Genomic DNA, 576,716 nt, shown 5'->3' with positions numbered 1-576,716 from the left:
GCCTGTGCTGAGCTGCTGTCCTATTGATCTGTACGGCTGCATACATCACCTCGGTCTCCGGGGCGTGATTCAGGGTGCAAACATATTTACTGTTATTGCCCTTGGCACGGGTTTTGGCCGCCACCTACTGTTGGCTATAAAATAATTGCAACATGTGAAAACAGGTCTTTTCCTGCTTGACCTTAATGTCTTTAATACGTATGTGCGGTAGATCTTACATGTATAGCTAAGTATCGGACTGTTCCCACTATGGCGATAAAAGGCAGAGACAATAAATTCAGATGGTATAATAAACTTCACTGCGCTACTTATATATAGGAAGGATACAGCAGTCAATACACCAGTTGTTACAGGAGAATTAAAATTCAATTGCATTGTACATTGATAAACTCCCCTTTCCTCCATCTTTAGTCAGAGCCTAGATATTACACGGCAATATGTATAGGTCACATATGTAGGACCAATTCTGGTCACTACCCTGTTTTCCCGAAAGTAAGACATCCTTCCTCTGAAAATAAGGCATGGTGGAGGGTTTACAGGATAGTTTGAAATAAGGCATCCCCCTGAAAATAAGCCCCTCCCCCCCCCCCCCGAAAATAGGACCCCCTCTGCCACCACTGATACCCGCTGCCACCCGACACTGCGGTGGAGAATGCTAGGATTTAAGGAGAGAGCAGACAGCAAAGAACAGGTAACTCCCAGCGTACACCGAGCCTGACAGGAGTTATCCTCCTCAGTCACCCCCCGGGGGAGGGGCCTATCTGAGGAGCTGACACTAGGGGGTAGTAAGCCGAGACTTCAGGACCCCAGTATCCAGGTACAGACCCATCATCATAGCCCAGGCCCCCCTATAACTAGGAGCAATGACCCCCCCTATAACTGGGAGCCGCTACCCTCTACCACCCTCCACTGCTGCAAGCATACCCCTTCCAGGCCACAGGTCCGCCGCATGCCCCGTCCAGGCCACAGGTCTGCCGCATGCCCCGTCCAGGCCACAGGTCCCGCTGCTAATGCTCTTGGTCCCAGGGTGATTATTCTGGGGAGGTCCAGGGAGGAAGTCTTGGGAAAGAAATAAGACATCCCCGAAAATAAGACATAGTGCCTGATTTTGAGGTAAAAAAATATAAGGCACTGTCTTATTTTCTGGGAAACATGGCATACCAAATACATTCTGTGAACAGGAGATCCCTCTTACACAAAAGATTTTGTTGGAACAGTCCTGCTAACTGATATCAACCCACCCAAAAGTGGTCTTTTGGGGGACATTTCCAGCCATGATACTTGAATATCCCAATTTCTGTACCCCTTCCCAACATTTTATGTGTATGTAGAGTAACCTAATGGTAAAGGTTAAAAAAGAAGTCTGGCGCTGTAAAGAACATAATAACCATCGTTATTCACCTCTCCCCATGTGCCTCTCAACGCTGGATCGCAGCTCCAAGACCCCCATCAGGCTCTAGGAACTTCTTCCCAGCCAACACCACTACCTGTCTGATTGACAGCCCATTCAGCCAGTCAGTGGCTGAGCGGGCTGTCCATAAGCTAAGACGGGCATTTATCCCCAAGTTGTGGTGGCGGTGGGTTGGGAACAGGTGGGGCAGTGCTTCACCGGCATGGGGAGAGGTAAGTAGAGCTTAGTTATTATGTTCCTCCCTTGCCCCTGCTGGCTGTCATTAGTTATTTTAAATCATGAAATAATTTTTTTTTTTAAAAAAGGTCCAAAATATGGAGCTCTTGTCCTGCAGGGAAACAGAAAGCAGAGGGGTTGCCGGGGAGCGAACATCTTACAAGTAGTTTTTATAGTGACAGGAACACTTTAAATTTAAAATCCTGGGTGAAAGAGGCGGGGCTAATTGAACCCCAACCCCCCCCCCCCCCACACACACACACACTCTAGCATTTTCTAGATATTAATAAAGCTGTGTGTTAAAAGGGTTTTCCAGGCAGATTGCTGGCCTATCCTCAAGACAGGCCATCAATGGCTAATCAATAGGGTGTCTCACTGATCAGCTGTTTAGAGGAGTTATCATTTTAGCCTGAAAAACCCTCTTTAACTGGGGTACTCGGTGTAAAGTATGAGGGTTAACTATCTACTACCCTCCAGAAACTGGTACAATTAGAACGGTATGATAATATCATTTTGAACCAGGCAGTATCCATGCATATGGTGTCTGTTTACATTATAAAGATGCTAGAACTGATAATTTGTGTGACACATAACCAACCAACACCAAAATATATGCAGTGGGGTACTGCGCCACTGAGTGGCAATTTACCTACCCGGACTATCGGTACCACCACCCACAGAAAGAAGAGAAATAACCCAAGGTGTGCAGCAAGTGTGTATAGGTGCTGGTGCGGAGGAAAGGATGACTGAGTCCCAGTGATAGAAAAATATTATAACAGCTTTACTGTACTGTCTCTTTATAGTACATTACACTTTGGCAGCAAATAGATAAATCTTTACATGGACTGTAGTGCTAGAACTTGTTGTGCTTGAGGAAGCAGAAGAGAAGAGGCAGTTGTAGCGGTGCTTGTGAAGTTGAAAATAGAGTAGCGTAGAAGAGCGGAGTTTGTGGAGGGAGTCCAAACTGAATGCAGCAATGTACTCTGCTGGAATGTGTAGATAATATTTACAGTGAGAAGTTTACTTGTACCCGTGTATAGACTTCAGTCTGACCACCTTTTGCCCTACAGTGTCGAGTGACTCATCCTCCTAGGGTGATACAAGCCCCAGTCGTGGTTACCTGGGTGAAGCTAAGTTCCCGGGGTCGCCCCAGTTACCTGCACTGTGAGATATGATACGTAGACCTACTGGTAGCTTTGTCCTATCCAGGCTAGTTCCTCTTTTGTCTCAGGATACTGCCCTGCACTTTGTAGAGTGGTTCATGGCGTTGGCTAGGATATTACCAAACTCTCCTCCCTTTGTAGTGTTTAGCGCTGCATAGTAGATATGAAAGGAATACTGGAAAAACTAGTTGTCTCTAGCTGCATCTGCATACACGTGTCTTAACCAACCAACTGAACACACTGCACTGACTTTCTCCCACATGGGGCTAACTAACTACTCCCACTGGGGCTGTGTGTGTGTGTGTGTGTGTGTGGAGAACAGGGATAGGTAGAAGAAGAAAGAGCATCTCCTATAGGCCAACACAGAACACATGGTACAACAATAACAGTAACCCATTTCTAACTTTAGCTGTGCAATGGAACAACAAGACTTAGAAATAACACTGACACCTAGTGGTGAAACTAGAAGGGTGATGAAGGGAAGATCTCATCCTCCTTTAATTCAGGAAATTTGTCTTTGGTAGAAGTTTCCTATGAGCCGTTCCCTGCATCGTCCTCATGTTCTATACATCCACTAGCAATGTTGTATTATCTGGACATTCTGTGCCAAACCTCATAAGAGTGCAGTCATCCACCGCACGGACCGCTCTCTCTCCTACTCCTCACAGCCAGACTCCACGCCAGAACGAAACACTTTGGGGGCTCGTCTAACACCACATCATACGATTTACAGCCAGGCAAGTGAGCAAGGTGGGTGGTAGACTTCATCTGGAATTCAGTAGCCTCTTTCCTAAATCAATAAGTCTCACAGCCGTGTAAAGCGATAGGCCGTCCGCTCTTTTGTTTACGTTTTGCTTATATATATATAAAAAAAAAATGGATTCCCTACAGACTGCAAATGGATACCTCCGATCTGTGATCTTAAAGTGAATTATTTCCATAAACTTATACGGCCTAAGTAAGAAGAAAAAAAAATCTTAAGGAGTTTAGTCTGGAATACATTGAGCGTAATTATCTGAAAGACGTCTACCAGCCGTGACTCCGAGGACTTTTTTTTTTTTTTTTATGAGCCAAGGCTAAATTGAAAAATAATAATTTTAATCCGGGTGGACTATTAACACTTCAAGGGTGGGGTGTGTGTGTGTGTGTGTGGGGGGGGGGGGATGGAGCCGAACAATTTCCTACTTTACACAATACGTCCATTGTTCCTGTCTAAAAATAGAGAACATGGTTCAGATAAATCGCACTCGAAATTATCCGGGTTTAATTCATCATCATCATCATCATCATTGTATCGGCTCATGACAGAATATAGAGGAGGTAAATGGGTTATCCAGACCTGGAGCGGCTCTGTACAGTGTAATACTATCTGGGAAATGATGATAGCAGACGTACAGGTCGTCTCCGAATATTTTTGGTCACATTCAAAAATAGCGCTTTGTTATTGTGTAATGTGCACATTTTATTCATAGAACATAAAAGTTAAAGAAAAAAAGAAAAAAAAAAAACAGTAATCTGCAAAATGGATAAAATTTTGGTAAAAGTTATTGCTACTAGACGTAAAATCAATAGAAGCGGTATTAGGCATATCACCAGACTGACAATGACTCCTTCCGACCCCGTCCTCCCCTCTTGTATTTTATAACTGTGCTGGAAGGGTTCACCTGTTCCCTCTCTGGTTCCCTGCTGTGCACACACCTGCAAAATTACCAGCCTTGCTATAGCCAATAACATTTTACTGGTACTAGTCTTACAATACTAAAATACAATACACTCTGCCTGTGACCATGTGACCATGCCCCTCCCCCCAGTGTCCACCATTGGTATATTCAGTCTCAGTGGTGGACACAGGGGGCGGGGCATGGTCACATGCTCCTCCATGTCAGCCATCTATTGGACAGAAACAAAACAGGGAGGAGGGGAGTCAGTGAGTACACATACTAATACTGTACACTGAACTATTTTACTATAAAGTGGCCAGCCCCTTTAAACACAGAGCAGAATCTCTAAAGCAAATCTGTGACCACCTGACTGGTTACCAAGCTGACAGCATCGGTGGATAGATATCAATAAAAACATCTACAACATAATTTTTTTGCCTGTATTTTTTTTTAACTTTATTTTTGATATGAAAAGTGTCAAGAGGCGGGGCCTAACTTTCCCTTGGCTCTAGGACCTTCTCACTTTACTGTGTACAACACTAATTATGCAAGTGACAGGCATACAGTAGTGAGGTGTAGCAATGCTTGTGTCCAGGAAACAATAGGCTCCAGCTCTTTGACAGTATTCACTGCTCTAATAAGTTTCTATCCAGTGTTGTCTTCATCTCAGTAAGCAGTCGGAGGGTGACCGATTTACTTTAAATACTGACCAGAAAACTTTAAATGGGCACTGCCGTTTGGATAGACACAACTTCCCTCGATGTGATAGCCAGTGTCATTTGTACATCACTCCCTAAAAAAAACAACAGTTTAGGCCACTAGGTGTCACCTTTTCCTGCAATCTTCTTGCAAGTCTACTTGGTGGGGGAAAATCTGTCTCTAGCAACATCAAGATCAGGACAGAACAAAAGGAGGGATGGGGTTTACCTAGCAAGCTGAGTTAGCCTGTGTGCTGAAGATTAGAGATGAGTGAAGCACTCATCTCTAAGGGAAGCAAGGCACTTCATTTGATCAGCACTCCGCTCAAGTCGGCTGCATGTCAGTGCTGCTTCGCTCCATGCCGCTCCACCCTTCGTACTGGGTAAAAACTGGATCCAATCCTGGGAAACTGGGAAAAGTTTCCTAGGATTGGATCCACCTTTTCCCGGTATCCTGGGAGGAGTGGCAGGGAGCGGAGCAGTGCTGAAAGGCAGTCGGCTTGATGAGCGGAGCGCTGATGAAAGAAGCGCTTTGCTTCATTTAGATGAGCGATTCACTCATCTCTACTGAAGACAATCCACACTGTTCCTCAAAGGTAAATCAAGGCTTATAACTCACTTCACATAAAGCTCTGGCTTTTGTAGATAGAGGTGTACCTACTGCTGTATGTCCCAGTGCTATTGTGTTTTTTTTTAATTGTTCCTTACTTCTGTATGCAAAATAAAATTATTTTCTAAATGGTCTTTATTAAAAATTTCCTACCATTTTGATTCTGTAGTGTGTATATAAGTCCTTTACCCAGTTGTCTTCCTAAAACTGAGGAAACTGCAGACGAATGTAGATAGTTGGGAGAGCATACATGGAGGGCAGCTCACACCAATGATAGAGAGGGAGGAAAGCACACAAAGCTTTGCACAGGAGAAGTAAAAACTGCTGGGAATTGTAGTCCAGCGTATTTTAAAGAAGTGCTTATGTCTGCTGTTATGAATCCCTTTTTGGCATGAGACGCAGCATCCACACATGCTTATATCTCATGCGCATACATATATACACAGTCATACATATATCCCATGCGCATACATTTATACACATACATATATCTCATGCACATACATGTATACACATACATATATTTCATGCACATACATATACACATACATATATTTCATGCACATACATATACTGTATACACATACATATATTTCATGCACATACATATACTGTATACACATACATATATTTCATGCACATACATATATACACATACATATATTTCATGCACATACATATATACACATACATATATTTCATGCACATACATATATACACATACATATATTTCATGCACATACATATACTGTATACACATACATATATTTCATGCACATACATATATACACATACATATATCCCATGCATACAGACACTATATATAATGATTCTGAAGCACAGATAAGTTCTAGTTCTTAGCTTGAGGTAGGATTTAAGTCATGGTTAAAATGGAAGGTTGTATGTAGTTTGGCAGTCGCATCCTTGATTTCTGTGGAGTAATGGACGCAAATGGAGAGGGTTCACAGAGGAGGACAGAGGAAATGACGATGACTTCCAGCTATTCCTCCATCGGCTATGATAATAACAGTGATATCAGCTATGATAAGAGTCCCCATCAGTGTTATGTTAGAGAGCTGTGATATTTTAAGTGTACATCTTGGAAGAAGAAACAAAAAAAAGCAGACAGATTACAAAGCGTCTGTGTCTTCAAGACATTGGTCCACCAGCCAAGGAGCAACATCTGGATTTTACTGGTTTCGTTACATAGGAAGATTCCCTCGATAAAGGGGGCATTACTACATAAAGAGATTAAACCTACAAACAATTACACAGCTGAAAATCCAAATTAATATTTATAAAATCACTTTTTATTAATTTTAATTTAAAATACAAAATAATGATAAGAGAACGAATCAGCACTGAATTGGCAGAGCACATGGGCGACTATATAGTAAATAAAGGTAAAAGAGTCAACTATAAGTTAGAGAAGACTACACACTGGAGGCATCATAATTAGAGATGAGCGAACCTTGAGCATGCTCGAGTCGATCCGAACCCGAACGATCGGCATTTGATTAGCGGTGGCTGCTGAAGTTGGATAAAGCTCTAAGGTTGTCTGGAAAACATGGATACAGCCAATGACTATATCCATGTTTTCCACATAGCCTTAGGGCTTTATTCAACTTCAGCAGCCACCGCTAATCAAATGCCGAAAGTCCGGGTTCGGATGGACTCGAGCATGCTCCAGGTTCGCGCATCTCTAATCATAATACAACCTCACATAGCGTCTCGGGCAGCGTCAGACACCCGGAAGCGGCCGGGAACCGGGCACCGCAGCGCCGTGATGCGGGACCTGCCGCTGGAACCGGGGAGGTAAGTGGACGTCTTTTATTTCAGCCACCTCCTCCCCGGTCCCCCCCAAAAAGTGCCCCCACGCTGGAGCACCCCTTTAATCATCCGGGCAGCCGATAACAGATAGCAGTGTTTTGCTGCTGCTGTTCCTATTCCACGGAGCGACGGCAGCAGATCGTTGCTGTAACAATGTTGAAAGACAAAAAGCTGCAATGATCAGCCGACATCGTTCATGTCGGCTGATTGTTGCCTTCTATTACACAGAACGATTATGGACCGTGACGGCCGATATCGGCCAATAGTCGTTCCGTGTAATAAGGCCTTTAAAATGCTGCCAGTGCAATCTACCATCTAAGCAGTTTATAAAGTCTCACCCCCTTCTATCTGGGTAACTGTGCTCAGAATGGTAGCCATGACTGAGACTGCATAGCTACAGTTGAAACACGTTGTTTTTTCTGTATTGGTTTAAGTGTGAAGAAGGGTATTTAAAAGAAAAAGAAAAATTGCCAAATAAAGTAAATAATTTACATGATGCTCGATGGTTGATCTGTCTTGTTATAGAATACAAGCAGTAGTGGATTTCAGGTGACAATTTCCCTTTAAAGGTCTTTGGTGACTGTTCTCGGTTCGCACCTCTAAAACCAAGGGTAACCAGGTTGTATTAGCTAGGGCCGGTGGTGTACCTCTTCAGATCTTGTCACAGAGCCTGAGTGGTATGTGCCCTCACTCGGGTACCAGTGTAGGAAACAGCGTAGGTACAGGTGTTGTGCGAGGAACTACAGAGTCCAGCTTAGACTTAAACAAGTACGACATTTAATTGTAAATTAACAGTATGGTACAATAAATTACGGTCTTTCTCAATAAGGTGCAGAAGATACAGTTTGAGGTTACTGACTGAGATGGGTGTTGGGAATAGAATACTTGAAATCACTGCAGATATACTGTGTAGAAGACTTGAGATAACTCACTACTTAGCCCAGGTATACTGTAGGGAAAACTCTTAGGAAATTTTGAGCAAAGTCTCTGGTTACTTTTAAGTACGCTCGACTTGACAGACAGTGGGCTAATTGTAGGAAGGGGGGCTCTAACCACCTTGTGTGAGTGGCGACGAAACAGTACCTGTGTCCAAGGCTATGATGATTTGCCTTTTGCTGTCCATGGACACTGAGTGACACAAATCCAGGAACACAGGCCCCACCTTTGGGTAAAGTTAGCCATTAGGGTGACCCCATAGAAATCTTAGCATGTTGCAGCAGAGTTCTCGACTTTAACCGCTCTTACATAACTGCTGTCTTGACTTTTGTCAAGTAAGAACGACAGCCCCTCAGCGTGAATACACTTTTCTCCCCCACTTCTTGTAGCCTCACTGAGGTGTTACTAGTCTAACATGGCCAGTTCTGGCACTCTTTTGAAGAAAATACTACCTACCTCTCTCACTGGAACCTCTCTGTACTACTCTCCAACTACTCACTACACACTGAACTCCTCAATTCTGGTCACATGGTCTGCTTCCCCACGATATGTAGCCTGAAGGAGCTGAGAGATAATTGGAGGAAAAGGCCAAAACATACTGCCTGCCTAACCTCTTATAGGTTAGTGATGTAGAGGAGGTAGAATTTTGAGCTCAGGGATTGGTTCCCAGTCATCTTCACAAAGCAGTGGCATACACAGAAAAGTACATGAGATAAGTCACATATCCAGTTAACTTTTGTTACCCTTTCCTTCAGCTGTGCAACGTAGTGTATGCTATACAGGGACATCTAGTGGTGGGATTGCAGACTGTGGCCTTCAGCCCAAAGCATACATACTTTATAATACACGCTTGCTATATAACATTGGCACACCCGCTCGGGGACTCTACACCTCTGCACATATACTCTGATGTCTCTGTCTGCCGCTGGATATATTTCCTTGCTCGTCAGTGTTTCTATTCTAGAAGGACTCTTTACCAACATTTCCAAGATTCCATGTCGATACTAAAGACGTGAATTTTGAACTAAACACGTTTCCGTGCTGCCAGGGTTCACACGGTAGATGAGCTTTATGTTTTATTATTTAGGTAACGTCTGCCGGCCAACACACCTCAAGCTGTGCAGCAATTCTCAGGACTTGGCCAGACGTCGACTTGTTTTGTCTTTAATGCACTAACAGATGGATCATCTTTTTTTTTCTCCGTCTTCCGCCCTGCCGGCCAAAACGCTTGTCTTATCCCTACTTGAAGGGGCTCTAAACCTAATATATGAACTGGCTTATATACAATGGCTGGTGATAAGGTTTTTCTGTGTGACTGCGAGAGACGCAGGAAATTCACAGCGAACAAGATATTTGAGATATATTCGTAAAACATATGGAGTGATGTGGACTGGGGAGGGGAGGAATCCCGTAGACAAGAACATCTAAAGGCACCGTGCTCTTAAAGCAGAACCGCTCTTTTTATGCATTACATTTGCTTAAAACACTGGAAATAATCGGCTTGTACTGATCTTAGGTTACATGATGTCATACTTAAAGTTTTGCTGGCGGACGTTTCAAGGGGCTATCCAACTAAATTGTTAGCTTATCCTCAGGACATCCCCAGGCCATTAATATTAGATGGGTGGGGATCCTACAATAGAGCACAGTGCAAGTTCAGCCTCTCCCTACTGACAAGACATTCAGCTTTGTATGGAGGACACTACAAGCAAGCTCCACCCAGAGCAGTGACCTGGGGCTCGTACTACCCCAGAGGACGGGTCACCCAACACTGTGGGGCAGAAGGCGGTTAGGGGAGACAACTAGACTCATCCATATAGGAGTATGAGGATTCTTTAAACACTTCTCAACAATTCACCACTTCCCAGCTGAGTACTTAGTACATTAGTCAAAAGGCCTCCTATCTCGCCCCTATCTCCTGTTGTTCTTTCTTCTATCAACTCACCTATCTACCTGTTGAAACATTGTTGTTGTTTTTGCATTAGGTACCTGAGCACTGTTTATACCTGTTTGCACTAAGATACCCTTTTTCAAGTAAAGTTTACAAGTTGTTTAAATTGGGACTCTGTCATCTCTATTTCCACACCTGCACTTACACTCCGCACCTCACACCTGTCCTAACCAAGGTCCGGTTGCCCTGTGTCGGGGGGTGGGTGTTACCACTCCGGGCCACCGTGACAAAAAGCCTCCAAAACACCAGAACCCACCAGCATACCCGACATCAGTACCAGCACCCCACGGCATTTACTTTAGGTCTAGATCTCTGCAACTCTACATGCCTCCTGTCCCATTTCAGTGACATCAACCAGGTAGTCATGTGGGTTGTTGTCCATTTACACTACTGTACAAGATTTGGGTGTTTAGGCAAAAGGAGGCAAAGCAACTGAGCATCCTTGACCACTAAAGAACAGCACATTGAGTGGACGTAACCCATAAAAACAATGGGCTATTGCTTGGCTACTTACTGTGCCATACTCCTGAAGTAACCTAATGGGAAAACTTAGAGGAACCTTTACTGTTTATTTAAACGCCTAAAACTTTAATGCACTCTTCAAAGCGAAAGACAAAATCACTGACATGGAATAAATACATTTATAGGCCAATCTAAAGGAAAGCATTATATATTTTGTTGGCAGAAAAACAAAGAGTTGGTTAAAATTGAGCTTTAGAAGCCCCGGGGGAGATTACATCTTCTATCACGTATCTGACGGGAACAGCAATTGTATTTCATAGTAAATTCAGGTCTGTTCGGATTCCCGCTAAGCTATGCATTATGAACGGACACTTCAGTAATAACTGGCCGTCTGTTAATTAAAGGGGATGTTCCATCTGAATAATACTTTGCTGATTAAGGACCTGCCAGTGATTCTATGACTGCTGCAGAAACCACCAGCTTTTTTTTAAAGGGGTTCTCTTCCCTAGACAATCTCTGTTTGTTAGAAGGGTCCCTTCGTATTAAAGGGGTTAACCAGGATTGGGATATCATGGCTGCACCACCCCTGTATTCAGGTTGTGTATGGTATTAAAACTCGTCTCTATTTACTTGCTGCAAAACCCACACTCAAACTGAAGACAGAGGTAGTGCTGTTTATGGAAGAAAGCAGCCATGTTTTTCTAAGCCTCGATAACCCATTAAAGCAGATCATAAACTGTCCCCTGATAGCTGTAAACCTTCGGCTTCCCACATAGGTGAACCTAAGCATTACATAGTGCCCATGTACATCAAGTGGTTGTTTGTTTATTGCAGAACAGAATGGGTCCTCCCAAGGAAGAGGCGCTCTTTGTAATCGCTTTTACACTCAGGATGGGGATCCTGAACAGGGAATCTGCTGCTATTAATAAACTTTTGACATATATGACAACAGGTAGTCTTTAACAATCCTTTTACTCTTAGTGATAAGTTGCAGTTGGACACACAGCAGGTACTACAGAAGAATTGTGGTATTACATGGTGCCTATTCACCAGTGTGGTCACCATCCTTTACAGCTGTTTTCTGCCCTGGTTTATGGAGGTGTCAAACATAAAAAAGCAATTGGGCTGTCTCAGTAGTTTCTGGGACAGCCTACTCTACCTAAAAGTATATAAGTGGAACAGGGACTCCTGACAAAATCTGATAGCAACTTCCAGTTACTAAACAGTCATCCAGGAATGCTTTATGCATCCCTGGCTTACTGTTAGTAGATACTTTGGACCAGGTGCTCTGTGCCCTATTGGTAAAATCTGATTCCCTATAAAGGCAGAATTGTGCGGTGTCCATGTCAGGGGCAAAGCAAGACCATCGCCTTAGGTGATGAATTCCATTGGCATACCTGCCAACTATCCCAGGAACAGGGCCACAAATGAGAATTACATAATAATATGGTGTTTTTTGCATTTCTGGACACTTCAGGGATTTCAAGGTGGTCTTAGGACAGGACTAGAGATGAGCGAACCGGGTTCGGGTTCGAGTCCATCCGAACCCGAACTTTTGGCATTTGATTAGCTGGGGCTGCTGAACTTGGATAAAGCTGTAAGTTTATTGAATAGTGTGCCCCAACATGCCACTCTGGTTTGGGCTGGGTTTTTAGAAACAGAGCAAGGGAAGTAATAATTATATTCAGTTACTAGCTCCAGTTACAACTGTGGCTGATGTGGATGCCATGTTTTCTTCTTTTAGACAGGATCTTCTAGAACTTGGACTTAAAATATATAGTCCAGAATCTGCACAGTTAAAGGGATTTTCTAGTTTTTTTTCTTTCCATTCTTAGGATAGGGTATCAATATGTGATTGATGGAGGGCCCTTAAGGGTCCAATTTTTAACGATTAGCGATTAATGAAAGACGATAGCAAACAAGATTTTTTACTGTTTACCCGAAATCGTTCACCATATTACACAGATCGTTACGATCATTGCAAGGATAGTTACTACGATGGTTTACTCCATCTGATCCCAGCAAAACAAGGAACGATTTGGAATTACACTGAACGATTAGTGCACAAATGCGGGATTACAGCGACCTATTAATGATGATTTTAGGGTCAAGATCTAAATCAACGATCAACGACACACCAGCGGTTTTTCGATCGTTTCCTGCAATTACACAGAACGATTATCGTTTAAGCTCGAACGACATAACGATTTTCCGCACAATAATTGTCTTGCGTAATAAGGCCCTTACACCTTGCTGGTCCACAGGAGCCTGTCTACTCACACTAAAACAAGGGGTAAAGGGATTTGGTAGCACCCAGACCAGACTTTTACTGCATTACAGACAGAGACCACCTTTGAAGAGAAATCTCACCCATCAATGCAATTCACTCTACCACGCGTTTCATAACTACATCATATGAATACATTGGTTACCAACAAAGCGAGCTAAAACATGTATGAGATATATAACAATCGAGCTAAGATGGAGCTCCATATAGTGTTAAATACCATTGAACCTTTTGTGTGATGAAGTCGATATAGTTACAGACAAAAAGAGTCATTAAGAATTATGTATATCTGGGGAAGTCCAAAAATAACAGATTCATCTTGGATCCCACCATTATGGTCCCCGGGAGAGGTAATCGCACCTTTTTCTCCTGTCAGCACCCCTCCGCCCCTCTCCGAGCTCACATCTGCTGAAGAAATCCCGAGTCCCAGCATCTGAAACCAATAACATGGAGCTTAATGACATCAACCGAGAGAGACGGAAAACTGGTAGAAAAGAGGACTGAGTGAATTAACATCTAGTCAGTTCAGATTATTACTCACGCCGCTAATCGAAAACATCAAAGGGGAAGGAGACCATTTCTAGGATATATGGACGGGGACGGTCTGATATTCACCATTCGAGAGATTGTGAGATGCCCATAATAGACTATAGAGGGACGTCAGAGTAATGCATTTTGATGGCATGCAACCTTTAATGTATTCATCACGCCAATGAACTGTCTGTTAATGTCATCTTAGAATTATCATGTATTTTCCAGACCGCTACATTTCAGCATACAGCTACAAGCTTTGAACTCAATTCAAGTTTGCTAGTTCTATCTGATGTACTCACCCCCCTCGTATGAGATTTAGCCATGTGGTGGTCCAATATCGCCATCCTGGGCAGTAAGGCCTGGTGTTTATGTCCTTGGTCCGACTCTTTACCCCCTTAATTGATAACAATATAGTTTTTCGCACTAAATAGAGACGAGCGCAACTCCAGCATGCTCGAGTCCTATCGTTTAGCATTTGGTTACCGGTGGCTGAAGAAGTTGGATACCCTAGGGAGTCCAGGAAAACATGGATACAGGCATAGGCCATAGGCTGTATCCATGTTTTCCCAGACTTCCTGGGGTATCCAACTTCTTCAGCCACCGGTATTCAAATGCTGAATGACCGGGCTGGAGCATGCTGGAGTTGTGCTCATCTCTAGTGCTGAAATCTATATCACATTCGACGACAATCCACATTTAGGCCATGTTCAGACTTTGTAAGAGACCGGCCGTTCTGTGACCTCGCCGGGTCAGGGAATGGCCGGTCTCAGAAAAGATCATCCCAGCCAGTACTGCAGTATCGGCCGGATGATCTTCAGCACCGCTTAGTTTTGATGCGGGCGCATCCATGCGTGCCTGCATCAGAACTCTCCATTGCACACTATGGAGGATGTGGCCGGAGCCGCTCGCTCTATAGTGTGCACTGACAGGGTTTTCTGTGGCCGCTATTCAATAAATAGCGGCTGCAGAAAACTAACACGCCAGTTTTTTCGCTGCGCCGCTAGGGATCTCGGCCGGAGTGTATATACACTCCGGCCGGGATTCCATAGGCGGCAACACCATGTATATTTTCGTATTAATCATGGCCATTGTTGGAAATGGCAACAACGGACGTAGTTTTATACGTAGCGTGAACATAGCCTTAGGCTGGGTTCACACACAGTTTATTTCAGGCAGTATTTGGTCCTCATGGCAACCAAAACCAGGAGTGGATTGAAAACACAGAAAGGCTATGTCCACACAATGGTGAAATTGAATGGATGGCCGCCATATAACGGTAAATAACTGCCATTATTTCAATACAACGGCTGTCCACTACTGGTTTTGGTTGCCATGAGGACCTGACATGAGGACCAAATACTGCTTGAAATATACTGTGTGTGAACCCAGCCTTAGGCTATGTTCACACTACGTATATGTCCGTAGTTCGTACGCGGCCAGACATGTGTGGCTGAAACTACGGCCGTGTGAAAAATAGACATGCGGGCAAATTGCGAACATATGGGCGAACCGCCAACATACGCCCGTAGTATAGTTATGCTTCCTAGCTTGTTTCAAAGCGATCTGAGGCAGGTCATTTACTTGGAAATCTCCGCCCAGCCCCGTAAACCACACAGAAACTTTTAATATAAAAATCAAGTTCAATTTGGCTGAAATAAGTACTTCGTACAGGACCGCATGGAAATCCACGGCCGTGAGTTGGAACATTTCCGGCCGCAAACAATGGTCTTGTTCATTTTTCACAGTGCCGTATACGATCCGGCCGTAAGCTCATACGTAATGTGCATTGTGCGACCGTATATCGTATACTTTCAAGCGTACGCATCAACCTCAAAACTACAGACGTATATTCGCAGCTTGCACTACGGCCGGACATATACGTAGTGTGAACATAGCCTAGGGCTATGTTCACACTGCGTATGAAACCGTCCGTAATGCGAACCGCGAATATACGCCCGTAGTTTTGAGGTTGATTCGCTTGAAAGTATACGATATGAGCTTACAGCCGGATCGTATACGGCTCCGTGAAAAATGAACAAGACCATTGTTTGAGGACGGAAATGTTGAAACTCACGGCCGTGGATTTCCATGCGGTCCCGTACGAAGTACTTATTTCAGCCAAATTGAACTTGATTTTTCAATCCAAAAGGTTCTGTGTGGTTTACGGGGCTGGGCGAAGATTTCCAAGTAAATGACCTGCCTCAGATCGCTTCGAAACAAGCTAGGGAAGCATAACTATACTACGGGCGTATGTTCGCAGGTTCGTACGCATCCAACCGCATGTCTATTTTTCCCACGCCCGTAGTTTCAGCCGCACATGTACGACGGCATATGATCTACAGACGGATTCATACGCAGTGTGAACATAGCCTAAATGTGTAAAAAGGAGGTTCTGCATTGTTTTATTTCGCCAGCAGCATGCTACCTGAGTGGTGGGTGTTTGGTGGTCACCATCTCTCGGGGAAGATCTTTAGGTGTTCAGATGCCTATACACTTTCAGTAACCGTTAGCTGAAAGAGCCTTCTCCCCATACACATGAACATGGCCAAATGTTCATGTAATCCTATGAGAAGGAGTAAGGGCCTTTTTACACGACCCAAGATAGGGCCGTGCACAGACGCAAAAGAGCGTTGATTAGCAAGTACGGCGCTAATTTCCAATGCCTTCACGAGACGCAATAAATTCTACGGTTGTGTTATGCAAACCATCGCTGTATCATTTCTGCAGCCATTGACAATAATTGTTAAGGGCCAAATGATGGATTTTGCAGCCGATATGATCGATTTTACCACCACACAAAAGATGCGATCAGCCGACGAGGAGGCGTTTTCCTGCTCCTTTGCTGATCACTGACACATTTAATTGGGCCAATTATCATCCAAACAAGCATTTCTAGGAAATTTTGTTGCTAATAGTCGGCCTGTGTAGAAGAGCCTTAAGCTACCACCAACTGCTCTGGCACCCGCTTATCTCTCCGAGAACTAAGAGGTTGGGCAATTAAAATCCATCACTCCCAAAAACTATTTCCATTGATATCATCTGTTGGTGGAGACTCGGAAGGCCCTCAAACACCTTATTATGAAAAAAAGTTTGGCAACTTTAGTAGAAAGTATATGGGGGACCTTTTGGCTTTGCTGGTGGAGGAGTTTTGGCTTTTTTTTAGTAGCTGGTGAGACTGGACAACACTGGATGTCACTTGGAGGCCAGTGTTTGGCTGCCATTGTGCCAAGTCCAAGATGGAAAGTCAGCATAATGAGAACTAGCGGAGAAGAACATTACCCTTGGAGTAGAAACAATGGAAATTGGGTTTTACATGGTGACAATATCATATTTTTTATAGTAAAATAACAGTAGTACAATAATCTGCTTGTCTAATCTTCAACCACATGATCCTACTATCTATACACAATGTTCTATCCGGAGGTCCTGTGATAATAGCACCATCTCGGAGAGCTGGCTTGTCACCCAGATGTTAGGAAACTTGTTACGGGATACTCTGCAAATCCTTGAAACTTGTGCTCCGTCCTCTGCCGGAGAAGGAAGACATCCAATGACAACAGCTTTCTTCCCAGAACTAAAGCAATTGAATTTCCAGGAGTTCTTGTTCTTAGTAAAGATGCACATGGTCCCGAACCAAACACTAAACTTCAGGATTTTCTATACAGAGGTTTACTACTTACTAGGCCTTGACGCTTATGAGGTTCACAGCTACTTCATTACTCTAGAAATCTGCGTGAATCCTTCCCCAAGAACTTGTCAACGTTGGTGGAAGCGAAATGGATGCTGCCTTAGGAAAGTCGATCTCTTCACTCTTTATTGTGCAATATAACAAGTGTGGAACAGAAGGAAAACTTCTTTAAAGACTGGAAACTGTGATGTTTCATAGTGCTCGTATTCTCTAGTCCCTAGCTGTATTGGCTGTAAGTGTATGCTTTCATGAATGGCTTTTCGCTCAGCCAACCAGCTCCCTACTGTGTACTGAAGAAGGGAAAGAACCTCCAGAGAGCTATCAGAGGAGATCCTGGACTGGCCAGTAATCTCTAGTCTCAAGGCTCTTATGGGACTTTAATTTATGGGACTTAGGCTATGTTTACACTACGTATATGTCCGGCCGTAGTTGTACGCGGCCGGACATGTGCGGCTCAAACTACGGCCGTGTGAAAAATAGACATGCGGGCGAATTGCGAACATAAGGGCAAACCGTGAACATACGCCCGTAGTACAGTTATGCTTCCCTAGCTTGTTTCGAAGCGATCTGAGGCAGGTCATTTACTTGGAAATCTTCGCCCAGCCCAATAAAACTCACAGAACCTTTTAATATAAAAATCAAGTTCGATTTGGCTGAAAAAATTATTTCGTACGGGGCCGCATTAAAATCCACGGCCGTGAGTTGGAACATTTCCGTCCTCAAACGTTTACACAGACAGATTTATCTGACAGATCTTTGAAGCCAAAACCAGGAGCAGACTATAAACTGGGATCAGCTCATAAAGGAAAGACTGGGATTTCTCCTCTTTTTAAATCCATTCCTGGCTTTGGCTTCCAAAATCTGTCAGATAAATCTTTCTGTGTAAGCGCACCTTTATGGGACTTAATTTAAAGGGGTAGTGCACCAAAAAAATTTCTTTCAAATCAACTGCTGCCATGAAGTGCCAGAGATTTGTAATTTACTTCTATTAAAAAATCTCAAGCCTTCCAGTACTTATCAGCTGCTGTGTGTCCAGCAGGAAGTGGTGTTTTCTTTCCTGTCTGACACAGTGCTCTTTGCTGCCTTCTCTGTCCATGTCAGGAACTGTCCAGAGAAGGAGCAAATCCCCATAGAAAACCTCTCCTGCTCTCCAGACTGGAAATAATACCACTTTAGACTTTAGTTGACCAAAGCCGCCGCGTGCATTCAGCCATCATTCTAAGGGCTATGGCACTACGTAGAACAACCACCAGCAGATAATGTTGGTGGTGATAGGGGGTCGAGCATGCTCTCTCCCTAGGGCTTACCACTCCCATAAAGAGCACAGGAACACTTAAGGGGTTATCCAGTGCCACAAAAACATGGCCACTTTCTTTTAGAGACAACACGACTCTTGTCTCCAGTTCAGGTGCGGTTTGCAATTAAGCTCCATTCACTTCAATGGAACTAAGCATCAAAACCCCGCCCAAGCTGGAGACAAGAGTGGGGTTGTCTCTGGAAGAAAGTGGCCATGTTTTTGTAGCGCTGGATCACCCCTTTAGGGCCTTATTACACGGGACGATTATCTTTTGATATCAATCGTTAGGTTTTTCGGATTTAAATGATAATTGTTTCGTGTAATAGCAGGCAACGATTAAACAACCAACGAGAAATCGTTAATCGTTTCATAGAATCTGGACCTATTTCCATCGTTGATCGTTCACAAATCATTCGAACATCGTTTGGTGTAATAACACATCGTTCGGTTGTTGCCTGGTCCATCAGCCAGGGAAGAACGAGCGCAAGAACGTCTGTAAAGAACGATTATCATCCTGTGTAACAGGGTGCACGATTTAAGATTGTTTATCATAGCAGCTGTTTGAGATCGTTTATCGTTAATTGCAGAAAAACCGTCCCATGTAATACCACCCTTACCCAAATGTTCCTGTGTATGGTGAGAACAGGCGGTGGGCAGGAGACATAACTAATGGCAAAAAAAATGTTCATCCATTAGTTATTGAAGATGTACAGCCAACGTAAATCCTTGTCCCCCTCCCTGTAGAATGAACCCCCATATTAATTACTGAGCATGCCCTGTGGATTGTTGTCTATGGTCCATGGCGCTTGCTGTAAAGCATATCTCTAAATGCTGTTAAAATAGCTCAGGTTATGTTGTATATACACAATGACGGAGACTTGTAGATACTATATACTTCCAAGTGTTTATCTGAAACCGAATCCAAAACCTGACACAATGATACTAGTGATGAGCGAATACTGTTCGATCAAATAGATATTCGATCGAATAGTGAGATATTCGAATATTCGATATTCGTACGAATATCCCGCGAATATTCGACAAATATTCGATAAGCGTTCAAATCCCGCAGCTTCCGGTTTCACCCTCCAAATGGTCAAATAGATGTTTTTCACTAATCGAATACTTGTTCCCATAGACTTTAATGGGATCGAATATTCGATCGAATATTCGCGGGATATTCGTACGAATATCGAATATTTGAATATCTCACTATTTGCTCATCATTAAATGATACCTTATGTTCCTTGTACCGGTCAATAGAGAACAACAATCCATGTAAAGTCATCTTATAGTCTTGTGTTCAGGAATACACTATGACTATTGTAGACAGGATCTGCTTATTCTCATCTCTATGAAGTGTGATTCTCCGACCTTCATTTGGTATCAGTTTCCCGATCATCCTAATATCATGCAGCGAGATCAGTATCACATTTCCCCCGGAACGTATCCAATACTGCATAGTGTGAGAGGATAGCCCATTCCTGCACTCCAAAGGGAGCGCAACAGATGTTCCCCACTCATCATTTGGCACATAGAAGCTGTTTCCTGATGTCCTGATGTCCAGGAGTGGATGCTTCTTGGCGAGCAGGAAACTCCTCTGAACTCCCTGCCCTGTGATGTGTTATTCTCTCATACATGCCTGTATGGGTTTTCAAGAACAAGTATTGTTATGGCTGAAGATTTCGATAACAATTACATTTACATGAGTTGAAGCTGATGCCGTTATCCTGAAGAGACAATCTGGACATGTCATCCAGACTAAGGAATCTTCAAAACAAAGGGAAATATAGACATGTTTTTCCACTCGTTGGGTGTATCCAATCTCTACGTGGGCACTATGCATTACATCACCCCCAAACAATAGTCAGGGGAGACTGAAACATTTCCTCCACTCCATAGAAGTGAGAAATCAATAATGTCAACACCTTGCCCAGTTTAACCATGGCTGGAAACAGGTCTAATATTGCTGCCATGTTGGATTGGGGTGGTTGGCAGCAGGAATGTACGTTATGTGGGTTGCCAGTCACAAGGGGAGGATGGTAATGGTACAGGCTCTGGCTAAGGGCCTGGAAGAGGGACACACATGGGGAAGCCAAAACAGTGCACCACCATGCTGAGGAGGATGGAAGGGCCTTTGGTAAGAGTTAAAAGACTGAATTCTTGGTGCAGAATGGCAGAGCATAGACATAGTCTGCAGTCGGTATTCGTTATTGGCCACTGGGTTTGGGCTTTGGATAGCAGAACATTGGTTGGAACTTGAGGGTTCCAGAGCACCAGTAGAGGGAAGGTTTGGAAACATGGCATAGGTCTGTGTGAAACTGATTAAGAGGGTCGTCTAGTCAGTTAGAGGGAAGGGTGAGTATTTGCAGGATAACTGTTTGTGGTTTGCCAAGTGAAGTGACTGCTACCACAATCCTAAAGCTAAGGAGATCTGGCCATGGAAGAAGGTTGCTCTCTGTAAGCCACCAGCTGTATAATGTGCATAGAGAAACTGTTGTACCTGTGGAAATACTGTAAGGTCAGCCCAATATTGGAAACCATTAGGGTGCAAGTTTGATTTGGGGTGCAGAGGGGACCGGAGGTCCTGGTTGGCTAGTAGATAAATACGGTGGAATCTGTTTCTCAGGTTGACCACGGTCTTGGTTTGACCATGAAGGTATATGGTTTAGTTGGGGTTTAAAAATGTGTTGAGGTTTTCCAGTAGTCGTAGTCCCAAGAGAGCAACTTAGATGTCCCGAGATTATGTTGGTAATTATGGCCTCTTTGTCATAAGCCCAAAGAACTCCTTTAAGCCAGACACTGAGCAAAAACCACTGATAGGTTTAATGAATGGCTGACTTCTTCCATATTCTTCAATTTTATCCCTTTTCTTGACGGAAAGTTTACAAACCATAGTGATCCTTAAGAAAAATGGCCATTTTATCCCTAACCTCAGATGTCGTCTTTGCAGATTGATTAGCGTTACTGTAAGCCGTATCTCCGGGACGGTGGTGTTGGCCAGATACTTGTTATTATCTCCTCTTTATGAATGTGTTTCATGCTTTAATAAATCACATTAATGCTGGTGCTAAATTAGCGGTGCAGAGGTTAACAATAAAGCCGACCGCACAGTAAACCGCAGGACGTCTCCTATCTGAGCATTAGGAATAATTAATTCTTCGGCTGCTGCGGTTTGGCTCCGGCTCAGAGCTGTAGTATTGATAGAGGAAAGTGTCTGAGGCTCTGAAGTCCTCGCCGTTCTAATGAAATTAAACAGATGTCCGGTGTTGTCATCATCGCAGCCCCTCGTACATCTGTAGGAAATGAACTTTTCTGTTTAGGTTTGGGATATAGGAAAAACAAGGTCTTGGATTTCTCTCCCCGTAAAGACCAAATGGAATTTTACTTCATTTCTTGAACCTGTTATTGTTCTAATATTTAATATTCCTATGAATAACTCCACACTGGCTTCTCATTATTTTTTTGGAAGTGGAAGCTTAACAGTGATGGGACCCTATGCATAGACTACAGGGGGCAAAGACCCCCTAAGTCTTAACAGCTCACCCCAACCACAAAAAATGCACATACAGCAGTTCTAAGATCTTATGATCTTTTTGTTTCTACACCAAAGCAGAAGGGGATTCTTTCCTGTAACAGCAGTGAGACTCAATAAAAGATCCTGGTGAACTCAATAAAAGAGAACAAAATGGGTCTGGATGCATTTATATATATATATATATATATATATATATATATATATTGTATTTTATATTTTTATTTTTTGCTTTATTCTGGATCAACACTACAGCGAACTAGGCTGTGGGGGTAACAGGTTGAACTGGATATGTAACTGTAACTGTAAGGATCCTATTCCATGGGCCGATGGGGGCTAGATCAGTGCTCACTTACTGGGCCTATTACACGGCCCGATAATCTTTTAGCGAGGGCTGCATGGACATCGTTACTGATGTCCTTGCAGCCCTTGTTTAAACACCATACTTTACCTATGCATGTTGCCGCTCCTTCTGCCTCCCAGTCCTGCGCGCAGCAGAAACTTCGGTGCAGCCTGCCTTAGCTGACAGACCGCTCAGCCCTTCACTGGCCGTGGCGGTCCTGGCCAGTGATTTGCTGAGCAGTCTGTCAGCTAAGACAGGCCGCACCAAAGCTGCTACTGCGCACGGGATCGAGAGGGAGAAGGAGCGCAGGAGAAGCCCTGCAACATGTTTAGGTAAAGCATGGTGCTTGTGAAATCGTCGGCGATGCGCGGTTGGTGCCCTATGATTTTAGGTTGTAACCTAAATAAACGATCAGGCTAGGTTCACACTGCGTTTTCAGCATCCGTTTAATGGATTCGTTTTTTGCAAAAAACGGATTGCAAAAAACGGATGCATTTGTGTGCATCCGTTTTTGATCCGTTTTTCCATTGACTTCCATTATTAAAAAAAACGGATCAAAACGGATGCGGTTTTTTTTACGCACAATAAAGTACTGTTGGCACTACTTTTTTGACCGTTAAAAAAAACTGATCTATTAAACGGATGCTGAAAACGCAGCATGAACCTAGCCTCAGCCGATGACACGATCATCGGCTGATCGTTGTCTCTATTCCACAGAGCAATAATCGGCAGAATCGCTCTGCAGAATAGGCCCCTAAGGGCCCGTTCACACTGAGCAAAAGTGGCGGAATTTCAAGCAGAGCCTGACCTACAGACACTGCTTGAAATTCCACCTGACCCATTGTTTCAATGGAATTTCTCATGCGCCTCCGCTCTCTACTGAAAGAATTGACATGAAATCCCATTGAATCAATGGGACAGGTGGAATTTCAAGCGGCATCCATGGTAGGGCTGTTTGAAATTCCACCACTTTTGCTCAGTGTGAAAGGGCCTGACTTAAAGGGGTTATCCAGCGCTACAAAAACATGGCCACTTTTCCCCCTACTGTTGTCTCCAGTTCAGGTGCGGTTTGCAATTAAGCTCCATTTACTTCAATAGAACTGAGTTTCAAAACCCCACCCAAACTGGAGACAACAGTAGGGGGAAAGTGGCCATGTTTTTTGTAGCGCTGGATCACCCCTTTAAAGATAGTGAAAAATTGTAAGGCTGAAGACATCCATCCAGATCAGCCTATTACCCTCATAGGGACAGTCAGAGATAGGTATAGAGTCAGTCATTTATAGGGACAGTCAGGGACTGGTGTACAGTCACTAGCACTCATAGGGACAGTCAGGGAACGGTCCATAGTCAATAACAGTTATAGGAACAGTCAGTCACTAAAGGCCCTATTACACAGGACGATTATTGCGTGAAAAATCGTTACATGGTTTGAATTTAAACAATAATAATTTAGTGTGAATGCAAAAACCGTTTGTGTGTCATTGATCACGTTTTTTGTGGTGAACCTAAAAACATTGGCAATTGTTTTCTAATTGTTCGCTGTAATTCCTCATTCCTTCACTATTCGTTCATATATTGTTCAGAGTAATTCCACATCATTCATTCATCAACTGGGATCAGATGGAGTAACCGATCGCAACTAACAACTATTGTTTTGTGTAATATGGTGGACGCTTATTACAGTCATTGGGACAGTAATTTTTTTTTTTTGCCTTATCCTGGATCAACACTACAGGTTCATAAACAGATCTGTATGGATGTCTTTAGCCTCACACGTTTTTACTATGTTAGGAACAGGCTTATAGTCACTATAACTGTGGCTATAAGCCTGACCCTAAGATAGTATAAAATTGTAAGGCTGCAGGCATCTGTCCATTTAAGCCTACACTGCAATGGCCCGGGGGATGCTAGATGGTAAGAGCAGTGAACTTGTTGGTGTTTTAGTTAGGCACTTGTCATGGTGGCCAGAAGTGGTGATACCCTGTTAGGAGTAGGAGAAGACTGCCTTATGCCAAACAAGTCCAGCGAGTGTTAGGTTTAGTAGTATGTATGAGTCCCAGGCGTTGTATTGTTCAGACTAGTATAAGAATCCCTGGTGTAGGCACGGTGGAACACTGGTGACAGTTATACCACCTCTGGGTTTAGCACTGCATAGTAGTCTCCTCAAGGATTCTAATCAAACTTCTGTAAGCAGTAGCTCCTGACAAGGGTCCTGGCCTTGGGCCTGGCCCGGATACAGGCTTCAGAACGAACTCTTTCTTGGTGTGTCTTTCTCTTCACCATCTACTAAAGAAAACTCTCCCACCAGAAAACTAACTTTCCTAAATAGGGGTGACCAGGACTTGGTGGAGAAAGTGCTACAAAGGGGGAGGTGTAAGAGCATTATAGGTAAAGACAGTGTGAGACACCCAAGCTGGTGATTGGGGAACATATAACAGTGAAAAGAATAGAGTTAACCCTTAGCATACCTTCAGCTTTGCCAACAGACAGGGGAGAGTGAGACACCATGTAGTAATGGTGCAGAAAGGCACATGTCATCCCAAAGTGTGACACCTGACAGACAGAGTTACCTTTGGATAGGTGAAATACAGGACTTAGTAGCACACCTGTACTGGAACACTAAAATAGGGACAGTCAGGGACAGGCATACAGTCACTAACACTCAAAGGGATAGTCAGGGAAAGGCCCATAGTCGTTAACACTCACAGGGTTGGTTGGTGCTGGGCCACCATATTACCAGGTGATACTTTAGAACGCGCCACATGGACCTTAGTTTGGAGCCAATCACATGAAAGGGAATCCACATAGAACCATCACCTCCGGTGGGCTCAGGGACCCTGGGATGACTCTAATGCTTTAAGATGCTGACTAGAAAGTCTGTAACATAAAAAGGATTTAATCCTGTAATTTACATATGTTCCACAGTATATACAGTTACATATACATCTCCTCGCATCCAGCAGATCATATAACTCGTTCTCAATGTCCGGACCTCTTAAATAGAGAAGAGAGGAGTGACATGTGATCACATTCACCAATTTTCAGCCACTTGATACAGTCATCTATGGCCTTTGGGTTCATTCCTTTACTTGTATAGTACAGTAATATGCTGACATTGTGCAAAGACGTTTATTGAGGATGGCAGATAACAAAATGCGTCTGGTTTCCCGCAAGCTTTTCCTAGAGAGCGAGTTATGGATGGAGAGTGAACACAATGTAAATACTGTATAAAGATGGTATGCAAGACGGGGAACTGCCCTACAGTAAAGAGTGTAATAGGAAGGCTGAATAGCAGTGTTATTAGTGATTTATGCCAGACGAAGAGGTTTTACTATAATCTATCTATCTATCTCCAATATATATCCAATCTATCATCTATCTGTGGTGACCCCCTGGGATGTTGTCTCAGAGGATCGGCCGTTCGGCTAGGTGGTGAGGTGTGACGCCACTCCGATGGTGGTTGGCTGAGATACAACTGGACCTTAAGGTGTTATGTCGTGACGCCAGTGTCGGGAAGGCACACAGGTGTGCTGGCATGCCTGCTTTTATTTTATAAGGCCAGTTGTACCCTTTTCCCCTGTGGTCAATGTCCTGCCGGGTTGCTATGGGGTCCCTTGGGATAGTATAATCACTGATGGCCAGAGGGGTGTAGTGACCCTCCCGGACTATTGGAACTGCCACCCACAGAAAGAGGAAATGTCCCAAGGATGTGGAGAATACTGTGTCGGTGTGCGGTGAAGAATCACAAAGTCTCTTTAACTTAAATAAGCTTGTTTTTACTTGAAAGGTACTTGTGTGCAGCAAGATATACAGCTTTGTTTTGACGAGATAAGTTACACTTGACAGTTCCCTTGATAAAGCACTAGATAAGACACCGGATAGTACAATAACCAGATCTGCAACAGGAATAGAGTGAGGAGGACAGTCGTGCTGACTGAGCAGCGTGTTAAGGGATACGAGGAAACAGAGTAGCAGAGAGGAGGATGTCGTGAAAGTCCCAACCTAAGTAGTACTGCGCTCTGTCCGGATGTTGAAGGATGAGATAGAAGAACACTTAGAAGAAGAAGAATACGTGTGCCCATGTATTGAACTTTGGGTCTTCACACCACCTTATGCCCACTAGATTTGGCTGAACCATCCTAGAGGGTGACACAAGGCCCCAGACCTTGTTACCTGGGATGAGCGGAATGGTGAGGGTTCCCTGCTGACAACCGCGCTGCGAGACAGAGTTCATAGGCCCCAGCAACTTTGCTTTATCCGGATAAGTTCCTAGCTTACTGCTGTCTGTGGATACTGTCCTGCTCTGTGACTCTCCTAATCCACAGCGTGGGTTGAGGTTGTCTCTGTTAAAGGGGTTTAACACTGCACAGTGTTGTGTAGCGTTAGTGAGAAGAAAACTGTTAGCTGTGTCCTGTCTTGGGTCCTACCCTGACTAAGACTGACTCGAGTAGGGCGAAGGGACCTGGCAGAGGGCCAGGGCCCAAAGAGGACCACTGTAGAGAGCTGTCTAGCTTGCGTCCTTCCTCTAGAATGTCCAACACGAAAGACCTATGCACGTCCTCTACCCATGTGACTTCCTTCCTCAGCGTATCTAAAGTACGCTGTGAGTGGGTGAAGAGTGCAACAGTAGAAGCAAGGTGAGAGATGTTAGGAGAGAATAAGAACAGATTCCCATAGGTTCACAGATCTGGGTGACACAAAAAAACAATAACCCTTTACACACTTCAGCTGTGCAGCATCTGAATACACACATCTATAACAGCGACATCTAATGGCAAAAGTTTATCACTACCTTCAGTACTCCAGTCTTATATTAGGCCCCGCCCCTTTTCCCCTGGCAGGATTCAGTAAGAGGCGCACGCCTCTTAGTGAATCCGGCCGGCCGGGCCCGCGGTGTACTAAATCTACACCTGCTTCCAGCAAGTGTAGATTTGGATCATGATTTACACCTGCGAGCAGGCGTAAATCATGATAAATGAGGTGCGGGAAGAGGCCACGCTTCCTCCCCACCTCGTCATGCCCCCCCAAGCTCCCCTAGCCCGCTCATCGGGAGAAAGGGTGAATCTGCACCTTGTCCCTGGCAAACGCCTCAGGCGGACCTTTCATAAATGTCCCCCAAAATGTACAGGCTTTTTTGAAGGGGTTAACCAACAGCTACACTCGTGGTGGGACAGCACATATCTATCTATCTATCTCCAATATATCTCCTATCTATCTATCTATTCCCAATATATTTATAATAAATACTGTAAGGGTAAATTCACACGGGCGGATCCGCCGGGAGTCTCACGCACGAAAACCGCAGCTAATCCGCAATACACGTATTATGCTTATTATTATTAATACGTGTATTGCGGATTAGCTGCGTGAGACTCGCGGCGGATATGCCCGTGTGAATTTACCCTTAATGTATATTAAGAATAAACCTAGGTAATAGTCTTAAACAGGTCTCCAGACTAAGAGGATTGATGTCAACACCTATCAACACATCCGGCAACAGTAAGAAAAATCTGATCAAAATTTTAATTGTAAATGTCCAAAGCTTTATTGAAAACATCGCAAAAAAAAGGGGAAAGGAAAACATTAAAACCAAGACCTGGGAGATGGGAGACCATACAAGAGGACATGTATATGTTAACAATAAGGTGCAAGTGCAAATATTAGGTATAAATAAGGTAACTCATTGCAGCCCGGTTGTTAAACAGAGAATAAAGTGCAAGTGCTGAAATATGTAAACCACAGGCTGTATAAGCTAAATGTTCACCACATGTAAGCAAATGAACGCCAACAAAATTACCCGGGGTTTGGATCCCTAAAGCCTCAGGCCTCACACTCCAACGTCGTTCGCTTATACCGCTTCCTCAGGGAGTAATGAGGGGGAGGCCCAGAGGATGTTATATAGTGAGCCCCTGAAGTCCATTGGATGGCCGTAGTACTCACACCTGCATCGTATTACATGGCAGCCATCAGCGCGGACGCCATCCCCGGTGTCGGATCACGAGCGGGACCGGAAGTGACGCAGGGTGCAAGGCGCCGTACGCCAGATCCCCTCACACCACGCGACCCAACCGCCGACGGGGCGTGCGCGCCGGGCCACACCCGATGTGGACGCCATCTTGAAAACGGGCAAAGGTAGGGGCTGCATACAGGAAATCGTAAGAGAAGGTGCCATGTAGTAACAGAAAGTAAAACACTTAATAAATAGCAGCAACATGGTATTGGCATTCAAGTTCTGCCCGGCTAAAGTGCCAAGTGCAAAATTAATAAAATAAAGAACACATTTAAAGCCCCAAAGTTAAAAAAAATGGAAAAAAAGTGAAAATTGATAAATAAGTGAAGTTAACACATGTGAAAAGTGCAAGTGCCAAAGTGCAAATGGTGAACAAAGGTGCAAAATAGTATTATAATATTAATCTGAAACTCAGTACTTTTTGGGTGACTTTTTCCTTTCTGACAATGTCTTGGGACTCAATCCCCAGAACAGCTAAGAACACTTTCTAGATCTTTCTAGATTTCTTCTTCCACTTTCAACAGTCCACTGCCTTGTTAGAAGGGCCTCCTGAAAACAGAACCTAGTAGTGTTCAGCTCCTGTGCTGCAGCGCCTCCAGTGGACAAATAGAGCATTACATAAAGTCCACAAATATCAACAAGTCAGTCACCATGTGTCTTCATTCCAACTAGTAGATGAAAGTGCTGAGTGATGGACCCCCCCCCCCCCCGCCATTAACCGAAAATGCCCTAATAGAGTACTTAATAACAGGTTTTCCATCATATCAGCTGTCACATTTTATATGTCAGTTTATTAATATGAACCGATCCTTTATAGCTTAAAATCAGCGAGACTTTCCTTGTGTTTTGACTTGGTAACAACATGGTAATAGCAAGTTATAAAAGAATATGGCACATTGGATGGACAAGAAAGGAAAAGACAGTCTAGTATATATTAATGTGAGTGACTTCTATTTCTCGCCCACTTCTTGACCGTCTGTAATAATAGTAGAAGCTGCCGCGTCACGTAAATTTTATTTTATTTTAACATGACAAAGTCGGCTTTGTTCCTGGGCAGGATAGCGAGCATCTCGGCCTGTTCCCTCCGAATAAAGCTTTAGCCTCCAGCATCGGTCTGAAGCTTCACATGTGGTTCCCATTTTGTATCCTGAAAAGTGATTGTTATAGTAACAGAGGGTGTTTTTTTTTTTTTATAGGAAGAAACATTTCAGAGTCGCAGAGATAATGTCTTTGCAAATGGCAATTATTGTTAAGGTGATTTGACCTTAACTCCTACGACACGGATCTCATGTCAAGCATCGGATTTAGAAGGGGAGACAAAACTGTATTTACAGATAGTTGACTGCAAGAAAAATAAATAGAAAAAAGATCTAAAGTTCTTCACAGTCAAGTGACGTTATTATGATCACCGATGTAATATCCAGCATGGACCGTTGGTAGGCGGTCACTAGAGATGAGGCTCATCCAAGCCCAAAATGCGTTCGGCATTTGATTACCGCTGTCTGTAGAAGTTGGATGCAGCCCTAGGGAGTCCAGGAAAACATGGATACAGCCATAGGCCACAGGTTGTATCCATGTTTTCCAGGCAGCTTTAGGGCTGCATCCAACTTTAGCCACCGGTAATCAAATGGCCAAATCCGAGCATGCTCAAGTATCACTCATCTCTAGTGGTCACAGGTCTGGAGCCATCTTGAGTGCAATGCATCCCACAGCAACCGGAGGGTGTGTGGGGAAAGGTCCACAGAACAAGGTGGTTCCATACATGCTCAATTGGGTTGAAGTCTGGGGAATTAGGAGGCAAGGGTAGAACTTGGAAGTCTTATTGGAAGATCCCATCTACCCCAGGGAAGTTAGGATGTATGCTACTGCATAATTTGCAAGGATGGGAACCTTGCCCAAACTGGGTGAAAGCGCCTCCACATGGATAAGTGGCCCAGAGAACAGGGCCGGTGTCAGCACAGGGCTTCCCAGGGCAGGTGACAGAGCCTCAGCGCCTCCAGGGGCCCAGAGAGGGGGAGGGGCCGGTGTTCTGATGCTCAGTTTTCTCACTGTAGTGCAGGGGAGCTCTGAACATCTGAAGACACAGGAGAAACAGTTGGACCTGTGAGTGTCCTGCAGAGAGAGAGAGATGAAGGACCTGATCACATGACCTCAAGGTCCTCAGTACTACAGTGTGGAGATTTGCCGAGAGGAAGAGGGAGAAGACTGAGCTGTAAGTGCTGTGTGTGTGTCAGTAAGTGTGTCTTTGTGTAGATTAGTGGTGTCTTAAGTGATTGTGCATAGTGGATGCGGGGCCTGCTGAGGCTCTCGCATCCAAGGGCCTGCAAAAAACTGGAGCCGACCCTGCCAGAGAACATTCCCCAGATCATAACACCATTACAATCACCAGCTTGTGCTCGTTCGGCAAAGGTTTCAGGGTGTTTGTTCACTGATATTTCTTAGCTGACACAAGAATGTCCATCATAAGATGAAGCATGAGACAAGACTCATCGGAGAAGACAACCCTTTGCTACTCAATGGACGTCCAATTTTGATTCTGCCGGGAAAATTGAAGCCTTATATGCAGATGAAAGTTCATTATCAGAGGGACAGTGACTGTCCATCTGCCTCAAGGTGTCCTCTGGCGTTCTCTGGCCTAAAAAAAAAAAAAAACCACAAGAAAAACGTCTAAAGTCTATCATAATGCTTTTTTTTCTGGTGTTTTTTTTTTTAACTTAAGTGTGATTGGCTCCCTTTTTTTTTTCTGCCTTTGGCGTTTTTGAGAAGTACCAAAGAAATTCTATTGAACTCTATGTTAGAGAAATGTCACAGCTTGGAATTAAAAAAACAAACAAACGCCAAACCCTCTACATGCTTTGTTTTGGAAAAACTACCACACAGCTAAAAAAAAAAAAAATAAATAAATAAAAGAAGAGAAAAATGACCCCCCCCCCCCCCACACACACACACACACACAAAAAAAAAACACACCAAGTAAGCATGGCATTTTTTAAAATTCCATGGACTTCCTCAGCACTGGAGTAATGGATTGAAATAAGAGTTATATGTCCTGATTCAGGGTAAGAAGCCCTATTGTACTTACATCAGCAAGAATCTGCTGACAGGTCCACTTTAAATGTCACCCTGTACACACCTGAGATCAAGAAGCTAATTGTGTTCTTCTATTTTCCTGTATTGCAGTAGAGCCACATTAGGATGAACTAAATGGGTTAGTGGGGTTTTTTTTGTCTTTAATGGTTTTTGACCACAAAATTAGTAAAAATGTGCCACCGGTAAAAGGAGTAAAATCCAAGAGCATAGGTAAGAAGGTGTACAAGGTCCTCTTTGCATTCTTGGGACCTGAACAGGCTTCAGGCCAGGATCAGGACATTGTGGCTATGACATCACATTTTTTTATATTAACTTGCATCCCGCAGCAAACACTGCAGGTAAAGTTATATGAGTACTTTGTTTCTGCTGGGGGGACAGGTTCGCTTTAAAGGGGTACTCCAGCATTAGAAAGTTGTATTTAAATAAGACCATCAGCCCAAGACATATAACTTTCTAATATGGCACTATCACTAATAGTACTGGTTTTAGCAGGTTTTCCATACTTCACCACTGACAGGAAATGAAAAATAGAAGGACTACAAAATTAGTATTGATCCCGGCTCCTCCCTCTCTCTCCCGTGACAACTCATCATCCTCTGATGTCACAGGAGGCGGGGCTGGATCTTATCTTACCAACACTGACCAGCCCCTCCAGCCTATATCTGAGCAGACAAGGACTGAAAGAAGCAACTTCTGCAATTTCACTGATCTCCAGTAAAATAAGGGCTATGTTCACACATGTTAGAGTTCCATTGCAGTACTACTGGCATACTGCAGCATCTTTGATGTAATTATGCAAGCAATGTAATGAAACTGCAATGTGTGAACACAGTCTTGATTTTCTTTAACAAATTAAGAGTATGTGCAAACTATGGAATCTGCAAGGATCACCCGTGGCGGATTCCGCAGCTCTCCTCCGCTTATGGCTGCGCACATCAGACTCCATTCTATGCACGGGCAGATTGCGCCGTCCGTGCAAAGAATGAACAGGTTTCTAGAATAAACTACGGATTCCGTAGTGTGCACATTCCCTTAGGCTGGGAACTGGCAGGAGTGCTGGGGGAGGGGAATAGCCAAAAAGGGGGGGGGGGGGCTGTGATGAAGAGCTAAGGGAAAAGCAATCCATTCTAGAACCTGTAGTATTGAGCAATTGATCAACCAGGAATCACAACCACAAAATACAGAACTACGACCTCCAAAAACGAACAGATTTTGGTGGTTTTAGAACTGGGGCAGACAGGTAACAATATTATATGCTTCTGAAGCATTACTTTATGTTGGAGTACCCCTTTAAGACCCCCTCCCATTGGGAAGCCAGGACACATATTTCCATCTGTTCTACTGAAACATCAGATGATGGTTGTAGAGTCCGGACAACAAATTAATTTGACCTCTATTTTTTCTTTTGTTGATTTTGTTGTTGTTGTTTTTTTTTAGACCCTACCATATGTTGATTGAAAAAAGTAACCACTGAAACGCCACGTAATTTCCAAAACTTTATTGAAAGGACAAATATGTCCAAAAGCCAAAACCTGTAAAACATTCTTATACATTATGAGTCTGTATGTATTAGTTTCAGGCACATCAAGGCAATTGATGCGGAAACCTTCATCTTAAGGTATCTCCTCTACTAAACATATTCATCAGGAAAGAAGCCCCGCGGGCAGATTCATTGCGAGTTCCTTACGATATAATCATAAATTATAGAAACACATGTTCTCCCTTTGTTTTCTGTGGATTTATTCCCTCTGATTTACTCACATATTGAAAATATTGTAAAAAATTAATCCTTGGAGAGACAGCAAACTCGGTGAATCAGACTCCATAAGAGAAGACATAAATAACGTTCGGAATCGTTTTGTGCAAGAGCGCGAGGAGGAGAAAACTTTGTAGGAAAGAAATGAAAGAAAGTATTTATTTTGCAATTCTGAAGGACGTTTAAATATTTTATTTTGATATTTTATGTATGTTTACATTTATTTTTAGTATGCAGTTACTGACCAGTAATATTTGCCAGATTTGAAATCGGGAAGGAATTTTTTTTCCTGGTATCGGAAAATTATGGACATCTGCCTCGTAAGGGATTTTTGCTTTACTCTGGATCAACACAGTATGTAGGTTGAACTTAATGTACTCGACTATGTATGTCATGTATGATCATGAATTATGTGAACTTTTGTTAAAGAGTACTTTAAAGTTATTGATCACAGTAGGTCTCATTGCTAAGACTCACACTGATGAAGAGATACGGCCAGGGAGAAGACGAGTCCAGCTTGATCCACTCCCCTCTGGCCACTACTTCTGACTGTGTAGTCTCATAGACTTACATGGACAGAATAAGCCGTTATGGAGATCTGAATCGTGACTGAATGGCATCTTCTGATCCCACTGGGTCTCAGCAGTGAGACCCACTGCGATCAATAACTTTTGACATGTCAAAAGTTATCTTCAGTGACAGGTACTCTTTAAAGGGGTAGTGCAGTGAAAAACATTTCCCCTCATTCCCTCCCCACATGAAAAGTTATATAACTTCATAATATACTTTGCTAGCCAATTCTAGCATCTTACCCCACTTTTCCTGGTCCCGCTGGCTACTGGAAGTCAAGACCATCTTTCAGCCCCGGACACCATTTTGTGTCGAGACGTACGCTGACACGTCATGATCTGGGGCGTTCCTTGGGCTCCCGGGCACTCCCTCCCTGCCTTGGCATGCCTCCCCAAGCTTTGCTATTGGGTCCTGCTTCACTCTGCCTCTCTGTCCAGCTATTTCAGTACTATTAGAACTGCAAGTCCCATAGCACCCGATGGGGATACACATGTCAGTCCAGTGTGTATGACCATCGGGTCTGCTGGGACTTGCAGTTCTAATAGTACTGACATATACACTGTATATACGATCGCCCACCTGGTGTATACAGTCATGTACGAGCACCCCCCACCCCCCGTGTATATAGTCATGTACGCCCCCGCCCCCCCATGTATACAATCCTGTTCCCCCTGCAGGTACCGCTAATGACATCTATCACCCCCCACCTGGCGGGCAAGTGACAGTGCCACAGAGTCGCCATCCACCTCCTGTGTCCTGTAACCCCGCCGGCAGGGGGTACATGTCAGGCCAGTGTATGACCTGCTTTACCCTGTCGCTCTCTGTACAGCCATGTCAGTACTATTAGAACTGCAAGTCCCAGCAGACCCAATGGTCATACACACTGGACTGACATGTGTATCATCATCGGGTGCGCTGGGACTTGCAGTTCTAAGAGGCAGAGTGAAGCAGGACCCAATAGCAAAGCTTGAAACACCCAAGATCATGACGTGTCGGACTACTTCTAGACACAAAATGGCGTCCGGGGCTGAAAGATGGTCTTGACTTCCAGTAGCCAGCGGGATCAGGAAAAGTGTGGTAAGATGCTAGAATTGGCTAGCAAAGTATATTATGAAGTTATATAACTTTTCATGTGGGGAGGGAATGAGGGGAAATGTTTTTCACTGCACTACCCCTTTAAACATTTTTCCTCATTTATAAAACAAATAACAAAAACAAAAAAGGTATGACTCTTAAATGCAAGGGGATAACAAAAATAATAAAAAAAAAAAAAAAAAAAATGTACCCAGCTCTGAAGGGATTAAAAAAAACGTGTCAGGTGCCTGGGGCCTCCCCCTTGCCAGGAGAACATGGTTCTGATGTTGTTTTCTGCCTTCTGTCACCATCTAGAGCAGAAAAATAACTTTAAAGATTACCTGTCATCAAAAATAACTTTCAACATGTCATCAGGCATCTCAATAGTTATTGATCACAGTGGGTCTCACTGCTGAGACCCATTTGGATCAGGATATATCAGGAGATATATTCTCATCACAATGACTATATGTAAAACAATAGGTCATTAATATTTAAGTGCAATTGGTTCTATTTACCCTTATTAGCTCTGGCTCCTTGCTAGGCACTCTGAACTTTCTATCATGTTTACAGATGTTGTCTAGGTTCCCAACCACCTCTCTGTGTTATGAACAATGGCTGGAATGATAACTTACTCTCTCAATGCTCTGAAGGGAGCATGGCTTCCCTGCCTGACCACCTTACCAACTGTAATCCATATTCACACTGACAGCTCCCAGGTCCATGGAGCTGTCAGAACAGGAGCTGGCGTAGCAGAGTTGAACAGAACAGCAGAATGCAGAGCAGACGAGCACAACACTGCTTGCCAAAACAGCCAATGACTGTGCAGGTGCCCGTCCTCCACCCAAACCAAGAAGTAAAAGCAGGCCAGGAGCATGAAGAGGGAAAAGTTTGGCAGCTGAGAATACCTCTTTAGGGTACAAACCCACTTGGCGGGTCTGCAGCGAGTCTCCATGCTGCGTTTTTGCAGCGAGACTCGCTGCAGATCCCGGCCCTATACTTTTAATGGCAGACAAACACGCAGCAGGGATGTACATCCCTGCTGCGAGTTTGTCTGCAGCCCGCCCCATTAACCCCCCGGCCGCCGGAGCTGATACTTCACCTGATCCCGGCTCCGGCGGTTCCCGATGTCTTCAGCAAGCCGGAGCGGGGACCAGGTGAGGTATATGCTCCAGCCAGCCGCCGCAGCCCCGGCCGCCCGATCGCCCCCCCCCCCCCGCAGCCCCGGCCGCCCGATCGCCCCCCCGCTGCCCCGGCCGCCCGATCGCACGCCCCCCGCAGCCCCGATCGCACACACGCCCCCCCGCAGCCCCGATCGCACACACGCCCCCCCGCAGCCCCGATCGCACACACGCCCCCCCCGCAGCCCCGGCCGCTCGATCGGGGGGGGCGTGCGATCGGTGCTGCGGGGGGGCGTGCGATCGGGTGGCCGGGGCTGCGGGGGCGATCGGGCGGCCGGTGCTGCGGGGGGGCGTGCGATCGGGCGGCCGGGGCTGCGGGGGGGCCATCGGGCCGCCGGGACTGCGGGGGGGCCATCGGGCGGCCGGGGCTGCGGGGGGGGCCATCGGGTGGCCGGGGCTGCGGGTGGCTGGCTGGAGCATATACTTCACCTGGTCCCCGCTCCGGCTTGCTGAAGACATCGGGAACCGCCAGAGCCGGGATCAGGTGAAGTATCAGCTCCGGCGGCCGGGGGGTTAATGGGGTGGGCTGCAGACAAACTCGCAGCAGGGATGTTTGTCTGCCATTAAAAGTATAGGGCCGGGATCTGCAGCGAGTCTCGCTGCAAAAACGCAGCATGGAGACTCGCTGCAGATCCGGCAAGTGGGTTTGTAACCTAAATGGCCCCTCCTTCATGCTTAACATCGATTTCAATGGGCTCTAGCAGAAGGACCCCACGTTCTCAGCTGAAATTTAGCTAACTATTCTAACAAAATTGAATTGTTAAAGGTAGACAACCACTTGGTGTGAGCTTTACTGCTACATATGGGCATATAGAAATAATCCCTTTATATTATAGTAAAGGAGGATTCATATACTGTATATTATTTCAGTTGAATCAATAACGTATACGAAGTCTCTGTTAATAATGGATTCTTTCAGACGCTACAATAGACAATAACAATGACTATACCAGGAATACATTACCATTGGCTTGGAGTTAAAGGAAATAAACATCAAGTTTAACTTTATGAAAATTAATCCCTGTTGAATGTTCTGTTTACCGAGCTATTGGCACAAGGTACTTTACAAGAATACACAAAAAGTGTTGGAATTTAATGTATGTTATTTTTTCCCCCAATATATTTCAAACATCCTGGTAAAAAGGTTCTAGCTCCAGGCAAGAAATATCTGAAGAATGTACGGCTGCCAAGAAAACAAGAAGTATTAACTTGACATGTTATAATTCTACTTATTTATTCAAAATCTTTAAAGGGGATGATAGCGTTCAGCCGCCAATCAGCGAGAAGGATTATTGTACCCATCCAAACCCTCTTCATTAATTCTTAAAGGGAACTTAAACCACCTGGAATGGTGCGTTCACACCTACAGGATCTGCAGCTGATTTTCTGCAGCAGATTTCAGTTAAATAACTGAACACAGCATCAGATTTGATGCTGTGTTCAGTTATTTAACTGAAATCTGCTGCAGAAAATCAGCTGCAGATCCTGTAGGTGTGAACGCACCCTAAAGGGGATGATAACATTCAGACGCCAATCAGCGAGAATGATTCTTGTATCCAAACCTTCTTCATTAATTCTTAAAGGGAACTTAAAGCAAATGTACCACTAGGTGTTTTTTTTTTACATGAACAGAACTGCACCGGTGTGGGGATGCCGGTGCCATGGTCCTTTTTTTTTTCTTTTTTTTTTTACCACCGCTCGGTTCCCATGCATGGTACTGGTCTATTCTCGAGCACTGGTCGGCATAAAGTACTGGGGGCGGGACTAAGCCCCCTCCCTCAGTGATGCAGCTCCATTAGAATCAATGGAGCTGTGTTACAGAGGGGAGATCGTCCCCAGTGCTTCATGGCAGGCTAGTGCTTGGTAATAGAACCGGGCGGCAGTTCTAAAGAAGGACCACGGCATCGGCATCCCCGGACTGGCGCCGGTCTGTTCATGTAAAAACACAAAGCGATGTACCTAGTGGTACACAGAAAAAAAGACAAATTTGGTAAGCACTCCTAGAACACCATTCACACTTGGCAGGAGCTCGTTGCTATGGCTGAAATTGTAAACACAAAAACACTGAAAAATGCAAGAGCTCACCGCAATCGCAAGATACAGACCCACTACAGACATGAAAATAGTTAAAAGCAGCCCTCCCGACTGCTAAAAATATTCCCACAAAAATAATGAGGCTTTTGGTTACCATTTGAAAACAGTGCAAACCACCCCACCACGATAAGGTAGCCTCATGCTCGGGGCAGACCCTACACTGTACTATGGCCTCTCCATGGCGTACAATACGCCTATGCTCTGGGCATGGAAGATCTGTCTTATACCTGCAAAAATAATTGCACCACCTGGGTGGGATGGGTGGAGTGCACGACCAAGTAGACTAAAAAAAACTGCTAAAAAAATTCCCACAGTGGTACGTTTGCTTTAAACCACCTTAAAGGGGTTGTTCCATATTGACTGGTAGTGGTCAAACCCCCACCAATTATAGGTTTCCCTATTTGAATGGAGTGGCAACACTGCTGCAACATATAAAATCTATAGAAGTGGTAAAGAAAGCTGAATGGTATACACAGATTTTTGACAAGGATTTCTAAAGAAATGGTCCACAGAAGGCCTATTCTTCATATCTGTTATAGAGGACAATAAAACCCGGACTGTGAACTTCTTGTTAACTGTGGTTACATATCAAGTGGCAGATGTAGCGGATGGGCAGCAGGGGTCTTTTAACAGTGTCCTCGCTGGTGGTAAGTGGCTGTCTGTAATGGTACACTGGCAGAGTAGACCAAGACACCTTGGCTCAAAAGTTGTTGCACCAAGGAACTTTTAACAACAAGTAACTTTTACAGAACATCTTAATTTTGAATAGCCGCACAAACAGTATCTTAGGCAGATGATAGTAGGTGGTAAATGGCACTGCAAAAGTTAACCCATTATAAGTATGGTGGTTATGTAGGTTAATCCTAAGATGTGGTCGTTCTTCAACTTGGCTTTAGGCAGGGTTCTGAGGCCCTGAAGAGGCAAAAACTTCTCTTTACTTAGCTTTCAGGCCAGAGTTAAACTGCACACAGGATAATGTAGTCTTCTGCACCACAACCTTTAGTAGAACATGTGATCTTGGTCAGCTTTATCAACTTTCTTCAACTCCACTCAGAGTGACAAACAGCAGAATTTCTCACTACCTCTTGATACAACTTTGAAAAAAGGAATGTTTTTACTTTTTATCATAAGGATTTTTTTTCTTACAAATGTACTTCCCCCTAAGAGAATTGCACACACAATTATTTGACTGTTTTTTTTTTTACCACTCCTGCTATCGCAGGGGCTAAGGGGATCACAAATATGGAAGCTACAAAGGACTTCTGAAGACCTTTGGATACAACTGATCAGTGGGTGATTGTTTATTGGACAGTAGCAGAACCCAAATCTAACCACCTAGAAGACAGTCATCTCGGAGGCTAAATGGCAAGAGTAATCTCTGATCCCAGATAGCTCCTGACCCCGGTCCATACACCTGGACCAGATGCTGGATACACATGTACTTAGAATGTCACGAATGGTTTAAACATTCAGCAATCTGCAATAAATTAATGATAATTCAGGTTGACGTGGATTTTATATTAAAGTGTTACAATGTTTTTCTTTTTCCTTAAAACCCTTTGCCTAAAGAGGATGTCATACAACACAGCACAGATAAACTAACCACAGCAACAGGTGGAAAATAAAGCACATTTCATCAGCGCGCTACCACTCCAGAGAAGGATCTGTCCACAAGTCTTTAAATAATCAAAAGCGGGTTTCCGTCAGGCTTGTAAAATAGCAGAAAATAATACAGAGCGGCCACAGAGCGCAGCCACCCTAGCGGGAGAACTTCTGCTGTGTCATCTTTCCCCTACAAACCTCATTTTTGTCCTCGGCCAGGCTGAAACGCGCTCTGGAAGAAATCCTGTCCATCCCCATGGGAACCTTAATGCACATGTGATACCCGAGCAGGAAATTGGAGGAGTATAATTACACTTTTGTTATATATAGGCAGTGACAAATTGAAAACATCTCAAAAAAGACTTTTTCCAGCCACAGACTATCACTTTCCTTTGGATTTTTCCAATGGATTGGACAAAGTAATATTGTCTTCTGTCCTTATGAAAACCTTCTGTACTTCTATGAATATTTATGATACGTGTACATCTTATGTGAGGCTCATAATAACTGTGACACATTGCATTAGTAGCAAAAGTTTCCCTTTAAAAAAAAAAAAAACATTCTAACCTGCTGACAGGTACCTGTGCCGGATGATCAGGTGATTCTGGCGCTGGTCTTCTTTCTTCCCTCTGTGGCGCCATTTGCCAGTACTTTAGTCTGAAGCAGATGTTTAAATTATTCTGTCCAGTGCACTGTGGGCATTCCTTGTCCCACCTGCCCCCTGCTGACTCCTTTGTCCCCCCCTACTTTCACTCTCTAAGTAGACTTGGCTACTTATGCATATGTGAATATGGGATGTAGGAGGCAGCGAGCGGACAGGATAGTGCACTGAAGGGCAGAGGAACGCCCCCAGTGCACCAAACAGAGTAATTTACATATCTGCTTCACATTAAACTTCTAGAAAACAATATCAGCGAGGGATGAAAGGAGACGGGCATTGCAATGGCCAGCTCAGCCGGTAAAGGTACCCGTCAGCAGGTTTATATGTATTAACCTGCTTATAGTTTCCCTTTAAATCTCCATATTTAGACTATGATGCAGACTGGCAAAGCTATAATCTCAGACAATTCTTAGAAGGTCTTCTATTAGGTCAAGAGATCACTTCTAACATTTGCTTTTGGGCAGTGTTGGATGGGCTTGTATCAGAAAATTGTATGAAAAAAGAACTATCACCCAAGATATATATAATTTACTCATATAGTTTTCTGGCTTAAACATGGTTCAGTTTGAAAAACCTTGACAGGAGGTTGTGTGGCCCTTTATTTCCAAAGTGGTGTCAGCCGCACCCCAGCTTCTCCCTCTTTCCCAAGAAAGCACATTATATTCTGCTTCCTCTTGTCTTTGCACTTAAGGCCCCAATGCCACAGGCAGAGGAGCAGAGAGGAAATAGATGCAGCAAGAGTGCTGCAGATTTACTGGCTGCAGAGCAATAGTCTACTGTAATATGAAATGTTCTGCAACAGCTAGAGAGTAGGCAGGGTAGCAGGCAGGACTGTGATGAAAAGCTAAGGGAAAGCAAAGCATTCTGGGAACTGCTCATGAGAAGACATGGTAGGGGAGAGGATTAGATACCCAAAAAACAAATGGATATATGCCTCTGCATTTTTTTTTCCTGACAAAGGGATTTTCATTAAAAACTGCACAGGATGAAGGTAAGAGACCTACCTTAATCCTCAGTGCCTCATGCACTATAGGGACTTATCAGTTCTTACTTTACATCTGTATGCTTCTAAGTCTCATGTAATAGTTGTACATACATGAAAATACATAAATACAGATAAAAATGTAACACATAGGTCTTCCTTTCCCTTGCTTCTCTGGCCAATCAATGCAGGGCACATACCTTTCACAGCTATGCCATGACAAAATGACATAGTGCTGGGGGGAATGCACTGGACTCAACAGGCTGGCACTTTGCTAAGCTGATGACTTACACAGTTTAGTATTAGATGGCAGCATGTGTGGGGAAAGGGGGTTACTGATGTGTTTGCATGGTGCTATGTGAAAAGAAACAGCAGCATCACAGCAAGGAATAGAATACAACAAATACTGAACTAGGACTACTGCTGAGAACAGTGTCGGACTGGCCCACCAGTGGACTGGAGGATCCTACATAAACACTATCTGACATGTTGTTTCTCACTGGTTCTTGATTGGTGGTCCCCCAGGATCATTTCCTCTGGTGGGCCCCAGGTACGAAAGTCCAATACTGTCTGAGAAGTTAAAGGAAGGAAAAGGGGGAAGAATACACTTCAGCATTGTGAGCATTTAGCATTAGGTACACTAATATTTACACAACTGCCCTGAGCTTTATGGGTGGTGAGAGATGAGAAGGAAGCTTTGATTTACCTTTGAGGAACATTGTGGGTCATCTTCAGCAGGCAGACTACCTCAGCTTTCAGATACATAGCAAAGGCTTTCTCAGGTTCTCTGTCTCTCTCTTTCCTGCACAGCAGGCAGTAAATGTTAAACCCTGCCCCCCACTTACTATAAGGTATCCTACTCTGTTACGAAAGACAGATTTAATCTGACAACATGTTGTGGACACTAGATTGCTGGGAAGGGAGACACCTAGTTACCATGATTCTAGGACTGCTTTTCTGGGCTAAGGAGTGCTTTTTGGTATATTAATAGAGACCAGCCAAGATGATAAATCGGCTACAGGCAGGGGGGTGCAAGAACATAAAGAAGCTGTACTTACCCTTCCCTGTGCCACCGCAGTGCTGCCTTACTGCTAACGGACCCCACTAGGATCCTGGATCTCCTGCAATGTCACAACACAGGGTTAGGAATGTCTGCTCAAATAGACAGAGACTGGGGCAGGACAACGCTGCAGTCACTGACCGGCTCAGCGGGCCATTCCCACTGGGTTGTAACGACAACGGAACAAGGGAGGAATTGGAGTCTATCGGTGGTCATGGAGGCTGTGAAGCAGTGCTGCAGGGGTAGGAAGAGGGGTAAGTACAGCTTCTTTATTATATTCCCGCACCCCCCTGTGTGCAGCCGATTTTCCATTTGGTTCCCCTTTAAGTGATTTACATGTGTGGCTATCACATGAAGGAAATGTGTAAGAAAGACAGCAACTTTAAAAAAGGATGTCAATAAAAGGAAGCATTGGGCCATTGAAGGCAACAGTCAAAATTCGTGATGAATGGTACCATTATTGACCCGATGCTTCTCGTGCATATAACCCTAAAAGTGAGAAGCCATTGGACCAGGAGCTTAGGCCTATTTGGGTCATGGTATGTTCTTGCCTGTAGAAAGATGGGATAAGAGGATTATGGCAGTCACAAACTATTCACACATATACTCCAGCCAAGAAAGAACGCATTGAAAGCCATGTTGTATTTTTAAGATAGAAAGAGCGTCTGGTACTGCTGTTAAGTGCAGCGCTCGGAGACACGGGGAATCAAGCCCTGGCTCCCATCTCATTATTTCTAAATATTTTGGAGATTGGATTCAGATATTTTTATATCGTTTTGTTATATTTTCACAGAGGAAATCCCAAGTCCTGTAAAAGCAATTTGTGCTAATGCTGAAGACAGCCAGGAATTTGAGAAAGTGAGCTTAATGTTTCACCAGTCAGCTTTACGAAGCCTTTGGAGAAATCTTTAAGCACATTTTCATGGATTGTCTACCAGTAAAAGTTGGCTACTACACAGGGAAGGTGCCAAGATCTGTCCCAGTCCATATGGAGGCAGCCCCAGTGCAATCGACTCCATGAAAACTAAAACTCCTTTTATGAGCTCTATATTTGAGCGAGTTTACACCTTGAACTCGGTGTTATTGTGTAGCATGGCTGCTTTTACAACCAACTCTTGGACACCCAAGTAAATTCATTGTAAAGTCAACATATTCTGCCAGTAAAATGAATAAGAGAGAGCGGGAGGACAAATTCCAGGTTGTCAACACTTCTGTCTATAGAACAGCTTGTTAGGACTTATAAAAACCACATTTATCTACAATGAGCAAAAAGTTTTATGAAAATTACTCCCCCCCCCCACCCCATCCACACATTGTATAGTAATAGATAGATAGGTTGGTTTGGTACAACTAATTTAACAACAACAACAGTGCCCTCTGCCCTCATGGTGTTTGACAGTTTCTACAGAGAGAAAACATTCTCGAGGGCATCTCCACCATAAGAAGAGCAATACCAGACCCAGTGCATGAAGACACAGTGTTGTTGTGTATGCTAAAACCCCTAGACATGCTGTCCCAATTTCCAGTTATATTACATTACTTTTCTTGTACAGAACCGGGGTTTCATTCTATATTATTCTCCAGAGCTGCATACATAATTCTGCTGTCATTTGAAACAATCTAAAATTTTGACGTCAAACACACCTACCTAACTGTGAATAGACAACACATTGTACGTTGCATACTGCAAAACTGGTTGCAATAGCTACCAGGCCCATAGGCCTGGCTCCCCCTCGCCACATACTAGATCTTCAATAGAGTTACAGTATTCCAAATGTACCGGCGTCTTTAAACCTCATCTGAGTAAAGTTTTTGACGTATCCTAGTCATCTGTCAAAAGTTTTTTTTTTTTTTAAAGATGGGAACACATGCAAGGTTGCTGCCTCTCATTAGTACAGGTCTGTGGGCTCTGTAGCTGCTAATAATTGTGGGATCAAATGAGAATTTCTGGCTCGGCTTGTTAAAATTTCTATTCCTGTTCTAAGGCTTCGTAATAGAGTCACATATTGACTTGAAGGGAAATCTACCTCCAAAAGGTGGCATCAAAAAGCTGCATTTGCATATCTTTTTTTCCCAAAATTCCTAGTGGAATATAAATGGCCTACGTATTCACACATATTGATGGCACTCTCCTCAAGCAAAGACTTCAGAAGAGGAGGATTATGCGGTAATGATTTCTGACAGCCTTAAAATGAGTCACCAGTGCAACCAGGTGGTAAAGAAAGCAAATAGTATGCTGGGCTGTATTATAATGGTATGCTGGGCTGTATAGCTAGAAGTATAACCAGTAGGAAGAGGGAGATTGTGATCCCGCTGTATAGAGCTCTAGTGACATCACATCTGGAATACTGTGTCCAGTTCTGGAGACCTCACCTAAAAAAGGACATTGATAAAATAGAACGGATCCAAGGACGGGCTACAAAAAATGGTGGAGGATGTCAGACATAAAACATATCAGGAAAGACTTAAGCGACTCTGTACCCACAATCCCCCACCCCCAAACCACTTGTACATTCAGATAGCTGTTTTAATCCAAGATCTGTCCTGGGGTCCGTTCAGCAGGTGATGCAGTTATTGTCCTAAAAAAAAAAAAAAAACTTTTAAACTTGCAGCCTTGTGCCAAATTGGCGTGGCCTAGAATGTCTATTCCCTAGGCTTGCACCGCCTCTCTGTCCCTCCTCCCTGCCCTCTTCATCATTAGGAATGCTCCTGGGCAGGATTTCTCTTATGCATCCCTTGTCTGAACACTGCACAGGTGCTTTAACGATCCAGCACATGTGCAGTTTTCAGACAAGTGATGAATAGGAAATCCGGCCTGGAAAGTGCGGGGATGAAGTGGCGGTGCAAGCCTAGGGCATACCAACTCTAGGCCACACCAATTTGACACAGCGCTGCAAGTTTGAAAAGGGGGCATGATGAAAACCTTTATTTATGTTAAAGGACTAAATAAGGTTCAAGAGGGAAGTGTTTTTAATTTAAAAAAACTGAACTCAAGAACAAGAGGACACAGTAAGAGGTTAGTTGGGGGAAAGATCAGAAACAGAAGAAAATATTTCTTTACTGAAAGAGTAGTAGATGCTTGGAACAAACTTCTAGCAGATGTAGTAGGTAAATCTACAACAACAGAATGTAAACCTGCCTGGGATAAACATATATCTATCCTAAGATAATAAGAAAGGAAATACTAAAAGGGCCGACTAGATAGACTATTGTTTCTTCTATGTTTCTAAAGAGGAACATTTTCAAATTGGACATGAGAAACATAGATCACAATGCATCTTATCAGCCTCTTAATGTTCTCTTATGTGACTCTGAATAGAACTTAGCTAAAATGTAGAGAGCAAAGTTTGTCTTCTCTAATTGCTGAGAGTTTTGTCCAAATGGTCTTGAGGGTCTAACTAACAAAGTAGATCCTTGATCCCCAATCGGTTTGAGCCGAGGTGAAGCATCTAATGGTTTTCCCCATTATCCACAATCAAGTCCCGCAAGATGGTATAGTGTGTAGCTCAGACTTGGGTGAGGATGACAAAGTGGTGGATATGTGTCCAATATGGGTCTGTGGTGCCATCCATCTCACAACTAGTTTCTCCATTCTGGTTTTGCTGATGTAGTGAAATCATTACCTTGAAAACCTATATAGTGGTTGTTCAAATATTAGTCTTCTGACTCGAAAAAGACATAAGTTTTATATATAACCCATAAAATAAGGTCATAAACTAAAACTGACTTCCTTTAAGACTAAATTCTGAGAGAGTCCCTCATATTTCTCCTCTGAGCGCTCTACCTCCCATTATCTATCCCAACTAAACATATCATAGCCCGATTTCCTTGACACATCGTGAAGGCCACCATATCTTTCATGCTCACCATAAGGATATATGTGTTTAATCAGGACCTTGACAGGTGAAGACTGCAGAGAGAGGACAGTTTGTTCTCCCGAGTTGTTCAGTCTCGGAGACTTGTATTTATTTTGGAGAGGAATGAATAACATTGTACTGAAAAAGGAAATTAAAAAAGCAGGGTTGTAATTTACAGTAGAGAGTGGAACAGATTGAGAGTTTTTTTTTTCTTCTTTTCCCCTCTTCTGTTTTTCTGGTTCCAAACTTCCATACGTGCCCCAGCTGCAACAGAACAGCACTTTTCTTACTTCTGGCAAAAAACAAGAGGGTTACGACTGCCAGGTCCATGTTGGCTGCCAAGTGCTGAACTGCTCGAAGGCGACATGGCTTATAAAGCGAATGCCAACAGAAATCAGAAATAGCTGTAGAGTTCAATTCGAGATGTATGTTTCAACATAGCTTCCCTGATGGACAGCGACATCTCCATGGGCATAACGTTCTGAGGAATCCACAACCGTTTTCTTCGTTGTGAGATGTCTTCCATTAGAGAGGTCGGAGAAGCCAAGTCACACGCTACCATGATTGCTCAATTGATCAAATTAGGTTTTCTAAGTCAGCATAAAAATTGCCTTTAATCGAGATGAGATGATAGAGGTTTACAGTCAACATCTGTTCTGCCAGGGTCATTTAAGGCCCCCACTATAACCTAAACCACCTAAACCCTTTCAGTAGCCCTATCCAACAAAGAAGGCCGTACATGTGGTCCTCTCAATTTGAGTCTATGGAGTCACAGAGATAACCAAGCTTAGAGAACAGTACACAATTGTCAATATATCTCCTTGATGGTATAGGATTCTGAATAAATAGAACAAACCAGTGTGGGCAGGGAAAGTGGATAGTTGGAGCCACAAGGACCCAACGGTAATGGAAGTGTCTGGGTTTGTGTCCTTTGTTCCATTACTGAAATCTGTCCCAATGCAAAATCCATATTTCTTGAAAAATTAAGTAGTACCATAGAAGAATGTTGTCAGAAAAAGACCACTTGGTCTATCTATTCTGCCCTTTTAGTATCTCTCTAGTAGGTCCCATTTCTTGTTATACAAATTAGGTGGTTTGGTGCACTAGGGGCAAGACTACCACCTTCAGTGCACCAATCCACCCTGCCAGGATTTCTAGATGGCTTCAGTGCTCATCACTCAGAGCGCTGGATGAAGATTCAAGGGAAGGAAAAAGATCCTTTGCCTAGGACAAGGTTCTGGCACAATAATGGACAGTAAAGGCTCAGTCAAAGACAATCCAATTGTCAAGTTACAGGAAGTTCACATGATGTCAGCTGATCTAGGACAGATCCCTTCCTCTGACCGATTAAGCACTGTGACTTTCTGTAGGTCAGGCTGGCGATGGCGGAATAAATTTCAGTAGTGAATAAGTCTAGATCAAAGCCATAGACAGTGAGCTAGCTGCTAACTAAATATTTTTTACCTATATGTACAAGACCAATTACGTAGAGTCCGACACAACTTGGCTTAGATTTTTTTTGTTTTTGAATACAGTTGCTCCACAATAAATGCAGGGACGTGCTAGGATGCGAATGGGTAACAGATACAACACCTGGTTATAGTTTATAAAAGTCTATTGTCATACACGTGAGGTTAGGATCAACAATCACAGAATGATGATTAAAGACTTATACTTTATTGATATCTTGCTAAAAACAAGGCACGAGTATAGGTTTTGATACCTTTAAGTCCTTTTAATGGGTAGTTATACCAACCAATGACCGGCCCGGCATATGGTTGGCCCTCCCATTAAGTAAAATCCTTTCTGGTTGTCTCAACCTGGTACGCCCCATGACTGTGACTACTTGGCCCACAGACAACAGCCAGATGACTAGTTGGCCCACATTTACATACAGCACAGGAAATTTTCAAAGTAAGTTTGCCAGTTACACCGGGCAGGGGCGCTGGTACATGTGTATGTTTGAGAAGTGTGCTGGGTATTGTATCAGCACGTTTGCTTATCTATATACGCATTTTTTTGCTTTTTTTGATTTGAAAGGGAATCTGTTACTAGGTTTATGCCCCCTTAAATGAGGGCAGTATAAACAGAAATTCTTAACAGATCGGTGTATTACTTCCCTGATTCTGTTCCACGGCTCTGCAAATATGCAGGAGAATAGGATTCTTGCCACACCCCTCCCCCCACCCTCCAGCTACTGATTGACAATTGACTGCCTATAGACAGCATGGATATATAACTGTCATTTAGCAGCTGGTGGCTGGATTTTTCTGCTTCTCATGAATATCCAGGACTACTGGGCTCATGTACATATCGAAGTGGACTACTTATTGTCCATGTTATTCAGGAGGAGATCTCCGAATCAGCTGCACAGAACAATGTAAGTGATACATCATTCTGTTCAGCTTCTCTGTCACTGGTTTACCCTACCCTAAACAGCCTAATCCTACTGACAAAGTCTCTTTTAAGGACAAGGAAAATGATTGTAAACTTTCCGTAGTTTTGGCAGCAGTTCTTGTTGACCTCCTAAGTGCTTACATGTATGCACAGACGCCTGACCAGCAGAACAGTGAACTTATACAGTCACCGACATATTCTATAGGATGTTATTACATTATTTCTGGTTCCAAGTGCTGCTTGTTCAGGTTCTATGTGAATAATAATAATGGCTATAATAAACCTCAAAGAGATTGCAGGACTAGATGACATTCTGGCTGGTGTGTGTAAAGAATATCGGGTCAAATTTAGAAGTAAATGTTTGTTTTTATGGATTCCTGCAATTTGATAGACCTGGCTTTTTGATTCCTCTTCTTTTTTTTACCACTCTACCCATACTAGGCTCTGCTATATCGCCATTACTACACCCTGGCTCAACCTTCCTGAACTGTCGTACAGCACACCCATCTTAATACTAACAAAACACTAGAAGAAACTTGGGATTATTGATGGGCAGTAAACTGAATTTTACCACCCAATGCCAGACAAATAAAATAATTTGATGGAACAAAGGAGGCATAGATGCTCATGAGAAGAAATTTTCCTCTAAATAAATCAGTGGTTAGACCATAGGTGGTATATTGTGTACAACAAAGGGCACCTGTATATAAGAAGGACATGGCTGAGCTGGACTGGGTGCCACCAAGGTATAAGGAGATAGGTGGGTTACAGTACCAGGACAGATTCAAGGTTTTTGGTAATTTAGTTTGGAAAAAGACATCTTAGACGTGATCTGATTACAATGTACAAATATATGAATGGACAGTACCAAGATCTTTCTAGTGATCCCCTCACTCCTAGGTCTGTAACCATGACAAGGGGGCATGCTCTCAGTCTAGAGGAAAGAAAGTTTCACCTTCAGCATAGACGCGGATTCTTTACTTTAAGAGAAGTGAGACTATGGAACTCTCTGTCACATGATATTGTCTTCTACTATGGGGTAAAGCACTTCTGTTCCATAAGGGTTTTTGTCTATTTCTGGATCAACACAGTAGGATTATGGGGTGGACATTATGGAGCAGTGTCTTTTTTTTTCAACCTTATCAACTACACAATGCATCGCTCTCTGTCCGTGGTGCTGAACAAAGAAAAATCCATAATATTTTTGTGTTGATTTTAGTAATGACTCAATGGTGAAGACAATGAGAAGATCCAAAGGCAGAATCCAGTACTCACCCCTCTCTATACTCAACTGTGGCTGATCTTGTAATCTTAAGGATGAGGATCTTTGGTAGCAGCACTAACTATTGTTCTCTTTGGCTGTCGGTACAATCCGGGATATTGCCAGTGCTCAGATGGGTGAATGAATTATGGTTTTGCTCTCAATATTTACTTTAGTGAACAATGTTCTGAGCTGTCCCGTGCCCAAAACTACTTAATAGGGTAGTTCAAGGGGCTACACCGTTTGCACAACTCTCATGAAAATCAATGGGAGTTAAAGAGGGACTATTGATAGGTTAGACTAATCTAAACTGCTGATAGCTCCCTAGTAGGCTGTTTAGTCTGAAGTCCTCTGTCCAGCAAGGCAGGTAAGAGCCCTGGGGGCAGGGCTACTGCCCCCACACTGATTTGCCTCCCAAAGGCTTACCCCATCTAATGATTATTAATGGAAGTGGCCGGCCAGGGTGGATCAAATCGGTGCTTGGAGGGTCCCAGTGCTCCTAATGGCCTTACCAGACCAGAGGATTCCACAACAAATAGCACAGGAACAATGCCTAGGATGAAGGTAATGGACATACCTTCATCCTCAGTGCCCCATAAACAATAGGGAGCTATTAACAGGTTGAATAAGTCTAACCTGCTGATAGTTCCCCTTTAAGTTAATAGAGTAACCCCTGTGATTTGACTGTTTTTGTGTTCTCAACCATCAAACATGCCAGAGCGAGCCAGGAAGCCATCTCTAGCACACGGAAATACCACTTTAAAGTATATAACTTGCTCCTATTGAGCCTACTAAGAACAAGTGATGGGGGATAGAAGAAGTGAGGGTCTTTTTTGTATGTTTGTATGTATTTTCTTTGGAAACAAGAGGTAGCAGAGAACTTCATAAACAAGCATTATCTGCATACATATTGCCATGACATGTTAATGCTCAAAACCTAGTACTGTCTACAGATAACAATATAGCCAATAATACGACATATGACAACATTCAGTATTACAACCACAGAGTGATTGAATATTACCCCCTATACTCCAAATCAATATTTCTCCATACAGTCACCACATAGTGGTATATACCAATCATACACAGGTTCTGTAGATCATATAAGTGATTACAGTGAAGTTACATTCAGTGACTACAGGTAATGTTGTCTCAGAGTCATTTACTTTTCTCTTTCCTGCCCTCTCTGCCACCAAGATTTTGTCTAGCCATGACTCTGCATCTCTAGTGTTTTAAAAGGCGATAATCTCCTTTTGTGCCCTACACAGTTATTACTTGTGCCCCTCACAGTAGTTAGGCACCTTTTGTTCTTGGGCTGTAAAGCCGATGGCTCCCTGCTCTACCTCTCAGTTGGATTTGTTAATGGTGTTCTGAGGATGCACAGACAATCAAAAGCAACACTTGCCTGGGGATGTGGGGCATATACCCTGTGTTTCAGGGCTAGTAATACCACTAGTGGGTCCAAGGATCCCATTCCCTGCCAGGCCCGTACATGGTTACATTGCTTGCAATGGCAATGATTCCACGATGGGGCTGTGGTGGGGGGATAGGCTGCTTGGGCAAGCTTTGGGCCCTGGGTGGCTGCTCTTTATAATGATCTACTATTGCTTACGCTTCTTGTATCACCAAAGCATTGAAGAAAATAAAGTTATTGCGGTACCACATCCTAGTAATATACCATCATTTGATATGAGACATAGCTTATCGTTCCCGAGAACAAAAGGATCGGGCAACTGAAATGTTACATACCCAATCCTTTGCTACATTTGCCCCCGGTGACAGTTTGGAGACCACCTTAGATAGCAGTGGGCATCCAATGATCGAAAGTTGTGAAGTAATGGGAAAAAAATCTTGACGTAAAGAGTTAATGCCGTCTGACTCTTTTTAAAGAAATCTATATATTTGCTAAACATTAGATTTGGCTGCTCAGGAAATAATAAAAAAACAATCCCCTAAATGGTCAACACTCTTAAATATTTGCAAAACCTAAAAATTTCATGGCTTGTTGTAAACTTTTAAAGCGCTCCCATCAGCCAATTCCTGCAATGTTCTCCTTTCCTTTCGAGCTGCAGGAGTTTCAGACCAGAAGAAGTTTATTTTGGGAACTGGTATGGAAATATCTGTCCTGACAAGAGCTGGTAGCATTGATTCAACGCAGAATTCTCTCTATATAATTACTTAAGGGAGCAGCTCCATGTTGAGATTGGAAGGCCGTGCCCGGAATACAGTAGTTTAATTCTAATTCGATGTTAATGAAAATAAACACATGGGCCACAGGAGGTAGAGCCCGTCATTCCGCTGGAGTAGCCACATCGGCATTAGTGTAGGGTGCCCTTTATTTGTATGCTGTCACTATGTGTAGTTTATAGGATTTCTGTGAAAATGATTACTCTTGCACCCCGTCCCTGTTTTTATCTCATTCTTATCCACTGTGGATGTATAAAATCCTCTACTCTGGGTCCACTCTGACTATGCTCAGCACACTCTTCCCCTTTCCTTTGTAGTTACAGGACACTTGATCTCCTCTCTGGGGGCTGGGTTAGCTGTCTATTGACTTGGTAACCCAACCCCCAGGAGACATCATCTGCATCATCTCCATGCACCTGTGCTGCTTCCTTAGACTGACATGTGAGCCTAGGTCTTTGTAATATAAAACATTATAAATCTATTTCTGCTTGCTGGCAGTAAATGCAGGTATATGCATGATGCAGCTCACCACGTGAGCTTAGATGCAAAACATGATTTATAACTTTGCAAACTTTACTAGTACAACCTTTTACAAAGTTTAAGATGATACTTATGGTCAAGAAATAAAGGTTGTAGAGCTTACACATACATGCAATATGTTTATACCTATGGTACATCAGGAGGTGCACAGCAGGAGATGCAGGAGAATAAGTGACGATGTCCTCATATTGTATAACATGTGATGCCATCTGTACATAGGTGTTGAACCAGGAAGATCTCATGCACGTGGACCTTCTAACAAGCTATCTAAAGGCATTTTAGGACACCGTTCCTATATCAGCCCTCCCCTATACAGTCAGAGAAGGCCTTCTATGTAGCCTTCTCTTTCCTGGTGTTTCCAACATTAACAATTCTGCATGAAGGTATTTCCTAGCAAAGCATTGATGCCATGTGGCAAGTACTAGCGGGAGATCCCTTACACCAGCCCATTCAGGGGGATGAGTAGTAGCTAAACCCTCGCTGGGGTCCGGTGGTTACAGCCTCTGTTCCTTGTGCTTAGACCGTGCATTCTCATCACTGAACACCTGACAAACCACAGCTATGTGAGGCCTCCGAGCTCCGGCCTGGAGCGGTGGAGGACTATAAGGACAGATGACACAACCTTGAGTCACATTTCTTGACTTTGCCCCATTTGAAAACTGAAAACGACGGCATTATTTTAAATTCAAATGACGGCCGATATTTTACAGTGTATGGACATAGCTGGAGTATGACTGCTGCAAACTGTGAGCCATATCAGTAAGATGCTCTGCCTGGTGCAGAATTAAAGGGGCAGAGTATGACAAAGAAGCTCGAAAAGCAAAGAGGCGGGGGATTTCGTATGTTATGCTCCACCCACACAGGCCCAAAACTAGACGTAACACAGTGTATTGGTTTTACCCAGAATTTATGCCACTAGCTGAAGTTCATCCAACAATACATTGGGGGAGATTTATCAAACATGGTGTAAAGTGAAACTGGCCCAGTTGCCCCTAGCAACCAATCAGATCCCACTTTTCACTCCTCACAGACTCTTTGGACAATAGTAGAGATGAGCGAACCTGGAGCATGCTCGAGTCCATTCGAACCCGAACTTTCGGCATTTGATTAGTGGTGGCTGCTAAACCTGGATAAAGCCCTAAGGCTATGTGGAAAACATGGATATAGTCATTGGCTGTATCCATGTTTTCCAGACAACCTTAGAGCTTTATCCAACTTCAGCAGCCACCGCTAATCAAATGCCGAACGATCGGGTTCGGATCGACTCGAACCCAAACCCGGTTCGCTCATTTCTAGACAACAGCCATTGTTCAATACACTGTGTGAACAATGGCTGCTGTTTTTATTGATTTCAGTGCAGCACACTTTTCTATGAAAAGAATGGCCGTTGTTTTAATCGGCACCAATGGTTGTTCCTGTCATAAAAAGATACGTAGTGTGAATGTAGTCATAATCTGTAATATTACATTTTTCAATAAAGACATCACTACATCATGTGGTAGAGAGTTCCATAATCTCACTGCTCTTACAACAAAGAATCCTGTCCTTCTTTTCCATAGTCATAAAGGTTACCAGCTTGTAAGAGTTACAGGACTAAATGTGAGAAGGTATGCAGTTTCCTGACATATATATATATAATTTTTTTAAATTTTTTTATTTTAAAGCTTAAGGGTAAATTCACACGGGCGGATCCGCCAGGAGTCTCACGCACGAAATCCGCAGCTAATCCGCAATACACGTTTTAATAATAAGAAGAATAATACGTGTATTGCGGATTAGCTGCGGATTTCGTGCGTGAGACTCCTGGCGGATCCGCCCGTGTGAATTTACCCTTAAAGGGTGCAGAGTTAGTAGTTTCACACCTGGGCCGTATAACTTGAGAGGACCTGTAGGCTTCTTTATCACATAAGCAGACAGGCCCAGTGTTGGGGGGCAACTTCAGCGATTGCCCTGGACCCCCATCCACAAGGGGGCCCCAAAAAACAGCTCTGACACCTGACATATTGCAATATTGTGAGATACCAGAGCTGTTTGGGCTGCACAATCTTTGTGTATCTGCAAATCAATTTCTTGATGATCTCATTAGGTGTTGCAGGCAGCGGACTGTATACACAGAACATAAGTGCGATGGGGCGACCCGCTGGGGGTAGTAGTAGTTAGTTAGTGGTAGGACCCGGGTAGCCACTTGCCAGATGTTAGGTCACGGTTATGGCACGAGGGGAGCTGACTAACCCACAGGAACCTGACCATGCGGGGCCCCAACAATTCTTCGTTGTCCTTAGTCGGGGCACCAATAACTAGACCAATGCCAGGGTTCAGAAACAACGGTAGTTGTGCGTTTATTAATACGGTGGTTGTCAATAGTAACAGTCTCTCTTGATGCAACCAGGATTGAGGCAAACTTAAGTACAACTGAGAGGAATGGATGATGCTGCAATAGGCCGTGGTGCGGTAGCATTACTATGAGTGAGAGGGAACTGGATGATGGGGGTAGTAGTCCCGGAGAATGATACTGGGTAGGACAGACTGAATAGGATACTTGCTGTTGGTAATGACGAGGTGACTATGACTGAAAACGACACCCAGAACTTGAATAAATATGACAGGTTGAGAGTCAGGATGGTCCGGACTGGACCGGAATACTTCTGAATAACAAATAGAGAGGATAACACGGAGTTGTGGCGTTTTCCTGAGGAACAACAGAACACACGTCCTCCTCCCTTGAAGGTAGAGAGGAGTCTGAGGTAAACTGGGCGTGTCGAACTGACCCCAGCCAAAGCTCGACGGCTGTTTGGGTTACTATGGCAGCCGGGGAAATCACGTGACACCAGGCCAACTGCATCATCACACTATTAAATAACAGGCAAATAAACATACGTAGTGTAATACCAGACTTGAACACTGGGGGGTTACATAATATAAGCAGTTTGCAGTGGCCATTATACTTTCCAGAAGAGGGACAGTAAGAGCACAAATAAAAACAGATGCAGACATACAATTAGGAGAAAATCTTCTGCTCTGGGCCACTGCATAAGGAGGTAATAAGGAAAGCATGGGGGGGGGGGGGGGTGTAGAAACCAGTATATGTGGGTAGTGGTCTTAGTGAGCAGTATTTAGGGAGTGCCACAGGGGGTACAAAGGGGGAAAGTAATGCACACAAAGGGGACATTATTACTTTATAAGGGGCACAAGAGGGGATTTATTATAGTGCAGAGCTATTAATGTGGGAGGCCTTAGGGCCCTATTCCACCGGACGATTATCGTTTGCATAATCGTTAACGATTAACGATCTCAAACGACCGCTATTGCGAAAGACCTGAAAATGTTCACTCATTTCCATTTCTTCGTTATTGCGTTCGTATCTATTGCGAACGACCAAACGATGTCTTATTCAATGCGAACAATTTGCGAACGTTTTGCGAACGAGCAACGATAAAAATAGGTCCAGGTCTTATAAAGCGATCAACGATTTCTCGTTCGGACGTTAATCGTTAACTGCATTTCAACCAAAGGACTATCGTTTAGATTCGAACGATTTAACGATAATCTAAACGATAATCGTCTGGTGGAATAGGGCCCTTACAGAGGCCTGACTGTTGGTGCTAATAATATCACTGTAAGGGCCAGTTCACACTGAGCAAGAGCGTCGGAATTCTGTGGCGGAGATTTCCACGCTGGAATCCCGCCATGCTTAGTGTGCTGCTGTAAGTGAATGAGAGGGCACTCGGGCGAGCTACTATTGTACAAGCCACAGAAGGTAGGACCATTTGTACCCAATTACACAGGACGATTATCACGCAAAAAAATCGTTATTGTGTTCAAATTTAAACAATAATCGTTCTGTGTAATTGCAGGCAACAATCAAAAAAAGTATGTCGTTGATCTAGATCTGAACCTAAAATTATCGTTAATCGTTTGCTGTAATTCCACATTCGTTCACTCAAGTTCCCCATTTGTTCAGTGTCATTGCACATTGTTCATTGCTTTGCTGGGATCAGATGGAGTAAGCGATCGTAGTAACGATCTAACTAACGACCATCGTTCTGTGTAATATGGAGAACGATTTCAGGTTAACGATAAACAATCTTGTTTGCGATTGTATAGCATTAGTCATTAATCGTTAAAAATCGCTCCGTGTTATAGGACCCCTAGGCTAGAACTACACGGTGACTGTGACACAGGTTGTATGGCCAAAGACCGCCATATTGCATTCCCTGAATTAGCAGCTAACCTAGGGGAATAGGGTCACAATGCAACCCACAAATTATCGCATCCATGTTTGTCAGGTTGTGGTTTGCAAAGCAACCGTTCACTCAGTGTAGCTGAGATCTAGCACAATTTAGGTAGCGGGTAACAGTCATCTTTAACTGCGAGCCCTATTGGCTCTACTTTTTATTGTGCCCAGGGCCACCATAGGTCTCTGGCTGCATCCATGTCTTACTGGACTCTCTATGGCTGCATCTAACTTCTTCAGCCACCAATATTCAAAAGCTGCATGATTGGACTCAAGCATGCTAGGGTTGTCTCTAGTTACAGCCAATGGACGCACCCTTTGCTAGCAATAGTATGAGGTTACTGGTTGCTGCATTTGGTCAATGCACGGTCAACCACTCCTGTGGCCTCACCCTTATAACCGCACATAGTAGGTAGCAACCCTCTTATAAAAAATCAGTTTTTTCACTCAACCTGAGCTAAAAATATCTCCTTGGACACTAATAGCTTCATAGGTGTTTTTCATTACGGAACAGAGATAGGTAATCCAGACGGAACTTTCCACAAGAAGCAAGGAAAACACCACTAATTCCCTGTGACGCTTTATTTGTCTTGAACGTAACAATTTAACACCGGAGCTAAAGAAAAAAAAATGTAAAATTGACCAAACAAAAACAATCCTTTCTGTGTACCATGGCTGTGAACTTTGGCTCCGTAATTAAAAAAAATTCCATGGAGGGGGAAAAAAATAGGAGCCACACATATTATATTCAGCTCATCCAAAAATTTCACTCATCATCTAATTTTAGTTTGTTTGTGGATACAATGTAATTATTTGTTCAAAAAGTTTTTAGTTTTTTTTTTTTTTAGAGTTGAATTTTTTTTTTCTGTGGAATGAATTATAGCAAGTTTGTGCCGAACTCAGCAGAAAATGAAATGGTTAAAAGTAGTCGGAACATTAATTAGCAAAAATATATATCAAAGATTTTTGTCTGCAGAGAAACCCCAGGGAAGAATCACGTCTCTGACTGACGCCCACCGCAGACGAATGTTTCTGGGGGTTGATTGATTAATGAGGGAGAGGAGGAGGTGTGAATTTGTTTTGGATTCCAGTGGATTTGAAGAAGGTTTGGCACAGTCCGAATGTTTTATCGGCTCAGATCTTAGGAGGCAGTTTTTAGATCCCCTGAATGGTGACCACCTACGGGCGCCCTTCACTGCCTCAGTCAGGTGGGTCCAGGGAAAAGAGGAAGCAGTTTTTGGACTGAGAGCTTGTTCCAGCCACGATGGCTAAATGTAGAATGGGATTAAGGAATATGCAGCTCCCCTGCAAATAAACAAATGTTTGCTTTATAAATTTAGCAAGAAAAAAAAATGCATATATTTATTTAATGAGGTGAGGAAAAAATGTGTCCATGTAAAATCCCTCAAATAGGGAAGTGGAGGAAGTATAGTATGTAAGTATAGCACAGAAGACTCATTATGGTGTCACCTTATAATATATCACCTTGTAATACCCTGTTTATCTGAAAATAAGACAGGGTTTTATATTGTTTTTTCCTCTAACAAAGGGCCAGGGCCTATTTTTGGGGCAAGGTCTTATTTTCCAAGAAACTCGGTATGCCCCAACACTGTAGTCCCACTCTATATGATGGCTGTCATACTATACAGTATGTCCCACTGTTGTTAGCCTCCCATACTGTAAGTTCCTCTATAGTTAGCCCTGCATACTGTATATATCCCCCTCTGCAGGTAGTCCCTATACTCTATACCCCCCCCCAGTAGTTGGCCCACGTACCTTCCTTCCCCATATGCAATATCTCCTACTGTGCATCTACTTACCCCTCCTGCCTCCCCTGTATCTTGTGTTGAGCAGCTGGAGGCAGAACATAACAAGTCTGGCACTGATTGGCTAATGCTCAGTCACCCATTGTCAGGGATCTCGTCAGCTGACTAGGGATTACTTTTTGAGTAGTGCTTATATTCTAGGACTGGGTGGGAGGGGGGTATGGTCTGCACAGCGTGGTCTACAGCCCTGTACTCTGACCCAGGAAGTCTCCCTCGCCTTCTAAATCATAGCAGATGCACTACAGGCTGGGGCTTGCATCAGGGGACAGGACTGTGGAGTTAATCTCTTCATAGCTGTAACCCCTCTCTCCCCAGACAGAGAGTGCTGCTATACTGTGCCCACATCTGCTCTGCTTATTCCGACATGCTCCCTGCAGTCTCTGTCGGTCCTGATTGGTCCAGGCTGAACCTCCTCCCCCCTCCCCATTGCTGTCATGTGACCACACAGACCTCTGGCAGCAGCCCTGCTCCTCTATTGTAGCCTGTTGTATTACACTACTGCATTATGGGGATCTGCAGTTCCATCCTGTATCTACAAACTGCTGCTGTGTTATCAGGTTTATGCCCTTACTATACATTATACCCCACATGCTGATTACTATACTGTACAGTAACTTATAAAATCACATATTCAGCTGTTTCTCATTGTTTGTTTTATTAGTTTTATGTTATTCAGAATAAAAAATGATTTGGGGGGTTATTTTAGAGCACTGGGGCAGAACTGCCATCCCCAGTACACTGATCTTGCCCTGGCCAGCCCACTCTGCTGATATTCATTAGTAGGGGTGGGCCGGCCAAGGGCAGAGTGGTGCATTGAGGGGGGGGGGGGGGTAGTCCAGCCCTCAGTGCTCCAAAACAATTTATTAGCATAGGTATTAAACTAATATTATCTATAAGGGGCACCAGGAAGAGGGGGAAATCTATAAGGGGGCTGGTTACACAGAGGATTGTCATCTATATCGGGCACTACAACGAGTGGGGCCATCTATATGAAGGACTACACAGAGGGAGGTCATCTATAAGGGGGCTACTCAGAGAGGGGCCTCTATAAGGGGAATACAAAGGGGGGCAATCTACAAGCGAGATTAAACAGAGAGGGTCAATCTATAAGGGAACCTGCTGTTTTACTGTCAATGACAGTCGCCCAAGGGCCCACAAAATTCTAGATCTGGCTCTACATGAAGTGCACCAGTAGGACTGACCAACTGGCCAGGGAATGAAGCATGTTACCAAGGCTATAACTTATTTCTGTGGCAGGTCTATTGGACTTGGACAACATGTCAAAAGTTTGTAGACACTTAAATTACGCCGAGCCATTACTAATAACTAGTATTGAGCAGACTTGCTGAACCCATTCACCATCCTAAAACATATCATAAGAGGAAACTATATAATTGTAATATATAACATTGAGTATTAACCACCAGAGCCCCAGGGGTCATAGATATTAACTCTAATAATTGCCCTGGCCTGCCATGGACCATGGATTTCACTATACTTTATTACAATACACTTTATCACCCTAGCTCATCACATACACCGGACTACCAGGAATACAATCAGTTATCATTAACCTCTAGGTCAAATAATATGAATTTTACCATCTTTGTCATTGGCACTAACATGTTTGGGACCCTTCAATGGGCTCCCATACATCATTGTGTGTGGTCAGCCTTAGACAGGGCCCCACCTCCAGGTTACATGACTCTACACAGTAAATATTGGTGCTGTCATTCATGTCGGTAAAATACATTCTGCGAGAGGAACATGTGACGAAGACATCAGCGTTCCGTAAGTATTCCAACAGAAATTCAACGCATTCCAAAATCTCGACTGCAACACGATCTTTAGGCACAATTACCAGGACAATGAACACAATTAAACAATGATTTCAGCAACATTCAGGGACCAAATGAGGGTTCGGGTTACCGGAGAATAAGCACAAAATCTTCTTTTTAAATGATCGGCATTATAATCAAGTTGACTCCGCTTCTGTTTTCTATCAGGCCGATGATTGAAATTTTCCTGCTCTAATGATACTTGTATGTGTTGGCCAAAAGAAAATTTGATAAGTAAAAAGCTTAAGTGCTTTGCTGTGCATCGCAATCTGGAGCTCGGAGCCAGAAAACAGAGCGGGGAGAAGAAGGGTAAAATCAAGTAGAGTGATTTAAGGTGGAACTTTGGCAGCCGGTGGCCTCATGTGCCATCGGGATATTCCCCTTAAAGGAAAGGCAATCTACTTGATGTCTATTGTTAAAGACGTGTTCAGGAATATACAGAACACTCCTCAAATTGCAACAAAAAGAAGGAAAAGTTGTGAAATTATGGAAATCGCAGGATTTTAAGACAAGTTATTGATATGCAAATTATAAAAAGAAATGGAAACAAATATTCAAAAAATTTTAATTAGAGATGAGTGAACTTGGCAGGTTCTCCGAACCTTAACGTAAAATTTGGGTTCATTGAACCTGAAACAAACTGCACTGAATCTGAGCTAAGCTAAGAGATTGCAAGCGTTTATCTGTTTTATTGCTGTTAAAAAAAATTAGCTCATCTATACTTAACTGTCGGCGTCCCAGTGTCCTTCTTCTTCAGTCTTTGGTGTCCCCCACAGCCACCATAATCCCATTCAGCCAATCACTGGCTGTGAGGCTCTCCTGTCTCCCTCAGTGATTGGCTGAATAGGTTGAAAACACCGGAGACCTAGAAGAGTACACCAGGGGAGCATAGACAGGTGAGAAAACCAATTTTTTTGTATTTTAGATGTGCATTTGCCTTTTTTCCGAAATTTGCAAAAAGTTCACTACCAAACCAAAGTTTTTGCAAAGTTCCAAACAAATCTTGGTTCAGGAAGTTCAGTTTGCTTATCTCTAATCTCAATGTATTATGTTTTTTCGAATATGAGCACGATGTGCAGAAATACATAGACTTACCCAATAGGCATGCTATCAATAGGGTTATTACGGTTGCCTGAGGAATGTTCTGCCACGCTGAATGCACTTGGGTGGCAAATTATCAAGATCTGCTGCTGGCAATTACTGACCAATGACCTCAATAGGAGACACATCTGGAGATGCTGCAGACCATGGTAACACATTTAGGCCATATAGGCTACTAACAGAAGCTCAAGAAATATACGGCCTGGGGTTGTCGTGTTGATAAACGGCTCCTGGAACACTTTGGAGAAACAACTAAATGAATTGTGAGCTATTATTGTACTTAGAATGAAGACTAGAGGGGTCAGGTTACTGCACATTATGCCACCGCACACCATAATCCTGGAAGTAAGACCAGTGGGAAGTTCCCTCGTGAAGGCCTCTTTATGGTGTTGCCCACGTTGTCTCCAGAACAATCTCCAGCTATCATTGCTTCCAAGAAAAAATCTGTAGAGAACAGATCTTCATTCCAGCTTCCAATGCAGCCTTGCTCTGCACCATGATAACCTTTGGAAGCGGTGGTGTGAGGTCAATAGATACATGTACCTGGACGGCTGGCTCGTAGCCCAGTGTCGTTCAAATGCCTTCTGATGGGTGATGGGGACACGATGGAAACCCTTATATACATTACAGTAGGAAGAGGGGAAAGAAAAGGGCATGATAGAAACGGTTATATATGTTACAGGAGGGAAGAAGGGAAAGAAGGGACATGATGGAAACCTTTATATATGTTACAGGAGGGAAGAAGGGAAAGGGGGCCATGATGGAAACCATTATATATGTTACAGGAGCAAGAAGGGAAAGAGGGACATGATGGAAACCTTTATATATGTTACAGGAGGGAAGAAGGGAATGTGGGAATATGATGGAAACCTTTATATATGTTACAGAAGGAAGAAGGGAAAGAGGGGACATGATGGAAATCCTTATATATGTTACAGGGGGAAGAAGGGAAAAGGAGGGCATGATGGAAACCTTTATATACATTACAGAAGGGATGAAGGGAAAGGGGGACATGATGAAAACCCTTATATATGTTACAGGAGGAAGAAGGGAAAAATGGGACATGATGGAAACCTTTATATATGTTACAGGAGGGAAGAAGGGAAAAATGGGACATGATGGAAACCTTTATATAGGTTACAGGAGGGAAGAAGGGAAAGGGGGACATGATGGAAACCTTTATATAGGTTACAGGAGGGAAGAAGGGAAAGGGGGAGACATGATAAAAACCCTTATACATGTTACAGGAGGGAAGGAAATGGACACAAGAATCAGGGGACAAATTCTGAGGTTAGTTGGGGAATGATCAGGAGCTACTGAAAAAGTAGTAGATGCCTGAAGAAAACTTCCAGCAGATGTGGTAGGTAAATCTACTGTAAGTAACAGTAATCCTGCCTGGGATAAACCTATATCTTTACTAAGGTAAAGGAAATAATATAAGGGGGGACTAGATGGAAGGAAGGGAGGGCAGACTTTTCTGATGACTTCTTTATTTCTATGTAACAAATATGGAATGCTGTGAATCCAAAATATTTGGAATGTCAGGGCATTTCCTATTCAATCGCAAATGAATCATATTGGTAAAGAATTTGGGGAGTTTGCCCATAGACTTCACCGATCAGCAAAATACAATATACAATACAATATACAAAATATACAAAATAAAATACACAATAAATACTATGCCTGCACAGCCAAAGCCAAAACCCCAAGAACAACCAGAATGTATTGAATGTCCTAGGCCGTCAGAGAATGACAACCATGTATTATTATTATTATTATTATTATTATTATTATTATTATTATTATTATTATTATTTTTATTATTATTATTATTATTATTTACAAGAAAAACCAACTAACAAGGGTAAAGGCCCAAAGCCTCGGATACAGTGTATAATATATCTATGGTCTATAAGGACAACCTTTAGTATTAAGCTTCAAGCTGAAACAAATAAAATACAAGTATAGTAAATATTCTAATGAGAATAGTTATAATGTAACAGTAACTTTATATTTTATCACAGCAACTGCATTATTGGCCACTAGGAGGCACTATAGATTTACAGCAGGTACAATTTATGTATTTGCTGCAGATTTAGAGCTGGGATGATCATTTCCAATAGAAAATCTTGTATCATGAGGAATAACTGATGTTTAGTTACATAAACCATCGTCCAATAGTAAAAGGATATAATAAATATATGCTAAAAAGAAAAACAACAAACTTAGCATATTAAAGGGGAAAGATATTCAGTCTATCTATCTATCTATCTATCTATCTATCTTCTATGTATCTATCTATCTATCTATCTATCTATCTATCTCCTATCTATCTCCTATCTATCTAACTATCTATCTATCTATCATCTATCATCTATCTATCTCCTATTTATCTATCTATCTCCTATCTATCTATTTATCTATCTATCTATTTATAAGCAGGATCAACTCTGCATTGAAGAGGAAATATATTTTACTATTTTAGGGATTTTTGAAACTAGCAGTTTCTGATCTATCTATCTATCTATTATCTATCTATCTATCTATCTATCTCCTATCTATCTATCTATCTATCTATTATCTATCTATCTATCTATCTATCTCCTATCTATCTATCTATCTATCTATCTATCTATCTATCTATCTATCTCCTATCTATCTATCTATCTATCTATCTATCTATCTATCTATCTATCTATCTCCTATCTATCTATCTATCTCCTATCTATCTATCTATCTATCTATCTATCTATCTATCTATTATCTATCTATCTATCTATCTATCTATCTATCTATCTATCTATCTATCTATCTCCTATCTATCTATCTATCTATCTATCTATCTATCTATCTATCTATCTCCTATTTATTTATCTATCTATCTATCTATCTATCTATCTATTATCTATCTATCTATCTCCTATCTATCTATCTATCTATCTAATCCACTTGTATTTCTAGCGGCACCACCATTCAGGTTCAGAGTCCGAGTGCCAGCTGGATTGTATCTGACCCACGATACCAATAGCTAAACAATAAACAATGTCCAGCAGCACTTCAAGTGAAAAAGTCTTCAGTGGTTTATTCCATAAAAATCATACAAAATTCAAGTGCAGCACAGCAAATAAACAGGGATATGATGCGACGTTTCGGTGGCCTCCGCCACCTTTTTCAAGCATGCTTGAAAAAGGTGGCGGAGGCCACCGAAACGTCGCATCATATCCCTGTTTATTTGCTGTGCTGCACTTGAATTTTGTATGATTTTTATGGAATAAACCACTGAAGACTTTTTCACTTGAAGTGCTGCTGGACATTGTTTATTGTTTATCTATCTATCTATCTATCTATCTCCTATCTATCTATCTATCTATCTATCTATCTATCTCCTATTTATCTATCTATCTATCTATCTCCTATCTATCTATCTATCTATCTATCTATCTATCTATCTATCTATCTCCTATATATCTATCTATCTTCTATGTATGTATGTATGTATGTATGTATCTATCTATCTATCTATCTTCTATCTATCTATCTATCTATCTATTTATCATCTATCTATCTATCTATCTTCTATCTATCTATCTATCTATCTATCTATCTCCTATCTATCTATCTATCTATCTATCTCCTATCTATCTATCTATCTATCTATCTATCTATCTATCTATCTATCTATCTCCTATCCATCTCCTATCTATCTATCTATCTATCTATCTATCTATCTATCTATCTATCTATCCATCTATCTCCTGTCTATCTCCTATCTATCTATCAATCTATCAATCTATCTATCTACTATCTATCTGTCTGTCTATCTATCTATCTATCTATCTATCTATCTATCGCACTTTTCAATTACGCACTTAAAAGGGTTATCCAATTAAAACATACTTGTCCCATATCTACCTGATACAGCACTCAGCTCTTTCTAGCGGCTCCATAGAAAATGAATAAAGATGCAGGTTTTAATTGAAAAATCTCTTTAATTTTTCCATAATAAATTTCATTATTTGTGCTGTAAAATTGAAATATTTATGTTTCTCAAGTACGATTACATAAAAAAAAGTTTGTAACACTTTTATTCTTGGGTCTGTGGGGCTATTTGCACCCTGATCTGTACTATTGATAGCTTCTTTGTGTACATGCAACTTTTTGATCACTTTTTATTACAATTTATGGTAAATGGTACAATGGTACAATGGTACAATGGTAAAAGCAAATCTGTTTATTTTTTTAATAATTTTTTTTATTTAAAAATGGGAAAGAGGGGTAATTTAAACTTGTAATATGGGCTGGGACTTTTTATTTTTTTACACAGTAAGTTATAGTGCCTCCAGGCGACTTCTATGGGCAATACACCGCTTGCTTACTGAGATCAATGTAGTACATATGTACTGCATTGAGCTATGCAATCAGCACTCAATTATTAAGGGCTGCTGAAGCCTTGTAAACGATTGCTGAGCTAGGATCAGCGTCATAGCAACACTGAGACGAGGCACGGGTTGTTAAGTATGACTGATCAGCCTCTCCCGATCACTTTACCCCACCGATGCCTTTTTAATAGCATTACAAGGGAAACTCTGGATATGGAAAATTATATACATGTGTCTATATAATGTATTACCATGTCTGCGCAGCTCTGCCACACAGGTAGTTGATTGACATTTAGGAAGTGAAGAAAACTGGCCTCTTTGAAATCCACTCTGTTTCCTGCTTCCTCTGCTGACCCCCCGTCCCCCCCCCACCCTCAAGACACAGAGATCCTGTGACCTTCCTCTCAGATTGAGTTTGTTTACTGAGCACAGACTGATGATGAAGCCATAACAGGGGTCAGGCAGGGCCGTATTTGCCACTAGGCAGGACAGAGAATACAGTGTGCTGTGTGGTGTTACAGGTAGAGAATACAGCGTGCTGTGTGGTGTTACAAGTAGAGAATACAGCATGCTGTGTGGTGTTACAGGTAAAGAATGCATTGTGCTCTGTAGTGTTACAGGTAGAGAATACAGCGTGCTGTGTCTTGTAACAGGTAGAGAATACAGTGTGCTGTGTGCTGTTACAGGTAGAGAATACAGTGCTGTGTGGTGTTACAGGCAGAGAATACAGTGTGCTGTGTGGTGTTACAGATAGAGAATACAGGGTGCTGTGTGGTGTTACAGGTAGAGAATACAGCATACTGTGTGGTGTTACAGGTAGAGAATACAGTGTGCTGTGTGGTGTTACAGGTAGAGAATACAGTGCTGTGTGGTGTTACAGGTAGAGAATACAGTGTGCTGTGTGGTGTTACAGGTAGAGAATACAGTGCTGTGTGGTGTTACAGGTAGAGAATACAGCATGCTGTGTGGTGTTACAGGTAGAGAATACAGTGTGCTGTGTGGTGTTACAGGTAGAGAATACAGTGTGCTGTGTGGTGTTACAGGTAGAGAATACAGTGTGCTGTGTGGTGTTACAGGTAGAGAATACAGGGTGCTGTGTGGTGTCACAGGTAGAGAATACAGTGCTGTGTGGTGTTACAGATAGAGAATACAGTGTGCTGTGTGGTGTTACAGGTAGAGAATACAGTGTGCTGTGTGGTGTTACAGGTAGAGAATACAGTGCTGTGTAGTGTTACAGGTAGAGAACACAGCATGCTGCATGGTGTTACAGGTAGAGATTACAGTGTGCTGTGTGGTGTTACAGGTAGAGAATACAGCATGCTGTGTGGTGTTACAGGTAGAGAATACAGTGTGCTGTGTGGTGTTACAGATAGAGAATACAGTGCTCTGTGGTGTTACAGGTAGAGAATACAGTGTGCTGTGTGGTGTTACAGGTAGAGAATACAGTGTGCTGTGTGGTGTTACAGGTAGAGAATACAGCGTGCTGTGTGGTGTTACAGGTAGAGAATACATCGTGTTGTGTGGTGTTACAGGTAGAGAATACATTGTGTTGTGTGGTGTTACAGATAGAGAATACAGTGCTCTGTGGTGTTACAGGTAGAGAATACAGTGTGCTGTGTGGTGTTACAGGTAGAGAATACAGTGCTCTGTGGTGTTACAGGTAGAGAATACAGTGTGCTGTGTGGTGTTACAGATAGAGAATACAGTGCTCTGTGGTGTTACAGGTAGAGAATACAGTGTGCTGTGTGGTGTTACAGGTAGAGAATACAGCATGCTCTCTGGTGTTACAGATAGAGAATACAGTGCGCTGTGTGGTGTTACAGTTAGAGAATACAGGGTGCTGTGTGGTGTTACAGGTAGAGAATACAGTGTGCTGTGTGGTGTTACAGGTAGAGAATACAGCGTGCTGTGTGGTGTTACAGGTAGAGAATACAGCGTGCTGTGTGGTATTGCAGGTAGAAAATACAGCGTGTTGTGTGGTGTTACAGGTAGAGAATACAGTGCTGTGTGGTGTTACAGGTAGAGAATACAGTGTGCTGTGTGGTGTTACAGGTAGAGAATGCAGTGTACTGTGTGGTGTTACAGGTAGAGAATACAGTGCTGTGTGGTGTTACAGGTAGAGAATACAGCGCTGTGTGGTGTTACAGGTAGAGAATACAGCGTGCTGCATGGTGTTACAGGTAGAGAATACAGTGTGCTGTGTGGTGTTACAGGTAGAGAATACAGCGTGCTGTGTGGTGTTACAGGTAGAGAATACAGTGTGCTGTGTGGTGTTACAGGTAGAGAATACAGTGTCCTGTGTGGTGTTACAGGTAGAGAATACAGTGTGCTGTGTGGTGTTACAGGTAGAGAATACAGTGTGCTGTGTGGTGTTACAGGTAGAGAATACAGCATGCTGTGTGGTGTTACAGGTAGAGAATACAGCGTGCTGTGTGGTATTACAGGTAGAAAATACAGTGTGCTGTGTGGTGTTACAGGTAGAAAATACAGTGTGCTGTGTGGTGTTACAGGTAGTGAATACAGCATACTGTGTGGTGTTACAGGTGGAGAATACAGTGTGCTGTGTGGTGTTACAGGTAGAGAATACAGTGTGCTGTGTGGTGTTACAGGTAGAGAATACAGGGTGCTGTGTGGTGTTACAGGAAGAGAATACAGCGTGCTGTGTGGTGTTACAGGTGGAGATTACAGTGTGCTGTGTGGTGTTACAGATAGAGAATACAGGGTGCTGTGTGGTGTTACAGGTAGAGAATACAGCGTGCTGTGTGGTTTTACAGGTAGAGAATACAGTGTGATGTGTGGTGTTACAGGTAGAGAATACAGCGTGCTGTGTGGTTTTACAGGTAGAGAATACAACGTGCTGTGTGGGTGGGACCACAATGAAATGATAAAGTACTGCAATTACATAATTCATTAACACAATGAAACTGCAATGTGCAAACACAGCCTAGATGTTCAGCAACAGCTTTGGGCAGGGAATAGGTAGGGTAGAGGACTGTGATGAACAGCTGAGGTAAAGCATTGCTTTCTGGAACCTGTAGTACTGAGCAACTGCTCAACCAGGAAGTATATCCACAAGGCACAGAACGAAGACCCCCAAAACAAATGAATTTTTCGTAATTGGATTTTCTTCTTCTGCAGAATGTTTATTTTTTGCCTCATGTTGGAGTACCCCTTTAAATGCCACTGTCAGTTTTGACAGCAACATTTAAGTGGTTAATTAGCAGACCCTGCATTTAGCTGCAGGCCCTGGCTGCTATTGAAGCGTGACCCCTCTATGTACCCCCTTAGCGGCGCCATGACATACATTTACTTAGCCATGGGCCATGGAAGGGTTAAAGAAAAAAATTAAATTAAATTAGGCTTTTAATCGCCATTTTCTGACCTCCCTAACATTTTTACTTTACTGTCTATAGAGCAGTTTGATTGCTCATTTTTTGCGCTGTGATCTGTAGTTTTTATCTGTACCAGTTTAGGGTAGATGTTTCCATTTTATTCAATTTTATCTGATGTATGATATGATCAAAAATCAGCCATTCTGGCGTTTGGTATTATTCTTGATTTACGACACTCACTATGCGATATCAGTCATGTCATATTTGAATTGTGGACAATTCCAAACAATAGCAAATGTGTTTATGTATATGTTTTACTCATGTATTCTGGGTTATATTAATGCATTCACCTCCCTGCTTGTATAACCTGCTTGAGCAGGAGAGGTTTTCTATGGGGATTTGCTACTGCTCTGAACAGTTCCTGACATGGCAGCAAAGAGCATTTTGTCAGATAGAGTGGATAATTCCGAACGCTACAATATGTAATATTTTTATTTTTTTTATGGTTTTTTTTCTATTTTTATTTGTATAATGGAAAAGGGGGTAATATAAATCCTTATTGGGGCATTTTTATAAGTTTTTTTTTTTTTTAATGCATTTTAAAACTTTTTTTATTTTTTACACATTTTGTATTGCATATATAAGTCCCTTAGGGGACTTATATATGCAATACTCTGATTGCATATACTGATGAATACTATGCCATAGCGTAGCATTAATCAGTATTAGCGGCAATTTGTACATAGAGTCTGTCTGAGAGCAGACTCTATCGACAAATCGCCGATCCAACAGGATGGAGGAAAGTGTCTTACCCCCACCTATCACTGACTGATCAAGACCGATCAGTCAGTGACAGGTCCTTGTACTGTCACTGACTACCTTAAACACCACGATCACGGCATTGCAGTGTTTAAGGGGGGTAATGACAGCAGCGGGACCGTGGCTGCCTGTCATTATATGCAACATGGAGAGAAAGGAGCCACTGTGTCGGTCAGCGACTGCCAACCCTGCAAGGCGTGCATGTGCAGGGAAGGGAGGACATGGAACGGCCCTGCAACCCCAATGTCACAGGATCAAACCCAAAATGCCCCACCAATACCCAGCCGACACCACCGGCGGAGAAGGCTTGACTTGAGATAAGAGCAACATCCTGCCCTGCCAGTCATTGGCTTCGGCACTGTCCCATCTCAGTCAGTGATTGGCTGAATGGGATATTGATGGCTGCAGGGGAGCACTGGGCACCAGAGAAGGAGGACACCAGGAGAGCACAGATAGATAAGTATACATGAGAATCTCATGATTGGTTGCACGGACTGGAGGCAATGGGAGACATCATAGACCCGGAGAAGGACACTGAGGGAGCACTGGCAGGTGAGAAAACCATTTTATTTATTTTTTGTCTTATAGATGTGCCATCTTTTCGAAATAGTTCCGATCTTTGCAAAAAATTATATTCAGTTCCAAACAAAACTTTTTGCAGAATGAATTTCTGTTCGGGCTCATCTCTAATGCACAGTCAATGCATAGTTGGATATAGAAATTCTGCATTATATTCTCATTCCATGAAAATAAATTAAGTTTGGTGAGAAAGTAATTTTTCAGGATAATAATGTATCTTGCCACTGAGAAAAGAATAGAAAATCTTCCCTTCTTCCTAGAGACATAATCTCAGTGACATGGCCCTCAGACCATCCCAATCTTAAAGAGGAACTCCGGATAAGAAAAACTTCTTCTATTTTCTATTAAAAGTACATTAAAAGTTATATAGATGTGTCTATACAATGTATTACCGTATCTGTACGGTTCTGACACACTGTTAGCTGATAGAAATCCAGGAAGTGAAAAAATATGGCCTCTGTGCCAATTCACATTGTCTCCTGCTCCCACTGCTCTCCCACCTTAGGAGACAAATATTCCATGCCTCTGTCTCACATTGTGTGTGTTTGCTGAGCACAGGCTGATAATGCAGACGGGGGCAGGGCGTGATCTCACAGGAGGCGGGGCTGGATCCTCCTATCCCCTGAGTGATTCACCATCTCTGACCGGCCAGAAGCAGCTGCTGCACTAATTTTACTGATTGTGATGGGTGGGGGACTGTGATGATCAGCTAAGGGAAAGCATTGCATTCTGGGAACTGCTCGACCAGGAAGGACAGAAACACAATACAAAACAAAAAACCCCAAAACAAAACTGGGATAGACAGGTAAGTAATGCTATATGCTTCTGCAGAAGTTGCATTTTTTTTAACCTCTACCTGAAGTTCCCCTTTAATGAAAACTTATAGTGGAAAAACTTGGTATCTAACAACATGACAGACTCAGCTTTTTATATTCCAATACATTGAAAAAAAATAACTAAAAGTGTAAAAGCAACCTTGGCTTTCTAAAAATAAGTCTGCTCTGTGTTCTTGGCTTAGTCTATTGGCTTTTTTTCTCTCTCTTTTGTGATACGCAAGCCAACAGAAGTGAACTTCTGGTGTAAGGTTGTACAAACATGACATGATTATAATGGTATCGCTAGAAAAGCAGAGCAGAAGCTGATCATTGCCTCTATGAGTGCGAGAGTCAGGACAGGAGGAGAATGTGCTACTTACTGGACATGTCTGGCCGACGGTTATGAATCATTGTATTGTACCATTTTCAGTTGAGTTTTCAAACTTAAAGAACTTAGAAACAAAGATTAAAAAAGCGTGATGGGATCTCAGTGGTAGATGGGTTACGCTACATGGAGATTCCTTACCTAATGTGCCACACCGCAAGAAGTATTCCCAATCTGATTGATCCTCTGTGGGATGTGCTGCAAAAGCCAGACCATCCTTGGAGACCATGCGTTACAGGTGGTAAAGGATCCGCTCACAGATGTAACAGGCAGTGAGTGTGGACCTGCTGTGCTACTCAACCAGTTTGGCCTTGGGTCACACCAGAAAGCGGAGTCTAAGTGCCCTCCATGCCTTCCCCCTTATCCTGCTCCAGGATATGGAAGGTGGACTTCTGCAGCTAGAGGACACCAGGTCACTCCACAAGTGTGGTCCTGGTGTGAGCAGCAGCTGGGCTCCAAGAACCAGACGGAGTTGGTGCAAGGTATTGGGGAACAGGGCACGTATACGTGGTCATTAAGCCAGGTTCTCAGCAGTACAGTCAGTGCAATACCAGGGATGAGATGGGTATTGTAGTCATACCATCTAAGGGTAGGGGTAGACCTCTTCAGAGGCAGGTCAGACAATCCGAGTTAGCAACAGAAAAGGCAGACAGTACAGATGAGAGTCAGGAAGCGTAATCTGAGGAACAGGCATGGGTCAGAATACACAGAAATACAGTAGAAGCAGCAGAAAGACAACTGTGCCTGGAATGCCACAATCCAACAATGCTCATGCAGGAAGGAGCAGGTGGAGGTGGTTTAAATAGGTGCAGATGGCTCTGGATTGGCATAAGGCAGTAGCAGATGGAGAACAGCTTCTTCTATAAATCCAGAGCAGTTGGCCACAGGTGCACCCTTATGGGCCGTGGTGTCATTGCAGTAGAAGATGGAAGACACGAGCACAGCAGAGAAGTGAACAAGATGGCACTACAATTAGTGAGTCTCCTCCAGCAGCATTACAACAGATACCAAAGGATTATTACATAGCTTTATTTATCTTGTCTGCCGTTCATGTTCCATAGTGTCTACACTATACAAAGTTTGAAAATTGTTTCAGATTCTTTTAGTCTTCTAATGTTTGTATCTTTCATTTCCCAGTTGGATAATGTTACCTGCCCTGCTAAGCTGAACACAAGTCATTGGTCTGCGATGGCTTCTTCGAGCATCAGGCAGCATGTGCTTTAAGCTAGGAAAGCTATTCTACTTTAGACCCTATTGGAAACAGATTTCCATTGTAAACGGACAACCAAGAGAACCAACCATTCAAGTCCACATTTGTTTGGGAAAAGGAGTACCGGTGATTTAAAAAAATAAAAACTTTTGACATGTCAAAAATTTTGATCAGTTGGGGTCTCACTGCTCAGACCCCCCACCAATGAGGAGAGCAAGCTGGGAGAAGCACATGGTAGCGTGGTTCACCATTGTCAGTCATCTCTGTTCAGAAGCCCTATAGACCTATAATGGAGCTGCCTGGACAGTGCTCCTTCTCACCCATTCTCTTGATTGGTGGAATTCTCATTAGTGATACCCCGACCCAAAAAACTATTTTAAATGTCCCTGTGACACTTTTTTTTTTTTTAAGGATAGTGCCAATAAAGTTTATACCCCCCCCCCCCCCCCTTCACCCGGTGAAGTCCATAGAAAATAGAGGGACCAGATTATGATGCCAGGTTTGGCAACCAAAGTTTTAAGGGCCTCATGTTTCTTTTCTGGTCTAAAGCCTTTTCCGTAAGCTTTGGGTTACTTCCCTTGTTTTCTTAGAATTTTAGGTGGCCGTATATTTTCTAAAACTCTCACAGCTGAACATTTATCATTCTATTAGTCAAAAGTGATCTGTCTCGACCTCCCTATACAGGCGGGCAGGAGAGATAACTGATTGCCCAATGATAGTTAATGAATGTGTATGGAAAAATTTAGACAGTTGGCTGAACCCACCAAAGGAGCCAGATTTGGCCAGATTTAGTCTCTGGTATATGAATACCTTTACTTTAAAGATGGGAATCCTTCACCAAATTTATCCATGGAAAGAAGACAAGACCAGCCATGTCCCCCACCACCACCACCACCACCATTTTCTCCAAGGACCCATAGCAGCTGATAGTGTTACCTCCATGTGTAACTTTTTGTGACTATTTTTTTCTTCAGGATGGGCCCGTCTGCTCCTCGAGCCCCGTCTGTCCTGTCAACACACATTTTGTTACGGTGCCAGTCAAGACGGGGCCGATACAATAATGCAGCCTGTGTTCTATGACATTGCAAGTGCTGTTCATAAGAACAAGAGCACAGACAGATTATCAGTGAAAAGATCTGTCTATTTTTCAATCCCAAATGCTTAGAACCCGCATAGAGTGCCAAAGCAAATCAGAAACACTGGCTGGGGGGGGGGGGGGGGGGGGGGGAGGAAGGTTTTGCTCTCTCTCTCTTTTTTTTTTTTTAATAAAGCTAATACTAATAAGTTAAGAAAAACTCACTTAAAAAAAAAATCATATATATATTTTATCTGCAACATTTTGTCCAAACAAAATCTTCTAAAGGACATGTAAATAGATGCAGGCGGGAAAATGCTGAAAAATATTTTAATGAAAGCATAACAACGTAATCAGCGGAATCAGAATAAAAAAAAAATGGAATCAAATAAAAAGACCTGTTCATAGGATTTTTCCAAGTAGAAAGTCTATGGAAAAAAGTGCTGGAAAGGCTGATGTCCCCCAAGAACGCATTCCTAAGGCGGAGCGAAGCAGTTAACGACTTGATTTCTGACAACCTAATAAAATACAGACAGGGCCAGCGTCAACAGGTCTTGGGCAAGGCATAACCTTGTCTGGAACACATGGGTCCTCAGGTCAGAATTTTTGCTGGAAAGATAGATCTTAAAGGAGGTTAACAGATGCCAGTCACACATCTTTCACTGCTTAAAGCCCCAGCGCGGCCCGTGGGTCACATGCTGGAGGCTCTTGATATGGCTTATTCTGAGGAGTTCATGTTCCTCTAACCTTCCTTCAATGTCTTTTCCAGGCGATATATCTGGAAAGGAGAAGCCTTCCTTCTCTTCTTGGTGGCTCGGCTTTCACTACAGCTACTTGATTTAATTTGTGTATGGGATATTATTAACCCATTTTTGTTGATTTAAAAAAAAAAAACATAAATAAAGTTAAAATTGTTATTAACACTAAAGTGCCATTAAAAGTTTTGATCTGTCGACATCTGGGGGCTGAGATCCACACTAGATTGAGCAGGAAGAAGCAATCCACTAAGGGGCCTATTCCACGGAGCGATAATCGGCCGAATCGGGTGGAATTATCACTTGGTGGAATAGAGAAAACAATCAGCCGATGATCGTGTCATCGGCTGATCGTTTATTTAGGCCCAAACCTAAAATCATTGGTCACCCACAGTGCCTCGCTGTGTGGAATAGCAATGCATGGCGGGCGACCGACGATTCAATCGGAGCGGCGGCGGGGGGGGGCGATCGGAGCGGCGGCGGGTGGGTGATCGGAGCAGGGGTGGCGATCGGGGCAGCGGGGGTGGCAATCTGGACGGCGGGGGTGGCGATCAGAGCGGCGAGGGGCGATCGGGGTGGCGCAGGGGGCTGCGGTTGACCATGGGGCCGGGCTGCGGATGAGCAGGGGGCCGGGCTGCGAGCGGGGGGGCGGGCCGCAGGCGGGGCTGCGAGTGGCGCGCAGCCGGACTATCGCGCGACAACTGTTTATACAGAACGATCGGCGATTTATGAACATGTTAAAAGATCAAAATGAACGATTTTTCGATCGTTCGCCGCATTTACACGTATGATTATCGTTCGAATTCGATCGTTATCGCGAAAATTCGCCCGATAATCATTTCGTGTAAACCTAGCATAAGTTGTGTGAACATGGCCTCAGGCAGAATGGGCTATTAGAGAGAATTTGCTACCTTTCTAAACGCCTTATTCAGTGACGCCTACCTATGCACATTCATTTATGTATAATCAGGCAGGTATTTGATGCACATGTGCAGCAAAAGCACAGACGAGCTGCTCTTCCTGCACATGTGCATTAAAGGCCTGCCTGATTATGCATAAATGAATGTGCATAGCTAGGTGTCACTGAATAAGGCGGTGAATCGGTCGAGGGGGTGCTCTGGGGGGCCCAAGAACACCTGCAGTGCTCCTGACTAGCTGATCTGCATATTTGCTTTTTGTCCAAAATGACAGGACCTAGGGAAAAGAGTCCAGCAGCAGCACAGACATGAGGTAGACAGCTGCAGGGGGACATCAGTGGGTTCCCATTACCTCCTATTGTTGTGACCTCTGTAGGGACTAATTCAGCTTCCACAAGAGTCATGTCACTAGTATGACAGGAATAGGGAGTGAAATGACCACCCAGGGTCACTAATCTTCTGTGTGGATATGGTGGGCAGCATTTCAGCCCCTATTCCTGTCACCTGGGCTTTTTTTTAATATGCTCACATGGAAAACTGCAGTGCAACCAACTCACCGCCTTCTGGGGAAGCCTGGGAGCACCTGAGGAAGCTGAGGAGAGGCCTGAGGGAGCTGAGGAGCACCTGAGGAAGCTAAGGAGACGCCTGAGGGAGCTGAGGAGCACCTGAGGGAGCTGGGGAGAGGCCTGAGGGAGCTGAGGAGCACCTGAGGGAGCTGAGGAGCACCTGAGGGAGCTGGGGAGAGACCTGAGGGAGCTGAGGAGAGGCCTGAGGGAGCTGAGGAGCACCTGAGGGAGCTGAGGAGCACCTGAGGGAGCTGAGGAGAGGCCTGAGGGAGCTGAGGAGAGGCCTGAGGGAGCTGAGGAGCGGCCTGAGGGAGCTGAGGAGAGGCCTGAGGGAGCTGAGGAGAGGCCTGAGGGAGCTGAGGAGCACCTGAGGAAGCTGAGGAGAGGCCTGAGGGAGCTGAGGAGCACCTGAGGAAGCTGAGGAGAGGCCTGAGGGAGCTGTGGAGCACCTGAGGAAGCTGAGGAGAGGCCTGAGGGAGCTGAGGAGCACCTGAGGGAGCTGGGGAGAGGCCTGAGGGAGCTGAGGAGAGGCCTGAGGGAGCTGAGGAGCACCTGAGGGAGCTGAGGAGCACCTGAGGGAGCTGAGGAGAGGCCTGAGGGAGCTGAGGAGAGGCCTGAGGGAGCTGAGGAGCACCTGAGGGAGCTGGGGAGAGGCCTGAGGGAGCTGAGGAGAGGCCTGAGGGAGCTGAGGAGCACCTGAGGGAGCTGAGGAGCACCTGAGGGAGCTGAGGAGAGGCCTGAGGGAGCTGACGAGAGACCTGAGGGAGCTAAGGAGCGGCCTGAGGGAGCTGAGGAGAGGCCTGAGGGAGCTGAGGAGAGGCCTGAGGGAGCTGAGGAGCACCTGAGGAAGCTGAGGAGAGGCCTGAGGGAGCTGACCTGCTGCTAGAAGAAGATGGGTGATGCGGCATTATCCTCCACTGCATCGCGGGCCCATGCGGGGGCGGGGCTAAAGGTCAGGGGCGGAGCCTGCCGGCACACATAGAATTCATCCCAGCTCAGGACCTTGTGTGAAAACCGGTTTCTGGTACATACATGGGCCAGAGAATCAGAGGAGACAGAGACCTTCCAACAAGCCCACAGGAAGCAGTCTGCAGGGAAGTTCACTGCTTCAGTCCTCGGTCCTACAGTGGCAGCCAGCACTCCTTTTCTGCTTGGTTTCAGACATGTAAGGAGACACAGAGGCCACAGACAGCTGTGCCTGTGCCCTACTATATATTCAAAAGCTTATCCTATCCTCCTCCTGGCCGTCAGCGACAGCACTGCTCTGCTCTGCAGTGTCCAGCAGCGTGTGTGCATCACTGCTGTGGATGATGATGACACACTCAGCAGCCGCGGCCCTCAGTGACTGGCTTTCAGAAGCAGCTCAGCCGCTGGCAGCTGCTTTACAGTAATACAGAATTTTAATATGCAGTTCAGGCGGCCCCCTGGATTGGCAATCAGGGCAGCCCATCTGGCATTTGCCCGGTCTGCCAAATTACCAATCCGGGCCTGTTAATAGGCAATATGTAGTGCTTCACTTTATCCTATGGGGGCAGTGCAGAGAAAAACAATACCTGATGAAGATCACTGCTGATTACTGGGGATCATAGCAGCGGGACACACTGCAAGTAATTTCTCTTCAGCGGACCCTCCTGTTGAAGATTAAATAGCCCAAAAAGAAAGAAAGACCCTTTTATTATTATATAAATATGGGGCAATATCACACTGCAGTCTGCCATGACTTGGTCTTACCCATCTCATATATATAGCAGCCTCTACATGAGCTCTGTTTTGAATATATTTTTTTGATATGAAATAAAGTTTAAAAATTTACTTTTGGAGTGCTGGGAACCCACCTTTGCTTCCTTCATTCCTTTCTCTTTTTGTCTGTACGGTGAGCGTCCATGCTTATATTAAATGCATGGCCCCTTACTACAGGAGCTAATAGCGTTCCACCCGACGAATATGTGTGCAGAAGCAGGGACTCCAGTCTGCCATCTGTGGCATTCACTTTTACATCGCAGGCTGCATTAGAAGTGATCTGGAGCAGCCAGTAATGTCTTCCTGGTCAGGCTGCTCCAGGAGGTTAGTAAGCAGCCTGAACCAGGAAGTATCCAGAAGGCCACAGCAGCGTGGAAGCGATTAGTGAGGTAAGTAGTGTCTTTGTTTTCTTTTACTCATCCAGGAGATGAGGGACAACAGAATGATACAGAAAGGGGGAAAAAGAGCGGGAAACATAGCAGGGGGGCTACAGGGGGACAAAGGAGGGGGATTGTCAGGACACAGGAGGGGGACTATAGGGGAACTACAGGGGGGACACAGCAGGGGAACAGGAGGGGGCTACAGGGGGACACAGGAGTGGGACTACAGAGGGACACAGGAAAGGGACTACAGAGGGACTTGACATCCCTCTCTGATGTGCATCACTGAATAAAAAAGCCTCAAGCCTGCAGATTCGGTAAGTGCCCTGGTGTCTTTGTTCCACATCATTATTATAGAAGTTATATTCTTGTACATAGTGGGCAGTATTATAGTATTTATATTCTTTCTGTATATAATTCTTTTCTGCTGATAATTACCAATGAGCATGTGTTGCACTATTAATATTATTAGTAACTGTAGTAGCTGGAACGGCCCATTAATGATTTGATGACTTTTGGCTCTGACCACTCCCTGACCCGTATCCAGCAATGATCAGAACAGCTGAGCCAGTGCCGTGATGTCTCCTTCTCTAAACACCTGTGTAAAATACAAGACCAGGGATTAAACAAGAACACCGTCTGTTTCTCGTCAGCAGAAGAGACAACCAGGTGTTTTCACATCGGTCACCAAGCAGAGGCGACTTCAGATCACATTGGCCAAATTATACTTTGAAAGAGTGTCATGTATCCAGAATCGATTCTGGGTGCCAAGCCAAGCAAAAAGGGGTCAAGAAAAATTGAAGTTGGGGAAGAAAACCCCAAGAAAGTGTAAAGAAAAAGTTAGTTGTTCCAACTTGGCAGCTTCTTTGTAAAATAATTAGCTAAGCAATGTATGAAAACAGGTAGGACTGTTCTGTATCGCTGAGGGAGTTGGCAGGGGCTAACGTTCCTGGCCGCGCACTGGAATGTTCATGTGTGATGGAGTCCTAGGAAACGCCAAGGGAATTGTATCGCGGTGACCTAATGCAACCCAGCGTGTAAGGTTAACCATACGTATTAAAATAACATGACCCTTTATTACCCCCACCCTGCTGTTTCTTAAAGGAGAAGTCTGGCAAAAAATTTTATTAAAGTATTGTATTGCCCCCAAAAAGTTATATAAATCCCCAATATACACTTATTATGAGAAATGGCTATAAAGTGTTTTTTTTCCATGCACTCACTACTGTATCAAAGCTTTACTTCCTGGATAACATGATGTCACTTCCTGGATAACATGGTGTTGTCACGACCCGACCCCCAGAGCTGTGCGGGCTGTGGCTGCTGAAGAGGATGATGTCCGGGGGATGCTCAGTGTCCCTCCAGTGCCCTTTGTCTCTCAGTGTCCCCCTGCCATCATCCTCTCCAGCAGCCACAGCCCTCACAGCTCTGGGGGTCAGGTCGTGACAACACCATGTTATCCAGGAAGTGACATCACCATGTTATCCAGGAAGTGAAGCCTTGATGCAGTAGCAAGTGCAGGGAAAAAAGCACTTTATGTGCATTTCCCGTAATAAGTGAATATTGGTGATTTGTATAACTTTTGGGGGCAATACAATACTTAAATGAAAGTTTTTGCTGGACTTCTCCTTTAAAAATTGTTTATTAGGATCGTTGCTAAGGTCTACAAAGATCAGGGGCATGCATTTTGGGATATACAGTATGGTATAGATACCCCACCTCACTGCCTATGGATATTAGAACTAAGGAGCCAGATGAACACACCAGCCCTTCATAAATTGTCCCATCATAACTAGTTATGAGTAAACTCCAACAGTAAAATTTGTGCCCTAATCCACATGTTCGTGCTCACAAACTTATCCACAAACAGTGACGAGTCTGCAATAAAGTTTGTTGAAAGGCTGCTGAGCTGATAGCAAACCTCTATGCATCACCATTGTCCTGGCAATCCCAGCCATGCCTCTATGGGGATTGGTCAGGAAGAACATGTGACCCTGCTGTATAATAATTCTGATCATTTGTCCAACTACCATTCTGCTGCTGGTTAGAGCTAAGTAGGGAGGAGCTAGGTAGAACGCAAAAGTTTATTAACCAATTAATTTTCAGGGCACAATAGTGGGGTTCACAACAGGATTCAATTTCAAATTAAATTACATTTCAAAATAAATTAGTTTTTTATTTAATTGAACCATATTTTCAAATGTCACCACCACCTCTCATCCACAATTAGGAGGAGGGTCACTTACTCGGTTGCCTAGCTCCACCAACACTTGAATTATTAGGCCACAAAAACTAAATAATACCACCATACTGTGGTATTTTGCTACTTTGCATAATCTTTTTCCAATGGAGCATTGCACAGCTTGTAATAATTCAATATTTCAGTAAGTAAAAACTAAGCAGCCATATTTCTTCACGTTCCTGAAAACCTGGCTATGGCTTGCTAAAGCAAAGAAGGGTTAACTGCCACACTCAAGTTTATCTCAAAGTCTTTACAGTCTGCCCATTTGAAGTGGCTGGAGAAGTGCTACAGGCCGACATGACCCTCTGTCTCTTGCTTAGTTTTCTCAGCTAATGTTGAGGGGGCAGCTCTGCCGAGCTGTGCAAACCTGAGGCCCATGCTACAGGGCTTGCTACTCCGTCTACTAGGCCAGCATTTACAGATAACTTCTGACCATGAATATAGGTATTCTTCTATATTTAAAGTGTCACAACACAAGCCACAGTTGACAGAATTCCCCCATCAGAGTGCCATACTATTTGACAGGTCCCCTAACCTCACGTACAAGTCTTCTATGTGTAACTTTCAGAGACTTTGTAATACCTCAAGTATTGTCTATTTTCAGTCTAACTGCTAATACAGGATACCCCAAAACCTCTTTAAGGGAACTCACTGTCTAATTAAAAGCTATTGTTTTAGAGGTACCCCAGAGTATGTGTATTTATACCATTGGACGACCCCACCAGAGAGGGGGATGCTAGGAACACTTTTAATGGGAGAACGAATACCACAGGAGTTCTGTGACAAGCACTGCAACATCTCGCTCTGCATATAACACATTGCTCCCTTTTATTACCGCACTAATCACAGCGACCCCATCAATCAGCTGACTGAAAGAACTGTGCCAGTCACCCAGCGCTGTATATTATTTATCAGGTACAGCTATATACTGTTCATAGTGGCCATGCCTGGTATTGCATCTCAGACCCACTCTCAACTGAGCTGCAGAGAGTTGGCTGTAAAATTTCTATAATGCTAAGTCATCTCAGGTCACATCTAACCGATACTCATGCAGCCTAACAGCTCAGCTCCCATGATGCTTTGTTAAAGGGAATCCAGTCGAGTTTTGCGTCCTGCTTTGGATGCGCATAAAGTATAACCATACAATGCTATAACTCAAGATCAGTACAAGATGTGTAACGCAAAGTATTTGCAAAATGACTCAACCTTGTCTAGAATTCAATGTGGAAATGTTGTAAAATGTCCTTCAAGAGTGAAGTTTCCCTTTAAGTATAAAAACACCTGTACAAAAGATACAGCGGAGACAAGATTTCCCAGAGTCTTGATATCTGCAAATGTCTTTTTACATTAAGTTCTGTACATTTCGTGCGCTGGTTTAATTCACTTTGTGTAACGTCTGAATGTGACCTATAAGCCATAAATTACCGGCTATAGGATCCCGAACTGGAAGAATAAAGCACTTAAGGGATTGTGGGGAGGTCTCAAAACATTAAAATGATTGGTGACCAAATGTTTAATGAAAAGACGTAACTCAATAGGAAGAGTCTAACTGCAGAGAACGCAGAAAAACTTCTCCAGATCTCCTCCTGCCAGGGCTTCATCCATGCTCATATCCATGGTGCCTATCCAGAGGCGAGAGGTGTGGAAGATCCAGCACCTAAACAGTTATCATCTGCTCCTAATTTCATGATATTACACTGATTATAATATTTAATTCCGTTCACGCATTTCAAGCCCTCAGGTTTCCATTGCCATTTCGCTGGCAGAATAGCATATTATTATAAGTGTCTGTTCACACTAGCATTATGGATTCTAATAATGGGTCCATAACAACTGTGCCAAAAGCTTTTGGAAATGTATACAAACAAATAGCAACAAACCCCATTGATTTATATTGGGTTCCATCAGGTTTCTACGGAGGAGGATTACATTGCTGACTTGACAAATTTGTGCTGACAAAAAGTCATTAAATCCTGATGGACTATAAAAATGCTGATGTGACCTTTATTCAGTGGGTTCCATCAGGGGTTTCCTTTACTTTTAATAACATTAAGTAGCATAACATATGCAACTAGACTTGCTGTTGAAATGATGGAACCCCAACAGACATCATTGTAAGTCAAAGAGGTCCAACCAAAGGCTGATTGGATCTGTTGCATGTATAGTCTTCCCATATGCTGGAAATTATGGTTTGACATATCATATCATACCCAATTATGTATTAAGGCCCTGTAAGAGTTAAACATGGATTTGAAGTTACGATGCATACAATAGGTGGCATTGTAAAGCACATTCTCTTCTAGAAATGAGCTACTTTGCATAATCCACACCTGTGGGGAGAACAAGAGGTTCCCAGACTGTTCTTAGGTATGGATAATGAATGCATTGTGACTAGTGTTAAGCGAACTTAAGCTAAACACTTGGTATTTAATTTCTGACTCCTGGAGAAGTTGGATGTCATCCTAGGGCTGCCAGGAAAACATGGATACAGCCATAAGCGGCTCAACTTCTCAAGACGAAGGGAATCAAATGCCGAGCATTCGGGTTCATAAAGTTGCAGAACCTAGATGGTGTCCTCAAGTGCGGTCAACACTAGTTACAATGCATTCATTATCCATACCTAAGAATATCTGGGGACCCCGCTTTCTCCACATGGGTGTGTTTAATACCCAGGTGGAATGTTTTTTCATCCATCATCCACCAAGTCTTTGTCCCCCAGGCCCACTCTTTCGTCAGCCCCTGAGGAAGGGTCTGGGTGACCTCATACCAGTCCAGAGACAACCCATCACCACCATTGGTCACCAAGACTGGTGCTGCTTGGTGTCATCTGGATTAGGATAAATAAGTGAGAAAACTGAGGATGAGAGGGAGATGCCAAGGAGGATGGAGCTGGCATTAAATTAGGCAGCAGATAAACATTGGAAGAAACATATGTCCTACCCCTAGTTATGTCTTTCCCAGGTATGGAAATTGCTCTAAAGACTTTGTAGCTTTGTGTAGTGTACATGTTGTGGTTGTGCCTGGACATACTGCCCTAACCTGGGCACTACTTGGAGGTCCTACTGTCACCTTTGCACTGCGTGGATGTCCTTCTGTCCCTGTCACATGTCATCCAGTATCTAATTTATCCCAAACCCTGGCTGATTGTAATGTTTGAATCCCATAGAAAGGTCAAATGTGCGCCCAAAGTCCTGCTCCTTAATAGGGACCACACCTAAATTTCATGTTAACTTCCATTCCCATGCAGTTTCGCCTTTTACCAATTTGCGTACATTGACTGCCACCAGTCAGCGATTCTTCCATTTGGGTTTGGTGTCTCTTATGTAAGCAGAATGAAGCCAGCACACCATTTCAGCTCCTATGGACCCACTGCAACAATGAGTAGGTGAACTTTGAAAGAATTGAATGGACAAACTTGAGCTAACACCAACACGTTTCTGGTAAGCAATGTACCCTCAGCCATGACTAAGGGTACGCCCTATACCGGAAATGTGCTGGAGCTAGCTTGAGTCCATTTCGATGTATCCTCCATTGTACTTATGGGTTGCTACATAAAGAAGAATCTGTGCACCATAATGATGGGCCCATTCGGTTCTTTTCAAGAGTTTCTTAACACTGTCAGCTATCTTTCCAGATCCAAAATTTTCCTATCAGCCTGTATTCCTGTATCCCATGCCTATCTGTGCCCATCTAAACCAGGACAACCAGCTTACTGGCATCTCGTACCCAGTCAAGACTTCCTAAAAAATGAGACTGAAAAGATTGTGCTCAACCAATCCCTACTGGTAAATACTCTTTACAAGATTTTTTTTATAAAGTGCCAAGCTACATATAAACAACAAAAACTAAAATTCAGTATATACAACATTATAAATTCCCATCCAAGCCGCCAATATAAAGTATGTCAAAGTACAACACACAAAGACCTGAACTATGTTTTGTTTCTTTACAGAGCAGGGAGATTTGGCAATGCTCGCCTCTGTCTCTGCACTACAGATATGCATGGCTTGTTCTCTGACTAAACAGGAAAGACTGAAGAAAACTGCACATACAGCTTTTTTTTTTATTTTAAAGGAAACATTTCCATTATCTTGCGCTATTTGCCATAATAAGACTAAAAAGCCATCGTCTACAAAATCGTTAATTATAGTTTTCAAGTTTCTTGTGTTTGATGCTTCTCAGTAAGTTGGATATGATGAATGAGCTTGGCGACCTCAAGTCCAAAACTCCCCAACATCAGTCATCACGTCCAAGGCAAACAGAAACCGAGACACCAAATGCAAGAAAAATAAGTCAATGTGCAGAATTTTTTGTATTTAAAGAGTCATTCTACTGAACTTTAAAAAAAAATGTAAAAAAATCATAAAGTCTTCCCTAAACCATGAGATTATACAGAGTGTACAGTGCAAGTAACAAATGCTACTGTTACGTAATTAAGAAATAGGTAATGCAGCACTCTCTTACTTTCTACGTCCTTTATTAGTCCAACATCATCATGATGGTCCAAACAATAAAAATGGCAACAACAGTTTTGCGCTGGATGCACTTACAGCCACTGCTAGAAAGCAGTACTGGCCAGGAGGAAGTGCAACCAGCGCGAAACGATTGTTGCCATTTTTATTGTTTGCACGATCATGACAATGTTGGACTAATAAAGGATGTGGAAACTAAGCGAGTGCCACATTACGGGATTCTTGAAGTCTAATTCTTTGGACTTGCAGAGCACCGCAAATCTCCACACTCCAAATGTTCACACTGGTGGAAATACCAGACCAGTGAATGGATAGTGCCAATCTCCTGCGTCCTACATGCATTATTGAAATGCTACTGTTACATTGCTATTAACTGGGTTTATTATCTTGGTGAAAAAAGCTGCTAGAAAGACAACCTCTATCCATATATCCCTTAGGACTTATAAACGTCAAAGAGGAGGGGGATAGAAAAGTTGGACTTGTCACAATCAGTCATCAAGAAGAAATAGCCAATAATCTAGACTTCATCAAGAGTTAACTGAGGTCTTTAAAGGGGTATTCCCATCTCAGCTTGTTATGCCTTGGGCGTCTTACTGCTGGGACCCCCGCCTGACCGTTCCCAAGAGCAGGGACAAAGTCATCCCCACAATGAATGGAGAACTCACCATGCCATTCATTCTCTATACTTTCTCAATGTAGAATCCAACTCCACCACTATATCCCCCATATCTGTCCATGATCCTACTTCCATGGTTCAAACAGAGGTGTACCATGTGGATGAGGCTGGGTTCCAGCTGCAGCTTTTGCCTCCTTTTAACATTCATGCTGGGAAAAGCATCCAACCTATATGTTAAATGAAGGCAGTGATGGACGCCTTACAGTGGTATCCATCACTTATAGTGTCATTTAGGATTTAGAATCTGTTAAACAGATGTCAGCCTATGGATGATGTATGTACACCACTGGTAGGCAACTGTTTAATACATAAGTCACCCAAGTGCTATGACGATAATTTTATAAAAATAAGCACTCCGATATATTTATATATATATATTTTTATTATTATTATTACGCCCCCATCAGTAAGTTTCCACACACAGGTATCTGGGCTGATCGCGTTCCCACAGCATGGCATTATTTCTGCATTTTAATCCCAGTCAGGTCCCATTAGGCTTATACGTGAACTCTCCTCTGACCAAACCGAATAAACAATGTTTATTAAGGAGTTAAAATAAAATGAACTTCTACCTTTTGTATAATTGTTCATATGTGTATTAGGAATGACACCGTTACTTATATAAAGGAGAAACTGGTACCAGATTAGTGTGTCATAGTAGTTTTTGGCTCTCCCAATTGTGAGACCAAAAAGATAAACTTTCTGTCCTATTAATCACATCGGTCAGCGTTAGGAATAAGGTAGTTTCTTATACCGTACAAAACGTAAAGAAAAATAGCAGTCGTTTCCAGAATTGCATTTTGTGAGTCATACCATGGTGGAAATGAAGTGAGATCATTGAGGGGAGCTGGCAGAAAATTTACGATGAGTTATTAGCTTATTCATCTGGGACAATTAAGAAATCCTCAAATGATTATGGAAAGCTTAAGAAAATGGATGTCTTGTGGAGGCTCGTCCGGGATGGGGATACTTTAAGGATAAATTCTGAGAACGTTACCTAAAGCCAAAAATTTGACTCTACCTTGGAGATGCCAAAATCCCATCTAACACAAGTGGTATCCACTTTTCTGCGGTGAAATAAAGGAGAACTTCTGTTGAAATTGGTCCTCTGGGGAACCTGTATTTTTAGGTTTCTTGTGGAGCGAACATGTTTGATATAATTACCTCTTCCTTGTATTGCTATTCATGCCCATGCATGGTTAGGAGAAGGGGGGAAAAATACTGCTTTAAATGACAAAATGGCTTTTGTGGTGTTTGGAATTACTAAAGTATGGTTAGATTATTTTAGGAGCCAAGTATTTACAGAGTGTATTTGGTTTACCCTGGCAATTACGGGCTACCTTCCTGGCCTAAGATTTCACTGACCGCACATATTAAGTTATCAATCAATACAATGACTGGCTTGGTCCAGGTGCTGGAAAACCTCAAAGCATTAAAACTAATACAGAAATGCGCGCGGAACCAGCAGTGGTCTTACTGAGAAATAAAAGTAAGGCAGGAAAAGCATATAAATATTTCAGTGAAAATGTCATCCCAACGTGAAGCCAATGATATTTCACTAATATACTTCATAGAAGCTGTCCTTTTTAAACAACCATTGTCATTAGAGAGAGTCCGGATGGTAAACTGGTGACAGGGTGACCTCACGTAGCTATAATCTATGGTAGATATAATCTATGGTAGAATCTAACAGCAAGTGTTCAGCTCCCCTGCAGCAACTTCAATAGGAAAATTAAGTCTTACATTATGAACAATAAAACGCAATGGTCTGTCTCTGTAGTCTACTAATGCCAGTAGATAAGGGCCAAAATTCAAGGACCCAATGTATTACCTTGAGTTTACTTGAGTTAAAACAGAAACTAGGACAAAAGGAAGCCATCTGTGCTGTGCCTGTTCTGGGTATCCATAGATGGTTGCCCATATGGAAATCCAAAAAAGCAGATTAACGTATCAATAGAGATAAGCAAACCTCGAGCACACTTGGCTTCATTCAAACCTGAGTGTGTGGCATTTAATTACCGGTGGCTAAAGAAGTTGGGTGCAGCCCTAAGGCTGTCTGGGATATATGGATACAGCCATAGGCCAAAGGCATGTTCTCCAAGATTCCCTAGGGCTGCATCTAACTTCATCGGCCACAGGTATTCAAATGCCCCATGCTTGGGTTTGGGCGAACCTGAGTGTGCTTGAGGTTTGCTCATCTCTACTCATCGATAGAGATGGTCGAACAACAAGAAAAGTTAGGTTCTATCGAACTCGAACCTTGCTGAACCTTCCGCATTTGATTATCAATGCCTTCTCGTTCCGTGGGGAAGGAGGAGACAGCCTGAGTACCACCTGGAATTCCAGGATACAGCCTAGGTAATAGGCATCGGGAATCAAAGGCGAAAGGTTCGACAAGGTTCGAGTTCGATAGAACCTAACTTTTCTTGTTGTTCGATCATCTCTACTCATTAACCGATACATGGAGCACCAGGCTTTTGATTTGGTGCTCCGGATACCCAGGCTTTAAAGGCCTTCTTATCTATCTACTTAATCTATATACTCAAAGATTAATCCCATAATATTTAAGCCCAGAATCACATGGCTCAGCTAGTGCTGTCTTGGTCTGCTGTAAATGAGATTTACTTGTCAGTAGGCTTTCCCAGCAGTGTAAGAGTTCACCCAGAGAGAGACAGCTAAATGATAGCTCTGTAAGTATGACTATAACCCCAGGGGCGTAGCTAATCTCTCCTGGGCCCTGGTGCGAGAGGTCAACTTGGGCCCCCACTCCTTTCACGACTAAGTGATGCCATTGGTATATATATATATATATATATATATATATATATATATATATATATATATACTCCAAGACAGATATTTCCAATACACCAGCCTATGGGAAGAGAAAATTTTATCACCATACATTTTTCCGCCATACTGTTATTGACCAAATCCTGTACACTGAGACCAATATTACCAGTATATAGGAAGGAAATATTACCGCTACACCACACCCACTACCATCACCACCATATTTTTACTGACCAAATCCATACTGAGACCAATAAAACACAGTACCATATAAAAGTAACAAATATTACCACCACATACTAACACAACCGCTGCTACTGACTTATACCACCACATACTGACTAACACCATCGCTGCTACCGACTAATACCACCACATACTGACTAACCCCACCGCTGCTACTGAATTATCCACTGTACACAGATCACTATCACCTCATCTAGTCATATAGAGGCTGACCCAGCCCTACACAGGCTCTGTACACCAGATACATTATAGTGCAGTTATATCAGGTGACTCACAGGGGACGACTTCTCTGATCAGAGTCATTTTCATTTTCTTCTCCATCTGTCCTGGGTCATTATTAGAACTTCTCCGAGCCAAGAATCCACAGAATCTGCCAGACAGACATATTAGGCTCCTTACTCTGTCATCATCCTCATCTCTCTACTAACTGCACATCTGTATTGGCCCCTTTATGCCCTCATTTAGTGGGTAGGCTGACACTATGTGATCCCCCTTATAGTATATGCCCCCCTCTATGTAGCCTCCTTATAGATCCTCTCCCCCCCTTACTTATACCCCCTTATAGATGCCCCCCTTACTTATACCCCCTTATAGATGGCCCCCTCTCCCGACCCTTATAGATGGCCCCCTCTCCCCCCTCCCTTATAGATGGCCACCCTTACTTATAGCCCTTTATAGATGGCCCCATCTCCCCCTCCCTTATAGATGGCTTCCCTCTCCCCCCCTCCCTAATAGATGGCTTCCCTCTCCCTCCTCCCTTATAGATGGCTTCCCTCTCCCCCCTCCCCCCCATTATAGATGGCTCCCCTCTCCCCCCTTCTTATAGATTGGCCCCCTCCTCCCCTCTCCCTCCCAGTGCATAGCAGATAACAAAAAAAAAACCTCACCTGTCATCCGCTTCCCCGTCGAACCTCTCGCCTCCTGGTCTGGTCCCCAGCTATGCGGGGCTGCCGGGGGTGTCCTGTCCTATCCCCGGCAGCGCACACATCAGAGAGCTCCCCATGCGCCGGGGCTGGGACTTCCGGCACAAGCCCCAGGCAGCACAGGGAGCTCACTGATGCGCGCGCTACCGGGGATAGGACGGGACACCCCCGGCAGCTGCGCATCAGCCGGGGACAGTAGCAGAACTCTTGTGACCGCAAGCAAAACTATGCTTGCGGTCACAGGAGAGTGCAGTGGCGAGGGGGGGCCTGGTGACCGCTGCGACCCTGGTAGCTACACCACTGTATAACCCCCTTTCTCCAAACCGAGAAACTCGCCATTTGACTCATGGCTGCAGAAGCTGGATGCCGCCCTAGGGAGTCCTGGAAAACATAAATACAGCCTATGGCCTGTGGCTATAGCTTTGTTTTCCAGGACTCCCTAGGGCTGCACCTAACCTCTGCAGCCTCGGGGAGTCAAATGCTGGACATTCTGATTTGGAGAACATTGTTGAACCAAGAAAGTTTAGCCTCTTCACTCAACACTACTCACTATAGCTTTATCCTGCGCCCATTGCAATGATTCTGCTGCTGCCGCTTTTTGGGCTGTGAACAGAGACAGTGCAGGATCTCCTCCTCTGTGTATGCAGACACTATAGACATCATAGTCCTACCACAAACTGAAAATTACAGAATTAGCTTGCAGAACAAAAATATTTCCAAATAATAAGATATATGATGGTCAGGTACAAACACATGGCAGCTTATTCTGAAAAGTCACCTGAAATGACAGCCCACCTTTAAGATCTTGACCAATTTTTTCTTTAAACTCTTCAAAGTCTAATGACTCTGTATTCAGTGGACCATATGTTTCTGTCTACTGTTATTTTGTCGCTACCTAAACAAGTACAGTTGGTAACCATTAACTAGTGAACAGGAGGCATTCTACGGATGGAAGAGTTGTTGTTTCCCTGAAGAACTTGACCCACCAGTTATAATAAATGGGCTACTAGTCAAGATGTTGAGATTATAGTGCATGTCCTTGACACAACAGTTGACCTGTCCAGTGGTTTTGTTAAACAGGGGTCTTAGTATGTAGCGTAGATATAACAGACACAATACAGCTGAGAACACTTTGATAGAAACCTTGGCACATTGATTTAAGCCTTAAAAGCATTTTAGGCAGTGATCCCAGAAATAATTGGACGTTTCACTGTGTATTTTTCTTATAATCATTTAGATCAATCTGAATTTTGAAGCATTCAGTTATTTGTGCTTTTGCCGCCTTTGCCATTGAAACACGCTTTGATTCCACACATCGTACATGTTTCCTCAATTATTAGGATTATTGGCGGTCTGGGGAATTCTCTATCTCGCTGCATACTTGACATACTGAGAATACTTGATGAAGGTAATTCTTCTTCTGCTTCCACTCAGGAACATTTAAAGGAGATTAAAAAGTTTTTTTTTTATTACAAGGCCAAGAGTTCCAAAGAAAGGCTTGGTCCTTCCACATGCCACATGGACTTCCAAGATTTCTATCTTATAAGTAATGGCCTTGAGCTACCTTGTGGGACTTTTAGAATCCACTGGAAAACCTATGTAACCTTTGATCATGGACTCCTACTACTATACTACAGTAGTAGTTGTCACTCAGCAGTAAGAGGTTAGACATAGTTTTGTCTATATTTCAAATTTAGATCGCTCTCCATGGTAACAGACTACTAACAAACCCAATGTAGTCTGATTCTGCAGTAAAATTTCATATTACCCCTAGGGGGAAAATGGAAGATTGATTGTCGTCAGGATCAGACTACACATTATTATTGTAGACTATAGCCATGGAGACACATATTAACACCTGAAAGTAGACGAGCATTCCCGGGAGAAGCTTTGGATTTGGCTTAGGGCTAAACTAAGGAGCAGAATCTAAGAGCCCACATAGTAGTCACCATTTAGCTACTGTGCAAGAATGAGGACTTTACTGTAGTGAGCCCCCCTGTCGCTATCCCCAGAGTTGTGTCTAATAGCAAAGTTGACAAGTGTAGTATCATAGGACTAGACCTCTTTGATCAAGAAATGTACCCTGTTACCTCCATCTATACTGGATTGACCATGCGACCTCTAAAAACTCCTGATCTAAAAACATCCTGCACTGTGCACACGTAACAATGGACAGACCATTACCAATCAGACATTGTTGGCATTTCCGATCCTATATGTTTATCCCTATATGTTTTTAGTAATAAAATAATAGTTATATATTATTTTATATATTATTATATATTATTATTATAATTTTATGGTAAATCTCAGCATCCGATACATGGACCCCCTATAAATATTCAGTTCAGCTGTGCAGCCACAAAGCAGTTTTCAGAACACGACGGCAGTGAGCGCTGCTCTTGGTCGAGGTGCGAGTGTTTGTGTGGCCTCTATTTAACTAGGCTTCAAAAATCCTGTTGTGCCTCCCGGCTGCCTATAAATTATTTTAAATATAACCCAGTGGAATATATAATAATTCCTGCAAATGGCCAGAAATAGAATGGAAAATATCAGACATAATATCCTGTGCATTGATAAAGGGGCCACCAATGGTTTCTTTGCTTTGTCTATAATTCTTAGTCTTTATTAGAGATTGTGTTGGGGGGTAAAGTAAAGACTGTGAATTTCAATCAACTAAAGATTTACTCATATGCTATATAGGGAGACATTCGATCTACTGTAATATTGTGGAGGATCCATTGGGGCTTATGAGATATAAAGGCTCAGATACTGTACGTTCTCAACAACAATGGTCTTCAACCTGCAGTTGAACTCCCAATCTCTTGCTTTCAGGACATGCTGGAGTTCACAGTTCATCAAAAGGATACTGAGACTGGAGACCAATGGGGCTTTCCAAATGGAATCTTCTGCTTGAAGATATTATGTGGAATAGTCAAAGATCACATCCATATGAAGTTATATCTCATAAATTCCATAAAATACAATAAAGCGAATACCCCCTTTCTCCGCAGCTTTGGTCAATGTACTCAACTGGATAGCATCTATCAGGTCGGGACAACAGGAGAATAGTTGAAGATATGATTAGTAGAACAAACAAAGCCAAATAATCCAGCCCAGATCCCTTGATATACAGAATGGGCAGATGTGGGTTGGCACCATGTAATCCAGGAAAGAAGAACTCAAGCACTTGTAGTATAGCTTAAAATTTGCTTCTTTACTTCAAGTAAGAACATAACACAAGACACAGTCTAGCCATCACCCACATATTTTGGCCACCTGCGGCCCTTGGTCAAGCATTGAAGTCCTTCTTTTCTCCCATGAATGACAAATAGGATGGGATGGGACAAAGAGATGGAAATGGAATCAAGATCATGCAGTCCGGAGGTCGGTAAAAGTGGATACAGGTAAGCGACACCTGGGGTGAAAATGTAAATGTAACGGGGAGAACCAAAGGTGTGGCAGTCGTGGTTGAAGGGAGGTGGATGTGCAGTTTTATCAGGGGTTGTTCAGGAGAGTAGTCACACAAGCTAATGATTTGACGATGGACTAGTATAATACCAAGAGATAGTTGTACAGACGAGTAGACAAGCAGACCACGTCAATATCAGAGGTTTGGAATACAAGAGATTAAAGGGGTTATCCAATTGGCAAAAACTATGTAAAGTGCTGCTGTGTGCTCTATACAAATAAACGTATTATTATCCAGCATTAGAGAAACATGGCCACTTTCTTCCTGAGACAGCCCCACTCTTCTCTGCAGTTTGGGTGTAGGTTTTGCAACTCCGTTCCATCAAAGTGAATGAAGCTTAATTGAAAACCACACCAGAGCTGGAGACAAAAGTCATGCTGTCTCTGGAAGAAAGAGGCCATGTTTTTCTAATGCTGGATAACCCCTTTAAGTACAGGATAGAAGCTAATAGGCCAGGAGGATCAAAAGTGTAACTGGTACCAAAGCCAATGTGCCACCAGTTTAAGTAATTGCTCTATGACTGGCTGAATGGCCTTGCTTCCCTATGGCTAGATCAATGTTTTCCAGGACTCCCTAGGGCTGCATCCACCTTCTCCAGCTACTGGGATTCAAATGTCAAGCGATCGGGTTCAGCCAAACCCGAACATTTGTCAAGTTTGCTTATCACTACCTGCCACACTTACCAGCTCCACTGCGAGCAGCAGCTAGAGGGACTAAAAGTCAACACGAGGGTACAGATCGGAAAGCACATCATAGCTAAAAGCTGATAAAATCCTAATATTGACTATTCTATTTTTTACTCGATGAAAAAAAACAGGGCACCAACATGTTCTATTTAAGAATGTGAAAATTATGTGAACACAGGAAAAATATACCAAGTTGCTTTGGTTGGATTTAAACCCTTGGACCCAGTTGTGCAAGGCAACGGTGCTAATCTCTGAACCAACACGCCTTCTGTACTTATTTTAGCTTCAGACATTGCTTGCCCTTCCTTGGCAAGTCCCTCACCCTATAGTAATTACACGCTTGCAAAATTGATCCAATTAGTAAGTAACGACAATGGGGAGGTTAACCACAGGATCCAGAAGGTAAAAATTCCCTTCATCGCAAAGACGTGAGACTACGAGGTAGAATCAGGTGAAGATCATGGCTCGCGGTGACTAATTCGACACGTCTTCCTTAACTCCTACAGAAGCTGTCCAATGATGCATTCCTTTAGCACGGCTCAGTGCTTCTGCTGTTTCTTTTTATAGCTCTTGTTACTCTACCCTAAAAACATCCATAAAAAAACAAAATTGCACAGTTGTCTGTCTAGCACCCTTCATAATCACTAAATTATCTCGTAAAGTAGCGGCTTATGTCTGTATCCAATTTCCCTCTGATGAGACCACCATCCCCTCCAGTGTTGGCCGTGAGAAGCACCATTTTATCATAGGACTCGGTCATGTCTTCGCTACGGAACCTCTTTCTTACCTCAAACATTTTCTTGGCTGGTAAGAAGGTTCGAAATAAGCCATAAGTCTTGACCAGAAACGTTGACTTGAAAATAATTCAATTGTTACATCATCCCAGTTCTGAAATACGGCTTACTTCATATTTTTGTGTTGTCTCTCTTTTTTTTTTTTTTTTTTTACTTTTAAGCTTTAAGGTTTGGCTCTAGAACTACTTGACTTATTCCTTTGCTCCATCCAAGAGCTCCTTGTACCTCACAAACATCCTCAGACTCTGATGTCAGCCAATCCCGATATTATGATTATTGTTAAAAAAAAAAAAAAAAAAAAAGGAGTCAGACTCGGCACTGTGGGCATTAGTACTGCCGGCCGCTCACAGGAAATTACATGAGTCTGGCACCTAAAATCTATATTTGCACTTTTAAAAATAGATCCCCCTCCCCCAAATCCAAAGTTCAGTAGATGCCATTAGAGTCTACCGCCTCTGTTAATGAAGAGTACAGATGTCCACAGCTTTATACGCCGGTTCTGCTGATGTCTCACCCGTGTATCAAGAAAAACATAACTTTTAGTATGTAATACAATATGTTTGTTCACAGGGCCACAAAAGTCATATTTTATATTTGCTTTTATAAAGTCTGTTGTTTTTCCATTACCGAAGCCACAGTGAACTCGAGAACCTTGGATTACACGTACTTTTACTGAGGAATGAGAGTGTTGAGTTTCTTTCGATCATTTATGTATTAGATAGATATTTTAAACAGTGTAATACTTGGAGGAGAAGAGGATCGGCTCGGAATGAAGTCACCCACTACATCTCACTTTTGCACATTAGGAGGAGGAATATTTTTGAAGGCTCAACTCCGACTCGCGAAATAAACTGAGAACATGGACCGAGAGTAAAGGAGCTTTTCCGGATTATCAGTAAACCTATATATAGATTGTGTGTGGCTTTACAGATCAGCCCCATTCACTATAAAGGAAATGAACTGCAGATACAATCCATGGGCAGGTGCAGTGTCCTGGTACTCATCTACATGCTACTGAAGGATATACGCTGTAGTGTGGCAGTAGAGGGTCTGCTGTTCTAGTGTATTTCAACTCAAGTAAGCTATGGGTCATTCATGATTATGCAGTGCCCCAGTACCTTTTTCCCAGCTGCTAAATGTTTAACACTGTCACGTTGACAGCATATATTGAAGGGTTTTGTCAGTGCAAGGGTTAAACAGTTTCTGCTGCATCATTACCACACCCAGTGACATGTATGGAAGTAAGGTGATTTGGTCACATGATGCTTTTCAAGCTATAAGAGCATTGCCTAGTCCTGTTGACCTATAAAGGGGTGGACCTAAACCAGTCTAAGGGCCGATCAACGATGTAAACAAGCGCCGATCTGCTAGATCGCCGATTGTTTACTGGGCCTATTCCATGGCCCGATGATCGTTGAGCGAGGGCTGCAGGGACATCGTTACCAATGTCCTTGCAGCCCTTGCAGCATACATTACCTGTCAGGTCGTCTCCTCCGCTCTGTCTTCCTTTCCGGGTCCCGCGCGCTCTAGCTTCAGAATGGCCCGTCAGCTGACAGGCCACTCAGCCAATCACAGGCCGCGGCGGTCCCAGCCTGTGATTGGTTGAGCGCTCCGTCAGCTGACAGGCCATTCTGAAGCTAGAGCGCGAGGGACCCGAAAAGGAAGACAGAGCGGAGGAGAAGCCCTGCAGGTAATGTATGCTGCGCTTCTCAAATTGTCGGTTTCCCGCCACGCACTGCTATTCCACCGTAGCGATGCGCAGTGGGGGAACGATGATTTTAGGTCTGGCCCTAAATGAATGATCATCGGCTGATCGTTTTTTCTATTCCACCGAGCGATAATTGGCCGAATCGGGCCAAATGGGGCCATTTCGGCCAATTATCGTTCCTGTGGAATAGGTCCCTAAGTGACTCTGAGCCTGTCATTAGGTCAGTACATATAACTGCTAGCTCAGCTCCTGCTAGTCTGACCTTTTAGTCAATAAGCAATATATTTTCTCAGTCACCTGTGTAACAGTATATACAGAAAGAAATAAGCAAAGTTCCAGTTCCTGCTGCATCTGAGCTCTGTTGCATCTGAGCTCTACCTGATTATCTGTAAAGTCTAGGTAGAAGATTTGTCCTCCTGCTACAAGAAAGCCACTACTGCGAGGATAAGCTCTATGTTGCTTTATGAACTTAATCTAGTCCAGGGTTCAAGAAATTGCTCAAGGGGCTAAAGGGCTCTTCTGCTCCTACTGGACTCCTAGTGGGCATCAGGTACTGACAAAGGTCATGGGGAATCATAGTGTGTAGTGACACGGACATGCTTCACCACCATTTTAGTGGTAGGAGCCGTCAAAGGTGTCAAAAGACTGAGGTTTGGTAACAATAAAAGGTGTGGGGACAGTGTTTGGGAGGTGTCTGCAGGAAGGAATAAGGGCTGAAGTCTGTAGAGATTAACTAATTTGCAACTAGGAAGGGTTAGTCATGGATATGGCTTACAGTGTTCTGAGCAGGCCACCACTGAGGCAGAAAAGGCAGGATTTACATCTAGCAATAGTCAGCTGGGAGGAGACTTCTGGGGCGGTAGAGGCAAAGGCAGCTCAGCATGGAGAAGACTGTAGGGAAGCTCTGTTGGGATAAAAGGGAAAACATCTAGTCCAGGTGAGCAATAGAAAGCCATAGTGGGTTGCTTTATAGGCTTGTAGAGTGAAAAATAGTCTAGATAGAAAAGCCTGAGCTGGAGCCTGTTGGGACAGTCCTGATGGTTGGGAATTGGACCAGAAAATAATGAAATAGGATTCAAAAGAATGGGATTGATAAGACCAAGGTGTATGGGGACCTATAGGACGTTCATGCTTAACTGGTAAAAGGGCCATGTGGGGTAGATGTCTCCCAGTTACTAAAGAAATAGACAAGGTAGTATCCTTTGAGGCCAATTATTCCTTCAATAACTTAAAATACATAAAAAGCGTTGGAACATGAGTTAATAGCCAAACCAGAATCTCTCTTAAAATATGGATACGACCATAGGATTCTCCTTTAAGCGAGAGCCAAAAGGCATGGGGAGACTTATAGGTTATCCATGCTCCACTGTTATAAGATCTATGTAAACTAGCTGTCTTCCAGAAGAGGTGCCACCTATAGAAGATAAAAGAAACAGATTGCTTTTCTCAGGGAGACCAGCCAAACGATAACGACTGCCAGCTGCTAGTGAAAGCGCTCAATGTGATCCTAGGTGCACTGCCCCCTTGGAAACATGTCCTTCCCAGAGGGATATCTAGCTAGTCCTGTGTTTTCAGACTCTTTAATGAGGCTCCACTGGCTTTTCTTTTGCATATTCATGTTTTCCAGGGGAAAATGCACCTAGAATCTCACTGCATTGGGCGCTTTCACTAGCAGCCGGCAGTGTTATTGTTTGGCTGGTCTCCCTGAGATCAGTGATTTGTTTCTCTTATGGCTCTACCAGGCATTGCTCCCACCTAGCCAGAATCCTGCTCCACACTGATGAGGGGCAACACACTGAAACAGCTGTATGTGGATGGATACCTGGCCTTGGTTATTCCCTTGTCATTACATTGACTTATAGGGCCACTTAATATGGTGGTTTTGGTGGTTTCCCTACAGGAGCCACCCCATGGCTGGGTCCTTCCCAGAGGGATATCTGGCTAGTCCTGTGTTTCAAGACTGTTTAATAAGGCTCCACAGGCTTTTCTTTTACCTATAGAAGATAGCATCCCTAACAAGGTGTCATGTTCACCCACCACAGCCAACACTTGCTGTATTCCTGTATATAGTTGGGACCTAGGCATAACCTTTTCTGTGTCGCTCCACACAAATCATACAACTGGTCCCAGTTTAAAAAAACAATATACAAAATCATAAGGCTTTATATATATACTCTATATTTAACACAAATCTGCTGAAAGAAAAAAATAATAATTCCACAAAAAAAAAAAAAAAGAATTTGGATTCAAAAAGTCAAAAATGAATCTTAGCAGACAGAAAAAATAAAATGGAGAAGGAAATAAATAGAGGGATTAAAGTTGATTTCTGTAACGATTTCATAAACCTTTTCTCAATGAAAACAATGAATCATAACTTAATTTCCTTCCAAAGGATCACAATTAAACCTAGTGAGCCAAGGGGTGGTTTCCAGCGTGTAGGAAATGAACTCTTACGTTCCAACGCATTCACTTCACACTAAATTTGTCTTGTTCCTCGCTCCCTAGTAAACAGTAGTCAGGAAGCAGGATATATAAAAAATAGTTTCACGGGGAGATGTAGGTGTTAGAGTTCGGAAGTTACATAATGCAAGCTTGGATATCCTCGAATAAATCTCTGCTGTGGACTCTATTAAAATATACCAATTAATCCATAATATTTCGTAGAGTCGACCTCCATACGTGTTATTCTAATACTGAATAATGCTGCGATTTATGAATATGGCAAGGCGGGGAGGGGGGGTTTCAATAAGGAGGCTTCTTAGACAAATTCATCTTGAAGGAGCCAACTCGGCGGAGGGTGGGCATTCATTTAGCTTTTAATATGAAGTGTAGAAAACACCGGCCAAGTAAGCGAATGGAGTTTGGAGAAAATGACCCCCGGCAATGTGGATTTTTGCAGTAAAAGGTCTAACTCGGCCCTTAAGATTAGCACGTAGGCGTCTTAAGCTCTTCTTGTTTGACTTGAAGAAGTTCCGATAATCCAGCATTAGGAGAATGGGAAGTGTTAAGACTTGAGTTGTAGTGGTACGAGATGGTGGTCCACACAGCCATGAGGTGACGTACCCTTTTCCTAAGCTTGAGGCTAGTTTAGTTAATCGAGGCCATGGGAACGTCATATGTCCTATTCCGACCTTACCAATGCCTAGAATTAGAGGTTAGATGTTGGATACAATAAAGTGTTTCCCGCCACCTACCACTGCTGATTTGTACTAATTAAATTAGAGAAGGAGACAGCATAAGGTATAGCACTACAGTGTGTCCTTGTCTTCCTCATATAGTAGGTCCTCTTTCAGCCACCAATTCTCACTTTACACTACAGCCACCATCGGGAGTAGGGGGAACAGTTTGCTCCAAATATGAATAGGTTAGAGCTCAGCCATAATACCTCAAACTACTACGTCCATAAAACATGACAAATGACCAAAGGCTCAAGGCCAGGAAGCCATAACACATGATAAAGCTACGGGTGTAATTGTAGATGTGACAGAAAGATCTTTGATGGCTATAAGTGAATGTACACATCTGAAGTAAACCTTGGTATACATATAACATCTATTCCCACGACAGTACCTCAGCTGTCCAACCAGGTGCCAGGTCTAATGGAGCCACAACACAGAGGGTAGGGGATTTCCTCCCACTGGGGGTCGACCTACCCGCCTTCGGTGCTTCACCCCCAACCAGTGCTCGCTAAAAGACCGATGCCATGCGTAGGAAATGGGCCACGGTTCTCAAAAAGGACTGCGGCACTGGCTTCCTGCACTGGCGCTAATCTATTCATGTGCAAAACTTAAAGCAAATGTACTGATGATACATTCGCTTTGAATAAAACAAATAACTTCTAATTTGACCCGTTCTCCTTCCATGAGGCTCTGAGCGTCACTTCTCCATCCTTAAGTCCTGCCACAGTACTCCAGTGTGGCACAGTGCTCTCTGTCCATGTGAGGAACTGTCCGGAGCAGTAGCAAATCCCCAGAGAAAACCTCTCCTGCTCTCATGACTAGAAGGAATACACCCCGTCCTGCAGGACATACAGAAGCTGATATGTACTTAAAGAGAAGGGGGGGGGGAGGGTTTAGAAGCAAATTACGAATGTCTGGCACCGGTTGATTTGAAAATTTTTTTATTTGGGGTGAACTACCCCTTTACGTCATCTTCTCCAGTGGGCCCCAGGCCCCCTAGTCTGGCATTGGGTAAGTCGGAAGATTGCCTAAGACGCAATGGAAATGTTTTACAGGTAAATATTATTCTCAAAGACAGTCCGGGCTGGAATAAGGCTGCACGTCCCTCTAAACGAAATAAACTATTGCAGACTTCAATATAAAAAAAAAAATTCTAATATCAAATCCATCTTTTCTGAATGTTAGATATACGATCGTAAAACTAGGAAGACGGCTTCTAATGTTCCACTGTTTGTGATTACAAAACCCGCAGTTATCATTGGATGTGACATCTGTCCTCTCCCTAATCTTCGACACATGATTTATGCCAGAACTGAACTACTTAAGGTTGATACGGAAAACGTGATTTATCTGAGACCGTATAAATCAACACATTCCAGCATCGCTGAAACCCCGTACATCAGCCAATGATGCAATACGGAGTCTGTATAATCGGCCTGCCGACATAGCAAGACTCAGCCATGGGCCTAAAACTGACTGCTAAATAAAGGATCAGCCCACAGTTCTTATTGCATTGAAATTATTTTATCTTTATTAGGTTTATACATCTTCCTGTCATATACACGTATATATTTCTTATTATATTTAGGGAAGAATGTGGTGTGTTTACATCATGCTGTATTGTGCTGAACAATGCCACAGGCAGAGGAGCAGGCAGGAAGACTACAGCAGCTGCTGAAAACAAGACTATGGACTATGGTTTTTAGAACTGGGGAAGGCAGGTAATGCTTCGTTAGGACCTTTATTCTTTACCCATCATTGCAGTACCCTTTTAATGTATACACATATAAACAATGGTAGTGAAGGTATTTTAACATTTAGATAAGGACAACAGATGCTAATGAGTTTGTATGTTCTCCCTGAGTTTGTGTGGATTTTCTCCCATACTCTAAAAATTTGCCATTTAGCTTGTTAGCCCTTACAGGGACAGGGACCATGTGAGTGTTGCCAAGCTGTGGAATAAGTTGGTGCTATATAAATATAGAAATTATTAGAGTATCTTGGTTCTGTTGCAGTGAAAAACACTGAGCTACGCCCAACTGCATTATTAGGTTGACTGGCGGTGTGAAGACCTGGACCTTCTCTGATATGGTACTCATGGAGCATCCTAAGGACTACCGGGGGAAAAAAAATCAGTCCTGATGGTCCCACCCCTACCCTGACAAACTCGGAAAAATACAGGACCCGATGTTCTGTTACTGGACAATGAAAATTCCAAAAATTATTCAAGATTCCTACAACTTTTGCTGTCAGAACTCCATTGCTTTGGATTCTCCAAAGAAGTCATTGTAATGTCATTCGCCAGTACATGTAGAAATATGTAGAAGACGGCACTTCCGTGGCGGTGGTGCTCGAGGTGAGAAAAATGTTCAGATATTAGGAAGAGCCCGGCACTCACCAAGTAGATTATGATTCTTTATTGTAGTGTAGCAAACATATGGTACAAGGACGCGTTTCAGCCAAGCATGGCCTTCATCAGCTTAGGGGTGTACACCCCTAAGCTGATGAAGGCCATGCTTGGCCGAAACGCGTCCTTGTACCATATGTTTGCTACACTACAATAAAGAAGCATAATCTACTTGGTGAGTGCCGGGCTCTTCCTAATATCATTCGCCAGTACATGACATTGTAGACCTCCGATAGTGGATATTGCTTTAAGAGATGGGCAGTTTACCACAGTCACAACCACAAGGTAGTCAAAGACTATTCATCCTATCAAAATAAGGGACACCTCAACAGAACTCAATGGGACTCATTTACTACCAAGGCATCAATTATAAGCAGTTATCCTCTCCTTTGTGTCTGTTTTTATGCGCCAAATTTATTAATGTGTTACATGCCCTATGTAAATCTGGAAGGTTTTCCACAGGACAAAATTAAAGCCCGACCATCCCGTCACACTAGGAGTGACTGCTTGCTTAGTAAATCTGTTGGTTGTGATTGGTTTTAAAGGACACATCAATGACACACCCATTTGGCTGTTTTTGGACAAAAATGACGGGTAAATGACAGACAAAATGGACAAAAACCTGAAAATTTTTTGACGGAAACGCGTTAGTAAATCATCTCCAATGTATCCTATGAGTCACTGGGGTTTATTGGGTGCCATTGATGTCCATTGTTTGATAAATCAAATAACCACACCCACAACTCTAGACTGATTAATCAGTCGACACCTCCATTTTTTGGTTCCATTAGTTCTCCTAAATACCCATATGTATCGCCCATAGGATCTGTACACGGAGACAAAGAAATGTTTGAGAGATACTGTAAGAAATCTCGATTAAACTTATTGGACGTCTTACAAGACAAGGGAGAGAATTAAGGACAAAATGGGAAGAATCTGAGAAGTTATGGAGCAAATAAGAAGGAAGACGCTTCTCTCTATGTACTCCATGAAGCGTTATATATCTGATAGTCAGCTCCATGACTGCTGCCCGTAAAGCTGTCATGTCATCGGTTACTGGAGTGAGAGCATCGGATATGGTCTATTAAATGTGATCCTGCAGCAGCCGAATGTACAGCCAAATGGAAAATTACATTAAAATAGATGATAGATGGCTGAGATGTGGATCAAAAACTAAAAATATCCATCATGTATCCCCATATATCCCCTGCTAAAAGACTGCTGACAATGGCTTACAATATTCTGAGTATACGGCTGACACTATGCATATATATATAAATATATATATATATATATATATATATATATATACAGCACTTGAGTGAGTTAGCAGGTGTCAGTGGCTCTTAGTTGAGTGACATTAAGTAAGCTTGAGCAGTGGGGACAGGCTGAACTACCTAGAGGGGCACAGTCCCCATGTGTACAGTACTGTGCTGGAAGGGGTCCCAACAACCTTGAAAACAGTTGAAATGACTTTAAAGATTTCAGAGAGAGAGAGACTTATGGTCAAGAATCTGTCAAGCTGTGATGATTATGCAGAGCAGCACATTCAGGAAAAACTATATGGTAGGAGCTGACCTTCAACCCTGGCAAATAGCGACTTGCAGCGGGCCACATAGACAAAAAGGGCATCTTCTCCAACCGCTGTCCTAAAACATAATCCCTTTGCCCCCCTTAGCATGGACAGACTGGTTCCCTCAGGCAGCAGTCGCACTTCTGGTGTACATAGCAGTCCATGCTAAGCAGGCTCAGGAACATAGGAACTGGAACAGACAGTACAGAAGCCTAGGCATGATCATTGGGGAGCGGCCAGACCCCTGGAGGATGACACTCTGGCTCTGGATACTGCTGGATACTACAGAGGTGTATATATATATATATATATATATATATATATATATATATATATATATATATTCAGCAGCAGAAACAAGCAAGGTTCTGAGACACTGCACATTGAGATATACTAATTTAATGGGTGTATTTTTATGGCTCTAAAATGAGGTGTCTGCCCCTGTTAACAACCCAAAATACAATAATATTTGTAAGCTGTATTTAGGCATGCACTGGGCAGCTGGCATGAAAAGGCTATAGGAGGCCATACACCTACAACTGTTGGCCAAACAATCATACCCCACCCTCCCCGTGACCATTCCACTCGGCCAAATGTTCATATGTTCTCAAGGGAGAGGAGAGAGGTAAGCCACTGCCAGAGAGCTCTGATGATGGCTTATCCTTCTCAGAACAAAAGGGTTGTGTGTTGGGAACCTATTATACAGAAGATAAGATTATAGGCTTTACCTGATGATACTCATGATGGCAGCTTGGTTGGTCCCTGCTTACACTATTCTCAATCCTGATGGACGCTTCTACTAGGGTTTTGGTGCTGACAGAATGGAATGGGGTGGGGAATGTTAATATTTTTTTTCGACCTAACTTTTTGGAAACCAAAATCATTCACAATACATGTAGAGGAAGCCATCAATTGTCTTCAGATAATACTTTGTAGCCCAAAATCGCTGTTCTTTGAGCTCCCCAGACACCATTTTGGTAATGCTTCTGGTCCGGTACACTTTCTCTTCTAGCACAGAGCTGCAATTTGCTCTGAACCTACAATTCCCAGTATCCCACTCTCCTACAGTCCATCCCCTAGTAACACCCACATCACCTTGGTATGATGGCCTCTTCTTTGATAATAGTGCTGGTCCTGCTTGTTGCCAGAACAATGCCTGGACGTGTAGCACAAAAAACAGAAGAAGGAACGCCCTGAACAGCGACGAGCATCAGCAACGTCACAACCCAAGATGGTGCCAAGGACCAGACCAGGTTATGAAGAAACAAGAATCCTATGGACTATGGCACTTCTGGTGGCCACATTGTTACAAAAAAAAGGTACGATAAGGCCATTGATTTAGCTATTACTTTATATTACCATATTATATAACTTTAGGTTTTGTACCAACCAAGGGGGGGGGGGGGGAAATTTCATCAGACTTCTCTTTTAACCTCTCCTCATCTTCTCATAACTTCACACATTTATCCAGTTCCCAGTGTCGAGCCCAGGGCTTTATAATAAAAGCTAATTGGAGTCAGATAATAGGAGCGGCCCACATACATAATGAGACAAAATCCTGAAATCACAAGCTACTTATCGTAATTTATGTGGTCGGAAAAATGATTATCTCATTTACAGCATAGAGTAAACAGAAGAACGTTACACGGCCGGAGAGGGAGGAAAGTGAAAAGCGCCTATTAGCAGTGGCAGAGAAAAGAAGCGGAAAATGTGAGTAAAGTCCTTGTGGGATTTTATTTTTGTCATCAGTTTGGAAGTGGCTGAGAGGAAAGTTCTGACATCCTCTTATATCCGCTACCGATCCTATCCAAGCAAAACATCATGCAACCAGTGTACAGCGTGTGACAATATGAAGACTCAACACCAAAGAAGAACACAACATTTCTATCATATGGTTTGTAGGGTTAAGTCATCTCTATAGCCAAAAGCTACAAAACCCTGGCTATACAAACAAGATCAGCTGACCAAAGGCTTGTTCACAGGGCAGCTTTCCCAATCGGGAGATACACGTGTATACTTGGCTTGGATGAACCTGTGTTTTGAATGGGGGCAGAGGGAGAAGTCGCTGTCACACAGCTCTGGTGGCAGTGTTTCACCCCAAGAACAAAAAGATCAGGCAGTCGAAATCAACATGCCCGATCCTCCTGTTATTCAAGATCTGCAGTAGGGAAGAGTCAGGAGGTTACAATACACAACAGATAGTCTAGTGAACTCACTAAAAGTACTGGGTTTGGATAATAAGAGAGGAGCGAACCTCAAGCATGTTTGAATTCTTCCGAACCAAAATGTTCTGCATTTAATTACCAGTGGCTGAAGAAGATGGATGCAGCCCTACTGTACATTACTCCACACCATAATCCTGAAAGTAGGACTGGTGGGACCCAAACGTGCTACAAGTTCCTGTACGGTGGACTAAACACATATATTTACACTAGTTAGAGAAAGGTAGAGGCAGGGTTAGAGAGGGTCATAGAAGATTGATTAGGTATCAGGGACAGATATAGAATAGTGTGAGGGTAATAGTGTAAGTTGTGTAGCTGTAAAATTGCCCCTGTCCTGTCACTTTGTGGTGTACAATGACACTTATTCTTCTACCAGAAGGTCATCCAACCTAATATGACAGGTGCTTTACAGGTTTAAGTTCACCCAGGAGAGCTGTGGACAGCTGTGGATCACTGACACACAATGATTAATTGTATGCGTGTACTTCTTCTAGGGTCCATCATGCTTCTACTGGGAATTTGGTGCACTAAATGCTGACAGAATGGAAAGGGGTAAGGAATGTTAACATTTTCTTTTGACCTAAGTTTTTGGAAATAATTTCCAATACATGTAGAGGAAGTCATTGGTTTGCCTTCAGATCATACTTACCTTATCTCTGCAGATATTGGTAGCCCAAAATCACTGCTCTCTGAGCTCCCCAGACGCAATTTTGGTAATGCTGCTGGCCCAGTGAACTTCCTATTCTAGCAGAGAGCTGCGTACTGCTCTGAATCTACAATTCCCAGAATCCCACTCGCCTACAGTCCATTCCCTAGTAATGCCCATGTCACCGTGGTAGGATAGTCTCTTTGATAATAGTGCTGGTCCTATCGCCAGAAAAGTGTGAGGGTACTAGTGTAAGCTGTGTAGCTGTGAAATTGCCCCGTCCTGTCACTTTGTGGCGTTCAATGACACTTATTCTGCTACCAGAAGGTCATCTAACCTAATATGACAGGTGCTCAACAGGGTTAACTTCACCCAGGAGAGCTGTGGACAGCTGTGGATCACTGATGCACAATGACTCATTGTACGCTAGTGATCCACCGCTGTCCACAGCTCTCCTGCTGAACCAAACTTTTGAAAAGTACGCTTATCTCTATCCATTACATTTTATTTAAAACTCCCTCACATGCCATCACAGTAAAATACTGGAAAAGCCATACAGTATTGGGGGAGGACATAGGTTGCATGTAATGCCATATACTAGTAACTGCCAATAACTTTAGGACATAACCCCATCATTACTCAAATGAGCACAAAGAGTTCTCCATTCATTTCTCGATCAGCTGTACTTATGAGTAATCACAATAAGCTTCAGCCGCCTAACTGGACATGACAGAGCAACAAAGGATAAACAACAAACAGATGGAAAATGCAGCCCTCAGATTACAACAACATGATATGGAAAATGCATTGGATACAGATCCACGTAATTAAGTAAACAGATCGTATCAAAGAGAACCCTGGAATGTGCATGTTATATCCTGGCAGCAGCAAAGTGCAGGAAAATAATCTCACCACCATGTAAGGTTCAGGTAAGACACCTAGGATATACTTGTAGAACATGCCCCATATCAATGCCCAATCACTTGGGATCCGACCATTGTCATCTCAGCTGAATCGCTTGACTTTCTTTCAGTGCCTGCCAATTATAGTCAACAGAGCACCATGTTGTCTCCAAAAAAGACAGTCAAAGGGGCATGAGACTTTCCTAGTGCTGCTTGCATTGCATTCTAGCAATGGGTAGGAGTCACAGTGGTGAGACCCCATAGGTCATTGGGCACTGATCCCCCTAACATTGATGGCTCTGAACCGCTGCGATCTCGGGTGCTATTAATAGCCCAGAACCGCAGCTATTAGCGGGCGAGGTCTGATTGCCGCGCCCGCTAATGAGCCGTTTAGATGCAGCTGTCATGGCTCTATTATATACACAGCATTGATCTCAAAGGGAGATCAATGCTGTGTATATAGAAGTTCCCCAGGGGACTGTATATTACCATGTGTGTAAAAAAAAAAAAAAAAAAAAGTTTTTCCATTAATAAACCTCTCCTAATAAAAATGTAAATCACCCCCTTTTCCCATTTTATAAATAAAAGCAAATAAATAAACATATCACATTCCTGATCTCGCACGGAAAACGGCGTAAACATAAAAATCTGCCAAGGTGCAAAATTGTGCAATTTTGGTCGCATCAAATGCAGAAAATTTTTAATAAAAAGCGATAAAAAAGTCGCATATACGCAATCAAGGTACCGATAGAAAGTACAGATCATGGCCCAAAAAATTACACCACAACCAGCCCCATAGACTTAAGGATAAAAGCGTTATAAGCATGGTAATAGAGCCATTTTAAGGAGCATTTAGAATTTTTAAAAGGTTTTAATTTTTTAAAAGCCATCAAATAAGAAAAAAGTTACACAAGTTACACATTATTGTAATTGTACTAACTTGAGGAAAATGTATAACAACATGTATAACAAGTCAGTTTTACCATCGGACAACCCCCCCACCACATTAAAAAATTAGCATTTTATGTTCAATTTCACTGAGCAAATATTTTTTTTCCCGGTTTCGCAGCATATCTTATGGAATTATTCAATCGTTGCAAAGTACAATTAGTGGCACAAAAAAGTAAGGGTTTGTGTGGGTCTGTAGGTGAAAAAAAGTAAGTGCCACGGCCCTTTAAATGCGAGGAGGAAAAAACTAAAGCGCAAAAAAGAAAATTTGCACGGTCCTGAAAGGGTTAAAGCGACTCTGTACCCCCAAAAACTGCTTGTACCTTTGGATAGCTGCTTTTAATCCAAGATCTGTCCTGGGATCTGTTCAGCAGGTGATGCAGTTATTGTCGTAAAAAACAACTTTTAAACTTGCAGCCCTGTGTCAAATTGGTGTGCAAAAGAACAATGCAGAAACACCATCACATGTCTTGACGTCAGTGAACTAGCCAGACATTTCTCCGGGAAGGAGAGGTTTTGCCCCTCATCAGTGTGGAGTAGGTTTCTGGCTAGTGGGAGCAATGACTAGTAAGTGCATGCAAAAGGACCCTGGTTGACCTCAGGGAGATCAACCAAAACACTGCAGAGACATCATCACGTCTCTCAACGTCAGTGTATTCTAGAACATTGCCCCTTGGGAAATCAAATATGCAAAAGAACACTGCAGAGACACCATCACGTCTTGACATCAGTGAACTAGCCAGACCTTCCTCCGGGAAGGAACAACCAAGCCAAGGAATGTTTCCAATTAAGGAAACCACCCAAGCAAGGTATCGAGCCACAGACAGCTGTTTCGGGGTTTTTGCTCCTCATCAGTGTGGAGTAGGTTTCTGGCTAGTGGGAGCAATGACTAGTAAGTGCATTCAAAAGGACGCTGGTTGGACTCAGGGAGATAAACCGAAACACCGCAGAGACACCATCACGTGTCTCAACGTCAGTGTATTCTAGAACATTGCCCCCTGGGAAATCAAATATGCAAAAGAACACTGCAGAGACACCATCACGTGTCTCGACGTCAGTGTGTCTGTGTAAAATTGGTGTGGTGAACTCATGTCCTAGGGTTGCGACGCCCCTCCATCCCTCCTCCCCACCCTCTTCATCATTAGTAATGCTCCTTGAACAATTTCTCTAATTCATTATCTGTGTGAACACTGCACTTGTGCTGGATTGTTAAGGCTTATGTGCACTATTCAGACAAGTGATGAATAAGAAAAATCCTGCCTAGGGGCATTCCTAATGATGAAGAGGGCAGGGAGGAGGGACGGAGGTGCAATCCTAGAGCATACACAGTCTAGGCCACGCCAATTTGGCACAGGGCTGCAAGTTTAAAAGTTGTTTTTTAGGACAATAACTGCATCACCTGCCGAACAGACCCCAGGACAGATCTTGGATAAAAAGCAGCTATCCGAAGGTACAAGTGGTTTGGGGGGTCAGATTGTGGGTACAGAGTCACTGTAAGGCTTAATTGGCAGATACATAGAGCAGAACCCTAGATAAACCTATAGTAATATATTAGGTAACTACATTTACGACACCTGAATTGCTCCCTTTACAAGCAGATTTTACATTAATAAGCTGAACCAATGCATTGAAAACCCGAAAATAGAATTCAATCATCTATGGAAATACAGGCACAGGCCTCTTTAATACAACCTGTTTATGATATGACACAGACCTTTAAAAACTACTAAATGCCACAATGAGACAATACATTTAAAAGAACTCTCCAACTTGGCCAAATATTTCGTTTTTATATGATGGTCACAGAGTTTCCTGCTATGGGGAATCAAACAGCAAGTGTTCAATTTCCCTCCTGCAGTGCCCCCACAGGGACAAGGAGGTATTACACACTTCTAATAGAAATGGGTCCTCCAGTCAGACAGACATTCTTTGTACTGGATAATAGATGAGACTCGTTTCATAAACCAGACAAGCCCGTAGTGCAGGCGGCACCTGTCTGTCCACTTCTATCCTGGCCCCAATAAATCTCAATTTTTGCATTAACTGGTTTCCTTCTGTATGGTCTCAGACAGTCGCGTTGGAGATGCTGCTCCGAGAGAGTCCAGGAAAAACACTGGCATGAGACAAAGCAATTACTAGACAATTCATTCTCGGCCTTTGTGTCCTCTCTTATATTGTGAGACTGGACTCGGATTACTGTACGCTGTAATGAGGATGAAACTCGATCGCTGGATATAGAGAGTACATTCATTCTCATGTTCGAGGATAAAATCCGGAACGCTAGAAAGATGGACTTGGAAAAACAAAGCTGTTTTCTTCATAAGTGGCTCCCCCGAGAACTGTCTGCCTCATGTCTATTACTGAATGTAGTCACAAAATAGCTTCATGAGAAGTACACCCCACAAATACAAGCTTCTTCCTGGCTAGCACAAATTTGGGGTACATTTGTACTGTCAGCATGTACTGTCACAGTAAAAGGACCTTAAAGGGGTACTACAGCGACAATCTTTCTCTTTCAAATCAACTGGTTTCAGAAAGTTATATAGATTTGTAATTTACTTTTATTTAAAAATCTCGTCTTCCAGTACTTATCAGCTGCTGTAGGTCCTGTAGAAAGAGGTGCATTCTTTCCTTTCTGACACAGTGCTCTCTGCTGCCACCTCTGTCCATGTTGAATAACCCTAACTCCAAGGGGGAATAACTCTAACCCCAAGGGGCTTTTAGTATAAGTGTAAAAGTAAAAAAAAGGGTCATTAATTAAAAAAAAAAAGCCCCCTCCCCTAATAAAAGTTTGAATCACCCCCCTTTACCCATGTTATAAATAAAAATAAATAAATAATCGTGTTTGGTATCGCCGCGTGCGTAATCGCCCGAACTATTTATTTGTCACATTCCTGATCCCGCACGGTAAGCGGCGCAAGCGCAAAAAAATCCCAAAGTGCAAAATTGCACGTTTTTGATCGCATCAAATCCAGAAAAATTGTAATAAAAAGTCAAAAATTAAAAAAATCAAAAAGTGCCATAGGCACAGTGCCAAGGTACTGATAGAAAGAACACATCATGGCGCAAAAAATGACACTTCACTTAGCCCCATAGACCAAAGGATAAAAGCGTTATAAGCATGGGAAGACTTGAGGAACATATATAACAAGTCAGTTTTACCCCAGGGCGAATGGCGTAAAAACAAATACCCCCCAAATAAAAGAAATGCTTTTTTTTTTTTCAATTTCACCACACATTGAATTTTTTTCTGGTTTTGCAGTGTACTTTATGAAAAAATTCTGCCTGTCATTGCAAAGTACAATTAGTGGCGCAAAAAATAGGGAGTCATGTGGGTCTCTAGGTGAAAAAATGCAACTGCTATGGCCTTTTAGGCACAAGGAAGAAAAAACGAAAACGCAAAAATTAAAATTTTTCCGGTCCTCTAAGGTTTAAGGTCCCCTGTTGCCCTATATAGTAGTTAGATCCTTCTGTGCCCCCATATAGGTTTAAGGCCCCCCGTGCCCCCACATAATAGTTAACTATGCTTTAAGCAGCTATAATGTAGTAAGTTCCCTTTATAGTATAAAGGAACTGTGTAGTTCCCATGTAGTATAGGCCCCTCTGTGCAGTCCCTGTATAGTATCTGTCCCCAATATATTATCAGACATCTCTTGGCATCCTCTGTGCAGTCCTCAAATACATTAGACTCCCCCCCCCCCCCGTGCAACTTCAATATAGTATAAGTCCTCTTTGTGCACCCTCTCTGCAGTCCCCATATAGTATAGGACCCCCCCAACCCCTGTGCAGCCCCAATGTAGTATCAGGCTCCTCCTCTACAGGCTTCATATAGTACCAGGCTCCTCCCTGTGCATCCCCATATAGTATCAGTTAGTCAGCCCAGTCCACATATGGCAATCAAGAATAAATTCCTGGATCAATGTCCCATCACCAGAAATCCAGTGCTCTTGACTTGTAATATTATATTTACCCTTTGAAATACCCCTTTTAAAAGAAATATTCAGAATTAGGCACAGCTACTATCAAAAACAGCGCCACCACTGTCCTCAGGTCGTGTATGGTATTACAGCTCTACCAACTGGAGACAAAAGGAACGGTGACAAAAGGAAAACTGTGTGTGAACAACTAATAAAAAACGTCCGCTGTTTGCAAAAGAAGTCCGAAAATAATGATCGTATTCATTATTTTGACGTCCGTGGCAAAAACGTCCGTTTTTCAATGCATTGTGCGCATTGGACGTCTGTCTTCCTATTGACTCCAATGCATTGCCATTGCAGTCAGTTAAATCGCGGCAAAAACTGACATTTTTTTTAAATAGCGAAATTGGACGTTTTTTCTCCATTTCTGACGTTGTGTGAACATAGCCATAAGTTTTAATTATTTAGTATCCAACTAAAAAACAATGTTTATTTTTTATATTACATTGTTATTTTTATTATTATTATTACTATACTAATAATAATAATAATAATAATAATAATAATAATAATAATAATAAACAAAACTGTAATAATAAAATAGTTTTTATTGGATAATAAATTATTATCATCATCCATAGTATCGGTATTAATAATGAGTAGTATTGAAAAACAATGACATAAGTAAAAAAATAAAAAAATCACTAGGAAAACATATTTTTATTTCTTTTCTATCACAGCCCTGATACCACTGTTCTTTCCCAGGAAAATATAGGCGGAAAAAAAGTCAAATTCATCATTTTACTGAACCGGAAAACAACACTGTTTATTTAGAATTTATTTAATGTTTTCCCTCCATCCATCTGCAAAAACGTATATATAGCCGTACGTTACCTTTCCCCCAGTTCACATTACATCTCATTCCAGTCTACACCGTTGCAGTAACACAGGGGTGATGTTTCCCTTTGCAAACACAATGCAAAGTTTCTGCCGTCGCGGTATATTGGCGCGGTCCCCGTAGCCACCGTGTCTGACAGGTTGTAAGATTTTAGGAGTTGCTAATGCTACTGTTGTGTAGGCTCCTTGTATTAGGGCGCAGCCTGGGAGCGTCTGCACATCCTGTGTGACCATGAATGGCACGGTTGTGTTAGGGAACGAGAGGCTCTCCAATTAAATGTAAGGCACTGCCAATTAGGCTCTGGAGCCATCATCCACACCAGATTAATTATGGGTGAAATATTTATCGACTTCAACGACGCGAGACGGCCAGGTTTATCCCGGGCACAGAAATTGTACTATAAAAAAAAAAAAAATTAATGAGGTGGAACAACTTAAGCCAAAAAACAATTAAAAAGGCACCGAGGAGCCAGATACGACTGCTCCTCCACTCAGTCTTTTCTTGTCTCAGGTGATAAACTAAAATATAGGGAAGGTTTCTCTCGGGGCCATTGGCAGAACCTGATCGCTTAACCACAGAGCAATGAAATCCACAAGTTTGCAGTTTTATTTTCCACTTGCTCATACTGTTGGTGACCCCATGAACCTAGGTTTTCGGCAGCTTCCTCCCGGCTTCCCGGGCCCATGGGCTTCTTCTTTTTTTTTTTTTTGTCTCAAACGTTCGCCTGAAGATTTTAGATGAGATCACAGATATTTTATTAAAATTTAAAAAAAAACTTAGTTTTTTAATTTTTTACAAAGATTTGCATTAACGTGTATTATAGGACTATCTGTGTCTAATCCAGGGAAGCGGAACCTGCGGCCCTCCAGCTGTTGCAAAACTACAATTCCCATCATGCCTGGGCAGCCAAACTGGCTTAGACACATTTATGGCACAGTGTTGCATCTTAGGCCACGCCCCTTTGTCAAGCTCACACCCCTTTTCAGGCTCCGTAGAAAAGTCTTGTATGTAAAGTGCATAATAAATGCGGAGAAAAGTCCCATGTGTCACTTTTTAAACCGAATTCTGGAACAGACACATTAGTACATCTAGGCCAATGGGTTATAGGAAAGTTACCTTTTGTTTAAATCAAGTTATTGGGTGTTTTTTTTTTCTAATTTTCCATTTTACTATGTTTATTATAAAATCTGAAATCTTGCTGTTCTTATTTTAACCACTAGGCTTAAAACTAAACTTCCTTTTGTACCTGTGATGATAAGGAGGAGTTAAACGCTGCCAGGTGAGACTCAACAGGACCATCTTGTCTTGTTACTATTAAATTCAATGGACTTTTCAATTAAGCCGCAACCTAAGGCCAATTAGTTACCCAAACTAGAATAGTGTACCAACAGCTGTCATTGCCAGATAGCTAAATGATGTCTGTAATTTTAAAGAGGATGTACCATCAGGTATATCCTCTTTAATCTGACCCAGGGAAAGAACAGCGCCGTCACAGGGAAGCCGGTGCCACGGTCCATTTTTTGAACTGCGGCCTGGTTCCCGTGTACGGCGCCGTTCTATCCACGGGTCCCAGGCTGGAGCTTAAGCACAGGAGGTGGGCCGGCCCACCCCCAGTGGGAGGAATCCCCCGCCCCTGTATGACACAGCTCCATTGATCCTAATAGAGGGGAGGGAATTCCCTCCCACTGGGGGTGGGCCAGCCCGCCTCCTCTGCTTCAGCTCCAGCCCGGGACCCGTGGATAGAACGGCGCCGTAAAGGGGAACCCGGGCCGCAGTTCAAAAAATGGACCGTGGCACCGGCTTCCCCGTGACGGCGCTGATCCATCCCTGGGTCAGATTAAAGAGGATGTACCTGATGGTACATCCTCCTTAAACTCAAAATGACAGACGTAATTTTAAACGGAGCTGAAAAAACGTTGTGTGAACATAGCCTCTGGCTGCAATAAGTGAAAACAAATCTCGGTGATACATTACTTTAAGTATAACCCATCCAGTTGCCACATGTGGCTGTAAATGAAAGCTACACGGAGACCCCGCCCAGTTGTCACTAAGCTTCACACTTTCTAAAGTTACCAACGGCAGCACCAAAAAAATGCATCTTTTTTACAACTGAAAGCCGGTATAATAGAATGATTAATTCCCCCCCCCCCTCCCGAATGTCCCATTCTGTCCCCTACTTTTCACTAACATTGATTTACCAGGTGTGTAAGATGTAAGTGGAAGGTGAATCAGACTACTTGCCTTGTCACGTTTCTGAGGTAGCAGTCATTTCACTAGTGAAGGTCTCAGGCCTGCTACCATAGTACTCCTAGTATACAGTGTCAAAGAAGTTCACATGTTTAAGGCCCCTAGAGAAAATTAAAAAAAAAAAAAAAAAAAAAGAAAAGGGAAAAAAACTGTTAAGGGGTACTCCAACAGTTTTTTCTTTCAAATCAACTGGTGTCAGAAAATTACATAGATTTTTAAATCACTTCTATTTAAAAATCCCCAATCTTCCAGTACTTATCAGCTGCTGTATGTCCTGCAGGAAGTAGTGTATTATTTCATGTCTGACACAGTGCTCTCTGCTGCCACCTCTGTCCATGTCAGGAACTGTCCAGAGCAGGAGCAAATCCCCATAAAAAACAGTGGACAGAGGTGGCAGCAGACAGCACTGTGTCAGACTGGAAAGAATATGCACCACTTCCTGCAGGACATACAGCAGCTGATAAGTACTGGAAGACTGGAGATTTTTTAATAGAAGTAAATTACAAATCTATATAATTTTCTGACACCAGTTGATTTGAAAGATGTTTTTGCTGGAGTATCCTTTTAACCCCTAGGCGACCCTGGACGTACTCGTACATCCAGGGCCTCCTCCATGTGTTCAGAGCGCGACCCCGCTCCGAACCGCCACGGTCCCTGGTGCCGCTCATAGCCCGGGACCACGGCTATTAGCAGGCATGGTCCGATCGCTGTGCCGCTATTACAGTAATCGGATGCAAAGTTGACAGCTGCATCCGATTACTTGATGCAGCCGTTCCCCTGGTGTCTAGTGGGGAGGATCGCTCTGATCCACACATCTTACCCCGTCCGGGGTCAGCGCCGTAATGGCGCTAATCCCGGCTCGGCACTCGATTGCTTCCGGCTGCAGCAGCCGGAAGCAGTCAATGTGCCTATCTCATTGATCTATGCTGCATATCTATGCAGCATAGATCTGTATGAGAGATCAGTGTAATCATACTAGAAGTCCCCCAGGGAGAATAACCCTAACCCCAGGTGGAATAGCCCCAACCCCAGGGGAATAACCCTACCCCAGGGGAATAACCCTACCCCAGGGGGGCTTCTAGTATAAGTGTAAAAGTACAAATAAAAGTCTTATTATTAATAAAAAAAACCCTCCCCTAATAAAAGTCAGAATCACCCCCTTTTCCCATGTTATAAATAAAAATAAATAAATAAACAAACATGTTTGGTATTACCGCGTGTGTAATCGCCCGAACTATTAATTAATCACATTCTTAACCTCGCACGGTAAACTGCGTCAGCGCAAAAAAGTCCCAAAGTGCAAAATTGCGCATTTTTGGTTGCATCAAATCCAGAAAAATTGTAATAAAAAGTGATCAAAAAGTCGTATATGTGCAATCAAGGTACCGATAGAAAGAACACATCATGTCGCAAAAAATGACACCTCACACAGCCCCATAGACCAAAGGATAAAAGCGCTATAAGCCTGGGAATAGAGCGATTTTAATGAACATATATTTGTTAACAATGGTTAGATTTTTTTACAGGCCATCAGATACAATGAAAGTTATACATGTTAAATATCGTTGTACTCGTAACGACTTGAGGAACATATATAACAAGTCAGTTTTACCCCAGGGCGAACGGCGTAAAAATGAAAAAAAAAAAAAAAAAAAAAGAAATGCAATGTTTTTTTTTCAATTTCACCACACTTTGAATTTTTTCCTGCTTTTGCAGTGTACTTTATGAAAAAATTCAGCCTGTCATTGCAAAGTACAATTTACATACAAAGTGTATATAAAAATCTGATCACGTCACTGTATCCTGCAGGGTCAAAGCTGGAAAAAATAAATAAATACCCAATGCCAGAATTGCTGTTATTTGTTCTCATTACCTTCCAAAAGAAATGTAATAAAAAAGTGATCAAAACTTCACCGTCACCTTCAAAGGGAACCATTAAAAGGTACAACTCACAAGCAACTCTTAGAGAAAAATAAAAAGTATATGGGTCGCAAAAGGTGGCAATGGAAGGCAAGTTTTAAAAAATAAGTTTAGATTTTTTTTAGGGTGGAATCACACTCACTGTTTTTGTGAGAAAATAATAATAATAATAATAATAATAGTAATAATAATGGAAAACTCTGACTCTATGGGGGAAAAAAAACACTCCTTATACTTACCCTCACTCATGAATCCGTCTTCATTTGAATTTCCCACCATTTGTGGACCTGGGGCTTCAGTCAGAGTCTTTGTTTTCTCTGTACTTCCTGTTTCTTCTGCTGGAGGGCTTCAGATGTCGGACAGCTTGCTCAGCCAATCGGAGCTCAGCAAGCTGCTAGTCATTGGTGATATAGTAGAGGGGGCTATCCTAAGTAAGGGAAGCTAGTTATGCCAGCCTCCCTCTACTAGTGACAACATCGACACAAGATGCTGCCAGCAGAAGATCCTGTGGTCAACAGGAATCAGGTAAGTATGACTTTATTACACTTCCAGTGGTTGGGGGGCTTTGATGGGTAGAAACATAGGAGGGGGGGGGGGGGTGATTGAAGCACACTTCATATAAACTTTGTAACATGTTTCAATCACTAAAAAAAGCTTTGCTGAGTTTTCCTTTTAAACAGGTCCATGTGTGAAGCTCCTCAACCAAGGACTCAAGTAAGATGTGAGCTGTTCGAGAGCAAACTTCAGTCAACAGGTCCTTCTTGTTGAAGACTGGCAGAATTTCCTTAGAAAACAACCAAGCATCCAAAGTTTTCTTTCAAACTTCTCCAAGTTTTCGACCAAGGAGCAGCCAAATGTCCAGGTCTGACCCTCATCCCCTCCTCGCAGTTCTAGTAGTGAGAGTGGGCTCTTATGAGGCTTCTGTAGTCCTAGCAGAGACTCTCACACCATTTTCCTCTTTGTGGGCCCATGTTTTGCAACAAGGTGTTCCCGATACCTATTTATTCAGTATTCTACCCCAATGGTATCATGTTTTTGAGGGTTGACTCAGCATGGAGTTTGCCTTGTCAAAATATACAAAATTAAGAGTTTCTTTGGCACCCATCACCAAGTCTAACCCTCCAACCCAATACCGTGCCAGCACTGCGAGCAAAACTCTAATTCCATCCACTGTGTTTATTTTCTTATATTTTTATATTATCCTTTATTACTGCGGAGAGTCACTTCGCCGGGATTAGAGGATATGTGAGCAACCTACAGGAAAGGCAGCGATGCTTATATTTCTGGAGGGTCTGTCTCAGCAATGACACGGGCCAGGAGGCAGCCATAGGAATGATATTTATTGACCTCTTTGGAGGATTCAGCCAAATGAAACAGAGGATGGAGCCGTTGAGTAGGGCCATGGCTGCGCCTCTTGGTTAGCAGGTACAGAATGCTTTGGCCATCTCGATTAAGTTAACATTTCCTGATGAGTCCCCAGATTGTTAAAACACATGTTGGCTCAATGCTGCGCAGGATGAATTATTAGCCAGGAAGATGAAAGCCGATATCCTTGGCCTATCGGAACAGTGGCATGAAGAATTCTTGAAGAAATTTCCCAGATAAATCTGTTTTAATGTTACATCTAATTTCGGTCGTGGACAGAAGGGCGGATCGTGTTACCCTGAAGGGGACGCTTGTCTTAATTAGAAATGTGGAAAGTAAGAGTCCCCCATATACATCTGGTTTTACCTTCGGCATACTGTATATGGAGGTATAAAAGTGTAATCTTCATTCAAGTTTTATAGTGGTGCCTTGGATTACGAGTATGATTCGTTATGGGACTGTGCTTGTAATCCAAATCCACTCTTAAACCAAAGAAATCATTGAAATGCAGACAATTGGTTTCACACCCCAAAAATATATATATATTTTAATTCTGAATGACATGTAAAACAAATGAAACAATTAAGAAACAGCTGAATATGTGATATTATAAGTTACTGTACAGTATAGCAATCAGCATGTGGAGTATAATGTATAGCAACTGCATGAACCTGAAAAATCAGCAGCAGTTTGTAGCTACAGGATGGAGCTGTAGATCCCCGTAATGCAGTAGTGTAGCACAGCAGGCTAGAATAGAGAAGCAGGGCTGCTGTCAGAGGTCTGTGTGGTCACATGACAGCAATTGGGAAGGGGGGTGTTGAGCATGGACCAATCAGGAAGTGAGAATCACAGCGCTGTGCAGGAGGACAGTGACAGAAACCTTTCTATACAGCAGTTTGAGTGGCTGAGTGTAAGTGCAGGCACATTATAGCAGCAGTGTGTATAGCTGAGTGTGAGTGCAGGCAGATCATAGCAGTAGTGTGTATAGCTGAGTGTGAGTGCAGGCAGATTATAGCAGCAGTGTGTATAGCTGAGTGTAAGTGCAGGCACATTATAGCAGCAGTGTGTATAGCTGAGTGTGAGTGCAGGCAGATCATAGCAGTAGTGTGTATAGCTGAGTGTGAGTGCAGGCAGATTATAGCAGCAGTGTGTATAGCTGAGTGTAAGTGCAGGCACATGATAGCAGCAGTGTGTATAGCTGAGTGTGAGTGCAGGCAGATCATAGCAGTAGTGTGTATAGCTGAGTGTGAGTGCAAGCAGAGGTTTTGGTGCTGTGTGACAGGAGAGTTGACCATACAATGCGAGCACCCCCAGGATTCTTTGCTACTGAATGTGGGCAGCACAGCAGCTGTATACATGCACAGTGAAGACTAGTCCCAGAGTATATTGCATAATTGCTTGTGATCATCAATCCCCCCCCCCACGCGCTTCTATAATCAGACATTGCCTTTTTTAAAGTCCTTCCTCATAGCTTTAAAGGGGTATTCCCATCTCAGCTTGTTATGGATAAGAGATATCAAGCTGATTGCTGGGGGTCCAACCACTGAGATTCTGACCAGTCCTGAGAATGGGAGACACCATTGCCCCCTATGGAGTGCTTAGAGCGGGTGTACGGCCACCTTGGTCTGCGCTAGGAATCTGCGGGTTGTATAAAAATAAATATTATTATTAATTTTATCTTGGGCCACCAGACACTTGGGAGCCCTGAACTATGGATAGAACTATAGAAAGCACAGCATCTAGCGTAAGCCATGGCAGCCGCAGGACACCTGAATTGAGGCCACATGTTGCAGCCTGGAGGAGCTCATACCCTGGCCCGTCTTCCAGCATCTTGTTTTTCTGGATTTCACATTATTAGGTATTACATTGCAACACATAATTACCCCGATGTAAAGAACTCAAAGGATCTGCTGTAAATCACTTTCTTTTTAATTTATCTTTTACAAGGCGAGGTTGGATAAGTTCAATTGAATTGGAACTGTCTGAATAACATATGTAGGAAAACCCTGTGTATACTTTCTGCTGGCGGGGTGGGGGTTGGGGGGTCTTGTAAATAGGTGAAATGTAACACAACATCAGCCGCTCATGTTCGCTGCTCCAGAACTTGAAAATGTAAGAGGAGCATTGCAGGTCTAAGCCTTAAAGTCTTAGGGGCACATTTATCAAGTTCTGAGTATGGTGCAAATCGGACACGTGAAGGCGTTTGCAGATGCTTCTTAGCTTGTATTAAATTCTTTGTTATAAATAGTCACAATTCATCCAAAGTCCAATTGATCAACACCCCTGAGGGAGGACACTTTAACTGGGCTCCGTCTTCACGCCCAGCCTGGACGCTGCTAAAGTCCAAGTATCCCTTAAGCGGCAGAGACCTCCATTACAGCTGGGAGACCAGATGGTAGCGTCATTACGCAACTTTTCAGAGGCCACTCCTCCTTTGTCAAGCGAAACCCACCACTAATATAAAGTGCTTCTGACGTCATTAGATTCTAGACTGGGATAAAACATACACATTACATTAAAACCAAGTTTCACATCCATAGACAATTTCCTGTATCCACTGATATATTGCAATTATCAAAATCCCTTTATTTCTACAAATACACTTGTTATTTTAATCTCCCGGACTCAGGGTGTCTAGTACCAGGGTGCAGAATCCACCCAAAGAATTGACATATCAATACTTTGGGCGGAAAGTAGATCCACAGCGGAAAATTCTGTGTGAAAAATCCAACGTGTGAACAACTGAGAAGAATACCCATTGAACACAATGGGACATTGATCTGTATATAATTATATGGGCAGAATTTGAAGTGGAATATGCGTAAAATTAAGCATGGATTCCACTTGACATTTCTCGCCTATTCCTCAGTGAGAACATACCCTAACTCCTCAATTAAGATTTCCATATCACCTGATACATGCTGCCGCAAATTGTAATGGTGGCATCTGTTCCTCCCATGCCCACCCAGTTCCTGAGATCTCCTCTGGTTTGTACTTAGGCAAATATCCTGTTTTGCGCACTGGAGGTGGGCTGAGAGCCCCCCAGTGCACCGATATTCTCCTCCCCTTAGTGACTTATCAGATCAAGGACAGACATGATTCTGCGCAGAGCCCCCCCCCCCTTCAGTGCACCAAATAGGACATTGGCATAGGTATAAACCAGAGGAGATCACAGGAACCTGGCAGCGATGGTAGATGGTAGGAACAGACGGCACTGCTACAATGTGTGATATGGAAATCTTACAGAGTAGTTAAAGGAGAAGTCGGGCAAAATTTTTATTAAAGTATTGTATTGCCCCCCCCAAAAGTTATACAAATCAGCAATATACACTTATTATGGGAGATGCTTATAAAGTGCTTATTTCCCTGCACTTACAGCTGCATCAAGGCTTCACTTCCTGGATAACATGGTGATGTCACTTCCTGGATAACATGGTGATGTCACGACCCGACTCCCAGAGCTGTGCGGGCTGTGGCTGCTGGAAAGGGCATTGCAGGAGGACACTGAGGGACACAGGGCACTGGAGGGACACTGAGCATCCGTCTGCCATCATCCTCTCCAGCAGCCACAGCCCACACAGCTCTGGGAGTCGGGTCGTGACATCACCATTTTATCCAGGAAGTGAAGCCATCAAGTAGTAAGTGCAGGGAAAAAAGCACTTTATAAGCATTTCCCGTAATAAGTGTATATTGGTGATTTGTATAACTTTTGGGGGACAATACAATACTTTAATAAAAAATTTTACCGGACTTCTCCTTTAAAGTGGCATGTTCACTCTAGGACATCACAATGGGGCAGTAGAGTTCCTCCCTGCTGTAATACATCCCATTAGTTCTTCCTCCAACCCTCTCATCCTCGCCATGACTACTATGTCGGTGCTCATGAATACGAAGGCTCTCCCCCTTTACAATGTTCTAAATCCTAAGCAATATTCATGTAGTCCTGCCACCCACTGCGAGGATCGGAGAATGAAGTTTGTTAGTCTTGCCTTCCTCTAACAGATCTGTCTGTGCTTTATTTCAGCCACATGAAATGAATAATATCACTGAGAACCCACGAAAAATGCAGCGTGTGTGCACTTCAGCCACATATTGGAAGAGAGAGGGGAAAAAACAAACCACAGGACAACTTCTCGGTAATAAAATTGCCTGCATATAAAATCTATCTCCATTTCAGTGATATAACCCCCATTCACAAGTCCGGGGCCTGAAACCCATTAAGGGAGAAGGAGTCATTGAGCTTTCACCTTCCATGAGGACGGGTCAGCCGGAGGCCCCCGGGGTCTACATTGTAGCCCGGTACCAGCTCACCCCATGGATCAGGATCTCAACTTCTTCCAGTTTTTAGATTCTCATTTTTTATTTCCTTGTTTGGAAATTCTCTATATTGGAGGCAATACTGAAAATAAATCCCCTGGATCATTATCAAGAGTGACAGTTCACTGGAAACTTCTCCTCTTCTCCACTTGGAAATATTTGTCAGGGTCAAATGATGGTTACATTATATTTCTTTTATTCCCTTTTTTTCTACACACATTGATTCACTAAGTTATATACAATGGTGCCTTGGATTACGAGAATAATTTGTTCTGGGACCGTGCTTGTAATCCAAATCCGCTCTTAAACCAAAGCAAATTTTCCCATAAGAAATCATAGAAATGCAGACGATTGGTTTCACCCCCCCAAAATAATGATTTATTATTCTGAATAACATGTAAAACAGATAAAACAAACATTTAGAAACAGCAGAATATGTGATATTATAAGTTACTGTACAGTAATGGAGAGGATGGTAAACACAAGGGCTGACAGAGACTGCAGGGAGCATGAAGGAATGAGCAGGGCAGATGTGGGCACATACATGCAGCCCTCTCTGTCCGGGGAGAGAGGGGTTACAGCTATGGAGAGATTACCCCCACAGTCCTGTCCCCTGATGTGAGCCCCAGCCTGATGTGGATCAGTTATAATTTGAAGGTGAGGGAGACTTCCTGGGTCAGAGTACAGGGCTGTAGACCACCCTGTGAAGACCATGCCCCTCCCCCACTCCCCCTCCCACCTAGTACAGGGAGCTCTTACACCAAAGCAATTCTCTTACACCAAGTGAAAATTTTGAAAAACTGTGAGCTCTTAAACCAAAACGCTCTTAAACCAAGTTACCACTGTATGTCCGATCATAGCGGCCTGACTTCTGGGACTCCAACCAACCCAGAGCATGGGGGTGCCCACCCCATGCCTTATGTTCCATGTAACACCTTTATTACAGCAAAATAAACTTAGACCCCAAATCTGAACCCATAAATAAGTAATAATCCACAAACTGAGCCCTAAATACATTCAAACCCTAGAGCCAGTCTCCTAAACAAATATAGACCCCAGACCTAACACCCGTAAATAAAAATAGACTCCAGACCTAACGCCCATAAAAATAGACCCCAAAAATAACCCCCCTAAATAAATATCAGTTCCAGACATGAGCCCTAAATAAATTCAGACACTAGACCCAACCTCCTACAGAAATAGACCCCAGATCTAATTTCCTTAAATAGGTTCACACCCTACATCTGACCCTCTAAAATAAATATTGACCCTTATACCTGACTCACTAAAAAAGTTCAGACCTCCCCTCACAAATAAATAATGACCCTCATACCTGACCCCTAAATAAACTCAGACCCTAGAGTCTAGGGTCTGAGTTTATTTAGGGGGGGGGGGGGGGCAGGGTCTAGGGCCTAGACCAACCCCATATAGAACCCAGCCCTGCCCCAACAAATAAATTCAGGCCCTAGACTTGACTCCCTAAGTTAATATTGAACCCAGACTTGACCCCCCACACCTAAATCCAGACCCTAGACATTTCCCCCAAAATAAATTCAAACACTTGAACAGACACCACAAAAGAACCAATAAATGCAGACCCCACACCAGATCCTGTACACTTATCTGGCAGGTTACCATCCCTGTGTAGCCCTACAGCTGCCTACAGCTGTAATAGGACCCTGACATCAGATACATTACTTATCTTGCACTGAAGTTACAGCCTGTAAAATACACCAAGAGCTGCAATCATAATTCTGCTTGGTTTCACTGTTCTAAAACAAATGTATAACATCTTAACTGAGCTTAATTCGAGGGATTTGTTTTTCCGAAAATACATTACTGTTCCAAGTCTTGTGTACAGAAGACACTTTCTAGTATAAATTATGCTGCGCAAGAAGTGGATGGCTGAAGGTTTCAGCATTAAAGCCTGCAGAATGGTGAGTACGGCTCTGAAGTATAATACCCACTGCAATGGATCAGTACAAGATAAGTTATGTAATGTATTGAGATGAGCGAATATTATTCGATCGAATAGCTATTTGATCGAATACTGCACTATTCGAAAGATTCGAGTTCGATCGAATATGTGATCGAATATTCGAATCTAAATTAACTTTACTAAAACAGCTAAACAATTGTTTAGCTGTTTTAATAAAGTTTATGCTCCCTGGGAAAGCAGGGAAGCAGTATTACAGGGAACGGTATTACCGGTAATAGTAATTGCCGGCAATAATACCACACCCTGTAATAGTTAATATTTAATAATATTTAAATTTAATAAAGCAAAATTTTGTTCTAAAAAAGTTATTTTTCTTGTACAATAGCTTAATTAAAACGAATCAATGCTTTTGCAATTAAATATACTGTTAATAAAAAAATAAATATATAAAGAAATGTATATATATATATATATTTATATATTTATTTACAGTATATTTAATGGAAAAAGCATGCATCCATTTTAATTATGCTATTGTACAATGCTTTATTAGAACCAAAATGTGCTTTATTAATTAAATATTAACTATTACAGGGAGCTGTATTAATGCCGGCAATTCCAATTGCCGGTAATACAGCTCAATGTAATAATTTATTCTTTATTTTAATTAAAACAGCAAATGTTTCTTCTAATTTTATCCCAATAGCAACATTAGAAGAAACATTTTGATTTATATGTCTGCCCAGCTGATTGGCTGAGCGGACATATAAAGAGCTGGAGCTGGCACACTGACCGGCGAAGAGACAAGACCTGGGAGGGTAAGTAGAAAGCTCTCCCCCTCCCATGAACTGCACCCATCCCAGCAAGAAAGGGGGTGTCACTTAACCCCTTCCTTGCTGGTATGGGTGCAGTCTGACACCAGTCGGGCCCCCAAGGGGTTAATTGGGACCCTTACTTAACCCCCTGGGGCCAGATTGATCAGTATGGCATCCAAAAGGTTAAGGGGGATGCAATGCATCCTACCTTGACCCCTCTGGTGCCACACTGTAATCAGCGATCTGTAAAGATGCTGCATACTGTAAGGTGCACAACACAGCTCACAATGATGGGTGTTGTGCTCCTGTTTGTGTGTTTTTTGTGTGTTTCTTTCTTTTTGTTTTTCTGATATCGGTATCTTGTGGATTACGGCAGATTCGGTGGACTACGTCGATGACCAGCGGTTGTTTGGATTGTGTGGGGGTGTTTTTATTTAAATAAAAAATATTTTTCACTTGTGTCTTGTCTTTATTTCCTTACTATATAGACTTAGTAGTGGAAGCCATCTAATAGACGGAATCCATTACTAAGTCGGGGCTTAGTGTTAGCCGGTATAAAATGACTAACACTAACCCCCCCCCTATTATTACCCCAGTACCCAATGCCACCAAGGGTACTGGGAAGAGCCGGGTGTCAGTGGTCCCGGAGCGTCAAAATTGGTGCTCCTAGACTGGGCGGCTGGTAATATTAAGGCTGGGGAGGGCCAAAACAAATGGCCCTTCCCACCCTGGTGTTACTAGGCTGCTGTTCCTTGGTTTTTAACCCGGCTGGTTATAAAAATAGGGGGGACCCTACACGTTTTTTTTTTTATTATTATTTATTTATTTAAAAAAAAAAAACACGTAGGATCCCCCCCCCCCCCTTTCTATAACCAGCCGGGTTAAAAAACAAACAACAGCAGCCTAGTAACACCAGGGTGGAAAGGGCCATTTGTTTTAGCGCTCCTCAGCCTAATATTACCAGCCTGCTGCCGCCCGGTCCAGGAGCGCCAATTTTGATGCTCCGGGACCACTGGTACCAAGCTCATCCCAGTACCCTTGGTGGCATTGGGTGAGTTAGTGTTAGCCATTTTATACCGGCTAAAACTTATCGTCTATTAGACGGCTTCCACTACTAAGTCTATATAGTAAAAATAGTAGTAAAAATATTTTTTATTTAAATAAAAACACCCCACACCCCTTATTGACCATTTTATTAAAAAAAAAAATCCCAACAACAGCTGGTCATCGCCGTGGTCCACTGAATCCGCCATCATCCACAGGATACCGATATCTGAAAAACAAAAAGGGAGAAACACACGAACAGGAGCACAACACCCATCATTGTGAGCTGTGTTGTGCACCTTACAGTATGCAGCATCTTTGCAGATCGCTGCTTACAATGTGGCACCCAAGGGGTTAAGGGAGGATGCATTGCATCCCCCTTAACCTTTTGGATGCCATACTGAACAATCTGGCCCCCAGGGGGTTAAGTAAGGGTCCCCACTTAACCTCTGGGGGGCCAGACTGATGTCAGACTGCACCCATACCAGAAAGGAAGGGGATAAGTGACCCCCCCTTCCTTGCTGGGTTGGGTGCAGTGCAGGGGAGGGAGAGAGCTTTCTACTTACCCTCCCAGGACTTCTCTCTTCTGTTTTCACCGGTCCCCGACACACAGTGTGTCGGCTCCGGCTCCTTATATGTCCGCTCAGCCAATCATCTGGGCGGACATATAAATCAAAATGTTGCTATTGTGATAAAAAAAAAACTGCATAATTAAAAGAAAAACATTTGCTGTTTTAATTAATGTAAAGTATTAATTAAGAATTACATTGAACTGCATTACCGGCAATAGTAATTGCCGGCATTAATACCGCACCCTGTAATTGTTAATATCTAATTAATAAAGCACATTTTTCTTCTAATAAAGCTATTTTTGTTTTAGAATAGCATAATTAAAATGAATACATGCTTTTTCAAATAAATATTTTTTAAGTAAATAAATATATATATACATTTATTTATATATTTTTGTTTATTAACAGTATATTTTATTGCAAAAGCATTAATTCGTTTTAATTATGCTATTGTACAATGAAAATAGCTTTATTAGAACGAAAATTTGCTTTATTAATTTAATATTAACTATTACAGGGTGCAGTATTTTTGCGGGCAATTACTATTGCCGGTAATACCGTTCCCTATAATATTGCTTCCCTGCTTTCCCAGATGCATTCCAGAGGTGTTTGCATCACTTTCTTGGACTTGGTGACCTCCGATTCATCGAATCTTGATTTCCAGATCCCAAGGATTTTTCTCCCATAGACTATAATGGGAGTCGATATTCGATCGAATAGTCGAATATCAGGAGCTATTCGAATCAAATAAAATGAAATATTTCACTCATCTCTAGTAATGTACAGTATCTATACAGTGAATGGTAAGTGCAGCTCTAGAGTATAATACAGGATGTAACTCAGGATCAGGACAGGATAAGTAATGTAATGTATGTACACAGTGACCCCACCAGCAGAATAGTGAGTGCAGCTCTGGAGTATATTACAGGATGTAACTTAGGATCAGTACAGGATAAGTAATGTAATGTATGAACACAGTGACCCCACCAGCAGAATAGTGAGTGCAGCTCTGGAGTATAATACAGGATGTAACTCAGGATTAGTACAGGATAAGTAATGTAATGTATGTACACAGTGACCCCACCAGCAGAATAGTGAGTGCAGCTCTGGAGTATAATACAAGACGTAACTCAGGATCAGTAATGTAATGTGCAGAGCTGAGCTGTAATACCACATACAACCTTAAGACAGGTGTGGCGCTCTTGGAAGAAAGCAGATACACTTCTCTAACCCTAATTAAACCCTTTAAGTTAACATAGTTGATGCTATAGTCTTGAAGAAAGTTCCGTTCTCCCTTTTGAGATTTATCGTTGTACATCTACACTATGTGCGTGCATTCAGGTCACTGCGTATTCTGTTAAGAGCCCAACCTCATGTCATATATCACGGGAAGCCATAGATATTCTTACATAACCTCAACTGATTGTGATTTCCTCGAAGTGAGGGGGGTAAAATGTTCTACTTACGGCTTCGAAATAGAATCTTGTGGTTTGGCAGAAGGAAATGAGAGTCTTTGTATCTTCAGGTCACCAGTAAAACCCTGGTAAGGTTGGTAGTAACTGATATTCATTACTGTACGGCAGCTGTTGGGGTGCTTATGTAGGAATAGTTTGTGGTCTTGTACTCCATGCACATTAGATTATCCACATCAATGGAACCTCTGTCGCAAATGGAGCACAGCCTGGCCGCGTCCTCCCAGCCCCGAGCCTCAGAAAACCTGAGTGCTTTACTAGAAGATAACTGTCTCGTAGGGTTATGAGATGAGAGTTACTTCTCTTCTGTTGGTTCTTTTAACCTTTAATGTACTTAATAATGTACTTGTAGCAATGTGTTATACACCCATAAAAAAAACACTTAAAGGGGTTGGCCACTTTATAGTAAAATAGTTCAGTATTAGTAAGTGTACTCACTGTATATACTGACAGCAGCTCCCTGTGTACCTCATAGAGCTAACATCAGACTCTCCTCCTCCAGGCTGGGCTGTCCTGCTCTGTGGTGATTCTGTCCATAAGATGGCCGACATGGAGCATGTGACCATGCCATGAATAGTGATGTGTAGGCGACTCGGTCAAAGCATTTTGTGAGGTGTTCTTAGTATATAGTTATACCAATCAAAAGTGCATGCGCAAATGTTCCCCCCTCCCCTTCCTGTCCCCTTGGTTTGATCAGCGCAGACTGCAAAATGTCACAAAATGGGGGTTTGTACCAAAGCTTTGTAATTTGTTGCAGTCTCTGTCTGGCACACTGAATGACAAATCCTCCCCTAAAGGTTGCCATACATTTTTAATAACTGTCAGCCAAATTATCATGTTCTCTTCCCTCCCCATACACATGTATGTTTGGAACAGCTGAACGTTCCTGTGTTCTCTATGGAGAGGGGTAAGCTGCAGCCAGACAGCTCTGGCTGTAGCCTCTCTCTCAGAGAACCAAGGAAAACAGATTGCTGATCTCAGGGAGACCAGCCAAACGATAACACTGCCGGCTGCTAGTGAAAGCGCTCAATGCAGTGAAATCCTAGGTGCATTGCCCCCTGGGAAAAATGAATATGCAAAAGAAGAGCCCGTGGAGACTCATTAAAGAGTCTCAAAACACAGGACTAGCCAGATATCCCTCCGGGAAGGACCCAGCCAAGGGATGGCTCCTGTAAGGAAACCACCAAAACCACCATATTAAGTGGCCCTATAAGTCAATGTAATAACAAGGGAAAAAACCAAGGCCAGGTATCCATCCACAAACAGCTGTTTCAGGGTTTTACCCTTCATCAGTGTGGAGCAGGATTCTTGCTAGGTGGGAGCAATGCCTAGTAGAGAACAAAGGGGTCGGATATAAAAATTCCATCACATCTCCACTAACATCTGTTGGTGGAGCCTCGGGAGAGCCACATACACCTTATTCCGATGGCCGAGCATAACACAAGTATAGTGGAGGAAATTTAGTAAGCGAACCAGTGAACACGTTTATCTTGAATAAAGCTAGAACCCAAATTACCTTGCCGGGTTTAGGTTTACCATGCCTCTTAGTAAAGCCAGTGGGACCTGCGTCGCACAGCTTGTGCAGGAATCTATATCTGCTTTGGAGCAGGTGTGACTATAGTTTACACATGGATAAATTAATCGCAGGAAGTGGCCACACCTCCTTGCCAGGTAAGGTATGTTGCCACTTTAGGAAAATATCGGGGGAAGGCCTTCTGCTTATATAATTACGAAGTGGAAAAAAAGCCTCATAAGGAAACACATTAAACCTATTTTCTCAATTCACTATATTAGCCGCCTCCCAACATCTGTCATACTCGCTAATCTGTAAAATTCTTAAAAAATAAAACATGAGAAAAATAATAATAATAAAAAAAAAACATTTTTATCACTCAATGCATAAACCCAAACTATTATAATATCATGAATCCACAATATATAGAATAAAGAAAGTTGCACTCACCCACGGAGTCTTCTTAAAATCGTTACTTTATTTAGAGCAAATGGACATAGTGCGGACACGGCAGTGAGCAGACGCCCTGTGCATGGAGTGGTGACAAGCCTGTTTCACGCTCTACAGGCTTGTCACCACTCCATGCACAGAGCATCTGCTCACTGCCGTGTCCGCACTATGTCCATTTGCTCTAAATAAAGTAACGATTTTAAGAAGACTCCGTGGGTGAGTGCAACTTTCTTTATTCTATATATTGTGGATTTACGATGGACTGTTTTCCAAGTTAGCACCCCCCTGTCTCGGCTATTACGGCCAGCCTCCGCTAGTGGTTGCACGTACGAATAAGTATACTCCTGTAGTGCCGCCGATATTTCTTTGTTGTGATTATAATATCATGACATTAAAAAAGCATAATGCCAGGCCTGTTGTTTTTGGTCACCTTGCCTAAAAAAAAACAATAAAAAGAGGCAAAAAGATCTTTCCCAGCAAAAAACAATCCCTCTCACAGGTCAATTCACAAGAAAATATATTTATTTTTATTACCTTCATTATACTGATAAACAGAATAAAGATAATACAGCATGATGAATTCTGTGAAAATAAAAACCCAAGAATATATGGTCAATTATTTTATTTTCTTTTATTTTGCAAGCATTAAAAAAAAAAAAAAAGAAACTGTAATAGGTTTTATTAGACGAAAAGCCTCTTTCTGTACCCAAAAAGCTGTCTGTTTTCCTGCTTATCTGTGCATTATCAGTCGAAATCGTCTTTATTACAGAGAAGCAAAGTGAAGACGGGTTTGCTGAGTCCATTATAACCTATGGGGCGTTAAGGGGGATGATTGATCAGAGAGAGCAGAAAAGCAGCTGTACAGTTTGTAGACTGGGAACATAAAACGCTGGATTCATAGATCAAAAAGGTCAGTGAGGTAGTGTTTTGCAGGGCTGCTCTTTCTCCTCTCTGTGCCCACTCACTCCCCTTCACCCTTCCCCCCCCCCCCTCCATAGAGTATAATGGACACAGAAATCCTGCTTTTTCTGGAAGGGGGGAGGTAGCAAAATAGCTTTCTGAGTACAGAAGGAAAATCTTTTGCCTAATAAAACCTATTAAAGAGTTTCCTAAAATCACTTCTACTATTGATATTTATTGATTTCAGAAGAAGGGCATTTAAATGACAGTTATGTTTTAAAGAATCACTTTGCTGAAAAATGAGAACCAATGTGATCAGGAGATATAGCTGGGGAGTAAGTACGATGCCAGCACCATCCATTCTCTGGCCATATCTATGTAATGGCTAATTCCGACCATGTAAATCTATGAGGCTACTTTGTTGTAATTGGTGGCTGCAGTGCCCTCTTCCCAAAAGGATGGAGAAAGAAAGGGTCCTTCTTCTCTTTATTGGTCCTTACAAATAACACGTTTCAAAGTCATCAGACTTCTTCTTCAGATTAATAGGACAGCATACACACCCAAAGAATTCCCAACATTAAAAAGAGCTGCCCCGGAAGTAGGTTGTGGCTTTTAAGCGCCCTTCCCTCCCAGCGCCATCAAAAAACAAAACAACAGATAACAATCTCCAGACCTCTCAGAACAATACAGCAATTGCATCCTAATCGGAATTAGCTTTTGCCGTCTCCCCGGCTATATCTCCTGACCACGTCAGGTCTCAGCAGTGAGACCCGCTGCAATCAATAATTTTTGGCATCTCTGATGACAAACGTTTTTTGATGACAGGCACTTTTTAAGGATTGGACATTGATTGTATTTGAAGATACCTCTATGAGGAGAAAAAGTGGATTGGGAGCTCTATGAGTTTAGAGACCATGGGGGAGATTTATCAAACATGGTGTAAAGTGAAACTGGCTCAGTTGCCCCCAGCAACCAATCAGATTCCACCTTCCATTTTCTAAAGAGTCTGTGAGGAATGAAAAGTGCAATCTGATTGGTTGCTAGGGGCAACTGAGTCAGTTTCACTTTACACCATGTTTGATAAATCTCCCCCCATGTGAATATATACATTTTACGACATATAGAAAGATTATCATTATCATTATCCTATAGACTCAGGATTTAGTATATACCTTACAAGTTCCATCTCCCCATTTCCTGCCTTGTTTCGAACCCCCCCTTCTTTTTGCGCTGGCGTGGAAATTTATTAGTTTTACTAATATTTTCTTTCTTAGTTCTCTAAAGCAAGCTCAAACTTTGCTAGCAGCGGCTATGTGAAGGCCTCAAACCACATGTTTATTTTCCTAAGCTATAAAAAGTTTATGGGAGCTGCTGGGATTCTTATAGGCCACTGAGCGGTAGTTTGGCCCCTGCATTCCACATCCATACAGAAGAGCACTGTCCTATACCAGAGGGAAATCCTTGTGACATAGAAGATCACAAGCCAACGAGAACACAAACGCCTCCAAAAATATATCACAAGATACAATATATCACTCCGTCTCCCACCAAAAAAGCTTCCACGTTTTTAACCCTTTATCCCGGAGCCGAATACTGCCCGGCCACGACTGGTAATGGCGGCGTTCTGATGAGTACAGCTCCTGCCGCTGCAGCTTAGTGAATAGGGTCCCCGGAGAGAGCTGTGGTGTTAACATATAGGAGCCAAAGAAGTTCCTCTTAAACATTGACTTGAAAGCCAGGAAAGCAAGCTCCCTGAGATCTATGTTCTGTATCAACCACATACTTCGGAGAACTTGGGACATTTCCTTATGACTTCTCTGTGGAAATGTAAAAGTTACTTGAGATATTTATTTTTGGAAATTAAAGTGGGGGTTCAGGCTTAACAAGTCTATGAGGACCGATTGTGAGCCTGGTACGGCATAGGGGTAAGATGGTGGGATGGCTATTGGAGATCACTGGGAATTTTGGAAATTGAAGATGCAGAAACTTCAGAATCCACATAAAGTATAGCAAAAATTTGCTTACTAGCCTTTTTTTCTCTTTTGTTGTAATAAAATATTCCCTGAAGAAGCATCGTAATGGTTGGAAACACGTTGGATATTTTTTTACATTTCTTTCGGACCAATGATGTGACTAACAGGTTTTAATAGATCTTCAATAAAGTCCAAAAATTGCTTTGAAGTGACGAATCATCCTCCTTTAGTTTGAAGAATACTAAAATACTCCGGGTCGGGTCACTTCGAGCACTTAGTATACGCGTGCCGCATCAAGGACTGGAGGGGTGCACATTGTTCTTTGTGCGCTTGTATCATAAAATACAGTTATTCCATAAAAAGCTAAAAAATTTGGGTCTCATTATTAGCTGGCTCTTGATACAGAGATATAGTACTATAACATGGGGTACTGTGTGTGTGTTGTGATCTTTTCAGGGTATTACTACTAGAAATGAGCAAACTTGACAAAAGTAATAACCATTTTTTCCAGGCAGCCTTAGAGTTGCATCCAATTTATTCAGCCACTTATTAAAGTTTGAGTTTGGACGGACCCGAATATACACACACAAAATATAAATATATATTATATATATATACACACACACACACACACTATGGGGGAGAGTTATCAAACTGGTGTAAACTAGAATTGTCTTAGTTGCCCCTAGCAACCAATCAGATTCCACCTTACTTTTTCGAAAGAATATGTGAGGAAAGAAAAGTGGAATCTTATTGGTTGCTAGGGGCAACTGAGCCAGTTTCACTTTACACCAGTTTGATAAATCTCCCCTGAGATTTCTAATTTACTTATGTTGGCACCATTTAAGCCAACTGATGAGCGAACTACGACCATGTTCGGGTTCATCTGGACCCGATAATGATGTATTTGATTAAAGGGAATGTACCATCAGGCTTGGGCTAAAGCACTGGAGGCGGGGTGACCCACCCCCAGTGGGAGGAAATCCCTGCCGCTCTATGACACAGCTCCATTAGACTTAATGGAGCCGTATCATAGAGGGGCGGTGGTTTCCTCCCACTGGAGGTGGGTCAGCCTGCTTCCAGTGCTTTAGCCCAAGCCTGATGGTACATTTCCTTTAACTGTGGCTGCTGAAGTTGGATGCAATCCTAGGGAATTCGGGAAAACATGGATCGAACCAAAGGCCATAGTCTGTCTCCTTGTTTTCCAGGACTCCCTAGGGCTGCATCAAACTTTAGCAGCAATACCTAATCAAATGCCGCACGATCGGGTTTGGATGAACCCAAGCATTCTCGAAGTTCGCTCCACTCTAATCTCTATATATATTTTGACAAATCTGGGCCATTATTTCTATTCTCTAATATTTATGGCTCGGTGAAGAATAAAGATCTAAAAACAGTCATCAGAATCCCAGATGGGTCCTAACTAGAGATGAGCGAACCTGGAGAATGCTCGAGTCGATGCGAACCCGAACTTTCGGCATTTGATTAGCGGTGGCTGCTGAACTTGGATAAAGCCCTAAGGCTATGTGGAAATCATGGATATAGTCATTGGCTGTATCCATGTTTTCCAGACAACCTTAGAGCTTTATCCAACTTCAGCAGCCCCCGCTAATCAAATACCGAACGTTCGGGTTCGGATCGACTCGAACCCGAACCCGGTTCGCTCATCTCTAGTCCTAACCAGTACACTTCATTCTTCTGGCCTTGGCAACCCACCATCCGAAACGTCCGCTTCTTCTGCGCTATTCCTAAAGCTCTGCCCTGGCTGGGGCGATGACATCAGTTTCCCCTGTTAGTTCTCATGTCAGTCACGGGGGCCTTACTGACAGCTCCAGATTCTGGTGTGTTGTGTTGTAGTCAGCGACAATCGCTTCAGGCCATACTCACATTAAACCATTGTGACAAGTTGCAAATGTGAAAATCATTAACAGGCCCCGTCGTGCTCGGAACGGGCTGACGCCGGTGACCTGAGGAAGGCGGAAAGTTATTGTAAAAAATTAAAAATGAAGGTTTAATATGAGAATAATGTTAACACTGAAGCATTGAGAATTGAGACCCTTCTACATAATTTGAGGTCATAGGGTGACATAAGGTGAATGCATGATGGCCAGATAACCAAGACTATGCCGGTACAATATCCAGCTGGATTAGTAGGATTTCTGGGAGGGGGAGTGGAATTTACACAAGCGTCTTCAGGTCAATTACAAATAATAGTTTTGTTACCAAACACTGTATTTTTAAGAATTTAGAGGATATATATATCTACACTGACTATGCTATGTATTGTTCGGCATAAAAGGTTATATATACTATAAGCTGTATAAGGTCTTGCTACAACATCTCAAGAGGACTCAAGTTAAGACCCGGATTCCAAAACTTTAAAGCGTAACTATAATTTCAGTAGCCAAAAAAAGAAATTTCTCAAATAAAAAGCCCACGTGTTACTCTTTAAAAAGAGCCCTAAACTGCGTTCCTATCTTGTGCGGTTGCTGAGATATCCCCAGTTGTTTGGCTCAGAATAATAAATGAATTTTTCTCCTGGCTGAGAGATAGTGGGCGTGGTCTACTCCTGTCTGAAAGTGGGCGTGGCCTCTCTATCTCTCTCATCTTGCTGGGTCCCTCCATCCTCTGGCTGCTGACCAGCGCCATAGCAGATGGTATCACACACACTGGACGGTGGGATTAGATACAGCACCATAGCAGATGGTATCACACACACTGGACGGTGGGATTAGATACACTATCATAGCAGATGGTATCACACACACTGGACGGTGGGATTAGATACACTATCATAGCAGATGGTATCACACACACTGGACGGTGGGATTAGATACAGCATCATAGCAGATGGTATCACACAAACTGGATGGTAGGATTAGATACAGCATCATAGCATATGGTATCGCACACACTGGACGGTGGGATTAGATACAGCATCATAGCATATGGTATCGCACACACTGGACGGTGGGATTAGATACAGCATCATAGCATATGGTATCGCACACACTGGACGGTGGGATTAGATACAGCATCATAGCATATGGTATCGCACACACTGGACGGTGGGATTAGATACAGCATCATAGCAGATGGTATCACACACACTGTACAATGGGATTAGATACAGCACCCCTGTAGGTGGTATCCCACACAGTGGGATTAGATACAGGGCTGCATTACAGTAAGGTGTGGGATACTATGCAGGGGAGTGGGGGCTGGGGGAGCACAGCACTCTTTCCTCTGTGCTCTGATGCCTGACAGGAGCACAAAGCAGGACAGGGTTGCTCTCCTGCTTACTACAGGAGAGCACCAGCACTGAAAGGGTGTCAGACCGACCAGAGGAGGAGGGAGGGGACCGGAGCAGAGCGCTCCTCTTAACAATCACAGATACAGGAGAATAGCCTGAGCTGCTGAGGATGGGGCTGCCGTCCAGTGCAGGGTGAGAGGAAGCAGGGGAGGGGCGGGAGGGGACTGGAGCTCTCCTACTTCTGTGTGCTCCGGTGTTTGACCTGTCACCAGACACTGGAGCACATGTCAGGAAGGAGAGCTGGGGTCTGCTGCTTACCACACAGCCTGGTAACAATCACCCAGCTTTAGCACAGACAGCAGCATGATCAGGAGACAGGAGAGGGATGATGCCACTGGGGGTTGGAGGGGGGAGGGGTCCGGTTCGGTCCAGTTCAATAACATCCTGTCAGGCATTTATCACAGAATGACTTCTTGCCATGTGCCCTGTGTCTAAATTATCCCCAGAGCACATAGCAGGCAGAGCGTGCCTCCCACCTCCTCACTTCCTGTCATGTGACTTGCTGACAGCCCGTACCTAACTGATGCTCAGGCAATGTACGGATTTTCAGCAGGACTGGACAGTTTTGCACAAGTAGCAGAGAGACAAACACACAGATGAGGGGACATTCTGCTTCATATATTTAAAAAACGGTTCAATTTAGGTAATTAATCTAAATTGCTAAAATTCTTATAATGGCCTAAACTAACTAAAACTAAATTGTAAAAATATTTTATAGTTGCGCTTTAAATGAATACTGGTTCTGGGGATTTGCTACTGCTCTGGACAGTTCCTGACATGGACAGAGGTGGAAGCAGAGAATGGAAAGATTCACCACTTTCTGCAGGACTCCTTTAACATTTAAGTAATGAACTGATATACGGACATTCTTGTTCAGGATTTTCTGACAGACCACATACATGAAAAGTCATTTAGGACCTGCAGAAGCAAAGCAGCCCCAGAACATCACCCTACCACCACGTCTGACTGATATGATCTTCCTATTGTGTGATGTGGAGTTGTCTTGGGGTCCATGACATTGTGCAGCTCTTGATTTTTACATAAAAAATAATAAAGTTTATACTTACCTATTTTCTGAAGAATTCTGCAGCCTTCTGCCCGTCTTCCCCGCTCGCCGCGGATGCTTCTGGCGCTGTTGCTTTAGCAACAGGCTTCTCAACCAACCACTGGCCAAGACGAGACGGCCTCCGGCCAGTGACTGGTTGAGTGGGTGAGCAGGGAGCTAGGGCAGAAGGCTGCAGGACACCGGGGAGAGAATAGGTAAGTATAAACTTTATTATTTTTACACTGTCATCAGTGGCACACCACTACACGTAGCAATGCACCCGATGATTTTTACACATCAGCCAATGATCAGCTTGTCAGCTGATCATTGCCTTTACACATAGATTGACAATTGGCTAAATCGGTTTGAGCAGGCAAATTATTGCTTCGTGTAATAGGGCCCTTATTCAGGGGTAATGAACATTATCTAAGAAAGTCAGACTTAGAAAGTCAGGCCTTAGGAGTTCATTCATTTTATTGCCCCACCCACCCTCATACACGCGCCAAGCACCAGGTTCTACTGCTATCATTGAACTTTCTATAGAAATACTCGTATCCCCAAAGAAGGGCAAAAGAGGTTAAAGGGGTAATCCAGCGGGGGGGCACCTCCCAGATTCCAGCGGCGGGTCCCACATCGCGTCTCAGGTCCACTCAGCCAGTTAGTCAGCGGACTTGAAGCGGCCGGGAACCGGGCACCGGAGCGTCGCGATGCAGGACCAGCCTCTGGAACCGGGGAGGTGAGTGGACGTCTTTTCCCTTAGCCACCTCATCCCCGGTCCCAGCAAAAGAGTGCCCCCCCCCCGCTAGAGTACCCCTTTAACTGCCCAGGGACCTTCACCACCAAGGAGGTCTCACTTTCTTTAGGTTAGCAAAGAATAGAAACATGGACGCCACTATCAGATCCAGGACCTCCGCCGGCTCTATGAGAAAGTGCAGCATACAAGCAATAGTTTCTTGTAACTTGCGGCACTCCCCAAAATACCACTCAGCATACATTTATTTCACATAAAGGTCATAGGACACAGACACAAGCGATGGCCTTTTCGATGCACTCAGCCCTTCCTCTTGGCCCAAAAGTAAGTGCCCTGTGCAGTGAAACGGCCGTCGTGTGTGTCCACATCCTATGAACTTTATGTGAAATAAACATTGGTATTTTGGTGAGTGCCGCAAGTTATTTCTACTTCTGTATTGGCTCATTCAATTATAGATGCTTGCAGGAAGAAATACACAAAGGAAAACTGCTGCAGACATTATATTGTATTGATATTTACTATTGTAGGTATGAAGAACTGCTACGTGTAAAGGGGCCTGTAGACAAACCAGTGGCCCCAATCAACCCTGACCCTCCCCATAGGTGTACAGTACTGTGAATACTGGCTATGAATAGACCTTAGTATAGCCATCACCAGGTTACATTCTACAACTACCTAATAACTTTTTCCAGTAGCTATAATTACCTTTTATAACCGCGGCACAATGCGTCCCCTTTATCCCAATCCGAACCGGTCAACGTGAATGTGAACCGTGTACGAAAGTGCTAACCCTGAAAAAAATATGTATAATCCGGCCATATGAGAACAATAATCAGGAGATATTTATTGTCTGGTTTTGAAATGTTTCAAATATTCAAAGCTATAAAACGTCAGGGGAAAGTCGACTTCCTGATGTAAAAGACACCATAAATTTCCCTTTTCTTTAGACAGAAGATGAAAAAAAAATGGATCAATGTGATATTTTGTGTGAAAGGGAGAAAAAAATGCAGAAAATAACAGAGCCGAGCTGGCTGAAAGACCCCAGAGGGCATCCTCGTCCTGCCTCGGGGAGTCTGAAGGAAATCAACAGCAGCCAAGTGAACAATTCCTGAAGAATAAATTGGAATATATTTCCAGGGCACATTCACCGAGCAGTGAAGCAATAGATGTCTGCTTCCCACTACCTGCTGTCCTCCCTCGTAGACCGGCCACTCCACACCAGTCACATGGCGACAGTGGAGAATCCATGGAACAGGTATGTATGGAGATTTCTTTTACTTATGGAAGATAACTTACTAAAATGTAAAGATTGGGCACACATTAGTGCAAAAAGTTTTTAAAAATTACACGTGGAGGAAGGTGGAGGAAAGGGTTCTCTACAGTTAGAGCAGAGAAACTATGGAGTGTCCTATCCCAACAGGTAGTTATGGGAGATACAATGAGAGCATTCACAAAAGGGTGGAGTATCTTCTAAGCCACTGTGTGTTTGGAGGAATCAGGGGAATATAGGGCAAGGGGTTTGCTTGTGTGGGGTGGGGGGTAAGGGGATGCCAGTACTGCAGTCCTTTTTTTTTTTAACCGCGGTCTGAAGCACTGGAGGTGGGGTGGCCTGCCCCAGTGGGAGGAAACCCCTTCCCCTCTATGACATGGCTCCATTAGAATCAATTTAGCTGCGTCAGAGAGGAGAGGGTGGTTCCCCCACTGGAGGCGGGCCGCCCCACCTCCAGTGCTTCAAGCCGGTCCGGTGCTCAGAAATAGAATGGTGCTGTGTGCCCAAACCGGGCCACACTTCGAAGAAAGGACCGCTGCAGCGATGTACCGCTGGTACATTTGCTTTAAATGTTTTGATCCTTTGAGGTCTTCAGACCTCCTCCAATAATTAGGAGCCAGAAGAAGCTTTTGGATAAGTGCAGCTCCTCGTCTCACTCAGTAACGGATTATAATAGGTCAGTTTCGGGCGGTAGCTCGGGGCCCTAAGCTCCTGGGGGGCCCATTGCCCCCCAAACAGACTTATACTTTCAGTGGTGTATTATCTCCAGACTACAGTTCAGCCATGATTTGCATAAAAATTGCTGCTTTTTACCACAATTTTGCACAAATCAGGGCAATACTGCAGCCAGGAGACAATGAAGTAACATTAGAGAATATATTGAAGGACCTTATTATGTGACAATGATGTCACCACAGGTCCTTTACAGGCTGCATTATGGAGGAAAAAGACTTAAATTAGTGTCACCATAGTTACAGTGTGTTGGGGGGGCCCAAGCTTGGTGAACAGCCCAGGGCTCATGGTAAAGTTAATCCGCCCCTGGTCTCACTGCTCTCACTAGTCTCTGTAGACTGGGGGTGCGTTCGCACTGAGGAATTAGTGCGGCTCACCCGCCGTGGACTCTGTCGCTCACCCCTGCTCACACCCGTGCGCATCTTCACCCATGCCATAGACTCCATTCTATGGTCGGGCGAATTCTGCCGTCCGCCTGAAGAATTGAGGAGGTCTGAAGAGTTCAAATAATCAAAACATTTAAAGCAAATTTACCAGCGGGACATTGTTTTTCTGTTTTGACTATGAGTAGACCTGGGCCGGTGCAGGGATGCCAATGCCACGGTCCTTTCTTTGAACCGTGACATGTCAATTCTTTGGGCGGACAGCAGAATTCAACCGACCATACCAGGGGCGTAGCTAGGATTCATGGGGCCCCCCCTCCCCTACACACACACATATGTATATATATATATATACATACACACACACACACATACTCGGTGATGTGGCCAAAAAAAAAATAGGCAGAATCCTATGGTTATATACATAGGTGCAGTAGCAGACTACCTTTTGCTTAACCCTTTATTTACTGCAGTGTGTAAGTGACCCGGTGTTCTCTTACATGCTGCAACACCAAAAAAAGGGTTAATACAGAAGACAATTATCTCTCTCCTTCTACTCCTGCACTGATAACCCCTGACCTCTGCAGGAACTCAGAGAACAGAGGTCAGAGGTTATCAGAGTAGTCAGCCAGAGAGCTAATTGTCTTCTGTATTACCCCTTTCTTTGTTTTGCAGCATGTTAGAGAACACTGGGGCACTTACACACTGCAGTAAATAAGGAGTTAAGCAAAAGGGCACAGGAGGCTCTTATCTTCCCTGGCCCCCTCCCTCCACGGGCCCCATAGCAACCGGCTTCCCTGCCTCTATGGTAGCTACGCCACTGGACCATACAATGGAGTCTATGGCATGGGCGGAAATGCGTGGGGGGGAAGGGGGGCGAGCGAAGGAATCCGCAGCAGGTGATCAGCCCGGATTCCTCAGTCTGAACCAACCCTTACTGTAGAATCTGTCTCCTGCAGTGAGACAAGGAGGGAGATGCTCAGCTGAGCTCTTCTCCCAGTTCGTTTTAGTAAATGGTGGGGAGTAGGAAGTAGGAAGCTTTTACCTTGTATAGAGAGTGCAGATTGTTTGGAGGCTCACAGTATGTAGGTACCCAGCCCAGACTCTGTCTCACTATTTGGTATCCCCTTTCGTTCACAGGGCACATGGTATGCCCCACCTTCACTTCCTATGATCTGTCTTGCTTGGGCTGTTACTAAAGACAGGGCTCCCCTAACAACAGTCCTCAGACAGTGGACAGCAGATTATAGAGAATGGAGATACACCTAGTGGCCAAGGGTAAGGAGTCATTATTGGTAAATGAAATGTGATTTACAATATGTTTTTTTTTATACTTTTTTTAATCCTTTTTTTTTTACAATGAAAGTCAATGGAAAAATAGATCAAAATGCATACAAATGCATCATTTTTTTCCTCTTTTTTTCATAAAATGGATGTGGAAAAAAAAACGGATTGCTAATATGCAGTGTGAACCCAGCCTTACTATTCAAACAAAATATACTATCTATGATGGATGGTTGTACAGTTACTACCCTGGGCAGGGTAGTCTGATGATTTGGCCACTTGATTACATCATTATACACCTTTGGCTCAGGGAGCAATCTGACTTTTTGCTCTTTGGTGTAATAGAGTCATGCTTCATCCCTTATTGGATCAACAGTAACTCTCCAGCCATGATACACAGAGGCTTCTTCTCCCATTACACTCAATGAGATGGAGCTGTTTACCCAATTATTGCCCCATGTTTGCCCTCCACCCAGCGGCGTGTACACAGGTAATTGAGGTTAACAAGGGTTTAGATAAGCAGGGAACACAAGCACCTAGGGCTCCTTACACTCCATCAATCCCCTGTATGCTAGTCATGTCCAGAAAGCCTGTGAAGCCTCTATGTCTGTGATGTCGGGCGATGCCAGGAGCGGGTAATTAGGGGGTTTGTTTCCAGGATCACACTGAGAAGGCCACACTATATAGGGATTCATGGCGGGCGCGCGCAGTTACCTGGCCTCACCGTACGCTCCTTATTACCTGAAGATTTATTGCGCTGTAGTGTTGTGCAAACTTGAATGGACAAGTAAAGACGTTTATACCATGTTGTGGCTTTTCTGGTCAGAAACAGATTTGTAAATAAGCGTCTGTCAGGCCGTTCAAGATAGACAAACACAGCGCAGACCAAGCAAAATAAAATCCGGCTTCTTAGTCGGAGGAATACGTGTTAGGTCTTTATATTCTTAGGCTGCGCTCACCTAAGAAGACATCTGCTTCCCCCGGAGCAGACGGACATTATAGGTGGCGGAGGGGGGGGGGGAGGCTATGAGGATGGGGTCGCCAATGCCAAGAGGTTTTGGCATCACTTTATATGCTGTATATAGTAAAAAAAAATCCTTCAATGTGGAATTAAAGTCCCGGATTATCAGATATTCCAGACAACTAGGAATACAGGTTGAAAAACCTTAAACTTGGTTTGATAATGGAATGTACTTGCTATTATATTATAATGTTGTATTGCATTTTTTTCTACTAGTTTTTTTTTTTTTTTTTTTTGGAGAGGGTGAAATTTGGGATTGTTTTGGGTTACAAATATAAGGAGGATTATGGGAATTTCCAAATTTTTAGATGTTGGATTTGAAGAATTTTAATGCGCATAGTGATGGGGGAGAGCATAGTTTATTATTTGACTGTCAATATTAGAGGGGTTGTCTAGGACTTTTTTTTTTTTTTTTTTTTTTTTTTTAAATATATGGCCTATCCTCAGTATCTGATCAGTGAAGGTCAAAGACCCAGCACCCACACAGATCCAGAGCTTAGACACTAACATATACTCATAAAGAGAGATGGAAACCGACAGCTGTATACATTGCATAGCAGCCATGCTGGGTTACTACAGCTCAGCTCCAATTCACTTCAATGGATACTGTACAGAGCTGTCTGTTTCTCTAAGTATGCTGGTATACTAACTTGGGCTTCTCCCCAGCCACTGCAGGCTTCTCGAGTGCCGATCTCTGTTTCCTCTATACTGGTTCTGGTGATCAGTTACAAATCACATGAACATTGTGTCCCACTGGTACTTAATACACAATGATCTATACTACATTGGGGCTACACAGAGAGGCCTAAACTATATAGGGACCTTACTACTTTACTGGGGCACAGAGCATACCTTATTATTATGTGGGGGCACAGGGACACCTTAAAGCTGTGGGGGCACAGAGGGGTGTAACTACTGTATAGGGGTACAGGGGACCTAACTACTGAATGTGTTGGAGCCTAAAATGTTTCTCTGGTAGATTCTGGGTAGAGGATCCATAGCCGGGGGGAAGACATTAAGGTGGCCCACGCTGGATGGAGAGAAAAACTGAAAGACTTTGATCAGAGAAGACACCACCTGTGAGTCAATGGATGTAACTGCACTCTGTTATAGGGTTGTAGTGATAGTGGTCATGGTGTGGCGGTATTATATATTGGTATCATTGGTGATATCTTCCTGTTTTGCTCAGAGCAGTTTTGAGGCAATATGTAATCACTGTATGGTGTTGAGTGTTATAATATAACTACTGTATATATTGGGGCTCTTAATACAGTATGGGGGCACTTTCAGGGCATTATACTGTGTGTGGAGCACCGATTCTGATAATCCCGGGTTGGGGGGGCTACTCTTGAGGGCTCTGCACAGGGTCCACCAGTGTATTAAAATGGCCCCTTAATTTACAGTTCCTATAGAGACCGATGTATTGCCATGGTGACAGACTACAAACTATTTCTTTGTAGTCTGATTCTACAGTCATATCAGATCCTGGGTCATTACTTGCAGTACAAGGCTTGGCCACCTGGTGCAAAGGTGTTTTGAAAAATGGACCGTGCCACCAGGATCATTACACTGGCACTGACAGGGTAATGAAATGGTTCATTAAGGTGCCATTTACAGACAAAATATGATTAATTAAGATTATGTATTTTAATATTATCATTACTTTTATATATTGTTTTCTGCAAAGAGATTCATTTGGTAGATGGTGAAACTTTTCAGCCCTGGTTGTAACAATCTATATATTGAGCAGACACTGACAGCTAAATGACAATGTTCCATCTGTTTGTGGAATGCTGACATTACTAGTCAGACAGATCACACACACAGATAGTAGTATCACCTCCAGGAATGCAGCTCGAGGCTACAAAGTATCACACTGTATAAATTATATGATGGTGAGCAGTATATAGAGAGCGTCAGGGCCTTAAATCACACCAGGTCCCGAGGAGGGCAGATAGGGATCGGGGGTCGTCAGGTCATCAGTGCCGAGAAATCCGGGAGCTTTGTGGTTACTGGTGTCCTCATTTCCCAAACATCAGATCCAGAGGCAGCAGCTTCAGGGTGACAGTAAAGATCAGCTGTATATCAGGAAGACCACACACTCCAGATGTCATGCAATGTTGGGAGTTCCAGCTTTCAAAACAGACTGAGAGCCACATGTTGGAGATCACTTGGTGTCATATAAGACATAGAATTATTTCCAGATTCATTACTGCTCCATAGTCGTCCGTTCTATCAACATTAACACCGTTACCAGTTGCCTGAACCATTTATTGGAGGTTCGGCTTGCTCTGGTAATGCCCATTATTGTTTATTACTTTACTGCTTTATTATCCTTAAAGTGTCACTGTCGTTTAAATGTTTTTGTTTGTTTTTTTGCAAAAATCAATAGTACAGGTGATTTTAAGAAACGTTGTGATTGGGTTTATTAGCCGAAAAATGCATTTTTATCATGAAAAAGCAGTTTGAAGCTCTCCCCCCTGTCTTCATGGTTTTCTTATGGAGAGGGGAGGGGTGGGGTCGAGGGAAATGAGGCACCAAAACCGGACAAGAAAAAGTTAATTTACAGCTTCATCACTGGGATATCTCCTCTGAAGTCAGCACTGACCTCTCTGACCTCTGAATACCGGCTTTCACACAGGTCCGCTGTGTAATCCTTAGCTTTCTGCTCTCTGATGGCGACTAATCTCCCTCCTCCTCTCTCCATAGAACAGACAGGGCTCGACTGATGTAAAAGAGTTGTGATTTCCTGATAATGAGCAGTGAATGAGAGAGAGGGGGGGGGGCGGACCTGGGGAAAGTCTTTTTGAATGCAGATAATGGCAAATATAATAATAAACCCAATTACAAAGTTTCTTAAAATCGCCTGGGCTATTAATTTCTGCAAAAAAAAAAAAAGAAAAAAAAAATGCAACAGTGACACTTTAAAGAGGTATGCCAAGGATAGGCGATAAGTTCCAGATCATGGGAGGAGCTTAACCACAGTGATGCCCTGCATTCTCAAGAATGGGGAATTGAGTCTTGACTTGGAACAGGGCATTCATTGTCTATGGGCCTGAGGATAGCCATGTGTTGTGCTCTACACTCTACTTCAGGCGGCTCCATTGACAATGGATGGTGTGGGCAGTGCACATGCGTTACTCATGGCTTCATTTCCAAACAAGTTGTCATGGTTGTCCAGATTGTGGAAGCATGCATTTAAAATGCAAAAAAAATAAATTATAAATCAATATTGATATATATGATATGAAACTTAAATTAGTGCCATTAAAAATGACTAACCCTAAAAAAAAAAAAAAAAAAAAAAGCTGTCATATAAAGACAGAAAAATAAATAATTAAAATAAATTACAAGTGAAGGGGTTAAAGGGGTACTCCACAGGAAAAATGTTTTCCAATCAACTGGTTTTAGAAAGTTATATAGATTTGTAATGTACAGCTGCCGTATGTCCTACAGGAAGTGGTGTATTCTCGCCACTCTGACACAGTGCTCTTTGCTGCCACCTCTGTCCCTGTAAGGAACTGTCCAGAGCAGGAGAGATTTTCTATGGGGATTTGCTACTGCTCTGGACAGTTCCTGACAGGGACAGAGGTGGCATCAGAGAGCACTGTGTCAGACTGGAAAGAATATATCACTTCCTGCAGGACATACAGCAGCTGATACTTCCAGCAGTACTGGAAGACTTGGGATTTTTAAATTATATAACTTTCTGACACCAGTTGATTTAAACACAGTTTTTCAACAGCCAAATTATCTGGATTGAGTTTAGTTCCAGTGCCGCCTCTATACCTGTGACTTACCCCTATAGTAAATATGATGATGAGTTAACTAATGCCATTGTTATTATTGTAGTTGTTTTCTATTAGATAGATTAGAACCACAATACAATTGGTTGAAAAGCTTGCATAACCATTCCATTCAGCACATTCCAGAAAACTATCATATTCATTATAAAAATGAAGGCGACAAGTATAGTGAACGTCTGGCTGCCGCTATGCAGAAACCTACTTGGACGGGGACACGGCCCTGACGCTAGAACAGTTCAGCTCTATTATTAAGGGTCCAGGACTCGCTCCGCCAGTAAACGCCGGTCGTGTCTATTTTCTGGTAAAACATATATTTACAATGTCACATCTCCAAGAGAGAAATAAAGGGAAGCTTCTCCCAGCAAGAAAACCCACATTATGGACTGTATGCGACAGAACAAAAATACATGCGGACCAATGTTTTATATAAATAATCCCACACACAAAATTATATACACACCGAGGGAAAATTGTAGGCCGGGTTATAAAAACAGTGAACGGGATCATTTTATTCTCCATTCTGTTTATAACTGAGGCAGAACATGTATAATTTAGTCGCACACTGGGCCCCTCAGTACGAAAATGGCACAGGACGACGTATCCATCATGTTTATATGCACGGAGGCCGCGAGGAGGAGAAATACCATCTATATGTTTGATACACGCCCAAGAATTAAAGGGCACTACACCCAAAAAATAAAAAACACATCACTAGGTCGTTGGGTCGGCCTCTATTGTAAAATTGGTAAAATAATTTATTCTGCTAGGAAAGGATCCTGCCCATAAGAGCATACACTGTATAGGAGATAGGACCCTGCCCATAAGAGCTTACACTCTACAGGAGAGAGGGGACCCTGCCCATAAGAGCTTACACTCCACAGGAGAGAGGACCCTGCCCATAAGAGCTTACACTCTACAGGAGAGAGGACCCTGCCCATAAGAGCTTACACTCTACAGGAGAGAGGGGACCCTGCCCATAAGAGCTTACACTCTACAGGAGAGAGGACCCTGCCCATAAGAGCCTGCATTCTACAGGAGAGAGGACCCTGCCCATAAGAGCTTACACTCTACAGGAGAGAGGACCCTGCCCATAAGAGCTTACACCCTACAGGAGAGAGGACCCTGCCAATAAGAGCTTACTCTCTACAGGAGAGAGGACCCTGCCCATAAGAGCTTACTCTCTACAGGAGAGAGGACCCTGCCCATAAGAGCTTACTCTCTACAGGAGAGAGGACCCTGCCCATAAGAGCTTACACTCTACAGGAGAGAGGGGACCCTGCCCATAAGAGCTTACACTCTACAGGAGAGAGGACCCTGCCCATAAGAGCCTGCATTCTACAGGAGAGAGGACCCTGCCCATAAGAGCTTACTCTCTACAGGAGAGAGGACCCTGCCCATAAGAGCTTACTCTCTACAGGAGAGAGGACCCTGCCCATAAGAGCTTACACTCTACAGGAGAGAGGGGACCCTGCCCATAAGAGCTTACACTCTACAGGAGAGAGGACCCTGCCCATAAGAGCCTGCATTCTACAGGAGAGAGGACCCTGCCCATAAGAGCTTACACTCTACAGGAGAGAGGACCCTGCCCATAAGAGCTTACACCCTACAGGAGAGAGGACCCTGCCAATAAGAGCTTACACCCTACAGGAGAGAGGACCCTGCCCATAAGAGCTTACACTCTACAGGAGAGAGGGGACCCTGCCCATAAGAGCTTACACTCCACAGGAGAGAGGTCCCTGCCCATAAGAGCTTACACTCCACAGGAGAGAGGTCCCTGCTCATAAGAGCTTACACTCCACAGGAGAGAGGTCCCTGCTCATAAGAGCTTACACTGTACAGGAGAGAGGGGACCCTGCCCATAAGAGCTTATACTCTACAGGAGAGAGGACCCTGCCCATAAGAGCTTAAACTCTACAGGAGAGAGGGGACCCTGCCCATAAGAGCTTACACTCTACAGGAGAGAGGTCCCTGCCCATAAGAGCTTACACTCTACAGGAGAGAGGGGACCCTGCCCATAACAGCTTACACTCTACAGGAGAGAGGGGACCCTGCCCATAAGAGCTTACACTCTACAGGAGAGAGGTCACAGCCCATAAGAGCTTACACTCTACAGGAGAGATGTCGCTGCTCATAAGAGCTTACACTCTACAGGAGAGAGGACCCTGCCCATAAGAGCTTACACTCTACAGGAGAGAGGACCCTGCCCATAAGAGCTTATACTCTACAGGAGAGAGGGGACCCTGCCCATAAGAGCTTACACTCTACAGGAGAGAGGTCACAGCCCATAAGAGCTTACACTCTACAGGAGAGATGTCGCTGCTCATAAGAGCTTACACTCTACAGGAGAGAGGGGACCCTGCCCATAACAGCTTATACTCTACAGGTGAGAGGTCCCTGCCCATAAGAGCTTACACTCTACAGGAGAGAGGTCCCTGCCCATAAGAGCTTATACTCTACAGGAGAGATGTCCCTGCCCATAAGAGCTTACACTCTACAGGAGAGAGGACCCTGCCCATAAGAGCTTACACTCTACAGGAGAGATGTCGCTGCTCATAAGAGCTTACACTCTACAGGAGAGAGGACCCTGCCCATAACAGCTTACACTCTACAGGAGAGAGGACCCTGCCCATAACAGCTTACACTCTACGACTGGGTTCACACTACGTATATTTCAGTCAGTATTGTGGTCCTCATATTGCAACCAAAACCAGGAGCGGATTAAATACACAGAAAGGATCTGTTCACACAATGCTGAAATTGAGTGGATGGCCGTCATTTAATGGCAAATATTTGCTGGTATTTTAAAACAACGGCTGTTATATTGAAATAATGGCCGTTATTTACTGTTATATGGCGGCCATCCACTCAATTTCAACATTGTGTGAACAGATCCTTTCTGTGTTTTTAATCCACTCCTGGTTTTGGTTGGAATATGAGGACCACAATACTGACTGAAATATACGTAGTGTGAACCCAGCCTTAACGAGAGAGGAACCTGCCCATAAGAGCTTACACTCTACAGTAGAGAGGACCGTGCCCATAAGAGCTTACACTCTACAGGAGAGAGGGGACCCTGCCCATAACAGCTTACACTCTACAGGAGAGAGGGGACCCTGCCCATAAGAGCTTACACTCTACAGGAGAGAGGACCCTGCCCATAACAGCTTACACTCTACAGGAGAGAGGACCCTGCCCATAAGAGCTTACACTCTACAGGAGAGAGGACCCTGCCCATAAGAGCTTACACTCTACAGGAGAGAGGTCCCTGCCCATAAGAGCTTACACTCTACAGGAGAGAGGACCCTGCCCATAAGAGCTTACACTCTACAGGAGAGAGGTCCCTGCCCATAAGAGCTTACACTCTACAGGAGAGAGGACCCTGCCCATAAGAGCTTATACTCTACAGGAGAGAGGACCCTGCCCATAAGAGCTTACACTCTACAGGAGAGAAGATCCTGCATATATAGTATATACCGTACGGTATGTATATACAGTACATAACCCCCACACATCTCCATTATGGGTTCTTACCATGTTTTTCCAGATTCCAGTCAGGGTAAATACATATAAGTATACAGTAACATGCCCATACTGCTTCCCATACCAATGCTTGAGTCAATGTACAGGTGAAGCACACAATCATGGAGAACAAAGAGGGAAGGGTAAATGCGCTAAACAATCACATCATATGGGGATATAACGGGACAATCAGAGCTCCTACATCACAGCTCTGAGCTCCTATAATAAAGTTTGAATTAAGATTTGCAGCATAAAGAGGCCAGTGTGAATGTCAGCAATGCAGAGGCTAAGCAGAACAGACGAGGTCTGGCAGGCGGCTGTAACACCGAGGCCTCAGTCACGTCACTGCTTTATAGAAATTGTCAGGAAAGTCGAGGCTTAATTCATTGTTAGACACAGTTAGGGTGGCTGCCACCAGAGGGCGCTGTGCTGTGTTCATGCCTCAGAACAGCTTCGGACCAGGCTAGGAGGGCCACTTGCTGGAGAAAAGGGAAGGGACCAGTCACGTGTACTTAATCCGCTCTAGATTTTACGTTGCAGATTTTTGGTATTTATATTAGTGAAGTCTTCTCTATCAAATCTGCAATGTATTACGTATGAACAGACTCCTAAAGAGAGAATCTGTGATACCCATACCAGTTACAGGGCTACAGACCCAGGAGACAGGTAAAGCCAAGATATAAGTGACTGGACCTTTTTAAATAAGTTTATTATCATCCTTTTGTTTACCAGATAAAGTGTCATAAAGGCGGAGCCAAGCCACAGCAGCACCTCCTTCCTTTGCCCCTTCCTACTCAGACTGACATACAGACAAACATATAAAAACATATTTGATCAAAGGGTATGCCAATAAAAGGGACCTTTTATTTCTATAGCAGTTTTGCAATTGTAAATATCTCTATTAACCATATGTCTTGGCATCTGGTACCAAGGGCGGTGACATACTGGGCGGTGCTACTGCTGTCGCTTCGGATAGTTATGAAAAGGATAATCTTAAATCTTTTACAAAAAGCAGCCACTATATAGCATAGGCTTTCTTATGTAGCAGCTCCCATGTAATATAGGCCTCCTCTGTGCAGCAGCCCCCATATAGTCTAGTCCCCCTCTGTGCAGCATCCCCAATATAGTATAGGCCCTCCTGTGTAGCAACCTCCATATAGCATAGACCCTTCTCTTTGCCGCAGTACCCATAGTATAGGCCTCGTATTTGCAACAGTCCCCATTGAGTATAGTCCCCCTGTGTGCATCAGCCCCCATATAGTATAGGCCCCCTCTGTGCAGATGTTCCAATATAGTATAGGCCTCCTCTGTGCAGCAGCCCACATGTAGTATAGGCCCCCTGTGTAGCAACCCCATATGGTATAGACCCCCCTTTGTAGCAGCCCCCATAAAGTAGTCCCACTGTGTAGCAGCCCCATATAGTATAGACCCCCTGTGTAGAATCCCCTTTATGGTATAATATAGTATAGACCCCCTGTGTAGCAGCCCCCTTTTAAAAAATAAAATTATACTCACCTCCTACATCGCTCCCCGGCAGTGTTTCTCTTCTACTGGTGATTGGGTCCCCAGTGGCTATTCAGAGAGCTTCCAGTGCAGGTGTGTATCAAGCTGTTAGCACTGGTTCCCTGCTCCAGCCTAGCATTGCCTGCCCCCTCTCTTCTCCTGCTTGGCATGTTCTAGGCGGTGTGCCTGTTACCTATATCATGCGTTTGAGATAGGCAGAGCGGCCCTAAAGCTATGTATTCATGTATGGAATTGTGCATGGTTTTGTGTCCTGACTGTATATTTGTATCTGTGTGCGTGTGTGTATGTATGTATGTATGTATGTATGTATGTATGTATCTATATATACAGTATATATATATATATATATATATATATATACACACACACACACACAGAGGATGGATTTCTAAGCTTTTGTGTACAGTGCATGTATGTATTGATATAACTATTTCTATATATGTATTTGTGTATGTCTTTCTTTACATATCTTTTGCAGCAATAAAATGTTACACTTGATGAACGAACAACTTTATTAACAAAAAAAACCAAACAACATGGCACTTATTACATTTTTAACATATTCAGGGAAAAAAAGAAATTATTTTATTCAGTAAATCTACAGCATATCTACAGCATCAAAATCTATTTTCATAACTATTAAATTTAAGGTTTTTTTTAGGACTTGTCCATGAATGGTCTATCCTCTGAGAGGCCCTCAATATTAGATCAGTGTGGGCTGCAGATTTGACCAATTTTCCACAGGTGCCATGCAGGCATACTGAGTGACAGCGCCATACATTGTGTAGTGGCGGTGCTGGGTTACTGCAGCTCAGCTACCATTCAGTTCACAGTGTAGGAGCTCGGTCTTTCAGGCTCTGTTCACTGTGTGTGTGGGGGTATATAAATAAACAATGCTGGACAGTATTCTACATATATCAAAAAGATACTTTATTGATTACAAACAACAAAAATTTCGTCTTATTTAAAAGCATATGTTAAAAAGGGAGCAGAAACCCATACAATACATACATCAGATGGTATACAGGGCAGAAAAAAAGATAATAAATACTATACTAGCTATATATTAAACCATTGATGGTATATCCATTGACCCACAGAGGTAGGAAAGAGCAAAAAAAGGGAAGAGTAAATAAATAATAAATGTGGATGATCCAACCAACTGGTGATGGCCAGCTGCATAGATGTGATGTGATTGGTATTTGGATATATAAAAAGACAAGTGACCTGACTCTCATTACCCTTGATAAAGCTTGCACAGCGAAACGCAGCGTTGGGTGAGTGGTGGTACTGGGCAGGTATATATACTATATACCCAGAGGTTGGATCATACACTTGTATGGTTTTGACATTACACATGGTATTGCACTTTGCACTTTAGATTGCACTTGCAGTTTCAGTTATACAGATTTTTCTTATTTTGTTTATTTTGGTTGGATCATCCACATTTATTATTTATTTACTCTTCCCTTTTTTTGCTCTTTCCTACCTCTGTGGGTCAATGGATATACCATCAATGGTTTAATATATAGCTAGTATAGTATTTATTATCTTTTTTTCTGCCCTGTATACCATCTGATGTATGTATTGTATGGGTTTCTGCTCCCTTTTTAACATATGCTTTTAAATAAGACGAAATTTTTGTTGTTTGTAATCAATAAAGGATCTTTTTGATATATGTAGAATACTGTCCAGCATTGTTTATTTATAGGTAGTATGCATTATTCTTGATGCTTATGGGCATAGAACTATTGGTAGTTCAAACTTGTCGGTTAATTTATTCTGTGTGTGTGGGGGGACAAGCCAGATCTGACTGACAGCTGATCAGTATATTTGGACAGCTTGTTGTATCCCCACTAATCACATATTGATGGCCTATCTTGAGGATAAGCCATTCATGAACAAGTGCAAGAAAAAACCTTTAAACAGATGCAAACATAACACAAGGTTCAGCTTTACAGACATTAAAGAGGTAGTCTGGGCAAACTTATAAATTCAAGGAGGCAGCTGCAGCGCCACTGCTCACAGTCACCTGTTGGTCCCCTTTGGTGTCACAGCCCTTCTCAGCCAATCAGTGACTAAGGCGGGACACTTCTACAGTCACTGATTGGTTAAGCAAGTAGTTCCTGTGCGACTGTGACGACACAGGAACTGGGAAACACAGGAGACCAGGGGTTGTGTAAACTTAATTACTATGTTCCCACCACCAAGTGTCCTTCCTGTTTTTCTTAAAGGGGTTGGCCACTTTATAGTAACATTGCTCAGTGTACAGTATTAGTAAGTGTATTCAAATTACTTACTGACAGCCGCTCCCTGTGTATCTTATAAAGCTAAAATCAGGCTCCCCTCCTCCAGGCTGTGGTGTTCTGCTCTGTGAAGAGTCTGTTCATAAGATGGCCGACATGGAGGAGCATGTGACTATGCTCCGCCCCCAGTGTCCTTCATAGGCATATAGGGGGAGATTTATCAAACATGGTGTAAAGTAAAACTGGCTCAGTTGCCCCTAGCAACCAATCAGATTCCACTTTTGATTCCTCACAGACTTTTTGGAAAATAAAAGGTGGAATCTGATTGGTTGTTAGGGGCAACTGAGACAATTCTTCTACCAGTTTGATAAATCTCTATCATACAGGCTCAGTGGTGGACACTGGGGGGGGGGGCATAGTCACATGCTCCTCCATGTCAGCCATCTTATGGACAGACTCACCACAGAGCAAAACACCACAGCCTGGAGGAGGGGAGTCTGATTTTAGCTCTATGAGGTACACAGGGAGCTGCTGTCAGTATATACAGTGAGTACAGTTACTAATACTAATACTATTCGTCCAGACCACCCCTTATGCGGCCTTATGATCATGGGGGGGCTCCTTGACCTACCGTCAGGCTAGGACTACATGGAGACTTTGGTCACAGGACAGATAACTGCATGTCACCAAAATATTGGTGCAATCAGTCTGAGCTTTGCAACTATATTACAGGTGCAATTTGACTACCAACAAAACTTCAGAAAAATACATTAGATTTGGATTTTGGCCGAGCGTCGTAGTTACATTATGTTGCAATGCGACCATTTCGTTGCCATATAACCGTAGAATAAAGAGGTTATCCAGGATTACAAAACATAGCCTCCTCAAGTTTGGGACCCCTGTCCTCAGTTTGGGTGTGGAACTGCAGCTCAGTTCCACTGAAGTGAATGGAGCCTGGTTGTAATACCACACCCAACCTGAGGACAGGGGTTGCGCTGTTTTTAGATGAAAGTAGCTTTGGGTTTCTAATCCTGAAAAAACAATTTAAAGGCTGATAAGGCTAAAAAAAAAAAAAAAAAAAAAACGGGAAACAGATGCCGTTAAACAGCAAAGGAGAATACCAGATGTTAAGGCCCCTTTAAATGTGGAACTAAGAATCAGAATGTATATTTGGTCCAAGAGTTGTTGGAGAGACACATGACACCTGAAACGACTAAAACGACTAAATCTATTTCCTGCACACAATGGAAACCAGAGTCATCCCATCTCCGGGTCTCTGTAAACAAGCCCGGCCCGGCAGAAAGGATGACAGCGCGTTTCGCACCCGTGGGCAGATGATGGCAGTGTGCGCGCTGTGAATTCTCCTCCACCTACACACAAAGCTCCCAAACATCCTGCCGGTAATTAGCTCAATGTTCCAACTAGTAAACAAGCGTGAAGATTGAGGGGGCTAAAAATGAGACATCCAGCCAGTGCACAGTCACAACAATCGTCCCACTCACTGCCAGGAGCAGCCGCTTCCTTCTGACATGGAGGCATCACCTTAATGGAACCTTCTTGTTTTCTCTTTTTCCTTCCTATTAACAGGCTAAAAATGGCATCCCGGTCCTGCGGTAGGCGCTCTGCAAAGAGAAGGGGGAAGAAAGAGGAGATGATCACATCCACCTGTACACAGCAGAGGGGTGGGGGCACAGCAGAGGGCGGCACACAGATGGGGGGGGGGCACACAGCAGAGGGAGGCACAGCAGAGGAGGGCACACAGCAGAGGGGATTTAGCATGTGGTTTTTATTGCAGGAGAAGACTCCTTATGAGGTCATAGAGTAAGCGCTGCTGGCATCATTGCACATCCCAGAAACATGTGACGGGATGGAATTTTAACCCTTTAAGGACATCTAGAATAATGCCACTATTTAAAGAGGTACTCCGGAGGGGGTAAAAAACATGTTTTTAAATCCACTAATGGAAGAAGGTTTACAGATTTGTAGATTACTTCTCTTTAAAAACCTCAAGTATTCGAGTACTTATCAGCTGCTGCATGTCCTGCAGGAAGTGGTATATTCTCTCCGGGTTAACACAGTGCTCTCTGCTGCCACCTCTGTCCATGTCAGGAATTGTCCAGAGCAGGAGAGGTTTTAAGTATAATAATAATAATTGTTTATTTGTATAGGGCACACAGATTCCACAGCACTTCACCTATCTGTATGTTTTTTTGGGGGTGTGGGAGGAAACCGGAGTACCCGAAGGAAACCTACGCAAAAACAGAGAGAACATACAAACTCTTTGCAGATGTTGCCCTTGGTGGGATTTGAAGTGCTAACCACTGAGTCACCGTGCTGCCCTTTCTATAGGGATTTGCTGTTGTTCTGGACAGTTCCTGACATGGACAGAGGTGGCAGCAGAGAGCACGGTGTCAGACTGGAGAGAATACACCACTTCCTGCAGGACATACAGCAGCTGATAAGTACTAAAAAAATGTAGGTTTTTAAAAAGGATTTTTTTTCTTTAAATCTAGCACCACATGACAAAAGTTTTATAACTTTGTTATGTGGTGCTATTACCGTTCTTGCCGGCATCCACAGTGTCCAGATCATCCCTCGCCAGAAGTCCCTTAGTCTAAATCTGTTATAATAGTGTCAACACATTGGCCCGGCAGCCATCTTCTGTCAACACATCACGCTGTGGCTATGTGGGGGCTGGCCGAGCGTCCGTCCCCTATAAACCCCAGCTCTGCCCCTGTCTGTGATGTGGGGGCATGATCTGCAGCTTGCTCGGCTACTATTGGAGTAAGCTGCAGATCATGTGACCACTGGCACCCACGTCACAGACAGAGGCAGAGCTAGGGGATGGCCTAAAACTCGGCTGGGGATGATGGACACTCGGCATGCCCCTAAATTGTCACAGCATGAAGTTTTGAGGAAAGATTTAGACTAATAGATTGGGGGGGGCTAATACGACCCTTTAAAGTCTGGGGAACACTGGGCCAACCAGAGGAACTGCTTAAAGGGACAGTGTCACCCCGGTGGAGACCTTTATACTTATCCCCCTCTTGAAGTCCCGGACCCCGCCCCGCTGCTGAGTCATTCTCTATCGGCGTCGGACTCATCTCTGGTATTGGGACGGGGTCTGGGTCCGGGACTTTGAGGAAGGGGTAAGTATAAGGGGCTCCGCCGGGGGGCTGGGGTTGGCCTTACCCTGATTTTCCATTTTCACATCTATTATATAAAATAATCCTAAAATCTTGCAGTTTTCATTCTCACCACTGGGGCTAAAACTAAAGCCCCATATTACACAGGGCGACATAAGAGTAGCAAACGATCGCTGTCAGCGCTCGTTTGCTCCTCATTCTCCGTTCGCTGGCGCCGCTATTACGTGCGGCGGGAGCGAGCGGGTAAGTGCAGGGGAGGTTCTACGGAGCGACGGCGGCAGATTGCGGCTATCACACGCTGCTAACATGTTGAAAGACAAACAACAGCAACGATCAGCCGACATTATTCATGTTGGTTGATCGTTGCCTGTTATTACACGGGAAGATTATCGGCTGCAACGGCCGATATCGGACGATAATCGCTCCATGTAATAGGGCCTTAAGCTGAGACTGTTGTGTCTGTAATGATTAAGAGGCTGCTGTAAAGTGACCGAAACATGTGACAGCATGAGATAACATCAATGCAAGACAATAGCAGCTCCAGGTGAAATGACCTCTTCAAAGGTCACAGAGCCCTCTCTATGATGCTTTACATTCATCTCAAGGGAGTCTGTCTGTTATCCAGTGGCGTAGCTACCATGAAGGCAGGGAAGGCGACTGCTATGGGGCCCTTGCAGGAAGGGGGCCCGAGGAAGCCTGCCCTGCCTTCATGCTAGGTACCGACCACTGTACCCCCAGGGGTCCAGAGAGGAAGAGGGACCCCCACTGCACTGTTCAGCCCCCTCACTGTAATGCCGGGTGAGCGGGCTGAACAGAGGAGCAGGACCTGCCAGGTCCTGCACGGCACAGGAGAGGAGTAAAGGACCTTTGGGTCAGAATAACCCGAAGGTCAGCGTACAGGGGCGTACAGGGGGGGCGTACAGGATTCATGGGGCCCCGTACAGTTTTATATCTATATATACACACAAACACACACACACACACACTGTACATAGAAGACTTGCACAATTATGTGGTGGCACGACCAGATACAGCCATGTTGCGCCCTGTTTGCAGCAGTGCATCACACCTTATGGACGTTTATGGAGTTTCGATCACCGGTCATCTCCACATAGCCCCAACCTAAATAATTGGGTCAAAGCCTGAGCCTAAGGATCCTCTGGTACTCTTGTGGGCCAGATGGAACTCTCCATTATACGGCATGATATTCACACTATGTCCTTATGTGCTGATACAAAGATACTATTGCTCTCAGACGCCAATCTAGATTTATATCAGTCCGATAGACTCCACAGACACAACAGAAGACGAGTGATGTAAGAATAACCCATGACTATTGAATATTTACATATGGATTTTCTATGGTCTTTGCCTCCATGTAATAAAGGAAAACATATGTCTGATGGGTTTACGTGAGGTCTCCGCATTGGACACTATTGAGTTACATGGTATCACCTGCGCTGTGATTTCTGCCAGGCAGCCCACATAGAGGCCCGTCCTGTAAGAATTTATATTATAACACATGAGATTTATGCCTCAATTTATTTTAACACCTTTCCTTAATCTGGAAATCAGTTGCTCCCAATGGCAACATTCAAGGCTGATATTCAGCAGTCGTCTCCAGTTTATACATGGTCGAGTAACCAGAGAAAGTTTGGATTCCGGATGGGTGGTCCTCCCGCCTTTGTTTTGGAAAGTTTTTTTGGCAAACGGATGGAAAAAAAAATTGGTGCAGTTCGCTTGTGGGATATCAAATAAAACAGTCATCCAACAGGAGCTGTAAATTGTACAATTACCAAGAGGAGGTAGGTGCACATGTGCAAAGCTCTCCGCTTCTAATGTGATTTATACTTTTACTGCTCATGAGATTTGGAACACCTATGTCTGCCAGGAAATTTTTCCTCTAAAATTATCACATTAAGAAAAGCTTACATATCCAATACTTCTTTATAGCGGAACACTACCTGTTGTAAACCTTTAGGACGTGATTCATGGTTGGCAAAATTATGCAACAATCGGTTGTTTTCGTTGATGGGGATGGGTAGTGTGTATTATGTTTTAGATCTGACTATTTAGAGCCAGTTCGGAGCAGTGAGATGCCAGATTAGATTTTTCAGACATCCAGAAACTAAGTTCCTATAGTCTTGTTAGGAATGTACAACCAGGGTGATTAGGCCGGGAAGATGCAACAGAAAGCCCTAGCGCTAGGCCCCCTAAGACTTTCCCTGCCTTGTTGCCAGCCTGACCCTAGGGGGTCAGCAACAGCTTGTCAACGATCCCTTCCAACATTAGAGTGCACACAGAAACAAAACAAACACTAAAGAATGGGAAAGGGAAGTCAGAGGTCAGAAGATCCAAAATAGTAATACAGGTAAACGCCAGCCAAATCCAAAATCGGTTTATAGAAAGCACTGAATTAGAGGGGTAGAGGTATTCTAATGTGATGTTAAAATCCTGGTCCAGGGCGTGATTGGACCAGTCCTCTGACATCCAGACTACACAGATCACAGACTGGTAAGGAAGGAATATAAGTGGTGAAGCAACCATCAATCAAAACTAGCTTAACCATCTGCTAGCCAAGAATCCTCAATAGACGGGTGTGGTGGAATCCAATTAACACGGCAAGGGTGAAATAAAGCAGTGTTCACACCAGTGCGAGACAAAGTACGATATATGTACAAAATCAGCACAAACAGCGCATTCTCTGTCGTACTATACAGACGGGGCGGGTGCTGAAGCTTGTGTGGGCACGGATGTTACAAGTCTAGAATATTAGGATTCTGATACACCACAAGTTGTGTTAAGAAGGTTCCAGAGAAAACTTGGATAAATAGGAAAAAAATCTAATACACAGTAGTTCCACATGCCAACACCAGGAACCCAAAAACACAAGGCAGTAATTCTAGACAAAATGTACTACATGAACTTTAGGAGGATATATCGAACTTTGAATGCCATAGATTAAATTGGTCAAAAGGGTCGATTCATAACAAAGGAGCCGGGCTGCTGATGAAGAGATCCCTGGGGGGCAAGGAGGTCGGACCCCCTGCAATCTCATACATGTCCTGTGAAAAAGGGGCACAAATTTTTAAATCAGAGAACTCCTTTAAGGCCAAAATAAATTTTGTTTCTCTTAGTTTTTTATTTTAGTTTTTGCTTTTTTCTTTGACATTTTCACAAAAGCTTTTTTTGTGTGTGTTTTTGAGACATTTTCCCCCTATTCCTCTTTTGAGTGGAGCTTCTTGGATTTCGGCCAATCACTTCCTTCTATTATTTATCCATTGACACTGTAGTTCATCCTCGTCCTGTTGTCCCAACATTCTTCACCTTACCCATTGTCGGTGACATTTCTCATGAACGGACTTAGGAGAATCTGATGACATCACAAGCCTATGATAAGAAGTCACTCAGTGTTATAAACCAGATGGTGGTTGGGCGTCAAATTGGGTAATAAAAAAAAAAATCCAGAATAAAGCCTTGTAGCATGAAAGCATCTTCGGAAGATGAAAAGGCGGCTTCAATGTGTGTGGGCTACTGATCTAATTAGAGAAAATAAGGACAAATGTCATTCATTGAAATCAAAGAGCGCCGATGGCTGGTCCTGATTAGCCGCCCCGAGCACAAACGGGTTACTGTGTGTCTGCAACGCACAACATTTCTCTCATCTCCCTTCCAGATTCCATTGGATGGAACTTACCCGAGACGATCGATAAAATCTGGTGCCCACGCAAACACCCTGGTAAATATTGCAGGACACGATGAGAGGCCTGCTCTAACACAGCACCGGGTATAACACGCTGGAGGTTAGACAATCCTGTAAAATAAACGTCTGGGAGGAAATCGGAATAACGTTTACAACAATATTAACTTCTTCCTCTTTGGAAGCCAAACTCTTACATTCTTTTCCTCTGCTTTAAATAGAGACCCTGGAAGTCTTGTGGAATTGTTCGCATGGATTAGACATTAACCACAATGGCCGCTATTTTCAATGTGATTTTCAGTTACGGGGGGTTCTATAATTTTACATCTTCTATATAACTGAGCGCCGAACAAGCGCCGGGTGAGAAATATATTACATGTAAGACGGAGTTTATATACATTAGCTCACGTAGCAGTGCATATGGCCGGGTTACATGGATGTATGGTATACAGGTGTTTTTATGTTCTTGTAATGGATGTAGCTCTAGTCAAGAGCATAACAATGCAGAACTCCGGCGCTATTTTTTTTTTTCTTTCAAATCAACTGGTGTCAGAAAGTTATATAGATTTGTAATTTACTTTATTTTTACTGTATTTTCCAGTACTTATCAGCTACTATATGTCCCACAGGAAGTGGTGTATTCTTTCCAGTCTTTCTGCTGCCACCTCTGTCCAAGTCAGGAACTGTCCACAGCAGTAGTAAATGCTCATAGAGAAACCTCTCCTGATCTGGACAGTTCTTGACACGGACAGAGGTGGCAGCAGAGAGCTCTGTTCAGACTGGAAATAATCCACTTCCAGCAGCTGATAAGTACTGGAAGACTGGGAATTTTTAAATAGTAGTAAATTACAAATCTATATAACTTTTTGAAACCAGTTGATTTGAAAGAAAGTATTTTCACTGGAGTTCCCCTTTAAAAGGGGGAAGTACAAAGATTACCAGTGCACAATATAATGGAATATAAGTGCCTATAGGTCTGTAAAACTGGCTGGTACGGGACACCATGTGACACAGTGGGAGCAGGTCACTAACGTTTAGATGCTCAGATTACAATGATGACTACTGATGATCATTGGTAGAGAAGTTAGCACGGAGGAGGCCATTAAACTTGGTAGCCAGTTAGGCGATAAAGCCTTTAAAGGGGTAGTGCACCCAAAAAATTTTTCTTTCAAATCAACTGCTGCCATGAAGTGCCAGAGATTTGTAATTTACTTCTATTAAAAAATCTCAAGCCTTCCAGTACTTATCAGCTGCTGTGTGTCCAGCAGGAAGTGGTGTTTTCTTTCCTGTCTGACACAGTGCTCTCTGTTGCCTCCTCTGCCCATGTCAGGAACTGTCCAGAGAAGGAGCAAATCCCCATAGAAAACCTCTCCTGCTCTCCAGACTGGAAATAATACCACTTCCTGCTGGGCATACAGCAGCTGATAAGTACTGGAAGGCTTGAGATTTTTTAATAGAAGTAAATTATAAATCTCTGGCACTTCATGGCAGCAGTTGATTTGAAAGAAAACATTTTTGGGTGCACTACCCCTTTAAAGGTCATGAATCCTTCCTAGCTATAACTATTTTGTTTGAGAAGAACCTGACACACAGTGTTGGACTGGGGTATCTGAGGCTCACCAGAGGAAATAATCCTGGAGGCCCACCAATGAAGAACCAGTGAGAATTAACATATCAGTCAGTGTTTGTGCAGGTTCTAAAGCTGGGGGTGGTCTTCTGGTGGGCTAGTCCGACACTGCTGACACAACAATGGCACCAAGACAATTGAATTCTCCAAAGTTTGTAACTCTCTGAGCAGGATCTAAGGGGTACAAAGTCTGCAAAACCAGCACATGTCCTGAGGGGCTCCTTCTTTAGGGCGCTCCTAAACCAGAGAAGAAAGGAAAAGGGCGAGATATATGTAATGTTGTGGGAATGTTATTTAGAAGGGTCTCTGGGGTGTGAGAAAGCCGCTCATCTACTAAAGAGACTCCAAACGATTATCCCATATATTCTCAAATACATTATAGTACTCAGTTACTTAACCAGAATTCTTGCAGTATGCACGGTAAAAAAAAGTGACAGCTCCTCTTTAAAGTCTTCTCCAAATAAAATACTATTCTGTTCCTAAACGTTACTTGAGGAATACACATTTTGGTTTATTTAGCACCTACCAAGTCATTTTGGACAGTCTCTGAGCTTGGAAGGCTTTAAAACCACTCTCCTCATGCCAGGTTACTCTCCGACATTAAAGAGCTAACTCATGACTGCACCGTATGAAATATGTCCAGCCAACGCGAAGACATGAGAAGACACCAAAGGCTGGAGATCTGGGGGAGATGTGTGATGCTAAATTCTAATAAGTCATTCGAGAAAACACAGTCATTTTTTCTCCTAGAACAAACACATTTTTTTTCAAAAAAACTTTTGACATTTCAAAATTTTCGATCAGTCCGGGTCCTAGTGTACTATACCAATCGTGAGAACGGCGCTGCCTTCTCCCGACTCGTTCTCACAATCAGTATGTGTCTGAACACTCAGGACCACCCCCCCTCAAAATTTTGCCATATCTCTTCGACATGTAAATTCTTTTTTTTTTTTAATAACAGTGGCACTTCACAAGGGTACTCTGGGGAAATTTTTTTCTTTCAAATCGACTTTTGTCAGAAAGTTATATAGATTTGTAATTTACTTCTATTCAAAAATCCATCAGCTGCCGTATGTCCTGCAGGAAGTGGTGTATTCTTTCCAGTGACACAGTGCTCTCTGCTGCCACCTCTGTCCATGTCAGGAAGTGTCCAGAGCAGGAGAGGTTTTCTATAGGGATTTACTACTGCTCTGGACACTTCGTGACATGGACAGGGGTGGCAGCAGAGAGCAAAGAAGTAGGGAGAGTGTAGGTAGATGCCCCACAGTAGGTAGATACAGTATGTGCGCTCAATAGGTAGATAAGTGAAGCCCCCATCCCAGTTGTTAGTCAGGTATCCCTCAGTAATTAGATATGTCCTCAGGTATAAATATGCACCCAAGTAGGTAGATTGGTGTCTCAATGCCTCCCTCCCCCTGTAGGTAGCGATGACCCCTATAGGTAGATTGGTGCCTCCAAGAAGGTAGCTGGTGCTCCCAGTAGGTATTTTACTCTCCAGAAGATAGGTGTTTCCACCATTAGGTAGTTGTTCCCCTGAAGGTAGGTACAGTAGGTAGATACATGCCCTTCGTAGCTATGTTCCCCCAGAGGATAAACAGGCATCTCTCCTATTAAATATTTGCTCCCATTTTGTTAACCAGGTGCTTTCCAATAGGTAGTCCTACCCCAGTAGATATATTCCCTGACAATAAGTAATTACCCTTCAGATATCCCGGTGCCCACAGTGTACACAGCATTTGCTTCTACAAAAAAATAAATATTTACCCCCTTCCCACTCACCTGGCAGCAGGGCCGAGCTTATGCCACCCTCACCCTTCCACTCCCCCGCACAGACACACACACTCCACTAGGTCCTGTGTTTTTCGAAGTCTCCTGTAGATCGCAGGATCAATGCAGCCTGAGGCCTACAGGGCGAGTGACAAATGGTTTTATGCTCCATTACCTTTCACATGTAAGTTCATACATATGAAAGCAGTGCTTGCCCCCACCAGGGATCCAGGGCAAGTGCCAAGGATTCCCAGAGCTAGTAATCAACAACAACTGTGCCCCCCCCCAGTGTTGGGTAGACTGTGTCCACCCCATGCAGGTGCCTACCCCTTGTACCAGTCCTGTGGTAAGCATTTCATGTCTGGGACCCTGGAAGGCAAATCACTTAGGGTCGTATTAGACTTAACGTTTTTTTTTATTTTTGCTGAAAAACCATAAATGGTTGTGAATGATCGCTTTTGGGAACGAATCGCAGAATCATAATTGTTAGTCACGATCGTAATTATGATTGTTACTAGGATTGTCTACTGGAATCTCAAGTAGACATAGTAGCCGGCACTCCCCATTAGGCGTAGTAACAATCTAGCAAAATGAAGGTGGATATAGTAGTGTTGCTGACGGGTGCTCACTCACATAGAGGAAGACTTATCCATTATCAAAGTCCGTACAAAGAAGAGAAAAATAGAGGGCACTCACCGTCCTGTGCAACTTTTCTATTCTGTGTAATGCAAACCTAAAATCACAGGCCTGCCGGAGCTGGCATGGGTGCCGAACACTTTATATACTGAATGTAGCACTTTTTTGTGCTAAGTTTGTGAAGTTTTCGGCATTCTGGCCGGCTGCGGCATGCCTGTATGATTTTAGATTTGCACAACGCTGAGTAAAGAAGCTGCACAGGACGGTGAGTGCCCTCGATTTTTCTCTTCTTTCACAGACTAGGATCGTTTACTTCTTCAGATCCTGGCAAACGAACAACGTGTACATAAACTGAAAAATTAGTCAACAATTACCAACGATTTTATGGTCAGCTCAAAAGATGTGATCAACGATATAAGAACGATTTTTCGTTAGTCGTTTGATTGTTGCCTGCATACACATGCAAAGATTATCGCTTAAATTTGATATAACGACTCTTCACATCACCGGTGTAATAGGGCCCTAAGGGTAAGCAGAGAACCCCTTTAATGTCTTTAGGTGTCATCAGACAAGCTGCGGTCGATGGTCTGAAGGGGAACAGGAGCTGACTGTGTCAGATATCAGACTACATTCTATCACTTGTCAGATACCGGGCAGACAAAGTGTTAAGTCTTCCCCAGTTTAAACTCTTTGCAAAGAAAACAAAACATCACACAATACCCAAAATGTCAAACTCCATTTGCAGTTCAAAGAAATAAGCCATGGAGAGTGGCAGGTTCTGCCCACGGCCGTATTGTTTAGGCGAGCTCGCTGCACAGTCTGGGATTGATCTGTTTGGGAGGATTGGAAAGGCTCGCACATTCTGAAGTGCCTCGCCGGTTTCTTCATTCCTCAAGCAGGAGCGATGTAGACACGGTGCAATACGTTTCCCATTAGCTTGACGTTTTTGTAATGCTGGTGATTCTAAACATGTGGCGGACTACCTACAGTAGCTTCACGTGTAAACAGAGGAGATGGACAGTCATAACAAACTGGAAACGTACAACACCTACTGAGAGGGTCTCAATAACTAGGGCAGCCAAGACAACAGAAAGAAAAAATAATAAAAATATCTCCGACAATATCTCCATTCCTACTGAGCGTATGACCAGTGTTCTCCACAAGGGCTTGCCTTCTATTTGGGTCTTCAAGCTTTTCAATAAAATTCTCTTGATTGATTTGGTTGTCTCCATCCACCTTGCCTTTGGTTGCTCTCATTTTTTTGTCCACTCTTTGAAGGGGTACTTCAAAAAAAAGTTTTTAAATCAACTGGAGTCAGTAAGTTATCAAAGGCAGGACACACAGCAGTTGATAAGTACCGGAAGGTATGAGATTTTTTTAATAGAAGTAATTTGCAAACCTGTATAATTTACTGAAACCAGTTGATTTAAAAAGAATTCTTTTTCAGCAGAGTACCCCTTTAAAGAAAAGCTATTTTCCGATCTTCCTGTTATATGTTCAAATCTGATCAGTTATTCAAATTTATTAGGCCAAAAATTGTTTGTAATTTTTTTAACCACAGAAAATACTATCAACCTAAAAAATTCCAGTTTCGGTATTTGTATAAAGGCTTTCAGAATATTTTTGTTTCATCATAACACAAGTCACGTTGATAGCCTCAAGGGGTACTCCAGCGGGGGGCACTTTTTTTGCTGGGACTGGGGAAGAGGTGGCTGAGGGAAAAGATGTCCACTCACCTCCCCGGTTCCAGCGGCGGGTCTCAGGTCCGCTCAGCCAGTCAGTGAAGGAGGCGGAATCTGAGCGGACTTGAAACGGATCCCGCCTCTTTCACTGAATGGCTGAGCGGACCTGAGACGTCATGTCTCGGGCCCGTGTCAGACACCAGGAAGCGGTCAGGAGCCGTGCACCGGAGCGCCGCGGGACCCGCCGCTGGAACCGGGGAGGTGAGTGGACGTCTTTTCCCTCAGCCCCCTCCTCCCCGATCCCAGCAAAAAAGTGCCCCCCCCCCCCGCTGGAGTACCCCTTAAGGCTACGGTTATGCCTCCATCTACGTTACTCCTTCCAATAGAAGAAATCACGCCATGCCACGTCCATCTCGTAAGAGACCCGGGCAGTGCCGATGCCTGACAGATGCTATTCCACTCAGGTTCTGTTAATATTTCAATCTATACCTATGCAGTGCAATGGTCAGTTTTAGAAGATATTTAGTCATCTCTATTCCACCAACCATTATCCGCTCTGTCCTTTGACTTTCAGATGCTGTTGTGTATTAGTATCTTCAGAGGAAACAAGCCATTAGGGCAAAAATTGTATCACTGGGGGCTAACACTAGCGTAAAAGCCATATGACTTGGCCTTGTCTTTACTAGACTTGCTACAGCTAGAGATGAAGGCAACTGAAGCGCGCTGGAGTCTGAACGTTTGGTGGCTGACAAAGTTGGACGTAGCCCTAGGGATACATAGGCTGGATCCATGTTTTCCAGACTTCCCAGTGCTGCATCCAACTTCTTCAGCCACCGCTAATCAAATGCTGAACGACTGGATTCGGTAGAGCCGTCTTTCCCATTGGGCAGGGTAGGCGGCTGCCTGGGGGCTCTAAACTCACAGGGGGTCCCAGTGGCAGCCACCTACCCTGCCCAATGGGAAAGATGGTTGGAGGGCCTGGTTGGGCCCCCTTGCCACCTCACTGTGTACACAAACTGGTAAGTACAGCTGCTTGCATCCATAGGTTACACGGGCCTACTGATACAGGCTGATGCAAACAGCAAGAGTGGGATTTCGGGGAAGGGGGGGGGGGGGTCCAGTTCACAGCTTTGCCCAGGGGCCCATAATGCTGTTAGGATGGCCCTGGGACTCGGGCATACTCCAGTTTTGCAGTCTGGTAGACAGTCTCCTATGTTTGTACAGAGAAATGCACAGGCACTTTAGTCATGTGTAACACTATGGTATTGAGTTATACCCTATACAGTGGTACCTTGGTTTAAGAGTACCTTGGATTAAGAGCGTTTTCAAGAAGAGCTCACAGTTTTTCAAAATTGTGACTTGGTTTAAGAGCATTGCTTTGGTTTAAGAGCTCCCTCTACTGAGTAGGAGGGGGGTGGGAGGAGGGGCATGGTCTGCATAGCGGGGTCTACAGCCCTGTACTCTGACCTAGGAAGTCTCCCTCACCTTCCAAATCATGGCAGATATGTCAGTCCTTGTGTTTCCCATCCTCTCCATTCCTACTATAATGTGCCTGCACTTACACTCAGCTATATACACTGCTGTATATCAAGTTTCTGTCCTCCTGCACAGCTTTGTGATTCTTACTTCCTGATTGGTCGATGATGAACACCCCCCCCTTCCCCATTGCTGTCATGTGACCACACAGCCCTCTGAGAGCAGCCCTGCTTCTCTATTCTAGCCTGCTGTGCTACGCTACTGCATTATGGGGATCTGCAGCTCCATCCTGTATCTACAAACTGCTGCTGATTTTTCAGGTTTATGCAGTTACAATACATTATACTCCACATGCTGATTGCTATACTGTACAGGAACTTATAATATCACATATTCTGCTGTTTCTCATTGTTTGTTTCATTTGTTTTACATGTTATTCAGAATAAAAAAAGCATTATTTAGGGGTGTGGAACCAACTGTCTGCATATCAGTGATTTCTTATGGGAAAATTTGCTTTGGTTTAAGAGTGGATTTGTATTACAAGCGCCGTCTCGGAACAAATTATGCTCGTAATCCAAGGCACCACTGTATATATATTCATTCAAGCCTGATGATATCCTATATCATTTTTATAACATACTCAGTTATGAAGAAAGTAAGTGAAGCATATATAGAGGCGGGTCGCCGGCCGGGCCGGGAGCGGTCCAGGGGCAGGGAAGTTTGTGGACGCTCTGTGCCATTGCACATGATTAAACACTCTGACAGCTTCCTTGCAAATTAATAAAACGCTCTAACAGTTTCTGTGCAGATTAACAGTCTTTCCTTTCTCCCTGTAAATGAAGGCTCAGTTTTCCTGTAAACCAACAGAACAGACTAACAAATCAGCTGGACAGTAAATTAACAGCCTTGCACCAATAAATCAGCAAAACCGTTCCAAAAAAGAGTCCCTGTATGCACCTTAAAGGCGGAGGGCGGCTGATTTACAGAGTACGTGTGACAGGAGGGAAGGCGGCTCACATGCTGGAGACACTGACAATGGGAGAATGTTATTGAGAGCGGTGAGCACCAGGAATTTGGAGGTCACCAATTTCAGAAAGTTATATAGATTTGTAATTTTCTTCTATTTAAAAATCTCCAGTCTTCCAGTACTTATGAGCCGCTGTATGTCCTGCAGGAAGTGGTGTATTCTTTCCAGTCTGGAGGCAAGGAGAGGTTTTCTATGGGGATTTGCTACTGCTCTGGACAGTTCCTGACATGAGTACCGCTTTAAATACAATACGGTTGTTGGTACAAAAAGTACCAGTGATTTTGTCTTTATGGAACATGGAAAGATTTCCATTCTCTTTGTGGAAACATTCTGCAAACAAATATCTGCTTTCAACAGGAGTTGTCCAGGACCATTTTTATCCATAGAGGCTGTCGGATACACAAGTGAACAGGACTAGTCTGAAATACCGGTCACAACCTGCAAAAAATGGATAGAAAAAAACAGATCAATGTGTGTGCACCCGTTTTTCCATTGACTTCCATTATTAAAAAAAAAAAACGGATCAAAAAGGATCCATTTTTTTTAGCAGACACAAAAACGTGGTCAACCTAATTTTTGTGTCCGCTAAAAAAAGGGATCCGTTTTTTTTAAAATAATGGAAGTCAATGAAAAAACGGATGCACACACATGCATCCATTTTTCTATCCGTTTTGCAAAAACAGATTGCAAAAAGTAGTGTGAACCCAGCCTTACACGGGTGCATGGACATCTTGGCCATGCATCACCTATCACGCAGAGTGGGGTAAAGCCAGCAGCCTTAGATTTATAAAGCAAATCTGTACCCCACGCACCCCAAACCACCAATACTGCTTTGTTGTCTTGCTCAATCAATTGCCTGGCCCCAGGGTCCGCCTTTCTCCTGGGCCGTACTCGGGCTCCCCGCCTTTATTCTGTTGTTATCCCCCTTGGTGAGGTCTTCATCTTCAGCCCCCTTCAGTCCCCTGACTCGGGCAATCAGTAACTGAGCGGCCAGTCCTTCAGCTGGGTTGTGACATGGACACTGCAGAGATTCCAGAGCCAGGCGGGGGTCCCGTGTCCGCTCTTGCCGCTTACCGCAGGCACGGGGAGAGGTAAAGGCCCTATTCCACAAAACGATTCTTGGACGTATTCGGCCGATAATCGTCCCGTGGAATAGAAGGCAACGATCAGCCGACATTGTTCATGTTGGCTGATCGTCGCGTTGTTTGTCTTTCAAACATGTTGAAAAACAAACGACCAGGATAGCAGCGATCTGCTGCCGTCGCTTCATTAAAATAGGAGCGGCGGCAGCAACCTCTATGGGCTGCCCGGACCATCTAGCGATCACCCGGGCAGCACCCCCCCTCCCCCACAGCTCCCCGAAGCCCCTCCCGCACTTACCCGCTCGCTGCAGACACGTGGAATAGCGGTGGCAGCGAGCGGTGAACGAGGAACAAACAAGCTGATAGCGCGCGTTTGCTCCTCACTGTCGGCCCATGGAATAGGGCCTTAAGTTGTTACTTGTAATCATTTTCCCCATGCAGGCTGCTGGTTTTTAGACTTGCCCTTTAAGAAGCAGCAGGATAACCAGCTATGTGAAGGAGTTACATCTGTACTACAGCACCAAAAGGGAAGGTAATTTCTTTTGAACACTTTCCCGATTAATGGGAGTGTCAATGAGAAATAGATGTTTCTAGAAAGCAATAATTATATATATATTTCATATATATATATATATATATATATATATATATATATATATATATATATATATATATATCAGTTCAAATGTGTGAAGTGTTTATAGCCTTTCATGTTGTATTTGAGCTTGGATGATATTGCATTCGAGACTACTAAGGAAAAAAGCCAACCCATTGTCCCACAAGATTTTTAGCCAGATATCATGTTGACCCAAAGACCAACACCTCGTACGTGGGAGTGAACATAGAGTAGACCAAGTCAGACAGAGGGAGGTTCTGTAAATAACACTAGAAGTCTGACTACTGCTTAGGATATGGGATTTTCTTCCAGACACACTGCTACCCTTGTATTTCCATCTGTCCATAGGATAATAAAAAAACACAGCCGGGCACTACAGGTTGCTTAGATTTCAATTCAGCTTTCTGTTTAAAGATAAGAGGAAGCCTTGAAAAACAAACACAACATGATATTCTTATGCTTGTTGTGGCTCTCAGAGCCTTTGAACTGCTGGGAAAACTCCACTTCCTTTTTCCAACTTTCGAACCTGAATACAGCTTTCCCTAATCAGATGGTTGACGTCCAGCTCCTCTCGGTCTTACCCTGTTTTGTGGAAGTTACTGTCAGAAATATACACAAGCCCTAATGTTCCAGACAGATGCAGCTTGTGTTCCCACACATCATACAAGAACATTAAGATCTCGGCTCTCTTAACTGGAATCAAGCTCCTAGATGTAGGATTCAGTGTGAGGTGCTGACCAACTGGAGCTACTGTTAAGGTCTTGTGGGTTAAGAAACACCATAGAAGGTGCCGTAGATCACGGCAACATGTGCCGTGTTGTTTACCGATGATACGGATCCCTTGAAGAGCTGTAAAGTGTCCATCATAATGATAATTGAACTATGAGGATATGAAGAATATTCTTGAACAAGGTGGATCACGCCGCCCTGTTGTCCCGTCTGGCTGACGCTTCCTGGTCTGAGCAGCGGCTTGAGACGCGACGCTGGAACCGGGGAGGTAAGTGACCGGTGCCTTCTATTTCCACCGCTTCCCCGGCCGGACAATAAAAATGACCCCAGCCCGCAGTACTCCTTTAAATATAAGGATAATCTGACTACGTCGCCTTCAATGGAAATTGTGCTAAGGTCTTCTCCATTACTGGAATGGCATCATTGTGATGTTTACTGGGTTTTCAAGTTTGGATACATAGGGGGGAAATTATCAATGGTGCGTCCCTGGCGTATGCCAGGGAGAAGGCTCTGATTTGCCCCATTTCCCTGGCGCATGTCTGCTGTATACCCCCTTCACCTAATGGACGGGCAGGGGTTGGGGGGTGCGGCAAAGCAGAGAGGGGGCGTGGCCTCCTCCCGCTCATTTATCATAATTTACGTCTGCTCACAGGGGTAATTCATGATACAATTCTACAGGTGCAGATTTGTTGCGTCGGGCACAGGGCTGGACGGGTTTCCTAAGGGTGTGTGTGGTATCCCACCACAGGTGTTTTTGTCTCTCCTGTGCACCTGTCAAAAAGCTCTTTCTTTCAAGTATTTTTTTTTTTTTTTATGTCTATGTGTTGTACAGCTGAATTCAGTTTTTGGTTAACGTTTATTATATACCATGTGCTTGTTATTAACCACTAGGAGGAGCTCTTTTCTTTTAACATATCTCTTTTCTCCTGCACACATTCATCCCCACAATGCAAAGTGAGGCGTACAGAAGGCCCCTGTAGGAGGAGTTACATGGTGGAGAAAGTGCAGTTCAGTCTTATCTAGATTCTCAGGGAGGAAAGATACAAGAAACAACTGTTCCTGCTGTAGTTAAGCCAGGGCTTGGCTTATGCCAGGACCCTTGTCAGGGCCAATGAAGGCAGTCTAGTCTGGACACAGTGGTGTATTGATGCAGCAGGAGACAACCAGTTCTTTTATTACTTCTACTACATTTAGTATGCAGTGCTAAGCACTTTATTTGAAAAGGTCACCAAGGAACACCCTAACCCACACCAAAAACATGCCTAAAAGCAGCAGGGCAGTATCCTGAATACAAGAGGAACTTGCCTTGATTGGGCAAAGTTACCGTAAAGAAGGTCTACGTATCCTATCACGCAGTGGAGGTAACTAGGACACCCCAAGACACTTAGCTACACCAAGATAACCATGACCCTTGTAGGACAAAATGTGGTCAGACACAAGTCTAAACACAACTACAAGTAAACTATTCCCTACAAAGTATATTTTCAAGTTCCGGCAAAGTACGCAACTACATTGGTTTAGGGCTCCTTTGACTCACTCCTCTACTCTACTCTTCAGGCACTGTTACAACTACCTCTCTTCTATTATACTCTCAAGCACATCCTTAATCACAACCAAGTCAAGCACTACAGTCTGTGTGAGGATTTATCTGTTCTGCAAAAGTATATTGTATTATTGAAGAACCTGACAGCAAAGCTGTTCTATTTTTACACCAATGGGACTATGTCAGATTTTGTACGCACTTCCACCTATACACACAAACTGCACACCTAGGGTTATTTTTCCCACTCTCTGTGAGTGGCGGTGTCGACAGTCCGCGTTGGTCAGTTGCCACTTAGGACAAGAGCCCAAGGGACCTGTAACAACCTGGCAGGTTAACAACCATTTGGGGACACAAATCGGCCATATACTGTACACTGGCTTACTCGGCTTAATGTCCCCCATGGTCTCCACTACAAGATAAAGGCTGCTGGTAATTGTGTTACGCTAAGAAAACATGGAATGGGGGTCTCTGCAAGATATGTGCTATGGATTTTATTTATTTTTTTGTGCATAGGCGCTTACACCGCAGTAGCATTAACCCTTTACCAATCTGGCTTTAAGAGTTCAACCTGTAATATACCCCCTAAGGATTAAAATTCCATAATCCTCATCCTTGGGAAGCCAGGGCTTCTGAGCCAACTTCCAGCCTTGTTTGTGGCACCAGAAATCAGATGAATGTCTGTAGAATTCTGATGGATCGCCACTGCTTATTCCTTCTTCATGCCAGATTGTGAGCTGCTTGTTTATTAAGGGCTCATTTTTTGGCACTCCCGGGTGAAGGCAGAGAAATACGATACGTATGATTAAAACAAAAAAAAAAAAAAAAAAATCAAGTTCAGTAGCTGATCCAATGGCGGAGACTGGCTGCATTAGAATGCCAAATCGAACATTAAGAATGGAGACAGGCTTAACCTTCTAGGCCCTGTGCCAGCGGAATCAAGAGTCTGTACAACTGATATACAATCTATCCGTAATTATATTTGCAAACATAAGATGGTAACAATGTATCCTCTCCCAGGAATGTCAGTGCGACATGCTCTAATCACACACCCCGCCGCACAGGCCAACGCTCCAGTTGTAATCAACATTGTTAGAAAAGTACATGTTTACCAAAAACAAAGCATAGTTTTATATATGGGAAAACCGCTGCACGGCTGACATACAAAACTGATCCGACATGAAAGTCAATGTTTCCCCAAACACATGGTGTTATGAAGAAGAGCACTCATAATGCTGTACTCACTGCTCCCTGCTCCGCACTGTCCTCCTGCATGCCCCGCTGTGGGTGCACCACGTTGCTAGGTAAAAACAGGGGCCAACCATATCACCAAGGAGCACATCTGACACCCAGTCACAATTGGGTTCCAAAAATGTTTAGGTGAAGAGGCACTCACCTATTTGCCCCTTGGGCTTTGTGCGTATCTCCCCTTGGCACAGGGGTCTTACACTACTTTATGTCGGATCCAAGAAGATCACTGGAGCAGAGGAGCACACTGTCAGACCACCAAGCTGACTGTACGACTAAAACGGGTTGCCCTGAACGGGGGTCCAAGTGTGTAGACTATGATAAGAAAAACAAAGCATAGTACTCTAGATCAGCACTATCCAAACGTCCAATAACAAAGGTCCAAAACGTCCAAAAACAAAGCATAGTTTTATATATGGAAAAACCACTGCACGGCTAAAATACAAAACTGATCCGACATGAAAGTGTATATTTTACATCAACCAATACATGGAGTTATGAAGAAGAGCGCTCATACTGCTGTACTCACTGCTCCCTGCTCCGACACTAGCATGCCCACAGGTAAAAACAGGGGCCAACCATATCGCCAAGAAGCTCATCTGCACCCAGACACAATTTGATCCAGTCAGCCTATTTATGTAGGCAAAGTCCTCCAGATCCTCAACTGAGTGTCTGCTCACTGTGCAGTTCCTGTTCTGGTTCCTGTGGTGTCTGTCCTAAGCCTCCTCGTTCCTGGGAGTTCCTCATGGCTCTGTCTGACCTCGCTCCGATTCTGTCATCACATGCCAGCCTGGTTACCATATTCCTGCCCCAAGACAATGTTCCTATCTTGAAATGGTGATGACTGCAGTACAGGAGACCACCCTTTAGTGTTCCATCAACCTGGCAATAGAGATGAGCGCAACTCGAGTCCGATCGTTTTGGCATTTGAATACCGATGACTGAAGAACCTACCTGCTCCAACCTGGTTTCCACCTTAAAATAAATGTATATACTGAAGAGCCATAGTAAAGTACTAAACCATAAACCTTAAGGAAGCAGCCAATTTTAATCTTTGCCGTTTTTATTGGTTTATTTTGGAGTAGATTGGACTTTTATAGCATTTTAATGAATGGATGAATGAATTAATGTTGTTTTCTTTGGTACTTGTTTTTTTAATCTTTTTGCTTGTGGTGTTCAGTGTGCGGGATAAATAACACTATTCTTTAACAGTATTGACATTTCCACATATGGTGGCACCAAATATGTTAAATTTTAGCTTTATTTGCTAAAAACTATATTTTTTATACTTTAGTCCCCCTATAATGTTTATCTAGTTTATTGCAGTGTACAATTTGTTTTTCACACTCTGCTAGTATAGCCTACATAGAAGACCTAACATGGCAGCCTTAGAGGCCTCCAGTTGGACCCTGGCTATCAAAACAAATGGTTGGCACCCTGCAATTGCTGTGGGGGAGCCAGTCCAAACCTGAACAGGAGCAGCAGCTGTCAAATTACCCTCTGTATGCTACAGCTGCTGTCTGCAGCATCCAGGGGGCTAAAAAAATAGCATAAACTGATCTCTGATGTAGAAAAGTTGATCTCCAATACTGATTGATCACCAATAACTGAAACTCCATACTTCCCCACCTGACCTATGCCATACATGTTACATACATAATAGGTTGGGAAGAGGATTTAAAAAAAATATTTTGCAATAAGTTGGGGAGTTGTATATGTTATATGTGACCAACCAGGGGTAGTGATATGAACCACAGCCTTTGAGGGTTTTGCTAGTATGTTGCACTATACTGAGAATTGGCAGAAAGGTAAGGGTTGACACATCTATAAGCCATCTTATAAGGGGGTTCCTTTATTTTTCCTCTATTAAAGTTAGGTGTGAACTCAGAATCCCAGAAACTTCATGTGACCTGTTCCTTGCCTCCTGTCTAAGACAAGGCTGCACTGAGTTATAGTTTTTATTTTCACTCAGAGAATATTTGAATTGGGATGGAGAGAGAAATGAGATATTACAGTCCCTGTGTCATGCGTGGACCTAGCACAGATGTGCTGCCAATCTGCCAGGTTAAAGCAACACTGCCCGGCAATAATAGGTGCACCGGTCCTAGAGAAACAACAGGGTATGTTCTCTTCAGACAGCAGGAACATTTTCTTCCCCTCCCAGTATGTAAACTCGGAGCTCTCCTGAGCTTTCTCTGCTCTGTGTGTACTGTTTGCCTGGGACTGAACGTCTTTGTAGATTATTACAGACTGGCTTCCCAGGCCAAGTTCAGGACTGATGCTACCTCGGGCAGAATTAGTCAACGCATCCGCTTGACAAGAGAATAATGAATCTGTTTATATAGCAGTTCACAGACATGCGCCCTTTAACGTTCTAACACATGGGCAGCATTTGTTTAAAGGACTTGTTGGAGATTAGAAATAAGAGTCTGCTTTCTTTCTGAAAAGAGTGCCACTTATGCCCATGGCTGGTACTACAGCTGAGTTCTCATACAGACATTAGGGACAATTTTATAGGTAAACTATGACAGAAAGTAGGAAGAAAATCAAGCCGTTACTCCAAAAGACAAACAAATTATAATATACCCAAATTGAACCCCTTAAAGGAAATCTGTCACTAGGTTTAAACTGCTCAATGAGGGCAGTATAAATTAGTGACAGAAATGCTGAACAGATCGGTGTATTACTTACATCATTCTGTTTAGCCGTTCTCCTAATATGCAGGAGAATAGGATTCTTGCCACACCCCTCCCCCGCCATCCAGCTGCTGATTGACAGTTGACTGCCTATACATAGCATGGATAGATAACTGCCAATTAGCAGCTGGTGGATGGAGTTTGCTGGTGGGCATGAATATCCAGGACTACTGAGCACACACACACATAATGGAGAGGACTACTTATTGAACATATTATTCAGGAGGATATCCCCAAATCAGCTGCATAGAACAATGTAAGTGATGCATCATTCTGTTCAGCTTCTCTGTCACTAGTTTTTTTTTTTGCCAACCTTAAACCTACTGACAGTTTTTTTAAGGAACAGCTTATTTGGAGGCTTTTAAAGGGTATTCCCATCTGAAAAAGTTATCCCCTATTCAGAGAGTAGGAGATAATAAACTAACCAGTGGAAAGAGAGAAGGGGCAAGTGTTGGGACCCACTGATCCCTCTAATAGGGACAACGAATGGTGTGCACCCCAAATGAGTGCACAGAGCTCCATTCACTCTCTTTGGGGGCCACTGAACATTGAACATATCCAATGACCCCATAGGGAATAAGGACACTCACATGCGATGCACACCATTCACTCAATGTTATCCCCCTTCTAGGGATTGGTGGGGGTCCCAGTATTCAGTTTCCCACCGATCGGCTTGTTATCTCATATCCAATGGGTAGAAAATAACATCTTTCGATACTTCTTAAAAAAAATACCATGACAGAACCTGAGGGATCTGACCTATGGGACCTCCACATATCCACAGTACTTATTTAACACCGAATTCACTGCAGAGCTGGGTGGCGGTGATCTTTGGCTGTCCTGGCAAATGTAGTTTTGCAACAGCCGGAGGGCCAAAGGTTCCCCATGCCTGACTTGGAAAGTGCTGGAGAAAGCAGAGTTGTGGAAGCCAATAGATGGTGGAAGCTACTGAGCAATTGTCCTTTCTGACCTTTGCTGCCCACAACTTTATGTATGATCAGTTACTCAGCACTATATGTAAATTATAGACAGATGTTACAGACACACTGCAGCCATTGAGCTATGGGCCACAGTTGACACTGTCTGCCTTCCAACCTTCAATGTGTTAATGTGTTTTCTTGCTTTTCCCGTATGACTCTTTTGCAACTTTGATCTCCTCGGACGGTCCATGTCCATTTCCCACAAATAAATAATATTTTGGGGATCGTATTAAGGTGTCGGGAACAGAACAATATCAGCCTGAGCCGTGCGGTATTATTCCTGGCTCTGACCTTCTCCTGTGACTGTATTTTTCTGATAAAGTCAACACAATGCTGCGTGAAGGCGCGCAAGCATCCAACACAACCTCTACTCGCTCGCAAGTCTCGAGACCACAAACTCTTAAACACATCATGCTGTCTGCCATGGCCACACCATGTGATTGTCTTTTAATAGCTCCAATAAAATTTGTGAAGGGAAATAATATTCTACGTCCTTGGGCTTTCCAACTGTGCAATGTGGACTGTCCCGAAGGAGAGAGGGTCTGGGCCGTGTGTGTGTGCTACTTAAGGAGTAAAACAGGAAGTTCTTGTACTCATTTTGTCTTCTTTTTTTTTTTTTCACGCAATGTTCCAAGTTCAAGTCAAAGCAGAGTTATTGATGTCAACAAGCCAAGTCCTTTCTTCTTGTTTTGCTGAACAAGGGCGGAAGAAAATAGTTTGTTCTCCGCTGTCTTCTTGGTTCCAAAAAGCCAGAGCTGAGCCAAAGAGCCAAAGGAGAAGATGAAGAAGAAGTGAAAAGAGATGATGTTTATCTAGAAGGAATATCGATGCCGGGACGTGCACGATAGCAGCCAAGTCTATCTCGTGCGTCTTAAAGACAGATAGACTCTTCTCCGGGAGACGACAGACTAATTACAGTGTTGCTGCCAGGAGGGACTCACACATGTAAACCATTACGCAGAATATAGATATTCCCTCTTAGGATACTTAGTCTCATTAGACATGGTTTTTATGAACGTTATAAAATCAGGACCAAATAGAAAAGTAAAAGGTTTTCAATAGACGCAGTGTAATTCCCCCACGTATCTGTGGAACCGGAGAAACTGTGGTTTGACATTTCATTATTCATGATTTTTTTCTTCTTTTCCTGCTATTTTTCCATCAGTTCCCATCTCTCCTTTTATCTGATTATATCAGGATATTTGATTTTTCGGTATGGGGCAGGCATCCAGTGAAATAGAGCAGGGGTAGCTGTGGGACACGAGCGTCTGGTAAGATTGATCGGCTACCGTTTTGCTGACGAGTGTTCCGAATGAAGTAGCGTTATTATCAATGAGGCTGTTGTATCATTTTATAGGTTTGCTGTCAAAGCATTTTCTGTTCCCTTGATTTCCAGAAACAAAGGTAGCAGGAGAGGAGGGTGAGGATGATGATGATGTTGGAGGAGGTGACTTGTCAACTCATATGATGGTTTTAGTCAGGACAAAGGGATCGGTAATGTATAGGAGAATGGAGACATGCCAAGACTGAGGTCTACATGGTGAGAGGAGCAAGATCAGCAGCAGAAAGGAGTATGTTTAGGGAGAAATGTCCTGATTTTAAAGGAGGCAGTGACCTGGAGACTCCTGAAATTATGTTTGAGATGACTGGATAGCATTCAGCAACAAGGACGGAGTGTGGATAGGACAATGTCTAGTCCATCAGATTATGGTAACTATGATAGCCGCAGAGAAGGGAGTATGCACAAACTGTCAAAATGACATTCATTTTTACTCTATGGCTGTCATTTAAAAGCAAATAACGGCCATTGTTATTCCTATAATAACCGCCATTATTTTATAACAATGGAAGTTATTATACAAATACCAGCCATTCTTATATGAAGGACAGCCATTCCTTTGAAACAACGGCCGTTATCTGCTATTAAATGAGCCAGAGCCGATGTTTGACAGTTCGTGAACATAGCCTAATACTGGAACCATATATATTTATATAGTAGTAAGGTGGCCTGAAAATAAAAAAAAACTCATACTGTATACAACAAACAATATGTTACTAAACCACAGAAGTACTATATGCTTTAAAAATAAATATGAATTTACTCTGTTAGGTCAGACTAAATATGTTATCAATTGGAGCCACTTAAAAAGTGTCCCTGTGTGTATGTATTGCAGTAACATGCTTGTTATGGCGCCCCCTGGTGATCTTTTGATTCCTTCCCAGAAAATCCACCTAATACATGCATTTCTGGTGGTTGCACATGCTCAGTAGCTCAATTCCATCGGACAGTTGTACATAAGTGATGGAGTTATTCCTGCTATTGTGCAGGCAAGCCAATAAAAATCTCTGCACTATGACATACATAGGATCCCATGTCAAAATCCCATACACATGACAAAATTATTTATCACATGGTATACATTGTTTTACTGTAAGGCCCCTATTACATGAGTCGATCTCCAGGAGCAAGTGAGCACCAACATGTCAGGCCAGCACAGTCTGCCACCACCGTCCCTATTACACGGACCGGCGGCAGCAGATCGTTGCCCCCCACGTCCTTTGTTTTTCAACATGTAGAAAGACAACGAAGGGCAACAATCGGCCGACATCGTTCACAGTTCATCGTAGTCGTAGTCAATCGTAGTTATCAACCAATGCTGTGGGATAGGTCTATGATAACCCCTTTAATGGTTGTAATAAGCATGAGCAAAAGTCACCATAGAGCATGACCTACAAACAACCACTAGTTAAAAATTCTGCAGCCTTTGACACAAATGGGCGATACACCATTTGTAGTGCAGACTGTAGGCAGCAACTCAAGGACTGATTTACTGACACCTGGGCTATGGACATCTATAATACATTGGGCAAGTAATGGCAATTTACTGCTCATTGTGTAGGTCTCACTGCAACCATTGAAAGTTCACAATCCCTCAGGTAAAAAGAGGTTAAAAAGTCAACTCCGAGACCTTCGCCCAAGTTTTAACTCACATGTGATGACATAAAACCGAGAAAAAAAATAGTTTGGAGTTGAAAATGATTTAAATTTGCCAGCTCCCAGCTTTTCTGGCCATCGGCCAAGACTAATTTGGATCGGGGCATTTCAAAGCTGTTTGTACAGCCTTACATTTGCCAGAAAAAAAAAAAGTCGTCTTACAGGAGAGGTTAAAAAAAGTGCAGGACAAGAAGAGGTCTGTTCTCCGGGATGTGGGGTTACCGAGATGCCCAGAATCGGTAATGAAGATAGGCGAAAGTGGAGAGTAGAACATGCTACCGAGAATATGGCATCATCTATACAAACGTATGTGGCTAGTATGATAAAATACAGAGCGTCTGGCGTTTTCCCCCCGCAGCTCAGCTCAAATCAACTGGTGTCAGAAAGTTATAAAGATTTGTAATTTACTTCTATTAAAAATTCTCAAGTCTTCCCATACTTATCAGTTGCTGTATGTCATACAGGAAATGTTTTATTTTCAGTCTGACACAGTGCTCTCTGCTGACATCTCTGGCCAAGACAGGAACTGTCCAGAGCAGGAGAGGTTTTCTATGGGGATTCAAAGAAAATCGAGACAGTGTTCCTGTCTCCGCCAGAGATGTCAGCAGAGAGCGCTGTGTTAGAGTGAAAATAAAACAACATTTCCTGCAGGACATACAGCAGCTGATAAGTATGGGAAGACTTGAGGTTTTTTAATAGAAGAAAATTACAAATCTATACAACTTTCTGATATCAGTTCATTTGAAAGAAAAAGATTTTCGCTGGACAACCCCTTTAAGGAACTTTGTTCTACATTTTTTTTTAAATGAGGTTCTTATCAAGCGATTTGATCTAATACAGTATACCATCACACCACGTTGTCCATGTCAGGAACTGTCCAAAGCAGTAGCAAATCTTTATAGAAAGCCTTTCCTGCTCTTCAGACTGGAAAGAATAGCACTTCCTGCAGGACATACAGCAGCTAATAAGTACTGGAAGACTTGAGATTTTTTTTTTCTTTAATAGAAGTAAATTACAAATCTCTGACAATTTTTGGCTCCAGCTGATTTGAAAAAACTTTTTTTGGTGAACAGCCTCTTTAAGGAGAACCTCAGAGATGGTTTCTAACTCTGGCCCCTCTCGGACTATAAGCCTACAAACCTAGGCATAAAGGATCCAACTTAAATCTGTCTAAAACACCCACAGGAGAGGGGTGGAGTGGAAGCCAGAAAGAGGCAGCCCCCCTGCACACATATAACAATTAAAAAAAAAATAAAAAATCTGCACAATTACTCTCCTAATTTTCACAGCAAAAAAAAAATCTGCTGAATTTGTTTTCTAATAGTCACTTAATTCTGTGTATTTGATGCCAATTTGTTAAAATGAAATGGTTTCAAAGTAATTTATTACTGAAAAAAAGACTGCACATAACTGATATCCACTGAGAGAATACATAAACAGTTCTAAAATTGCTGGTTTAGGTCACACACACGACAAATAGAACAGGATTAAATGTTATCAGAAATCATATAATTCCAGTGAAAAGCTTGTTTGTCCCTCTAAAACCTAGCACTCATGCAGCTTCTCTACTAAATAAAAATGGCTAATTTTAATTTTAGTAGGGGGCTAATCAGCCGTCAAAAAAACTACATGAAGTAAATTAATGCTACATAAGGAGGAGGAGACCCCGCCCCTGAGGATTTATCCCAATAAAAATTTTAATAAAACTTCTTTTCCCATCTTGCAATTTTAAAAAATGTAATCAAGAAAGATGAACTTTCCGGACTATTAAATTACATTCCTGATCCCCCATGGTCAATCGCTTTAATGAAGGAGCAAAAAAATGGCCAAATTGCAGATTTTTGATCACATCACAAACCCGAAAAAAATGGAATAAAAAACAAAAGTCACATATGCAAATGTGGTATTGATAAAAACTACAGATTATAGGGCAAAAAATGTGTCCTCAGACAGCTCCATTTCACTTTATGGTTAAATTTTTAAATTTTCAATTTTGCTTTTACATAAAGCACATAAAGCACATATAATAAAATAAACAAGACTGGTAAAAAGTACAACTTATCCCATGTAAAAATAAGCCCCATATCACTCTGTTGGCTAAAGCGAATGTACCGCCTCGGAAGTAAACAATTTCCATTACCCTGTCGGCGCTGGCACGGTGATCCTAATGGCGCAGTCCATTTCTCAGAACATTTCCAGGTTCCCGTGCTCAGCTCAGTTTTCTCCTTGTGCACCAGGCCGGTCTATGCACTTGAAATGGGCACCACCCAGTGTAATGATATCCACGCTTCTTGGTGATGCAGTCACGCCTGATTGTAATGGAGACAGGTCACCAAGGGGAGGGCATATCATTACCCTGTGGGGGCGCCAGGCCCTCCTCCACTGCAGAGAGCAGGCCAGTGCAAAATGAACCGCACCACTGGGATCACCGTGCAGACAGGGTAGTGGAAAAAAAATTTGACTTCCGAGGTGTTAAATTTCCTTAAAAAAAAAAAAAAACATTATTGGTCTTAGAGAGTAAGGCTCCGTTCACACAGAGCAAAACAGGCGTAATCCTCTCTGTCATAATGACAGTCTATGGGAGGCTGGCGCACCTCCTCTCTCCGCGCTGATAGATGGACATGTCCATTCTTCAGCGCAGAGAAACACTCAGAGAGGAGGGGCGCGAGCCTCCCACAGACTGTCATTATGACAGAGAGGCTGGCGGGATGACGCCTGTTTTGCTCCAAGTGAACGGAGCCTAAGATGGAACAAAGCATAACTGAAAAATTGAATTCTGGGGTCAGAAGGGGTTAATTATAAAGTAATTGGTACATGACACATTTTAAGTTTGTCTGCTCTAAGAAAAGCAGACGCACAATAATTTCATAAGAAAACTCAGTAAATTGACAGGAACCCCAGCGTACAGGCCAGGTTACCGACAACGAGAGAATGGCATTAAAACGTTCTGCTCTGTTTGAAGTACAGCGAGAGCTGCGGCCGGATCGAGGGGCGAGGTACGAGACTGCAGTCAGGCATTAAAATATCATTAGCCGTGGTTTCAATGCGGTTTATTTTGCAAAAGTAATTATCCTGAACAAGCCCATGCGATGCCTCCTATCCTGGACGCAGTTTAATCGCCAAATTCCAATAGTTTCCTCCGACTCATGTAGCATTTGGCTTTTTGTTTTGTAGAGTTCATAAACCTGGTATTGCCATAGGAAACATTCATCACTTCTATGACTTTATTATTATTACTAAAGACTGTAGGACGTTATTCCCCAATAATATTCTGGAGGTGGACGGGTGGTAGTTTCTTTATTACTGACTGCAACGGAATATGAACGTTGACTGGTGCAAAGTAATGCAATATATGTAAAAAGAACCAAAATTCTGCACTGACTAACTCTAATATAGCTTAATAAGGGTGGGATCTCCATCTTTCATTTCGAGAGGTCCTTGCCTGCAGCTGCCACTAGGGGGAGTTTATAAAACCTAAGAATTGAAGTTTTATACATCCGTCTTCAGTGAGCTCCCCCTAGTGGTAGATAGAAGCAGGCAGAATTTTGTCATTAAACTTCATAAAGAGTAGGAAAGTAGGAAATCTGAAACTCTGCCTATATGGACTTATAGATATGCAATTTAAGCCCACAATTCAATACATTGTACAGTATTAGGGGGGGGGAGCTGTTTTCTATAATCCTATAAGCATGGCTGCACTTGCTGGAACTAAGCTTAGCCGGGGAAATAACTTATACTTTTTTTTTTTATACATCTTGTATACACACACATATGTGCTATACATGTTTGCATACTTTTGCCAAACAAAAAGGCTATATATAGAGCTCGTGGGCAACCATAACACGAACTAATCCTTAAAGGGTCTCTCCCATCTGAAAGCCACCAGTGACCGACAGCTATTGGCCACTGCCAGGGAAGTGTAGTATTACATGGCCACCGTATAGTACTACCAAGCCATCTATTGATGGGCTAGATATACCAGAGTGTGGTACATTTTCTTAAAACCTTAAAGGAGACCCCCTCCTTTAAATGTTCTTATAGGTCTTACTGAATCTACTGCTTAAAATCTGTCAGTCGGCAGGGGGAGAATATGATAACCAAGCACTACTTACCTCTCCCCGTGCCCGTGAAGCACTGCTGCTCACTGGCTCCCGCACCCCCGGGAAAATGCATGATTCGTCTGATGGACAACCTGCTCAGCCCATCAGTGACTGAAGTAGTGCCCCGCCCCAGTCGACTGGCCGTGTGGGCTGTCAATCCGTCGTGATGTTGGCTGAGAAGAAGATCCCAAAGGCTGGCAGGGGGTCCTGTAGGGGCGATCTGGCACTGGACAGGCACCGGGACAGGTTAGTAGTGGTGGTTATTATCCCCCCTCCCGAAAACAAAGGACAACTGAAATAGAAGGCACTGCGCTCTCTAGTCTACAAAGTTGGGAAACTTGTTGAAGATCAATATTGCTAGGCTTGAACATTGCCACTGATCTATATGTACCAGCAGGTAAAGGCTAAGACCACACAACATATTTTTTGCTGGCCATCTTCCTGGACAGCCATCATTTTGAGCCGTTATGGGCTTGAAATGACGGGTGTTAAAAAAAAAGGAAAAAAAGCTGTCAATTGGGTCAAAATAGACATTGAGGTGTAAAGTAAAACTGGCTTAGTTGCCCCTAGCAACCAATCCGATGCCACTTTACATTCCATACAGATTCTTTGGAAAATGAAGGGTGGAATCCGATTGGTTGTCGGGGGCAACTGTGACAGTTCTACTTTACACCACGTTGGATAAATCTCCCCAGTTGTGAGGTCATGGCCAGCAGATGTCCTGGCAGGGAGATGAAGTAGTTCATAAGTTAGCTATGGCGTACGTAGACCAGTCACATAAGGCATATGCTTCCTTCCTATAGAAGGTTACACGATGCCACCAACTCTTGAGTAATGCACATACCATGATGTGTAGGTGACAAATGTGTGCTGTAGATCAGCTTCTCCATTAACACAAATATGTTTAAAGTAATGGCCAAATACCGCGCATATCATTTCCTGCCTCAAAATTGAGTTTTTGTACCTTCTTGAAATGAATAACCATAAAATGTAAGGCTATTTATCATATAACCTTTTCCCTTGGCTGCTCTCTATTTTCGCAACGCTTAAACTATTGCTGTGTCAACAGAAACTTTCCTCTTCAAGCTCAACCCACTTTTACATACAGCAAAGTCAATGTTTTCTCTTGCAGGGTGAAGGAAATGGGGTCTGATGTCACACCAGGGTTAGAAAGACCCAAATCAGCAAAAAAATACTCTAGAAGTGACCAAAAGTAGTGCTAGAGGGATAATTATTAGAGATGAGCGAACTGGGTTCGGGTTCAAGTCGATCCGAACCCGAATGTTCGGTATTTGATCAGCTGGGGCTGCTGAACTTGGATAAAGCTCTAAGGTTGTCTGGAAAACATGGATGCAGCCAATGACTATATCCATGTTTTCCACATAGCCTTAGGGCTTTATCCAAGTTCAGCAGCCACCGCTAATCAAATGCCGAAAGTTCGGGTTCGGGTCGACTCGAGCATGCTCGAGGTTCGCTCGGCAAAAAATAATAATCACCCAAGCAGGTGGTCATGTCGCCCCCAAGGCAACAGCTATCCCCCCTATGGAGGTAAAAGTGTCATGTTGACAATCCCTGTAGGTGATGACATGATGATGATCAGCTGATCATTATGGGTCTAGAAGCTGAAATCCTGCATTATCACCAGGAAAAGGTGAAAAAAACATGGACGCACAAAGTTCTTCCTTACCTTACATAAACTTTATTAAGGACTAGAGATGCTCAAACGTCAAGTTGAAATCTGGGTTAGGCAACCTCTCCGAACCCAAACACTCGGCATTTAACTCTCTCCATCTGGAAAAGTTAGTTGCCGCCGTCAGGAGTCCTGGAAAACATGGATACAGCCATAGGCCATAGGCTATATCCATAGGGCGAAAATCAACTCGGGAAGTCTGAATAGTGCACCCCACCACTCGAAATACTTCCAACAAGGACAGTGACCGACACAGTATAACAGTGTTAAGAGTTCTACAATCTGGTGTGTCAATGATGAGAAAAGCTGAAGATCGTCATGGTTGAACCTGAACCACATCTTTCATCTTCAGAACAGCTCCGAAAAGTATCCAACATTTAGGAAAATGTATTAGTGTAACACAAATCTTGAACTCACATTTATCAGTGTAGCTGCGCCAACTTTATGCCAAAAAATAAAAAATAATCCCCATATTAGACTTAATCTGCTCCTATGGCCCCCGGTGATCAGCCACAATTTGTGGAGCACCATCATGGAGAAAATGAAACATAATTACATTATTCTTAAAGGGGTACTCTGACGAAAAAAGAAAAAGATTTTTGTCAGAGTACCCCGTTAATTAAATCAATAGGTTGTATGTTCAATCCATAAAGCTGTTCCACTTTGTAGACACTCTGCACTTTGCTAGTTGTAATAGTAGTTGCCTTTGAAATGCTAGAGTCTGATTGTTTGGCATTTGATTACCGGTGACTCAAGTAGTTGGACACGGCAATAGAGAGTGCTGGAAAACATGGACACAGCCATAGGCCATATCCCTGTTTTTCAAGACTCCTTAGGCCTGCATCCAACTTCTTCAGCCACCGGTAATCAAATGCCGAACAACTGGACTCTAGCATGCTTGAGTTCCGCCCGTCTCTATTGTGGATCTTAAATGGAGGACCCTAGAATTAACTCAGAATTCCTTAATAGTAATGAGAAATGGGTTTCCTGGACCAGACCGCCCCTTTAATGCTATTTTATCCACAATACATAATGAAGCACAAAGCCCTGAACCGAAAACTGATGTCTACCCTTCTACAATTTCCTGAAGGCTCGTGATTAATTATTTGCCGATGACGGAATGGTTTTCACCTTTCCTGTTTTTCCATTTTCACATCTTCAATTATTACTTCTCCATTAGCCGGTGATTACAAGTATCATCTTTAACCTACAGAGTACGGACATGCGAGCCAACGTTCATAGGATGCCAAAATGCCTCGTATGACCTCCGGTCCAGAGATAGAACGTGAACATGAAGACAGAAGCCTCGCGAAAACCTGGAGGAACCAACACACTGATCTGGAATATGAAAATGTGCAATTTTTATGCTTCATCTAATATTTATTTCTTCTTGGCTACCGAGGCCGACCTGAGAGCTGATTTCATGTAAATCTGGTTTATAGCAACGTCCTGTCAATCAGGCTACAGGATATAATGTACCTAGAACACCAAATGTTCTCTCTTCCACTGGGGCTGGTGGAACTCCCAAAGCTGGTGAACATATTTCCTGTTACCATAAAAACTGACTGTAGCTGGCCAAGTGTATGTCAGAAGTGACTTCCAATGACCACATGTTCTGTAGTGTTTGCTCACCGTAATTTTATATGTTTTTCTTCTTGGGCCTCTTTTTTTTTTTTTTTAATATGCTGCTAAGTTTTGCAAAGTGGCAGTCTTCCCTTCTTCCCTTCCCTTTCCACTCACTATATAAATTGCAGGAGGTGGAGGAAAAGGCTCTAACTTACACTTCGCATGGCTGGAACTGTAAGAGGTTGTGTAGCCTCACGTCAATGATCGGGTCACTTTATGGAGGCACTGGAGTGCGGCGGACGAACCTGGAGATAATTCTATGGCACGAGGCAAAATGTTATATAGCTGAGAATTCTTACCAGACAGAAGCCACAAAACTCACTTTTTAGATGTTTATGCGGCTGCTTTTCAACAGTGATATAAAGGAGGCAAAAACAATCCAAAAATTTTTCCATACAGAATTCTTATAGTGGCTGACAACTACAGCAACAAAATTCATGTAGCCTATTTACTGTTCTAGCTTCTTGCCACATCCCTATAGCTCATTGAGCCAACAGCTGTATGCCCCAAAACCCTATACAGACAAAGGACACAACCCTAAGTGGAGAAGTTTATAGGTTAATAAAAACAATGGGAGAGGCCCACAAGGTACGTTTTAAGGTGTCAGCAGGTGTGACTCTAGTGCTACAGCAAAACAGAATCAACCACTGAGCCACTGTTCTGGCCCAGAGGCAACCAATAAAACCCAGCATGCCTGATAACTTTAACGCCTGAAATCTTCTATCCAGGGAGAGATGGGGGGTCCCCATACAGTTTAGATGATAAGCCAGTACTACCAAAATGGGTGGCAGCAGCTAAAATTAACCCCTAGACGACCTAGGACGTACCTGTACGCACTGGCCGCCTGTCACCAGACGACCCTGGGCATACAGGTACGTCCTGGGTTATGAAGCTTGCTCCAGAGCAGGTGGGGAATGGCTGTAATCAGTAGCCGGGCCCTGACCATTAATAACAGGCTGCAGCGATCGTGGCGTTTAAGTATAACTAACAGGAACAGCTCCTGTCACTTACCGATCGGGACCCCCGAAGGTCTCTTACCTTCCTTTGTGCGGTCCGATCAGCGCAATGGTCAGTGTATGCAATCTGATGATTGCATGTAAAAGTCCCCCAAGGGGACTTAAAATGTGTGTGTAAGAAAAAAAAAGTAAAAATGTTTTTAAAAATGCCCCAAAGCCCCTCCCCAATAAAAGTTAAAATCACCCCCTATCCCATTATATAAGTAAAACATATAAAAATAATATAATAAACATATTATATACCGTAGCATGCTTAATTGTTAATCTATTAAAATATAACAATCGCCATCCCGTACGGTGAACCGCATAACTGAAAAGAGGGAAAAAAGTGCCAGGATTACCGTTTTTTTGTTACATTATATACTTAAAAAAATAATAAAAAACCCATCAAAACGTCCGATCTATACAAGTATGGTATTAATAAAAAATAGAGATCATGGAGCAAAAAATTACACCCCACACAGCCCCGTAGGTGAAAAACAAACAGTTATAAGCGTCCCAATAGGGCCGTTTTATTGATACTTAAAAGAGAAGTGCAGCAAAAATTTTATTAAAGTATTGTATTGCCCCCCCGAAAAGTTATACAAATCACCAATATACACTTATTTGGTGATGTCACTTCCTGGATAACATGGTGATGTCACTTCCTGGATAACATGGTGATGTCCCTTCCTGGATAACATGGTGATGTCACTTCCTGGATAACATGGTGATGTCATCCAGGCTGTGGCTGCTGGAGAGGATGATGGCAGGGGGACACTGAGGGACACAGGGCACTGGAGGGACACTGAGCATCCCTCTGCCATCATCCTCTCCAGCAGCCACAGCCCGCACAGCTCTTGGAGTCGGGTCGTGACATCACCATGTTATCCAGGAAGTGAAGCCTTGATGCAGTAGTAAGTGCAGGGAAAGGCTATGTTCACACTACGTATATTTGAGGCTGTATAGCAACCAAAACAAGGAGTGGATTGAAAACACAGAAAGGCTCTGTTAACATAATGTTGTAATTGAGTGGATGGCCGCCATATAATGGCAAATATTTGCTGTTATTTTAAAACGACGGCTGTTGTATTGAAATAATGGAAGTTATTTACCGTTATATGGCGGCCATCCACTCAATTTCAACATTATGTGAACAGAGCCTTTCTGTGTTTTCAATACACTCCTGGTTTTGGTTGCTATGAGGACCTGACATGAGGACCAAATACAGCCTCAAATATACATAGTGTGAACCCAGCCAAAAGAAGCACTTTGTAAGCATTTCCCGTACTAAGTGTATATTGGTGATTTGTATAACTTTTGAGGGGCAATACAATACTTTAATAAAAATTTTCACCGGACTTCTACTTTAACTGCAAAAAAAGCATTTCATAAAAAAAAAAAATCTGTGTAAACCAGCATATGGTTGTGTTCAGACTGACTAATAGAAAAGATGGTGTCATGTCACTTAAACCATATAGTGCATTACGTAGACACAGGAACCCCCCCAAAAGTTATAATATTGCATTTTTTTTCCAATTTCACCAATTTTTATTTTCATAAATAATATTTTTGGCGTTCCATCATACATGTTATGGTGGAATGAAAGACGCCATTACAAAGTACACCTAAAAAACAAGCCCTTACATGGCCCTGTAGATAGAAAAATGAAAAAGTTAGAGCTCTTAGAAGAGCTCTAACGCGCGCGCGCTCACAGGAGAGTCCGATGCCCATAGAGAATGACGGAGCATCAGACTCCCCATTCATTCTCTATGAGCGTCGGACTCTCCTGTGAGCGCGCGCGCCATGCTTCGGGCGCTCATATCTCCGTGACCCGACCGGATCAGGAAGCAGGACCCGGCGGGATCAGGTAAGTATAGGGGGCTGTAACGGGGGGGTCGGGAGCCTGTCACCCCGGCACGGGGGTGACAGGTCCTCTTTAAGTTACCCCATATATTACAGCTGTTTGCTGGGGGTCTTGGAAGGGAACACTACATTACCTATCATCAAGGAACTCTTCTAACAAGGAGGGCACTCCTAGAGCACAAAAGACAATGTACAGTATAGTATATGAACTGCGCTGATAATTCCTACAATCCATGTTTAGGCCATGTTCAGACCCAGCCGGTCTCAGAAAAGATCATGATTTTTAGCGCCGCAAAGTCCATGGTGTGCACTGACAGGTTCTCTGCTGCCGCTATTCAATGAATAGCGGCTGCAGGAAACGGACATGTCAGTTTTTTACGGCGCCGCGAGGGATCCCGGCCGGAGCGTATACTATGTGTATCCACTCCGGCCGGGATTCCCTCAGAAGGCAGCACTACGTAAGTTCCGTGGGAATCATGGCCGTTGTAACAACGTTGTAAAAGTGCAATTCCATCTGTATGTTTGGTCTTATATTGTAAAAGTATATCTGTAGACGAAGGGGGAGATTTATCAAACATGGTGTAAAGTGAAACTGTCTCAGTTGCCCCTAGCAAACAATCAGATTTCACCTTTCATTTCTCACAGACTCTTTGGAAAATGAAAGGTGGAATCTGATTGGTTGCTAGGGGCAACTGGGCCAGTCTCACTTTACACCATGTTTGATAAATCTCCCCCGAAGTGTACAAAAACTCTGACTATATGAGGCCTACATACTGTCAATGGCAGTCCTGGGTACAGGTCCTTTTACATCTGCAAATCTTCGGCTGTCCACGGTCGCGAATAAGCACTGATCAGCCAGATCAGCACTCATTTGCATTGCCTTCACACGGCGTACTTAATCAAGCAGCTGGTCCGCACAGACGATCCTTGTGTCGTTTGCGTAGCCATGGAATGTGACAGCACAGTTAAGTATATACAAGCAGTGCATATATATATATAATCAGTGCGGCAGTGTCTTCTGGCATGCCACTTTTTGGCTTTACCATCCCACTCTCTAGCCACTATTGTGTCTTCAGTCTTCTCTGCCTCCTCCGGCTGCCAATCATTGTCGAGGAGGCAGTGGCCTGAAGATACAGCGACAGCCAAGTATCAAGAAGGAAGAACCGGAGAGCGGGATGCCAGATCTTACAGCAGAGCCGGTGGTATGTATGCACTGCTTGTGTGATATAGAAACGGACGGTACGGATACACTGTGGGGAAGATTTATTAAACATGGTGTAAAGTGAAACTGGCTCAGTTGCCCCTAGCAACCAATCAGATTCCACTTTTTATTCCTCACAGACTCTTTGGAAAACGAAAGGTGGAATCTGATTGGTTGCTAGGGGCAACTGAGCCAGTTTCACTTTACACCATGTTTGATAAATCTACCCCTGTATGCTTATCCTTGGTGTCAGTTTTCCTTTGCTATTGACGTACATCTCCTGTTCACACAGGGAGATTTGTGACCGATAGCGATATATTTTAATGCCATCAATTATTAGCCAGAGGAGCATTTCTATAAGCAGCCCGTATAAAAGGCCCCCAAGGCCTTATGCAGTATTGCCCATACAGTAAACATGGAGGTAATGTTGCACTTAGGAGTTAAAGTGAAATAAAATACTGGTATAAGTCCAAAGCATCTGAAAAACCTCAGAGAACAGCACTTTTCACACAATCTCCACGTGTTACCGGCACCAAATATACATCTCCCAAAAACAAGCGTAATTAGCCGACTCCTATCAGCACCTTGGCCTTGATGATAAAGCTATGTTTACGGCCACGGCCCTTTGGAGTATCATCTTGTAATTTAGCCGTAAACTTCAGACTAAATTAAGAAACAGGTTAAAATAAGTAGAAATGAGATACAGTATCGGAGTGTTCTTTCAACAAAAACATGCAGCTGCTAAAAACAAGATTATTCTGAGACTCTGTTCCAAATAAATAGTCTATATCAGTCCCTTCACATAAACAGCGGACAAAAAGGGTTTATAGAGTCTCAGAAAATGGAAGAGTATAAAAAATAACGTTTACGATCAAAAATAAAAAGCCATCTCCGGTAAATGTTAAGTTTTTCGATCGTCCTTCAAGTTCCAATCAGTTTGTATTGAGTTGTATCTGTTTCTGGGAAACATCCAATATGACTTCCATGCCAGCTCCCACACAGCTTGTGAAAAAGTCTTTGCTGCTTCTACAGTCTAGAAAAGTGCAAACGGAGCCATTTCTGATCCTTAAGAGAAAACCGGTGGATTGTTCAAAAGATAGGTGCACCGCCATCGATCATAAGGAGTTGTGACTAGTATTGAGCGGACCTATCAGACTGTTCAGGTTCAGCAACATTCTCCTGGCTGCAGAAGTTGGATGTCGCTCTAGGGAGTCCTGAAAAACATGGATACAGTCTATGGCTATGTTCCCACTACGTATATTTTTGTATAATAACGGCCGTTGTTGCCGATTGAAACAACGGCCGTGATTTATACGAAAATATACGTGCTGTTGTCACTTTTAGAATCTCGTCCGGAGTGTATACACGCGGTATACGCTCCGGCCGGGATCTCTAGTGGCGCCTCAAACAACTGACATGTCAGTTTTCTGCGGCTGCTATTCTGCAATACCGGCGGGGATGATCTTTTCAGAGAAGAGTTTGACAGGTCCACTCAACATTAGTTCTGGCTTCATGGCTTCAGGTGCCATATTTCTCAGCAGCGATTCCCCTGCTATCAGTACCTTTACACTACCGTTCAAAAGTTTGCGGTCACATTGAAATGTCCTTTTTTTTAAGGAAAAGCACTGTACTTTTCAATGAAGATAACTTTAAACTAGTCCTAACTTTAAAGAAATACACTCTATACATTGCTAATGTGGGAAATGACTATTCTAGCTGCAAATGTCTGGTTTTTGGTGCAATATCTACATAGGTGTATAGAGGTCCATTTCCAGCAACTATTACTCCAGTGTTCTAATGGTACAATGTGTTTGCTCATTGGCTCAGAAGGCTAATTGATGATTAGAAAACCCTTGTGCAATCATGTTCACACATCTGAAAACAGTCTAGCTCGTTACAGAAGCTACAAAACTGACCTTCCTTTGAGCAGATTGAGTTTCTGGAGCATCACATTTGTGGGGTCAATTAAACGCTCAAAATGGCCAGAAAAAGAGAACTTTCATCTGAAACAACAGTCTATTCTTGTTCTTAGAAATGAAGGCTATCCCATGCCAGAAATTGCTAAGAAATTGAAGATTTCCTACAACGGTGTGTACTACTCCCTTCAGAGGACAGCACAAACAGGCTCTAACCAGAGTAGAAAAAGAAGTGGGAGGCCACGTTGCACAACTAAGCAAGAAGATAAGCACATTAGAGTCTCTAGTTTGGGAAACCGATGCCTCACAGGTCCCCAACTGGCATCTTCATTAAATAGTACCCGCAAAACACCAGTGTCAACATCTACAGTGAAGAGGCGGCTGCGGGATTTGGGGCTTCAGGGCAGAGTGGCAAAGAAAAAGCCATATCTGAGACTGGCCAATAAAAGAAAAAGATAAAGATGGGCAAAAGAACACAGACATAGGACAGAGGAAGACTGAAAAAAAAGTGTTGTGGACGGATGAATCTAAATTTGAGGTGTTTGGATCACAAAGAAGAACGTTTGTGAGACGCAGAAGAAATGAAAAGATGCTGGAAGAATGCCTGACGCCATCTGTTAAGCATGGTGGAGGTAATGTGATGGTCTGGGGTTGCTTTGGTGCTGGTGGGAGATTTGTACAGGGTAAAAGGGATTCTGAATAAGGAAGGCTATCACTCTGCACCGCCATGCCATACCCAGTGGACAGCGCTTGATTGGAGCCAATTTCATCCTACAACAGAACAATGACCCTAAACACACCTCCAAATTGTGCAAGAACTGTTTACAGCAGAAGCAGGCAGCTGGTATTCTATCATAGGTAATGGAGTGGCCAGCGCAGTCACCAGATCTGAACCCCATTGAGCTGTTGTGGGAGCAGCTTGACCGTATGGTACGCCAGAAGTGCCCATTCAACCAATCCAACTTGTGGGAGCTGCTTCCAGAAGCGTGGGGTGCAATTTCTCCAGCTTACCTCAACAGATTAACAGCTAGAATGCCAAAGGGATGCAATGCTGGAATTGCTGCAAAAGGTGGATTCTTTGACGAAAGCAAAGTGGGATGTAAGAACAATGTTATTTCACATACAAATCATTATTCCTAACCTTGTCAATGTCTTGACTCTATTTTCTTTACATTTCACAACGTATGGTGGTGAATAAGTGACTTTTGGAAAACACAAAATTGTTTGGGTGACCCCAAACTTTTGAACGGTAGTGTAGTTTTGGCAGTCAATATGTTATTGAGGACATAGATTGTGAACTATGCATTCACCACTGCACAGTTTTCAGCAGCATTGTGTTCACACCCCATTGAGAGGAGTGATAAAATAATACCCCCTTTACAATGCACAGACTGCAGCAACAGTCCATAGACTGTCAAAGGGGTGGTGACAACTGCTCCGAATGGTGTGAACCTGTACCAGCCCTGTTCATTATTAGGCTACCTCCCCAAAGATTTTTAAAGCCAAAACACTTGGAGAGAACTTTTTAAAAGTTTGTGTAGGTTTGTCAAGCTTTGAAGAAAAGTTCAGGTTTGTCCAAACCTTCTTTAAACTGAACTAAAACAGCTTAATGATTGCAGGTTTTTAACAGTTTTAGTGCAGTTCAACACGTTTGCTCACTACCTACCTGTCAGTGCTCCCCTGATGTCCCCCACTGATTGCAGCCGCCTCCACTTCCTGTCTAAAGCCCCTTTTCCACTGGGCGACTATGAGAAGCAAACGAGCACTATCAGCATTCGTTTGCTCCTCGTTCTCCGCTCGCTGCCGCCGCTATTACACAGAAAAAAAAAAGGACAATATTGGTCAGCTCTCCTAGAACACTGTTCACACTAGGCAGGAGCAAGTTGCTATGGTTGAAATTGCAAACACACAAAAACACAGAAAAATGCAACAGCTCACCACAAATAGTAACCAAGAGACTCATTGTTTTTGTGGGAGGTTTTTTTTAGCAGTTGGGGTGGGGGGGGGGGGGGGGCTGCTTTTAACTATTTTCATGTCTATGGTGGGTCTGTATCTTGCCATTGTGGTGAGCTGTTGCATTTTTCTGTGTTTTTGTGTGTTTGCAATTTCAGCCATAGCAACGTGCTTCTGCCTAGTGTGAACGGTGTTCTAGGAGAGCTGACCAATATTGTCCTTTTTTTTGTGTGTTCCAGATGGGGGAGTGGCTGCCTCTACTTGGTCGTGCACTCCACCTGTCCCACCCAGGTGGTGCAATTATTTTGCAGGTATTAGACAGATCTTGCATGGCCAGAACATAGGCGTATTACACGCCATGGAGAGGCCATTACAGTATAGGGTCTGCCTCGATATGAGTCCACCTTATCGTGGTGAGGCAGTTTACACTGTTTGCAAATAATAACCAAGAGACTCATTATTTTTGTGGGAGTTTTTTTTTAGCAGTTTGGGGGGGCTGCTTTTAACTATTTTCATGTCTATGGGTCTGTATCTTGCTGTTGCGGTGAGCTGTTGCATTTTTCTGTGTTTTTGTGTGGCCAATATTACACAAGGTGGCAGCGAGCGGGCGAGTGCGAAAGGGGCGCGGGGAGCTGCCCGGGTGATCGCTAGAAATTGTCCAGGCAGCCAATAGAGGATAGCGGCGATCTGCTGCCGCCGCTCCTGTTCCCCGGAGGGACGGCAGCAGATTGTTGCTATATTAGTTGCTTGTTTTTCTACATGTTAAAAATCAAATGACTGCAACGATCAGCCGACATGAACGATGTCGGCTGATCGTTGCCTTCTATTCCTCGGGACGATTATCATCCGTAATGGCCGATAATTGTTCCGTGGAATAGGGCCTTAAGACAGGAGTGACAGCATGATCAATCAATTACATGCCGCAATGCTGTCTCATCTCAGTCAGTCAGTAATTGGCTGAGAGGGCTGTCACTCTTGTCTTGGGAGTGACAGCCTGCTCAGCCAATAACTGACTGGGATGGAACAGCACCATGGCAAGTGATTGGCTGAGCAGGCTGTCACTCTTGTCTTGTCAGGAAGTGGAGGCGGCTGCGATCAGCAGGGGATCTGTAGGTGGAAACAGGGGGAACACGGACAGATAAGCATAAGCTCTTTTTTGTTTTCTATGTGTATTAGTTTGTGTGGCTGCCATCTTGGACCAGGTTCGTTATGAACTGTGTAAAAAGTTTTTGCAAAGTTCATTACAAGTCTCATTTCTTACAGTTTGGTTCGCTCATCTCTAGACCTAACCTAACGCCTGAAAATAAAGATGAAAATGGGAACCAAAAAACTGAACGGGAACATAGCCAAAAGGTGTGTGTTCTGGAATTGCTTTAGAAAACTAAATATAACCAGAAAAAAGGAACAGTCATTTCTTTCAACCCCACTCCTAGCTTTGGCTCCAAAAACTGCAGCCAATTTTTACAAAAACGCTGTATGTTAAACTTGCTTTCACACTTGCAAATTGAAAAATGATGCATCAAGATTGTAGAGATAAAAAGATCCAACTTATTGACCCAGGAGAGTGAAGTTATCATTACCAGAGGTGAGCAAATCTCAAGCACGCTCGGGTTCGTCAAAATTTGAGCATTTGATTACCGATGGCTGAAGAAGATGGAAGCAGCCCTGGGGAGTCATGGAAAACATGGATACAGCCATAGGCCAATCTCTAATCTGGAGATGTTCACTGTGTCTATGTCCATGAGGCTTGCTGTAAAACATGAGACTAAATGCTGGTAAAAACAGCTGAGGCAAGATGGCATCCCCCACTATAATGAACTGAAAATTTAAATTTAAAAAATTATGATCAGAAAATAGAAACAGAATACATAAAAAAGAACATGTTCCATTATCTGACACTAACTAGTAAAAATAAATCTAGGCAATACATTGGCTTTAAAGAGAATTATGGCCCCTTTTCTTTGATGTTCATATGCTCGTAAACATTCCAAGATTTCAAGATTCAAAAACTTTTATAAAAGTAACCATGTGCAGTCACAGTAGGAATTGTCATTAGAGAAGGTCACGAACCCAAACAATCGACATTTGAATCCTACTGCCTAGAAAAGGTGGATGCAACCCGATGGCTGCCTGGAAAACATGGATACAGCCTATGGCTGCATCCTATATCCATGTTTTCCAGGTAGTCCTTGTACAACATCCACCTTTTCCAGACAGCGGGATTCAAATGTCCCGTGGTCAGGTTTGTGAAAACCTAAACTTTCGGCAAGTTCGCTCTTCTCTAATGACACCCATCAATAGTTACAAATGTGACCTTTTCTTCTTTTAGCCCCTGCTGAAGTTTCATTTATAAACGTTCCAATAATTTTTTTTTTTTCAACATTTTACTTAATATTTTCAGTAATCAATTAAACAAGGTGTTATATTTACGGGGGGGGGGGGGGGGGGGGGGGGGCTTTAGAGTAACACACTCTTTAAATTACGCGACATTACCACCACCCTCTTTGTCTTGACTCAACCGTATCCCATTAATGTATTTGTCGGGATAACACTTTCCCATCTGTTAGAGAGCAGTAACGTGTGGGCTTAAGCAAGTAGCAAAACAAGAAGAAATCATTAATGCTTTTTTTTTTCTTCTTAAATGTAATTCCATGAATGAACGTTCTCCTTCAAATCCTATAAAGATTTTATAGAAAAATAGTGGGGTATAAGAGTTATGAATGAATACCAATGTGAACATCATCATCATAATTCTTGTTTAAGAAACTTGCAAAAGCAAATAATTGATGTGGTTATAGGTTTCACGATAGGTGGTCTAGTAGGACTAGCTCCAAGTTAGAAATATCTTGCATAAAAAGGCTGAAGAAAAAGGGATTTGATTGCAGACCCCAGTTCATGCGGGGGGGGGGGGGGGGGATCTGCAAATCGGCTGGCATAAATCTGGCTAAGCATGCCTACATAAAAACAGACGCTGAGGAATTACTCCCGAATATTTATTGTCAAGGTAGGAACGTTAATGAGGTGCTTGTTTTTACACTCTATCTGCGTTGTGATTGCCGTGACCTACTGTATCCTGTACTGCTGAGAAATAAAAAGGTAAAAGCTCATAGCTAGAGGTATAACCAGTAGGAAGAGAGAGATTGTGATCCCACTGTATAGAGCTCTGGTGACATCACATCTGGTGGAATACTGTTTCCAGTTCTGGAGACCTCACCTACAGAAGGATATTGATAAAATAGATCGGGTCCAAAGACGAGCTACAAAAATGGCGGAGGGTGTCAGTCATAAAACCTATCAGGAAAGACTTAAGAATTTGAATCTGTATAGTCTGGAGGAAAGAAGAGAAAGGGGAGACATGATGGAAACCTTTAAGTATGTTAACCCTTTCATGACCATGTGTCATTGATTCCTCAATGCCCAGGTCGTTTTTGGACATCAGCTTATGGGATCACAATGAGCGCTGCTCCAGTGCTGAGAGTTGCGGCGGGTCCCCAGCTATCACTGATAGCCGGGACCCTCTGGGGATGACACAGGCGCAGCTTCTGCTCCTGTGTTATCCTCAATCGTAAATTAAAGCCACTGCAGCCTTAGGCATGGGCTGCAGCAACGTTAATTTACTGTGCAGCGGAGGGAGGGGGTTCAAGGACTAAATAAGGTTCAGGAGGGAAGTATTTTTAGCAAAAAACTGAGCTGAAGAATAAGATAACACAGTGAGAGGTTAGTTGGGGGAAAGATCAGAAGTAATGTGAGAAAATATTACTTTACTGAAAGAGTAGTAGATACCTGGAACAAACTTCCAGCAAATGTGGATGGTAAATCTACAATAACTGAATTTAAACACGCCTGGGATAAACATATATCTATCCTAAGATAATAAGAAGGGACATACTAAAAGAGCAGACTAGATGGACCCGGTGGTCTTTTTCTGCCGACAATCTTCTATGTTTATTATTTTGTATACATTTTCATAAGCTGCCAACTGCGCCACCTTCTATTACACAGTGTGTTTAGTAGAGATGAGCGAACCTGGAGCATGCTCGAGTCGATCCGAACCCGAACTTTCGGCATGTGATTAGCGGAGGCTGCTGAACTTGGATAAAGCCCTAAGGCGATGTGGAAATCATGGATATAGTCATTAGCTGTATCCATGTTTTCCAGACAACCTTAGAGCTTTATCCAAGTTCTGCAGCCACTGCTAATCAAATGCCGAATGTTGGGGTTCAGATCGACTCGAACCCGATTCGCTCATCTCTAGTTATTAGCGATTGTCGGCTAATGGTTTTTAAACTTGATGAAAGAGAATGATCGGCTCCCTCAGCTGATCGTTGTCTTTATTGCACAGGGTGGTTACTACCCAATTCTGCCTGATTAAACAGATAATCGCCATGTTAAGATTCATAGCCTTTGCTTCTAAAACCTACAACTGATAGTTCACAGTGATGATAGGAGGCTCCATCACTCTGAATGGCAAAAACACTGCAAAATACAGCACTGCGGAACTCAGAATAAGTCAATTAGGTCCACTGGTCATTGTGTGGATCTACTGTGAGAAGAAACTTTACCTGTTAAGTTTCCTTATAAATGGAAGCCATGACCCCAATGTCAAACATTTTTTGCCTCAAAAAATGCAAAAAATAAAAATAAAAATACAGGTTAAATTTGGTAATTTTATTTTCTTCAACAGAGAAAATTTATTTCCCAATGAATTATTAATTTTCAGAATTGAAAGAAAAATAAGTGTCATACATAACTCGCTTTCATGGCTCGAAAAACGTTCCTGCGAAGGAATCAGCTGTCAAATGTCAGCATCAGGGAAGGTTTAATGTGAGCAAATTGTTGTAACCAGAATAGTAATTTTAATTTGACAACATTAAGTCTTGAAGTCAGACACCTCGTGACACCGATTTTAATTGCTACACTCTTCAGCTGGCCACATACAAGTACATGTGGTCACCCAGTTTGGGTGTCTGTGACCACAGTGGCTGACCATAGTACAAATTGTCCCTAACTGGTTGTTAAGGCTCGTCTCACTTCACTTATAAGCCCAAGTAATACGAGGGTTTTGCAACCTCTGTGACGGTCACACGGTGGAGCCATTGTGGCTGCTTTACAGGCCATGCGCAGTGAGCCAAAAACAAATCCAGTGGTAACAAGCAAAGGACAACATGGTGGTTTCAATGTATTTATCGTGGACTGTTCTCGCAAGCTGGTAAGTCTGTCTTTTTTCTAAAAACACGAATATTTCACCAACTCTTTACTTTTTGCCTAGAATGTGTAAAAAGCGAAGACTGTTTATTTTGTATAATAAAAGGTTTTGGCAAGGAAGGAAGCAGTTTGTGTGGTTATTTAGGCGTCTGTCACCAGCTTCAAAAGTCTGGCTATGTGTACGTATTATTTAACAGCTGGGGTCATGTACAGATCACAGTACAGTTTAGCAGAAGCCGGGTAGCAGCATTGCCGTGCAGCACTGCTGATTAGTACTGGGAACTTGCTGAAAGATGCAGGAAGTAACAAAGTCTCTGCCGATTTACATTAGGCTGATGAATATTCATGAATGAGGCCCTTGGCTGGTCATAGTTTATACCGTCAGGATAGGTGCATTTAAATACAAGAGCTGAAGACCAACCATTTGCTGGAGAGCAGGTACATCTACAAAGTGTTGAGCGAATTTCATGAAAGTGTCCAGGCTCAGAAACTTCTCTGAACCCAAGCATTCAGCATCATCACTCCCTTTGTCCGTAAAAGATGGATGTCATCCTAGGGAGTCTAAGAAAACCTGGATACAGCCCTAGGCCATAGGCTGTGTCCATGTTTTCCAGACAGTCTTCATCCTCCAGATGCAGGGAGTTAAATGCCAAGCTGGACAATTTTTTTGAAATTTGTTCAACACTAGACCGGACATGTGGAGGATTGGACACTTGGATTAAATAATTTAATGGCAATAAAATTAAGGAAAGAAGAGTAATTAAAGAGCAAAAGTAATACTTTGTAACCCAGGAAAATCTTCTCAAAAGTCAGGGGTCGTCTTATAGGGCGGGTGCTCAAAAATTCAGAACCGACTGGAGAATCCACAATCGCCGCATACAGTGTGTGGGGGGGTTCAAAAATGTCCGCATCCCTGTCATATGCGGCGACCATAAGAAAGGCAGGGAAAACTGTAGCTGTCCGGAGTATGGAAAAAAGAGATATGGTAGAGTGGCGCTGTACCCAGAAAAACACACCTCTTTCGCCCATCCTTGTACCCTACCAATATTACTGTACCTCCTTCTCTGCCTCTCAGATCTCGCTGCAGTCTTTTATTAATTTTTATTTGGTGTGCGTTGGAAAAGGGGTAGTCTTATATGGTGATTATATCCCAAACTCTATATTTTAACTGAAAAAGTTGAAGGTCATCTTATACCCCGGAAAATACGGTAATTGAGTGCAACCGATAAAACTAGAACAACAGTAATACCCTAAAAAAAAAAGACGTGGCCTTACACCTATAATAGCTTTTGACAGAACACTCATTCAGACAACTGCAATACCTCTCAATTTGACTGAGTGTGTGTGTATGGACTTGATGGGAGGGGGGAATGTGTTGCTGACGGACATCTCAGGCACTGAGTACAAAAGGACGGGGCGTTGCAATTTCTCATTCCTGATCTTTACTTCCCCTAACATCAACTACTGTGGGACAGTTGGCGCACCACCATAAACATAAGATTGTTGACCAGTTCTGGAGGGTCAGGAGGGTCTGTCAACATTGCTCTTATCAACATGGGCACCCTAACAGCTTGTTTGTAGTGTTTGCAGCATTCATTTTTGGAATTTACAAAAAGTGGTTTTCCAAGAAATTCTGTGCCAAAAATAAATGATGGATGAAGGAACTGAAGGGACTGCAAATAGAGATAAGTGCAACGTGAGCATGCTTGAGTCCAATTGTTCAGCATGTGATTACTAGTGGCTGAAGAAGTTGGATGCAGCCCTAGAGAGTCTGGGAAAACATGGATATGGCCTATGGCCGGTGGATTGGACTCAAGCATGTCGGAGTTGCACTAATCTTTACTTGCAAATTAATATTGTCCTACTTAAAAAAAAAAATCTGCACTAATCTGTGGCACACCTCTACTACTTCTGTTCTGATGGTGCCTGGTTCCCATTTCTCACTACTTTCTAATCAAATACAAGGAAGGAGTCACTCTATCAATCATTGGTTTATGTGGTCACCAATGCAGTCGCTGATCAGCAGAGTGGCCATTTCCTTGCATCTAGACATCACAATGACATAATGCTAGAACATGCCATTAACGTGAACATGGTTGTCCAACCTCAACCACACACAAGAATGAAAGGAACTTAATGTCATCAGACATGTCAAAAGTTATTGATTGCAGTGGGTATCACTTCTAACAATATCCTAAGATACTGTACATCGGGGTGGACGGCAAAACACTCCTTTCCTTCACAGACTGCATTGAAGAGAAAGAATCTGATTTGACTGACAGCTAGGAAGAGACACATGCTACTACATACTCCCCCTAGTTGTATCTTGGGATCGCTTCTAAGGCCAGCTGAGATCAGGAACTTCCAATATGTCTAATGACATGCCAAAAGCTACTCTAAATGACAGTAATGCTTTAGAGGCCCTCCATATACTTGTAAAAAAAAAAAAAAAAACCCTGGTCTGACAACTTCTGGTCTGTCGCTGGTAGCTGCTTTCGAGATGATGTGTCAGAAAAGGCCCCCTGGAGCATATAAAACATTTGGAAATCCCTGAATACCCCTTTAAGGATCAGCCACAAGGCTCTACCGTGAGCTTGAGCAAATACAGAAAAAAAACTATAAATAAATAAAACTCTGCGTAATTTTTTCGTGAATATTTCGTCTGCCAGTCTTTTCACTCCACTAGGTTTTTATTATAATGAAAATTAATTAGTCACCCGAGTTTTAAGTCTCACTCATTAGAACAAAGTGGCCATTGTACCAACGCTGCATGCCCGCGGTTTACAGTAAACACGTAACTACTCAAAAGTGGAAAATGAAATAATAACATGCTAAGTATTTTTTTGTACTATTGTCAGATTGCAAAATAATATTAATCTTTTAACAGCCACTTAAATTGTCCTATTCGCCTCCCATCCTCCTCCCCTCGTAGATTTCAGGCCGCTTAATAACACAAAGTTTTAGATTTTTTTTCCTCATTTTAAAACCCGGGTGGGATGATATTCTGGCCAATGAGGTCATTAGGGACTAATTGTGAAATGACTTCACTTTATGAGTTTGAAAAATATGGGTTTATGCCTATTCAGTCATTAAAGAATAATTATATATGTCTGGATAAGCTCTAACTGGAAGCACATTGTACAGAAGTGTTTCAGATTGCATGTGCAGGCAGCATGTTTGGCCAAATATTCGGAAAATTAAAACATGACAGATTGTAGGAAACAAAAAAATAAAGAGACATATCAACTTCACAACACCAGGAAGTTCCCTAATTATTTCACAAGTTATTCTCATCATGTAGGAATGGAAATGTAAATCCTGTACTACAGGCAATGAATTATTATTATACATACTATATATATATATATATATATATATATATATATATATACACAAGAATACCAGGTGACATCGAAAACTAAGATTTTATGGCTGTGTAGACAATTGGAAATACTTTATCTTTTCCCATTGTCCCAATATTAGAGATGAGCAAACCAAATCTTCTGAGCAGAGATTTGTTCTGGACTTTGGTTCGGTACTGAATACAAACTTTTTGCAAAAGATGGTGGTTGCACATCTTATAAACAAAGAATGGTATGCTCACCTGTCCACGCTCCCCCGGTGTCCTCCTCCGATGCCTCCAGCCAGTTCAGGTAATCAATGACTGTGATGGAACAGCGCCACAGCCTGTGATTGGCTGAGCAAAATAAGTGTGACAGCCCCTCAGCCAATCAATGGCCACAGCGCTGTCATGTCTCAGTCAGTCAGTCAGTGATAGGCTGAGCGGGCTGTCAGTGAGCAGGGAACCTGGAGAACCAAGCAGAAGGGCACTGGGGGTGCGTGGACAGGTAAGAATAGTCTCCACTTTTTTAAAAAATTTTATTTAACATCACAGCAGCTAAATATCTCCATTTACAAGGCTATGGAACTATATTCTCGCAGTGGAATCAAAATCTGCTTTGAGGACGGAGTGCCATAGACTTAAATAGTAAGCAGTTTCGCAGTACATTTCACTGTAAAACTCACTGCGTAAATATGGTACGTCTAAAATCTACTGACTACAATTTGAATGCAGATCTATTTGTAACCATGGCTACAGACTACAAACAAAACCTATGTGTAGTCTGATCCTGCACTAATGTGTGAAGCTGCCCATTCACCTTTAATAACTGATAGCTATTTGTCCCAACCGCGCATACACATACATACTCAGTTGAGCATGTATGTTTTCAATAAGGAATAGAGATGAGCGAATTGCTGATCCAACTAAGGGAATCACTTTGTTTGATCAGCGCTCCGCTCATTAAGCCGCTGGCCTTTCAGCACTGCTCCGTTCCTTATCGCTTCTCCCAGGATGCTGGAAAAAGTTAGTTCCAAACCTAGGAAACTTCTCCCTGTTTCCTAGGATTGGATCCAGCTTTTCCCCGACACCCGGGGTGGAGCGGAGCAGCACTAAAAGGCCGGTGGCTTGATGAGTGGAGCGCTGATCAAACAAAGTGCTTCACATCCTTTAGATACTGCCCAAGACCTCTGGCAGAGGCTAACCTATAGAAAGAACAAATATTAAGCTGTGAACTTAATCTATTATATATCTATTTACTGGAGCTGCCTTTTGCTGTAATCCTGAACAGATCACTTTCCAGTAGCCTCCTCTTTATCATCACAGATAGAACAAAAAGTTTCAGCTCAATATTATTATCACCAAAAATACCTAAAAATATGTCTTACATAATTTCTGATAACACATTTCCTAAGTTGGATCTGTGCTATTCCCCTATAAATTTTTAAGGACCTGTCCTCTAGAAGTTTTAGCTAGGGACTGTGTTCCCTGGACTGCCTAGAACCCTCAGGTACTGTCCAAACGCCATTAGTTTTTAAGGATTTTTTACATATATAACATACTTCGATGAACGCCAACTCATTCTGACCACTCCTAGACCACCACCTTTACTGGGCAAACCATGTCTTATAGTTTTTTTTCCATTTAAATTCTTTTATATTTTCCAGGATTACTTTTATGGACCTGCGCTTTCTTTTTACCATACTATAATGTGAGCATTAGTTGTTTTGGGATTTTATCTTACTTTATAATTCAGCGTTTCATGGCATCCCCTCAAATCTTGGGGTGTTGTCATATCCGCTAAGCCCATGAATGAATTTTTTCTACTATTTTGCTCGTACCTCACATGTACCAACCTGTTTTAACTGGCAGATGTCTTCAATCTGTAGATGATGGGTGTGGATGTAATTTAATACTGGAACATTCATGCACCAGGGTAGATTTTTTTCCCCTTTGCTCTGCTTTTAGGAAATGACCCTAACAGTGTTTTCAAGACTCCGCCAAAGAACATGGAAGAAACTGTCAGTCAAACCTCAACACCGACAGAACCTACCAAATACGCTCGTTGCTTAAGTGAAATAAAATAAACAAGAAGTCAAGAGCTCTCGAAAGCGTCTGGTGCTAAGAAAAAAACACGCTTAGACTAGATGTCACGTCAAACAAATAAACACTTCCAGATGGCATTCACGTGGAGAAACTGTATCTTCTATTAATCTAGGGAGGGACTCTGTAGGAAATTAAGTGTATAACAAGAGTGAGGAATAGGTACACGGCATGGTCAATTTGTTTCACATAACAATCCAGTCTTCCACCACAGCATTGACATACGATGGTTCCTTCTTGACCAGAAGAGCTGGTTCACAGGAAATCTTGCTGCTCTGTGGTTTGACGTAGTCAGCAAATTAACATGCAATGATGTATTTAAGGCGCAACTCCACCCTCTAAATATTTATCTAGTTTCATATCCTTGTATAAACGCAGCCTGATCCAGGACCATGATGCAATCTGAAAATACAGTTCTCAAGTTAGCGGGAGAAGTTGCAAGAAGTTGGAGAACTGAAGAAGTTGCAAGAAGTTGGAGAACTGGAGAAGTTGGAAGCCACGCTAGTGATTCTGGGCCATAGGCTGTATTCCTGTTTTCCTGGACTCCCTAGGGCAGCTTCCAACTCCAGCTGCTGAGTCAAATGCCGAACCTGGACAGAGTCCTTAAAGGGAAACTTTTTTTTTCATTCAAATCAATAGGTGTTGTCCAGAACAGTAGCACATCCCCATAGAAAACCTCTCCTTCTCTGGACAGTTCCTCACATGGACAGAGGTGGTAGCAGAGAGCACTATGCAAGACTGGAAAGACCACTTCCTGCAGGACATACAGCAGCTGATAAGGACTGGAAAACCTGACATTTTTTAATAGACATAAATTACAAATCTTTATAACTTTCCGACACTAGTTGATTTCAAAGAAAAAATAAATTCCCCTTTAAGTCTCCTCAACACTACTTAGCATCTTTGTGTTCAGCTGACTATGCCTTTCAGAGGGATATGAGTTATCCTGATGGGACTGCCCCTTTAACACATGATTCCACTAACACAATACTAAGTATTGTTCAGCAGCGGCAGGTCATCATCGATTAACAGAGCTTAGATAAAGCATGTGTTGTTGCTGTGAACCCCTGGCTGAAGGGGCTGGGTGCACGTGTGGCCGTCGTATCCTGCAGGTTTTATTCATTACATTGATCGCTAATAGTGCGGGCTCCAGCTATTTAATGAAACGTCCTTGGTTGTCCCAGACATATTTAATTTGGATGCAATAAATGGAGGATTCAGATGTGAAGGTCAGCTCGGCTTCCGCCCCATCATCTGCTACATTGATTGAATAACTACTAGTGGGAGAGAAGACCCTTTTCTAAACACAAAGAAATGAGAAAAATGTGTTCTTTAGATTTTGCAGATGATTTAAGCAACATAATAGGGTGTTTTAAGGAAACTCACTAAATCAATATGAAGTGACTGTACTGGGAAGGAGAGGATAGATTAAAGCACATCCTAGATCAGAAATCAAAACTATGCTGAGCTGAGGAAACTTCTCTTCCTCTTATACTCGATGTATATTATTAGATTTTGTCATAGAGCCACCCAGACCTCATGTATACTGACATCCCCTCTTTTCCTCTTCCCTCCCACAGTGATGCCTGCTTTTTCCCCACTAAACACAGTACCGATCTATGATGTCCTGGTGGTAAAAAGTTAAAAACTGCAGGTATATAAGGTCATACATGTGTTCACCTTCATACAAATATCAGTAAAGATTACATTTTCTCACAGTACAAATTCAATACATTATCACAATTAACAAAACCCTCTGAAAGGATCACATCATAACCACTTAGTGTTATATCTCATTCAGTACTGCTCTATAATATCCCCAATGCTGCTGCTTCTTCTCAGGGTTTACTGGATAGATACAAGGAGGCACCCCACCTCTTTCTGTGTAAGTACAGTGTATGGGGGACATCATAGCAGCTAATCTACACCCTCTAGTCTAGATCAAGGACAACTGAGAATTTGAAATTAGGCCTGGGATGACTGGTGAAAAAAAAATCTATCCAAGTTATATAATGAAAATATACCTAAAATGACAGGCACATATTCAGCGCCCCCAGTCGCAAGAAAATTTGCATAGAATAAGACTCATTGCCCTAAATCAGGAGATATAACTCTTATTTAAATCTGTTGCTCCAGGGCTGAGATATAAGCTCTTGAAAGTTTATGAAAATTAAGACTGTAGAAGCCCTGACACATTTAGCTCCTTCCTTCCTTCCTAACGCCACTATGCTTGCATATACAGGCAAACTCTGGGAACTTTGCTGGACTTCTGCAGCCAAGGGGAACACTCTTTGGGCTTTTCCCCCCAATCTGCATAAAATTTTTAAAGCTTAGCACTGGAATGACAGATTGAACTAAGAGTCATATCTCCAGATTCAGGGTAAAAAGCTTAATTGTATAATATGTTTACTTGGAGGGAACCTGTCACCAAGAAAATGCTTTCATATCTATGAGCTTCACATTATAGAGCAGGAAGAACCAGACAGATTCATATCTATCTTTGTTGGAAAAGATTTAGTAAAACTTGTAATGTGACTTAATTTTCTGCTCTTTCTGTGTTTAAAAGTCCAGTGGGCGGTATCACTGGACTCTTTAGCAAGGAAACATCAGTTATTTCAATCAATACATGACAAGTTATACTGAATCTTTTTCAATAAAGATATATATCAATCTTCTCAGCTCTTCTTGCTCTATAACTGGATGATGATAGCTTAGGTAGCATTTTCGTGGTGACAGGTTCCCTTTCAGTCAACAAAAAGCTGCTGACAGGCCCACTTTTAGCTATAAAATGATTTGTAAATTTTAAGTAAAATATTAAAAAAACTATAATAAAAATTGTATTTTCTCAACTATATTTACCACTGTAATATTTTTTTAAAGGGCAAAAACCATGTACAGAAAAAAATAATGTTGAACCAATCATGAAAAGAGATGAGCCACCATCAAGCATGTTCCGGCTCGTCTGAACCCAAACTCTTGGCATTTAAATACCGGTGGCTGGAGAAGTTGGATGCAGTGCCAGGGAGTCTTTGAAAACATGGATACAGCCTATGGCTATGTTCACACAGCGTAAAAAATGGAGTAACAACATCCAATTTTGCTATTTAAAAAAACGTCCGTTTTTGCAGCAATTTAACTGATTTCAATGCAATTGCCTTGAAGTCAATGGGAAGACGGACGTCCTATGCACACAATGCATTGAAAAACGGACGTTTTTGCCGCGGACTTCAAAATAATGAACATGAACATTATTTTTGGACGTTTTTTGCAAATAGCGGACGTTTTGTATTAGTTGTTCACACACAGTTCTTTTATTGTCACCGTTCTTTCTCCGTTTTTACTATTAAATTCAATGGATTTTTTAATTAAGCCACAACCAAAGGGCAATTAGTAACCCCAAACTAAGATAATGTGTAAATACCCGTCATTGCACTAAGGGGATTCCAGGCATCGAAAAACGTCCGTTATTTTCGACTCAAAATAACGGACGTCATTTTAAACTAAGCTGAAAAAAACGTTGTGTGAACATAGCCTATGGTTGTATCCATAGTTTCCAGGCAGCCTTAATTGTCATAAAATTTACAACAACAACAAAAAAGTTATAGCCAAAATATGGGCCCAGATTCCTCGAAATGAACCAGTTAAAGTAAAGGAGAAACAGCTGAAAGTTATCTGGAAAGGTTTCTGTAAAAAAAAAAAAAAAACTGCAACAATTTGAATATCAACAGCATTTTAATGGTTGGTGTAGGCAGCCATGTTCAAGAGCTGAACACTGCCACGCACATGGCCAGAACCCTTCGTTTTCCTAGTGTACACTAAAACCCGATAGTAATAATTACCATCTATTTCATATTTTAGGAATTTAATAGGTGGGGAATAGAACCATTTATAAATAGCTTTGATTTTCAGCAAAAATACTAAAATCTCTACTTTATGTATGTCTAATATGCAAGTGAAATAAATATATGGAATAAAAAAATACATTTATGATTCCAAAAAGAGACAGAAATTACAAAGTTTTATTTCCCGGGAGAAATATTTCATTTTTTACAAAGAAAATTACAGTCACCACAAATTGCTCTTAACAATTCCAAGGCTTCTTCATAAGACCACTTGAAGATGAAATCTCCTTAAGATTACAAATATAACTTTTTTTTCGAGTCTGTTATTACGTACCGTGAATGGGGAGAGCGGGCCAACCTTGTGGCTGTAGCGTCGTATGGCCTCTCTGATGTGGCTAGGCTGGATGGCATCACTGTTTGACTCCATCCCACCGGCTGCAGCGCTCTGCAACAGAAAAGGCACCCGAGCTGTTATTAAATGAAAAACATACAATGGGATTCCAGCCGAGGCTTGCTCATGTCGTATCGAGATTTTATTTCCCTTCTGTATCTGGGATACGTGTTATTACTGCCACATCGTCCATCATAAAACACCCACTGAAAAAAGTCCATGAATCATGAACATTCTATCTAGTCTTTGCAAGTAAAAGCTCACCCTATGGAACCCCATCAGGAGAACAGGGGCTCCATGCCAGTAGACGCTTTGACCATTGTAATCAAAGGAGAGGTGGCCACGCTTGTTGGCAGATCTCTTGAATAAAGATAATAGCAGTTTAAGAAAGAACTATTTTGTAGCTCCTATAGACATCAGTAGAGACAGTCACACAAAAATGCAGCAACCTTTCCAATGAAACCATTCAACAAGTGGTTGTTGGTTTACATTCTTAGGGGACCCCATTTCCCGATAATTGGTAGTTTTGTGGATGTAATAAGAGAGCGCACAAGGCTGTCAACCTCTCTCTCCATCTCTTTACATTGCCTGTCCTGACTGGGAAACAAGAGACTTTGAAGAAAAAAAGGCATCTCCCATGGTGAGAGGAGTACTAGCATTAGCTGTCTGTTTTGCGTCTTGTGCCACTGAAGACAACAGTGCCCCTACCCCTGGGACAAATAGCACCCCCCGGGACAACGAGCAACCCCTAGAAACAACTCTTTTTCCACCCCCGGGGACAACAACCCCTGCCCCTCACGCGAACAATGCTTGTAATTTTTATCAAGAACACTTTATTTATTGAATTCATTTAACTGAACCTTTATTGATTCATTATGACAGCATATTTTCCAATATTGTTGTTGGAAACAAAAAACAGCTGCACTGTAATGAAAACATGCTGTCATGAGTAGATATACGCAAAACAAACTGGCAGGGTAGAAAGCAATAGACGCGATCCCTCTGTATGCTGATTGCTTTCTTCCCTCACCAGCTTGTTTGGTGTATATTTACTTTTGATAGCATGTTTTCGTTCCAATGTTGCTGCCGCTGTCAAAAGTAAATATACACAAAATAAGCTGGTAGGGTAAAAAGCAATCGGCACACACGGAGATCACATCTATGCAAAGCTAACATACAAAAAACTAACTGTACGCAACTGCTAAATCCCCTAAAATTATATAAATTATATTATTTAAGGGATTAAGAAAAGATTGTCTAATCTGCTGAATCAAACTTTCAAAAAGTTTGCACATCTCTATTAAAGACCACATTAAATATGTCTCTTCCTACGGAACCATGATTTCTAATGATTTTAATGAACCCCTTTAATCTGCTCATTTGGGTAATCTGCAAAATAAAAATGATTTTTCCAGACAAATAACTCCCTAAAAAGTCAGATTATAGACCCTTTCTATGAAACAATCTTATCTGGGCACAAAAATAGAGGTAAACAAATTAACTTTTCTATGTTTTGGGTTGTGAGGAAAACAAAGAGTACCAGAATTCCATGCAAACATACGAGAATGGTGGTCAGATTTCCAGCCATAGTTACAAGGTTATGTGCTGGAGTCAAGGACGCTAGGAAGATAATGTGACAGATTTAGAAAAAGTTGCAGGAGGACGCAAAAACCTCACATTGCAGATTATCTTCCAAAAGTCACAGAATTATTTATAGTTCTCAAATTCAGCAATGGCCTTAAGCTCGCCCTCGGCCATTTACTAGACTAGTATACATTATTATTATTATTATACTGCTTTTTACATACACACCTCTGCAGACAACCAACTACAAATGCTACGCAGTCTACAAACAGTCCCGAGGTATAGACAGACATGAACAAGAGTCTTGTTATATATGGTGGAACATTCCAAACCACAACCTTCCAGTCTTGGTTTGATCGGAGCCTCTCTTGACTTCTTTTTTTCTACTCCAAGTGTTACTGGTGAATACATATCTCTATGTACCCATGTCTTATGGCCACATTTACACAAACACTGCATAAAATCCCTAATAAATGACCAAAAGTCTCCTGTTTGCGCCGCGTCTGATGATATAACCAATGAGTCACGCTTCGCTGACTGCCCATCTTACTGCATTCATGGCACCACTTTTATACCAACTATTCAGGAAGTTCGATGTGCCAGAATTGTCTATGGTTGTATCCATGTTTTCCAGGCAACTTATGGGTTCATTCACATGTTCTGTGCATGGCCTGTAAACAAGGACAATGTGCTACAGAAAGGAGTTCGGAGCTCCTGGCGTCATCATTCATTGTTATGAATCATCCGTGCACGGCCCGTAATTGTGGGACATGTGAATACAGAAGAACCTGATCATATATCTGTACCATGCATCCTTCACCCTCATAGGTAGCTGAACCTACTAGTTCCTGTAACTTTTTGAGAAGGTTGACCAGCAGACCGGTGCTAAACCATAGTAAACACTCTAGAAAATACTCATACATTATGTTATTCCTAGAGCAGGCCTAAGGGATGGAGCAAAAGACAGGGACTTAAAAGGAGTTGGCCACTTTATAGTAAAATTCTTTTGTGTGTAGTATAAGTAAGTGTATTTACATTACTTACTGACAGCAGCTCCCTGTGTAAAATCAGACTCCCCTCCTCCAGGCTGTGCTGTCCTGCTCTGTGGTGAGGCTGTCCATAAGATGGCCGACACGGAGGAGCATGTGACCATGCCCCGCCCCCCAGTGTCCTTCATAGGAATATACAGGCTCAGTGGTGGACACTGTGGGACGGGGCATGGTCACATGTTCCTCCATGTCGGCCATCTTACGGACAGCCTCACCACAGAGCAGGACAGCACAGCTGAGGGGGAGTGTGATTTTAGCTCTATGAGGTACACAGGGAGCTGCTGTCAGTAAGTGCTGTAAATAAACTTACTACTACTACTGAATACTGAACAATTTAACTATAAAGTGGCCACCCCTCAATCATCCCATGTTGGGCCTTATTGGCTAAACGAGCCAATACTGCTCTGAGTAATAAAATCAGGGATCGACAGATCAAAGCCTGATCATCAGCCAATCGCATCTTTCATGTAGGTCTAAAACTCCTCACTGTAACCGTACATCTCCCTACTGCTTTTATTAGACATAATCTGCCCATCTGATCTTCATAGAATCCCCACAGAAAGCCTCTCCTGCTCTCCAGACTGGAAAGAATACACCACTTCCTTCAGGACAAACTGCAGCTGATAAGTACTGGAAGACAACTTTTTTTAATAGAAGTATATTACGAATTTCTGGCACTTTCTGGGACCAGTTGATTAGAATTTTTTTTTATTTTTAGAGTGAACTACCCCTTTAACTCTTGTTATAATGGTCAAGCTCTGTTCTCTTACAAGCTCCACTCTGCTACCTGCATTCCGCAAGTCAAGCCCATGGGGCGATCAGCAAATGCCGTACCCTCAATACCTCAAATACACTCTAAAAATCACACACTGCCCGTGTTTTTACTTTATAAGGCATGATTGCCATTTACCGTTCCTTAAAATATAAGGTCAGAGACAGAAGGACGCATTTTCACTTCATAGGACGCGGTCCCGAGCGAGTTTCTTTCCAACAACTGGAATGACTGTACTAAATCAGTTTAATTTCTTGTCTAGTGAACCTGGAAGAATGAAGTCCCGGTAGAATGGTCATGAAAGGCCGACGCTGCCAACAGAAATAATTAGCAAACAGTAACTCTTGCAGAGTAGGACAAATATAGTCACAATTAATCTCCTACAAACTGCATAAACCGAGACTCCAAAGCGAGGTAAAAATAACACACCATTCATGTTTGCCCTGCAATTTGCATAAACCACGACGTAAAAATAAAAAAAAATAAAAAAAATAAAAAATAAAAATGTTCAGCTTAATATTTTTCTCATACGGCAAAGCTGGTTAGACCACCAGCACCAGCGCTGCTCCCGCTGTATAACGGCCTTTGATGACTGTTCCACCGGCTCCTGTTTAGTTTAACAGACTAATTTGCAAACATATTTTTCCTCTATTAAAATACCATTTTCCTTGATTTCCAAAAACTTTTTTTTTTTTGTCATGGAATTAACCCAGTCTGCTTTAGCATTCATGGAAAGAAAAAGCAACACGAACTTACTTAAAAGAGATTCATTACTGAAAAATGGACGCAAACATAAAAAAAAAAACACGAGCCAGTGCCAGTCGGTGGTGGGATAATTGATGGGAAGGTTCCAGTTGTGTGTATGTATATTGCTGCCGCCGCTCCTATATACATATCGTTACCTTGTTACATTTCCAGGAAATAGTAATTTTTTTAAATTTGGCAAAAATAAGTGGAGTTTCTTCTATTTATTATTCATGTAGGACATGGAAAAGAAAATTACATCAAAATCTTCGGCTCATTTAACTGTGGAAGTAACATTCGCTGGAGAACGTTACATGAGGGTTACGCTATTGGCTGCCCCGGTCGTTGTATAAAACTCTGACCTTTGTTTGGTGTATGTGCCGATTAGTGTTGAAGGAAATGTTCGGTCAAAACTGACTGCTCCAACTGAAGTTGGATGCAGCCCCAGGGCTGCCAGGAAAAAATATATACAGCCTATAGCAGAGTTCACACATGTTATGACATCGGCCGTTCTGTGACTCGGCCGTGTCATAGAACGCCCGGTGTCAGTGAAGCTCATCATCAGTGATGATCTTAATTTCTGTTGAATTGGGATTCAGGCGCACCTATCCCGCATCCCAATTCACTGCTGCACACAATGAAGCGTGCAGCCGGAGCTGCACGCTCCATTGTGTGAACTGACATGTCTGTGTGGCTGCTATTAAATGAATACATGACAAGTCAGTTTTTCGTGCGGCCGGATGGAATCTTGGCCAGAGCGTATACTATGGGAGAGATTGATCAAACATGGTGTAAAATTAAACTGGCTCAGTCGCCCCTAGCAACCAATCAGATTCCACCTTTTATTCCTCACAGACTCTTTGGAAAATAAAAGGTGGAATCTGATTGGTTGCTAGGGGCAACTGAGCCAGTTTCTCCCCCTATGTGTAGACGCTCCGGCCGGGATTCCATTAATTCACAGACAATAGGAATAGGGCTCTAAGGCTGCATCCAACTCCTTCAGCCACCAGTGATCAAACGCTGAGATCTCCGGGTTAGGACAGAGCATGCTTGAGTTACACTCACCTGAATTCATATGCAAATGCTACCATACAATACCAAATATTACTTCCATGCTATATACTAAATAAAACCCTAATCACTGACTCCATATATAAATGTGAGATAAAGAGCTGTTGTCATATACACTAAGTGTAGTCTAGGGTAGCACTGTGCAGTACCTTCTTCATCTTTTGGGGAAAACATGTCAAGAACCATAGTATTTTAAGTGTTTGTTTAATCAAGGATTTTGTTGGAGGTTGGCTATCTGACACAGGCCAGTATCAGGAACAAGTGCTCCTATGAATTGTGTAAGATCTGTGTAAAAGGCCCTAAAGAGGTAAAAATTCTTTCAAATCAACTGGTGTCAGAAAGTTATACAGGTTTGTAATTTACTTCTGTTTAAAAATCTAAAATCTTCCATTACTTATCAGCTGTTGTATGCTCTGCAGGAAGTAGTGTATTCTTTTCAGTCTGACACAGTGCTCTCTGCTGCCACCTCTGTCCATGTCAGGAACTGTCCAGAGCAGCAGCAAATCCCCATAGAAAATCTCTCGTGCTCTGGACAGTTCCTGACATGGACAGAGGTGGCAGCAGAGAGCACTATGTCAGACTGGAAAGAATACACCACTTCCTGCAGGATGTACAGCAGCTCATAAGTCCTGAAAGACTTTAACTTTCTAAATAAAAGTAATTTACATATCTATACAACTTTCTGACACCAGTTGATTTGAAAGAAAATATTTTTCGTCGGAGAACCTCTTTAAGGCTGAATTAGTGCATGATTTTGGTATGTACCTGACATACTCCCTAGTTGCTTTTATATATTGGTGCGGTTTTTTAGGAATTTCGTTTCCCCCCCCCCCCCCATAATTTGCAGCACACCGAAGTTAGTTGGTATAGTACAGTGGTAATAATGCTTAATAATACTACCATACATTGCTTAAACCCATACCACTGTAAAGTATACAAATTATGCTACCCTACAGACCCACATCAGACTGCCATATAAACAAATAGTGACCCCAGTCATCTTCTAATGACCGTCATAGTATACATACATTAAGAAAGGTTAACAGTAAATTCCAAGGTGTCACACCTCTACTAGATTTTAATATTAAAAATAAAATGTACATACACATGTCTATATACCCAAAATAGTATCCCAGAAAGAACCGTATATAGATGCCAGTATGTCACAGCTATTATCTTTCCACAAGAGGAAGAGTAGGCAGCGGCAGGAACATTTGGTTCACCATGATCGAGATTAATCATCAGGTTGTGGTAATGACCAGAGCACATCTGTGCCCCAATGGCTGACGTCCCAGGTTCGAAATCTTGCAGGGTTCTGGTCAACAGATGGGAATCTTGTGTAATTCACAGATGGAATTAGTTATCACTGTCATAGACTGGGTGGGTGTTTATGTCAATATGAAAAAAAATGTGGGATACATTGTAATTTTTTTCTATCGTTACTAGCGTTCTATCTGTATGTTGACCGTCCTTCCTCTACCATGTTGGGGGAGAATACCATTCTACGCGACTTTAGAGCAAATAAGTAGTTCTAGAGCAGGGATGGAGAACTTTCGGCCCTCCAGCTGCTGCAAAACTACAACTCCCATCATGCCTGGACAGCCAACGGCTGTCCGGGCATGATGGGAATTGTAGTTTTGCAACAGCTGGAGGGCTGAAGGTTCTCCATCGTTGTTCTAGAGGGGACATGTTTTTTGGCATTTGTCTTTCTTACCTTCTTCCTTTTACGTTGTTTTGTCTTGGCAGAGTCAGGTGTTTGCGAGCCATTGCCAAGAGACCCAGGCTGGTTCTTTCCCATATGTTGGGCACCAGTTGATGGGGGATTTGGTGTGGCAGGTGGAGTGTTTTCTGGCGTGTCAGGATTGCTCTTTCCCGGCTGATTCTGGAAGAGTACCTTATACAAGAAACACTTTAAGTTACCATCAAACTATAATATAAATACTGAGGAGTAGGTAGACATTGTATGTGGCTCACCTCTGAAGGATTATGACTCTGTATGTAGGCAGCAGACATGGCGTGGGAGAATGGGTCACTGGTCTTGGGAGACATATCTTGCTTCACGAGAAGAGCCAGATCTACTAACTAGAACCAAAGATATTGAAGGTAACCAACCAATAAAAAATCTCAACCTATTTCATCCTACCCATAACTAAAGTAGATCTCATCTTCCCAATAGTCTTCATTGGCTGTGAAGAGCTTGGAAATTTTATTTTTCAAAATTATTCCATTGCTAAAATTCTGAATGTTCTATAGTAATGATCTATAGTTTTCCAGGGAAATATCTATCTTACCTATCTTCTTATAATGTTGCCCAATCCATTCAAGAAGTTAATGGTTTCTACATTTTTGTTAAAACTAACAAATTAAGTGGTTATCTGGCAAAAGATATTTGTCAAATTTTAATGGTTTGGCCAAAAATCGGATGGGAATGGATTTTAGGATGCCCAATCTTAGAATTTCAAGGACCACAGTGACTCTGCCGAATGAAATAAACATGCAAACTCAGGATAGAGGGGAGATAGCAATAGACCAAACAAGATCAAGTCGAAAATCAAAAAATCTATGTTCCCCCATTATCACCTTGCCACCAAACCAGCTGAAAACACCACTGAAAACTAAAGGCCCTATTACACTAAACGATTATCGGCCGCATTTGGCCGATAATCGTCTAGTGTAATTGAAGACAACGATCATCCGAAATGAACGATGTCGGCTGATCGTTGCTGAGATGAGCGAACCGGGTTCGGGTTCGAGTCAATCCGAACCCAAACAATTGCCATTTGATTAGTGGCGGCTGCTGAACTTGGATAAAGCTCTAAGGTTGTCTGGAAAACATGGATACAGCCAATGACTATATCCATGTTTTCCACATAGCCTTAGGGCTTTATCCAACTTCAGCAGCCACCGCTAATCAAATGACGTTCGGGTTCAGATGGACTAGAGCATGCTCCAGGTTCGCTCATCTCTATTGCTGTCGAACGACCAGGATAGCAACAATCTGCTGCCGTCACTCTGTGGAATAGGAGACTGTCGCTATCCTTTATGGGCTTCCCGGACGATCTAGCGATCACCGGGGCAGTCCCCCCGCACCTATCCGCTGCCCCCCGGGCTCTCACCAGCTCGCTGCCGACATGTGGAATAGTGTTGGCAGAGAGCAGGGAACGAGGAGCAAACGAGCACTGACAGCGCTCTTAAGCTCCTCAATATCGCCTCGTGTAATAGGGGCTTAAGCCTTGTAAACACCCGTGGGATTGACATTGTGACCAATTTTGAGTCAATGACTATGACAGGGAAGCCCTGGTCTATTGTTTCTCCTTAACAACACTGCCCTAAAATAATGGAAATTGCCTATAAAGCAAATCTGTACCCAAACTCCCCCCTCCAAACCACTGGTACTGTTGGATAACTGGCTTTAACCCATCACCAGTTCTGAGATCTGTTTGGCTGCTGTCATTATTTTTAAAAACATCTTTCAATCCATTGTCATTGTGTCAGAGGGGTGGGGCCTAGAATCCCCGTGCCGTAGGCCTGCAGCACCTCAAAGATCCCTTTGCCACGCCCTCAAATGATGCCTCCTGCTCCAGTCTTCCTCCACACTCTTTCGCACAAGTCATGTCTCCCCTTCCAGTATTCCTCCATGCCCTCCTTCTCTCAAGCAACTTTGTCCCAATTCAGCTGACGTACCGTTGCAAACCAGCGCCAAAGTGTGGCATCTCTTGATAGGAGGACATGGAGGAAGACCTGAGAGGCACAACTAGGGCACAGACACTCTAGGCCCTGTCCTTTTAACACTGCGCTGATGAATTCAAAGAGGTTGTTTGGGAAGATAACAACATTAGCAGCCAAACAGCCTGGACAGGTCATGGATTAAAGCCAACTATTCAACGGTAACAGTTCTTGGGGGTGGAGTTAGGTACAGATTCGCTTTAAATAAACCATGAACTGACAACAAAAATACGATAATATATCAAATATATATCTTTATGTATTTATTGTTTATTCTATTACTTTAGGTACCTGTGCCACAGTTTCATAGGCCAGATAAGCGAGTATCTCCATGGCCACAGCGTTTGGCTTAATCTCCATGCTGCTGCAGTCCAGCCAGTCTCGGAATTTGGACGCCTTCTTAGCTGTTGGGTTACATTGCACATGTCTTAGTAAGCGCTGTGTTTTTTTTTTCAATTTAATAAGCAAAACAATACAAAACTATATACATGTTCTATATCTTGGACTCCTAATCCTATGCAAATTTACAAATATACAAACCATTAAGGATTCCATTTCTACAATGGGGATTATGGAGGTGAAGGCCTTATTTACACATTCCGTAAATTAATCTGACAATTGCAAATTTAGGGAATATTGATCTCTATTGGGCTGCTCACGCTGTTTGCAGTTTTATGGATCTGCAATTTGTGCCATAAAAAAAGGACATGTCCTGCCATAGATGTCTATGGGAGCATCCGTAATTTTTACTGAAGAAACGTCTGTTATGTCCACAAAAGATACAGATCACCTTAATTTAACTATCACCTTCCCATTTTTGGAGGATCCGCAAAAAAATACAGAGTCCTGATGCAATACGGACACATTTTTTGCAGGTTGCCAACAACATAATGAAAAACTATAAATGAATGAGTGAATGAGGACTCAATTGGGTGTATCCTTCTTTACACTCAAAGGTATTGGAGATCTTTTACCCAGATTTTTTTTTTCTTTTACTACCAGGTTAAAAACAGAAGGATGATCCAAAAGTGTTCATTTCTTTAAAGAAGGCTGCAGTGTATGGCGCAAAGGCACAAAACAGTGTAAAAGAACATTTACTGCCTCGCACAACAGGTGTGAAGCAGACCATTCATATTAATTGGGTGCTAACATCAGTGGTAAGTCTGGGTCACTTAATGTCGGCCCCAATAAACCAGCAGCCGTACTGTAATGTGAAAACGTGCAGCGCCATTATGTAAGGCTGAAGATTCTAAGTCTGAAATAATCAATGAGCATTCAACATCAATGATAAGTCAGTAGTGAGATCAATTGTAATGTATATATATATATATATATATATATATATATATATGTGTTAAGAAAAAAAATATTAGATAAATTGCTAAAAAAAATGTTAATTTAAATGAGATACATATTACATTATAAAAGTCCTTACAAACTAAAGAATTTATTTTACACATTAACCTCTGTTATACTCCAGTCACATTTTTTATATATCGGCTAATTTGGTAAATATTATAAAAAATTATATGATTCCTTGTTATATTTATCTTATATACTGTATACTATGTCGTTTAAAAAAAAAAAAAAAAAACTTTTTACTTTTTTAATTTTTTGAATAAAAAAAAACTCTTGAATTTTTTTTTAACATCAAAAAACACATTCTTTTTGAAAAGAACATGGCCAGACATACGGGAAATGTTTTTTTAAAAAGACTTTTTTTTACCTGTTTTTTTTACAGTTTAGCTAACAGCATATATGGTATTTAAATTTAGACTGTTGCAGATAAATCCTGATGAACAAAATATAATTGTCTATTTTATAGCTTTAAAGGATTTCCATACTATAATATATTATGACATTTATTTTTATATAACAATCATCTTATTCATTGCACATGTATGCAGACTCTGCTGGCAATGCTGTTTTTTTGTTTCGTATTTTTGACAGGTACAGTTATTCCTTCCGTCAAAAATACTAAAATCCCTACAGAAACCAGACAGGCCATATTATAACTCAATGTCAGTATCCGTTTTAGTGACGAGATGACATAACATGTTCGTAAATGTTTGTACGAACATGACGCTAATTGTTTGTCGACCCCAAAATTTTGTTCAATGATTGGAATGGTTATAACGATCATTTTCGAACATTTTTGAACTGGGGAACGTATGCGACTGCGTAATTTACACTTTCGCTTGATAATCTGTATGCATGTGCGTATAACGAAACGTACATTTCTACTGTGTGCTTATTTGTTCATGAATGTTTGGCGAACATGAACACAAACCGATCACAATCATTTTTTTTTTTTATGTTCGTGTTCAGGGTCTAAACGGAACATTGGGATGTTAGCTCATCAATAGTTTGTTTTCATATAAAGTCCATGGCAGCTATGTCTGATCCATTGGATACTGCCATCCATGATGGACTCCATTGGCGTTACCAGGGTTTTGGTAACTTAAAGGAGAAGTCGAGCCAAAATTAATTTTTGATATGTTATTACTTATGGAAAGTTATACAAATTTTTAATGTACATTAATTATGGGAAATGCACATATAGGGCTATTTCCCTTAATTTAGTAGAAAGTGTTAGAAAGTGTTAGAATTCTCTCAGTGTAATTCCTATGGAGTGTCCAGCAGGGCTCGCTCTTTATGTAGAAGTCTATGGGACTTTATGGATGTCTATGTAAAGTAATGTAATGTATTGTACAGTATGCTTTATTGAATGAACACATCTATGGAATACTTTGGGGAGCAAGTGTCCTTGCTCCCCAAAGTATTGCATAAATGTGTTCAATCAGTACATTAGGATATCACAGTAAGCCCGCCGATCCGTCGCATGCCGATCCGGACTATATACACTGAACTACTGCTCCCATCATCTGCTCATAGTATGAGCAGGTGATGGGAGTAGTAGCTGGGTTATGGCTATCACTTGCCTGCCGCCGGGCGCAGGGGGGAGCTGCTCAGCACACAGGAGCGCTCCCCCATCCTCATCCTTCCGGGATCCGGGGAACCTCCCCCCTATCCCAGGGCTGACTCCCCGCCTGGCCGCCGCTGTACCCCCACACATACCGGCTCCCGATGCATCCTGGTGTCCGCACTGACCGTCCTCTCCCACACGTGCTGGCCAGGAAGCATCGGGAGCCGGTATGTGTGGGGGAAGAGCGGCGGCCAGGTGGGAAGTCAGCCCTGGGATAGGGGGGAGGTTCCCCGGATCCCGGAAGGAGGAGGAGGGGGGAGCGCTCCTGTGTGATGAGCGGCTCCCCCTTGCGCCTGGCGGCAGGCAAGTGATAGCCATAACCCAGCTACTACTCCCATCACCTGCTCATACTATGAGCAGATGATGGGAGCAGTAGTTCAGTGTATAAAGTCCGGATCGGCGGGAGTTCAACGGATCGGCGGGCAGTGGGAGTGCGGCGGATCGGCGGCCTTACTGCGATATCCGAATGTACTGAATGAATACATTTATGCAATACTTTGGGGAGCAAGGACACTTGCTCCCCAAAGTATTCCATAGATGTATTCATTCAATAAAGCATACTGTACACTACATTACATTACTTTATTTTATAGACATCCATAGAAACAATAAAGTCCCATAGACTTCTACATATAGAGCGAGCCCTGCTGGACACTCCATAGGAATTACACCTTTCGTTGTGACGTCACTGTATCTGAAAGAATTCTAACACTTCCTGATCTACTAAATTAAAGGAAATAGCCCTATATGTGCATTTCCCATAATTAATGCACATTAAAAATTTGTATAACTTTCCATAAGTAATAACATATCAAAAATTTATTTTGGCCGGACTTCTCCTTTAAACAGCAAGAACACTGCTGCAGATTGTGCTCCCCTTGTCATCAAACTTTACAGAAAGACCATAGGAAAGCCCAACCGGTAATGTAAATACAATCTCATATTTTTAGAGTCAAGGTTTTGTTGTGTCGTTGACTATTTTTCTCTTTTTAACTCAAAACTTTTTTGAACTTTTTTATTTATTGTCTATTACAAAGTATAAGAAATATTTCTGATCTATTTGGTCCTGTTTTCTAATAATAAATGTCAAGTAAAAAAGTTTCCCCCCCCCCCCCAACTACACCATACTGATTTCATCTTTCGGACAGTGGTCAACGAGGGCGGTTCCTTTGTCTTAGTGCACTACAATTACCCGTGTTTCACATGGGATAGTGGCTAGTGTGTGGTGGAGTGGACATGTAACGCAGACCACAGCTGCCATCGGTCCCTGGCGTCCACTCAAAATCCCTGTTGTATTCCTAACTGGTACATAAAGTGCAGGTAACTCTCCATCTCCAACATAGAGGCCAAGAGACTCAATGTACAGTACATGACACGGCTAGCGTAAGGACACACATGAAACCAGACCCATCTGTTATTTCGATGCCCTCTGTCATTCCACAGCTCAGCAGTTTTTTAATCTTTTATGAGGTTTTTTATGTTTTTTTATTTACATTTATACGGAGCCTTGATTATAATTTTTAGTTTTAAAAATGGCTTTATCGCAAGCCTCTCATTTACTGGAATCACTGTGATCTCAAGTACCAGTCACTTAATGTCTTGCAGATGCGACCAGCTACCATTCAGCTGAGCTCCACGGGTTGGAATAAATTTAGAATAAAACTTTTTTTTTTTTTTTAATTTTCAAAAAGAAATAAACAACATATATTATTTTCCCTTTGAATCATTATCTAGAAACTGTTTTGAAGTCAGTAAAAAGGCTCGATTGTCCTGGTCATGTGACAACGTTTAATGTGTTCCTTTCTTTACTACTGTTGCCGTGACCTTTCCGTGCTCTTAGTCACTTCACCACGGTTCGGTCAGTTCCTTACTCATTTGAAAGCCATTACAATCCTGCCCACAATGTATTTCTAGGAACCTAGCAGTAAGTGTGTGGGAAGCAGCTCATGCCGTCATCGTGTTATTAGATAAAGCTGTAAATTGGGGGTCTATTCAGGGCAGTTATTTGGAGGATACTTGTGACAATATGCAATTTGATTCTACTTGATTCTATAATTACGGGTTATTTATAGCATTGCGTACACTCGGATGAGCTGGGAGAAGGCGCGCTGTAAACAGGAATTGTTTCCCACTAAAGTGCTGAGTAATAAGCAGACGCAGCTATTGTGATCTCTATAAAGGTCATCTCAGAGCAATCTGACAGATAAATAAGCCAAGATCGTAATTATTATTATTTATGTTTAAAGCGCTAATTGTAAGTAATTAAAATACAGTAAAACAAAGGTTAGAAACATGTAGGCATTAAAGCAGATCAGACAGATAGAAGTAATCATAAAGAATATAAAATACAAAGAAAAAATTACAAAATAATAGTGAATAGACATAGCTATATTACTAGGACCATATTGAATTAATATGAATTCAAAGATGCTAAATAAATAATAGTAATAATATTAATTATATATATATATATATATATATATATATATATATATTAAAATTATTATTATTTATTTAACTTTTTATTTACTGGATTTGAAGTTAATAGAAATTTAATAGGAAATAGAAATGAGAATTTTAAAGAGCAGTTTTATATGATAATTTGGAGAAAAAAATTACAAATTAGAGCATATTAAGACAACAACTACGTAGGCAACTTCTAAGAGCTATAACATATTTTTTCACCTACACAGCTGTGTAACCCTTTCACAACCGGGGGTCATTGATGCATCAATGCCCAGGTCGTTTTTGGACATCAGCTTATGGGATCATAATAATTCCATAAGCTGATGTCCCTATGTCTGCCCTCTTTCTACTGTCCCCTGCCGCTGTCACAATCTTGTGGCCTCCGCAGGTTTACATGGCTATCATCAGGGATCTGTGATAACTTCGCAGAGCCTTGATGGACACCAGACAGAGAATTCTTCCTCTGTAGAGAGAAAATTCTCTGTCTGGAGCCCTAAAGATGCTGCGGTCATGTGCGGCTCTGGTGCTGAGAGTTGCGGTGGGTCCCCGGCTATCACTGATAGCTGGAACCCGCCACAGATGACACAGGCGCAGCTTCTGCGTCTGTGTTATCCTCTATCGTAAATTAAACTGAGGACAAAAATTGTGGAATTTCTGGAATAAAGTGGTCCTGTCCTTGTAAGTGGTCCTGTTCTTGTAAGCCTGGATGACAGGTTGCCATGTGTAATTATTACTAAATCTGGGTCAGTGAGACTATTAAAACTAAAAAAGAAAAAAAAAAACAACGAAGAAAACACGAATTGTAAACCACAACATAAATGTCACTTACAAAAACTTAGCTGACGACTTTCACAGAATTCCGCGTACTGCGCAGAGTCCATATTTCGGGTTTGTTTTTCAGCTCTCTGTAAATAAAAAAAAGTTATAATGTAATAATATAATATACATAAATTATATAAATAATAAAAATAATAATTACAATGTATGATAACTGGGTTAAGTATGACCAAGTCATCCCAGCCTGGCCATTAACAAATGAACCGCTAGCAATAGCAATAGAGCTGCCATCACTCTATTGATAATGTGATGGCTCTGCTGACCAGGGGTGGATGATAATGTGGGCGGCTCAAGTTTCCACCAAGAGCCCACAGACGTCCAAACCACCCATGTCTGATTTTGTTATTGGTCCATTAGACCACCGAGTGATGTGGGCCCCATGATGACAATAAATAATGGAGGGAAAGCCACCTCACACACGCTCCCTCCATTGCAGCAGCTCTCCCACACGCGCTCTATTATTCTGTCTGTTACAGACACTGCCTGAGCTAGAAGTACCTTCCGCCTGTCAGTGTCAATTGTGGAGCGCTGACAGGTGAGCAGGACTTCTGGCACAGAAGACAGCAGAGGAGAGCGTGAGTCGGGAAAACTGCAGCAACATGGGGGGGCATGTGGGAGGTGAGTTTTTTGTTTTTCTTCATTATTTACTGTCATGTGGCCATCTAATTTGGGGGGCCTGCAAGGAAGGCCATCTACTAAAGGGGGGGGCTACAAAGGGGACCAGCTACTAAAAGGGGACTACACAGGGGGCATCTACTATAGGGGGACTACACAGGTGGCAATCTACTAAGGGGGAACTACACAGGGGGCCATCTACTATAGGGGGACTACACAGGGGGCCATCTAATTCAGGGAGGCTGCACAGGGGGTTATCTACTTTAGGGGGAACTGCACTGCGGAGGTCTTCTACCATATAGGGATGCACAGAGGGCATCATCTACAATATAGGGGGATTTTATTTGAAGAAAGAATGACTTGTATTCTGGTGGCAGCGGGATCAAAGAGGCTGAGTCTAGGCCTGCTAAGCCTCTCTGCAGCTTGTGGTTGCTATGTCCCCTTTCCTCGTACAAATATTGCGCATGCACCACTGCTACTGAGGTGGCACAGGCGCACTGATGCAAGCAAGCAATGTAGGATCCCACATCAGTACGTGTGTAAGTGAGGGGGGGGGGGGGGATCCGGGCCCAGGGTATATTTAATCCGCCACTCCTTTTGACATTGTCCCAGCCTACATGAGTGAGCTGCAGACACACAGGAACCTCAGCTTATTTTTTGCTCTTTGTAATTTGTCAATGCATTTTTATAGCGTACTTCTTTTATATGTAATAAATAAGCAAAAAATAAGTTTATAACAAAAATACAATTTAAGAAATATGTCACTTCTGATTACAAATCCCCTTTAGCTTTATACAGCCATAAAATATTTTTGGAGGAAATATAAAAAGTAAAAAAAAAATTTACGTGGAACTGAACCAACCATAAGAAAAAAAAATGTCTCGAAGATGATTTATTTTGCATCTCCCCGGCTGGCCTAGATTTTTGAATTCAGGATATAGTTGTGTTTTTTATGTGGGTTTGATTTGGACAGAGATCAGATGCCAGATTATTCTGAAATAAACTGTAACATCTTCTGACAAATATTCAGCTCCAAATGTCCCATGGTATTACATGCTTTTCCACAAGGAAAGGCAGCAATATTTTATCTTTGTCCAACTGGAATTTGGTTGCAGATCAAACTTTTGAAATGTGTTAAAAGTCTCGTTTATTCGACTGAAATGGTAACAGATAATTGGTTTGTGCTCGAAGCTAAGAAGGAAATTCATTACAAGGCTATCATATCACCGAGGAGCCGGCATCTGTGAATAGGCTGCGAATACAGTCCTTGGAACGTGTCTGCAAATGTATCCAAAGTCTAAGCCGTCACGTCAAGGAGTTTTTCCGTCAAACTGCTGCCTAATGGGATATGTCACCGAGAAGAAAGTCTTCATCAGAGGATCCCTGGTAGTTATGGAACTACCGTCCTGGATTATAGATTACATTTTCTATCAGGGTAAAATACCAAGGGCTTGTTTCCACTGTCCGACGTATTTCTATATTTTTTTTTTTACCAATTAGAGCAAGATACGGAGATGTGTTATTATTTTTATATTTGTACATTATAGTAACAGCTTTTAAAGATATGCTTTACAGCAGGGGTGTTAAACTCAGACCCTCCAGGTGTTGCAAAACTACAATTCCCTTCATCCCTGGACAGCCAAAGCTTTAGATTTGGCTGTCCAGGCATGATGGGAATTGTAGTTTTGGAACAGCTGGAGTGCCTAAGCTTGACACCTGTGCTTTAAGGCATCTTCATAACCCCTTCATGATCAAAGGTCCAGGTGACTTTGAAGCAGTGTTCCTCCTTGTCTTGTAAAAACCATAACCCTTTTATTTTTTATCTACAGGGCTGGTTAAGATATTTTTGGTGCCACAATCTATAATTTTTTATTGCGTCATATTCGTGTAAATGGAAATTTTTGATCACTTTTTATTTCTGATATCTACTTAAAAAACATCTTTTTTTCATTTATGTGCAGGAACAATATTATCATATTTTAATATATCAGACAATTCCACACACTACAATACAAAATATATTTATTTAAAACTTTTTTTTTTATACATTTTTATTTATAAAATAGGAAAGGGAGTGATTTAAACTAGGGGACTTGTATAAGCAATCAATAGATTGCCTGTACTGCTCACTGTTATGCTATTGCATAGCACTGATCAGTATTATCAGCTCTCTGCACTTAGAGTTTACCTGAGGCAGACTCTATGAGAAGATTGGCAATCCGACAGGACAGAGGTAAGTATCCTTCCTTCATCTGTCAATGGCTGACATAAAAGGAATAAGATATAAGAAACTGGACTGGAGAGGATTCCTATAAAAACATTTCTAGGCAAGCTCTATGACCAGTGCAGAAGTCATTGTGCAGGGATACAAGAGAGGAGAGCTGTGAAGAGCCCGGTTCTGATCTATCAATCTATCTATCTAATCTAATCCTGAATGTAATAATAATAATGAAGGTGATACTACTGAAACAATTTCTCTACAGGACAGCATGTATCAGTGGATTAGAATGCTTTGTGGTCAGTATGAAAACTCTATGACTTCAGAATTGTTTTAAAACTTACATAATAAACTGAAAAAATGTAAAAAATCACCACCAAGATGGAAATCAACAAAAAATACATATTTGGAGTATTCGTCCCCAACAGGGCAATGGTTTAATTCTTATGTACAGAAGAGGGAAGGATAGGACAAGTCAGCACGGCAAATAAGAACCTAACAGGCACATTAGAAACAAAATCAGAACCACAAGCAAAGTCAGTAGCAGAGCAGCCAGCCAGGAAAGGTGACATCATGGACAAAGTCAGAGTGATACCAAAACCAAAAGTAAAGATCAGAGCCAGAAGCTGGAAAATCAGGGAACAAAAAACGCAGGATGTTGGTATAGAGTCATGCCAAGCCTTACGGTGCGTGGGGGAAGACATTCCCTAAGAGTCCAACCTTGCTGTCAACAGTATTGTTAGCACACAGTGACACCAGCGGGGCCCTCCATTGTTTTTGATTTATTGGCAGAATTTTTTTTAGCAAACATAATTTAGAAAATAAAAAAATACTTTTTTTCTTAATAATTTGGTTCTTTTGCCCTTTTTAAAAAAAAAAAGTTTTGGGGCAGATTTCTGGCTGACTTTGTGGGTATTTTTGGGCTAAGAAAACCATTTTTTTGGCCTTTTTCCCAATAAGTTCAATAAAACGTATTCAGAAACATACGGACAGTTACTGTAGCCAGAATTCTGGCACATTTTCAAAAGTAAATTTGGTTCTGTCTTTTTCAAGCAGTAAAGTGGAAGTCATCCTCAGAAGAAACCCAATCTGCTCTTTAACTATGATTCGGCCAGTAATGGTGTAATGAGGTAGAAGCGCTGCTCCGGAAAAAATTCTGAAGTTCTCCTGAAGATCACCGAGTCCCATGGTCGCTCTGCACTGGGCAGAAATCAGATCTAGGCACTCTCAAACAATCTATTTATTTTTGTTCCAGTGCGATGGGCACTTAGCTACCCGGGAACTGAAACCAACAACATTAAGGTAAAAATAATGGATCCTAAGAAAGTAATTTAAACCTGAATTAAGATTAAAATAAACAGGAAATAGTAAAATATTCAATGCCAAAAGCAAACGGTTGCCATCTCTGTAGGAAAGAGGAAAGAAAGCTAAAATTTCCTACGTTGATTGCCAGCAGTCACAGGAGACTGAATGGTGTTCGGCACATAACATTCGTGTAACTATCTTCACCAGCAGTGGTCTCCAACCTGTGGCTTTTCAGCTCACAACATGACCTGGCAGGGACAGACTATCAAGACATGAAGGAGTCATACAGCGGTGTCACAAGTTTTAAAGGCTAAAGATTGGAGGCCACTACTCTTCTGGATACTACAAGAACTTTTCTCGAAAAGTAACGCCTGTGGTTATCAGCAGATGAGGAGGACTATGGGGCTTTGCCAATGTTTTGGACTTTGATTGTATCAGTAATTAGAGATGATCAAACAGCGCTTATGTTCAGGTTCGTACGAACTCGAACCATCGATATTTGAGTCCCGCAGACTTCCCGTTCCGTGGGGAAGGTGGAGACAGCCCGAGTCCCGCCTGGAAAACAGCAATACAACCTATGGCCCAGATTGAATTCCTGGTTTTCCAAGTGGGACTCGGGTTGTCTCCACCTTCTCCACGGAACGGGAAGACTGCGGGAGTCAAATACCGATGGTTCGAGTTCGTACAAACCTGAACATCAGCATTGTTTGGTCATCTCTACCAGTATTCAGTGGTCTACCCTACTAGGGGTGGTAGGAGAGGACGCAATGGAGTAAGGTATACTGTCAGGTACATCCCCGTTCATCAGAGGTTACTCTTCTCCTTCTGCATCTCTTCGCACAGGAACTAACCACAGATTACTGGTGTTATTGAGGTCCACAGTACAACCAAAGCATTGGTAGAATTTTCTTTCTATGGTATACAATATTGTCTTCTCTCCTTATGATTATAGACTGTATTTTCTGGATTAAAGTAAGTGCCATGGACTTCAGAACCTACGTTCGATAGACTCAATCCCTATGACTTGGATCCACTTTCCTGTACTAAAGTGGTAGCCATATTAGACGTAATACAGCAGTGATAGCACGGAGGAGACATTCCAGTCTAACGATGGACACTTGAAATGGTTGTTGGTGAATATTTGCCCACCCTTGGTAAATAAAAAGCCATGGCAGGGCTGCCAGGTCAGTATTAGAATGGAGAGATCTGTCAAGGCCGTAAGTAAGGCTGTCAAGTGCCTGATAATCCTTTACTGTATGTTGATCGGTCATAGGTCTATTTTTGGGACATTCTGATTTTTTTGACCACTGCATACTGTTTGTGCATATACATGTAGTTCACGCAATTACTTTGACTTATACACTATATGATATAACACCACCACAGAGGTGTAGAGGGGTCCCTTTAAATATTAACAAGCAGACCTTCCATGTTTGGATACTGTCATCCGACACTCCTGGCGCACAAGATACTCCCACTGTATAATGTGTATAACATATAGCACTGCCAGTGGTTACTTCCCAATAAACCATACTTGCCACCAGCCTCTCAGAAAAAATATTTCACTAGTACATACGAGGCACAAGTGATGTTGGTACCAAACAATACTCTTCCAAGCAAAACTTGGCCAAACACTAGAGATGAGCAAACCTCGGGTCTTCTGAACCCAAACGCTCTGCATTTGATTACTAGTAGCTGAAGAAGTTGGATGTAGCCCTAAGACTGCCTGGAACTTTTCAGGACTCCCTAGGGCTGCAGCAAACTTCTTTAGCCACTGGTAATCAAAAGCAGGAAGAACCCAAGTCTGCTTGAGGTTTGTTCATCTCTACAAAACACATTTGTAAAAAATTTACCTATCAATAGGTTTCTGCAGAATGGACTGACTATATTGTATGAAGTATAAGGCATGTTTGATGTCAACACAAAAAAACAAGCCTCAAGTAAGCATCCTTGGCTCATACCCGACACCCCGATCAATCAGCTATTTAGTACCCGCACAAGACATTGAATGGGGGTGGAAGCAGTTTGTCTCTCAGTTCACTGTGTAGTAACGGTGACCTATAACTGCAGCTCAGCTCCCATTCAGGTGAATGACGGCCGAGCTGCAGTAACCAGGTCCGACCACTACACAGTGAATGGAGACAACTGCTTGTGGCCCCATTCACAGCTGATCGGGTGGGGGTGCCAGGTGCCGGCATCCTGCCAAATAATGATCGATGAGCTAGCCTGTTGATGCATCATACGTATGGTTTGCCTAGGAAAAAAAAATGTAAACTATTCTCGAAACCTTTCCAACCGTGGAAAAAAAAAAAAATGAAGGAGACGAAGAGTATATGAAAGGCGTGGGTGTAAAAATGACTGGGGGGTCTTAAAAAAGTACACTATAAGCAGCGAAATTAGGTAAATATGATATGTTGCGGGGTCTTTTTATACGCTTTTCTAACGGAACCTAGAGAGTATAAGTGACACATCCGTACATATACAACCCTTTTACATCCAATACCAAAGTAATTCGAGGGGTTAATACACTACATTAGCTCTGCCTCTTGTTGTTGTAACCTAGAGTTTTTAGTATCTTGTTATGAGTGCACAGCTATGTATTTGTGATCTGTGAGCCCATCCTAAATTGCATTCCTTACTGTTTCCCCGTATGAAGGTCTATGGTGTGAAGAAGCTAAGAGCCGCTATCTTTATTTCTTACCTCTACAGCCGAACTCACCACAAAAGGAAAACTTGGCACTGAGAAGGTCCATGTGACTGCCGGGCATGGTTACAGAAACAACAAAAATGGACTAAGAAAAGGACCAGCGACCTTGCTGATTTACTCCCAACCAAAGGACAAGCAAAAACGAAGCCGTAAACAAGTGGTTGTTTAACACAAAAAAAAAACAAAACACAAAAACAGGGAAGGTTTCAGCCAATATTAAACCCACAGACTAAACAGCACTAACTATAATCACATCTCCGGCCATCATTGTGTGACTGGCAGAGAAGCGCCTGAGATTGTACCCAGCTTTATTGCTTGTTTTTAAAAGCTAAAGAAAATGAGCGGACATAGAGAAGTCTGCTGCGTGAGACTTATGGGAAATTAAAGGGGGTTTCTGCCCTGAACAATCCTTACTTTTTACAAGGTTTTATGAAAAGTTAAACCGAGAAAGAAAGGTGGGGGAAGACACTAATAATAATACACAACAGTGGTGCCTTGGATTACGAGCATAATTGGTTCCGGAACTGTGCTTGTAATCCGAATCCACTCTTAAACCAAAGCAAATTTTCCCATAAGAAATCATAGAAATGCAGACAATTGGTTCCAAAGCTTAAAAATAATGATTTTTTTTAAATTCTGAATAACATGTAAAACAAATAAAACAAACATTTAGAAACAGCTGAATATGTAATAATATAAGTTACTGTACAATATAGCAATCAGCATGTGGTGTATAATGTATATTAAGTGCATAAACCTGAAAAATCAGCAGCAGTTTGTAGATTCATAATGGAACTGCAGATCCCCATAATATAGTAGCATAGTACAACAGGATAGAATAGAGAAGCATGGCTGCTGTCAGAGGTCTGTGTGGTCACATGACAGCAATGGGGAAGGGGGGTTTGTTCAGCATGGACCAATCAGGAAGTGAGACTCAAAGAGCTGTGCAGGAGGACAGTGACAGAAACATTTCTATACAGCTGTGTATAGCTGAGTGTAAGTGCAGGAACATTATAGCAGCAGTGTGTATAGCTGAGTGTGAGTGCAGGCACATTATAGCAGGAATGGAGAAGGAGGGAAACACAAGGGCTGCAGAGACTGCAGGGTGCGTGAAGGAATGAGCAGGACATATGTGAGCAGAGTAGAGGAGCACTTTGGGGAGAGAGGGGTTACAGCTGTGAAGAGATTACCTCCACAGTCCTGTCCCCTGATACAAGCCAAAGCCTGAAGTGGATCTGCTACGATTCGGAAGTTGTGGGAGACTCCCTGGTTAAGAGTACAGTGCTGAAGACCCCACTATGCAGACCATGCCCCTCACTGACTCACCATCCCACCAAGTACAGGGTGCTCTTAAACCAAAGCAATGCTCTTAAACCAAGTCACAATTTTTAAAAACTGTGAGCTCTTCTTGCAAACGCTGTCAGTCCAAGTTACTCTAAAACCAAGGTACCACTGTACATGCACAAAAAGAATCCATACAATCACTATCTGGCACTGGGCACCTAAATATAAACAAATTAACAGAGCGGCAATAGTCCCAGAAGAGACACAAGAGTACCATAGCTAAAGTGCAATAATCATATGGTCTTTCAGTGCTGTAGGCAGCAAGTTAGAGGAAGTGCTAAGTACTTGCTGACCCAGCGTGGGATCTCTCCCGCTTCCTACCACCTCGCTTACCCTATGTACGTTTTGCGTACCTCGCTTTATCAAGGGCCCATATATATAGTAACATAGTTAATAAGGTTGAAAGAAGACAAGTGTCCATCAGGTTCAACCTACAGAAGCCCTACTGTATTAGGCTGGGTTTACATATATAAGTTGGCATCAGTTGTGTTTTTTGCCTAAAAACTGACCACAACTGATGTCACAACTGATGCCAAAAATGCATCAGTTGTGATCAGTTTTTCTATCCTTCTTTTCATTAAAAACCATCAGTTTCCATCAGTTCCCTTCAGTTGTCACAAGTGGCTCTCATCAGTTGACATTTTTTTCCCCAGTATGTTTTCCTGTCATTTTCAATGGGATTTGCGGGGGAGTGCACGGGGGCTATATACTAATTGGGGCAGCTCACAGGGGGGCTATATACTACAAGGGGAGAGCGCACAGGGGGGCTATATGGGAGGGGGAGAGCGCACAGGGGGGCTATATGGGAGGGGGAGAGCGCACAGGGGGGCTATATGGGAGGGGGAGAGCGCACATGGGGGGCTATATACTATTGGGGGAGGGCGCACAGGGAGGCTGTATACTAATTGGGGGAGAGCACACAGGGAAGTTAAATATTACTGGGGGGGCAACAGGGGGGCTATATACTACTGGAGGAGAAACAGGGGGGGGGCGATATACTACTGGGGGACCAAGTGGGGACTAAAGGGGAGGGGGAGAGCACACAGGGGGAGAGATGTGTTTATTTTGTGCTACTATTTGCCTGAATTCGATTGAATTGGTGCGGCGCCACATCACCGGAGCGGCGGTCCGCCAGGACGCTGCAAGATGCGTCCTAACGCACCGACGGTCCGGCGATGCGGCGGCCACTAGTTCACCGCCGCACATTTTGAACGATCCCATTGAAAACAATGGGATCAGTTCAAAGATGCGTTTCCCTCTGGCGCTTTTCTCCTGCGCCGGAGGGAAACGCCGCCGCACCGCCGGACATATGTAAACCCGGCCTTAATCCAGGGGAAGGCAAAAACCCTTATGAGGCAGATAACAATTGCCCCATCACATGGAGAAAACTACTTCCCGACTCCAAAAGCAATCAGAATAATCCCTGGATCAACATATCACCAGAAATCTAATGCCCATAACTTGTAATATTATATTTATAGAGAAAAGCATCCAGGCCTCCCTTGTACTTATATAATGAATCAGCCATGACAACATCATATGGCAGAGAGTTCCATAGTCTCACTGCTCTTACAGTAAAGAATCCACGTGCTGATGGTGAAACCTTCTTTCCTCTAGATGTAGAGGATGCCCCCTTGTCATGGTTACAGACCTAGGAGTAAAAAGACCACTAGGAATATCACTGTACTGTCCATTCATACATATGTACACTGTGATCAGATCGCTCCTAAGACGTCTTTTTTGTCTAAAATAAATAACCCCAAGCTTGATAACCTGTCCTGGTACTGTAACCCACCCATTCCCTTAATAACTTTTGTCGCCCTCCTCTGCACCCGCTCCAGTTCAGCTGTGTCCTTCTTATATACCGGTGCCCAAAACTGCACACAGTATTCCATATGTGGTCTGACCAATGATTTATAAAGAGGCAAAACTATGTTCTCATCTTTAGCATCTCGGCCTCTTATGATGCATCCCATTATTTTATTAGCCTTTGCAGCTGCTGCCTGGCACTGATCACTAAAGTTGAGTTTACTGTCCACCAATACTCCCAGGTCCTTTTTCGGTAGCAGTGTTACCCAGTGTTTTATTATTTAGCCATAACTGTAATTATTATTTCAACAGCTTAAATGCATAACCTTACATTTATCCATGTTAAACTTAATTTGCTATTTCTCTGCCCAAGCCTCCAGCTTCTCCAAATCCCTCTGTAATATGATATTATCCTCAGATATCCATATATATGTAGTATTTCACCAACCATAGTGGTTTACCATTATTTATTGGTAATGACAGTGCCCGCTTAAATAATAAGTCTGCCCTGGTCAAGAGAAACAGAGTCAGAAGAGAATGCGCTAAGTATGTGTTTCTTTCAGCTCGTTCTCATGATTGGTGGCGATTCGAACACTCAGATTGATATAAATTTTTTGTGTGTCTCTACACAATAGAAAAAAAAATTAAAAATCATGGTATGCTTGAAGAAATTAAGCAATGCAGAACGTTGACCTGTTTAGACTAATAAGTAAAAAAAAAAACTTTATTTCCCTGGACATAGCTTTTTAGTGATACATTTCATGGTATAATCCAACCCATTACATTTAGATTGTGTTCCCTGCCGGAACAACAGATTCTTTCTTCTTGTACAGGAAGCCAACCATCATCTCCTGAGCAAGTCAAGTGAAAGGTTATGAAGACAAAACCTTAAGACAAGCAGAACAATAAACATTGAGGTTTCGGATTCAGATCATCCAGGGACCTGCAGCAATATAATCTGCTGCCTTATTTGGTGGTAACGTCTCATTGTAACCTCTCACCATAAAGCCAATTTGGTGTGTTGTTAGGTACCATTATCTCCTGAAGTATTAGGGTAGGTTCACATCTAAAACTAGAGTAGCAAATCCCCATAGAAAATCTTTCCTGTTTTGAACAGTTCTTGTCACACACAGAGGTGGCAGCAGAGAGCACTGTGTCAGACTGGAAAGAATACACCACTTCCTGCAGGACATACAGCAGCTAATAAGTACTGGAAGACTTTTCATAGAAGCAATTGACAAATCTGTATAATTTTCTGACTCCAGTTGATTTAAAAACGTTTGTTTTTTCCCCCATTAAAATACGCCTTTAAAGGGGTTTCCTGAGGGAAAAAAAAAATGGTGGGTAGCTCACGGTCTCTCACTGCACTTCTCTATTCCCCAGTCACAAAACACAGAAACCGCCCTTTATCCAATCGGTAGCTGCAGATCGGTGTTCCACCTTAGAGTGTGCACATTTTGTGATGTCACAGGAACTGGGGTAAAGAGGAGACCAGCAGGAGATGGTGGAGTGGCAGCTGTGCTGGATTGGGATGGGTGAGTGAGAGGGTGAATGGGAAGAACTTAAATAATCACATAGGCTCGTAACCTACATGATGAATGATGTGCTTGGGTGCCAAGGGACTCCTCTGTACCCACAAGTGTAAAACCTGTAGCCCTCCATTTGTTACAAAACTACAATTCCTATTGTCCCAGTATAGCCAACTCTAAAGCTGGTTGTAGTTTTGCAACAGCCGGAGGGCCAGATGGACTGTGATAGGGCAGACAGGACCGTCCTTACCCCATTATGGACTCCAGGCCAGAGCTGAGAACTTGGCCCCCCGGTGACCAATTCTCTTCCCCCAACCTTACGACCCCTCCCACCTTCCCAGCCACATCAGAAGCCACCTACTTACCCCTACTTCTCCCCTAGCCAATATACTGTCTCACTACTTTTGAGGCCCTGCGCACACATAATGATTATGATAATGTAATCATGCAGTGAGTGGGTCCGTCGGCCTCTAGTTGTAGGGATTTGTGAAGCTCAGTGCAGCCTCTAGTAAGTGCTGGGGGGGGGGGGATGGGGGGGAAGACAGATCCGTGCAATGTAGTGTGTGGCCTCATTCTTATAAAAGAAAAAAGACATTGACAGACAGAGGAGCGAATTGCGAGTCAGTGTTTTACAGTCAGTTCAGACTGTAAATGAATCACGGGCCCCCGGGCAGCTGCCTACCCTGCCCAATGGGAAAGACTGCTCTGTTGGTAGGTCAGGATTACCCAAACACTATTGGGGTAGCTTAGGATGAGGGAAAAAAGATCTGTCTGTTGTTTTCCCAGAAACGGCTCGGCACTTAGGGCAGTTAAAGGGGTACTCCAGCGAAAAGGTTTTTTCCAGTAATTGAAACACATTATAAAGTTATATAACTTTGTAATATGCTTCAATCACCTATCTGCCCCCCTTCCCTATCTTTTCCCCCCTCAATCCCCCACCAGGAAGTGAAGTAAACTCATTCTTACCTAATGACTGTTGACCCCAGGCTGCTCAGTGGCAGCCATTTTGTGACAATGACATCATCAAGAGGGAGGCAGGTCTAAACCCTGTTAAGCCAGCCTCCCTTGTCAGATGACTCAGGTCGCTCAGCTCTGATTGGCTGAACAAGATGTAAGCTATTTAACAGTTTTACAGAGTCAGTTAGACATCACAGGAGACAAAGTGCATCATGGGAAAGCACAAACCAGGAAGTGAAGAAAAAATGAAGACACCAACTGGAGCTTCAGGGACCGGCAAACAGCGGGAAATTCAAACGGAGACAGACTCCGAGGCATGGTAAAAACTATGTTTATGATTGATTGATTGATTTTTTTTATCAGTGCCAGAGTACTCCTTTAACCCCGTTCACTTGATCTTGTCTGGTTGCTAGGTATGCATTCCCTAACAACCAAGCACATGGAGCTGTCCTGCTACTAAACACCCGGCAACTGTCTCCCTCCGATTACTCTCTTCTACTGGACTGACGGCAGAGGATGGAAACATAACCATGCTTTCTAAAAATACATTTATATAGTTACTGGATTTGCAGAACATATGCACGAGAGGGTAAAAAAAAATCTACAGGCTTTGTTCAAACCATGTCCCTGTGTTAGAAGGGGGAAAACCTAATGGCTGTGTGTGGAGGCCGCTCCTTGTTCCAGACATGCTCATTAAACTCCATGCATCTGTTTTAGAAGTCTCAGCTTCTCTGACCACCAAGAAAGGCAGACGGCTTTACCGACTGCTTGGAGTAACGGCCATGGCAAATTCTGGGGAAAATCCCTGCTTAGTCACAATACGAGGTTAGTCATGGAAAATTAACCATCCTAATAACAGGCATGTCGTGCCGCCCCGAGACCTAGCTTGCAATTATTTTACACACGATGAACGAGAGGGGGAAAAAAAAGATGACACACAGAAAAAAAAATGTTGTACTAAACCCCTTGTTTATTAAAACAAGATTCCCCCCCCCCCCCCCCCCGTATAATAGAAGAAACTTTAATGGTGCTAACCCTTTAATGCCTCGAGTAGGGTTATAAGGAAAGCACAAGGGGGGGGGGGGGGATAGCTGACTGCTTAGATGACAAAGGGCTCCAAACCTTATTACCGTTTCTGGGACTATAAAAGACTTAGTTGTTGCCTTAAAGGGGTTATCTAGGATAAGAAAAAGCATATATGCTTGGTCCAAAAACAGGGCCCCCCTCAAGTTTTGTGTGGTATTACAATTCAGCTCTATTGACTCAAATGGAACGGAGCTGCAAAACCCACACAAGAGTAGTGGTGCTGTTTCTGGATGAAAGGGGTAAGGCGGCCTGGAAAACATGGATATCTCTACCCTAAAGCTGCATCTAACTTCTTCAGCCACCTGTATTCAAATTTCACATGCTCAGGTTCAGATAAACCCCAGCATGCTCAAGGTTTGCTTATCCCCAGTCATGACCATTACCAATTCTGGTTCCCCTGCACCCCATGTTCAAGGCCATTGGTACTGACTAGAATGGCCAACTGGCAGTCTCCCAACACTTCCCCAACACACATTGTCATTGGACAGAATGGTCAGCATGTTGAATTAACATTGTTCTGAAAGGGATAAGCCCGCACTAGTGGGGTCACTCAGCATATCGACGTTTGGCCAAGCCGAAAGTTCATGGGATGGGAGAGATAACTGTTGGGTAAATTAACTTTTGGCCAACAACTATGAAAATTGTATAGTCAGCATTACTCACATGCTGGTCCTACAAGGTGTTTTATTCATCTGCCATGTATAATGACTATACAACACTGGTGCCCCCTTCCTACAAGCTGCCATGAGCTGCTAAGGTATAGGCTGACCTTGCTTAGGTATATAAGTTTAAACACTGTGATTTGTTCCAGTATGGTAGGATACATTACTTGTAGCTAAGTGACATTTAATATAACTTCACATTCACCTATTTAATCTAACGCCTGTCATACACTTGAGGATCATTCGGCTGAGAATTGCTTCAAGTGTCAGCTATTCCTCCAGAGCCCCGAAAATTCCAGATTTCCTAGGGCTGCATCCAACTTCTGTAGCCACCGGTAATCAAATGCCGAACAACTGGACACCAGCATGCTCAAGTTCTTATTTCTAGTTGTCACATATGCTGACAGTCTATGGCAGTGCTTCTCACCAGACCACGTCTTCAGGATTTCCTTAAACTGCAAGGTTGAGATATTGAGGGTCCATCACAAGTCCTCTCTCTATAGAATCCTTGCAGGGAAACTATCAGAAGGTTAGAACCATCTGTATGATAGTAATGAAGTAATAGTATGAAGGTAATTTTCTTACTTTGATCCTCAAGGCCGTTTTTGGGAACTTTGTTGTTAAGTAGATATGTAAATTAGGTGGTTTGGTGCACTGGTGTTGGGGCTACCACCCTCAATGGACCATTGGGGCGGAGCCCCGGACGAATTAGGAGGGTGGGCCGGCTGGGGGCAGATAAGTGCACTGAGGGTGGTAGCTCCACCTCCAGTGCACCAAACCACCTAATTTATATACCTACTAAACTACAAAGTTCCTTGAAATTTACCTTTATCCTCAGCACCCCGTGCTCTAGAGCGGTGCTTCTCAAACTGTGAGACGCCCCCTAGTTGTTGGTGAGGCCCAGCTTGGGAGCTAGTTTTCACAAAAGTAACTATGATCTGCACCGTCCTTTTGCTGTTTGCAAAAATCTTAATTTTAGCAACATTATTAATTTATTTCGTACTTGCTTTATTAGTACATAGAGCTTGGGAGACGGGTGAAAGGTAGCCCTAGCACTGGCGTAGCTACCATGGGGGCAGGGTACGCCGTCGCTATGGGGCCGGGGGCTTAGGGGGCCTGGGCCCCCGCGTTAAAGTATGCCCCCGCCCCCTGTATTGCCGCTCACTATGCATATGCATAGTGAGCGGCCCTGAGTCATCCCCTCCGCCCGCCCCTTCTATCGCTGCTCAGCTGAGCCGATCAGAAGCCCGGAAAAGTGCAATGAGCAGCACTTTCCTGGGCTCCTGATCGGCTAAGCGGCGATGGAGGGGGCGGGCTGGGCGTGCGGAGGGGATCGCTGTCCTACTCACCTGTCCGCCGACCCCAGCAGCTCCTCTCCCGACACTCCGGTCTCCCGTCATCCTCCGGGCACAGGCAGTGGGGTACAGAGACGCTGCCTGTGTCCCGGAAGTGTTCTGCAGCGGCAGTCTCTCTGTCCCCCGCTGCCTGTGCCCGGAGGATGACGGGAGACCGGAGTGTCGGGAGAGGAGCTGCTGGGGCCGGCGGACAGGTGAGTAACCTGTTTGTTGTTTTTCTGGTCGCAGGGGGGATTGGCTACTATGGGGGGCACTGTATGGGGCATTGGCTACTATGGGGGCACTGTATGGGGCATTGGCTACTATGGGGGCACTGTATGGGGCATTGGCTACTATATGGGGGCACTGGCTACTATATGGGGGCACTGTCTGGGGGCATTGGCTACTATATGGGGGCACTGTATGGGGGCATTGGCTACTATATGAGGGCACTGGCTACTACATGGGGGCATTGTATGGGGGCATTGGCTACTATGGAGGGCACTGGCTACAATTGGGGCACTGTATGGGGGCATTGGCTACTATATGGGGGCATTGGCTACTATGAGGGGCACTATATGGGGGCATTGGCTTCTATGTGGGGGCATTGGATACTATATGGGGGCATTGGCTACTATGGGGGGCACTATATGGGGGCATTGGCTATGTGGGGGCATTGGCTACTATATGGGGGCATTGGCTACTATGGGGGGCACTGGCTACTATATGAGGGCATTGGCTACTATGGGGGGCACTATATGGGGCATTGGCTACTATATGGGGGCATTGGCTACTATGGGGGGCACTATATGGGGGCATTGGCTACTATGTGAGGCATTGGCTACTATGGGGGGCACTATATGGGGGCATTGGCTACTATGTGGGCACTATATGGGGGCATTGGCTACTATGTGGGGCACTATATGGGGGCATTGGCTATTATGTGAGGCACTATATGGGGGCATTGGCTACTATGTGAGGCACTATATGGGGGCATTGGCTACTATGTGGGGCACTATATGGGGGCATTGGCTACTATGTGGGGCACTATATGGGGGGATTGGCACCAATCACACTGCTGCTATCTCCAAACTGTGACAATGAGCAAAATATTTTTTTTCTATTTTCCCCCCTAAAATCAGGGGCGCGTCTTATCAAAAGGCGCGTCCTATAAAGCGAAAAATACGGTACTACATGGGGGGGGGGGGCAGAGAAGGGGCTAACTACTTAATGAGGGACACAGTTGTCTAACTACTATATGAATACAGAGGGGACCACTATATGAGGGAACAGATGGAGCAAATAGATGCGTAGGATATTGGGGCATGAGTGAGGAACCTAAACTGTTTGTCTGTAAGATCCTACTGAGAGAAGTCCTTATGGTGGCCAGGCTGGATGGAGAAGAAGGGGAAAAGTGAGCAACTCCGATTGGAGAAGACGCCTGTAACTGCACTGTGATCACTTATGGTGTGTAAAGCCTGTGTGGAGCCTATACATGCCACTGTATGGCCAATGGTGATATTGGACTGTGGATTTTATTCCGTAGCAGTGGTAGCATTATTCAGTATGTGGGGGTTTTAGTCAGTGAGAGGGGGTAATATTTGTCCCATATAAACTGGTACTGTTTGTATTATTCATCTTAATATACTGGATTTGGTTTGTAACAATATAGTGGTAATGGCAGTGGTCATGGTGCTATAATGCTTTTCCTAATACTATATATACATATTGCTCTCTCTTCACAGCTTAGTGGTCAGTTGTTTGGGGGGGGGGGGGGGCCCAATCAAAAGTTTGCTATGGGGCCCAGCTAGTTCTAGTTACGCCCCTGAGCCCTAGTATTATTTTCAGCTTTTAAATGGACTTTCACCACATGTAGTGAGGCCCAGGCATCCTCTTCGTCAGTCTGGTAAGGCCCAGGCATTGCCTTGGACTATTGGGTGAGGCTCCAGTAGAAAAAGTTTGAGAAGCGCTGCTCTAGAGGGACATATTAGCAGGCTAGATGCTTTCCTTTAAACCATGGCTTTTAGGGCTCTTGAAGCTTTGGGATGAGAAATGGTCTATGGTATCTCAAGTGGGGCCCTACACTTCTAGACACACCACCAGCAGTAGATCGATAGCACTGTGTGATTGACTGCTGAAATTGGGGAGATTCTGATGTATTTGCCCCTCTTACTATCCGCCATTGCCAACAGAGCTGTCCCAATGTTTTCGCTTTATTTATGTGTTTTTGTCGGATTATATTATAATAACATATCTAAAAGATCCAAACCATAGAGAACCCAAAAACAACAAATATACAACACAGTTCAATTGATTGCAGAAAATTCCCCGTTCTTGGTGACACTTTGTTACCGAGCCAAAACTATTTAAAAAAAAAAAAGGCATCTAACTTTCCGAGGACTCGCAGGCTGCGCTGAACAATATATTACAAAGTTCTAAAAGTACAAATGTCTTTTTGTTTCTATATAGCAATCGTTCACAGTTTATAAATCTCAGAATGAAACACAAGCCCTGAAATAATGAGACGTTTTCCCCTCCGAGATCCTCGGCAGTCCGCTTATATTTTACATGACACACAAGTTAGATTTAAGGCCATTTCAGCAAATCCAAGACGTTTTGTTTGATTTATATTGCTAATGACACATTATGGATTATTTCTCCTAATAGCTTAAAACCTAAATGTATGGAATTTCGAGGAGGAGGGAAAAAAAAAAAAGAAGTGCAGACCCCGGGGGTATAGACTGAGTATTTACTATTATATGTCTGATATACAACGTGTTGCCGCACTGATTGCTATGTCGTGTTGGATCGCAACCCAACTATGCTCAATCAGCCATGTTTAGTAGTTGGCACGCTGCACCGAAAGGGATGTTATAAGCTACCAGGCTTCATGCTGAACATCCATTCATCAGCAGAGTGGTTTCACAAGAAAAGCATCAAAGCGCTACAACCCTCCTCATCAGCGCAGCGCATGAATAAAGACCCTATAAAAATCAGATGTGCAAACCAAACCTCCGTAATAAGTGTAGGCTAAAAGATTTACGGACAAGACTCCAGAACCCCCCTTTGTACGAGCTGCTCTCGTATCCAATGTCTGAAACAGAAGACGCAAAATATGATTTTTTTATTGGAAACAAAATGGAATTTTAAAAAGAGTCTGTGATGTGATACAAAGACATTAGAGAGGTTTTCTGGAATATTACGGTGCCTGTGCACATTAGACTAACATCGCCCCATCCCGCCAAATGTTGATTAGGAATGAATGGCTGACGTTCATTCACTGAATGTCGGGGAGGAAAAAGTATTGGGTATGTTGAGTTATATAGAGAGTTGACCAAACCTTGAACATGCTCGGCTTTGTCCGACAACTCCCTGGGGGTGGCAGCTAACTTTGCAGCCACCGCTAATCAAATGGCGCACACTCATGCTAGCCGTTATTTTACACAAAAAAAAAAGGACAGTGTGGAAACATACGCTTTGTCTGATCCAAGTTATGACATAGAATTAGGTCACGGTCATCTACAAAGATACATTTTAAAAAACAATGATTAGTCCATGCCTTGGGTTCGGGTCGTACCTGAGTGCTTGGCACTTGACTCCCCCGTCTGGAGAAGTTAGATGCCAGGCTATACTCCCTATAGCGGCATCTAACTTCTCCAGATGCCAGTAGTGGAATGACGAGCGATCAGGTTCGGAAAAACATAGCCAAACCCAAATTTCTGAACTTTTCGCTCATCCCTACTTCCAATTTATTTCCAGGCTCATCAATATGTGCCAACCACCAGGAATCTAGAAATTACCCAAGAAATCCTATGACATAGTTTGTCACATAAATTGCAAAAGGTCTCGGACAGAAATTGTTGCATAAAGTGCAAACCCAGCCGACACCGTGTGTGCCATTTTGAATTTCTTATGATTCTATTATATAGAAAGGAGGATTGCTTAAGATGTATTTAATTTCAACCAAGTAATGAACTTCAAAAAATGGGTTTCGCTTAGCGGGTGATTACGGTTTAAAATCTCACCACAATTTTTTTCCTTGGACTCTTCCATTGGCGATGGATGTACCAGCGGATTCGGTATAACAGATTGCACGATCCGTCCAGCACAAAGTGTGATTTCGTACAGTAGTGGATGTGGTACCCAACATTGCTGAGGTTTCGGAAACATTCCTAATATTGAATTTTGTACAAACGTCTCAAAAATAGCCAAGAAAGTAGCAAAGAATTTTTTAACCAAATCAGGATTGGCACCAAAAATACACAAAGTATATCCTGCTTTAATTAAAGAGTCTGCATTTTGTTGGCTCTTAAATGAGCCATTGTACAAAAGTATTAAAGCACTAAAATCCACATTTACTAGATTTATACTAATGCAACATCCAAGTGTTGGAAGTACAGTGGAAATCACTTAAAGGATTAGCTGCTAAGGTAATAAAATATATAAAAATGCACAAAATGGCAAGAGCCAAGGCTGAAGATAAAATACAGGCTGCAGAATGCGTCTAACCTATAATTACCCACACGTACCGTTCGTTTTTGAACATACAATAAGTCGGTTGCCCCGAAATCCAGTCACCCAGAACAGCTGATAAACCAGAATTGGACAATAATGACGCCTAAAAGTAACCTAATCGACTTGAAAATTTCAGGGGCAAAAAATTCACCAGGTTGGAGCCTATGATTACTGCGCTATATCTTTTAGTCTGTACTATGGAAAATGATTTAGATAAGTGGTCAAAACAATAGAAACTGCAGTTCACTGTTTCCAAATGTAAAATAATGCACTTGGGGAGAAGGAATCTTTATTAGAGTTTCATATCGGCAGTTCTGTGTTAGTTAAGAGAAGGATTTAGGGGCAGTGATTTCTCACACCTCCAAATGAGTCACCAGTGCAGCCATTTAAAAGGTGCTCTCCACAGTGAATCTTAAGGCATCTATACACATTGGGGCTATGTTCACACTACGTATATTTCCGCTCGTAGCGCGAACCGCGAATATACGTACGTAGTTTTGAGGTTGATGCGTTCGCTTGAAAGTATACTATATACGGCCGCACAGTTCACACTACGTATGAACTTACAATCGCATTGTATACGCTGCCGGGAAAAATTAACAAGACCATTGTTTGAGGACGGAAATGTTCGAACTCACGGCCGTGGATTTACATGCGGTCCCATACAAAGTACTTATTTCAGCCAAATTGAACTTGATTTTTCGATCCAAAAGGTTCTGTGTGTTTTATTGGGCTGGGCAAGATTTCCAAGTAAATGACCTGCTTCAGATCGCTTCGAAACAAGCTAGGGAAGCATAACTGTACTACGGGCGTATGTTCGCAGTGTGTACGCATCCGGCCGCATGTCGATTTTTCGCACGCACATAGTTTCAGCCGCACATGTACGGCGGCGTAAGAACTGAGTACGGATTTATACGCAGTGTGAACATAGCCTAAAAGTGATGGCTCAATCCGAAAATTGGGATGGGGCCGTCAAGCAAATGTTTTTGGGGATCCCAAAGAGAAGGATCTGGCCAAATGCTTCCATGTGTATGGCTAACTTTAAGGAGTAAAATTTGCTTGATTCATGGACTAAATGGAGCAAGACACAAGCTTCTCTTCTCCAACTCCAAGCTTCTCTAAAAAACAGGCCCTATCCCAGGTTTAAGACTCAACCCAATTGTCACAGAAGTGTCTCCTTATCTGCTGTACATACCCTGTGGAATACCATGGAATAATGCCAGGTTCACAATACTGTTGTGCCTTCCATGGCACATACAGATGAACCAACTCAAGCATACTCAAGTCAGATCTTATGGTGGATAAATCCTGGTGGATGAAGAAGTTGGATGCAGCCCTAGGGACAACTGGAAAAACATAGATACAGCCTATGGCTTATGGCTGTATTCAAGTTTTCCTAGACTCCTTAGGGCTCTATCCAAACTTTCCAGCCACCAGATGCCGAGTAATCGGACTCGAGTATGTTTGAGGTGCGCTCATCTCTCATTGCACATATATGTATATGGATACCTGTCAAAATGGGATGCTAGTGTACACATGCACAGACAGGAGTCCCATTTACTTTAATGGCCCAAATATAGCCCGTCAGTAACTACATTCAGGAAATTTTCATGTTTGTACTCAAAAGCCTGGTCTGCTGCACTCTTGAATACAAATTCACACAAGTATATGTTTGGGAAATTACCTGAACCTAGTTGTTAGCTGTCTATGTTCATGCTATTGAACTCAATGGGGCCCCGCCTGCCCGTGCATCTATATACCAGCATCCCATTTCGCGTTGCCGACCTATACGCGCCACAAATGTGATGTAAACCGTCCCAATGTCTCATTGTATTGTGACTATTTTATATAGCACCGGATTTTACAACTATGAATAAATATAGACACAATGCCGTGGTGTTCTATCATGGTGATTGCTTCTTGAACACATGGTTGGAGTGCAATGCTTTGTAAGTGAAACCACACCACAACAAAAACATATCCTGCTGAAGCCCTGCTGACGTCAGAACTATGTGTTTATCTTCTGTTCTGAACGTCCCGTTAAGGTTTTTGGCCCCAGGGCGAAGTGTAACGTGAAATATCTGCAATCGTCCAAAACCAAGATTACCGCGCTCCCTCAAGGTAATTGATACATAAAAAGAAAAAGTTACGGTTAATGATTTAAACATATTCCTGGGTTGTTAAACTTTTTATGGGCGTTCTTTAGTTCTGAAAATAGATTGAAGTCAAGATGGAATGAGAGGAACAAGAGCTCAAAACAACCAGGAGCCTGCCGCGAATTACACCACTCAGTAACAAGTTCCTTCAAATATTGTATTTCCATGCCCAGAGATATGTGACTGTCGGGCTATCATTAATTTATTTGGAGGGGGGGGGGTCATATATTCTGTCCAATTGGCAACTTTTTGTTTCAAAATGCATATGTACATATAATTCATTTCAAAAGTTGAAGGGGTACTCTGGAGATTAAACACTGTGTGCACCTTTGTAGTCCTGTTTACAAGCACAGCCTGTAGAGATGGTTGAACCTTGAGCATGCTCGGGTTCATCTGAACACAAACGCTCTGCATTTGATTACCAGTGGCTGAAGAAGTTGGATGCAGCCTATGGCCTATGACTGTATCAATCTTTTCCAGGCAGCCTTAGGGCTGCATCCAACCTCTTCAGCCACTGGTAATCAAATGCCGAGCATGTTGGAGGTTCACTCATCTCTACAGGCTATGCTTGTAAACGGGACTAGAAAGGAGCAGGGTTTATGTAAACCCCAACCAAGATGCATCATGGGGGCATTCCCACAGCAGGGATTAAAAGTCCAAATTTTGGCAATTTGTGAAAGAAAAAAAAATTGGAATGTATTACCTCCATCCGTTCTTGTTTAACTTCATCAATCTCATCATCTTCCATCAAGGCAAGGAGCTCTCCGGTCTGGTCAATGGAGTTCAGAAAGTCCTGGGCTAGTTTTTGGCGTTTATTTACAGTATTGTTCGGGGCCAGCTTCTCTGCACAAAAACAGTGACAAAAAGATACAGGTTATTGTTTTTACTAATCATAAGAGAACAGTGTAAGACATGGCTGCAAAAAGGAGTGAAGAAGGTTGTGTAGTGGTCAGCACTAATATAGGTTTTTCCGTAACCTTTTCTATTGGCTCAACATATGGTGAGAGGAGCGGTAGTGTTCAGCAAACTTGCAGAACTGTTGGGGAATGGTCAAAGTCAAATGTTCGGCATTTGCCTCCCAGCTGCCGGAAGTCAATGCCGAGCATTCAGGTTCAGAGAACATGGCTGAACCTGAACAGTTTGGCAAATCTGATTAACACTAATGGGCAGTAAGAGTGGAAGCATCTGTCCAATGTTAGAGGGGCTATCCAGAGCTACAAAAACATGGCCACTTTCTTCCAAAACAGCAACACTCTTGTCTTCAGGTCAGGTGTGGTTTGCAATTAAGCTCCATTAACTTCAATGGAACTAAGTTACAAAACCCCACCCAAACTGCAGACAAGAGTGGTGCTGTCTCTGGAAGAAAGCGGCCATGTTTTTGTAGCGCTGGATAACCCCTTTAAGAATTTTGAAGGGAACTCTCAGCCGTTTCATGCTGCCTGAACCAATGGGTGGCTCCCGGGACTGATTAATCGGTCTGTTACTATTTACAAAAAGAGATCACTCAATAAGCGCATGAGACTAGTGACAGGTTCCCTTTAAGCAAATTGTGTTCCAATCAATTTTGTGGGGAAAATTGTGATCTCCAGAAGGTGGCCAACAAAATGAGCAATCATTGTTAAATGTGAATGTACACCTAACTTTGGGTAGTCTGATCCTGCTGTCATACTCTCCCTACTTCTGTTCCCTACTTATTACTAACCTACCAAATGTACCATGAAGCAGTGATGAGATGGAAGGGAACATGAGTGCCAGATCAGACTACACAGGGTTTGTTTGTAGTGTTGTGTCCTACTAGGCCAGCACAGGGTTAGGGTCAATGAGACTTGACTAGAGTTGATCGGACCTGTCAAAATGTTCCGGTTTCCGAACTCGAATGCTAAGCATTTGATTCCCTGCAGCTGCAGAAATTGGATGCCGCCCTCGGGAGTCCTGGAAAGTCCTATGACCTATGGCTGTATCCATGTTGTTCTGGCAGTCCTACGGTGTCATCCAATGTTTGCAGCCTCAGATAAACAAACGCAGAGCATTCGGGTGGCGAGATCATTGCTGAACCTGAACATTTTGACCAAGGCGTCCAACACTAGTCAAGTCCCATTAACCCTAACACTATCCGCCCCTCTATGACATGGATCCATTGATTCTAAAGGAGCCGCGTCATAGAGGGGAGGGAATTCCCTCCCACTGGGGTCAGGCCGGCCTGCCTCCAGTGCCTAAGTCTCGGCCCGGTACCCTTGGATACAATGGCGCCGTACACAGGAACCGGGCCATGGTTCAAAAACGGGCCGCGGCATCGGCTTTCCTGTGATGGCGCTGTTCTATCCGAGGGTCATATTAAAGAGGATGTACCTGACGGTACATTCTCTTTAAGCAATTGTTTGCCTGCCTCCAGAAACCTAACCACTGAAGAAAGAGACAGAAACAGAATCTGGAAAATGGAAAACCTCCCCGAGTCTCAGCAAAGCCTGTGTGGAACCTTGTTACAGACTGTGTGCCTTCAGCTTAAAGGGGTTATCCAGCGCTACAAAAGCATGGCCACTTTCTTCCAGAGACAACACGACTCTTGTCTCCAGTTCAGGTGTGGTTTGCAATTAAGCTCCATTCACTTCAATGGAACTGACTTACAAAACCTGCCCCCAAACTGGAGACAAGATTGAGGCTGTCTCTGCAAGAAAGTGGCCATGTTTTTGTAGCACTGGATAGCCTCTTTAAAGTGAGATTTCAAGTCAACCCAGTCTCTGGCTACTGGCCCTTCACCATCAAACTATACACCATTCATGAGAAACAGACACAGGAGTGCTCCAGGGGAATACTACTACTACTACTACTACTACTACCACCATCATTCAGTGCAATCTCCTCATCACTGTGCCAGCCCAAGAAGTGCAGGAGGTCTGCAGGAAAGTCTCCAGCCACCGTGACAGCTAAGGACTACCACCCTCATGTCACTCACCATTACGGTCTCTTTGGCTTCTGCAGTATTCTGTAACTATGAAGAAACATAACTGTATAGGAATTGTAGGGAACTGATTTTCAATCAAAACTTCCATAAATCCTTACATATTGCTTTCTTTATGCATTAGGGCAATGTAAGAAAGAATGGTTGCACATTTTTCATTATGGGGTACTCTGAAGAAAAAACATGTTTTTAAATCAACTGGTGTCAAAAAGTTATACAGATTTATAAATTACTTATTTTTAAAAATCTCCAGTTTTCCAGTACTTATCAGCTGCGGTATGTCCTGCAGGAAGTGGTGTATTCTTTCCAGTCTGACACAAAGCTCTCTGCTGCCACCTCTGTCCATGTCAGGAACTGTCCAGAGCAGCAGCAAGGAGACATTTTTTTAAAGTTTTTTTTAAACAGAAGGAATTTACAACCTTCTGATACCAGCCGATTTAAAAAAAAAAAAAAATTCTCCAGAGTACACCTTTTAAGTATCCATATTATTGTACAAAACCTTTGATATGTCACTAAGGCTGGGTCGACACTACATTTTTGTAACCTGTTTGTGGTACCTTCTGTACATTTTATTGTTTTCATATACAGTGGTACCTCGGTTTAAGAGCAACTTGGATTGAGAGCGTTTTGCAAAAAGAGCTCACAGTTTTTCAAAATTGTAACCTGGTTTAAGAGCATTACTTTGGTTTAAGAGCTTCCTGTACTGGGTAGGAGGGGGAAGGATATGGTCTGCATTGCGGGGTCTACAGCCCTGTACTCTGACCCAGGAAGTCTCCCTCACTTTCCAAATCATACAGATCCACTTCAGGCTAGGGTTTGCATCAGGGGACAGGACTGTGGAGGTAATCTCTCCATAGCTGTAACCCCTCTCTCCCCGGACAGAGAGTGCTGCGTTTATGTGCTTACATATATCCTGCTCATTCCTCCCTGCAGTCTCTGTCAGCCCGTGTGTTACCCACCCTCTCCATTCCTGCTAAAATGTACCTTAGGCATTTACACTGCTGCTATAATGTGCCTGCACTTACACTCAGCTATACACACTGCTGCGATAATGTGCCTGCACTTACACTCAGCTATACACACTGCTGCTATAAAGTTCCTGCACTTACACTCAGCTATACACACTGCTGCAATAATGTGCCTCACACTGCTATATAGAAAAGTTTCTGTCACTGTCCTCCTGCACAGCTCTGTGATTCTCACTTTCTGATTGGTCCAGCTTTGCTTCTCTATTCTAGCCTGTTGTACTACGCTAATGCATTATGGGGATCTGCATCTCCATCCTGTATCTACAAACTGCTGCTGTGTTATCAGGGTTATGCAGTTACTATACATTATACACCACATGCTGAGTGCTATACTGTACAGTAACTTATAATATCACATATTCTGCTGTTTCTAAATGTTTAAATTATTTGTTTTACATGTTGTTCAGAACAAAAAAAATTATTTTTGAGGGGCGTAGAACCAATTGTCTGCATTCCAGTTATTTCTTATGGGAAAATTTGCTTTGGTTTAAGAGTAATTTGTATTACAAGCACGATCCCGAAACAGATTATGCTCGTAATCCAAGGCACCACTGTATATTTTTTATTTTACATTGTAGGCAATGGCAAGAAACTAAATGTGTAAGGGAAATGTAATGGACGACATGGCAACATTTTAAATAGGAATATAAAAAAAAAGCCCCAAAAGAGAAAATAAGAACATTCCTTTCCAGATAGTCAAAACTGTGCGAATAACATATATTTAAAAACCTTCTAAGTTATGTTAATTACTGCATAATGTCTTCCAAAAATACAATTCTCTTTCCTGGAACTTATTATTTCAGGTGTTTTAAATCTCCGAGCAGAGGAGAAGATGGAAAAGAAAAAATGGCTAGCCCTGAAAAGCTACTGATGTTTCCCATCAAAACTGCCGTATAACAGTAGATCTAGTAAAGGTAAATGTGTTATTACAGCGCACTTATCCAGCTTGTGACATTCCACATGTAAATCATGTACTGCAATAGACAAAACATTACAGGCTGCACGCCGGCTACTATAGAACAGACCCATACTTACTAGACCAGCAGGATCATTAACTCTAAGTAGTTTATTATACTTTTTTATTTGACTATCCACATAAAAAAAAATATTTCAGTTCTCCAAATGGCCACTAGAGCAACCAATGAGGCCAGAATTTGTGCAGTGCACCAATCAGTTTTGCCATACGGACTGGGGCATATTGAGCAGAGTCGTGTTTTCATTATTAGAATGAAGTTAACTTAAAGAGTCACTGTCGTGTGCGTGTGTATGTGTGTGTGTATATATATATATATATATATATATATATATATAGGCAAAAAAGTTTGAAGACAGCGTCCTTGCAATATCCAAAAGTTTATTTAGCCAAATGCATACACAGAAAAAAAAATTACGACGTTTCGGCTCTAAAACATACTGAGCCTTTCTCAAGTATAACATTACCCTATGTTAACCGGAGTTTTATACAAAAAGTGAACAATCACCATTGACACATAATTAAAACCTCGACCTATCAAAAGGCCTCATGGGCGGGCACATCGTTCACAAGCCATAGTGTTATAATTATATCCATAATAAACATTGCTCAATTCACAATAACTTAATCCCAAGTTCATCACTTATCATGTCATCTCCTGGTATCACACGATCCTCACAACCGACTTCAGGAACTCCATCATTCAGTCGATCACGCCGCACCTCCATCACCGCTTGTAAACATTGGGAGTACGGCTGCGCACATCGACGATCTCCATTGGTATTGATGTTTCCATAGTAACCGATGCTTTACCTCCTATTGGTTCACTATGTATGATGTAGAGTCCATTCCACTTGTATGTGCTCTCACCGCCTTCCGAGCTTGTTATTGCCAGGTCAGTCCTGCTGCTGTCAAGCAATTACCGTGCCGGATCCCCAGCCATTCCGCTCTGTTCACACCCAAGTTCACTTAGCTCGCGGTTTTCCATACCCTTCTTGGGATGATGCACAAGTGAAATTGTCCATGCCACATTTATAGTGATGGAATAATCCCGCTGCCATTTTCCTCTATATCCATTAGGAATCCAAGACATATCGCAGGATAAACTTTAAACAGTAGTCTGTACGGTGCGCTAATTTGTCTCTCTCATTCCCAAGGCGGATTTGGATAATGCGGCGTGTCGTCCAATGCCCGAAGTATTCCCTCAGAAGGTCATCGGCCATGTTACCAGTAATGTGAACAGTCCCTTAAGAATAAAAAACAAAGTCATTAAAATCAACATACTACATAGTACTAAAATGCAAGTAGTCATAATTGGGAGTCACATAAATACACCCAGACTGTATTCCAAATTCATGCCTCGCGGCCAAACACAGTCTAGGGTGTGAATCCACCTCATTTCTTTATCTCCTCCTCTTCTCAGTATCGGCACGCTGCCAATCACCCTATATCTAAACTGGCTGACAGAGTGCCCACACTCTACGAAATGCTTTGCCACTGGGTGTTCTCATTTCTTTAACCTGATGGTACTCTTGTGATTGTTCATTCTAGTTTTTACTTCTGTCACTGTCTCGCCCACATATATGAGCCCACATGGGCACTGTATCATATATATGACGGATTTAGAATCACACGTATATCTCTGTTTGATGTCATATTTCTTGCCTGTGCGGGGATGTTGAAATGAATCCCCCTTCATGATATTATTACAGTTACTACAATGTAGACACGGAAAATTACCATTTTTTGGTTTTGCCAATACCATCTGTGTCTCTCTCTTGGCAGATCCCACATCTGAGTGAACCAACATATCTCTTATATTTTTTCCTTTTTTATACGTCATCATAGGGGGCTGTAAAAATTCCGGTACTGGGACTAGGGGATAAAGTACCAGAATTTTTACAGCCCCCTATGATGGCGTATAAAAAAGGAAAAAATATAAGAGACATCCCCGCACAGGCAAGAAATATTACATCAAACAGAGATATACGTGTGATTCTAAATTCGTCATATATATGATACAGTGCCCATGTGGGCTCATATATGTGGGCTCATATCACAAGAGTACCATCAGGTTAAAGAAATGAGAACACCCAGTGGCAAAGCATTTCGTAGAGTGTGGGCACTCTGTCAGCCAGTTTAGATATAGGGTGATTGGCAGCGTGCCGATACTGAGAAGAGGAGGAGATAGAGAAAAAAATTTAAAACAGAAAGAAATTAGGTGAATTCACACCCTAGACTGTGTTTGGCCGTGAGGCATGAATTTGGAATACAGTCTGGGTGTATTTATGTGACTCACAATTATGACTACTTGCATTTTAGTACTATGTAGTATGTTGATTTTAATGACTGTTTCTTATTCTTAAGGGACTGTTCACATTACTGGTAACATGGCCGATGACCTTCTGAGGGAATACTCCGGCATTGGACGACACGCCGCAATATCCAAATCCGCCTTGGGAGTGAGAGAGACAAATTAGCGCACCGTACAGACTACTGTTTAACCCCTTAAGGTCAAAGCCTATTTTCGTTTTTGCGCTTTTGCTTATTCCATTTTAAGTTTAAAAGTCCATAGCGCTTGCAATTTTTCACCTAGAGACGTATATGAGCGCTTATTTTTTGCGAAACCAATTGTACTTTGCAATGACAGGCATTATTTTTCCATAACATATGCTGCGAAACCGGAAAAAAATAATTTGCACTGTCAAATTGAAAAAAAAACTAATTTGTTTTGATTTCGGGGAGTTTTGCATTTACGCCGTCCGCCCTATGGTAAAACTGACTTGTTATGCATGTTCCTCAAGTCGTTACGATTACTATGATATATAACATGTATAACTTATATTGTATCGGATGGCCTGTAAAAAATTCAAACCATTGTTAACAAATATACGTTCCTTAAAATCGCTCCATTCCCAGGCTTATAGCGCTTTTATCCTTTGGTCTATGGGGCTGTGTGAGGTGTCAGTTTTTGTGCCATGATGTGTTCTTTCTATCGGTACCTTGATTGCGCATATACGACTTTTTGATCGTTTTTTATTAAATTTTTTCTGGATTTGATGCGACCAAAAATGCGCAATTTTGCACTTTGGAATTTTTTTGCGCTGACGCCGTTTACCGTGCGAGATCAGGAATGTGATTAATTAATAGTTCGGGCGATTACGCGCGCGGCGATACTAAATATGTTTATTTATTTATTAATTTATATTTATAAAATGGGAAAAGGGGGGTCATTTGGACTTTTATTAGGGGAGGGGATTTTTTATTAATAAAAACACTTTTTTACTTTTTTTTTTACATACACTAGAAGCCCCCCTGGGGGGCTTGTATATACACAGCAATGATCTCTCATAGAGATCAATGCTGTGTATATACACAGCAAAGATCGATTAGATCGGTCATAGATTACTATGGCCTGCTGCAGGCCATAGCAATCTATTGCCGAGCCGGGATCAGCGTCATTCCTTCGCTGAGGCCCGGCATGGGCAGGAGAACGGATCTCCCCCCCCGCGATCGCATCGCGGGGGGGGGAGATCCGTCCCACTAGACACCAGGGACGTGCGGCGCAGTGCCTCTAAGTGCAGCTGTCAGGTTTGACAGCTGCACTTAGAGGCTTAATTAGCCGGTGCGGCAACGGGACCCGCGCCGGTTAATAGAGGCACTGCCCGGCTGCACGTGTCAGCCGGGATCAGCGCCGTTCAGAGCGCGGTCCCGGCGGGACCCCGCTCTGAACACCCCGAGCGGCACCATGACGTATCAGATACGTCATGGGTCGCTAAGGGGTTAAAGTCTATCCTGCGATATGTCTTGGATTCCTAATGGATATAGAGGAAAATGGCAGCGGGATTATTCCATCACTATAAATGCGGCATGGACAATTTCACTTGTGCATCATCCCAAGAAGGTTATGGAAAACCGCGAGCTAAGTGAACTTGGGTGTGAACAGAGCGGAATGGCTGGGGATCCGGCACGGTAATTGCTTGACAGCAGCAGGACTGACCTGTCAATAACAAGCTCGGAAGGCGGTGAGAGCACATACAAGTGGAATGGACTCTACATCATACATAGTGAACCAATAGGAGGTGAAGCATCGGTTACTATGGAAACATCAATACCAATGGAGATCGTCGGTGTGCGCAGCCGTACTCCCAATGTTTACAAGCGGTGATGGAGGTGCGGCGTGATCGACTGAATGATGGAGTTCCTGAAGTCGGTTGTGAGGATCGTGTGATACCAGGAGATGACATGATAAGTGATGAACTTGGGATTAAGTTATTGTGAATTGAGCAATGTTTATTATGGATATAATTATAACACTATGGCTTGTGAACGATGTGCCCGCCCATGAGGCCTTTTGATAGGTCGAGGTTTTAATTATGTGTCAATGGTGATTGGTCACTTTTTGTATAAAACTCCGGTTAACATAGGGTAATGTTATACTTGAGAAAGGCTCAGTATGTTTTAGAGCCGAAACGTCGTAATTTTTTTTCTGTGTATGCATTTGGCTAAATAAACTTTTGGATACTGCAAGGACGCTGTCTTCAAACTTTTTTGCCTGGATAAAGAGCTGGGTACTAGCCAACCCGGCAGAGGACTGTGCGCCCACCAGGAGATACCGCTGTTTCCAAGTGGGTTGGATCTATATATATATATATATATATATATATATATATATATATATATGTATATTTTTTTTTTTTTTTTCAGAAATCAATAGTCCAGGCGATTTTAAGAAATGTTGTAATTGGGTTTACTGGGCAAATATGCCATTATCTGCATTCAAAAAGACTTTCCCCAGGCCCCCCCCCCCTCTCTCTCACCCACTGCTCATTATCAGGAAATCACGACTCTTTTACATCAGACGTAATCTATGGAGAGGGGAGGGGGAGGAGGAAGATTAGTCGCCAGCAGAGAGCAGAGAACAAAGGATTATACAGTGGGAGCTGTCTGAAAGCCAGTATAAAGAGGTCAGAGAGGTCACTGCTGACTTTAAAGGAGATAGCCCGGTGATGTAGCTGTAAATTAACTCTTTGTTGTCCTGTTTTTGTGCCTCATCTCCCTCCACCCCTCCCCTCTCCATAAGAGAACCATGAAGACAGGGGGGAGAGCTTCAAACTGCTTTTTCATGATAAAAATCCATTTTTTGCCTAATAAACCCAATTACAAAGTTTCTTAAAATTGCCTGTAACGACATATTTAAACGACAGTGACACTTTAATGACTATTTTTTCTTGGATAAGGCAGGATACCAATACTATAAACTTACATAAGGCTTTGTTATAAAGCTCCTCTGCTACTGGCGACTCTCTGGGAATGTAAAATAACAAAATGACTAAAGATGAGGGCAACTCGAGCATGCTTAAATTTGATCGTTTGCAATTGAATAGAGGTGGCTAAAGAAGTTGGATGCATCCCTAACGCTGCCTGGAAAACATGTATCCAGCTTGTAGCCTATGGCTGTACCCATGTTACTCCGCACTCTCTACGGCTGCATCCAACTCACCAAGCACCGGTAATTAAATGGCGAACAATCAGAATTGACTGCAATCATCTCTAAAATTTACGTATTATTAAAAGCAGGATTTTGTATCATCTTTCTCATTCATTGGCTACTAGTGTAAATATTCAGCTATTTTTTTCTGTTTATTGCGGCTCATTTGTCAACTTTGCCATATAGACTGAGACGAGATGAGAAGAGTCGCTTCTTTAGCATTAGAAAGCAGATAAGATAACAGCTCTGTTTTCGTTCTGAAGAACTAGTTAAACTATACACATAAATAAGATTGAAAAGGGAACCAGTCACATCCCCCAAAGCCTAAAAACCTTCCACATTACCATGCAGCTTATGGACGCTGTGCCCATAATGTTCTACCACTGCTGCAAAAACAATCATACTCAGTAGGCATTGGGCAGAGCTGCAGTGCTTGTAGTCATGCAGACCATGTTCTCCGGCCAGCCACTCGCACCTGAGGTGTGCATTCCTATGGACCTCAATAAAATGTAAACAGGTAACATATGGCATATCCCTTTGTATATATGGAATTGTTTTTAAGTGTGAAGTACCTAACTAATGGATATTTTCAATCAAAACCTTTTCAATTAAAATTCTTTTCAAATCAACTGGTGTGAAAAAAAGTTATACAGATGTGTAAATTAAAAATCTCCAGTCTTCCAGTACTTATCAGCTGCTGCATGTCCTGCAGGAAGTGGTGTATTCTTTCCAGTCTGACACAGTGCTCTCTGCTGCCACCTCTGTCCATATCAGGAACTGTCCAGAGCCGTAGCAAAATTCCCATAGAAAACCTCCGCTGCTCTGGACAGTCCCTGACACGGACAGAGGTGGCAGCAGAGAGCACTGTGTCAGACTGGTAAGATTTTGTTATACCACTTTAATATGAATCAATAACATACTTTTGTACTTTTAAATCCGCAGTATATTCAAGGGTTAACTGGAAGGTTTATATATATCTGGAAACTTTGTCAAAAGTTTGGTGTAAGTTTTGCCTCGGAGACAGAGGCATTCAATAAAAACGTAAATTGCTTTCACCTTTTCGGAGAACCCCAGAGCGTGCTTCGCCGAACATTTACAATAGGTTCTGTGGCTCTTTTATTTCCACAGCAGCTCCTGAAAATTGCCTAATAGCAGAATCATAAAAGAAATGATTCCAACCCATGAATCGTCCTGTTGGCACCAGACGCCGCGCACACATGGAATAAGTCATTCTGCATATGTCAACCTTGTCTCTGCAGAAGGGAGAACTCGCAGAGGATTTTCCTGAATTATGTATTAGCAGCTGTCCTGTGCAATAAAGATCAGGGCTAGCCCCTCTGCCCATTGTCACCGCACTAAGATTACCCACGCTGGAATAAATTACTCTCATCGTCATTCCCATCTCATCGGATTACTGACAGGCAAGCAAATTATAATCCTCGCCTTGTCAGGTGATCTATAGCGCCCCCTACACATGCTATACAGGCTGCATCTGTCTCAGGTCTACCTACCTTCCAGATCATCCTCCTCAATGCCTTTCAGTACCTTCGATTTGTAATCCCGAAAAACCATGTATTTCAGCAGTCGCTTCAACTTTTTCTGTAAAAGCAAATAAATGTAACGACAGTCACATGACCCACCAGTATTATAGTAGTTATATTCTTGTATATAGGGGCAGTATTATAGTAGTTATATTCTTGTACATAGAGGCAGTATTTAAGTAGTAATATTCTTGTATATAGGGAGCAGTATTATAGTAGTTATATTCTTGTATATAGGGGGCAGTATTATAGTAGTTATAGTCTTGTATATAGGAGCAGTATTATAGTAGTTATATTCTTGTATATAGGATCAGTATTATAGTAGTTATATTCTTGTATATGGGAGCAGTATTATAGTAGTTATATTCTTGTATATAGGAGCAGTATTATAGTAGTTATATTCTTGAATATAGGAGCAGTATTATAGTAGTTTTATTCTTGTATTTAGGAGCAGTGTTATAGTAGTTATATTCTTGTATATAGGAGCAGTATTATAGTAGTTATATTCTTGTATATAGGAGCAGTATTATAGTTGTTATATTCTTGTATACAGGAGGCAGTGTTATAGTAGTTATATTCTTGTATATAGGAGCAGTATTATAGTAGTTATATTTTTGTATACAGGAGGCAGTATTATAGTAGTTATATTCCTGTATATAGGAGCAGTATTAGGCTGGGTTCACACTACGTATATTTGAGGCTGTATATTTCAGGCCTCATAGCAACCAAAACCAGGAGTGGATTGAAAACACAGAAAGGCTCTGTTCACACAATGTTGAAATTGAGTGGATGGCCGTCATATAAGGGTAAATAACTGCCATTATTTCAATATAACAGACGTTGTTTTAAAATAACAGCAAATATTTGCCATTACATGACGGCCATCCACTTATAGTAGTTATATTCTTGTATATAGGAGCAGTATTATAGTAGTTATATTCCTGTACATAGGAGGCAGTATTATAGTAGTTATATTCTTGTATATAGGAGCAGTATTATAGTAGTTATATTCCTGTATAGAGTAGGCAGTATTATAGTAGTTATATTCTTGTATATAGGAGCAGTATTATAGTAGTTATGAACTGGAGAGAATGGAACCGCTGCACATCCCATCTATGGCTGATACTAATGCCGCTAGGCCTATATTAAAAATCAACACCAGAGTGTCTGTATATGAATTGATCAAGCCATATTGCCCCGTGTACCACCGCGCAGGTCCTCTGGTCCACATGGGTCCCTACGCTAACTCCACACCGTGTCGGTCAGCGACCGCCAACCCCGCAAAGCGTGCACGTGCAGGGAAGGGAGGCCATGGAACGGCCCTGCAACCCCAATGTCACAGGACCAGACCCAAAAAGCCCCACCGAAACCCAGCCAGCACCACCGGCGGGGAAGGCTGCCCCCAAACGACACAAGTATGGATATGGTATTACACTTACCATTGCTGCTATCACAGAATGGGGAAGACATAGGGTCCAGACATGTGAGCACAGGCATCTCCTGCTAATTTTGGTCATGTGGGTCTTATAAAGGAGTGCTAGCTGTTCAGAGAGGGAGAATTGCAAAACACGAACTGGAGAGAATGGAACCGCTGCACATCCCATCTATGGCTGATACTAATGCCGCTAGGCCTATATTAAAAATCAACACCAGAGTGTCTGTATATGAATTGATCAAGCCATATTGTCCCGTGTACCACCGTCCCATGGCCCCCGTTCCCTGGCTGTGCACGCCTGCGGGGTTGGTGGCCACTGACTGGCACGGTGTGGACTTAGTGTAGGGACCCATGTGTATCAGATACCGGCACGAGGTACATGGGGCAGTATGGCTTGATCAATTCATACACAAAATTCTGATGTGTTTTTTATTTAGCCAAGCGGCACTAGTATCAGCCATGGGTGTGATGTGCAGCACTCTGTTTCTTCCCTGAGCCACATTTTGTTTCTCTCTTTTCTCCGTGTATTGCACTCCTCCTGGTGAGACCCACATGACCGCAATTAGCAGGAGACACCTGAGTGCACATGGTTTTAATCCCTCCTGTTTTTTTCCCATTCTGTTTGCTGCAGCTATGGTGAGCGCAATACCTTATCCAGACTTGTGCTGCTTGGGGGCGACCTTCTCCGCCGGCGGTGCTGGCCGGGTTCTGGTGTGGTGTTTTTGGGTCTGGTCCTGTGGCATGGGGGTCGCAGGGCCGTCCCATGGCCCCCGTTCCCTGGCTGTGCACGCCTGCGGGGTTGGTGGCCACTGACTGGCACGGTGTGGACTTAGTGTAGGGACCCATGTGTATCAGATACCGGCACGAGGTACATGGGGCAGTATGGCTTGATCAATTCATACACAAAATTCTGATGTGTTTTTTATTTAGCCAAGCGGCACTAGTATCAGCCATGGGTGTGATGTGCAGCACTCTGTTTCTTCCCTGAGCCACATTATAGTAGTTATATTCTTGTATATAGAGAGCAGTATTATAGTAGTTATATTCTTGTATATAGGAGCAGTATTATAGTAGTTATATTCTTGTATATAGGAGCAGTATTATAGTAGTTATATTCCTGTATATAGGAGGCAGTATTATAGTAGTTATATTCCTGTATATAGGAGGCAGTATTATAGTAGTTGTGTTTGTCAACTGGTCTGTTTCTTACCTTATCTCTGCGCATGAGGAAAAGAATATCTTCAGATGAAATAACTCTAGCGCCTCTCATCTGGGACACCTCGGCCGCTTGCTGCAACTAAAAAAAAAATGATAATAATTAGGGCAGTTTTTTAGGATATTCTATAGAGATAAGGAGACCAGGAAAATGCGGACTATCTAAAAGCATTACTGTCATTTAAAAAAACTTTCATATGTCATATAGACATGTTTTGATCGAGGGATGGAGTAGATTAGTACTGAAAGAGAATTCTTTCACTCTACACTGCCCCCTAAGGCCCCACACCAAGTATAACACAACGTATAACTTTTGCCTGGCATGTTTCTTTAATAACCGGATCCCTTTAAGAGCCGTCTCTGATGGATTTCCTTTTCACGTGAATTTGGCGAGAAGCTATTTATACATCTGACCTTTTCTACATTGTAAATATATTTACTAGTCTTTGAAATTGCTAAATCTTATATACAAGCAAGCCAAGAACCAAAAACACAAAGAGCAAGGGTGAGTTTCTTAGAGATAAACTCGGAATTAACTAAATCCACTACAAAAGCGCAGGAAATGGGAACTTCAAAACTCACATTACACGAGTCAAGGGAAGAAGTAAAAAAAAAAAAAAAGTGCACCTGAAAACGATTTAATGAAATTCTACCGCTCTCCATCTCGCACACTTGGCCAATGTTTCACTCAATATCACTGTCTGAATTGGAGCATTATTAATTTTCAGATCCCATGCTGCTAAGATTTGAATTAGGCCCATTCACAAGTTAAAAAGATCAACAAAAACAGTAGCCGGGTCTAATATCCAAATCGAAAAAAAAAAAAGAAAAAAAAAATGGAAAAAGAAAAAAAAAATTTACTTCAGAGTTGGCAAAATGACATCGGGCACCGACTTCAGTCCATAAATCATAATACAGAAGTGCATTAATTTTTTTTTTTTTCCACACTAATCAGACGCACACAAAACATTAACTGTATATATGGCAGACAACAGAAAACATACTGCCTGAAACGTTAGCAATATTTCCCAGTAAAATTCACTTGGGCCCTTACTGCTACAACCAGGGCAGGGGCTGAGGGAGTTTGCAGGAACTCATAAGCAACAGTAACATAATCTAACTTGAAACTACCCTGGAAAATGTAAGAATGTGAAAAATGATCGTCCTATTTGCTTGGCAGGAGTAAAATCAACTTTTCTTCTGATTAGATTCAGGGCATGTGAGGTACTCCGCTTTTCTGCAAAGTTGGAAAAAAATTTTTTATGGGATTTTATGGAAAAAAAAAAAAAGTTACAACAAATAATTAGAATCCATCCGCACATCGGGACCAAAGGGAGGGAGGTCATCAGAGAAGGCACCATGGATTATACAGAGTCTTGAGTGAACCTGTCAAAAAGTTTGGGCTTGACAACCTGAACACTAGAAGGGAGATTTAACAAACATGGTGTAAAGTGAAACTGGCTCAGTTGCCCCTAGCAACCAATCAGATTCAACCTTTCATTCCTCACAGACTCTTTGGAAAATGAAAGGTGGAATCTGATTGGTTGCCAGGGGCAACTGAGACAGTTTCACTTTACACCATGTTTGATAAATCTCCCCTTAGGTGTTTAAATTGCGGCATTTGCAGAAGGTGGATGCCATCCTAGGAAGTCCTGGAAATCGGCTGTATCCAAGTTGTCCTGGCAACCCTAGGGTGGCATCCACCGGAAATCAAATGCCTAGTGTTCGGATTTGGCTAACATTGCCAAAGATTTTGATAGGTTGGCTCAACACTACTTACATATAAGATACAAACGTGTATTTATTTTTTTTGGTCCTCCTTAAACTCGGAGCATAGGTCCAACTCCCTATATTAAAAGAGCATTCTTGTAACACAAAGTATTGGTATAGTGAGTATAGTATAGTATGACTGCCTGGACTAAAGATGAGCAAACTTCTAGCCGGTTTCTCCGAACTCAAGCGTTTGGCATTGATTACCAGTGGCTGGAGAAGTTGGATGTGGCCCTAGGGGGTCCTGGAAACAATGGATACAGCCTATGACCGTGTCCATGTTTTCCGCAGTATTATACTGTGTGGTGGTATAATGTACAGTGGCCAGACCCCCTCTGGTTTTTGTTCCAGGTGCACAGCTCGGTGTGGAACCAATTCTCTGGCCCAGGAACTGTTTTACAATATGACTATGTCAGGCCGCTTGTTCTACTATAAGCAGCCTTCACGGTCTAAGTGCCACCACGTCCGGCAGCATCTCCGGACTCCCATCAAGCACCACATCCTTGATAGGTATTTTTAAAGGGAACTGCTGCGTACCAGACCTTGGTGATTTTTGGCCCCTAGTTGCATTCAGCGTGGCAGAACATTGCTCACTCCACCAAAATGACCATTTTTGATAGTATGCCAAAGCATAGAAGACTCCTTACACTGTTCCCATAAGGACCCATTCATTTTTATGGCCCCATACACACATCCTTAGGTGTTACAGATCTGTGTTGAGGCTGTGAGCCGTGTAACCAAAAAAAAAAAAAAAAAAAGAAATGGGCATACCATTGTGCTGCTCCTTATTGCAGCACAAATCACCTATTCACAAGAAATGGTATGGGACACTGCAGATGGCTACGGGTGTGTGGATTGGGCCTAAGTGCATGTATATCTGCTTGTAACACTTGTACTCAAAACTGATAAAGGAGAGATTGTTTTGTTATTTTTTACATATCGCGTTTCTCTGAAAATAAGCCCTACCCTGAAAATAAACCCTTGTTACAGTCAGGTGACCAGAACCCTGACACTGAGTGATTGAGTATCAGCCAATGAGCCAATGTCCCTTGACAAAGCCAATGAGCAAGACAATGCCAATTACAGAGGGGGAGGGGTATATACAGTATGGGGACTACCTGCAGAGGGAGGAGAGAGGTATACAGTATGGGGACTACCTGCAGAGGGAGGAGAGAGGTATACAGTATGGGGACTACCTGCAGAGGGAGGAGAGAGGTATACAGTATGGGGACTACCTGCAGAGGGGGGAGAGAGGTATACAGTATGGGGACTACCTGCAGAGGGGGGGGGGGGAGGTATACAGTACGGGGACTACCTGCAGGGGGGGAGAGAGGTATACAGTATGGGCACTACCTGCAGAGGGAGGAGAGAGGTATACAGTACGGGCACTACCTGCAGAGGGGGGAGAGAGGTATACAGTACGGGGACTACCTACAGAGGGGGGAGAGAGGTATACAGTTTAGGGACTACCTGCAGAGAGGTAGAGAGGTATACAGTATGGGGACTACCTGCAGAGGGAGGTATACAGTATGGGGGCCTAACTACAGTGGGACATAGAATATGACAGGCAACTACCATATAAATTGGGGCTACAGTGTAGGGACATACTGTGTTTCTCCGAAAATAAGACGACCCTGTCTTATTTTCCATCAATTATATCAATTTCTATCAATCACTCAGTTGAATTCCAAATTCCCACAGCTCATCCTTGGTGTTGCATTTCTGTGCTCCTAATATTCCATCTATATACATCAGCGCTTTACCCTGATGAAGACGCAAAAGCTGCAGCTATAAGACACTTGTCACGGACGTCCAGCACGGCTCTACGCTGCGGATGGGATCATTGTTCCCACTTACTACGCTACACAGGCAGCATGGAGGATAACAGTCACATGAGTGAACTTGGCCGAGAGCAGAGTTACTTCCATGGCTGCTGCACTGCGTTTCCTTATGTTGCGTTTACACAGAGAGATTTACCTGACAGATTTTTAAAGCCAAAGCCAGGAATGGATCTGGAAAGAGGAGAAATCTCAGGCTTTCCTTTATGACCTGTTCATAAAGTTTGTGCCTGGCTTTGGCTTAAAAAATCTGTCAGATAAATCTCTCTGTGTAAACACACCATTAGTTTCTCCAATGAGCAATGACTCTGCACTCAGCGAGCCGGGCGGCAGCCATTGTCTCCTGGCCGCACATCTTTCCATTGTGTAATGTGGCTCATTAATCTGCCGTCTGGCCAGGAGCTCCAGTAAATCACCGCCAGTTTTACATGGAGGAATATTTCTTCTAATTGTAGCTACTAACGGCCAGGTAACGTCATAGCAGCATCCTGCCATTAATGAGGGGTCCGAGCGGCAGCGTACAGGAACCTACACAGTCCAGAACTGTAAAACCCCAACAAAGATGCCAATGACAAGAGTCATACTGAACAGAGTATACAGCACATCATACACCCAGGAGACAGAGGCCTCACTAAGCTGGGGGACATCTGCAGAAGCTTTAACATGGACCTTACTGGCTGCCACCCCCCAGCTTTCCCAAGATAAGTAGTAACTTAAAGGGGCACCCCGGCAAAAAACTTTTTTTTTTTTTTAATCAACTGGTTTCAGAAATTTAGATAGATTTGTAATTTACTTCTATTTAAAAATCTCCAGTCTTCCAGTACTCATCAGCTGCGGTATGTCCTGCAGGAAGTGGTGTATTCTTTCCAGTCTGACATAGTGCTCTCTGCTGCCACCTCTGTCCATGTCAGGAACTGTCCAGAGCAGTAGCAAATCTCCATAGAAAACCTCTCCTGCTCTGGACAATTCCTGACATGGACAGAGGTGGCAGCAGAGAGCACTGTGTCAGACTGGAAAGAATATACCACTTCCTGCATGACTTACAGCACCTGATAAGTATGGGAAGACTTAGGATTTTTAAATCAAAGTAAATTAGAAATCTATATAACTTTCTGAAACGAGTTGATCTGAAAGAAAAATATTTTCGACGGAGTACCCCTTTAAAGGGGTTATCCAGGCTTAGAAAAACATGGCTGCTTTTCTCCAGAAACTTCCACTGAAGTGATTTCAGTTAAACTGTAATACCACACACAACCTGTTTTTGCAAAGGAGTGTTTTTTTTATTTGTTTGTTTTTTTTAAACCTGGAAAGATTACAGCACTTCCTGAAGGACATACAGCAGCTGATAAGTACCAGTTAATTTGGAGTAAAAAAAAAAAAACGGAGTACCCCTTTCAATATATCAGTCCAACAAGCAAACTCGACCCGGCACTCCTTTACCCTGCATATATCGTCCCTAGAGATGAGCGAACCGGTTTCGGGTTCAAGTTGATCCGAACCCGAACGATCGGCATTTGATTAGCGGGGGCTGCTGAACTTGGATAAAGCTCTAAGGTTGTCTGGAAAACATGGATACAGCCAATGACTATATCCATGTTTTCCACATAGCCTTAGGGCTTTATCCAACTTCAGCAGCCACCGCTAATCACATGCCGAAAGTTCGGGTTCGGATGGACTGGAGCATGCTGGAGGTTCGCTCATCTCTAATCGTCACTCAGGCAAGACACGTTTCACAAACGTCCGAGAGGTGCTCTGTTGTGTAATAGCACAGTCCAGCATAAATCCAAAACAGATAAAGAAACAGGCACTCACCCATCACTGTGTAATTACACGTTGATGGGTGAGTGCCTGTTTCTGTATCTGTTTTGGATTTATACCCCTTTCAGTATAGTCTTACATAACAGTTATTTCTGGCTACTAGAAAGTTAGGTCAGAGCAGGTATACTGTCGCTGATGGTCCTGGATGTGAGCTTACTTTGGCTAAGAGAACGGGCAGCTTTACACCTTCACCTGACAGCTACAAATTCTCTGAATCTAAGATGGATTCTACCCGCTATCAGCCGCTATCTGAGTGACTCATTGCCAGTGCTATATAATATAATATATATTATATATATATTATATAAAGCGACGTCTCTAGAAAATCCCCATCATCCAGCCCGTGTCACCATCTCTAGAAATCCCCGTCATCCAGTCCGTGTCACCATCTCTAGAAATCCCCGTCACCCAGCCCGTGTCACCATCTCTAGAAATCCCCGTCACCCAGCCTGTGTCACCATCTCTAGAAATCCCCGTCATCCAGCCCGTGTCACCATCTCTAGAAATCGCCGTCATCGAGTCCGTGTCACCATCTCTAGAAATCCCCGTCATCCAGTCCGTGTCACCATCTCTAGAAATCCCCGTCACCCAGCCCGTGTCACCATCTCTAGAAATCCCCGTCACCCAGCCCGTGTCACCATCTCTAGAAATCCCCGTCATCCAGCCCGTGTCAACATCTCTAGAAATCGCCGTCATCGAGTCCGTGTCACCATCTCTAGAAATCCCCGTCATCCAGTCCGTTTCATCATCCCTAGAAATCCCCGTCATCCAGCCCGTGTCACCATCTCTAGAAATCCCCGTCATCCAGCCCGTGTCATCATCTCTAGAAATCCCCGTCATCCAGCCCGTGTCACCATCTCTAGAAATCCCCGTCATCCAGTCCGTGTCATCATCTCTAGAAATGCCCGTCATCCAGCCCGTGTCACCATCTCTAGAAATCCCCGTCATCCAGTCCGTGTCACCATCTCTAGAAATCCCCGTCATCCAGCCCGTGTCACCATCTCTAGAAATCCCCGTCATCCAGCCCGTGTCATCATCTCTAGAAATCCCCGTCATCCAGCCCGTGTCACCATCTCTAGAAATCCCCGTCATCCAGTCCGTTTCATCATCCCTAGAAATCCCCGTCATCCAGCCCGTGTCATCATCTCTAGAAATCCCCGTCATCCAGCCCGTGTCATCATCTCTAGAAATCCCCGTCAGCCAGCCCGTGTCACCATCTCTAGAAATCCCCGTCATCCAGCCCGTGTCACCATCTCTAGAAATCCCCGTCATCCAGCCCGTGTCACCATCTCTAGAAATCCCCCTCATCCAGCCCGTGTCACCATCTCTAGAAATCCCCCTCATCCAGCCCGTGTCACCATCTCTAGAAATCCCCATCATCCAGCCCGTGTCACCATCTCTAGAAATCCCCGTCATCCAGCCCGTGTCACCATCTCTAGAAATCCCCGTCACCCAGCCCGTGTCACCATCTCTAGAAATCCCCGTCACCCAGCCCGTGTCACCATCTCTAGAAATCCCCGTCATCCAGCCCGTGTCACCATCTCTAGAAATCGCCGTCATCCAGCCCGTGTCACCATCTCTAGAAATCCCCGTCATCGAGTCCGTGTCACCATCTCTAGAAATCCCCGTCATCCAGTCCGTTTCATCATCCCTAGAAATCCCCGTCATCCAGCCCGTGTCATCATCTCTAGAAATCCCCGTCATCCAGCCCGTGTCATCATCTCTAGAAATCCCCGTCATCCAGCCCGTGTCACCATCTCTAGAAATCCCCGTCATCCAGTCCGTGTCATCATCTCTAGAAATGCCCGTCATCCAGCCCGTGTCACCATCTCTAGAAATCCCCGTCATCCAGCCCGTGTCACCATCTCTAGAAATCCCCGTCATCCAGCCCGTGTCACCATCTCTAGAAATCCCCGTCATCCAGCCCGTGTCACCATCTCTAGAAATCCCTGTCATCCAGTCCGTTTCATCATCCCTAGAAATCCCCGTCATCCAGCCCGTGTCATCATCTCTAGAAATCCCCGTCATCCAGCCCGTGTCATCATCTCTAGAAATCCCCGTCAGCCAGCCCGTGTCACCATCTCTAGAAATCCCCGTCATCCAGCCCGTGTCATCATCTCTAGAAATCCCCGTCATCCAGCCCGTGTCACCATCTCTAGAAATCCCCGTCATCCAGCCCGTGTCACCATCTCTAGAAATCCCCATCATCCAGCCTGTGTCACCATCTCTAGAAATCCCCATCATCCAGCCTGTGTCACCATCTCTAGAAATCCCCGTCATCCAGCCCGTGTCACCATCTCTAGAAATCCCCGCCATCCAGTCCGTGTCACCATCTCTAGAAATCCCCCTCATCCAGCCCGTCACATCATCTCTAGAAATTCCCGTCATCCAGTCTGTGTCTCATCATCTCTAGAAATCCCCGTCATCCAGCCCGTGTCACCATCTCTAGAAATCCCCGTCATCCAGCCCGTGTCACCATCTCTAGAAATCCCCGTCATCCAGCCCGTGTCACCATCTCTAGAAATCCCTGTCATCCAGTCCGTTTCATCATCCCTAGAAATCCCCGTCATCCAGCCCGTGTCATCATCTCTAGAAATCCCCGTCATCCAGCCCGTGTCATCATCTCTAGAAATCCCCGTCAGCCAGCCCGTGTCACCATCTCTAGAAATCCCCGTCATCCAGCCCGTGTCATCATCTCTAGAAATCCCCGTCATCCAGCCCGTGTCACCATCTCTAGAAATCCCCGTCATCCAGCCCGTGTCACCATCTCTAGAAATCCCCATCATCCAGCCCGTGTCACCATCTCTAGAAATCCCCATCATCCAGCCCGTGTCACCATCTCTAGAAATCCCCGTCATCCAGCCCGTGTCACCATCTCTAGAAATCCCCGTCACCCAGCCCGTGTCACCATCTCTAGAAATCCCCCTCATCCAGCCCGTCACATCATCTCTAGAAATTCCCGTCATCCAGTCTGTGTCTCATCATCTCTAGAAATCCCGTCATCCAGCCCGTGTCACCATCTCTAGAAATCCCCGTCATCCAGTCCGTGTCATCATCTCTAGAAATGCCCGTCATCCAGCCCGTGTCACCATCTCTAGAAATCCCCGTCATCCAGCCCGTGTCACCATCTCTAGAAATCCCCGTCATCCAGCCCGTGTCACCATCTCTAGAAATCCCCATCATCCAGCCCGTGTCACCATCTCTAGAAATCCCCATCATCCAGCCCGTGTCACCATCTCTAGAAATCCCAGTCATCCAGCCCGTGTCACCATCTCTAGAAATCCCCGTCACCCAGCCCGTGTCACCATCTCTAGAAATCCCCGTCACCCAGCCCGTGTCACCATCTCTAGAAATCCCCGTCATCCAGCCCGTGTCACCATCTCTAGAAATCGCCGTCATCCAGCCCGTGTCACCATCTCTAGAAATCCCCGTCATCGAGTCCGTGTCACCATCTCTAGAAATCCCTGTCATCCAGTCCGTTTCATCATCCCTAGAAATCCCCGTCATCCAGCCCGTGTCATCATCTCTAGAAATCCCCGTCATCCAGCCCGTGTCACCATCTCTAGAAATCCCCGTCATCCAGCCCGTGTCACCATCTCTAGAAATCCCCGTCATCCAGTCCGTGTCATCATCTCTAGAAATCCCCGTCATCCAGCCCGTGTCACCATCTCTAGAAATCCCCGTCATCCAGCCCGTGTCACCATCTCTAGAAATCCCCGTCATCCAGCCCGTGTCACCATCTCTAGAAATCCCTGTCATCCAGCCCGTGTCACCATCTCTAGAAATCCCTGTCATCCAGTCCGTTTCATCATCCCTAGAAATCCCCGTCATCCAGCCTGTGTCACCATCTCTAGAAATCCCCATCATCCAGCCCGTGTCATCATCTCTAGAAATCCCCGTCATCCAGCCCGTGTCATCATCTCTAGAAATCCCCGTCAGCCAGCCCGTGTCACCATCTCTAGAAATCCCCGTCATCCAGCCCGTGTCATCATCTCTAGAAATCCCCGTCATCCAGCCCGTGTCACCATCTCTAGAAATCCCCGTCATCCAGCCCGTGTCACCATCTCTAGAAATCCCCGTCATCCAGCCCTGTGTCACCATCTCTAGAAATCCCCATCATCCAGCCCGTGTCACCATCTCTAGAAATCCCAGTCATCCAGCCCGTGTCACCATCTCTAGAAATCCCCGTCACCCAGCCCGTGTCACCATCTCTAGAAATCCCCGTCACCCAGCCCGTGTCACCATCTCTAGAAATCCCCGTCATCCAGCCCGTGTCACCATCTCTAGAAATCGCCGTCATCCAGCCCGTGTCACCATCTCTAGAAATCCCCGTCATCGAGTCCGTGTCACCATCTCTAGAAATCCCTGTCATCCAGTCCGTTTCATCATCCCTAGAAATCCCCGTCATCCAGCCCGTGTCATCATCTCTAGAAATCCCCGTCATCCAGCCCGTGTCATCATCTCTAGAAATCCCCGTCATCCAGCCCGTGTCACCATCTCTAGAAATCCCCGTCATCCAGTCCGTGTCATCATCTCTAGAAATGCCCGTCATCCAGCCCGTGTCACCATCTCTAGAAATCCCCGTCATCCAGCCCGTGTCACCATCTCTAGAAATCCCCGTCATCCAGCCCGTGTCACCATCTCTAGAAATCCCTGTCATCCAGCCCGTGTCACCATCTCTAGAAATCCCTGTCATCCAGTCCGTTTCATCATCCCTAGAAATCCCCGTCATCCAGCCCGTGTCATCATCTCTAGAAATCCCCGTCATCCAGCCCGTGTCATCATCTCTAGAAATCCCCGTCATCCAGCCCGTGTCACCATCTCTAGAAATCCCCGTCATCCAGTCCGTGTCATCATCTCTAGAAATCCCCGTCATCCAGCCCGTGTCACCATCTCTAGAAATCCCCGTCATCCAGCCCGTGTCACCATCTCTAGAAATCCCCGTCATCCAGCCCGTGTCATCATCTCTAGAAATCCCCGTCATCCAGCCCGTGTCATCATCTCTAGAAATCCCCGTCATCCAGCCCGTGTCACCATCTCTAGAAATCCCCGTCATCCAGCCCGTGTCACCATCTCTAGAAATCGCCGTCATCCAGCCCGTGTCACCATCTCTAGAAATCCCCGTCATCGAGTCCGTGTCACCATCTCTAGAAATCCCCGTCATCCAGTCCGTTTCATCATCCCTAGAAATCCCCGTCATCCAGCCCGTGTCATCATCTCTAGAAATCCCCGTCATCCAGCCCGTGTCATCATCTCTAGAAATCCCCGTCATCCAGCCCGTGTCACCATCTCTAGAAATCCCCGTCATCCAGTCCGTGTCATCATCTCTAGAAATGCCCGTCATCCAGCCCGTGTCACCATCTCTAGAAATCCCCGTCATCCAGCCCGTGTCACCATCTCTAGAAATCCCCGTCATCCAGCCCGTGTCACCATCTCTAGAAATCCCTGTCATCCAGCCCGTGTCACCATCTCTAGAAATCCCCGTCATCCAGTCCGTTTCATCATCCCTAGAAATCCCCGTCATCCAGCCCGTGTCATCATCTCTAGAAATCCCCGTCATCCAGCCCGTGTCATCATCTCTAGAAATCCCCGTCAGCCAGCCCGTGTCACCATCTCTAGAAATCCCCGTCATCCAGCCCGTGTCATCATCTCTAGAAATCCCCGTCATCCAGCCCGTGTCACCATCTCTAGAAATCCCCGTCATCCAGCCCGTGTCACCATCTCTAGAAATCCCCGTCATCCAGCCTGTGTCACCATCTCTAGAAATCCCCATCATCCAGCCTGTGTCACCATCTCTAGAAATCCCCGTCATCCAGCCCGTGTCACCATCTCTAGAAATCCCCGTCATCCAGTCCGTGTCACCATCTCTAGAAATCCCCCTCATCCAGCCCGTGTCACATCATCTCTAGAAATTCCCGTCATCCAGTCTGTGTCTCATCATCTCTAGAAATCCCCGTCATCCAGCCCGTGTCACCATCTCTAGAAATCCCCGTCATCCAGCCCGTGTCACCATCTCTAGAAATCCCCGTCATCCAGCCCGTGTCACCATCTCTAGAAATCCCTGTCATCCAGTCCGTTTCATCATCCCTAGAAATCCCCGTCATCCAGCCCGTGTCATCATCTCTAGAAATCCCCGTCATCCAGCCCGTGTCATCATCTCTAGAAATCCCCGTCAGCCAGCCCGTGTCACCATCTCTAGAAATCCCCGTCATCCAGCCCGTGTCACCATCTCTAGAAATCCCCGTCATCCAGCCCGTGTCACCATCTCTAGAAATCCCCGTCATCCAGCCCGTGTCACCATCTCTAGAAATCCCCATCATCCAGCCTGTGTCACCATCTCTAGAAATCCCCATCATCCAGCCCGTGTCACCATCTCTAGAAATCCCCGTCATCCAGCCCGTGTCACCATCTCTAGAAATCCCCGTCACCCAGCCCGTGTCACCATCTCTAGAAATCCCCCTCATCCAGCCCGTCACATCATCTCTAGAAATTCCCGTCATCCAGTCTGTGTCTCATCATCTCTAGAAATCCCGTCATCCAGCCCGTGTCACCATCTCTAGAAATCCCCGTCATCCAGTCCGTGTCATCATCTCTAGAAATGCCCGTCATCCAGCCCGTGTCACCATCTCTAGAAATCCCCGTCATCCAGCCCGTGTCACCATCTCTAGAAATCCCCGTCATCCAGCCCGTGTCACCATCTCTAGAAATCCCCATCATCCAGCCTGTGTCACCATCTCTAGAAATCCCCATCATCCAGCCCGTGTCACCATCTCTAGAAATCCCAGTCATCCAGCCCGTGTCACCATCTCTAGAAATCCCCGTCACCCAGCCCGTGTCACCATCTCTAGAAATCCCCGTCACCCAGCCCGTGTCACCATCTCTAGAAATCCCCGTCATCCAGCCCGTGTCACCATCTCTAGAAATCGCCGTCATCCAGCCCGTGTCACCATCTCTAGAAATCCCCGTCATCGAGTCCGTGTCACCATCTCTAGAAATCCCTGTCATCCAGTCCGTTTCATCATCCCTAGAAATCCCCGTCATCCAGCCCGTGTCACCATCTCTAGAAATCCCCGTCATCCAGCCCGTGTCACCATCTCTAGAAATCCCCGTCATCCAGCCCGTGTCACCATCTCTAGAAATCCCCGTCATCCAGTCCGTGTCATCATCTCTAGAAATCCCCGTCATCCAGCCCGTGTCACCATCTCTAGAAATCCCCGTCATCCAGCCCGTGTCACCATCTCTAGAAATCCCCGTCATCCAGCCCGTGTCACCATCTCTAGAAATCCCCGTCATCCAGCCCGTGTCACCATCTCTAGAAATCCCTGTCATCCAGTCCGTTTCATCATCCCTAGAAATCCCCGTCATCCAGCCTGTGTCACCATCTCTAGAAATCCCCATCATCCAGCCCGTGTCATCATCTCTAGAAATCCCCGTCATCCAGCCCGTGTCATCATCTCTAGAAATCCCCGTCAGCCAGCCCGTGTCACCATCTCTAGAAATCCCCGTCATCCAGCCCGTGTCATCATCTCTAGAAATCCCCGTCATCCAGCCCGTGTCACCATCTCTAGAAATCCCCGTCATCCAGCCCGTGTCACCATCTCTAGAAATCCCCATCATCCAGCCTGTGTCACCATCTCTAGAAATCCCCATCATCCAGCCCGTGTCACCATCTCTAGAAATCCCAGTCATCCAGCCCGTGTCACCATCTCTAGAAATCCCCGTCACCCAGCCCGTGTCACCATCTCTAGAAATCCCCGTCACCCAGCCCGTGTCACCATCTCTAGAAATCCCCGTCATCCAGCCCGTGTCACCATCTCTAGAAATCCCCGTCATCCAGCCCGTGTCACCATCTCTAGAAATCCCCGTCATCGAGTCCGTGTCACCATCTCTAGAAATCCCTGTCATCCAGTCCGTTTCATCATCCCTAGAAATCCCCGTCATCCAGCCCGTGTCATCATCTCTAGAAATCCCCGTCATCCAGCCCGTGTCATCATCTCTAGAAATCCCCGTCATCCAGCCCGTGTCACCATCTCTAGAAATCCCCGTCATCCAGTCCGTGTCATCATCTCTAGAAATGCCCGTCATCCAGCCCGTGTCACCATCTCTAGAAATCCCCGTCATCCAGCCCGTGTCACCATCTCTAGAAATCCCCGTCATCCAGCCCGTGTCACCATCTCTAGAAATCCCCGTCATCCAGCCCGTGTCACCATCTCTAGAAATCCCTGTCATCCAGTCCGTGTCATCATCCCTAGAAATCCCCGTCATCCAGCCCGTGTCATCATCTCTAGAAATCCCCGTCATCCAGCCCGTGTCATCATCTCTAGAAATCCCCGTCATCCAGCCCGTGTCACCATCTCTAGAAATCCCCGTCATCCAGTCCGTGTCATCATCTCTAGAAATCCCCGTCATCCAGCCCGTGTCACCATCTCTAGAAATCCCCGTCATCCAGCCCGTGTCACCATCTCTAGAAATCCCCGTCATCCAGCCCGTGTCATCATCTCTAGAAATCCCCGTCATCCAGCCCGTGTCATCATCTCTAGAAATCCCCGTCATCCAGCCCGTGTCACCATCTCTAGAAATCGCCGTCATCCAGCCCGTGTCACCATCTCTAGAAATCCCCGTCATCGAGTCCGTGTCACCATCTCTAGAAATCCCTGTCATCCAGCCCGTGTCACCATCTCTAGAAATCCCCGTCACCCAGCCCGTGTCACCATCTCTAGAAATCCATGTCATCCAGTCCGTTTCATCATCCCTAGAAATCCCCGTCATCCAGCCCGTGTCATCATCTCTAGAAATCCCCGTCAAACCACAAACAAGAGAAGCGCTTACTGTGACGACTGACGCTTTAGTCTTATAACAACAAGTGGTAGTAAATCATCAGGTGCCAAGTGGAAGAGAGCAGGGGATTAGAGAGATTACACACATATAATAGCTGTCTACACAAGGAGCGACAGTGCTGTGGGGTGATCCAGCCAGGAGAGTCCTCAAACTATACATCTGCAGTCTGTTACAATGTGTCAGTGCAGTCAATTCAGAGACCAGAACTACAAAGAGATGTATCTTCCTGTGCTGTTTTTTCTTTTTAGTATTTTTCTTTTAAATCAACTGATATCAGAAAGTTATATAGATTTGTATTTTACTTCTATTAAAAAATCTCAATTCTTCCCATACTTATTAGCTGCTGTATGTCCTGCAGGAAATGTTTTATTTCCAGTCTGACACAGTGCTGCTGACACTGGAGAGATTTTCTATGGGGATTCATAGAAAACCGAGACAGAGTTCCTGTCTCGGCCAGAGATGTCAGCAGAGAGCACTGTGTCAGACTGAAAATAAAACATTTCCTGCAGGACATACAACAGCTAATAAGTATGGGAAGACTTGAGATTTTTTAATAGAAGTAAATCTAAATTTAATATTACAAATCTATATAACTTTCTGACACCAGTTGATTGGAAAGAAAAAGATTTTCGTTGGACAACCCCAAATACAATGACAACCCCAATAATACAAAGAGGCATGACTAGACCAATGTATTTCTAACGCTTCTAAGAAAGGTAACCCCTACTTAAATAAATTATATGACAGCAGCTGCCCTGTCAAGCTGTGGCCTTAGACTATGCTGCACTTACAGTATTAAAGGGGTACTCAGGAACTGTCCGCAGCAGTAGCAAATCCCCTTTGAAAACCTCTAATGCTGTGCACAGATACTGTCACAGACAGAGGTGGCAGCAGAGAGCACCGTGTCAGAATGGGAGGAATACACCACTCCCTGCAGGACATACAGCAGCTGATAAGTACTGGATGGCTTGAGTTTTTTTTTTTTATAAATACAAGTCATTTACAAATCTGTATAACTTTCAGACACCAGTTGATTTGAAAGAGAAAAAAATATTAGCTGGAGTTTCCCTTTAGGTGAGCCTAAGTACTTAAAAAAAATATATCCAGTGTCAGATAACCTCTTTAGCCCATAACCACAGTGGATATTACCATTAACCCTTTCACCACTATCACCATAAAGGACATACCTATAAACTTCTGGAAAATGATCCCGCTTGTTGATCCGGCATTAGAAAGCACATTTGGTAATTTGCTTTGGATTTATACACTCCACCAGTACACCAGTCAATTTATAAAGGGTTTCTTAAACAGACTCTGTCAGCAGGTTTATGCCATCCTATATAAGAGTAGCATAAACCAGTGACAGAGAAGCTGAACAGAATGATGTATCACTTACATTGCTCTGTGCAGCTGATCCAGAGTTATCCTCCTGAATAACATGGACAATAAGTAGCAGGAAACTCCACCCACCAGCTGCTGATTGGCAGTTATCTATCCGTGCTGTGTATAGTCAGTGAACTGCCAATCAGCAGCTGGAAGTGGGTGGAGGGGTGCGGCAAGAATCCTATTCTCCTGCATATTGGGAGAACGGCTGACCAGAATGATGTAAGTAATACACCGATCTGTTCAGCATTCCTGTCACTAGCTTATGCTGCTGTGGTATAAACCTAGTTCCAGATACCCTTTAAGTAAAAAATTTTCTTCATTTGACCTAAAATCATACGTCCATTAAATTACACCTTGTGATCATAGAGAGTGCCCCGAACTAGGAAGACTACAATGTGATGGGTGTCTATGAATACAATTAAAACTCCTGTTAAAGCCCATGCCCCACTTTAACCAATCAGTTAAGATTTCCATATAATTTGATTGACGCCACCGCGCACATTGTAATGGCGCCATCCGTTCCTCCCATCTCCACTGGATGCCTTAGATCTCCACCAGATTGTGTTTATGCTAATGTCCAGTCTGGTGCACTGGAGTCGGGCCCAGCGGGCCGATATCTCTCCCCTCAGTGAAACGCCGCCATCACAGTCAAGTCTATTGGTCTGACGCGTCACTGAGAGGAGGAGATATCGGTGCACTGGGCCCGCCTCCTTATTTGCATAAGTACAAGTCAGAGGAGATCTTTGGAATTGGGCATCAATAGGAGGAACGGACCGCACCATTGCAATGTGTGGGGCTGTGCCGATCATGCGATATTCGATATACCACATGATTACACTACAAACAACGGAAGAGATTTATCAGACATGGTGTAAAGTGAAACTGGCTCAGTTGCCCCTAGCAACCAATCAGATTCCACCTTTATTCCTCACAGACTCTTTGGAAAATGAAAGGTGGAATCTGATTGGTTGCTAGGGGCAACTGAGCCAGTTTCACTTTACACCATGTTTGATAAATCTTCTCCAACGGTTTTCTTGGCTAACGCGCTTCTGATGCTGAACCCCAGAACCTGAAACACGTCGGTTAAGAAAAACTGAGTTCTTTCCTGTGACCATGTTGTATTCGCCTTAGTTAAACAAAAGGAGTTTTTTACTCCAAAAATTGGGTGTTTTTCTCCAGCATGACACTGGTTGGAGTGGGATCCATGCTTCCAGGACAGAACTGAATACATCAGGGCCAGCTGTGAGTGGGTTTCTTGCTTTTTGGTTTCAATGTGAATGAAGACAGCCGTATGAAAAATTCCATTAAAAAAATAAAAAAAAAATGAATATAAAATCAGAACTCTGACAGATGTTTAGCGCTATTAACATTCTTGGCCGGATCACACCTCTGGATTTAGACATTGGCGCCTCCGTCCTCCCAATAACTGCGCAGTGTAGTAATTACGTGTAGATGACGAATCGATAGGCTGCAAGTGTGAACAATACGCAGAGTATAACAATGCACTTTTGACCTTCAGAAAGAAAAGAAAACCTCGACGCGGAGGATAAAATAAACAGCTCCGGCGGCTGCCAGCACATTCATTAGCTCGGCGCAGCGATCGCCCTTAATGCTCTCTAATCCCGTTAAGCTACACGGCTACTGCAGGGATACAGTGTTACTGTAAATAGGCAATTATGGTTTTATACAAACAATGGGGGTATTATAAAAATCAGGAATATTCCCTTGTAAAACGCTCGTTCTGATTCCGTCCTGAACGCTCGCGACTTGGACATTCTGTTATTTTACAAATAAAACGGGTTACGCCACATTAGTAGACGCAGAAAGTGAAAAGATAACACGTTCTCGGCCTGTAAGGCAAAGGTCGCTGGAAAACCCTGAAAGGGTCTATCAAACAGGAGAAAAAAGGTAACAAAGTAATAGCTGAAGAATATGGAGCAAATGCAGCTATAAATAAATAAATAATAATAAATAAAATAATAAATTGTTGAAGGATATTGATAAAAATTTGAAATAAATAAATGAAATAAATAATAAAAAATAATAATAAATAAAATAAATAAAAATTGTTGTGTTGAGCAAAACTGGCTCACAAAACCCTTAACGCTCCACATTTAGATCCCGGTGGCAGAAGGAGATAGACGCAGCCCCAGGGCGGATGGTGGCAGGTGAAGATGGACACAGCCCCAGGGCGGATGGTGGCAGGTGAAGATGGATGCAGCCCCAGGGCTGATGGTGGTGGGTGAAGATGGATGCAGCCCCAGGGCTGATGGTGGCGGGTGAAGATGGATGCATATCATGCATCCCTAGGGCTAATGGTGAAGATGGATGCAGCCCTAGGGCTGATGGTGGCGGGCGAAGATGGATGCAGCCCTAGGGCTGATGGTGGCGGGCAAAGATGGATGCAGCCCTAGGGCTGATGGTGGCGGGTGAGAAGAATGCAGCCCCAGGGCTGATGGTGGCGGGTGAAGATGGATGCAGCCCTAGGGCTGATGGTGAAGATGGATGCAGCCCTAGGGCTGATGGTGGCGGGCGAAGATGGATGCAGCCCTAGGGCTGATGGTGGCGGGCGAAGATGGATGCAGCCCTAGGGATGATGGTGGCGGGTGAGAAGGATGCAGCCCCAGGGCTGATGGTTGTGGGTGAAGATGGATGCAGCCCTAGGGCTGATGGTGAAGATGGATGCAGCCCTAGGGCTGATGGTGGCGGGTGAAGATGGATGCAGCTTTAGGGCTGATGGTGGCGGGTGAAGATGGATGCAGCCCTAGGGCTGATGGTGGCGGGCGAAAATGGATGCAGCCCTAGGGCTGATGATGAAGATGGATGCAGCCCTAGGGCTGCCTTGAAGTGCCAAGCATTCAGGTGTCGCAAATTTGGGAAATTGGGATATACAAGTTCCAAGGTTGGGTGGGATGTAGTCACCTTTTTTCTCTCTATAGCACTGATCTGGTGGACTAGTGGACTTATTTCACAAGGTCCATGGTGATCCGTTATAGGATGCAACTGTCAGAGCTTTGTGGTTATGAAGGTAATGACAAATATGTGTACAAAGCTAGTGACCATACACCGGGAAGAGTTGTCGGCACACAGCATTAGCTCTCTGCAACCACTCTAGAATCCCCTACTCATGCCCTTTACATCATATTAACATGGGGTATATGAACAACCACGTAAAGGCATGTGCTGATGGTTATAAGGGAGAGGATTACAAATGCTGCCACTAAGCTTTTATGATGTATTTACTTTTATTAAAGGGATACTACCCTTTTCCCATACCCTGGGTGCCTGCCCTTCATACGGTCACGTCACACGTCGGCGATGTGGGCGTTTTTTAGCTCCCCCCACTGTATGCAGCGACTGCAGATTCTCCAGTCCGGTTGTGAAGTTTTTCAGCACCTGCCCTATAAGACGACCCCTGACTTTAAGGAAGATTTCCCTGGGTTAAAAAGTCTTATAAGCAGAAAAATACAGTAATCATGGCATTAAGAACAACAAAGACCTTTATAGACAAAAACAAAATAAAATTTAAAAAAAAATCCACGAAATTCACAGAAAACAAGGGACGGGACTTTTTAGCTCCTTATAAATCAATGAATGGAGTTTGTTTACAGCTCCAGCACCATAAGATCTGGTGGCCCCAGCCTGTTCTATAACGCAGACAATTCATTCTCTAGTCTACACGACATACGTGTAAAGCGGGCGGTAATCTCCTGCCACAACGTCCAAGGTAACAAGCAGTAGTCAGCGACTGTACGGAGGAGCCCGGCCCGTACACATGGATCTCATTTCTCGGCTTCTGGTATACACACAGCACATCACTTAGACCAAATGAACTTTTAAATCAATAACATGTACGCCGAGGTTCAGTAGACGCGAGTAAATTCTCCAAAAATAAACATTTGTGTCAAAGATGAAAAATACAACCCCTGCCCGTATATTTTTTACATTATCCAAAAAGCTTTCATGTGCAGAAAACACTAAGGCCATTACTTTAAGACGCCAGTCAGAACGCGCTGGGCACACTTTCAAAAGTTCACATATTTAAAGGAGGAAAATATATATATATAAAAAAAAAAATAAAAAAAAAAGCGCTTCTAAACCCAGATTGTTTGAGACGTTTTCGTCTAGTCGGCAAAACAGTGCGAGTCCCCCCCCCCCCCCCCTCCAGCAATGAAAGAATTAATTATTATGAGCGAGACCTGGAAGGTTTATAAGGTACCTGTTGTTGTAAATGTGTCTTTAGAAATGTGTATATCAATAAATTGCTGCAGGTCATAAATATGACAAAGTCTTCAATGCTTTGGGGTGGGGGGTGGGGTCGTGTATAAGAGCGGTGCGTTAGGAAAGGTCTTCGGAGAGACAAATGAATGGGGGGGGGGGGGGGGGGGGGGGGATTCTGGGAAGACAATGTCCTGAACCCGGTGGCTATAAAAAGACTTTATTGTAAAACACATTGGTGCTTGTGGCGCTTTATGATGTGTACATATAAGAGCACCCCCCCCCCTTTAAAAAAAATAAAATAACCATTTAATGAGTTTAAAGGAGGATTCCAGCCCTTTGCTAGGATGTTCAGCAACGTTTCCGAACCCAGACGCTCTGCATTTGAATCCCCGTGGCTGGAGAAGTTGAATGCTGCCCTAGTGAGTCCTGGAAAACATGGATACAGTTATAGGCCATGGTTTGTATCCAAGTTTTCCTGGCAGGGCAGGGCAAGGCTGCATCTAACTTCTCCAGCCTCCGGCAGTCCAACGCTGAGGGTTCAAATTTGGAGAACGTTACAGAACCCGAAGAGTTCAGAAAGTCCGCTCAATACTATCTAGGAGTCAATGTGTACACTGGAGGCAGTATATACGGTAAGTCCTGGCACTGGCAGGTCGCTGTTGCACTTTCAAATAAGCCGTGGAGGAGGTGGCTGAAGATAAGAACACGCACCTACCTCCCCGGCTCGAGCGCTGGGGTCCGCTGTCCTCCACTACAGTTCCCGGTCCCCTGGCCACTTCCTGGTCTCAGTGGGGACCCGTGTCGTGACATGACAGCCCCTCTCAGCCAATCAGCAACCAAAGCGGGACCCCGCTAAAGCCGCTGGCTGGCTGAGCAGGGCTTACACGTTACGACCCGGGTCCCGACTCAGATAGGAAGTGGCCAGGGGACAGGGAACCAGAGGGCAGCTTTTAAAGCCTTTAAATTTTTATTTTTGTTGGTTGTTCCCACCTCACAGCAAGATTCCAACCCTCTTGAGCCAGCACAGCTAATGTAATCAAACAGTTCGGTTCAGCAAACCAAACCTGAACGTTCAGCATTGGATTCCCTGTGGCTGCAGAAGTTAGATGCCGCCCTAAGGAGTCCCAGAAAACATGGATACAGCCATAGGCCATAGGTTGTATCCATGTTTTCCTGGCAGCCCTAGGGCAGCATCTAACTTCTGCAGCCGCAGGGAATCCAATGCTGAACATTCGGGTTCGGAGAGCGTTGCCGAACCCAAACTGTTTGACAGCTCAATAATATTCACCAGTGAATATGCATCTTGTAGAACTTTGACCTCAAAAGTTCATAACCTATAATTTGCAACAACAACAAAAAAAGGTTGCTCTTGACAATGGAACCTTATGAAATTAATTCCAAAATGTCATTAATTAGTTTGCCTATTTGAATAGTATTATGACGTGCAGGAAGGGAGAGGTCCACAGAAGCACACCTGCGCGCGAAACAGTCTGTCACTTGTTTGTCTAGCGTCTGCCGTTGTCCACAGTGTGCACTATGTCCATCTTTTCATTTTTTGATATGAAGAAATAAAAGTTTGTGAAGACTTTTTTGGTGAATGCCACCCTTATTCTCTCTACTGTATACTTGGTTATTTTTTGGACTACACTTTCGGGTTAGCACCACCTGTGATCTCTCTCTGCAGCAGCCTGCCACTGACTGCCGTGCATGAAGGATATCTTGAGTTCCTTGATTTTCTCATGCATGGAATTGAACCTTCCAAAAAGTTGGATGGGTAAGACCAGTCAGGGCTGGAAGATGATTGTCCAACTATGTTTTTGCATCCCATCCTCCAGTACAAAGACTAAACCATAGGTGGTCACACAACCTGCACTGTCCGGGGGGGGGGGGGGGGGGGCAACTGGTCAGTTCTCTGCCTCAACCTACACTGATACTTGGTTTAGATTTTCAAATGGGCCCGAAACCAAAGCCGAGGAAGCTGCGGTCCAGGGTAAACATCACCTGCCAATTTGCATGCCATGGTAAACTTTGTGGTGGGGAATCGAAGGGATTTATTAACACAGAGAAAACATCATTCAGCCGCTACCTGGGTCACAGAAAGTCAGATTATATCAATTCTGTTATGTTCAGCGAAAGGGGGAAACTATGACGTTTCTTAAGCTCCAGGGTCTCGGGTTACCGTGAAGAATGGCCGCGTTATATCATGACTAATAACTCGATAGACTAATTTGAGTAAAACAGTAGCACTATGGACTGATGCTGGCAGCGCTCCAAACCAATGGATGGATTTAATGCGGAGACTTAGGTGCAACTTCAGGATACATTGCATTAACTTTCAGCATGCTAGAGCCAAACTGAGACGCCTTTTACTCCATCCCTTCCCAGGACAATTACCGAAACTTTAAGCTCATTGTCTGCAGCGGCTGGACGATAGTATACGGTATATACCAGATAACTGGAGGGTTCTAGGAGGCTCGGGGGACCCTACCTTCCCCTAGTATCATGTGTCCAATGGTTACAGTATTACTTTATACATACTAGATAGTTGTATCACTGGAGGCCCCAGATAATGGATCCCAGGAGGAGGAGACGGCTGCCATAGATATGATGAAAGCCGCATCTAAGATCCAGATGGGATGTGTGAATCTGACCTATTATTACAAGCTGTGAAAATGTCCGAGACTCGTGCAAGGCTCTAATAAAACACAGCGCCGAATCAGGATATAGAGAATCTAGACAAGGAATTCACTATGTTGCTTCTAATGGACTGAGGTTATAGGCTATATTGTACTACTTCAGAGCTGATGCAGTCACTGTGTACACACATAACTGATCCTGTATTATACTTCAGAGCTGCACTCACTATTCTGCTGGTGTAGTCATTGTATACATTTCATTACTTATCCTGAGCTATGGAACATCCTGTAACAGAATGGTGAGTGCAGCTCTGGAGTATAATACAGGATGTAACTCAGGATCAGTACAGGATAAGTAATGTAATGTTTATACACAGTGACCCTAAAAGCAGAATAGTGAGTGCAGCTCTGGAGTATAATACAGGATGTAACTCAGGATCAGTAATGTATGTACACAGTGACCCCACTAGCAGAATAGTAAGTGCAGCTCTGGAGTATAATACAGGATGTAACTCAGGATCAGTACAGGATAAGTAATGTAATGTATGTACACAGTGACCCCACCAGCAGAATAGTGAGTGCAGCTCTGGAGTATAATACAGGATGTAACTCAGGATCAGTACAGGATAAATAATGTATGTACACTGTGACCTAACCAGCAGAATAGTGAGTGCAGCTCTGGAGTATAATACAGGATGTAACTCAGGATCAGTACAAGATAAGTAATGTATGTACACAGTGACCCCACCAGCAGAATAGTGAGTGCAGCTCTGGAGTATAATACAGGATGTAACTCAGGATCAGTACAGGATAGGCACAGTAATATATTACACACTTGCTCCTCTAGTTATGTATTACATATAATAAATACACATATAAATGATGAGGGTGGAATATATGTATATCTGCACAGTACTGTTACACGTGCACTTCTTACAGTGTGGCGAGGACTTTATGTGACTGTGCCCTTAAACCCCTCACAAGAGCAGATCTGCCCTGGAATCTACATGTGAACAGTCGCCACCACACAGAACATTGGCTAAGATTAGATTTTCCCAAGGGAACGGCAAGAAGAGATAGGCAATTGCTTCTGATTCCGTTCCCCTTTAAGCAGAACTGGCTCTAGGACTTCCAGCACTTACAAAGCTAAATGCACTTAAGTCTCAAGTATGTAGTAATGTTTCTAATTAAATCACTTTGTGGTTATTTGCTGCCATCCACCTCAAAGCTCCCGACATGATTCAGTGTTATGTGACATTGTTGGCAGGCCTCGCTAACTGGGAATGGCATGGTAGGAGGCAAATTATCTCATATCCAGCGAGAGGCTGAGGTCACTCATCAGGATGCGGCCGACGAGGATATTACATGTATACTCCCTGCTACTGGAACCTCTACATCCTAATATTTCATCCACTCCATTACTCCTCACACACAGGCCGGGAGCTGGTTATCCAGGACGCTGCCGCAATGGGGGGAAACAAGATTACACAGGGAAACATCCTTGTGTGAAGATATATGTTTGCTGTCAGTTAATAAGGCACTCTTCTTCTATATTTAGAGGCAGCAGCACTACCAAATATAGCTGTATCCATATCCATATATATATATCCAGTCTAGGCAATGCTTTGTAAGCTTAAAGGGAGGGGGGATAAAATAAACTGGTGTCATAAAGGTATACAGATTTGTAATTTACTTCTATTTAAAAATCTCAAGTCCTCCAGTACTTATCAGCTGCTGTATGTCCTGCAGGAAGTGGTATACTCTTTAAGTCTGACACAGTGCTCTCTGCTGCCATCTCTGTCCATGTCAGGAACTGTCTAGATCAGTAGAAACTGCCCATAGAAACCTCTCCTGCTCTCGACAGTTCCTGACATGGACAGAGGTGGCAGCAGAGAGCACTGTGTCAGACTGGAGAGTCTACACCACTTCCTGCAGGACATACAGCAGCTGATAGATAACTAGAAATACATTACAAATCTATATAACTTTCTCACACCAGTTGATTAAAAACATTTGTTTTTTCTCCAGAGTACCCCTTTAACAGTCATTAGACTGATAGTAACCTAGCAGGGAGGTTCTGCATGGCACAGGGCATGGTCTAGATTGGATGCAGCAGACGGACAGTCCTCTGCAGGGAGCGGGATCATCAATGTGCAAGATCTGCAAACAAAACGTTGGATCAGCTCACCCCAAGGCCGTCCACGTGTCCACATATACTCCCCCATTACAGCTTCTAAAACACGGACAAGGATGATAGAAAATATAGGGAAAAAACAAGTTCATTTTAATTTAAACTTTCAATAGACCGGGGCGGGGTCTCCTATTCAGGATCCTTGTCTGTTAGTCTTAGTATAGAACGGCTGCAAATAATGAATCATGGAAAACAAGGAAGGAATAGAGATGAGAAAATCTCAAAGCAGAGTGTTTAGTATTGGAATAACAGAGGCAGAAGAAGCTGGATGCAGCTCCAAAAAGCTTCTCATATGCCAAATACTCTGATTCAAGATTTACTCATCTCTAGGAAGGAAGGAAGGAAGGAAGGAAGGAAGGAAGGAAGGAAGGAAGGAAAGAAGGAAAGAAGGAAAGAAGGAAGGAAGGAAGGAAGGAAGGAGAGGGACGGAGGGAGGGAGGAAGAGGGAGAGAAGAAGAGAAAGAAGAAGGAAGGAAAGGGAGAGAGAAAGGAGAAGGAGAGAGGGACAAAGGGACAGAGAGAGGAAGGAAGAGAGGAAGGAAGGAGAGGGAGGAAGGAAGGAAGGAGAGAGAGAGAGGGGGGAAGGAAGGAAGGAAGGAAGGAAGGAAGGAAGGAGAGGGAGAGAGGAAGGAAGGAAGGAGAGAGAGAGAGGGAGGGAGGAAGGAGAGGGAGGAAGGAAGGAAGGAAGGAAGGAAGGAAGGAAGGAAGGAGAGAGGAAGGAAGGGAGGAAGAGGGAGAGAAGAAGAAAGGAAAGGGAGAGAGGAAGGAGAAGGAGAGAGGAACGAAGGAAGGGAGAGAGAGGGAGGGAGGAAGGAAGGAGAGGGACGGAGGGAGGGAGGGAGGAAGAGGGAGAGAAGAAAGGAAAGGGAGAAAGGAGAAGGAGAGAGGAACGAAGGAAGGGAGAGAGAGAGAGGGAGGAAGGGAGGAAGGAAGGAAGGAAGGAAAGGGAGGGAAGGAAAGGGAGGGAGGGAGGGAGGGAGGGAGGAAGAGGGAGAGAAGAAGAAAGGAAGGAGGTAAAGAAGGAAGGAAGGAAATGGAGAGAGAAAGGAGAGAGGAACGAAGGAAGGGGGAGAGAGAGGGAGAGAAAGGAAGGAAGAGAGGAAGGAAGGAGAGGGAGGGAGGAAGGAAGGAAGGAAGGAAAGAGAGAAGGGGAAGGAAGGAAGGGAGGGAGGGAGAGAGGAAGGGTGAGAGAAGAAAAAGGAAGAAAGGAGGGAAGGAAGAAGGAAAGGGAGTGAGGAAGGAAGAAAGGAGAAGGAGAGAGGAAGGAAAGAAGGAAAGAAGGGAGGGAGAGAGGAAGGAAGGAAGGAGAAGGAGAGAGGAAGGAAAGAAGGAAGGGAGGGAGAGAGGAAGGAAGGAAGGAGAAGGAGAGAGGAAGGAAAGAAGGAAGGGAGAGAGGAAGGAAGGGAGGGAGAGAGGAAGGAAGGGAGGGAGAGAGGGAGGAAGGAAGAAAGAAAAGAAAAGTAGGAAGAGAGTGAGAGAAGAAGGAAGAGAGGAAGGGAGGAAGAGAGGAAGAAAGGAGGCAAGGGAGAGAGAAAGGGAGGAGAGGAGAAGAAGAAAGAGAGGGAGGGAGGGGAAGGAAAAAAGGTTTAAAATGGCAGGAAACAAACAGGGAGGGAGCAATGGAGGTAGGGAGAAATACAGAGAGCAGCCTGGATTCTCTGTCTTCTCAAAATCAACCAGCGTAAGAGATGTGACCAACCTCCCCTGCCCGACTCACTACACCTTACAGGCTACAAAACTTCTGTATGATTTGGTTTTTGTTTCTTCCCAACATCCCTCCCCCCAAGGAAATCATCAGAACCTTCCTCCTTACCGACAGAAACTGACCCAATGGTACTGGCTCCAGCGACGTATTCCTCCAAGTACACAGGCATCTACCTGGCTGGGCTGGCACAGGAGGTATACAGGCGTTTGTCTTTGAGTTTTTATCCCTGTTCTCTTCATGGATCTTCCACCTCCAGATATAAGGACAACGGAGACAACTCTAAACACCATAAAAAGACACTGAAATAAGCTGTCCATGACTGATAGGAATTACAGTATACAACTTACCATGTGAACAATGACCAAGAACCAGTAAGTTAGAATTTAGTCCCCTTACCCATTATTAGAAGGTGGCGGCCTTGGAGTGATGCCATAAAGTGATAAAACATAATCCGCTGTGAAAGCTGAGATATTCCTATGATTCATATTCTACTCATAGGAGAACAAGGGACGGAAACTCTTTTCTGGTGGTGGGGAAGGGTCTGTGTGTTAGGAAGCACACGTGTTCACAAGATGTGGCATCAGCAGTCACAAAAGACCATGGAATAAGCACAGCTCTCAAAATTAACCTCAGACTCTGGACTACAATTTATTCTTCTTCTTGAGCCAGTGACAGTGATAGAGAATGTAATTTCCGGCCTTCCATTATGGAAATGACGTCTCATCAGTAAGGCCATAATGTTATATGGGGAAGCCATTGTATTGTATCACCACAACCCACTACACCCTAAGTAGTTACTAGAATATTAGCACCATCATGGCCCATATAGGTGGTCTTCCTCTTAGCACTCCTATGTCCAGTCAAGGGCTACCTTGCAGTTGTCCTTTAAAGTGGTAGCCTCTGTAAAACAACCCCTTTGTATAGGCTTGGGACCCTTATCTAGGATTAGAGGGGTACTTCAACAAAGATTTTTCTTCTTTTAAATCAACTAGAGTCAGAAAGTTATATAGATTTGTAATTTACTTCTATTTAAAAAAAAATAAAAAAATCTTAATTCTTCCAGTACTTATCAGCTGCTGTATGCCCTGCAGGAAGTGGTGTTCTTTCCAGTCTGACACAGGGCTCTCTGCTGCCACCTCTGTCCATGTCAGGAACTGTCCAGAGCAGTAGAGGTTTTCTATGGGGATTTGCTACTGCTCTGGACAGTTCTTGGACAGAGGTGGCAGCAGAGAGCACTGTGTCAGACTTAAAAGAATAGACCACTTCCTGCAGGAACTGTCCAGAGCAGTAACAAATCCCCACAGAAAACTTCCCCTGCTCTAGACACTTCCTGACATGGACAGAGGTGGCAGCAGAGAACACTTTCAGACTGAGAAGAATACACCACTTCCTGCAGGACATACAGCAGCTGATAAGTACTGGATTTGAGGGTTTTTTTTAATAGAAGTAAATTACAAATCTATATAAATCTATATAACTTTCTGGTACCTTTTTACCAGAGTATAAGCGTCTTCAGCTTTCTAAAACCAGACCTATCTGAGAATTACATAGGCAACCATTAATTTGATTACAGTGAACAAGGTAGCTATAGCAGTCGCAGCAGTGACTGGGCCAACAAATCACAGAGGCCCCTAACCAAACTAAGACTAACTGCTTATACCTGACCTGTTACAAATCGGCAGCAATGATCAGCAGTATATAGAGGTCTGTGCAGCAGCACTGACAGGAGCCGAGATGTCACACAGGATAAAGGTAATAAAACAAGAGGCTGTACTGACAAGAGCAGAGGAGACATGAACTGTGAGGGTGTTAACCCCTTTCTCCCTATATGTCAGAAGAAGACATGTGGCTAACACCTAACACCTATGGTATCCACCTATTCTTTCTAACAACAAGGGTTAAAAAATACATCATTTTAACCCTTTATTAAGCCTTTTTTTTTTTTTTTTTTTTACTATTCCCAGTTATGACTACGACCAGATTAGAAATACAGCTCCTGGGCCTCCAGCTTTTCTTCAAAAAGGAGGTCATCATGGTAAGGCATCTCTTAAAGGGGTATTCTGATCAAAAATAACTTTTTATATGTTGCTGCCAACAGGGATAACATTACAATCCATCTATTCTTACCATTCCATGCTTCCCCGGTGATCTTTTACGGCATCTTCCGATTCGGCCTCCACTTTTGAGACGGACCTGCCTGAGGCTGACAGCTCGCTCAGCCACTTACTAACTGGAACAGTTACCCCTTTAATTTTCATATGATAAAGATGTATGAATTTCACATGTAATAACAAGCAGTTCAGCAGAACCTTTCCTAAAACTAGGTTGGGCTCAAAGTCTAAACCTGACATGACAAACTCAGCTCTGCTACATTAAGTCATGCCTTAAAATACAGTCCAGTACATCCAGTATTAGATTAAAAAAAACATGATGAGACACCACCATGGACTCCTGGTCCTCATGTCGTTAAATAGAAACATAGCGTGTATGTGCGTGTATGGCGGACGAGGCATGGCGGTAAGGTCTGGATGTGTATGTACGCCGTGTCTCCGGTGATAAAGCGCTCCCAGCCTTGTCAGCACGCAGCACAGATATCTCCTATCTCTTGCCGCCAAATATTCGGCTAATTGCCTCACTGAAAACTCCCCCTGTCCTACAAGTTTTGAAAATATTTTCCTTCCTGTTTCTCATCATCTCTCCCCTGCAGAAGAGCGGACACACAGCTGCCTGTTTGTTTCAGTTGCACTTGCTGAATTAAGACCAACTTCCTAGCAATAACAAGCGGTGATAAATAACGGGATATGGATATAGCATCAGAATCCGGAGCTGCCGCTAGACGTCATCCTTATACTGTATATACCGGGATAAGGGTCCAATATGGGGCCGTGCAAGGATGCAATTGAGATCGGCACTCGTTTGCAATGCCTTCAAAAGGCAGGATGAATCGAGTGGCCGGGCCACACGAACAATCACAGCATTCTTTGTGCTGCCATTTAAATCTACTACTATTAGCTGCACATCCCGTTTACATAGAAAGATGTGCAGGCAATGTTGATATTTTTGCACAAAGTCTGCACAATGTGATCAGCTAAGGGTTGGGGGTGTTTTCCTTCTCAGCTGATCACTGTCATTTTTACACAGCCCAATTATCAACAAAAGGAGGGATTCTACCAACAGATTATTGGCCCATGTAAAAGGGCCTTAAACCGTAGTCACATGGTAGGTTATTCAAGCTTTTTTGGGGCGTTCTGTACCCACATGAGCATACCCTTACACTCCGGTGCCTTTTGATCAGGGGGTGGGGATGATAAAAGTGTGTTATGCTTTCTGCTAATTCATAGAAACCTCAATTTAAGGGCTCATCTTGGGATAAAAAAAAAAGTCAATGTGAGAAGGGTAAAAATAAAATAACCTATACTTACCTGCCCTGATCCTCCATACCTGGTACACTCAGGTGCTTCCTGGTTGCTGATGCCCCTCCCACACAGAAACATCAGTGTCTCCTCAGTAACTGGCTGAGCAGGGCAGTGCCTGTGGAGACCATGGGGGAGATTAATCGAACATGTTGTAAAGTGAAACTGGCTCAGTTGCCCCTAGCAACCAATCAGATTCCTCCTTTCATTTCTCACAGACTCTTTGGAAAATAAAAGGTGGAATCTGATTGGTTGCTAGGGGCAACTGAGCCAGTTTCACTTTACATGTGTCATCAGCAACCAGGAAGCAGCTGAGATCACTGGGGACTGGGAGTGTCAGAACATGGTAAGCAAGCTGGAAGTCATGTGACGTGATCCAGCCAATGAAATGGCTGCTGGGACGCAAGAGCACCAGTAGCCTTCTCTCATTCATTTGTAAAAGAAGACACTGATAACGACATCGACATTAAATGGTGGTAGGAGAAGAGGATGTGGTCAACAGTGATTAGGTATGCATGCTTACTCCAGCGAATTTTTTTTTCCTGGTAATTGAAACACATTACACAGTTATATAACTTTGTAATATGTTTTAATCACCTATCTGCCCCCCTTCCCTATCTTTTCCCCCTCAATCACCCACCAGGAAGTGAAGTAAACTCATTCTTACCTAATGACTGTTGACCCCAGGCTGCTCTGTGGCAGCCATTTTGTGACAATGACATCATCAAGAGGGAAGCGGGTCTAAGCCCTGTTAAGCCAGCCTCAATCAAAATTTTGCTATGGGGCCCAGCCATTTCTAGTTACGCCCCTGTTGCCCAGCTCTGATTGGCTGAGCAAGATGTAAGCCATATAACAGTTTTACAGAGTTAGACATCACAGAAGACAAAGTGCATCATGGGAAAGCCCAAACCAGGAAGGAAAGAAAAAATGAAGACACCAACTGGAACTTCAGGGAAAGGCAAACAGCGGGAAATTAAAACGGAGACAGACTCAGGAAGGATGGTAAGTGGGAAAACTATGTTTATGATTGATTGATTATTATTTTTTTTTTTTTATCACTGCCGGAGTACCCCTTTAACTTCCGAGAGGGGGGTCGGGAGTGGGAAAGGGGGGAACGGGGCCAGATAGGTAATTAATCTACATTACAAAGTTATATATATTGCGTTAATAAATTTAAAAAGATGGATTTGTCAATTAACGCTAAAATTCAAAAATTTGTCCAGATATCTCAGCACCAACCAGGCCCCAGAAAGGTAAGAATTAAAGCATAAAAGAGCCATGGCTTACATGGTGTATATCCGAGATATAAATCATTGTGTGGATAAGGAGCGTGAAGTGCCCCCCCCCCCTTCCGACTTGTACCCCGACACAGCTGCTTTTGTCAGTAAGTCTTACGGCTCTACATAAATGCATGCTGATAACATTAATAAGAAAAGGAGCCAAAATGAGAAACAATTTCAGGACATGATGACTCAATAAATGATATTTAGGCTGTCTGTGGGGGCAAAACGCGTCGGAATTTTTTTTGTGCTGTAGTATTTTCTCTGCAGACATGTAGTCATCATGAGAATGGTAATATAATATGCAGTGTATAAAACACGGCCAGTAACACAGGCTCCCAGCTGCTTTTGATCAGCTCCTTCTGTATAACAATGCCTGTTAACCTCCACAAGACACGTATATAGCGAACATCTTACAGGTAATGGTAACCACATGGCACAGGCCCTCTGAACTTTAGGCTTAAATTATGGTGTGAAAAAAAAAAAACCTGGCCAAGCGTATTCTGTAAAACCTTCACAGCTTCTGTGGCACCATAACGCTTAATATATTTTCCAAGGGGAAAATCATTCATCTGGACACGTGTGCTGGAGGAATTTTTTTTTTTAGGGTGGGAGAACAGGAGGGGAGGGGTACTTTGCACTTTAAGGAATTATTAGCCGCCTGTCAGTAAGATTGGTTGGGTTCCCCTCACGTGTGATAATGCAGGGTCACAAGCGAGGTCCCTGGAGTTAAAGGAAAGATTCTGGAGAACTGGAGATGAAATAAAATACAAAAAAAAAAAAATGTTTAACTAAAAAAAAATTAAAATAATACAATATATATATATATATATATATATATATATATATATATATATATATATAAATAAATAAACACAGAAGCGATTTTAGGTCCACAATTCTGTACCAAACTTATATGTAACTTAAACACAAACATTGCTATATATATATATAGCAATCAGTGTTCTGTTTCTCCATGTACAACCATAAAGTTAAAGGGGAACTCCAGAAATATCATTTTTCAAATCAACTGGTGTCAGGAATTTCAAAATCTCAAGTCGACCAGTACTTATGAGCTGCTGTATGTCCTGCCCTGCAGACAGTGCTCTCTGCTGCCACCTCTTTTCATGGCAGGAACTGTCCCCATAGAAGTTGAGGAAGGCTTGACGTCGAAATGTCCTGTTGCCGTTGTATATTTTTGATGAATTTTTTCTACAATAAAATTTCTTGAAGCATGAAATGGTGAGTGCCAAGAATGAACTTCTCTAATGTTATGGGAATTTTTTTCTTACTACGAGCACCACCCTTGACACAGACGTGTCGCCTAAAAGACTATTCTGTCCCCATAGAAAGCCTCTCTTGCTCTTGACAGTTCCTGACATGGACAGATATGGCAGCAGAGTGTCAGACTGGAAAGAAAACACTACTTCCTGCAGGACATACAGCGGCTGATAAGTACTGGACGACTTGAGACGTCTTAATAGAAGTATTTTACAAATTTGTACAACTTTCTGACAGAAGGGAAAAGCTCACTTGCAGATGTTTGTGTCTTTGGCAGAAAGCAGCAGATTAGAACTGGGGGAAGGAGACTGAATAGATAATAACACATATGGAAGGAATTGTTAGTCTCGCCATGGAAAGCAACATATCAAAAGTTATATTTGAGTGGAATACTGTACCCCTTTAAGTTAAAAACATCAATGTAGGTTGTCTACATTGGATGCAGTAGAAGTGGTCTGGAACATCATTTCTGTACTGTCATGCATCGGAAAATAAAGTTAAAAAAAAAAAAACTAAAAAAAATAGCGTAGCTTTCTGCAGACACCGGGATGCCTTAAGAGCAGCAGGAATTCCTGTGTTTTCCGGAGTGTGAAGCAGTGGATATTAATTTCCCCGCAGTGCTGCCAAACAGAAACAATACTTGGCAATCTGACACTGGGGCTCTTAAGTATTAAACGTGTCAAGTCAGCTGCACAGGCTCCCCTCCCCGTGGAGGACGGAACCACCCAGAAGTGCCAGTCAGCAAGGACGCACCTTCAAGCATGTAAATCTCCCCCCTAATAATGTCCCAAGACCCTCACAAAAGTCCCAGAATCCTTCCCAATACATACACGGGGGCGATGCGGCCGGGCCCGGGCGATACTTTAAGACCGAGCAGAAGGCTCCATGTATATTTATACGCCGGCTAAACATGTTCTGAGATTTACAGAGAAGACACTGGAGATTTTATCAGGACAGAAGAACAGAAAACACATGAATCCTATAGCCGGAGATCAAAGTCCGGCCCTGCCCGATTAATCCGCAAGGAAAGCCGGCGTAATGTGCGAGGCCGTTGGTGGCCATCCCGGCTATGGACAGAAATAAAAGCCTGGAAGGAGCTCTAGGGAAGGGGGTCAGAGCTTTGCAGGGACACGGGAATGGATCTACCCTGCTTGTTTAGACATTGGCTACATTGTCCGGCAATAAGTGCCCCAAATTAAAGAGATTGGGGGAGATTTATCAAACATGGTGTAAAGTGAAACAGGCCCAGTTGCCCCTAGCAACCAATCAGATTCCACTTTTCATTTACCAAAGAGTCTGTGAGGAATGAAAGGTGGAATCTGATTGGTTGCTAGGGGCAACCGAGACAGTGTCACTTTACACCATGTTTGATATATCTGTCCCATTGTCCGAGGAAAACTAACTGGTCCCCAATCCACCGGAGACAAGTAAGAGACTGCGAGGGGTCCAACCTCCGTACCCCGCATCCTGTGGATAGAGGACAAGTTGAATTTCCCTGGACAACCTCTTTAAAGCGCATGTACCAGCAGATAAATCGCTCTAAGATTTTATCAATAGAGGATGCTGGTGCCACAGCCCTTCTTTTGAACCACGGCCCGCTTCCCGTGCACCGCGCCAGTCTACTGATGTTAAAATCTTAAAGGGATATCCCTGCTGGTATATTCACTTTAAGCCTAGAGTCATGCCTCATCTACTAACCTCAAAGGATAAGAAAATCTAAAAAAAAGAATAAAACAGAAAAGTTTGTGTCCAAATCTGAGCGTGCAGAATTTGATTGCCAGTGGCTGCAGAAGTTGAATGTCGCCCTAGGGTTGCCCAGAAAACATGAATACAGCCATAGGCGAGGACTTCACAGGGCCATCTGTAATGAAATGCAGAGTGTTCTGGTTCAGATACAGTTACCAAACCCAAACATTTTGACAGATCTGCTCAACATTAAAGGTAACACGACTGCGGGATCAGACTACACAGGGGTTTGTTTGTAGTCTGTAACCATGGAGACTCATAGGTCTAAGAGCTACTTAATAGAAAAGTAAAGGATGAACATTATTATTATTTTTTTATTTTTTTTTAAAAGAAAAAATGTAAGACAAGACAATAATTGAAAGATAATGGAGAAGACTTATCAAACATGGTGTAAAGTGAAACCGGCTCAGTTGCCCCTAGCAACCAATCAGATTCCACCTTTCATTTTCCAAAGCATCTGTGAGGAATGAAAGGTTGAATCTGATTGGTTGCTAGGGGCAACTGAGCCAGTTTCACTTTACACCATGTTTGATAAATCTCCTCCATTGAGCCGACATAGTTACTATTAACAGGGATTCTCCAGAAATAAGATTTTTTTGTCACTTATTTATAGATTTGTGGATCTGTGAAACTGCTGGGATTCTCCATCCTCTGTGCTCTCCAATACTGAGTGATGGATAAGTACGCTCATGGTAAGGGTCCATCTTGAACATCTTGGGAAGGAACTTTAAGGGGTGCGTTCACATATAACGAGTTTCCAGCGCATTTCCCGCTGCAAGTTTCTCACAGTAAAATCCGCAGCAATATTTATTTCCATTAAAGTCTATGGCACTCCATTCCCACAGCAGATTTAAATTCTATTACAAGAGTGCCATAGACGAATAAATTAACTACTTAGCTCCCAACATCATGCTTACTGGTCTGCCGGCGTGCTCCCGCACGCTTGTCTGGGTCCTAGCACGCTCACAGCCTTCTCAACCAATCAACCAGACTCCGGTTGATGTCAAGTGTTTGGGTTCAGAGAACATTGCCGGACCTGAAGAGTTAGGCATCGCTTCCTTCTCAATATTGTGCTGTGTAATACAGCCTTGAACTCCAGAGAAAATCTTTTTCTTACAAGACAACTGGTTTCAGAAACTTATATAGATTTCTAATTTACTTCTATTTAAAAATCTCCAGACTTCCAGTACTTATCAGCTGCTGTATGTCCTGCAGGAAGTGGTGTATTCTTTCCAGTCTGTGCTCTCTGCTGCCACCTCTGTCTATGTCAAGAACTGTCTAGAGCTGGTGAGGTTTTCTATGGGGATTTGCTACTACTCTGGACAGTTCCTGACACGGACAGAGGTGGCTGCAGAGAGCACTGTGTCACACTGGAGAGAATACACCACTTCCTGCAGGACATACCGCAGCTGATAACTACTGGAAGTATAAATGGAAGTATATTACAAATCTATATAACTTTCTAAAACCGGTTGACTTGAAAAAAAATACATAAATAAATAAAAATAAGATTTTCGCTGGAGTACCCCTTTAAGTCAAAATGTCCTCAGTGGAGCACAGTATCTGGAAGGTCCTGCAGGTCCCTTCTTCTTCTTTTAGCCAATGTGGATGCCAGGCATGTATAAGAGTGCGCCGTAGCTTTAAGAGTAACAGCTGGCTTGTGTAATTACAGTGATGGCTACTGTGTATGGAAAACTACAGCGACATTCAGCAGCCTGATGCAGAGGGGCTCCGCATGTTTAGTGAACAGCAGCCCTGACTAAAATAGATGTCGATTGGAAGTATACAGTCTCTCAATGACCCGTGCAGCTTGCTATACATTTCAAGGGAGAATTTATATACAAAAGTTTGTTTATGAAGCCGGAACAGGGTCCTACCTTACAAGCAGCTCCGGAAAAAATGCTGCAGTGGCAAAATGCTAAACTCAGCCCTGGGTTTGATTAAACACCAAAAACCCAAATGTGTTTTTAAAAATCTAGTTGCCAAGATGATGCCGGCCAATTTTTACACCTGGAGTCAGGAGAAAAAGGGAAAAAAAAAAACTTCTAGTGAACTTTTCCCCACTCGGATCCTGTCAGATGATATGAGACATTTTCCTCCTGCTTGATGTCTTTCTTCTGTGGCTGATTCTTCAATGAGAAGAAATAAAGAGAGGTGAGGTTAAAGGGGTCCCCGGGCAATTTTTTTGTTCCTTTTAAAATCAACTGGTGTTAGAAAGTTCTATAGAATTGTATTTTACTTCTATTAAAAAATTTCAAAGCGTCCAGTACTTATCAGCTGCTGTATGCCCTGCATGAAGTGGTGTATTCTTTTAAGTCTTACAAAATGCTCTCTGCTGCCACCTCTGTCCATGACAGGAACTGTCCAGAGTAGTAGAAAATCTGCATAGAAAACCTTTACTGCTCTGGACAGTTCCTGACATGGACAGAGATGGCAGCAGAGAGCACTGTGTCAGACTGGAGAGAATACACCACTTCCTGCAGGACATACAGCAGCTGATAAGTTCCGGAAGACTGGAGATTTTAAATAGAAGTAAATTACAAATCCGTATAACTTTCTGACACCAGTCGATTTACAAGAAAAAAAAAGTTTGCTGGAGTATCCCTTTAACGTCTCACCATGTGTGAACGCAGCCTCGCTCCTCTTCCAATCCCAATCCCTGTTTAACAGTCAGTTTGGAACTGAGCAAGGAGGCATTCTAGCCCTCATTGGTGAATATTATTATGTTGTTATGAGCTCTGAAACTGTTTAAGGGTAGCCTCACATCTACCAGATCCGCAGCGGATTTCACGCTGCAAGTTTGGTAGTGTGAAGTGAATGGGTCACATACCCATTTTTATTCCGTGGCAGTATGTAACCCGGCCCCTTAAACCCCGCAGCATACATTACCTGCTCGGCGCCGCGGCTGTGTGTGAGGCTCCTGGCTCCCCTCGCTCCCCATCAGCCAATCAGTGCTGCCGTGCGCAGAGCAGGTAATGTATGCTGCGGGCCGGGGGTAAAGGGGTCGGGTTACATATCTGCAGTAGAATGAAAATGTGACCTCATAGAACTTTACTATACCAGGATCCACAGCGGATTGCGCTGCTAACTCGCAGCGTGACATCCGCTGCGGATCCGGTACATGTGAAGCTACCCAGAAAGAGAAAAGTGGTGCAAAGATTTAACTATTTTGGAGCTCACAGTAACATAATGAATGATGAAGCAGCAAGTTCTGAAGTCCTGTCAGTATCACATCATCCATGCACGGACCATAATTACGGAACATGTATATCCCCTCTAAGTCTGTATATACATGTATTGTGATAGACACTTAGATGATAGATAGATAGATAGATAGATAGATAGATAGATAGATAGGAGATAGATAGATAGATAGATAGATAGATAGAAGATAGAGAGATATAGAGATAGATAGATAGATAGATAGATAGATAGATAGATAGATAGGAGATAGATAGATAGGAGATAGATAGATAGATAGATAGGAGATAGATAGATAGATAGATAGATAGATAGAAGATAGAGAGATATAGAGATAGATAGATAGATAGATAGATAGATAGATAGATAGATAGATAGATAGGAGATAGATAGATAGGAGATAGATAGATAGATAGATAGATAGATAGATAGATAGAAGATAGATAGGAGATAGATAGATAGATAGATAGATAATAGATAGATAGATAGATAGATAGATAGATAGATAGATAGATAGATAGATAGATAGATAGATAGAGAGATGATAGATAGATAGGAGATAGATAGATAGATAGATAGATAGATAGATAGATAGATAGATGATAGATAGGAGATAGATAGATATAGATGATAGATAGATAGATAGATAGATGATAGATAGATAGATGATAGATAGATAGATAGATAGATAGATAGATAGATAGATATGAGATAGATAGATAGATAGATAGATAGATAGATAGATAATAGATAGATAGATAGATAGATGATAGATAGATAGATAGATAGATAATATATAGATAGATAGATAGATAGATAGATAGATAGATAATAGATACTGTGGATAGGAGATAGATAGATAGATAGATAGATAGATAGATAGATAGATAGATAGATAGATACTGTGGATAGGAGATAAATAGATAGATAGATAGATAGATAGATAGATAGATAGATAGTTTATTAATGTTCTATATAAATGGATTTCTTTTTAAAGTACATTTTTCTGCAGTTTATCTAGTCAGATATTGCTCTTGCTGTTTTGGACAGATGACAGTATAAAAAAACCCAACAAAAACTATTAAAATAATGAAAATACCCCCCAAAAAACAAATCCCGATGACTAGTGATGAAACACACGGCAGTGAACACTAGGGGTCACTGTACAAAGCACTAACATATCTAGAACCTGTTGCCAATCAGGTGGATTAAACACAAAACCAAAGTCAGCTGTGACCACTTTGACTGCTTAATTCTTCTAACAAGCCGATCTTCCGAAACACACCGACTCTGAAACCAGCGAGTTTGTTTGAAATCAGATAAGGTGATGTTCTGCGGTATTCTGCGAGAGGCTGCGGGGAACGTGCACTGTGAGCTCCCAGGCCGGCTGCTGCTGCCTCTCACATCTGCTGATATCTCAGGCTTCACCTGGACTCTCAATCTGAGGGACTGCACATAAACTGGGAGAGGGGCTGAGAATCCGGGGCTCCATCTAGGTGCAAAGACTTCAGAACTATGTCATCTAATAGGAGAAATAATAATCTTCATTTCTATAAATTCTCAACATGAAGTAAAAAAATACTGGATAAAAATGGTGAAAAAAAAAATTTGCAAAATTACTTACTTTATAGTAAAATTGCCCAGTGTACAGTATTAGTAAGTGTACTCACTGTACATACTAACAGCAGATCCCTGTACTCACTGTATATACTGACAGCAGCTCCCAGTGTACTCACTGTATATACTGACAGCAGCTCCCTGTGTACTCACTGTACATACTAACAGCAGCTCCCTGTACTCACTGTACATACTAGCAGCAGCTCCCTGTACTCACTGTATATACTGACAGCAGCTCCCTGTACTCACTGTATATACTGACACCAGCTCCCTGTGTCCTCACTGTATATACTGACAGCAGCTCCCTGTGTACTCACTGTACATACTACTCACTGTATATACTGATAGCAGCTCCCTGTTTACCTCATAGAGCTAACACCAGACTCCCCTCCTCTAAGCTGTGTCCTCCTGCTCTGTGGTGCGTCTGTCCATAAGATGGCTGACATGGAGGAGCATGACTCACCCCAGTGTCCACCACTGAGCCTGTATATGCCTATGGTGGACACTGGAGGGCAGGGCATGGTAACATGCTCCTCCACGTCAGCCATCTTATGGACAGACTCACCACAGAGCAGGACAGCACAGCCTGGAGGAGGGGAATTTAGCTCTATGAGGTAAACAGGGAGCTGCTGTGGTATATATAGTGAGTACACTTACTAATACTATATACTGAACTGTTTTACTATAAAGTGGCCAACCCTTTAATTAAACTGCTAAAGCAGTCCATGGACCTTAGTTGCAAGTCTGAAAATACAGGAATAGCCGGATATCCCTCCTGTGTAGGAAGCCTATTGCCAAGGGGTGATCACCAAACCACCCTGCTATGGAGCCTCTTGAGTCCCACTCAGTTGCGAGTATAGGGACACAAATAGGGCAATACCAGGGTGGCCCCTTTTACGTCAAAGTCTAAGGGCTCTAATACACGGAACGATTATTGTTCGGAAAATCGTTATATTGTTCATATTTAAACGATAATCGTTCTGTGCAATTGCAGGCAGCGATCGAAAAATCGTTTGTGTCTCGTTGGTTTAGATCTGACCCTAAAACCCTCGTTATTCGTTCACCATAATTCCGCATTAGTTCACTAATCGTTCAGTGTAATTGCACATCGTTCCTTCTTTTGCTGGGATCAGATGCAGTAAACGATAGTTGTAACAATCGTAGCTAACCACTATCCTTCTGTGTAAGGGTGGGCTCAGACTACGGAATCAGAGCGGATAATTTCTGACGGATTCTGTTGCTCGGAATCGTTCACGTCCGCACGCCTTTCCGCTGGTTCCATAGACACCATTCTATGGGCAGCCCGATTCCGCTATCCACCGAAAGAATTGACATGTCAATTCTTTGGGCGGAATGCGGAATCCCCCCGTGCATAGAATGGCGTCTATGGTAAGGGTGTTGAGGCGCCACAGAATCCGTCGGAAATTCTCAGCTCAGGTTCCATAGTGTGAACCTACCCTAATACGGTGAAGGACTGCAGGTTAACGATAAAAAAATTGCTTTGTCTAATAGGACCCTAACTCAGTTGCAAGTTTTGTGACATGACAAAGGACATACCAAAGCCAGGTATCCATCCATTCTTTTAGGGGGCAATGTATCATTGGAGACTCTCGTACGAGCACTCCATTGAGTTTTCTGCTGATATCCCTGAGCTCAGTGATTGTTGTGTAAACTGAAAATGACTTGCATAAAGTTGTATGGCTGTTAACAAGTTCAGTAGTTGGATATCTAGCGTAACCGCAGGTGTAAGGAGACAATGTGGAGGTGCTAACCAGTACAAAAAAACTATGAAAAAGAGGAAAGGCCACAGCAATCCTAAAGTAAAATGGTCCATCTTTAATTAAACAACCAGTATAAAATGCAAATGCAAAACCCCTTAACAGCCAACATTATACTAAACACTTAAAGGGCCAGAAACGCGTTGGCTGTCAGTGGTGTCTTTTTACTTGCTGTATTGTTACTGTGCTATACATGTATGTTCAGGATCGCTGGGGTCTTCCTTACTTAACGTTAACAAGTTAGTTGAAAGCGACACATACCTCATCCCATGCTGACTGACGAGCGGAAAGGGAGCTTTTAGTTGGGAAGACCGTGCGTTACATGGTCGGCCATGAAGTGGCCATAAACCTTCAACCTTTGCAGAGAAACAAATGCTGCTTCACCAGGAGAAAATGGCTAAAAAAAGGCAAAGTGGTGGAAAAGCATAATGTATTTCCACAACCTTAGGGCTTATTCCCACGTCCCGTAATCCACGGATCCTATGGATGGGGAGGCCCCGTAAAGGACTTTTTTCCTGCCTGGCATCATGTATCAATATGATGCCGGGAGCTGGAAAAGTGTCTGAATCTTCTTTGGACTGTAATGACACAGCTACACGGCTATTACAGTGCCGCAAAGATTGCAACACTTTCCCCACCTCCGGCATCATATTGATACATGATACCAGGCAGGGAAAGCGTCCAATACAAGGATTCCCCGTCTGTAGCTTCCATGGAATACGGGACATTTGAATAAGCCTTTTAAAGGGGTTTTCCAGAGGAAATCTTTTTCTTTCAAATCAACTGGTGTCAGAAAGTTATATAGATTTGTAATTTACTTCTAATTTATCTGCAGACATCTCCGGCCGAGACAGGAACTGTCCAGAGCAGGAGAGGTTTTCTATGGGGATTCATAGAAAACTGAGACAGAGTTCCTGTCTCCGCCAGAGATGTCAGCAGAGAGCACTGTCAGACTGAAAATAAAACACTTCCTGTATGACATACAGCAGCTGATAAGTAAGGGAAGACTTGAAATTTTTTTAATAAAAGTAAATTACAAATCTATATAACTTTCTGATATCAATTGAATAAAAAATTTCCGCTGGACAACCCCTTTTAGGGTACAAACCCACTTGGCGGGTCTGCAGCGAGTCTCCATGCTGCGTTTTTGCAGCGAGACTCGCTGCAGATCCCGGCCCTATACTTTTAATGGCAGACAAACACGCAGCAGGGATGTACATCCCTGCTGCGAGTTTGTCTGCAGCCCACCCCATTAACCCCCCGGCCGCCGGAGCTGATACTTCACCTGATCCCGGCTCCGGCGGTTCCCGATGTCTTCAGCAAGCCGGAGCGGGGACCAGGTGAGGTATATGCTCCAGCCAGCCGCCCGCAGCCCCGGCCGCCCGGCCGCCCTCCCGCAGCCCCGATCGCACACACGCCCCCCCCGCAGCCCCGATCGCACACACGCCCCCCCCCCCCCCGCAGCCCCGATCGCACACACGCCCCCCCCCAGCCCCGATCGCACACACGCCCCCCCCGCAGCCCCGATCGCACACACGATCGGTGCTGCGGGGGGGGGCGTGCGATCGGGCGGCCGGGGCTGCGGGGGGGGGGGGCGATCGGGCGGCCGGGGCTGCGGGGGGGGGGGGCGATCGGGCGGCCGGGGCTGCGACGGGGGGGGGGCGATTGGGGGCGGCCGGGGCTGCGGGGGGGCGATCGGGCGGCCGGGGCTGCGGGCGGCTGGCTGGAGCATATACTTCACCTGCTCCCCGCTCCGGCTTGCTGAAGACATCGGGAACCGCCGGAGCCGGGATCAGGGGAAGTATCAGCTCCGGCGGCCGGGGGGTTAATGGGGCGGGCTGCAGACAAACTCGCAGCAGGGATGTACATCCCTGCTGCGTGTTTGTCTGCCATTAAAAGTATAGGGCCGGGATCTGCAGCGAGTCTCGCTGCAAAAACGCAGCATGGAGACTCGCTGCAGACCCGCCAAGTGGGTTTGTAACCTAAAGAGTACTTGTCCCTTCTGGATCAGCAGCAAGATTCTCTGTTAATCCATTAGGTGGACATGGAAACTAGAGATGACCAAATCACTCGGAAATTTGTTTCACGAAGTTGGCAAATCACATACAAACGAATCTCACACAGAACGATAGTCAATAGTTACTTTCTTTTACTCAAACTGATCCCAGCAAAAGAAGCAATGATGTGCAATAACGCTAAACGATTGCAGAATTACAGCAAAAGATTAACAAAGCAAATCTAGCAAATTTAATGCCCGATTCTCTGTGAACGTCTAATGGAAACAAAATCAGACTATAATGAATTATCATCTCATTGCGTTTCCGTATCCAGGAGACCCAACTAGAGATGTGTCGAAGGGTTCGTATGAACCTGAACTATTGGCTTCTGATTCCCGCTGTCTGCAGCCGCCGTAAACAGGATGGATAAAGCCAGAGGACCGCCTGGAAAACTGGGATACAGACAATGGCATAGACTATATCCCAGTTTTCCAGGCGGTCCTTACGCTGTATCCACCCAGTTCACGGAGGCTGCAGACAGCGGGAACCCCAACCCGAACCTTGGCACATTCACTCATCTCTAGACCCAACCTTCCAGATTAGCAGAGCATCTCGCCGCTTGGCGAAAGGATAGAAGACAAGAGCGGTAAGTATAAATTAACTTAACTAAATACTCGAGCCTCCCATTATTTTCAATGGGACTCGCTACACAAGTCTAGCACTCTTGCATTGAAAAATATTCCACTTGAGTATTTTTATGCTCACTCATCTCTAGTTTTTTTTATATATAAAGTTAGGGTGCCTTTACACAGAGAGATTTATCTGACAGATTTTTAAAGCCAAAGCCAGGAACAGACTAAACAGAGAACAGGTCATAAAGGAAAGACTGAGATTTCTCCTAATTTTAAATGCATTCTTTGCTTTGGCTTCAAAAATCTGTCAGATAAATCTCTCTGTGTAAAGGTACCCTAAGTCAGTGAGTGGCTTGTACCATCTGTTCTTGCATCCATTTATTCCCCTTCACATGTACACATTGGTGGATATTCATCAAACATGGTGTAAAGTAAAACTGGCTCAGTTGCCCCTAGCAACCAATCAGATTCCACCTTTCATTTTCCAAAGTCTGTGAGGAGTGAAAAGTGGAATCTGATTGGTTGCTAGGGGCAACTGAGCCAGTTTCACTTTACACCATGTTTGATAAATCTCCCCCATTATACATACAGCAACAACGCAGTGTGAACCCAGGCTAATACTGATGCAAGATACTGACCCGTGACTGAGGCCGGACTCTATAGTGATTGCCATGGGAATGAGACCATGTAACATGCAGAATACTACAGGTTGCTCCCCATTGTGCTCCCCATTGTGCGCAGTCCTTACATGACCTGCGGGATGTTTCTGCATCCCGGCCAGCTCACATGTCGCACAGCATTAGGCATCAAATGGGAAACAGGAACATTCTGTCAAAATGACATTCTCCCTTTTTGATCCTTCCACCTCGACGGAGACAACATCAATTTCTAAGCTGGTCTGTTGACATCTACTGCCAAATCCGAGGCCCGGGACGCCTGCAGCTGATTATAGAGCGGGTGAGAGAGTGCTGATCTGCAAGCACTTCTCCACGCTCTCCAGGCATCCTTCAGACTACCAGTCTTGGAGGGGGAGCGAGTACTTATCCCATTATAGCCGCCTGTCTATGTGTAATTAGACAATGCAGATAATGGATAGGATCACAGTGTGTGTGTATGTATATATATATATATATATATATATATATATATATATATATATATATATTACATTTCACAGAGTATCCGACTTCAAGTCACGACAATGTTTACGAATGCCTAAAACTCAGGGGGAAAAAAAAAATCTAGAAGTGTAAATATAGCAAAACTAACTTGTTGCCACCACTAGGGGGAGCTCAGGAGTTTACCACAAATATATATGTAGGCAATCAGACTCCTAGGTTCCTTTCAAGCTGTTTGTTATTCCTAAAGGGGTATTCTTTACAACTTTGTAATATACCTTAAAGGGGTACTCCGGTGATGTCAGAAAGTTGTATAGATTTGTAATTTACTTCTAGTTTAATTACTTCCAGTACTTATCAGCTGCTTTATGTCGTACAGGAAGTGGTGTATTCTTTCCAGTCTGAAACAGTGCTCTCTGCTGCCACCTCTGTCCATGTCAGGAACTGCCCAGAGCAGTAGAGGTTTTGTTTGGGGAGTTGCTACTGCTCTGGACAGTTCCTGACATGGACAGAGGTGGCAGCAGAGAGCACTGTGTCAGACTGGGAAGCGCAAACTACTTCCTGCAAGACATACAGCAGCTGATAAGTACTGGAAGACTTGATTTTTTTTAAAAATGGAAGTAAATTACAAATCTATAATATATCTTTCCTGCAGTGCCACCACAAGTATTACAAAACACACACTGAAATAAATCAATTTATGTATTATTCTCTGTAGCCGGTTCCTAATATAGGGACGGTTTTAGGATTTCTTACATAAAAAGGAGTTTTTAAGAGCAGTACTGGTAATTTTGGTATTGGGTCATCAGTCTGGAACAAAAGCAGGAAAAATCAGGAGAGGTAAACGTCTATAGCATAGCAATAAAGACTAGAGATGAGTGCAACTTAAAGTGAAAGTACCACGTACATTGCCTTGTTTTGTTTCTTAACATTAGCCAATTGGCGCCGATACAGGGATCCCGTTGTCGCTGACCTTTTTTTGAAACGCTGCTCAGTTCCCGCACTCTGCGCCATACTTTTGCTGTGTGCTGGCCTGGCTCTATGCACTGGAGGAAGGCCCGCCACCCCCAGTATGACTATTCCCCCACATGACGAAATTGTCACACTATGGGGTGGTTGGTCCCCCTCCAAAGCATAGAGATGGACCGGCAGCCAGCAAAAGAACGGAGCAGAGTGCAAGAGTTGGGTGGTGTTTCAAAAAAGGAACAACGCCACCGTTATCCCCACGCCAGCGCTAATCAGTTAATGTAAAAAAAAAAAAAAGTGACGTAGCTGATGGTACAGTACATTCGTTTTAAGCATGCTCGAGAGTCTGTGGGTTTCACCCACACATGGGCTTCATCAGGAGGAGGGCTTACGTATAGCCCATGTGTGGGTGAAACTAGTTGAGGGGCTATGCGGCTTTATTTTTAATTTCATTGCACCAATAGCTTAGCCAGACAGTAAATGAAACAAATTAGATAGTCAGTAGACTGCAGCTACGTATGACTATACAAAATGACTATACTGAAGTTGATATGGCTATAGGAGCAGCGTGGTTTTAATGAGCACAACAGTTATATATACAGTACCACTTCTTAGTTGAAAGCCATTCAAAGTTACATTTTAACTAGTGGAAGGTCCTACTGGATGTGATTTGGGCTTTTGGCCCTTCTGTTTGTGTAAATTAGCAACCAATCAGATTCCACCTTTCATTTTCCAAAGAGTCTGTGAGGAATGAAAGGCGGAATCTGATTGGTTGCTAGGGGCAACTGAGCCAGTTTCACTTTAGACCATGTTTGATAAATCTCCCCCATAGGCCCTGTTTTCCAAAACTCCCTAGGGCTGTATCCAACTTCTTCAGCCACCGGCTGAAATGCCGAGACTTACGGGTTTGAACAGACTCGAGCATGCTGTCCTAAAGACGCAACGTTTACCGTACGGCGCTCAAGGCGGATCTCTCTAGATACCAGAATGTTCTCATCACCCATAAGAATGACCCCCGCTGCCTATGTCTACATGTATGTTTGACAGGTGGGGCGCGACCTCATCATACATGTACACGTGGCCTCCCACTTGGCTTACAGTAGGAGTTAACAGGACCCCGCAGGGATTTGTCTCAGATGGTTTCTATGAACTTCTTTATCCCATTCATGTAAACACAGGGCAGGTTCCGGTTTGCCGAGCTGTGTATACACCAAGTGACTTAGTACAAAGTCTTAATGTTTAGTTAGCCAGCAGATTGCTTCCATCCTGTGACTCATTAGCTCCCAGTGCTACCTCCACTTCCTCCATTTTATACAATCCCAAATTCTATGAGTTTGTCTTATTTTGATAACCTCCTAATTAATGTCCTGCACAGGAAACTTTACGAGTCTCTTAAAGCCAGGCCCATAAAACAGCGACTCGTTCCAGCCGCTCGGGTGGCGAGCGTCTCTGTGTGCAAATACCAGACGGAGGGCCGAGCGGTGCCTGCTCTTTTACCATTGTTTATCCCTCTGGATTATTGAAGTTAATGCAAGCAGTGTTTTCATTTTTAAATCGCCTCTTCTGGGGAATTTCAGAAATGTGGAAATTGAGTGTATAGTGTTACCGTCTGACGGGGGAAAACGAGGAGGAATTAGTGCCGGGGGCTCGCGGATCATATTTATAGTTCTGGTAGCGGGGACCGGATTATAAAAGGGATTAGAGGGGAAAAAAAATCACTTTAGATGGTGCACATGGAGCTGGATGAACACGGAGATAGGTCATAGTGCAAGGGGAGGTAAAAGCCAAAGGGGAAAGCCATCTTGTGGTTATAGCTGCTGATATGGCAAACCAGAAAACCTATGATCTGGAATATAACTGATGATCTAGTGCACTATTACCTCCCATGTGCAGTGTAAGGGGGTGAGGTGGCCTAAAAAAAAAAACACAAGGCCAATTTCTTTCTTTCAGAAACCGCCCCTGTCCTCACGTTGTGTGTTGTATTATAATTCAGCTCCATTCACTTCAATGGAACTGAGATGCAGAACCCACACCCAAACTGGGGTCAGGAGAGGTGCTGTTTTGGGAAGAAAGTGGCCATGTTTTTGTAAGCCTGGATAAGTTCTTTAAGCCCCCTAAAATAAAAATAAAATTAAAAAGAAAAAAATAATAATTATATATATATAAATATATATATATATATATATATATATATATATATATATATATCCTGTGGTGTCCTCTTGCCTTGTCTTTGAGATTTCTTCACTTACAAGAGCCCTCTCCAGCATTTCTGATCCTACCTCTGAAGTGACAGGCTGCTCAGCCAGTTACTGGCCTAGACAGCACAGAACCCTAGACAGTGATTGGCTGAGAGGCCTGTCACATCACAGATAGGGTTAAGCAAGCCAGGAAGACACAGGGGGAGCCTGGACAGGTAAGAATTATCTTTATTATCTTCTATATTCTCCCATCAGCTGTCAGCCAGGCATCACCATTTCACAGTTAGCAGCCGATGATTTTTAAACATGCTAAAAGACTATGATCGGCACCCCAGCTTTATTACACAGAGCGATATTTACTAGAGATGAGCGAACCTTGAGCATGCTCGAGTTGATCCGAACTTGAACTTTCTGCATTTGATTAGCGGTGGCTGCTGAACTTGGATAAAGCCCTGAGGCTATGTGGAAATCATGGATATAGTCATTGGCTGTATCCATGTTTTCCAGACAACCTTAGAGCTTTATCCAACTTCAGCAGCCGCCCCTAATCAAATACCGAACGTTCGGGTTCGGATTGACTCGAGCCCGAACCCGGTTCGCTCATCTCTAATATTTACCTAAAATGCAGATTTTGCAGATAAACACTCTAGGGCCACTAGATTTCTTTTTCCCATTTTGTTATATTTTATTTAACCGGTCTAGTATCTTATTTTTTTACAATTTTAATAGTCTGTTTATGACATCGGTATTGGAGAGAAATGAAAGCTGGAAGTCTGAGCTCCATGGGAAAAAACAACAGAAATATTATTATTTGTTATCTATCTAATTAAATCTTGAAATAGATTTGCTTCCTTTCCTGCTTAAGAAATTCCTTCCTCTTCTCTGCCCCCATAAGAAAGTCTGTTATAGAACACGTGGAGGGCTTGTAGCCAGAAGACAACGTGTTGTCCTAGATCTTTCCCGTTTTTGGACTGCTGCCATTGTGCAAAAAACATATTTTTTATTCTAATATACAATATATGCAACAGCATTTACATCCCATCCCATATTATTTTACTACACCTTGCACCTCAAGATGTCCTGTAAAGATTGTGACCTGGCTTCAATGGACTGTGCGTGTGCTTAGACACTTCATTACTGGAAACAAGGTCCTGGTTATTTTGTCACCAGTGCAACCAGGTGGTAGGGAAAGCTAATTGTATGCTGAGCTGTATATATAATGGTATGCTGGGGCTGTATAATGATATGCTGGGCTGTATATATAATGGTATGATGGGCTGTATATATAATGGTATGCTGGGGCTGTATAATGGTATGCTGGGCTGTATATATAATGGTAAGCTGGGCTGTACATATAATGGTATGCTGGGCTGTATATATATATATATATATATATATATATATAATGGTATGCTGGGCTGTATACTAAACATATATAATGGTATGCTGGGCTGTATGTGTGTGTGTATATATATATATATATATATATATATATATATATATATATATATATATATATATATATATATACACACACACACACACACACACACACACACACACATACATACATATATATATATATATATATACATACACACACACACACACACACACACAGGGCCGTATTTACCACTAGGCACCCATGGTCTGGTGCCTAGAGCAGCACCTTGCAGGGGGGCAGCACCAGGGAGCAGAAGAAGGAAAAAAACATTTATTATTTTTATTTTTTTAGTCTCTCTCCTCCCGTTCAGACTTGCCAGTAAATCTGGTGCCTTTTCCAGGAAGGGGGCTGGGTTTGGTGGTATTGGTCAGATCTGGTATGGCCAATCGGTGCATGAAGATGGGGCGTCTTCAGGTCTAGTGCCTAGGGCAGCAGCATTTGTTAATAGGGTATATATAATGGTATGCTGGGCTGTATAGCTAAAGGTATAACCAGTAGGAAGCTGGAGATTGTGATCCCACTGTATAGAGCTCTAGTGACATCACATCTGGAATACTGTGTCCAGTTCTGGAGACCTCATCTACAATAAGATATTGATAGAATAGAACGGGTCTAAAGACGGCTACAAAAATAGTGGAGGGTGTGAGGCATAAAACATATCGGGAAAAACTTAAAGGGAACAATTCAGCACATTTGTGCTGATTAGGCTCCCAGAATGGATGCACGCACCTCACAGCCAAGTCTCCAATGGTGTCAGGGGTTCCGGGCTCCATAGTCTTCATGTCCGATAAAATACTTTATAATCCTGCACGCAAGGCAAGTGGAGAGCCGTGAACTAGTCATCTGGGCTGTGACTAGTCACGACTCTCTGTCCTGTAAGAGCCCTCTGTGGGAGGATTGACAGGCAAGGAGGCCTAATGTGCTGATTGGTTCCCTTTAGGGATCTAAATCTGTATAGTCTGGAGGAAAGAAGTGAAAGAGGGAACATGATCTAAAACTTAATATATGGTAAAGGACTAAATAAGGTTCAAAAAGTAAGCGTTTTAAATAAGGGGACATAATCTGAGGAAAGTTGGGGGAAAGATCAGAAGCAACATGAGAAAATATTACTTTACTGAAAGAGTAGTAGATGCTTGGAACAAACTTCCAGCAGATGTGCTTGGTAAAACTGGGATAAATAAATATATATATATATATATATATATATATATATATATATATACACATATATATATATATATATATATATATATCCTAAGATAATAAGAAAGGAAATACTAATAGGGCAGATTAGATGGACCAGGTGGTCTTTTTCTGCTGACAATCTTCTATGCTCAATGTTAAAACCTCAGCTCTCTCTTTCAAGTCTTGTAAGTCCATATAAAGTGCATAAAGCCAAGCCCGTCCTATCCCAGTTAAGAGCCTTCGAATGTAAGAGAAATTAATGGAGACATCCCATCCTGGAAAATCCCATTATGTCGTAGCCCATACGTTCATTATTTTTAAGCCTTGGCTGTTTAAAAAGGACTGGAAATTCATGAGTGGTTTCGTCTATTATCCACCCTTGTGGTTTTCAGACAAAGAGGAAAAAAAACCCCTGTGTAGAACAATAATGGATTCACAGCAATAATGAGAGTGACCGCAATGTTGTCAAATTAGTGAACAGTGGTCTTTATTACTGGCGGTAAGCGTGCCTCTGTGGAGCGGATTGTTTTTCGCCCCGGCTTGTGGGCAGACACCTGTTGAAACACTGCAACCTTGCAACGGGGTCAGCTCCTGTCAGGTCTTGTTATCAATCCCACAGTGTTTCTTAGTGCTCTCCAGACAACCATTGTGCAAGAAGTCATTACTCTCTCTGCCCTGAGGGACAGTCATGTTACAGGGAATATGATTTGTGTTACGACCCCACAGGAGAAGTGGCCTCACGATGTGCTCGCTAGAAGACTCCGAAAGAATAGCTCGGAACGATAAATCTTCTCTGGAAGGAGAACATTAAAGGGAGTTATAACACACAGAACTTCTGGTGGGGTATACGTCAGGCACAATGAAGTCATCAAAGGGAAACCTGGGGGTCTGGAAATAGTCAAGAGGGCAATGATTGTTTCTGGATAGTCCATGACCTATGAGATATGTAACACCACTCTAAATACTCTGGACTGATCAGCAATCAGATAATGGAGGTTCTGATACAGCTGTTTTTTAGTCTTCAGTGATTTGCATTGAAGTCTACGGAAACAACAGCTGTTAGTTCACACAATGCATAGAATAAGACTTGTTTCACAGTCAGTTTTTGCTGTTTTTTCATCCGTTTTTGCAAAAAAACTGATGGAAACACGGATGCATTTGTGTCCATCTGTTTTTCCATTGACTTCCATTATTAAAAATTTATTTAACAGACCTAAAAAAAAGTAGTCAACCAAATTTTTGAGTCCGTTAAAAAAAAAAAAAAAAACGTATTTGCTGTGATCCGTTTATTATTATAATGGAAGTCAATGGAGAAACGGATCAAAACGGATGCACACAATTGCATGCGTTTTTGGGTTTTTTTCATCTATTTTTTGGAACAAAAAAAAAAACGCATTGGAAAAACGTAGTGTGAACCTTAGTTGTTCACAGAGGCCTTTTAATTAATGTTAAGGACATTTTTTGGTGGACGTTATTAAGTGAACAACTTTCGTTATTTGAAGTTGTTCACACAGATTTTTTTCTTGGCCGTCGATTTACCCTCTTTTCAACAAAATTCAACGGACCTTTAAAAAAATAGCCACACCTAAAATGGTGTTGAATGCGCCTCATCATTCATCCAAAACTTAAATAATGTTCCAACGCCTGTCATTGTTATGGCGGCCGCCAAAGTATGTTAAATAACTGCCGTTATTTTGAGTATGAAATAACTGTAATCCGATTTATTTTTATAGCTATGATTCCAATGTATGCCATTGTTGTGGAAGTCACCAGACAGTGGGACCCGTCACAACTAGAGATGAGCACAACTTTGTATACTGATGGGTGACTAAGTTTGATTCAGTCCTTGGGATATGGCTGTATCCATTTTTTCCTGGGCTCCCTTGGTCTGCTTGCAACTTCGTCAACATCGGTATTCAAATGCCAGGCAATTTGATTCAAGCGTGCTCAAGACATGCTCATAACCACTTTAGTGCTTACTAACTAGGGAACAAAGTCTGAGGAATCCTCTTCTCCTGGTATGTTTTGCACTCCCTAAAGTAGTTCAATCATCAACATCATCTGGATAGCAAAAGACCAATACCAAGAAGGTAGTTAGAGTTGGGTAGGTGTACCAGACAACAGACTAGCCATAGCCAGAAGATGGAGCTAAGGACAAAAATCTGAGAGCCCAACAAAACTTGAGAAGGTCAAGATGTATGAACATTTGTGATTGGGAAAACAAAGAGAAGATACCACGAGTAATCAGGAACCATAACTTTGGAGGCCAGGAGGACCAAGATGTCATGAAATATGGTGATGTGATCAACTGTACACATGCTGAGCACAAGAGAGAACAACAGATGGAAGGAACGTGAAACTGACACCAGTGTTGGATTGGGGTATCTGGGGCCCATCAGAGGAAATGATCCTGGGGGCCCACCAATGAAGAACCCGTGAGAAAAGACATATAATTTGCTCTACCTATAGTTCTAACCTGTTGAGATGCCACCAAACTTCAAGGCTCAGTTTTTGCTTGTTTTATCTTATTAGACTTAGAAATAATCTTCTAATGTGTCCGGAGCACATGACACTGGATTGAGCGCACATGCAGATCTGATTTAAGAGCTTCCTCCTGTCCCAATCAGAGGTCAAAACAATGAGTTACTAAAACGACTTTCACTTCCTCTACACCAAAGGCCTGTCTACAGCCTGGAGGCACAAGGTTAAAAAAGCAATTTGTCTGCCTGCTGTCCTGTCTCTTCTCCTCACAGCCCCCATGCACTGGCCTACTTCTTGTTTAGGGTTAGGAGATGTCACGGCAAAAGAGAATCCTGCATGAGAAATGTCTTCTACTTCCCTGCACAGGCTTAGCGGGTGATAGGTTAAGAAAACGTCTGCGATTTTATTTATCTAATCTGGATAGTACATAAACACTCGGCTACAGGAAGCTCTATGAGTCCTCCTAGGAAAATAGAGAGGTCCGGTCTTCAACGAGAGCGATAAAGCTTTATGTTCAGCTAATCACCTGCTTTATGGAGGGTCGCAAAATAGGAATAAAGCTATGTTCACATCTGCGTTGGCTCTTCTATGTCAGGCAAATGATTTTTTATTTTTTTTTTTGGGATGGTCACAGTTGCATAGCATATTTCAGTATTGTAAAAAAAAAAAATGGATTGGAAGATCATAATGATCCACATGTACCACCAGCCAACCCCCCTCCTTCAAAAAACAAACTCCCATAAATGAAAGAAAGACACTTGTGATAAACAAAAAAGAAAAAGAGAACATATAATAATCCACAATGACTTATGATGTCTTGATTTACATTTCTATTTCCTTTCCTGCTAAAAGCCAGATTTTTTTTCTATCTACAAAGCCATACGAGGGCTTGTTTTTTGTGGGACCAATTGAACTTTGTAATGACATCCTTCACATTAACATAAAATACACTGCAATGAAGAAAAAAATATTTGTTGAGAGGTAGAGATGAGCGCAACTCCAGCATGCTTGAGTCTGATCATTAGGTTTATGATTTTGATTATGATTATGAATTGCTATGGCTTATGATTGGTTGAGCAAGCAAAAACGAATAATTTTATACAATACATCATGCAAATCTGCATAGGAGTAGAACACTATATATTCTTCCTATTAAGACTATGACTAAAGACTTGTTTTTCTTTTTAAATAAGTAGTTGCAAAAGCGTCCATTCACATGGGTACCCAGTGTGCCCGTATTCTGCTCTCGATCCTGGAGAGAGGAATGTGAATCTAATGCAGATGCTCTTTGGTATTACCAGTCTTTTCCACTGATAAAGAACATGAGTTAGGCTATAGGTATTTACAGGGAAATAGCTAGTAATGCAATTTTCTAATATGGAGTATTGCATCAAACAGAGTTAAACCTTAAAAACTCCCCTGTACCGGGGTAATAAAACGCCTGCCTCTATGCACATTACACGCTTTTTCTTTCTATTTATTAGAAATCCATCCCGTGGTCACTGAGATAGCGTGTAGCGACATCACACAGTGAAATGACTGCAGTCACGTCATATTACACATGCTGTATATTAGTCATAGGCTGATAAGTCACCAAAATTTTACTTCTCTCTTATTAATTTCAAATAATTTCCCTCTCATCTGACAGCCGAGGATTCCTACATGATTCCTAACACATTTGTTATTTATTTCATTAACCAAAAATGACGTATTACCTCTTCAAAAAAAAGCTTTGAAGTCTTGGCCTCTAGGTGTCTCCTAAGAAATCTGCTATCCACTGCCTTTTGTTAGGGGAAATCTGTCTCTAGTAACAGAGACAGCAAGACGTAATCCAGGAAATGGAGCGCAGCTAGTCCTATGTGCAATAGAAGCTAGGCTGTGTGAACCTGTCTTCATCCTCAAGAAGGATTAAGAGCTCTCCCTGGAAGCTAAATCAGAGCTCCCATTTTATCTTGGCAACAGCAGTTGCTTAGTGTAAACCTTCTTATGAGATACGGCTTCTGTTTCCTGTAGATATGCCATAAATGTCCCAGATGAGAATAACCCTTTAGGCTATGTTCACCCACCATAAAAACTATGGCCATGATTCTGAGGTCAAAACATGGCTATGTTTTCAATATAATAATGGGCACCATTAAGGTCAATGGGGTATAGGCCATATAACATCCATACTTCCTTATGATCATCCAAATAATAAAGATGTTCATTATTTATCATCTGCTTAATACATCTATTTTTTTCCATCTGTTTACTCACTGTTTTATTTTCACTCAAAATACAGTTGCCTTAAAGGGGAAGTCCAGGCAAAATAATTTTAAGATATCTTGTTGCCCAACAAAATTTATGAAAATTACTAATAGACACTTATTATGGGATATGCACCTAAAGTGCATCTTCTCTGCACTTACTAGAGCATGGCCTGTCCAGGTTCCTGTAAGGGCTAATTCACAAAGAGCACTACGGATACACATACAGTAGTGTGGTCCGCGGCCGCGGGGCCACGGCCACGGACTGCACTATGGGTGTGTGAATGTGGCGTAAAGTTTGTGATGTCACGTCACATTAACTGCCAGTTCCTGCTGTAGCGGTGGGAACAACTGGAGCAGCAGGAGTCGTCAGTTTATGTGACAGAGACCTGAACAGGCCATGCTGTAGTAAGTGCAGAGAAAATGCCCTATAGGTGCATATCCCATAATAAGTGTCTATTAGTCATTTTCATAACTTTTGTTGGGCAACAAGATATCTTAAAATTATTTTGCCCAGACTTCCCCTTTAACCCCGCCCCACCACTGCGCAGTAAATTAACATCGCTGCAGTCTATGCCTGAGGCCTAATGGTAGCCATGGAAACCGGAAGCCTCAGGTTTCTAGTTTCCTGGCTATGGATCGCAGGGGGGAGGAAGGAAATGGAGGCCGATCAGTTTCTAGTGGATCGGCTTCATTCTGGTGGTACAGCGCCGTTCGGGTCCCTCAGGCAGTGACATCACGGCTCTTCTGCCCCTATTCTTTACCCACTGATTTTGAAGACCAGAAGTTAGGGTCTCCAATGCATCTCTTTGAGAGCGCTCTTATAGAGAGGAATTGGAGAGTCTGAATTCCGGCCACCAGCTGGACCGCAGCTAATAAGAAGAGGTCCCATGGGAATCAGCAGGACCCGAGTGGCGACGTACCACCGGAATGATGCAGTGCTGCTGGAAACAGATTGTCAATGCTAAATGTACATATCAGCCTGCGGCAGGGGAGGGGAAAAAAAAAAAAAGTGCACTGCTTCTTTAAGGTGATACATGTTAGATTTATGGTAGATGTTGTGGTAAAACGGGATCAGGCATGTTAAAATTGTACATGCTAAATGCTTGATCCATCTATCTTCCTCTTTCTAATGAAATAAAAAATACACTTCTGGCCAGGGATGCTTACAGATAAGACGAAAGGGGAGGGGGATACTGTTGCTGGCTATTATTGTATCTACTTTATATACATTAAATGATGTTTTTAATAAAAATGCTGTGTACCATAAAAAAAAAAAGTATTTACCAGATTGATAAGCTGAGTGTGAACAATGTCCTCCACCAGAGCAGCAGTCTCCTGCAGGGGGCGACGTGCATCACCAAGTGAGAACCTAAAATACAGAAAAGAAATGGAAATGAACCAGAACAGAAGGAAAAAACAAAATGTTCTTCAAGCTGGACTTTCCTAATACTCATCCACACAGTAACCCAGCAGAATGGGAACAAACCCCACTGGGTGACTGTGGCCATTCTGTGTCCCAGAGGATGCCAGAAAGTAAAGCTTTTATTTTAAAATATATTTTTATTATGTGTTTGATATTATTATGGTGTTAGATTTGTATTTTATCTTTAAAATGATATCATGTTAGAAAAAAAAAAAATATTATTAAAAAGTAATATTAACCCCTTAAGGACCGGGCCAATTGTCACTTTTGCGTTTTCATTTTTTCCTCCTCAGCTTATAAGACCCATAACTCTTTTATTTTTTCATCTACAGGGCCATGTGAGGGCTTGTTTTTTCAGGAGCAGGTGTACTTTGTAATGGCATCTTTCAAGCTGCCATAAAATGAATGACGGAACCACCAAAATATAATTTATGGGATTAATTTGGGTCAAAAAGTGAGATTCTGCCAATTTTTGAGGGGTTCCATGTTTACGTAATGCACTTTACGGTAAAACTGAAATTTTTTGTTACTCTATAGGTCAGTCTGAGTACAGTGATTTGCATGTTTACTAGGTTTTCTAACTTTTTTTTATTAGCAGTAAAACGGCATTTAAGGAGTTAATGGGGGCGGCCCGTCATTAACAGTGTGGGCCGGTTGCTAGGAAGCATGCCCCCCCCCCCAGCAGGGCATACATTTACGCCCCTCTGCATTAAGGCCCAGCCTGCAGGGGCGTAAATGTACGCCCCTGGTCATTAAGGGGTTCAATCATTATGTTTCAAAAATGAAAAAAGTAATATTGAGAGGGAAAAAGAATTCTGTTTCTCTAATAACACGATCACTCCTATATACTATTTTTTGCCATAAAAGTTTCTGAAATCATATAAAGTTATATTCTATCAGTATACTTATATACAGCAGGCTAGGTGTATGTTCATGTTCAAGTCAGAGCCTCAGCTTAAAGGGGTTGTCCAGCAGAAATCTTTTTCTTTCAAATCAACAGGGGTCAGAAAGTTATATAGATTTGTAATTAACTTCTACTAAAAAACCCATGAGTAATACCTGGATAATCCATTGTATAGCCTCGTTTACACCTTCACTTATAGTTCAAGCAAGGAAACAGCTATAATTCTATTCTAATCCCCTTGCATAATAATAGAATTTGGTGACGGGTCAAAATCGCAGACGTTGAAAATTGTGGCTTTAATGATCCGCCCATGTCTAGACCTATGTTATAGCTGATGTGGTTGACTGCAAGACATGGAGGAGGGCACGGGAATCCCAGACCATCCGACGTACTAGGGCAGTGACATGTTCTTTGCTCACTTCCTCTTTTAGACCAGCGAACGCTCATTACTTAATATGTGATGTAGAGAGGATCAGGTGCTGTAGCTGAATGTGTTGTGTTATGTCAGACTGGAATCCACTCTTTGCATCTAACAATGTCTGTAAAATTGCAGAGAAAGTGAGTACACTTATATTCCCATTACATAGATAGCATATGATTAGTCAGGCCATGTTCACACGTAGTATAACACCGACCATTCTGTGACCCGGTCGGATGATCTTTATTTCTGGAGCCGCACGCTCCCGGGATTCCATTCATTCCAATACAATGTACGTTTAGCATAAATCATGTCCGTTGTTGCAAATTGCAACAACGGCCGTGATTTATGCAAAGCATACCTTGTGTGAACATGGCCTCATACTGCATGCAGATTTTAACCCCTCACAATTGACCCAACCAGAATAATACCCCCATTATATCTTCTTATGGCAGCAAGACTTGGATTAGATCCATACACTGGTAAACATTTTATCTGTGCATGGATCTGACCCAGTTTTTGGATAAAGTTGGTGTCTCATGATGGCCACATCTCATCCTGGCCTGGCGATGAACTGATTGTCAACATCTCCATCCATGTATTACACAGACCAGATAGGTTCAGCACAACTGTTAATATTATCTAACACTCTTTATAGACATAGGGTGCCGAACCCATGTACACTATACTGATAATATACAATACAGCCAAACAACATATTAGTAAAGTGAATGTACCACCACAAGCACTGAACAAATATTTTCATACAACCTGGTCAGCGCGGCCGCTTAGAATCTTATGGCGTCACCCATTTTTCAAACCAACACACAGTTTCTGAGATGTGGTCCATTTTCTATATATGCTAATAAGGAACTATGGTGCACTGTACCGATACCCCCTCCCCAGGGAGACACGCTGAGGCAGAGGAAGGTCAGGGCCAGTCAGAAGGTGCAAGTCTCCCAGGGGAGGAGATATTAATGGCCCCGCCTCCAGTGCACCAAACTACTTCATAAGCATATATAGAAAAGCGATCAGATGGGATTTGGACGGTGGTATGAAAAATGGACGGTCCCATATGAATCTGCGTGGGGCTGGTCAGGTCGATGAAGATATTTGTTTAGTGTTTGTAGGCACCATTTTGAAAGACAACTGAAAACAGACACTTTTTTTTTTGGCCTAAAAAAGACTTATTGTAGCTGAAAATATGAACATGCAGCTGGGAAGAGGGAAAAAATTAAAAAATAAGTCCTACACACATACCCAGGGTAACATAAAGCTCACATTACAGAGACTGCCTATCCCTCGCTCCACAACGCTTTTTCATGCTTCCGAGATGTTGGACTAGAATCTGACTGCTCCGCCCATCAGACTGCGATGTTAAAGCGTAACTGTCATGTTTTTTTTTATTGCAGAAATCAGTAGTATAAGGGATTTTAAGAAACTCTGTAATAGGTTTCATCAGCCAAAAAAGCCTCTTTCTGTACTCAGGAAGCAATCTCCCAGCCTCCCCCCCTGACTTCTTATCTGTGCATTATCAGGCAAATACGTCTTCATTACAGAGAAGCCAGTGAAGACGGGTTCTGCTCTCTCCATTGTAAGCCTATGAAGGGGGGAGGGGCTGAGGGAGATGAGGGAGCAGGAAGAGGTGACATGAAGGTCAGCTGTTTGTAAACTCTCTGGGCACCTAAAACGCTAAATTCAGGGGTCAGAAAGGTCAGTGCTTATCTATGAACTTACTGAGAGAAGATTGCAGGGTGTTGTGCTGTGCAGGACTGCTCCATGCTCAGTCACTCCTATCAGCCCCTCCCCTCTCCATAGCCACATAATGGAGACAGAAATCCTGCTTCATTTGTTGTGAGGGGGGGGAGGCTGGGAGATTGCTTTTTCAGTCCAGAAGGAAACTCTTTTAGTACATAAAACCTATTACAGAATTTCTTAAAATCGCTTGTACTGTTGAAATTTAATGTTTTCAGAAAAATGGCCCTGAAATGACAGTTACGCTTTATGGCCAGGTTCAGACTATGTAAGTGTGCGGCTGTATTTGCGGCTGTAATTGTGCGGCGGTATTTTTGGTGGTTCATGCGTACGCTGGAAAGTATACGATATACGGCTGCACAGTGCACACTATATATGAATCTACGGCCCGATCGTAAACGGACCCGTAAAAAATGAACAAGACCATTGTTTGCGGCTGGACATGCGGCCGAGGATTGACAGGCGGTCCGTACGGAGTACTTCAAAAATAGCCGGCAATGATGCCGAATGCCGATGCCTCTAATAGTTAATATATTAAATTAATAAAACACATTTTCTTTGTAATAAAGTCCCTTTCGTTGGTCAATAATTTAATTCTAACGAATCCATCATTTTGCAATTAAATATACTGTTAAAATAAATAGATATATAAATAAATGTATATTTATATATATATTTATTTTTTGACAGTATATTTAATTGCACAATGATGGATTCGTTAGAATTAAATTATTGACCAACGAAACTGGCGTGAAGTGAATTGTAGTTTTGCAACAGGTTCCCGATCCCTGATTTGAAAGATACAAGCAAAAATAGAAAATTTCAAAAACTGTCCAAAGCAAAAAAAAATTCCTAGAAATTAAAAAAAAGTAAATGTTTACAGTATAAGGCTGGGTTCACACTACGTATATTTCAGTCAGTATTGTGGTCCTCATATTGCAACCCAAACCAGGAGTGGATTGAAAACACAGAAAGGCTCTGTTCATACAATGGTGAAATTGAGTGGATGGCCATCAAATAACAGTAAATAACGGCCATTATTTAGATACAACAGCCGTTGTTTTAAAATAACAGCAAATATTTGCCATTAAATGACGGCCATCCACTCAATTTCAATATTGTATGAACAGATCTTTTCTGTATTTTTTATCCACTCCTGGTTTTGGTTGCAATATGAGGACCACAATACTGACTGAAATGTACGTAGTGTGAACCCAGCCTAAAAAGAAGTGAAAAAATCATGCTTTTACAAAGGCCCCATCATGCAGCAATTCTAAAGAAAACGTGGACTACTCAGCCATGCTGTCCTCTTATCTAGAACGGCAGTGGAGACATTTCATGTCAACTACATATCACACTTATCATTTCCCACACTCCAGCTGCTGCCGCCTCCTCCCACTTTGAGCACTTGTAGACATCAGCACGGTGGTTTTAACCAGCAAAAATGAGAGAAAAAAAACCCACATAGACCAGGCCGCAAGCGCTTCCGCCTGTTTCTCACAGGGCCAGGTCTGACTCATATATGTTGACACTGCCCCTGTAAAGCTTTTGCCTCAGAATACCTCAATCACACCCAAAATTATCTTTTTTTTTTTTTCTACAGCTTTTTTGGTGGTTACAGCGCAACTTTACAGGTAACTTTCTCAGAACCCTGCGTACTTCACAAGAAACTTATACGTGCTTGTGATAATTAAGCGATCCAGAGGTGTATGGAAACTTACTTGCCGGCAATGCTTCATGTGAAAAAGAGTAACAGGTATAAAGGTTCTGATAATTGTTTAGTGACATATTCTTGTATACAGGGGGCAGCATTACAGTTGTTATAAAACTACTCCCTCTGTACAAGAATATAACTACTATAATACTGCTCCTATGTACAAGAATATAACTACTATAATACTGCTCCTATGTACAAGAATATAACTACTATAATAATGCCCCCTATATATAAGAATATAACTACTATAATACTGCTCCTATATACAAGAATATAACTACTATAATACTGCTCCTATGTACAGGAATATAACTACTATAATACTGCTCCTATATACAGGAATATAACTACTATAATACTGCTCCTATATACAGGAATATAACTACTATAATACTGCCTCCTATATGCAAGAATATAACTACTATAATACTGCTCCTATATACAAGAATATAACTACTATAATACTGCTCCTATATACAAGAATATAACTACTATAATACTGCTCCTATGTACAGGAATATAACTACTATAATACTGCTCCTATATACAGGAATATAACTACTATAATACTGCCCCTATATACAGGAATATAACTACTATAATACTGCCTCCTATATGCAAGAATATAACTACTATAATACTGCTCCTATATACAAGAATATAACTACTATAATACTGCTCCTATGTACAGGAATATAACTACTATAATACTGCTCCTATATACAGGAATATAACTACTATAATACTGCCCCTATATACAGGAATATAACTACTATAATACTGCCTCCTATATACAAGAATATAACTACTATAATACTGCCCCCTATATACAAGAATATAACTACTATAATACTGCCCCCTATATACAAGAATATAACTACTGTAATACTGCTCTCTATATACAAGAATATAACTACTATAATACTGCTCTCTATATACAAGAATATACCTACTATAATACTGCTCCTATATACAAGAATATAACTACTGTAATACTGCTCTTATATACAAGAATATAACTAGTGTAATACTGCTCTTATATACAAGACTATAACTTATATAATACTGCTCCTATATACAAGAATATATCTACTATCATACTGCTCCTATATAATATATAGTAGTTATATTCTTGTATATAGGAGCAGTATTATAGTAGTTATAGTCTTGTATATAGGGAGCAGTGTTATAGTAGTTATATTCTTGTATATAGGAGCAGTATTATAGTAGTTATATTCTTGTATATAGGAGCAGTATTATAGTAGTTATATTCTTGTATATAAGAGCAGTATTATAGTAGCTATATTCTTGTACATAGAAGCAGTATTATAGTAGTTATATTCTTGTACATAGAAGCACTGATTGAACCATCATGAGATAAATGCTTCCTCTTCCATTACACCAAAAACATTATTGCACTGTATCCATGTGTGCCCATGGCTTTTCAAGATAAAAGAGAGCAGAATCTGTATATATGCATGGAGACTATGGTGGCTCAGCATACAGAAGTATAGTATAGGGAGCCTTGCTGCTGTATACAGAGCCGAGTCCTGCAGTCACTGAGCTGCCACACGTCTCTCAGTATCCATGAAATCCTCAGTGTGGCGTTAGCTCCATCTGACATCTCAGCAGCTGTTACGCAGTAATTGTCACGTCTTGTTGGTGGTGTAGCCTGCTAAGGAGAAGCCAGGAGTGAAGAGAGAAGGCCACTAAAGTCCTCTGTAAATGTGGTTTGCGGTATAAAGACACGCAGGGTCAGAGAGCCATAAAGGGAGCCAAGCTAGTTTACAAGTGACATGATAGTCAGAAAGTGTAAATGTGACACAATGCAGGGATTGTCACATAGCGAGCAATGCTAAAGCCATTATAAGCAAGACAGGAGATGAGAAACTAGGGGACTGCTTTCTATTTATATAGAAGAACTACTCTTGTTCTGACACATTGCTCTCTGCTGCCACCTCTGTCCATGTCAGGAACTGTCCAGAGCAGCAGCAAATCCCCATAATCTCCACAGCTCGGCACAGTTCCTGACATGGACAGAGGTGGCAGCAGAGAGCACTGTGTCAGACTGGAGAGAATACACCACTTCCTGCAGGACATACAGCAGCTGATAAGTACTGAAAGATTTTTAAAAAGAAGTAAATTACAAATCTGTATAACTTTCTGGCATTAATTGATTTAAAAATATTTTTTTTGATGATGGAGAAGAGCTTATAGGATTCGCATATCCTAGAATTTCAGGTACAAGTTCCCTAATTCTCAGAATTACCATCTTCATACATCACACACACTGAGCTACAGGAAGCTGTGATATTATGAATGGTTTCTGACACTGTGGACTTATCTTCATAGTTATTATTGAAAAAAAAATATTTTGTGATACCCGGTCAGGAGAGGTTCATGCTATATCTGATTACCTATGATCACCCAACAGTTATGATGTAGTTCAGTGCTTCTGAAACTTTGTCCGCTCACACAAGGAACGACCCCTGTTCTTCATGTAGGTTGCATGTCAACTAAGGGCAATTTACTTAGGCTAAGTATCTTTAATTTTTTAATTACATTTTTTAATTAATAAATTTTTGCTTAATATATTATCAGCTCTGCAGCTTGCTAGGAGACAATGCTCTATGTTATACAACAATTCAGTCAGTATAATGCCGCTGTGTGGTTACAGAGGTTTCGGTGCTGTGTGACAGGAGAGCTGACCATACAATGCAAGCACCCAAAGGATTCCCTTCTACTGAATGTGGACGCACAGCAGCTGTACATATGCACAGTGAAGAGAGACACTAAGTGGCCATATGTATAATGAAGATATAAACATAGAAAACTAAAATTTAAAGTATATAGAGGGAGACAGAAGACAAATAATACAATTATGTACTGAATTGTTTACCATTAGAAATTTTAATTCTTAAAGGACAACTCTGGTGATGCTGACGGGAGCTCAGAGGACCCGCGTTCGTCAGGAGAATCAAACAGAGATGGACCCAGGAGTGATGGTAGGTATAAAAAAAAAAAAGTTTCTCACTATTATTTAATACCGCCGGAGTAAAGAAATAATAAAAAAGTAATGTAAAGATGGGCGCATTCAAACCCTGCAAAGTTTTTTATTATGTTAGTTGAAAAGGAAAATTCCCTAAGGACCAAAATTTAACCTGTTCCATAAAAAACAAAACAAAAAAAAAAAAACAGAAAACAGAAGTATTTTTTGGCGTTTTTAGCAGAGTATAAGGTCAGCCTCCCCCGCCTCCTCTCTCATCAGTCACACAGTATACTTTATCAGCATGGGAAGAGCTGTAAACATTAATGATTTGTACACAGCCATGCGGCTGCCAATGAGCGGATGAATAATGTGCTCCAGTTGTGTAATAAGTTCCATTCGCCTGTTCACAAAGGGGGGTGCAGCTTTGATCAGGAAGCACACGAGACAATTATCCTCCGAGAAACTCCGAACTGGACACTGATCACTCATTTTCTTTTCTGATGAGGAGACACACAAGACTCATCACCCACCCAACAAAGTGCCTCATTGAGAACTGCAACCCCAGGCAGCGGGGGAAACTCACTGAAAGGCAACATGAAAAGGCCCAAGTCGCAAGAGACTTACTTTGTGTATACACATTGAGGGTGTCGCTAATGATACAAATGAATTCCTGGGATGTCGGGCGGCAGCACGGGGCGGTGTGGGGGGGACCGCACGTAAACATTCACATGATTACCGATACAGTATGCGCTTTTAATATCACTCGAAAGCCATTTTTCAATTTAACTAATTAAACACAGGCTGACAATCCGGTGCAACCTCTCTGTGCATTGCAGTCGCCCTTGTGAAGGGAACGGTCTTGGTTAACCTCTTGGGCACCAAAAAGAAGCAAAAAGGCACAGTATATCACCACCGTACAAGGTGTAATAGGCCCTTAGGGGGAGATTTATCAAACATGGTGTAAAGTGAAACCGGCTCAGTTGCCCCTAGCAACCAATCAGATTCCACCTTTCATTCCTCACAGACTCTTTGGAAAATGAAAGGTGGAATCTGATTGGTCGCTAGGGGCAACTGAGCTGGTTTCATTTTACACCATGTTTGATAAATCTCCCCCTTAATAGTCAAATAATGGAGGACTGAAGCCCACGGATTATGTTAAGGGCTGAGCAGATGTTTTTTTAAGAGCTGCAGATGAAAAAATTCCCAAAATTCTAGATGTGTCGGCTGCATGGCTCATTCTATCTGTTAAGCCCCACATGTACTTAACTTTTTTAATTTTTTGCAATTCACAACTACTTCACCCTGCTGCAGAGTGTCTCTGAAACTCCCATCTCCAGTGAGAAGCCCAGCACTATGTAAGACTATGGCACTGGATCTCTCATTTGAGACGGGAGCAATGGAGATGGAGCGGGGGCGATGTAATAAGGTCGCACTGTACGTGAGGGGGAGAGGTGAGAACGCCAATCTGTCACACTGTCTGCCACACTTCATGGTTTCTATTATAACACAACCATGACGACAGTCCTGGAACTGTGCCGGAAAAGATGCCTCTGAAGGACCACAATGACTTGAGGTAATATGGTCCATGGTAATGGAAATATGATGCATCATGGTCCATTGTGGTGTTTCTCCCTAACCTATCCTAAGGTTGAGAGTTCCGTGGCGCCTTCTCATCTCTAGCAGTCAAAAGCGGGACAGAGAAGGGAGGGGGAATACCCCTTTAAAGCCTGTCCCACAAATACTAACACGGCCATACATATGTAACCGTAAGTGCATACAGAAAGATCCTGTTAAACACCAAAAACCCTTGAGCTAGACACAGCACATGTAGTAAGCTGGTTAAATTGGTGATGGACATGTGAGTAAATGTGGTTTGAAAATGATCCCCAAGAGTTATTGTCTTCTGCCTACGCTGACTGGTAATAAAGGTTGAATTTCTGGAAATGATCCCATTTGTCCACTCAGGTTTGTGGTTATACAGTCATCCTGTTAGTTGTCTCACTTCTTCTCTGCCAGGAAAATAGGTTCAGATACATTACTAACATTTCAGGAGGGATCAAGACGCACAACAAGCTGAGGAACCTTTACATGTCAGACTGCTGAAAAGGCCTTTTCTCTCGACTACAATGGCTTGTGTACCTTCACCCGTCCTCTGGAATGTAATTACCACATGAGAAAATACCATTGATTTGCCCACACATGAGCATTGCTGTGCCAGGTATTACAATGTAAACTCAGTCAATAGAAAAAATCCATGAGATTAAGACGGTTTCGTGATTTACAAAAAAAACATGGAAGCCTTCTTCAAAAAGTAAGTCAACAGAATAGGCGCAAGTATGAGACTGTGGCGGGTATGACCTCAATGGTCTCCGGAGATCACTAGATCGATAACCTGGCCCCTTTGAATAGAGTGCGTGACGTGAATCTTCATTTGTTCTATATGGAGTCTCCAGACAGACCAGAGTACAACACTTGGCTCTTTCCTTTGGCTCCATACAGAATAAAGGAACTTCGGGTCACACCCGAACCCACGGCTCTATTCATAACAAAGGAGCCGGGGCATTGATCTAGGGAACATTGATGGGGCACGGAAGTCAGATCACCCGCAATCTCATACTTGTCCCCTATCCTGTGGGAAAAACATACATTTAGCTTTCCCACTTCCCCCATTCTTGCAGTTTCAGTCCCCATTGTGCAGCCCTTTCTTTTGTTGGTATTGGCCAAAGGACTGCAGTGGAGTCGTGCCACTGATCAGCTGAGCAGGAAGGTGGTCTTTGTGCCAATTTTGACAACAACACTGGCAAACATAAAAAATCCGCAGCAGGAAGGGCTGTGCAGGAACATAATAAAGAAGCTCTACTTTCCCGTTGCCGTGGAACAGTAGCGCTGTGTGACAGGCTCACTGACCACTGATGGTTTCCAGGGTTCCTCTGTCGTCACAACCTGGTGAAAAGGCTCTGCCCAGCCAATCGATGATTGCAATGGTGTCCTGCTCCAGTCGCTGACTGGCTGGGCGGGCATTCCTAAGGCGATTCGTGACATTGTAGGATCAGGAGATCAAAAAGCCCAGCGGCAGTAAATGAGCCTGTGATTTGGCACTGCAGGGACACCAGGATTGCTAAGTGAAGGTTCTTTATTATGCTCCTCGGCAGCGGAATTTTTATTTTGGTCAGACAAACTTCCACTGAACCATAAAAACACTTGACTAGAGATGAGCGAATCGGGTTCGAGTCCATCCGAACCCGATCCTTCGGCATTTGATTAGAGGGGGCTGCAGAACTTGGATAAAGCTCTAAGGTTGTCTGGAAAACATGGACACAGCCAATGACTATATCCATGTTTTCCACATAGCCTTAGGGCTTTATCCAAGTTCAGCAGCCACCGCTAATCAAATGCCGAAAGTTCGGGTTCGGATGGACTGGAGCATGCTCGAGGTTCGCTCATCTCTACACTTGTCCAAAAAATTTCTGGAGGGAATATGTCAATGCTTTCACTAGAAAATCAATGGGGGAAAAAATTAAAATTTTTGTCCAACATTGTCTACTTTTCCTCTATGCTGTATTTTTGACACGGGGGAAGTGGGGACACTTACACCAAAACCTGTAATAAATTTCACCCCTTTAAGTAAACCTAGCTTAATGGTAATAGTGGTCGTCTACCGACTTTTCCAAAACATATAAGAGAAATGCCTGTACAGAACGTATATCAGGACAGATGGAGGCAACTCAAGAACCTGGTATTTGTTTAAGAAACTACTCAGTCTCCAGTAAGAGCTGAATAACATTTTTCCACATGGATGCTAAGTGACCATGTAGGTGGCAGCGAGCTGTTTCGTAGCAATACTACTAAAGGGTCAGACTGTTCTGGAAACAATTTCATGAGAACATTGTGAAACCTTAAAGATAGGAAGTCACCTCAGGTAACGTCGTCAGGAAGGTCTTGTTTTTTAGCTAACCGCTCTGCAATCATGACCTGTGTAAATAAACTTCCCCAAACTCTTCTCCTTTAATCTTTTTTTACCCCCTTAACAAATAAAATAAAGGCGCACTACTGCAATTGAGGGAGAATAAAAGAATAAGAAAAATAAGGACGAAACGTTTAGGGTTTCAAAGCTTTCTGCGCTTAGAACTAGCAGCTAGCAAAAACAAAGGCAGAGACTTCAGCGCCGCATCCGTTTCCAATCATTATATTTTGGTTACTGACTTTATACCAAGATGTGCTCTCCAGCTGCTGAGTTCAGTATTGACACTGCATCATCAAAGGATAATTAAATCATTAGGGGGTTGCAGGAAGTCGAGGCAAGAAGGAAAAGGGAACAAAAAAGCTGTGTTTTTTAAGGCTATGTTCACACATCCATTCACAACAGAAGCCACAATCCTCTGCCCGATACTAGATCTCACAGACTCCCAAAACAATATTTTGACCTATGAAGGGGGGTGTCTGTCATGCTCTGAGCATTAAGAGAAATAGATCGCTGATCTCAGGGAGACCAGCCAAACGATAACACTGTCGGCTGCTAGAGAAAGCGCTCAATGCAGTGAAATCACTAGTGCATTGCCCCCTGGAAAACATGAATATGCAAAAGAAGAGCCCGTGGAGCCTCATTGAAGAGTCTCGAAACACAGGACTAGCCAGATATCCTTCCGGGAAGGACCCAGCCAAGGGGTGGCTCCTGTAAGGAAACCACCAAAACCACCATATTAAGTAGCCCTATAAGTCAATGTAATGACAAGGGAAAAACCAAGGCCAGGTCTCCCTGAGATCAGTGATCTGTTTCCCGTATGGCTCTACTAGGCATTGCTCCCACATAGCCAGAATCCTGCTCCACGCTGATGAGGGGCAACACCCCGAAACAGCTGTATGTGGATTGATACCTGGCCTTGTTTTTTCCCGTGTCATTACATTGACACGTTCTTTGATTATGGTCCATGCACGGAAGATGCCCTACGTACCGGACCACAGCTGCATGGCTGTGTTAGTAGTGTAGCACGAAGACCTAAATTATTAGAAGCTGATGCAGAGAATTGTGTAAATCCGGTCCGTAGCACATCTGCCATGCACAGACCCTAATCAGGGAACGTGTGAATGCTCCCTGAAGCTTCAACCCATACCTGGGGTTCCATAGCGATAGGATACACTTGGCTAAATCCTCCGATCCAGTGGTATCATAGGTACACTACATTATGCCTTGTACAAACAATCACTGGCCATACCTGAAAAACAGATAATACTGAGACCAGTCACTGGCAGCGGCATCAGACAATGATTGAGACACTGCAGCAGGCTTGGCGAAAGAGGCTGGAGAGGCGGCAGGGATGGAACTGTAGTGGACTTGGGAGTAAGAAAAGTGTATGGCTCCATCTTCTAATTTTCCCGCATATGTAGAGATAAAACAAACTGTGGGCTATAAGAAAGGTTTTTATATTGTTCTCCAGTGCCCTCAGTCCAATTCTGTTCCCGGTTTCTAAAATAAAGAGGTTTTAGTATTTGGTTGTCTAGCAAAACCTCTTAAATAGTCAGATGGGCAGAAACTTAAATGCTAGCTCAGGAGGGGCCCATGGTATACTTCTTTACTTCTATATATTTCCCTAGTATTGTGTCCTGTCTTGTCCTCCTCCCCTGGTCTGTCTTTAATGGATGTTCTTAATGACTCCTCGTAGAAGACAAACTAACAGCACTGACTGATGTCTAATGTTCTTCCCTTGGAATGGTTGTGCTAGTTAGCTTCTCAGTTATTACTTTCTGCAAATTCAGAGTTTAGCCTGGTTAATCGGATATGATCCCAGATTAGGGATAGCCTTAATCTGTCTTCAAAATGAATTCATCTTACACGTTTGTTACAGATACCTTAGTTTGGTTAACTTTTGTCTTTTTTTTTTTTTTTTTTTACTAGGTTTATGTTGCCTTAAATGAGAGCAGAATAAACTAGTGACAGAAATGCTGAACAGATCAATTCTGTTCATGTTCAGCCGTCCTCCTAATATGCAGGAGAATAGGATTCTTGCCACACCCCTCCCCTCGCCCTCCAGCTGCTGATTGACAGTTAATTGCCTATGAATAGATGGATGGATAGATAACTGCCAATCAGCAGCTGGTGGGCGGAGTTTTCTGCATCTCATAAAGGGTGAATTATGCTTAATGATAATTTGGTTTTCTGATGTCCACCATGACAGCCCACATGAGAGATTGTCTCCTAGGATCTAATAGGAACAGGAACACAGAGAGGTTAAAAGCCCCTGCCCCCTGCACCTTCTTAGTGATTTACTAGATGCATAAACTATTTATTGGAAAATAATATCCAACAGAAAACAAGGGCGGGGTATTGATCGGGCTGTCATGGTGGACTACAGAAAACCGAATTATCGGTAAGCATAATTCACCCTTTACAGGGCGTCCACCATGACAGCACACATGAGAGCAATAACAAATAAACATAAATTAGGGAGGGACCACCACCTGTAGGACTTTCCTACCAAAGACTACCGCATTATTGTCCATTATATCTAGTCTATAATGCTTGAAGAAAGTATGCGGGCTCGACCAAGTGGCGGTCCGACATATTTGATCCAACAAAGCTGCTGATCTTTCTGCCTCCAAGGTCGATACTGCTCTCGTGGAGTGGGCCTTTAGACCTGTAGGAACCGGCTTGGACCTAGTAGGAACAGAAAAACACTGCGAAGGTGCAGGAAGGAGGGGCTTTTAACCTCTCTGTGTTCCTGTTCCTATTAGATCCTAGGAGACAATCTCTCATGTGGGCTGTCATGGTGGACGCCCTGTAAATATCCATTATTTTATGCTACCCTAAGATAGGCCGGCGATTCTAATGGAGCCACAACATAGAGGGGCGGGGGTTTCCTCTCACTGGGGGTGAGCCGAACTTCCTCCAGTGCTACACCCCCAGCCGGTGCCTGGGAAGAGAACGGCACCATACAAGAGAATTGGGACGCAATTTAATAAAAAAAAATTAAAAAGTACCGCGGCACAGTCTTCCCTGCACCGGCGCCATTTCATCCATGTGAAAATCTTAAAGGGATATCCAGTGCTACAAAAAAATGGCCACTTTCTTTCAGATACAACACGACTCTTGTCTCCAGTTCAGGTGCAGTTTGCAATTAAGCTCCATTCACTTCAATGGAACTGAACAGCAAAACCCTACCCAAGCTGGAGACAAGAGTGGGGCTGTCTCTGGAAGAAAGTGGCCATGTTTTTGTAGCGCTGGATAACCCCTTTAAAGCAAATGTACTGATGATACATTCGCTTTAAACTTTTGGAGTTCCTGGCATAATGAATCATGATGTCAGGAGTACCGAGGTCCGTTCCACAGTATACAGTCCATATACAGCACCTAAGTGGTCCCTATTAATGAGTAAGGAATAGGGAAACTCTACAGCAACTGTTTCTATCCCTTGCAGTGCCACCACATGGAACACAATGGTATTACATGCTGCTGTGTAACCAGACAGACATACCAGGTCCTCCAGTAAGAGAGCGAAAGTAATTTCCGAAACACATGTTCATCCAATTTCCAGAATATTCTCCAATATTTATTAACACTGCCTAAATGAGCCATTAAAGGTCAGTTGTGTGATTATTTATTAAAGGCAGAGCCTCTATTTTGCATGTAGTTCTGTAATTATACAAGTACAAACAGGAAGATGCCTCAGAAAGACCTTCATTCACTATTCTGTGTCCGGACTCCGAGCTAACGGTAATGAATAGATTGTGCCAAATAAAAGAAAAAATATGAGGCCTCTATGTCAGATTCTTCTTCTGTTGATTTTGACACCAAAAAGTAATATTTTGTTTGTTTTTACAGGACATACATTCAGTTCTCCCTCACTACCCGGTCTGTGCTGTCCAGGGACACCAGATGCGGCAGAATGACTGGCCTGGGGCAAGAAGGATCGTATCTGACTTATATAAAACACCATGAACAAAGCGTGCTGCTATATAGTGAAGAGAAAAACTAGTAATTGAATTTCACAAAATGTGAAGTGATTTTTTTTTTTAACAGCTCACAGACTTACAGGTAACATCCCGAGGCTATGAAAACAAAATCTGAACAAGACCTAATAGTACTCAGTATAACTCCCTATTTTATATCTTGATGGCTAGACAGTACATTGTAGTAGTCTTGGCAGGTAACCACCAAGGGCTGCGATTGGTTGAGCTTCCAGGTCAGGTTGGGTTCATGCGTCGAAGGGACAAGGAAACCGCATTAAATCTGCTTCAGAGGCCATCAGCAAGTCAAAGATAGCAATATCAGGGCAGGTGAGTATACCTATCTTATACTTTACCCTGACCCTGTTTAATTTTATTCAATCAGTGACTCTATAATATTGCCTCACGCTTGTGTTGTTAGGTGGCAGCTTTCTCCACCGGTGGCGCCTACTGGATTTGGGGTGGCCCTTGGGGTTTGTTCCTGTGACATTGGGGTTGCAGGGCTGTTCTATGGCCTCCCTTCCTTGTCTGTGCATGCTTTGCAGGGTTAGCAGTTGCTGACTGACATAGTGTTGAGTTGGACCAGGGGACTTGCACGTGGTGCATGGGGCAATATGTTTTGATCAAATTATATACCAACATCCTGGTGTTGGTTTTTAAATGTAGCCGAGAGGCATTAGTGTCAGCCATAGGTGTGAGGTGCAGCAGCTCCTTTCTCTTCTTGTCCGTATTATAGTAGTTATATTCTTGTATATAGGAGCAGTATTATAGTAGTTATATTCTTGTATATAGGGGCAGTATTATAGTAGTTATATTCTTGTATATAGGAGCAGTATTATAGTAGTTATATTCTTGTATATAGGAGCAGTATTATAGTAGTTATACGGTTCAGGTAACCGTAGTAGTTATACGGTTCCCTGAACCGCATTATAGTAGTTATATTCTTGTATATAGGAGCAGTATTATAGTAGTTATATTCTTGTATATAGAAGCAGCATTATAGTAGTTATATTCTTGTATATAGGGAGCAGTATTATAGTAGTTATATTCTTGTATATAGGAGCAGTATTATAGTAGTTATATTCTTGTATATAGGAGCAGTATTATAGTAGTTATATTCTTGTATATAGGGAGCAGTATTATAGTAGTTATATTCTTGTATATAGGAGCAGTAGCTTCAGCAGTAGCAGAAGCTTTAACCGGTGAGTGCTTTGATTTGTATCTCTTTGCACAGTTCATTATAATCCTCCCCTCTATCGGAGCACCACCAGCAAGACGCTGCATATTCAGTCCGCGACTCAACAGCGGTTCCATGTAGCTGCATTACAGTGGTCATTACGCAGTGTCAGTTAGTGCCGGCTACTATATCTCTGTTCCTAGCATTATAGTAGTTATATTATTGTATATAGGAGCAGTATTATAGTAGTTATATTCTTGTATATAGGAGATAGTATTATAGTTGTTATATTCTTGTACATAGGAGCAGTATTATAGTAGTTATATTCTTGTATATAGGAGCAGTATTATAGTAGTTATATTCTTGTACATAGGAGCAGTATTATAGTAGTTATATTCTTGTATATAGGAGCAGTATTATAGTAGTTATATTCCTCTATATTGGGGCAGTATTATAGTAGTTATATTCTTGTATATAGGGGGCAGTATTATAGTAGTTATATTCTTGTACATAGGGGGCAGTATTATAGTAGTTATATTCTTGTACATAGGATCAGTATTATAGCAGTTAAATTCTTGTATATAAGAGGCAGTATTATAGTAGTTTTATCCTTGTATATAGGGGCAGTATTATAGTAGTTATATTCTTGTGCATAGGGGGCAGTATTACAGAAGTTATATTTTAGTACATGGGACAGATGAAGGATGCTTAGTTTAGTATGTCACCTAGCTTATACAGTAACAGGCACTTTTATGAGCAAGTATTATTGTCAGAGCAAATCTTGTACAGCATGCTGGATCACTGGAATTCCACCATTGAGAATTGTTTATTGCAAACTGCATTTAATACATTTTATAAATTACTGTTCCTGTTAGCAGAAAGTGAGAAGGAGTATACTGAAGTGAAACATGTCTGTCGGACGGGGAGCTGTTCATCATAATTAATAAGTCGTCCTCTATTCCTCTTTCCCACGACACACTCAGCAGAAGTCACATCAAGACAATTGTTGTGTCTAGATCTCAGACTGGGAAAACACCAAGTAACATTGGGTCACATGCAGATAGGTCTTCTCTCTGAGCAAAAAGGAAAACCTCCTGAGAGCAGTCTGTTGTCCTCGGTACAGACAGTTAGTCGCAATGCACGGGCTGTGTTTACCCATGTAAATGAGGAAGTGGATATTATCAAACACAAGCAGTATGTACCACTCATTCTGACTGCTGTCACACTCCTGCCGTACACTAGACACGCATGTGAGATCACTCGCATCATTGATGACACTCCAGATGAGCAAACCCGAGCGTGAGGTATCTGAGTGTCGGTGGCTGCAGAAGTTGGATGCAGCCCAAGGGTATACATGAAATCCATGTTTTCAAGACAACCTTAGGGCTGCATCCAACTTTTGGTTTGGATGTACTCAAGCATGCTCGAGTTTGCTCATCTCTAATATCTATTCTATCGTGCTTAACCATGGCTTTCTTCCCGTCATCCCATGTACAATACATGAATGCTAAGCTGAACCTAGGTCTACGCGTATGAGGGTTGGGATCAGACAAAGCCTCTGCAAGTGAACATTGTTTCAGCCAACATGTATATGTAGTCAATCTACATGTCCTGTTAGTAAATACTTTAATATAACAATGATTTTGAAAATGGAATTAACAGCAATGTTTCTGACTTGGCAGATGACACCAAGCTTTGTAGTACAGTACAGTCTATGGAGGATGTGCAGATGTTACAGGATGACTTAGACACACTGAGTGTTTGGGCGTCCACTTGGCAATGTGGATAAATGTAAAGTTATGCACCTGGGTACTAATAACCCGCATGCATCATATGTCCTGGGGGGAGTTACTCTGGGAGAGTCGCTGATGGAGAAGGATCTGGGTGTACTTGTAGATAATAGACTACAGAACAGCACACAATGTCAGTCAGCTGCTTCTAAGGCCAGTAGGATATTGTCATGCATTAAAACAGGCATGGACTCACGGGACAGGGATATAATATTACCGCTTTATAAAGCTTTGGTGCGGCCTCATCTGGAGTATGCTGTCCAGTTTTGGAATCTGATTCATAAAAAGGACGTTCTAGAGCTGGAGAGGGTACAAAGACGGGCAACTAAACTAATAAGGGGAATGGAACATCTTAGTTATGAGGAGAGATTAAAAGAATTTAATTTGTTTAGTCTGGAGAAGAGACGTTTAAGGGGAGATATGATTAACTTATTTAAATATATAAATGGCCCCTACAAGAGATATGGGGAAAAGATGTTCCAGGTAAAACCCCCTCAAAGGACAAGAGGGCATTGCCTCCGCCTGGAGAAAAAAAGGTTCAATCTCCGGAGGCGACAAGCCTTCTTTACCATGAGAACAGTGATGTATGGAACAGTCTACCCCAGGATCTGGTCACAGCAAAATCAGTAGAGGGCTTCAAAACCGGCCTAGACAAGTTCTTAGACCAAAATAATATAAATGCATATGTATAGAACCTATCACCCCTTCCCCTTCCCTGTATCCATCCCCTCCTTGTATATCCCCCTTCCCTGTATCCATCCCCTCCTTGTATATCCCCCTTCCCTCCATCCATCCCCTCCTTGTATATCCCCATTCCCTCCATCCATCCCCTCCTTGTATATCCCCCTTCCCTGCATCCTTCCCCTCATTGTATATCCCCATTCCCTCCATCCATCCCCTCCTTGTATATCCCCCTTCCCTCCATCCATCCCCTACTTGTATATCCCCCTTCCCTCCACCCATCCCCACCTTGTATATCCCCCTTCCCTGCATCCATCCCCTCCTTGTATATCCCCCTTCCCTCCATCCATCCCCACCTTGTATATCCCCCTTCCCTGCATCCATCCCCTCATTGTATATCCCCATTCCCTCCATCCATCCCCTCCTTGTATATCCCCCTTCCCTCCATCCATCCCCACCTTGTATATCCCCCTTCCCTCCATCCACCCCCTCCTTGTATATCCCCCTTCCCTGCATCCATCCCCTCCTTGGATATCCCCCTTCCCTGCATCCATCCCCTCCTTGTATATCCCCCTTCCCTCCATCCACCCCCTCCTTGTATATCCCCATTCCCTCCATCCATCCCCTCCTTGTATATCCCCCTTCCCTGCATCCATCCCCACCTTGTATATCCCCCTTCCCTGCATCCATCCCCTCATTGTATATCCCCATTCCCTCCATCCATCCCCTCCTTGTATATCCCCATTCCCTCCATCCACCCCCTCCTTGTATATCCCCCTTCCCTGCATCCATCCCCTCCTTGTATATCCCCCTTCCCTCCATCCACCCCCTCCTTGTATATCCCCATTCCCTCCATCCATCCCCTCCTTGTATATCCCCCTTCCCTATATCCATCCCCTCCTTGTATATCCCCATTCCCTTCATCCATCCCCTCCTTGTATATCCCCATTCCCTCCATCCATCCCCTCCTTGTATATCCCCATTCCCTCCATCCATCCCCTACTTGTATATCCCCCTTCCCTCCACCCATCCCCACCTTGTATATCCCCCTTCCCTGCATCCATCCCCTCCTTGTATATCTCCCTTCCCTCCATCCATCCCCACCTTGTATATCCCCCTTCCCTGCATCCATCCCCTCATTGTATATCCCCATTCCCTCCATCCATCCCCTCCTTGTATATCCCCCTTCCCTCCATCCATCCCCACCTTGTATATCCCCATTCCCTCCATCCACCCCCTCCTTGTATATCCCCCTTCCCTGCATCCATCCCCTCCTTGTATATCCCCCTTCCCTGCATCCATTCCCTCCTTGTATATCCCCCTTCCCTCCATCCACCCCCTCCTTGTATATCCCCATTCCCTCCATCCATCCCCTCCTTGTATATCCCCCTTCCCTGCATCCATCCCCTCATTGTATATCCCCATTCCCTCCATCCATCCCCTCCTTGTATATCCCCCTTCCCTCCATCCATCCCCACCTTGTATATCCCCATTCCCTCCATCCACCCCCTCCTTGTATATCCCCCTTCTTGCATCCATCCCCTCCTTGTATATCCCCCTTCCCTCCATCCATCCCCTCCTTGTATATCCCCCTTCCCTCCATCCACCCCCTCCTTGTATATCCCCCTTCCCTCCATCCATCCCCTCCTTGTATATCCCCCTTCCCTCCATCCATCCCCACCTTGTATATCCCCCTTCCCTGTATCCATCCCCTCCTTGTATATCCCCATTCCCTCCATCCATCCCCTCCTTGTATATCCCCCTTCCCTGTATCCATCCCCTCCTTGTATATCCCCATTCCCTTCATCCATCCCCTCCTTGTATATCCCGATTCCCTCCATCCATCCCCTCCTTGTATATCCCCATTCCCTCCATCCATCCCCTCCTTGTATATCCCCCTTCCCTCCATCCATCCCCTCATTGTATATACCCATTCCCTCCATCCATCCCCTCCTTGTATATCCCCCTTCCCTCCATCCATCCCCTCCTTGTATATCCCCCTTCCCTCCATCCATCCCCTCCTTGTATATCCCCCTTCCCTCCATCCACCCCCTCCTTGTATATCCCCCTTCCCTCCATCCATCCCCTCCTTGTATATCCCCCTTCCCTCCATCCATCCCCACCTTGTATATCCCCCTTCCCTGCATCCATCCCCTCATTGTATATCCCCATTCCCTCCATCCATCCCCTCCTTGTATATCCCCATTCCCTCCATCCACCCCCTCCTTGTATATCCCCCTTCCCTGCATCCATCCCCTCCTTGTATATCCCCCTTCCCTGCATCCATCCCCTCCTTGTATATCCCCCTTCCCTCCATCCACCCCCTCCTTGTATATCCCCCTTCCCTCCATCCATCCCCTCCTTGTATATCCCCCTTCCCTCCATCCATCCCCTCCTTGTATATCCCCCTTCTCTCCATCCATCCCCTCCTTGTATATCCCCATTCCCTCCATCCATCCCCTCCTTGTATATCCCCCTTCCCTGTATCCATCCCCTCCTTGTATATCCCCATTCCCTTCATCCATCCCCTCCTTGTATATCCCGATTCCCTCCATCCATCCCCTCCTTGTATATCCCCATTCCCTCCATCCATCCCCTCCTTGTATATCCCCCTTCCCTCCATCCATCCCCTCATTGTATATACCCATTCCCTCCATCCATCCCCTCCTTGTATATCCCCCTTCCCTCCATCCATCCCCTCCTTGTATATCCCCATTCCCTTCATCCATCCCTTCCTTGGTTGAATTTGATGGACATGTGTCTTTTTTGAACCAAACTAACTGTGTAACTTATAATCACTCTCTTTTATTATATATAGAAAATGACTGCTGTGCCTTAAAGGTGTATCCATTATGTACAAGTAACAAGCTTCACGCCTCAGCTCCTGTAGACACCAGCTTCTCCCTAGTCCCCAAAAGACTGGATTAGAGATCAGATACAACCTGAGCCCATAGCTGAAAGAGAGTACAGAGCAGGTTTTGCATAAGTCAGACAGCTGCCGGTTGCTTTAAACTGACAGGTCGAATGAAAGCCACATCCTCCGCCGCAGCCTGCAGGCACCTGGTCTCACCAGCGATACAGGATGACAAAAAGCTCTGAATTTGTTAGTCTCGCTGGGGCATCCTTTCCAATTTGTTTATCTCATCTTCGTGCTTCCTGTGTCGTGCTTGGTACCATAACAGAATGCAAAAACTTTTCTGTTGTTTCTAAGCAGGAAAAAAAGTATGACTAAGGCTCCATTCACACGCTCAGTAGTTTTTCAGGACATATATGATGTCTGCAGTCGTCCGCCATCTAAAAATATATGTCAGTATTGCATCCGTAACCGGTAATTTTTCTTGATTAATAAAAAAAAAGGGGACGGTGATAGATAAATAAGTGGGAATGGTTTAAAATGACCACTCATTCACATTTTTTTACGGATTTGTGGACATTACGGCCGTTTTATCTGTACAAATTACGGACGCTCTCAAAGACTTCTATGAGACAATCTGTAATGTAATTATATGCCGCCTATAAGAAAACTAATGCTGAACAGATCAGTGTATTCTTACATCATTCTGTTCATCCGTTCTCCTAATATGCAGGAGAATAGGATTCTTGCCACACCCCTCCCCCCACCCCCCAGCTGCTAATTGACAGGTGACTGCCTATACACAGCATAGATAACTGCCAATCAGCAGCTAGTGGGCGGAGTTTTCTGCTTCTCATGAATATCCAGGACTACTGAGCTCATGCAGATAATGGAGAGGACTACTTATTGTCCCTGTTATTCAGGAGGATATCTCTGGATCAGTTGCAGAGAACAATGTAAGTGATACATCATTCTGTTCAGCTTCTCTGTCACTAGTTTTGGCTACCCTTAGATAGGACATCATAAACCTACTGACAGAGTCTATTTAACGGCGGCTTGAACATTCATGGTGAGGCTAGAGCAAGTAGCCGCTTGTCAGTAATGTTAAGGGTATGAAGTTTAATGGGTTGTTATCCGTCAATGACTTAAACGGTTACTGGAAAAAATTATATTGGTTCCTAAAGTCTATAGTATTTTATTCCCTATGACATACAGCATTCTTAAAAATGAAATGTAAGAACTGAATGAGCTCGTTTTTTTTCCCCCTTCTTTCATTACTTCCGCTCTAACACTTCAAAGATTTCAAGGATTGCGCATCACTATATTTTCACATAAAACCTGACATTTATTGCCGTATAATAAATTCCATTACTTTGCATGTGCAAGCAAAAGCAATAAATTCACACTCGCAGGAAGGAAGAGTACAACAACTCGACATCATCATGGTAAGATCTTCTTGAACACAGTGTATCTTACACATAGTGCCATCTCAGGGCACATGGCAGATGTTTTTAATAAACAGGTTACATCAAGTCCCGAAAACAAGAACATGTCCTTCTAAACTATAGGTGTCAAGCCCAATAAACTGGCCCTTACCACCTCCGTATGTTTATCCTGTTTTTGTTCTATCATCTGGCTACATTACTGATGTGTCTAAAAGGCTGCAAAACCACTAGCAATGCAAAACAGTGTGACTACAATAACAAAATAAACAATATAAAAAGCACCTAAAAAAAAAAATCATATTTTTTCACCAAGTTCGCAGTATAAATGATTATGAAAAACACAAGAATCATCAGAGTTTCTGCAATCCTTGCAAAAACTAAAAAAAAAAACAGCAAAATTCATAATATTATTTTAGCTGTCGAGAACAACGTTTTGCATGTGTAAGTATATTATCACGGGTTTTCCCGCTGCTTGTAATTTAGGATGTGTAAGGCAACGGGCTCGGAAAGCAATCTGTCTAGTTCTTTTAAGCCCATGGTAAAGTAAAATGAAACAGACAAAATGAGGTGAGAGGAAAGCAAGAAAAACAAAGAAATGGGCAAAGCAAATAGATGGCAAAGGCAGGTAAAGTTCCAGCAGCGACTAGATGGCCTGTGTATGAATGGAGATATTCTAAAGTCCCGGCAGAGAATAAATTAAAATTAAATTAAACTTTCAAGAAGGTGACAAGGACAACTGTTTGACACCTAGGCTCAAACATAAGCCAACAGCTCCTTTATCCCTCCAACTGCTCCTCTGCTCTACATGATATAAGCAGGAAATTCAGATGGTTGAGAGTTGGGTTTCTTAAAGGGGTTATCCGGCGCCAGCAAATTTTTAACATACTGCTAGATAAGAAAACAAACATTATATGCTTACCTCTCTGTGTTCCCCCCAGTGTCCTGCCTTGGTCCAGGGACTGACAGTCCGCTCAGCCAATCACTGACTGAGACGGGACAGCTCCACAGGCAGTGATTGGCTGAGTGCGCTATTACTCCCATGACAAGTTCATCTCAGAAGTAGCAGCGGTTACAGGCAGTGGGGGACACCAGCGACAGCACAGCAGGACGCTGGGGGAGAGCAGAGAGGCAAGCATATAATGTGTGTTATGTTTTCTTATGTGGCCACAACATGTAAAAAAATAAATAAATTCTAGAACTGGATAACCCAATTTAACCTATTGGGCAATGCTTAAAGCAACTCTGTACCCACAATCTGACCCCCCCCCCCCCCAAACCACTTGTACCTTCGGATAGCTGCTTTTAATCCAAGATCTGTCCTGGGGTCCGTTCGGCAGGTGATGCAGTTATTGTCCTAAAAAACAACTTTTAAACTGGCAGTCCCGTGTCAGGGCTTAGCTTGTGTATGCATTAGGCTGGCACAACCTCTCTGTCCCTGATCCCCGCCCTCCTCATCATTAGGAATCCCCCAGGCAGATTGTCTCCTATTCCCCACCTGTGTCAGCCCGGCACACGGGCTGGATCGTTAAGGCCCCTGTGCAATGTTCAGACAGGAGAAAATGTTCCAGTGGCATTCCTAATGATGAAGAGGGTGGGGAGGAGGGACGGAAGGGTGGTGCAAAGTAAGGGAACAGATACTCCTTTTGAGCACAGGGCTGCAAGTTTAAAAGTTGTTTTTTAGGACAATAACTGCATCACCTGCCGAACGGACTGCAGGACAGATCTTGGAGTAAAAGCAGCTATCCGAAGGTACAAGTGGTTTGGGGGGGGGGGGGGGGGGGTCAGATTGTGGGTACAGAGTCGCTTTAAGGTTAAGAGCAATAAAAATTCTGATAAAGTTTGGGTAACATGTTTTCTAGATGGCATGTACATCACCTTTTTCAGTTTTATGGGAGGGAGTCAATAAAAGGGTCAAGTATGTATACTGCTAGAAATACCGAAAATACTCACATAGCATACTCAACAGCTTTCCTAACTCCACACTAGTAACTAGCCACTATGCACAAGTGAAATTATAGGAAGACAAAAAAAAATTCAAGCTTTTACAATTTTATTTTTTTTTGCCCAATTGGAAACATTTCAGTGTTCATTACTGTTATTTCTCAATCTGAAGTCGATGATGACTGCACAGCTGGTCCTACACATAAAACTTTGATCGCCACAATGGTTAATCATCAATGGGTTTTTTCGTACTGAGCGTCCCACCAGCAACATGACAAATATGGCAAAAAAAACAAAAAACAAAAAAAAAAGAGCTAAATTTATCCTATCCTGTGTCAGTACAGTAGCGCAGAGATTTAAACAGTTTTGGACCTCGCGGCATCGTCGTGAATTATGATGTCAGGAGTTCCAAAGTTTGTTCTGTAGCACATTGCACATGAAGCCTAAGAGTAAATTATGAAAAACATTTCATATAAAGATGCTTTCATACACACATTTCTTAGAAAAAAATGGCAAAAATGGAAAATATCAATGTTAGATTGGTGAGGGTCAGACTCTCAGGACCCCCAGTCTTCGATGTTCACTGCAGCTCGTCCTTGGACACACAAAACACAAAAGTAGCAGCAGTGCAAGAAACTGCAGCATTGTCCTATTCAATTGTATATCTCCACATATCGCTAATTAATAGAGATGAGCAAACCGGCTTCGGGTTCGAGTCGATCCCGAACGTTCAGTATTTGATTAGCGGGGACTGCTGAACTTGGATAAAGCTCTAAGGTTGTCTGAAAAATATGGATACAGGCAATGACTATATCCATGTTTTCCACATAGCCTTAGGGCTTTATCCAACTTCAGCAGCCACCGCTAATCACATGCCGAAAGTTCGGGTTCGGATCGACTCGAGCATGCTCCAGGTTCGCTCATCTCTACTAATAATAAAAGTATGGCGAGTGCAGAAACAAGTAACAGTAAACATTACTGAGGTTGCGGTGTCTGCATGAACATCACAGCCTTTTAAAAGGTTGATTGCTGGGGGTGCTGGTAGTCTAACCCCCACTCATCTAATATCAATGGAATAAAATAAGCCATGAATTTTAAAAGACTAGATAACCCGTTTAAAGAAGGTGGCATATAAGGACCACCTCTATTATGGCACACATACATTACAGGGGAGTTGAGTCTATCACATAAAAAGGTGGGCCGCCCCTTTATATAGAATCAAAAGAAGGAAAAATGTGAAGGAGCTGTTTATCAACTTTTAGTGTGGTCAAAAAAAAACCTCAACTGTCTAACTGCTGGAACCCCTAGTAATCAAGTGTAATCTATGGTAGAACCTGGTTAAAAGTGCTCAATTCTCATGCAGCACCCCCAACAGGAGAAATGGGGCATTGCGTGTTTTTGTTTTTTGTTAAAATGGTCATCCAATCATACTTCAGGTCCACTATACGGAGAGGCACTCTTTATAGCTACTCTTGGGCTAAGAGATGAGGCTTATGAATGGGGGGCCACGCCTATAGTGTTTGAATATGTTTTGTTTTTTTTCTAGACCAAACAACCCCTTTAAGTAATCAAAAAGCCCCATGATACTATTAACACACCTAAAACTCAATTTTTTCCCCTGTGACATTTAGTTGTAAAGGAATCTGACCTTCTTCTCAGCCACAATGAGGTGTTAGAAAAATAGGGAACTACCAGGAACCATCCAGTCAACGTTCCGCAGCCAATTTCAGGGTTGTTTTGACAAATACTTAATGGTTTCATAAAGTCACCCAGCTAGTCAGTCACTAATTTTTCCCCTCTCGGGTCATATATCCTCAATGTTATTAGTGTAATTTAAACCCCTAATGCTCTAAATCCCACCCTCTACATTCGTCTAAACACGGGGTCTTTAAAAAAAATCCCTTTATTAATGCTGAAATGGCCAACAATGTCACTACCAATTTAGCTGCACAATATCCACGTTCAGCAGATGAAATATTTTTAGTCGTCAGTCTTGGCTCTCGCATAAAGCCCGAACACAGGGAGGGACGGCTCCTGAATAAACTAACACAGCGCACACTTGTTTTGGACACCAGTATTAGCCCAATATTAATGTTTTCCTAGCTTATTTTAGGCTGGAGCTTGTTACACCTTCTGTCACTGGGCGATGACAAATTTACTCAACTCGTCCATGTCGGTCTCAGAACATTGCAAGCCGACCACATCAGTGGCTGGGATGTGAAGGGAGCCGGCTCTGTTCTGTGCACCTTCTAATTAATTTGCCCATGTTATATTGGTTGAGGTTTTTTATGTTTCCTTGGGTACACACATATCATCTATGTTCTGGTGACTAATGAGAATTGGGATTTTTTTTTTCAGGCCTTTTGATTTTATCCAAGGTAGGCATCGAAGACTTCGTTAACGGTTTTGTTTTCCTGGTAAACTACACGTCTGTTCCTAATGTCAGTGAGTCTTGTTAAAGTTTGGAGACTATAATTTATTGATGGGTAAGAAGTTACGATCAACGCCAAGTCAACAGTACACCAGGTTCTGGTTGCCACATTTGGGTAACTTAAGTAAACCACATATATTTTTGGGAAATTTTTTGATAGAAGATAATCCTACCCTAAATCTAACTGTTAATTTAGGTTACATATCCTTGAAAAAAAATAAAGGATGCAATAAAGAAGGCTGAGGAGTCTATCGAATGAGACTTCATCAAAAACTTCTGAGGACCCTGTGCCACCGGACAGGGGTCTGATGCAATGCTTGTCAACGCCTGGGCGTTGGCCCACTCTACCCTTCCCTTCCCTTTTGTCCCTTCTCTCCCTTTCCTTCCCCTCCCCCGTTTTTTTCTCCTTTCTTTCTTCTTTTCATTCTTCCCCTTCTTTCTCTCTCCTTCTTCTTCATTCTTTGTTCAAGTGGTCTAGTTGAGACCTGGGGGCTCTTTGGAACCTTTTCTCCTACTATAAATTTGGGAGGCCAGGGGTTAGTTCGGTGGCAGCTAATGTGTCATGCTGCATATTTTTTCTTACACTTATGACACATTAATTGCTTGATCGTCCAAGACTTTCTGTTGTTGTATGTTTACCTCTATACTGTGTGTGTCATTTGGTACACTGAAGTGTTGGTGTGTCGCCGCCTCATCCTCTGTTCTTCTTAAATAAAGAATTTAAAAAAAATAAAAACAACTCAGGACTTATTGACAATGCTTGCTGTTTACCGGGTCTTTTTCTCAAAATTCCCAACAGTAGGGTTTTCCCCACTTGGCAAACGGGTTACATGGACATAAAGGAATAAGATTTTTGAGGTGTGGAACATGGCCTGTTCTTACATACCAAGGAAAACTAGAGGGACATTTTCTACAAAGTGATGACCTATGCGTCAACTTACCGACTGCTAGAAAAGGACTCAACACTGGTGGATGGAGCACCAGCCGCCGAGTTCTAGAATGGCATTTACAGTAGTTGTGTCCGGAATTCAAAAAGATTTGTGATATCGCCGCGTACACTAAAAGATATTCCTTTTTGGGAAAATCACAGTAGGGTTCTTTAGCCTAAAAACTGTCTCCAAATTAGTTTATGTGATATTGTTTAAGGTGTATTCTTTAGACACTGATTGAAAGCTGCTAAACTAGGTGCTATGCTACCATAAGCTTTTCTTAAAAGTTGACAGGAAGGGCAAAGAGTGTCACAAGGAAACATACAAAGAGATTCTTTGACAAATGGGCGGTTGAAGTAACATCATATAGTATGTGATTTGTCACTGCAGATTTAAGGGGTACCCTGGGCCCTCAACACTTGACCAGAGGCAATATATCAGATGTTGTTCCATAGAGATGGGTGACTGGTGCTTTCTCGAGTGCAATCCCTGATATGCCCAAAGAATTGAAATGTAACTTATTTGGGCAGACTGTGGATTGCACTTGAGAAATCACACTGAATTAATGGGACAGGCAGAACTTTAAGCGGTATCCTCAGCGCAGATCCCTCTTGAAATTCCTCGCTGATTCCGTAGTGTGAACATACCCTTACAATGATTGTTTCCGGTACCAGTACAGGTAGAGGTGAGGTATGAACTACAGGTTCTACATCCACTCCAGTCTAGAATGGAAAGGTTTTTACCTACAGTATGTATGCATTTTAGGCCTTAACCTGCGCAACATATAACATATATTTGTCATACCAACCATAGTCTGGTAAAGAGACATATTCAGGGAAATGCTCTAAAATGTTGTCGCTGTCTGATGAATATTGCATTATAAGGAGTATTTACGTTTACTCTTATTATAATTCGGTATAAACAATTCCAATGGGAACCATGTTAATTCTGTCTTAAGGAAACACTCCCCGAGTTATACTTAAATGAAGAGGATTTTCTTAGTTGCCCCTAGCAACCAATCAGATTCCACCTTTCATTTCTCAAAGAATCTTTGAGGAATGAAAAGTAGAATCTGATTGGTTGCTAGGGGCCAGTGAGCCAGTTTCACTTTACACCATGTTTGATAAATGGTACTCCCCCAAAGTAGACCCAGTATTGTCCAAATCTGCAAACTGGCTACAGTGTAGTGTATATACTCTATAATTGTCATTATTACAAAAAAAAAAACATTCCATAGGCGGCAACAGCACGTATATTTTCAGATTAATCATGGCCGTTGTTGCAATCTGCAACAACGGCTGTAGTTATACGAAAATATACGTTGTGTGAACATAGCCTGTGAGTGTATACAGTATTTTTCTAGCTCTTTGTTACTGTCCTTGTCTATAGTTGCTTAGGTATTCCTTGGTCTTTGTTTGTGTTATCTCAATATTTTTATTTAGAAGCTGCTACAGTGTTGATCAGTTTGCTGCATGTTTCAGTGTTTCAGGTTTTGTTCAGCGTGTTTCTCAAAGTCCTTTTTATTGTTTCTGCAAGGGAGAATTAGTTCAGGATTTTACGGGGAAATTACAGGGACAGTGAAGTTGGAGTGTCGGTTCATGTTCAGAGAATAGCTACAATCCTCTGCATTGCTTCTTGTTTCACCACCATTATTATTGTGCCATCATCTTGGTTCCAGTTATCTCTTGGCGAGTTGCTAATAACGTGCTATGCTCAAAAAGAAAAAAAGAAAAAAAAAAGAAAAGGAGTCCCAGCTTCCCATACATGCCACTAAAAAAGAAATATCCCAAATGCAGACGATACCAGACTAGGAAGTGGTAGGGATTAAGAAGCAAGGATGATATGGGTTTTAACCAAAGCCCTCATTTTATCTGTCACCAAGACACTGTTTAGAAGCAATGTTCAGATTTCTTTGCAAAAATTTTAAACAAAGACGTCGGAAATGCCTGGGTTTGCTGTAAGACTCCAAAAATAACCTGGTTGTAAAAGTTATTTCCCAACAAACTAAAATCCGCTTCATCAGCTTCCGGGTATAAACTTATTGCCACCACAACCCTCTGGACATCCTTTTCATCATGGGCCACAGTGCAACCAAAATAAAAAAAAAAAAAAAGTCCAAGAAAGAAAATAGAAGAAGTCGATGACTGGAAAATAGACTGAAAAACCTAATTGAAAGAGACAATTTTATTATACTAATAACATCTACCACCACCGAAGTGTAATGTTCTTACTGCAGTCCCATGAATATTGAGCAGTAGTCTGAGACTTAAGCTTTACCTATGGCAGCATTTTGAGAATTCTATTTTTCTATCAACTTGAGAGATACTGGTTGCAGACAAGTGGTACAGGGGTAGAAGAATTAGTAGGGGGCCCATAGACCATCCCATCCTTGACTAGAAGCCCAGGAGATTCAAGCTAATCATTAGAGATGAGCGAACCTCGAGCATGCTAGAGTGGATCCGAACCCGAACTTTCGGCATTTGATTAGCAGTGGCTGCTGAACTTGGATAAAGCCCTAAGGCTATGTGGAAAACATGGATATACTCATTGGTTGTATCCAGGTTTTCCAGACAACCTTAGAGCTTTATCCAACTTCAGCAGCCCCAGCTAATCGAATGCCGATCGTTCGGGTTCGGATGGACTCGAACCCGAACCCGGTTCGCTCATCTCTACTAATCATCTTTGGTAAATCCTATAGCAATGGACACAATATTAGATGAAATTTCACAAAGGAATTTTTTCTCTTTCATTTGGGAAAAATAATGGAATCCTCTGTCTTGGAGGATGCTCAGTTCATTTTTAACCCTTCGTGGCAAACACACAAATCACAGATATGGCACAAAACAAAATTTGTTAAGTGACTGAACATTGTGGTTCAGGAGAAACACCTCAAACGTAGTGAAAGGAAACAGAGGAAATAATTATAGAATTGCCTAATTGCAGAAAGAAAGTTACAGAATCAATAGCAAAAATAGCTCCTTCTGATGTCTACATTCTTTGAGGTTCAGAATTAACTAATACTAAACAATACTGATCATCAAGCGACTTCCATCTTTCTTGAGAATGGTGACAGATCACCTTTGCAGGATGGAGTTATATCATAGGCCAATATTGAATTTTCCCCCTGTAATATTCAAACAGATTGACATCCAGACTGTTTGCTGACCACATCATTGAGCCGATAGGTCTTTTCTTTAGAAAAGCTTTATTTTTTTATAAGCTTTAGTACTCTGTGAAGATGCATTTTCTCCTTGAAAGTTGAAGGGAATCTGTAAGCACCTGAGCCCTACCCAAGGTGCTGTCAGTGTGCTGTAGTTGGAAGCCCTCTAGTGAGCATGTTATCTTTTGGTAATTCGTCCGTGGAATGGACTATGCACTCGATCATCTCTGGTCTCCTGCTGTAATGAAGAGTCAAAGAAGAACTGGTGCTAGGTGTTTGTGTCACACTCTGACACACCTCACCACTCCTTCATGAATAATCTTTGCTGCCTGGCCTGTCGTCCAGACTTAACTTTCTTCTCTAGAGACCAATAGCAGTTCCCCCACCCCCCCTGATGGAAATTACATATACTGTAGTTATTTATTGTTTCATGGTATAAGAAAACTGAATTTTAAAACTAATGTGAACCTCACTGGGAATTCTTTGCACTTATACATGATACAATAATAAATAAATAACTATATTTCATTTCTAATCAGGAAAAGTGAACCCAAGAGCTGTTTATGGTCTCTAAGTGATTTACCCCTAGACCACAGCTCCAACAAAGTCAGGCATAGAGATTCAACTGTATCTGATTGAAGATCGGTCCTCTGTCAGCAGATACTGACTGACTGCTGAGCGAGCAGGAGATTATTCATGAAGAAGAGGGAGCAGGAAGGAGTGGTGAGGTGTGCTCTTGACTCTTCATTACAGTAGGAGACCCAAGATGGCACATAATTACCAAAAGGTAACATGCTCACAAGGGGACTGCCAACTACAGCACACTGTCAGCACCTTAGGAAGGGCCCGGGAGCTGACAGATTCCATACACATTTCCAAACTTATTTTCTGTTAACTGTTCAGCTTTCAAATATTGCTTTGTGTTATATCCGTGATTCGGGACAGCCAGAAGGAGCACCCCAGAATCAATCGATAGTAAGAAGAATATACAACAGATCTCATCGGGTTCCCATACTGAATATAAGGTCAAAAGTACTGTCCAGCAAAAGTACAGTTTGTACATCTTTGCAGAGTACAATATAGTAGTATTTCATGCAGTCAGTACATGCAGCCTGAGGCATCCAAAGGGTTGGTCCAGATGTCACATTCCCTTTAAAGAACTCTATTTAGGAGTAAATGGAGAGTAGTCCTCTGTGCAGGATCCTCATCTCTTGGTCAGAGTGGTTATAAAGAGGGTCGTGGCAGTGAACAGGACTGACCACTGACTCGCAGTGGTGCCGTCTTTGTAAAAGTGCACTTTTCTGATATGACCTACAAATGTCACTTACTCTTCTGAAACGTTCCTCTCGCAATCATTTTTCTGACTAAGCACTTAAGGCTCCTTCACAATCACCTAGTGTATTTATATAGTTTATTTATATAATGTACGCCTGATACATTCCTACTGCACATTTGCAGAAGATGAATGTTTTTCTGACAGTGTCTGTGATTTGCTGTGACATTCGCCAGCACACGGCTAGTTCTACAAAGAGAAAGGTGGGGAGGGAGAATCCCCCCAGATCCCTGGATTGAGTTGCGGCACAAAGCTGTCCTGAGCTCGACTTTCAATCACTGCAGAGGAACTGCGTGTTACGTGTGGTTATAGAAATCCACACATCAATCCTTTTAGACCTGAGCCACCAGATGGTTTTCACTTTGACCCTGGCAGCCTGCATGGTTCAGCCACAACTAAAGAGGTTAGTATAAAATTACATAACAAGCTCAAGGTACTTGGCAACAGAGATGACCTATCTGGGCTTAACATAGTGAAAAAAATAATAATGTAAATGTGAAATATAGAGCATCCCAATCCCGGGTGCTCCGCCACCGTCAGCTGACAAGTGACCACATGAAAGTCAGCAATACTTTCGATAGATCCTGGAATGTTAAGCAACCGGCAAAGGGTCCAAATGTTTAAAATGGGAAGTAAAGGATTGTCTCTGTATGGAAAAGCGGAAAGTAAAAGGAATTGACTGGCTTTGACAACTTGCTTTGCAGCTGCTTTGACCAGTAAGTAAGTAATTATTTGAGTCACGCTACTTGGACTTTTTTTTTTATTGAATTGTGAGAAAAGAGTGACAGCCCGCTCAGCCAATCACTGACTGACTGAGATAGGACATTGACACAGCCAGTGACTGGCCCTTCTCAGTCAGTGATTGGCTGAGCGGGCTGGAGACACCGGAGACCTGGAGGAGGACACTGAGGGAGCGTGGACAGGTAAGCGTACCACTTTTTTATTTTTTTTTTATTTTTTTTTTAGCTGTGCCGCACCATCTTTACAAACTCGTTCATATCTTTGCAAAAAATTTGGTTCTTGCAAAGTTTGGAACGAATCTCAGTTCTGAAGATTCAGTTCGCTCATCTCTAGTGGGTACTTCTAACAAAGGTGGATTCATACACACATGATTTGTTACAAAAGTTTCAGCCACCATCTTACTAATATGAATGGGGCTTACAGAAAACCACGTCCTTGCCACAGAAGCAATTCTACTGAGATGATCAGAAGGGATTTGCAGTTGCAGAAATGAATGCAACAAAATGTGCATTGTGTGATTGCACCCAAGTCATGGAATTGTTCAGAAGCGCACAACAAACGTATAATTCATTTCTGAGCTATTAGTCCCTTAAAGGAGATGTCCAGCGAAAATTTTTATTAAAGTATTGTATTGCCCTTCAAAAGTTATACAAATCACCAATGTACACTTATTACGGGAAATGTACATAAAGTGCTTTTTTCCCTGCAATTACTACTGCATCAAGGCTTCACTTCCTGGATAAAATGGTGATGTCACGACCCGACTCCCAGAGCTGTGTGGGCTGTGGCTGCTGGAGAGGATGATGGCAGGGGGATACTAAGGGACACAGGGCACTGGACGGACACTGAGCATCCCTCTGCCATCATCCTCTCCAGTAGCCACAGCCACAACCCCCTTCCTAAACTAAACTTTCTCATGTCTTATAATTACTCCTTACCAGGGGCTGATTAACTTTACCATAGGCCCCGGGCAGTTCACAGAGCCTGGGCCCCCCAGCCCACTGTAACTATGGCAGCACTAGCGTGATTTTCATAGTACATGATAGATAATATCAGGATGCCTTGATTTGTGCAAAATTGATGTAGAAAAGCAGAATTTTTTTGCAAATCATGGCAGAACTGTTGCCAGGAGATGATAAACCATTAAATGTATGAGTCTGTTTGGGTGGCCACGGGCCCTCCAGAAGCTCAGGGCCCCGGGCTACCGCCCCAAAACTGACCTATTATAATCCGCTACTGATCCTTACTGTCCTTCACTGCAATTATTTGTTGCAAGAACCATAAAGAGCTACAAGGGGATAAAAAGAAAGGAAAAATTTTACAAGAACCAAGTTACAGGTGTCGCGTTGGTTATTTGTGGAGTGTTGACCCAACAAAGAAACACATTGTGTTGGGATATTGTAGTATCTAGGGATCAAGGTAAGACCAGAAATTGAGGAGTACTATAATGTTGAACTTAGGTTTGAGTAACGTGTACTGCACTAAATGTTGCCCTAACACGTCTGGGATCAATATAAGGCCACGTCATTAAGAGGTTAGGAATTTACCAGTTTCATGCCTTTTATTTCTCTAGTTACTTCTATCACTAGGAATGAGATCCACCACACTGAATCCATTGCATAACAGAAGGTAGAATTAGGCTTCTGTCATACGCTTTATCTCCATGAGTCAAGCAGGATTAATCTGCCACTCACACACCGCACCACAACTTCCTGTACGATTACATGGACTGTTCCAGATAGTCCCTTAGGCTCCTTACTTATAACATTTTAACTTTTTTAATATAATATAAAAAGAAACACTATTCTCCTTGAAGGATGAGATGCCGCTGGTTTTACCGACTTATGTGCCGAGGACTTGTGGAATCGATAGTATAGCATGAAGGAAAAGTAAAAAGAATAAAATAAAAAAAATATAACAGATGCAGACTGGGGCTCGAGTGTAGTGATGGAAGGGACATGCGATGGGACAGAGCTTGATCGGTGGATGTTATGATCCAGAAGGTGGACTATCTAAACTACGGTCTGATTGGCAATGATTTTCACCCTTTAACCCCTATACTAAGATGTATATTTAATTGTTTAGGAAACCTCTTCTAAATAGCCTCAGACTGAAAAGAGAACATAGCAGAAGCAAGTGGTCATGAACAAGCCAAGGCTGGAAATATGGGAGCATTCACACCCATCCACAAGTGGAAAGACATCAGGGAGGTCAGGAACAAAGGCCAAAATTATGTACCAGGATTCGACTAAAAATATCAATTGAAATGTCCAAGGTCAGATATACCTACAGGTATTGTTATAAATTTTTAAAGTGCCCTTAATTCCAGGGTTCCAGTAGGGGGTGACAAACAGAACATTACAAAATCAAAATACATTACATGAATAAGGTAAGTGGCAGACTGGTGCATAGGGATATAAGACACAAGGTTGTATTCGACATTTAGGGTTTTCTTGGTCTTGATGGTGGGTGAGAGCTGAATGTGTTGGGGTGGAGTGTTCCAGAGTATTGGGGAAGCTCAGGAAAAATCTGGGAGGCGGTTGTGTGAGGTATGAACAGGGGGGGGGGGGGGAGGGCACAACAGAGGTTATGGGAGTATTAAAGTTTACGTGAGGGACAGTAGTGGGATATCAGGTCGGAGATATATGGAGGGGACAGGTTGTAGATGGCCTTGTTTGTCAAGGTCAACAATATAAAATTAATTCATTGGGTAATGGGGAGCAAGAAAAGGGATTTTTTTTAGAGGAGGAGCTAGAGGCAAAGTGAGAGGAGAGGTGAATTAGTCGAGCAGCAGAGTTGAGGCTAGACTGGAGAGGAGCGAGGGTGTTAGATGGAAGGCCAAAGAGGAGGATGCTGCAGTAGCCCAAGCAGGAGATAATAAGAGCATGTTCCAGCAGTTTAATTGAGTCAGGGAGGAGAAAAGAACGGATTCATGAAATTAATAGGCAGGAAGTGGTCAGGATCTGAATGTGCAGTTGGGGGCTGGGTTCACACTATGTATATTTCAGGCAGTATTTGGTCCTCATGTCAGGTCCTCATAGCAACCAAAACCAGGAGTGGATTGAAAACACAGAAAGGATCTGTTCACACAATGTTGAAATTGAGTGGCTGGCCGCCATATAACGGTAAATAACTTCCATTATTTCAATACCACAGCCGTTGTTTTAAAATAACAGCAAATATTTGCCATTAAATGATGGCCATCCACTCAATTACAACATTATGTGAACAGAGCCTTTCTGTGTTTTCAATCCACTCCTGGTTTTGGTTGCTATACAGCCTCACAAATACAGCCTCAAATATACATAGTGTGAACCCAGCCTAAGGCTGCGTTCACACTACGTATATTTCAGTCAGTATATTTCAGTCAGTATTGCAACCAAAATCAGGAGTGGATTAAAAACACAGAAAGGATCTGTTCACACAATGTTGAAATTGAGTGGATGGCCGCCATGTAACCGTAAATAACGGCCATTATTTCAATATAACAGCCGTTGTTCTAAAATAACAGCAAATATTTGCCATTAAATGGCGGCCATCCACTCCATTTCAACATTGTGTGAACAGATCCTTTCTGTGTTTTTAATCCACTCCTGGTTTTGGTTGCAATACTGACTGAAATATACATATACTGACTGAAATATACGTAGTGGGAACGCAGCGTAAAAGATGAAGTATCCAAGGTTGTACACTGGAGCAAAGCCAGACGCTAAGGATTGGATCCACAAAACAACACAAAGAAACTGACTGGCCCAATAAGAAACAGCAGCAGAGACCACCTTCCAATAGCCCATCTGGTGTGATGCCACCTTCCAGTGGCAGCTGTCCTGGAACACAAACACTGCTGACAGACTGAAATAATGAAGCCATGGCCGCAGCCAAGGACAAGGCTTCAAAGTGTCACCAAAATCAGTAAAAAAAAAAGAGTAACAGTAAGTGCTACGACTAGTTAGACTTCTTTTCTATTCAGCTCTCCTTTAAAGTCAAGTGTATCGATGGACAGGGGTCTTATAAAAAGCCACAAAAAAATTCATTAGCGGATTATAATATTGTAGAGTAAATGGCGAGCAGTTTTGGATCTTCTTCAGAGTCTATTTATTTACCTAAAATAACCACCTCTAATAAATGTCAGAGCAGATCTTTCTATCTTCTCACTTGATTGGTTTACACTCCAGTCCAGGATTCTTGTTTAAAGATATACCTTGTTGTCTGTGCAAACTGCTCTCGCTAAAGTAAACGGACTGCGGAGAAGAGCTGTCTGTACTTAGGAAAGCACAGTGGTTGTCTAAAAATGCACCCATGTTATTCCAAATCGAGGTGACAGCTGCAGACATTCAGGTGTTTATAGAAGGCTAACTTTATCGGGACCATCAAATATTAAAAAAAAAAAATCTTGAGTTGGTAACTCTTGGTGTGCACAGAAAGACTGCAGTAAATCTCTTATAACTCTGGTAACCATACAAAGTCTGGGTAGGATGTGATATTCTTGAGTATTCTGCAGAGCAAAACCAATGCTAAACTGTTAACTTACTAAGTATTTTGGTATAGATGGCTGTGGCAACATTTAAAAATTTGGAATATGGATTATGTATATGGGTATAACTTTTTTTTTCCGGCCCAAACTATTGAGTACACTTGCAGAATACAAATACAAAGACCAAGCAATTATGTTACAGGGCTTGTCCAGCGAAAACCTTTTTCTTTCAATTCAACTGATATCAGAAAGTTATATAGATTTGTAATTTACTTCTATTAAAAATCTTAAGTCTTCCCATAGTTATTAGCTGCTGTATGTCCTGCAGGAAGTGATGTTTTATTTTCAGTCTGACACAGTGCTCTCTGCTGACATCTCTGGCGGAGACAGGAACTCTGTCTCGGTTTTCTATGAATCCCCATAGAAAACCTCTCCTGCTCTGGACAGTTCCTGTCTCGGCCAGAGATGTCAGCAGAGAGCACTGTGTCAGACTGAAAATAAAACAATTCCTGCATGACATATAGTAGCTGATAAGTATGGGAAGACTTGAGATTTTTTTAATATAAGTAAATTACAAATCTATATAACTTTCTGACACCAGTTGATTTGAAAGAAAAAGATTTTCACTGGACAACCCCTTTAAATGGTGCATGCTGTCAACACGTTACACAGATATTAGTTTGAGTTACCTTTTTTTTAATTTTTAAAACGTTAATAAATGTTTTTATAGATTTCTGTGTTATTTACCAGTTAAAGCATTCACACAAGCTGCATTCTGGATGAAGAAGTCTTCCTACCCACCCCTGTTGCCCCACTGATCCTGCCAAAGCTACCATTCTTCTTCCCTGCTTATGGAGCAATCTGCTACCCTCTAGGAGCAGAGGTCTAGGGGAAGCATCACAAAGCAGAATGACCCTTCAGGGTAGCCCATAGTCAAGCTGGTTTTACAAAGCAGAACTACACTTGTTGCTCATTACAGTCATCCTGGGCTCCTCATATGCTAAGCCAAGAGGAAAGGTATGGAGAGCCAGTAAGGGGGCATTCACGCGTCCGCAAATTCTTAAACCTTACGGAAGGAATGAATGAATTTGTTCCCCGCCTGGAATGGTGTGTCAAATTTGCGGACGTGTGAATGCTCCCTAATAGGGATGGTCCGAACCTGGTTCGGTTTCGTATGAACCTGAACTCTCGGCATCAGATTCCTGCTGTCTGTCCACTCCGTGCAGCGGGTGGATACAGCGGGTGGACTGCCTGGAAAACTGGGATACAGCCTATGGCTATGGCTGTATCCCAGTTTTCCAGGTGGTCCTCCCGCTGTATCCACCCTCTCCACGGAGCGGGCAGACAGCGGGAATCACTGCCGAGAGTTCGGGTTCGTACGAACCCGAACCGTACCAGGTTCGGACCATCCCTACTCCCTAAGTCAGGTAGCCATATAAGTCAGGTGTTGACGTCAATATTAAAAGAAGGGAAAAAAAAAACCTTTTTAAGCTTTCCAACTGTCTGCTTTTCTTTCCTTGTACAAATAAATGGCACCAAAAGGAGCCAAAAGGAGCCAAAAGGTCACTCTTCTTGCTCTCCATTAGGTAAATGGGGCCAGTTTTAAAATAAAGCCTGGCTTCAACTTACCCAGCCAGATGTACACCTCTTAGTAAAGCCAGTGGAACCTGCGCCTGCTCCGGAGCAGGTGTAGATTTCTGCATTTGTTTCCAGGCATAAACCATGATAGATTAGGCAGAGGAGGAGCCTTTTCCATGACGTACACCAGGGGCGCATTTTTGATGAATTTTCCCCTAAATGAGTTGAGACTACAACCTTAAAACGACTATAAGTATACATTTTAAAACAATTAAATAAAACTTGTTAAAAATAAAAACTGGGATATTACTAAGCTAAAACAACCACTGACCTTCACACAATTTATTGTACACTATAAGAACATGTTCACATGGCGTAAGACACCGACCATTCTGTGACCTGGCCGGGCGTCAGAAAAGATCATCCTGCAGTATCGGCCAGATGATCTTCACTTCTGCTGAATTTGGATGCAGGCGCACCCGCTGCGTCCACATCCGAATTCCCCACTGCACACAATGGAGCGTGCGGCTGGAGCCGCACACTCCATTGTGTGAACTGACAGGTTTTCTGCAGCCGCTATACAATGAATGGCGGCCGCAGAAAACTGACATGTCAGTTTCTAGCAGCCGCACAAAGTAAGTTCAGTATTAATCATGGCCATTGCTGTGATTAATACTGAACTTACGATGTGTGAACATAGCCTAAGTAAGCGAACAAGAGCCAGTAATGTAACACCAGCCGATGATGTTTGGTGACAAACCCAATTTCAGATTACAAAGCAACATATACTAACCTTCGGGGGGAGTTTCCAAAATAAAGCTTTAGTACCAAATTCATCAGTCAACAAATAAATTCATCAAATGACCACCCATCTCTAACCCCAGAGTTTGTGGGATGGTCTGTTTGTTTTATGTTACTGTAACATTCTCCTTATGCAGCTTTACTGCTTTCCCTCCAGTTGGAATGGCCGATTGTTTCGAAGTGTTTTAAAATTTAATGGAAGCAATTTACTTAAGAAAAACCTCTTCAGTTTTCAACCGGCCACAAGAATTTTTGGCTGTTTTTACTTATTTATCTACCCATTACCCTTATTTTCTCCCTACTTGGATCCAACCAAGGAATAAAAATGTTATTTTTTTTTTTTTTTTTACATGTGCACTGGTACCAACCCAAAGTTATATTATTTACTGTAAAAGTGTGACCTCAATTGCAAACATAATTTTTCTTTTAGGTCCTGAATTCCATGCTGATGAATTTTCTTATATACTTAGTAGTTAATGGGTCAAATAAAATAAGAAAAAAAATAAAAAATTCCTTTCTTCGCTTTATAAAATCACACAGATTAATTATAAAATTAATTACGCAACAGATGGCAAGAGTTTAACTTAGGCTTTTGTTTTGGTGGTAGACAACATGGTTTACATTCCATTTCGTATTCTATTCCGAGGCCTTCAATAAAAAACATATACAGCACACTAAGAGGAAGATTTATCAAACTGGTCTAAAGTAGAATTGTCTTAGTTGCCCCTAGCAACCAGTCAGATTCCACCTTTCATTCCTCACAGACTCTTTGAAAAATCATTAACCCCTTCCTGTCAGCAATCTGTATATATACGTTCCTACTGCACATACCCTGTGCACTAGGAATGTATATATACGTTCCTGACTGTCAGGGTTATTGATGTGAGAGGGAGCGCTGCAGTGAGAGCGATCCCGCTCACATCACTGAGTCCGGGGCCGGAGGTTATGTGAGTCAGCTGTGATCCCACAGCTGACTTTCTTTAACCCCTTAAACACAGTGATCTACAGCGATCACAGCGTTCAAGGTGCTTAGTGACAGATCAAGCATCTGTCACTGAGTGATCGGGTCCTGATCGCATGTACCGACAGGCGGGGGTAAGCTCTTTACCTCCGTCCTTTCGGTTCAGCGATCCATGTATAGAGTCTGCTCTCAGGCAGGCTCTATACATAGATCGCCGATAACACTGATCTATGCTATAGCATAGATCAGTATATGCAATCTAATGATTGCATTTTTTACAGTGATAAAAGTGTTAAAAAACGTGTAATAAAAAAAGTTTTATACACGTATTAAAAAACCCCTTATAAAAGTTATAAAAGACCCCCCTTACCCATTATAAAAATAAAAAGAATTTAATAAATAAAATATATTAACATACTACATATTGTAGCATGCAGAATTGTCCGATCTATTGAAATATATTATTGTTAACGCACGGTGAACGGTGTAAACGGAAAAAAGGAAAACGCACTAGGATTGCTGATTTTATAAAATTATATATCACAAAAAAAATTAATAAAAAGCAATCAAAATTGTTTTGTTACACCTATGTGATATTAATAAAAACTAGAGATCATGGTGCAAAAAATGACACCCCAACCAGCCAAGTAGGTGGAAAAATAAAAGCGCTATGGCCAGGGGCGTAACTAGAAATGGCTGGGCCCCACAGCAAACTTTTGATTGGGGCCCCCCCCCCCTCCTCGACCAACCACTATGCCATCAACACACCCAGCTCTACACAGGTTCTATACACCATATAAATTACACTGCAGTTATATTAAGTGACTTACAGGGGACGCCTTCTCTCATTAGAGTTGTTTCCTTTTCATTTTCTTCTCCATCTGTCCTGGGCCATTATAAGAACTCCGAGCCACGAATCCACAGAATCTGCCAGACAGACAAATTAGGCTCTGTGTAGACAGCTTATAGATTGCCCCTTGTTCAGTCCTCCATATAGATGGCCCCATGTGCATCTACTATAGTAGAGATCCCCCTCTGTGTAATCCATTTATAGTAGATGACACCCTCTGTGCATCACCTATATCAGAGGTAGGGAATCTCTGCTCTCCAGCTTCTGCAAAACTACAACTCCCATCATGTATGGACAGTCAAAAATAAAGCTGTAGTTTTGCAATAGCTGGAGAGCCAAGGTTCCCTATCCCTGCCCTACAGTATATGGTCCCCTCTGTGTAGTCCTCTTAGATGACCCCTCTGTGTCAACCCCCCCAGTGTAGTTCCCCTTATAGATGCCCCCTAGTCCCCTTCATAAATGGCCCCTCTGTGTAGTTCCCCTTTTAGATGGCCCACATTCCCCATAAAAGTAGCCCCCAGTGTTGTCCATCCCCGTCCCGCATATAGGTAGCCCCCAGTGTTGTCCATCCCCGTCCCGCATATAGGTAGCCCCCAGTGTTGTCCATCCCCCATATAGGTAGCCCCCAGTGTTGTGCATTCCCATCCCCCATATAGCCCCCAGTATTGTGCATCCCCCCCATATAGCCCCCAGTATTGTGCATCCCCCATATAGCCCCCAGTATGGTGCATCCCCCATATAGCCCCCAGTATTGTGCATCCCCCATGTAGCCCCCAGTGTTGTCCATCCTTAGCCCCCAGTGTTGTCTATCCTTAGCCCCCAGTATTGTGCATCCCCTTCCCCACATAGCCCCCAGTATTGTGCATCCCCTTCCCCACATAGCCCCCAGTATTGTGCATCCCCTTCCCCACATAGCCCCCAGTATTGTGCATCCCCTCCCCCACATAGCCCCCAGTATTGTGCATCCCCTTCCCCACATAGCCCCCAGTATTGTGCATCCCCTTCCCCACATAGCCCCCAGTATTGTGCATCCCCTTCCCCACATAGCCCCCAGTATTGTGCATCCCCTTCCCCACATAGCCCCCAGTATTGTGCATCCCCAGCCCCCACATAGCCCCCAGTATTGTGCATCCCCAGCCCCCACATAGCCCCCAGTATTGTGCATCCCCTCCCCCACATAGCCCCCAGTATTGTGCATCCCCTTCCCCACATAGCCCCCAGTATTGTGCATCCCCTCCCCCACATAGCCCCCAGTATTGTGCATCCCCAGCCCCCACATAGCCCCCAGTATTGTGCATCCCCTTCCCCACATAGCCCCCAGTATTGTGCATCCCCTTCCCCACATAGCCCACAGTATTGTGCATCCCCTTCCCCACATAGCCCCCAGTATTGTGCATCCCCTTCCCCACATAGCCCCCAGTATTGTGCATCCTTAGCCCCCAGTATTGTGCATCCCCTTCCCCACATAGCCCGCAGTATTGTGCATCCCCTTCCCCACATAGCCCGCAGTGTTGTGCATCCCTTTCCCCACATAGCCCCCAGTATTGTGCATCCCCTTCCCCACATAGCCCGCAGTGTTGTGCATCCCCTTCCCCACATAGCCCGCAGTGTTGTGCATCCCCTTCCCCACATAGCCCCCAGTATTGTGCATCCCCTTCCCCACATAGCCCGCAGTGTTGCCCCTCTGATTAAACAAACAAACAAACACATAACTCACCTAACCCCACGCTCCCCCGTCGGTCGCCGGTCTCCTCTTCTCTCTGCCTCCGCCCGATGAGCAGCCCTCTGGTGAAGTCCTGGCAGCGTCATCGCTGAGCGCTCAGTGTGCGCCGCGGCGGCTGGGACTTCCGGTTTGTGTTCTAAGTACCGGAAGTCCCAGCCGCGGCGGCGCACACTGAGCGCTCAGCGATGACGCTACCAGGACTTCACCAAAGAGCTGCTCATTGGGTGGGACACTCTTGTGATCGCAAGCAGAATGCTTGCTTGCGGTCACAAGAATGATTGACAGGGCGGGAAGCCTATGGCTTCTCGCGCTGTCAGTCAGAACACTGAACACCCGGGAGGCCCGCTCGGCCGCCGGGTGTTGCAAGCGGTCATCTTCGGGGGGCCAAGGCCACGGGCCCCCTGATGTTAGGGGCCCCGTAGCAGCCGCTACGGCTGCTACGGCGGTAGTTCCGCCCCTGACTATGGCTCTTAGAAGGGCGGGAGGAACATTGCTTTAATTTGACCCTGACTTTTGTGCATCAAAGGGCTCTGTCTTGAAGGGGTTAATATACATTTACAAAGTTTCTGGAAAAGCTGTTTCACTACTATGTCATGTTTACCTAAACAAATCCCTTAATGACCATAATATATATATATATATATATATATATATATATATATATATACCTGATTTATGGTGGTGGATGAATGCCACTTTCAGGTTTTGTTTATTTCTATTTTGTTTTTTTCCACAAAAAAATTTCTGTAGCTGCATGTAGGGAACTAGTATAAAATGGCGTCAACATTCATTTTACATACAAAAAGGTCAGATTTATGGACAGAATATTAACTAATGGTCAACTATGCAGTGGGCGATTAAAAATATAAAGGTAGGTGAGGGCTGAAGGAGTCAGCCCCACCCTTGAGATTCTGATTTTATTTATTAATTTTATTTTGTTCTTAACCTTAAAATTAAAAAAAAATAATAATAACCTTTAGATATAGTTTCTTTATATATCTTTATTTACTTTCCTGATACAAAGTATCAAACCTCTTGTATAGACAGAATTAACCAGTAAAATTGTGTGTCTGCAGCCCCCATTAAAGTGACTCTGTACCCACAATCCGCCCCCCCCCCCCCCCCCCAAACCACTTGTACCTTCGGATAGCTGCTTTTACTCCAAGATCTGTCCTGGTGTCCGTTCGGCAGGTGATGCAGTTATTGTCCTAAAAAACAACTTTAAAGCTTGCAGCCCTGTGTCAAATTAGCGTAGTGTAGAGTGTGTGTGCCCTAGGCTTGCACCGCATCTCCATCCCTCCTCCCTGCCCTCCTCATTAGGTATGCCCCAGGCAGGATTTTTCCTATTCCTCACCTGTCTGAACACTGCACAGGTGCCTTAACCATCCAGCACATGTGCAGTGTTCAGGCAGGTGATGGATAGGAGAAATTGTTCTAGGGGCATTCCTTATGGTGAAGAGGGTGGGGAGGGGGAATGGAGGGGTGTCGCAATCTTAGGGCATGGGTCCTCTAGGCCACACCAATTTGACACAGAGCTGCAAGTTTCAAAGTTGTTTTCTAGAACAATAACTGCATTACCTGCCGAGCGGCCCCAGGACTGACCTTGGATTAAAGGCAGCTATCTGAAGGTACAAGCGGTTTGGGGGGGGGGTTAGATTGTGGGTACAGAGTTGCTTTAAGTGTGAGCTTGGGTTTTTACTACATTTCTTCTAACAAGTTCATTATAAAAACAGTGTGCATTAAAGGGGTTATCCGGTGCTGAAAAAACATGACCACTTTGGTCTCCAGATTAGGTAGGGGTTTGAAACTCAGTTCCATTGAAGTAGATGGATCTTAATTGTAAATCACACCTGAACTGGAGTGGGGCAAAAATGCCCATGTTTTTGGAGCGCTGGATAAACACTTTAAGCGCCTAAGCTCCCCCTAGGGTGTCCATACGGGAGCTTACAGTTAGAGATGAAGCTAAGCACTTTGTTATCTCTGCAATCCGCTCATCAGCCTGCTTCCATTTAACTGACTGCCACTCAGGGCTGCTCCTCCCTGGGTGCTGGGAAAAGCTGTAACTTCTAGAAGTTTCCCAGGACTGGATCCAGCTTTTCCTAGTACCCAGGATGGAGCGGCACGGAGCCACAGTCAGTTACATGGAGGCAGGCTGATGAGCGGATTGCAGAGATAACAAAACGCTTTGCTTTCTTATTACAGTAAATTAGCTCATCTCTACTTACAGTTAAAAAGGAGGCCATTCCCTGTAACACCTGCATACTCCTGGCATTATAATTGTACAGCAAGAACAGAAAAGGAGAACCCCTCTCTACTTGCATGACTCAAACAAGCAGTATAAATAAGAGAACAATTTTCCTATGCTCAGTGCAGGGCAGCCTATTAGGGACATGACTGGAAGACAATAGGCCACAGATTAAGAACGAATGCGGCTTCTGGTAATAGACAAAACGCTGTCTCCAGAAAAGAGCTGTTACCAATCTAAAAATACTGTCCCACAGCTGTTTAAAATTTATTTTTTTAGACCATAGCAACACTGTTTGGTTGTTTCCAATTTTTAAAACCACAAATAGTAAAAGTGTACTCAGTCTACTGCAAACATAAATAGCAAATGCACGCTTCAGCACTTTTAAAAGGATATGGAAATTGGCAACAAAAATGCAGTTCATGTCGAAAATTTACGAGTGCCCTGCCATATTTCGAGAGAAATACAATCAGGTAAAAATTAGGAAGATCTCTACCAGCTGGGTGGCATTTTTTGTGTTTTTAGACTTACATTTTTCCCTAACTGAAAGACTCTTATTATACACTTTCTGGCTCCTGATAAAATAGGCCAATGGTACCTTCACGTCGACCGCAATGTTGCTGGTTATGTTTAACTTCTACAAACATCTTTCACCTTAGATATCCTTTGGAATCACAATGTTAGACTCTAAATTCTCCAAGACATGTTACAGAAGCTCCGACTAAATTAATCTCTTTTAAAGCTTTAGGGTTTGTTGCACAAATTACGTTTAGTATCACGTTCCATCCCAAACTCCCCGAGCAGCATCTATCCCATTTACGGAGTCTGTCGGAGCCTTGGCCATATGTTCACAGAGCCAGCTTATATCTCAAAACATATCCGGGATTTCTACATGAAAGACCCCAGGATATGTTACTCAAGCGTCGGAGTCTATGGCTGGATGTTTATATTGCTTTATCACTCCCTCCTTACAACTCAAAAGAAAACTTTCGGTTCGGTATCTCCATAGATTTTGCATGTTCACACACACACTATTCCGGGTTTTGTGGTTACATTTTACCTATGGTACTTTAAGCACTGTCCAGCCCTTAGTCATGTCAAGGTTCTGACGTGAAGCCAATGGGAAAAGTCTTGGAATCACTGTGTTTGCCTCTTCATTTACCATCTGCCAATTTCTTCTGGGTTTTATTCAAAAATTTTATAGACTTCTAATGCAACTTCCACGCCAGGCTCATCCTGGACCATCCTTATACCGTGCTATGAAACTCAATGCCAAAACTGTTTTCCAAGAATGGCTAGCAGCTAGATTTACCATGCCTATAAATCATAATTGAGGACTTTATTTGACACATCATAAAGAGAACCTGAGCAATCTGTTTAGCAATCGCATTCCTTGATTAAAAAAAAACAAAAAACAATTAGCTGGAGATGTAATAAGCTGGTCCACTTCAAAAGGTAGGTTCAGTTCTGAACACCAAGTTCACATAATGTTTTATTTTTTAAAAGGATGGCTGTTGTTTCCTATTAAAGCAATGACCATTCTTTTCATACTGCAATGAAGTCAAAGGAACAACAGACGTTACTTGGCATTCAAAACAACAACAACTGCCGTTGTTCAATACACTGTTTGAAACAGCCGTTGTGTCATTGTGTCCTAGCCCCTCTATGATAGGGTTCCATTGATTCTAATGGAGTCACGTCATGGGAGTGCTGGAGTTTCTTCCCGCTGGGGGCCTCCAGTGCTTCAGCCTGGGCCTGGTGGTACAGTCACTTTAAATGCATTTCATTGCAGTATAAAAAGAACGGCTGTTGTTTTAATGGAAAACAACAGCTGTTCCTTTCAAAAATAGTACTTTGTGTGAACATAGCCTCATACATTATGTATAATATGGTTTATCATTGCCTACTAATCCTTATCATACACCAGTGTGGCTTTAAATAGGGTCATACTGTGATGGCGTGATGACTGGGTCAAAACATTTAATCACCAAAAATGGCAGGTATTACAGGTGGACCCTAGGATAAAGTGGTGGGTACTAGAGATGAGAGGACTTTTCGGATTTCTGGTTCGTGAGAACCAGAACCATCGGCGTCAGATTCCCGCTGTCTGCTCGCTCCGTGCAGCGGGTGGATACCTCCTAAGGAACGCCTGGAAAACTGGGATACAACCATTGGCATTGGCTGTTTCCCAGTTTTCCAGGCGTTCCTTAAGAGGTATCCACCCGATGCACGAAGCGAGCAGACAGCAGGAATCCGACGCCAATCGTTCTGGTTCTCACGAACCAGAAATCTGAGAAGTCCGCTCATCTCTAGTGGGCACCTATCAAAAGTGACCCAAATATCGTGTTCATGAGGGTCATGAGCATCCAGGGCTCACTCATGTGAGTGGGAAAGTGAAGGCTAGCTGGACCGGCCTCATCCACCAGCTACTGGAGAAATCTAAAAAGAAATTTTTTCTTGGCTATGATAGGGAGGTGGCAGAACACAAAGTGCATAACAACTTGCTGTGTATGAGGCTGTTTGAGGGACTATGCTGACCCCAGACCAATACACCAATACCACCAGAACATGACTATGGAGCAATAGAAGAAGGTGGCTTAATCTGATGAATGGTATTTTCTTTTACATCATGTAGATGGCTGGGCTGGGAAAAGAAGGCCACACTGGGATTGACTACATGAAGAATGGAAAGATAGATAGATACTGTGGATGTTAATTTAACATGAATCTGTTAACAATATTGGAGACCAAGAACCCCCTTTAAAACTGGATTGAACATATGATGGATGTGCTGACAAGTCTGATCCATGTAGGCTCCACTTTACACTTACAGGACTAGAGATGAGGGGATTTACAAAAGTGAAGCGATTCGTTAGTCTGCTTGTTAGCCGGCTGCCTTTGAGCTCTGTGCCGCTCTGCTTCGGGCGCCTGGAGAAGATAGATCCAGTCTTGGGAAACTTCTCCCAGTTTCACAGCACTGGATCCCGCTCTTCCTGATACCTGGAGGTTGCAAATATTTTTATGTGAAAATGTGACTTTTTTGCACAAATTCCTGATCGTTTAATCCCTGGTTCCTCCTCCTCCTTCCATCTAAATAATAATTTCATCTCGGGCTCCAGTTTGTGTGAAGCTGATTAAAGGGCCACACACCTCCTGCAACCTAAGGGGATGTGTCAATGGGATGGCTCACACGCCTCTGCTACTCACCGCTCAAGGAATTGACATGTCAATTCTCTGAGGGGAGAGCCGCGGAAGCGGAGGCACATGAGCTGTCCCATTGAAACAGAAGGCTGGAGGGATTCTGCAGTGGAACTTCGATGATCCGACTCCAACAGTGGCACATGCAAGCTGACCAGCTGAAGCTAATTTCCGTTGATGCATATGCACAGCTTTTACTGGCTGCAGTGCCTGCTTGGGCTTAGGATGAGGGAAGCAGGAGTCTTTTTACACCAGTGCCACGTGAACTGAAGGCCGAAGCAAAATTATTATACAGACGGAAGAGGAAGAGGAACCAGGGAGTAGGCGGGCCAAGCCATGGCACAGCCGTAGAGCCGGCACTCCTTTTTGATGTCCACTAGGGAGCTGTTACCTATATAACACTGTCAGCAACTCAGGTCCGGTCAGAGTGCTGACAGATTCCCTTGAATGCCAGTTGGGGAGTTAAAATTATAGTGCAAATGTATGGCAGCTCATACATACCATGGGCAACTACAGATACACTGGATTCAGTGAGATGTGTGGGGATCTCAATAAATCCAGCACGACCATCACAGGTTGGGGCGTTAGTATATGAACTGCTGCTCCTAGTAAAGTAAGACAAGTAAAGAAAAAATGTATTTATACTAGAAAAGCAAAAAGACCTACTCTAGTGAAGATACCAAAAGCATAAAAAAACCAACACGAATAAGCAGTGTATTCACAACACCCCAATTCACCCCATTAATTGGCCAACAAACACACACATTTATATACTCACTACACACCATGCCATGGAAAATGGCTCCCAAACTCTCCCCCCCCCCCCTTCAGAGTAGAAATATTTGTACAAAGTTCATAAAACAACTTTTATACCCTATAATATAAAATGCCATGTACTACGCTATTTTTTTTTTACATTCTTGGCTTATGATTTTCTCAGTCAAGGATCATAATCTGCTAGGTATGCAAATTTTATTTTTAGCCGGTGAGGAGACTATGAAACAACATGGCTGTAAAGTTCTATGCCGGCTCTATTTTTATTCATAAATAACTGTTCGCCGCAGTTTCAATCATGGATGTCTAATGCTTATATATTTAGCAGTGATCAATAAAGTGAATGGAGGAGGAGGGGCCAGTTAAGTACAGGGCAATAAAACTTACATAAAACATGTATGAAAGACCTACAGCAGAGGATTTCATCAAGTCATCGACAAACCTGGGAAATTATAACTTCATCTTACTCGTATTCACTGCGCTTAAAAGACCACACTCTGTACATTTTCATAGGGTTTCTTTACTATTAGAAGTGATCGCATATTACTAGGATAAACAATTGCTCCCTGATCAGCAGGATTGCGACTGTTGAGACCCCAATAATCTTTATAAAGACAGGTTCTATATCGGATCTTAAAGGGAATGTAGAACAATTTACGCTGATAAAATATATAGTGCTCGGGGCACCGAGGATGAGGTTACATTTCTTACCTTCATCCTTTGCACTATTTTTGTTATAATGGCAGTTTATGCCCTATGTTAATGAGATGTATTGGTGCAACGGGAGCGGGACTTCAACCCTCAGTGCACCGATCTACCCCTGCTGGCCCATCCCTTCTAATGAATATCAGGTAGGCCAGGGTGGATCGGTGCACTGGGGGTGGTAGTCCTGGACTGGTGCCCGGCAAGAGAGGACGGGTTAATGACCAGGCCACTAGGGGTTAATTCAGGGGGTGGGGGGGATCTACACTCATCTCTGTCAATGATCCACAGTGAGGGGACATGATAATGCCTGTTACCAGTGTTCGCCATATAACGTTAAAGGGGTTATCCAGTGCTACAAAAACATGGCCACTTTTGCACCAATCTTGTCTCCAGATTGGGTGGGGTTTGACGCTCAGTTTCATTGACATAAATGAAGCTTAATTGCAAACTGCACCTGAACTGGAGACAAGAAAGGGGCACAAGTGGCCATGTTTTTGTAGCGCTGGATAACCCCTTTAATAACGGACAGGAGAGACCCACAAATTTCTCCAACCCCTCAGCTACCTCTGGTATCTGAGAGGAGGGAGCTGCAGGCATTGCAGAAAAAGCTGATGGCATCAGGATAAAGCCCATTAGTGACCACTGTAAAAACCTGTTTCAGCAGTCACTAAGGGGTCAAAGGGAAATTGTCATCAGAAAATGACTTGTTTAAATTGTTTGAAGGGTATCTGTTAGCTCCTGGGCCCTACCTAAGGTGCTGGCAGTCCCCTAGTGAGCATGGTGCCTTTTGGTAATTTGTCACCTTGTAATATCAGATCTCCTACTATAATGAAGACTCAAACAGGAGTTGTTTGTGCCACACTCTGGCACACCTCACCACTCCTTGCTCCTCACTCTCCTTCATGAATAATCATTGCTGCCTGGCCTCCCGCTCGCTCAGCTGTCAGCCAGTGTCTCTGATTGCAGATCAGTGGCAATTATGTTAGTAAACATAGGAACACTGATTTAGATGGTGATATAATTCAGCACAAGGTCTCTAAGAGGGTACTGCATCTAGAAGGACGAAGGAGGGAGATAATGGATTTTTTGTTATAAGTCTTTAAAGAAGTTACTCTGTGGAGCAGAAAAGGTCTTCCCTGTTCTGCTCCTCAATGCTTCACTTCCTCCCCATTCTATCCTAGAATAATATCTTACAAGGCGGCCACGGGGATGCAGGTGCATGTCAGAAGCATTGCTGCAGACGAAGAAGTATCTAACCTGCTGATAGTCCCCTATAGGGAGCGGAATGCAAAGGATGAAATAAAGTTTCTTACCTTCAACCTCAACACCATTTCTGAGATATCCAAAGTATAATTCTTATGCAAACAGGTTGTTTTGATGCAGTGGGAATGGTCCACCCCTGCTGTTAAATATACCAGCAGGATGAGTGATCGGTGCACTGGGGGTGGTAGCTGCAATAATGATTACTATTAAAGTCTATGGCTGGCCATTCTTGCACAGTTCTCACAGAGCCAGTAGCATTGTAAAACCAAGTAAAAAAAAAAAAAAAAAAAACACAGACAAGTAGCAATGCTGACACATCCGCCCTTCCCTAATGCCCTCTGGCACTGGCTCCAGTCCCCCACTTAGTTGGACCCAAAATGTCTCACTACTATTATTTTTTCTTATTTTAAACACAATATGCTGACACAATTTCTTTGTCATCTACTTTTCTGCTTTGACAAAGACTATGCTATGGTGAAATGTAGTTTATAAAGCGAATATTGACAATTTAAGTATTTATAAATAAGAACGGGAAAAGATGGTGTCCCAAGCTCCATGACCTTATTCAGACCTCAAAGTTGGAAGTCTATTATCGGTTCTTTTATGTATGTGTGCCATCAGGACACTGCAGAAGGTTTACATGCTGAACACTATGGGGGACATTTACCCAGACTGGAGTACTTATACGCCAGTCTTTAAGTGACTCTGTACCCTCAATCTGTTCTCCCCAAACAGCTTGTACTGTCGGATAGCTGCTTTGAATCCAATATCTGTCCTGGGGTCTGTTTGGGAGGTGATGCAGTTATTGTCCTAAAAAACAACTTTTAAACTTGCAGCCTTGTGTCAAATTGGCGTGGCCTAGAGTGTCTGTGCCCTAACCTTGCACCGCCTCTCCGTCCCTCCTCCCCACCCTCTTCACGATTAGGAATGGCCCTGGCAGAAGTTTTCACAGGTGCCTTAACAATCCAGCACATGTGAATAGGAGAAAACCTGCCTGGAGCATTCCTAATGGTGAAGAGGGTGGGGAGGAGGGACAGGGAGGCGGTGCAAGGTTAGGGCACAGACACTCTAGGCCACGCCAATTTGACACAAGGCTGCAGGTTTAAAAGTTGTTTTTTAGGACAATAACTGCATCACCTGCCAAACGGACCCCAGGAGAGGTGTTGGGTTACAAGCAGCTATCTGACGGTCAAGCGGTTTGGGGGGGCAGATTGTGGGTACAGAGTCGGGAGCAGGTGTAGATTTCTGCATGGTTTACATATGTTACCAGGCATAAACCATGATAAATTAGGCGCAGGAGAAGGCCACGCTTCCTCCCCACCTTGCTGCAACCCCCTCCCTGCCCATCCCTAGGTGAGCAGGGCTTAGGGGACAAACGCCATGAAAAAGGCCAAAATCTGCACCTATTCTGTGGCAAATAGCAGAGGCGTATTTTGATAAATGTGCTTTTGTTTCTTAGGACTTTGAGCTCTTGATTTGTGCATTGACCTATGAAAGCCAGAAGACTTCTGTTCTTGTGATCAGTGGGACCAGATGAGAGGTGATCTTCTTAAAGGGGTGGAGTTTTGGTGACAGTTTATTACAAAAGCAAGGGCCAAATATATCCAACCTGGATGAATACAGAAGTGGCCTTGTTACCCATAAGTCATTGCACAGTCACCCTGTTGAAATCTGGGTAACAAAGCTTAGATATGTAAATGTTGTATAGGATGTTTGCATCCTATAAGAATCTGGAACAAGGATTTTTGAGACGTTCTAGAGAAAAATACAATGAGCACATCAGTTTAGTATTCCTTGGTACAAGCCTAATAACCCAATCAATACCGGCTATTAGTAAAAATGACGAGAATGATTATGAAACAAGGTAATTGCAGGGCTCAGTATACAGCGCCCTAGGCTTGGGCAATCTTCTGCTGGAGACCCAGCAATCTTAGCTGCCCCACTTTTTGTAATTGCTGACATTACATTACTCAGTGTACATTCACTCCTTCTAGAAGCTCTGTCCATGCCCTGTTTGGGTGGATAGGATGACACCGTTTAATCCAATTTTTATATAAAAGTAAGTGTCCTCTATTGTGAATAAAAAAAAATGGATAGCTTTATGTAAAATAATATTATATTGTCCCTACGCAAAAAGCTTCTAAGTAGCGCCAGTAGTGTTCTGGGATTTTACTTTTTAATTCACAGATGTGAAGGGAGAAAAAAGGGCAGAGACACTCTGATTTTTGGAATTAAAAAAAAAAATTAACCCCCTATTACAAAGTAATCGGACAATTCTGCACGCTATGATATATATGTTTATTTTATTTTATTTTATTTCTTTTACATATTTTTTTTTTTTACAATGGGCGAGGAGGTATTTTAACCCCTTCCATCCCACTGATCACGAGAACAGAAGTCTTCTCAAAGTCCTAAGAAACAAAAGGGCACATTTATCAAAGTACGCCCCTGCCATTTGCCATGGAATAGGTGCAGATTTTGGCCTTTTTCATGGCAATTGTCCCCTGTAAGCCCTGCTCACCTAGGGATGGGCGAGTCAAAATGAAAATTGGCCCGGGAGGGAAGGAGTTAAACTTTGATTGGGGGAAGGGGGGTTTAAATACTTTTAAAAACTTTTTTTTTTACACTTTGATTTTACCGTTAAACATACAATCAGTCATTAGATTGCATACACTGATCTATGCTAGGCCAAAAAAGGGTTAATTACAAATACAATTCCAAAATATAATACGATTAGGAAACCAGGGGGGAAAAAAATCCTACGAGAAGAAGGATGATTGAAACTTAGAAAAGTAAAGCTAAGAGGCGGCTTCTTGCTTCTCTGATGCAGAGTAATACAATGAATGAAAGCATTATGGGTATTACATAGAAAGCAATCCCCTTAAAAGCTGGAAGAAGAATGATGATGTAAATGATTGTATCCTGGATAAATGTAATCATTTTGATATATTTAAAGAGGTTCTCTGCTCAGTATAATCTTCTTCTTAGAAGGGATTTTTTGTCAGTAAGCACCCCCCCCCCATTTACCTGGACAGATTTACTAATGATGCATTTACACAGAACAATTACTGTTCAAATTTTTACAATAACTATCGCATTTGAGCGATAATCAGCTCGAGTAAACACAATGAACGATCACGCGACGAACGATAAATCGTTCAACGTGATCTTTTAAGTTCTCAAATCATTCTTGGTTGTTCACTGAAAATTTGCAGATTGTTTCGTGTAAACAGTCCTTTGCCGATTTACCCTGTGTAAGATGGGCTTAATCGATCTTAAAACGATCGCAATAACGAATTTTCCAAACGATATATATCGTTCTGTCTAAACGCTGATCGTTATAAAAAAAACACATTGTTAGTTCGAAATCGTTATAAAAAAAAGTGGGCAAATTATTGCTCCGTGTAAACGCACCACCATACGAGGTAAAGTGGGTGGGACCTGCACCTGTTGCAAGGCTTGCAAAGAAATCTACACCTGTTCTGGAGCAGGCGAAAATGTCTGCATGGTTTATGGCTGTTTTCATGCAGAATCCATGATAAATTATAAGCAGGAAGAGGCCATGCCATCTCCCCACATTGCAGCGCAACCCCCTCCCCTGGGCCGCCCATCAGGCAAGCAAGGCTTACAGGTAAGCATCAGTGCCTTTTACATGGCATACGTCAGGGGAGCATTTTTGGTAAATGTGCCCCAAAATGTGCACCTGTTGGGACATCCAGTGATCAGCTGTAATCAGTGGGACATCCTAACAGTAAGCATTTAAAGGAGAAGTCCCACCAACTTTAAAACCTGGAGGCAGGCGGGGGTTGTTGTGAAAATAACTAACATGTTAACTCATCTGTCCCCTGTGCCTCTTAGTGGGTCCCATTCACTGCCGCCGGACGTTATCTTCGGCAAGGAACCGGATATGTCATATACCCAGCTCCTGCAACGGCAACGCCATGGTGTCCCGTCCCAGTCACTGACTGGCTGAGCAGTGACGCTGCAGCTAACAGAGCTGCACAACCCCAGCGGTGGCTCTACGAGGCACGGGGGATGGGTGAGTTAATTTGTTAGTTATTTTCACACCGACCCCTGCCTGCCTGCAGATTTCATAGTTGGTGGGACTTCTGCTTTAATCTCATGGTGGTGACACCCCAGAGGCAGCAGGATACGCTGTTAAAATCCTGCCACCAGCACGTATATCCTCCTGAATAACATGGACAATAAGTAGTCCCCTACATTATGTGCATGGGCCAAGTAGTCCTCAATATTAAAATGAAGCAGAAAACTCCGCCCACCAGATGGTTGGCAGTTATCTATACATGCTGTGTAATGTGTCAATCAGCAGCTGGAGGAGGAGGGAGGGGTGTGGCAAAAAACTATTCTCCTGCATATTAGGAGAACAGCTGAAAAGAATGATGTAAGTAATACACTGATCTGTTCAGCATTTCTGTCACTAGTTTATGCTGCCCTCGTTTAAGGTGGCATAAACCTCGTGAGACAAGATTTGCTGCACCCTCTCAGTCAAACTACCAAGATGAGCAAAAAAGGTGAAAAAAAAACACAAAGAAATAAAACTAGCTTCTGCTAATGCAGCACTGTATTGCTTTAAGTGTTAATCGCTAAGTATTCTCTCCCTCATTTTTGGTTATACCACAAAGTCTTAAAGTGTCACTGTCGTTATAACTTCTTAAAATCTAAATCAGCAGGGGATTTAATATAAAGAATGTCAGTAATTTACATTCTTTTTTTGTTTGTTTGTTTCATCGGAAACTCGGCACTTCTTGTGTTCAGACTTTTTTTTTTTTTTTTCATAAAATCTAAACACAGGAAGTCCAGTGTTTCCCAGGTCATCTGCGCTCACAGAGAAGGCGTCTCTCCTAGCTCATTTTGGCCAAGCAGAAGTGGACCTGCGGAATCCCTGGAAGGTGAGGGTGACTAGCGGTATCAAGGTGCACCCTTTTGGGGTTGACATTTTGAGGGATAAGGTAGGACAATATCAGGATGTGGGCACACAGGGGTTGCTCGTATTACAAAATCTTGCAGGTTTACCAAGTTACAATTTTTTAAAGATTGTTAGGTCATTATGCAAAACGCTAGTAGACCATGTTACTCATAATCCAAGGTGTCACTGTATGTGATACACATCTGATTTTATCTTACCTCTTACCACTTACCTCTGCCCATGCACGCAATGAGCATTGGGAATGGCCTCAGGACTGCCGCCGGAGGGCATTTCTAAGTCATAACATCACCACAACTCTGATGGATGGCTGACTCCAGTTCCACTGCAGTCACTGACTGGCTGAGCGGCCAGTCTATCAGCCAGGTTGGGACGTGTCAGCGCCAGAGATCCCAGAGCCTGGCTTGGGTCCTGAGGCTGATCCCACTGCGGGCACGGGTCTAGGTAAGTTCCTACCCCTGATCAAATTCCCTCCTGCCCCTGCCGGCTTCCAGATTTTAAAAAATGGCCACTGTTCTCCTTTAATAGCTGACAATATAAGACTTTTACAATCCTTACTCCCAGCAATGTATAGCATCTCAGACTATGACCTACATGAAGACATCTCGTTGAGGTACTCAGTGTGATTAGAACATGTATGTAGAGTTTTATTTTGTTCCTATTAAAGCACACGGGGATTAGATACAAGTTTGTGGGTTCCCTGTACTGAAAAGCTTTACAGAAAGTGTTCACCATTAATCCTTCCTTCAAACTGTGTTCCACAGAAGCGCTCAGTCATTCGAGGTTACAACCTTGCCAAGGAATCTTAAAATTAGGTGATAATAGGAGCAGTTTTCGGGATGAAAAAAAAAAACCTTGTTATAATTACAAGAGATTCCATTTTTTGCTGGTTTGATTAAATGAATCACGGAGAAATATGAAAAATATGTACAGCAAAACCCTAATGATGGGCACTTCAAAGAGCCAAGATTTATTGCCCAAGATGGCATAGGATAAAAACAAACTCTTTAATATGCCTCCAGATGCCTACCACAGTGTAACGCCATTGCCTTGGTATGCTCATCCAGCACCAGATATTACTAAACGATTTACAACATGTACAGAGGAGCAATTAAACAGAAGCTGCCATGTGGAGAATATTAAGAGTCCTTTTCACTCGGTAGCATCCCATGTAAGACTAAAAGCGTCTATTCCTAAATAGCACACAGGGCTCCTTTCATGCAATGTTCATTTATCTAAGGGGGTGAAGAAAGATGTGTGGTCTTCGCGAAGCTCTTCAAAGCCGGTGTGAAAACTCAATGGCTTTTAAAGGAGTTTATCTCCTCCGTTTAACACTTCACCCGTAGTTGAAAAAAAAAAATGTGGAAGGGGTTAAAAAAATACTACAGTGAACGCAACGTGAAATGAACATAGGTCAAATAACCCAAACTGAACATTCTTTGAGATAAAATTATTTCTCTTCCTTTTTGTGGGGGGGGGGGGAATTATTAAATATGGGTAATAAAAAGTAAATGAGATCTAATTTAAAATGGAATGTGGTATAACGAGCAGGCCAAACACAAAAAATATAAAATAAAAATATATATATATTAGAATTGGGAATTATACAGTATATATGAGATAAGTGGCAAGGACTGCAAATCCGAGGAATATTTGGTAAAATTAAAACGGTATTGGACGTATGTATAAGAATAATAAACAGGAGAAAATTTTTACCTGGATATTAATTTTTTTTTTAAAGCTGTCCAAATAAAACAGAAATTATAATTAAAAAATATATACATTTTTAGTTAAAATTAGAAAAATGCACAAAACTATTCATGTAATAAAAAAAAATCGTTGTGAGGCAACTGTGGACCGATTGGTATAGGGGACCTACCTGAAAACTGTTTTTGTGAACATTAAGTAAATATGAGAAAGTGAGGGCAAGGTGGCTCGATACCTCAGATCTCCCCCTCCCCCTATGGCTAGAGGGAGAACCCAACCCAAACCTCTACCATGATGTAGTAATCTGTAGGATTTTTCTGCCTTGGTTGGGACCTAATGGTTGTATCTATTCATAGAATAAATAAAGACTTGGATCTTTTAGATTTGAGTTTTTCTTACATTGTTAAAAACTTCCTCCTTTTAATAAAAACTAAATTTGTTAGAATAAATAAAGAAGATACAGCATGATGAGAAGTTACTGATTTTATTAATGTCATAGTCGGAGTGAACATAACTTGTTCTATCATCATTATTTTAATGTAATGGGAATTGCCCTGTGTCCTTTCAGTTTTCGTTTTGATCACCAGGATGGGGAGGTTGTACCCTCTCTGCTGCTATTGTCTGTTTCTTTTCAAAAAGACTAAGAATCTATAAAAATTCTTTGATTTAAAAAAACTGCTTTTGGAATTAAAATAATAATTCCTTTAATAAATATGAAATTAATAATAATAATAATAATAATAATAATAATAATAATAATAATAATAATAATAATAATTCCTTTAAAAAAATAGGGAAATCAAGAATGTCCATATCATAAAAACATCAATTTTTACATCCTTAAAAAAAAAAAAATGCTGCTTACAAACACCTAAAAATAAACATTGGTACCATTATGCAGGGGCTGGATCCTCGTACTTTTCAAAGGATAACAATAATATGCACAAAACTACTGTAGGTTAAAAAAAAAAAAGCGCTGACAAATATGTAAAAAATATTGTGTATGACTATAAATGTGGAATTAACAGCATTATTAGGCTATGCTGACACACTGTCAAAATGACGGCCATCATTTAACGACAAATAACAACCATTATGTTATAATAATGGCTGCTATTTGTTGTAAAATGATGGGCGTCATTGAACAAGGCAGGGGAGGCATGTCTGTAGATGAAATCATTATATGGGAATTAAAATGGTGTTTTGAAAAGTTCCATAACACGCTGGAAGACGAATATTAAAATTTTTAAAAAATAAGAGCAAAATACACCCATATTTTGAAAATTACGGCCATAAATAGTGATCGTGCTCCTTATATATAGCCGTGATTATCAAAATACGGCTGTATTTTCACCTTATTTTACAATGTGTGAACATAAAATGTTCTTAAAATGGTGTTAACTTACGCCAGAGGAATTTTTAAAAAATGCACGATTAACAATGAAGAAATTGGGAGATGTATGAGAGAATTATTTGGAAAAAAAACGGTAAGGCTACATTCACACGTTCAGTAGTTTTTCAGGAACGTATATGATGTCTACAATTATCCACAATTTTCGTCAACAATCCGCAAACAATTTGTAATTCAAATTTTTGGCGGATCAGCAAAGAAGGGGAAGGTCATAGTTAAATAAATGGGACTGGTTTAAAATGGTTACTTCTGTAAAAATTACAGATCCACAAAAATTATGGATGCTACCTTAGACTTCCATGGGACAATCTGTGCCACTATTGCGGTTTGTACCACAGTATGTCAGTAATTTTTGTGGATTGGAGAACCGTAAATATACGGACAGCGCAAATAGCCCAAATGAAATCAATTCAATAACTGCGGATCCACAATTACAGACAAAACTATAGAGAAACTCTCAAGATAGAGTCAAATCTGTGAACAAATTGCCTTATCCAACTGAACAATTGCACGTTCCCTTTACATTGTTCCAAAAGGCTATTTGTTACGTTCCTTCTTTTACAGCCCATTGACTTTTTCTTCTCTTTTTTTCAGAAATTAAATAATTATTGTAACATGGAGATTCATTTACATTTTTTTTTAACTAGATCACCACTCAGATATAGTCCAATTTCTTACTTGCAGCTGTATACCATGTACAAATATACTAAAATAAAAAATAAAATTAAAAAACCCTGATGTCGCTAAATGATAATTTATAGCTTTCTTTTATCAGTACATGTGGTCAGGAATATTTATTAAAATAATTTGTAGGTATAATAGTTGTTTTGTTTGAGTAATACAATCTATACCAAATATCACATTAAAAAGTAAAAAAAATAAAATAAATTACGCATGATGAAAAACAGGCAAATAGAGTATCCTGGATTGTATCGTTACAAAGTACTTTGGAGCTAATTACTATAGTATGCTTATCGAGAGTAACCTGAGGGTTCAGCCTTTGAAAGACAGACAAATTACATGCAGCCCTTCCTTGTCAGTGACTGCTCTGGAGAGCCCCGCAGCACGGAAGAAACTCATGTAACAAGAGCAAATAATTAAGTACGTCTTGTAGAGTCTACTGTACAAATGACAGAACACATGTTCATCAGCAAGAATCCGGTGGCTGGACGGATTACCATTCATGAGAATCCATCACTCCAATATGTTTATCTGGGGATGAACACTCACTCCCTGATGTTACACGATCTTCTTGAGTAGACATTGTTTAAGTGTCTAGTTCCCGGTAGACATTGGCTTGATTGCATAATGCAGTGTTTTATCCCCTGGAGTTTTCTAATATTCCCATTAGTCCTCTTAAATCCAAGCTAAATATACTCAATGTAACCAATCTTTCCATGTAGCTCGCACCTGAAAAACCACTAATTATTTTTCTTACTCCACGGTGTTCTTTGGTAAGACTCAAGGCCTCTCAAGGGCCGGTGGAGTCGGCTACAAATCAGTAAAACTAACAATCCTGGTTCTTCCCTGACAGGAGGACTTAGAGAGTTTGAAAGGGATGAGTTATGTAGAGACAAAAATATTCAATCTTGTTGCAGTGAATAAAAAAAAAAATTGCACATATTTTGGAGAGTAAAGGACTTCTTCTAAGCAAAAAAAAAGTCTACAAGAGAAAATCCTTGATGGGTTTTTATATACAATAATGTGCATTACCAGGATTAGCAACCTGTGTGGTTTAAAAGGGCGAGTTTACATTTATTTGGTGATTCGGTTGCGTTTCGGAAACGATCTTTGAACTGATCTTTTTCATTTGAATGAGATCAGTTCAAAGCATCTGGTGATTCATTTGTGCTGCTCCATTGCCGAACTTTGCAGCGTCCTACCGTATGGCCCGATAGTGAATGGAAGGTTGATGACAAAAACCGGCCTGCAATACTTACTGTGCATATGTTGGTTTGGCCCAACTAATGATCATCTAGTGCACAGATGTCAAACTGAGGCCCTCCAGCTGTTGCAAAACTACAATTTCCATCATGCCTGGACAGCTGGTGGGCCACAAGTTTGACACTGCTGGCAGAATAATAGGATCCTACCGTAACAATTCCTCCGAGGTCTAACAGACAACGGCCTCATTAGGAGTAGGAGTTGAGTGTGCAGCCAACCACCAATTTGATTGACAAATAACTAATGAGACCTTATTGATTTGTCCTGTGTGTGGGTTGATAACAGATAATATAATGCAATAAATGACAAGATGTGGGCCTACAATTTGTTCGGGGGAACCCAAGGTTTCCCCACCCAACAAAGCATATTTATTAATAATTTACAATGGCTGGCATAGTGACTCTAAATGTCATCTCTACAAAATGGATCCTACTTCTGCTTCTTTAGTAATCATTTTAGGGCAAGAGCAGCTACATAGATTCTACTCACCAGATTCAACGTTTCTATCAGATTAAAGGATGAGACTGGGCATTTTTAAAATGTGGCATTCGTCAGGAGGGGGAGAATGCACTTACCTTTCCTCATGCCCGTGATGAGCAGCGGGACCAACCTCAGGACCCCGGGCTTCGGGACCTCAACATTGCAAAAGCCACGACCTGGACGATGGGGCAGTCACAGATAGCCAGTCCATCAGCCGGGTCAGGCACCCCATCCCCGCCAAGTCGTGATATCACCGTTACTCTAGGGAGAATGCCTTCCAGCGGGGGTCCCGAGGCCGGTCCCGTTGTTCACCATGGGCACAGGGATAGGTAAGCTCCTGCCTGCCAGCTGCCGCATTTTAAAAATAGGCGGACTTTTCCTTTAACTATTTTTTCAATAAAATGTATACACATTTGTCCTTTAAACAAGAAAATTAAAGGGGTATTCCAGGTTATTTTGATATTAATTCTACTGATTTCTCTTGTAATATAATTAATATATCTCATTGGTTTCTATAATAAATTTTGTCTCTTTCTCTCTATTTTTATGTAAGTCACGTGTTTCTGTGACGTCACCGAACCGGAAGTGTGGGGACTTCCCCGACTCGGCCGGCCTCTTGGTGTTTATGTAGTTAGAAAGCTAGCAGAGCTTTACAAACGGCCTCCCTGCACACGGGAGGTCACATGACACCCTGTTCCCGGGCGGCCTGTCAGTGTGAAGGAGGTCGCATCCACCTCCTGTATAATCACTAAAACCCTCCACCCCCTGCCAGTATAATCCTCCCGATGTCTCCCCCGGCCCCCTCCATCCTGTGTATACAGTCCTTTTCAAAGATCTCTCACCCCATCCCCCGGTCTCGGCACCTCTTGCACTCAGCTGACAGGCTCTCTCTCTCTCTCTCGCTGTGTGTGAAGCAGGAGAGATTTCTTTCCTGCTCCGTACACAGTTCCTGGCAGCTGAGTTTTATCGGGGCAATTGACAGGCACTGTGTACGGAGCAGGAAAGAAATCTCTCCTGCTTCACACACAGCGAGAGAGAGAGAGAGAGCCTGTCAGCTGAGTGCAAGAGGTGCCGAGACCGGGGGATGGGGTGAGAGATCTTTGAAAAGGACTGTATACACAGGATGGAGGGGGCCGGGGGAGACATCGGGAGGATTATACTGGCAGGGGGTGGAGGGTTTTAGTGATTATACAGGAGGTGGATGCGACCTCCTTCACACTGACAGGCCGCCCGGGAACAGGGTGTCATGTGACCTCCCGTGCGCAGGGAGGCCGTTTGTAAAGCTCTGCTAGCTTTCTAACTACATAAACACCAAGAGGCCGGCCGAGTCGGGGAAGTCCCCACACTTCCGGTTCGGTGACGTCACAGAAACACGTGACTTACATAAAAATAGAGAGAAAGAGACAAAATTTATTATAGAAACCAATGAGATATATTAATTATATTACAAGAGAAATCAGTAGAATTAATATCAAAATAACCTGGAATACCCCTTTAAGTTCTGGGGCACTGGGGCAGAACACAATCAAAGTGATTATTGTACATCTTTGGGGAGAACCTTGACTGGTGTGGCTAGCCTGACACACTATCGGTATATCCTTTTCAGAAGCTCCGTGGTAGTGTTTAAAGCACCAAAGTATGGAAGTTGTGGACATGCTGCTAACAGGACAAAGACACATGAAAGATAGCCACTTTAGTTGTAGAATATTTAAAGGGGTTGTCCAGCAAAAAAATGTTTTCTTTCAAATCAACTGGTATCAGAAAGTTAAATAGATTTGTAATTTACTTCTATTTAAAAATCTCAAGTCTTCCCCTACTTATAAACTACTATATATCCTGCAGGAAGTGTTGTTTGTTTACATTCAGAAACATTGCTCTCTACTGACATCTCTGGCGGAGTCAGCAACTGTCCTGAGCAGGAGAGGTTTTCTATGGGGACTTGCTGCTGCTCTGGACAGTTCCTGACTCCGCCAGAGATGTCAGTAGAGAGCAATGTTTCTGAATGTAAACAAACAACACTTCATGCAGGATATATAGTAGCTAATAAGTATGGAAAGACTTGAGATTTTTAAATAGAAGTAAATTACAAATCTATTTAACTTTCTGAAACCAGTTGATTTGAAAGAAATTTTTTTTTCTCTGGACAACCCCTTTAAGCATATCCATCATTAGGCTGCTTTGCCCATCGGCATGCAGTTGCTCCTGCCCCCCGAAGATCGGAAAACCATGGAAACACCCATGTAGGGTTGGTTAAGTGCATGAGCTGTATTGAATCAGAATAGGGTTCATGCACGGACTCACCCGGCATGGTCTTATCAATAGTTACTTGTTCTTATTTAGAAAAAAAAATTAAAAATAAAAAAAAAACTATGAGATTCAAAATAGGGCCAATTTGTACATTAGGTCATGATAACATGAGGAAGTTATTGTGCTAACAAACACATAGACAGCCCTCTGAATAAGGGGGGCAGCTGCAGATGCTTCTTGCCATCCTGCTCCACAAATCAAGTTGTGTCTAAACATTGTTTCATCCCTGAGCAGACACATTTTCCCTTTCTCTTCCCCGTTATCATTTGTTACAACAACAAAGCACGCAAACATTACTGCAAAGCCCATCACTACTAAAATAGTCAACTTATTTCTATGCGTCGGGACAGGACAGAAAATTGTAGGTTTGACAAGCAAAAGCATAAAAAAAACGAATGTAAGAGAGTTCATGAAAAAGACAAAAAAACTTTTGACACAGAAATATATAGTACAGTATTCAGAAACCAATTCAACTACAAGAGGGTAGTATTACCTTATTATTAAAGAGAATGTACCATTTGACTAGTAAAAATACTGTACTGTACTGTCCAGCCGTGTGGAGCTTTTCCGCCGCCCGGTTCCCGTTATTTCTGCCGATATATGTATATGCTAATTAGCCAACCTGAAGCACAGGAGTCCGGCCTGAAATTCCACCTCCTCTCCGCCCCTCTCAGTGACGCGCCATCCTCAGGTTGCACTGGCACGCCTCCTATTCTAATTGTGGCCCGCCTCCTGTCCTCTGCCCGGCCGCATTGTCCTCACGCCAGATCCCGAGCGCCGTCATCAGAGGCGTGTCAGTGCAACCTGAGGAAGCCGTGTCATGGAGGGGGGCAGAGAGGAGGTGGAATTTCAGGGGCCAGACCGGCTTCCTGTGCTTCAGGGCAGCTAATTAGCATATACATATATCGGTGGAAATAACAGGAACTGGGTGGCGAAATGAAAAAAGCTCCACACGGCCGGACAGTACACTGCAGCGCCGATAGGGCAGTATGTATGGCTCATTTTTACTAATCTAATGGTACATTGTCTTTAAGAGTTAAAGGCTTGTGCAATGTCTGTACTGAGGTTTTTTGTTTTTTTTTAAATGTTAATTTGCTGAATTCAAAAGTAACTTTTCAAATAGTCTTCAACAGAAACTTTTTGACGCAGATAGATCCAACAGACTTTCTGCACTTTCAGTGTGAAATAGAAACAGAGAGGCTTAGAGGGTTATACACTAGATCAGCTTGAGGACAGGGGGGAGAGAAACCTTGGAGGACTGTAGGCAGGCTGTACAAAGTAAGGAAAGCAGATACAAGGTAGACTGAAGGGATAATCATATAGGCTGTGAACAAGTATAAAAAAAATTGAGATGATACAGAACTTTGTACAGGATGTAGAAGCATAATAATAATTTTTTCTTTTTAAATAATATACAGTTTAATCGCTGTAATAAGTACGAAGTTCAAAAATGCTTAAAAGTTGAATAGTCTGTAAGCTTATGCATGCGAGCAGGGCCATTACTCCTCACGTATGGATAATTATATGTATATCTCTGTAATGTCTGATTTTTGTCTATGTACGTACCCCCTGAATTGTAAAGTGCTGCAGAATCTGTTGGCGCTAAATAAATAAATAATAATAATAATAATAATAATAATAATAATTATTATTATTATTATTATTAGTATTATTAGTATTGTTTTTAAAGCCCCAACAATACTGGATTGGGGGAAAAAACAATGGATCGAGTCCTGCTCAACAAATATGTGTACATAAAAGGCAGCTTTAACTCTATGTTTTGTGGGTACCATAAATATGCTTAAAAGGGTGCTCAAAATGGATATTTCTATTTTCGTCAGAAGGGTAATCTGACATTAAGCTTCTTACATGGAATCTCCACTGGTGGGAAAGCGCATGGTACTTCACCACATGGGGAAAAAAGCAGTACATGACACTAGAAAGAGAAGAATGGTTTGGGATGTGGCTGAAGCAGATGGTGCCTACAATTAGCTATAGCCACAATCAGTGCACTGGACCGTAGTGTGCTGAATGACATCAGTGGAGGACATATATGTATGGGGTCACAGTGCAGGTTTTCTATAGGTAACAAACCCAGGGGCTCATGTTCCTGGAGAATATTTGTCTGCATCAAAACAAATTGGCAGTATAAGCAGGTCTGTAAGAACCCCTCACTTGCACTAGGAGCTAAAGCCTGAGCATTTACAATCACGGATCATAGATTTTAAAGTGACTCTGTACCCACAATCTGACCCCCCCAAACCACTTGTACCTTCGGATAGCTGCTTTTAAACCAAGATCTGTCCTGGGGTCTGTTCGGCAGGTGATGCAGTTATTGTCCTAAAAAACAACTTTTAAACTTGCAGCACTGTGTGAAATTGGCGTGGCCTAGAGTGACTATGCCCTAGGATCGCAACACCCCTCCATCCCTCCTCCCTGTCCTCCTCATCACTAGTAATGCCCCCAGACAGGAATTTTCCTGTTCATCACTTGAACACTGCACAGATGCCTTAACAATCCAGCTCATGTGCAGTGTTTACACAGGTGATGAATTGGAGAAATTGTTCTAGGGGCATTCCTAATGATGAAGAGAGTGGGGAGGAGGGAAGGAGAGGCGGTGCAAGGTTAGGGCATAGACACTCTAGGCTACGCCAATTTGACACAGGGCTGCAAGTTTAGTTGTGGTTTCTTAGGACAATAACTGCATCACCTGCCGAACAGACCCCTGGACAGAACTTGGATTAAAAGCAGCTATCCAAAGGTATAAGTGGCTTGGGGGGGGGGGGGGTTCCGATTGTGGGTACAGAGTCGCTTTAACATTACAATAACATATAAGTATGTCCATCTTTACTTCCACGACACCCCAATACAGGTTTCACCCTTGCTTCATCAGGTGAAATATGGGTACAGAGTCGCTTTAATGAATGAATGAACTAAGAATCATGACAACTATCGGAGATGTGAACTGCAGTAAAGCTTTGTTTATATAATGGATATACATTATTATTATTATTATTATTTATAAACCATTTGCAGTAATTATTAATATTGGGTTGATAGAGGGAAAAAAGTTAGACTGTCACTGTGCGAAATGGACAGTTTAACTCATTCACGTACATGTATGTGGGGTAATATGAAGTAAAATAGTGGTTTCTCTGACCAATAATCCCCCCCCCCCCCGCCCAAAAATAAGCCCTATATTTAGTCATCTAACCAGATCCCTGACATTGGCTAGCCGAGCATCAGCCAATCACAGCCAGACTTATTTTGCTCCGCCCCCACCTGCTTAACAGAAGCTGTAGGGGAGAGAGGAGGGTTAAGAAGATGCACATTAGGGGACATTGAATATGGAGGGAAGGAATATGTGGGCCAACTAGGCAGGGGGTATAGAAAATGGGCAGAGAGGGATGTAGACAGTGTGGGGGAACAACTACAGAAGGGGAAGGTGAGTATACAGTATGGTGGGGGGGGACTACCATCAAAGGGGGGGGGGGAGTATACAGTATGGAGGAAGAACTACAGAACTAGAGAGGCCTAACTAAAGGGGAATTTAAAGTGTAGAAGTCTAACAACAGTGGGAAATGTTTCTCCGAAAATAAGCCCTACCCCAAAAATTAAGCCCTAGCCCTTGTTTTCCAGAGAAAAAAATAAAATAAGACCCCGTATTACTATCTTGTCGATTGGCAGGGTGCAGGAGGTCTCTTAATGTGAACAAATAAGATAACAGAAGAAAACAAGTTGCACGCAGCCGGGTATAATTTTATACCATGTTTATTCCATTTCTTGCTGCCTTTTATGACTCTATATGGACTATATTATAGGAAATGTAATTCACACATGCTGTTTTTCATTCAGAGGAAAATACAGATGAGGCTGCAGCGTGCAGGGAGCCAAATCGTCCTCCAGATCCAGGAATCACGGACGCCACTGTAATTGAGAGACATTCCCTACCAGATAACTATAGACTTTCATTTTCCTTTCGAATAATAGCTCTGCCGACAGGGTTCCAACCCAAACATTCGATGTTCTGTAACTTACAAGCTTACTGCCTTGAGCTGAGTTTCCTACACATTCCCCTGTTTCTTGCTTTCATTTGCCAGAGTACAGTTTATAGACACACATTGCTCAAAGCTTTTAAACATGTACGCTTGTTTCACAATATTTCCGTTCAAATGGTTTCTGTCTAATGAAACTCAATGTAAAGCAATAAAGAAGCACTTTTTTTTCCCCTCTTTGCCGGCTACACTTGGAACCTTCTCCCTCTCGGCTAGCAATGGAGAGCCTTTGATCTCACACAAAAGGAATTAGGAAATATTAGAGTTTCCTAAAGCGGCCCGGGTTGTCTCGGCGAGGCGAGATGTGAAATCTATTAACCTCTCATTGCCGCGTATGATGTCATCAGAATCTCGGCCCTGTAATTGTGTTTTCGTGTTCCAGCTGAAAACATGTGAACCAGGCTTACTAACCACAGATCTGGGCTACTTTATGGAAACAAAATGCATTGTAATGGGCTTAAACACTTATTCTGCCATCAATGCTCGGAACTTCACTCGTGAACGACAAATTGATGGGTTGCACGCTTAATTTATTCTGGACTTTTTTTTTTTTTTTTACTGGAGGCAACTCGACATGAAGTACATGAAGCTAAATGACAGCAGAATAAAAGAGACAGAGAAAAGCACCAGAAGCTCAAGGTGAGAAAGGATTGGCACCACTGGGGTTATTGGGGTGACTAACATTGATGGAGTAACCACAGGACATGACTGGGGAGTGAAGTGGCCAATGTGTCTACGTATATGCAGCGCTGTGGGAGTTATTATAGTCAGTCTCTAAAGGTCCCCATACACTTTAGACTTTCGTCGGTCGATTTGGCCGTTGGTCTAGTGCGTGTGGGCACACTAGATGATGTTGGTGGTGATAGGGGTTAGACATGATGGAAAATCACAGCTGACCCCTTTGTTCAGAGAGAGATAAGCTGCAGCTTACCCCTTCCCTTCCATAGAGAACACAGGAATGCTCGGCTGTGCTAAACATTCCTGTACATGTGTAGGCCAGGCCGGGGGTGGGAGATTTAACTAACGGCCTAACAATCGTTTCTCAGCCAGCTATCGAAAGTGTATGAGGGCTATAGGAGCAGTATGGGAGGAAGGGGGTGGAGGTGAGATGACAGTGGCCAATGCCATATATTTCTTAGGGCTGATTCCCAATGATATACACCCTCAGTGATTTTCAGCTACCATGCTCGGTGTACAAAAGTGCGTCAAATGTCCGTAACGGGTTTGAATCTAATTAAAGTGTTCAGTATGGGGTCTGAATATATTTAGTGGGTCTGCTGGGGGGTTTAATATTAATATAGGGACTTTTGTAGGCTCTGATTAGGGGCAACTAACGTATTGCGGTCATTTTGTGTGGGTGATGTCATGCCTTCACATGGTGACCAGGGCCACACATTGTTGCCACAAGATTGGTCTGACACCTAACCAATAAATGTCTAAGCACTACTTGTTTCACCAAGTCAGGTGACAGCATTGGCTCTGTTCCTGTCTACAGTGTTGTCCGTAGATCATCTGGGAAATATTAACTTTTCTCCAATCCACAGTATAGGGGGAAAGTAAGAAATTGTGGGGGGTCTGCCTTCTGCACCCAACATCCCCCCCCCCTCCGGCTGAGCTCCATATCGGGCCCCTGGTTTCTTTGTTATGAATAGAGCTGCAGGTGTAGCACATGACCCGCACCTCTATTCATTCCTATGGAGGTGCCGGAAAGAGCCGAGTGGGCCGGATACAGATATCGGCGGGGGTACGGAGGTTGGAAAGGTACTACGTGCAACCAGATAACCCCTTCTAGGGTAAAGAACAATACCTTAAGGCCCTTTTACATGGGCCAATTATTGGCAGATAGGAATGCTCGCTGCTTTTAATGGACTTCTGCAAAAGGGCAGCAATCAGCTCATTGGCTGATCACATGTATTGTATGGGCATGTAATTCATTGTTAGATGAAACGGTAATGTGCGGCCGACTAGGTTGGTAGGCCACATGACTAATTGGGCCTTGTATAGGTCAAGCAAATGTGCCTCAATCTCACTGATTTGAGCTTGTTTGTCATGTAAAAAGACAATTATATTTCATACCTCAGTCTAGTCAGCATCAAGCAGATTATGGCTTAAAGGGGCTTTTCAAGTAAATACAGGAGATTTATCAAACATGGTGTAAAGTGAAACTGCCTCAGTTGCCCCTAGCAACCAATCAGATTCCACTTTTTATTCCTCACAGACTCTTTGGAAAACGAAAGGTGAAATCTGATTGGTTGCTAGGGGCAACTAAGCCAGTTTCACTTTACACCATGTTTGATAAATCTCCCCCCCAAAAAAATCCTTAGTCTCACTTGCCCTAATCCCCCACCACATCTGCCCCACATTGTCGAGTTCTAAATGCGTAGTGCTTTTTACTTTCTTTTCAATATGCAGGAAGCAGTGACCTCCCCCTCTTGACCAATAGCGGAGCATGCTGGTCAGTCAGGACTGGGCACAGTGAGACAGGCAGGGGATCAGGGCAGGTGAGCACAAGATTTTTTTTTAGCCTTCGTTTTAATTTCATCCCAGGTACACGCCGTAACTTTCTTAGATAAAACTGCAATTATAGTTGTAACACAATTCATATATAGGCTTTAAGAATGTAATAGGGAAGAAGGGGTCCCATTTTATTACATCCGTTGAAGGGGTTTGAACTTACAACAAACAGGTCTGAACAAGGTTGTAAATTAAATAAGCAATAACAAAACATCAAGTGTAGAACATGTAACTCACTGAGAATCCGTAGAAGGAGTACACAACTATATATTTAGCAAAACAGCAAAATATATACACATAGCAGTACCGTGGCAGGGCAGGTTACTCACTCTCATAACACAGCTGTGTCACCTCAATTCAACTTTGCAGCAGCAGTAAATTGTGGATTAGCACTGCTTAACTACTAATTGAATAGATATGGCAGTCAAGCCTTTGGTTGGTGGGTTTCAGGAATTACCATAAAAGGGGGGGGGGGGGGGCTGAAGGCAAGGGGAACCCACCACAACAATGCAAAGAGACAAGGACATACTGCCCGGAGGGTCCTACCTACATTTGGACTCTGAATAATTTAATTCGCTTCTGATCAGAGATGGGTAAATCAATTCAGCAGCGATCAAATAAATTCCAAATTTCCCGAAAGTTCGATTCAACAAATTTATAACTTTTGAGGTTTGTTTTAGATGATTTTTATGTGATTTTTAAATGGTGTCTGTTGCTACTACTCTACACAACCCTACACATCTCCTGCTTTGTCCGTCATTATCCATGGATAATCATGGATAATTTTTCATGGATCATGAAAAACAAGCTACAGAGTAGAAAAAAATGAGGAGTCTTATCGTTGGCACTCCAATGGCTGCAAAGCTCAATAATCCAGGAAATAGAAGTAATGAGGGCCCTGTTTGAGTGGAGTGGCACTTGTGTATGTGCATTTGAGCTTTGGCAGTACCATAGAGCACCAGTGAGCATCTTTAAGTGCCATTCCACTCAAACAGGAGCACCCAGTACAATGGTTCTCATGATCAATGGGGGTCCCCATTAGTCGGTACCCAACCACACACTTATCCTGTAAAAAGCTAATAAGGATGGTTTGGATGGTTATTCTCAACTCATAAAGAGATATTTTCCTACGATATGCTAGCACCAAAATGTACACATGGACAATTGGTATCAAAATGATGTAAGGTTAAACCTTTAACTGAGCTTCCTCTGGACTACATGGTTTGCAAAAGAAGCTATGACTTCAAGACTATGTGCAAACACAAGCAAAATGACAGCCGTTTTTATTGGAGGACTGTTATTTATTAAAAAAACAATGTCCGATATTATAAGAATAACGCCCTGTAATTTGAAATAATGGCCGTTATTTTATCATATTTTAATCACTGCCCCACCCCCAGAGCGACGACTTGGCCCACTCTATACATAATCATTAGTAGGAGCGTGATGTCTGGAGGGCTGATAGGTACTCTGGGGGTGGGGCAAAGGCCTAAACTGCCTTACCGTACAGAACATTACATTAAAACATCACGGGAACGGCACAGAGGATGAAGGTAAGAGACACACCTTCATCCTCAGCACCCCAAGCACTATAGGGAGCTATCAGTAAGTTAGATTCAGCTAACCTGCTGAAAGTTCCACTTTAAGGGTATGCGCACACTACGGAAACGCAACGTAAAATCCGGTGGGCGGATTCTGTGGTCCGTCAAAAGATTGAACTCATTCATTCTTTGGACTGACAACGAAATCAGCCTGTGCATAGAATGGAGTCTATAAAACGGGCGAAGACACGCGCAGGGGATTACACAACGGATTTTACGCTGCATTTCTGTAGTGTGTCCATACCCTAAGACATGCTATATGTACAATGAGGTTTGCTGACCCACTATAAAAGCCCCTGAATTAACTCATTTCACCACCTCTACTTAGATTCTGTACACTTTTTTTTTTTTTACACTGTACACATCTTTTTTCTACACTCATTTAGGGACTGTAAAGTCAACAAAACTATTTTGTCAAGGGGGCACAGAGAAGAAGAACAGAGTACAATGAAGTATACATCTGCGGGCAAATAAATGGTTAAATCCCAAACTCTTTGCTGCAGCCCATGAGTCTGACAGTAAATTAAGGCGAAGGCCAGAACAGTGAGCATTGCTCATAAACCATAATTGCTATGGAATAAAACATGAGGATTTTGACAAGAATACAAAATCTCCCAAATCCTGGAGTTCTAATAATAAAGAGGTAGCCATGCTTTACCATTCCGCAAAACAGATTTTTAGACTTTTCCAGGCTATCGTCTAAACTCTGAGTAACAACCAACATTACAACGAGATCATTACATCCAAAGGTTAAAACTAAGTTCATGAGCTTGCTTAGTACTAAAGATTTCAGCTTCTGTTCTCTTAATCTGCCCAAAGTCTCATAAAAAATAATAAAAAAAAAACTGGGATTTTTACAACTGAGATAGAGTAAGAGGTGTCATCCATGTCAATCAATAATATACGTATATATAGAAATATTTCCCCTGATGAAGCAAGTGTGAAACCTGTATTGGGGCGTGGTGGAAGTAAAGATGGACATGCTTATATGTTATTGTAGTGTTAAGTTGTGCTGTGTACTGTTCTTAGTAGCTATCAGTATTTAAAAGGAAGAAAAAAAATTAAGATGGAAACTTGGTGTCTGTTTCCCACCTGTGTTTTATCCACACGAGTGACACTTTAAGTATTAACTTAAATGGAAAGCAGTAAGTAGAATTTTCATTTAGAATTTTTGGGAGAAAAAAAAGTAAGCGGTGTGAACAGAGACCTATCAGTACTTTAGTGCTGCTGTGTGGATATGAATGGATCAGGAAGGATTCATTGCCTCAGAATGTAAGCACAGTTACACTTCCATTCCCTTACAGCATGCAAAAATTGAGCACGTCCTTTTAATCAGTCATATTTTTAAATTACACCCTACTAAAACCAGGTTCATATTTTTTCTTTTCATAAAAACAGGTTCATATTTTTAAATTAATTTAAAAAAATGTGAAGATTATTGGGGAAGTTTTGTGAGGATAGTCAGCGTTCCGCTCCATGAATTTTATACAAATCCTTTCACGTTTCGAACATAAATTATTTAAACAGTTCCTCATTTTTCTCCTTTAAGAGATGGAAACTGGAAATTTTGTGATTTTAACCTTCCTACTGCACGAGAGGTGTGCAAAATACTTGAGGTAAAACTGTTAATCTGGGACTAGCCTATAAAGCAGCTCAAGTAACAGGACTTAGACAGATCTGTTTGAAGTGAACAGTGTTAGTAAGGGCAGCAAGTGCCCACAGATGCAGTCACCACAAATTCCTCCCCCTCCAATGTCAATATAACAGAGAGAAGTGTAGAGCTTCAATGCTCACATTCAGCCTTATGTGTGTTAATTCAACAAATTGCTGTGCTTCTAGTGTATTCTCGCCTGCACAAATTTGGTCACGTGGTCCCCCGAAGACAATAAACTTCTGACCCCAGACAGCCATCTTGTAGTTGGACGACATTGCAAACATGCTTTTGGATAAGGCATGAAACATACTAAAAGGGAATCTGTTAGTTGGTTTATGTCACCTTAAATGAAAGTAGCATAAACTAGTAACAGAAATGCTGACAGACAAGACAACTGACAATCTGCAGCTGTTGGGCAGAGTGTGCTGGTGCTCATGAATATCCAGGACTATTGAGCGCTAGTTTGTGGTGCTCAGAGTCCTCACTATTCATCATAATATCTCCAAATTGGCTGCACAGAAGAACATAAGTGATATATCATTCTATTCAGCTTATCTGTGATACCTTCAAGATGTCTTCACTTAAAAGTTACATACATAACTTTTTTTTTTCTTCAAATTTTACAATTTTCCTACTTATATTCTAAAATATTTCCAAAATATTAGTTTTCATCATCACCACCATGCCTAAAACTAAGCTGAGAATCCCTGTTCTGTCATGGTGTCTCTGGAAGAAAGTAGCCATGTTTTTTTTAGCGCTAGATAACCCCTTTAAAACAGCTCAAAGAATATGGCTGCTCAAAAATAATGTACTACAAATTGAAATTAAGAGGGAAAAAAAGTTAAAATGATAAAATAGTAAATTTTGAAAAAAAATTAAAACAACATTACAGGGTCTTACTCCAATAAGTAAAAATAAACAATAATAATAAAAAAAAGTATACATATAGAATTGTCTGTGATTTCCAAGAGTGTACAAAATTTAATCTATTTTATTAGTCTGTTTTATTATTTTTGTATCTCACTGGTAGGCCATGCTAGTAATAGTGACCATAGAGCCATAAGTCTTGACCATGACTAGCGACTGACAGATCATCATCGAGTCCAATTGATTGGCATTTAAATACTGGTTTCCTGAAGAAGTTGGAAGCCATCCTAGGGAGTCCTGGAATACTTGGGTACAGCCTAAGAGGGAGATTTATCAAACATGGTGTAAAGTGAAACTGGCTCAGTTGCCCCTAGCAACCAATCAGATTCCACCTTTCTTTTTCCAGTCTATGAGAGTCTATGAGGAATGAAAGGTGGAATCTGATTGGTTGCTAGGGGCAACTGAGCCAGTTTCACTTTACACCAATCTCCCCATTTCAATCCCCCCCTATGTCCGTATTTATGTTTTCCAGGACTCCCTAGGGCTGTGTCCAACTTCTTCAGCCAGCAATAATCAAATGGCCTATGCCTATGAGTGGGCAGTGTGTTAGGAATGGCTGTTGGCCGATAGCTACAGAATGTGTATGACTACTTTAAGATAAAGCACCATTATATTTTTTTCTCCCCCCAAGTTTTCAAAAAGTGAACGTTTTACTCTACTACTTAACAATAATACATTTTAATGTATCTCGAAGGGTCAGTCTGCCTTTATTTTTGCCAATAAAGCATCCTCGGGAGAAAATAGATTGTTTTCTTATGCAGAAGAGGCAGAGGCCACAATGAGATGAGAAATAAATGTTGCCAGTAAGAGGACGTCACAGTAACCACACACTGCTGGAACGGTCAAGAACGGCTTCTGTTCCAAACACATAAACCTGGGAACTGCACAAAGTGACAGATCTTAGGCAACACCACCCAGTATTGGTGGCCGGTAAATGCCATGTTACATGAAAAAAATAAATAAAGAAAGAAATATACACAGACAGTAGATTTAAGTATGTCAAACATAGCTTATCATTCACTTATATAAGTCTACATAAAACAATGGTCACTATTTAAAAATTATGAGGAATCAGCCAATGAAATAGTCTAGTAAAGCCCTACTTGGAATGAAGCTCTCCCGGCGATCAGGGTTTTGGTTTTTCTAAGCTCCAGTATTCAGCGGTTATCCCTTGTGAAAGCTGTGTGTGGTCGCTCACTTCCCCTACAGCAGACACTTCAGGTTAATGTAGAAATCAAGTAGATTGACGACTGATAATACATGGGCACATCAAGCCCGGAAGAGTGGGGCCTGCTCATAGCAGCAGCTGAATATCCTGATTTACAGGGTGGAAGACTCTATAGTGTTAAGCTAATCTGTTTGGGTTCGGCAACGTTCTCCGAACGTTCGGTACTTGATTCCCTGCGGCTGTAGAAGTTGAATGCAGCCCTAGGTCTTCCATGATAACATGGGTACAGCCTATGGCCATATCCATGTTTCCCAGGACTCTCGAGGGCACCATCTAAATTCTGCAGCTACGGGAAATCAAATACAGAGCTCTTCTATCACATATCTATTTATTTCCATTTTGAAACCCGGTAAACATTATATTAGGGAGTTGTCACAATGAGTACGGTTTCAGAACTTTCCTAGTTTGATAACTTAAAGGAGAAGTTCGGACAAAATGATGATTTTCAAGCAAGGGGGGAGGAACATACATAATAAACATGTGCCTCTGCAGTGCTGCCTTACTGCTTCGGGACTACCGCTGGGCTCCTGGATAATCTTCTCCAGGGATGTCACGACTCGGCAGTACTACTGATATCAGTGCTCAACAATGGGAGCCATGATACCATTAATACTGACAGTGACTGGTGCATTGGTCTGCCGCAAGAAAACAATGACAGTGTCACCCACCGGAGCTTTTGTGCTGGATCGGCATAGGACTTTTGAAAAAAGGTTACATATGTGACTCACTGGTTTTAAGATTGCAATGATATAAATATTAAGAGAATTAAAATAAAATAAAAAAAATGCGGGCAGGGGTAGTAAGAACATAATAATCAAGTCACCCTCTGGTCTTCTGTATCTTCCAGTCTTGTGCCATGACTCCACTCATTCAGCCAGTCAGTGACAGTGGTGGGACACCTCTGCAGTCACTGACTGGCTGAGCGGGTAGTTTCTGGTATGTCATGACAAAACAGGAACCCAGAAGATAAATAACCCTATAGATACTGCGGTCAGCAAGACCGCAGCATCTATAGGGCTCTAGAGAAAAATTCTCCCTCTACCGAAGTGATCGCAGAGCCCCGATGGTAGCCATGGAAACCGGAAGCTTCAGGCTTCCGGTTTCCTGGCTATGGAAGCCAGTGGGGTCGGAAGGGAATGCTGGGCGCGCGGGGCGCACGCCCGTGAGCTCTGCCTCCTCCCCTTTCTCCCCTGCCGCTGATACAAGATAGTAACAGCGGTAGGGGACAGACATAGGGCCCTATTCCACCGGACGATTATCGTTAAATCGTTCGAATCTAAATGATAATCTTTCGGTTGAAATGCAGTTAACGATTCACGACCAAACGAGAAATCGTTGATCGCTTTATAAGACCTGGACCTATTTTTATCGTTGCTCGTTCGCAAAACGTTCGCAAATTGTTCGCATTGAATAAGACATCGTTCGGTCGTTTGCAATAGACACGAACGCAATAGCGAATAAATCGCAATTACGATCATAAGTAACGATTATCGTTCCATGGAAATGAGTGAACGTTTTCAGGTCTTTCGCAATAGTGGTCGTTTGAGATCGTTAACGATTATGCAAACAATAATCGTCCGGTGGAATAGGGCCCATACGGACATCAGCTTATGGAATCATTATTATCCAATAAGCTGATGTCCAATCATGACCTGGGCATTGAGGCATCAATGACCCCAGGTCGTAAAAAGGGTTAATATAGTAGTTTATGTATCTATAGCTTTCATGTGGTAAAGTTACAGCAAGTCTACATGTATCCCCCCCCCCCACAAAAAAAAAAAATATTATAATGATAAATAAAAATCACAGCAATGTATTATTATTATCCCACAAAAATTCATCTTAGCAACTGCTCTTATGATCTTATGATTAGGGTAATAAAAGCCGTTAATGATAAAATGAAACACTACTATTTTTCACAAGACACATTACAAAGCCAATAAAACAAATATTACAGCGATTTAGGAAAGCAATCTCTTTTCCACAACCAAAAGGAACCATTTCTGAAATACATCTTAAGCAAAGTTTTGTCCCAAAAAAGGTGACAGGACAATAATAACATAATAGTAACTAACCACAAACAGCGTAAAAGAAAGGAATAAAGAGCGGCATGTTAGGCAGGACAAAGTTTTCCATTGGAAACACATCCACTTTACATTATTCTCCAGATGTATAATAAAACGTATGTCGGATACCTAATTGTATGTGATTAAAGGTTTTCTGACTATTTACATTTAATTGCCATCATTAAACGGGTAATTTTTTTTAAAAAAAAATTCTTAAGAAAAAAATTTGACCAATAAAGCTATATATATATATATATATATATATCTAAAAATGAGAAAACATTGCTTAAAGCTACAGTACCAAAATGTTCCATGGCCACCCAAGTACAGTAAAGATGTATAAAAAAAAGTAAGAACTGTATGTAGCCTGACCACACACAGATTGTGGCAATGTATATATGCATATTAAGGGAAATTGTACAACAATGTTAGGGAACGTAAATGTTGAATGTGTGCCATTTCCTGACTGATAGCTCTCAGGAAGACTTAAAACTATAAAATTACGGGTGGGAAAAGAAATCCAAAGGCTGAAACCTGACAGACGTACACATAAGCAAAAATATTCTATATTTTTTGAATTGGGGGTTTAAATTATTCAAGTTTAGTTTTTCAAAAATATTTATTTAAAACAAAAAAAGTAAAAAAAATTCTGTTTTATTATTGCCAAGGAGTTAATAAATTACAAGTAATAATTTTTACAGAAATGCGAAGTCTCCGAAGCTGGTGTGGAAATAAAACGAGAACTGGGAGAAGACTAATTAAAATAACGTGTAAAAAGGTTATGTAGAAAATAAAATTCTGCTGTGGCCGAAATATTACATTCCAATGAATTGAGCGCCTAGACTTTTTTTTTATTTATTTATTATATTATTCTGTAAGGAAAAACAGTGAAATTTATGTGAGAAGGAAAAGTTGGTGGAGTCACAATATTAATTACCGAACGGATGCGCGTTTTCACAAAGTACACAAATTAAAGCTGATATAGGAAGCTTAGCTTTTATGGTTTGTTCGGTGTAGACCAAGGCTACAAATAGTGGCTTCTGTATAATGGGGAATGTTTTATGGTGAAGGATTTTCATGTTTTAGCTTATAACTCTGTGCATTTTTTTTACCCACCTTAATTTTTATTTTTTTTACTTTCATAACACAAAACAAACAGTTGTTGCTAACACAGACATACACAGAGAGCCCATTTATACTCACATTAAAAGGGAAAATGGCACCTTCAAAATAGGAAAGCAAGAAACGGGCTAGTGAAGAAGCATAGCTTAATGAAATAAATAAAAAATAATAATAATTATAAATATATATATATATATATATACACGTATATACAGGCAATTAAAATCAAAAACAAAACTAGTACATAAACTAAAAAATTAATCACTGAGTGATAAAGAAAATAAAACATTTGATTAAAATTAATAACTAAAATAAAATAATCAAATTAAAATTTAGTTATTCTATATTACTTATGAATGTAACACTACTACAATGTACAGCAGCCTGGATCGCACACAGAGCGAAAAATAATTTCTAATATATTCATGTCTGGCATGAGAATGGCGTTCAGTGAAAATCCTTCTAGTGTCTCATACTGTTTTCATTAAGGGAAACTGCACAACCGAGGCAGAAGCAATGGTACAGTATGTAAATCATTAGATAAAGTGGTACGTTAAAATGGTATCTGTAGGAAACAAAATAATATATTTCCTGGAATACTCCTTTATTGCGTATTTTAATTATTTTTTTCTAATTCTGTTTAGAAAAAAATATATATGCAGTGGTACCTTGGTTTAAGAGTAACTTGGATTGTGAGCGTTTTGCAAGAAGAGCTCACAGTTTTTTATAAATTGTGAATTGGTTTAAGAGTATTGCTTTGATTTAAAAGCCCTCTGTACTGGGTGAGAGGGCAAGTGGGGGAGGGGCATGGTCCGCATTGCGTGGTCTACAGAACTTTCCTAATCATGGCAGATCCACGTCAGGCTGTGGCTTGCATCAGGGGACAGGACTGTGGTGGTAATCTCTTCATAGCTGTAACCTGTCTCTCCCTGGAAATATCCTATCTAGTTCAATGGCCCAAATGTAGTCGGTTGGGTCGAGAGAACCTGTTTGGCTGTAAGGGTATGTTCACACTGAGCAAATGCGGCGGAACTCTCCGCCTGCCTGATTGTGACACTGCTTCTCTATGTGAGGGCTCACGTGCCTCCGCTCTCCACGCAAAGAATAGACATGTCATTTCTTTGAGTGGAGAGCGGTGCACGCGGAGGCGCATGAGCCTTCCCATAAAGAAGAAGTATCATACTGAGGCAGGCTGAGAGTTTTGCCACATCTGCTCAGTGTGAACATACCCTAAGCATGTTTTTCAGGTGGTCCTCGGGCTGTATTAACTTTCTCTATGGAGTTGACAGACAGTGGAAATAAAAAGCCAATTGCTTGTGCAAACCCGAACCTCAGCAGGTTTGCTCTTCTCTAGTAGTCAGCTAAAGATCCCACTTGAGTCCCAGTCTAAGCCAGGGGTGTCAAACTCCTGATCCAGGCATGATGGAAATTGTAGTTTTGCAACAGTTGGAGGGTCGCGAGTTTGAGACTTGTGGTATACACGTTTTATACAACCAATAGTCGCTAGCTAACTATGCTCAGGTCACTTAATGGAATGGGGCCTGTGCCGATCTAAGCACAGATACACCAGCAGCAGATCTCCTACAGTATCCAAGCCCAGAAGGCCCCAAACATGTAACCAGCCTTGTACGTACTAATATGACAAATATCCTACAGTGTGATAAAAATGAGGGTCTGAAAATCAGAAAGTACTCTGTCAAACTCCTCTGACCTCAAGTCGTGACGCTTTTATGGTGCTGAGGAGGATTATGTGACCACAGAGAGCCAACCTGCGATAAGCAGAGCCCGGGCTGGAGTGTGAAAACTTTACAGCCCTTTGGGCAGGAGTTTGCTGTGTGGTTACAGATGAAGAATTCTCGAATATACATTGTATTGAAGAAAGAAACAAAAAGCGGGATTTTTCTGAAAGTCTTACATGGTCTTCAGAGATAAGAGACATCCCCCACGTCCCAGTCATCAATAGATTATCTTCAGTGCATAAGGCATACGTAGTAATATTCCAATAAACTTATGTGACTCTCATAGAGAATGACTCAGTCAGCGTTATATATCCGGTTTTGATCCAACTTATAAGATAGGACATTGCATCCTATAAATCCACCTTATAATCCTTTTACACGAATTCGCCCAATCGAACGATTAACGATTTCAAAGTTATGTTTTTTTATAACAATCAGCTTTTAGACGGATAAATTGTTTGAAAAAAATCGTTATTGCGATCATTCTAAGATCGCTTAAGCCCATCTCACACATAGGGTGAATCGGTGGAAGGCTGTTTAGACGAAGCGATCTGCGAATTTTAAGTGAACGAACAACAATGATTTGAGAACATGTTGAAAGACAAAGATGAGCGATTTCTCGTTCGCTGTGTTTACACGAGCTGATTATCATTCAAATGCGATTGTTATCGCGAAAATTCGAACGATAATCGCTCCATGTAAAAGGATCATTAGTCATGTTTATTAAAACCCAGTTTAAGGGATATAATCACATGTAGCATATAAACCTGTACACAGGTAACTTGTGTGTAACTGGGGAGTTTTAACCCCTTCACGTCAGCCATATGTCTATATAAACATTCCTACTGCTTATGCCCTGTGCAGCTGGAATGTATATAGATGACACGAGTGGGGCGCTACTTCAGTGTGAACAGCACCTCATACATTAAAGTGCCAGGAGCTGGTACAATGACGCACAGCAGCGACCGTGCTGCTGTCCACCATTAACCCCTAAAACACTGTGATCTATAGCAATAGCTGTGTTTAAAGGGGAACTATAAGCAGGTTAGACGAATATAATCTTCTGATAGCCCTCTATAGCGCCGGGATGCTGAGGAGGAATATATGTGTCTCACCTTCCTCCTCGGTGCCGATCCCACCCTGTTAGTCACCCTTTTTTTTTTTTTGCTGGAAACACTGTTAGGAGTGCTACCCCGTCCCCACTGCGCCATCCGGTGTACCCTCTCCATTGATAATCTGGATGACGCTATGGGGGCTGGAGCAGTGATCCTGGCCAAAGATTACGCTAACAGCATGGGACCAGCCCCGAGGAGAAAGGTAGGAAACATATCTTCCTCCTCAGCGTTGCAGGCGCCATAGAAGGCTATCAGCATGTTAGATTTGTCTAACCTGCTTATAGTTCCCCTTTAAGGAGGTCAATGACAAGAGATGTACCTGTAACTGACTAATCGGAAAAGTGCAGGGGGCCCGATTGATTTCCCTGACTGCTAGGGGTGAAATACTTACCTCTGAGCAGCTTAATCAACGATTTACTCATAGAGTTTGCCTCCGGCACATAATACTGATGGCACCGGATTGAAGAGTATATGCAATCTAATGATTGCATGTAATAGTCCCCTAGGAGGACTTAAAAAGTGTAAAAAAAAAAAAAAACACAAATGAAAGTTTTAAAAAATATTACAAAGCCCCTCGCCCAATAAAAATGGAAATCACCCCCTTTTCCATTAAAAAAAGAAAAATATGTTAAAACAACAACATGTTGTCATGGTTCACAAAATTAACCCAAAAAAGGCCTCGTAGGTAGAAAAAAAAGCATTATGGCTCTTAGAAGGCGAGAAGAGCTTTGCTTTACTGTTACTGCGGATATTCGTGCATTAAAGAGGTTGTCCAGGAAAAAATCCCTTTTCCCCTATCCACAAAAATGGAGATTTTTTAATAGAAGTAAATGACAAATCTCTGGCACTTTCTGGCACCAGTTGATGTTAATTTTATTTTTTATTTTTTGTGAACAACCCCTTTAAAGTGGAAATTAACCAGTGGCAAGGATGGGACATTAGGAACGTAACCTCCCGGAAACACTGACAAAACCAATTGAAGTTACGTAGATACCTAAGAGCACTGGATACATTACAGAAGCCAGGCCGCCAATGACTCTAACAGAATTACATCTAGCACAAATCATTTAGGAGTCCCTTTTACTGAATATTATTTTTACTTCTGTTTTACAACAAGTCTTGGCCATATTTGTCTACAGAACCACTAACAAACCCTAAAGTGCTGCAACCTGTCCAACAGTAATTCTTCTGAAAACATGGCGGGTTCCACGCAAACTCCATACTGGAGCGGATGCCAGTAGGTGCGCACAATTATTGTCAAGAGTCTTCTCACTGTAAAACCCAGAAGTTTACAAGAAGGATTTGCTCTAGGCTTGTGAATAGGTAGCAGTGGTACAACAACCCGGTCAACTAACTTCCCACACATATTACTTCTATAAAAGAGTCTACGTTAAAGGTTAGAATATGTGTTTCCTCTGGATTGAAATCACTGAACAATAAGGTGGTTAAATTTCAATTAGTTTTCCTCCTGCAGGAAATGTCAGGCCAGCCAATCATTGACTAAAGGGCTTTTTACCCGGACCGATTACCGGCAATCATCATTGCTAGAAACTATAATTCGGCCAATAATCGTCCCGTGTCAAAGTGGAGGACGGGAAAACACCCGATCCTTGGCTGATTGCATCTGTAGAGCTCACTTCAAAATTTATCATTATTGGCCGCACATCTTCCTGTATGAACAAGAGATGTGCGGCCAATAGCAAAAGGAAAACTGATAGCACAGATATGATATATATGTGCTGTTAGTTTCCACATGCCATCACATCAGCAGTATACAGTATACTTACCATAAAAGCTGCTTGTGATCCAGCATCTTGACCTTTTTGTTCTGCTCCCGACCTGCTCTCCGTCCCTATCTCATGTCCCCGCTCCTTCAGAGCGACTGACATCCGAAGGAGCGGTGGGGCGGGAGATGCATCTTGTTAGAAAGAAGGTAAATATGTTGGATCACAGCAGCGCTGATGGTAAGTATACCCCTACTCATGTAATGGCATCCAGAAACTGGCAGCTGTCAGTTTCCCTTCTTTAAATGGCCAAATGAACAATATAGGCATCATGTGGCCTGGCTACTCAATAAATTGTGCCATGTACAGGCAATGCAAATGAGCGTCAATCTCACTGATCGGTGCTCGTTTGCGTCCTTGCACTTCCCCATGTCAGGGCGTGTAAAAGGACCCTAGGGAGGATCATCGCTAATGGTGACTGGTTAAGTGGACATTTCCAGCAAGAATGAAAGATCACAGGAAGCAGATGAGAGCAGTGGGGACATCCAACCTTTGGAACACCAGCTGCTGCTGGTTGGGGCAGATGGGTGTAGTTTATTTTTTATTTTAATATGATTGCCACAGTATTCTGGAATATTTTATTTTAAAGGGGTTTTCCCCCAAAATGAAATTGCTGAAACAGCACCATATCTATTGGTGGGCTGGGTCTAGTAGTCAAACTTACCTTTAATTTAGTGAGAATGATAGGAAGTGAGCAGGATTCATTGTTATTACCTTGTACAGACAGGTCTGCCTGCTGCTGGACTCTACGCCATGCTGATTTTTATTTTTTGTCTCCTACCGCTCAACTCCCTTTTACAATCCTCTCTATCTGGCTGGTTATGACTAAAAAAATAATGTATATAAAAACAATTATGTATACAGTATTACCCACATAAGAGACCTATAAATCGGATAATAAAAGGTCTGATGCAGAGGACAGGTGGCAGCCGGCCAAGCCTGACATAAAGCTGCGAAAATGAGGACTGGCATGTGGATGGCTCTTTATATTTCTCTTCCACACATTGTTGTGATATTGAAAACGACGGCTTACAAAGATTTTCTTCCAAACACCAATAAACACATCCATCACATGTGCAATCCAGTCTTTTGAAATTCTAGAGTCCTGTTGATTTAACTGGGAAAGTTGTCACAAATTAAACCTTGTAATCCAAGTACCTGGCACCAGCCACTTTCTGCAACCGAACCCAAGACGGCCGACATGATCAGCAACAGAGTGTAAACAAACTTCACATGAATGGGTCGGCCACAATAATCACATGATTGGATTTCTCCGAGGAGGAGACACTGAAATTGTAAAGTCTCCGTTTCAGCAGCTCAGATCTCGGACAGCTCGTGCTCCATGAAATATGAAAGTGAAATACATAGGAGCCATATGAATGTGGGGCATGACAGCAAGGTCTCCTCCTTCCACCATAATGGTTTTGTTGCCTTCAAAATTGCTGATCCATTGGTGTAGTTTGGAGTCCATCCACACAATAGAAGTAAAGAGACCCAGACCATTTATATCACAGTAAGGGCTCTCGGAAAATGCACAAATTGTGGAAGTCGGTTGAGTGGATTGGTCCATATTGGCAAACACGAGTAGTATACGGACCATTTATTACGGATGATGCTCTACCGGCTGATATCACATCCAACAGAAATTTGGCCGAGCACTGCTAGCTGGGAGGGTGACTGGTAGAAGGATTTGACAAACTCAGAAGTCCATAGCCATTGAGTGTTCAGCAACAACAAGCGTTTACACAGTCAACAGCACAATACCAGCAAGAAAAAAAGATAGCGGAACTCACCACTTGGTTGCAATGTTAATTTTTATTGATTGCTCCACAGTAGAGATGGGGAGGCCATCTGGTGATAAACCACAATGCAACGCTGCTTATAAACAGAGACAACTAGGTCCTCCAGGTTGTTATGACAGTTTACAGTGTCCTCCAATGACCATACAATGTTAAATGTTAATGCCATGAAATAAAAATATACCACAGCTTCAAATCTAAAAATGAAAAATTTGCATAATAAAAGTAAAAATTTTATTACTTGTATTACATTTAAATAAGATAATCCAGGGGGCTATTCCAAGAGAAAGCTTAATCCAGAACTTTACTAGTTTCCCGTCACTAGGAGGAGTTTTTTGTGGGAGCTCAGATAAGGGTAACATAGTTAAGGTTCCCATACACACAAGAGGCCACCCTTCTGCTGTTTTGTTGGCGGAAAGAAGGATCACCATTCCAACACCTAGGCCCATGCCTCTTAGTATATCCAGTGTGACCTGCGCTTGTCGCAGAAATCTACACCTGTTCCAGAGCAGTTGGAGATTTCCGCCATGATTTACACCTGTTTCCAGGCTTATATCATGGGAAATTGAGCAAGGGAGGAAGCTACCGAGTGGATTGGGCACAAATCAGTGCCTTTTCCGTGGCATATGCCAGGGGCGCAATTCATAAATATGCCCCCTAATGGTTTTGTTTTCAGGGAAATAAGCAGCTGCCAGAGGTATTCATCAGTGGTTTATTTCACTAATAGAGATAAGCAAACCTGGAGCATGCTCAAGTCCATCCGAACCCGAACGATCGGCATTTGATTAGCGGTGGCTGCAGAAGTTGGATAAAGCACTAAGGTTATCTGGAAAACATGGATACAGCCAATGACTATATCCATGTTTTCCACATAGCCTTAGGGCTTTACCCAACTTCAGCAGCCGCCGCTAATCAAATGCCGAACGCTCAGGTTCGGATGGACTTGAGCATGCTCCAGGTTTGCTTATCTCTATTAACCAACCATTGGGAAGACATGAATGGTTGGTTGGATGAACTGAGTGGACATGGGTATGAGAACAGGACGAAAGCTGCCAAACTACTGAATGCTTAAAGGGAATCTGGAAATTCATGTTCCCAACTGCTGACACTGTTAGACAGCTGGTACGACAAGGGGACACATGGAAACTTTTATGTATCTGTCTGTGCTTTCAGAATGTAGAAAAATAATTTTATTCTATATTACAAAGAGTCAAAGAGACTTTCCCAAGCTCCTTAAGTGCAGCACGCTGTAATACCATTACACTCCCCCTCTCATGCCTGACCCTGCATGGATGCCCAGGTGTCAATCAAGCAGGGAGGGGGGGGGGGAGAGAGGAGGCATCCAGCTTGTAGCAGATCAGGAGCCGGGATAGCCTCTTTGACTCATTGTACTATAGAATAAAAGCCTTTTCCTACACCCTGGAAGCACAGTTGGATATATGAAAGATATCTTCTGGAACCCAACCGAATTCCTGTTTTTCTGCTGGCTTCCACTGACACTTCTTTTAAGTTAGGGAATGGAAACACAGATGGGACCTGAGGATCGCACAATGGGAGGAGGAGGAAGGGAGTTAGCTATGTTTTGCATTAAGTAGATTTTTAAGTGTACCCTCACCCCACTTGTGTGCAGTTGCTCCTGCCGCCAGAAGGTGGAGTAACTATGGATATAACCACGTTTGGTGAGTTCCATGCACAAGCCCTATTCTAAGTTCAGTGATTGGCTGAGTGGATAGTCAGTAAGCAGTGACCCAGAGACTGAAGCAAGAGCGTGACGAGGGAGCGCAAACAGGTAAGCATGGGTCGTTTATTATTCTTACTGGCAGCTAATCGGTTAAATATGACTTTTACTACATTTTATTTTTTCATTTTCATAATTTTTTCCCGTGTTCAGGCCCTATTACACAAAGCGATTATTGGTTGTATTTGGCTGATAATTGCTTTGTGTAATAAAAGACAATGATCAGCCGACATGCACGACGTCAGCTGATGGTCATCTTTTAGATAGCAATGATCTGCTGCCGTCACTTTGTGTAATAGCAGTGGCAGCAGCAGACTGCCGCTATCTCCTATGGGCCCCCCAGGATGATCTGAAGATCGTCCTGGGAGCCTCCCTGCAGAGGGCCCGCCACCCGCTTGCTGTCAGAGAGCGAAGAACGAGGAGAAAGCGTGAGCTGACCTGACAGGTGGGTTCTCAATTACTCATGGTGATCGTCCTGTGTTATAGGGCCTTTAGGCTGTGTTCACTAGGGATGGTCTGAATCTGCTGAGGTTCGGGTTCGTATGAACCTGAACGATCGGCATTCGATTCCCGCTGTCTGCCCGCTCCGTGCAGCGGGTGGATACAGCCATAACCATAGGCTGTATCCTAGTTTTCCAGGCGGTCCTCCCGCTGTATCCACCCGCTGCACGGAGCGGGCAGACAGCGGGAATCAAATGCCGATCGTTCAGGTTCATACGAACCCGAACCTCAGCAGATTCGGACCATCCCTAGTGTTCACGCATGCATTCACACTGCATTTTCATTGCGTTACTGCATCTCTTAACATTTAATTGCCGTACAGCCGTTCTCCATTGTGCTAATGCAACAAAACTCTAACATGCGTGAACATACCCTCAGGTTTAAAGTAGCTGAATTAGATTTATACTACCAAACCGGGAGCATTTTCACCATGCATGAACAGCTAATACATCATAATCCAACAACCACTATGCAGAATTAGCTATCGACGATCTGTGTAGTATTATCAAGCATTTTTTGTCATCACATTTTAGTAAAATAAACTGAAAAAAATAACATGAACTTTACTACAACTTCTATGATTTTTTTTATTTCTTTTTGTTGGACCTCACAAAAATAACATATATGTAGATGTGCATATATCTAACTAAATATATACAGGCATACATAATACGAACCCCCAGGGGAGAAAGTAAAGCCCAAATCCATCTCTACAAACCCCTATATCCACATATATACGTACTCACATACAAATTATCTCCATAGTTCATATTGTCATATTGTCTCACAAAGTAACTCTTGTAAATTGAATTTGCTGCCTCCTCGACTCTTTGGTGGTTACTGATGTGTTTTACTTCCATGAGAGTCGAGTTTCAATGTTCCCTCAGTTCAGAGGCTGCGTGCAGCGAGAGCGCACAGGCATACCATTTCCTCAATATAAAAGTCAATATGAAATTATAACTGTGAAACACTACATTCAATAAATCAGAAATCTGCCAGGGCAGTCGACAATTAGGAGGAGCTACCCGACATGGCTTACATGGGAACTGCCGCCTAATGAGACCATCCTCACTCCTCTCTCCCCCTCCTGACTTAGCCTGTGAAGGCTGGGTGGTCTTCGCCGACTTGCAGCCCTCACTGAGCTTGTAAATATCCTTTGCTAAGAGGTGGAACTTTTTGGTTTTCCCCTTCCTTGGACAAAGGATCCAAATTCTGGTCGTCTTGTTGCATAACCGCCGCTTGCATCCAAGCAGTTCATATTTCCTGGCCTTTAAACAAACAGGATCATTATAGTACTTCCCAAGTCTTTCCCTGGCAGCGGCATCTGACTACTCATCTGCCTAATCAATTCATGTGCTGTTGGGCTCCTCTGAAAGGGTGCCACAGGCCTTGCTACATGCTCATCCAATTCAAACAAGATGTATTTATTAAAGTGGTTGCTACAAATGCCTAAAGAACCATGGCAGTCCTGTGCAGAGCCCTAAACTGAGCGGCTTAAAAGACTCTGGTACTGTCAGCAAAACATGAAATTGGCAAAGGCCTTCTTCATTAAGACTTATTATACAGTGAACTAAAGACATCACAGATATTTCCGCACAGCTGTAGATGGGCGCGTACAATGTATTTTAGATTTGGATAAGAAATTTTAAACAAAAATTTAAAAAGGTATAAATATTCAAGTAGCCCGCAAGTATACGGATTAGTGGGAACTTCGATGGGTTGGCCAAAAGTGAACACAATGGGGGCTCTCCATGTTTAGTTAAGCTTCTTCTAATAGTGGTTAATATACTGTAACTGCTCTGGGTTTGTACTCTTTGCTTGAAGATGCTTTTTTTTGTTCTTTACGTTACACAAAATTGCTATCAAACACTAATCATAGCAAAGAATCAAGGTGTGATGTAGCCATCAGAAGATGGACTCCAGTGATGCCCAATGGGCCCCCAACTTATGGTGAGGTCTAACATGTTCCGTTATTATTTTGTCAGGAAGAATAACACAGCATGTTCTGCGATTCCTCCTGTCAAATGTGAAAGAATCTATGAAAGAGCCTTCAAAACTGAAGCGACCTACAGTATGCGGAGAATAAACATCAATACTATCAGAGCAACTTGTAGGGATTAGAAGTCAGCTAATCTCGGGCATGCTCTGGTTCTTCTGAATCCAAAGGTGCGCCATTTGATTAGCAATGGCTGCTGAAGTTAGATGTAGCCCTACGGAGTCTTGGAAACTAATCAAATGCCGCATGCTAGGGTTTAGATCAGTGTTTCTCAACTCCAGTCCTCAAGACCTACCAACAGGTCATGTTTTGCGGACATCCCATACAACGAACAGCTGTGGCAGTTACTGGTGCACTGACTATAATTATATCACCTGTGAAATCCTCAAAACATGACCTGTTGGTGGGTCTTGAGGACCGGAGTTGAGAAACACTGGTTTAGATGAATCCGAGTATGCTCAAAGTACGCTCAACTCTTGTAGGGATCCAATGGCTGACCCCTTCTAGTAGTGCTGCACTTACTAAAGCTATGTGGTTGACTTGCAACCCACAGAATGGAAAGCCCAATGCATGAGAGGTCCCGTAAAACCACTTACTATATTTAGTAGTCCATTAGACGTTTTAGTCATAACTGGTCTTTTTTAAGTCAATAAAAATATAAGTGTATTGGCCTCATATGAGACCAGATATGAGCAAAACATTGTTGTGCTGTGTCTTACAGACTATGGAGAGTATGTGGTTTTACAGGATGTCTAGTGTCTTGGACTTTCCACTCTGTGGGTATCTACATGACATGTTGTGAAGCCATAGATATGGGGAAGATTTTGTCATAGGAAGCCACAACCAGCCAGACTTGGTACCTTTCAGATCAATACCCATCTATACAAATCATAAATGGCTCAAATTTACCATGTCTGCTATGTTAAGGTGGAGGGTCTCCCAAGAACATTGTGGTAATTCCTGGTTTCATCATCACTGGTGTAGTTTATAGATAACTGTTGCTCTGGTCGATAGAAACACACTGGTTCTGGAAGGCTGCATTTTTCTTTTCTACACTTAAAGGGAACCTGTCACCCGGGACGTGGGCGCAGAGCCCGTCCGACCCCCCAGTGCAGCCCCCGGATACTTACCCTTTTCTTTTCAGGACCGACTGAATGGAGCAGTCATTCTCTATGGGCATCAGACTCATCTCTGCAGCTCGCGCGCACCGCTTCCGCAGAGAATATTTTCGTCCCGGAACTGGTTCCAGGAGCGGGAATTGCAGGAAAGGGTAAGCATCCGGAGCTGCACAGGGGGGTCGGGCGGGCTCTGCGCCAGCATCACAGGTGACAGGTTCCCTTTAAGGTATGTTCACACTGAGTAAAAGGGGCGGAATTCCATGGCAGAGCCCCTGCGGTGGAATCTTGTTTGCCTTAGTGTGTCAATGGGATCCCACACGTACCTCTGCTCCTCTCCACTCAAAGGACTGACATGTCAATTCTTTGAGCGGAGAGCGGAGGTGCACCGGCATCCCATTGACACACTGAGACAGGCAGGATTCCATGGCGGGGGCTCCGCCACGGGATTCCATGACGTTTTTTTCTTAGTGTGAACATAGCCTTAGGGTCCTATTAGACAAAACAATTATTTTCTAAGCTTTTGATTTTCTACGCTTTTGTTTTCTACGTTTAATGATAAATGATTGCAAATGACCTAAAATAATAAAGCATAATACAAGGAACTATAGTCGGTACTTACGGTCATAATTACATCATAATTTAAATCTTTCATATACTCTAGTATATGAAAGATCGCAATAAGTAACGAACGATTTGTATATACACTGAACGATTAACAATTGATTTTATGGTTGGCTCAAAAGATGAGACAGACATACGAACACATTGGAATACACAAGGAAAGATTATGGCTTAAATTTGAATGATTTAAGAACATTTTTTCACGACAATTTTTCTGTATAATAGGGCCATGAGACTTGTGGTTTGTCCTCCCTCCTCCACCATCATGCCATCTTTTTAGGGATTATATGGTGATACGAGTTCATTAGGGGTCACTCTCTCCATGTGATCTGACAGATTGTGGATAGGGGCTAATAAAAGTATCACTTGTAATGCGTTGGTTCAAGCAGTTTGTATATTTTGGATAATATACCTTAGGTGTGGCTATAGTTAAGTATCTATGTTACTGAACATCTGGTCCCTCCTCTGTGAGGTTCAGATACTATACAAAAATATGTGTCCATGAGAGAGCCCCTTTAAGAGCTAGATTTGAACACACTTTAACCCCTTGATCACCGTAATTAATTTTTTGCCGGCAGGGTAAAATATCATGGCTTGACGGAAATTTTATCTTGTAATTTAACCCCTCAGATGCTGGCATTTAAGTATTCTCTGGGCTTCAATTACCCCTTTAGCACTGGGGTGACAATTGCTGGGATTCAGATAGATTTCCATGGAAGAAGGGGGGCAATAAAGGTCCCCAGCTATGCCATATATTCGAGCCTACATGCCTGTGCCTCCAACAAGTCTGGTTAGTTTACCGGTTATTGTTATGCTAGGATAATACACTTCACAATACTAATAGTACAGCGTATTATATTAATGATTAGAAGATTGCATGGCAAAGTTTCTTTGCGAGGCCAAAAAAAAGTTAAACGTTTTGAAAAATATTATTACATTACAAAAACTACAACTACACAATTTCCCCTTACAAAATAAATTTTATATAAAAAAAAAATAAAAACATACACATATTAAATATCACCTCATCCAAACAACCTGAACTATAATATATTGTTTATTATTAGAGATGAGCGAATATCGAGCATGCTTGAGTTCGCATGAACCCGATTGTTCGGCATTTGATTAGCGGGGGCTGCTGAAGTTGGATAAAGCTCTAAGGCTGTCTGGAAAACGTGGATACAGCCAATGACTATATCCATGTTTTCCACATAGCCTTATGGCTTTTTGTAACTTCAGCAGCCACCACTAATCAAATGGGGAGCGCTTGGGTTTGGACGAACTCAAGCATGCTCGATATTGGCTTAACTCTATTTATTATACCACATGGTTAAAAATAAAAATGTAAAAAACTACAAAAGAAAAGAAACAAAAGCAATCAATAAGTCCTAAGTCAGTCATATGGAGTCATAAGGAGTGCAATTTGTCCCACAAAAAACAAGATATGTCGACTAAAAAAATGGTAATGTACTAAAAAGGTTATGGTACTTGGAAGGCAACAATAAAAAAATAAATAAGAAAATTGCATGGTCATCAAGGGGAAAAACAAAAAACAACCAAAGTACAGAACAAACTGCATCAATAAAAATACTTTCACAGCTATGGCTAAGCAGACGGATTCATTTTATACCAACTGATGACATATTAGTAAAAGTCGATAGGGCTGTCTACAGTGGTCACTATTGGGTCTCATTCTGATCCCGTCAGCTTTTTATGGCAAGATCGGAATAAGTGTTTGCCGTTCTTCTGCACTGGAGATCAGCTGTCAGCATGTTAATGTACACTAGCTGTGCGCCTCTTAGTAAATCTATTGGGGTAATCGGGGCGAGGCTTTATTTAAAAGGACGCGGTCTTCATAAATGCCCCTCAAAGTGTTAAAAAAGGCAGTGAGCAAAGAAACCATAGCATTTCAGTAAGATGTCAGACTTGTCTATTTAATATGCCTTGAATTTAAAAAATAAAATAAAAAGGAAAATAAAAAAATTTATACATAAAAAAAGAAAGAAATGAAACAGAAAATGACAGTAGAAGTAAATACAGTAGAAAAGAGTCACATCGGGGAACTCATCAAGAATGGTCGATCTTTATCTGGAAGCCTAGAAAAATCACTTCAGTTGGAAGAAACCCTGGCAAGATACCAACAGGGCAAGATGAAAGACGTGTGCGGAGCCACAGAACCAAGATGCCTTGTCTCACCAGCAGTCTGAGGTTGTTTACTGTATATTTCTTATCCCATAAGCCACAACAATGGTATTTTACAGACTGAACATTGTGCTAAGAGCTGGAGGGGCCAAAATTCTGTCAGAACAAGTTCACAATCAGGAGAACCTTAGGAGGCAAAATACCAAAAATGATTCCAATAGTACATATACCAATAAAATTACCTGCTAACCCACATGGCACAAAGGCAACAAAGTCTCTAAATACGACGTCCTTATAAAACATACAGCAAGGGATGGCAAAGAAACATTAACCAGAGCTCAATCTTTCTTTTTTTGCCATTTTGTGCTCATAGTCTAAGGTCCCTAACTTTTTTAAAATCTTGGCCTCAAAATAGGTTTTTGCCATGTTTTGTAAAATACAGAGCTTTATTTTTTACTTCTCTAAACTTTTTTTTCTTTTAAGATTTATGTAAACTAAAGTGACTTAATTTAAAGCGACTCTGTACCCACAATCTGACCCCCCCAAACCACTTGTACCAACAGATAGCTGCTTTTAATCCAAGACCTGCCCTGGGGTCCGTTCGGCAGGAGATGCCGTTACTGTCATAAAAACAACTTTTAATCCAGCAGTGCTGTGTCTACCGACCGGGGCTAACATTTGTATATGCATTAGGCTGGCACCACCTCTCCGTCCTTCCTCCCCACCCTCCTCATCATTAGGAATGATCCAGGAACATTTACTGCTGTTTGAGCTTTGCACAGGTGTATTAACGATCCAGCCCATGTTCATTATGCATACAGGTGGGAAATAGGAGGCAATCTGCCTGGAGCATTCCTAATGATGAGGAGGGTGGGGAGGAAGGACAGAAAGGGTGTGCCAGCCTAATGCATATACAAATGTAAGCCCCGGCCGTTAGACACAGCGCTGCAGGATTAAAAGTTGTTTTTAGGAGAATAACTGCATCACCTGCCGAACAGTCCCCAGGACAGATTTTTGGATTAAAAGTCTAAATGGCCAAGGCATTGTTAGTTATTGTCCAAATTTTTTTTAATAATTATTTTTTAAAGAGATTACTATTGACCTGGAAAATCCATTTTTAATAGAATTTACTTTTTGAGTCTAACTAGTTGATGTTGTATATACAAAAAATTAAAGGAATTGCATTGGGGTGAGGACTTCAAACACAATGCCTAAAGGTTTTATTGGTGTCTACTAAAACCTTTAAAAATTTTTGTTCGTTCCCATGTCACTTCTTTGAGCGGAGAGCGGCGGCTGCAGAGGAGCGTGCACCCTCTCATTCACTGACAGTGAGACACTGAGCACATCGGGATTATGCGGCGATTATGAGCTCCGCCGCGGAATTCCGCCGTACTTACTCAGTGTGAACATACCCTAACACTGATAACATTGCAAGATTTCCAATTTGTGACAACAGTTTGGTATATAATGTTTATTGTTACAGCACAGACAATTCCCTGTGCATGAATTGAGGTCCATAAAGCTATATAATTTGTTGAGCTTGATGTGACTGTCCTGCTGAAGGTCCACTCTTCAAAACAGCTTTGGACACTTATGGTGTACTTATCACTTATCACAGTCCTTGGCCACACAAATAGGACTAACTGGACACCTACAGGAGTTGAGGTTCTTGATTTGGCCATGGACTTAGAACGAGTTGTTTCACAAGAACATATGGGTAGTGTTGGGCGTACTTGTCGGATTTGCCAACGTTCTCCAAACCCGAACGGTCAGCATTTGATTCCTCATAGCTGCAGAAGTTGGATCCTGCCCTAGGGCCACCAGAAAAACCCGGATAAAGCCTATAGCTGTATCCATGTTTTTCAATTTCTGCAAGCCGCATGTTTTCTGGCATCCAACTTCTGCAGCTGTTGGGAATCAAATGTTGAGCGTTCGGGTTTAGAGAACATTGCCGAACCCAAACAGCCTGACAGGTCCGCTCAACACTACATATGGGTGAGCCCAATGTTTGATCCTGAAGACAAAATATATCATACACATAACTAAAACAGAGATAGCCAAAGGCCCCATCGCAGTTGTTAAGCACCTAAAAGGGGTTATCCCACAAAGTGTTGGGGGGAGGGGGTTTGGAGTAGAAGATGGCCGATCCATTAGTTTCTGCTTCAGCTGAGGTTACTATAGTTTTACTCTTTCCATACTGCCCCTTTTTACTCTGGATCGATGAGGGTTCTTTTTTATACCATATCCTATAACATAAGGTGATGGCCCTTTAAATCATCCAGCACATCGCACTCGGTCCTAATTCTATGAGGACGCTGTCTTTTTCTCTAATTGTGGAAGCAAAGCCATTTCCTAAGACGAACATCTATTTTTTTGTTTATATTCTTAAGAAAGAACATTCTGTGTAAAGAAAAAAAAGAACCCAACCACATTTTCACAGTACACTGCTTTACAAACCTGTAATTGACATTTTTCTGGATTCGTTTATGTTACCTATTTTCATCCAACCAGAAAACAGCAACAATGTGGTTGCAAAAAACAAAATGCATGCCCTATTGCCGAGTAATAAGGGGGTATCGTGTTGTTGCTGGCACTTGCACCCTCTTTGTAGGTGGGAATGAAAATAAAAGCCCCTTTTACTTTGCCATGAGCAGAAGCTGCTCTCCATTAGTCGGCTTTTCAGGACGTCCTTATTGTTAGCTTCTTTCTTGTTCTTGACGTTGATGTGCCTTGTACATATACATAGCTGACATTCTGGATAATGAATCACCACGAAGCATGACATTTCCAATTAAAGGGGTTGTCTGCTCTTTTACTGTTATACAGCTAACATATGCTATAATGTTATGATTAGCGGAAGTCCTGAAGAGCAATACTCTCAGCCATTCACTTGTATATAACAGTACGGAGTGCATTGGGTATTCTGAGGATTGGTGGGGAGTGTCACTATGTATAGTTGGAAATTTTCTTTTAGGCTTGCTTCACATGTACTATTTCCATGGTGGGTTTTATTTTATGCCAAAAAAAATGCACAAAACATATGCTAGGTGTATATAGAAGAAAAAAAACATGCACAACATGCTGCATTTTGGAAAAACGGTCACTCATGGGAGGAAAAAAATAGCACAAAAAAGTATTACAGCAATTTATATTTCTCTATTGCGAACATTTAGACACATTTTTTTCTGAGAAACAAAGATTTTCATGTGTTCTCCATGGAATTTTTTTCTGCAAAAACATCATGTAACCACCCAAAGAGGGATCTGTGATGTCCTTTGAATAGCCTAGAAGGCGACATCCAAATTTTTTTTTTATCTTTCTAGCTCTAAGCCAAACCATTTGTTGGCTATTGGCAGTTACAGAGCCAGATAAGCTAGATAGTACCTAGACTGTTAAATGGACTGTCACCACCACTCAGTTCTCTAAGGGAAGAGGGTCCATGTTCATTTCTCACTGAGAACTGAACAAACCCTTGAGAGTCCATGTAATAAACCTATGTACTATTAAAAAAAAAAAGTATTAGTTTTACCGGTAAGACTGTTTCTCCGATATCTTCACGACGGCACCACAGGAGTTAACTCGTTCCCTAGGGACAGGAAAAGCACAAACACGAGAGGTTAAAAGCCCCTCCCCTTCCCACAATCACCAGTGTATTATAACCACTTCTGGCACCACGTGAGTACTATATATATATATATATATTCATACAGTATAGGGTGGGGTGTTGGTGCCGTCGTAAAGATATCGGAGAAACAGTCTTACCGGTAAGACTAATACTTTTTCCTCTCCTCATCTTCACAACGGCACCACAGGAGAATGCCAACCATTTACCTTAGGGTGGGACCACGGCCTGAAGAACCCTCCTTCCGAAGGTGAGGTCTTCATTCCTCTGAAGCTGTAGCCTGTAGTGCTTCGTGAAGGTATGCGGAGAGGACCAAGTGGCTGCCCGACATATTTGGTCTATTGAAGCATAGGCTCTTTCTGCCCAAGTTGAAGAGATGGCTCTAGTAGAATGGGCCTTAATCTGGAGCAGTGAAGCCAGATTTAAAAGACAGTATGATTGTTCGATTGCATTACGAATCCATCGTGCTAGGACGCTCTTGGACACCTTCTTCCCTTTATTTTTACCCTGGAACTGTATAAATAATGATTGATCCTTCCTCCAGGGACTGCAAACTGTTATGTATTGAAGAACAGCTCTTCTTACATCCAATGTATTAAACTTCCGTTCCATCTCGTTTTTTGGTGAGGAGCAGAATGATGGTAGAATTATCTCTTGCGATTGATGAAATGGAGACACAACCTTAGGGAGGAAATTTGGGTCTGTTCTTAATACGATTCTATCGTCCTGTAAGATAAAGTATGGTTCCCGAATGGTGAGGGCCTGTAGTTCTCCTACTCTTCGGGCAGTGACTATGGCGACTAGAAATGCGGTTTTATAAGATAGCAATCTTATGTTTGTTTCCTCTAACGGTTCAAAGGGTGAACGGGTGAGACCCTCAAGCACCGTATTAAGGTCCCAAGGTGGGTGTAGATTTTTTATAGACGGTGACTGACGTTGAGCACTTCTCATGAATTTCTTTATCCATCTATGTTCTGAGATAGAACAGTCACAGATAGCTGAGAGGGCTGCCACCTGCACTTTTAAAGTGGCGGGTTTTAGTCCTTTCGTAAGACCTGCTTGAAGAAAATCCAGTATCTGAGCAATATTTGGTTCTGCTGGAAGGATTGGTTTTGTTGTGCACCAGGTTGAAAATACCTTCCATACTTTCAGATAGATTTTATTTGTTACTGGTTTCCGACTTTTCTGTATGGTGGAAATCACTTCTTCCGATAACCCTCTACTTCTGAGCATGCACCTCTCAGGATCCATGCTGACAGTTTGAGAGTCCGTAGATCGGGATGGAGAAGAGGGCCCTGGAAAAGGAGATCCGGTTCCTCTGGAAGGATGATTGGAGGTTCTGCTGCCAGGTTCTGTAGAAGACCGAACCAAGATCTTCTCGGCCAGTAGGGGGCCTTCTTGTTCTGGGCGTTGGCAAATAAATCCACCAGTGGATGTCCCCATCTGTTGGTTAACTGCTGGTAGATCCTGCTGTTGAGGCACCATTCTCCCGGGTGAATTACGTGTCTGTTTAGGTAATCCGCATTTACATTCTCTGAGCCTTTGAGATGTGTCGCACTGAGGGATAAGATGTTTTCCTCTGCCCAAGCAAAAATCCTTGTTGAGATGTTTTGGAGCGAGTTCTTTTTTGCACTGCCCTGATGTCGCAGATGGGCCACTGTTGTAATGTTGTCCGATAATATCTGGACGTGTGCACCTCTTAGAGTATCTTCTGCTCGTTTCAAAGACATCCAGACCGCCATCAATTCTCTGTAATTGGATGATCTTGTCTTTATGTTCTGAGACCATAGTCCCTGTAGAAGGAGTCCTTCCACCTGGGCTCCCCATCCTGTTTTGCTTGCATCCGTGGTCATTGTAATTCTGGGAGTTGGATTCCAATGAACACCTCTTGCAAGATTTTATGGACACTGCCACCATCTGAGGGACTGTTGTACCTGTGGAGAGATAGACATTAGTTTGTCCAGACCTGTTTGTTGATGGTTCCAAACAGAGAGAATTTGTCCCTGCAGCGTCCTGGAGTGGGCCTGGCTCCATGGAACGGCTGGAATAAAGGCTGTTAAGGATCCCAGTAGAGACATAGCCTCTCGGATCTTGCAAGACCTCTTCCCCCTGAAGTTGTCTACTTTCTTGATTAATAATAACTTCTTATATAAGGGGAGAAAGGATATTTGCATGGCGGAATTCAAAAGAATTCCCAAAAATACCTTCTGGGTACTTGGTAGAAGATCTGATTTCTCTTCGTTTATCAACCATCCCAGGTTCCTTAATAGATCTGCTGTCAATTCCAGATCCTGTAGTAGTCTTTGTGGAGAATCTGCAATTAAGAGAAGATCATCCAGATAACATACAATGCTTACCCCTCTCAAGTGTAAGTAGGAGGCCACCTCTCCCATTACACTCGTAAATATTCTGGGAGCTGAATGGGAGACCTTTAAATTGGAAGTGCTGAACTTTACCGTCCATCCGTAGTGCGAATCTTGTTGCGACGTTGAATGGATAGGAATGTGATAATACGCATCCGTCAGATCTATTGATGCCATCACCGCGTCTTTTGGTATAAGAGGAGTAGTGGATCTTATCGATTCCATCTTGAACCTTTTGTATTTGACTACTTTGTTCAAGGGTTTTAGATTTATAATCAGTCTGTATGACCCGCTTGGTTTCCTCACCAAGAACAGGTTGGAATAATGTCCCTTCCCTAGTTCCGTCACTGGGACAGGCGACACAACCTCTGACAGTATAAGTTTCTTTACACTGTTGACTAGTTCTTTTTGTAGAATTGGGGAAGATTGGCGGGAGATTAGGAATCTTTTGGGAGGAGACTGAGTGAACTCTATGTTGTAACCTTGTTGAATTATCTCTAGGATCCAGGAGTTCTGTGTTATCTGATTCCAAGCTTCCCCATGCTTGGACAGTCTCCCCCCTACCGGGGTCTGGTCATTGTTTTTCCTGGGAGCCTTTAGGGGAGTAAAAAATATTCTTGCTTTTACCTCCCTTCTTGTAGTTCCAGCGACCTCCAGACTTCCCTTTGCCTCTGGTCAGCTCCTGGTATCTAGGTCTTTTATATGGCTCGGTCTTCCTTGGTGTTTTACCCTCTGGAAGGGCCTTCTTCTTATCCGATGATTTTTCGCAGATCTTGTCTAAGCCTGTACCAAAGACAAAATTCCCCTCAAAGAGTATACCACATAATTTAGATTTTGAAATGTTATCTCCAGACCAATCTTTTAGCCATAGAGCCCGTCGGGCTGCTGTAGTAAGCGCTCCATCTCTGGCCGCTGCTCTAATTGATTCTGCCGAGGAGTCTGCCAGGAAGGCTGCCGCATCTTTAAGTAATGCTATAGGTTCAGAAATATCCTCATCCGAGGATTTTTCCTTTAAACTATTTTCCAGCTGTTCCAACCAAATGTGCATGGCCCTTGCTACATTAGTTGCAGCGATGTTATTATTAATGGAAAAGGAGCTAGAGTCCCAGGATTTTTTTAATAAACTCTCCACTTTACGATCCATGGGATCTTTTAATTGAGAGGAGTCTTCAAAGGAAAGCACCATTTTCTTGGAGACTTTAGCAAGCTAAGCGTCTATTTTAGGTGACTCATCCCATTTAGAAATATCCTCCTCCTTGAAAGGTAACCTTTTCCTAATCTCCCCTGGAATAATGAATCTTCTTTCGGGTTCTTTCCATTCATCCAGCACCAAACTCTGCAGTGCTTCATGAATGGGAATACCGTTTTCTCTTTGGATTTGAGACAGGCAAAAAAGTCTATCCTTAGGAGCTATGTCCTCCTGGACTTCCTCCATACCCAGGGCCTGTCTTACAGCTCCGACAAAGGGTATTGTACGATCAGAGGGGAATGGATATCTCTTAACCCGCTCTATAGTCTCCACTTCCTCGTCACACATGATCACTGAATCTGACACATGACCTGACTCGCACTCAGATTCTGGAGATGCTGATCTACGTCTTTTAGATCTGACTGATTCCCCTGATACACTGGCTGGGGAGGGGTCAGAAGGAGCTATATTGAGAGGAGTAGGAGCCACCAGCGGAGGAACCCTAGGGACCACCTGGGGAACAGATGCTGGAGCTGTTACAGACTGAGAGGCCTTAATTTCATCTTTCATCATTTGTCTGATTTCGGCCAAAAATTATGTTCTATCCTCCTTTACAATATCACTAATGCAAGATGAGCAGATATTTTTCTTATAAGAAGAAGATAGGCGACTATTACAGGTCCCACACTTCCTTGGAGGAGGAGCCTTTGCTTTCTCCTTTTGAGCAGAATCCTTGTCCTTATCCTTATCCTAAAAGGTATAAGGGAGATAGGATCAATAGAATACACCCAGTGCTCAAGGTAGGGAGAAGTGAATAGTTGAGAACCAGATCCCCCATAAGAGTAGTCATATCAGCAGAAATAAGTACTCACTGCGTGGGATGCATGGGGAGTCTTATCAGTCGCGGCAGCCACTGTTGAAGAAGAGGAGGAATCCATCCTGCCCAATTCAGACCTCATCAGACGGACGACCCGCTCTTCTTATACACTCACCGGCCACTTTATTAGGTACACCTGTCCAACTGCACGTTACCACTTAATTTCTAATCAGCCAATCACATGGCGGCAACTCAGTGCATTTAGGCATGTAGACATGGTCAAGACAATCTCCTGCAGTTCAAACCGAGCATCAGTATGGGGAAGAAAGGTGGTTTGAGTGCCTTTGAACGTGGCATGGTTGTTGGTGCCAGAAGGGCTGGTCTGAGTATTTCAGAAACTGCTGATCTACTGGGATTTTCACGCACAACCATCTCTAGGGTTTACAGAGAATGGTCCGAAAAAGAAAAAACATCCAGTGAGCGGCAGTTCTGTGGGCGGAAATGCCTTGTTGATGCCAGAGGTCAGAGGAGAATGGGCAGACTGGTTCGATCTGATAGAAAGGCAACAGTGACTCAAATAGCCAATCATTACAACCAAGGTCGGCAGAAGAGCATCTCTGAACGCACAGTACGTCGCACTTTGAGGCAGATGGGCTACAGCAGCAGAAGACCACACCAGGTGCCACTCCTTTCAGCTAAGAACAGGAAACTGAGGCTACAATTTGCACAAGCTCATCGAAATTGGACAGTAGAAGATTGGAAAAAAGTTGCCTGGTCTGATGAGTCTCGATTTCTGCTGCGACATTCGGATGGTAGGGTCAGAATTTGGCGTCAACAACATGAAAGCATGGATCCATCCTGCCTTGTATCAACGGTTCAGGCTGGTGGTGGTGGTGTCATGGTGTGGGGAATATTTTCTTGGCACTCTTTGGGCCCCTTGGTACCAATTGAGCATCGTTGCAACGCCACAGCCTACCTGAGTATTGTTGCTGACCATGTCCATCCCTTTATGAACACAATGTCTCCAACATCTGATGGCTACTTTCAGCAGGATAATGCGCCATGTCATAAAGCTAGAATCATCTCAGACTGGTTTCTTGAACATGACAATGAGTTCACTGTACTCAAATGGCCTCCACAGTCACCAGATCTCAATCCAATAAAGCATCTTTGGGATGTGGTGGAACGGGAGATTCGCATCATGGATGTGCAGCCGACAAATCTGCGGCAACTGTGTGATGCCATCATGTCAATATGGACCAAAATCTCTGAGGAATGCTTCCAGCACCTTGTTGTATCTATGCCACCAAGAATTGAGGCAGTTCTGAAGGCAAAAGGGGGTCCAACCCGTTACTAGCATGGTGTACCTAATAAAGTGGCCGGTGAGTGTATGCATCCCAGCATTTTCAATCTGGCGCCCGGAAGCTTTCACTTCCGGCGTGTGATGTCAGTACGTCCCCACGTAGCGTGAGGACGTCACCGTGACCCCCGCCGCCTCACTTCCGGTGAACGCCGAGTGACCGGAAGAAGGTCAGACACCATGCGGCCGTACCGGAAGAAGGCCGCACCGATACCCGGAGCATCCACGGCCTCTACTTACCTGGCGGCGGGTGACCTGGTCCGCGTGCGCCCTGGGAGCCAACCGGATCAAGGTTAGGACCCTGCGCGAACCGCCACACCGGGATGGAACGGCCGGACCATCCCGAACCCCCGGATCTCCTGATCCATAGCCGCTCCCAGGGAGGAAGGAGAACGAACCCCGATCGACCCGGCTAGGGGGGTAAGATTTTAATGTTTTTCTCTTCGGGGATCTCTTCTCTTCACGGTGGATCCCCACCTCTCGTGCCTTCCCGAAGGGACAGGAAAAGCACTGGTGATTGTGGGAAGGGGAGGGGCTTTTAACCTCTCGTATTTGTGCTTTTCCTGTCCCTAGGAAACAAGTTAACTCCTGTGGTGCCGTCGTGAAGATGAGGAGAGAAAAGACAATTATCACTACTCAGTTCCCTACAAGGCATTTACCTTATTGACACTCCCTGTTGAGCTGTAACTGATGGGCAGTATATCAGGCAACAGAACTGACAGCCTAAAATGCTGGGGAATAGGGTGGCCTAAGGGGGGGGGGGGTTCCCCCTAACTTAATCCTAAAACACCACCCTATACTATTATTACTCCACTAATGAATTAGCCAGCACTATGCATACCGGTAGTGTCCTCTGCTGCCAGACCGAGAATCGTCCACCAGACTGCCAATAATTTATCAATTTATCATTTCGGAAAACACATTCCTATTGCTCCAAGGTCCAATGATGATGTGCTCTATACCCCTTCCATTTCAGTCAACACTTGTCATTGTGATCTTGTAGTTATGCAGGTATCCGACCATGGAAACCTATTTCCTAAAGCCTAACTGAAGGGTCACTATAATTTCTTTCCATAATGTTTCAATCAGATTTCCATTAAACTTCCTAACGCAGAAGCTTCCGCAAGTTATAAAATAGACGGACTTTACATTTTTATTACACCTACAACAACTACAAAAATTAATCTGTGTCTCTAGGCCCTCCCGCCGTTGCAAAACTACAATTCCCATCATGCCTGGACAGCCAACTGCTGGATGGTTGTCTACCCTGCCCTATACTCTTAGCCTGGGATGCTGTAGCCAATATTACTCCGCTTAAAAAGTATTATTTACAATTACAAAGTAAATAATGAGTTTTATTATAATTATGCCAAATTGTGCCGAACTGTTAATGCACTTACCGCCACAAGACAAATTAAATCCTGGGAGAGTGATCCTGTCTGTCTCTGGATGCCCCCCCCCTCCCCCTCTATAGGAGACAAGAGTCACAAGACCTTGGTCTCAGATTTGGGCCTGAATTACTGAAAGTACCAGCTGCTAAGCCCCACCCCTCACTATATTCAGAGCATGGTTAGGGGCGCGTTTTAGGAGCTGCCTCTTTACTAAGCCTGGCCCTTGTGTGACATGCACACAGAACAGGCCTGGGGGTATGCCGCGAAGACTACAGGGAAATGTAGTCCAACATCAGGACACATGAAGAGAAACTGGCATAAACAGAACGGCACAGGAGCAAGACAAGAAGAGGATGCGGGAGGAATGGAGGTAAGTATCTGGAACTTTTTAACTTTTTTATTTTTACATGGCTGGCCAGAATACCCCTTTAGCTGTCACATACTACATGCGCACACAGTGCATGGAGACATCATCAGGCTAGAACTACATGAGACTCCAGGAGCAGCAGCGGTGCTGGAAGGGGACTGACTGCAGGGTGAGTATGGTAATTTTTTTGTCAAGCCTGAAAAAGACCATTAAGTCTGTGCCATTTGGCTCCAAAAAATTATATTCAATATCCTTTTATTAGTGAACATTTGAGAATCTGTCCCTTGTCAAGCTGATGGCCGAATAGAAGAATCCTCTATACAGCTTCTTAGAATTTGCTGATCGGCTGTGATATCCCAATGATTCTTATCTGCAGTCAATTTCAGTATTTCCATATGTTTATTTTTACTAACTCCCATTTTACTTTCTGTAGGGTACGGAAAGGTTGCTGATTTTTTAATAGACTTGGAGAAAAAGCCCTCTTTTCATCGTATGTGCCGATGAATTATTACCAGTTGGACTCATGTACAGAAGCTCTCTGACACAGTTTACCCAACAGTATTACAGTAGGAATAATATTGTTTCTCTCTCCTCTGCTCCCACATCAGACGCTGACCTGCTGTGCACTGGCCGTGAAAAAAAGTGTCCGACCCCTCCTCTCCCAAGGTGACTTCATATGAGCGTTTTACCCAACTGTGTCTGCAAATTGCACTTGGAACGGGTTGGAAAGGAAAAAAAAAGACACAGAATAAAGGATCACATTTTTAATACAACATTACAGGATATGAATTATAAATGGCACGCTTTTCATATGATTAGAGGAAGGCTTGTACATGCCGGTGTCTACACGCTGTGAGGGCACACAGAGCGCCCGTAACAGGTACATTTACTGCTGTATTGTGGTTTCCAGCTGGATGTGAGTTTTGCGCATTTAACATTTTCCATGTTTTTAATAAGGAAAAAATATAACTCATCCAAAAGTATCTCTAGCCAATAGCTACTACACAAATTTTGGAGAATTTATAAATGCACGGAATTAGTATACAATATACACAGAGAAATTGCTTACAGGCTATGCTCACACACTGGTAAAATTACGTAGGTACCTATTGGATATCCGTTATGTATCGACAAATAACGGCTGTGATTTTATAGAAAAGGACATTATTATGCAAATAACAGCCGTAACTATTCAAATAATGGCCGTTGTTCTAAGATAACGACTGCTTTTTTTTTTTTTTTTTAAATTTCCTCTTTCGCTTGCCATGGGGGTTTGGAGAGAAGGGGGGGGGGAATTTGAAGGTTTATGGTCCTAGAAAATTAGTGTGTTAAGGTCTTTTATATGATACGTTAGATTGTCAGTTCATCTTGCACACTGTGTATTGTTGTTTTATGAACGCTTGAAAGAAATAAAAAAAATGATACTAAAAAAAAAAAAAAAAAGATAACGACTGTTATTTGTATAATAACAGTTGTTGCTATAAAATAACGTTAGGACAGACCTCCAATGAAAACCTAAAAGCCTAACTCAGTATCATTGGGACCTGGTGTCGGTTTATCAAATGTTAATAATATAAGGGTGAATTCACATATTTGTTAATATATACACATAAAATTCTGCAAAATTGCTGCCAAGAAGGGTCATGTTAGAAGAATCCCGATCAGAAAACAGAGCGTATATTGGTAATGACAACTTATACCGCACTATTTATTTATTTTTTTTAATTAATTATTTAACACAGATAAAAATTTTGCCCGGGATTCCCCTACCAGGCTATGTTCACACACAGTAAAATAATAGCAAAATATGTCCGTAATTATGAGTGAAATAAAAAATTGTAAATAATGAGCATGTTCACTATTTGGACGGCCATAATCATTTATGGCCGTTATTCTATGCGGTGCATGCACTGCTGGCCGATTTACCATTGACTTCAATAGAGAGCACTATTACGTTAAAAATACGGTCGTATTTTATTATTTTACTGTGTGTGAACATAGCCTGAGGGTACATTCACACATATTTAGGCTGGGTTCACACTGCGTTTTTGCTGTCCGTTTAATGGGAAAAAAAACGGATTAAAAACAGATGCATTTGTATGCATCCATTTTGATCCGCTTTTCCTTTAGTTTGATCCGCTCGCATTATGATCAAAACCAATCCTTTTTTTAGCGTACATAATTACGTGGTTGACCAATTTTTGTGTATGCTAAAAAAAAACAAAAAACATTTTGATACATTTTTTATGTTTTTTTTTTTTTTAAATCATGGGAGTCAATGGAAAAAAAAAACAGATCAAAACAAATGTATACAAATGCATCATTTTTTTCATCAGTTTTTTTTATATTAAACAAATCCATTAAACGGACAACAAAAACAGAGTGTGAACCCAGCCTTAATCTGCTGTGGATTTGATGCAGAGTTCATGCTGCGGATTTAACCACTATAAATAAATAACGGATATCAGCACCATAACATAGGCATCATCAAATACACAGTGTGAACGTACCCTTAAGAAAGAAAATCTTTAGGGAGACCTCAAAATAATATGTAATTCCATACAGGACAAAAAATTTGGATTCTATCTTTAAAATGGATAGCCTATAGACACCTTTGTACTGATTTTTTTTTTCTTCCTTCCTACATCACCATCTACCTGAGCAGGCAAGGAGTGAAAAAAGCAGGTGTACCACCTCACTGTGCAATAGTCTGCAGTGAAATCAAATGCCATGCAACATTTTTGGCCAGGAGTGCTGTGGGAGTGGAGAAGGAAGGGTGGGAGGACTATAATGAAGCAATGCATTCTGTGACTTATAGTACTGGGCAACTGTTCAACTAGGAACTGCAACAAAGAGATACAGAACTAAGAAAACAAAAGAGATGGAATTTACATGGTTTAAGGACTGGGACAGACAGGTAAACAAAGCTATATTAAATTAACAAAAAGGTAGGAATGTCTCGGTACTACCAGTTAAGCAGTTGTCTTGCCATCTAACAGCATGGAATCACCACTTGCTACTGACCCGTTATTCTTGCAGTGTTGCTCAACAGTATAAGAATAAAGTTCACTTATATTCCATTAAAAAAGACACTGTGGCACTCACCGAACTTGTAGACTTGCAAAGCCCTATCACATAAAAGCAAGGTACGGAACGCTGACAGGTGACCGGGCTACAGGCGTTTTGCACTCACAATCTTTAGTGAGCACAAAACGGCTGTAGCCCGATCACCTGTCAGCATCCCGTACCTTGCTTTTATGTAATAAGGTTTTGCAAGTCTACAAGTTCGGTGAGTGCCACAGTGTCTTTTTGAGTGGAAACAAAGCTATATGCTTTTGCAGCAGGTTTTTTTTTCCCAGTATGAAACATTACAAAAATCTGTTTCTGATCCGCAACAACATTAAATGGCTAGCTCTGGACCAAAAAAAAAATAAATAAAAAAATAAAAATCTAAAAAGCATACAGCTATATCAAATTCGAGCTAGTAAGAAAGAACAAAAACTTTGTCTTCTTCTAAACATGTCAAAAAAGTTCATTCATGGCTCCCGTGTCCATCTATGAATAGGTTTGTGTTCACTGTTATATAAAATTATATGAACTTTATTGATCGGTAAACACTTTCTCAGAAATACTCCTCCCTAGTCTGTATGGAGACCATTCAATAATCGAGTGACACAGTCATCAGGTGACCAGTCACATCACTCTGACCAATTTTCTGAAAAAGAAAGGAGCAATTGTAATACTGCCCGTAACGATATTGTTCCACCATTTAGAATCTCTTGTGAAGGAAAGGATCACTAATTTCTCAGATTTATTAGAATTTACATGTAGGATGAATATGTCCATTATTAAAGCAGATAGTTGATCATCGAAGCCTGAACAAAGAGACGGGTTACAGCGTGACCTTCACAATATGATAACTGTTGACCGAGAGTGATAAGTCACTCAAAAGACGGACTGTTGTGTCAAAAAGTCACAAAATATCATTGGCCTTGACAAAGAACCAAGTTGATCATGACAAATGTGACTTTAGTAACGTCTTTTACATAGTCTACTACTGACTGGGACCAATAAATAGTCTTTTGTTGGCTAAATAAATAAAAACAAGTCTATTAACTGGATGAGCTCACTATTCTCAGTAACCCACTGACACATGACAGCACAGAGGACTCTTCTGAGAAGCTTTAGCAGATGGCCACAAGGGTCTACAGTGTTTTCCTTGATGTTTGTTCAGCACGGACTATAGAGCAGATAATGAGGTTGTGAGTAACGGCAAGTACAAATGTCCAATCTATCATCAATAGAGATGAGGAACTTGCCGAAATGATCAGCATTTGAACTCCGCTGCCTGGACAAGGTGGATGCAGCCTGACGACTGCCTGGAAAACAGAATTTGAATGCCCATGAATGAACGGAAGTATAACAATGATAGAAAGAAGTTTTCCACCATATCACAGCCTTGTCTTGGGCATATTCCAATCTAAGCTTCTTTCGTCTGATTGATAATTTAGAATATAGATTATAAGTGAGGGTCCATCTTGGACACCCCCCCCCTCCCCAACTAATCTGGAAAATTGGCCCCAAAATGAATGGAGCAGGCCACATGAGTGCAGTCTCCTTTCCAAGTTAACTCCTCAGGAGTGTTCACCAACCCCATAGAGAATGAATGAAGAGCAATGTGCTCCATTCAATCTAGAGACAATTTTCCCGTTCTTGGTGGAAGTTCAACCACTGGGGTCAAAACAGCTGATCAACTATAATGAGGCATAGGTGACCAGGTAGATCCCTTTAGGCTATGTTCATACACAGTATGAGACCGGCTGTTCTGTGACACGGCCGGGACACCGAACGGCCAGCCTCTGAAAAAAATCATCAAGGACAGATGGTCTTTAAGGCCACAGAGTTGTGATGCGGGCCCATTCGGGCGTGCCCGGATTGGAACTCTCCACTGCATGCTCTGGAGCGTGCGTCCAGAGCCGCTCACTTTATAGTGTGCACTTAGGTTTTCTGTGGCCACTATTCATTGAAGCAAGAAAACTATGAAGCAAGAAAACTGACATGTCAGTTGTTTGTGGCGCCACTAGGGATCACATAGACTGCAAGGTTACGTATATTTTCACCAACCCACCCCCAAACCACTGGTAACGTCCATTTGATGACAGTAAGTCCTTGCCGGTTGTGTTTTTTCAAATGCGTCAGGTGCCTTGGTTAGGGTAAAAAATGATCTTTTAATCTGCAGCAGCCGAGTCAATGAGGAGTGGCCTGGAGCTTCTGTGCCCTAGGCCACACCTCATTGAATCAGCTGCTGCAGATAAAAAGATAATTATTTTATCTAAACAAGGCACCTGGCATATTTAAAAAAAAAAAAAACACACACAACCGGGAAGGACCTAAGACCACACACAGTAGTCTCTCATATGGCCTGGACACATGATAAATCCAGCCTTGTAAAGGCTCTACAAACATGCGCCAAGTCACCGGTAAGTGCTCGTTTGCTGCCTCCCATTGGGTAATATAAATGGGTCCTAGGAATTTTTACCTTTTTTATTTGCCCCCCATTGTCTATTAAAATACAAGAGGACCCAACTTTGTTGGCCAGTCGACACTGATTTGATTATGAAAAGCATGGTTATGTTTAAATGAGCGGTAGTCCCAGGCTAGGATGCCATTTCTGTGGTAATACTGCCTTCTTACTAAATAAATACTTCTGTACATACCACCCAACTTGTCGACATGGTACGTTTGCCGCAGACAGATTCCTCCCTTTGGAGTTTTTTTCCACTTGCCTTTAATGCTAATGAATATGGATAAGTGTAAGAAAATAGAATGGTTTCCTCTTATCTACAATGTCTCCAGAAAATAACCCTCCTCTCCTCCTCCACCTCACAGCATGTTGGTCAAACACTTCTAACCAGCAAAAGGAACATTTAAATACTTAAAAGGTGGAAGTCAAAATACGAGAAATAAGACTGTCAGTGTTTAATGATTAAAAATGGGCTAACCTTTAAATTAAGAAAAAAAAGTGTTTAATATATCGAAAAGATTTCTTAAATTAAATTACTAAATTTAATGGCTTAGTATCACCCACAAAAGTATTATTTATTTATTTGGGGAGGGGCCTGCCCGAAGGAAATCCATATATCAACTTACTATACAAAGTACAAAGCAAAGGCTCTAAAATATAATACAATAGTAAATATGAACTTTTGGGACAATACCTTTATAATATCCCTGTACTGCAGCATTTAAAACATAATGTGCCTTAAAAAATAACTACGGGTATAAAAAGTGTAAAAAAAATCTAACCAAAATAAAGAAACTATGTGGTATCCAAAAGTACTGGACTGGACACAAAGCAAGATAAAGCAAATTATAGTATTAACCAAGGTAAGAGACTAGTATGATAACCCCTAGTCCACCAAACAAGCCTACAATCACATCACAAACATAACAAATCAATGTCAATGAAAAAATTCCCAACACATTTCCCCTGGAGATTCCCAGGTTCATCAGGGGACATAAACTGGAATTATAAAGAAACAATAAGAAAAAGGAATATGGCACCAATGAAACATAACAAAAAAGGCTCTGAGTGAGTATCTTGCTTCACAACTAGAGATGAGCGAAGCAAAACCAAGCTGCTTCGCTCACCTCTACAATGTCCTACTGTAAATCAATAAACATCTGATATGCTTCCCTATGAGTATGAAACGTGAAGGAGCTTGATAAGATTTTCTTATCAATTCATATGAAATCCTATCGTTGAAATTTTTATTTATTTATTAGAGTGGGGAATGAGGAAATTAAAATAAGTATTTCTTTCTTTTTCTTTTATGTTTATTTCTTATTTTATATATTGGCTCTTCGGAGTCTTACTAGGTTATGCATTCTTCATTATTGTTTTTTTTACTATTTTGGGCCTGTCTGACCTGTTTTGATATCCCTGTACAATAGGATAACCCCTTTAAAAAAGATTAAATTTTTTTTAAAATAATATTACTTTGAGTTTATTAGAATAAAGCCAGCAAACATTGACAGTCCAAATAGTCCAATTTTTGGAGGATTATATAACAAAACAAGCGCCCTCAAGGGGACCAGCAGAGGAGAAGCTAATAAAGAAAAAGCCCAGAGGCAATGAAAGAAGGACGCAAAGAAAAGAAAAAAAAAAGGGAAAAAAAGGAAGGAAGAAGACAGGAAGACAAGTAATAAAAGGGGGGGGACACAGAGAACTCAAATCTATAGCGCCACAGCCTCGCCTCATTTCCAGGACACCTCTATAGGAGAGTAGCAAAATCCGGCGCCTCTACAAAGAGAGTCCACGCAGTCCAAACCTTACGGCACGTCTCCGATCGGGCCTGCGCCTCAGCCACAAACTTCTCCTCCCTCAGAATTACTTGCATTTTAGTGAACCACTCCCACAGTGCAGGGGCCACGACCGTCTTCTAGTGTAGCAGTATCACAGCTCTTGCAGCCGCAAGAACATGTCTCAGCACGCCCTTCTTGTGAAGCGGCATCGAACCAGGTAGTAAAGAAAGGAGCATTGCCTTCGGGGTATTGGCTATGTGTTTGCCTTAATATATGCCTTGTATACTCTAAAAACCCCTTCCCAAAACAACTTGATTTTAGGGCAACTCCACCAGATATGGAGGAGGGTTCCCTCCTCCTCCCCACACCGCCAACAGCGATCGGAGGATTCAGGGGATTCAAAAAAATTTTTTTTAAATAAATGCTATGATTGCTGTATTGCAGCTCCATACAACTTCAACATGTAGAGAGCCATCACACGGCCATGTGCATGACCGTGCTTGACACCAGGGGTGTCAAACTCAAATACACAGTGGGCCAAAATAAAAATATTGGAGAAAGTCGCGGGCCAACCTTAATATTCAATGAAGATTGCATGCAGTGTTTCTGGCCCTGTCAGAGCAGCATGCGTGGTTCCTGGCACTGACTATCCTCTAAAGTAAATGTCCCCACATGGTAGTTACCCATTATATCCCTCAAGCAGTAGGTAATACAATAATTGTGCCCCATGTAGTAGCCCCCTCCCATAGTGCCCCACATAGTAGCCAGCCCTTCCAATAGTGTCATATAAAGTAGCCAGCCCTTTCAATAGTGTCTTATATACTAGCCAGCCCTCCAAATAGTGTCTTACATAGCAGCCAGCCCTCCAAATAGTGTCTTAAATCGAAGTCAGTCCCTAAAATATTTTCTTATACAATACCACCCCTCCCCCATAGTTTTATGTAATAGCCAGCTCTCTCAAACAGTCTTAGAAAGTAGCCAGATCTCCCAATAGTCTCTTATGTAGAAGCCAGCCCTCCCCAAGTGTCATATATATAGTAGCCAGCCCTCCAAATAGTCTCTTATATAGTAGTCAGTCCTCCCAATAGTCTTATATAGAAGCCAGCCCTCCACAATAGTTTTATATAATAGCCAGCTCTCCCCAATTGTCTTATAAAGTAGCCAGCCCTCCCCAATAGTGTTTTATATAGTAGCCAGCCCTCCCCAATAATGTCTTATGTAGTAGCCAGCCCTCCAAATAGTCTCTTATATAGTAGCCAGCCCTCCAAATAGTCTCTTATATAGTAGCCAGCCGTCCCCATAGTCTCTTATATAGTAGGCAGTCTGAGTGGCTGTCCAGACCACCCATATTATAATCTGCTGCAACATCAGGCAAGACAGTTTTAATACAGCAATGGAAAAGCTCAGCGGGCCAAAAATAATGGCACTGTGGGCCAGATTTGGCCCGCGGGCCAGAGTTTGACATGACTGGTCTACACTGTAACCCCAGTTGAAAAGCCCCAATGGTCTCTATGATTTGGATTATGTTAAATTCTACTCTATTATTGTTATTCTAAGTGAAATATTAAAAATAATAAAAATACTACAATTATTTAATATTGTAAGCAGGTGAAATTGTAACCAAGTATTTAATATATATCGAAGAGGAGGATATCGAAAGACCATGCTAAGTTATAACTTAATAGGACTGAAAAAAGTGATGATTTGCCACCTGTAAGACCAGAATAAAAACTCCAAAAACTAGTTAGAAAAAATGAAGCACTGGAAGAAAATACCGTACTGATTTTATTAGGAAATTTAAATGTTTAAATTGTTATTGTTATGCAGCGAAAATCTCAAATTAACTGGTTTCAGAAAGTTAGCTAGATTTGTAATTTACTTATATCCTAAAATTTTCCAGTCTTCCAGTGCTTATTAGCTGCTGTATGTCCTGAAGGAAGGGGTGTATTCTTTCCAGTCTGACACACTGCTCTCTGCTGCCACCTCTGTTGATGTCAGGAACTGTCCACAACAGCATAGAAAACCTCTTCTGCTCTGGACAGTTCCTGTCTCAGACAGAGGTGGCAGCAGAGAGCACTGTGTCAGACTGGAAAGAATACACCACTTCCTGCAGGACATACATCAGCTGATAAGTACTGGAAGACTGAAGAATTTTAGAAGAGATAGAAGTAAATTATAAATCTATATAACTTTATGAAACCAGTTGATTTGAAATAAAAAGATTTTCACCGGATAACCCCTTTCAGGGTCATTGACACGTGCATGAAGGGTGTTCTGCGGACTGGACCTGGGAGCTCCCAGCATCGTGATAAATTAAGATGTCTGGAGTTCCTAAAAAGTTTGCGCTAATGTACTGACAAAGCTGCAAGGCTTTCTATGGGGCTTTGCTACTGTTCTGGACAGTTCCTGACATGGACAGAGGTGGCAGCAGAGAGCACTGTGTCCGAGTGGAAATAATACACCACTTCCTGCAGGACATACAGCAGCTGGTAAGTACTGGAAGACAGGAGTTTTTTAAAAAGAGGTAAATTACAAATCTATATAACTTTCTGAAACCAGTTTTTTTTCTGGGGTTCCCGTTTAAGCCATGTTAAAGGGTCGGAAACAAACGCAAAAAAAAAAAATTCTTTCTGAATAAAGGATTAATTGCATGCCGGCTTTCCAATGAGCATTGCCTGTAAGACTCCATACACAGGTGTCTCCTCAATGAGAACCACTACCCCCTCCAAATACCCCACTAGGGCATTTGAAAATGGGTCGGGTAAACAAGACAAACCCTTTAAGCAATGACAAAATTTCTAACTAAATCCATTCATAGACAACTGTACGTCTATCCCAAAAACCAGCCATAAGTTTTAGTTATGCATTTTTTTATCAGAATATTTAGCTTGAAAAGATGCCACCAGCTATTGAAAAATCTTCACAAAGACGAGTATCATTTTTCCCCAAAAAGTGAAATCTAAGCAGACTTCAGGCTGACTAAACCCACACACAGAACTGCAGACAAAAAAAGCAAGTCACTTGTTATTAGTAACATACAGCAAATCACTGCAGAGTATGAATCACCAAGACAAATGGAGGGGAAGGCCACGGTCATGAAAAATACACACGGCAATCTAGAAAACTGTGAAATTCCAAACTCCGGCGTGCTGAGAAATTCTGCGAGCGATGAGAACGGTCTCCAGGATCAGCAGTGTGAGGAGCGGGCACGCACATGGAAACGTATACATTAGCGGGCGTTTACATCGCGCCAGGCCACAAATGTATACTGTGAAAATGACATATAAACTGTTATAAAACAAGCAAATAAAAATAAAACTAATGAAAAGGGATTCAGGTATATGCAGCGGTATAGCGAGAGCGCTGCATACGGCAAACCAATCATTGTAAAATGTGCCGCCATATATTTATGTAAGGAATAAATACATGATTAGGGTTTTTCTTTACATCTGCCACACATAAGACTAGGGATACTGTACATCTGGGCACTTTCTTTTTTTATTTAATAAATTCTAAATGTATACTTATTCAGTTACAGTATATAGATAATCATGAGGTTAAAGGGGTACTCCGGCAAAATGTTGTTATCGTTTATTTTTATTTCAGAACAACAAGTTTCAAGTTATACAGATTTGTAATTTATTTCTATTTAAAAATCTATACAACTTTCTAACACCAGTTGATTGAAAGAAAAAAAAACTTCTTTAACTAAGTCTTAACCCTTTGAGGACCAGGCCCAAAATGACCCAGTGGACCGCGCAAATTTTGATCTTAGTGCTTTCGTTTTTCCCTCCTCCCCTTCTAAGAGCTCTAGCACTCTCAGTTTTCTATCTACAGGGCCATGTAAGTGCTTGTTTTTTACAGGAATAGTTGTACTGTGTAATGGCGTCTTTCATTTTACCATAACATGTATGATGGAATCCCAAATATATTATTTATGAAGATATAAATAGGTGAAATCGTAAAAAAGAATGCAATATGGTAACGTTTGGGGGGTTCCTGTGTCTACGTAATGCACTATATGGTAACAGCGACATGACACTATTATTCTATAGGTCAGCCCGAACACGACCATATGCAGGTTACACAGATTCTCTAAAGTTATATATATATTTTTTTAGGAAATCCTTTTTTTTGGCAATTAAATATTAATAAAATGGGCCTATTGTGACGCTTATAACGGTTTTATTTTTTCACCTACGGGGCTGTATGGGGTGTCATTTTTTCCGCCATGATCTCTAGTTTTTATTAATACCATATTTGTGAAGATCGGACGTTTTGATCACTTTTTATTGATTTTTTTAAATATATAATGTAACATAAAATCGGTAATCCGTGCACTTTTTCCCCTCTTTTCGTGTACGCCGTTCACCGATCACAATGACGCTTGTTATATTTTAATAGATCGGACAATTACGCACACTACGGTATATTATATGTTTATCTATTTATTCATTTTTATATGTTTTATTTATATAATGGGAAAGGGGGGTGATTTAGACTTTTATTGGGGGAGGGGCTTTGGGGTAGTGTAATAGTGTTTTGAACTTTTTTTTTTTTTTACACTTTTGAAGTCCCTTTGGGGGACTTGTACATACAATACTTAGATTTCTACACTGATGAATGCTATGCCATAGGCATAGCATTGATCAGTGTTATCGGCGATCTGCTCATTGAGCCTGCCTGTGCAGGCTCAGTGTAGCAGATCGCCGATCAGACCGCACGGAGGCAGGTAAGAGACCTCCGGCAGTCCGTTTCAACGATCGGGACCCCCGCAGTCACACTGCGGGGGTCCCGATCGGTAAGTGACAGGGGACTCCCCCTGTCACTTACACTTAAACGCCGCGGTCGCGCCGCGATTGCGGCGTTTAAGGGGTTAATGACACGCGGCAGCGCGATCGCAGCCGGCCCCCACCTGCTATGAAGCGCGCTCCGCTCCGGAGCGCGCTTCATAGCGGGAAAAACACCCAGGACGTAAGGTTACATCATGGGTCGTCTGGGGACAGACTTCCATGACGTAACCCTACGTCCAGGGTCGTCTAGGGGTTAAAGGGATATTTTTTAAGACATAAAATTGAATATAATTTGAGAAAGTAAGTAATAAATTAGAACTAAAATACAAACAACCCCACTCCTAAAAATATTTCTAAATTCTGATTTGTAAGATATAACGAGGAGATTTCGTAAGATTGGCATATATGGTCTACGTCAGCTCTAAGCTGGTGTAATTTTTCCCCATGATTTATACCTGCTAGCTTACCAGCCCCCCCAACACCTTAGTGCAATGGAGAGATGGGTCATGTATCTCTCTACCTCTCTATTTATTCTCTATGGGAGCTGTAGAAGCTCCCATGGAGAATTAATGGAGTATCAGGCAGCAGGCACAACCCACCACTCCATCCTACCAGGAGATTGGGGTCTTAGCTACTTATACCTTATCCTGTGAATAGGATTACACACAGCGGCAGCAAGCAGGTGAGTCCGGGGGGGGGGGCGGGGGTAGCTGCGGGGGGGCTGCCCCAGTGATCGCTAGATCGTCCGGGCAGCCCACATGATATAGCAGTAGTCTGCTGCCACCACTCCTATTCCATGGAGCAATGGCAGCAGATTGTTGCTACATGTTGAAAGACAAATGACAGCAACGATCAGCCGACATTGTTCATGTCGGCTGATCGTTGCCTTCTATTACATGGGACGATTATCGGCCGTAACGGGTGATATCAGCCGAATACGGCCAATAATTTGTTCCGTGTAATAGGGCCTTGAGTCCGACGTCCATAGGAAGTTACTGCTCCAGTGATTTCCTATGGATGTCGGACTCATCTTTTACAGGAGGGGTAAGTATCCGTGTCTCTACTGGGGGAGTTGGGCGGGCTGAAAGGTGAAAGGTCTCCTTTAAAGATCTACGGAACAATTATGTGCCTAATCAGGTAGATATCGCCCCATGTAATAAAGACGATTGGCTGAAGAGGGAGCGATCATTCGTTTGTTGGCTGATCATTGTCTTTTAATATTTGTAAAAGTCATCTGCCCCGACCGTGCATCGCTCCAAGTAATAGCGGATGTGTGGCCAATGGAAGACTAAGGAGTACTGCAGCATCGCTACATAGAAAATAATAAAGTTGTTATGCTAACCTCTTCACGCTCCTCTGGTGTCCTCCTACCATGTCTATGTGTCCCTGGCTTACCCCAGACACTGCTGACACTTCCACAAATGAACCTGTCCCTGCAGTGACAGCCCGCTCAGCCAATCACTGAGACAGGTTCATCTGTGGGAGTGCCAGCAGCGTCTGGAATCAGTGGGGATCAAGAGACATGATAGGACGACACCGGGGGAGCATGGACAGGTAAGCATCATCTTTATAATTTTCTTGATACCGACTCCAGAGTACCCCTTTAAAGCAAGGATTGCACAGATATCACCAACAATGTCCATGCTCCCCCGCCCACAAGATCATGTAATAGATTGATGAGCAAGCACCGATTGGCACTCACTAACCCCGTGTAGCGGGTCCTCTAATATGGCCCTTATCCTCACGTTAGGCTGACACTTCCTATAGTGTAGAGATCACTTCTCAACAGTTATCGCAGTATCATTACAGACAAGATTACAATGATCAGTCACACCTATCTATAGATAATACAGGATCCACCATTCACAATAGATGATGGTCACAGCTCACAGCTAAATACTGCCAACTCCTGAAGCAGAGTTCTTCCTCCCAAGTTTATACACACTGGCACGGCATGAACCGAATACACAGCTAATATTACAGCATACACAGCATGTAAAAGGTTGGTGTGATTCCATCTACATCTTACACAAGTGTATTGCAGCGGTGTCGGCATTACAGATCCCTATGATACAGTCAGTCTGGGCCATTTGACCCATGATGACGCTAGGACGCTAACACGTAAGAAACTTGTGTGAAACTGACCATATATACAGTAAACTTAATAAGCCTCCTGAAGTCAATGATCAGTTCTTTATGGTGCAGTGTAAAGTATATGCTGGCGCCATATAAATATAAAATTATTACACTATTTAATTGGGAAGACGACAAGTTCCAATTAACCATCAATCGAAAAATGGAATTACTTCTGCAGCTGTATTAGTGAAGGACATTAATAGGCTACCCTTGTAGAAACTTTGTTAAACATTCTTCACAGGACATATATGGCCCCTATCGGCCTACATGCTGCCTTTTCCTCATCCTCCTCTTTATATTTCTGTAGTCATGTAACACAAACTTCAGCTATTGGGATGATGAGGGCTGTAGTCATGTAACACACACAGTTCAGCTATTGGGATGATGAGGGTTGTAGTTGCACATTTCGTGCTTCCAGGGCTTAGTGACCAGGATCTGGGCGGCAGGGTAATCTGCAGGTTACAGCCCCCTCCCCGTCAGAGCACGGCCGACCTCCTGGTCATCCCCCACTGATGTCTGCCCGGGAGTTATCTGAGGGCCCTGGCCGCTCCTCCTCACAGTCCTGCGGCCCCCACCTCACAGTGCAGCCAGATGGAGTGGCCGCATCTCCTCCGTCCTCCTCTCCCCGACACCCGCTCTCCCTCTTCAGCCTCCTCACCTCCTCTCCCTTCTCCTCCGTCCTCCTCTCTCCCGGACCGCCCGCTCTCCCTCTTCAGCCTCCTCACCTCCAGCCTTCTCCTCCGTCCTCCTCTCCCCGACCCCGCTCTCTGTCTTCAGCTTCCTCACCTCCAGCCTTCTCTGTCCTCCTCTCCCGGACGTCCCGCTCTCCTCCGTGCAGCTCCACATGCCACATAAATCATCTCTCTGATAACAGAGTCTGGCAGCCGACCCCTGCAGCATACGGAGCGGCTCAGGAGGGGTTAATGCCGCTGTCAGTGTGACAGCGGCATCTACACAGTTACACAGCCGGCACTAGCAATTGCTATGTGCCGGCTATTTGAAATTGGCGCCGCCGGGAACGGAGGGAGAGAGAGCGCGGAGGTGGTGACAGATGGGAGCAGGGGGCGGCACACAGAGAACAAGGCCGGCGCTCAGATAGCCGCCAGCCGTGTTCTCTGCTCTATACTTTGTTAAACTGCGCTATAATGCTAATTAACATAAAGTTTCGATACCAGGAAATCCTGGTATCAAACAGTTTTTTTGCCCGAAATATCGATAGTAGTATCGATATTTCGGTGCATCGTGCATCCCTACTCCTGATCCCCCGTTAGAGCCCCCTATACTCACCTAATGCCATCACTGGTGGGGTCTAACCACTGATGCTCCCTACCACTGAAACGGTACTGCTTCCAATGAGATTTTCCCTACACAGAGGCACTCCCGGCCACTGGCTGTGTAGGCTCCTGTAGCATGCCCAATTCCTTTTACAGCCAGTGGCCAGGAAAGCCCGAAAGGGAATGTAGTGCTATATCAGTGATGTGCCACTTCATTTTTATGATAATGGGCATCCCAGAGGTCAGAACCCCACCGATGGTCAGGTGATGGCATACCCTTCTGATCCTTATGAGATGGGCCTATCCCTCGAAGAGCAATATTCTGAAGAAAATTATACAAGCAGATGTAACTGGGGTCACTACAGGCACAGAAGCTTTATACAATTTACCGGCTTATGAAGCCTTCCTCTTCGTTCCTTCATGTTATTATTGTGCCAGCTTACATTTCTCGGTACAATTTTTTTTTATAGTTGATAATCTAGACTAAAAAAAAAAATTTCTGTCTGCTCTAAGAGAAATTATGAACGAAAAACCCTGCAAATTTTTTAATTTTTAATTTTTTTTTCTTTCAAAAAAATCATACTATATATTATCCTGTCAATGTTTTCATTGATATGTGTATATATTTCTGCACTGAGGCAGAGACAAAAAAAAAATCCCTTACAGTTAATAACGATTGAAAAAGTATACAAGGTGGTGTCTGATAGCATGGTGGCTATCCGACGTATAGACATCTAAACTAAACGCATCTTATATTTACCTATAATATACAAAAGATCTGTTTCAGAAGCTGGCCTCTCTAGACATAAAGATATTTAGAACGCCACTTATACAATCAAAAGACCTCCCTAGGTAAGAAAGCTTTTATTGTAGTTCTTCCCATCAACCCACCGCAGACATTCCCCGAGCAGCAACGTTTCTTTTTCAGCCGACATCCATTTAAAAGAACTGTAGTTAATTGGTATCTAACAAATGTAACGAACATGATTCACTGAGGTTATGCTGATTGCATCAAGCCAGGAGATGCAATTTCATTGTGCGAGCCAAACAACAAAAACATGAACCAAATAAACAAGAAATCAAGTAGTAAACTTTTACATGTATTTTGCTTAACGTGATAAAAGGAGAAAAATACTTATCCAGTCTATTGATCTGCACGACTACAATACAGAAATATGGCCACCCCGGGTGGTCAACTCATGACTGAAGGCCTGGCTCCTGGACGTTGGTAAAAACATACATACTCCAATACCAACTTTAAATAATAAATGTTGAGTGATAATTTTGAAAAAAATAAAAAAAATGGTAACTTTTGTAAATTTATACAAAGGGCAACCATTATGCATATGGCTGGGGCAAGTCCATTAGGGTGGGAGCAACTCTCTGTTATGGCTACTTAAAAAATGCATCCTAGGTTGGAAAACCCTGCATTAAAGGGGTTATCCAGCACTACAAAAACATGGCCACCTTCTTACAGAGACAGCCCCACTCTTGTCTCCAGCTTGGGCTGGGTTTTGCTGCTCAGTTCCATTGAAGTGAATGGAGCTTAATTGCAACCGCACCTGAACTGGAGACAAGAGTCGTGTTGTCTCTAAAAGAAAGTGGCCATGTTTTTGTTGCACTGGATAACCCCTTTAAGAGATACAAATGCCATAACAGGGCAAATATGCAGTGATCATGTTCATGAGATAAATTATTTTAAGTTGGTAAGCTGATTGAAGCGTAGAGGTACCAAAAAATGTAGGAAACTGATAGGGGTCATTTCCATGTCTGCAAAATACTGTCGGTGCACGGACAGTATTCTGTGAACCGGACCTCAGGGCTCCTGGCATGAGAATTGATTATCATACCGGGAGTTTCAAAACTGTTTAAATCTTCAAGCTACTGTACAGACACAGCATGAATACTCACAGTTTAAATCTCTACGCTACTTTACTGACAAAGCGTAAATAACCAGAGTTCAAAAACTGTTTGAATCTTTAAGCTACTGTACTGACACAGTGTGAATAACAGGAGTTCTGAAACTTTTTAAATCTTCATGTTACTGTACTGACACAGCATGTCAGTACAGTAACGAATGCTGATTTCAGGAGCTAAGAGGTCTGTTCCACAGAAAACATTCCATGCAGGGACAGTATTTTGCAGGTGCTAAAATTAAGATAAAAATATCCAGTGGTTGGGTGGGCAGGCGTTTCCAGCACAGGAAACTGGAAGACGACAGTGTCAGGAAACAACTTACAAACTCACCTTAAGGGATTGCGTTATTAAGAAGCTTCTTCCCTTCCTCATCAGCACCATTTTAGGGATATTTGAATTTTATTTCCTATGAAGCATTGTGGTACACTGGGGGGTAGGGCTAACGCCCCCAATGCTTTCCTCTGCCCTGGCCCACCCCTTATATAGTATGATAGCAGATCAGCGCAGAGCTGGTTGGGGCGGATGGGTGCACTAGGGGCAGTACCAAAATACCTCATTGCTAGAGATGACCGAGCTGGGATTCGGGTTCGTATGAACCCAACCGACTGACGTTTGAATTTCACTGTCTTCCCTTTTCATGGAGAAGTTGGATACAGCCCAAGTACCGCCTGGAAAATTTGGATGTTCAGAAGATGATCGTTCAGGTTCGTATGAACCCAAACCTCGTCCGTTTCACTCACCTCTAATCTTTATCATAGGAAAAGAGGTGCACATATCCTGAAAATGGCGCAGAGGTTGATGGTAAGAGAAACTTACCTTCCTCCTCCCCATCCCTTGCGCTATAAGGACATATATCAGCAGGTTAGTGCACCTTTACGCATTATTTCAGAGCAGACTAGTTCAGAGTGATTAGCTGTTCGATGTCCATACTAGACAGTGACGTGGTGGTACCTCGTAAATGTTTCTCAGCTCCATTTCAAGTGAACGGGATCTGACCTGTAGTAACTAGGTCCGGTCACTACACAGTGAATGGAGCCAATTGCTTGTGGCCAGAGGCCACAACCTAAAGGGTTTCAGGTTTTCAGGTCCCCCCAGTGAACGCTCTGGCTGCCACTTCCTTGATGGCTGCCTGAAGTAGGACAGCATCCCGGCCAGTGATTGGCTGAGTAGGCTGTCACTAAGACGAATCTGCCTCGGAAGCAGCTGGGGGCCTGAGCATGTGACCAGAGGACCACAAAGCGGAAAGGGGGGTGATCGGTGAGAATAGGTAGTTTATTATTTTCTCTGCTACACCAGATCTTACAAATAATCTAATGCTCCTCCTTTAATTCAGCAAAGACCGGCAACTTTAAAAGAGGAACAAATCTTGATTCAAAATGAGGCCCCCAATATCCAGATTTGACTTTGGTTTATTATCTTTTAACTTTTTCAAGAGCAAAAATTAATCAATCATCCTTATAAAAATGTTGTTATCATGTAAAGACCTGGAAGAGGTTAACTTACAAGGAGAAAAAGTTCACCTAAGGTACTAGAAGAAAAAAAAAAAAGTTGAATATGCAACTGCTAATCTAAAAATACGTGCAAGATGTGTAGGTCGGCTATGAAAGTGCCAAAAAGAGAGGAAAAAAATACCTGTCAGGGCAGTTATCACACCATGCCTAATTGATTACAAATGTTTGAAGGTCCGAGCAATAAATCAGCACTTTAATTCCACATTAACCTCTCACCATCATCCACGCTCCCCACCCCCTCCTACTGAACAGGGCTGATGTCTCAATGAAAAGAACTGATTCCACCAGCATGTCTCCATGAGTTTCTAAACCAATTCACAGCAAAGCCATTAAATATAACACTTCCTCTTTGATTAGTCGCCTAATAATTTTCTCTGACCCTTGACATAACTCCCTTGTTGTATCAGGAACCATAAAATATTAAGACACACACCAACTAAAAATAAGCCTACAATGACTATTTTAAAGACTGTGTGTGGCCTTGCCCATATATTTTTGGCAAGTTGCTTATTCTCCGACCACAGCTATATTCATCCAAGAGCAGTGGCACTGGAGAGTCTCTGTCTCACCTGTCAAAGCTGAGGAACGTTCCTCTGAAGACCACCAAGAGTCCGTGGACCGGGTCCATGGTTCTACCGCAGTAAGCTCTGATAAGCTCCTACTAACAAGGGAATAAACTGCTTAAGCAGAGTAAAGGGAAGTTTAAACAGGACATATAGCTATCAGTATAAAACAATCAGCAAAATGTATAAGCCCATGTCCTGCAAGGTACGTTTTTAGTTAAAAATTGAGAAACGCTGGATGACCTATTTTAGCCATCTATCGGAATATTTTAGATCATACTTACTCATTATATATATATATATATATATATATCTTTACGTGATATTTTTTTTTATATATATTTCATCTATATTGATATCTATCAATACACATCTGGCCCATAGTTCCTACTTCTTATGGTCAACTTCTGGGAGCCCCAATATTCACTAATTTGTTCATTTATACTCAAAAAAAGATTTTATTTTCTAAAAGTATAGTAAAAAATATTGTTGTATTTGAAAATAAATATATATATATATATATATACACACACACACACACACACACACACATATTACTATTAATAATAATAATGATTAATCCCACCCATTTATCCAATCACTTGTGAAGACGATACATGGCACGTATCAGGTAATCTAACTATTGACTATTTTTATACTATTAAAAGAATGCTAAGTGAAGCCATTATTAAAGAGCTCCCCATATCATAAAAAAAAAAAATTCTCAGCATTGCGGCCAGACAGAAATATTTCGCTGTGCTCATCACAATTACGTTGCTCTATAATTTGGACGACCTTCATTACTACAATTTACACTGATTGTACCCACAGGGTGATTACAGAAAATGCAATTCTCGGGCTATATTTTCGGCTTTCTTCACACGGTGTACTTTTCTGCCATTTGAAAAAAAACATTTTTTGAAGAGCATTTAAAAAAAAAAAAAAAAAGAAGCTTTTTTTATGTGTTTTTTTTATTATTATCATAGTCATTTTGTACATGCTATTTGTTAATGACGTTTTTCAGATCCTATGAAGAAGCCTATAGGGAAAACGGCAGAAAAAACACTACGTATACAGAGCATGCTGCATTTGGAACAAATAGCATTGACAAAAAACAACACTATATATATATCATGTCACTAATAAATTTCAAAGTGCATGTGGCTAAAGAAAAATGTTGTAAAAATGCCACGAGAACCTCAGATGCAAATATTCGCTTTTTATTATAAAAAAATAAGTTTATGTAGAACAATATACTACATATATACATATATATATATATATATATATCACTACCAAACAGAATGAATTTATAGCTGACAGGGCTGGAATGCAAAATGTGTTCACAGTCTTTGTGATATCTACATTTACTTAAGGTGAGCTGGCACTGTCCTAAGAGTTGCCAATAAAGTTTAATACATATTATATCACATAGACTCACATTTTCTCTTTTATACTTGCCTTTACAAAAAAAGAAAAGAAACATATATAATAGATCCAGATACCCCCTACACCATTAAAAAAAAAATCAGAAGTACTATTTCAGAAATTACCAATTTCCCTGCTAAAGTCACCAGGGGCCAATATAAATCATATCAGTAGCCGAGAAATAAAGGTCTCCATTATGCACGTTTTCACACATATACTGTACTCAGTGTGATATACTTTTACACATAAGGAAAAAATATGTCTAGGTAGAAACAGGGTCATTTTAAGTTTTATAAGGTAGAGCAAAGTAACCGGGAAGAAAAACAACAGCTACGACAATGCAATATCTAACTTGACATCGTAAAGGGGAAAACTTTTTAATTTTTTTTTACTTTTTATTATATATATTTTTTTTTTTTATAGTCTCTGAACATTTTGATATAAAGGAGTTAAGAACACACAACAGACATGCATGTGTTTCCATTTAGCCAAAGAGCCAGAAACCATTTTGCAGGCCTTGAAAATAATACAATCATATTTAAATAGTTATTATCCTAATATCCAGACAGCTAGAAGGAGGTGAGAAAATGTCAGTGTACATACAGAATACAACAGAGGAAAAGCCAGACTCCTATTCCCTTCCAGAAGAACCTCATCGGCAGATCACCTTTCCTACATCACAGATATAAAAAAAAAATTATTTTTGGAAGACTGGAAGTGAGCATTGTCTCGGGAGCTTGTGATTTTACCAAAAAGGCATCCAAAATAAAGAAGGACCCTACCATAGATTATATAAAAGTCTACCAACCGTCTATATTCATTTATATCTGTATACAGCAAGAATTATGACAAGCAAGGAAAAAATTACAATGAATCAAGCCAACATTTGCCATGTAAGCTGAATGTCTCCGATGACGGAGCCCGATGGCTTCATCCCAGCGGGGGATTAGTAGGTTCTTATTATCATAAGCCAAGTTTATCGTATGATGCTTTTACAAAACGTATTGCTATTCCATTAACCCATTCAATGAACAAAAAGATCAAAGAGCTTACGTCGGTCGTAAGAAAACCGACAAGAAAAGGTTCCATTAATAGACATCTACTAAATCTACTAAAATATCCGGACAGAGTAAGAGATAGCTCCTTCTCAGGTTCAGAGTAGAAGCCTCCATTAGGCGTATTCTCCATCTCTATTTTTGGAACCTTGACCCTCTGTTTTTGGATTTTTATCAATTTTCGGAATTATTATAAAAAAAATAACATACCTTCAAAAGATATACTATAAAGCCTTGGTAATGCCGATAAAGCCAGCGTCTGACTGATCCTTCAGTATTTATAGGACAGCAGCTCATTTTGATGAACTTCTTGAAGAAATGAACTTAAATAAATCATCCAATTCTATTTTCAAGACATATTTTTTTTTCTTTTTTGCAAATGCCTCCTACAAGGTTCAGTCTGAAGACTTCGAGGCTATAAAACGTGCAATTTAAGGACCCAAGGAAACCATGCAATTAACACAAAGTGCTATTTTGGACGGCTTGGAATTTGACGGCGGGTATTTGCTGCGAGAGTAAATGAATAAACTATAAGAAAAAAGTTTTTAAAAATCACATTCTGAGGACAAAAAAATCCACAGAATGCCGATAGCAGTCTGACCACAGCTCACCAATGAATTCTCAGCGCTTGCATCAACTCGGCAGATATTCTATGTTCTACTTGTGATATATATTAATACTAGTATAGAGCAAATACAGTGAGGATCTATAGAGAGGTGAAATAGTACAGGGTATACCTGTGGATCTAAAAAAGATTATAGTAGCAAAAAGGTAAATGAGGCTAAAAATTTCATGTGCAACAGATTTTCTTTGCAGATTCTCAGACTTTTCGGCTATCTTTGTGGCAAATGCAAAATCTATGGTGAATCTGCGGTGAAACGCAGATGGTAGAGATGAGCGAACCTTAAGCATGCTCGGATTCATCAGATTCCAAGTGTGCAGCACTTGATTACCGGTGGCTAAAGAAGTTGGATACAGCCCTTGAGAGTCCTGGAAAACATGGATACAGCCATAGGCCATAGTATGTATCCATGTTTTCCCAAACTCCCTGTGGTGGCATCCAACTTCTTTAACCACTGATATTCAAATGCCAAACTGGGATCGGAGAAACTCGAGCGTGCTCAAGGTTTGCTCATCCCTAGTGGATGGTAAATGTACGAATTTTGCATGGATTTACTCTGCAATCTTTAGCAGAATATTTCCCCCGCATGTAGACCACACACATTAGCCAGGCCTCGTGAACATTAACTCAATATATATATTTTCAATTTTGTATTGTTTTACAAAAATGTGGAACGAACAGATCTTATTCCTTTGAGATTTGTTTAAAAAAAGTTATAATTTGGCCAAACTTCTGACGTGTCATAATAAAAGTCTGTAATAGTGGTGGGATTCCCATCGATATACAGTATAGCTATAATAGGAGGTACATAGTTTCAATGGAAAACTGTGGAATTATGGGGGAGATTTATCAAACATGGTGTAAAGTGAAACTGGCTCAGTTGCCCCTAACAACCAATCAGATTCCACCTTTCATTTTCCAAAGAGTCTGTGAGGAATGAAAGGTGGAATCTTATTGGTTGCTAGGGGCAACTGAGCCAGTTTCACTTTACACCATGTTTTATAAGTCTCCTCATATCTGTATATATTATATAACTATAGTTTCAGGTATGTCCATGATATACTGTATATAGAACATGCACACCTGACAAGCAATGGAAATCTCAACACCCAGACCCCAAGCAATCAAAACTTTTGACATGACCATGTGACACAATAACCAGAGCTCTTTAGAGATTCTCCATCCCTGCCATGTTAAAGGTGGTTCACTCTATACACATTATAGTTTCTCTATAGAGTGAAATCTCTCTTTGAGAAGCTCACGATCAAGATTCAAGATTTATTTTCACAGATGAAGTAGTATAACTTTAGAGCCCCAACATTTAAATGTAGAACAGCTTTACTATGAAAGCCGTTAAAGAGAACCAATGGCGTAAAAAACGCTGCTACAGCTCTAAATACGTCCCTGTATGCCCTCCACATAAGTAAACGCCTTACATATACGTCTCAAAATACTTTGAGGTGAAAGTCACCCATCTAGTCATGTGGGCGGTCTGGAGCTCCTAAGTAGTCGTGGCTGGCGGGAAATCTTGCCGGCAACTAGGCCACCTTGGCGCTCAGGGACCACCTCTGTGTGATGCTGCCAGCTCGTAAAGGTCAACACTCCCAGGGAGACGGGATTGCCGGCAAGATTTTTCGATACTTAGGGACAGCCCACGTGACTAGATGGGTGAGTTTTACAATGTAGTTTTTCGAGACATATAAGTAACACTCATATTGTTTACTTATATGTCCAGGGGCATATAGGGATGTATTTAGAGCATTAACAGCCTTTCTAGCATGACTGGTTCCGATTAAGCCTTGCTGGATACATTGGTCTCCTATGGACCACAATAATCTATAATGAATTCGGTTAGATTGCAATGTGGTTTTCATCATTTTGGTAGAGACTGTCAACACTCTCCCTTTAAAGTGTCAAAATCAGCAAAAATAGCGCCACCCCTGTCCTCAGGTTGTGTGCGGTATTACAATTTAGCTTCATTCCCTTCAATGGAACTGAGCTGCAAACTCCACAACCAAACTGAGGACAGGGGTGGTGCTGTTTTGGAAGAAAGCAGCCATGTTTTTCTAAGCCTGGATAACCCCTTAAAACTCTAACTTAGCACTGTGATTAGTTATACTATGTGGAAACATGTGACAGAATCCCTTCAAACATAATGCTTTTTCATATGAGATTTCAAGATCAGTCGGATAGGGATGTCATTCACACTTTATTGGTTCCAGATTACGACGTGATTAATGTAAACTCTATGGCTTATCTTTATGGACCTTTTCCATGTAGCTGCAATTGCCGAGAGGAGAGGAGCATTCGTAGCTAAAACCATCCAATAAAAATGGACAAACTGACCAGTGATCGTTCGGCATTTGATTACTGGTGGCTTAAATTGTTGGATCCTAGGAAAAATGGATATAACCAGAGGCTATAGGCTGTATCCATATTTTCCTGCACTCCCTAGGGCTGCATCCAACCTTTTCATCTACCGGAATTTAAATGCCGAACAATTGTCTCAAGTTGCGCTCATCTCTAGTGAAAACAAATAGCCTCATTTGTATAAAATGGTTGGATAGTCCCAAATTCTTCCCTCCAGTATTATTTGTACAAGAATATTCAAATATGAGTACTAAGAATATCAAAGAAAACTATCGGTAGAAGTCATAATAGTTCAAAAGGTGTAACTATCTATTTCAGAGTTGGTGTTAGAACTGTAAAGGCATTTAATGGGGAACACTGGGGGGGGGGGGGAGGCAGAGCAGGGGGTGGTGGGAACTTATAGGAGAAGTCCGGCGAAAATTTTTATTTAAGTATTGTATTGCCCCCTAAAAGTTATACAAATCACTAATATACACTTATTACGAGGAATGTTTATAAAGTGCTTTTTTTTCCCTGCACTTACTACTGCATCAAGGCTTCACTTCCTGGATAACATGGTGATGTCACTTCCTGGATAACATGGTGATGTCACTTCCTGGATAACATGGTGATGTCCGACTCCGAGAGCTGTGTGGGCTGTGGCTGCTGGAGAGGATGATGGCAGGGGGATGCTCAGTGTCCCTCCAGTGCCCTGTGTCCCTCAGTGTCCCTCTGCCATCATTCTCTCCAGCAGCCACAGCCCGCACAGCTCTGGGAGTTGGGTCGTGATATCACCATGTTATCCAGGAAGTGACATCACCATGTTATCCAGTAAGTGACATCACCATGTTATCCAGGAAGTGAATCCTTGATGCAGTAGTAAGTGCAGGGAAAAAAAGCACTTTATAAGCATTTCCCGTAATAAGTGTATATTGGTGATTTGTATAACTTTTGGGGGGAAATACAATACTTAAATAAAAATTTTCGCCGGACTTCTCTTTTAACAATCACGTTATACTTACCCTTCCCGATGCTAGAGCACCACTGGTCTCCTGTATCTCCCAGTCCTGTGATGCCCCAAACCGTGTCTGCTCAGCCAGTGAGTGACTGAAGCAGGACACCTCCGCAGTCACTGACTGGCTGAGCGCGTAGTTCCTGTGGGACATTTACTACACAGGAGACCAGTGGGTGACCGTGAGTGGTGGTGCTGCGGCTGCAGGGGCCCCAGGACAGGGAAGTATAACTTGATAAAGACATGTTTTCTATTGAAATGCTGTCTCCTGCGTTTGTTTGGTAAAAAGGTCTTAGAACACAAGGGTATTGTAGCTTGCAGTGTGTGCACCACTTACCCAGGGAAGAGATGGCACCAGGATGCACTATGGGGAGAAGACAAGATGGCGGGGGCAGCATGCTGGGAAATAATCTGCTGGAGACCTTGCGTCTTGACATCATGTGGATCTTACTGTGACACCAACCCCCTACCTAACCATTGCACACACCAAGTCCCCCCTAATGGCAGTGGCCTCAATGAGCAGGACAGTGATCAGGCCTCACTGCAAGACTGTTCCGGAATCAAAAACATGACAAAAGCATAAAGGTGAAGACTCTGCCTCCAAATCCTCAATTGAGCATCAGTTGTAAACATGTCCGATCCAAGAAGGCCTAGTGTCTTGGTACAGAATACCACAGGACACACTGACAGGCTATATATAAGGGGGTGCATAAATAGATAAAACGGAGGAGATTTTTCAAACACTGTAAAAAAAAAATAAAAAAAAATTGAAAAAAAAATAATACCTCGGTCCCGTGAGAAAAAAAAAACCTTGGTCCCATGAAGCCAACTAAAGACATTCAGGCATTGTTAATGGCCACAACTATGTTTCAATATGGGCAGTCCTGCACGGTAAAGTGTAATTGGAATTATATTTTATACTACAGCAGTTACTTTAGACCTGTACCTTAAAGGGAACCATTCACCCCGTGGCCCCCGTTATAAACAGACAAACAGTCACATAAAGGTCAATATACTTACCATATCGCTCCCGGTCCCGTCCCGGATCTCGTTGTTGACACGGAGAAATCGCCGAATCTTCTTCTCCCGCCCATTATGGTAATGAGCTGAGATGAGTCCAACGTCCATAGGAAACGACGGACGAGTCCAACTTATTCATGAGGTCCTCTTCTCGTCGCCGCCCATCCACGCCTCCTGGAACTTGATTGACGTCTTCAGTCTTCAGTCTCCTCACGAATTCCCGCGCAGGCGCCGTTGCGAAGGTCTCGTCATCTCTTCTGCGCCTGCGCGGTAAACAGGATACGTGCTCTTGACGTTCCTGTGTACCGCGCATGCGCGAAGTCCAACACGTCACCAGCTCTGACAATCGGCGCACGCGCAGTAAACATTGAAGCTGTGGAGCGGCTTCAATTGTGAACTGCGCATGCGCCGAAAACGACCGTCACGGCGCCTGCGCGGGATCCGGCGAGAAGAGAGAAGACGAAGACGAAGAAGACCCGGCGTCAATCAATTGTCGGAGGCGGGGCGAAGGCTGGACTTCTGGCCGGCGGCGCTCATTACCATAATGGGCGCGAGAAGAAGATTCGGCGATTTCTCCGTGTCAACAACGAGATCCGGGACGGGACCGGGAGCGATATGGTAAGTATATTGACCTTTATGTGACTGTTTGTCTGTTTATAACGGGGGCCACGGGGTGAATGGTTCCCTTTAAACGGAGTTGTCCTGACAGGGATCTACGCCAACGGATTTTTTTTCTTTTGAGGAGTTATAAAGCTATAGTCAAGAAAACCGTGGTTGATGACATGATTTAGTTCATAATAGAAGCATGATAAAATAAAGAAAATAATTCCAATAAAGAAAGTTGTGCAAAAAAGTGCTTAAAGGGATACTCCGGTGGAAGAAAAAAATGTGTTCAAATCAGCTGGTGTCAGAAAGTTATATAGATTTGTAATTTCCTTCTATTTAAAAATCTCAAGTCTTCCAGTATCAGCTGCTGTATGTCCTACAGGAAGTGGTGTATTCTTTCCAGTTTGACAGTACTCTCTGCTGCCACCACTGTCCATGTCAGGTACTGTGCAGAGCAGCAGCAAATTCCCATAGAAAACCTCTCCAGCTCTGGACAGTTCCTGACATGGACAGAGGTCGCAGCAGAGAGCACTGTGTCAGACTGGAAACAATACACCACATACAGCAGCTGATAAGCACTGGAAGACTGGAGATTTTTCAAAAGAAGTAATTTACACATTTGTACCAACTTTCTAACACCAGTTCAGTTGAACACAATTTTTTATTTTTTTTTACAGTTTTTATCCCTTTAAATGTAAATCTAGATTTACAGCAATGTGTAAATTGCGAAGGCCGCTAATTTAAGCATTCAAGAGATTGTATTTAATTCTTTTGTTATTCAATAAATTATCATTTGTATTGTATACACAAAGACATATTTATGTAAACTGTATACCAGATTATTAACCCCCTGTATATTAATTTACATTCAGTGAAACTTCTATGGGAAGATTACATTGCATTGAAAAGTGGTTAATGGCCATAATGGTGTTTTAAAAATATGACACAAAAAGTCTTGTCTGTATAAAATAAAAAAAAATAATAATTAAAAAATATATATATATATATATATATATATATATATATATACATACACACACACACATATATATGTATTTTTTTCCACTATGCATTATAAATCCCACATCTTACTTTAATATCATGACATATGTAATAACAGGGAGTACTAGTTTACTAGGTTACTACGCAATAGAATGCAAACAGATAACCTATAAGATTACCAGCCCCTTATAGTATGCTATGGTTTACAGGAACACCAATGCATCCCCCTCCCGGCCTGCAGAACGGACTAGATATAATTTATACACTGCCGGCTGCCAGGGACAGAATATTATTTTTCTGCAGGATAATGATAGACCTGGTTTTGCTGCATAACATGAAAGGGAGCAACAGAATACGTGCGAAATTAAATTGAATAAATGATGGTATAAATACGACGGGCTGAAACTGCAACTTTATAGCATGTTACTATAGAAATACCGGGACATCTCTGCCCTATGCAAAGTTTACAGCATAAGAATTATGGGGGAGCAACCAATCAGATTCCACCTTTGCAGTTTCACTTTACACCATGTTTGATAAATCTCCCATATATACAGTATATATATATATATATATATATATATATATATATATATATATATATATATATATATATATATATATACACCGTATAGAAAGGGTTCTTCTCACATATACATTTCTTCTAGTGCAGACAGCTTTAAGATGGGACCAAGTTTAGTTATTTACTATAGAAAGTCTACTGAACAACCAAAAAACCCCAAAAATAACAGTATTAATAATTATGACAAATATTATGCTCATAATGGGAAGGTGGTATGGTTGGATCATTCATTTTACAATGAATGTAGGGTGGTTAAAGGGATCTTCCTATGTGCATTTATTCAGGGGTACAAGTTTCCTCTCTTCTTATGATGGTGGGGGCCCTAGTAGTTGGATTGATCAGATAGTTACCCCCTATACTGTGGAATAATTCTGGACATAACCTCTAGAGATGGAACTACCCCTGTAAAAGGGTTATCCAACTTTGGACATTTGTTGTTTTGTTAAAATTATCCCCTGAAAATGAGCTAAACGATGTGTGTTCTGCTGCTGGGATTCCCAGAGATTGGCATTCAAAGTGATATAGTTTAAAATGATACAAATATGTTTGACTGCTGCCGCCACTAGAGGGAGCTCTGAAGCTTACAGCATACTGTTTTAATATTGAATTCACTGTATAAAGCAGGGATGGGGAACCATCATGATGGGAATTGTAGTTTTGCAACAGCTGGAGGGCCAAAGGTTCCCCATCCCTGGTAAAAAAAGACTGTGTAGACGACTGCCGAACAAAGAGATGAAAGAGCAAATATAAGGGGGGAAAAAAGACTGTAAATATACAGATGTCGGTGATTGACTGATGATTATGTACAGTAGAATGAAGAGGGAGACCTATATCAAGGGAGGGAGGAAGCAGCAAACAAATGATAAGTCAGGAGGCCAGTGTCAGACCACCTCTAGCTCCCCCTGTAGGCAGTGTAGTTAAGCTGTAGTCACAGATCACAGCTCTATAATCATGGAAAGGAACAAAAAGTAGCTAACCAGAAAGGATTTAAGGAAAATAAATAGCAGCTAACCACCCCGTGTAGGTCCTGACAAATATGTCAGGACCACTAACTTTAAATGGTTCAGGGGAAGACTATTTTGGGCCTTCAGAACTGGACAAAACCGGAGATTTATCAAACATGTTGTAAAGTGAAACTGGCTCAGTTGCCCCTAGTAACCAATCAGATTCCACCTTTCATTTTTCAAAATAGTCTGTGAGGAATGAAAGGTGGAATCTGATTGGTTGCTAGGGGCAACTGAGACCGTTTCACTTTACAACATGTTTGATAAATCTCCCTACATTTATTTTTTCTTCTTTCCCTGAAATCCTGGTATAAAGTCGCCAACCACATGACCACCAAAACTAATAGAGGCAACAGCACTACCCCTGCTCCTATTCCATAAACAGAGAAGACCGAGGACAGTGTACAACTGCAAGGCACCTGACGTCGGGCTCCCAAACCATGTGGGCAGCCATCTTAGGTTTCCCGCTATATATATATATATATATATATATATATATATATATATATATATATATACACACACAGTATATAGACACAATGATGCAGGACTTACATACAGCAGGTGGACCTTAAGCAGTTAAAGGATAGAAAATGTCTCAAGTGCGTTTGTAGTCCATCATATAATAGTTACACTAATAATACCTTTATAGTACAAAAATGAAGAAAATGCCCTCTCGGCCATCACTCCAAACATTAGAGTCACGGGTGACTGCTAAGCCTAGCCTACATTACCAGAGCATAGCCTAGCAACAACACCGAGAGCTGCTGCTGATTCCGAGCTTTTAATTTTTTTTTTACTTTGCCGGAGCATCGGCAGCGTAGACAGACACCACGTAAAGTCGATGCTGGCACTCCTGTGACAGCCAATGAACCAGTTACCAACAAGACCGAGATGAAAGGTAAAAAAATTACAATGAATTACAGATTCTGACAATCAGAAACAAACGAAAAAGCACCAAAAAAAAACCCAACTTCAGCAAATCCAAAGCAGACCCCCGGAAAGAAAGATGTGTATTATTCTACTAGTAAAACCTCTGCCGCTGTCCAGGACGGTTACTCGGCTGCGGTGCCAATATGATTCGATTTCCTAGAGACAATAATAAACGCAGACCAAAATGAGGGAGGGGGGGCAGAAAAAATAAAAAATGGCATGAGGGGGTAAATCCCGAGGAGCAGGATATTGTAGAACATTTACTTCTGTGTTCCATATGCTTTTTAGCTGTACAGGAGTTTGAGCTCATGCTGAATTTGTACTCTCTCCAATTCCTCATGAGTCAGAAAAATTAAAAAGCTATATCCTTCTGGATGCCAGGAAAGGCCTTACCACGATCCTTTTGTCAAAATAAAAAAAAAGGGGGAGAGAGAGAGAAAGCCACAGACGAAGGCTGTCCCACTTTGAGAACTCTGATGTCATCAACCACATGATTTTGCCTCTCCAGTAACGTTGCTTGCAGAAAAAAGGAGTTTTAAAAGCTTTTGCTTTTTTGGATTGTGTGAATGCTTCATTCGCCTCACAAACAACCACAGAACCACAAGTGCGGTGCACGACTTTCTCCAGGAGGACAGCGCGGAGCCTCTGGTTTTTCAATGGTTAATCTCCGCAGGTCACTACCAGTCTTCGAGACCATCATTGTCGGTAAGTGCTTCTTAAACCACAGTAATAATAGTCTTGTCCTTTTTTTTTTTTTTTTTTTACGGGTCATGCCTGGGACTTAGGGTTAAAGAGGGAAAAGAAGGACTAGTGGTGTTCTGGTATTGTATGAAGGTGCCACTATCCTCTAATGTCTGCAATCTGTGTCTGCAGTTTGAAGCCTCGAAGGGATTTTACAATCGGGACGTACAAAAATACTCACGACACCTGTCGGGCGCCGAGCAGGAGATTGCACGGGTCGGCTATGGCGTCGAACAGCCTGTTCAGTTCTGTGACACCATGTCAGCAAAACTTCTTTTGGGGTAAGTGACTGATCTGATCTTCTATGCATTGGTTTGGGGGGGGCAGATTTGGCAGAAAACTTTAGGCCACAGGTAACGCAGCACCCACTGCGTCCTAGATGTTAGCGACAACACACGCACATACATGTAGCACTATATGAAAATACAAAAAGGTTGTTCACGTACCTGTCATGGGATGCTGGGAGCGGAGCTGGGGGGGTGTCTGCCAGGTGAAGCACCTGGAAAGCTCTTTAAATGCGGCCAGGGCAGAGCTGTGCTCGGAGCAGAGTCTATTAAGTCACCTAATCATTTCAGCAAGCAGCTCACTTTAATTCCCGTCCTATTTCCAGGCACCCCACTGTTTAAAGGAAATTAGTAAAAATAGGACTTAACCGCAGAGGCCCTAAAACACATCACTAGATTTGATGCACTGTGAGCTGAGCTGCTATTTGGCAACACCGCTCGTTTAAGCTGAGAGCCTGCAGTGTACGGCTATACGGGAGGACCTGCTGCTGTATACCTGCAGAGTACAAGGGGCAGGCTGCCGACAGGCACACACAGCAATCCTCCACCGGCAGGCAGAAACCACAGAGGAGCTGCCCGAGCATCCATCCATACAGGGAGACTGGGATATAGAGTCACACCGATCTATACAGGGATATAGGGGGTCACACCGATCTATACAGGGATATAGGGGGTCACACCGATCTATACAGGGATATAGGGCTCACACCGATCTATACAGGGATATAGGGGGTCACACCGATCTATACAGGGATATAGGGCTCACACCGATCTATACAGGGATATAGGGGGGCCACACCGATCTATACAGGGATATAGGCTCACACCGATCTATACAGGGATATAGGGGGTCACACCGATCTATACAGGGATATAGGGGGTCACACCGATCTATACAGGGATATAGGGCTCACACCGATCTATACAGGGATATAGGGGTTCACACCGATCTATACAAGGATATAGGGCTCACACTGATCTATACAGGGATATAGGGCTCACACCGATCTATACAGGGATATAGGGCTCACACCGATCTATACAGGTATATAGGGGGTCACACCGATCTATACAGGGATATAGGGCTCACACCGATCTATACAGGGATATAGGGCTCACACGATCTATAGAGGAATACTGGTATATAGGGGGTCACACTGATCTATACAGGGATATAGGGCTCACACCGATCTATACAGGGATATAGGGCTCACACCAATCTATACAGGGATATAGGGCTCACACCGATCTATACAGGTACACTGGTATATAGGGGGTCACACCGATCTATACAGGGAGACTGGGATATAGGGCTCACACCGATCTATACAGGGATATAGGGGGTCACACTGATCTATACAGGGACACTGGGATATAGGACTCACACTGATCTATACAGGGATATAGAGTTCACACCAATCTATACAGGGACACTGGGATATAGGGGTCACACCGACCTATACAGGGATATAGGGGGTCACACCGACCTATACAGGGATATAGGGGGTCACACCGATCTATACAGGGACACTGGGATATAGGGGTCACGCCGACCTATACAGGGATATAGGGGGTCACACCGACCTATACAGGGATATAGGGGGTCACACCGATCTATACAGGGACACTGGAATATAGGGCTCACACCTATCTATATAGGGACACTGGGATATAGGACTCACACCGATCTATACAGGGACACTGGAATATAGGGCTCACACCTATCTATATAGGGACACTGGGATATAGGGCTCACACCTATGTATATATGGACAGTGGAATATAGGGGTCACACCGATCTATACAGGGACACTGGGATATAGGACTCACACCGATCTATACAGGGACACTGGGATATAGGACTCACACCGATCTATACAGGGATATAGGGCTCACACCGATCTATACAGGGACACTGGGATATAGGGGTCACACCGATCTATACAGGGATATAGGGGGTCACACCGATCTATACTGGGATATAGGGCTCACACCGATCTATACAGGGACACTGGGAAATAGGAGTCACACCAATAGGGTACACTTTGTAGGAAAGTTAGCTATAGTCATACATGTAGATAACATTATATATTATGCTATATTATATCTACCTACTTTATCTATCCAACCGAATATAAATGTTCTATCTATCCATCCATTCTTCCTAATATACATTATCTACCTGTCTATCCATTCAATGAATATACTTTACATTCTCTATGACAATCTACATCACCCACACTATCCATCTCTACACAGAATTATTTTAAAATGCACAGTTCCTCCCCTACCATTGCTCATGATTTTTACATAATATATACATATATACATATACACACACAATATAAAACATATGCCTTCCACCCTAAACATGACCTAGTAGCTATTCTATCCGCACACACCCCATATGTTTAACCACAACGTCTAAGCCGATGACCTGACAGCACATTGTTCTCTATAACACAGAATATAATGACCCATGTACAGTCATAGTGTGTGACACTTACAGCATCCTCTGAATCCACTCCATGCTTGCAATTTGCCAAAACAGGATTATTATAAAAAAAACAAAAACTAAAGAAAAATGGGAGCCATGTGATGTGGTGACTGCCTAGTGAGACAAATACCTGCTGGTGCGAACTCTTCATGGCCCCAATACCACTACACTGATTCTCCATTGGTCGCCTAGAAGCACATGTGAATAGTGTGTACATGGCCAGGTCTGCAGCCGGATACAACGCACAATGGAGGCCAATGCCTCACAATACACTCACCATACACTGTACACTATATACTCACCATACACTGTACACTATATACTCACCATACACTGTACACTATATACTCACCATACACTGTACACTATATACTCACCATACACTGTACACTATATACTCACCATACACTGTACACTATATACTCACCATACACTGTACACTATATACTCACCCTACACTGTACACTATATACTCACCCTACACTGTACACTATATACTCACCCTACACTGTACACTATATACTCACCCTACACTGTACACTATATACTCACCCTACACTGTACACTATATACTCACCATACACTGTACACTATATACTCACCATACACTGTACACTATATACTCACCATACACTGTACACTATATACTCACCATACACTGTACACTCACCATACACTGTACACTTTCCTCCATACACTGTACACTATATACTCACCATACACTCATCCTCCCAAGAAGTTTAGAATGAATTACAGCATTTATTATACAATGTAATAGGCTAAATGGATGGCTGACAGACACCAAGTCCCAAAGATAGATAGATAGATAGATAGATAGATAGATAGATAGATAGATAAATAGATAGATAGATAGATAGATAGATAGATGTACACTATATACTCACCCTACACTGTACACTATATACTCATACACTGTATACTATATACTCACCATACACTGTACACTATATACTCACCATACACTGTACACTCTCCATACACTGTACACTCTCCATACACTGTACACTATATACTCACCATACACTGTACACTATATACTCACCATACACTGTACACTATATACTCACCCTACACTGTACACTATATACTCACCCTACACTGTACACTATATACTCACCCTACACTGTACACTATATACTCACCATACACTGTATACTATATACTCACCATACACTGTACACTATATACTCACCATACACTGTACACTATATACTCACCATACACTGTACACTCTCCATACACTGTACACTATATACTCACCATACACTGTACACTATATACTCACCATACACTGTACACTATATACTCACCATACACTGTACACTATATACTCACCATACACTGTACACTATATACTCACCATACACTGTACACTATATACTCACCATACACTGTACACTATATACTCTCCATACACTGTACACTATATACTCATACACTGTACACTCACCATACACTATATACTTACCATACACTGTACACTCACCATACACTGTACACTATATACTCACTATACACTGTACACTATATACTCACTATACACTGTACACTATATACTCACCATACACTGTACACTATATACTCACCATACACTATATACTCACCATACACTGTACACTCCTATAGACTATATACTCACTATACACTCATCCTCCCAAGAAGTTTAGAATTAATTACAGCATTTATTATACAATGTAATAGGCTAAATGGATGGCTGACAGACACCAAGTTACAATGTAAAAAATAATAGATAGATAGATAGATAGATAGATAGATAGATAGATAGATAGATATGAAGCATTCAAGCAAAAAGAAATAAATGAAGGAAAGTGAATGTATGAGTGCATAGAGAGAAGCCAGACCACATGATCCCAGTGTTTAGATGAGGAAATACAGTTTACATGTAGACGCAGCGTTTCTTCTTATTTTTCTTCAACTTCCACAAGAGATTAAGATAAATTCAGCTGGCGAAAATGATCATAACATAAATGATACCGGATTTCCTATGGGATATGGGACTTATTACATTCTCCGAACCTGCACCAGATAATTAATATGTATATATATATATATATATATATATATATATATATATACACGCAAGATACACACCCACATAAAAAATTTTCTTTATATATATATATATATATATATATATATTTATATATATATATATCTCTTTCCCCCCCCTATGAGACTCCGTCCAGAACCCTTACAAATTGTTCCATCTTGTGTGAACACAGAGATTAGTGGCTTCAAACAAGGCCACTTGTGAGATGAAAGTGTAACTTCCCGCTCTGACCCGTGTATATTTTTCCTGCCTGTCAGGCCCTTTAAATCTGAGCCATGAGTTTATTTTCCTTATGGCGATTGGACTAATTGTTGGGCCGACTTCTGGAGAGGAGATTGTATCTGATGGATCTGGCATGTTTGTCTACAGCCACAATTTACAAGGAACCTTCTCTGTGTAGGTAGGCCCGGGCGGGAGGCCTCACACATGTGCCGACAGATCAGCCGCTGCTACTGCAGGCCTGACATTACCTCCACATGTATGTCTATAGCTTTAACCAGGGTGTATTGTACAATAGAAAGCTAGGTACTGGATTATAGATTAAACCTGGCAACAAATGTCATAAAAAACATGCTGGTGTGGGATATTCACTATAAGGGGATTTATGGGGGGTGTTTGGTGAGTAAAACAAGGTGTTCCCAATAGAAACCTACAAAACACTGACGTCATTAATATAACATCTCAGGAAACGGGAATCAGGGTTAAGACCTACATATCTAATATATGGATCTATCTATGGATCTATCTATCTATCTCTCTATTATCTGTCTAATATCTTTCTATCTCCTATCTATCTATCTATCTATCTCCTATCTATCTATCTATCTATCTATCTAATATCTATCTCATATCTATCTATCTCATATCTATCTATCTATCTCCTATCTATCTATCTCTCTCTCTATCTCCTCTCTATCTATCTATCTCCTCTCTATCTATCTATCTAATATCTATCTCATATCTATCTATCTCATATCTATCTCATATCTATCTCATATCTATCTCATATCTATCTCATATCTATCTCATATCTATCTTTCCCATATCTATCTATCTCCTCTCTCTCTCTCTCTCTATCTCTCTCTCTCTCTCTCTCTCTGTCTCTCTCTGTCTCTCTCTGTCTCTCTCTGTCTCTCTCTGTCTCTCTCTGTCTCTCTCTGTCTCTCTCTATCCATCTCTTCTATAAATCATATCTATGGATGTACTTACTCCCTATGGATGTATCTCGTAATATGTCTGTCTATCCTCATCTCTCTTATCTACCTCTGATCCATTCACCCATACACCTATGAAACCTATAATCCTACCATCAGTATATTTATTTTGTGTGTTGGCGGAGGTGAGCCATGTAAACTGATAGCTATTCACATCCATACTGTATCCATGGTCAGCAGCTGCAGCTCTACCTAATTCACCCTTACACCCCTCCAGAGCAATGATTGATAGGGCACCACATGGATTGTGGGACATTCAGGAAGAATAATAAAATAGGTTGACAAATAAGTCGAGAACCGCACTTTGCAGGTTGCGTATAAGATAACATTCGGGGAAGAAAAGCCAGGGCTGGACCGCTTAGATTTCTGTGGAATTTAAGTACATTTAAACAGGAAATCAAAATATTAAATCACGAGCTTTCACATTTTTTAACTGCCAGAGAAACCCAAACAAGACATATATCCTCACAGTATGGGTCCCAGCAGAAGGAACAATTATGGAGCTGGGTGTAGGATTGCATGTTCTGTTAAATCTATATAATCCAAAAAATTACTAATAAATAGCGGCAGGAAATTTTGTAAATTTATATAGAATTTACAATCTGTATGGGAGACAACATCTGTTCTATTAAGCGGAGGTACTACACTGGCCGGTCATCTGAAATAAATAACAACTGTTTAGAAACTTTACGTTCAAAATTTAATTTAAAAAGAATAGCAAAAAAACTACTTTTAATGAGGAACGGGGATGGGGGAAAAAAAAGTTTTAAAATTTACAAAAAAATTGGTAAATAGCCTAAAACCAGTCAATAAGATCCCCTTTAATAATATAGATTATTTCTCCACATATATATCATGTAGTCTTCCCTAGCCTGTGAGTCTCTAGCTATTGCAAAAACTACAACTCCCATCATGCCTTGACAGCCAGCTAAGAACAGGGATGGGGGGAAAAAAAAGTTAAAAAATTTACAAAAAAATTACACAGCCTAAAACCGGCCAATATGATCCACTTTAATACTATAGATTATTCCTCTGCATATATATCATGTAGTTTTCACTAGTATGTGGCTCTCTAGATGTTACAAAACTACAACTCCCATCATGCCCTGAAAGCCTGCAGAAGAAAAGGGATGGGGAATAAGGTTAACAAGTTACAAAAAAAAATGCCTAAAACCAGTCAATACGATCCATTTTAATAATATAGATTATTTCCCTGCATATATTTATCATGTAGTCTTCCCTAGCCTGTGGCTCTTTAGCAGTTGCAAAACTACAACTCCCATTATGCCCTGACAGCCTGTGGAAGAACAGGGATGGGGAAAAAAGTTTAACAATTTATTTAAAACTTGCCTAAAACCATTTAAGCATTTTAATAATATAGATTATTTCCCTGCATAGATATATAGATATACACATAATGTAGTCTTCCCTAGCCTGTGGCTCTTTAGCAGTTGTAAAACTACAACTCCCATTATGCCCTGACAGCCTGAGGAAGAAAGGGGATGGGAAACAAGTTTACAAATTTACAAAAAATTACAAGATCAACAGTTAGATCCCTTTAATAATATAGATTATTCCTCCGCATATATACCATGTGGTCTTCCCTAGCCTGTGGCTCTCTGGCTCTTGCAAAACTACAACTCCCATCGTACCCTGACAGCCTGCGTATGGATGGGAAAAAGAAGTTTGAAAATTTTCAAAAATTAGCTCAAAATCAGTGAATAATATGCCCTTTAATAATAAAGATTATTCCTCCACATAAATATCAAGTGGTCTTCCCTAGCCTGTTGCTCTCTAGCTGTTGCAAAACTACAACTCCCATCATGCCCTGACAGCCTGCGGCTGTCAGGGCATGATGGGAGTTGTAGTTTTGCAACAGCTAGAGCGCCCCAGGCTAGAAAATCTAGAACAGCGCGTCGCTTTATCTCGCAATAAAATGAATGACAGAGTCTTCTGAATTGATCGCTGTAAAAGCAGATAAAACAAACACCAAATAGGAGAAAGCTTAGGCTGTAATAACGTGACATCCGTGTTATTAAGCCAAATAAATCTCGCTGAATAGATCATTCACAAATCAGCCTCAGAGAACTTCAAAAAAAACCTCGCGGCCACACTAAACAATTAAAAGCATTTTTCTGCCGCCTCGGAATACATGTGCTTTTAATTTTTATAACATCGGTGGTCTCCAAATAATGTATTGAAGCAGAGTTTGGAAAAAAAAAAAAAAAAAGCATAAAAAAAGCACACACGAAGCTCATGAGTGTAATTTGTATTCTTTCAAAATACTGTAAGTAGTATAAGCAAAAAAAAAAAAAAAAGTATTTTTAATACCGGGCAAACAGGTTGAGTCATCCAAACACCACGACTAAATAAATCTGCAAAAAAGACAACAACCAGCTCTACAGTGAACACAAACACAGCAGCTTGTCAGAAAAACGTAAAACATAAGCCAACAAGCTAATGGATAATGTTAACCTGCGTTTAACATGAGGCTGAGCGATCCTATAAGCTTACTACAATATATCCCTGGGAAGAGGAAGGAGGAGGAGGTTAGTTATTTGCGTATCGCAGCAGGAAATACGCTGCGTATACGGTGTGTGTGTTTATACCCTAAAGAACAAAAAAAAATGCACATAAAATTATCAGTAGCCACATAAACTCATATTGTTTCCAAAAGGCGTTACATGTAATAATATTAAGACATAAAAAAATAAAAAGATTAAAATAAGAAAAAAAAAAAAATAATAATAATAATAATAATAATAATAATTTGTTGCTAAGAATAATAATGATAATATAATTTATTGCTAAGATGACTATATATAGGGGACGGGCTTGTGTTTGTATATTGGTCAATTTCGTATATATATTTTAGCATATGGTTCCACCTCATCCCGTACTTTCTTTGACATTACACGGTAGTAATAAAAACAGGGTGGTCCAAAAGTAGGTGGACACTATGTGTAATAGGGTTATAAAGGGGGAGATTTATCAAACATGGTGTAAAGTGAAACTGGCTCACTTGCCCCTAGCAACCAATCAGATTCCACCTTTCATTCCTCACACTCTTAGGAAAATGAAAGGTGGAATCTGATTGGTTGCTAGGGGCAACTGAGCCAGTTTCACTTTACACCATGTTTGATAAATCTCCCCCTTCATAACCCCTATTACACATACTGTCCACCTACTTTTGGACCCACTATATATATATATATATATATATATATATATATATATATATATATATATCCTCATTTTGTATTTGGTCTCTCAAAAACACCTCCAGTTTGATTGGAACCTTGTATTATTACGGCACAGAGTTGTCCGCGATAAAACCGAACATATACATCTTGCGTCAGATTCACCATGGACAAATCTGTGGTATAAAATTATACCATGTGTGAATTGACCCCTGTAATAGCTTCTCCTACCATTTTGGCATTGGTATGTCTCTAGACAATAAAGATGTTTTCGGTGGACGGTGGCAGTGTTTTACGTCTACATGATATAAAGATATGACGTGTCTCTGTCACAAATTTGTCATGTCAAAAGTTTTGATCGGTCAGGGTGTAGGTGTTCAGACCCCCGTTGATTGTTAAGAGGCAGGAGAAACACGTGGCTAAGGACTTCATTTCCCGGCTCATTGCTGGAGATGGACACCATAGACTTACAATGGAGACCATCTCCTACGGCAGGGGTGGGGAACCTTCGTCCCTCCAGCTGTTGCAAAACTACAATCTAAATCATGCCTGGACAGGCATGATGGGAATTGTAGTTTTGCAACAGCTGGAGAGACGAAGGTTCCCCATCCCTGTCCTACAGAATAGTGGAGTGCTCGGCTGAGTCTGGCTGTACCTAATGAGTAGTGGGGGCCAGAACATCTAAAACATATCAAGGGTGACCATTTGAAAACATGATTTTGCCGAAAGGCAGAGAACTTCTACAGGTGTTTGTATTTCGTCCAATATAGGGATATAATACGTCCCCATTTAGATATCTTGGGCACCATGTAAGTGACTATGTTAATATATATGCAATCGTGTCAGTATCCTGTGTTGCAGATTCAATCATACGTGACAAATGCTGGATTCGGATGTATTTTTCCCATCACAAAGATGGATACTAGAGGGCCGCATTATAAGTCAGGGCGATCCATTGGGTGTAATGTTATCCATCACATAATGAGGTTCAACTATAAATGTAGACCAGACAGTAAACTGTAAGGACAATCACAGCAGCGCCATAAAGTGTTCCTACACAATATTTCCCATTAGCACAAAAGCCCTATTGGTTCGGAATTCATAAGTGTTTGCACTGGCGACGCTCCTTCTAGGAAACCGAAACCCTTCATATTAGACAAGGGTCGTGTACCGGGTCAGACTACCCCCTTCTAGGATAAAGAACTTTTGTATCCCACCAAATCGTACTCATTTATAGGTCTGAAAAGGAGGACAACCTTCCTGTGTTATGGGCTACAATCGGATGGATAGTGTTGTAGAAAACTTGTTTGAATAAAACCTTATCAGGATATTCATTTATTTATTGGGAAATAAATATGCCTATAAAAAACCTTGGGAATAAGCCTCTTGATGGGGGTCTGACTGTCAAAACGACCCTTAGGTCGAGGGAGGTCATCTGGCAACCACAGAAAATACCGCAGTTTTATAGGATCAGCCTTTTCTCTCTAAAAACTCTGTAGGTTTTTCTTTTCTTTTCCTCAAAGTAAACCAGACATCCTTCCTACAAACCACAGAGACCTTGCGAGTGACACCTCCATAGCCACCAAAAGTTTAGTCAACCAGATACAGTATCCACAAGTGGCTTCTGTATGGTATTAAGATCTGTGCAGATGTGCCCCAGGCTTTCTGGTCTGAACGCTGAGCACATACATACTGGATTATCTGCTGATGGATTTCATTGACTTTTATTAAAATCAGATTCCACAAAACTGATACTTTAATTTAGAAATTACTTGCAAAGTAGAGGTTAAGAACATTCTGGAGATAGAAAGTCCAAAGGCAAGTCGACACTAATCTTAGGGGAACTTAACACCATTAAAAATGCCTTCCTAAGTCCCGATAATGAATACGACGCAACTGTGATCGGCTCAGTAAGCAAATAATTTATATCAGATAAAAATCCCGATAACGTAGTAAGGTAACGTAACGTAACGTAATATGGTTGAAAGAAGACAAGAGTCCATCAGGTTCAACCTAGGGAAACCCTACTATGTTGATCCAGAAGAAGGCAAAAACCTTCTATGAGGCAGATGACAATTGTCCCATGACAGGGAGAAAATTCCTTCCCAAAGGCAATCAGAATAATCCCTGGATCAACGTATCACCAGAGATCTAATGCCCATAACTTGTAATATTATATTTATAGAGAAAAGCATCCAGGCCTCCATTGAACTTATTTAATGAGACTACGAGTACTACTATATCTCAAAAACAATATATATTGACGCACGTAAACACATATTGCTCAATATTCTTCTTTTTTTAAGGTCAAGATATTGGTCGAGAAATAAATCGAGAAACGGTATGCATTATCCAGACATATTAAGAAATAGGGTACAATTCTATATACATCAATGTCTCTCGAATATCTGTGTGCTAGCACATACAATCTTCATCTGTACATGAATCAATATACATATACTCCTCTCCATTTATATAACCGTAACGTCTATAGAAGTTTCTCGAAAATTCCCCACATTGCCATCCCTGGTTTCTCCTCTGCGTTTCAGCTTCTGTAGCGTTAATACAGAGAGCAGGCTTCCTTCAGAAAACATGGTTTCTTCTACAAATAAATACAAGTCTTGCTACTCGAGGAGTAAAAAGGTTCACCCCAGGAGAATGTAAACCATAAGAAGGGAAAAAAAAAAAGATAGCAGGAGGACAGCGAAGGAGGGAAGGACGAGGAGAATCCATAAATTATAAAGACGCTGTGTGATCTAAAATGTATTCACCGAAACACGCAAATGATGAACACTTATATTTTACAGGACAACATTGTTATAGTAATCCAAGTCCAGTTACTGATAGTTGGATTATATGTCATTTAGTACGAGAACAATTAGTATCCTTGTATCTTCCTGTATTCTTCCAGAATTCCACTTTTCTGCTTTGCCACTTTTCTCTACTTGAAGAAAATGAAAAATTAAAGAGCCCGAAAATTTAAGTATGCCGTATGCCTATTGTTACAGAAAAATTATGTAAAAATAATGTAAATTTTAGACTGTAAAGTCAAATAAATTTATATATATATATATATATATATATATATATACATACATTTTTATCCAACTTCTAAAAAAAATCCTTCTTCTACTGAATTATCAAACATAAGGCTGCATTCTACTTGTGTGGGACTGCATCTTGCCTCCGTATGGCACTATATTATCGATATATCCTCTATTAGAAGCAACGTCTCATAACACGGCGTCTGAAGAACTAGGCTACTTTTTTATTGTCAGACTTAAAAAGGATTAGACAGTATGGTGCCCGTGATATGGCAACGTTATCCCTCTGTATAATGAATCTATGCATCTGCATGAAACTGGAGGTATATAAAAACATAGTATGGCCCCATAGAGAGCCATATTACAGCTGTGTGCAACATACCCAGCTGCACAAGCCCTACAGTGGGGTTTACACCTGCTATCTTAACCAGTTTCACATAATTGTAGAATGAGTTCATTTTAAGGCTATGTTCACACAACGTGTTTTTAAGCTAAATAACGCCTGTTATTTTATATGACAGCCCTAAGTAACCCAATAATCATGATCTTTATTAACCAAAGTCATTATCACAAAATACACATTTTTCCCCCCCCTAAAAAAAAAAATACATTGTGTGAACATAGCCTTATGCAGTGTCTTAGGCCAACCTCACAGTAATGCACCCATATTACAAACTATGCAAAGGACAGTAATATGGGAACTTAAGCATACCCATATTATTGGGTGTGACCCCCACCCCAAGAACTTGTTTATGCTAGGTTGTTTTTTTGTTTGTTTTTTATTTTATTAAAAAAAAAAATTAAATTGATTTTACATTTTTTATTTTTTTTTAAATTGGTTTAAAAAAAAAAAAAAAAAAAAGGAATGCGAAAGTCTGTCCTTTATACTTTTCTGCTTCTTGGGATAATGTTACAAAACAAGTAAAATGTTAAAATAAGCTGCCTTTGTAAAGCACAGTAATAAAAAAAATAGTAATGGTAAGATTGGACCTGACCCAAAATTCTAATTATTAAAAAAAATATATAATAATAATAATAATAATAATAATAATAATAATTCTCTCGGATAACTGACTGCACCATAAGGTGTGAGCATGGCCTGCAATCTAATACAAGGGCCGCCAGCAATCTTAGTAAACACACATGTAGGTGTAGAAGAATTCCTATTCACCGAGCTTTCAATGGCTGAGCTTGTGGCTTTTATCCCGGTAGTTCTGTCAGCATCTGATTTATCTCACAGACCCAAAAGGTCTTTTACAGAAATTCAACACAGGAGCCAATATTCCATTCATGAAAGGCCGGCGATTGTGAAAAAACACTTATTTCTCTAGCACAACCAGATATAATTAATATGCATAGGCCTCGGGAAGACGGCAGTTTGTGTATATAAGAAATGTTCTCATTGTGAAAATTCTCATTCATTCCGGGAGGGAATTAACACCTTGTGTGATGTAGACTATGGTTATATTGCTGGTAAACTGCTGGGTGTGCGACCTTTCTGATATATTTTTTAGGGCCTGTCTTACTATAGCGTATCCTCTCAACTCACTTTAAATACAATGATTTTGGTGCAGAAACACTCTAGAACGAATTCGCAATGTGTGAACGTATCAATAATCTGGCTACCACTACCATGGGATTCTGAAATCCTCAGCTAACCACTGGTATCACCGGAAGAAGGTGAGGCCAACCACAAAAATGAAGTATTACCCGTTAGCCATTCATTGTCAGTGGTATTACTGGCTCATTAGAAGGGGTCCGTATACTCCTAAAGAGAGAACGTCCAGGTTTATTGGCATTTGGCTCCATAGGCTGCACCCATGTTTTTCGGGCAGCCCAAAGGCTGCATCAAACATGAGTCAAACGCAGAGTATTCGGATTTGGATTCGGGTAATTGCCTCATATACAAACCCTTGCCTCTATTCATTCACTCACTCAGTATAGCAAGATCACCATATACTCAGAATCTCCTAAAGCACGCACGATCACAAGTGCACAAGTTTATTGCCAGTAAGAGGACGACCATAGACTTTATCCAGTGTGCATGGCCCTGCAGTCCCTATGAGCCACCACTCTCATCAGAATAAAAAGTAAAGTACTGTACATGTACTGTATATACAGATGAGCGAACCTGGAGCATGCTCGAGTCCATCCAAACCCGAACGTTCGCCATTTGATTAGCGGTGGCTGCTGAAGTTGGATAAAGCCCTAAGGCTATGTGGAAAACATGGATATAGTCATTGGCTGTATCCGTGTTTTCCAGACAACCTTAGAGCTTTATCCAAGTTCAGCAGCCACCGCTAATCAAATGCTGAACGTTCGGGTTCTGATGGGCTTGAGGTTCGTTCATCTCTAACTGTATATTTTTTCATTCGGACAAAACACGACTAAGTACACAAGACAAGTCCTGAATAAAGCTCTGGATTTCCCTAATAAATAATTTGGGAATGGCATTGATCTAATATCTGAACGCAGGCTGATAATATTCTAGTTGGTATAAATCATGTAAGGCATGTCTCTTAAAGTGTCACAATTTATTTTTTTTTTTTGCAGAAATCAATAGTACAGGCGATTTTAAGAAACTATGTAATTGGGTTTATTAGTCGAAAAATGCATTTTTATCATAAAAAAGCAGTTTGAAGCCCTCCCCCCTGTCTTCATGGTTCTCTTATGGACAGGGGAGGGGTTGAGGAAGATGAGGCGCCAAAACAGGACAACAAATAGTTAAATTTACAGCTATATCACCGGGCTATCAACTCTGAAGTCAGCACTGACCTCTCTGACCTCTGAATACCGGCTTTCACATAGGTCCCCCTGTGTAATCCTTTGTTCTCTGCTTTCTGCTGCCGACTAATCCCCCTCCCTTCTCCATAGAACAGACAGGGCCTGACTGATGTAAAAGAGTCGAGATTTTCTGATAATGAGCAGTGAATAAGAAAGAGAATGGGGGGGGGGGACTTGGGGAAAGTCTTTTTGAATGCAGATAATGGCATATTTACATAATAAACTTAATTGCAAAGTATACATATATACATATACATACACAACAGTGACACTTTAATGTTCATATTACCGGTCTGAGTTTCCTTGTTATACAATTTCGGAAACATTCCCAATGCTGGAGTTTTGGTGGGTACATAACGGAAGTGTCCACTTACCATAAAAGTCACCCCGATGATCTGTTCTGTGGTGTGAGAATTGGGTTGCAATCTTACCATAGGATAAAAGTGGAAGCACTGTATATTTAATCCCTTCCGACATAAGTATATGTGAAGAGTGGGAATTTACAAGTCAGCCCAAGTTATATGAATATATATATATATATATATATATATATATATATAAGCGAACATACTACACCATGGATATAATAGGCGAAAGTTCTGCTTATACCAAAAGTTCTTATGATGGTACAGTTATGTATTTAAACTTTTGACATGTCATCCATATATGCCAAAAGTTAAGATGGCACTGGGTCTTGATCCGATAAATAACCGAGTCCATCTGTCCTGTCTGATATTTAGTCCCCTGTGGGTTCCTATGAGCTGCATATTTTGGCACTGTCCCACTGATCAATAGTGGATATATATGACATGTAAATTAACAAGTTAAAAATCTGTAGTATACTAGAGAATTGTTATCTCCACTATCTTTCCCTGATAAACTTGTGTTTAATAAGACGGGGGAAACGTGTCGGAACGTAATTTTTCATACATCTGTGAACGTTTGCCAATCATGATAAATTTTGCTTATATTTGTTTGCGGTTTTGCTTTCGGTGAAATAAGATTTTTTTTTTTGCACACATGGGGGGAGATTTATCAAACATGGTGTAAAGTGAAATTGGCTCAGTTGCCCCCTAGCAACCAATCAGATTCCACCTTTCATTTTCCAAAGAGTCTGTGAGGAATGAAAGGTGGAATCTGATTGGTTGCTAGGGGCAACTGAGCCAGTCTCACTTTACACCATGTTTGATAAATCTCCCCCATTATGTTTTTTATTTTCTCCTCTGCACCTGTGGAGGGAGGGACCGTCACAGAGGTTGGGGCCATCCTGCTGAGGGGGTGGGATACCCCAAAAGGCAGGGACAGGACTTACATTTTGGCCTACAGTGCACTTCCCTTCCCTGCCTTCTTCCATCTACAGCTGGGTATGGTGTTTTTTGGATATTGTGTATTTGTTTTTAGGCTGTATTCACACATCCATAATTTTGCAGACCTTACAGCCTGTCATGGATTGTTTCCCCATCTAACATGATGTATCGGCATTATGCCGGCGGTGGGGAAACTGTTAGAACCTCCACAGCACTGTAATGACATGACAGGCTTTCACTGGCCACAAGGTCTTCCAAATCTACGGACACGTGAATGCAGCCTATGGCTGGGTTCACACACAGTATATTTCAGTCAGTATTTGGTCAGTATTTTGCAACCTCAACCAGGAGTGGATTGAAAACACATGGTGAAATTGAGTGGATGGCCGTCATATAACGGTAAAGAACTGCCATTATTTCAATATAACAGCCGTTGTTTTTAAATAACAGCAAATATTTGCCATTATATGGCGTCCATCCACTCAATTTCAACATTGTGTGACCAGATCCTTTCTGTGTTTTCAATCCACTCCTGGTTTTGGTTGCAATATGAGGACCACTAAAATATACTGTGAGTAAACCCAGCCTTAATATGTACCTTTTGGTCAGATTTTTTGCCTTCAAGGAGAGATGTCTGGCATCAGCTTATTCCCCTCTTTAAATTAGCATTTGGCTAACAGCTATTTGATGGTGTAAGGCCACCATTAGTTTAGCTGTACATGGCCGTTGCCTCTTGGTCTAGCCATACATGGCACACGTCTGGCCCGATATATAGGTGTTGGGACAAGCCCTAAAGGAGGAAAATGAGTGTTCAATTTAATAATAGAAGCTTTCTGTAACATTCTGGACAATTCCCAGGTGTATGGTGCCTGAGAGAATAGGGAGAAATGGGTCAGTGAAGTTCCTTCTTTAGATAATGATCCTGGTAGTGACTTTTATAAGGTTCCACACTATTTCCCCCTTTTTCTCTACAAAATACATCTCAATGATCCACTGGTGACATGAAATGCAGGATATTGAATCTTAAAGCGTAACTGTCATGTTTTTTTTTATTGCAGAAATCAGTAGTCTAAGCGATTTTAAGAAACTCTGTAATAGGTTTCATCAGCCAAAAAAGCCTCCTTCTGTACTCAAGAAGCAATCTCCCAGCCTCCCCCCCTGACTTCTTATCTGTGCATTATCAGGCAAACACGTCTTCATTACAGAGAAGCCAGTGAAGACGGGCTCTGCTCTCTCCATTGTAAGCCTATGAAGGGGGGAGGGGCTGAGGGAGATGAGGGAGCAGGAAGAGGTGACATTAAGGTCAGCTGTTTGTAGACTCTCTGGGCACCTAAAACGCTGAATTCAGGTGTCAGAAAGGTCAGTGCTTATCTATGAACTTACTGAGAGAAGATTGCAGGGTGTTGTGCTGTGCAGGACTCCTCCGTGCTCAGTCACTCCTAACAGCCCCTCCCCTCTCCATAGCCACATAATGGAGACAGAAATCCTGCTTCTTGTGATGTGAGGGGGGAGGCTGGGAGATTGCTTTTTCAGTCCAGAAGGAAACTCTTTTAGTACATAAAACCTATTACAGAGTTTCTTAAAATCGCTTGAACTGTTGATATTTAATGTTTTCAGAAAAATGGCCCTGAAATGACAGTTACGCTTTAAAGTGTCACTGACGTTTAAAACTTTTTTTGCAGAAATTAGTAGCACAGGCGATTTTAAGAAACTTTGTAATTGGGTTTATTAGTCATTATAGTTTACTTTTATCATGAAAAAGCAGTTTTAAGCTGTCCCCGCTGTCTTTATGGTTGGAGTGGAGGAAGATAAGGCACCAAAACAGGACAACAAAGAGTTAATTTACAGCTACATCTCCTCTGAAGTCAGCTCTGACCTTTCTGACCTCTGAATACAGCTTTCACACAGGTCCCGCTGTGTAATCCTTTGCTCTCTGCTCTCTGCTGGTGACTAATCTCCCTCCTCCCTCCCTTCTCTATAGGTTACACAGGGCCCGACTGATGTAAAAGAGTTTGAGATTTCCTGATAATGAGCAGTGGATGAGAGAGAGGAGGGGGGGGGGGCTGGGGAAAGGCTTTTTGAATGCAGATAATAGCATATTTGCCTAAAAAAAAACAATTACAAAGTTTCTTAAAATCGCCTGTACTATTGATTTCTGCAAAAAAAAAAAATAATAATTATATGTATTATATATGAATATGACAGTGACACTTTAAAAACAGATATTCTCCAAGGAAATGTGCCAAAATCCCTTCCTACTTCTGAATCAAATAGGGCATATTAGGTAGAATTGAGCGGAGTTGCCAAACTATTCAGGATCGGCAACACTGTCCGAACCTGAACTCCTGGCGTGTGAAGAAGTCAGGCTATGGCTGTTTCCATGTATTCCAGGACTCCCTAGGGCAGCATCCAAATTCTCCAGATGCCTGGGGTCAAATGCCAAGTATTCTGGTTTGGAAAACGTTGGTGAACCCAAACAGTTGGACAACTCCACTCAACACCTCATATGTGAAGAAATATTTCTCAATTGTGACTTAAGTGGGGTTTACGACTAGAGATGAGCGAACCTGGAGCATGCTCGAGTCCATCCGAACCCGATCATTTGGAATTTGATTAGCTGGGGCTGCTGAACTTGGATAAAGCCCTAAGGCTATGTGGAAAACATGGATACAGCCAATGACTATATCCATGTTTTCCAGACAACCATAGAGCTTTATCCAATTTTAGCAGCCACCGCTAATCAAATGGCGAACGATCGGGTTCGGATGGGCTCGAGCATTCTCTAGGTTCGCTCATCTCCATTTATGACATTCAAAAGGGCGTTACTAATAATACAGCTAAGAAAACTGAATTAGTATGTAATAGAAGATAATTACAAGAAGACGACAAAGATGGATGTCGGGAACTAAGACAATACCTTAGGACTTTGCACAATGAATGCAAGATCTGTGAATTCATGACTTACATTTGACCTTACATAGACGGAAACCTTGAGGAGCTTTGCATTATAAACCTTGGCTTTGGGCGAGACCAGAAGTTTTTGTAGAATGCCATTCACTACACACTTGCATTACCATCAGTCCATTCAGTGAAGTTTATGAAGTTCATTTCCAGTCCAACACAGGCAGGATTACAAGTGAGCTCAGCAGTTATTAGCTACCACACACATACACAATATTAGAACTGTGACAACAATTCGGGACCAATTACGACCCCCAGAAACTAGACGAAGAAAAACACACATTTTTCATAAATCCTAATAAATGATCAGTTTTCTAAAACAACCCGTCTTTTCCAAAAATAGCAAGCGTGTCTGAAAGGCTCAGCAAATTGCATTCATTAATATCCATGGATTTTTAGACACCCGTAAGGTTCTTTTTTTTTTTTTTTCTACGTTATTTTTATAGCCGGGGATAAGATTTCAGTCTCTCGTACGAATGCCGTCCCCTTACAAGTTTGTAGGACTAGCTGTTACACATTTAATACCCAGTAAAACCTCGCAAATCCATAAGAAACAAGTATGAAAGGACATTCCGTGAGGCAAAACATTCGGGGACACCGAAAAAGCAGCCGGTCATTATCACGTCTTCCTGATAATGGCCGCCATCACTCATAGGTGGAGGGTTATTTAAAAGCCATTAGTACAACGGGATGGACGCCGAATATATACTTAATGTTAGGGTTGCATTGGGTGCTGTATGCCAGGAGTGAAAAATGTTCTGTTTTTCTATAAAACTGGGGATTTTTTTTTCTTTCTTAATTGCTACCTACCTGAGTTTAACCAATATCATGAACCTCCATTAAACTGAGAAGCCTTTACTACACCCCACCCTATGTACGTTATACTGTATAAACATCCTCTAAGCCAAGTATTTCAACTGTTATAAAGAGGTGTTAAAATGGGGGCAACTGTAATAGGATTTAATGGGGTAAGGTGCCAAAACAAAGGAAGCCATATAGCTGAAAGTAGTGGAGTAAAAAGTGTGGGGAGCCGAAGAGAGAAGGGAAAATGTTCAGACTCATTGAGGGGAGGGGGGAAGAACTGAAGAAATTACGCTGTATGCTAGGAAAACTACAGCTAATACTGTGCTACCAGGCATTCCGCATAATACATACAGCAGTGTCTTCATAATAGACTGATCTCATATCTATCTCCATCTATCTATGGATTTCTGTATAGGTTTATCCACATCTTTGGGCAGCTATCTAGACTAATCTATGTATACCTATATTTACATCTCTCTGTTTATGTATCTATGGCTACTATCTCTCTCTCTATCTATCTATCTATCTATCTACCTATTATCTATGTACTTACCTATCTATCTTTCCTCATATATATCAAATATATAATATATCAAAAATATATATATAAAAAAAACAATGATCAATACAGATAAAACGAGACATATACAGCTTTTTTTTTTTAGCCTATTCAACCTAAAAAAAAAAGTGTGAACTCACAAACGTGTGAATAATACTACTTCTCCTTTTAGGATCTCCTCCTATTAGCTGTTATTTGGAATTATTCGACCCCAAAGGCTATGTGGTGGCTTGCATTTAATGCTGTATGCTATGTTTTATTTTTGCTTTTTTGCTACATTGACCCACTTTAGTTATACATGCATTGTATACAATGCATTGCTTCCATTGCTATACAACCTTTCTATATTGTATTCCTATGCGGCTGCTCTGCCCAACAATGGGTGAAACGGCCGCATACAGCCATTTGGTTCACTTGCAGATGCCTGGCTGAACTGATTGTCCCCAAATAGCCAAAAAAAAAAAAATACTAGCCGGGTCTAAACGATGCCTTAATGAATACATAACATAACCAATTTTCAGTAGCGAGAAATTACAATCTAATTCCACCCAGCAGTTAATGTAACATTTTCAAATTGAAAGCTGAACCGCCCAGGGAGTATTTAGTATAATGCGGGACATGCTCTTGGACTAAAAGGGGGTTAAATCCAAAAAACCACAGTCAATTTGTAGCCTCCAAGATTCTGATCACCCTCCCACACATTAAGAATAATAGTCCATCCTTTTTAAGAAAGCTGGGAGGTCAGGTCCCTGTATGTGTTACCTCCTCGCCGTCCCTACTTGTGTTTACACACTCAGCCCAAAGCTCAGCCCCCGTGTGCTAATTTGCTGTCCGCATCATTATTTTCTTTCTATTCAAGTGGCGTGAGGCTGCAAATATTTTCAGAAAGCGTGCCCGGCTTTATAGGGCCCTGGTTATAGGTACTTCAACGTGGGTGGCAAGCGAAGGAGGTCTGCCCCACGGACCACAATGCAACTATATGCTTTATTGCACAAAGATTCCTTTTTATAGATATGCAGACTGTATTACTTTCTTCCTCAATCTTTCACAGCCGGGTTAACCCCTTGGCTCCCTTGCGGCTTATAAAGCGATAAAAAAAGCGTAAAAAAAAAAAAAAAACAGGCATGAATTCTCTATTTACAAACTATTTGGGAAATGCCACTACTTTTCATGTTTGTTAAGCGTGTGCTTGGAAAGTGAAAAGAGAAGGAGCATTCAGGAGGAGATGCTGAGACGTCTGCTTACATGAGGTCAGAAAATGAAGATGTTGATGCTGCGTGAATATCGCAATAACATCAAACGCGAGTCAACATCCAAGCGTGCACAAACCCGACACGCTTTCCAAGACATGAGCTCAAGGTATGACACAACCGGCCAAAGCAGACACGTGTAAGAACGGGAACGTCTAAGATCTGCTACTCTGACTAAGGTCTATAGGTTGTATGTTTTGGTACAGTATCTGATGCTTTGTGATGTTTGCATGGCCTACGCTTTATGAGTTCATTTCTAACCTGTGCTATATACACTGAGGATAGATGCGCATCCAGTAGGCTGCGTCTTTCTATACAGCCACGAAAAAAAAAGTGCACTGTGCAGATGTGTGCAAATCTATAGCTACACAGTGACATATGGTGGGAAATACTACAGACATATATCTATGATGTATATAATATGAAAAGAACCTTAAAAAATAGAAGCAGATAGCAAAGCATGGTAACAAGTGATGAAGCTAGCCCCTTCCCCCAGACAGTAATCTCACAGCATGTTCACTACACTCGCCATAAAGCGAATCTATGGTACTGCTGTAACAGACAGCCAAAATGTCTGCTCCCATAATGCTATAAACAAAATACACTAAAATATTAACCTGAAAAATAAACAGATTAAGGATAACTTCACACGTACCGTATCACAGCGTATTAGAAGGTGTGGATCCGCAACAGATTTGATCTAAATAACTGAACACAGCATCAAATCTGCTGCCGATCCTGTACGTGTGAACGCACCCTAAAGGAGAACTCCGTCCGGTGCCAATTATTTTAGAACACACGGGAAAGGTGAAAAAAAATTAACATGCACTTACCTCCCCAGCTCCAGTCCGCACTCCGACACTCTTGAGACGGGGCTTGGGATGTGATGTGGCAGGCCTACATAGCAATTAAGCAGGTGTACGGGCCTGCCATGTCATGTGCCAAGTCCTGTCTAAAGACCAGGAAACAGCCAGAGAACAGGAACCGATGCGGCAGAATGTGGGTGTCAGTGCTGGAGTCAGGGAGGTAAGTGAAGGATATTTTTTCACCCACCCCCTTCCTGGACATTAAGAAAAAATGGGTTCTGGACGGACTTCTCCTTTAAATACTGCAACTAACTGTGATAACTTCCAAAGCATTTATTCCTCCTACTGAATGCAACAGTTTGTTACCACTATTGCTATGATTTTTATTTAAAAAAAAAAAAAAAAAGCATCTGTCTGAGTTGAGGAGAAATCCATTTATCTGTCCGAAACCACGTGAGGGGAGACAAGTGACAAAATCACTATCACCCTAGGCTGTCTACCTGTTAAGGGGTTCTTCAGACAACTTTAAAAAAAATGGATTCATGGGCGGTAAAAAATGTAGTTTGAACCACTTCCCGTCCACAGGGTCAGTCAGGAATCTTGTGACAACAACAGATCTCAATGGGTCTGTGTGTCCAGCAATGCCACCCAGTAGTGCACAGAAGAGCTGCTGGACTAAAAATAATGAGAGTCCACCGCAACTTCTGAAAAGAAAATACCGCTGAGTGCACACCTATAGGAACAAACAAATAAATAAAAAATGTTATAGGACCATGACGACGAGTATATTTTTCTGGGCAAAACAGGAAATGATGCTCGGCTACTCAATGACGCAGTGAGGTTCAATAGGGTGCCGCAAAACCTATTTTTACACTGTGAATAAAGCGGAACCAACCATGGGTTTAGAGCTTAATATCACCAGAGACCGAGACGTTGAGGCATTTAGGAAAGGCCGTAACAAGCACCCAACAATAGGGAGGAAAGGAGGGAGGGGCGTCTGTGATGCCCTGACACTGCCCTAATGGATTCCAGGTGCATAAGTTGGCTAATAGAGTCCTGGAAAACATAGCTGTATCCATGTTTTCACGCCAACACAAAGCTGACCATAGACGTGCTTCAAAAATGCTTTTTAAGTATGTTCCCACCAATACTTGATCTGTTCCCTAAAGAGCAGAATTTTAAGAATCCTTATACTCCCAGTTGTGTACACTCACCATACTTACCAACCTACAGTAAAGCATCGCCTCTATTCATAATACACCACAATCAAGCTTAATACCTGGTAGTAAATGGTAGCGGGTATTGAGAAAGAAAACAAATTCCTAGAACATGTCCAATTGTTAAAATTATTTTTTTACTTTTTGAAGGGAAGGGTAAACCTAAAGAGAAGTTATAATCACCTACCCCATTCTGACAGCTCTTGGGCTCCACTCATCCTTCCAGGTTTCTGTAACATATTGTTCTAATAACATGTCGTAGGGATGGCCCAATTCAGTTCTTGCAGAGACAAATGGAAGTGGCGGTAATGTACCTGGAGCCATTAGAATGGCAGCCGTGGGGGGGGGGGGATCAGTGTAGGTGCAACATCTTTTTTGATGTTTAATGCAAAGTATTAAAAAAAAAGAAAGAATGTTCTATCCTTGGACAACCCCTCTTTTTATGTTAGGCATTCTGATCTATTTTCACTGACAACAGGCCAACATAGTCTCCACAATAGATGATGATGGCCTCTACCTCTTTGCCATCTTCAGTTATTTCTGCACAGTTCCCAGAGCGTGCTCACTATATTGCCCCATTCACTTTGTTTTTCTATGCCAAGGCGCCTACAATTAAAGTCACATTTTGAGACAAGCGTTATGCAGAAAAAAACATAAAAAGAAAAGAAAATGCAGAGTATAAAAAAATAAGTGTGAATAGGGTAAAACAGCACAGTTGTAGAAACAGAAATTTGCTTGGGTAAAAACAAACTATTGCACTATTGCTTGATGTATGGTGACTAACTATCCATAGCACCTGTATTAAATACTGTACAAAGTTCTATTGAGATGTTTAAGGTCGCTTTCCTTCCGGGCAGAGAAATGTAAATGTAACAGGGAGAGCTGACCGCATGATATGCTGGGCTATAATGGGTTGCTTCAGAGGGCAGTGCTTCATGGCCGTAACCGGCTCCACTGATGAACCTTGCCCGAGTGAGGGAGAGCAACATGAATGTGAACCGCCATGATAACATTGGTTTTTATTTTCTTCTATATATTGTAGCCCAGCACAAAGCCCAGCAGTAGACTCTGTGGTTTCTACTACTGCAAATGGGTTTAATCAAACTCTTTCTTTTAGTCAATGCGCATTAGTTCATTGAGGTTTTGCACGACTAATGCTACCGAATTTAATTTTTTTTTCCTTTTGTGGGTTTGCTTTTTTTTTTTTCCTCTCAGTTTTGCAAAAAAAAAAATTAAAACTATAACCAGTTACTGCTGACTGGGGCTGTTTGTTAGCTGTAATAAAACAAAGTGATGACTATGCCCCGTGATATTCTACCCATAAATATGCTGCTCCGTAGAGTTACAACAAGCAGACAAATGTATCATTCATTTGGAAGACTTATTGTTGTGCAAATATTCTTGGGACAGTCGTGTTAGCGATCACAGGGGAGAAAGGCAGAGCCCTTGAAATGATGAAGTGTATATGTTCTCCACCACATTACAGCTCCAAGTAGGATGGAGTATTAAGACATGGCTGTATTGTAATTCACATAAATACTAAGCTCTGAAAGGTCCAATCTCATGTTCTAAAGTATCTTTAAATTCTGAGACAGGATTAATAGATGATAGATAGATAGATAGATAGATAGATAGATAGATAGATAGATAGATAGATAGATAGATAAATAGATAGATAGGTAGATAGATAGATAGATAGATAGATAGATAGATAGATAGATAGATAGATAGATAGATAGATAGATAGGAGATAGATAGATAGATAGATAGATAGATAGGAGATAGATAGATAGGAGATAGATAGATAGGAGATAGATAGATAGGAGATAGATAGATAGGAGATAGATAGATAGATAGATAGATAGATAGATAGATAGATAGATAGGAGATAGATAGATAGATAGGAGATAGATAGATAGGAGATAGATAGATAGATAGATAGATAGATAGATAGATAGATAGATAGATAGATAGGAGATAGATAGATAGTAGATAGATAGATATAGATAGATTGATTTAGGATTAGAATCTCATTTCTGGTATATATGATTCTAATACTCATTTTAACTTTAACAAAAAAAAAAAAGCACACTAAGGGTACAAACACACACACCGTATATGCAGCAGATTCGCAGCAGATTTGATGGTGCAGATTTGATGCTAAGTTCAGTTATTTAGATCAAATCTGCTGTGGATCTGCTGCGGATCCGGCAAGTGGGTTTGTACCCTAAGCCTACATTCACACGTTCTGTAGTTTTGTCCTTAATTGTGGATTCACAATGAGGGTAGCTTCACACACACCGCATTGCAGCGTATTTTCTGCTGCGATACGCAGCAAATACGCAGCACATACGCAGCGGATTAGATCGAAATAACTGAACACAGCATCACATCTGCACCATCAAATCTGCTGCAGATCTGCTGCGTATACAGTGTGTGTGTTTGTACCCGTATGGACAAAGTTAGGGCCCATCATTTGGGCTGTTCTCTCTGTCCGTATATTTAGGGATCCACAATCTGCAAAAATTACTGACCTACTCTAGTACAGTAGTACAGACCGTAATTGTGGCACAGATAATCCCATGGAAGTCTATGGGAGCATCCATTATGTTTGCAGATGCGTTATTCTTACAGATGAAATGTCCATATTGTCGGTAAAAATTACTGATGAGTAATCACTTTAAACCATTCCCACTTCCCACTTATTTACCTTAAAAAAAAAAAACCATTGTATTTTGGTCAGTATTTTTTTCAAGCAAGACCAGGTGTGGGTTGAAAACACAGAAAATCTTTCTACGTGTGTCGTTATTTGCCATTAAATGATGGCCGTCCAATAAAAACGACATGTAGAAAGTAATAAGTTAACCTGCAGCCCCACGTAAAACCACAGAGAAGCCATTCCGAGTCTACAAATGTCAAATAAACTCTGCTACATCTGTTCGGTTTCCAAAATTCGGTTGCCGTATTGAACTTCTTCAAATGTATAAAAAGTTGATAATAAAAAAACTTTACAAAAAGATACTGTTCTAAACATAGACGATTTATAAAAAAAAATCTTTTTTAAAAATACACCAAAAAGTATAAATAAAAACGTTAATACTTAAACTCAATTTCCCCTAAAAGGAACACATGGGTTAACAACACTAAAAAAGACAGACACCTTCCTGATTCTTCATAAGGGGGGGAAAAAAAAAAAAGTTTACTTTAGGTTACATTGAGAAAAAAAAAGTGCATCAAGCAGTTTTTGTAAGTGCCAGAAACAACACTCAGGGTAGTAATTCAGTCAGCTGAAACAGAAAGGCAAGATATTGAAAATATTAAATCAACATGCTCGATGCGAGGTGTCACTTAGAAATAATTTAATTCTTTTTTTTCCCTTCTTAGAATATATGCCTCTACTGTGCAAAAGAAACGTATAAAAAAAAAAACCAACTATAAATACACTTACATAAAAAATAAAAATAGGAGTGTAAATCTTGTAGAGCGAGGTGTAACAGAGCAATGAAACCTTACCTTTAATGCACATATTGGACTAATACACTCGAAAATATAGCATGGCTGGCTCGGACATTTTCAGAACTGTTGCTAGATGGAAATCAGAGCAGCCACTTGACTCGGTGACTTCTGGATTTAAACATTTACACGAGGTAGCAATGAAATCACAGTCAAAGGCAGAAAATTACATTCAAAAGGGTTTTTTTTGTGCTCGGTCCTAACTCTCCTGAGAGTCGGGTCAGCGTTACATACCTGAGGTAAGAATGTAGTTTCGTCATGGGTTCTTAAAAAAAAAAAAAAAAAGTGCTCTTGCGTAGGTATAAAAAATAATGATAAAAAATGGTGACATTACAAAAGCTTCGTCAAGTGAGTCTTGGGCATTTAGCAAAAGAGCTTTATTTTGCAGCAGTGCTGTAGGGTGTATCAATGGCTGCCCTCCCCCCCCCCCCCCCCTCCAGCAGAACTGATAGCATCTTGTAAAATAAATAAGATATGTGTACGGTTCTTGCATACGCTGAGGAAACTCTAACAAATTCTTTTCACTGCACTGTAATGATTTGATGGAGCGGGCCATGCGCAAATTAAACAAGGGCCTACCTGTTCTAGCTACGCTCAAGACTGGGGCCAAGTCATTTTTTTTATTGATTTAACCTTTGCAGGAATGTCACACATCCTCAAAATGAAGCTCTTCAACGTATTTAAAAAAAAAAATAATAGTGATACACCTTGGCCGGAGCACGGCGCAAATTATTTACATAGAGAATATCCCCAACGCACTGTTATCTGGATTCAGTACAAATACTCCACCAAGTGTGTAATGCGCCTATTACACGGCTTGATAATCATGCAGCAAGGGCTATATATATAGATAGATAGATAGATATATAAAACGTCATTTGGGCAGCCCTTGCCTTAAGTGTAAAATAATAAACTGTATACATACCTACATACCTGTTCACGCTCCCTGGTGTTGTAGCTTCTGCCCGCACACAGGGGAGCCAATGGAACCTCTGAGACATTCTCTGAAGTGACAGGCCACTCACTCAAGCCAATCACTGACTGCCGGCCATGCATCAGTATTACATGATTTTTAGGCTGGATTAAACAACAACGATCAGCCGATGAACGTTTCAATGGCTGTCTGTTGTCTTTATTACATGGAGCAATAATCTGCCGAAAAAAACTCCACCAATAAAAGTTTAAATCACTCCCCTTTCCCATTATACAAATGAAAATATGCAAAAAAATAAATAAAAATAAATAAATAAAATAAAAAATTGGTGCCGTAGTGTACAAAATTGTCAGATTAAAATAGAACACTCCTGTTCTCGCACGGTGAATGGTGTAAAGGAAAAGAGGAAGAAAACACCAGGATTGCAGATTTTTAAAAATTCTGCCATCCGTCAAAATAAATAACTTGTTAATTCTTTCAGCGGACAGCGAAATCCGCCTGGCCATAAAATGGTGTCTATAGCACGAGTGAATATGCGCGCCGCCATGAGCGGGTACGAGCAACGGAATCTGTCGAAACTTATCCGTGCGGATTCCATAGTGTGAACCCACTCTAATTTTGCTTATCTGTAGTCAATATACTCGATCCTTTGGTCTAATGGGAGATAAGCTGCTGAAGAATCTGGTAGCAACTTACTCTCATCTCCCCATTGAAATGAATATGCACACTCAGCTAAGCACGCACGAACATAGGGAAGTCGTGAGAAACAATGGTTGAGTGTGGGAAAAAAAATCATAAACGTTACAAATTTTGTTGTTTCATCTCAGTTTGAAGTAGAGAAGGGTCAGGTAGCATCTGCGGTAGAGCAGCAATGTATTAGCATAGATACATCACTGGTGAGAGTAGTGCTGTGTGGATAGATGGCGTATGCAAATAAATGAAACCATAGCACATCCCTAGAAACTTTAAAAAAGTATTTCAATAAAAAAGCCCATTCATAAAAGCGATGAATGAATGAATGAATATCGTTAACCTGAAATCGTTTACCATATTACACAGAACAACAGTCGTTATTGCAATCGCTTCTATGATATGTGTAAAGGCAGTGCGCCTCTATATACATCCACAGAGCATTGGCGCTGCAGGGACATTTTCAAGCGCGGCGCAAAAAAACGCCAGACTTAATAAATATCCCCCATAGTGTAACAAACAATGTTTGTGTGGAGGCCACATAAATGCTCATGTCAATTATTTGCGGACGTTATTCTGCGTTTACACGAAACGATAATTCGCCCAATTGTACGATTAACGATGTCGGAGTAACGATTATTTTTTTTCATACCGATCAGCGCTTAGACGGTACGCTATATCGCACGGAAAATTCATTTTGCGATCGCTTAATCCTATCTCACACATCGGCGAACGACTGTTCACACGGAACGATCTGCGAATTTTTTTCGAACGATCAACGGCGATTTGAGAAGTTACTGAAAGATCACAATGAACGATTTCTCGCTCGTCGTTTGATCGTTCGCTAAGTTTACATGTACGATTATCGTTTGAATTCGCACGATAATCGTTCCATGTAGACTTAATGGACCTTCAAAAAAGAATCACACCCAAAAGGGCCCAAACTAGAATAATGTTACCAATGGCCGTCATTGTAATGACAGGAGCAAAAAAGCGCGAAATGGCGGACGTCATTTTGAGAAAATAGAAACGGACAGAAAAAAAAGTCATGTGAACATAGCCTTAAAACGCCCAAAAATTCATCTTGCTTCTTGCTAATAACTTAATATGCAACATAAATAAAGTACTGCGTCCCCGACCCCCCCCCCCCCCCCCCCTTTTCATCACTGTCACTGAAGCCTACACATACTACACTGCATAATATCCATTACAAAAAATATCACTCCACCATGGAACAGTTAACCTGGGAAGGTTATTCAGAGCTGGGGGGGGCACAGGGCACTTCCAATAGGAAGCAGCAGGGCTCCGAGGGGCAGTAAATGTATCCCGTGGTTTACAATGTCACATAATCAATCCTTTTATCCGCACAACACCCCAGCACCAGCGAGTGTCACATTTGCCGTTCACAATCCCTCCATTTGTATGTATCAGAAAGAAAACGTCCCAGCAAGCCAGAAGAGGCATAAAAGATCGGCCGCCGCAGCAGCAGCCAGTATATATTATGAGGGTCTCGGGGACTCGGCCTCCCTCCGGACGTATGACTTCCTATCGGTGAATGTAACACGTATATAACAAGCCTATTGAAAGGCCGTTGTTTGGGGACTTGGCCGTTTTATTGATGGCAGAGAGGTGTACAAATATTTTTGTTATTAAAGTGAATTGCGAATGCTATAACTTTATTCTTTGGAGGCTTGGAATATATAGAACCAGGATTATTTTTTTTATTTTCCTGAATTTTACAGCAATTCCTCTTTGTCCTAATAGTAAGCAGCTGGACAAGTGTTGCGAGCGAGTGAAGGGGCGGGAAACGCACCGAGGAGATCACCTAGATAGGGAAACTTATGCAAACTAGAAAATTTTTTGCATTTTTAATTTTTGCATCTAAAAATGAAACAAATTCAAGCAATTTGTGTATACAGCTCCTATGCAGACCGCAATGTCTTCATGGTGACGGACAACAAACACCGTATGTGGAGTACTATCCCGCAGTCATGTGTTCTTCTCTTCTTAGTAACATACAGACAGTGGAAAGGGGGGCAGACGGAAGGAAGAGGAAGTCTGTAACCTATTAGGATTGCTGACATTTCTATACATCTGCTTCTGAGGACTGAAGTCACATTTACATTAATAAGACAGTCGCAGAACCGCTACGTGGGAATTCACCCTGTATAAGAGCTGTATACACAAAGCGTGAGGTATATACACACAGGGGGAGATTTATCAAACATGGTGTAAAGTGAAACTGTCTCAGTTGCCCCTAGCAACCAATCAGATTCCACCTTTCATTCCTCACAGACTCTTTAAAAAAAAGAAAGGTGGAATCTGATTGGTTGCTAGGGGCAACTGAGCCAGTTTCACTTTACACCATGTTTGATAAATCTCCGCCATACTGTATATACAGATTTTTTAGATGCATTGGAGTAATAAAAAATGGCTGCTAAAGTATATGTAATAATTAACAACTATAAAAAAACAGACTGTTAAAGAAGATTTGTAGGAGAAATATCAACCTAGATCCTAGGATTTGCAAACTGTTAACTTAAAGGGGTACTCCGTTGAGAAAAAAACTCATTACACACAGATTCCCAGAATCACAGATATGCAAATGACTTATTTAAAAATCTAAATCCTTCCAGTACTTATCAGCTGCTTTATGTCCTGCAGGAAGTAGTGTATTCTTTCCAGTTTGACACAGTGATCTCTGCTGCCACCTCTGTCTATGTCAGGAACTGTCCAGAGCAGTAGTAAATACCTATAAAAAACCTCTCCTGCTCTGGACAGTTCCTGACATGGACAGAGGTGGCAGCAGAGAGCTTTGTGTCAGACTGAAAAGAATACACCACTTCCTGCATGACATACAGCAGCTGATAAGTACTGGAAGACTGGAGATTTTTAAATAGAAGTAGTTGGAGTGCCCTTTTAATTATTTGCAAATATGTTTTTTTTCTACCTTCTAAAGATTCAGATAAGGTTAGAATTTATTATCACTTTATTTCTTTACTACTTGGAGTAAAGTCCCAAATTACTGACATCCATGCAGAACTCTTTGTGCATATTATATCTGTGACTCCATAGGGAGACTTGAAAATACATAGATATACTTCCCTGGAGCAGGGACCGGGGATCTGCAGCCCCTTTAGCTGTTGGAAACTACAACTCCCATAATGCCTGGGCAGCCAAAGCTTTAGGTTCCCCATGCAGGCCCTTAAACAGGGAGTAGGGAACCTTGGCTCTCCAGCTGTATCAAAACTACAACTCCCATCATGCCTGGACAGCCAAAGCTAAAGCTTTGGCTGTCTAGGCATGATGGAAGTTGTAGTTTTGCAACAGCTGGAGGGCCGGGGTTTCCCATCCATGCCCTAGAGCCATTGTTTTGAGGGCCTTACTGGCACATGGGATCTGCTCTATACACCCATAGGGCCTCATCTTGCAGCTATGCACATATAAAAATAAAGTTCCCACTTTTTCACACAAAACCTAGTTACTTCACAGCATGTTCCGGGAATAACAGAGAGGACTGAGCCAGCCCTGCTTTGTAACTTGTTAACAAATGTTTGATGAAAGCTTACCAGATTTCTTTACATAATCCTTGTACGCTTGGGCCAGCCAAGGTTCTTGCGCGTCCAGGCTTCCTCTGAGAAATACATACCAAACTAATTCAAGGTTGTGTTATAGGACCATATGTTTGCATTCCTCCGAAAATGAACAAGCCGCACTATTTAGCCATATATTAACTGTAATCACTTACCTAATGTGTTTTTGCACGCTCTTAATTTTTGGAAATTGTTAACATGCAGAGTTTATGGTACGCCGGCCCGTTATGGATCGCCGCCGACAACAAATGCGAACGGTTAGTGCTCCGGTGAAATGTACGGCTAATGGAGAACAATAGGGTTTAACCATTATGGTTCTGCAGGGACTAAGTAGAGCTTTTTGCTTTAAAAAAAATTTTTCTATGTAATAAAAAATTAAAGGGGTTCTCCAATTAAGACTAACATGTCCAAAGTATAGGGAAAAAATAATAGAGAGCAGTGGGTTCAACCTCTGTGCCCCCCGGCGATCTCCATACCCAAGCTATCAGCCCCCATGATTTGATGAATATCGCATTCTTTAAAGCAAATCTGTACCGACACCTTGTTGCTCCCGAACTGCCGACATCGCTGTCTCCCAGTGCTGGTATTTAGAGGAAAAAGCAGTCAAACTGGAGTGGCCTAAATCATCAGTGCCCTAGGCCTGTGGCGCCTCTCTTCCTGCATCCCTTCACTTTCAAAGCCCCTCCCCCAATTAAAGTGAAAATCAGCCCCCCTTCCCATTTTATACATAAAACACATAAAAATAATAAAGATAATTAACATTTTATGTGTATAAAAAAAATGTACAAAAAACGATTAATACGTTTGATCTAGAAAAAAACGCTACTAATAAAAACTAGAGATCACGGCAAAAAAATTCAGCCCCATACGACCCCGTAGGTGAAAAAATAAATGCGCTATAGGAGTCACAATAGGGCCATTTTAAATATACCTATTTGCAAAAAAATTAAGTTTTACTGCTAATAAAAACAGTAAAAAATTAGAAAACCTAGTAAACATGCATATCGCTGTGTTCAGACCGACCTATCGAATAAAGAAACAATGTCAGTTTTACTGTAAAGTCCATCAAGTAAACATGGAAGCCCCCCAAAATTTGCAAAATCGCATTTTTTTGACCCAAATTAATAATAATAATAATAATAATAATAATAATAATAATAATAATGATAATAAATTTATTTGTATAGCGCCAACAGATTCCACATAAATATTTTGGGGGTTCCGTCATTCATTTTATGGCAGATTGAAAGATGCCATTGCAAAGTACACCTGCTCCTGAAAAAACAAGCCTTCACATGGCCCTGTAGGTGGAAAAATGAAAGAGTTATGGGTCTTAAAAGGCGAGGAACAAAAAACAAACACGCAAAAGTGACAATTGGCCCGGTCGGTCCTTAATGCCTTATTCACACGTCAGTATATTTTTCCAATCCGCAAATTTCAGTCAGTAACAATCCGCAAATTCAGTCCGTATTGCATCCGTAAAAAAATACGGACCCCATAGAGTTGTATTGGGTTTGTCAGCTACTGTCCGTACTAGGGCCTGTCCTTTTTTTTTGCAGAACGGATTGCAGCCCAGTACACAACACGGATGTGTGTATGGGTCCATTGAAATACATTGGTCCTATTTTTCTGCGGATCCGCAATTGCGGACAGGAACAGGATGTGTGAATAGGGCGTAAGGGGTTAAAAACAAAAATATAAAAACAAATTAAAAAAACATGTTTAGTATTTCCATGTGCGGAATGACCTGAACCATATAGTTATGACTTTACTCATCTTGCAGAGTAAATGGCTTAAGTGCAAAAAAAAAACGCCAAAAACGCTGTGAAAATTCCACCCACGCATGCCTACAGATTTCAAGGTTGGTGGGACTTCTCCTTTGAAATTTTTTTTTTGCAAATGCCAACTAGTAACCCCAGAGGGAAGAATATTCCTATTGTGGCAATGAATTTTTCATGTCAGTGTTCACACATGATGGTTTCTTGGTGATGCAGAAGCATTTCGTCCTCTATTACAGGGATCATTGCCATCTCCGCAAGTTGTACCATGTGTAAAATAAATATAAAAAATAGATTACGAAAATAATATTGGTCCAACCAAGATTTTTCTTTTATAAATGTATTTTTTATTAGTTTAGTATTTTCGTAATTGGAACAATTTCACGTTTAGTCCTATGGTGTAGTGTACTGTATAGTGTAGCGTCGGAGGCATTGAAGTTTTATAAATATGAGATGAATGGGATGTTTTATTATATTTATGGTTAGTTTACTATGTTTATGTCTATGGAGGATATAGGATTATGGCACCTTCTGGGAAAACCCCTTGTGGATTGAGCAGCTATTCATATTAAGAAACCCTGGATCGGGGAAAGAAACGCGGCGTGCCACACGCAATATGGTTCGGATTTTTCTGATGTATTGATTATAAACGTTGTATAGTATAATAAAATCCTTTGGGAGGAAATTTCATTTTGCAGTACTGCCCCATATATCCACGCTATGTTTTACGTTACACATAAAGCTTCTGATTGACTATTGGCTATAACCTGCATTAATATATATTTTTTTCAGATCTGTTGCAAGGCATGTGCACATGGTCAATACCTGTGCCTATGTGCACCACTGCGCAGTGCGGGGGGTCCTGTACTGAAGCTCCCACTGGTTTGAATGGGAGCTTCAGTGTGGGACTGTGCGGAAAGAAATAACCTGTTCCTTCCTTTGGGCGGGTTCACACTACGGAATTCTCGCGGACAATGTCCGCGGAATTCCGTCAGCTGTCCGCCCGCACATCTGGGCGCCTTTCCGCCGGCCCCATAGACACCATTCTATGGGGCGGCGTATTCCGCTATACGCTGAAAGAAGTGCCATGTCACTTCTTTTAGCGGATCGCGGAATACGCCGGCCCATAGAATGGTGTCTATGGAGCCGGCGGAAAAGCGCGTGCCCGTGCGGGCGGACAGCTGTCGGAATTCCGCGGACATTGTCCGCAAGAATTCCGTAGTGTGAACCCGCCCTTTTTGTGCAGTTCGCCGTCCCCCATTAAGAATCATGGATTCTGACCTGAAAATCAGTGCAGTTTCCTTTTCCCATGAACTTAAAGGGGTTTTCCATTAAACCCACCCTTTATTGGTGCCTGTTGGAAGGTGGGGGGTTTACTCATATTATACTTCCTGGGCTCAGGCCGCCACCTCCGTTTACCTGCTTCAGACTTGGCAGACAGCATTGTGTTTAGGGTCTGAGCATACAGTCTTCCCTAGGCCAACCAGTGGCTGAGGCGGGACACCACTGCAGCCAGTGATTGGCTGAGCAAACACTGTATGCGGTGACCCCAAACCCCGAATGTGCTGTCTACCGAGTCTGCTGTAGGTAAACGGAGATGGTGACGTGAGCCCAGTAGGTATAAGTAACCCCTCTCTCCAAATAGGCACCATTATAGGGTGCACTTTTAGCTTGGAAATCCCCTTTAATGCCCAAGCCAAACATATTTTTGTGTAGAAGACAGTATGATTTTCAATTTTGCTCTGGATTTGTATGGGGGAAAAGATATGATGTAATTCATGAAAAACAAAGAATTAAGGCAAGGTAGTTTTAATGATACCTGACATTATATTTAGATCTGAGTTGTAAAATGATATTCAAAAAGCCGAGATTTGCTTTAGGGACAAATTTCCCCAATATTGGACAGCATGTTCCTGTAGTGGAAACATAGCCTGAAAGTGATCCTGGTTGCCCACCAAACTGTATTTTAGTCAACGGAGCATGGGAGATGGGTAGAGGAGTAAATACTAATCAAAGTCTTCTAGACGGACATTGTTGCTTTGTGGTTTTCTCCTAATGTCTAGCATTAGCGGTTTTATTTTTTACATTAATAATGCCTAAAATTGTTCCTCCATCGCTGACACAGATCAAAGGGTTCCAAGGATCAGTCCCATATTAATGCATCATAGACGACAATCCTCTATGAGGCCTACTGTATATAGCATGTCACGGTGTGAGTTAGTGCACTACTCTCCGTAATGTTCTCCTAGGCATTAGAGAGAATACATCAACCTCACGTCAAGCCAAATCCAGAGCTACTGGCAAACACGGAGCTTTACTAACTCCGAAAAGGTAAAATCTCAGTCGTAGGGTTTGACGATGTGTTAAGAGTGAATTATGACCCATCTTCAATCCAAAAACCATATCCCTGTGGCCTGGTCATAAACATCTTGAAAAGAAAACCACCTGTGTGAGCTCGACGGAGCTCGGCTGGAAACAGGTGGAACAGATTGTAAATGATTTCACCCCAGCGGGCCTATCAGCGTTTGTATGAATCATGCCTTAATAGTTTTCTGTATTATAGAATTTCCTCTTTGCATTAACAAGAGGAGATCCGAGTGTGTTATCCCTTAAGCGCAGGATAGCAGTTACACAACATTTATTTGCCGAGACTGAGGAAGCGATGCTTACGGCTTAACTCCTCCGCTGCTGCCGAACTGTGAAAGGTCGCCTTAAGAGAGTGCAAAGAGGGTTTGGCGTCACATTAAACATTTTTAACTGGATGAAAACCAAAATTTTCAAAATTATAAAATAAAAAAACTAAGCTGCAAATTTTTTTATTTTTTTTTTCAAAATCACTAGCGACGGGAGAAGTGAATAGAATGGGAGGAGGCGTTTGGAGGCTATTGACACTTTTACATAGATTTTTTTTTTTTTTCATTTCCTGAATGCAAAAGTAAGCTTTCTAAGTAGTGTTTATTATCGGATTCCTACATTTTTCCTGCTGTAGACTCTGGGTAGGTCATTCATCTGGCCATAAATAGGAAAACTGCCTATTAGTGTTCAAGACTAGAGATGAGTACAACTGGAGCATGTTCGAACGTTCGGTATTTTAATATCGGTGGCTGAAGAAGTTGGATGTAGCCCTAGGGAGTGCGGGCATCATAATGATACATGCAGTCAGGAGTCCCGATGCTGGCCCGCAGCTTAAGGCTCCATTGCATCTGTGATCTACAGAGCTTGTGAATGCCCTCTTAAGGCTGTATCCAACTTCTTCCGCCGCCAGTAATGAAATGCAGTGTTCAGGTTCAGATGAACTCAAGCGTGCTCAAAATTTGCTCATAATTAATGATAGGTATATGGTAGTAGTCAACACTGTACTTCAATAAAGGCGTTAATTGGTTTAAAGGGGTATTCCCGGGAAAATCCACAAGATAGGGGAAAAGTAGGAGATCGCGCGGGGGGGGGGGGGGGGGGGGGGGGTTCGACCCTGAAACCCACCGGCGATCTCCGTATCAGACCCCGCTGGCTCTGTTATGGACAGAGCCCGGATTGGCACGCAACCCGTGGCTCTATTTATTTCTTTGAATGAATACGCTCTTCCGGCGTACTCGACCCTTTCTGTCACTCCATAGGAATGAATAGAGCTGCGGGTTGTGTGCCAATCCGGGCCTCTATTCATAACAGAGCTGGCCGGGGTCCAATACCCGGGGGGTTCAGGGGTCGGACCCCCTGCGATCTCCTATTTTTCCCCTATCCTGTGTTTTTTTCCCTGAATACCCCTTAAGGCTGGGTTCACACTACGTATATATCAGTCAGTATTGTGGTCCTCATATTGCAACCAAAACCAGGAGTGGATTGAAAACACAGAAAGGCTCTGTTCACACAATGTTGAAATTGAGTGGATGGCCGCCATATAATGGCAAATATTTGCTGTTATTTTAAAACAACGGCTGTTATATTAAAATAATGGCCGTTATTTACTGTTATATGGCGGCCATCTACTCAATTTCATCATTGTGTGAACAGAGCCTTTCTGTATTTTTATTTCCACTCCTGGTTTTGGTTGCAATATGAGGACCACAATACTGACTGAAATATACGTAGTGTGAACCCAGCCTTAAGCTGTAATACCTCGACCCAGGATTTACTAAAAGTAAGGAGGCGGAAATGGTGAAAGCATCATGGCGTCTTCAATCGACTGATTGGTGGGGGTGTAGAAATATGATATGTAAGATCTATCCTAAGAACAGGCCATCCATATTGCAGCCCTGGATAACCCTGACAGCATAGTTTCCCTCCACTGGCAGTATTCAGAGACTCATTTCTAATTCTGATCTCATGTATTAAATTTGTGGCAGTCTACACATAGACGTGAAACGCAGCAACCATCCTAAATGTTTAGCCAGACGCTGACATGACTGGTAGATGCTGATTCACGGCTACCGCTGCCAGGATAAGTAGAGAAACAAGCTTTTGTCTAAAGGGGTCCAAAAAAATTGACGCAGAGATGAAAAATATAAAAGGTTTTTATGCAGCCAAATGGCAGTGAGTCATGAAAGGTTTCTCAGTGCTCCGCGGGTCCCAGGCCTACCAAAAGCTTAATAAAGGAAAATAATAATTTACACATTGTGCTGTCTATGGGCGCTGTATACTCTGTGAGGGCTTGTCTTTCTTTCAGGGGTTATGGGTCATTTTGGTAGGACACTACAGAAACACTAACTGGAAAACAGGAGACGTAACTTTATCCACAAAGCTGCGAAAACTGGGTCATAATAGCCAATACATACAGAATGAAATGCATTAACAACTGAAGGACTTTATGTCATTGGGGCCTGCAGATAACTCCTACCAGTCATGTAAACCAGGGGTAGGGAACCTCGGCTTTCCAGCTGTCGCAAAACTACAACTCCCATCATGCCTGGACAACCAAAGCTAAAGGTGCGTTTACACGAAACGATAATTGGCCCGATCGTATGATTAACGATGTCGGAGTAACGTTTTTTTTCATAACGATCAGCGTTTAGACGGTACATTATATCGTACGGAAAATCGTTTTGCGATTGTTTTGCGGTTGCTTAAGCCTATCCCACACATTGGTTAAATCGGCAAACGACTGTTTACACGGAACGATCTGCGAATTTTTTGTGAACGAGGAACGACGATTTGAGAACATGTTGAAAGATCAAAATGAACGATTTCTCGTTCGTCGTTTGATCGTTTGCTGCGTTTACACGTACATTTATCGTTCAAATTCGATCGTTATCGCGCAAATTCGCATGATAATTGTTACGTGTAAACGCACCATAAGCTGTGGTTGTCCAGGCATCATGGGAGCTGAAGATTTGTAACAGCTGGAGAGCCAAGCTTCCCCATCCCTGATGTAGACTATGGCATTATGAACACGTGGGCAGATCCTATGGATACTGGTAACCCATTGCACTGAATGGCTATGGCGGAGATTTATCAAAAATGGTGTGAAGTGAGACTGGCTCAGTTGCCCCTAGCAACCAATCAGATTCCACCTTTCATTCCTCACAGACTCTTTGGAAAATGAAAGGTGGAATCTGATTGGTTGCTAGGGGCAACTGAGCCAGTTTCACTTTAGACCATGTTTGATAAACCTCCCCCCATGTTTGATAAATCTCCCCCTATGTTTACACACCATTGAAATGACGGCCGGTTTTATTGGACGGCCGCCATTTACAGACATATAACGGCTGTTATATTAAAGCAACGGCTGTTATTTGCTGCTAAATGAAGAATGAGCGGCTTCACTCTTCGGGCGGACGGCGGAATCTGCCAAACCATAGAATGAAGCCTATGGGACCAGCGGAAATGCGCTGGGCCCCGAGCGGGGGCAAGCTGCGGAATCCGCAGGACATAAAGCAGCTGATAAGTACTGGAAATTTTTACATAGGAGAAAATTTCAAATCTATATAACTTTCAGACAGCAGTTGATCTGAAGGAGAGAAAAAACGGGGGGGAAAAAGTTTGCCAGAGTACCCCTTTAATGTGTCCACACTATCACATCACAGGAGAATTATACAGAGAATTTATTTTACTATGACCCTGACTTAGGACGTTCTCATCCGCTGACAACAAACACAATTCACACTAGTACATTCCACGCTGTTGTGAGAAATTTCTGATCTTTAGCAAGTTCCCTATAATGTTCTAGTGAGTGCAAAAAAAAAAAAAAAATCATCCGGAAACAAAACCCATGATGACAGCTCGTGGTCAGCAGGAACTTACGGGACCGTCACGTACAGGACCCTAGAGAACGAGCGTGACAGGACAGTCTATTCCGTCCAGACGTGAGTAATGTGAGGCACTATCCTCAGATAACTCGAGTGATGCGCGCACATTCCCTGCGTTACTCTCAGCCGTCACGGCCACAGTGATAATTACCCAGGATTCTGCCTGTCAGGACACATGCATTGCAACACCGCAGCGTACAATTACTACGGTATGCCAGGTCACTCTCACTAACACTACAGAGGTGTCATACTCTCACATCTATCTAGCGACTGTGGGCGACTGTGTGATTTACTATACATGGGAAGGCATTATGTAGGGCTTTTTTATTCAGTTTTCAATGCAACCTAATAAGAAACCTTTTACAATCTAAAAACATAGACATAAAAAGATGAAATACAAAAATGTGTTTTTAGTCCCAGAACAGAACATAAACCAGAACAGAGAGCAATTTTGTGTCTCCCATTATGGAACCCCATATGATACTCACACCCATGGTGTAAAGTGATACTGGCTCAGTCGCCCCTAGCAATCAGATTCCACCTTTCATTTTCCAAAGAGTCTGTGAGAAATGAAAGTCTTCAATTCACGAGGCGCAGAAGAGGAAGGTATGTCACTCGGCTTGGCGGGGCAGCGCTCCTAATGGTGCTCTTGGCCGTGGATTCAACTACTAACTGCACAGGAACATACTTTCCTCTTCAGCTCCCCGTGCATATTAGGGAGCCATCCGCAGGTTAGAGTCGTCTAACCTGCTGATAGTTCCCCTTTAAGCAGGAACAGAACTGTTGGCTGATGGCCCTAGGGGACACATTCTGGGAGATGTTGTCCCTCAACCTATTTAAAGGCTACCTGCCCCCCCCCCCCCCCCCCCCCCCCGTGGAGCCCCATATACTTACCCCTTTCCTCGAAGTCAGAGTCCCGGACCCCGTCCCACCGCCAAGAAGTCCCCTTTGGAAGCCGTGCATGCGCTCACCAGAGATGAGTCCGACGCCCATAGAGAATGACTGCTCCAGTCATTCTCTATGGGCGTCCGACTCATCTCTGGTGAGTGTGTGAACGGCTTCTGACGGGGATTTCTCGGCAGCGTGATAAGTATAAGTCCAACTTCTTCAGCCCTCGCTAAGCAAATGTAATTTTCAAATGTATTGTTATAGGATTCCAAGTTAATAGAAGGTAAACTACCAATTCAACACCAAATTGTTATCTACTTTTCTGACACCACCTGATTTAGAAACTATGGGGGAGATTTATCAAATATGGTGTAAAGTGAAACTGGCTCAGTTGCCCCTAGCAACCAATCAGATTCCACCTTTCATTTTCCAAAGAGTCTGTGAGGAATGAAAAGTGGAATCTGATTGGTTGCTAGGGGCAACTGAGCCAGTTTCACTTTACTACATGTTTGATAAATTCCCCCCTATTTTTCTCCAGAGTACCCCTTTAATAGTAATCTACACCTGGCGAGTGCAGCCATGAGGATTACCTAATCCCAGAGTCCAACAATCGTCAAAATGATGTGGCGACTCCCAGCCCCACTGAAATTACTGGTTTATGCTTCAAATCTATCATACAAAGCTGAAAGCTATGAACATAGAAGGCAGAACCCTACAATTACAGAAACTTCCACATTCTAATTAATACTCCCAAAATGTTTTATAATGACCCAGAAAATTACCAGCAAGACTAAAAGGGCGGAAAGAACAAAAATATCTCCAAGGACCTGCAAGGACCTAAGCTGCCAATAAAGTACCTGTATAGCTGCCTCGAGTCATGAATACTAGAGATGAGCATGCTCAAGTCCGATCGATCGGCATTTGATTATTGGTGGCTGAAGTCAGATGCAGCCCTAGGGAGATCGGTAAACCATGGATATGGCCATAGGCCATAAGCTGTATCCGTGATTTTCAGGACTCCCTAAGCTGTGCGTCGCAGGATATAGAAAAGGGGGTTAGGACTGTCAAAAATAATTACAAAAAACAGTGGGGGAGATTTATGAAACATGGTGTAAAGTGAAACTGGCTCAGTTGCCCCTAGCAACCAATCAGATTCCACTTTTCTGTCTGTGAGGAATGAAAGGTGGAACCTGATTGGTTGCTAGGGGCAACTGAGCCAGTTTCACTTTACACCATGTTTCATAAATCTCCCCCAGTATGTAGCTCCTATACTGCCCATCTAGGTCTGTCCCTTTCCATTGATACGTCTATAGCCGTCAATGCTCACCATTAGTTCCAACAACGTCCGCTAGCAGTGTTGCTTCTGCACGACCCCCCCCCCCCATCCTTCCGTAAAACTATATATCAATCTGTTCGGTTCCTACCGCTCTAGAACATGATCTTGGCAGATCAGGCACCCTGTTTAACTTGGCACATTGCCTTTAAGTGTAGCACTGGTTTAATGCAGAAAGCATAAGATTTTCACCATCAGACAATAATAATATTCATAAACAATATTGACACGACCAGAACTTCAACCCAAAAAATAATACGAGCGCAGACAATTATTAACAGTTTCCCGAGGCCTTTCCTCTTCTACTCATTTACAAAATAAAAAAAATTATTTTAAGAAGAAGGAGAGAAGCGGCTGCCAAATACTCAGTCATAAAGACATTTTTCTTTTCCTTTTAATGATCCGAACGAGAACATTTGTCCTGGCAGTTTCGGCCGCAGCTTGGTTACAACAAGTTCACTATTTCCTACTAAACTAAAAGGGGAAAAGACGTCTGAACGGTTGGCACCATCTGAGATTTCAGAAGTTCCCAAAAATCCTGCCTGTCCCTAGACGAGGGTTAGCGACCCCTCCGGAGAGGCATCGGAGCCCCCCCCACATCTAAGCTTTGGTAGAGGATGAAGACCCTCTAGTCCCATTGCATGCGTCAGAGAGTACAGTACGAGGGCTCCTGAGGGACGCAGCCGTCTATGGAAGATCTGTGATTTGTATCTGGTCTGGAAAACTGTACAGTCAGGAAATACCAAAGAATAAATAACTTCTAGAAACGTCCACGTTTTTCGTTTATTAAATATAGACTGCGGGATATCGTGCCATTCTGAATGTATTTCTAACTAAACAGTAAGAGAAATCTATATCTTGATATATCCATATTTCTGGTGTCGGAAAGTTGTACAGATTTGTAATTTACTTCTGTTTAAAAATCTCCAGTCTTCCAGTACTTATCAGCTGCTGTATGTCCTGCATGAAGTGATGTATTCTTTTCAGTGTGACACAGTGCTCGCTGCTGCCACCTCTGTCCATGTCAGGAACTGACCAGAGCAGGAGAGGTTTTCTATGGGGATTTGATGCTGCTCTGGACAGTTCCTGACATGGACAGAGGTGGCAGCAGCGAGCACTGTGTCAGACTGAAAAGAATACACCACTTCCTGCAGGACATACAGCAGCTGATAAGTACTGGAAAACTGGAGATTTTTAAGTAAAAGTAAATTACAAATCTGTATAACTTTCTGACACCAGATCATTTAAAAGAAAAAAAAATCACTGGAATACCCCTTTATTTTAATGGTTCTATGGGGTTGAATTTATAATGTCATCCAATGAGTAATACCCTACTGATGGTTTCATTAGTATTACATGGCTTTGAAAAATACCCATTTACTTCTTACATAGTGGCTGACCTATATACAATTCTTCAGGTTGCCTGTGAACCACATATAGATGACTAATATTTTAGTACATGCAGAGAGGTAACATAGGAACATGGAGATCGTAACCAATTTCTCTAATTTGTGCTTACAGACATGTGTGGGTATTGATTGACAGCCATTCCTGAGCATGTTCGGAGTGAGACAAGTCTTCCCTGTGCATGTGTACAGCTGCCGCGCTGGTTCTTACATTGCATTTATAACAGCTCTGACTCTTCTTGGAAGACTGTCTAAAAGATATTCGAGGTGTTGGTGATAATTATTACCCAATAGTCCTGAAAAGCATTTATGAAGCTTTATACTGACGTTTGAGGTCTGGGATGTGAGCAGCCAGTCATGTTCCTCCATACCAAACTCCTCCCATGTTCTTTTAACTTTGCTCCTCCAGGTCATGTTTGGTGCGGCACTATGCTGTATGTCAGGTGGAGCCTTTTTTATAACTGACATATGCCATAGGCCAGAAGATTAGCTTACTCTGCAGCTGCAGTGCACCGGGGGGGGGGCATGTACAACTACTAACCAATCAGAATTCATCCTCACTGGGCCACTCTGTGCAAAGCAGAGGGACATCTGACATCACTTCCTGCATTTGGTCTATTTTTTGCTGTTACTTAAGACCATATGGCCTTAGTGATGGAGCCACAACTGCAGATTTCAAGTAAGTGAGACACCTAGTGGCCAAATCTATAACATTGTATTTCATAGTAATAGTAGATAAATGTAGTGAATCCCCTTCTCTGCTTATGTAACATTATTTATAGGTAATAAAGGTGCCCACTATCCTGTGCATACTCTAGACCAGCGCTTCTCAATTCCAGTCCTCAGGCCTCACCAACAGGTCATGTTTTGAGAATTTCCCATACAAAGGACACCTGTGCTAATGCCTGATGTGCTGAGTATAATTATATCACCTGTGAAATACTAAGGAAATCCTCCTGTTGGTGAGGCCTGAGAACTGGAATTGAGAAGCACTGCTCTAGACAAGGCATAACTATGGGGACAACCCCGTCTAAGAGTTTACCAGAATAATCAATAAAGAACAGCACCACCCCTGTCCCCAGGTTGTGTGTGCTATTACAATTTAGCTCCAAGGGATCTGAGATGCAAAAAGCATGGCCAACATTAAAGGGGTACTCCGGGCTAGCAGTACTTTTAGTCTGTGGCTGGGGAGGGGGTGGAAATAGAAGGTGTTGGTCACTTACCTCCCCGGTTCAAGCGCCGGGTCCCGGATCGCGCCGGCCCGTTCTCCCGTCCTGTGGCCGCTTCCTGATCTAAGCTGCGGCTTGAGACGTGACGTCTCAAGGCAGCTCAGCAGGGACCCTGCTAGGACCGCTGGATGGCTGAGCTGCCTTGAGACGTCACATCTCAAGCCACAGCTCAGACCAGGAAGCGGCCGTGGGATAGGAGAACGGGGCGGCGCGATCCGGGACCCGGCGCTGGAACCAGGGAGGTCAGTGACTGACGTATTCTATATCCACCCCCTCCCCGGCCACAGACTAAAAGTACTGCCAGCCTGGAGTACCCCTTAAAAGTAACATCTCAATACATCAGCCAGGAAGCTAATGCTTGGGTAAAATGGATCTTCCACGGACTCCAAGCATATTTTCAAATAAAGGTCGATTCTTACATTTCAAATTCTTGAAATGATCCTAAGAGGGCTAATGTATGCTAGGATTACATGTGAAAAAATTAGTATTAATGCATACGGAAACAGTCGACTTTGGTATATGACTGGCGACACCAGACAGAGATCTGCCCATACGCTCATTTTGCTCATTTATAACTGTGACCATAATTTTGACATAGTGCTCTCTGCTGCCAACTCTGTTCAAGACAGAAACTGCTAATTTACTACTGCTCTGGACAGTTCCTGACATGGACAGAGGTGGCAGCAGAGAGCGCCGTGTCAGACTGCAAAGAATACACCACTTCCTGCAGGACATACAGCAACTGATAAGTACTGGAAGACTGGAGATTTCTAAATAGAAGTAATTTACACATTTAAAATACTTTCTGGCACCATTTGATCTAACAAAAAAAAATCGTTGGAGTTCCCCCTTAATAGACAATGACGGGTCTCCATACATTTACTGTTTTCTACGAGAATTGTATAGGAATATATCCATAGAATGGATCACTCACATCATGCTCTGCAGTTCAGGGACGAAACTGGTCAGCTTTCCGGCTCCCTTCCCAGATGATATGGCGGCAGATGAGGACATGGTGGTGGAAGACGCGGTGCCGAGGCTCATCTGTCATAGAGAAATATAATAATAACGGTTATAAAGGCCTAGTATAATAAAAGTTACATGAAACCTAACTCTAATAGAACCTGTCAGGGGAGTGACGGCCCGTTCAGACAATGACTGACTGAGAGGGGACAAGCCTGTGATTGGCTGAGCGGGCTGTCACTCCCCAAACAAGTTCATCTTGGAGGTGGAGGCTCTGCAGTCAGCGCGGGACACCGGAGACACCAGAGGACGGCACCGAGGTAAGGATAACGGGGGAGATTTAGCAAACTGGTTTAAAGTAGAACTGTCTTAGTTGCCCCTAGCAACCAATCAGATTGCACCTTTCTTTTCTCACAGACTCTTTGGAAAATGAAAGGTGGAATCTGATTGGTTGTTGGGGCAACTAAGACAATTCTACTTTACACCAGTTTGATAAATCTCACCCAAAATGTTTAATGTTTTATATGCACCAGCAGCAATATAATAAAGAAAGCAGACGACCGGAAAATCCCTCTAACATTTAAAGGCTGTTATGGTTATTCTTCCTGATCCCCCTCCCCCCATACCTATGCACACTGGGCTTCATTGAGCGTGCATGTGCCCCCAATAGGCAGAGGTAATAAGCCTCTGCCATACACTTTTGGCATCAGACACCCTCCTATAGTGTCAATCTGGCACACGTCTGTCATGCTGTAATCTAACACTTCCAATAATCCCCTCCTCCACCCCCATATATATTATACTGGTACTGAGTTCAAATGATTTTCCCTCAAAGGGAACTCCGACGAAAATAGTTTTCTTTTAAATCAACTGGTTTCAGAAGGTTATACCGATTTGTAATTTACTTCTATTTAAAAAATCTCATGCCTTCCAGTACTTATCAGCTGCTGTATGTCCTGCAGGAAGTGGTGTTGTCTTTCCAGTCTGAGAAAGTGCTCTCTGCTGCCACCTCTGTCCATGTCAGGAACTGGCCAGAGCAGGAGAGGTTTTCTATAGGGATTTCCTACTGCTCTGGACAGTTCTTGACATGGACAGAGGTGGCAGCAGAGAGCACTGTGTCAGACTGAAAAGAAAACACCACTTCCTGCAGGACATACAGCAGCTGATAAGTACTGGAAGACTGGAGATTTTTTTTTTTTTTAAAGTAAAGTACAAATCTATATAACTTTCTAAAACTAGTTAATTTGAAAGAAAAAGATATTTGCCAGTATGTGCACCTTAAAGTGGTACTTGCTTCTCAGAAAGATGGCTACAACCTGTCTGCAGTCACTGGAGGTGGTAAGGAAGCCAAAAATCGTCAAAGTGCAGCAATTACACAATCTGCATAACTCTTTTTAAAGGGGACCTGTCATCCAGGCTTTTGGGGTGAAGCCCGCCAAAACCCCTGGTTGAGCCCCTTATACTTACCCCCCTCTCGAAGTCCCTGTCCGGCCGCCGGAAAATCCCCGTCAGAAGCCGTGCGTGCACTCACCAGAGATGAGTCTGACGCCCATAGAGAATGACTGGAGCAGCTTCTGACGGGGATTTCTCGGTGGCCAAACGGGGTCCGGGACCAGGACTTCGAGAGGGGGATAAGTATAAGGGCCTCAACCTGCGGGTTGGGCGGGCTTCACCCCAAAAGCCTGGGTGACAGGTCCCCTTTAACTATAATGAGAGGAGTGCAAATAGTGTAAAAAAAAACATCCTCAAGATTAAATTCAAACTCGCGCCCTTACAGCTGTTGCAAAACTACAATTCCCATGATGCCCGGACAGAGACAGCTAAAGCTTTAACTTGCCAGGCATGATGGGAATTTTTGCAACAGCAGGAGGACCATAGGTTTGACCCCCCTGGATTTAAAGAGAATTTGGCAGATGTGTAACTATACAATGCTGGGCCTCCACAGGCATAGCTTATACTTCTGCTTATGTCATGAGAGAGCCGGACCGAACACAACTGAACCATCAGCATTGAAATCCCGCTCCTCTTTAGTGATGCACAACACCACTGTAGGAGATGGAAATACTGGCCACTTGCAGTGATCAGTCTTTAAAGGGGCACTCCAGGGAAAATAAAATTCTTTTAAACGAACTGGTATCAGAAAGTTATACAGATTTGTGATTTACTTCTTATTAAAAATCTCCAGTCTTCCGTACTTATCAGCTGCTGTATGTCCTGCAGGAAGTGGTGTATTCTTTTCAGTCTGACACAGAGCTCTCTGCTGCCATCTCTGTCCATGAAAGGAACTGTCCAGAGAAATAGAAAATCCCCATTAAAAAAAAAAAACTCTCCTGCTCTCCAGACTGAAAAGAATACACCACTTTCTGCAGGAGATACAGCAGCTGATAAGTACTGGAAGACTTGAGATTATTAAATAGAAGTTAATTAAAAATCTAGATAACTTTCTGACACTGGTTGATTTTTTATTTTTTTTGGAGTTCCCCTTTAAATGGTGCTTGTAACCAAATCATGTTCCCATCACACAGCTGACTTTATAGTTCCATGTGTTTCCCCAACTTTCTGTGTGCACTACAGCTCTGCTACATCTGTATGTGACCCAGCAGAGCAGCTGCCTGCACCAGAGCACAGTACACTTCATGCTGTGTCTATGTGGTGTAGTAGTGTGTATTGCACACTGTGCAGATCATGTCAGCACCCACTGTAGTCACATGAGGATGCAGACCTGTAAAGCTCCGCATTCACTTACCGCCTCTATTTAGTTCCTTTATTAGACAGTGAGCCAGTAGTGGAGCAGACCTATGTGCAAACTGCCCATATGCACACTGCCCTCAACAAACATGGCCGACAGAGTCTGCTCCCTAACTAAGCATGGCCGCCAGGAACCAATCAGCATCACCAACGGTTTCAACTTCCTTCTTTTTTTGTTACGGTGTGCGAGAAGGGTCAAACTTCTTCATTGTGAATGAGTGAGCTGCTGCATAGGACGCTGCGGTCCTGTGCTGTGTAGTGCTAGGAAGACAATAGATCATGTGTTTTATAGTATATAAACATAATAATCTGCTGTTGTCACAGTAGTGCAGTTTCACTCATGGAGATTTTTAAGGAAAAATTTAAGATTTTAATGCATTAGAGGAGATTAGCATGTTTATTTATTTATTTATTTCTTTTAGATTTTTTTTCCCCCTCTCATCTTGGTGTATTATTTCCATATCACTTTTCTTCATTTGTCTGTTTTAGCAACATCGTAAATTCATTTGATCTTCCTCTAACGAAATAATAGTCATAATTTTTATAATAATAATTTTTTAAATAATAATAATAATTTTTATTTATATATTAAGGGTGCGTTCACACCTACAGGATCTGCAGCAGATTTGATGCTGTGTTTAGTTATTTAAATGAAATCTGCTGCGGATCCAGTAAGTGTGAACGTACCCTAAAGAAAAGAAGTAATGCCCAGTTGTCAGGGGTTTTTTTTGTAAATTTCCAAGCTGAATAACAGAGGAACAACACAACTAAACATCTAAGAAAAGATGCACTAAAACTACTTTTTATGGGAAATTACTATTAGATTAGGAGCATAATTCGCTCCTGGACCGTGCTTGTAATCCAAATCCACTCTTAAACCAAAGCAAATTTTCCCATAAGAAATCATAAAAATGCAGACAATTGGTTCCACACCCCAAAAATAATGATTTATTGTTCTGAATAACATGTAAAACAGATGAAACAAACATTCAAAAACAGCAGAATCTGTAATATTATAAGTTACTGTACAGTAATGGAGAGAATGGGAAACACAAGGGCGGACAGTGACTGCAGGGAGCATGAAGGAATGAGCAGGGCAGATGTGAGCACATACATGCAGCACTCTCTGTCCGGGGAGAGAGGGGTTACAGCTATGGAGAGATTACCCCCACAGTCCTGTCCCCTGATGAAAGCCCCAGCCTGAAGTGGATCTGCTATGATTTGGAAGGTGAGGGAGACTTCCTGGGTCAGAGTACAGGGCTGTAGACCCCGCTATGCAGACCATGCCCCTCCCCCACTCCCCCTCCCACCCAGTACAGGGAGCTCTTACACCAAAGCAATGCTCTTAAACCAAGTCACAAATTTGAAAAACTGTGAGCTCTTAAACCAAAACTCTCTTAAACCAAGTTACTCTTAAACCAAGGTACCACTGTATTAAACAGATATGTTGGGAAGTTGGGTGTGGCTGGTCAGGGTAACTATGGTAATCCTATGTAATGTGTGGCTGGTCACGGTAACCATGGTAATCCTATGTAATGTGTGGCTGGTCACGGTAACTATGGTAATCCTATCTAATGTGTGGCTGGTCAGGGTAACTATGGTAATCCTATGTAATGTGTGGCTGGTCAGGGTAACTATGGTAATCCTATGTAATGTGTGGCTGGTCAGGGTAACTATGGTAATCCTATGTAATGTGTGGCTGGTCACGGTAACCATGGTAATCCTATGTAATGTGTGGCTGGTCAGGGTAACTATGGTAATCCTATGTAATGTGTGGCTGGTGACAGTAACTATGGTAATCCTATGTAATGTGTGGCTGGTGACGGTAACTATGGTAATCCTACGTAATGTGTGGCTGGTGACAGTAACTATGGTAATCCTATGTAATGTGTGGCTGGTGACGGTAACTATGGTAATCCTATGTAATGTGTGGCTGGTGACAGTAACTATGGTAATCCTATGTAATGTGTGGCTGGTCACGGTAACCATGGTAATCCTATGTAATGTGTGGCTGGTCAAGTTTACTATGGTAATCCTATGTAATGTGTGGCTAGTGACAGTAACTATGGTAATCCTGTGTAATGTGTGGCTGGTGATGGTAACTATGGTAATCCTATGTAATGTGTGGTTGGTCACTGTTACTATGGTAATCCTATGTAATGTGTGGCTGGTCACGGTAACTATGGTAATCCTATGTAATGTGTGGCTGGTGACAGTAACTATGGTAATCCTGTGTAATGTCTGGTTGGGGACGGTAACTATGGTAATCCTATGTAATGTGTGGCTGGTGACAGTAACTATGGTAATCCTATGTAATGTGTGGCTGGTGATGGTAACTATGGTAATCCTATGTAATGTGTGGTTGGTCACTGTTACTATGGTAATCCTATGTAATGTGTGGCTGGTCACGGTAACTATGGTAATCCTATGTAATGTGTGGCTGGTCACGGTAACTATGGTAATCCTATGTAATGTGTGGCTGGTCACGGTAACTATGGTAATCCTATGTAATGTGTGGCTGGTCACGGTAACTATGGTAATCCTATGTAATGTGTGGCTGGTCACGGTAACTATGGTAATCCTATGTAATGTGTGGCTGGTCACGGTAACTATGGTAATCCTATGTAATGTGTGGCTGGTCACGGTAACTATGGTAATCCTATGTAATGTGTGGTTGGTCACTGTTACTATGGTAATCCTATGTAATATCTGGTTAGGGAGGGTAACTATGTTAATCCATGGTCCCTCCCACACCATCCCTGTCTTGAGTGATTGACAGAGCCCAGTCTCCAGCCCTGTAGTCCCATCAGTTAGTCAAGGCAGAGAGAGGTGGTGGAGGAGGAGGCGTGCATGCTGCGGCTCAGCATCACCTCTGTGGCACTTCAGCTTCCAAGAAATAATGCAGTTTTATAACTCTGTAAATCGCCATCAGCAAAGATAAAGGCATAATTTGTTTTATCTCCGTATCGCCTATCTGTGTCTGCATCTCTGGTACTGACCTGACAGAATCCACTTAAAGGATGCAATCCGGCTGATCGCTGATCCTCATATACAGGGCAATATGTAGACAGATAACCATAATCGGCTAGTAAAATAAGGCCTTTATGGGAGAAGTAGACTGTGGGTGCCACTGTTATGGGGACACCATGGAAGCCCTGTTATATAAGTACTGTGCTTATAGCATCAAGACAACTGCTGTGGCATCATAGCAGAAGGGCAGAGCAACTAAAGGGGGTGCTGTGGTGAAAATAAATTGTTTTTAAATTAATTGGAGTCAAACAAACTTATACAGATTTGTAAATTACCTCTATTAAAAAATCTCAATCCTTCCAGTACTTATCAGCTGCTGTATGTCCTGAAGGAAGTGCTATATTCAGTCATGTTTTTACTGAATGTGCATTACCTGCTGCTCAACAGAATTCAATAAAACAGCAGAGGGGACAATTTTTTTCTTTTTATGGCCCCAAATATTATGTGTGAACATAACTCTACGTACTTACCAACACAGAGGCACTCACATCCTGAGGTTTTCCCTATTCTGCGCCGTATTAATGCACATGACCACTGCAGCCTGGGAACGGCTCTACCGGTCACATGTCAACACATCAGAAAACGGACAGGGTACCGGGAAAGCTTTAGAGTGTGGGTGCCACAGTATCGGTAATGTATAATGTTAGTACTTTATATGAACTTGCGGACAGCGCATTACGGAGGTATTCTTTCCTACATGGTTTTTACGATGACTAGTTTTATTTCTCGAAAAATAAATGAAAGTTCCTGAATTAAAAAAAAAAAACAAGCTTATAAAAGTACAGAGAATTTTACGATTTACTGCTATAAATATAAAAAATAAAAAAATAAAAAGTTTCACTGATTCATAAAGCAAAGCAAATGATTATTCCTATATAAAAGCGCAGGAATGTAAACGTATTTTCCTTTAAATTGCCTTCCCAGCAATGAATGCGGATAGACACGTATAACAGGGTGGCCTCTTAATGACCAAGGACTGATTCAGCCCATTTTAGATCTGCATCCCGCAGCCCAACAAAAATGTTCCAGTAAAAGAATTGTGCTCTACAGCAAAGTGCGGGGAGTCAATGCACTGAAAGAATTTTTCGTTTTCTCGGTACAGCCACAAGGGAAACCTCTAAACTATGTAATTAAAGTCTTAAGCCTGGCAGCACCAAACATATTTGTAGTGTAAATGGGCAGTCTAGGTGGGCCAGATGGCCCCTATCTAATGTCTGCCTCTGTGTCTCCAGTCGTGTACATAGAAAAAGGCCTCTATTCCCCTGTAAGATACATGATCCATTCATCAAACACAAGGACAATTTGCCGAGAGTCTATCTTCGTTTTATACGGAAAAAAAAAGTAAAAAAAAAAAAATTACAATTCCGACCTTTGTCTGTCGACATTTTAGTTTGAACGCTCAAAATTGGCCAGAAATTAAGATTTTGCAGGAGCTTGTTATATATGTGACAATATACCGGCCAGGATATTAAAATGTACCTATAACTGGAAGCATCAGTAGCGCGAAAGAAAAAAGTCCCCACCCTAGTTAGGACAAAGTAAATCTGGGCAGATGCCAGACACCGCTTTTTGGGCAATGACAGTCTAAATAAAATCTGTCGAGTCATAAATGAAGTAGACAGAGGGTTTTCTGTGAGGGTCTCGTCCAGTGGTCTATGTACACCTCGAGTTGGCCCTGACCGCAGTATACACAAAATGTCATAGTTAGATCTAAAGGCAAGTAAAGCGTAAGGATGTGAACACATTTAATAAGGGACAAATTGTGATGTCTAGACAAGTGGGCCAGGCCATCTCCAGACTGTCCAGTCTTGTGGGGTGTTCCTATTATGTATTGAATAGAGATGAGCATGCTCAAATACGATTGTTTGGCATTTCGATTAGGCCATAGGCTGTATCAATGTTTTCCAGGCTTCCCTAGGGTCGCATCCAACTTTGTCAGCCATCAGTTGTTTTTTTTAGCACTTTACCTATCTGTATGTTTTTGGGTGTGGGAGGAAACCAAAGAACCCAGAGGAAACCCACCCAAACACGGAGAAAACATACAAACGTGCTACTCAATAATCAAATTGGTAATAATCAGTAATCAAATGCTGAACAAGTGGACTTGAGCATGCTTATCTATATTAGTGAATACTGCCCAATAAAAGTGCAAAAGAAGAGCCCGTGGAGCCTCATTTAAGTGTCTCGGAACACAGGACTAGCCAAATATCCCTCTAGGGAGGACACAGCCAAGGGGTGGCTCCTCTAAGAAAACCGCCATATTAAGTGGCTCTATATGTCAATGTAATGACAAGTGAAAAACCAAGGCCAGGTATCCATCTACAGACAGCTGTTTCTGGGTGTTGCCCCTCATCAGTGTTCCCATGCTCTTCTTTTGCATATTCATGTTTCCTAGGGAGCAATGCACCTAGGATTTCACTGCATTGAGCGCTTTAACCGGCAGCAAACAGTGTTATTGTTTGGCTGGTCTCCCTGAGATCAGCGATCTGTTTCACCTAATAAAAGTGGTTCAAGTAAGGAAAAACAGTCACTGGGTCATGGGCTCATTGATGAATATGTGGGATCAAAAGGGGTTGCCCGGCTTAAGACAACTTTTACTATACTGCTGCTGTTATATAGAAAACAAAAAAGAGCCTATGCATATCTCTCTGCCCCCGCAGTGTCCACTTATGGGTCTCTAGTGTCTCCTTCTGAGGTAAACCACTTCCGAGACAAACTCCCAGCCCGCTCACTGACTGAGAGGGGGCAGTGCCACAGTCAGTGATTGGCTGAGCAGGCTGTCACTCCCGAGACGAGTTTGTCTCAGAAGCGGAGGTGACTGCGATCAGCAGGGGACACCAGAGACCTGTAGGAGAACACAGAGGAGCATGGAGAGGTAAGCATACAACAGCAGCTGTATGTTTAAAGTTGTCTAACACTGGACAACCCCTTTAAGGCTAGCCCATCGGGTCTGATTTTGCAGTGGGAAAAAAATTGTTGAAAAACTTCCTTTTGGCTATGATATAAAGGAGTCCAATCTTACAGGACATTGCAGCTTTCTTTGTATGTTGCTGCAAAGCCCATTGTGAACCCCGTCTACCACCGAAACGTAAAATACACACCTAAGCATTGGAACATTGGTAGAGAGCATAATATCTTGGTGCAGATACCGGAGGACACTTTAACAGGTTTAGTGAGATCCAGACGATTATTACGCCATGGTTTCACTTCAGGAACATTTTGCGCAAAGGCGTCCATCTCATTATATAGATAAGACCATGATCATTATTAGCGGCTGTCAATATAACAAGGCAGCCTCCTTTACCCCGTATGTTTACAAAGTGGGAACATAGCCTTAGGGCCCTATTACACGGGACGATTATCGATCGAAAAGTCATTCAGATTTGGACGATAATCGTTTAGTGTAATAGCAGCCAACAATTAAACGACCAACGAGAAATCGTTGGTCGTTTGATACAATTTGGACCTATTTTTATTGTTGATCGTTCGCATGGAATAAGACGTTGTTCAGTCGTTCGCAGTAGCTACGAACGCAATAGCGACGACAAGACGATCGCAAGAACGATTATAAGTAACGATCATTGTTCCGTGTAATTGGGTGAACAATTTCGGTAGTTCGCCATAGCAGTTGTTTGAGATCGTTTATCGTTAATCGCTGAAAAAAATCGCTTCATGTAATAGTACCCTTAGGCTATGTTCACACTACGGAACAGACCGCCCATTCCGTGACCCCCGCCGGGTCACGGAACGGCCGGTCTGTGCCCGGATCATCGCGGCCGGTACTTAAGTACGGTCCGGATGATCCGGCCGCTCGCTTCACTGTGTGCACTGACAGGTCTTTCTGCGGCCGGACTTCACTGAATTCCGGCCGCAGAAAACTTACCTGTCAGTTTTGTTCCGGCGCCGCATAGGCTCCCAGCCGGAGCGTGTACGATGTGGGTACGCTCCGGCCGGGATCCCATTCAACATAAAGCTATGTCCCATCCCGCAAAACTACGGCCGTAGTTTTACGTAGTGTGAACATAGCCTTAGACTGTATTAGAAGCATTTATACCAAACCTTTTGTTAGGGTAGGTTCACACTGGTTTCTGATGTCCATCACAGATATCTATTGGCATCCTGCCAAGAACGGGATACTGGCGTATACTGTGGTGTACAGTAGTGGGTACCATTCATTTCAGTGGCTTGAAATGTAAATCATCTAGAGACATCAAAATGACAGCCTTTTTGATTGGCCAGCAGCCATTTGATGGCAAATAACAGTCGTTAAATGACTTTTTGTCATTTTGATGGTGTGTGAACATAGGGGGAGATTTATCAAACATGGTGTAAAGTGAAACTGGCCCAGTTGCCCCTAGCAACCAATCAGATTCCACCTTTCATTTTCAAAAGAGTCTGTGAGGAATGAGAGGAGGAATCTGATTGGTTGCTAGGGGCAACTGGGCCAGTTTCACTTTACACCATGTTTGATAAATCTCCCCCATAGCCTATAGATGTAATTTGTTAAATGTCATCCACCTTTCTGGTGCTATAAGGCTATGTACCCACACGCTATTTAAAGCCTCATTTTGAGACATAAACAACTGAAAATTATGGCCCAAAACCAAAGATTTTTTTTAAAAAACTGAACAGAAAAAACATCTGAAAATAAAGCTAATAAACAGTGTGTGAACATAGCCTTAACCTAAAAGAATGTCTGCTTTTTCAGGTAAAAGGAGTCTTTTTTTGCCAAATTGTTTTGTTGGACTTTTGTTTTTAAATGTTTTTTTTTTTTGCTAGCTTTTAGGCTGTGTTCACACAGGGTTTAATTAAGGCTACTTTGCCTTGAATTTCTCATTAGCTGTAAAATAGCTATATTTTTGTCGTGATTTTAACAGAATCGTGTCAAAAATAGCACTAATCTACTGCAATTGTGCAACATTTTTTGGAACTTTGAAAGTTCTAAAAGTTCTAAAATATGTAAAAATAAATAAATAAAAAATAAAAAGCCTAAAACAAATCCCTAAAAAAAAAGCCTAAAACAAATCCCACATATTTTTTTTTTTGGGGGGGGGTAAATTGTCATTTTGTTGCCATGTGGTTTTGTTCATAACAAGTAATTATGGCTGAGATTTCACGTGTGAACATAACCTCAAAGTGCCGAGATTAGCCGACAAGTGAGCAAACCCCCGCATCTCGGCTGTTTTTTATCTTTTGTGCGGCAGTAAAGTTTATCGTTATCGGCCGTAAATCTGTCTGTGTAGATACAGAGATATGTGACCGATAACAATTGCAAACGATATAGCAATCATCCATGTGGACCCTGTGATCAACACTCATTTCCCGACTCCCATACACAGATGCATATCAGTCTGTGTAAAAGGACCTGTAGCCTAATACACTGCCCCGTGTGAACATACTCTTATAGAACAACTAGCTCCTCATATTTTGTCCTTCCTGACTGATGCAGAACACTAAGTGAACATACCGTGGTGTGAAAGTTGTCGCCATCAGGGTCACTGTTCGTTATTAGTGGCGAGCGAGTATGCTCGGTCCGGCATTGTGCTCGATCAAGCATCAGGGTGTTCGGGTTAAGGTGGCCGTACCCCTACAATAACTGACGGCCGAGCAATTGTTTAGCTGTCAGTTATTGCTCTTGCCCGCTGCAGTAAGATATTGCATTTTTTTTGTTCTAATTTGTATAATCATATTGAAGGTAAGTTTAAAAGAAATATACAAAAATTAGAGAGAAAAAAATGCAGTAGGTTTGGCAGTATGCTGTTAATCACTTAAGGACAGAGCCAATTTCCATTTTTGCACTTTCGTTTTTTCCTCCTTGTGCTTAAAAGGCCATAGCACTTGCATTTTTTTCACCTGGAGACCCACACGAACCCTTATTTTTTGCGCCACTAATTGTACTTTGCAATGGCAGGCTTAATTTTTTGCATAAAATATGCTGCAAAACCAGAAAAAAATTAAATGTGTGGTGAAATTGGGGGAAAAAAAAAACACAATTTTTTTTTATTTAGGGAGGTTTAGTGTTTACACCATTCGCCCTTGGGATAAAACTGAGTTGTTATGCATGTTCCTCAAGTTAGTACGATTACAATGATATGTAACTTGTGTAACTTTTATTTTATTTGACGGCTTTTAAAAAATTAAAACCTTTTTTAAAAAATAAATGTTCTTTAAAATTGCTCTATTACCATGCTTATAACGCTTTTATCCTTTGGTCTATGGGGCTATCTTTCTATTGGTCCCTTGTTTGCGCATATACGACTTTTTGATCGCTTTTTTTTACCATTTTTCAGGATGTGATGCGACCAAAAATGTGCAAATATGCACTTTGGAATTTTTTTCCGCTGACGCTGTTTACCATGCGAGATCAGGAATGAAACAGTTGAATAGTTCGGGAGATTACGCACGCAGCGATACCAAATATGTTTATTTATTTATATTTATAAAATGGGGAAAGGGGGGAGATTCAGACTTTTATTAGGGGAGAGGATTTTTTTTAATTAAAAAAAAAAAATTTACACTCTAACTAGAAGTCCCCCTGGGGTTAGGGTTATTCCCCCTGCGGTTAGGGTTATTCCCCCTGGGGGACTTCTAGTATTACTACTCTGATCTCTCATTGAGATCTATGCAGTGTAGATATACTGCATAGATCAATGAGATAGGCATTCTATTGCTTTCGGATGCTGCAACCGAGGGCAATAGAATGCCAAGCCAGGATCAGTGCTATTACAGCGCAGACCCCGAGTTGGACCAGATGCGGCAAACCCCCCAATAGACACCAGGGATGGGGAAAAGAAGCATTTTAGATGCAGCTGTCAACTTTGACAGCTGCATTTAAAATGCTAATTAGGGGGCACGGCGATCGGACCGTGCCCGCTAATAGCCGCGGTCTCGGGTTGCAGGTAGCCCCCCCTCTGAACACCCTTAACGACACAGGGACGTACATTTACGCCCTTGGTTGTTAAGGGGTTAATCAAGGGCATACCGCCAGAGTTCTAACCTATTGCATTTTTTTTTGTTCTAGTTTTTGTATATTTGGTTTTATATTTTTTGTATATTTTGTATATCCCTTCAAGGAATAATATATACAAAAATAAGAACAAAAAATGTAATGCATTAAGCAGGCAACATTCACTCTGCTGAGCAGGGGGCACCTGGTTAAATGCTCAAGTCTTCCATTGAGTTTGCTACTCAAGTCCATCATTGAAAAATACTCAACTCGAATAACAAGCACTCAAGTATTTGAGTGCTCGCTTAACACTATTTATTACCTGAAGGAAAACCAAAATGATTCTATATACTGACAGCAAGCAGAGATTTTGATAATGGTGATAATGGTTTTTTTTTTTGCACGTTGCCCTTTTCTCCTATCAGACCTGCCCAAGAACATAGACTCAACACTACATCCCCTCCCCCCAGGGGAATCGCATCCTGGTGAATATGCGTACAGTTGTTTGAAAACAACAGTATGTTTTCAAACAAGTTGAATTGAAAACATGATTTAAAAAAAAAAATGTAAATTGCAAACGTCATTTGAAAATAACATATTTGTAGAAATTCCACCCGGCTTGTACACCTGGCAAAACTCAACCTGAAAGCAGGACAACAGTATCCCTAACTATAGAAGACTTCAATTAACCAATATATATTTTCTCTCTAATCAAGGCCAAGTCAAAACATCTTTAAGTTATTTCATCCCAGACAAATTAAAGTAGCTGGGAGCAGACCGGCAGTCTGGTAAGAAGGAGCCGAAATACCCCGTGCTGTATAACAGAGAGCTTTCTGAAAACTGGAAGAAAACGCCACAACTATCTTATAAATGAGATCTTTCAGTGGCATTTTTAGCAGAATTAGAAACATGAAAATAAAGAACGCACAACTGTACTCACGTCGCTTTGATCAACGTCCGCCTCCAATCACATAATGTGGAGAGAGGAGGCTTTTTTAGAGGGATAGCGCAGATCTCCAAGGGGGTTTACACCATGTCCTTTATAACACAAATTTTAAGAAGACCTCACACGTATTCTGGGACCACAGAGACAGAGCGGTGTAATGTACTGCGGAGTCCGCACAGGGAAATTAATAAACAGGATGTTATTAGAATGATACCTCTGCCTGCCGGGGAAAGCTCAGGCATAGATTGTGTGGAGAAAGTCAGGTATCGGATGAGTAAAGTCCTTTTTACATGGTAAGGCTATGTTTACACTACATAAAAGTACAGCCCTTGTTGCCTTACCTTCTATGGGATCCGGCCGGGATCCCGTGCGGCCCCGCAAATAACTGACATGCCAGTTTTCTGCGGCCGCAATTCAATGAATTGCGGCTGTAGGAAACCTTGTCAGTTCATACAATGAAGCGAGCGGCTCCATTGTGTGCAGGGGGAAGCATCAGAACACTGCGGCCGGAAAGATCATCCGACCGGTACTTAAGTACCGGCCGGGATGATCCGGGCAGAGACCGGGGTCACAGAACGGCTGGTCTCATACGTAGTGGGAACATCGCCTAAGGGTATGTGCACACTGAGCAATTCTCACGGAATTCCATGCGTATTCCGCCGCAAAATACACGCAGAATTCTGCCCGTTTAAATTCACCATGGCTCCTTTCCATAGAGCTAAATGGGAATTCCATCTGTCTGTGTACACAGCGGAAATTTCTGTCCGGATTCCGCGTTACACCAGGTTCGTTCTTTGGGTGGATTGCGCTGGCGGAATTCCATAGAACTCCATGGGAGGTCATTTTTCACGCGGAGTGCTATGAAATGAGCCGAATCGTCAGGGGAAATTCAGCGCGGAATTCAATGAGAATTGCTCAGTGTGCACATACATTGAGGGTGTAGTGTTTATTATTCGTCCCATAATCAGCCTGTGTGGGAAGTGACGTTGAGCTTGCCGGCTGATTTATTTTTTTAAACAGTGGTAAAGTTTATTGTTATCGGCCGCACATCTTTCTGTGTAAACAGGAGACGTGCTTCCAATAACAGTTAATATCAATAGCTAGAGAAGAGCACAGCTCGAGCCTGCATGGATCAGTCCAGTCCTGAGGGTTCGCCATTTGATAATCTTCTCTGAAGAAGTTGCATGCAGCCCTAGGCCATGTTCACATCACGTATGAGACCAGCCGTTTTGTGACCCGGCCGTATTACGGAACGGCCGGTGTCAGAGAAGATCATTCCAGCCAGTACTGCAGTACCGGCCAGATGATCTTCATTTCTGTTGAATTGGGATGTGGGTGCACCTGTGTGTGTCCGCATACTAATCCACCACTGCACACAATGGAGCGTGAGGTCGGAGCTGCACTTTCCATTGTGTGAACTGACATGTCTGTGCGGCCACTATTCAATGAATAGCCGCCGCAGAAAACTCGCATGTCAGTTTTTTGTGCTGCATCCAAGTTCTTCGGCCACCGGTAATTAAGAGACAAATTCTTGGGCTCCAACGGACCAAGCATGCTCAAGTTGCAGAAGTATCTGTGCTGTATGCAAACATATGGTCAATGTACCTTTTACTAGAGATGAGCGTACCTCAAACACGCTTGGGTTCCTCTAAACCCAAGGGTGTAACATTTGATAACCGGTGGCTGAAGAAGTTGGATGCAGCCCTGGGCTCTGTGCCCGCATCCCTGGTGACAGGTTCCCTTTAAATGGACGGCCAATCTAGTTGAAATTATGAGGTTAGGCTGACTTTAAAGGGGTTACACCATTCAGAAAACTGGTTCTAAACCAATCCATTAAGTTGACTATATTTCAGCTGTACATGAATGTCCTGTGTGAGAGATCTAGACTTACTAATCCGCATGCGCTTGCTTTGTTTAGATAACTTGTTGGTCTTGGTTAGGACTTACTAAGGTGGGCCAGGCAAGTTCATCTAGGATCTCCAGGAAGTACTGGCAGTTGGTCTCCACTGAGCCTGCATAACTTGTGAGACAAGAGGAAGGCGGGTATATGTTGTGGGCCGCGTGAGGTGTCCAACACCTGCCACCATGACATCGGTATCATCAGTAACATCGTCCACAACACGCACCCTCTGGTCTCAGAAGTTATCATCTGAGATGGCCAGAGTGAGGAAGTGCAGCACCAGAGAGAAAAGCAGGTAGGGCCTTTTCTGCTCTCCGGACTATGAATATACACTGTATGAACACAGCCTGAGGACTAGGAGGCACTAGGCTTTATTAGACCAAAGGTAGTGTCGGTCTTGGTTGGTGTCCTCAATATATCTGTACATTTTGCAGGATATAAGTGTATAGTAGATTGGTTGCCCCGGGTAGCTCTCTATCACCCCCTTCATGTGGGCTTTTGTCAGGGCATGTAGTGGGTTTTGGTTGGACTGATGGTTGATGCTCTATTGGGGGGGCACATTGAGTCGAGGCTGCTGCTCTGTATGTGCACCCAGAATGACAGCGTACCTAGAACCATAGTGGTAACTGCCCAGCTAACTGCCCGGCACGCCATGTTGGAAGTGCTGCGATGGACTTAGAGGAGGTACTTGCAGAACTCCAAATAAAAGAGCTCTCTTGGGCATGAATCCAATTTTGAGTGTTTTAAATAAGTGACCAGACCCCAGACCTCACTGCCATAAAGCAGGATTGAAGCAATGACACCATCAAAGATTTGTAGCCAGAACCTTACAGGTGGTTTGAGGTGGTACAGTCGCTTTCTGAAGGAATAGAGGGTTCTACAGGCTTTTCTTTCCAGGGCCTCTATTGCTGAGCTCCAGCCCCCGGTACATGTAGCTGCAGGTTTTCTCCAGTGCTGACCCTTAAAGTGACACTGTCACCCCCTTTTTGCAGTATGACTTCTCTACACAGGTGTAAGGATAAATTTAGTCGTTTTCATACCTTATTTTATACCATACCTCATGGTGCTTGTTCCATTAAAAAGTGATCTTTTATCATCTGTGGATTGTGTTACCTGGGTGGGGCGTCACAGGCAAAACGCCACTTAGCCCTGCCCACATTGCCACTGTAGGCCCCGCCCCAGTGATGTCATGAGTGCATATGCCCGCCCCCTCAGCGGAAAAAAAAGGGGGTAAAGTGTCACTTTAATGTGAAGGAGAGGTAGGAGACTTCATTCTGATTCTGCCTCTGGACCACCATGACCTTGGTCTTCTTTAGACTGATGAGTAATGCCCATTTGGTACTAAATTTTTCCAGTACTGACAAGCTGCCTTGGAGGCCGCTCTCTGTTGAAGACAGCAGCAGGAGGTCATCGGCGTGCAGCAGGGGGAGTCCTTTAGATCTATCTATCTATCTATCTATCATCTATCTATCTATCTATCTATCTATCTATCTCCTATCTATCTATCTATCTATCTATCTATCTATCTATCATCTATCTATCTATCTATCTATCTATCTATCTATCTCCTATCTATTATCTATCTATCTATCTATGTATCTATCTCCTATGTATCTATTATCTATCTATCTATCTATCTATCTATCTATCTATCTATCTATCTTCTATCTATCTATCTATCTATCTATTATCTATCTATCTATCTATCTATCTATCTATCTATCTTCTATCTATCTATCTATCTATCTATCTATCTATCTATCTATCTAAGAAATTCAGAATGAATGCAGCACTCGTGTAGCGATGAATGTGGTGCCAGGCGGTATATACCAGTGACCATCCGGTATAAGTTATATAAATCAGAAGAATACCGCAGCACTCATGGGATAGAATTCAACACAACGTGTTTATTTCCCCAAACCGCGACGTTTCGCTCTCCACACTGAGAGCTTTTTCAAGCCACTTTCAGCTGAGTCCTGATTATCTAATATATATTGCACTGTCTGTGTAACACTATTGCATTGTATATTGTGCACTTTATGATTATTTGATTCACTTGTAATTTTTATGGACCACAACATATTTAACTTTTTTACACTGATGCACTTATTTTCACTGTGATTTTTGTATTTATGAATGAATTGATTGTAATTTTGTTTCAATCATCCTAATTTGTATACCACATATATATACCTGTTGTAGATCACATGTATTACCACTGCTTGAAAAAGCTCTCAGTGTGGAGAGCGAAACGTCGCGGTTTGGGGAAATAAACACGTTGTGTTGAATTCTATCCCATGAGTGCTGCGGTATTCTTCTGATTTATCTATCTATCTACCTATCTATCTATCTATCTATCTATCTATCTATCTATCTATCTATCTATCTCCTATCTATCTATTATCTATCTATCTATCTATCTATCTATCTATCTATCTATTATCTATCTATCTCCTATCTATCTATCTATCTATCTATCTATCTATCTCCTATCTATCTATCTCCTATCTATCTATCTATCTATCTATCTATCTATCTATCTATCTCCTATCTATCTATCTCCTATCTATCTATCTATCTATCTATCTATCTATCTCCTATCTATCTATCTATCTATCTATCTATCTCCTATCTATCTATCTATCTATCTATCTCCTATCTATCTATTATCTATCTATCTATCTATCTATCCATCTATCTCCTATCTATCTATCTATCTATCTATCTATCTATCTATCTATCTATCTCCTATCTATCTATCTCCTATCTATCTATCTATCTATCTATCTATCTATCTCCTATCTATCTATTATCTATCTATCTATCTCCTATCTATCTATCTATCTATCTATCTATCTATCTATCTATCTATCTATCTATCTATCTATCTATCATCTATCTATCTTCTATCTATCTATCTATCTGCTAGCTATCTATCTATCTATCTATCTATCTATCTATCTATCTATCTATCTATAATTTTTTAGCTCTCTGCCGTCAGCCTATAATAGTATATACTGTACAGAATATATATAGCTGTTATTACTGTAAACAAAATGTATTTACTTGACGCGGCGCGTCGGCCCCCTGCAGCGCGGTGCATTTGGGGATACGTATGTATTCAGGCCTCGTTTCCTAGAATATATCTTTTTATAAACTCAGCTCTCAAATAGGTTTCTATGAAAAGATTATGTGTAAAAAAAAAAAGAGCGTATAAATATATAAAAGAGGCATTGCCACCTGAAATGTATCAATATTGAAATCCTCCTGACACATTGGGAAGTGGTCTGGAGTGGTATGTTTTCCTCCTCTAAAATAAACTCCTTACACAGTCGGCTATATTCCCGCTATGCTATATTTATGTTTTTGCCAGATGAAAATATCAAGTCTGGCTATTTATTTTAATAGTGCTCCTTCTCCCCTGTGGGTGAATGGTCAATGCCTTAAAGGGGCACTATCACTTCTTGTATAGTTGTAGTTATAGACTTATCGGATGGGTGCTGTACTTTAGGCAGCGTCTTTGCCACGATATATAACAGTATAGCTACATGTACATGACTTTGCTTCCTATGAGACATCACGTCCAGCAGTCACGTGACTGCATAAGGGCCCTATTCCACGGGAGCGATAGTCGGCTGAATCGGCTTGATTCGGCCGATTATCGATCGGTGGAATAGAGAAAATGATCAGCCGATGATCGTGTCATCGGCTGATTGTTTATTTAGGGCCAGACCAAAAATCATCGGTCCCCACCGCTGCGGTGGAATAGCGGTGCACGGCGGGCGACCGACGATTTGAGAAGCGCAGCATACATTACCTGACAGGGCTTCTCGACTGCTCAGTCTTCCTCCCCGAGTCCCGCGGCACAGCATCAGCAGCTCCGGAGTGGCCTGACTGAGCAGTCAGACCGCTCAGCCAATCACATGCCAGGACCGCCGCGGGACCTGAGGAGGAAGACGGAGCGGAGGAGAAGCCCTGCCAGGTAATGTATGAAACAAGGGCTGCAAGGACATCGGTAACGATGTCCCTGCAGCCCTCGCTCAATGATCATCGGGCCGTGGAATAGGACCCTAATGGTGCGATTAGACAGACAGATTTATCTGACAGATTTTTGAAGCTAAAGCCAGGAACAGACTATAAACAGAAAACAGGTCATAAAGAAAAGACTGATTTCTCCTCTTTTCAAATCCATTCCAGGCTTTGGCTTCAACAATCTGTCAGATAAATCTGTCTGTGTAAACGCACTATGTTGCTGCGTTTACACAGAACGATTATCGTGCGAATTTGCACAATAACGGTCAAATTCAAACGATAACCCTACGTGTAAACGCAGCGAACGATCAACGATTGATCTTTCAGCAGGTTCTCAAATCGTCGTTGATCGTTTGCAAAAAATTCGCAGATCGTTTTGAATAAAATGCTTTAGACCCCTCTGGCAGCTCAAGGGTTACACAATCGGCCCTTTCATTTCATTTGTCCTTGTGTGTCCTTCCAATTTGTGAACATTTGCATGAGCCGAGAAGCTTTAAGATAGAAGCTGATTTGTGGCTTCTCTCCTGGCGCTGAATGAGCGGTGTGTGGCCGGCTGCGGAGCAGTCATCTTGTGTTAGCATCACTGCTTGCTTCATGCCGTCCTGTGTTTTTTAACCCTTATCATTGGACCAGAGTAAATGGTGTACATCAGGTTCTTTAGGGGTATCTACTGTTCTGCCATAGACTGTGGTGCTCTGCAGGTACGTCATCTACTATTATTGTACACAGTGGATGTAAGTGACTGCGGTCAGGTTACCACACAACACACAAGTGGCCGCGACCTGACAGCCACATGAAATCCTCCGCAGATCTATTTCTTACCGTTATAAGACAGTGGTGGCAACATGAGTCCATTCACTTACACCAATGTGCACAGTGATCGTTCACAGCACAACCAGTGCTGTGGCCAAGGTCACCATATAGCCCTACCCTTAAAGGGGTTATCTGAGTAAAAAAAACAATATTCTAAAGGATCCCCCTTCCCAATACCACCCTATGTCTAATATGCATGTATAACCTTTCTTGCACCCTTTCCCTGTTCTCTTCTCATACTTACCTGCTCTGGATGTCTAAATTCATCTTCTTAGTGTCCATTCTGACAACACACTGCTCCCTCTTCCCACCTCCCTTTGTAGTCACAAGACATGTGATCTCTTCTCTGGGGGCCGGGTTAGCTGTCTATTGACTTTGTAAACCAGCCACTAGTAGACATTATCTGCATCATCTCCATGCACCTGTGCTGCTGCTTCCATAGACTTACATGAGTCCCTGAGCCTAGGTTTCTGTAATATGAAAAGTTATAGTTCTATCTCTGCTTGCTGTCCTTGAATACAGGCATATGTACCTGTCTTTGTGTCACAGCTCTGTATATTGTGAGTGTTATGTATGTTCTTAGAGTCTGGATGGAACTAGAATGTTTTCATTCACAGTCAGCAAGCAGAGATCTAAACCTACATTACAACCCCCAAACTCCTGGTAAACAGATGCCCGTTATGCAGGATATAGCATGTGCGCGTCAGCTCTGCTACACCATGTGTGCGTCAGCTCTGCTACACCATGTGCACGTCAGCTCTGCTACACCATGCGTGTGTCAGCTCTGCTACATCAACAGCTAGTATGGAATACATATTGTGGTGATGTGATGCAAAGTCTGTGGAAAAAAAAAACAGTCCTGTGTTTACTGTGCAATAATAACAATAGCAGTGGTAGTTTCCTGGCTGACGCCATCTTGGATATAGATCAGCTTTTTAAAAAAAAAAAACTGGAACTCGGAAATGGCAGCAGCTAGAAAGACAGCGGGTGGCTCAAAATACTGTTATACTCTTATACTCTAATATATTATTTTTTAGCTCTTAGGTGGATACGCCCTTTAATGTTATGGATGATCAGTGTATATGTTTATATAGTGTCTAAAGATTCTGCAGAACTTCACAATTGATTTTGCTAAAGGCGTACTCCTTAGGATTTTTTTTTTTAAATCAACAGGTGTCAGAAAATTATACAGATTTCTAAATTTCTTCTGTTTAAAAATCTCAAGTCCTCCTGTAATTATCAACTGCTGTATGTCCTGCAGGAAGTGGTGTATTCTTTCCAGTCTAACACAGTGCTCTCTGCTGCCACCTCTGTCCAAGTCAGGAACTGTCATAAGCAGTAGAAGATTTCTATGGGGATTTGCTACTGCTCTGGACAATTCCTGACATGAGTGGTGATTGACAGTTATCCTCAATCACCCTGGTACACCCTGGCTGCAGCACTATTGACAGACAGCTTCCCCCAGTGTAATGTCTATTCTAATGATAACATGTAATATTTAGACATAAGGCAAGGCTGCAGCACTACTGACACAGACAGCTTCTCCCAGTGTAATATCAATTCTAAAGCTAACATGTATTATATAGACATCAGGGGAGGCTGCAGCACTCCTGACACAGACAGCTTCCCCTAGTGTAATGTCTATAGTAATGATAACATGTATTATATAGACATCAGGGGAGCCTGCAGCGCTACTGACACAGACAGCTTCCCACAGTATAATGTCTATTCTTATGATAACATGTATTATATAGACATCAGGAAGGAGCAGTATCGCTAGGGCTGCATACAGCCCTGCAGTTCCTGACACAGGCATTAATGGCAGCAATGTAAAAAATAAAAATACATATTTTCTCTCATAGCATTATAAAACAAAGTTTTTTAGAAATAGGGAGAAATTTATTAGAATTGTCTTAGTTGCCCCTAGCAACCAATCAGATTTGATAAATCTCCCCCTTAGTGTTCAGTAAAAATATGCAAATACACTTCTCCTTATCAGTACATAGAAGGGCATTGGTTGGCTGGAGAGAGGCCTTGTATACAGATTGTGGGTTACTAATTCTCATTGAAGATGCACAATTTGTGTATGAAGACTAGTGTTGAGCTGAGTTGCCGAACTATTCAGGTTCGGAAACATTTTTCCAACCCGAACGCTTAGTATTTGACTCCCAGTGTCTGGAGAAGTTAACCCTGCTGTTCTTTTCGGTTCTACTATACACATATAATGTTTTGGTCATTTTTGACCGGGCCTATTAAGGTCTGGATTTTTAACTAACTAGTGTTTTATTTGAATATCTTTTGCATTATTAGGCTATGTTCACACTACGTAAGAGACCGGCCGTTCCGTGACCTACGTAAGAGACCGGCCGTTCCGTGACCCCGGCCAGGTCACGGAATGGCCGGATCATCTCGGCCGGTACATTAACCCCTAGACGACCCAGGGCGTATAGTTACGCCATGGAAGTCTGTCCCCAGACGACCTAGGGCGTAACTGTACGCCCTGGGTGTTTCTCCCGCTATGAAGCGTGCTCTGGAGCGGAGCGCGCTTCATAGCAGGTGGGGGCCTGCTGCAATCAGCAGCCGGGACCTAACCGGTAATGACACGCTGCAGCGATCGCGCTGCCGTGTGTCATTAACTCCTTGAACGCCGCCATCGCGTCGCGACCGCGGCGTTTAAGTGTAAGTGACAGGGGGAGTCCCCTGTCACTTACCGATCGGGACCCCCGCAGTGTGACTGCGGGGATCCCGATCGGTAAAACGGGCCGCCGGAGGTCTCTCACCTGCCTCCGTGCGGTCCGATCGGCGATCTGCTACACTAAGCCTGCACAGGCAGGCTCAATGAGCAGATCGCCGATAACACTGATCAATGCTATGCCTATGGCATAGCATTCATCAGTGTAGAAATCAAACTAATCTATGTAAAAGTCCCCCAAAGGGACTTCAAATGTGTAAAAAAAAAAAAAAAAAGTTAAAAACACTAACACACTACCCCAAAACCCCTCCCCCAATAAAAGTTGAAATCACCCCCCTTTCCCATTATATAAATAAAACATATAAAAATAAATAAACAAATAAACATATAATATACCGTAGCGTGCGTAATTGTCCGATCTATTAAAATATAACAAGCGTCATTGCGAACGGTAAACGGCGTAGACGAAAAGAGGGAAAAAAGTGCGCAGATTACCGATTTTATGTTACATTATATATAAAAAAAAATTAATAAAAAGTGATCAAAGCGTCCGATCTTCACAAATATGGTATTAATAAAAACTAGAGATCATGGCGGAAAAAATGACACCCCATACAGCCCCGTAGGTGAAAAAATAAAACCGTTATAAGCGTCACAATAGTCCCATTTTATTTATAATTAATTGCCAAAAAAAAGGATTTCATTTAAAAAAAATATATAACATTAGAGAATCTGTGTAACCTGCATATGGTTGTGTTCAGACTGACCTATAGAATAATAGTATCATGTCACTGTTACCATATAGTGCATTACGTAGACACAGGAACCCCCAAACGTTACCATATTGCATTCTTTTTTGCGATTTCACCAATTTATATCTTCATAAATAATATATTTGGAATTCCATCATACATGTTATGGTAAAATGAATGACGCCATTACACAGTACAACTATTCCTGTAACAAATAAGCCCTTACATGGCTTGTAGATAAAAAACTGAAAGTGCTAGAGCTCTTAGAAGGGGAGGAGGGAAAAACGGAAACACTAAGATCAAAATTTGCGCGGTCCACTGGGTCATTTTGGGCCTGGTCCTCAAAGGGTTAAAGAGTAACTGTCATGTTTTTTTTTATTGGAGAAATCAGTAGTATAAGCGATTTTAAGAAACTCTGTAATAGGTTTTATCAGCCAAAAAAGCCTCCTTCTGTACTCAAGAAGCAATCTCCCAGCCTCCCCCCCTGACTTCTTATATGTGCATTATCAGGCAAACACGTCTTCATTACAGAGAAGCCAGTGAAGACGGGTTCTGCTCTCTCCATTGTAAGCCTATGAAGGGGGGAGGGGCTGAGGGAGATGAGGGAGCAGGAAGAGGTGACATGAAGGTCAGCTGTTTGTAGACTCTCTGGGCACCTAAAACGCTAAATTCAGGTGTCAGAAAGGTCAGTGCTTATCTATGAACTTACTGAGAGAAGATTGCAGGGTGTTGTGCTGTGCAGGACTGCTCCGTGCTCAGTCACTCCTAACAGCCCCTCCCCTCTCCATAGCCACATAATGGAGACAGAAATCCTGCTTCTTCTGATGTGAGGGGGGAGGCTGGGAGATTGCTTTTTCAGTACAGAAGGAAACTCTTTTAGTACATAAAACCTATTACAGAGTTTCTTAAAATCGCTTGTACTGTTGATATTTAATGTTTTCAGAAATATGACCCTGAAATGACAGTTACGCTTTAAGTACCGGCCGGATGATCTTTTGGCCACAGAGCTCTGATGCGGACGCATCAGCCCACGCCCGCATCAAAGCTTACCATAGCACACAGTGAAGCGAGCGGCCGTGTGAACTGACAGGTCTTTCTGCAGCCAGAATTCACTGAATTCCGGCCGCAGAAAACTGACCTGTCAGTTATTTGCGGCGCCACATAGATCCCGGCCGGAACGTATACGATGTGTGTACGCTCCGATCGGGATCCCATTGAAAGTAAGGTTATGTTCCACCCCGCAAAACTACGGCTGTAGTTCTGCAGCGAGAACTACGGCCGTAGTTTTACGTAGTGTGAACATAGCCTTATACTGTATGTGAACATGGTTGTTTATAAACAAATGAAAAATGAAATAAAAAACTTAATTTATATTTTTTTTGTGTCAAAAAAATGTTAGATGGCCTTATCGCATTATTTATGCATATTTATGCATATGCTGAAAAAAAAAAGTCTTTATAAAGCTGTAAACTATAACTAGTAACATCAAACGTTATGTAAATATATATTTATAAAAAAAAAAAATTGTTTTTTTCTATATAAAATGTGAAATAAGGATCAAGGTGCTAAATTTACTATTTGCATTTGTCACAAGTATAATTTACATGTCTTTTGCATAAGTACTTTGCACTTTGCAACATATCACATTTGATTTGCGATTACTTGATGTTGGAAAGAAGGTGCGTCATTTCCGTTTTAGGCTGGTTGCACTGCTGGTGGAGGCCGTGGCCATCGTCGCAGTGCTAGTGGAAGCCCTTGGTTCACTTTCTTCAGCATGCTGTTGGATCCTGTGGACAATGGCTGCAGCTCTATCCCCTCTGGGTGTTACTTTTCTTTTTTGTTCAATACATGGGCTAACCAGCGATTTTCCCAATTCCTCTAAAAAAGTCCCATTCTTCTTTTATATAGTTTATTTGTGTTCCAATTTGGATCTATTTCACGCCATAACACAAATGCATTGTACACCGACACATCAAGAATATTGTAAAAAAACAACCATTGGCCACCGATTAGTTTTGCGTTTACAGGTGTAAGTGCCTATGAGTTGATCTAGAGTATCAACTACCCCTTTAGTGGCATTGTAATGTAACATCATGTCTGGCTTTCTGTTGTCTGATACTGATTGACCAAAATGAGATTATAACTCCTTTTCTTTTTTTAAAAAAATGGCTGGAGATTAGTATAAAAGGCTATCGGTCATTTTTTGACCTGACAGTACAAGTGTAAAAAAAAAGACGTGGAGCAAAAAGTAAACAAAAAATAAATAAATAAAAACTGCTATTAGTAAGAACCCCTAAAATGAGGAAAAGTCAATGAACCACAAGTTTCAGAACCACATAATGAATATTTTAAAAAATATCAAATTTCAAATTCGGTCATTTTTAACCGAACAGAACAGCAGGGTTAAATGACTGTGACTGTGTTTTACAGAACCCCCCAGAGCGACATCTAACGTCTCCAGACACCAGAGTCAAATGTCGAATGTACGGCTTCAGAGAACATTGCCGAATCTGAACGTTTAGGTGACTCCAATCAAAATTAATGGAGACTTATTTTTAGTCAACACTCCATGGGAGAAAGTATGGAAATGATACACACTCATACTAGCTAGATTCTCCTCCAAAAGGAAGAGTTATCCATCTATAGAAAGCTGTTTTGGGGGTCTTGTCCCCATCAGTACAGATCAAGGTGGTTTGGGCTATGTAAGGGGCTTATGATGGGAAGCAGCAAGTGATATTATTCATATGGTCTACAAGTGTGATTGCAGGCAACGATGGCTGCCATAATCACAAACAGTTGCCATGTCTTATGATCCTTAGTCCTCGCAGCCGCACCCCATTGATGGGAAGGGAAAATGCAATGTTGTGTGGGTTGGTTATGACTCCGTGTGAGCATCCCATGGGCTGAAGTTTGGATGACTAGGTACTGTAGGTAAAATCAACATGTTCCATTTTTTGAACTTGACGTATAGAAAAATGGCGGGATGTAATGTAGGTTCATAAAAGACAATACTACTGTTAGTAAATTCCATTATAAAAGGCCCCTTATAAGCTCAACGCTCTGGAATAGTTAATGTCTCTGTATCTTGTGATCTCTTGGCTCTGCATTAAACACGCACATCCACAGGATTATCATTCCCCCTATTTGCCGATGAGTCATCTGAGATTCAGACAATGATCTGAAAGGTACTGTCTAGTCTGATAATAAAACCATGGTGATGCTTCAAGGAGTCGTGGACAAGTTTTCTTTACCAGAAGCAAAAGAAAGAGGAAGTTGTCTATTGCAAATGGACCACAGTACTTTATACCATGGGAATAGGGGAAGAGGAAGCCGCAGCTTGTCCTACTTGTTCACTTTTTCATCACACGACAAAGATACCAAACAAAGCAACACAGTTTAGACTGCAAGGAAACGTGTTTGTATGAGACAATGTACCAAAAGTGCTATATTAAGAACATACCATGGATGAGCCTAATACTCATACAGCGCTGTACGTCTGTCTCCATATGGGTGTTGGTGATGAGCGAACCCAAGCATGTAAACCCAATCTAGTTATCCGAACCCAAGCGTATGAACCCAACCTAGTCATCCGAGCCTAAGAGTGTGAACCAAACCTAGTCATCCGAACCCCAGCGTGTGAACCCAACCTAGTCATCCAAACCCAAGCGTGTGAACCCAACCTAGTCATCCAAACCCAAGCGTGGAAACCCAACCTAATCATCTAAACCCAAGCGTATGAACCCAACCTAGTCATCCGAGCCTAAGAGTGTGAACCAAACCTAGTCATCCGAACCCCAGTGTGTGAACCCAACCTAGTCATCCAAACCCAAGCGCGGAAACCCAACCTAGTCATCTAAACCCAAGCGTGTAAACCCAACCTAGTCATCCAAACCCAAGTGCGTAAACCAAACCTAGTCATCCGAACCCCAGCGTGTGAACCCAACCTAGTCATCCAAACCCAAGCGTGTGAACCCAACCTAGTCATCCAAACCCAAGCGTGGAAACCCAACCTAATCATCTAAACCCAAGCGTATGAACCCAACCTAGTCATCCGAGCCTAAGAGTGTGAACCAAACCTAGTCATCCGAACCCCAGTGTGTGAACCCAACCTAGTCATCCAAACTCAAGCGCGGAAACCCAACCTAGTCATCTAAACCCAAGCGTGTAAACCCAACCTAGTCATCCGAACCCAAGTGCGTAAACCCAACCTAGTCATCCAAACCCCAGCGTGTGAACCCAACCTAGTCATCCAAACCCAAGCGTGTGAACCCAACCTAGTCATCCAAACCCAAGCGTGGAAACCCAACCTAATCATCTAAACCCAAGCGTATGAACCCAACCTAGTCATCCGAGCCTAATAATGTGAACCAAACCTAGTCATCCAAACCCAAGCGTGGAAACCGAACCTAATCATCTAAACCCAAGCGTATGAACCCAACCTAGTCATCCGAGCCTAAGAGTGTGAACCAAACCTAGTCATCCGAACCCCAGTGTGTGAACCCAACCTAGTCATCCAAACCCAAGCGCGGAAACCCAACCTAGTCATCTAAACCCAAGCGTGTAAACCCAACCTAGTCATCCGAACCCAAGTGCGTAAACCCAACCTAGTCATCCGAACCCAAATGTGTGAACCCAATCTAGTCATCCGAACTCAAGCGTGTGAACCCAATATAGTCATCCGAACCCAAGCGTATGAACCCAACCTAGTCATCCGAACCCAAGCGTATGAACCCAACCTAGTTATCCAAACCAAAGCGTGTGAACCCAACCTAGTCATCCGAACACAAGTGTGTGACATTTGATTACCGGTGGCTGAAGAAGTATATCCATATTTTCTCAGACTCCCTAGGGCTGCAACCAACTTCTGCAGCCACCGCTAATCAAATGCCGCATGCTCAGAATGGGATGAACCCAAATGTGCTCAAGATTTGCTCATCTCTAGCGTTTGCACTTATGTTGACTTCATTCCATGAAAGTAGCCTTCAAGCAGTAATTCTCCCGGTCTCCTGGTTTATTCCCTCCTGGCATTAGACTGGGACATGCCATATTTATCTCTAGTTCAGGACCTTTCACTCTCGCAAGTATAGGAAAATATACGCCCATTGTAAAGTTAGAATATTACATCATTTAGCGTCATAAAGTGTGAATGGATACCCTATTTCATCTTGCCCAAAGTGGTCCAAACCTCTAGGAGATCAAGCATTGAAAGCATTTCCGAGCTCTGTTTTAGATGGTTTGGAATTTTTGGACTTCAAGTGTTAAAACCGCAGATATGTGGTGTGCATCATATATCCAGATATAGGGATTTCTGCACATGACGGCTCTGTATCTCTGAATTGTACAGATCTATAGTACTGCACATATAGACCTCTATTTGTTCTCTGTTTGCTTCCAATCTCCTTCAGAGGCAAAGTTTTTTTTTCTGTCAGAATCTAAAAAATGTTGCTCGTTTCATTGGATGCCATATTATGGAGCCTTTTTCCCCAAGGAGCATTGTACCATATGAAGTATCTCGGTGACCCCACTCATTGGGGTCAGGCCCATACCCTTACCCTATGTTTATAGGTATATTAGATTATAGGTAGTGGTTAGTGGAGTTGCCGAACTGTTTGGGCTTGGAACTTTTTTCGAACCCGAGTGCGCAGCATTTGACTCCCAACATCTGGAAAAGATAGGTGACTTCCTAGGGCTGCCAGGAAAACATGGATAAAGCCTATGGCCTATTGCTGTATCTGTGTTTTCCAGGACTCCGTAGGGCAGCATCTTACTTCTCAAGATGCCAGGAGTCAAATGCTGTGTGCTTGGATTCAGAGAACATTCCAAACCCAAACGGTTCAGCAACTCCGCTTAACACAATTTATAGGCAGCATTATGATCCATGAAACGCAGGTCCATCATTCTGTTGTCATGTATTGTTAGCTTAGGTTCACACTGTGTTTTTTCAGTCCATTTTTCAGATCCACTTTTAAATGATTACTTTTAACGTACAGAAAAACGCGGCCAACTATGTTTTTGTGTACACTAAAGAAAAAAAAGATCTGCTTCGAACCGTTTTTTTTAATATAATGGAAGTCAACGGAAAGAACAGATGCAAAGGGATGCACACAATTGCACCTTTTTTTCCCACTTCATTTTTGCATCTATTTTTTTTTATCAGAAAACAAGTTCTTTAAAGGTGAATCTAACCTGCTGATAGCTCCCTAGTGGTCACGGGGTGCTGAGGATAAAAGTATGTCTCTTACCTTCATCCTCAGCTCTATTCCTGTGCTGGCAGTTGTGCCCAATAAGCCATTAGGAGCACTGGGGGCGTGGCTACCACCCCTCCGAGCACGGTTCTGATTGCCCCCCTCCGTTGATAATTATAGAGGGGGTGGGCCCCATCCCCCCATGCAGTGACCTGCCCTCCGCTCTACGGTCCCCCTACCAGCCCACCCCCTCTAGTGATTTTCAATGGAGAGGGCCAGCCCGGGGACGGACCCGATTGGTACTCGGAGGGGCGGTAGCCATGCTCCCAGTGCTCCTAACAGCAGTAAGAGATATACCTTCATCCTCAGCTCCCCATGCCCACTAGGGAGCTATCAGAAGGTTAGCTTGTCTAACCTACTGATTGTTCCTCTTTAAACGGACTGCAAAAACGCAGTGTGCCCTACCCTTAGGTAACATTGTATAATAGTAAACTGTAATTCTACATACCTGTGGATTACACGGTTGACTCTTTCTTTTAAAGAAGACTCTGGATTGGCAAGTATGAGGAATCTCTATATACCCCAGATCTCTTTGGTGAGAATTATTACCTCCCCTAAGCTACCTATGGCCTTATGGGGTATTTCTCACATCAAAGGTTATCCGCTACCACAGGTCGGCAAGGAACTGAACACTGAATTAAGCGCCATTCCATTTATTCTCCATGGGGCCTCAGAACATTGCCAAGCTCAGCTCTATAGAGAATGAACGGTGCTCTGGCCATGAGTCCACACTGCACGTGGTTCATTCAAAGGACAATATTCCCTGGAAATGATGGTGGTCCCAGCATTCAGACCCCCGCCGATCAGCTAATTCCACAGAATAGGGAATACCATTTGATGTTTTAACACTTGGCTCCTTCCGAGATTACATTATAAATGTCTCCATGTAGAATTTCCCTGTGTTTTTGTTTATGTTTTATGGTAGTGTTTCCTTCGAGTGTTTCATGGCTATAAACCATTCTAAGCTTCTTTGTACTACTTCCTGACCATAGTTTATAAACACATAGCAAATCCAAGTAAGAATGAAGAACTCCTCAATGAGGCTGCTTATGGGAAACATGCAAACAAGCCTTAATTGTAGGGAATTAGCATCCAGTATGTCTTCCTACCGAGTTTAGTAGGATTCCACTGCTGGTTGCTGTAGATTCAGATACAAGTCTTGTAAACCAGGCTTATATTATAGCCCTTGGGCTCCATTGCAGTATGTGATCCAGACTAAAGGGGTGCTCCAGCATGGGGGCACTTTTTTGGGGGGACCGGGGGAAGGAGGTGGCTGAAATAAAAGACGTCCACTTACCTCCCTGATCCAGCGGCGGGTCCCGCATCACGGCGCTCCGGTGCCCGGTTCCCGGACGCTTCCTGGTGTCTGATGCCGCCCGAGACGCTACGTCTCAGGGCCGCTCAGCCACTCAGTGAAGGAGGTGGGATCCGTTTGAAGTCCGCTCGGATCCCGCCTCCTTCAATGAGTGGCTGAGCGGCCCTGAGACATAGCGTCTCGGGCGGCGTCAGACACCCGGAAGTGGCCGGGAACCGAGCACCGGAGCGCCGTGATGCGGGATGCGGTCCCCCCACGCTGGATAACCCCTTAATGCTGAGCAAAGTTCCCGAACGTTCGGGTTTGGCAACATTCTCCGAACCAGAACACTCAGCATTTGACTCCCGGCATCTGAAGTAGTTAGATGCCACCCTAGGGAGTCCTGGAAAAAATGGATACAACCATAGGTTGTATCCATGTTTTCTAGGCAGCCATAGGGCGGCATGTAACTTCTCCAGAGTCAAATGCTGAATGTGAACAGTTTGTCAATTCCACTTAACCCTATTCCTGACCTGTTTTTCTACCAATAAAATCTGACCAGTGAAATCTAAACCCATCCTAATAATGGGGGATCCCAGGCTTTGTTACCCATAGAGAACTTGCCACATTCCCATTGTAACCAACCATTACGAAATAGGTCCATACTAAGTGTACTGTGCCAGGTAATATGTGAAAAGGTCGATTAGGAAATTAGAAAATTGGGAAATGTTGCAAGCATAGGGGGTAAAATTCTGACCCCCTTCAACCTCAGCTCCCCATTTGATGAGGCCAACCTCAACTTACTTCTCTTTGGTGGAAGCCATGGACCGTATGGCCTCAAGTGGTCTTCAATCCCTGACTCTGGAAAGGTGGATATTTAGAATAGAGATGTGCAAATTTACAGTATGTTCAAGTTCACGAAACCTCGAATGCTTGGTATTCAACTCCTGTGGCTGGAAAAAAAATAGATGCAGCCTAGAGCTGCATCCTTCTTCTCCAGCCACCAGGAAGAAGACGCCGCATGTTAAGGGTTTTTGCAAACTTGCGAACATACTGTAAATTCACTCATCTCTATTCTTAGGGTCCTATTACATTGGCCGATAGTCGGCCCAATGATTCTAGTAAGCGAGTTCTGATCTGCTAGATCGGCGCTCGTTTACTGGACCTATTAGATGGCCCGTTAATCGGGAAGTAAGGGCTGTATGGACATCTTTAGCAATGTCCATGCAGCCCTTGCCCATACACGTGATACCTTACCTCTCCCCGCTCCCGGTCTTCTCTCTCTGACAGGCCGCTCAGCCAATCACAGGCTGGAATAGGCGGAGCACAGGAGAGAAGAGCGGGAGCAGGGAGAGGTAAGGTATCAGGTGATGGACAAACGTCACAATCGCCAACCATCGGCTGTACATTGCTATTACACGTAGCAATGCGCAGTCGGCGCTCGATGATTTTATGTCCAAAACTGAACCAACGATCAGCCAATGATCATTGTCATTGGCTGATCGTTGTCTCTATTACTCAGCGTGATAATCGGCCCAATTCGGACGATTATCGCTCCGTGTAATAGGGCCCTTGAAAGTCAATACGAGATACTCGAGAAGGTTCATGGCACCCATTATTCCTAATAGAGTGACCTCACATGGATGGCCCAACCAACTTAGAAGAGGTCAGAGACTAGACTATGTCTAGTCTGCCATCCGAACAAACATCTGGCAGCTATATAGGGTAAACGGGAATCTTTATAGTAACTGGAGGTCTGCCTGTACGTCAGGGGTCCTCATCAAACACTTTCCAGCAGAACAATCACTTACATGTATCTGATCTCAAATGACTCCGACTGTCAGCAGATTATATAGATAATTATATACATCAATTTACGGCAGAGACGGCCTCCCACAGACATAATCTGCCTACTGTAAATCAGCTTACTTCATGTCTGCAGCCGGGCCCATCGCTCTGTCTGACCGACTATTGACAAAGCAAGACGTATAGGTTTGAACATCACACGTACCGCAAATGTATGTATCACCATGACGTACTGTACGCTGTCGGCACACAAAGGATTCCTGCAAAGTCAAGTGAACGCCGAATTAATTACAATGTACTGTTTGTTCTGGGAGACGGCAGACATTACTTTTTCTAAAAATAATTATTTTTTAGTTAGAAACCTCAAAGTAAATAGGTAGGCTGAATTCCCTAAGATACCACGAGGTGCTGGGCCCCATACATATGGCTTTTTTTTATCTTTTTGGTAGACTGCTTTTGTATAACAGTGATGGAATTACTTCTATTTAAAAATCTCCAGTCTTCCAGTACTTACCAGCTGCTGTATGCCCCACAGGAAGTGGCGCATTCTCTCCAGTCTGACACAGTGCTCTCCGCTGCCACCTCTGTCCATGTCAGGTACTGTTCAGAGCAGCAGCAAATCCCCATAGAAAATCTCTCCTGCTCTGGACAGTTCCTGACATGGACAGAGGTGGCAGCAGAGAGCACTGTGTGAGACTGGAGAGAATAAACCACTTCCGGCAGGACATACAGCAGCTTGAAGTACTGGAAGACTGGAGATTTTTTTTAATAGACGTAATTTACAAATCTGTATAAATTTCTGGTTCGAAAACATTTTCCAATGGAATTCCCCTTTAACACCAGTTTGCATCAGTTTCTGAACATGCTTGACCTCAGTATCAGGTAATTAGCCTATGTTCACATATGAAAGGTGGAATCTGATTGGTTGCTAGGGGCAACTGAGCCAGTTTCACTTTACACCATGTTTAATAAATCTCCCCCTCAGTGTTCAATTTCTCTGCAGTGCCACCACAGGAGAAATGAAGCATTACACATTGTCCATTCAAATTAATGAGCTGCCTGTGCAATGCAAGACGTAGCATGTCCACCAGAGCCAGAGATGATCCTTACAACCATTTTGAGAACATAAGACCCTCTTCTTTTAACTCATAATCCCCGAAAAGGAGTATGAAAATTGGTTTTTAAGGGGTACTCTGGTGAAAATCTTTTTCTTTCAAATCAACTGGTTTCAGAAAGTTATATAGATTTGTAATTTACTTTTATTTAAAAAATCTCCAGTCTTCCAGTACTTATCAACTGCTGTATGTCTTGCAGGAAGTGGTATATTCTTTCCAGTCTAACACAGTGCTCTCTGCTGCCACCTCTGTCCATGTCAAGAACTGTCCGGAGCAGAAGAGGTTTTCTATGGAGAGTTACTACTGCTCTGGACAGTTCCTGTCATGGACAGAGGTGGCGGCAGAGAGCACTGTGCAGGACCAGAGAGAAAACACCACTTCCTGCGGGGCATGCAGCAGCTGATAAGTACTGGAAGACGTAAGATTTTTAAATAAAAGTAAATTACAAACCTATTTAACTTCATTTAAAAGAAAAAGATTTTCGTCGGAGTACCCCTTTAACTCCCTTGCTGTTAAAGATGGTTATAAAGGAGTGAGGCCCCATTCTGCACTTAGCTGTGGGACCTGTATATTAGATTTGGCTTGTGGTTGTAGAAAACCACATTGCTATATCCTTCACAATACATTTAAAAACAGAAGTTGGTAAACCTGACAAAGGTGTCACCCAAAACACCAAGATTCTTCAGAATTGATGGGGTCTAGGTGTGAACGGGGTTTGGGCCTCGCTGTGTTTACCTGTTAAGCAGCTCGCTCCTTATCCACGGCCATAATGAAAGCAGGAATGTACAGCTAATAAAGCTTTGCTGGCTTCAATTTGTTTAATTTGCTGGCAGGGAGATCAGACATGATAGAGGAATTTAGGATGTGTAGTCACAGCAATGCGCTCTCCGTTTTATCATTTCGAGGTGACTTGTTTCTTCAGAGAGAACATATCCAAGAGGGGATTAGGGTCGAATGTAAAGTACAAAAGCAGAGACAAGATGGACAACATGTGCCGTAGCTCCGGGCTATTTCTGTACACTCCGCCTGCTTATAGCTACACACTTTACAGAGATATTCCCCACCCTATCAATGTGTTATAGAATCATCCATGGGGGGAAGAGTTCTTAAAGGGGTTGTCCAGTGAAAATTTTTTTCTTTCAAATCAACTGATATCAGAAAGTTATACAGATCTGTAATTTACTTCTATTAAAAATCTCAAGTCTTCCCATACTTATAAGCTGCTGTATGTCCTGCAGGAAGTGGTGTATTCTTTCCAGTCTGACACGGTGCTCTCTGCTGACATCTCTGGCCGAGACAGGAACTCTATCTCGGTTTTCTATAAATCCCCATAGAAAACCTCTCTTGCTCTCTCTGGACAGTTCCTGTCTCGGCCAGAGATGTCAGCAGAGAGCACCGTGTCAGACTGAAAATAAAACAACACTTCCTGCAGGACATACAGTAGCTAATAAGTATGGGAAGACTTGAGATTTTCAAATAGAAGTAAATTTCAAATCTATATATTTTTATGACACCAGTTGATTTGAAAGAAAAAGATTTTCACTGAAAAACCCCTTTAAGGCCTTATTACACTGAACAATTATCGGCCGTTACGGACGATAATTGTCCTGTGTGATACAAGGCAAAGGTCGTTGCTGTCGCTTGTCTTTCAACATGTTGAAAGACAAACGACTAATATAGCAGAGATCTGCTGCCGTCCCTCCGCGGAATAGTAGAAGAAGCAGCAGCCACTATCTTCTATGGGCTGCCGGACGATCTAGTGATCACCTGAGCAGCCCCCCCCCCTTGCGGCCTCCCTGTATTGACAGCGCTCGTTTGCTCCTCTCCTGTGGAATAGGGGCTTTATGGTGGTGTTCTGGTTAAAGTTATATAGATCTGTAATTTACTTATATGTAAAATGTTAAGCCTTCCAGTACTTATCAGCTGCTGTATGTCCTGCAGGAAGTGGTGTATTCTTTCAAGTCTGACACAGTGCTCTCTGCTGCCACCTCTGTCCATGTCAGGAACTGTCCAGAGCAGTAGTAAATCCCGATAGAAAACCTCTGGCAGCAGAGAGCATTGTGCCAGACTGGAAAGAATACACCACTTCCTGCAGGACATACAGCTGCTGGTAAGTACATAAAGACTTGAGATTTTTTAATAGAAGAAATAGTTAATAACCTGTATAACTTTCTGACAACAGTTGATTTGAAAGAAAGACGTTAAAATGTTCAGCACTACACAGGGGGTGGCAAAGAGCACAAGAAGGGGTGGGAAAAAAAATTCACGTCATGATTTTTGTTTTCTTTTAAGATTTTTTTTTAATGTTACATCTCAATTCCAATTTGTACATTAAAATAAGAATGTTTTAATTAAACAAGAATAATAAATTATTCACAAATTACATTGTTTTTAAGATAATTAGATATTTTATATGGATACAAAAGCCATGTTAAGTACTGCAACACACAGATAAGGCTATTTCCTGTTTTATGCAGATAATTGTTTGGTTTTGCTGTGTAGACTGGGTCAGGGTGAGCAGAGTCATGTCATTGTCAATAGAAGGTGCGCAACATAATGATTTGTAAACTTTGAGCTTTATTTTATTACTGGATACTGATATGCAGCAAAATAGCAATACGATACACACTGTACCACATAACTCCATAATCTCTGGGGGAGGAGCTGCACTCCATCACTTCCTGGAAACTTTATTAGTCTATTCACTTCTCTGTCCAATACATGGCAGCCATAAAGCACAGACACCCTGCTGCACTGTCTATAGAGACAAAACAGGAAAGGAGCATTCATTACAACCAACTGTAGGAGAGGGTTAAGCCTTAGCTCAACAGCTCCGGCAGTGGCTTATCTGTCCAAGAATTAAGGGGTTGGGTAGTGATTTTCCATCACTGATATAATCGGTGGAGTGTCGGGAGACCCCATACACTCTATACCAGTGATGGTGAACCTTGGCCCTCCAACTCTTGCAAAACTACCATTCCCATTATGCCTGGACAGTCAAAGATCTGGCTTTGGCTGCTCAAGTATGATGGGAATTGTAGTTTTGCAACAGCTGGAGGGCCAAGGTTCACCATCACTGCTCTATAGTGACGGCCGATCCTGCCGACAACCTCAATTCTTAGGGTACTATTACACGGAACGATAATGGGCTGAATCGGCCCTATCCGGCTGATTATCGTTCCGTGTAATAAACACAATGATCAGCCAATGACAACGATCATGGGCTGATTGTTGATATAGGTTTGGACCTATAATTTTCGGCCACCGACTGCACATTGCTACGTGTAATGGTGCGTGGCCGGCGTCTGACGATTTGCAAAGTAAATACATTATCTATCCATGCTGCTGGGCTCCTCTTACGGTCCGCTTCTCCCCGGGTCCTGCCCGCTGCTGTTTCAGAGTGGCCTGTCTTAGCTGACAGGCCGCTCAGCCAATCACTGGACGGGAACGCCGCTGCCAGTGATTGGCTGAGCTGCCTGTCAGTTAAGACAGGCCTCTCTGAAGCTGGAGCGTGCGGGACCTGGGGAGAAGCGGACCGTAAGAGGAGCCCTGAACCATTGATAGGTAATGTATGCCAGTTTAGCAAGGGCTGCAAGGACATCGGTAACAATGTCCCTGCAGCCCTTGTTAATCGGTTATCGGGCCGTGTAATAGGCCCAGTAAACGAGTGCCGATCTAGCAGATCGGCGCTCGTTTACAGTTATTATCGGGCCCCCATCGGCCCGTGTAATAATACCCTTAGTTTCCTTCACTTTGCCTCAACTTCTAGCCCCAAGAAGAAGGATGCATGACTGAAGACAGAATAAACATAGATTTACCAGTATTCTGTAACTATGAAGCCTCATGGGTCTGCACAGGAGCTGTAGACACGAAACGATGGGACAGAATGCAAAGTTATAAGATGCATTAGAATAATGAAGAAATACATACATTGGCATACAGATAGACAATTGCACTATTCAGGTAGTATTTGCAGTGTTAGTTAAATCCCATAAAGGGGCTTAAAGGGTTAAAGGGCCTTTCTTTCATAATCATCCTCCTTAGTTTTGGAATTGCAAATCGAGGTATATTTTTCAAACAAATAACTCCGGGAGTTCCATGGCTGAAGCAGAGAGCGGAATGAGCCGCCCCCTCCCTTCCCTGGGCCTATAGGAAGTTGTGATTTGTATATCTCCACGCTCCGTGCACAGCTAAGGAGAACAACTTTGCTTATATGTCACTTTTTTCCTTGCAAAGCGAGCTGGAATTAATGAACGGAACTGTATCCGTGTTATGTGTAGAAGGCAAATGTAACAGTGAGCATCAAATGGATGCCATGCAAATGCTAAAAACAACAGCCGCCCCCTCCCTGGGAAGCGACCACAGGATGCCCCCCCCCCCCCACCACCCCCGCTACACCTGACCACTACACCTAACACAATATCAACACAAGTTGCTCTAATTACCCTCGTTGAGCAACGTGAAAAATATTTTTGTAGCTCGGCGATAGGATAATAACCCTCGGAATGTTTTCATGTTATCCTAAGAAAATATAAAAATAGGGATTGTCATGTAGAGAGGACAATGTGTACTCAGGGCAAGGTGGTTATAATAGAACAACGGAGGCTGGACTATTCTCAAGCCGCCATTCTGGACCATTTGGTTCCGGATTGTTCTTTACCTGTATGAACCCCTTTGTACGTGTAAATGTATGTTCCGGATTGTTCTCTACCTGTATGAACCCCTTTGTACGTGTAAATGTATGTTCCGGATTGTTCTATACCTGTATGAATCCCTTTGTACGCTGTTCTGGATTTTTCTCTACCTGTATGAACCCCTTTGTACATGTAGATATATGTTCCGGATTGTTCTTTCCCTATATGAACCCCTTTGTACGTGTAAATATATGTTCCGGATTGTTCTTTACCTTTGTACGGGTAAATGTATGTTCCGGATTTTTCTTTGCCTGTATGAATCTCTTTGTATGGGTAAATGTATGTTCCGGATTGTTCTCTTCCTGTATGAACCCCTTTGTATGGGTAAATGTATGTTCCGGATTGTTCTCTTCCTGTATGAATCCCTTTGTACGTGTAAATGTATGTTCCGGATTGTTCTCTTCCTGTATGAATCCCTTTGTACGTGTAAATGTATGTTCCGGATTGTTCTCTTCCTGTATGAATCCCTTTGTACGTGTAAATGTATGTTCCGGATTGTTCTTTACCTTTGTACGGGTAAATGTATGTTCCGGATTGTTCTCTACCTGTATAAATCCCTTTGTACGCTGTTCTGGATTTTTCTCTACCTGTATGAATCCCTTTGTATGTGTAGATCTATGTTCCGGATTGTTCTTTTCCTATATGAACCCCTTTGTATGTGTAAATGTATGTTCCGGATTTTTCTTTACCTGTATGAATCCCTTTGTACGCGTAAATATATGTTCCGGATTGTTCTTTACCTATGTACGGGTAAATGTATGTTCCGGATTGTTCTTTACCTTTGTATGGGTAAATGTATGTTCCGGATTGTTCTCTTTCTGTATGAATCCCTTTGTACGTGTAAATGTATGTTCCGGATTGTTCTTTACCTTTGTACGGGTAAATGTATGTTCCGGATTGTTCTCTACCTGTATGAATCCCTTTGTACATGTAAATCTATGTTCCGATTTACAACTAGTGTTGAGCGGAGTTGTTTAGCTCCGCTCAGCATTTAACTCCAGGAGGGAGATTTATCAAACATGGTGTAAAGTGAAACTGGCTCAGTTGCCCCTAGCAACCAATCGGATTCCACCTTTCATTTTCCAAAGAGTCTGTGAGGAATGAAAGGTGGAATCTGATTGGTTGCTAGGGGCAACTGAGACAGTTTCACTTTACATCATGCTTGATAAATCTCCCCCCTAGGTGTCTATAGAAGTTAGATGCTGACCTAGGACTGCCAGGAAAACATGGAGGATGATTTCTAGGACTCTCTAGGGCAGCATCTAACTTCTACAAACATCAGGAGTCAAATGCAGAGCTTTCAGGTTCTAAGAACATTGCCGAACCGGAACAACTCTGCTCAGCTCTATTCACAGTGGAAAGAAGGAAGGAGAGCGCTGCAGGACAGCCTTGGTGGCAGCTTATCTCCTATGAGAGCAATAGATTCCTCATGCTAAATCCAACATGCCCGATGCTTCCCTCTCCCCTGATATATGCCTTTGGTTGAGTTGTAAGGCCACCATGCACGTTAGGCTCTGTTCACACTACCTTTAGAGTCTGTAGGTTTTCTTGGTGGGAAGAACAGCATGGCGCACTATTCTTCCCGTTTGAATTGTGGTCAGCCCAGCAGAACACATTGTAAGCCAATGGGTCCATTGGACAGAGTTGTCGTCCATTGTTCAGTGGGTTTGACATGACTGTGATGGTTTCCGCTGTAATGGGAGACATGATGGCAGTGTGATTGGAGGCTTAAATGGTTGGCGATTCCTGTATGGCTGTTGTTACTCCTTGGATATTGTAACCCCAGAGACGCAACGCAAAGTCAGTACGTTCTCTCCCCCCTCAACTCCCCTCCATCTGCCACTTAGTACTAGAGTCTCTTCAAGGGTATATTATAAAATAAATCACTGGGACCCCTGCCAATCACAAAAAGAGAGGCCAGTGTCCCACCTGGGTGAATGAAACATTGCCTGGAGAAGATGGATGCAGCCCGGGCCTGCGCTGTATCTGTTTTCCAGGCAGTGGTAATCAAATGCTGATTGTTTGGGTTTGTGTAAACCCGAATTTTTGGGCGAGTTCATTTAACTTTAAAGTGTCACTGCTGTTTAAATTTTTTTTTTGCAGAAATCAATAGTCCAGGCGATTTTAAGAAACTTTGTATTTGGGGTTTATTAGCCGAAAAATGCATTTTTATCATGAAAAAGCAGTTTGAAGCTCTCCCCCCTGTCTTCATGGTTGTCTATGGAGAAGGGAGGGGCGGAGGGAGATAATTCACCAAAACAGAACAACAAAGAATTAATTTACAGCTACATCACCTGGCTATCTCCTCTGAGCTCAGCACTGACCTCTCTGACCTCTGAATACCAACTTTAACACAGCTCCCGCGCTGTGTAATCCTTTGTTCTCTTCTCTCTGCTGGCAACTAATCTCCCTCCTCCCCCCTCCCCTCTCCATAGAGCAGACAGTGGCATGTCTGATGCAACAAGACATGACTTCCTGATAATGGGCAGTGAATGAGAGAGAGGGGGGGGGGGGGACCTGGGGAAAGTCTTTTTGAATGCAGATAATGGCACATTTGCCTAATAAACCCAATTACAAAATTTCTTAAAATCACCTGGACTATTGATTTCTGCAAAAAAAAACAAAAAAACGACAGTGACACTTTAAAAGCAATACAAATTTTTCTTTAACAGCCTATAATAAAAAAATAAATAAAAAAATATATATATATAAACTTTTATGTACTCGAGCATACTAAAAACTACTTGACCTTACATCTGCTAAAATGGCAGAAAAATAAGGAAGAACAAACATTTCTCCTAGTCCTATGGGTCAAAGATGTCCTGGTTCTTAAGGGGTTAACATAGAACAAAATCTAAGTTGGAGTATATAAAGCACCATATGAGGCCCTGTCTTTATATACTGTACTCTGCTGTGGAAACTGTGTGTCAGGGCTGATCCCATGGTGGTCTCCTCCGGACAGGGTTTTGCTTACGTTCCTATCTGTTGGTGAATCCCCTGCAGTGGTCTGCTTCCTGTGTTTCCATTATTCACACGCTCTGATATAAGCAGTGGGAGCGGACGGAGGAGGAAGCATGACATGGCGATTAGGAGGAACCCCACCTGCACAGTGTGTAGCTTATATACCGCCATATGAAGATATGACCTGATGCCTGCCTATGGCCCAAATAGCTGACTATTGGCCGGCATCAGGCACATAGCAGAGTATATAAGGGTATATTGATTTTGCTACTATTTATGCCCCTGTTCCATGAACATCTCCATGCACATGCAAATTTCACCTGGTGCAATGAAAGTGGTAAAATCCCTTGGCTTTCTTGTGGCTGGTTATCCAGCGAAAATATTTTTCCTTTAAATCAACTGGTTTCAGAAAGTTATATAGCTTAATAATATACTTCTGTTTAAAAATATCATGTATTCCAGTACTTATCAGCTGCTGTATGTCCTGCATGAAGTGGTGTATTCTTTCCAGTCTGACACAGTGCTCTCTGCTGCCACCTCTGTCCATGTCAGGTACTGTCCAGAGCAGGAAAAGTTTTCTGTAGGGATTTGCTGCTGACATGGACAGAGCACTGTGTCAGACTGGAAAGAATACACCACTTCCTGCGGGACATACAGCAGCTGATAAGTACTGAAATACTTGACATTTTTAAATAGAAGCAATTTACAAATCTATTTAACTTTCTGAAATCAGCTGATACGAAAGAAAAAGATTTTAGCTGGAGCACCCCTTTAAAGGGGTATTCTCATCTCCGCTGATATCCCCGTAAGACTCCTCAGGTTGAATATTTTTACAAATACATTTATTTGGCGAACTTGTCTCCTTCTTCTGATATGCCGCTCTTTCCCTGCTTGTTGACAGCTTGTTGTCTAGGTTACCGACCACCACTGTGCTCTAAAAGCAGTGGTCCGGCTGCTAGCTATAGTTTACATATTTATATATAGTATCCAGCATTTATACACTATTATAGGGGAAGATTTATCCAACATGGTGTAAAGTGAAACTGGCTCAGTTGCCCCTAGCAACCAATCAGATTCCACCTTTCATTTTCCAAAGAGTCTGTGAGGAATGAAAGGTGGAATCTGATTGGTTGCTAGGGGCAACTGAGCCAGTTTCACTTTACACCATGTTTGATAAATCTTCCCCTATATCTCTCTACATCCTAGCTATATATACACCAACTAGACCACTGCTTTTAGAGCAGAGTGGTGGTCGGTAACCTAGACAATGAGCTGTCAACAATGGGAGGGACAGAGCAGCGCATCAAGAGGAGACAAGTTTTCTATATCAATGTCCTAAAAGTATAACTATATCAGTGGAGATGGGAATACTCCTTTGGGGTGCGTTCACACCTACAGGATCTGCAGCAGATCTGCAGCAGATTTGATGCTGTGTTCAGTTATTTAAATGAAATCTGCTGCAGAAAATCAGCTGCAGATCCCGTAGGTGTGAACGCACCATTGATGTTTTTTTGAAATTAGAAAATAGTGAAGCATCCATTATTCTTCTCTCCAAATCTGATAAGCAAAAGGGGCCACAGATGGATCCTCTAAAAACCAGTGTTAGCAGACACTAACCATGCAGATCCTTTTAATTAAAGAGACGTCTCCTCCTAATGTTTCATCCAGCCATATATACTGCAGACCATGCTGCGGCTATGGGGCCCTGGGAGAGAGGGGGCCCATTTCTGTTTGGTCCCTTCCCTTTAGCTCTTAGATAGGGAAACCTCCAGCCCTCCAGCTGTTACAAAACAGCTATTCCCCTATCTAAGAGCTAAAGGGAAGGGACCAAACAAAGCTGGGCCCCCTCTCTCCCAGGGCCCCATAGCCGCAGCATGGTCTGCAGTATATATGGCTGGATGAAACATTGGGAGAAGACGTCTCTTTAATTAAATTATTATAAAGAATCATTATTATTATTATTATTGTTGTTGTTCTTCATAGTAAAGCTATGACACCATTACACTAGAAGGAACCCTGGGATCCGACGAGGCTTTGTCTTGGCGCAGGAGACACATTATTAGCTCATTGTTTTTAATATCAGCAACATGTTTTCTTACAGAAGATATATTGCAATAAATAAAGCGATCAGTCATAGCCACACAAAGATGGAGGCTGAGGGTGAGAAGGGACGCCGCTCCCGTTGTGGAACACTTCACTCTTCACATCCCGACGGCAGAACACGAGCCGCCGGCTCCCTCAGCCTGGATTCATTCATTCCAGCTGCCTGAGTTGGGCGAGAGCTCTCCCCTGTGACGGAAAAGTTAATTTTTGTAAAACTTTTATTCGAACAGCGGATGGAGATTAGGACGGCAGGAAAATCATGGACGCTAGTTCTGCATTTAACCCCTTGCTAACACAACAGTCCAGGTGATCACGTATACTAGTATACAATGCAGAACATTATAAAGCATGGTCCATATCACTATATTCAGGGGATGTATAACGTATACCAGCTGTACATATACTATTATATACAGGAGATACCCAGGTTATAGCAGCTGTACATATACTATTATATACAGGAGATACCTATATTATACCAGCTGTACATATATAATTATATACAGGAGATACTCAGGTTATACCAGCTGTACATATATAATTATATACAGGAGGTACCCAGGTTATAGCAGCTGTGCATATACTATTATATACAGGAGATACCTAGGTTATACCAGCTGTACATATACAATTTTATACAGGAGATACCCACGTTATACCAGCTGTACATATATAATTATATACAGGAGATACCCACGTTATACCAGCTGTACATATATATTATATACAGGAGATACCTAGGTTATACCAGCTGTACATATACAATTTTATACAGGAGTCACACAGGTTATACCATCTGTACATATATAATTATATACAGGAGGTACCCAGGTTATACCAGCTGTACATATATAATTATATACAGGAAATACACAGGTTATACCAACTGTACATATATAATTATATATAAAGGATACCCAGGTTATACCAGCTGTACATATATAAATATATACAAAGGATACCCAGGTTATACCAGCTGTACATATATTATTATATGCTGGAGATCCCCAGGTTATACCAGCTATACATATATAATTATATACAGGAGATACCCAGGTTATACCAGGTGTACCTACATAACTATATACAGAAGATACCCATGTTATACCAGCTGTACATATATAATTAAATACAGGAGATACCCAGGTTATACCAGTTGTACATATATAATTATATACAGGAGATACCCAGGGTATACCAGTTGTACATATATAATTATATACAGGAGATACCCAGGTTATACCAGCTGTACATATATAATTATATACAAAAGGATACCCAGGTTATACCAGCTGTACATATATTATTATATGCAGGAGATCCCAGGTTATACCAGCTGTACATATATAATTATATACAGGAGATACCCAGGTTATACCAGCTGTACATATATAAGTATATACAGGAGATACCCAGGTTATACCAGCTGTACGTATACAATTATATACAGGAGATACCCAGGTTATAGCAGGTGTACCTACATAACTATATACAGAAGATACCCAGGTTATACCAGCTGTACATATATAATTAAATACAGGAGATACCCAGGTTATACCAGTTGTACATATATAATTATATACAGGAGATACCCAGGTTATACCAGCTGTACATATATAATTATATACAGGAGATACCCAGGTTATAGCAGGTGTACCTACATTACTATATACAGAAGATACCCAGGTTATACCAGCTGTACATATATAATTAAATACAGGAGATACCCAGGTTATACCAGCTGTACATATATAATTATATACAGGAGATGCCCAGGTTATAGCAGGTGTACCTACATAACTATATACAGAAGATACCCAGGTTATAACAGCTGTACATATATAATTATATACAGGTGATACCCAGGTTATACCAGCTGTGCATATATAAATATATATAGGAGTCGTCCAGGTTATACCAGCTGTACATATATAGTTATATATAGGAGTTACCCAGGTTATACCAGCTGTACCTATATAATTATGTACAGGAGATACCCAGGTTATACCAGCTGTACATATATAATTATATACAAAAGATACACATGTTACACCAGCTGTATATATTATACAGGAGATACCCAAGTTATACCAGCTGTGCATATACATTATATACAGGCGATACCCAGGTTATACCAGCATGGTCTATATCAACTGATATATCACCTGGGTATTTCCTGTATATATTATATATGTACAGCTGGTATAACCTGGGCATCACCTGTATATAATTATATATGTACAGCTGGTATAACCTGGGGATCTCCTGTATATAATTATATATGTACAGCTGGTATAACCTGGGGATCTCTTGTATATATTTATATATGTACAGCTGGTATAATCTGGGGATCTCCTGCATATAATAATATATGTACAGCTGGTATAACCTGGGTATCCTTTGTATATAATTATATATGTACAGCTGGTATAACCTGTGTATTTCCTGTATATAATTATATATGTACAGCTTTTATAACCTGGGGATCTCCTATATGTAATGATATATTACAGGTGGTATAACCTGGGGATATCCTGTATATAATTATATATGTACAGCTGGTATAACCTGGGGATCTCCTGTATATAATATATATTACAGGTGGTATAACCTGGGGATCTCCTGTATATAATTATATATGTACAGCTGGTATAACCTGGGGATCTCCCATATATAATTATATATGTACAGCTGGTATAACCTGGGTATCTCCTGTATATAATTATATATGTACAGCTGGTATAACCTGGGTATCCTTTGTATATAATTATATATGTACAGCTGGTATAACCTGGGGATCTCTTGTATATAATTATATATGTACAGCTGGTATAACCTGGGGATCTCCTGCATATAATAATATATGTACATCTGGTATAACCTGGGTATCTCCTGTATATAATTATATATGTACAGCTTTTATAACCTGGGGATCTCCTATATGTAATGATATATTACAGGTGGTATAACCTGGGGATATCCTGTATATAATTATATATGTACAGCTGGTATAACCTGGGTATCCTTTGTATATAATTATATATGTACAGCTGGTATAACCTGGGTATCCTTTGTATATAATTATATATGTACAGCTGGTATAACCTGGGTATCTCCTGTATATAATTATATATGTACAGCTGGTATAACCTGGGTATCTCCTGTATATAATTATATATGTACAGCTGGTATAACCTGGGTATCTCCTGTATATAATTATATATGTACAGGTGGTATAACCTGGGTATCTCCTGTATATAATTATATATGTACAGCTGGTATAACCTGGGGATCTCCTGTATATAATTATATATGTACAGCTGGTATAACCTTTTTCAGTTGTCAGCAATAGGTGGTTGTCCAGAATAAGAAACATTATGCTGTTTTTTTTCTTCCAAAAACAGTGCCCCACCTGTCCACAGGTTATGCATGGTATTGCACTGCAGCATAAAGACATTAATATGGAAAAAGAACATTATTTTCACAAAATATAAAGATGACTGCAGCCTGGGATGAGGAGGGGGGTGATGTGGCTGCTGCCAGGACTGTGCGGATTATAACAGCATGGTAACCTGGTGTCCATATCCTGCACAGGGGCCCTAGGGGCCCAGGCTCTGTGCACAGTTCTGGGTGTAGGTGTCTCCTGACTTATCCTGATTTATATGTATGATTGTTGCATCCACTATTCTGATGGTACGCGGATTACAGACAGTGTAGATTGTGTTTCATGTCTTCCCCTAGTGGTGGTACCAAAGTACAGGGCAGGGGTAGGGAACCTTGGCTCTCCAGCTGTTGCAAAACTACAACTCCCATCATGCCTTAGCTTTGGCTGTCCAGGCATGATGGGAGTTGTAGTTTTGCAACAGCTGGAGAGCCAAGGTTCCATACCCCTGGTAGAGGATGTGACCACCTGAAGGCTGCTATATATTGCATGTTGAATTCCTTTAATCCAGAATCTGATGGTCCAGAAGGTCTATTAGTACAACATGTTACCACTTTTCATTGGTTTTCAGTCTAGTCCCTGTTCACACAGTTTTTTTTGCCGATTTTGACAGTCCATCTCAAATCTGCATGCACCTTATTCATTTCTAAAGGAAATCCAAGCCACTGATCACACTTGTGTCCTTTGAGTCTCTGTGTCATGGTACCCCATCCCCCCCCCATGGCCAAGCACTAGTTATAAAACTCTGCATACTTTAAAGGGGTACTCCTGCAAAAAGAAAATCAGATCAACTGGTGTCAGAAAGTTATAAAAATTTGTAAATTGCTTCTATGTAAAAAATCTCCAGTCTTTCAGTACTTATCAGCTGCTATATGTCCTGCAGGAAGTGGTGTATTCTTTCCAGTCTGGAGAACAGGAGAGTGTTTTCTATGGGGATTTGTTACAGCTCTGGACAGTTCCTGACATGGACAGAGGTGGCAGCAGAGAGCACTGTGTCAAACTGGAAAGAAAATACCACTTCATGCAGGACATACAGCAGCTGATAAGTACTGGAAGATTGGGGAATTTTTAATAGAAGTGTGGTATATGCCCCCTGGTGATGTTGTGTTGGAGGAACTGCCACCCACAGAAAGGGGAAATGTCCCAAGGCTATAGTGTATACTGTGTCGGTGCGGGTTGAAGAATCACAGAATCTCTTTATCATAAATAATCTTGGTTTTACGTAAAAGGTACTTGTGTGCAGCAAGTTATCCAGCTTTACTTTGACGAGATAAGTTACACTTGACAGTTCCCTTGATAAAGCACTAGATAAGACACCGGATAGTACAATAACCAGATCTGCAACAGGAATAGAGTGAGGAGAACAGTCGTGCTGACTGAGTAGCGTGTTGAGTGATACAAAAGCAGAGCAGCAGAATGGAGGATGTCGTGAGAGTCTCAACCCAGGTAGTACTGTGCTCTGCCGGGATGTTGGAGGATAATGTAGAAAAAAATACTAAGAAGAAGAAGAGAATACTTGGGAGACCTGTCCTAGAGGGTGACACAAGGCCCAGACCTTGTTACCTGGGACGAGTGGAATGCTGAGGGTTCCCTGCTGACAATCGCGCTGCGAGATAGAGTTCCTAGGCTTATCGCAACTTTGCTCTATCCAGATAAGTTTCTAGCTTACTGCTGTCTGTGGATACTGTCCTGCTCTGCGACGCTAATAGTCCACGGCGTGGGTTGAGGTTGTGTCTGATTTGTCCTCTCCTGAAAGGGGTTTAACCCAGCATAGTGTTGTGTAGAGTTACTGAGAAGAATACTGTTAGCTGTGTCCTGTCTGACGTCCTACCCATACGGGGTTCTGACTAAGTTTTACTGGAGTAGGGGACCTGGCAGAGGGCCAGGGCCCAAAGAGGACCACTGTAGAGAGCTATCTAGCTTGCGTCCTTCCTCTACAATGTCCAACACGAAAGAAATACACACTTCCTCTACCATGTGACCTCCTTCCTCAGCTTATCTAAAGTGTGCTGTGAGTGAGTGAAGAGTGCAATGGAAGAAGTAAGGAGAGAGGTGATAGGAGAGAAGAAGAACAGATTCCTATAGATTCACAGATCCATGTGACATACAAATAAACGACAACCCTTTACACATTTCAGCCGTGCAGTATCTGAATACACATATCTAATACAGTGACATCTAGTGGCGAAACTCACCATCTTTTACACAAGTACAGAAAGGTGTAACCAATAGCAACACCAGTGGTAGGACATCACAGAAGCATATTACAAATTAGTTGATGTGAAAGAAATACATTTGGGGGGAACTACCCCTTTAAAAAGGTATCACAACAATAGAGGAGTGCCACTGTTAGGACCCCAAACTATATGGGGACAGGAGTCCCATCCCCCCAGTTGTGAACAGTAGATCCCAGCTGTAAAAGGGTTAAGAGATTAAGACTAAGTGTATCTCGGCTCCAGCTCCTGGTATCCCAGTATATGATCACAGTATATACAACACCACAAGAGATGTACACTATTCTCTTTATACACCCCATCAAAATACTACTACCCTCATCATACATAGGAACAGTTCCTACTTCAGTACATATCTAAATCATACAGTATACACATTAACCCTTGCATTGCCACAGCTACAAATGCTACCCCAACATACAACCAAGTACCTGCAGGCACATCAAGGGTTACAGAGTATTGGGAATATGTGACTGCAGTATATAGCCAGTATATATATGACTGCAGTATATAGCCAGTATATATATGACTGCAGTATATAGCCAGTATATATGTGACTGCAGTATATAGCACATCCCCTGTGTATAGTCACAGTATACAGTCATACCTTTTGCCTTTATGATTTACAACCTGTGGCCCTCCAGCTGTTGTAAGACTACAACTCCCAGCATGCCTGAGCAGCTACATAAAGTCAGTGCATACTAAGTCTTGTAGTGATTCTAGCCTAATGCTATCCTCCTGCATATAAACTTGTGTAATGACATCATCATCCAGTATCCAGACCATGACATCATCGTATTAATTAACCACTGCAGTGCTAGCCAAGGGTTTCCAGTAAATGAGGAAACAGTGACCCCTGATGTAATCTGATAGCAAAAGCAGATGCTAGGAGTTGTAGTTTTATACTCAGGGATCTCTGTATACTGATCTCATCTGCCATCATGGCAGCCTACTGGATTAACCCCTGCAGTGCCATGGAATGGGTGGATGCTGGGAGGTGTAGTTTAATAACAGATAGTCACAGTCTGGCTGTCTATGTTTGATGGTCCAATCTGCCACCATGGCTTCCCATTCTATTAACCCCTTATCTGCCACCATGGCTTCCCATTCTATTAACCCCTTATCTGCCACCATGGCTTCCCATTCTATTAACCCCTTATCTGCCACCATGGCTTCCCATTCTATTAACCCCTTATCTGCCACCATGGCTTCCCATTCTATTAACCCCTTATCTGCCACCATGGCTTCCCATTCTATTAACCCCTTATCTGCCACCATGGCTTCCCATTCTATTAACCCCTTATCTGCCACCATGGCTTCCCATTCTATTAACCCCTTATCTGCCACCATGGCTTCCCATTCTATTAACCCCTTATCTGCCGCCATGGCTTCCCATCCTATTAACCCCTTATCTGCCGCCATGGCTTCCCATTCTATTAACCCCTTATCTGCCACCATGGCTTCCCATTCTATTAACCCCTTATCTGCCACCATGGCTTCCCATCCTATTAACCCCTTATATGCCACCATGGCTTCCCATTCTATTAACCCCTTATCTGCCACCATGGCTTCCCATCCTATTAACCCCTTATCTGCCGCCATGGCTTCCCATTCTATTAACCCCTTATCTGCCGCCATGGCTTCCCATCCTATTAACCCCTTATCTGCCGCCATGGCTTCCCATTCTATTAACCCCTTATCTGCCAACATTTCCCCCCATCCTATTAACCCCTTATCTGTCATTATTTCCTCAAATCCTATTAATCCATTATCTGCCAACATGTCATCCCATCCTATTAACCCCTTATCTGCCATTATTTCCTCCCATCCTATTAACCCCTTAACTGCCATCATCCCATCTTATCCTATTAACCCCAGCAGTTTCAGGGAAGAGAGATGTTGGGAGTTGTAGTTTAACCACAGCAGGTTGTCTACACAGGAATTCTCCACACAGTGACCTCATCTCCCATCATACCACCACCATCCTATTAACCCCTGCAGTAAAAAGGCAAAGCAAAGTCACAGGTGAAGAGGGTGAGGATGCTGGGAGTTATAGTTGGAGTCACAGGTGGAAGACCCCTGTTTAGTAACTTTATCCCATTCTGTTAACCCCTTCACTGCCAATGCCATGCTACCTGAGACAACAGACCCAAGTACAGAACACTATATCTAATAAATAGGGGGTATTACCCCCAAATCATCTCTGAGCAGCAGGCAGAGCCCCCTCCCTCCCCCAGCACAGGGCACAGCAGCTTCTCATAGGCCCCTGTGTGCGGTGGGAGGGCAGCCCCTCTACTATTGGGTACAGAAAACGCTGCTTTTTATAAGTTCTGCCCTTTTTTTTTTTTGGTAACATAGAGACAAACAAGCAGAGAGGCTGTGAGCCCGGGAGTGGTGATGAGCTCAGGGCATGGGGGCAGCAGACTGGGCACAGGACACCACGTGCTGCTGACACTCACTAGATAAACCGCAGCACTCACACACACTCCTCCAACCCTGCTGCCGCCACCGCTGCTGCGGTTTTTTTTTTCCTTGATGGAGAAATCCTGACAGAACTTCAGAAGAGAAGAAGTTATAATAGAGGAGATCAAAGAAGAAGAAGAAGAAGAAGAGCTGGAGAGAGCAGATAAGATAGAGGGGGCAGGGGACCCTGCGACATTTTACTGACACATCCATGTATATGGGGGGACTCTAGACTAGGAGCTCATTCATATTAATCAGGGACTTTACTACAGTCCGGGGGGGGGGGCGGGGGGGCAGCAGACATAACCCATGTGCATGCTGTTACATTACAGAGAGCCGGACAGCAGCAGGGGACTGTACACACAGCCAGGGCTGCTGGAGATTATAATACATAGGAGCTTATAATAAGGCTGCAGCTGGGACAAGGCGCACACTTGGCGCACAGAAGCCGGCTGAGAGAGTAGACACCTACCGAGCCTGAGCTGCCTGCGACTTCTCCCAGCCAGGACAGAGGGGCTCCGCTAATACAAGGACTGATCTCCAAGCAGGGATCCACTAGTACAAAGACTGATCTCTAAAGGGATCTCATCGGCTGAAGAAGGACAGAAGGATCCGGCAATACATGAACTGACCGATCTCCAGCCAAAGAACAGAGGGATCCACTGATCCATGTACCGATCTCCGGCCAGGTTATTCCAAGGACGGAAAAATCCACCAAGACGTGAACTTCTCTCCAAAGGGATCCTGTAAAATACATGAACTGATCTCCAGACACCATCACTTGATCCAGCAGTAAAAGGATCCCCTGGTCTCCAGCAGAAGGATCACCACTCCATACAGCTCCAGCCTGTACCCCAAGGGATCCCCCATACAGCTCCAGCCTGTACCCCAAGGGATCCCCCATACAGCTCCAGCCTGTACCCCCAGGGATCCCCCATACAGCTCCAGCCTGTACCCCCAGGGATCCCCCATCCAGCACCAGCCTGTACCCCCAGGGATCCCCATCCAGCTCCAGCCTGTACCCCCAGTCACCCAGCAGAAGAGTCCCCCATCCAGCCTGTCCCCCCAGTCACCCAGCAGAGGGGTCCCCCATCCAGCCTGTCACCCAGCAGAGGGGTCCCCCATCCAGCCTGTCACCCAGCAGAGGGGTCCCCCATCCCCTGAGCTCACCACCAGCTGCCATGTACTAGTGCCCCCCTATCCTCTGACATATTGGGGTGCCCTCTCCTCTCCCCCTCCTCGCCCTGACAATAACCCCCGGCTGTTGTGATGCGTATTCCCGTAGATCCCAGCACCAGCCGGAGGTTCAGCCCGCCCTCCAGCAGCCTGCAGCCCGGCAAGATGAGCGACGTGAGCCCGGTGCCCGGCGGGCCGCAGCAGCCCCAGCCCCCGGCCCCGCAGCAGCAGCAGCAGGAAGCGGCGCTCCCGGTGCCCAGGCTCCGGCCGCACGACAACCGCACCATGGTGGAGATCATCGCCGACCACCCGGCCGAGCTGGTGCGGACTGACAGCCCCAACTTCCTGTGCTCAGTGCTGCCCTCCCACTGGCGCTGCAACAAGACGCTGCCCGTCGCCTTCAAGGTGGGTGCTGCATGTGTGTGCATGGGACGGGGCACTAACCCTCCCGCTGGGCCCAAGAGCTAACACTCTACTGCAGCCGCTTATAGGTTCTATTAGTGACTGGTGGTTATATGTGCGGCTCCTGCTCCCTGTCCCTGCCTCTTCTCCTCTGCTCCTTATACTCTGTCTAGAATAGAAGCTGGGATGTATATGCTGTAAGATTGCCATGTATTCCTTTATTTCATTTATTTATATTTATTATTAATTAGTATTTTATTTATTTATTATACAGTAACATTATAGATACATTAAAATTCCAATAGCCTGATATAGCTATAATGCTAACATATAATCACATAACAGTCTGATATAGCTATAATACACACTAACGTATAATAACAGTCTGATATAGCTATAATACACACTAACGTATAATAACAGTCTGATATAGCTATAATACACACTAACATATAATAAAAGCCTGATATAGCTATATTACACACTAGCATATAATAATATAACAGCCTGATATAGCTATAATACTAACATATAATCACATAACAGCCTGATATAGCTATAATACACACTAGCATACAACAGTCTGATATAGCTATAATACACACTATCATATAATCACATAACAGCCTGATATAGCTATAATACACACTACCATATAATAATATAACAGTCTGATATAGTTATAATACACACTAACATATAATATAACAGCCTGATATAGCTATAATACACACTGACATATAATATAACAGTCTGATATAGTTATAATACACACTAACATATAATATAACAGTCTGATATAGCTATAATACACACTATCTTATAATAATATAAGTCTGATATAGTTATAATACACACTAACATATAATATAACAGTCTGATATAGCTATAATACACACTAACATCCTGATGTGGTAAGCTATAGTGATAATACCCTGAGATACCTATTCTATCTGTTACTAACAACCCAGTATAATGCACACATCCTGATACATACTGTAATGCTGACTGACAGCGGAGGATATTACTATGTATATTTATTTATATATATATTTATATATTCCCTCTGCTCAGTGCAGGTAAATATATTATATTCCTCATTACATAGGGATACATCTATAGAAATCAATCTATCTATCTATCTATCTATCTATCTCCTATCTATCTATCTCCTATCTATCTATCTATCTATCTATCTATCTATCTATCTATATCATCTATCTATCTATTATCTATCTATCTTCTATCTATCTATCTATCTATCCATCTATCTCCTATCTATCTATCTATCTATCTATCTATCTATCTATCTATCTATCTATCTCCTATATCTATCTATCTATCTATCTATCTATCCATCTATCTATCTCCTATCTATCTATCTATCTATCTATCTATCTATCTATCTATCTATCTATCTATTATCTATCTATTTATTTATTTATCTGTCTATCTCCTATCTATCTATCTATCTATCTATAATCTATCTATCTATCTATCTATCTATCTCCTATCTATCTATCTATCTATCTATCTATCTATCTATTATCTATCTCCTATCTATCTATCTATCTATCTATCTATCTATCTATCTATCTATCTATCTCCTATCTATCTATAATCTATCTATCTATCTATCTATCTATCTATCTATCTATCTATCTATCAATCATCTATCTATCTCCTATCTATCTATATATCTATCTATCTCCTATCTATCTATCTATCTATCTATCTATCTATCTATCTATCTATCTATCTCCTATCTATCTATCTCCTATCTATCTCCTATCTATCTATCTATCTATCTATTTATCTATCTATTATCTATCTATCTATCTATCTCCTATCTATCTATCTATCTATCTATCTATCTATCTATCTATCATCTATCGCCTGTCTATCTATCTATCTATCTATCTATCTATCTATCTACCTATCTATCTCCTATCTATCTATCTATCTATCTATCTATCTATCTATCTATCTATCATCTATCTATCTATCTATCTATCTCCTATCTATCTATCTATCTATCTATCTATCTATCTATCTATCTCCTATCTATCTATCTATCTATCTATCTATCTATCTATCTATCTATCTATCTATCTATCTATCTATCTCTCCATCCATCACCCATCTCTCCCTTGGCTCTGGCAGTGCACTAGTTAATCCCGCTTGTCTGTGTCTTCCTGCTTTATGATTGGAGCCAAGTATTTTAATTTACAGTAAATATCCCCTGAGGGGTTTCTGCATTGACTCAGCGATGCAGCAGAATGTTTCTCCAGGGGGCAGATGTAAAACGCTACATTTATTCCTGCAACAAACTAACAGGATGGAAATTTCTATGGAGGAAAATAGAACTTTAGCATAAGTGCATTGGGACATAGACACACACTGTCCAGGATGCCTCCACCTCCATAGCTTATCCTATATCCTATATCCTATATCATACATCATGCCTTCTGCATAGACTGGGGAATATTAGTACCAGGGACAGAGAAGCGGAAGGTTTATCATGTGATCCCAGCTGGGAATGGGAGTGAGAGGACAGTTTCCGGTCTATGTCCATAACCATTCATTCTTTATACTAAAAAAAAAAAAAAGTCCAAAATTTTCCATTCCTTTTAATGTATGCGACCACATTAAAAGGAATAATTATTAAATAAAATTAATTAATAAAAATAAATAAAAAGAAACATTTAATTCAGTTCAGATGTAAAATTTGAACAATAACTTAAACTACATTTAAAAAAAAAATATATAAATTTTATATATATATTTACATCTGATTGTTATCGTTTGAGCACATTTGGATTCTATGAGTGGTGATTGATCAGTTTGATCAGTCGGTGTGTCAGTTATTGATAACAATAATATAAATATCTAAATAATAAATACAATAACATTTCGTATTTGTAACTATTATTGTATACAGGATGTAGCAGGCATGGTAAGCACAGTAGTTACAGCAGCCGCTGCCTCCTCTATTTACTCACTAACAACCTGGAAGTTTTAGTTTAATATTCAAAATTGAAATGAACATAAATAAATAAATAAATTAGAATTTTTTTTTAGTTTCTGCTAAATAATTCATGTGAGCGGGTGTTTGTGGGCAGCGGTTACAGGGGGATTATTTATTAAGGCCTGGCTACTGTAGCAGTGGCAAACTACCAGCCTGGAAGACAAGGACTCCCTTCTACGCAGCCTCAGTAGCTTCTGAGAATTCACACTTCAACCTATAGAGGACAGAAAAGACTGACAAATGTCATTTTTGTCCTTAAATTACTGAGTGTTTTTTTTTTTCTAGATTTTTTTAAACTTTTTTTTCTAGTTTTCACTTTTCTCGTTGTAGTGTTAACTATACAGTCCAGTCTACTATTAATGAAGATTAAATTTAAATTCAAAATATATTGTAAAAAATAAACAAATGACAATGTAATAAAAAATGCTGTAGTTGTTGTTAGCTCCTAAATAATTACTTTTTAAAGGATATATATATATATATATATATATATATATATATATATATATATATATATATTACACCCACAGTACATTTATTCTTCAAAGGAAACTGACTTTTTTTTGCTATGTTGAATATATATATTTAGTTTATGTTACATATATATATATATATATATATATATATATATATATATATATGTATATATATATATAACAAATATAGATATATATAGATAGATAGATATATCATAGGGCAGGTGCAATATTTTATTGCTTCTATCTTTTTTTTGTTTAGTTTTTTCACCTTCTAAAAGGCCCATGACATGCATTATATGTAACAGTTGTTGTACAGAAATCCAATTTGTTATTAGGCCAGGAGTAGAAAAAAACAGAAAATAAAATATTGTGTTCATACAGTTCGCTCCCATAATCCAATATTCTCTTGATTTTTTGAAATTACAGTTTTTTTTTATTTCATTGACTATTTCACACAGTTTTCTATCCAAGTTCCCTTTTAAGTGACTTTACTTGATATATAACATTCTAAATCTCACAGATTTTATTTTTTTTAGATCTTTTATTAGTCTGTAATCAACCCCTCCAAGTATTTGTTTATTAGGAGTTTTCCCCTTGCCATCCTATCCACACAAAACCAGATACATTACAGTATGCCGATTTTTACTATTATTATATCATCATTTTGGCTATTTATTTTTATGACTGTTATTTTTTACACTTTATACTGTTTTACATAATTTTGTTTAAAACGTCAAATGTAAAATAGGAGAAAAACTACACGTTAATAATAATAAGGCTTTTATTGAAAAATCCATCTGTAAGGACATGTACTATAATTAATGGGCCCAGAAGTGTAAGTTTACATCTGGCTGGTGACTCTGTCCCCACGCTATACATAGACTTGTTCATTTTGGTCACCAACATTATGAAATTTGAGGACAGTCCGTAAAAATAGGGACCTTATTGGCTGTAAAAAAAATAGATGAATATTTTTGGAGGTGTTAGAGCAGGTTGTTGTCATCTGAAGCTATGGGCAGAATTATCATTGAGTTAATTTTGGGTTTTCTCGGCCATGAATATTTTTTATTTTTCACTAAATTGTCCAGTCATCTGACCACACAGCAAAGTTTCTAAGCTTGATAGCACGTTAGAGTCTTTCATACCTCTCTACTCCATGTATAACCGTAGTATTATTTGAAATTTTTGAAAATATTGCCGAATTTGGGATCTTATCAGGTTACTTTCTTGACTTTTTTTAGGGCCCAACATAGACTCTAACTGCAAAAAGTTAGGGGCCCGCAGGTAACTTTTTGAATTATTGGCTTCTAGGATTTGTTCAAACCCCAATGTGGTTGACTGGTAAGAGAAGATGGTAGAGATTGGCTGCAAACCTTAGATCACCTCTGCAACTTTTTGGTTTTGCGGCTTTGTTTTGTGGGTAGAGAGTTGGAAGATGTCCCGATGAGCCTGGCTGATGGGAGGATAGAGGGTTAATTTGTAGATATTCTAGGTATGATATGTATTGTATGGTTGTGGTTGTGGTCGATAAGTGAACATTTGCACCTTAGAGAAGCGAAATTTGTAAAAAGTCTATTCAGCAAACTGTGATTATTGCGGCCTATAAGACAATGGAGGCTGAAGATCCCTATGTCAACATCCATTGTCTTATATGGCTCCTACAGAACAATAATCAGATATTTGCTCATCCCTTATAGAAAAATGCAGTCAACTTTACAATATATAAACAAAGAAATGGAATATAATAATAATAATAATATTTATTTGTATAGCCAGCGCCAACAGATTCCGCAGTATACTAGTCTAATAAATAACGAAATAAATAATAAATAATGAAATAAATAATTTCTTTGTAATTAACACAATAGTTACATCTAACTGGATGATAAAATCCAGATCCACAATTTTGCACTTCATTAAAAATACATGCACATGTATGCAAAACCCTAGAGAGAGGACCACCCAAACAATAAGGGACCACCCAACAATCTTTTATAGGGTGGTCCCTTAAAACAGGGCGGGGGAAGCTTAGGCTCTCTAGTAGTTACAAAACTACAATTCCCATCATGCCTGGACAGCCTTCAGTGGCAAAACTACAACCCCCATCATGCCCTGATGTTCTATTCAGCAATTACAAACCTCAAGGAGTGAACACACCCTTAGCTATCTAGCAATTATAACCATTAGAACAGTGTCCCCCAACCTGTGGCCTTCCAGCTGTTGCAAAACTACAATGATGGGAGTTGTAGTAATGTAACAGCTAGAGAGCCCTGGGTTGGAGAACACTCCATTCAGAGTCTATGAGCACAGGAGGTACACTCATTCTTCAGCTGTCAGGGAATGATGGGAGTGTGTAGTTCTGCAAGGGCTGAAGGGCCACAGGTTGGGAAGCACTGAATTTAGGGGTGACTTATAGGCACTTAAGCCCATCCTAAATATGGTCACCATGGCTCTAATCTACTGTTTCCCAACCTATGGCTCTTTAGCTGTTGCACAACTACAACTCCCATCATGCCCTCAAAGAAGGTGAAGACCTCCAGAGGTCATAGGGCCTTGGGCTCTACCAGAATGGGATCTCTATGACGTCCAATGCAGTGTTAGCCAATCTCTGTAGCTGTTGTAAAACTACAACTCCCATCATGCAGTGTAGTATTTCATGATGGGAATTATAGTGTTGCAGCCGGTTGGGGCACTCTGCTCTAATGGGTCACATTTCTACCTAACCAAGGTTGTGTTCACACATGGTTCAGTTTTAACTGCAATAATTGAATAGGGGCTCTATAGACCAGGTGTAAGGAACCTTGGCTCTCCAGTGGTTGCAAAACTACAACTCCCATCATGCCTGGACAGCCAAAGCTTAAGCTTTAGGACCCCCACCCATATTGTGAACAGACACCCCTTGACTTCCATTCTGCAAACCAAGACCCCCCACTTATAGCAGACTTGTGCACATGGATGCAGCTTGCTTCACTGAAGTTTGTAGAATTTCTGGAGTTTCCACCCCTGAGGTTTGCCCTTGTCTAAGGTGGGAATACCCCTTTAGGGTGCGTTCACACCTACAGGATCTGCAGCTGATTTTCTGCAGCAGATTTCAGTTAAATAACTGAACACAGCATCAGATTTGATGCTGTGTTCAGTTATTTAACTGAAATCTGCTGCAGAAAATCAGCTGCAGATCCTGTAGGTGTGAACGCACCATTAAGATGTAACATGGGTTTTCCCGCAGACTTTGCTGCATCTTAACTGTAGATCTCATACATTACAGGCATCAGCTACACATGGCAGAATCAGAATTTTTCCACTATGTGTGAATTGTATTTGATATACCCCATACTGTATTGCACCAGGATGTGCTGCAGAGCTGTGGTGCAGAATCTGGATGGCAGACACCCTGCAGCTGCATTCACCCCCAATAGCTACATAAAAATCTGCACTGTCTAGGGATTCAATGAGAGCTAAAGGAGGCCAAGATAACCTACATAGACTAACAACAAAGCCTAAGAGAGTGTGGTGTGTGTGTGAGGAGGGTGGCGGCCCACACATAACCAGGGGATGTCACACAAGTGTTAGATCAGGTTCCAGAATAGCATCTAGGATGGATGAGTTGGAGTGGTGTGAATGGAAATTATGCCACCTATCTACTATACTTGTATATGCTGCTCATAGTATGACTGTAGGGGTGTGTGCAGCTTCTACATGTGCAAGGATCTATCCAGAAATATATGTATCTGTGGAAAGGAAGAGAATCTCATGGGAAATACTGACAGATAGATAGATAGATAGATAGATAGATAGATAGATAGATAGATAGATAGATAGTAGATAGATAGATAAAGCAGAGTAACAGCCGCACATCCAGATCCAGAGCGGTGGGTGCTGTGCAGTGAAAGTCCTATGGCGTAGGATCCCCAATGTAGAAACGGCAAGAGACCGCAACACACCGAAGTAATCTTGCTTGATAATGATTCTGGATTGAATCGAAACGTTGTATGTACCTTGATGATGGAATAAACACTATTCACCTTTACTTCGGTGTGCTGCGGTCTCTTGCCGTTTCTAGATAGAAAGATAGATAGATAGATAGATAGATAGATAGATAGATAATAGATAGGCGATAGATAATAGATAGATAGATAGATAGATAGGAGATAGATAGATAGATAGATAGATAGATAGATAGATAGATAGATAGAGGATAGATAGATAGATAGAAGATAGATAGATAGATAGGAGATAGATAGATAGATAGGTTGAGATTAAATCAAAAGAACAACAGGGAGCGCCCTAATAGGTTTCTATCAGCAATATATACACACAGGAGCATTTTCTTTATCGTTCTCGCTTGTTTTTAGGTGACTACATGAATCTTTTGTTGGAGTTGCCCTATATAATAAATCTGTAATGCATCCCTATGTGCACAGTCATCAGGTTTTAGGCTGTGATCATATGTGGCTACACGTTTACCTGTTTAGGTCCGTAAAGAAAGAGGGGATTGGGGCAGTTTGAGCTGGGCCCCCACATGTACCCCACAGGAGCTGCTGTAGTCACTAAGACGGTGTTTGCACCCTTGAGTTTTTTAACTTCAGTGAGAAGACTAAACTTTTTCTATATTTGCTCTTAAATCTGATCTCAGAGTGCTCGAGCCTTCCTGGAAAATGATACGTACATGTTATCATGATTCTCGGAAATGGTGCTTTTTAGTTTTGCTCATGAGATATTACGCTTGACTCGTTTTAGGCATTTTATATTTATATAATGTCTACCCAGGGTTATCTAATGACGACAGAGACTAGGACATGTCCTATATGCCCGATCGGTGAGGATCCAACAATTGGGACCCCCCCCAATAATTTTTTTTACTGGTTGCTGCATGGTGGATCCATTATAATCAATAAGCCCCTCATTATTTGGGTTAAAATAAACATAATAAATGTAATGTAGATAAACTTAACCTTAAAGGGGTATTCCGTTTACACATTCTTTATATATCTTTGTAATATAACATTATTATACAAAAATAGATAAATAAAAACATAGATTTACATTTATACATTGACTGACAGCAGAAAGGGGCAACACTGCCACCAATGGCTGCATATTGTACTGCAGGACTGCACAATCCCTGATCCTACTACTAATACTAATACACTACTAACACTACTACTAAGCTTCTCCTGATGTGTACGCTAATGTTTATTACATTTAGAATAGACATTAGAGTTGAGAAAGCATATGTCCACCTACAAATATTAATCTACAGTTTACATATATAGTAATACAAACATTTAGTTGTTTTGTAACTATGTTAAATTATTTACCTTGTACCGTTTCTGGATTGCAGCTTGTGTTATACTTCAGAGCTGCAATCACTATTCTGCAGGCCTTTTCCAGTCTTAGCTTGTTCATAGTTAGCACCAGGCGTTGTATAGTAATCTCAGCAGACCCAGACTACCTCACCCTGCACACAGATCCAGTGCAGGACAATGGACGGATATACCACAGATCCAGTGCAGGACAATGGACGGATATACCACAGATCCAGTGCAGGACAATGGACGGATATACCACAGATCCAGTACAGGACAATGGACGAATATACCACAGATTCAGTGCAGGACAGTGGACAGATATACCACAGATTCAGTGCAGGTGCATAGATAAAAATACAGATAATTTATTTCCATGTATAAAATTCATCAGGAAAAAAAAAAAGTGACACGTTTCAAGCATGCATAATGGTCCTAGCCATGGCCTAAGGTATAACTCAGGGCATTATGCATGCTCCAAACACATTACGTTCTCTGTTTCCTGTGAGGTCTGCTGAAATCTATAGCATCTATATTTTTGAAGGGCCCTATTAGATGCCTGATCCTGCAAGGTAGGCGAGGGCTGATCTTGTTGATCAGCATTGGGGTACTAACCTTTACACAGCTCGAGCATCAGACAGGGCGAGCATTTATTCATCTGACAGCCAATCGCCAGCTGTAATAAATAGCCTTATCAGATGGTAATGTAACAAGCTTACAAGACTGAAACAAGTAATGTTATGTATGTACACAGGGACCCCACCAGCAGAATAGTGAGTGCAGCTCTGGAGAATAATACAGGATATAACTCAGAATCAGTACATGATAAGTAATGTAATGTATGTACACAGTGACCCCACCAGCAGAATAGTGAGTGCAGCTCTGGAGTATAATATAGGATGTAACTCAGGATCAGTACAGGATAAGTAATGTAATGTATGTACACAGTGACTCCACCAGCAGAATAGTGAGTGCAGCTCTGGAGAATAATACAGGATATAACTCAGGATCAGTACAGGATAAGTAATGTAATGTATGTACACAGTGACCCCAGCAGCAGAATAGTGAGTGCAGCTCTGGAGTATAATATAGGCTGTAACTCAGGATCAGTACAGGATAAGTAATGTAATGTATGTACACAGTGACCCCACCAGCAGAATAGTGAGTGCAGCTCTGGAGTTTAAGGCTATGTTAACACAACGTCACAACGTCAAAATTAAAGAAAAGGCATTTAATTTTGATATTTAAAAAAACGCCCGTTTTTGCCTCGATTTAACTGACTGCAATGGCAATGCATTGAAGTCAATGGGAAGAGGGACGTCCAATGCGCACAATGTATTGAATAATGGACGTTTTTACCACGAACGTCAAAATAATGAACATGATCATTCTTTTCGGACGTCTTTTGCAAACAGCAGACGTTTTTTATTAGTTGTTCACACACAGGTTTTCTTTTGTCACCATTCTTTCTCAGTTTTTACTATTAAATTCAATGGACTTTTCAATTAAGCCGCATCCAAAGGCCAATTAGTTACAGCAAACTAAGCCGTCATTGCACTAAGTGGAGGCCAGGCTGCTAAATGACGTCCTTTATAGACTCGGACGTAATTTTAAACAGAGCTGAAAAAATGTTGTGTGAACATAGCCTAATACAGACTGCATTAAATAAAAGTAAATTTAAATTCATATACTAAAAAAAAATCTAGAAAATGAGACGACATTATATTTCTGGGAGGTTTAATGTTGTCTATAGGTTTCTGTGTTGTAAGATCTGTAGAAGGCTTGTCTGCAATGGAACTATAACTCCCCTCATCCATTCCCTACATCCCCCATGACTGCATCTCATTAATGGTCCACACTGGTATTTACACAGGTGGTTGCACTAGGAGAGGTGCCCGATGGCTCTGTGGTCACCGTCATGGCGGGGAACGATGAAAACTACTCTGCTGAACTCAGGAATGCTTCTGCCGTCATGAAAAATCAAGTGGCGAGGTTTAACGACCTGAGATTTGTGGGCAGGAGCGGAAGAGGTAGGTTCCCTGCTTCTGAAATTGAAAATCTTGTGGCTCAAACCCTTTTTCCGTCTTATAGGGCACCAGCGTGTTGCTGCTGTCCGTCTCTATAGATACATAACATACGACTACCAGTTCCTCATTGATAAAAGAAGTTTCTGCTTTTCATGTCTCGGAGCTCATTCATTGCCATATGCCTTGTAGGCATGCTGGGAATTGTAGTTTTGCAACAGCTGGAGGGCCAAAGTTTTCCTGTTCCTGCTCCAGACTCAGATATGATCACTTGAAGTTGTAGGCCCGAAACCTAAATGGAGAATCCGATGACATCATGTCACATTCCGAATTCTGTCAGGTGCAGTGATGTTATATCTTTCCCATAGGCTGAGAAATGATCACTTGAATTTGTAGGCCCCAAGTGTGAATAGAGATTCTGATGGCATCATGTCACATGTGACATGTGACATAACATCCATACCTCCCAACCGTCCCGGATTTCGCGGGACAGTCCCGTTTTCGGGGTTCTGTCCCGCGGTCCCGGAACGGCCCCCCGTGTCCCGCAATATATGTGGTCCCAGCGAAAAAAACAATAAACCAGTAACTCACCTGTCCTCCGGTCCCAGCAGCTCCTCTCCCGGCAGAGCGCGCACTCCCGTCATCCTCCGGGGCGGGCAGCGGGGTACAGAGTCACTGACTGTACCGGAAGTAATTCATATAGAGGCTGCAGGTCACTTCCGGCTCAGTCAGTGTCTCTGTACCCCGCTGTCCGCCCCGGAGGATGACAGGAGTGCGCGCTCTGCCGGGAGAGGAGCAGCTGGGACCGGCAGACAGGTGAGTTACTGTTTTTTTCCGCTGGGGCCACACTAATGGGGGGATTGGCTACTCTGTGGGGCGCTATATGGGGCATTGGCTACTATGTGGGGCACTATATGGGGGATTGGCTACTATGTGGGGCACTATATGGGGGATTGGCTACTATGTGGGGCATATATGGGGGATTGGCTACTATGTGGGGCATATATGGGGGATTGGCTACTATGTGGGGCATATATGGGGGCATTGGCTACTATGTGGGCACTCTATGGGGGTTTGGCTACTATGTGGGGCACTCTATGGGGGATTGGCTACTATGTGGGGCACTATATGGAGGGATTGGCTACTATGTGGGGCACTATATGGGGGGATTGGCTACTATGTGGGCACTATATGGGGGATTGGCTACTATGTGGGGCACTATATGGGGGCATTGGCTACTATGTGGGGCACTATATGGGGGATTGGATAATATGTGGGGCACTATATGGGGGCATTAGCTACTATGTGGGGCACTATGTGGGGATTGGCTACTATGTGGGGCACTGTATGGGGGGATTGGCTACTATGTGGGGCACTATATGGGGGGATTGGCTACTATGTGGGCACTATATGGGGGGATTGGCTACTATGTGGGGCACTATATGGGGGGATTGGCTACTATGTGGGGTACTATATGGGGATTGGCTACTATGTGGGGCACTATATGGGGGCATTGGCTACTATGTGGGGCACTATATGGGGGCATTGGCTACTATGTGGGGCACTATATGGGGGCATTGGATACTATGTCGGGGATTGGATTCTATGTGGGGCACTATGTGGGGGATTGGATACTATGTGGGGCATATATGGGGGCATTGGATACTATGTGGGGCACTATAATGGGGGATTGGATACTATATAGGGCATTTTTTGGGGGATTGGATACTATATAGGGCACTATTCAGTCAGCAGCATGTGGTGACTGTAGGGGAGTGGCTATGGAGGGTTGCTATGGGGGCGTGGCTATGGAGGGTCGCTATGGGGGCGTGGCTATGGAGGGTCGCTATGGGGGCGTGGCTATGGGGACCGCAGCGCACATGTCCCTCTTTGCTCTTTGCAAAAGTTGGGAGGTATGTAACATCATGTCACATTCTGAAACTTATCAGGTTAAGTGATGTCATATCATTCCTTTAGGCTGAGATATGATCATTGTAGTTGTAGGCCGGAGCCTGAATAGAGATGAGGTTAAGTGATGTCATATCTTTCCCCTTGGCTGGGATATAATAACTTTAATAGGGCCAATACATGAATAGTGATTCTGATGACATCATGTTGCCAGGTGCAGTGATGTCACAGAGCTTAAAACAGTGGGCATATACTTCATCAAAACTGCCTTTGTTCCCCATAGCAACCAATTACAGCGCAGCTTCCATTTTACCAAAGCCATTTGGGAAAAGAAAACTGAGCAGCGATCGGTTGCTATGGGCATATCAGACAGATATGATACACTTGGGTTTAGTCTCCATGGTAACCCGGGACACATGATGTTATCAGAATTTCTCAGTAGTGCAGCCTCAGGTTTTAGGCCTGTAACTTCAAGTGATCATATCTCAGCCTAGAAAATAATCTATAGTAAAACTATTTTCACATTTTTATGTATACTATAGCCCCTTTATATGTTTTCTTCTGGTCTCCCTTCTTTAGGTATATAGTTTTTTATCTGTATATAGTATATATATAATGAAGCACTCCAGGTTGGGGGTCCATATCATGCTCACTCACTATCACTAGTCTTCAGCGCCATCTTTTTTATTTTCAGCAAAAGTGCATCTATGTGTTTCATTACAGTAGCTAGGTCATGTGTTCACCCTTCTGACCCATAGAAAATTATAGTGCTTAACATGTCACTGAAAGCGGTCTGTCCTGCGTCAGCTCACTTCCTGTGAACTACAGGATGACATCATCACCTATCAGATCTCCCTTTACAGATCCCTAGCCTCTTCCCATTCAGCCGCTGTTGCTATCGCTATCGAATCAGGTTATATAGTAATTACACACTTCCCCCCAAGGTTTTGTTCACACATTGCATTTTTGTTGCCTTTAGAAGGTCGCCTTTTTGAAGGTAAGGAGGAGTATTGCTTCAATGTGACCTGGACATCAACTGGCATCAGTGACCTTTGGTCATGAAGGGGTTAATGCGTATCAGGCCTCTATGGATATATTCACTTGATGGATTTTTCCATTGCGGAATACATGGCAGACATGGTTTGGCTGCAGAGTGAAGGCCAGGCTCCTTATCCCGTATCTCGGACCTTGACTACACTTAGTAATGTGCAGCAGACATTAAGAGATTAGAAAGAATAGTTATTTGTATGAAGCGCATCCCGTCACCCCTCCTGAGATCACAATTGGGGCATATTGTACAACCCCATGATGAATCGGAGGTGCCCTGCAAATCTTTATACAGTCCTAATGTAATGGGGTCAGAGAAAACATTTTCCTAGAATCATACATATAAAAACTCGTACACTACTGTGCATACATCTCTGGGATAGTATCACACATTACAGCTTAGATACAACAGCTTTCCTGATGAAAAACCTTTATATGACATCCTTAAAATTACATGATGTGTAATGTAGCGCTGTGTGATCCTTAATAGGGTATCACAAATGATAGACCTAGATACACAGCTCAGAAGACATTATCACACATGATAGGATTAGATACACCAGATCATCAGACACTATCACACATGACTGGATTAGATACACCATATGAGAAGACAGTATCAAACATGATAGGACTAGATACACCATATGAGAGGAGAGTATCACACATGATAGGACTAGATACACCAGATCAGAAGACAGTATCACACATGATTTGATTAGATACCGCATATGAGAAGACAGTATCAAACATGATAGGACTAGATACACCAGATCAGAAGACAGTATCACACATGATAGTATTAGATACACCAGATCATCAGACACTATTACACATGATTGGATTAGATACACCATATGAGAAGACAGTATCACTCATGATAGGACTAGATACAGCAGATCAGAAGACAGTATCACACATGATAGTATTAGATACACCAGATTAGCAGACACTATTACACATGATTGGATTAGATACACCATATGAGAAGACAGTATCACTCATGATAGGACTAGATACACCAGATCAGAAAACAGTATCACACATGATAGGATTAGATAAACCAATTCAGCAAACAGTATCACACATCATAGGATTAGATACACCAGATCAGCAGAGAGTATCACACATGATCAGATTAGATACACCAAATCAGCAGACATGACACATGAATTGATTAAAGGGGTTGTCCAGCAAAAAAATTTTTTTCTTTCAAATCAACTGGTGTCAGAAAGTTATATAGATGTGTAATTTACTTCTATTACAAATTCTCAAGTCTTCCCGTACTTATTAGCTGCTGTATGTCCTGCAGGAAATGTTTATTTTTTCAGTCTGACACAGTGCTCTCTGCTGACATCTCTGGCCGAGACAGTCTCAGTTCTCTATAAATCCCCATAGAAAACCTCTCCTACTCAGGACAGTTCCTGTCTCGGCCAGAGATGTCAGCAAAGAGTACTGTGTCAGACTGAAAAGAAAACAAAATTTCCTGCAGGACATACAGCAGCTGATAAGTATGGGAATACTTAAGAATTTTTAATAGAAGTAAATTACAAACCTATATAACTTTCTGACACCAATTGATTTGAAAGAAAAAGTTTTTAGCTGGAGTACCCCTTTAAGGCTTAGATACAGGAACTCAGAATAATAAGCTGAGATACAGTGGCTTAATGCCACACATAATAGGCTTGTATACATGGCTCAGCGAATGTTATTATACACAGTAGGTTTAGATACCTTAGTTTATAACAGACAGCATCACATGTGATGCTTAGATATATTCACTCAGTAGAGAGTACCACTATGCAAGGCTTAGATACAACACCCATGATATCATTAGATGCCGTAGCTCTTCAGAAAGCATCACAGATAAGATGCTTACACACACTGGTTAGTAGATAGTACCACATATGAAAGCTTCAGCAGACAGTATCACACATGCAAAGCTTAGATACATCAATTTCGGCTGTGTAATGATGCGTTTACACAGAGAGATTTATCTGACAGATTTTTGAAGCCAAAACCAGGAATGGATCTAACAAGACAAGAAATCTCAGTCTTTCCTTTATGACCTGTTCTCTGTTTATAGTCTGTTCCTGGCTTTGGCTTCACAAATCTGTCAGATAAATCTCTCTGTGTAAACGCACCCTTAGACATCATTAATTTAAATACACTAACACACCAGACCATATCACACATTATAAGCTTAGATACAGTGTCTCAGTTGTGTCACACATGTTAATATGTTAGGCTTAGATACAAAAGCTCAGCACAGTATGATACAGCATACTATCACGCTTATTTTACTGTGAAATCTTACAATGTTACATCATAGGCTGTAAACGCTGTAGTGTTCTGCGGGAGCGTATCACACCTGATAAGCTTAGATACACCATCTTAGCAGCAGGGCCCAATTGGATACAGATGCTTGACTAAGCCATCATATACACAGCGGATCTAGTGAAGTAGCTCTTACAGACTGACGCGTCCCATTATAACGCCGCCGTGACCTGTGACCTATGGAAGTTATAACGCACAAGGCGAGCGCGCTTCTCGCCGGGACGTATGAGGCCAATTTATCCGAGTGACTTAAAAGAAAAACAAAGGATGTTCTCCTTATTACCATCCAGACCCGGGGCCTTGGCCGCATCCCAAGGAGTCATCTTAATATTTAAAAAGGAGGGAAAAGGAGCCGAGGCGGCAGCTCGCGGGGTGTTCACGGATGGGAGATGAAGAAAGCCGCGTCTGATGGGGGGTAATTATGTCCACACAGAAGTGACCCCCTCCCTCCCCTCCATCACGTCTGTGATCTTAGAGGAGAAAGAACAGGGCTTTTTAGCTTTCCCTTTGAAGCAGGCAGGAGTTAGAGGAAGATTCCTCCTGTGTCGGAGACATGGGCCCGTACTTGTCTGCGTATACTTCACTGCACATCTTACACGACAAGGAGCCCCCGGAGCTTCCCTCTAGATCCTCTGCTCTTCTGTCATTGATCATGTCATAGAAGATTTACAAAATTCTTCTACTTAAAAATTTCCAGTCTTCCAGTACTTATCAGCTGCTGTATGTCCTGCAGGAAGTAGTGTATTCTTTCCGGTCTGCACAGTGCTCTCCGCTGCCACCTCTGTCCATGTCAGGAACTGTCCAGAGCAGTAGCAAATCCTCATAAAAAAAAACTCTTTTGCTCTGGACACTTCCTGACATGGACAGAGGTGGTAGCAGAGAGCACTGTATCAGAGTGGAAAGAATACAACACTTCCTGCAGGACATACAGCAGCTGATAAATACTGGAAGAATGGAGATTTTTAAACTGAAGTAAATTACAAATCTATATATCTTTCTGACGACAGTTTGACAGAAAGATTGAAAGATTTGAAAAACAGGGGGGGAGATTTACCAAACATGGTGTAAAGTGAAACTGGCTCAGTTGCCCCTAACAACCAATCAGATTCCATCTTTCATTTTCCAAAGAGTCTGTGAGGAATGAAAAGTGGAATCTGATTGGTTGCTAGGGGCAACTGAGCCAGTTTCACTTTACACCATGTTTGATAAATCTCCACCATGGT

The 576,716-nt window shown here is 42.5% G+C and overlaps 2 protein-coding genes and 1 long non-coding RNA gene across 14 annotated transcripts in view; 1 reads left to right on the top strand and 2 right to left on the bottom strand.

The window, feature by feature from the left end:
- Positions 1 to 154,458: 154,458 nt before the first annotated feature.
- Positions 154,459 to 543,728, bottom strand: SUPT3H (SPT3 homolog, SAGA and STAGA complex component). 11 transcript variants are annotated; one of them, XM_069975873.1, is made up of 14 exons: positions 543,708 to 543,728; positions 538,898 to 539,034; positions 505,542 to 505,651; positions 320,592 to 320,676; positions 264,311 to 264,397; positions 261,636 to 261,723; positions 252,627 to 252,662; positions 250,377 to 250,516; positions 227,429 to 227,504; positions 221,439 to 221,551; positions 219,396 to 219,503; positions 219,136 to 219,315; positions 212,145 to 212,255; positions 208,154 to 208,370 (listed from the first exon to the last, which is right to left on the bottom strand). In XM_069975873.1, the coding sequence occupies exons 3-14, from the start codon at positions 505,649 to 505,651 to the stop codon at positions 208,287 to 208,289; spliced, it is 1,218 nt and encodes a 405-aa protein (XP_069831974.1). In that variant the 5' UTR covers positions 538,898 to 539,034; positions 543,708 to 543,728; the 3' UTR covers positions 208,154 to 208,286. The 11 variants fall into 11 exon arrangements, with proteins under 11 accessions (XP_069831978.1, XP_069831982.1, XP_069831980.1 ...); XM_069975877.1 differs by lacking the exons at positions 208,154 to 208,370; positions 538,898 to 539,034; positions 543,708 to 543,728 and adding exons at positions 154,459 to 156,648; positions 508,317 to 508,430; XM_069975874.1 differs by lacking the exons at positions 538,898 to 539,034; positions 543,708 to 543,728 and adding an exon at positions 521,188 to 521,205.
- Positions 543,729 to 549,600: 5,872 nt separating this feature from the next.
- Positions 549,601 to 558,699, bottom strand: LOC138796014 (uncharacterized). Its single transcript, XR_011363701.1, has 2 exons — positions 558,259 to 558,699; positions 549,601 to 549,833 (listed from the first exon to the last, which is right to left on the bottom strand). It is a non-coding gene; the product is annotated as an uncharacterized lncRNA (long non-coding RNA).
- The window catches only part of RUNX2 (RUNX family transcription factor 2), a 71,950-nt gene continuing 52,925 nt past the window's right edge, over positions 557,692 to 576,716 (top strand). For both annotated transcript variants that reach the window (XM_069975869.1, XM_069975868.1), the window contains exons 1-2: positions 557,692 to 559,367; positions 570,051 to 570,207. In XM_069975869.1, the coding sequence (XP_069831970.1) occupies positions 559,056 to 559,367; positions 570,051 to 570,207 (469 nt within the window). In that variant the 5' untranslated portion in view covers positions 557,692 to 559,055. The remainder of the gene's footprint in view (positions 559,368 to 570,050; positions 570,208 to 576,716) is intronic.

The sequence above is a fragment of the Dendropsophus ebraccatus genome, chromosome 6, assembly GCF_027789765.1.
Source record: "Dendropsophus ebraccatus isolate aDenEbr1 chromosome 6, aDenEbr1.pat, whole genome shotgun sequence".
Classification (NCBI taxonomy): Eukaryota; Metazoa; Chordata; class Amphibia; order Anura; family Hylidae; genus Dendropsophus; species Dendropsophus ebraccatus.
Note: the sequence above shows the minus strand (reverse complement) of the source record. Positions and strands in the feature narration are given on the sequence as shown.

Bases quoted from the DNA above. Each gene is read 5' to 3' on its own strand.
- SUPT3H (XM_069975873.1), bottom strand. From the start codon at position 505,651: ATGAGCCTCGGCACCGCGTCTTCCACCACCATGTCCTCATCTGCCGCC. The intron at 250,517-252,626 runs GTGAGTGACATG...GTTTTTGTGCAG, and splicing joins AAGCCAAAGAGACCGTAATG to AGAAGCTGGCCCCGAACAAT. The intron at 219,316-219,395 runs GTGAGCCACATA...TTCTTGTATAAG, and splicing joins AGAGTCATAATCCTTCAGAG to GTACTCTTCCAGAATCAGCC.